Source organism: Strix aluco, chromosome Z, assembly GCF_031877795.1.
Source record: "Strix aluco isolate bStrAlu1 chromosome Z, bStrAlu1.hap1, whole genome shotgun sequence".
Lineage (NCBI taxonomy): Eukaryota > Metazoa > Chordata > Aves > Strigiformes > Strigidae > Strix > Strix aluco.
This window is the reverse complement of record NC_133971.1, coordinates 70,159,664-70,699,449: the sequence shown is the minus strand read 5'-3', so window position 1 is coordinate 70,699,449 and position 539,786 is coordinate 70,159,664. Positions and strand designations below refer to the sequence as shown.

At 39.8% G+C, this 539,786-nt stretch overlaps 6 protein-coding genes and 1 long non-coding RNA gene across 24 annotated transcripts; 2 read left to right on the top strand and 5 right to left on the bottom strand.

Annotated features, from left to right (window-relative positions):
- Positions 1–12,214: 12,214 nt before the first annotated feature.
- On the bottom strand, positions 12,215–26,434 carry LOC141918659 (uncharacterized). Its single transcript, XR_012621753.1, has 4 exons — positions 26,230–26,434; positions 19,347–19,476; positions 16,024–16,263; positions 12,215–12,380 (listed from the first exon to the last, which is right to left on the bottom strand). It is a non-coding gene; the product is annotated as an uncharacterized LOC141918659 (long non-coding RNA).
- A 386-nt stretch (positions 26,435–26,820) lies between these two features.
- Positions 26,821–32,107, top strand: CTSL (cathepsin L). The gene is made up of 8 exons (XM_074812977.1): positions 26,821–26,852; positions 27,361–27,496; positions 27,822–27,944; positions 28,024–28,179; positions 28,534–28,758; positions 30,293–30,461; positions 30,794–30,911; positions 31,696–32,107. Exons 2-8 carry the CDS (start codon positions 27,371–27,373, stop codon positions 31,793–31,795), a joined length of 1,017 nt encoding a protein of 338 aa, XP_074669078.1. The 5' UTR covers positions 26,821–26,852; positions 27,361–27,370; the 3' UTR covers positions 31,796–32,107.
- A 10,981-nt stretch (positions 32,108–43,088) lies between these two features.
- On the bottom strand, positions 43,089–65,886 carry LOC141918584 (fructose-1,6-bisphosphatase isozyme 2). Its single transcript, XM_074813242.1, has 7 exons — positions 65,326–65,886; positions 62,532–62,694; positions 61,487–61,579; positions 55,410–55,550; positions 54,088–54,225; positions 47,142–47,261; positions 43,089–43,922 (listed from the first exon to the last, which is right to left on the bottom strand). Exons 1-7 carry the CDS (start codon positions 65,496–65,498, stop codon positions 43,728–43,730), a joined length of 1,023 nt encoding a protein of 340 aa, XP_074669343.1. The 5' UTR covers positions 65,499–65,886; the 3' UTR covers positions 43,089–43,727.
- A 5,368-nt stretch (positions 65,887–71,254) lies between these two features.
- Positions 71,255–81,263, bottom strand: LOC141918492 (fructose-1,6-bisphosphatase 1). The gene is made up of 7 exons (XM_074813045.1): positions 81,053–81,263; positions 78,328–78,490; positions 76,549–76,641; positions 75,395–75,538; positions 74,026–74,163; positions 72,679–72,798; positions 71,255–71,674 (listed from the first exon to the last, which is right to left on the bottom strand). Exons 1-7 carry the CDS (start codon positions 81,220–81,222, stop codon positions 71,483–71,485), a joined length of 1,020 nt encoding a protein of 339 aa, XP_074669146.1. The 5' UTR covers positions 81,223–81,263; the 3' UTR covers positions 71,255–71,482.
- A 35,492-nt stretch (positions 81,264–116,755) lies between these two features.
- Positions 116,756–351,672, top strand: AOPEP (aminopeptidase O (putative)). 13 transcript variants are annotated; one of them, XR_012621749.1, is made up of 20 exons: positions 116,756–116,807; positions 118,301–118,371; positions 120,195–120,258; positions 132,478–133,441; positions 142,432–142,598; positions 150,899–151,055; positions 155,939–156,187; positions 202,544–202,733; positions 204,422–204,531; positions 209,633–209,735; positions 209,853–209,960; positions 218,767–218,810; positions 226,466–226,526; positions 244,856–244,918; positions 245,558–245,641; positions 304,632–304,748; positions 322,430–322,516; positions 325,158–325,302; positions 334,618–334,674; positions 347,571–351,672. XR_012621749.1 is itself a non-coding variant. In XM_074813379.1 (19 exons), the coding sequence occupies exons 4-18, from the start codon at positions 132,636–132,638 to the stop codon at positions 325,296–325,298; spliced, it is 2,487 nt and encodes an 828-aa protein (XP_074669480.1). In that variant the 5' UTR covers positions 116,756–116,807; positions 118,301–118,371; positions 120,195–120,258; positions 132,478–132,635; the 3' UTR covers positions 325,299–325,302; positions 347,571–351,672. The 13 variants fall into 13 exon arrangements, 11 of the variants coding, with proteins under 11 accessions (XP_074669480.1, XP_074669481.1, XP_074669475.1 ...); XM_074813379.1 differs by lacking the exon at positions 334,618–334,674; XM_074813380.1 differs by lacking the exons at positions 334,618–334,674; positions 347,571–351,672 and adding an exon at positions 328,209–329,024 and having other exon boundaries at positions 204,425–204,531.
- Positions 341,895–431,080, bottom strand: FANCC (FA complementation group C). 3 transcript variants are annotated; one of them, XM_074813386.1, is made up of 17 exons: positions 429,098–429,225; positions 425,860–425,955; positions 422,448–422,552; positions 420,224–420,397; positions 418,562–418,646; positions 412,825–412,919; positions 376,680–376,799; positions 375,814–375,878; positions 371,807–371,971; positions 368,798–368,954; positions 362,964–363,016; positions 359,956–360,055; positions 351,780–351,855; positions 350,883–350,964; positions 346,982–347,153; positions 344,074–344,274; positions 341,895–342,306 (listed from the first exon to the last, which is right to left on the bottom strand). In XM_074813386.1, the coding sequence occupies exons 4-17, from the start codon at positions 420,386–420,388 to the stop codon at positions 342,163–342,165; spliced, it is 1,680 nt and encodes a 559-aa protein (XP_074669487.1). In that variant the 5' UTR covers positions 420,389–420,397; positions 422,448–422,552; positions 425,860–425,955; positions 429,098–429,225; the 3' UTR covers positions 341,895–342,162. The 3 variants fall into 3 exon arrangements, with proteins under 3 accessions (XP_074669487.1, XP_074669490.1, XP_074669488.1); XM_074813389.1 differs by lacking the exons at positions 425,860–425,955; positions 429,098–429,225 and adding an exon at positions 431,034–431,080; XM_074813387.1 differs by lacking the exons at positions 341,895–342,306; positions 344,074–344,274 and having other exon boundaries at positions 346,318–347,153.
- A 31,228-nt stretch (positions 431,081–462,308) lies between these two features.
- On the bottom strand, positions 462,309–536,592 carry PTCH1 (patched 1). Of its 4 annotated transcripts, none has more exons than XM_074811698.1 (24): positions 536,109–536,592; positions 527,893–528,085; positions 506,947–507,136; positions 505,611–505,680; positions 505,409–505,500; positions 503,762–503,960; positions 503,001–503,122; positions 501,571–501,718; positions 500,652–500,783; positions 500,187–500,342; positions 499,472–499,570; positions 498,039–498,164; positions 491,045–491,163; positions 488,692–489,091; positions 487,889–488,198; positions 482,307–482,449; positions 480,070–480,253; positions 478,153–478,433; positions 476,478–476,615; positions 473,380–473,522; positions 470,321–470,420; positions 468,707–468,961; positions 467,116–467,644; positions 462,309–465,511 (listed from the first exon to the last, which is right to left on the bottom strand). In XM_074811698.1, the coding sequence occupies exons 1-23, from the start codon at positions 536,109–536,111 to the stop codon at positions 467,117–467,119; spliced, it is 4,131 nt and encodes a 1,376-aa protein (XP_074667799.1). In that variant the 5' UTR covers positions 536,112–536,592; the 3' UTR covers positions 462,309–465,511; position 467,116. The 4 variants fall into 4 exon arrangements, 3 of the variants coding, with proteins under 3 accessions (XP_074667799.1, XP_074667798.1, XP_074667800.1); XM_074811697.1 differs by lacking the exon at positions 536,109–536,592 and adding an exon at positions 529,668–530,544; XM_074811699.1 differs by lacking the exons at positions 527,893–528,085; positions 536,109–536,592 and adding an exon at positions 527,350–527,425.
- Positions 536,593–539,786: the final 3,194 nt, after the last annotated feature.

Sequence of the window (539,786 nt, the reverse complement as noted above, 5' to 3'; positions counted from 1 at the left end):
TCAGCATCACTCACTAATAGCTGCACAGTCTCTGAATGGCACTCTGTGCAGGCAGCTCTGCACAATACCTCCTCCCTGTGTATGCTGCAAAGGAATTAAACGGGCTCTTCTTAAAATGCTAGTTGCCATTTCCCACTGCCTTTGTTTGTATATTTTACCCTTGCTTTATTAAATCCTTCCCCAGACATCCCTGGGCTCCTCTGTTAAATGTTTTTTAAAAGTCTAGTCCTCAGTGAGAAGTATGGTTCATGAGCAGTCCTACCTTGCGATGTCTGTGCTCTGATAATCTGACAAACTGAGTTCAGCACCTCCCACTACTGCTCAAAGTTGCTCAGTGAAGAGCCCAGCTTTCTGCAGCCCGTATTTGCCTATGTTATTACTTCATGGCCACCACCATTGCTTCACCTTCCAGCTGTGGACATTTTCAGCACCTTCTGTCAGATTCTGGTACGTGGAGGGGTCTTCCTCATCTCAAAAGACACTCTGGTTTTCTAACTGGTGTCTTTAGGCCTGTTCCTCAGGCATCAAACTTGGAGTTACCTTCACTGAGTCTGTCACTGCAGAGGAGTGGGACTTGGTATCACAAGTCCTGTGAGAGCAGAGACTACTGTGAGATGCTTTTCCAATGCAGAGCTGTCAGTGGTGTCTCTTAGTTTATGATTTAATTCACCACTGTACTGCTTGGTGGTGGTGGATTGGCAAGATTTTGAGCTCCTCCCCTGCCTGCCTCCCCAGATGCTTTATGCTTGCTCAAAATGCATGGCCAACTTAACCAATGTTGATGCAGTAGGCCTTTTTTATTTTTTCCCCTCCCAATAGCATGATCCTGACAATTCTCTGCTTCCACTTACTGTAAAATGCAACCCTGGGAGTATAAATTACTTAGCAGATGCTATGATGGATCTTTGGTGATCACAGCCTATTGCATAATTTACAGTTTTCATGTAATAGGTTCAGGAAAGTGAATCACAGTCACAGGATAGCTTTGGATGCTTTCGTATAAATCATGTGCCACTGACAAAAAAAAAAGTCCTAAATGACAATTTTGATCCTTTCGGTTGCTTCACTTCTATTGATTTCCTGGTTTGTATTGTGAATGCAGCTAGGAGCAGAGCTTCATTCCACAATTTTTAGAACTGTGTTTAAAATGTGCTGATCCTGCCTGACTCACTCCAGAAACGGAGGAAATGCAAGTCTTTGCAAGATCAAAAAAGTTTAGCCATAAATGTGAATTATGTATAGGTTGTGCAAGGAACATGCTAAGCTCAGCTGCTGCTGTGAAAGAAGTGAAGCTGCATGCTAACCATTAGAGCCTCTGTTCCTTGCACTTCTTTGTAGCTTCAGAGCAGAGCTTCTGAAACAATTCTGAGGATAAAGCAGATTAACCCAAATGTTCACTTTGTCTTCAAAATCCATCATATAGACAAACTCTCAACCTTGCAACACAGTTGCTTAAGGCCAAGATGCATTACAGATGATCTTGCAGGTCAGAAATGTATGTTGCTGACATCTGGACTTAAATTCTGAAGAAATTTTCTGAAGAAGATGGAGAGGATGCAAGTGTTTTGGTGCAAATTATTTTTCCAAGTTGAGGCATTTTTCCCTGGCATGTAGCAGCATGCACAGGATAGGAAAGTGCTTTGTATTGCTGCTTGTATTAGGTTTTACTGGTTTTACTCTCAGGGAGTTATGCTGCTGACCTGACTGGTGAGTTTGGAAAGCCACAGGAGATCAGTGGCTACATATGCAAATGATTTTGAGGGTGGGACAAGAAGGGCATCCAGAGGTGACCCTGGGTGGAGATGGGTATATATGATTCTTCTTGCCTAAAGAGGATGTAAACTGGAGACAGCCACAGGTTTTAGGGTCCTTGTGATTCAAAGGATTGAGAAAGAGTTGTGAAACCAGGAGTTAGCAACTCCCAAGTGTCAAGAGATTGACAGAGCCAGGAGGCTTAGAAAGGAGCCAGAGCAGAGTTTCCTAAATGGTCAGGTCTCTAGAGAGTGCAACGGTGAAACTGTTAGAGCTGGCTGTGCTGGAGCCAGTTCCATGTCCTAAACTTGGGCTGGCTCTGTTGCCCACTCCAAGGAGAAGTTACCTGTTAGTTCATTGCAACTGTTGTATTGCAGAGATGCTGTGTTGCAGCATCGTCGTTTAAAACAGCTGCCTCAATTTGCATCACGATTTCAGCTTTGCCAGTGAAGTGAAGGAGTAATGCCCAGGTTGTAACTCCAAACAAAGTAAATAAAACGTGCATTGCCTGAAACCTCTGTTTAGGTCAGAAGAGATGGAGCAGTGCAGTATCTTCTTTGAAGGTGGCCTGAAAGCACTATGTATAATATTAAAATTTATTTCTGTTTGAATTTTTGTTTGTTAAACTCAGTCCAGCAGGTCACAAAAAACATTAAACAGGACCACATATACCCTCCTGCATCTTTTCAGCCTTTGTCTCTTGGAAGGTGAGGTAGTGGGTAGAAAAGGAAAAAAATCAGTTTTTAACAATGCCTGAAGTACTTAGTTTTCAAAAGGCTTACAGCCAAGCCACTCAGACTTTGCAGGTAGAAGTGTTTGGCTCTCCAAGAGTCAGATGAGCTGTATATAGAAGAGGATTGATGGTATTCCTCTGTGTGGCTACACTGTTTATTATAACAAGCTTTACAGGAACAGTGGGGCCAGCAGCTAATGCTGCCTCAAAGCCAGATGAGGATCTTGGTGGACCTGGTTCAGGTTTGCATGAAACAAATTGACCTAGTGTTTGTGCACCAGCCAGACTACCCTGGGTGAGGCGCAAATCCAAAATATACATATTTAAAGATCATCCTTCAGAATGCAACCACATTGCTCAGTCAGTATGTACCTTAAAAATACCAGTCCTGCCCTGAAACGGGGCGAACCTGGACTGTCTTGCCCAAACTCTGGGTCCTGCTGTCACTAAGCCTAGAATACCTACTCAACTAATATGCACTCATATCTTCTAGGCAGAGAAGAAGACGAGGAAGAATCCTGTGCAGGGTGACAAGGGGTCTTGAACAGGAGTAAGTGCTTAGGCATGCTGAATCTTACTCACATGGGTTTGCTGGCAAAGAGATGTTGTCAGCCTGGGCCCATACTTCCTCCTGCTGAAACGTCATTGTAGCACTTCCCTGCAATCGTTCAGGCATTTCTAGTGGCTCTGTGTCCAGATTCAGGAATATTCAGTCTCGTACTGGCACAGGATCCAAAGAGCACAGCTCAGTGAGGCATCTTCCCTGTGGACTTGGACATTGTCACAGCAGAGTGTAACTGACCTTGAGAAGCTTTGGGCCATATGAGTTGGAAGCACAGTCAGGATGCTTCTGCTGTATCTCAGCAGTTGAGGCTGAGGTGGGGGGGGCTACCTGGCAAAAGGGGTGGAATTTGCATAGGTGAGTAAGGGCTGGCTGAGACACCAGCATGTGGTGCATGGGGAGGGGAGAATGAAGTTGTGCTTTTCAAAACTGTTGTCAGGGAAATGGGAGAGAATGGAGTACTCTTGCTTTAGGGGGGTGTTACACTGCTGATGCTGTTAAAGGATTGTATATGTATGCATCTTTGAGTCACTGTGCACTTCACTTTTTGAACTGCTTACTGCATTACAAAATCTGCTGGTTTAGCCTGGCCACAAAGTATAATTTGATCATTGTAGTCTGTTTCCCTCTAGAGATGAATCAGTCTCACTTGCATACCCCCTACACAGGACTGCTTACAAGCCAAAACTTATGTCACAGGGTGAATCAACTAAGCAGAGGGAGTGCAGAGAGAAAGGTCATCTGCTGGGACCATTGGAATAACATCAGCAAATCCTGTTATCACTGAATTTACCTACAAAGCACTACAACTTCATAGTATTGGCATCTTTTTTAGTTCTCTCTATTGGTTGCAAATGGGGAAAAAAAATATTCTGCTGAGTGCAAACAACTATGGCTAAGCCAAAGCTTTTATTACTGTGGAAAACAAGAGTGTGCAGATCTTGGAAGTTTGTGCTGAAGGCAGTGTGTCTGCACATGAAAGTCTGTGCCAAAGCCAGGTGAGTTGCAGGACGGAAGCAGATCCCTACTTTCCTAAACCTATAGTGTGGATTATTTCATCATTCCTAAAGTACATATCTGCAGAAGAAGCAGGAAGGAGATTATTTTGGGGGCATTTCCACCCGTTAAAGGCTTTGATAGCTAGGACTAGATTCTTTGATTTGATTATACATAAGGCATTAAACACCATCCTCTACAACTAGAAGGCTTTGAATCAAAATTTTCTACAGACTCCTGGGGACTGTGTTGGCAGCTGGAGAATGTTGTACTAATTAGCTGGGAAACTGTGGAAGGGGGTGAGTCACTGTAACCAAATTAGCATCAGATAGGATGGGCTAAATTTCCTTGGTCAGAAGGAAATATTGCTTGCAGCTGTTAGACCTGGCAGTCAAGTGCTGGTAAGGGTTTCAAAGGAAGCTTGAGGCAGTGATCTGCTGTATCAGCCTGCTTATAGAGGTTCAGAAAGGAGCTGTGGGAATGTTTAAATTGATGGATTAACTCAGTTTCCATGTGTGCTTCAGGAACTGAATCAAGGCCCAGAGCTTGGAAATGCTATTGGGAAGTGAAGGATTTCCAGAGCTTTCTATCCCAGGTAATACTACCTGGCAGAGAAGTGCTTTAAAAAGTGGTTGTTGCTGCCTTCTCAGGAAAATATGGAAAGGAACCTAATCTGCTGGTGTCAGTTTGGGTGTACAAGACAGGTGTAAAGAATGAACACAAAAGCCACCACATGACCTTCCCATTTGGCATTCATTTTCTAAGGCCCAGTGTTTGTACTTAACAAAACAGGGAGAGTATCTTTCGGCAGAAGGTTGAGTGTTACAGGAAGAACCACTTCCTTAGCTGTGACTTAGCACCATGGAGTTATCCTATTTCTTACTGTCCTGGCTAGGAAAGCTCTGTAAGAACTCCCACAGCCACTGAAGAAAAGTGTGTGAGTGAGGGAGAAATTCTGGCTTGCTCTATGCATTATTCTTCAGTAAAGATACTCAGTTATTTAAATGTTCCAGTCTTCCATGCTAGTGCAGTAGTTTCACAATTCCCCTACTGGACCTGCCTTCCTGATGTAAATTACTCACCATGGGAAAGAGTGCTGTGTCACTCATGAGAAATGCCGTCTGCAGCACCAGGTGAGTCAGGTGTTGCACAGAGGAAGAGCAAAGGTCAGAGTGAATGGATGTGGTAGCTGCTGTCGCTGGTCAGATTAATCCAATGGTCCCAGGGCCTCTCTCTACTGTCAGTTCAACTACGCCCCTGACTCCAGCACAATTCAGCTGTGCAGTATGGATGTGATCTCTATGAATTTCCCATGGCTTTAACTGCAAATCCTTTGAGGAGAACAGAGGGGTGACTGTCTTATGCTTTTCTTTGTGGTGTGATTGACTTGAAGCATCTTTCACATTCTACCAGTGAGCTCAGGAACAGACTTTGTAAGCACAAAAAGATACTGCAAGTTTTCCCTAACGGAGAAACAACCATTAGCAGCAATTCTCTACTCGTATGAGCTACTAATAGCGACTGCCACTGACTGTCACTTTGACTGGTAAGTGAAGTAATATGCAAATTGTTTCTGTCATTAGAAGAATTAGTTTCAAAAGCTGATAGAAGAACCTCCTTTAATCCACTATCAGTGTGGAGCCACAAATCCTCATTATACATAGTAACTACTACAGGAGAGTCATAATTTCTGTATGCCTCTACATCATAGATAGAAATGAATGAAGACTACCTTCCCTAACAGGTATTGTAGATCCATGCATACACAATAGGCATGAAGCTCGTGGTTCCTTCTACAGGTGGTTAGACCTACAAGGATCACTTGTGCCACTACGTAATTCTTGATGTCCACCAGGCCCAGAGCCATATTTTGCATAAGCTGAAGCCAACACTTCCATTTGTAGCTTGGAAGAACTGACCTGCAGACCTGGTCTCAGTCCTACTCAAGGGCTTACATTTCTCTGCCTGTCCTTTTACTCCTGTTATCTGCCCACAGCAGCACACATTTATCCAGCTGAGGTGAGCCTCAAAAGTAAAGTGAGCAAATAGTGCTAATGATGATTTTGAGAAGCTGTGAGATCAGATGCAAGTAAGGTCATTTCAGTTGCAACAACAAGCTGGTTCTATTCTTTCTGCAACTTCCAGTTTTAAAAAAATAATCTGCCAAGTAAACAAGTAACCTCATTTGTCTTTTTCAAATCTAGGAAATGAAACAAAGTCTGGAAAGCTTGTAGTGTAAGTGATTTGGGCTATATTCTGAAATACAACTATTAAGAAATTGGGCTGGAATTGCTCATTGGAAACATTGTCCAAGAGTACTGTCTCTCAGGCCAAGCAAGTGTCTGACTTCTCTCTCCTCTGCTTGGTAGAAATGCTTCCTGCCATTGCCCAGTGGAAGACATTCTACTGTGGACTATAGGGTGCTTCCCAACGCTTACAAATCCCAACTGATGTACTGCGTAGGTATGTATTTCAGTAATTCAGACAAGGCCTCCATTAGCACTGCAAACAACAGAGACTTCTTGATGTGCTCTGTTGCCATCAGGCAGGGTGTGGTGCTAGGTTATTAAAGTGCCTCTGTCGCTTAGTTTTCATCTGACACATACTTAATTGTGAGGATGTCCTTCCTCTTGTTAATGTTTGAATTGGTCCAACTGTTGATGAGAGATGTTGTCCAAATGATGTTGCAGTAAAAATTATTTACAGCCATAGATGTAGCATTATGGTACAGCCAAGTTCAGACTCTTGACATGTCTCCTCACATTTCCCAGCATTAGCCAGGAATGGCACCATATTATTTCTGACAGGCAGAGATGCGGTAGTTGATGTGGCCAAGGGACTGTCTTGGACTTCCCTGTGGAGAGACGAGGACTGCAGTGTAAGCCATAAGTGAGAGAGAGAGACTTTATTGAATGTTCTCTGTCATCTCTGCCTATTTCTATTAATTATATGAAAGGAGGCTGGTGATGAAAGTGGAATGGGAATGTGAAAAATAAGAAAATGTGTGAAATCAGTGACTTCTCAACCTCGTCAAATGGTTGGGGATGTTATGTACTAATAGCTGTTGGTCAAAGGTGCAGTGTTCAGATGCCAGAGACTGAAATTAGAGTCTAGGCTTCAAAAAAGGTTGGTGTTCATGCACAAGTAACAAATTTCACAAGCTGTCTGGTTTTACTATATCACAAATACCTATAGTCCTTCCTTCCAACTTTTAGTCAATTGGGGCACCAAATTTCAGAGACAGTTTCAAATCTGGGAAGCCAGATGTGCTCCTCCTAACCTGAAGCCTATCTATGATCACCAGCTCCAAGGAGCTGAGTAAATAAAACATTTTGGGGAGTGGGAATCGAATAATTAAGTGTTAAAATAGCCAGACTAGAAAACTTATTGATGGCATTCACCTTTGCAAAACATCTCTGCTTCTTTCCAGAGACAGTTTTAAATGGCAACAGGAAGCAGTGACAAATCCTCTGCGTTACTCCCTGTGATGCAGCCAGGGTCTTGGGAGGGGGAACACCCTGGTTCATCCATAGTCCTGGTAACCAAGATACCTGAGAAAAAAGATTAACCACTCTTTCTAAAGCCTACCCGTGTTCTGGTATGGTTCCTGGAGAGCCCCATACATCCAGTTGTGGAATAGCCCTTTTACATTGATTGCAACAGGGAGTCCAATTCTGCCAACTTTGTAAATGCAATGTTCAGCTTCCTCTAAACTCTCTTGGAAAAGCACAGTAGAGGTTAGTGGGAAGCCGTAAACAAAATTAAGCATGTAGCAGCTAACGTAACTACATGTTTGGGGCAGAGAGAAAGGAGCAGGTGCTCTTCTGGCCAATAGCCACAGTTAAAAGCTTTTGTCCATATATTTTGGTCAGGAGACTGCTGGCAACTAGTCAGCAGATCTATCCGAGGCTCTTATTTGCAGGATAGTGTGTGTGTGTGGGTGCATGTGTGTTTGTAACTACACTCAGGACAGCTGACAGGGGTTACATACCCTGTTGCAGCAACTTCTGTGTTTCTGACATTTTGCTTTTTCTTCTTTTTAATCCAGAATATTTCCACAACAATGGAGAGAGATAAACAGAGAGTTTGTATATGTAAGGGTAGGTGAATTTGATGCTGGCTGGCCTGAATCCGACACAGAAGTGACTTTAACCAATTTCTGCCATATCTTAGGTCAGCACTCTAGTCTCAGGTCTCAGCGCTTATTTGATGGTCCGTTTTCCTGAGTATTTTAAACTAATCTAAAGGTGTGTTGCACTGAAAGGGGATGTCCTGTCCTCTCCACCCTTGCTTTGCAGTCTTTTGGGCTCACACTAGTACCTGGCATGCTCAGCCATTCCAGCTCACTGATCCAGCAGGAAGCTATCATGTTGTTTTGAAGGCTCTGTCTGCAGCCTGATCAGCTTGCTGCTACAGCTTAGAGCAGGAATGAGAAGTCACAGGAGAAGGAAGGGCCAGAATGCCTTTTTTCAGCAGTACTGCTGGTTCAAATCAGCCTAAGCAGCTTGGTAAACCACACCCATAAATAGTTTCAAGCCCTGTAAAGGTTTGACTTCAATATTTATTTTGGCTAAAAGCATTTCCACAAGCTCTGGTAAAACTCTGTCTAGATGTCAGTGGTCCTTAGCAGAAAAGACACTTAAAAGAGATCACAGTAACCTAAAAAAGTCCTCTACCCCCTCCTAGGGAACAAGGAACTATCTCAAATCCAGAAGGAGTAGCAAATGTGAGATGGTAGAGCCTGTACCCTGGGGGATGTTTAACCAGGAAAGCCAGCCCTGAGTACTAATTACATCTGCTCTGCTGTGGAGGGGAGGGCAGCATGGCAAATACACCGCTGTGCGATTGAACTCTCCTGACTCAAAGCCATCCCTGAAGTACTAGGCATTGCAATTTGTTTTACTCCTGTTAACAAATGAAGAGTGGCATCCATAACCCTTTCCTGCTCTCCTTAAGCTCTCTCTGGGTACAGCTAATTCTAGTCCATCTGGTGATGAAGGCAAGGTTAGTACTGAAGCAAGGAAAAAGGAGTTTGCTGTGCTCCTGCCTGCACCACAGGATTCCTGTGGCATTGCCGAAGTCACAGAGTCCATCCTTGACTCAGCCCTCTGTGGTGTGCAAGCAGATAATAGTACTGCCCTGCCTGCAAGGGCTGGGCTGAGGCTCAGCACTGGAAATGTTTCTAGAACTGGTTCAAGTCTCAGTGCTGCAGGAGTTCTATGCCTTCAGATGACTATTGCTTTTGCTAAACTCCTTAGAGCTGTACAGGACATGCTGTTGTCCTACTGCACTGCCACAAAGATGCAGACATGGGCCATACCACCCTAGCTCAATAGGACCTGGGCTTTACATGCTGCAAGAAAAAAAAACACTAGGAGGAGAGAGACTAGGTGGAGATGTGGACGGAAAGACCCAACATGAAGAAGAAATACGGTACTACTTACCATTAAACATTTCTGAGTAAAACTCATCTGTGTGTCATCTGGCCCCTTTCATTTCTTTCATTATACCTGGCAGATATTTTTAGTCTATTGGTATTTGTTGCTCTCCTTTCAGTCAGAAAAGAAGGGGAAAAAAACCCTGATTTTACAGATATGCAGCAGTTGCTGTAAATTCTGCTTCTTAAACCAACATAATAAGCAAATTGAACTAAAAATCAAAGTACTGTTACAAAGCAAGGCTCAATCTTCCATTTCTTGCCCACCAAATGTTATTGGTGGTTTCAAGACCTGAGTCTAGATCACTCTGCCTGGGAAAGCATTAAAAAAACAAGACAACAAACCACGCTGATTCTGTAAGTGAATCGGAAAGCACTTTCCCTAGTATTTTAGCAAACCCTGATGAATTTAAAGGGTGCTTTGTGACCCTGCTTATGAAGAATCTTGTTCATTCAGTCTGTCCATTCTTCATCCTCAGAGCAGCAGGGACTGCCACACTGTGGCTGACACAGGTCCTGATCATCTGCAGGGGCCACGTTCCAGGATCAGCCTTCCCAGGAAGGCACCACCTCGAGAGCTAGAGCAGACAACTCAGTCCCCGACGCCAGGTCAACTGTGACCAAGGATCAGGGTACTGCTTTTGGATGGTGGGTTTCCCAGGTATTGCAGCTGGATACCAGACTCTGGACAGTATCACAGCTAAACCGTAACCATAGATCAGGGTGAGCTTTTTGATGGGTGGTCCATGTTTTCTCACTAAAGATGTTACAGCACCTCTCTTCTTACCCCTCGACCCTGCTTGCAGGGAAGAGGGTGTTTCTTGTGTAACAGCATCAGCTGCAGACATACCAATGATGTAGCCTCCTCACACTTCTTCCTGTCCTGTGATGCTTTCTGCATTGGGTCTAGCTGATAGCTGATGGGGAAGATTTGCAGATTGGGAAGATCACGCTGCATGTGAATAGTGAGGATGTCTCTTTGTGCAACTTCCAGAGTCTCTGTGTCTCTGTATATGTAATAAAAGGGAGTACAGAAAGCTATTTTTAATTATGTTTACCTGTAGGTTTTGTCTTCTATTTACTATGTATGGAAAACCCCATTAATTTAGCAGGGTTTTGATAATCTGTATTTGTGATTATTTCCCTCTTCACATATAAAGCAAATGTAAGGACCCATCAAAATAAACGACTAGGAAAGACTGGGTTGTGCTGTGGGGAAAAGCTGTCAAGTTTAGGGTATGTTTTTGCTTCAGGTGTGGATAACACTGGCTTTCACACACCTGCTTCCAAAGTGCAGAAGTACAACTTTTACCTTTCCAGGAGTAAAAACAAAATGCACTGGCTAGGATCTGAGATACATTTGTAGTGACTTAGAAGATAGAAAGTCATCTTCCTTGTCTGAAATGGAAATTAAAAGAAACAAAAATTCCTTCAAGTGAAGAATTAAAGACTGGTGAGAATGGCAAGCTATCAGCAAGGACAGTTTTTCCCCGGGAAGCAGTTCTTTCAGGCTTTTGGGTAGGCATTTGTCTATTTGAATAAACTGCTTTCTTCCTTTTCTTTTTTTCCCTTAAGTGTTTAAGGGTTTTTTGTTTAAACTGTTCAAAACTAGCTCCAGTGGTTGAGTACAGGGAAAAAACAACAAAAGAACATGTGTAGTGCGAAGCAGAGGAGTCATCCAACCAGCTTGTGTGAAGATTTTTCACTGCACTTTCAAGTATTTTAAGCAAAAAAAATACTGAATATCCTTGAGGACTGAACTGAGAAGTCCATATGCTGGAAGCAAATATCTTCTTGGAGGAAATAATCTGCAGACACTTCCTTTCCTGATCTCATTTTACCCTGGTAAGGTAGGCAGTAAGCCAGGCATTTTCACTAAGTGGATATAGGGCAGGAGTGGGAGTGCAGTCCTGTATTCTGAAGCTTCTGTGCTGCATTTCTGTAAAGAAACAGGAGGCTGACACTTTGATTCCCCCTGAAGAGCTGTCTTTCCAGTGTTACCGTGTGTGGCTCCCACAGGTGCCCACTGGAATTTGGTGAGTTTCTAAAAGATACCCAAGCTGCCTTCTGACAGCATCAACAACCAGGCATACAAAGCAGTGACTATCTCTCACCTCTTCCTGGCTGTAGCAGTTTGCTTATCAGTAGCGCTGAGAGAATAACATGCATGTCTCTCTCTAAGGAAGCTACCAGTAGGTGCCTGGAGCCTACAGACACAGAGGCAGAGGCAGACGCTGTCGCCGACAGTCTAGCATAGACACAGATAAGAAAGTTCAGCCTTGTCATCAAGGAGGAGCCCGAGATGGCGTAAGGGACTTTCTGAGGGCATCCTCGAAGAGCCCTATTGTGGTATACATGCCAGCTAAGGGTTCCCTGTCATAGCAGTTACCACATAAAAGAGAAGAGAACTGCAAGTGAATACAGAGAGATATGCAACTGTGTGAACACCTGTTTGTTGTGAGTCAATTACAAGCAAGCTGCACCTTGCAGTGGAAAGATGCTCCAGCCACTTCTGACACAAGCCCTGCTCTAAGTTAATGTAGTCCTAGAGCCAAGAGCAGCCTTGATGTTTGCTTTCTCGTTCTCAAATATTGGAACAGTGTTTGCCGCTGCTTCTATCCTAAAAGTAATCCAGACTAAAACTGCAGGTGCTGCACTTGTATGAATCATAGCGTAAACATCACCACAGTCACTGCTTGTCACAAACAGGTTTATTTCAAAATGACCATTGCAACATTCCTCCTGTTTGGCTGTTTTACAATCCTTCCTTGATTTCTGTCAGCACACTTGACGTTGGGAGGTGAGAGAGATGGTCTCATTTTGCCCCCCCATCACCTTTGGAGGCACCATCTGTTCAATTCACCTGTGAAAGGAGGTGAGGGGTCTCTCATCTGACCATTCTGTAAGATAAACAAATGTGGTGATTTCACACAGTCAGGGTTTTTTCCAACATAACCACATATCTATTACATCCGATTTCCTGAACAACCTGTATGCGATGCATTCTGTAAAATTCAGGGGAGGTGCCTGGTGCAAGGAGACACTCTAATGCATTGCTGCACTGGCTTAAGTTTCTGCCTGGGGACACTGTATTGCACAATCACCAAACCGCAGAGCACAACATGCCCTGACCCCGTCTCCTCCCTTCACTCACCTCCTGTCCATCTGTGGGATGCCGGTGGAGGTACAGAGGACACTGAAGGGGTAGCTCTCTGCCTGAACAGGAGAGCCACATCTTCCATCACCTATAGCCATCCCACTGCCCCTTTGCAACATCGTACCTTCAGGCTGTCTGTCAGCCAGGGTAAGAATTAGGTAAACAAGAGCACAAATCAAAAAACAATGTTGTGACCTATTTAATGGGAAAAAGACTGTGGCGACCCAAGCTACTGGCAAAACTTGTTTAATTGCTATAGCTGCTAGCCAAGTAAGTCATGTGTGGACATACGTGTTTGAAGTCACCGTGCTAGCAGGGCCCCTGCTCAACACACTTAAACATCTCTGTAAATGCTTGGCTGGATGGGAATGTATCTAGGCTCATGCTACTTCTACAGCAGCAGAAAGAGTCTGGGAGCTGTCTTGTCTTGTCTTTCAAAGAGAAAGCATAATGCCTTTCTTTGTCCAGTGCTCTGGGTGCCGCATCCATCCATGTTAGTGGGTGTGAATCTACCCTGTTCTGTTCAGGCTTCATACTGAAGGTGGCCCCATAGAGGAGGCTGTCCACCACACCATTTTCTGCCTCATGCTGTCCTGTCAGTTACTCTCTCCATGTAATACATAGTTGGGCTTTTCTGTCAGGGGAAACAACTTGAGAAGAAGGAAAGCAAGAGTTTGCAGGGATGTTTACCACACAGGGGATGGCTTTTTTAGTCAAAGAGGGGGAAAAATACCAAACATATACATCTATTCCAGCCTGAGGAATCTCAGAATAAATCAAGTTTTTCAAGTGACTAAAGAAAACTACAGAAGCTGTAGGACAAGAAAGTATATAAAGCAAGGCTCAAAGACAAATGAAAAAAAAAAGGCTGTAACAAGGTCAATGTAAAACAGGAGCTCTGATCTTCTGCTCTCACCCTGCCAGTTTCCATGTACATGTAATGTGAGTGACTGCTAATCTCATCTGTGAGTGGCGTTGCTTCATTAACTCTACCTAAAGAAAATGCTCAGTTCATGTTGCTCAGAGCCTTCTCCCCACATAAGTGCAAATAATCTCTAAGGGAAGAAAACCAGGAGGGTTTGGAAAAGAGTGAGAGACATCCCTCTAGCATGAAACACATTGTGCACAAACAGCAACACCACCACCATCAATTCACCATATTCAAGCACTCAGTTTGGACTCTTTGAACGCTGGATGTATATAACTTGTACAGGTTGGAGCAAAACACTAATGATCTGCATTGCAGAGAGCTAAGACCTGCAAAAAGTGCTGCACGAGCTTCACAGCAGCTTTGGGGCGGGGGAGAAAATGTCTTCTCACCAGTTCCACTTGGCCTCCATAGCATACAATTTGCTTACACAACTCCTAGAAAGTTGCTAGTTTCTCAAGTCAGGTGTTTGCACAACAAAAATGTCAGGTTACTCTCCATTTAGTCCTCTGAGAAATACCATCTTAATTATACACTCTTCAAAACACACTTTCTTCAGTAAGACTACCTATGTGTGCTGTATAATTATTTTTTATTTTACAGTCTTCATGAAAGTTAGTGCTACAGTGCTAAAAAACACCTGAGGCAGTGCATTACAAGTGGATAAAAAAGTGTTATCAGTTATTCCCTGAGCAAAAATAATTAATTCTGCCATCCCACTGAAGTAGACAGCTTAGGTGCTTAGGGCTTGGCCCTGCAAACACTCAAAAGAGTGTGTGTAGTTTATTCATGTGAGTGAATTCACAGAATTATATGAAATCATGTCTGTGGATAATATTACAGGGCATAGTTTTTCACTGTCTTCAGAACAGGGCTGGCTGGAGATTCCTGCCAAGTGTTTCAGAATTGGCATCTATAGAAATGGGAAAGTGTTCTATTTTTTAAATTCATATTAAATAATGGATTCCTCATGCAAAATGTTGAGCTTTAGTGCTCATGCATTCAGTCTCACTGCTTTTTTAAGATGTTTGGTTAGAAAAATTATTGATGTTTATTATCATTGTTGGTCTCTGCTACTGATGAGGTACATTGTCACATCATACTTGGCAGTCGCAGAGTGTTCAATCTTTACAGTGATTTCTCTTACACAAGAAGACTTCACATAATCAAAAACAGTCAAATGGAAAAGCAAAACTCATCCTGCCTTTGTTTCCTCCTTTGTCTGCAGTCTGCCTGCTTGCAGTGCAAAGGCTTGATCTTCCTAGACAAGGATACTGCACTGCCCTTTTGCTTCAACACACTTCAGTTTCTTTACAAAAGACGCACATGGCTACAATTCATTGTTTCAAGAATCTGTCTGTCTTCAGTAGTGACACAGAGGTAGCTATAGGATCTTCTGCAAGTAAATGAGAGAACCAGTTGTGGAGACAGCTGGGCAACATGGATGACAGAAGAAAGTGGTGGGAGGGCAGAACTGGTGAATTCTCAGCATTGTTGGATCTCTATTTTGTCTCCTGTTGCTCCTTTCCTCTCTGTATCTCTTTCCATCCCCACTGAGCAAGAGAGAGCTGTGCCACAGATAGTCTGGAGCCATACATGCTCAAACAGGGGAGCACCACCAGCTGCAGAGCACTATTTTGTGGCAGCTGTGGTCTGCCTGGATTTCCCCCAGCAGAGGCTCTGCTTTTCTTCTCTCCTGCCTTCCAGGCAAGTTGGAGACTTCTTCTCCCTTTCACACCTGATTTATGATGCCCAATGTGCTCAAAAGATACAGGAGGAGGGAAATAGACACATGGATGATGTGATGCCCTAGGTCTCAGATTCTTAGGGAAAAAAAATTGGAAGGTATTGATGGTCTGACCAAGGGAGCAGGAGCAGGGCAAGCATGAATCTCACCATTTATTCTGCATTGCCTACCTACCAAAACTCTTACTGCCACTTTTGACCTCTGCCTACATAAGGATGCAGGATAAGGCACTGTGTGCTCGGCTGTGATGCACATGAAACCTGAGTATTTTCTTGTCTTTACAAAACAGGAAAATGGAAAAAATTAGTTGTGCTGAATTTCAGCTTGCACTCACTATTTATAAGAAGCTCCTGTTCCGTGGCACACTCAGCAATTTAGTGAGAAAAAACACTGTGGTTAGTAACTTCAAAAAGCTGTTTGAGGAATGTGAAGTAACCCTGGCTGTTCCCAGAACCAGTAGAGGGCAAGGAACAGAACGGAAACACAGAGGAAAACAACAGGCAGCATGCAGGTGAATTACGCAGGTACACAATTGCAAGTACATAACCGAAGGTGAGGAGAAGGTTGTCCAGGGACTCGAGGATAAAGCTGTTCTCTTATGAGGTATCTCACCTACTTAGCATTCATAAAGAGCCACCCACAGCCCCACTATCTGCAGTCTTATCAGAAAAAACAACACTGCACACTGCAGCTGGGTTTCTGTGAATTTACCTTTGCTGTAGTATGTAAGAACAAGTAATCAGCATCCTCCTCAATTCCTCTGCTTGAGGAGGACAGCGGCAACAACTCAGCCAAGAACCTCACTAGACTGTGATGTTTCCAGTCTGTTTCTCCTCCAGGCCTGTAGTGGATGCAGGATGCAGAATTACATCTGAGCTGATGAGTTACAAAGCCAGCTGATGAATTCTTGCGGTATTTCCAGTGTTTTGCATGAAGCAAATGGTTCTGGGCCTTATTCAACGAAAAGAAAAAAATAGAAAAATCATCTTCTACTCCTAAAGTTTAGGCAACTCTACAGTGACATGTATGCTAATTTGTCAGCTCGAGGAATTTGTCTATGCAGCCAGGCTTTAGCTAGGAAAATATATAGGAAATAGTCCTGACAGCTGTATGGAGATTTTATAAATACACCAGTCGCAAATTATTTTCTGGATTGATACCCCACTCCTCACAGGACTCAATTAACAAGCATCCTTAAGTAATGTTCAAGGAAGAGGAAGGCATTCAGTCAATGCAAAGCATTACATTTAGTACTGATACAATTACAGTGAGGTATTTTATTATCTCCTTTTTATTTTGTTCTGCTTATCTTCAATCAAGATTTAGCCGAAAACATACAATGTGCATTAACACAGCATCAAGGGTGGCTGCTGCCCTCTGCTTCTCTCAAAAGGATAGTGATATGGTAAGGCTGACACTTAATGAAACTGAATTGTACAGAATGAATGGTCTTGCTGATAAAGGTTGGGGGCAGGAGGGAGGAAGAGCTTTTTTTTGCTCTTTTTTGCTTTGAAGAAGTTGAGGCATAAAAGAGCACTATAAAGGACTATGAACTGACCTGATGGGTGGAAGAGAAAAAGACAGGGAAAATGTTAAGAAATCCCATGTATTCTACTTAAGCCAACTATCAGTTGCTTCTGGCCACTCTGTCCTTTGTTTGTCTTTATTTTCACTCTGCATGTGGAGCCATCAGCATGCAACCTTTGTCACATGAGGAAAGGTTAAGAGACAGATCACTGGTGGCAGAGGGGCCCACAGCTGAGGAAGTGGACTTCTACCTCGCTGAGGTTACCACAGGAGGAGCAAACAACCTCAGTGTACGGGATCACCTGCACGGCACAAGATTCTCCCCAAGTCTGGGTGAAAAGGGCACATTATGGCCAGAGATGAAACATACAGACATATCAGTGCTAGCCATTCTGGTATCGTTTAAAAACATGCGCATATCCATTCCTGTTTAAAAGCAAACATGGAAAGCCAGCCAGTTATCTGAGTCTGAATTTTCTAAACTATTTTTTAAAGAAAATCTGTACCTACCAGCCTTTGATAGTTCTTTAGAAGTTGATTTAATGTTTTCAGTCCCCTTCAGACAAACCAGCCAACTGCAAATTTGAATACTGGGAAATGGGCAATGTTTTATATGTAGTTTTCAAATGTAGCCAAATACAGAAAGAAGTAAAGACTAGTCTCAGCTGGATTTTACCACTTGTGCTTGGCTTGTCTTTCAGTGAGAAGTAAAGAAGATGGGAAAGCAGTTTTCTATGTGGAATTAGAAATCTTTCTAGTCAGCTCAACCAAGTCTAATCCAGTATTTGATCAGAGAATTCTGTAGTTTTAGTTTCAACTACTGTTTCAAGGGGAGAACTTTTTAATACTATTATGAAGGAGCATTTTCATTTATATGACCATAGTATACTAAATGCAGAACATCACTAAAGCATTTTTTTCCACTAATAGTGCACCCCTCTTTCTAGGCATTTTCATGTACATTCCGTGAACGATTTAGGACAGTAGCAATTCAGCCCATGGAACAATACATGAAGCAATGTGTGTGATGTCATATTTGAGTTACAGATATGTTATTTCATAAAACAATTATTGGTATTGCAAAAAAAAACCCCAAACCCAAAACAAAACCAATTCCAAAAATATTCTTCTTGCTAGAAAAAAAAAGAATAATTAAGAAAGTATTTAACATTTACATTTATATTTATCACTGTATGTATACTCAAAATAAGTCACAAAACAAGATACTATAGGTAAACTCTAGACTGCCAATGTGTTGAATCTTTTGTATGTTTCTTCCTTTCTTTCTCCCTTCCTTCCTTTCTGTCTGTCTCCATTGAAGTATTTGGGGATTAACCTTTTGTAGCCAGACTGTGAGTGTACCTAATTTTAGATCTGAGTGTCAGGACTGATGGCCTGTGTAAATTTGCATTGAAACCTGCAGCAAGGAAAGCCTCTGTCAGCAGAGATGAGAGCTGGAGCAGCCTGCATTCACCCAGACAAACTAATTCCCATGGCACAGAGGGACACATCAGTGGCTCCTGTGGCCCCCCAGCTTGGCTGCCCCAGCCTTTGCCAACTAAGGAAAGCTGAAAGGAGCCCAAACTGTTCTCCCTTAAACACAGCCTGTGTTTTGAACAATTATTTGTCTAGCAAACACAAAATCCTTAAAAAAAAAGTTAACTGAGAGGAAACAGCCAGTGCTGTGTTTGGATTGCAGTGTGTGCTCAGCTGTCTGCCCTTCATGCTAATGGAAGGCATTTAGGACCGCTACCAGGGAGCAGGGGAGCAGAAAGCAACCCAGCATCAGGACAGCCCCTGGGCAAAGGGTTTTCATCACCACCCTTCCAGCAATGGACAAAGGTCAATTTTTTGCATGAAATCATCGGTATTGTAGGTAATGAATTGGTTGCAAGCCAGTGTGTAAAATAGCTCACTTGGCTGATAACCCAAGTTTCTGACTTCCAGCAATACTGCTCAGGGAGGGAGGAATCTGCAAGTAAAGGACGCTGACATGTGAATGGTGAGGCTTGCACTTGAGCAGGCCCACATTTTAGGCAGCTGGGCCACACTCCAGCACAGATGTATGCTACCATAGGCACCACAGCGATCACCCCATGCCAGCCCACTTTTCTAGCACTGCATGATCAGACACCAAAAGATCACCTACCTTAGAGCATAGGAAGACTCTGGTGACGGGGATGAGAAGTGATCATATGAATGTTGTGTCAGTCACTCACTGTGCTCTTCTGCAAGCCTAAGGGTAAGGAGGTCTAGCGAAATCCCTGTGGATGTTCCCATATGGAACAAGAGGAAATTGCATAAGCTTACAGCCACTCATGCAACGAGTCAGAGAAATATTGCTCAGCTCTCAGCTCTGCGGCTGCTGCACTATGTATGGCCTTGTCATGGAGTCATCAAGACACTGCAATGTGAAACAATTTCCCAAAACGTCTTGTTTCATGCTGGCTACTAACTAAACCAGCTTCATCACGCATACAGATGAATGCCCCCTTGTGCATACTTACTTTCAGTGCCCCATGAGGAACCAGTGTCCTTTTCCTTCTGCTATGCTGTCCTGTAGCTTCCAGGTGTACATTTAGAATGTCCCACAGGTTGAGGGTGATCAAAGAGGGAGAGATCACAAGAAACTCTGGTCTATGGATAGTGAGAAGATTCCAATCAGGCAGGTCCTTTGTGGCCAGAAAGGTCCTATAAAAGACCTTGTGTAGTGTGTGTCTGCCACAGTGATTAAAGAGTTATTAAAATATTTGAAATTATTATGTAAGTCCGAAAACAGTTACCAGCATCCTGGTGTTCAGTGGGCTGAGTGTGCTTCAACTGGCTTTCAGACACAGGCAAGGCAATGTGTATTGCACTGATTTATATCACATCTGTTTGCATTCCCAAAACAAGCTAACACTTGCATTTATTTTGATTAGCAGAAGAGAGAAAAAAGATACATTATGATTTACCATGACTAAACTCTGTATTGAAGAGCATAGAGTGATCCATCCACAGGTCATTCATTTGATTTCAGTGGCTGCAACAGCACGGTACTGTTTCTTTTTGCCTCAGTCTTCCCATTTGTAAAGCGGGAATAACAGCAGTTGAGTCACCACTGCTCTCACCCAAAAAGCACATGCACTGGTCTCTTTCTCCTCTTACCTGATTTTCAGGAAAACAAATTTTAAACCAGTATCTGACTATTTCAATTGCCTCTCTCCTCTTCTGCAAGCAGCTTTTGTTTAACCTTCCCTCACATGATCTGTTAATGAAGCCCAGCCTATAACTTTTAAGTTTAAAAATAATTCCTCACATCACTCGCAGTCTCTAACCTTATCATGGGAAATGCTTTCCAGCATGTCAGCTTGCACTTTAGACACCACTGCTCCAAGAGCAACAGGAGACAGACAAACAGATTTTTCTTTCATGCTGTTTACAACAGTTTACAGTGGCACAAACATTGCACTCAAGCACTTAAAGATTTATACTTCTCTGAACTTTATTACTGCTTCCATTTCAAAACAGAAATATTGGATCATTTGTTTAAATCAAAATGTGATTTCAAATATTAAATAGTATATTAAATACTCCCCAAAGCCTTCTTTGAATTCTGTTAAAATGCCGTCACTGAGATCTCCAGAGTAGATATGGGGAGTGAAAAATTGGTCTTGGTCAGAGGAACTTTACAATACAGACAGGATTTGCAATTTCCAACTTGTTACAATAAACTTTTAAATTAAGAGAGTCAGGAAATAGTAACTAGTTTTGTGTAAAAATTGAAAAATATTTAGTATGAGGGAAAAAAACACCAATGTCCTTTAAATTTTGGAGAAACATCAATACAATGTGGAAATTATTCTATCTTTGTGAACTTCTACATCAGCAATTTAATATGATACATCCCCACATCCTCCCACTATTTCCCCAGGTTAGCTTTTAAAAACACAAATCTCCCAAAACTCAGAAATTACTATCCATCAGAAATCTGGAGGAGACACTGAGTAAAGAATGAGGAATCAATCAAATTGAGGTTTGAAATTTTAAGTACGTGTTTAAGTTACACCATGTTCAAAGCTGACTTCAAGTATGACTCAGTATTTAGCCTCTCTAAAAAGTCACAAGGTAAGGTAAAATAAAAAAGAAACCAAAACAACTAATTTTTTTCCACAGATACAAAATAACTTCATCAGAAAACCTCACAGGAAAATAATATTGCTTTTGGGAAACGCTAACCCTGAAGTAGTGGCAATACTAGGACCCCCACCCGGTTTTTCTTGCAAGGCAAGCAATCCCTTGCATCATTCCCCGACTCCTGTGACCAGGTAAGACATTGAGATGTAAACGAAGTCGCCTTTGCCTTGTGGGCCAGCAGAGAAGCTGGAATGCAGTTTCTTATCTGGCACTTGGGTGAGGAAATAATGGTTCTCGGAGATCACAAGACTGCTGAAAACAAAGAGGTGTTTCAGAAGGGTTGTGTCACTGGTCCCCAGCCATCTCCCAAGTCTTCAGAAAACTCACAGAACCCTATATATATATTCCCTTGAAGCAGATGCTGCTTCCTTTTCTAACGTAGTAACGATGCAACTGACTTCATTATGGGTCCTCCAGCTGAAGCACAGTTTGAATCTGATTTTTTACTAGGGAGAATCCAAAACAAAGATTCTTAAGTCGGTCCTTATGAACACTGTTAATGCCAGAGGGACATTATAAACTCCAGAGTCACCTCAGATCTTGGTGAGGAATGCCCCAGTCAGAGAGGAAGGCTGGTTACTTTTCATAGAGCTGCAAGGAAGAAGAGAAACTGCTCATGCTTTTTTGGTAGCCTTTTTACCAGCCATGTTTAAGTTAGGTAAAAAGTATCTGCAGTTCCTAAAACTTTTCTGAAACTGGCACTATAAATAAAAATAAGTATTAAAGTGAGTAGAATTTCTTAAGTTGGCATAAGGATATCCATTCTATAACTGTCTTCTCATATCCTCCTAGCTTTCTGAAACAGTCACTCTGGTGTTGGAAATTTACTGTTCTTTTTTTCTGTAAGAAGAATCTTTACCGTAAAATAGAATAAAAACATTTTTCTTCTGAAGAGAAAGTTAATTGTTTTTTTTTAAAGTTTTGTTTTCCTAAACACAAATATGACTCTGGCATTTCTTATGCATAAACCAGACTTTGGCATGTAAAATCAACGCAGTGCTCTCTGCAATAGACATGTACTTTTCTAAACCGGATCAATGTTTGGCTGAAAAGAAGTATATATCTGACTGGAAAACTTTGGGGTTTTTTTTGGGTAGCATTTAAGAAAAGTTGGTCAGTGAAAGATTGCTATGAAATACAGTAATTTGCATCTGAGGTTAGATAACACTTTAAGAAACACCTTGACTAAGATAGAAGTCCATTCTCAAGTCATGGTGTAGTAAGGTAAAATGATAGAAACCAGATTTAAGCCCGAGGACTTTAACCTGGTATAAATAAACATGTTCACAGTCACAGCTTTTTAAGGAAGCCAGTTCAGGGGTTTTTTTGTTCCAGGAATAAAGATCCTGAATTTTGTCTTCATAGTAATGCAAAAATCAGTGTTTGCCTAAATAAAATGCACTTCCTTTGCTGTTTGGATAAATGGCACCCGAACAAACTACTTGTTTTAACTTCAGTAAGGATCGTGGCAGAGTTACCTTGAGATACCTGGTCTTTGGGAGCTGCTTGTGCACACACTCTTGTTACAGTTAAGTGTGACATAGCTTACTCTGTTTACATTGCACAGATGTTTTTGATACATTGCCAGCCTGCTGTAGCTTTGCAGGTCAACTACCATTACAAGGGAGCTTTGCTTTTCTGATTTCTGGGTCTTTTTCTGGCAGATACAGGTTGACTGTTTCCTCTGCACATATGTACCAGTGGAACAAATAAGAAAAAGGATTTAAAAGTACAAAACAAGTTTCATAAATCCTGGATAGAAATAAGTAGAGTGGTTCCAGAGGGGGAGGATTGTGCTGCACACCTGGGATGTGCAGTGGCAGCTGAGTTTCACGTTGATGAGATGTTTCCCTGGAGATCAATGCTGAGTTCACCTCTCCAATCGCAGAGGCAACACACCGCTACACAAATTCCTGGTACTGCTGAGAAATGGCATGGCCTCTGTCGTCCAATAGATTGTAGGGCCAGATAGCTACAGGGTGGTTGGCAACTTTTTGGCTGCCACAATGAAAACATGACCAGTTATTAAAACGTGCTGTTCCTGAGTCTTAGAAGAGTGATATGCCTTTGGCATAATAGTTGGAGTTTTGCATGTATAGAGTTCCTCAAAAGCTGGTTTTTTCAAAGCAAATTGGAAAGTTACCTTCCAAAAAGGAGAGATTCAAATTAATAGACAAAGATCTTTTTCCTTCAAAGTTTTGATCTTTAGGTTATTGCAGAAAGGACTGTGGCTGCTGTGATTAGCATGGCTACCCAGGTCTCTGGACTGGATGGCATGGCTTCAGTTGAGCTTTTAAGCAGAGGAACTAAAGGAGCTCTTGATTTCAAGCCTCTCTCAACTAACCTAGAAGGAGTGCTTTGCAGACATGACCTGCAGGTGGTTGCTAGTCCCCACAGAGATGTTTGCAACAGAGCAAAGACTGGTGTGGCTGGTGTGTCTGCAGCAAGGTGTCACAAGGTTGCACAGCTTGATGGATAATTATTTCTAGCAGTATCTGCCCACTTACTACCTCTAACTGGTGCCACTGACCTGTTCACTTCAGCCATGCTGGGCTTGGAGTTTGGCATGTGAACACATCAGAAGCAGTAGGAGCAGTGCTAGGACAGAGGGTTTAGTAGCTGTGCTGTGTGGCATTTTTCCTTTAGATGAAGTCGTGAACAGTCTCTGCAGCATGGACGGCAGTCTTCACACTGATGACAATATAATACAACTCTCGGAAAAGAAATGTTTGTCTACAAGTTGGAGGTAGTCCTAGGCCAGCTTCCTATCACAGATTTCTAAACGATAGTCTTGTGATGACCAGGTTCTGACCTTAGCTGTTGCTGTGCCGATTTCCCTTGCCTGTGCTTATGTTTCTGCACCTGGCTTCCCAGGCTGCCTTCCCAAAATACCCGGGGAACTGATATGTCCACACAACAGTTATGACTCAATGCAAGCTGAAGTCAATGTGCTGAAGGTGAAAGTATTCCTGTCTCCTTCAAGAATTTCTGCAAATTCTCAGTTTAGTTTTCCCAATGTATGGTAATTAAATAAACTTGTAGATTGAACTTCTCTTCACAGTAAAAATGGTATCTGGCATTTGTGTGTGTGTGTGTGTGTGTATGTGCACTAAGAGTATTCACAAGGAGAGGTAGCACAGTGGTATCACATGCTAGCTGACTATATGTAACTTCCCCAAAGAGACAGGACCTCATACCGTCTGGAAAAGCACCAGTTTGTCTTGGTGCATCTCAGGGTGCATTACAGAGCAGTGGACATGTGATTTATGGTGCAAGAACGTTTGTAATTTTGACCTTATCTCCTGTCATGCCAGCTAAACCTCTTGCTCTTTGAGAAAAGTCCTTGTCCATAGTTCGTTGAGAACTTCATTGTGGCCTGTCAATGCTCAGTTGGTATCAGATACCATTGCAGAAACAAAGCTAACCTAAATAGGACTGCAAAGTCCCAGTGCATAGAAAATACCAGCAAAAAGCTGTTAAGTAAAAACTTTTCAAATCCTGCACAACTCAGTAAAAAAAAACCACAAAAAACCTAACTATGAGTTAGTCAAACTCTATGAAGTTCATCTAAGTCTCCTGAGGTATTTACACGTGAATTGGTTAGGTAGTAAAAAGTTTCATGCTGGAAAGATACAAACGCATAGTCTTAGTGCGTGCATTTTCATTTTCCTTTACAAATAAGGAAATGGGTCATTTTCCTTTAAAGAGGCTCGTCTTGAAACTGTTGTTTGACAACTGGAAATACATATGGTTGAACAGAAAGCACAAGGATATCTAGCTTAATTTTTCAAAGCTACACACACTAATTATTCAAATTTGTGCAAGCAAACAATGGTGTTTGTTGCAGCATATGTCACACACTTTTTCTTCCTTTCAGAAGATGTTTCCGTGATGTCTGTATAGTCAGTCAGCCACTAGCTGTCTAACAAGGCAAAACAAGAACTTTCAGAAATTTCAGCCACAAAGACCGCTAGAAATTTGGTAACACAGCTTTGTAAAGCAAGTAAATATTAAAATGATGGGCACGTAATTCCTAAAACTTGTAATGCATCCAGTGTGCTTTTGCTGTTGTCCTACTTTGAAGAAGTCCATTCCATGTTTTATATTCCTGCTCAAAGTGACATGGCTGCATATGTATAAATGATAGATCAGTCCTGAGTGTTCATATGCAAGCTTTCACTTTATTTAGTAGTTTAGCTTTAAAATACCTTTTCTCAGAGGTTTTACAAAGCTTGCTTATGATTACTTACTAATCAAGGAGCACCGTTGTTGGGTGTACCTACACATTTTTTGTGGAATCAGTACACTAGTTCAGTGGCAAGAGACTTGCATGGGTACTTTGAAAACACAAGGCAACCCCTCCAAATTCTATGTATTTGACTCTCTGGTGCTTCCTTGGGTCAAAGATTTCTCCTGGCATAATCTGCATAAGGAAACATGTGTTGCTTGTTTTAACGACACACTGTGTGTCTTAAGACATCAAAAAAGGGAGAAGCATGTATCATGTGATTTCTTCCTTTTTGCTGTTGTGCAAGTCTACAAACCCTGATTTTTACTCTAAATACATGCTTTCAAGTTTGCAAGCTAAAGCCAGCAGCAATGCCAGCTTTACAAGAATTTAAAGGGGAATCTCTAATAGCTCTTGCAGTTAATTCTACTTCTGGAGACGAGTTCCCTGTTAAAAATGAAAGCCTGCCTACTCCTGTTTAGATGCAGACCAAGTCCATGTGCTAACCTTTTAACATCTCACCTGTGCTGCAACTCACGGTGTCACAGTGTTTTCCAGCAGATGTTACTGGATGCTACACATATAAACCCTAGTCACACTGGTGGCAAAACACCTGACTCGAGGCTTGGGTCCAGAGTCAGGAAAAAGCAGTTTTCAGATATTAAATTATGGGGGAATAAAAAGGACCTTCCTGGAAATGCTTCTCGTATCAGTGTGACTGCCATGCCACTAGGACCCTGTCCAGTGGGAGATGCTCCCTCGCACCTGCCCGCTGCCGGTGTCGGGGGAGTAGCCTGGCCCATGGTCTTTCTCAAACCCTGTATAGCGCAGCTTTGGTGGCAGCAGCTCTCCCGGGCAGGAGCGGGCTGCAGCATGGCCTGCCGCCCCCCGAGCAGGCATGGGGTGCCGAGGCCTGCAAGCCTGCCCGGCCTCGCCACAGCCGGCGACCACGGGCACAGCATTGGGAGCCGCCTCGCCGACCTCACCTGAGCAAGAGCCATCAGTGGGAACACGGAGACGGCGCAGGGTCTGCCACTGCAAACGCCTCACCATTTTTGTTTTTCTCCAGATTTTGTTTTTCTATCGTCTGCCAGCTGCCAGCTTCAAAGTCTCCCTGGGTTAAATTCCAGCTGCCTTCGCGTGCTGCCACTATCTCCAGCCTGCCGGCACTCGTAATAAATATTTAGACAAACATTGCCCAACGTAACGGCGTCCGCGGTGCGGGATGCCCCCAGAGCGGCCCCACATCGTCATCAGGAGCTCCGGCCACCGGGGCTGCCCCGGTTTGATCGCCTGGCGGCGGGGCCGACACCCCTCGGGTGACGGCGGGCAGCCCCGGGGGGGGCCACCCCGGAGCGGGGGGGGGCGACGACTACGGGTGGGGGGTAGGCAGCCCCGGTAAGGCCTCTCGCCCCGGCGCAGCCCCTCGGCCGCGGCCCCTGCCCTGGCCCCGGCGGCAGGCGCGGCGCTGCCCGGCGGGGCGAGGCCCGGCGCGGCCGCCAATCGGCGCGGCGGGGCGGGCATGGCCGCGGCGGGTATAAGAAGGGCCGCGGCGGCCGGACGCCGCCGGGCGCGGGAGCTGGGAGCATCGTGACAGGGAACGATTGAGGTGGGCGGGGCGGGGGCTCTGCGGGCCGGGCCGGGCCGGGCCGGGCCGGGCCGGGCCGGCTGGCCGCGGCTCTGCCCTTGTTCTGCGGCGGGGCGGCTGCCGCCGGAAAGGAGCCGCCATTCTGGGCGCTTCCCGGGGAGGCTGCCGGCCACCCGCCCCGCGACCTGGCCCCGCCGCCCGAGCTTGTTTACAGTGGCGGCAGAGGCCTCCGCTCCCTGGAGGGGGACGGGCAGAGGCCGAATCAGTTCATGAGGCCTCCGGGAAAGGCTCGGTGGGGGTGGGGGCGGCCAGTCTCCCTGCGCGTCTGTCCCGGACGGCTTCGTTTGGGGTGTGCGGTTTGCTTTTCTCCCCTGTGATCGGCTTACGAAGGGAGTGGGGGGACACGTTGTGTGTCGGCCAACAGGCTGGTTTCAGACCGGGCATCCCCCTCCGTTCCGCGGGCTGTGAAGCAAAGGGCGACTGGCCTGCCTACAGCTGCCTCTGACCGCTGTCCCTCCGTTCCCGGCAGATCTGCCAGCATGAATCTGTGCCTAACCGCGCTCAGCCTCTGCTTGGGACTGGCCTTCGGTGCTCCCAGAGCAGACCCCGATCTGGACGGTCACTGGCAGCTGTGGAAGTCGTGGCATAACAAGGACTACCATGAGGTGAGCGCCCGGGGATACGTGCTCAGCTGGGCCCTGCCAGCTGAGTCATGTCTGCTTTGTTTTAACGCTGGCTGTGGTCTGCGCTTGGGAAGGATAATCCCCCTCTTCTCTTTCTTGTGTTTGTGCATCGACTCAACTGTACTGTACTCATTTTTTTTTGTTGTTACAAGGGTGGCAAAAAGACTATCTCTTAAACAGTGTTCAGACTTTCCATTCAAGTAGTCTACATTTGCCTGAGTATACAAGCCATAACGAAGCACATTATCGTGCGAGTGAACTTTGTCTGAACTGCCTCCTTGAAGTATGTTGTTTTCTGGCCCCTCAGAGAGAGGAAAACTGGAGAAGAGTGGTGTGGGAGAAGAATCTGAAAATGATTGAACTCCATAATCTGGATCACTCATTAGGAAGACACAGCTACAAGTTGGGAATGAATCAGTTTGGTGACATGGTATGTATAAAAGTATGAAACACAGTGCTAAACAGCAGTGTGTAATAGATGGTGACTGCATGTCTTGAATTTTCTTCAGACAACTGAGGAGTTCAGACAGCTGATGAATGGCTATGCCCACAAGAAGTCAGAAAGGAAGTACAGAGGATCCCAGTTTCTTGAGCCCAGCTTCCTGCAAGTACCACGATCAGTAGACTGGAGAGAGAAGGGATATGTAACTCCAGTTAAAGACCAGGTATTCTCCGATGGTGGATTTTTAACCAGTTACAGATTCAGCTTCCTGAATGCTACCTCTGCTTCCACAGAAGAAAAGCCACTGTGGATTTGTTTAATGAAGGCCAGCGCAAGCTTACTAAATTAAGTGCCATTTTGATAAAACTGCTGTACCCCTTTAGTATTTTTCAGGAGTTCTGTACTAAATGTCTAAGAACTGAAAAGTCTGTCACATCTTCACTTGCACATGCTAGGAGTGTGAAACTGAAGTTTGTCTTGTGGCTTTTGTGTTTTTCATGTTTAGATCAGTGGTAAGGGAACTGTAATTGCCTAATCTGTCTGGATTTGTAACTTGTGATTTCATTTCTTGCTTCAGGGTCAGTGTGGCTCTTGCTGGGCTTTCAGCACAACAGGAGCTCTTGAAGGACAGCACTTCAGAAAAACTGGCAAACTTGTTTCTCTGAGTGAACAAAATCTGGTGGACTGCTCTCGCCCTGAAGGGAATCAAGGCTGCAATGGTGGTCTCATGGACCAGGCTTTCCAGTATGTGCAGGATAATGGGGGAATTGATTCAGAGGAATCTTACCCGTACACTGCAAAGGTAAGTGTAATAGCTGAACTTGTATTGTAGGTGTCACATCCTTTGTGTGGACAAACTATGTTGGGAAACTTGTACCTAGAAAGGAAAATGTCTTAAGTAGTAATCGGTACATCTGTTCTTCCTGTTGCATCTTTCCCAGGAAAACTAGAATGACTGCTAGCCCCAGTAGGAATCACATGCTTCACTGGTCTTTGAGTTCAAAATCTTACCAGACCAGTTGGAAGGACTAGAGCGAATATTTTTATTCCTCCCCCTCATTGTTGTTGTCCTATCAGATGTTGTGCCTTATCTTGGTTGACACACCAGACCTGGACCCAGCCCTTGTCAACAGTGCTACTTAGTTGTGGAGGTGCAATTCAGCTTCCCATGACTGAGCTATTGTGGAGTTGCTACCCATAGACCAGCTAATTCTTGCAGCTAGTATGATTTGTTTTTTAACAATGGCTGTTGGCAGTGCTGGACTAAATGTGCATAATGTAGACAATGGGCAGACTCTTAAAATACCCCTAATGATCTACCAAAAGTTAAACAGACATGAAAGGAAAAAAGAGCAGTAGAATTGTGGTATCACTCGAGAGCCCATGGTTTGGGCTTTTTACCACTTGGAGTTCCACTTTCTATAGAGTATCTTTCCTTGCGGCTTATGCTGTATTGATGGAATATGCAATAGCAATGCTGCTTGTTGTGAGCAACACAAAGCCTTTGGATTTGGGTTCCTGTTCACCTGCATCCCTGTAATCTCAATTTTTTCCTAATCTTGGCTCTTGCAGAGATCCCAGTTGGTTATAGGAACTGCCTAACTTGCTGAGTACAAAAAGAAAGCAATTGAGGTGTACTCCATGTTCCTTTGGTTGCGGGGAGGCAATTTAAGTACTAATTTTACCACACAAGTAAGGGAGGGATGTGCTTGCTTTAGTTTTTTTGTTTCGCATGGCCTAACTTGCAAACTAGGCCTCTCCTGATGTAAATACCTGTGGCACCAACAATCCAGGCTTCATTGTAAGAAAGATAATGTGAAGAAACAGCATAAAATACATGAATGCTGTATCTAAGGTCATATAATGCAAATGACTAACTTCTAAATCATTCTGTACAGTTTTTCCAACCATGACAGTCTAAAATGGTGGATTTTAAGTGCTTGCTCAACGAGCAGTTTCTGGATTGCTTTGTAATTAATGAATACTTGGCTTTCTTCCATTGCCCATTAATGCATTCTGGGCTTCTTTCCTCCCTGAAAAGACATTTGTCCTGCCCACCAAAGAAGGGAGGGTTCCAGGATGTAATGGTACTTTGCATCCCAGTAAAGCTTTCCTTTTGAGCCCTGCTGTCCTTCGGTTTTTCTGTACCTTTGAGAAGCTCAGAAGCAGCTTCTGTGCTTTTCCTGTGCAATTCTTTCAAAGCACTGGTGAAGCAATTGGATCCTCTTCAGTCCCTTGTTTGCAAGGCAGCAAGGTCACAGAATGTCTGGTAGTTCCTGTGCTCACCTGTGTGTTATGTGCAGAACTATGTAATAACTAGGGCTTTCTTTATTTAGGATGATGAAGACTGTCGCTACAAGGCAGAGTACAATGCTGCTAATGACACTGGCTTTGTTGACATCCCTCAAGGACACGAAAGAGCTCTCATGAAAGCAGTAGCAGCTGTGGGTCCAGTGTCTGTTGCTATTGATGCAGGCCACTCTTCATTCCAGTTCTATCAGTCAGGTGGGGTTTTGTTAACAACTTGCATGCAAAGAACTCTCTTTTTTTTTTGAGTATTTGGTATTAATTGCCTTTCAGTTTAATAGCTAAAAAAACAACTATGATCTTGACATAGGACATAATCAGGAGTCCTTTTAATTCTAGTCCAGGTTCTCAACACTCTGTAGTTCCCTTGCATATGTGTGTACTTGTTCCTCAGTTTCTGCTGTGATATACTTATGACTTCTCTCTCAAGAGACTGTGCACCATGTAATTTGAAATACAGCAAGCTTCTACTGAGGGAGAAGGGTTTCCTGCAGATGGGCGTGTTCACATGTGAATTTATGCCTCTGCAGGTATCTACTATGAACCAGACTGCAGCAGTGAAGATCTGGACCATGGTGTTTTGGTTGTAGGTTATGGCTTTGAGGGGGAAGACGTAGATGGGAAAAAATACTGGATTGTTAAGAACAGGTAAGATCTCTCTCTGTGCCTTTGTACCCTTTGGAGGTAGGGGAGAAGGGAAGGTAGTTCGTCACTTGTAGTGGGGTGTGGGGAGACACCAGTAGTTAAAATCTGCATGTGGAAAATCTGGAGACTGTTCTCATATTGTATGACAGAAGTTAAACCTGACTCATGCTGCTGGCAGCCTAATAAAGTAGGCCCAAAGCAGCAAGCTCATTCTTCTACTACTTTAGTTAACTCAAGGGTCCTCAGTACTGGAACAGCCCGTGGAGCTAGTAGATCTTAAAGTGGTAGAGCAGAGCAGGAGGAAACCAGGTTGTGGGGGTGTAATGGTTTTTTTTGGAAGCAGACTGCTGCTCACTTGGGTGAAGTAGTGTCACACTTGAACTTTAAAAGTGGAGTTGTCCCCTATGTTGGAGGGAAAACAATAAAGTAATGCTAGAGGGCACATCACATGAGCTTGTCTCATGCTCTCAGCATTACTGGGGCCTCAGATACTGCTTGCAGTCTTGGCCTTCCCTTAAAGTTGGCTGGGAGCAGTGTCTGAGCAATCCAGGATTGCACATCAAGATCTTCATCTAGTGAGAGGATGGCTGCAGCCTTTATTTCTGTGAGCTTGGGGTGCCTTTCCTGTAACATGCATTTAATTGCTGGAAAATGCTTTAGTTTGGTTGCAGCTATTTTGATTTTTCTCCACAAATGTGGAAGGCAGCAGTTTTCAATTCAGACACTTATGGGGGAATAGTTAAGTCTCTTCTGAATATGAAAACAAACCCTTTACTTCTGTTTTCAGCTGGGGTGAGAAGTGGGGTGACAAAGGATATATCTACATGGCCAAGGACAGGAAGAACCACTGTGGAATAGCAACAGCTGCTAGCTATCCACTTGTATAATTTGAAGACTGAACATTTCAGTGCAAGAGGGGTTTTAAACTGAATGACCAAACCCGTGTTCACACATGTGGTAGACTTGTATCCTTCAAAAGTCAACTTGATTTTTTTTTTAAACTTTTGAATTATGTTTTACATGTTGGTGACATGCCACTTGTTTTAAATTAATGTAAATGTTGGTATGTAAACAGCTTGTAATATTGCTGGCTTTTGACTGCTTAATCTTCTTTGTATTGTTTCCTTTTTTTAAAATTGCAATGTGCCCCAAAAGTTTACTTTTTAAATAAACACTTAAATTCCAGTGTGTACAGATGACTTAGCTTTTTGGTCTGTGTTTTTTCTACTTGGGACTCATCAAACAGGTACCCTAAATTGTGTTACTAACTGAAGCCTATATGCATGCCTCTTTTCATCAGTTACTAAAATGCAACCCTATCTGGGAATGGCTAACAGCAGTGTACTATTTGTGACACAACTTATTTAAAATGGGAAGTGGAAAAATCTTTTTATCAACTAAAGTGCCTGAAAATCTGACTCATTCTTTGAAACTGCTTGCTCCCCAGAATGTGTCTGTAAGTGAATTTTGGCTTAGTCCTGTGACCCAGAGGTGATACTATCTATGGTTCTTTGTACTTCATAACAATGATCTTCAGTCTTTTCACGTTCCACGTGCAGCATCTGATCTTCACTTAGCTTTAATACCACCAGTGTTTTCTTCTGCCACCTCAAAGTACCACACTTTGCGGTCAGACCAGTTGCCTCTTTTTGAGCGTTATAAGATATAGCAGGAACACCCAAAGCACCTGGGCTGTTTAAAGCAAAAGATTGTTTCTTGAGATATGTAGGACCCTTAATACTGTCTTCCCCCTATATGAGCTTTGGCTGGGCAAAGAAGCAGGGAGGGGAAGGAATGCTGTTCCTATGGAAAGTGAAGTTGGGCCACTTTGTTAATCCCTGGATCCTTGATGGCTGACTGCACTCTGGTGACTTGTACTGTGTCCTGTACCTCTTCTTTTGAGAGGACTTTTCTACTCTGCAGGGATCTGTGCTGATGAAACATGATTAGTGATTGTTATATACTGTTGTTTAGATATGTTTTGGGTACCAGTAGTTTCTGCAGAGGAGGGTGAATTGGTAATACCAAAAACAGCTTGGGGGGGATACTTGCCTTGTTTTTTGGGTGCTGACTCACCCCCTTCTGCATTTGGGCTGGAGGGGAAATAGTCTAGTTCTGCAGCTCAACCGGCACCAGTTCAGAGTTTATGGACCCATAGGTTTTTATGCACAGTATCTTTTCTGAGTGATAGACATGCACTGAAGGGAACGCTTGGACTACAAGTTATGGAAGGTGAATTTCCTTACTGTAGATAAGTAAGTCTTAAGCTTGCATTTCATAAACACTTCTTAAAGATAAACAAAGTGAGGTATCTAGAAAAATCAAAACTTAACTACTTTTCCGTTGTGAATCTGTCCATGTGCTGCTTTTAGATGAATTCTTCCAACCTGAATCTCCCTACAAGCCTTTTTTTTTTTTTTTTAAAGGAAGAGCCTCCCTCAGCCCAGTGGATATTTAACATGCCACAGAGCAGAAATACCAGTTAGAATATAGCTATGATACTTGCTAAGCCGGTTATGGAGAGCATCTACATTGCTTGGTGGAAGCTATGGAGGAAACAAATACAGAGCCAACGGGTGGTCCTCTAAAGCCTTATGTTCAGAAGGAAAGGGCAATGGTCTGTACATTCAAAATGGGAGGCAAGAGCTAAATGCTGCCAGGGAAGTGACTCTGTAAGCTCTTTTTGCAGTAGCTGCTCCAGAATTGGGGGTGGATGGAGACCTGTCTCTGAACAATTTTTTGATCCTGGAAGCTGACATTACTGTGAGCTTAGCACTGAAGGTGCTGCTGGTTTTCTATACTGATTAAAACAAGACAGAATATCCAGTGCAGGGTGAAACCAGTATGAACTGCTTGACTTGAACTGCTGCAAAAAATGAGTAGCAGGTAAAGGTGTTCTGTTATAAAGGCCAAGGTTAATAAAAGTTGCTGGGAAAAGAAGGTATTTTTTTTATGAACAGATGGGAAATTAAAAGGAAGTAACTTTCCAAAGCGTATGCACATGAATGGGAAAGTAGCTCACAAAACAGGCATCAGTCTCTGACTTTTTTAAAAATAAAATGTGATAATACAGCTATTTGTATGCATTAAAACTTGCTGACTGTTTTGGCTGAACATCCTTTCTTCTGAGTGGAATAATCAAGAAGGGGACAGGGTAAGTCAGGTCATTCAGATAACTCAATATTTACACAGTCTTCTTAAGTAACAGCTTCACCCAGAATTACCTTACATGCATCTTGTGTAAGTTGCAGTTAAGCACACTGGTAGAAATTTTAAACCTGTTACATTTCAACAATTACATTAAATCTGGTTTTCTGATTCTGCTACAGTGGCCCTATCTTCTGTAGAGCTATTTCATTTACTTTAGAAATACTATTGTAAAGTAGCAAATGATTCCATAATGGTGTATATCCTGCTGGGGAAAATGTAATCTCTTCAAAGTTGTTCCCTGTTGAAGAATGCATGTTACTCATTCACACAGAAAGTTGTTCACAGAAGAGCTATGGGTATTTAAAGCTGCTGATGACTGTGTTTCAATATGCTTTTTTTTTCAGGCTTTCTTTGGTTTTATATTCCTGCTGATAGCTGAAGTTGCATTTATTACAGGATGTATTATTTTTAAAGATACTGGTGTACATGTATTATCAGTAAAGCATCCTATCTAGACTGCTCTGTTTAGGCCCTGTCTAAATTACCGCTATTGCTGTTAGTGTGGTCTTATGTGTATCTAAATATGTGATTTGGGCAATATGTTACATGCATGGTGGGTGGCAGTTCTGCACAGTGATAAAGCTCTGCGGTCATTGCTTGCTTCCATCTTCATTGTGAAAATGAACTGTTTTATTTAAATTTGGGAAGAAAAAAGGCTTTGCATTTGATTTCTGTTTGCTGGTGCTTCTTAGACTGTGCTTACCCTAAAGGTCTCATAAGAATAACAGTTTCTCTGATCTGCCTGCTGAATGACTGTATTTATTAGTAGTTGGTCATGAGTTTCCAAAGACAAGTACTCTTGAGGCAAGGAAATCCATGAAAAGAAATTATTCTACTTACACATGAAGTGCTTATTCTTTAAACTCCAGTAAGAAATTAATTTAATTGTCATGTAGAAACTTTATTTTCCCTTTAAAAACAGTAATTTTCACATCCTATCTGTCATTGCTAAGTAGAATGGAATTTTGTGAGGTTTTTTTAATACGCATTGTTTTTCATCTTTGCTAATGTTAAATCAATTTCTGAACATTAACAGTGGAATAAATAAGCTTATTATCCCCCTAGCCAATCCATGCAGGAAAGTAATTTTCAAAATATTTTGAAGGACTACAGTGCATCTCACTGTGTTGAAACCTTGCAGGGAAGCTAAACATCATGAGTTGTATCGGTGAAGTTTTACTATAGTGAATAATAAGTCTGGTGATCTGCATAAGGGCACTCAGCAAACACATCATTCTGAGACAGAGGTATAGGAAAATGGGAATATCCACTTCAAAAAACAAGAAGACGAAAAATCTAGCTTCTGAACATCAGTTACGCAGTATTTGCTCTTTAATTAATCTTCGTGTAATAAAAAGTCCTGCCATGTGTCCATATCCTGGCTGCCTCAAGAGAAGCATGACCAGCAGGTCCAGGGAGGTGATTCTCCCCCTCTATTCCGCTCTCTCAGGACCCCACCTCGAGTACTGTGTCCAGCTCTGGGGCCCCCAGTATAAGAAGGACAAAGACCTGCTCAAACAGATCCAGAGGAGGGTCACGAAGATGATCATGGGGCTGGAGCACCTCCACTATGAGGACAGGCTGAGAGAGTTGGGGTTGTTCACCCAAGAGAAGGGAAGGCTCTGGGGAGGCCTTATAGCGGTGTTCCAGTACTTAAAGGGGGTCCACAGGAAAGATGGGGAGGGATCCTTTATCAGGGATTGTAGGGATAGAATGAGGGGTAACAGTTTTAAACTGAAAGAGGGGTGATTTAGGTTAGATAAAAGGAAGAAATCCTTTCCTGTGAGGGTGGTGAGACACTGGCACAGGTTGCCCAGAGAAGCTGTGGCTGCCCCCTCCCTGGCAGTGTTCAAGGCCAGGTTGGACGGGGCTTTGAGCAACCTGGTCTAGTGGAAGGTGTCCCTGCCCATGGCAGAGGGGATGGAGCTAGATGATCTTTAAGGTCCCTTCCAATCCAAACCATCCTATGATTCTATGACCTCTTAAGCTTAATACCAATTAATCAGTTTTTACATATTAGAGATTAACTGCAGTTTTGGGCTATTAACCAAGCAATAGAGCATACCCTGATGGCTGTGATAAGGTAGGCTGATGCTTCTGCTTTCTGGCTCTCTTTCCACTTTATTAAGTATACGACAGATTAAGAGTCCATTTTTAATTGCAGTCTATCCCAATACCCTTCACTCTTGTTGGGAAGTCATAGCAGGAAATGCTAAGGCTTAACTAATACAGTATTTTGAAGAAAGAATTAAGATGAATTCACTGATGGGGGTGTTTTCTGTCATTCTGTAATCAGAGCTTTATCAAATCATCAATGAAATTTCATGTAAGTGTAGGGCCAGCTAAAGCAGTTGGAAAAAGGCTATCATCAGACACAAAATTCATCAGTAAAGATTCAACCTGAAACTTCACTTTGGGGAGGAGGAGGGTTGGCCACATGGTGGAGACCTGATCCATAGATTGATTAGCTTAGATATATTATGGGCTTTGGAAGAAGCCACCTTTGCTTGTGTTCACAGAGAACATGGCTGCTTTATTTCTTTTTTTCACGCTAAATTGCAAAAGGATTTATTTTCCAGTGGTCTTAAGATCTGATTTTTGCAGCAGTTTTTGTTTCCATCATGCTAGTGTCTGTTGAAGAGCTACGGCCAAACTTTGTGAGTAAAGGGGCAAAGAAACCATTAAGACAGGCATTTATAAAATACATACTGGGTTCTTTTAAAATGCTTCTACCTTGTTTTGTTCACTTAAGTTCTCACCACCTCCAGGAGATCCAAACCCTACTTCTGGGTGAAATCTAACAGCCTTTCCCAATAAAGTGATGCTGGGAAACATGTTTTAGAAATACCAATGTATGTTGTGAGGTGTGGTGCTGCAGCTCTGATATGTGCTACCTTACCTTCTGCAGTCCTGGTTTGGGAAGAAGTGATCAATGATGGAGCAAAGTCAGAGAGTGAGCTATTCACCTCCCCAGGCACCTTCATAAGACAGTTCTGGGTAAGGCTGGCTTTGTGAAGGCCTCCAGGGAAAGATTGTGGTTGGGCTGAGATCTGAGCAAGGAAAAGATGATTTTCCAGCCTGGTAAGGCTTGTCCATGTGCTTAGTGGCATCTGATCCACTTTGGACATTCATCTGGAATTAACTTAGTGTTCAAAGTTCTTTGTCTATGTTAATGTGTGATCCACCAGGGTGAGAGTGGTTTAGGTGTGCTCTCCTGGGGTGCCACTGAGGGCCCTCTGAAACTATTACAGCTGTTATTTTATGCTTCTACTATGGAAAATCACAGTCTCAAGAACAGCTGTGGAAATATTGTAAGTTCTGGTTTTAATTATTAAGTTGATTTTTTGTAATTACTAGTGAAAGCTTCCTGCACAGCATGCATGCAGTGGCATAAAACTGTAATTTTTAAAATAAGTGCAGGGCTGTTTGATACTCAAACCAGCTTAGGGTTTCTGGGAAGTTGATGCTGAAACGGAATGTTGAGAACTCCTTCAGGCTGTAGCACGCATCTTGGAACATGCTTACTTTTGTTTAAAGTACAGAAGTCAACGAAATAAAGGTAATTTCAGAGCTGCCAAATCACAGGTGGGTTTTCCCACTTGCAAAGCAAGTGTATCTCTAAATGTATCTCTGTCATGTATTAGTTTATGAGGCTAGTAACAAGTCAGGAAAAAACCTAGATAGGGCTGCCCACAGACCTCTCAAAACTGTGTCTGCAGATGCCCAGTTTTGCTAGATATGGGTCTGGCCAAGTGCATACCACAATCTTTTACCATAATAGCACAACAATGCAAGAATTGTGAATGCAAGTTTTTCGCAGTAGCCCTCTTAACATTCCTTCTGCCCAGCCATGTTTACTAATATTGCAGTTTGCTTTCCTTATTCAAGCATGAAGCACTGGCTGACAGCAGGGTTTTTTTGGAATAAGAAATATATATTGAAAACATCAGCTGTGATGTGAAATTGCACTGGCTTTTGGAGATTTATGATAATATTCTCCTGCAAGAAAGAAACTTCTCTCTGTGTTTATACAGAAATTACAATGCCTTGTGCAAAGGTTAAGAATTAATACTGCTGCCATTTTGCTATTAGTTGCTTGCTAGTCACAGGAAGAATTGGAGGGGACTTGTGTTTTCTGATTCAGTGCTATTACGAGGTTTGATCACATTTCTCTCACAATATAATAGAGCATTTCAGAAGCAAACCTGTAGTCATAGGAAGCCCATCAGGAATTGTTATGAAGTGTTATTTCAGTTGCAGTATCTCCAGACATTTCAACAAACTTCATAGGCCCATTTTGTTAGGCACTCTCTAAACCAAAAAGCAAGAGAATCTCCCTCCCCACCAAGTTTTTAATCTAAACTGACACACAGCTGAGGACTGTGAAAGGAAAACTGCCAAAAGCAGTGAGGCTGCCTGCCAGGGGCCCTGCAGCTGATTAACAGCTGTGTGTGTACATTTGAGAGAAGGCTAGCCTTCTCCTTTGGCTTTGTTTTCTCCCAGTCTTCTTTCTCCCAGCTCTTCCATAGAGCTAAAAGGTAAACACCCCTGTTCTTTTACTGAGTTTAAATTTCAGATCTACATTTGCCTGTGTGACTCTTTCCCTTCCATTTATCCTCCCTGCTTTCAGTTGTGCAGTCTTCTTTTTTTGCTTCCTGTGCTGGAACAATAAATCACGCTGAGTTGTTAAAAAAGGGAGAAAGTTGTCCATGCAGGAACAAAACAGGAAACCAGGGAATCAAAAGGGCAAAACACAGATAGCCCGTCACCTGGTAAGTAAGTGGCAGGCACGCCAGTGTCTCAGAGTTAGGCTTTTCTCAGCACATGATCATGAGGCCAGTGCTGCAGCCTCTGGGCGTGGGGGAAGCTGACTTCTTTCTTTCCCGGGCATCTGCTGACAGTGCATCTGAACATAACGCTGAATTGATGAGACATCGGGAAGGGTTCTGCCCCGGGCTGGGATTAGGCCGGCATGAGCACAGCTGACTGGGTAATTGAGCCGGTGTAGTATCTCCTCCGTGGAGGTGTCTCTTCAAAAGTGATAAAACATTCATCAGGTGATCTGCTCAAGCAGCTGACAAGAATGCTTAGGATGAGCTATATTTATCGATGTGTGAGTACATAGCTGTCCTGGCCAACACCCTCTGCAAGCTGGCTTACCAAACTCCCTTCATTGATTGTAGTGGCTAGAACTGCAAAAGCTGCTACCGGGAATCTGCTCAGCTCCTGCTGAGTAGGATCCTGCAAAACCATGATGCAAATCATTGCATCAGGTGAGAGCAACCCCCAGGGCGGATCTCAGTGGGAAAACTGATCTGTCACCTATCTCCATGAAGTATTAAAATCAGTTCAGTAGTATCAGATCGCATGCTTGGTTTGAGGTTTTTACTCTTTTCTGAAACCACATCTGTATTTGCAGAAAGTGACAAACAAAACCTGGAAGTGTTTTCAGTAGCAAAGCATGGGGTTTGTGAGTATTACCCCTGATGACATGAAGCCTGAATGGTAGCAACTCTCTTCTCAAAACTTCTGGGATTCTGTACCTCTGGGTAACTGTGTGCAGATCCTCTATCTCTGTGTTGATTTTGTTCCCTTGTCCCTACTTCACCCACACTTGGGCCTTGGACGTGTCTGGAAAATAGATACTTTTATCTTTGCAGTCTTGCGGGAGTTAATGATTTTATCATCTTTCCTCTTATTAGTGCCTTTCTTCTCTTCCATAGGTACCAACCACCCTTTTCTCACAGTGAGCCTAAATGGGTAGTATAATTTATGTAAACTAAGAGGTCTTTCTTGTCCTGTCTGTAATTAGCCAAAGTATACTGCTTCCATTTTATAAATGAAGAAAAGTCTTGCCTGATTTTTCCAGAAATATCAGTTGGCTTTATTAAAAAACCCACAAAACTCCCTGTGTGTATGTTTTGTAGAAAACAGATTAAAAAATCCACAAAACTCCCTGTGTGTATGTTTTGTAGAAAACAGAATAAAGTACCAACTTTTGATACAAATGCTCAAAGACACGTGTGGTGCAACATTTCAAACAGCATCTCCATTTCAGCTGCCTTGCTTCCTCAGGGAAGGGTGAGCTCCTGCTGCAGAGGGTCCAGGATCAGCTGCCTGCAGTGCTAGGCAGGCAGGGCAGCAGCACAGGTAGGCTGGGTGCTGCAAGGCTGGTGGGAAGCCTGCCAGCCCCCACCTGTTGTCTGATCCCCCATCTTGTGATTGCAGTCACAAGACCAGCTCTCTGCAGCTGACTGTTCAGACTAACTTAATTTCCAGTCAAAGTAATTTGCGAAAACTGCTCATTTGTTAGAGATGGGTGGGGTTTCTGTGTTTTCTTGTGTTGTTGGATACTACCAGGTTTAGGCAGTTTGCTTTTATTTTACTTCTGAAGGTGCAAAGATGCCCTGAAATTGGAAATAAGAATTAAGTTTGGCAACAAGTCGGAAGCCAGAAACCAGTGCTTTAAGCACCGTCATGTTTGTTATATACCTGGTACAATACAATACTTTCCCCATCTTCCTCCAAAAGTCATAGGAAATCAAGCTGATGTTGGTTTATATATAATCTTATGTCAAGAAACCATTAAATACTGATACAAAGGCACACGTGAACTAATACTTAAATGCATGTCAGTTCCTTCATGTACTTGACGTTTCCATGTATTTTCAACTTTGTATCATGCTGATGAGTATCTAAGGAATAATATCAGGCATCACCTTTTTCTGTAAGCGTAGGCAGAGTCAGAGAACCTTCATTGTGAGCACTGGTCCATGTCAACTTCCCTGCTTCTCCTGGTGGTGTTGATGACAGGTTGTGGTCTGTCCCGTTTCTCACTGATCCAACCACTAAATATGGTCTCTGGATTCTTTAAAAAAACCCAAAACCAAATGCTATGTCTTGTTTTCTCAGCTGTCTGAATGCCCTCAGACACCGTGGCAGCTGACCATGAAGGGAAGTCGTGGCCCAGTATCGCAAGGGCTTCCTAGGTGGTAACCTCCCACCACAGACATCCCGCATTTGTGTCAGAGCTCTGACAAAATGGTCTGAACTGGTATCACATTGGGAAGGGAAACTTTAAACTCCTTCCTGAGGGTTTAAGAAGGACTCTGTAGAGTGGTCTGGTTGCAGGGTTGTGCTAGATGTAGCAGAGAACATAAAAGTACTTAGGAAAACAGTGTAGGTGTGGTAGGTCGAAGTGGGACTCTGACAAAGAAAATCCACAGCTCACACTGAAGAAAGTCACTGCTTTCTTAATCTGCATTTGTGGTTTGCATGTGTTGTTTATACAGGGAAGATACTGATCTCTTTGCAGATACCAGCCCGCCAGCAGCCCACAATGAGTGTTATAATGTAAGTATCAGCCGACCAAACTGCAGTTGTTTGTCAGATCAGTGACCCTGCGCTAGCTCCTTCACTAACAGATGCTTCTGGTGCAAGTTTAGGGGGAAAAAAATCATGGGAAGGCTAGCAGCTGAGATTATATGCAGGTTTTGCTGTGAAATCATACTTAAATGAAGGCAACTCAGGGACTGTTACACTGGCACTAGGGCACTAAACGACTATGTTGCAGTACGCAGATAGATAAACTGCCAGCCCAGGAACGGAGATCTTAGTCACTAGAGCGTGTGTAGCCACTGCAATACAACTTTCTTTCAGGATTTCCCTAAAAAGTGGTTGCTTTTAGAGGCCCTGTGGTCACGCTGGGGACTACCAAGTCCCAGTTCCTGCTCTGTCCTTAATCATGTCTCTTGGCCCCTTGGAAACAGGACCAGGAGCTTTCTTCTGATGCAGTACTGGTATTGTTATCTTACTACACGGGCCTCAAATTCTACTTGGTTTTAGGTTTCTGATTTAAAAAATGCAATAGAGTTTTTCAACAAATTTGCAACATCAATAACTATTTGTATTCTTATATGGGGTCAGGGGGAGAGAGAGAGAGGGTGACTATATGTATAAAATATATGTATAAACATATATATATATGTTGTGCATGTTTTGTTTGCAGGAAAACTGATTTACTATCTTTCAGAGTCAGAGTGCACAGTTGCATTCTCCAGTAATGTTGGCTATTACCTAAACCCTCACAGATTTTTCTGCTTCCTCTTCATTCTCCAGGATTTAAGTGTTGCTTGTGTTTTGCTGTTGGTAGCAGAGATTTAGGAAGCACATGATGGGGAACAGAATAAACAAGTACGCGTTGTACTTGCTGATCCTGGGCAGTTGTCACTGTTAAAGCTTTAAAGAGTGACAGATAAAGACCTGCAGAAAGAGTGCTTTGATACCTGAAGCAGTACTGAAACCACATCCTCACCCCTGGGATAACAATACCTAAGTATAAATACCTGTTCTGTATAATTTTTTGTCTGCCTTTATTCGCCTGCCTCTTCTTTATGAATAATAGAACATAGTTGTAAGTTTAAAAATAACCATTAAAGTTTATTGGAAGGAGTATTTTTAACTCCTATCTATGTCCTAATGTAATTCACAGAATTTTTAAAATAAAGTCTTGTAGGGGCATGGAGCAGGGGTGAAAATGAGCAGATGAGGCAGAAGTTGCTTACGGCAGGATGGTGACCAAAAGAAATGTCCATATAATGAGACAGAAGGATTATAAAGGTATCAGGATGTCTAATACTCAAAGTGACATGAAGCCCAGTTTTCACAGTCTTATCACTTAACAGAAGCACACATTTCTTTTAATTAATAATTTTCTCTCATTGGTCAATGAATGCCTGCTAGTTTCAGACCTGATTCCTTAGGTGGTGTCAGGTCTGAGATATGGCACTAGGACACCAACAGGACAAGTGTGCTGGACGTGGCTAGGAACACCAGTATAACGAGTATAACAGGTCAAGCTTCAATCTGAAATGAGAACCTTTCAAAGTAAAGGGAAGTGTAGCAGTTGCTTTGTGGAAATAGCTCATCTTCTGTTACAGAGAACAATGGATAAACAGGGAATAGGCATGATTTGAGCGTCACATCTGTAGCAATGGTTTATTGTAATTTGTGCTGTTGAAGGTTACCTGTCTGTAAATAACACAAAGCATTTTCCTGTTCTTATGAGAACTGAAATACGCTGGCAACATTGCAGCCTTTTCATCTTTATTAATTACCCAAGACATACATAATTTGGAGCTTAAAAACACTGTTTCAGACATCACGAGGCTTTTGGTCTTCTCAGGGCTGTCAAGGTAAAAAGCACTTGTGACAAAACCTCTAACAGAAAATCTAGATAATGGCATTGTGAACGTTGATGTGAAAATTCTGTCTGAAACAACGCCAACCAGGTAATGTCAGATGTAAAGCTTCAGATCAAATTGGGGTACTAACACAATTGTTAATATTATATAAATTAAGTCACTTCTGTTTAATAATCAGACTTCTGTCTCTACATTTGTACTACATAAATCAGAGTTAAAGGATTTTTACACTTGTCTGCAAGGAGAAATGAAATTTTTGTTTTTCTCATCAGCCATTCTCACTATTTTTCTTGTTCTCATAATGTGGGATTTTCACTGAGAGATGAATGCTAATTGCTAGAATCCACCATCTTGGCTTTTTCTGTAAACTGAAGATGGATGAGCAAGGTCTGATGTGAAAAAGCCTTTAGCTGCTCTTCTGGTGTTTCTGTACACAAGCAAGATATTCTTGCACATCATCTGGAGAACCGAGGATAAGAGGGACTCTCTGGTGAATACTCTCAGGTTTCACATCCAACACCGCCCCAGTCCCTGTAGTCGCCATCCCACCTGCCTGCTCGATGATGAAAGCCATAGGGTTGCACTCATAGAGCAGTCGGAGCTAGAAAGAAAGAGGAAACACATTATTGCCTTTGGGGGAAATTACACCAAAGGACTTACCAGAATCTAACCTTCCTTTTGTGATTTTGCAAAATTTTATACCAAACATCAACTGACCTAAGTAGCAATGTCTGTCAATCAGCCCTAGCTCCTTCCCTCTCCTCCTCTCACCTCCCTTAATACCTTTTGTTTTGAGGAAGAGTGTACTGATCTGGCATGCAAGAATCACCACCATCGTTTCTAAGCTGATATACTGATGTGCAGCACCGGTGAAGCTATATTTTGTCAAAAATGTCAAAAGAGGCTGTCGAGCCCACAGACATCAGCAAAACAGTTAAGCCAACTAAGTTAACAATACCAGGAAAGAAAAGCCAAAATCTCTTCTCATGTACAGGCTTTATGTGTTACCTCAAAGCTTGGGGTAATAGCGTTGTGTTTGGTCAGGATATTTTGGAGTTTGAAACTTGATGCTCCCAGTTTCAAATTTCAGGATTTGATTGCCACTCTTCAGAAATATGAATAGATATTAGCGGCCTGAACTCATCCAGATAGTGAGTCTGTTTTCAGAAGTAACTGCTATAATTATTAAAAGCAAGTTGTCCTTTTTGGTATGGAGGCACTTTTGGTTTGGACCCTGATACCTGTTCACATCTTTAAAAATGTTACCTCAGGTATGCCCGTGTTCTGGTGGAATGCAAAGTTATCTGGGACATATGCCAAAAGTTTCTGTGTTTAAAATATGTGATAGCTGGTTACCTTTTAACAGACATTATTTCTGTAGGTTTAATTGAATCTTTGACGGTCTATGAAACACCCATGCATGACAATGTTAGTGCATATTATGTTTAAAGAGCTTTTCATATGTGCAAAAGAGAGAATGTTTTCTGGGGAGAAGGAAGCATAACAGGATGCAACCACATATAGAGACGAAGAAATGGGTTGGACACAGGACTTTACGACCCATCATTCCTTTATCACACATGTTTGTAATAAAACCATGTAACTACCTTAAATAGTGCATGTTACCTTCATTCTTATCTTTAACACTGAAGTGCTACTTCTGGTACAAGGGCTCCATCTGACAGGCAACATAGGACTGATAACCTTCATTGTTCTCCTTAGTGCATGGCCAACTTTTGGAAGATCATGAGCCAGTAAACAGCAGTGGCGCCAATGTGGAACCATGTGTTGAGTTTCTTGTTGCTTAACTGTGACTACATGGCTTAAGGAAAGCACTTTTCCTTCAGGTAGTAGTGCAGTTGCTCTTAGGAGTCTTCAGATGGTCTCTGTCTTCAGATAGGTTTAACATCTTTCAACTAATAGAGAACTATATGCCTTACGTTCATAAAAAATATTATTTAACATATCTGATTTGAAAAGAGGATTTATTTGTTGGCTAGTTCTTAACTGGTTGTGTGCATTTTGTTCTCACTCTTTATTTAACTTAAAGAAGGAGCTCTGTATGCAAGGGCCTACATGCATGTAATTTACATTTGCTCTAAAGCCTTTGTATCAATTTCAGTGACATTTGGTTCCTCTCAGCTCTCTATCCAAGTGCATAGACTATCTTTCAGGGGGATGATGATCAGGGCACCTGCCACAAAGACATTATCTCTCCAACAAGGAGAGATTTATGTGAAAAGAACTGTATACACCTGCAGTCTGAGAAGGGAACAAGAAAACTTTTATTTGTAACGATAGTACAGTTTTTGCCTCTTTCATTACTCTCTCTACTATGGCAGTACAAGCCAGATCAATGCAGTAGTCAATATACTCTAACTCATGCAGAAATCTTGATTTCTATAAAATTATGTAAGTACTTTGTACATTTGTTCTTTTGTCCTGTTTGTCATCTTTTCTCTTCAACAATGGTTTAACACAGATTTCAAAACAAAAGTTTAATTTGAAGAAGCTAGTCAGCAAAGCCACTTCTCTCACACACAGGAAATTGCTTTTTTGTCTCTTGCTCTGATACACAAATAGATCCACACTGTTTAATGTGTTGGGGTTTTTTTTGTTTGGTTTGGTTTTTTGTTTGGGGGGGTGTTGTGTTTTTTTTTTTTTTTTCTGGAATGCTGTATCAAATATTTAAATCAAATTTGCCTGGACAAACATGCAGACATTTTCTGTTGTGTATTCCGAAGAGTTCTTTTTCTATTCTTCTCATTTCGCAGGCCACTTGGATCTGCTGTTACTATGATAAATATGTGTTCTCTGTCCCTAAAGAACTGTGGACATCAGAATGTTCTGATACCAGTGTGGGAAATGGGGCAAGTAGCTTCATGAGGGCAAATTTCTGCACATACCAGCCAAAGATCCAAAAACATTTGAATGGAAGGTTTTAAGTATGGTATTGATCAGGAAAGAAGAAGGTCTTGGAGTCAGAACACCATGACCAATCTATTATGCGTTGAGCCAATCATTGCCTAAGGATGACCTGCAGGTTACTGGTGGTTCACAGATCAGCTGTATAACCAGATCTCTTTTAAAGCATATTTGTTTAGAAGTTTAGTAATAAGGGTATCTGGTGCTGCAGGACAAAACTTGAGGTTGGCTATGGTCTATGGCCCAGTAGATTCAGGGAGTCACTGCATTGCATTGCACTGCATTAAGTCATGGTGTGTTTTGTACAGGTATCCAAATGGGAAATCATCTTTTCCCAGAATACTGATTTCAGCATGCATGAAACTCACCTTCCACTGACAGAGTTTTTCAGGTAAGTTAGTAGAAGCTTGAGTTTGCAGGGCTGGTGAGAGTAAGATCAGTACCCTTTGGAAACATTAGGTAGCCAAACTGTGTTGTCTAACATTGGACTATCTGGAGTTCAGCATATCCCACCCGAATTGTCATTGCCAGTATAAAGTGCAGAGGTCTTCCTTAGGACCGTGTTGTATCTGCTAGCTGTGCATAGGTATCTCAGTGGGGTTATATGGTACTGAAATATTTCTCTTTAGAAAAGTGAATAAAGCCCTTAGTTGTAGTGAAAACCATTTCAGTAGTTTGTAATAGAAAAACACACAGGAAGATTTCTGGCCCACATTGGGAATTGCCTGTATTTCTTTCCTAAATTCAACTGCTGGCTATCATATCCATGAATAATTTTCTCCAGGAGTGGAAAATTATTATCTGTTTATATATCTGAACTATTTCTTTACATCTCCAGGAAAACCAAAGGTATTAGGTTGACTAAGTTCACCAAAGAGTAAGTCAAACTATTTACCTTTCCTTTAGGACTCTTCTGATTAGCAGGATACATGAAGATCCCACCATACATCAATGTACGGTGAACATCAGCTACCATGGAGCCCACATACCTGGCACCATATGGGGAACTGCCATCCTGAAAAACATAAGAGTAAAACATTATATCTACCAGGCTAGACAGTTAGTAGCACTGCAAAATGTAATTTTGTTATAAAACAGGAATCAAAGCTACTTAAATAAATGGCTGCTTATGAACACTGCAAATACGTAAACCAGCCTGAACCTTAGCCTTTTGTAAGACGTAGTGATCATCTATGGGGTTCTAAAATAAGCACTTTAAAGAGATGCATTCACAGTATGGAAACCAGAGTGCCTGTAATGTGAGTGCACAATTTGGTATCACCCCCAGCCTGTGAAAAAGCGAGGGCTGCAAACAGTGAGTGAAAACTTCTCCACATTATAAGAACAAGGTACCCATTTGATTGCCAGTTCTTCACTGGTTCCCAAGCTAGGCCATGAGGAGGGACATCATTTTTCACTACACATCTATATGGTTCCTAGAGGGCTCCAGCTTTTTCCTTCTAGCTTATTTATCAGGTTGTGAAATTGATGATAGCATTCATTCTGCAGCTTAGTTTGGGACATAGCAATTTATTTATGAATGTCATTTTCCTTGCTCTCACCTTAGAAATGAATGTTGAAGGAGAAGTCATTTTAGTAAGATCAGTCAGGGAAGTATTCATATCAGTCTCAGGTTTGCTGATCATAAAATTGATAAGGTAGGAAATGCAGAAGAGAAGCACAGTGTCTTGCACAAATAGAAGTTATATACACCAAATAAGCTCCACCCAAGAAAAGCACCAGGTCACCGTACTTTTATGAAGGGGAAATATACAATACAAATGTAAACCAAAGGAAAGCTTTTTGAAAGCTACTATGTCAAGAAGTCTGTTGGTCTTTTGATGTCTCCCACTCTGTCTTGAATGAAGCATAGGAGGAATTTGCGCCTCTCCAGAAAATTACTAGAGACTAAGACTTCATGCACATTTGATATATTTATATACGTGTGTATTGCAATGCTAAAAGTTTGAAAAAACCTTTGCATGTTTTTTTTTCTGTCTCAGTCAGTTGTCTAATAAAAAATCTTAGTGCTTTCTACAAAGCTTGCCTTGTGCTGATACTAGATCCAGAAAAATACATAGAGAATTTGTTCAGTGCCAGTTCCAAGATCTTCAGACATCACAGGTTAGTCACCCTTCCCAGCAAAATCATGAGGTTAGCTGGGAGAAAAAAAAACACAAGTAGGAGGAAAAAACACAGATAGAGAAGAACTAATAATTCTATTTTGAAATCACTTCTTCAAACTGTTCTGTGCAACTGCGAAGTTTTGATATCTACTCTCTTTTAAAATGGGAAATGATTCTCATGAAATTACACAATATAATGCCACACAGCACTAGGAAGTTGAGTCCTAATCCACTAAATATAAGACTTGGATATTTGATACAGCTGGTAGTAAAAGTGGAACAGAGAACTGTTCCAGCCTAGGTAATAACCCTGTTCAATAACCCAGTACTTGTGCTGTTTTCTACAATTCTTCCTTCTTGTACACGTTAGGAAAACTACTAAAAATTCAGACAAAACCAATACAAAGTATGAAAGACATGATGGATAAGACACAGCCTGGAGCTTTTATATTTAGTTTTATTTAAACCTTTCCCTATCACTTCCAGGCACAACTGAACAATACATTTAAGTAGTTGATCCCTTATTTTTCATGGCTTACTCTCAAATAATATATTTAGACTTCAAATGGTAGTTTCTCCATCTCACAGATGTTTTCACTTGTGACTGCAACTGTAAAAATCTGAGGTCAGAAAAAACACCTTAAGAGGTCTTAAAGAGAGACCAAAGCAAATCTGCAGTTTAAGAAGGGACAATTTTCAGGGGAAAATGTCATTACAGTCTAAAGTTACCTTTAAAAATACAGTCAAAGGAAGACCTCTCTTTTCTGGTTTCAGAAGGTGATGAAGCAAGCCTTAGGAAAAGTTTGTTAAACATTAAGAAAAGTCACAACATATCAAACATAAGCAGGCCCAGAAACAGACTACTAAGGACTGCTTCTATGACATTATCCAATAAGGAATCTGCAACCCACATGTGTAAAATTTACTGACCATGAACTGCACAGCTGAGCCACCTGTGTACAAATTATGAGATATGTTTGGGATGTGCTGGATTTCTTATATGCATGCAGGTCATTTACACAATTTATGTGTACGTGGGCAGTGTTATGTGAAGCTGATGAGATGCCACTGACAATTTTAATTGCTTCTTACCCTAATAGAAATTCATCTGCTAGAAACACAATGCTGAGAATAATACAGAAGAGAAATTCCTTCATTCTGGTATGGTTATCATCTGAACCACAGACTGAAATAAAATTTTCACTTCCCTTAACATCCAGCTACCTGCATGGTATAAATGGCCCTTTGGTTACTAGAAGTGTTACTTCTTGTTTCTCCAGTTAGGTCACTCGTGCATTTTTCTTACAGATGGGAAAGTTAATAGGTGTTGCATGCATGTTGGTGTATTGCCCAAGCTATCTTCTCAACCAAAATAACAGCACATGAATTCTAGGGAGATTCATCCTGAGTTCTGGGTAATGCCAAGCTGTGTGTTTGCCCAGTGAGCACTTCGCACTGGTTCAGCTGGTGCTAATGAAAGACTTGGAGAACGTTGATGTTCCCTTGGTCAGCATCCATGGCATTTGAGTAAACTTGTTATTACTCTTAGTTTCATCCTTTCCACTGCTTTTCTTTGCTTAACCCAGAGTAACAAAGATGGCTCCTAACAGATAGGTCCTGTGATTTTTTTCTTCACAGTGTGATGGAAGTAACTTTTTCACTTCTTTATTCTACTCATTTCTGACAGTTATGTTCCTCCACAGCAGAACAAGACCAAGTTTTTCTTGCATAACTGTGATGACTAGGAGAGCGGGGTGAAAAAATATTTTCTACAGGCTACAGCAGCAACACCCTGCATCCCTCACTCCACATACAGATATGGTGACAAAAGCAGTGTTTTTATTATTTTTTTATGTCACTTGGGCACAGCTGGGCTGGCTGGCAGAAGAATGCTTCATGCTGAAATGTGGTGTTGATGATTTGTTTTTGATGGCATTACTAAGAGAAATCCTTAATCAGGGAGTCTCCGTTGCATGTCTCTGAATCAGCAAGCCATGATGAGATTCAACTTCTCTTGTGACTGTAGGAAGCGAAGATAAAAATGTGTGGAATAGCAAAGTACAACAATGCCCACAGCATGTCTCTGAGTTCTACCATCAGTGAACCAATGCCAGCTAGAGGCTAGGGCCCTGCAAGCATTACTGGAAGAAGAACCCACTTTGGGAAGGAGTTAGAGTGAAAATTATGCAGAAACAGTTTCTGGACCAGCAGTGTCCATTTGATACAAGGAAATGATCACCTGCTTTGCAACTTATTTACTTATAGCAACTTCTAATGATTCCTGAATATTGCTTAATAATCCTGCTTGCCCTGACTGTTCTGTGGAAGCTTACCAAGGGCTCCTGCTACTGCATTCATCAAAACAAAGCAGTTTGCTGTGGAAATTTACCAGGAATTACTATGGTCGGCAAAAATGTTTCTTGTCCTTGGAAAGCAGATGTGCTCTAACTAGTTTAGTCTCGATAATGAGTAAAGATAGCCATATATGGAGGGTAGAAGTTCCACTGGTACTTTTAGATAAGATAGAATGAGTAAACCGGCTGAAAATACTCTTGTTATTCAAGACACTGGCCAAGAGAATCTGCGCATGCTCCGGGGAAAAGTACAAGGTGAGAAAGACTACGAGCCTTCCTCCCAAAGACCCCTGAAGATGCCCCCCAGGAGGCAACGTGCAGGTGCAAAGAGAACATAAACTGCTGACACCAGCCTCTAGAACTAACCCAGCCTTACTCATGCATATGTATGTTTGTGTTATGTAATCCAATGGATATGTATATCCACACTCTATAAGTTTTCGGTAAAACGTGCGGTGGGTGTGCAAGCTTTGTGGAGAAATCCCCTTGCACCCCAGTGCCGGAGTAAACATACCTGCTTTATAACTCTCTCTGAGCTGTAGAGTCTGTTTTCCACAAATCACATTATACAGTGCAGACTGCAGTAAACTTGTTGCATTACAGACAGCCTTGCAAATAGCAGCTTGCTCTTCAAGCTGGTTAAGCAGCAGGAGATTTTGTGATGCTTGACAAAAAATTAGCTTTACTCTGGAGTCTTGTTCCAGAAGAGATGTGTCTAGATAAATATTTCCTACTAAGATCTGCATGACAATGGTAGGAGGTTTACAGGTGACCTGCAGAACAACAGCACTTTTCCAGTGCTTTAATTCAGAATATATGCCTTAGGTGAATGGTGACAAGAAACTTTGAGGGTCAACATGGCTTTGTAGTGCAAACTGTCTGATCTAGGACACTGTTGTTAGTAAGGGAAAATCTCTTCTCTCCACATAAACAGTTGATTTGTAATGTTTGGTTGCCAATGACGGTGATACAGAACACAACACACGTTGTGGACAACATCCGACTTTTTTGGCCTGTTTTATTTTTAACATTTTTGTTTTCTGTGACAATGTTAGAAAGTCATCTGAACAGTATATTGACCAAGAACCAAGGTAGGATAAAAGGGAAAAAAGGGATAAGAAAGTGACAAGTAGCTGAAATGAATGCATATTCTCTTGGCTTCTAGTGGCCAGAAGGCCATAGGGTGAGTGGTCTGCCTGAGTAAGAAGAGGTCCCCCATGCCCCACATGTCAGTTCCTCCTCAAATCAGAGGCAGGGGGTATCTAGCAGATACCCCCCACTGCCCTTCTGCATGCTGAAGAGAGGAAGACAAAGACCAAAGCTGTGCAATGCTCCAGCCAGGTGCTGCAAGGAAGGTAGGAGCATCATCAATGTAGCTGTAGCTGGTAAGGTTTACAGATGGTGCCAGGAAGCAGGCTTTATGCTATGGAAGAGTGGCAACACCTTCTCTCTCTTGTCCACCCACAATGCAAATATAATATTCTTTTTAAATCATGGAACTGAGTTATGCTGTTTCCAAAATTTAGGTTCATAACAAGCTCTCAGATGGGCATGGCACTTCCTTGTGCTTTGTGGCCATAACATTGGTGCCTTGGCCCTTCTCACACAGACAACCCTACGTCTCAGAGCAGCAAAGAAATGTGCTTGCTCAGCACCCTTGAAAAGGCTTCCCCTGCCCCAAATAACCCATGCAGTACTGTGCTGCTTGTTTTAAAGTAACAAAAACACTTTCTGCCAACTTCTGTTGCATTAGAGCAATGACACTTTCAACAGGTTTTTGTCAAATGAAGCACAGATTTGAGATAAAATAGTGTTTGCAAATGAGGTTTTTCCTGTATGTCCTAACCTAAGGATTTAGTGAATCACATGATAGAGCCATCCTTACTGAGCCTGTGGTGATATATCTCTGTCTGGTCTTTCTACTGAGTTTGAAATCTCTTCAGTCTTTTTATAGTTGGCTGTGGTTGACTATTTGTTTAAGAGTTTTTGTAAAGAACACTTGGGTGATTTGCAAAAACACAAATTAATAAATCTAGTGTTAGTGCATTATACTGAATACATAGCTCAGCATAACGTGAGCAGAATGAGAAGCACAGAGCCCCTTCTCTTTCCCAGCTGGATTAGTTTTCAGGAAGTATGAAAGTTGTGCTGTAAGCTTCTGCTTCTTTCACAGCTGGACTGAAAGCAGATTTTGAAGTTTCAAAATAACCTCAAATATTCAAAACGAACATGTTTAAAATGCTGTCATGTGACACCCTCTGTAGCTACAATCTGGGTAATATGGAAAAGAGGTTTTGATAAGAGGTCAACATTGAAGCTGTATCCAATGCAGTAAATTCAGATTTTCAGCTCAGAAGGAGCTTTTCACAGGACTATGGTTTAAATTCCTATTCAGTACATTTCCCTTGTACAGCACCCTGAAGTTTTCTACTGGATACACTGATTTTTACATGAACCCTGTGTAAGTATTCTCAACAACTAATATCTTAAAAAAATAATCCTATGGTTTGTTTGGGGTTTTTGTTTGTTTGTTTATTTTTAACAGCAAGAGCACTAGAACCAGTTTCCAGGCCAAATTCAGTGTTCCACATCACAATATTTTGTTATGACTTAGTGGTCACATAGCCACACTTTCTAGACAGCTTCCAGCTTTCCACATTGAGAGCTTGTATTTTGTCCTCCTAGCATGAATTAGAGGCCATATAGAGCTGTTCATCAGGCATGGAACACGAGGAAGTTCATCAGACATGGGATGTCCTCAGCTTTACGTCTCTGAGGGGTAACATATAATCCTCTTAACAACAGAATGGAGTGAAATTGTGCCTCACACCATTTTTTTTTTTCAACCTATGGGTTTTTTGCTCCATATGATGAAAGTAGACAGTGCAAGAGTGATACTGCATTTCTCAGATTCAAGTGAATACGAGAAGGAGACAGTGATGTCACCCAGATCCCTGCAAACACCTTTTGGGCAGTAGGTTTAATCTGCCCAAATGCTCAGCTGCACATATGACTGAGCTGCATAGTCAGATAAGCTAGAAAACAAGGGTACCCCCATATTTTGCTGGCACATTTTCAGAGCTTTGTTGAAAAACGTGGTCCTTCATGTACAGCACATTTTGCTCCACACAGTGATGAACAAGCTATGAATTTACTTACTGAAGTCTAAGCTATAGAAGATGTTAGGGCACCAGAAAAAAACACATGAGATACATACCCAAAATGGACCTGATGGCCTGAAAGGGTTACATGGGACTAAACTCACGGAGGCCTTCAAATCCTTTCCCATCCACCAGGACTTCATGGAATGCAGTGCTTGCCAGCACACAGTACATTGGGTACAGTGCTAATACTTTCTTACCTCAGGGAATTTCTTCTTTTGTAAATATTCTGTCATTGCAGGATCAAAATACTTCGCGTACCCTTCATTGAGACTGTATATCTTTCCTTTCTTCTTGATTTTAACATCTCTGTCCACCAAAATAAATTCACCAAGACCCTACAGAAGAACAGGACAGACCAGCTATTAGCAAGCAGCAGAAAATTTTGTTGACTTTCTGTAGCAGTTGTCACACTAGAGATGGGAGAAATGCTAATACAGCTTGGTCTTTTCAACACCAGTCTTGTGTATAACTTCACAGTATTAAAAACAGAGCAGAAAGTACAGACTCTGTGTTATGTTCATGAAAATTTGTCACATTGGTACTGTAAACAAAAAGCAATTCTACTGTAATAGTTAATATAGCAGAAGAACACCCGTTATACCTGGAAGCAGATGGATCGTGAATCTCTGTCCACAAATAATAAGGTTACAAATTAAGCAATTACACTGCTTTCTGATTTTTGAACTCTTCTTGCCTGTCTTGTCTAAATATCTTAAAGTGAATGTGGTCAGCTACCTCAGGTGTTGCTGTCTGAAGTTTGAGTACAACTTCCACCTTCTCTTCGTCTAACCAGAGCAGTTCAGGTCCCAGTTCTTTCCACTCGGAATGAGCCTATTTATAAAGCTTAAAGGAGTTTTGATAATAATGCATCCTTTTAATAAAAAACCCTCCTATGTTATTGCCCTCATCTAATGCTAGTTTCTCAAATGATCAGTGTCCTTCCTCCAGGAACACTTGTTGGGCTCCTGGGCTCAACACTGAGGGGTAACACATGTCCAACTGTATGGGTATGATTCTGCTTTTACAAATAGTTGGATATGTAGCTTAGAGGACTTAGAGATAAAACTAAATTGCACTCAAGGAATCAGATATCACTTTGTATGAACTGTATCAAAAAACAGTCCTTGCCCCAGGCTAAACACTGAACATGCTGAGGGTCTACAGACAGAAAAAGCAAGAACAAGAAAGAAGTTGGAGTCCTTCAAGTGGAGGCAAAGACACTGTTCAGAGTATATTTTCTTAAGTGTTTGTGCTAACTAGCAGTCTGGTTTAAACGAACAGGGATTCAAACACTTAAACTCTCTTTCACTGAGCAGAAAAAATAGAGGTATTGGTACCAATATACTCATGTATTATTGAATACTTGTAAGGCAGAGGTGGGGTGCTCCAGGATGTGGGTGAAAAAAAAGAATCATGTAGATTGCCTAGATTACAGAGACAAGGAGTAGCAAAAATGAGCAAACCCAAGCATGGAAAGGTCTAAAAGGTAGTGACGATGTGATTAACACAATGACTGTACCGGATCGAGCATGAAGCAGTCCACTCCTTGCCCGGTGGAGAGAGCAACCAGTGTAGCACTGCCGTACAAGGCATAGCCTGCGGCAACAATATTGCGTCCAGGCTGCAAAGCATCTTTTTCAGAAGGCTCATCATCTGTTTCCTGAGGAAAAATAACCATTGGACTGAAGGTTAAATTTTTATGTGAAACAACAAAAACAACACTTACATAATAATGTGAGGCAGATTTCCTTTTTGTGTCTACACAGGCCTTTGAAACAACCAGAAGAGAGATTGTTCCCACTAGTTAAGGGCAAGTTTGGTACAAGTACATGTGCATGCTGGGACAGGATGTTGAGACTTTGTTATTTTATACATGTCATGCAATCAGTACAATACCTGCAACAAAGCTGATACCTTAGCATTACAGCCCAGCCTATTAATTCAAGATCATCAGAAATCTGAGAACAGAGGTACTAATTTTCTGTAAATGTAAACATAAGCTATCATACTGACAACCCTCAGAGGCAGTAACTGTGAGGTGAATGCAGTAATTAACATTACAGACAAGCTGCTTCCAGTAATGCAGAATAAAAGAGTAGATAGTGCAACATGATGGAACGGAGATTGTGCATTGGTCTCTGCTGGTGAAGAGATGGGTAACTGAAGTGCTATAAATGTTCATATTATATATAAAATAACAAATGCATTTGCTTCACATATGTAATGTGTGCTTGTGCACAGGTATGCATCTATAACTCCACATAGAACATTCACATGGCATTTTACTTCAGGCTTTTAATCAATTTCCAATACTTGTATTTTGATTTGGCACTTTGGTTATCACTGAAAAACAATAGCCCAAGCAGACCTGGTGCAAATATTTCCAGCCAGCTCTGGGGGTGCACCTCAGCCACGGCTTACAAAAGTTTGACTGGTGGAATAAGAAAGGAGAACAGCCAAGTGTACTTGGGAAGGCTGACTCCAGCCTTTACCTCCTGGGACTACAAAATGGGTAGGGAATGATTGATATTAATGTTTCTTTAAAAGCTTGTCAGTTGTTGTGGGTCTTCAGTGGATGTTTCGCTGGTGGTTCACAAGGAATTGAAATGAGAACCCCCTCAGATCCTTTCTTCAGGCCCTGGTTTAGCATTTTATTTTTCCAAACTCAGACAATTTCTCAGTGATTGCATGGGCCTAATTAGATTGAGTAGTGTCCTGGTTTAGCCAGGATAGGGTTAAGTTTCCCCAGCAGTGGGGGAAGCTCTAGCTGGGTTATTCATATGCCATGCTGACGTCACATCCTGGCGCGAGTGTGGAAGGATCGGTGATCGCGTGGGTTGGCGCAGCCGGTTCTCTCACTACTGTATCGGTATATACTTTGCTCTGTTCATTGTTATCACTGTTATTCTTATTGTTATTGTTTGTTGTGTTGCTGTTGCACTGTTGTATTAAACCTCTCCTTATCTCAGTCTCGGGGCTTTGTATTTCACTCCCTTTGGGGAGGGGCAGTGGCCTCGTGGTCTCAGACCCCGTCAGGGGCTAAACCAACACAAGTAGCAGCTAAATAGAAATAGCAGCTCTAGCCCAAAATATCTAGTTAAAAAAATAAAACCCATTGGAGACTGGTTTGTGTAGAAAATAAAATATTTGATGAATATTGAGTAAATTCTTTAAAAAATCAAGAATGCCTTCCACAGATATTTTCCAAAGGAAAACACCTCTCCTCCAACAGAGAAATTCTCTGCTGTGCCCCATGGCAAGGAGCTCTCAGGTTACACATCAGGGTCCTAGTAAAGTGAAAATCTAAGGATAATCTGGGGATCCCATTCATGGTTGTATGCCAATATCTAGAGGAAAACAGATGCAGGACACCAAAACGACATCTTTCTTGGCATATGGAGACAGTAATTCCACATCAAAATGTTTTCATGTTCAGATGAAAGATTCTGTTACTTTTGTTACTTTCGTTTACAGTTTTTAGCTGTATTTTGCTCAAAACTTTTAATTATTATTATTTTTCCAAGCTCTTCTGTGGCAAAAAAAAATCCAGTTGGCAACCAGCTCTTTATGGGAGCTGAAATATAACATGTGCAAATATATCTGGTACACAGTCCCTTGGAATACTGTATGTCAAGCTCCTTATTCAGAGAGGTTATAATGCACATAATGAAGGAAGACTAGTTAAAACCCCTGTTTGTGTATTCCAGAGCTTTGAATACTGACTATTAGTGCCTAATCCTTTGCTAAAACAACCTTTTACAGAACCAACTATTATACCCTACATAGCATCTTCTCTTTCAAAAATTAATCCCCATGGCACGTACACCTCATCATCAAAAGCAATGGTTGTCAATAGTAGACTTATTATCAGCAACATTAAATGCAGAATTAAACATACATTTACACAACTAGTTGCAAACATATTATGATTCTACTAGCTCTTTATATGGTTTCCTCATTAAATAAAAAGTAATTTAGTATAAATACAGTAAAGAGGTTTGTTTTGTAGAACATGGTATATACAGTATACGTAGCTGCTGGTTACGCATGGTATTGATTTAAAATATATTTTTCAGAGATGAGCTTTTCAGTCCTATCTCTTAAATGCATTTTCCATGTTTATATGGTTGAGAAACCACTTATTTGTTGACTATGCTGAAAAAACAGAGGAAAACCTTCCTCCGGAGGTGGACAGTTGGGTAGAATTCACTTGTTTTTCCATCTTTATTCAGAACTGTGTTTCCGAGAGCCAGCTTCCAAAAGGAAGGAAAAAAGACCAGTCTCAAACAAATATTTTGCAGAGCTCGTCAGAATGTAAAAAAGCTAGAGATCAGCTGATATTTCATTGTTAGGACTGCAGGAGTTTCATCCTGCCAAGTACCATGTACTGTGAAACAAACCAGGGAATTAAGCTAGCTGGTAGGCTCTGATAGCTGCTGAATATTTTCACTTCTTTCTGGTGCACAGATGGATTTCCTTTCTATTCTATTTTGACTATGAGATGGCGGTAGTGAAATCTCTTTAGAGGTCTTCATGCAAAGCACTGAAATAGACAGAGGGACTGCAGAGAAGCTCTGACAAGTGTTCATTGACAGAGTCACTTTTGCTTGTTGTTGATGTGAAGCAGATGAAACAAGGTATACAGAGTCTGGCTACAGGGGTACCCTTGGGTGATATCCAGGGTTGAAAATTTTTGCAGTATGATTTGCCCATATCACATAAGAGAGTTCTCATCAGCAGTGGGAGCAGCTCTGGAAGGACGTAGTTTCCAGATCTTTGTTGGTATTACATGTTTCATGAGTATCCTTTGCATTTGCCCTGAATTCTTACACCTTCTCTGTGAAGGACCACATGGAGGGGAGGAGATTGTCCTCATGACAATGAAGGGGAGGAAATAAAATACATCTAAGGCATTGGGCAGAGTTACAAATTAAAACCAAAATGAAACAAAGCAGCAGAATTTCATAACGTATACGTGCAGTATGAATTGAGAGTTGTAGATTCAGCTCAGTGAAAAATTGGGAAGACTCCAAGCAAAAAATACTTATTGTCACAACAACCTGACACTCCAGCAGCTGAGAGACCCTCAGAAGCAGTGACTGTCAAGGTCGTATCCCCTGCTCTGGCTTTTGCTGATTCAACAAGGCTCCTCCCTCAGCCCCACTTTTCTGACATTTCTGGTCTTTTTAACAATGCTACCCATGCTTCAGAAAGTAGAAGCTAGGTGGCAAATTAAATAAAAGTAAGATGTCATTTATTTCTCAGTGGTTTTCTCTAAGAAACTGATGCAGCGCATTTCTGGCAGGAGGCAATGGTATCTGCCACCATGGTGGTGGCTCTGGATTGGGAGCAGCCAGAGGAACCATTTTCAGGTTTGAATTGTGTTGGCCAAGTCTGGCCTTTATAGAAAAGTGTTGATTATATTTTTTTCCTAAAATGAGGCAAACATTTCATTTCTGGAGGGTGTGGCTTTGGAAATGAAGTTAAGGTGCTGACATGGTGAGAAAATCAGTAACGCAATCATTTGAGAATTGGAAGGTACTAAATATCAGACAGGTGTTAAGAATCATCCTTCAGAATTACAATTGTTCTAGCTTTTCCAGAATGATGTTAATGAACCTTAAATGGCTTGAAAACGTGTTTTGTTTCTTAAGTGATTCTCACCCACTGGGTCAACATATCACTTTTATTTCCTTCATGATGCCCTTCAGTAACAATCAATAAAGCACTTATTATTATTTCATTATTTCAAGGGGTTTGAAGTTAATAGTGTTTTAAAGTTAATAGTGTTGCTACAAAATTGTCTTGTCTGAGAGGAAAGCACATTATTTAACATGTACTTTGGAATTAGCATTTTAATGGCAAGAATTATGCAAGAAAAAGTCTGTAAATGCAACATTTTTTCTAACTTTCCAGGGAAAATTGTTAAGTTGTTCTTGTAATTGACAAACTGTGCTTCATCCTAGCAGAAGGGTTTTTGTATGGATATCTGTACAAAGCAATGTAATCTTTTTATGAAGCGCTGGAGGTACTCACCCACATGAAAACCAGTAACTTAGAAACAGTATTTGCAACAAAAAAGTTAATATATATTAGAAAACCACAACTATGGGAGGATCACAAAATGAATTGAAAACTTGAGCATTTGGGAATGACATGAGTTCTTTGGGAAATGTTTCTATTCCGAGGAAGAATCCTAGGGAAAACTGATAAGTCCGTAGTCTTTACAGACATTAGCTGGTGAGTTAAAGATGGTAGAGAAATATAGTCTGTATTTCAACCTGAGCACTTGCCTTTATACAGAGTAACTGAGCACAGCATTTCTGAAGAGAAAGCTAACCACCTGTAAATGTTGGGAGGTGCTGTATAGTTTTAGGCTACCTTTAGAGAGATAAATAGAAAGGGTGGGGTTCCCTTTGCATACCACAGGGGCATGTGACATAGATTGCATCCATACAGTTAAGCTCTCCTCTTCCCCGCAAAAGCAAGGTGGTAAGGTAATACTGGAGGTAGTCCCTGGGCTGCTCTTTCCACAAGCCGTACCCAGGCATCATCTCTGTGTTGTTTGGCCTGGGCTGCATCTATGATGGGGGTTTGCACTAACCATTAACAGTGTGGACAGCCATGTGCCAGTACTTGGCTTGTGCCATGACCTTGTTGAGACTGTGCCATAACTATTTGATTTACTAGTAGATGCATATTCTCAACAGTGATTAGCATATTGTGTACCAGAAGTGTGAAAAATGAGGACCAACCCGTTGAAAATTATGAGTTAAAAGGCAAGGGCAGACTTTAAAAATGTACACTCATATGAAGTGTTCGAAGTATAGCATATGAGTCTGCAAAGACTTCTTTGCAGTCACAAGTACTGTAGATGTTACTTCACAATAGTAATGGCTGAAGGTCTCCCATAGTCATATGACTGTGAGTTCAGGCTTTAGGAAAAACACCAACTGCTGGGAGATTAGCAATCAAATCACAAGACTTGGCATGACTCTAACTATTAATGTTTGTTAATTGGCTGCACAGTTGCTGTGCAGCCCCATGGCAGCAAACATGCTGGCAGGGCCCCAGTGGCTGTAGGTGACTGCTTCCTTCAGCCTCAGGTGGCCGCCATCGTTAGCATGCTTATAAACTCCCATCCATAACAGGCACAGCAACTCCCACTGAGAGGCCACCACACTGCTAACTGTGATATGATCCAGACAGTGACTGTCCGCCCTTCCCAGTCTATCCAGGAAGACAAAGGCTGAGTTGTGAGCACCACCACACCCCTTAGCTTCCCTGCAGGGAGTAAAGCATCACTGAAGGAACTAACCAGCTGCCTGATGGTGAGAGGGTTTTAAGCTCCTTTGTGTCCGGAGAGGGGAAGTGCTGCCACCTAACAATTTCATGGGGCTGATTGTCCCCTTCCTGGGAATTCAGGCAGCATTTTAGCACATGTGAATCTCAAGTGTTACTTCTTATACTCTAAGACTCTGTTGATCCCAAAGACACCTAAAGGACCTAGGAAAGAATCTAAGCAAGTTGATATACCCATAACATTTTGCTTTTACCAAGTGAATCATGCCATGTGTGCTTCATTCATCCTCTTACCTTTTTGTAGATAGCAAATATTGTTCCTATTGGTGCCAAGCAGTCTATATTGGATGAGCCATCGAGAGGATCAAAGCACACCACGTATTTACCCTAAAACAGAAGTGGCAAGGGAAGCATTAAATGATATGTAGTCTTGCACTATTATTTCCTTTTACTTGACAAAACCCATGGTTTTTAGACTGCATTTAAGCCCTCCAAGTGTGCCTGACACGACTTGTCAGAGAAAGCTGCACTGTTGACCCAGCTGGCCCTGCAGCACAACACCCACTCCCTGCAGGGCCTGCCAGAGAAATAGGAGAGGGCATGTTTCTGCTCAGACAGCCCAAAATCTCATGATAAAAAGGAGCAGTCCTCTGCTGCCAAGCAATGCAAGAAATCACTTGAAAGCAAAAGGACTGACTCATTCTGGGAGTGAGCATCTTCCTCAAGTAAACATGTTTTGTTTTGTTTTGTTACGTTTTGTTCTGAACAAAAGGACTTGCCTGTGATGTGAGGTTTGAGGGTAAGAAGGCAGAAAGAAAACATCTTGGGGAAAGGGTGGATTACATCAGCGTGAGCAGTATCTTGCTGCAATAGGATCCCCTCCTGGGGGAAGCCTGATGAACAAGTCAGGTGTTTCCTCTGGACATGTAACATAAAACCCAGTTCTGCCAGCCTCTCATCTCATTTTATCTTGCCTAAATATTAACGTAGTCCAAAACTGTTACACCAGCGGTCAGGGAATTTAATAATATACTTACACCTGGGATCTGGGGTGTGTTAACAAGCTCCAAAATAATGATTCTCCCTCCTTCACAAAACTTTAATAATAATTTTACCCTCCACAGCTCCTTTAGCTGTTGAAACCATGCCATCCACCACAGTTATTAATCAAAACAATGCAGTAATGGTGCAAATTTTCTGAATTCCCCCGGGAAGGGGGGGGGGGGGGGGGGGGGGGGCGGCGACGGTGTGTGTCAGGCCCAAGTTTCATACTTGAAACAAGAGTGCCACCTGCTGCTTCCTGAGCCAATAAACCCCTGAAGGCAGGAGCTGCACAGACCCGCTTGTCTTTCGGGGTGAGGATGGCTTCCTTGTTCTCCTCCGTTACCAGGACGCAGGTGCTGTAGGAGGACTGCAGCATATTAATCACCAGAGAGTTGGATAATACATCCAGCTTCTTCACTTCATCACCGGTCACGTTCACGGTGCCAGCTATACCAAACCTACAGAAAAGTAAATCAGGAAATCTGAGGGAGGACAACGTTACAGGTTTTTAGAAAAAAAACCAAGTCAGGGTGACTCCTTCCTCTCATCTTCCCACATCTCTAACCTTTGGATTAAACTGATGAGGTGCATTAGGAGATGGTTGCTGCTGCTGGAAAATAAAAGGGTGCATGAGAAAGATGAAGGGCGATGGTTTGGGAGCTTTACCTGTGTCTTTTTGCTTCTGCTTGGATGTTCTCCAGGCCAGAGGCAGAGCCCACTGCCCGGCTGGAGCATGCCAGGCTTCCCTAAGAGCCCCACGAAGCAGCTGGCAGCAGCTTTGAGGACGGAGAGGGCAGTTAGCACCTGCATTATTTTCTGCTGCTGGCTGCTCAGAGCTCTATGACGGTCTTTTAACCCACATCCACTCAGTCCCCAGCCACCCCAAAATCAGAAGCTTTAAATGCACCCCCAGATAATTCCCTAGGGATCAAGGCTGGTTTTATTCGGTGATCCTCAGCTGAGTTAGGAATGATGTTTCCGTTCCCTATCCTGATTTTAACACTATACTTATGATGTAGCATACATATTTATGAGATTACCAGTTGAGAAAGCGCTGTTTAGACCTAATGTGCATGGTCTGGGTATCTTAGAAGTATAAGGACTCAGATAGGGAATAGATACAGCATTTTTATTCATTATGAAAAAAAAAAAAAAAAAAAAAAAGGAAGGGGAAAGGGACAACTAATTAGTCCCTAGGATGTTGGTCAGCAGCAGACCTTAGTTGCAGGCAGGGTAGGTCTTTTGTCTTACTCAAAGCTCAAAGTTGCCTGAGCTTTTCAGAAGTATTGAGCATTTTGGGCACTCTGTTTTGGAGTGCCAAGTTTGAGATACTGTAAAGGACCATGATTTTTCAGGCAGCGCTAAGGATCCATTCTCCTGTTAGTGTGTTTTCAGGTACATTCCCAGCTGCAGTCTATGGCTTGGAAAAAGTCCTCCTTTACTCTTGAATGGCAAATTTGTTAAAAATTCATGCTGAACTCTTTAACATTAAAGGAGTCACTTCACAGTCTCATGTTTGGAGAGGCTAGAAACATCAGACCTCTCTAACTTCACAAATGCAGATGGATGCAAGCCAGTCACTGTGATTGAAAGTTTGCCATGGGAATTTCTGAAATGTCATGGTTAGTTGCAGTAATTTGAATGGTTACTCATTTGTGTGTTTGGATACTTTAGATATTTCTGGTACATCACCTGAAGCTTTTGTTTAAAGAAAGAGACATTTGCTCCTTAACATAATAGCTGTTTTATTTCTGAAGGGAAGATTCATCTAGCACAGTAACGGTGTCCCCTGCAAGCTAGGTGTCTGTTCCACCTGTAATGGAGGTTCTCCCCACTTTTAAATACTTCAGAGGTTGCATATTGAAAGTTAAAAATGAGACAAAAGCAACTGTTCCTTTAAGTCAGGGAGGCAAAACAACTTAGCTTCACCTACTAAGTACAGAAACAAAGTATGTTTTAACAGTTAGGGCATAAGAACCTGACACTGCTGAGTATGTCCCATGTCCGCTCTACATATTATGGTCCATGCCTGTAAAGTGAGGGTGATAGTGCTGAGACCTTGAATTCATGATTTGGAAAGATTATTGAGGACTTTGACCAAATAATCAACAGAAGTACAAAAAAACCCAGAGTGTCATACATTTTGGTGTTTCCACAGGGGGGGGGGGGGGGGGGAGGAAAAAAAAAAGGAAAAAAAAAAGAAAGAACAAGTCACAAATGTTGTCTTTCTTACACAAATATATTCCCTGTCTTTTTTATGCATGCATGCATATGTACATACACAGGCATGTACAGAAATGTATCTTTCAATACATAATAAAATCTGTATATTTTAAATGCATAATTTTATTAGGATGTTGCAGCTCTCTGAACCACTTCAGATAGATCACCATTAAAACAATGACCTGATGTCTATTTCACCTGTCTGTTTGAGGAAGAGCTTGGTTCATTCCAGGCTTTGCTGAAGCAATTCTTTATTCCATTTGCTAAACCAGTAGATGTCAAATTGTTATGTTTGTTTTTCATATAGAGCCTTTTAAGACTCCTCACCTGTAACCCTGATACTGCTTGAAGAAGGAAGGGGAAATGCAGTCATGCATGGGAGCTTATGGCATTTCTCAAAGGGCAGTTGCTTTAGACCATCACTTATACTGCAGTCAGGCAGAGCATCAGCTTCCCAAGATAAGCCAAGCCCTTATTTACACAGCTCAGCACCAGACTTGGATGTTAGCAGAAAAAATCACAGTGTGATATTCTACAAATCCACAGTAGTTTTAGAAATAGATCAATATCAACATTTACAAGGGATATTGAGGTGAGCAGTGCACTGAAGTTCTGACTTACATTTTTAGAGTAAAATATTACAGAACAGCGGTTAGCTTAAATCTCTATCTTGCGCCCAATATTAAAATGCTCCAGAAAGAGAGATCTCCCACTTCCCACTCTTGGTAATCCAGGCTTAGAGTCACTCATCTTAAAAAAAGACACTTCCAACGTATTTATGAATCCCTGCCCATTCCCCAGCCCTGCTGTGCAAGTAGCTGTCTTTCTACCTCCTCTTCCTCCCCATATTGCTAGGTAGGACTCACATGTGGGCAAGGCCTGCCTTTCTGACTGCAGAGGAAATGGCCTTTATGGCAGTCAGCATGGAGTTGAGCAGCTGTGTCAGCTCCCCTGTTGCTCCTTTAACGCGGCGTCCTTTCTCCATAACGAATCGTGTGAGTGTCAGCATATCCGTTTCAAAGGGGGTTTTGTCGGACATTTTTGCTGGGTACCAGAGTTCTTATCTTCTCAGCTGGATGAGACACTTTCTTGCCGTGTTGAGATCCTGGGTAGCTGTTTTATTTTGAGGCGAAGCTGTCAGCTGCGTTGCTGGTCAGAGTTTATTAAAATGTTTCTGAGACCATGTGATTAAGTGCTCAGAATAACTGCATGCCAGGCTGGCTCCATGGCACCTCCAGGGTGCAGAGAAGAAGCCTAAGACAGGACTAAAGCTGAGCAACCACTGTTAATATTCGGCTTCCCTTCCCACGCACTGAAATTAGCAATGTGCAGATCTAATAACATATTCTAATTGTGCGTTAGACTGCTTATAATGTAAAACTCTCACTGGTTGCTTAGGTGGAAACTGCTTGCCTGTAGCTTCTGCTCAGCCATGAGCTCAGCATAGCCAAGACAAAGCACACAATTTGCAAGGCACCAGAAATGAAGGCATAGGGCACCAGTGACATGCGTGCCATAGTGCCCCACAGCAGAGCACCCACCACACTGTGACTCTGGACAGTGAAGTTCCCTTCCCATATCACCTTGACACCTGCTTGTTCACCCCCTTTTGGCCTCCTCCATAGAGGAGGGTTTCAAAGGTGTATGGCACATCCCACGGGAATCAACAGGAGATGCAGGGTGCATCTAGACATGCATTTATTAAAGATGTTTTCTGTTGCTTGTTGGTCTGCTGCAATCCCATTTTAAGGACTTCATTCCTAGTCTGGGCAACTTGTAATATTACAGGGCTTGCACGAATGATAAGTGCTGGTGAGCTGTAGCTTGATTGGTTACAGAGTAATTATGTCTTCAATAATTTACAAATGAAGTTTATCAGATTTAAGCATGTCTGTGTCATAACCCACAAAATGAAATTTTACATCAGTTTTGGTATTGTAGTGCACCATGTAAATATAGGCATGTCCAAGTTTGCAATTACACGGCCGATAACTCCTTACAAGCAATAGACTTGGGTGACATGATGCTAATGTAAAGGTAGACAGGAATATCAGTGAGTGAGGTACATGCTATCTGGAACATTGGAATTACGGATTTTAATTACAGCACTATCTTTCCAATCAGATGAGGCAGTAAGAACAATTATATGTCATAGCCTTCATTTTACTTATTAGCAGCACTCTTATTTTTAAGATCTGGAAAGCCTACAAGCAAACCAAGAAAATCTGGAGTTAAAGACATAAAGTTTCATGGAGTTTCATTGTTATCATTCATTCAGCCCAAATTACTGCACTAAAATCATGAGAAGGAGACAGAAACAAAATTCAGTAACAAAGTATATACCTAGCTTTGTTTTTGTTAATAGGAACTGCAGCTGTAGGCAATGAGTTTTTATTTCTCTTTGCATGTCTTTTTTTAATCTTTAGCATTTCTTTGGATTTTCCTAAAAGCATCTCTTCACCTATGAACAATACATTACTTGGAGAGTTGTAAAGGGATTTGAATGATAAAGTTTTCTACTTTGACACCTGTCTCAAGGAAAGGCCTTAGAAACTGACAGCACTGAACACTAGCTACCAGTAGAAAGACACAGTTCAGTGCTACTTGCATCCTGTGTGCTTAGCTTTGGGGATGTTCTTCAAGTCTCATTCTAAGGAGGAGGAAGGACTGGTGAGCAGAGCTCCTCTGGTGGAGCAATAGGCAGATTTTGCACTACGTCCTCTAAGGCAATGATGGAAGAAAAAAGTGATCTTGAACATGTCTTTTTCTCTTTTCTACCTCTATAATCTAGTTAAAAGTATATGATAGCATTTACATCACAGGACAAATACTCCAGAGCTCTTTTTTCCAGGCTAGGAGACTTTCTTTTTTCAACCAGACTTTGTACAAAACTGAAAAATAACATCTTAAGGAGCTCTGGGATAGCACAGAGTGCTATTAATAAAAGAAGGGGACAGGTTTCACATTATACATGCAACATATCTGCTAGCTTAAAGTACAGTCATTACATTCTGCACATTATCTGGTCATCATGGCAGTTGACAGCCTGACCAGTACTAAAATGCTTTTAATGTAGAATCTCTCTGCTGTGTAGCTAGAGTACCATCAGGATACCCAATCAATTTAGTAAATAAGAAATGGGGTGGGAGTTGGCCTACGGCTTCTAACATTTATCAAAACATCACATGCAGATGTGATTCTTTACTGTTGATTCCAAGTGATCTTTTTACCCTGATCAAAAAGACGAAGTTCAGATCATCTTCTAACAGAAAGTTTGTTTTGGAGTTAGTAGTTCAAAGGGTATTCTCAGAGTTAATAAGCCCATTATTTGCATCTCTCTTTTTTTTTTTCTAACTGAAAAAGCTCCAAATGCTTTTTACAGGTACTGGATACTTTTTAGTATGTATAAAGCATAATGCTTTGAGCTACTGCTCAGATAACACTACTTCAACAAGAACTTAATTTACACTAATATGTAAAGAACACAGACTCTACACCCAAGCTTTCCAGAGGTATTGCAGCCAACAGTGGAGCAAGAAGAGAAATAAAATAATAAAACTTGGATAACGGCACAAGTCTGGGTTGCATAAAAACTTTACCCTATTTTGGTAAATAATCTCATCCCACTGAATGATAAAAACCTGAATGATTAAACTGATTGATTAATTACCATTTAATGGGGGGGAGAAATCAGATTGTTTCAAAAGTGTGTGACGATTCTTTATAAGCCTGAGAACTGCTCAGTGAGATGGGTTCGAAAAGCATAGAAAGGTTAAAAAAATAAACAAACATCTCAATTTGACAGATCCATGGAAAGTTTGCCCTCTAATATACAGATTACACAAGAGCTCTCAGGGGTGATTCACAATTCCACTGGCATATAGTCTAGCCCTGTGCCTTAAAGGTGACACCTTTTCTAACTGATTTGAAATGTTAGTCACTTGGATGGTGCCAGCTAAAATTGGAGCCAGCGACCTTTCGCCAAATGCCACAGTTCAGCCTCTGAGTGGGGCAGTAGGTAGTGCTGCAGCGAGGCTGAAGGCAGACACTGTGACACACCAACCCTCCTGCCCCACGTTGACGTGCAGGGTGAGTTCTGGAAAGGGGGCTTTGGAAGGAGATTACTGAAGAGTTCTCCCCACTGGTGGCTACATGGAGGTGCTGTTCAAAAGTAATACAGGCTTATTAATACAGATAGAAAAAAAACCCCTATCTCACAATATGAAAATGCTAACTATAAAAACCAGGCAAAACCAGAACACTGGAAACTGAGCTAGCAAACAAGGGCAGTATTGCCTTTCCTTCTATAACCTTTACCTACTGCCAGGATGATGTCTTAAAAATAGATATCTGCAACCCAGGGATTCCCGAAGAGGTTGAGGGCAGAATGCAACTGAGGAATTACTACAACTAGACAAAAATGACTGCTGTGGATGCTGTCTGTCAAGTTGTGCCAACAGACTAGTGAGGCACTGTAGTCCAAACTCATATAGAAAAAGTCAGAAAAAAGCTGTAAGGACTTCCAACTATCCTCTGCTTAGCATATTTAAATGAAAAATTGCAACCAACTATGGCTCTGGGGATAGGTCAAATTGAGAACTTAAGGATCCAAAAAAGTTGTGCGTGACAACAGTCAGGCACTTTCATCCAGAACCTCAGAGAGGCTTAGAGTCCATCTCAGCATGCTGCCTGCTGTAGCTGATTTAGTGAGCTTGGAGTCTTTTAAAGTGCTATGGGGCATGTGCCAGAGCCAGCAAGTAAGGAAATGCTCGAGATGACAGGAACATGCAACTCCTTTGGGAAGTGTTTCAACATGCAAGGTAGGAATGTCCAGCCACTCTAACACCTTCACTCCTCATCAAAACTGAGAGACACTTGCTGTTTCTTTTGAAATCACAATGAAAAGACAAACAGCTGCAAGTATTGCATTTTTTTTTTCTTTTACAAAAGCGAGAGCACAGCCATATCTCAGTTGTAGGCTGCTCACTTGAACAGGCAGAGGAAGCAGCATTGGTCCTAGCACAAGGAAGAGCAGCCTGTGAAGAAAAACCCGGGCCACAGGAGCTCCCCAGCACACGGCTGTCCCACTCGCTGCCTGGTCACATGAAGTCCTCTCCCACATCATGGCACAGGGCTCATAGGTCAGGGTAGTAAACTTCCTCCTTCCAGGCTGGCCCCCTGACTGGCAACAAGGGCACCTCACTGGGAGATATGTGTTTGAGCCTTCTCCCAGAGGAGAAATAATCAGAAATTAGACAACATAACGCATGGTCATTGTTTGTGGGGTGCCTGATTTTGCAGGTGCATATCAGGCTAAGTATGTAAGCCATGATCTGCTCATTCTCCAGAGCAGAGTTTGGCCTACAGAGGAGTCAGATCCTGTGCAGGGGCAGACTTGGGCCTTCACAGTGTAAAAAGCAAGAGCACAGGCAGAGCGAAAGCTCGGTGGAGATTTCCAGGACTGTTCCAATCCTTTAAAGGCTCAGGTACCTGAAAGCCCTGTCTTCACTAACAAAGCCTTATCAGAAACGGCAGTTTCAGCAGAAACTAGGCAATTCAGTTCCTGCCAGGAATGTCTTGTCTTCTACCACTTTGGAGAACAGATACATGTATGCACCCATCCAAGGTTTACCAATATACCTCCAAATGCCCCAAATGCAACCTGCATCAGAACAAGGGTCCCTCAGACCTTTTTGTGTGAGCCCTCATAGTGCATGCCTTCGCACCATGGCCTTAGGTCCCCCCCCACACTCTTGTCTTCTTGTTTTACCAGAAGAACCAAGCTCATACAGGCTATTTGCACTGATGTATGCATAATCCTTAGACAGGCAGGTTTATAGCTCATTGCACCCATAGACATGGGCTCCTAGACTGTGGCTTGAGTGAATGTTCAGTGGCAGTCTACCCAACAGCAACATCCACATGTCCCTTAGTTTGAGTTTGGCAGTGAGAAATGTAAAAGATTTGCAGATTTAGACTGATTAAAAAACCTTGTGGGCCATACACTGTGCCCAGACAGGTGGGCAGCCCATCTAGCTCCCCAGCACTAACATCGTGTTCCCAGCAGCATGCTCTGAATCAGCATATTAAATGTCAGTATACTTTGTAGGGATCTTCGCAACTTACTTCTGCTTGCGCAGCAGAATCCTTTTCCATAGTAATGCACACTCCCAAAATAACACAAAGAACACCTGGTGGGGGTTGCTAGCAACACACAGGTTCATTTTTTTTATCAAGCAAACAGGTTAATTTCTGGCATATCTTTGCCAGAATTAATAATAATAATAATAATCTTAGCCATCTTATCACAACAGATTGGTACCAAGCTGTCTATACATGCTCCTTATCCAATTCAAAATCCACCTCCAAAATATAATTTTCTTTCCTTGTGTAACTGGATCTGACAGAGTGCCAGCTGGCAATATTGACACAATGTGTCAGAATTAACATACACTAATGTATGTGTTTCACAAATGTTAATTCTCTGTCAGAATAAGCCCAGACTGAAGTACAGTGAGTAACTTTTGGGGCCCAGAAACAATGTGTGAAGGCATACACATTAGCGTTTGTATTTATTGCCAAAGAAGTAAAGACTGGTCTAGGAAAGTTCACTCACTATAAGAGGCTGTGGAATCTTCCCTGCAAGATTTTTAGAAGAGGACAGAGTCAGATATTCTGGTGATAGTTTGTAGTTTGTCTGAGAAAGTTGAGCCTTCCCCTAGTTATTGAACACAGTATGTCCTTATAAAACAGTGGCTTTTGTGTAATCACAAATGATAAATGAAAAAGCAAATGTATTTTTCCCTTGCTTTTACTTTTAATGCTTCCTTTAATGCAATCTTCTAATGCTTTTCGTTGTACAATGCAATTGCACAAGATTTCACTTTTAAAAAAAATCTTATGAAAATATGGCTATCTTGCTACAGAGGTCAGACCATTCAGTCTTGCGGCACTGCAGTGTGTTCTTTGGTTCAGCTGTAAGGCATTTCTTCCCACCAGCACAGTGACTCCAGCAAATTTTCTTTACTTAGCTGAATGCTTCTTGACTATTTCAAGGTACTCCTTCACATCATCAGGAGATCCCAAGACAACAGGCACTCTTTGGTGGATATCCTCAGGCACTATATCTAGTATTGCTTGATGCCCAGTTGTTGCTATTCCCCCAGCCTTCTCAATAACAAAAGCCATAGGATTACATTCATAGAGCAGTCTCAGCTAGAAGAGAAAAATCAAAATAGCAAAGGTCAACCCAGGCAATGCTGAGAATCATGAAATGTAAATATATTTAGTGTTTGATTTAAAACCAATCAACACTCAAAGTACTCCATATTTTATATAAACTTTGACTCAAGAATGAAATTTGGTGGACTGTTCTTTCAAACAAAACACAGTGACTGCTGGATTTGCCCAAATTGAGTGCTTTCTCCATAGCTCATGTTTGCATTGTGCTCTTTACACAGAGATAAAGCTTGTATGTAAGACACAACCTTTAACAAGGCAGCAGACCACGTAGGCCTGTGTGAAAAGAAAGAAAAACACTGGCCCTGAGTGTGTCATTAGGTTTCTCTAATGAATAACTGCATCTTATCTGCAACCTGAAGCAATAATTTACAGACAATTACAAAACAGATGAAAGGTCTTTGCTGAATAAACAGTCCCCTTGTCAGCCTGTAACTGTGTTATCTTCCCTGACTGACCATCGTCCTGGCAGAGGCAGCCACCCATCGTTTTCCTCCAGATGAGGCAGTGTTAACAAGTACAAGATGCAGATGTTTTTACTTTGGCACAGCTTCTTGTAAGGGATGCACTAAATTTAGGCTTCTTACATACTAGCTTGTAATAGGAGTGTCAGGGTAATGTGGGTGGTTTATTTTGCTTTGTAATGTTTTTCTTGGTTGGGACCAGCATGGTTTGGGCTAAGATGGTACAGAGAAGCCTGTCTGAACAGCACACCTCTTGGTATGCTCCATAATCTGAATGGACCTGGGGTTAAAGAGAAGTCAATGCAGCTGAAACAGTTTAGAAGCAGCCCTAAAACAGATGTCTGACAACAGGTTGCTGTCACTCATGACAGGGTGCAAGGAGTGGCCATACCCACACACCAGAGGTTCAAGGTACCAAGTTATAAAACTCATGTTCTGCAGCCGAAATACTGATCTATGGTAGTGAAATATCTAGATAATGTAACATTTTCTGTAATTGGGCTTATTCAGATTTACCTTTCCTTTGGGACTTTTGGAGTTTGCAGGATACAGAAAGATTCCTCCATACACCAGTGTGCGATGTACATCAGCCACCATAGATCCTATGTACCTCCCACCATATGGTGAAGTGCCATCCTACAGAAAGACATTTAAATAAATGTAACTTTCAATTACATCAGGTTAATATTTTTTTTTCTTCTTCCCTTCTCTTAGTGGTCCTAACATCTAACTCCTCTATATTGTGATTCATTGATAATATTCAAAGCAGTTTTGGAGAAAATTTCAATTTCCTCCTCATTTTCTAATTGGGAAAATCCAAGGAAGAGGACTGACAGAAGATTTCAGGATAGATGAATAGCAGTGCCAACAACAGAAAACGCACATATGCTCTCCATCAGTGCTCTAACCCTTTGGAATATACTGCATTTCTAGTAGCAAAAAGATCCAGTGCTAGGAATTGATGTTGGGCTTTTTTGTTTTGTAGCAGTAAAAAATATCAAGGACTAGAAGTAGTGATCTTTCCTACTTCTTCTACCCATTTTTGCCAGCTTTTTTGGTAAGAAAAAGTTAATAGTTGACTACTGATATTATTTCCTTATACTCCAGAGAGTATGTTTTAACATCTAAATAAACAACACCTTAAGCCTGGCAAGATGCCAGGTGAAAGCACCAGTCTTTGTTCAGAGCAAGATCAGGAAGTCAAGAAGGGACACAAAGACTTAACAATAGCAAATGCTTACACTCCATTGTGAATGTAATAACTTCAGTGATGACAGACGTAAGGTGTGAGAACAGGCATGACTTTTATGGGCAGTCCTTAGAGCTTCAGGCCTCCTGACACCAGCACCACAAAGTGAACCCTGAAACTACACTAGCTTTTCAAGTGAGACGCCTCTTCAGGATCTAGCTTGTGTGAGCACTGAGCAATGACCCACTGCCATCCCCCCTTGGCTCTCCATCTACTCAGACGCTACAGTGAGGAAGCAGCAATCTAACACACATGCCAATCAAATTTCTTCATCACCAGATGAGACCTCCTCTCTAGTTGACTACCAAATTCCCAGTTTTGCCTCCAGCACCATTACTCAGGTGCCCAGACAGGAAGGAAGATTAAAAAGAAAAAAGAAAGAAAGGGGAACAAAAAAAAGAAAAAAAAAGAGGTGCAATGCAGTACTGAAGGATGGTGAAATATCTGGTCACATCAACCATTGCTCTAACTATCAGTCCTACATGAAGATACATTTTAAATACACAAGAAAGGAAAACAAGCTCTGAACAGTGCATGAGACAGTGATTGATCATAGAGTTGGAAATTGAGTGTTTCTTGTCATCTGAAAGTTTCTCTGAAACAGGTTCTTTTACCTCAGGGAATTTCTTCTTTTTAAGATACTCTGTGACTGCAGAATCGAAGTATTTAGCATAGCCTTCATTAAGACTGTAGATATTTCCCTTCTTTTTGATTTTCACATCCCTATCCACCAAAATGAATTCTCCAATTGCCTAACAGTAAGAAAGAAAAACAATTTGTGAACGTTAATTGCTCATTTATTTACAAACCAGGGCAAAAACCAATCATACACACAATTTATGAGAAATTTACTACTGCTGCCACTTTCTTTAATAACTCAGTAGCTACAAAAAAAGTGGAATTTGCAATTTAGATGCGAAGTGTTTTGCTTATCCATAAAACACAGACAGAGCATGAATCCTGGGGTCATGCAAGCTTCTTCATACTACCATTGCCAGCTCTCTATCACTTTTTCATGCAAAAAAATGCTGTTGCCTGTAGATTTATTTAGCTCTCCACTCTTTTGCTAGACTTACAATGAAAGTACAGCTCTGACGAGTTTGGAACTGAGAGTGCTGGTTGAAGCAATGCATAATCATGTTCAAGTAGCTGTAGATATTCCAGTTCATCTTAGCTTGGGCTAACTGGATGCCTGGAGTCAAGAGAGTCAATCTCTATAAGGAAGGGCTGGTCTGTTTAGTTTTCACTAAAGTAAATTTCCAAGTTAGTGCTAAAAATAAACAAAATATCATGTGTGCTCAAAGTTAAATCTGCTATCTAAATATAGACAAAAATACATGCAGCTACTTAAGCTGTTACTTATAGGGAGCACACAGTTATATTACCTGCTGCTTGATGACTGCAGCTTCTAAAAATTTAACACTGCCAAGTGACACAGCCTGACTAACTGATAACAAAAAAAGGATCACTAAAGCAAACTACTTTCTGCTATGGTCAATATGACTTCTATTTTAAAACTCATATGGCCAACGCATGCTAGAACATCAAATGCACCCAAACATGTCACTTACTCTTTTACACATCATGGTGGGATCTGAAAACACAGAAGAAGGTTAAATATTTCTGCTTCTCTGGTTTACTAAGGTCCTATCATTAAGGAAAAGAAAAGTCTTAAAGGGCATTCTGCATTGCAGAAAACAGCACATTTTAAATATCAGATGACTTGGCAATTTGGCGCATTCTGTATATTTGCTTCACTGACTCGGCTGTCTTCCCATTGTTGAATCACACATAGCACTGCTGCAGTGGGCAGACAGAATGTAAAAATCTCTTGACCTTATTGCCAATGGGTTATAAAGTGTATTTCTTTTATCCACGTTAGCTTGAAAATCACTCCTTTGTTTGATTTTTCTGCGGACAAACAGTACTTAGAGACAGTATCTTGTTATCCTTAATGAACAAAGAAACAGAACACATTCTCACCGGATCCAGCATGAAACAGTTGACACCTCCAGCGGAAGTAGCCAGTACCAACATTGTGGCACTCCCATAGAGAGCATAACCCGCTGCCACAAGATTACGCCCAGGTTGTAAAGCATCTTTACCAGAAGGTTCATCAGGGGACATCTAGAATAAGAAGGAACATAGTCAGCTTTGCTTATTTCTGTAGCTGATACATAACTGGGGTCTCTGTGAAAGGAACAGTCTTCTACTCCATATCCATGCATGAGGTGGCACAAATGCTTCCATGATCCACAACTGAGATTCTTACTGGATGCACTAATACAAATTATATGGAGGAGACAAACACACTGATCTAGAAATGGTCTTGTATAAACCTAGTTGGAATGCAGGAAACAGGAAAGGATTAAGGAGATAATAGAGAGCTGTGTACCTCCTTGTACACAGGTGATGATGAACACAGCTCGGAGAAAAACTCCAAGGCACAGTTGAAAAGCAAACAATGAAAATGACTCACGGCATTCACAGCTGATCAAAAGTACTTCGGATTATTTTTTCTTTTGCTTCATACAAAAATGAAGTTGAAAATAGTTATTTTGGCATGTATGACAACATACAAAAGATTATTAAAATGGACAGCTGGGTGTGTTTTATCTGACTTACTTTTTCCTACATCTTGTGACATGTAAGTCTGGTATTTCAAGCTCCTTCAGACAAGGTTTCTGCCTTTCACAGTGAATTAAACACTTCAAATGCACATGCCATGTTTCAGCTCAGGTTTGTGTTTGAAGCCTGTCCTCAGGCTAACAGGACTATTAGTACAGAGAACAACAAAACTAAAAGCAATTCCCCAGGTTGTTGACAGCCACGTGGTATTTGTCTCAACACAAATATTCATGAAATCTAAGACATGATTTGTTTGTAAGGGGTAGTTCCTTTAGCTGGCTAAATATCAGTCAGGCGTGCACATATAGGTGTCTCATTTTCTATGAGACTAGTGCAAATCCCTCACAAATGTTTTATACGGGTGTCTGTAAAATAGTGGATTTAACTTAAAGCTGGTTCTGAAAGATTCTTTCAGTTTAGTTACACTTTATTAAGTCTTCACATGCAATTATAATTCATCAAATTGTGCACAACGATAGCTTTTCCTGTCCTACATGAAGGCATTTTACCTTTCTATAGATGGCAAAGATGGTCCCAATGGAAACAAGACAGTCAATGTTTGATGAGCCATCTAGAGGGTCTATGCAGACTATGTATTTACCCTAGAAAATATAAAAGAGGGAGCAACTAGATTAGTGACATTATTTACCCACTTCCCCCAAATAAAAGTACCTCAGTAGGTAAATTTTCTTACAGACTTTCAAAGCAATATAAACTTTTATAGCTTATGAAGGAAGTGAATTCAAATGTTAGAAATGCTTTCGCCCAGATTTCATTCTTGATTACAACTGTGTGATCTGTGCCACAGTAGAAGTTGGGAAAGTAAGTAACAGATGATGACATGGGAAAGGTGAAGTTTTCCTACACAATTTTTAATTAAATATATATATATACACATTTTAATTATTAGTTTAACTTCATCTACTGAATTAAGGCTGGTCCTGTAATATCTACCATTTAGGTTACACTTTCTCGTCTCTAACAAAATGGCTTTCTGAATTATAAGGAAAAAAACAAATTAAGAAGATCAACCCTTTTCATGCAGAGGTAAAATTAGAGACACTAAAAAGGCCTTTAACACCTGACATTCATAAACTACACATTTCACTTTATCTGTGCTCTGAATGAACAGATGGTCAGAAATTACCTTAGCAAGTCTGTGGTCTTATCCTGGTTTTTGGGTTTTTCCCCACCCAGAAAAAGAATGGTCCCTGCCTATTGTCATATTAAGGATTCCTGTAGGTACAGGAAATTGCCAGTACTGAGGAAACAGCTGAATCAACTGTACCTTCTAAATAGCTAGGCTTCCCCTTATGTTATCCACAGTCATTTTAACACGTAACAACAGTAAGTGTTTATTCACTTTTTGTTTGATTTCGCTCTGCATGCCAGAAACTTATTTAAGTCGAACAGTGCTCTACTCTGCAGGTAGGAATTCTGGGTAGGAATTCTGATAAAAACACCATATTAGCTCACATTTACTTTAGAAAAGCATCCCATCACTGAGCCTCCCTCAGTGATCTTTGAGGATCTAAAACTATAATTATATTTGTTCAGGTCTAAAGCAATCTTTGTTCATCCAATGCCTGTAAAATCAGTTTTCAAGATTTCTCATCAGGGAGAGAAAGAGAGAACTGCTTTGACAAAGCAAACATTATTATACTTTCTGAATTATGTTTTAGTTGTTTGTTTTTGCTAAATTTTTACTCAGATTTTTATATGATCACACCAAAATATTACCTAGGAAAAAGGAATGATCACTCAACAAGTGCATGCAGACTTCTGAATATAAATAATAATAAGTAATAAATGAGTAAATTTTTTTTTATTATTGTTGCTAAAGCCTTTCATGGGCTTCAAGGACAATTTACATGAACGAAAGAATTTGAGATTTGGTCTGCACAGAAGAGCTCCTCAGTGTCCTCCTGAGAAAGATACTTTATGAAAGGGCTTGACTGACTCAGAGCATAGTTCCAGAGATCAGATAGGATAAACAAGAAATTAGTTTCCTTCACAATTAGGAAAAGCTGGGAAAAACAGAATGTGGGGAGGAACAATAGAGGAAAAAAACCACAAAAAACAAGCGTCAGTCTCAAGAGCAGAAATAACAGAAAGGACAAATGTTGACTGACACTCTCTTCACCTGAGCCTTACCCCTTCATTCACCAGTATAGAAAAGTACATGTTTTCTGAAATTTTTAGCTCAGTTTCAGTTTCTCAAATCTGAAGCAATACACCTGTAAAGGCTGATTTGAAATCAAGCGGGGAGAACCTTTAAAGCTACTAACCTGTTTTTCAGCTTCCACTATCACAGCATCTTTGTTTTCTTCCGACACGATAACACATGTGCTGAAGGATGACTTGAGCATGTTAATCACCAGGTCATTGGACAGGATGTCCAACTTCTTTACTTGATCTCCTGTCACATTGGTAGACCCAGCAATTCCATAGCTAGAGCAATGGCAAGAGAGAGCATTTCATGAGAACGGGGCACTACATCTTCTGAAGTGCCCTGTTTCTGGCAACCTTGTGCTTGTAAAGCATGTTGTAAGACAAACAGCACTTTCTGATGATATCTCAGCTCTCTTAAGCCTGGTTTTTATTTACTGTCCAGTGGATTCTTGGTGAGACCTGCTAACATTAGATGTGGTGGCAAATCTAGAAGACACTGAACATGAGGAACACAAACCAAGGAATCGCCTTTCAATGGTCCTTAAACTATAGCAAACATAGACAGAGCAGGCTGTGAAGGCTGAATTACAATAATCTGGTTATTTAATCAGCTCTTAACTTTAAGACCTGAATACTGACCTGAATCCTAGGTTCCAATATTATAGCTGCATACCCTAAAAGCTGAGACTTCAATAGAAACTCATACCTAAAAAGTAACAACAAACTAATGACACTAGTTACACTATAACTTCTGTATGTAATTTGCTACTGGTTAGCAACATGATATACAAATTGCACTAGAAACACTTTGCTCACAGGTAAATCAACATTTTTATGGTTCAATGTTTTCAGTTTTGACTTTAGGTAGTAAACATCTCCTTGGGAATAAAACTCAGAAATATAAATACAGAATACAAATAATACCCTGTGAGCTAATCAGAATCAAACCATCTGGCATCAGGAAGTACCAGGAGACTTTGAGATAGGTGATTTCGAAAACATTCAAAACAGAGAGGGGAAGTTTAGCTCTTAGAAGAGAAAAACAATAGCCAGCTCTGCACATATTCAGATGACTCTTGCATACTTCAGCTACGATTCATTGATTAGGCTGAATACTGGTGTTTCAGTTTTTTTGTAACAACACTGAACACACTACTTTAGGAATGTACAGCATTTCTTCAGTTTAATGCATGAGACAAAGAAAAACATCTGGCATAATTCTCTGTCTTTCTCCTTCTCCCTGTTACAGTGGCCTGAATATTTTTCTGGAAGTGTGGAAGTGCTTTTAGAAAACAATGTACTTTGAACAGTGCACTTGCAAGCAGAGGCACAAGTCCTCATCCTCAGAGCAATAACTCCATATGGCCAGCAGCTACAGCTCTCACACCTTGTCTGTTGGGGACTTCTCGGAGGGGATGGCAGAGTGCCCTGCGCAGAGCCCGCAGCTGGGAAGGGAGTGGCCTCCCCAACTGTTCTGCACCTCCACTGCTGGGAAGCACTGAGCATACAGCTGAGCCTGAGGATGACCCTCAGAAATGGGCCCCAGCGATCCCTACTTGTTCACATTCCCTGATAGCCCAGCAAAATCCCACCACTGGTTACAAAATGCAGTCCCACAATGGGAGATGCACTGCTCAAGGAGGCTCACAAGTCTGAAGCTGGCTACCCCAGCACTGGTGGAGAGTCAAACCATTGTAGGGGAGCATAAGGTAAGGCTATCAGCACAGGTATTGAACCTGTGGGCAGCTGTCAATGGACATACATGCCTACATAAGGAATGGGGCCTTAGGCTGTTGCAAATCAGGTCACCGATGGGAAACCCTGATTTTTACTGATAGACATAGGAGGCACATGAAAGGCCTAGCACATAGTGATTAAAAAACTACCACAGTTATATAAAGTCTGAAGTCAAAACAGAGAAGAGTATTTCAAACATACAGGAAGTGGAGGATTTTTATTCTCTATTGCAGTTGCCTCTGCTTATTAACTACAGTCACCACATTTTTCAGCTCTCTGATACATTTTGTAATAAATGTTACCCTGTATTGCCAAATGTCTTTTGCTTTTTCTGTTTTCTGCTACATGGTTTGTAGAGGCACATTTTCTGCTACATTTTCCATTAAGTAATGAAGCAGCCCATGTCTAAAGCCCTGATCAGAACCCAATTTGGCTCATCCACAATACGTAAAATACTTCAGGGGATTAGTTACCTACAACCGGTTTCAGTTATTTAACATTTCAAGAGCTCTAATTTCCTTCTGGTGCATCTCCAGAGCAACTCCCCACTGACTACAGACACCACTGTTCCTAACCAGTGCCCTTTCTAAAAGTCTTAACCATCCAAAGCTTCACAGAGAAACTCAAGTTGCTATGATGCGATATGAAGAAAACCACACTGAATTTGATTAAAAGCCTCATAACGTAAAACGGTGCTTTGATATTAAGATACTGACTACAATGAGCAATAATTCAGCCATCGCTTGACAGGCTTTGTCTTTCAGTCTGTTTGTTTGGACTTCTAGTCCATGGCACACAAACCTGCTGAAGGTTTGCATGAAGGTCTATCAGCTGCAGACATCTGTCCAAGACTGCATGCCTTATATTATTAAAAAGTCATAGGACCCATTTCACCTGAGAAAATCAAGAGTCCAAGGTGCTAAAGGAGTGAGTTACAGCTCTGTGCAAGGGGAGGGGGTGTGGATGCAATCCACCCGCAGGCCTTTGGGGTGACACCCCCCACCCCCACCACCGCGGAGGCGGCAGGGTCCCCTGGACGCGCAGGGATGCGTGGAGGCGCGGATGGTACCGGCGCTCCCCCCGCCCCGCCACCCCGGGACTCACAGGTTGGCGATGCCCGCCTTCCGGACGGCGGTGGAGATGGCTTTGATGGCCGTGCAGAGGGAGTTGAGGAGCTGCGTGAACTCCCCGGTGCCTTTCGCCCGCCTGCCTTCCTCCATCACGAAGCGGGTCATGGTGATGACATTGGTGTCGAAGGCGGAGCGGTCCGTCATGTTGGCGGCGACGGGAGAGTGGAGCGCCCGCCGCCGCCGCCGCCGTCACTAGTCCGGGATGAAGGGGAGGGGGGGGGGGGCGGGGGGCGTGTCCGGGGGCGTGTCCGAGGGCGGTGAGAGTCCGGAGCGGAGGGTACCCCGCTCTCGCCCCCTCTCCCCGCCGGGCTGGGGGAAGGCGGGGATGGGGATGGGGATGGGGATGAGGGTGAGGGTGAGGGTGAGGGTGAGGGTGAGGGTGAGGGTGAGGGTGAGGATGAGGGTGAGGGTGAGGGTGAGGGTGAGGGTGAAGGTAAGGGTGAGGGTGAGGGTGAGGATGAAGGTGAGGATGAAGATGAGAATGAAGATGAGGATGAGAGGAGCCCCGCCCCCCCTTCCCCCTGCCCCCCCTAAAATAACAGCAGCGTGGAAACCCCAGAAGCATCCTTTTTTTGACCAAAGAGAGTCTCATTCCTACACACTGCAGGGGACAGATGCTTGAGGCATCTGGTATGTGAATGGCACAGAAAGAGAATCAACACACGGGTCCTGCAGCTCGTAGGGTTGGCAACACTCACACTTCAATGGTCATGGCCCTGAAAGCACGACCAAAAATGCAGAAGTCTGCTTCGTTTCACTGCTTGATTGCAAAACTCTGAGTGTGATATGTGGGTTATGGTGAACTGCACACAATCTACAGAGCAAGGTTAGTATCTTCTGCCTCACAGGAATGCTGTTATCCTGACCCAGCAGTACAGGAAAAACACACATTTAGTAATCGATTCCATCAAGTATTAACTTCTGTTTAAAGAGATCATGCTAAACCCATGTGCACCAATGTATTCAACACCATAAAAAAGCTTCAAGGAAACAGCCACTGGCAGCTGGACCCAACAATGAGATTTTTGTAATAAACTCTCCAACCTGTTCAATAGAAAGATATAGGTCAAGTCCCACTCCAAAAGCTAGAAACTAATGCACCTCATACAAATACTGCTAGAAACATAGACCATCCTGAACCTCACTGCTTTTGACACCAGCCTTTCTGGTTGTGCAGCAAAATCAAGCAATATGTTTTGCTGCTAATGTTTGATTAGAAAAATACAGGCACTAGTAAGTGAAACCAGGTTCACCCAACACCTGACCCTAGATACACACTTTCACACAATAATCTGACAAGTACAAATCTGGATATGGATGATCTACTCTATATGGTGTACATTTGTTGTACTACCTATCAATTTATCTTTGTATTATCTAAGGAGATAAATCCCAGAAATTCTGACTACTTTTCAATAGAATACATCTGTGAGTTGGATAAGTACAGTCTCAAATCCTAAAATTGAAACCACAAACTGAAATAATTCCTGGTGGTGTGAAATGCAGGGCACAAATCTTTTAATATGTGCAACTCTTTGCACAGATATGTTCTTTCTTCATGCAAAGCACATGGCATATAGACGTTACATACTTCAAAGGTATGCATAAATGTCTTCTCCTGCAAGTGCATACAACTTTGGCCTAATTTAGCCATGCCCAGGATTACAGACAGTCCTGAAGATATAAGTAGCTGTAATGCTCTTCTGAATGGATATTTCAGTCTTTGGCAAGTGGTTACCAGCCCAGCATCACAAAAATGTTCTTGGAGTGGCAGGTAGATTTTTTAAAATTTAAAAAACATTGAAACTGGCTCTTTCTTTAAGGGTAAACAATGTTTTATCAACCACCTATAGCAACTACTCCAGTCTTCATAGTTGACAACAATTAATAGCAAAGATCACATAAAATTTTGGATGAGTGCACTTAAACTGAATAGAAACAAGTATGCTAGAACAACCTGGGAATATGGGTGTGGGAGTTATGATAATAAACCCCAGAGTTGCTGATTTGGGACAATTTACCTTATTTGTGAAGACCCTAACAAATACATCAGTAACCTGCAGGAAGAGCTGTACTTCAGTGTAAAGATGAGTTCAAAATGGTCACAACCTGAGGTTTTGGTATCCAGGTCTGAGGGTAACTCACCTCTTCCACTTTAGTCACAGGTCTACACATATTCTACTCAAGTTCTGAGCTGAAACCCATGCCCTTTTGGAGTTGGTGGGGTGAGTGGGACAAGAGTTTTACTTCACCATTCCTACCATGGAAGCCAGGTAGAAACAAGCAAGCTGTGAACAGAAGTAGCAATCATTTGAAAGGATGCTGGTTTCACACTGGTCCATCCTGATATGCAAGTAGTGTAATTATTCTTAGCAGATATAGCGTGTTCATAATCTTCTGCAGTCAGGACAACTCAATATACTATAGATTAACCCATTTCCACACCCCTGGCCTTAGAATATGTGCATACATTTGTCTTTTCTGGGATTCCACTATAGTGTAGAAAGTTGACTTGACATTAAATAATTAAGATCTAATGGTAGAGGGTAGACAAGTTGTGAGAACATAAAGCTTAGTGCCATAAATTGCCTGATACCTACCCAACTTTTCAGCCAGAATCTCAACCTGCAGTGAGTTTCCTGATGTGACAGTTGGCTATTTAGCAGGCCATCTATCTAAGCTTATCTGTACTAGCCAGAGACTACAGTGTAGGTATACCCTGAGATTATTCCGATCAATTCTCAAGCATGCATTTGTTAAGAGAAAAGATAACCAGCTTAGCCAGTGTTATAATATGGGCTTATTTTTTTCCTCTTTGTCAGTATTTTCACATCTCTTAGGACAATACAGGAAGATGTCAGAAGCAAAATGAAAAAGGAGATATCACCAGTGTCAAAAGATATTTGAAATACAGATGAAAAATTTCAACATACTAAAACACATATGCAGTCCTACAGCCACCATGTTGTGTGGTAACTATAAAATCACTGTAAGATTAAAAGTAGGTTCTACATGCTGTGAACCTTTCCCTTTAGAAATCAGTAGTTAAACATTTATTGAAAATGAATTTGTGGCATTTGAGAAGAAAGGTCAGTGCCGGTTGACTAAACATTGCTGAAACAGCTCACTTCCATATAGAAGAAAACAGTCTTGTTTGTGAACAAATGACGTTCAACATGGTTCACAGCTATTTTAGAACTGTAAGTATCCAAAACCACATAACTTCTTTGAAACAAACTTTTCTCCCAGCACATAAAATCCCAAATGTGTAATTATTTTGAAAATAAGACACATGCTGATGAGAAATCCCCAGGTATTTTGTCATTAAGCTTGCCTCCTGTAGGTTCAAATGACAGCCAAAAAGACAATGGGAGTGAAATCCCTTCAAAAAGACCTTCTTCTACTGGAGTAAGAGTGCCCATGTGGGAAAGACAGCTCTAGGTCCCACTTTTGCTGAGTAAAAATTTTCTTTGTGCAAAAGTGTCACAGCTGCAGAAGTTTTGTGCTAGGTGGTTGGATGGAGAGTACAATCCAGCAAGTCAAACTAAGATCATTCGCAAGGCAGTGTCACTCCACCAGTGCTGATGATCTCTACCTTGCTATGGTTTAGGGCTGGGGCAGTGTGAAGAGGATTACTGAGGCTGGTCCTTGCTGCTGCAGGAGATGGATCAGAAAGAGCTGCAGTAGCTTGTGCAGAGCTTCAGTCGGGGAAGAGTACCACGTGGGAAATTGCCAGGCTTATTTCTACCTCAACAAACAATCTTCCGACTTTGATTCAGAAAGGGCTTCATTTTGCCTACATGCATTTCCTATGCTGGGACAGCATCCCAGAATATTCATTTACGACTGTGATAGCAGAGTGCTTCACATCTCAGGACACGGGTGAATGATACCAGAAAGCATACACTTACGTAAAAATTTATGTAATTATGAGTACAAATTGGCTAAAAGTTTCTCAGTATAGTAGCTGTAAAATGGGATTCATTTAACATTATGCATTAAATTGCTCTGACAATTTGTACGGATTTCCCTATGATTAATAAGCAGAATTAAACTATAAGGTTAATATTAATTAAAATCTAGTGTGAAGGGATTTTCGTGTACCGTGCCCACCTACTGCCCTCTCGTGGGAGTATGAACATTGTCAGCATTTTAGTGTGAGACTGGCTCTTGTGAGAGTACTTTTGCAGTTTTCTGTAGGGTGACACAGCACCTAACGTGCAGACAGTAGATCCTGGAAAGAAAGTCTACACGCCTCTGAAATACAAATATTGAACTGTAATTTTTAAATCTCTGTATTTGTTACTTATCCACAAGATTCTACCAGGCAAGCAGACCAAATAATATGTTACCTGAATTTTACATTTGCTATCATTTCTTATCTTGTAAAGTGTATAAACTAAAAGACTGTTAAGTAATCATTCCAAGTCTACATCAACAAAACTAAAAAAAAAAAAAAAGGTGCTAAAAACGTGTAGAGATTTTAGTGCACTCAATACTAGGCTAAGGTAATCAAAGTATAATTATAATTTTTAACAGTTCACTTTGCAGAAATAAATAATTTTTGTCAATATAGAGTGCTGTAATGTCATGATTACATGATACAAATTGTCAGTGTAACAACCAAATGGAAATAAGATTGCTTTTGTACATTTGAAGTGGGAGTCTACAAAATTCAAGACTCCCAGAGAAAGAACACGTGGTATAAAAGGTCAAACTCTGTTCTCAAACCCTGATCCTAGGTTAGATTGCTGGGACAGGTCTCCCATTAACGCCCTTGCGGATTTAGTTGCTGGCTCAAATACTTAGTAATATTGTTGTATTTCAAAGTACAATCTGTTCAGGTTTTTCAGATCCTGTTGTTTGGGATGAGTTACATGGACAGTGTTGCAGAGGTTCAGCTGTGAAGGTCTAACTTAAGCATTTTTTCAGCTCTGGTAATTTCAATTTTACATAATGCAATTCAGAATTTCTAGATAATCTCAAATGTTTATCAGCACGATCAAAAGTATTTTTTTCCATAAAGGTACAGAAGAAAGAGTGGTTGGCTTTTCCAGCTTTATTGGCAGTGTCTGACCTGGAATTCTTCTGTTAGTGAGATACATACTACAGGTCATGATGCAGAAATGCAGCATAGTATCCACAAAAGACTACTTTTGTGTAAGCGTCTAAAAAATATGTCCAACAAAGGAGTGTGAATGATACATGGTTATTTCCTGTTGTTCTTTACCATATGTATTCTGTTTGATGCCAGAAGCATGGGAAATAAAAAACTCTGAATTGACTGATAACTATTACATTTAAAAATTAATTTAATCCATAGTTTGCAGAGTTTGCCACAGCTTCTAAATTCTGAATTAGCATCAGCTAATCAATATTATGGCCTTGTGATGCAGGTAGGCAAGTAAAGAAAATCAAAGAAAAAACTTTACCCTGGGTCATAGAGAGAATTTGTGCCAGAATGAAAAGCTGGCTGATTACTTTGGGAATTCACGCAGTTTGAGATAGAGTGAAAGAAAATGGGAAAAGGAAGCACTTAACAATACAAAATTACATTTCTGTGTCTTTCCTTTTGCTCAACTAACTTGATATTTCTTTGATAATAAAATTGCAGACAGTACAGAAGAAAGTAGAGAATGGACATGTCAAGCACATACTGAGTCAGCTCTGGAGAAAGAGCAAGAAAGTTCAGCCCATAGAGTTAGGACACCACTGCAAGATGGTATGACTTTAAAAACAGGAGTGAGAGGTGGGTAGAAACAAACCTATACTTGAGATTGCTATAAAGTCGATTTGATTGTAACAGGATTATTAAGCAGTAGCTCAAAACCCTTTTCCACTAAGTAGTTATTAGCTATAAAATCCTGTTCTAAAGTCAGATTTTATCTTACAACTTCCCATCATTGCTGCAAGTAGGCTTACTTTACTGATGGCAGTAGTAGCAAAACATTTCCTTTGATAATAACAGTATCACACGTGTATAGCCATTTAGTGCTTTCTTTGTACAGCCTGTAGCATGCAAGGGATCTAGTCTGCAACTGGATCTTGCAGGTGGTAGTGCAATACAGAAAAGGCACTGTCATCAGTCTTGCTTGAGATGCATACTGAGCAACTTTGTCTTAACATTATATGATTTTCATAGAATCGTAGAATCATTCAGGTTGGAAAAGACCCTTGGGATCATCAAGTCCAACCATCGGCCCTACTCTACAAAGTTCTCCCCTACACCATATCCCCCAACATCTCATCCAAACGACCCTTAAACACATCCAGGGATGGTGACTCCACCACCTCCCTGGGCAGCCTATTCCACTGTCTGACCACTCTGTCTGTGAAAAATTTTTTCCCAATGTCCAGTCTAAACCTCCCCTGTTGCAGTTTAAAGCCATTCCCTCTTGTTCTGTCGCTAATTACCTGTGAGAAGAGACCAGCACCAACCTCTCTACAATGTCCTTTCAGGTAGGTGTAGAGAGTGATGAAGTCTCCCCTCAGCCTTCTCCTCCTCAAACTGAACAGTACCAGCTCCTTTCAATTGCTCCTCATAGGATTTGTTCTCCAGGCCCTTCACCAGCTTCGTTGCCCTCTGCACTCGCTCCAGCACCTCGATATCTCTCTTGTATTGAGGTGCCCAAAACTGGACACAATACTCCAGGTGTGGCCTCACCAGTGCAGAGTACAGGGGGACTATCACCTCCCTACTTCTGCTGGTCACACTATTTCTAATACAAGCCAGGATGCCGTTGGCTTTCTTGGACACCTGGGCACACTGCCGGCTCATGTTCAGCTGCTTGTCAATTAGAACCCCCAGATCCTTTTCTTCCAGACAGCTCTCCAGCCACACCTCCCCAAGCCTGTAGTGATGCATGGGGTTGTTGTGGCCCAAGTGCAGGACCTGGCACTTGGCCTTGTTGAAGCTCATCCCGTTAACGTTGGCCCACCGATCCAATCTATCCAAGTCTCTCTGTAGAGCCTCCCTATCCTCATGCAGATCGACACTCCCACTTAACTTGGTGTCATCTGCAAATTTACTGATAATGCACTCTATGTCCTTATCAAGATCATCAATAAAGATGTTAAACAGAAATAGTCCCAACAACCGAGCCCTGAGGAACACCACTTGTGACTGGCCACCAGCTGGATTTAACTCCATTGACCACCACTCTCTGGGACCATTCATCCAGCCAGTGCTTGACCCAGCAGACCGTACACTCATCCAGGCTATGAGCAGCCAGTTTTTCTGTGAGAATTCTATGGGGAACTGCACCAAATGTTTTTCGAAAATCCAGGTAGATAATATCCACAGCTTTTCCCTTGTCCAACAGTCAGGTCATCTTGTTATAGAAGGAGATCAGGTTTGTCAGGCAGGACCTGCCTTTCATAACCCCATGCTGACTAGGCCTGATCCCCTGGTTGTCCATTATATGACTTGTAATGGCACTCAAGATGATCTGCTCCATGACCTTCCCTGGTTCCGAGGTCAGACTGACAGGTCTATAGTTTCCTGGATCCTCCTTTCTGCCTCTCTTGTAGATGGCTGTCACATTTGCCACCCTCCAGTCCAATGGGACCTCCCCAGTTAGCCATGACTTCAGGTAAATCATGGAAAGCGGCTTGGTGATCACATCTGCCAACTCTTTCAGCACCCTTGGGTGTAACCCATCCGGTCCCACAGACTTGTGTGCATCCAAGCGGTGTAGCAGGTCTCTGACCACTTCCTCTTCAACTGTGCTGACGTCAATTTGCTTCCCCTCCCCATCTCCCAGCTCATGAGGCTGGGTGTCCAGGGAACAGCCAGTTCTACTGCTAAAGACTGAGGCAAAGTAGGTGTTGAGCACCTCAGCCTTTTCCTAGTCCTTAGTTACCATGTTTCCCTCTGCATCCAATAAAGGAGGGAGATTTTCCCTAATCCTCCTTTTGCTGTTAACAAATTTACAGAAACATTTTTTATTATCCTTAACAGCTGTAGCCAGGTTGAGCTCTAGCTGTGCTTTTGCTCTCCTGATGTTCTCCCTGCATAGCTTCACTACATCTTTATAGTCTTCATGAAAGACCTGCCCCCTCTTCCAAAGGTCATAGATTCTCCTTTTGTTCTTGAGATCCAGCCAAAGGTCCCTGTTTAGCCAGGCCGGTCTCCTTCCCCTCCTGCTTGTTTTTCAGCACACAGGAACAGCCTGCTCCTGTGACTTTAAGACTTCTCTCTTGAAGTATGTCCAGCCTTCCTGGACTCCCATATCCTTCAGGGCAGCCTCCCAAGGGATTTTGTCAATCAGTCTTCTGAACAGGTCAAAGTTTGCCCTCCGGAAGTCCAAGGTGGCAGTTTTACTAACCCCTGTCTTTGTTTCTCTGAGGATTAAAAACTCAATCATCTCATGATCACTGCACCCTAGACAGCCTCCAACCTTTACTTCCCCCGCAAGCTCTTCCCTGTTCACAAGAAGCAGGTCCAGGAGGGCACCTCCCCTGGTCGGCTCAGTCACCAGCTGTGTGAGGAAGTTATCCTCCACACATTCCAGGAACCTCCTGGATTGTTCCCTCTCTGCTGTGTTGTGATCCCAGCAGATACCCGGGAGGTTAAAGTCCCCCACAAGAACAACCGCAAGTGACCGCGAGATTTCTCCCAACTGTTTATAGAAAGCTTCATCCACCTCACTGCTTTGGTTGGGAGGTCTATAGCAGACTCCCACAGCAAGATCTGATTTATTGGTCCTTAACCTAATCCAAACACTCTCAATTTGTTCTGATCAAACAATCTATTGTAAAAGTAAATTCACCTGTGCATGAGTACACATGTAGGGTTAAAATGAAAAGGATAATTTTAAGACTGCTTGAGAATTTAGTTTCATGACTCACATAGGTATGAATGGGTTAAACTCCAGCCCTTGCTTTGCAAATGTGCTAGTACAGTTCCGGATGCCTGTTCATCACACAACACAACGCTGATATCCAAAACACTCTATGTATCAAAACAGGGAGAAAACAGTGTAGATGACAATGTCAGAATCAGACTTTTGATCACTGGGAAATATATTTCAATTTGTTCAACTTCCAGTATCGAGGCATACTGGTTCCCAGCTGATTTCAGAACATAGGTAAGAGAGCCCAGGGATGTATCTAGACCAGGGTCCAGGTCCCACAGTAGGAGACAGAGGTGCTGTTTAGGAGATCATGTAAGCCTGGCCATTCCTGCACTCCTTTCCCCTCCTACTCTCTCCATATGTAACTGGACCAGGGATGCTAGAAGGTGCACCCCTGTCTGTTGCTTTAGTGTTCCTGTCCAGGTATTTTTGTCATAGATAATATAATAGAAAACCACAACCCAAACCCTAGTGCATTGCAACATATGGCCCTGCCACCCTAGGAGCCTGATAACAAAGGCAGATGTTTCTTGTTGAACTCATTTCTGTGAGTCTGAGGAAAGTATCATGAACACATGGAAAAAGCAACAGCTGCCAAAGCACTTTTTTAGTGTGACTCTGAGGAAATAGTAAGATGTATTTTTATATGTGTGCTGGCTGAGAGAGATCTGAACAACAAGCAAAGAAACTGTTTCACAGTCTCTTTCCTGTTCTTGAAGGATTCAGAATGCTACTGCATGCTTTTTATAAGGAAACAGGTAGTAATCAGTGCTGGAAGAAGAGGAAAAAACATGGATGCAGCTCAAGCTCTGCAGGAGCTGTAAGCCCCTGCTTCTCTGAGTCTATCAGAGGTGTCTTGACTGGCTCCTGGGTCCTGTTGCACCCAGCAAGAGACATAGAGAGAGCTAAGATCTAGATTCCACATGAGGTGTTGTCTCCAGCTGAGCTGGGAACTCAGCACTGGTGCTTAGAGAGGATCTGTTCCTTCTTATGGAGGTGGTACCTTTCCACTGTGAGTACCAGTGTTTCTCTGCTTCTTTTAAGCTCAAGATTTAGTGAGAGGTGTAAGTTAGGTGTCCTTATTCCCTGAGACAAGATGCTGATGATCAGGGGAGAAGCAGTGGCTCCCAAGACAAAGGCCTCATGGTACAGCAGGAACTTGGTACTGCATGTGGTGGCCATTGTCAGTGTGACACACTTATTTTCTAGATGAAATGTGTGGGTACAAATATAACACCATGACCTTGTAGGTATCACAGAAACACTTGGTTCCCCCCAGTTCTTCTGTCCCTAGAAACAACTTACAAAAATTAACCAACTGTCCAAGCTAGCATCTAAAGAAATGATGGGGTGATACTTTTAGAGTCCATAGCACTAGATAGAAATTTTGTGATGGAAGAGGTATTTGAGACTGCTCAGTGTTGCCCATGGGGGATTCAGCATTGACTGGAGAGAATGAAAAGGGATGCCAGGCCATTAACTTGGAATGTAGACACATCATAATTTTTCCAGTGCACACTAACTCCACAAGGGATATTTGGCTGTTACATCATCCACCTCAGCAAAATATATCACTTTTGATAACATGTTTGCAGTGGTTCCTCCAAACCCTTTCTTAAAAGAGCAAGTATAAATGATTAGAAGGAGAGACTATAAATGATCAGAACTGCTGTGGCACTGAAAGAAGTCTTCCACTAGGGCCAGATGCTGCCACTCTGTGAGTGGGGCCAGGGCAGTGCAGCTGCAGAGCTGACACTGAAGCATGTGTGCATGCGTACGCGCATGAGCACGTGTGCACATACTCACACAAACACACCCTCTTCTAGCAGGGCTGGTATGACTGGTAGCCTATTAATTTTTTGTGTTGATGAAAACCAGACTTGTTGAGGCAGCGATATGTGATGTCTGCCCAGTCACAGAGCATCTGGAAGCTCATGAAAAGTGTATTATATTGCAAGAAACATAAAGGAAGCCTGATCTCTGATCACAGATGAGAGACAGAAGGTGAAGGAGCAGAAATTGGCTCAGAAGGCCGAAGTCTGAGAACGTGCTGCCAGATGATGGCAGCTGTCAGCTGGTTCAGTGGGAAATCTGGAAAGGAGTGTAGGTGAAAACAGTTAGCGTGATAACTACCCTCATGAACACTGGAAGAGAGAAAAGAAATCCCTTCCGGGTAAAGACACCTTGACAGAGTAACACACAGATGACAATATCTGTGTTCAGTATTGAGGCAAAATGTTGCTGACTTCAGGCATCTGCCAGGAAGAATATCCTTTTAATATGTGGGAAGAATTAAGACTTCAACACAGAACACTCTTTGGTCTGTTCATGCCCACAATGATCAGGATAGGGATCTAGGACAGCACCATGCCTGCAGATACAAATCAGCATAGAGATCTGGAACTGCTTTTGGCATGGCAAGATGACTTTAAGAATAACCTTTCATGTTAATCCCATCTGCTCTCCATTACCATGAAGAACACAAAGCTGCTTAAGCCATCCGTGTAGACCAGAAGTTAACTTTTTCCCTGAAGAAAGTGGTATTTCATGTCTTTATTTCATCCTGTTCAGCAACTGATTATCTCACACTTATGAAATACCTGCAGCTAGTGCTGGCCTAAGGTCTAGGGCACATCAAGGTGTCCCAATTCTTAAACCATTGTTCACTCCTTTTTCGAATAGCACTAGCTGAGAAAACTCATTGCAAACTGCAGTTAGGTGACCGTTTCCTGGGCATGTTAGAGATGACACTGTTCTGTATTTTCACACAGGCTGAGACTAAGATAAAAAATCAGGGTGGGGAGAGAAAAGATCACACTCACAGCTTCCAACAAATGGGATAATGATGTTGGTATGGGTAATGATTCTGCAAGCAAGTAACCCATACACATCTGTATCATTCGAGACTGTGCTTTACCCACAGACATTTTACTAGTGACAGAAAGAGTAACAGCAATTAAATCATTCTGTATGGTGGAAAAGATATATTCTCTATTTTTTCCTTTCTTCTGTAATACTGCTTGAGGTTTATGAACTATGAGGTGTAGTTTTCTTGCTTGAAACCTCTTTTGAAAGGTTACATAATAATAAATGAATATTAACTGTATTCTCGACAGGCAGTCTTTTCTGTGATGTTGTTAGGAGAGGATAACTACAGATCAGTAGGGCTAAAAACTTGAAGCTCAAGTTCCTAGTGTTTAAGGAGACAAAAAAGCATGTGGAAGTTCAAACCAATAAATGGGTCTGAAATTTCGTTAATTTTAATGGCAGAGTTCTTTGTTATTAATTAAGGCTAAGATTTTATTAGTGAGATTGCTCATAAATTCAGATGACTGATTCCCTGGTTTGTTCCCATCTTCATGTGACATGCTGGTAAGAGGAAGGTTCAGTTTGTAGCATGCTGCAACAGGTATGTTCCAGAGTAATGGTGGTAGAAAACTTTGGTGTTTTGAGTACAGCTTATAATGAAGATACATTTTTTTTTTGTATGCAAGGCTGGATTGGATGTATTCAAACACAGTATTCAAAGTTCTGTCTTGCCAGTAGGTGCTCAGTCTGTTTCTCCTGTTTTGTATTATTTCAGTTGCACTGCTCATTGGCTATGATAACAATTGCAGACTGGTCTCTGTGAAACAGAAGCACCTCAGAAAACCTGGGGAAGAAGTCATGCATTTCACTAATGAAATGAGATAAATAGTGGGGAACAACTTACAAAACCAAGCAAGATAACAGCCAAGATCTAGTAGAGCTGTTGTGCTCTAGAGGAAATACTCAGATACAGTACTTAGGGGCAGACTGGAGTAGTCTGAGGAAAAAAGTTTGTTGAACATATCTGGATCCTATCTCCACTTAAGTCATATGTTTGTGTGTATGAGTAAGAACAGAAATCCTACACCTCCGTTTTCACTCTCTGGAAAGCCATTAGTAAAGAATATGGTACAGCATGAGTTAGACATGAGCAGATATCCAGCACTTACAGATAGCACTGTTCCCATCTAAATGTAATATCTTTTTACAAAGGTGAGACAGTACTTTCCAGGTGACAAATTCAGTGAGAGCTCTTATAACAGTAAATCCATGCATGACAAAAGGATAGTAAACCCAAGGATCATATTTTTAAAGGGTCAAGTGACTGAAGTATGTTCCAATTTTCAAAGGACTGTGGGTTTTGTGTATGTGCATCTGCACTACCATACAGAAATATATATGCATTCTTTTTAGACTTGCTAGGTTAAATCTTGCTAGCAGCACGGAGCTCTGCATGAGCTAATTAACAGTGTTTTCCAGGCTTCTGGAAAAATAATCTCAATACCTCATTTCTTCCCAGAAGGAAATAGGTAAGGTACAAAGTTGTGAGAACCATCTTCCAAATCAAGGAAGTGAAAAGATACATGCCAGAAAAGTTGAATTATTTGCCTGGTTTTTGCTGTTGCTTTAAGAGAAAAGCAATACATGAGAGTTGCCTCACTTATAGGATAGGTTGTGAAGATAATCAGTTAGTAAAGCACTTTGATATGCTAGCACAGAATATGATATAGAATTGCAAGCTACTTATTTTTCTCTTCCTAAACTAAATTAGTAGTAATCAATCTTTTTCCTTTTTCCAGGTCCTAAATCCACCGTTATTTTGATCTGGCTCCATTTAACAGTAGCACCAAGACCATCGGTATGTCTTTTTTGATGATAATTGACCTGTAAGTGGGAGCAGAATTCTGAATGGAAGGGCAGGCTTCCTGTGCCAAGCAGTAAGCCTGGCAGCATTCGAAAATCAACTTTACAGTGGTGAGGCTAAGACACAGTTATACAGACCACTGTCAGAAGCGCATGGCAGAAAATGAAACCACCACTCTTGACAGCTGAAATACACTACTAAGGTCTTTATAAGCAGCATCTGTCCAAGCACAAGACACACTGCCACCTGAAACAATAGCATGGCACTTGGTAAATGCCAAACATCGAAAATTACAGCACATGCGCTCAGAGAGGTATCACTGCCTACCACCCTGTGCTTGTCTGAATGGCTGTGAGCGACACCACAGAAGGCCCAGAGAAGGAAAAAGCAAAAGCAGAGCAAAAGTTTACAGCATCTTGTCTCTAAGGAAAAGCTAGAAACACAGTGGTCATTGATGAAAAGGGTTTTGAACTTTGTAAACATTAAAGCGATCCCTTTCCTGCTGTTTAAACCCCACTTAGTTCAGGAAAACAGGATTTTCATCATGAGAAACCATAAAATGGTGTCAGAAAAAATGAAATCTGGTGTTTAGACATAGACACTTCCTTAGAGAAAAAGCCACTTGCTTTAACGTCAACTTTCCACTGGCAGGGAACTGCTGTGCAGTTCCACGGCTCCGACATCAGATGGCAATGCTTATTTATGCCAAACTACTGCAAAACTAGAGCTGCTCCCCGGAGGCGGAGGCTGGTCTGGGCAGCCTCATGTGTCTCTCCCTTCAAAAGAGGTTGTGAAGCTCTTAGCACCGATGGTGACTAACAGGGGGGAACAGAAGGCTGGCTCTCTTCTATACCTCTAGAGAAGAGATTGACACTGTATTTCGAACCTACTGCTAATACAAAATTATAATTTAAATCCTACCGGAAATGGTGTAATGACTGCCCCGAGGTCTCTGCTCCTGCTCACTGAATACTTCTCAGGCTCTCACAGCTGTGTCAGTCCTCCCAGCCTGGTTCCTTCCAGGCAGTTTCCAGTGGTGAGGGATATACTGTTTTAGCAGTACAGGATTAGACCTTGTGCATTTGACATCCCTAAGTACTGCTGTTGTGATGGCTGTGCTAATTATTTTTAGTCCAGTTGTTTATAGGCATAATTTTGTTTCAATAAAAGGCATAATTTTGTATCAATAACAGTAATTGTTGGTACCATACAGACAGAACACAAAAACACAGTCCTTGCCCTACACAGTCCACAGTCAGAAATCAGACAAAAACAGACATATGAGGATATGCCTGGTTTTACAGATGAGCTGCTGCTATGTTTGTGTGGACAAAATTGCCACTACCATTCAAAACTTCACTGTCAGCTGTTCACCTTTTCCTCTTTTCATTCTGCAGTCTACGTGTCATTCTGCAAATGGCATTTTGCTAGTGTGTGCTGAATATATCACCTTCATAAGAAAAAAAAGAGAAAAAAATCCATGGGAATTGAAAAGAAAAAGTAACCTGTAAGAATAACATATATTGAGTTGGAAAAGATAATTTTCAATGCTCAAATTGGGTGAGCTTGCAAAGTAACACATCCCTAACTCTTCCAGTTTACGTAAAGAAAAGATGACAAACTGTCCTTGCACATTCAGTGCTTCCTTCTGATTTTAAGACCAGATCACAGGTTCAGCCATTTATAGGCTGAATATCAAAAACAACTAAATAGGTCCCATGTATGTTCTGTGATATGAAATCCTTATGAGACAGCAGAAGACAAAACGTCCTGCCCTCAACTTCCACTGTGTCTTAATTGCAAAGGATGAGCAAGCACTGCACAACCAGGCACAACTGGAAGTTGATATAGTCTATTTTTATAGGGGAAAGAAGATACTTCTTTTTATAATGGCTGATAGGATTTATCTTTCATTCCACAGATACAGGCCTAAGTAGAGGAATATATGTATATTTTATTCATTGCAGATGTAATAGCTACATAGTGTTCAAGGTGAACTAGATGCTCTAGAGCAGCAGTCTCTAAACTTTTTTTCATCTCACACTGTTATGAGTAAAAAATGGACTCCAATATATGTATATTTATTTATAAATTATGTGCATGTACTACTGTACTAATGTTATGTACACAATAAAATATACACAAAACAGACATTTAAAAAGGATTACATAAACACTATTTTAAAATTTTATTTTTTAATGGTAAAAAAAATACTTTCTTCATGTACCTCAGTGGATTGTCTTGTGTACAGCCCAGAGTGCTGGAACCCCAGTTTGGAGACCACTGCTCTATATAAAAAATCTGTGAGCTGTGATATCCGTTGTTCCCTAGCTGACCAAAAGGATGTGTCTGTTCTAATTTACACAGGATATGAGGTATCTCCTCAGTATCCATTTAACCTGCTGTATGTATGTGGATGGCTGGAAGCAAAAGGTGTTCATAGCTGAACAGGACTTAAAGAGCTATTGCAAGACTGGCATCTAAAGATTAATAAACTCCTGGGATCTCATACAGCAAACAGTACAGGTTTTGAGGGACAAAAAGATGCAAAGTGTGTAGCTTCTTTTTTATGAGGTATCGATGCATTACAACTGTTTCATGCATATGTTTTTTAATTGCATTTTCAGGAATGTTTCAAATTGAAATTTAATGGGGAAGTGCTTTTAAAAACAAAACAATGAGATGAAATAAAAATAGATATTGAGAAAGGGAAAAGAGAAAAGGGAAGGGATGAAGACAGGCTAACAGGAGAGCAAGACAGGAAGAAAAATGTTATATTAGCTCTTTAGAGAAGGAACCAGAGCTGCTTTATGAAAGCAAATGTTCACAATAACTGTGAAAATCTCAAGGCAGAAATATATAGATAATTTCTCCAATGCTAACACTGTCTTTTAAAATATTTTTTGCAACCCTGTATGAGAACTGTACTTTTCCTGATTTTTAAACAGCACTTTTATGTAATACAATCTTCAGCTCCTAAACTTGAAAACATTAATATTTAACCATAATTTATCTAACTATAGTATATTATTACCTTAGTAATACCAGGGCAATATCAAGGTAATAATATAGTATAATTAGAATGAAAAAATACTCTTTCTGATAAACTGCTGAGACATTCTTACTGTTTGACTTTCTGAAAATCAGAAACTATTGATTAAGTTCATTTAAGAAGTCCCTGCCGCTCTTCCCATTTTTTGTCACGCAGAAAGAACTTTCCATAGAAAATGTCTCCCTGGGGTCAAATTCTAATTGACTCACAAAAATCGTACGTGGATTTTTCAGTCAGGGCTTTGAGCATTCAAGGTGAAAGACTATGAGTTCCCAGACCCACTTCAACTTAGTCTAACTCTCATGTTAACATTTATGCACTGATACCTGTAAGCCCCACATTTAAAACTAGCTGTGACACACTTGCTAGCATCTGCCGTGGCATCACATGTGAACCATTTTGGTCCAACCACATAAGCCTAGCTGAACAGTTAGAACAGGTATGAGACATAACACCACTCTCATTTCAGGTTTTAACAGTCTTAAGGCTTTTCAACTACAAACCTAAGGCTACTCAAGCAGCCCTTAACTGTCTAGGAGTAACTCCAGTTTATCAGCACTTGTCTGAAGCTTTTTGGATCACAGTTCTGAAAGTAACTTGAAGGCTTCAGTGAGCACCAAATCTTAACCCAAATCTTAGCCCAGCCAATAGCCTCTGCATTGCTTAGATCATAGCATAGTTGTTTGGCTCATAACCCAAATCTGACATTTATGCAGTGTTAAGTGATTCCTTTATACAGAAGCATAAAGGATTGCCATCTGGGCCCTATTATCACCAGTCTTACATTAGACTCAGGACCCCCTTCCAGATGCAGCACTATTCATAGTTAATCGTTCCCCTTGGGCTCCAAATTTAGATTAAAAGTTAAATTTAGCCAGCTCTTTATTTACCTAGAAGCCACTTCTGCCCTACCTAGTTTGTCAGCCTTCTTTATGACAAACCTTAGTCTCAAACCTAAACTCAATTTTAGTCATAGCCCTAGACCCACTAACCATGTGGAAGGTCTTATCACAGAGTAGTGTACATTCAGCCTTAAACTCAGCTTCTTGCCAGGCCAAATCCTAAACCATATATTAACCATAGTCTCAGGCATCCTGGCTGCTGCTAGGTGAAAATTCAAATGTAGTTACCCCTAAACCAGGATCAAGTGGTCCTTTGTTTACTAAACTGTAATTGAGGTTTGCAGGTCACCTATTCGTCCTACTCCAAATCCCAGACTTTGCCTAGTGATCACTGACATCCCCCAAACTATTCTAAGCACTACATCCCCTGCAAAGCTCAGAGCTAATCTTAGCTGACTGGATCATTCCTGTCCAGTCCTAAATATAACCCACTTTCTAGCACTCTCCTAAAACTTGGACCTGTGGTGCTTCCACACCATACTGCAGTCTAGCTCAGCAGTCCCTACCGCTGTCAGAAAGAATTACAGCCCTTTGGCCAACGATAGACCATTCATACCCTAATCCCAACTGCAGTTGTAACTTCAGAGGTTGAGCGTACCCATTTCTCAGCCTCTCCCTCACAGAGGAAGGCAGCTGCAATGTTCATACATTTAGGTGTGGATTTGGGCTGCCATTACACTGTCTGTGGCACAAGAACTTACGTCTGTTGACCTAAAATGCTAATGAAGTTGTCATTATACTGTTTGTGTAACAAGCACTCAGGTCTGTTGACCTAACATGATGTTCCTCCCTAGTGCTGCGCACACACTGTGTGGGTGTGTGGTACATTCTCAGCAGCTTGTCTCATTCTTTGACCAGAATCAGAAGGGCCCTTTTGCATGGCCCATATATGTTCTTAAAACATGTGGCCATCTTATTCTAGATACTTTCTGAATTTGCAGAAGCTGTGTGTTGCTGCAGAAATTCAGACTTTCAAAGGGATAAAAAAAATGGTTATTGCAAAAAAAGTTTGAAAATATTATCTGAACATAGGGAGCCACTTTCCTGAAATGTGCACAAAGCTTAAAACAATGATAGTATGAGGCTTGGAACAGGCTTAAGAAGTATTTTTGAATATTGCACTAATCAACATGTGGTAACTGAAGGGCTGTAAACACCATTAGGGAATGTGATAGATGGACTCCGGCAAATCTTGCTGTGGCAGTTTACAGGATCACTGGCCCTTGCTGTTTCCTTTCCCCTTCTGCCTGAGGTTAGTCCCCCAAGCAGCCTGAGCACCTGGCTGCACCAGCTCACTTTGTCATCTTTCAAAGGCCTGAATTCAACTCTTTCAGAAGTCAGCAGGTCACATCAAACCCCATGTTTTATCAAGGAAAGCAAGGCATAAACCTGAACAAAGAACCGTCTGCTACAGGAACTTCATAGGCGACTGTTACATGCATTTATATAGTAGATTATTAGGAGTCTAGCCAAATTATTTAAGATCATAAGGACTAATCCAGAGCAATTTTTTGGGTGTATGATTGGATGAATCACAGTTGATGCTAAAAAGGAAAAGAGTGTTAAGTGACAGATAAACTCTTCTTACGGACAAAAGCTGCAAATATAATATAGACTGCAGTGACAATGGAAAACTCCACTGAGTGCTTTTTTGGCAAGTTGCCATTCTATGAATGCTTAATGATATATTTAAAGTAAAAAAACCACCTGTTCCCACATTTAGCCCAATTTTTCATTCACTAATTTAGCCTTTTCTTGTCTACAATCCAAAGCAAGTAGTTTTGGACTCGGAAAAGGCCTGTGCTGTTCCACATTGTTTTTCACCAATAGTGTCTTCATTTTCAACTAATGACATGCATTTAAATTACTTTTAAATATTAACATTAGTGCCAGAAAGTTCAAGTTCAGTACACAAAGACCTGTCTGAATAAGTACAAAATTTCTAAGTGGGTATGAGCTATGGTTATTTTGCTTCAAATAAATGAATCTTGCTGCAGGTATACCTTATTGGTAGAGATTATATCCTCTACTGGAAGTTAAATCAGCTTGTCAGCAAATTTGGGTGTCCTGATTTTACATTAATCACACAAATATATATTTAGCAAGTGTATTCTTGCTTCCCACTGAACTCATTTTGTTTGAATGCTTTTTATAAAAGCTTTGCTACCTAAAATGGCTTGGGAAATGTATGGCATTACAGAACTCTTTTTAATGAAAAGATAGATTGGGAAATCTAAAGGGAGAACTTAAACTGGTGTTTCAAATTCTAATGACACCTTTGATGCTGGACTCATGGAGACAGAACAAAAACAGTCTTACAAAGTTGACTAGTGCTTGATGGACAAAACTGTGGCAGGAGAATGCAGGGTGTCTGCACACCACCATGCACACTTCTTTAGCCCGTGTTGCCCGAGCTACTGATCTTCAGACCCTGGTCACAATTGCCCTGTCTTTCTTGAAACCATGCTGGGAATGGTTCATAGAGGCAGACAGAACTTGAAAAACAAAGTACTGACATGCCGGCACAGCATCACAACAGGGAAAAGGCAAAGGGTTCAGTTGCCTGATGGTCTGAAGGAAAAGATGATCTGAAGAGATGTGAAGTAAAAAAGAAGGATCTATGAAGACAAGAAAAAAATAACATGTTTCTCTAAAATAAGGACAGTGTTTGAATCCAGAACATAATTCAGTGGAACATCAGGAATCTCACTCTCACTGAGTGTCAGGCCACCTCTGTACTAGAATGAATTTAAAAATCTGATTTTGGACACTTGTTTTGGAAATGTAACTCTGTTTTCTAGATATGAGTTTGGACAGCAGGAAAACATGCACTGCAACCATTAGGATGATTCTTACTAATTTTTTGAATGTGTTTCAGTGTGTTGCCAGCAGAATAGCACTTGTGTAATACATACTCTCTGCTCTTTCTGCTCTGACAAGACAGTCTGGTAGGCTAATGTCTTTGCCTTTGACACGCTGTAATTTTGTATGGTCAGTGAAGAGCTTGCTGTTAAATTTGCCGCAGATGACAACTGTCTTGGAAATTGTCACTGCTGTTCAGTTTTTACTTTGGGTTCTGTTTCAGATTATTTTTGGTTTTTTGCTTACACTGCCAGCCCTGTAAACTCAGTCTGCTGCCTAAGCCATGTTCTTACTGGGTCTGCATCACATCTAAAAAGGAAGACTCCATATCTCAGATTTTGTTAACACCTCTGTAAACTGGGAAAACAAGATCGGATGCTTGGTCTTCCCCTTAGGTCTCAACCTCCTCTGTAGGTCTAAGAGTAAAAAGCTGGGAAAGATAATTTTACCTACAAAAGTAAGCAGGTGGGCTCTTATAGAAAAAAGGAAAGTAAAACCTTGGACAAATGAGTAGTTACTGCTTTCTCATTTTCCCTTTTTTGAAACTTGTAATTCTGTTTTCAGTCTGTTAATTTCAGTCTGTGCAACAAAATAAAAGCAGAAGACTGCTGGAAACACTTTGCTGGCTTTGAAGAAACAGTAGAGTTACAGTCAAGATAAATGTGCTTTACTGAACAAGTGGAGTAAGTGCTATCTGGTGGCTATAATCAACCCATGAACTGAAGTAAATAGTGGCACATTTTAAGTTCTACCACCCTGTAGGAATTTCAGGACTTTTTATGTATGAACATGAAAAAAAAAAATAATGTTTTTATGTAAAGCCACAGGCCTTGAAGAGAGGTATTATAATGCTTCATAAATCAGGGACTCATGGTTACCATGAATAGTAGTGGTGTAAGAACCAGGATATTGGAATGAATTAGTGGCCAGGTATCTACAAATGTTATATTGTTTCTGTGTATTCAGTGAAAGTCAAAAGAGTAAATTATCAGCAGAAAGCTCTACACTCTACAGTAACTGAAAAGCCAAAGGCCACTGCATGATTGACTGCTAGGAATATCCCCTGAGCAGTTAGTTTCACATTTAATCTTCCAGTGGAATTAAAAATGAAGAATAATGGAAGTAACACTTAAGTAAAACATGCCAATCTGCTATGTTATTACAATTTTTCTTTATTCTTACACAGTTATAACAGTCAAAAGGTCAGGCTACGAAATGCCAAGAACATCCCCATGGCTGATCTGTTAATCCTGGAAATGCATAACAAGGACTGCATGGGCAGTCATAAAATTTTAAAGAGCTACAGTAAATCTCTTTCCAAATACTGCCTTCATTTTTACAGTAAAGCAGTTAAGTGAAATAGAAAGAGGTCACTCATCTCCAGTGAGGAACCCATTTAGGCCATAACAGTACACCTAATTTTAATCCTTCTCTCCCAATGCCTTTTGTCTTCCCAGTGGTATTTCTGAAAGAAAAAAACATAAGGGTTAAGAATTGATATTGTCAACCATTAACTAAGTTTTGTTCACATCAGCTTTGTACATTGCAAGAGTAACTTAATTGTTTTCTTGTTGAAATGTTTATCTGCAGTTTTCTGGCACAGCTGCTTAACATGACAGTTTGACATTGTTCAGAGGCCTCTTCCTAAAACTTAGCTCTGTCTCTTCTGCAGTTGATCAAAACCAATATTTATATGCTAAGCAAGAAGGATAGTTCCTATATGGCATGAAATAGAGAAATGAAAACTAAGAGAAATAATTTAATTATTTTATTAGAAAGAATTTAATTATTTTTCCCTGAATTATAACCAACAGATCTCACATGCAAACTAACAATTACATTTACAAGAATAGGCAAAGGATGTTTGTCTACTGAAAAAGTCCTTTTAAGCTCCATTCTCTTCTTGGTTAAACTTTCAAGAATAAATCTATATGAATTACATTCCACAAAATTGCCATCTGCTTTTACTTTTTCCTTCCTATTAGAAAAATACAAATGCATAACATAAAGGTTTCTTCTTGAGCTTTCATTGATTTCTCAGGTTATTTTGGAGTTCCAGTTCTCTCCCCAGCATTAGTGATATTTATTTACATAGGTACACGACAGAACTGAGACAAGGTGGTTCCCTTTTCCTTAACATTTACAGTCTGTGTCACTTGTCCTGCAGTCAGATCCATAGCAACTGATTTTTATACAGAAGTGTAATTCAAATTCTGTCAGCATGGCTGTGCACTAATCTAAAAAACCAACCGTTTTTGTATCAGATTATAGGCCCTGGGTGTAAGTGAAAACCCAAGGTAAAGTAGTTCACCACCTAGAATTTAATACTGGAAAGGACTCTGCCTGAATGATCAAATTCAGTTTCCTCATAGCTACACACCACAGATAGTAGTTATGAAATGCAGAACCATCTATAACTACCTGCTCTGACATCAACCTACGTGCTCATTTCTAGCTTTCAGTGTTCAACACAAAGGTGATGTTGGCAATTGGCACAGACAATGTGCTAGCTGCACACAGCAGCAGAGGTCTGGGTAGGCAAAAACACTCACCTGGCCTCACAATGCAGACCATACCTCGTGCTGTGGAGGGGTACAAGGCAGCACATCTGACTCCCACTGAGAGATGTGGACAGCAGAGAAAGGAGTGGATGAGAGAAAGATAAAAAACTCTAAACTTAATGTCACATGATTGAACAAGGAAAATTCATGAGCATAAATGCAACAGAGATGCAGTCTCACTAATTGCCTCCTGTATCAAAGAATGTATCTTATGAAGTACACTAAGCAGTGGAAAAACATGGGCAGGAAGTGGCGTGAGGTACTGATGTTGTGTATGAACCCAACGCATTAACTTCAGTGTTCGTAACACTGAAACGGCCACTCAGTGGGTTGCAGGAGATGGAATGGCCTGTCAGAGTTCAGAGAAGAGGAACTGTATGGGCTTTAAATACATGACGCCCTGTGAATGCATCTATCATCCAACAGCAGGGAGAGGCTAGCAGAGGGCAGACCCATAACAACCTCCCTTTCACAGCATTGCTTCTCTCTGGAAAGGAGACAGTGATGTGCAGACCTGGTGTGGGGATGTGACAGAGGTATAGCAAGAGTCTTTAAAAAGGAAACTGTTCACTACCTGTGGAAACATCATAGTGACCCCCATTTTGAAGCAGGCATACAATTCCCTTGGCTTAGTAAAAACCAGGCTTCAGCTCATGAATCACAATAGGAATTTTACTGACTGAAGAGTATGAACATGAAAGCCCAGTAACTCCAAATAATTATCCTATTCAGACTTAGCTCCTTCTGTTGGATAGCTAGCTAGTCCCCAGGAGACAAGGAGTACAGAGTATCCTTCTTTGCAGTCCAAGTCTAAAATCCACAGCCTCTACCTGCTCTTTTATCCAATTAGAGCAGAAGAAGATGTTTAGCAAGGCTAACCTTGGTAATATCTTCTTCCATCCCTTGGATTAGCTTCCCAGTCAATAAATTCTGTCACCCACTCTGTTCCTGTCCTGCTTGAAAATGTCATCTCCATTCTTTATCTTCCTTCAGGTTCCCATCCCATTAAAACCAAGAGAAAGCTATGAGAGGAAACATCAGTGAAACTCTTTATAGCTTTTCCAGTGACTTTTTCTTTCCAAATGAAAGAAAAGACCAGGCCCCCAGAAGCCCGCTTCTGAATTCAAGGTGTTGCCCAATTCTAGAGAAGACAGATCCTTTTTTGTGCTAGAGAAACATGGGGGTGCTCATCAGAGAGATGTGAACTCTAACACAGAAGGAAATCCATGCAATGCTATGGGACACTTCGTAAAACTTTTGTATTTTGTCTGTAGGCACCAAGTTTTGAATTTTTTTTTTCAAAATCCTTTATTCAATTCACATCCATTAATGAAAGAATTGTCCCACACACATCAGTGGTGCTTATTTTATAAAAAAATTCAATGCACAGAAAAGATAAAGGGAAGGAGGAAATGAAGACATTATTGAAGTGTCATTATTTATGGAAAGTGAATATACATTATGGCAATAAAGCACTGAAAAAACTGAAGCAAACACTTCAGTTTTGAATTATTATGACACACATTTATTTTGTGGATATTTCTGTGTTATGGCAGATGTGGGATTCCATGCTGAACTAATGGTACAATGGTAAGTTCCCAGGATGTGACAGTTGTTATTTGCTAAGGTAACATATAAGCAACAGAACAAATTCATCACAGATGTAAATAGACATTTAGAGCTGTAAAACTCAGTTTTCTAGAGCTGTGACTTACTATATCAGTACTTAATTTTGACACAACCAAGTGATTATAACTCCTGCTGGAATAAATATGTAGAAACTTTGCATAAGCTAAACCTGATTTTGAAGCTTTGCTCTCTTATCTTTTCACAATACCTGCAATACAGTAATACTGTTTTAGTGCAAAATATATTTTATTTTAACCTATTTGTTTATATCTTTACTCTTGAAACAATTTAAAATCAGTTCAACACTGGCATTATATTCATGCAGCATTTGTGTGCCCTCTGTCCCCCTGGAAGGTAAACATCTAGACACATCTGGAAAGGCAGTGTCTTTCCATTGTCATAGTCACTGTATGCCCCTGCAATATAAACATTTAATAATAAATTAGAAGTTACAGAGTTGCCATGACATCCATTGCCTATTTCCAGCAGCTAGCATGGGATCTGTAGCTATTAATATGTACCCAGGACATAGTACTGCTTGTAGCTTTGTGAAGATTGTTATTTGAAGTAAAGCATTACAGTATAAGGCAATTTCCTCTCTCAGTGGTAATGGAGTATATTAGTTAGCTCATGGTTAGTTAGCATGACCTTTGCTGTACAGTTCTAATAGTTTAAGAGAATGTTGTAAACTAGCTTGAGTTATTTTAGGATTTGTAAGTTTTAAGTTTTACTTCATTATATATACTATAAATATACATGCTTTATATTTAAAAGAGCAATGAATTGTGTGTGTAATATAAACAAGGTTTCTATAGATAGGGGATTAACTTGAAAATAGAGAAGGATGGGAAACTAATTTAGCAGATATTATGATATAATAATGAGGCAATGCCACTGGATTTATGATTAGTATGTGAAAATTAAACCATGAGTGACCTACACAGTGGTCCTCAGTAAATTAAATTATCAGCACTGTTTTGCTTCATTGTGTATTTTATTTATATCAAATAAAATCTTACATTCTGGTGCCTTTTGCCTTTTTACTAGATTTTTTTTCTAGATCCTGGGGCAGCTCAGTTTAATATAATAAAAACTGCTTGATTACTCTGACAGATTCAAGTCAAAATGACAGTTCTTTTATATCAGGGTAGATTTGAATCGTGTAAACATTTGTTATAGTTAACTACAGAAGGAATAAGTGCTATAAACTCTGAGGTCATGCAGCTGCACAAACCATTATACCAGTGTAAACTTTTACTTGGAAGGTTGTGCACTTTTGTCTTTAATCCTGTATTTTATCTGGCGACTGTTTAATGTAAAACATAGAAAGAGACTTGAAGGAAGTAGGAGAGGGAACTAAGGACTCCCTCTTACAAAGCAAATATCCTGCTTGTGAGCAGGCATGCAGCTTGGGAGCTTTCAATTAAGCCTGCAAGGGGCCTTTGGGATTTAAGCAGCACCTGGGCAAGATTCTTCAGGTTCATTGTTTTGAATTTGCATACCGGAACTCTGCCTGACTTCCCTTTTCAGTGTGTTGACTCCGCACAATACTGTGCAAAGATCCTCAAGCTAGTGACACGTGACCTGATGTCTTTATCTTTCTATACAATCTCAAGGATATGGCAAGCTCAGCATCTCTAACCCTGTGCAGTGTATTGGGCTGTAAACACATAGCCTAAAATCTTTATTGAATTTTGCTTGCGTTAGCTGAACAGCAAAAACTCAAGGACTTACCAAGATTCATTTTCTCAAAGATTTAACATCCCCACAGATAATATATATGCAAAAATAGTCCCCTTCTTTCCCACTGAGGGTTTTTCAAAAGTTGCTATTGATCGTGGCTGCAAACCTGAACATATTCAACTGCCTATTTGCCTGTGATCTAGAAATATTGTCTGTGATGTCATTTCCTAGTGCCAAATTTTAAAATCAACCCATCAATGCCACATAGTGAGCTAAGTCACCTTTTCCCTTGAAAATCCTGATTCCAGCAGGATCCAACAGCACAAACTGGCAGCAACAAACCACTGCTCAGAGAAGATGAGTCTGTTTCCCCAACACCTCCTCACTCACACCATTCCCATAAGCAGCAGTTTCTCTGTGAGCTCTGACAAATGAAACATGTCTGTTAAGCGCCTATGAAAAATATGAAATTCTCAAGGATCATTTTCGCATGTATTCAGATCATAAAAAAAGCTAAAAAAAACCTCTTACATGCAGCTGCATCTACTGCATTACATTCAAATATGACTGCACCAATTTGCTTAAGGCAAGCTGTGTTGGGTTTGTGTGTGGTGGGATTTTTGGTAGCAGTAGAAGGGGTTGCAAAGGTGGCCCCTGTGAGAAGCTTCTCAAAGCTCCCCTGGCTCCAAGTCAGACCTGCCTCTAGCCAAGACTGAGCCAATTAGTGATGGTGTCTGCACCTCTACAATAACGTATTTAAGAAGGGGAATCTGGGAGTAGGTGTGGAACTTGTGAGGAGGAGTTGTGAGGGAGACACCTCTGCAAACACCAAGGTCAGTGGAAGAAAGGAGGATAAGAGGAAGGAGGTGTGCTGCAGCAGACACCCACCTGTAACCCCTGGTGACAAGGCAAGGCTGCCTCCCTGAAGCCCATGGAGGTCACCTGTGGAGTAGATGCCCACCTGCAGCCCATGGAGGACCCACACCAGAGCAGGTGGCTGTATCCGAAGAAGGCCATGGGAAGAAGCCCCCACTATTGTAGTTCGGCACTGGGAAGACTGCAACACATGGGAGGGACCCATGATGGAGCAGTTCGGGAAGAGCTGCAGCCCATGGGAAGGACTCATGTTGGAGAAAGTTTGTAGAGGACTGTCTCCTGTGAGAGGGAAACCACACTGCAGCAGGAGAAGAGTGTGACGAGTCCTCCCCCTGAGGAGGAAGAAGCAGCGGGACCACAACCTCCATTCCCTGACCTCTGCACTGCTGGGGGGAAGGAGGTAGAGAAATCGGGAGCAAAGCTGAGCCCTGGAGGAAGGGAGGGGTGGTGGAAGGTGTTTTTAAGATGTGGTAATGCTTCTTACTGTCCTACTCTGTCTGTTGTTGTTGATGTTTGAATTAAATCGATGTTCTTTTTCTTCCTCTAATGAGTCTGTCTTTTGCCTGTGACCATAATGGGTGAGTCCTCCCTCTCTGTCCTTATCTTGATTCTTGAATCTTTTGGTTTATTTTTTGCTTCCCATTCCAGAAGCAGTAAGCGAGCAGCTGTGTGGTGCTCAGTTGACCTCTGGGCTCAAACCACGACACAAGCAGATGCGTTGCAGGGATTTCTCAAAGCATCCCGGATTCCCTATAAAATATGCTTGTATAGCCTACTTCGTTGACTGAGTCCTTAAAATGGAGCTTGTGGGAATAACAGAAGACTTGCCACAAGCTAGAATTATATCACTGGGACTGCTCACCTATTCAAATACCTGGGGGCACTGGGTTTTATCTACCACCTATAAAGATGGTCCCCACCCTACACGAGCAGTGAAGTCCAAGGGGGAATATCTACTGTTCTTGAGAAGAGAGTTAACCATGTCCTCTACCAAAAAGCCAAATTGTCAAATATTGTTGAAGAATATCACAGACTGAAAGAAGCCTGTGTGTCAAGCAGATTTACTGAATGACACCCACTTTGCAGTTTTCTTTCCTTTGGTAAGATTGCTGAAAGCTCGAACTCTTGCAGTATCACCATAATCAGAGAATTTTTTCATCGTTAATGTATGGGTTTCAGAGAGTCATTATGGTCACTTTTTCCCTCCCAAAATTTTCATCTTCCAAGTTACCACCATCCTACACTTACATATGATTGACAGTCTCTTCTCAACTGTGAACACCAGAGAGGTTGTGAATTGCAAACTAGTTTTGGGACAGAGATCCAGGTCTTTTGTCTGCCTCACCAAACTTAGCCACAGAAACTCATATCAAAGAAGCACAAGGCCTGTAACATGAGCCAGGCAGTGATAATTCCAATTACGCTTATTGCTCTCAAAGGTGAAACAAAGAGTCGTAAAGAATCTGATAAATCACACAACAATTAATTAAATTTTATTAGCAAGGGCTGAATGGTTGCAGTTAGTCTTAATGCTATTCCCAAAGCATATTTATTAAGGATAGTATAATTTTCCTTCTTTCTTTCAAATATGCGACACTTCAAAATGCCAATGTAGGTGGTGAATCAGGTTTAGAATTCAAACAGTTCCTCTTAATTGATGTTCTTCTTATAATTTTAGTGTAATTCTGGAAAATCTCTCCAAACTTGCAACATATAAAATTTAAATGTTTTATATACATAAAAAATATATATAAAACTGTATGTTTTACATATGTTATATGTGTTATACATATATATATATACACATATACATATACACATATAACAAATGCATTGTTTTGTGTATATTATTTCTGGTAGATTATGAATACATTATAAGAGTCTAACTCATGAGAATAAACCCTATAATTCATTGATGAGTTGAGGAAAATTATTGTTCAATATTTACAGCTGTTAGTAGTAAGAGAATCAGTTAGGTCATTTAAGGCATGTAATGCATATATTATGGAATAATGTGTTGAGCAGCATGTCCTCTTCTGGAAGCTGCAATGTACATTTTTTGGAAAAAGTATCATTTTATTGCTCTTGTGAATACAGTGATTAGTACATAAACTGAAGAGCTTTTCAAGACATTGTTTTCCACATGATATACTTCCAAACAGTATAATTTTTTTGTTTTTAAATTCCTTGGCCTATGTGATGCAGAAGATTCAGGTTAAATGTTAATTAACCCTCCTTGCATTCAAGACTATAGTTTACTAGAGACATACTAAATTAGGACAAAACTTGCTCTCGAGTCCTGTAAAAGCAATGCTGAATTTTCCTCTTTAATCTAGGTACTTTGGAGTTCCCCCCATCTTGCACACTGGTGCTGACGTGATGAACTGATTGCCCAGAGCAGGCAGAGAGTGTAATGGAGATCCAGCGCGTGCTCCGTCAACCTCCCCAAAGACAGTCCTCCAAGTGCTTATGAAAGGATTTTCACAAACAGTTGATCCAAAATGCCACTTTGAGTTCAAAAAGGCAACAACTTTATCTTGGTTAAAAATACACATATATTTCCATCATTAAGGCTGGCACAGTGGTTCTTATATTTCACACAAATATATATGTCACCCATCACCCCGGTATCTCAACATCTCTAAAATGTTTTGAAATAGAAATTCTATCTCCACTATATCTATTCTATTCCCTTACAAAACATGGAGTAAGTAGCTTGACTAGTGAGAATAAAGAGCTTGACTAGTTCACAGCTCAGTTCCTAAGTGTGAAAAATGTGGTGAACGTGCTGAAGAAAGCTGAGACAAAGAATTAAGCTTGTTTCTTAAAATTAATTCTCAGTGCAATCACCTTGATTTTGAAATTAAATTACCTTTTATGATATTCTCAGCCCAGTTCTGAGTTCTTGGTTCCCAGATTCAGTAACTGAAGGGCAGTTAAGAACGGGGGAGACAACTGTGTCACACTTTCATGTTAAGTTACTTTACATTCAGTTTCAATCTGTGCCTTCTCAAACAGGTGTGTATGTCACCTAAATACTGAGATAGTGCTTACTGACCTAAAACAGAGAGAGACTTTTACATAAATCTTTCTGGTAGGCTCTCCTGTTTATGTCCTCACCATCCCTGCATAAGGTTTCTTTTGAATTTTGAATCAAATTATGTAGGGAGCTGAACTTCATGCAACTGCAGATGTGCGCTCTCTGTCATATTTATTTTTGGTGTTGTCTGGAAAAATTGCACAGGCTGCAGCAAAAGATTTCAGTGTATTCCTGTGGCTTCTTTTGGATGTGACAGATGCAGCTGGTGACATGCAGGGGCGCAGCTGGCAGGAGGTTGAAGGCTGCCAACAGAGCTGAAGGACCAGCAGCCACCCAGGTGGCCCCAGAGGCTGACAGCTGGCAGCTGGCTTTGAAAACAGGACTTTGTCAGCTTTCTTCCTCTTCTTGCTTAGAAAAAGGAGGATGCATACTGCATGTTCAAGAGGTCTCCAGGTAATGACTGAAACTCGTTTTGGCACTGAGCAACCCATATACTTCAGGATGGCAATTGTATTTCTTTCTGACACACATGGATCTGGGGAAGTTACAGCACCACAGGTCATTCCCTGCAGCTGTTCTCCAGTTCTGTGTCAGAAATTTTTCAGCCCATCTTTCATATCACAAAATATTCTCTAGACCCTCATTTGCTTATATTTAGTCCTACCCTGCAGCATTTCCTGTGTTCCTGAACCCTTTCAGTTTGCTAGTGGCAAGCCACTTCATGTTATTAACAGTCATAGGCCTGGAGGAAAATATTAAATTATGCATATGTTTACTTACATTCTTCATTTACATTACATTTGGAGACCAGAGAGTAAACAGGAGGTTTTTATGATGACTCATTCCCTTCAAATTCCCTTTGGTGTCCTAGCTGGAACGGTTCACAATGAGCTGACCTCTCCACTGAGCATAATGAAACCCACGCTCTCAGGGGCAACAAATACTTTTCTTGTGTCGATTGAGAAAGGTTTCCTGAAAGCAAGACTTTTCAGTCTCTTTATCCCATATTTGAATGACTGTATTAGGATTTTACCAAGCCAAATTGGTATGAAAGCATGAGGTCAAATTACAACCATTGGTGTTCATGTGGAGGGGTATTTTTCTGCACTGGATGATAAGAATCACTGCAGCTGAAATAAAAGACTGGATAAAAGACATAATCCTTTTAGGTTAAATTACATCACAACACTCCTGATGCGAGAGTAAAGCCATAGAAGAACATTCACAGTTAGCAATTATATCAATGACTAATTCTTACAAGTGATGAGCTGGTAGCAATAGCCACTGAAGACACATAAAATTTGATCCTAAGATCAGGTGTCCATTTTTATCTTTATATTTGCTTCCAAAGGTAACTTCATGTGAGAGATACCTTTGGAAACCCAAAAGTGGAAATGCTATATGTGCCTAGCTAAGATAAAACACAGCCTCTGAAGTTCATTTTTACCTTCTTCGGTGTCTTTTAATATTCCTTTGTAGTATTGTGTAACCAATGAAAGATTACCAGGCAAGGTATAATTTCTTTCCTACCTCTCCTGGAGCTTCAGGGATGTCTCCACATCCAATTTGCTTCACAGGCTTCCTCATATAGTATACTTAACACATTGATTTTGAAAATTTCAGAAACCACTTGCAGATGAGTCTTCCTTTATATTAATCAAAATAATTACAAAGTAGGACAGTAGCTGTTAGGTGCAGAAGCAACTAAAGCAGAAGGGACTTCCCTGGAAGAGGATAAAGCTAGGCAGCAGCAGGGTCGCCCCATCACTCTGAACTCTGTGGGAAAAATCTCCAGTTTTAGCATCAAGCAGTGTACCAGGTGATACTTCTGTCAGCTTTTTCCCAAACAATGTGTGGTACTGGGAAAAAAACCAGAAAGCCAAGAATTTGCTGGTAAGAGCACCTAGGAAAGCCGTCAAAATAAATAAAAAAAGACTGAGGTATGACAGCTTCCCAAGCTTTTAAATTTAGTTTCATGCATACCTGCATTTATACCATCTCCTGCACAATACTTCTTTACTCATCCTCAGTTTTATTTCCTTTTATAACATATATAAATGTTTATAACATTTATTACTTACATACTACTGCTACCAGAGTGGAGGTGTGTGGGAGATCCTTCCTGCCATCACACCATTCATGCTGCCTCTCTGCTAAACCCTTTTCCCTTATTCTGTGTTTGTTTCTTTAGTCGATAACTCTCTGGAATACAGGATGCCTCTTCCTCTGCGTTGGTACAGCTTTTAGCTCAAGAGGTTTTAAGCACTATTGTCACAAACATAATAATTAACAGTGCAAGGCAAGCCATATGTTCAAAGGAGTTTCAAAGGAGCCAACATCAAGTTTCAAAATATGCCCAAAATTGTGTACACCCTCGATCAAATCCATCTTCAACTAACATTTAACAGCTTAATTTGCTGTGACATGAAGTTCCATACTCACATGTTGTGTTGCTTTTTGTGGATCTAAAGAAGAGGTAATTTTTTAACATTGGCTCATACTGTTCTTGAACAGGGCAACCTCATAGTGTAATTGAAAAAGAGAATCTATGCACAAGCTTTAATCTGCTTAGACTCCGCAGGATAGAGAAAATACTAGTTACCAGATAATGCTAGTTACTAGATAATTGGCACAGTAATTGGTGTATTAACTATGTTAGTTAATGGCAGTACTACTCATTCCAGAATGCAACCATCATGTCTTTTATTTCTGTGTGGTCAGCATATTGTGATCAATTTAAAGGTGATTTGTAATTACAGTTTGAATTGTAAGCAGTCTAGACTCAACTTGTTTGCCCTCTTCTTCATGTTTCAAGTACTCCTTCTATAGACCAACTGCTCCAAATAATTGCCAATGCTGTCATGTTTGGCACCAAAATAAAGTTGATGTGGTACTAGTGACAAAATTTTAAAAAAAGTATTAAGCAGTTACTTTCAGTACTTTTGAATTTTGGAACTTGTGTTAAGCCTGATTGTTAAAGGTGTAAAATATTAAAACCACTGAAATATTCCCAAATAAGCTGTTACAAAAACACCCCTTTATGCAATCTTTAGATTTTTTTGGTGAAAGTTACAGTAATATTTTTACACTAAGCTTTTCTTTTTAATGGCAAATAAACTTCACTACTGGAATCACAACCAGGTAACTACTTTGCTCATGTTTAAGGCCAAATAAAGCAAGCCTCCAATATTCATGTACATCAGGCTATCCACTGTTCACTTGACAATAGCAATCCAGAGTGTTTTATTGTAAATGGAAAGGATGATGATTCTGTGCCATGCTATATGCACTTGGACAGGAATAGGAAATGCTATTTGTCAGAGAATACCTCTTCTTTCAAGAAATAAATAGGCTTGAGGTAAATATGGAGCAAGAAAGAGATTGATTTACACTCATGATGAGGTTCTGGTTTGGTTTTTTTTAAGCTAGACCAATGCATTCTCTCAGTCATTGGAAAAGGCTGCCACATGTTCAAGTAAAAGCAAGACAACAGTGCTGACGATTCACTGGTCTTTAACAAAGCACAATTGATTTCAAGAGCTCTGTATATCATTACTGCATCAGCAGGAAACTTGACCCATGTTGTGCACTGAAAAAATAAGCCATTGATTACAGCGTGGTCCTCAGAAACAGGACCCTGTACTGGATCTGCCTGGGTCAGAGATATTTTCTATTATCTTCCTACCAGGGCTAGTATGTTCCAATTATTTTAGAAAGACTGAGATTGCTAGTAGTTTCTGTCACTTTAAAAACCATCTCAGTCAGACCTGCTCTGAAAAAGTTTGCATTTCACAATGGCAAGTAAGTATCCCAATATCATATAGGCTCCCAAGTCCAATGTTTTTAAGCCTCCAAAACCTTAAAGTTTCTGGTCAATTGTGATCTGTGCTCCCAGCTACCTAAATTGCTACAAGGTAGACTTTAAGACATCTTTTGAGTAGGTTTACCCTGCAACTGATGCAGAGGTCCTTAACCATGAAACACATGGGTTAGGTTTGGAACCACGCCTTTACAGCTGACTGCAAGGTGAAGACTAAGCTACTTCATCCTAGCACTGAAGTAATTTAAGGCAGATATATCGCTTTAATGGTCCAAAATTCATTGCTGCACTGCTTTGTGTAGATATGCCTACATTTTCTGCTAGCAGGCATTCACAAAACTAAATCAAATCCTTCTCCTCAGAAGGATTCTCAAACTATATTCCCAAATTCCCTGCTTAGCATACCCTGTCCAAGGCAGACTAGAGGCCTGCACAATAGGTGATCTCTGTGTTTCTTTCCCTATAATCCAAGGATAAGGGCATCTGTTTGGGGGGAGGGAGCTTTGTTTGCAAATTTCACTGGTTATCAAGGATCTGAATCCAAATTTCCCACCTCCTTTGAAAGTGCCCTAGAAAATGCAATTGGGAGTTCTAGGACTCTCCCAATTTTCCCTCTCAGTGTTTTTTCATTTTGCATAAATAATTAAATGTTCATGGGGTTAAGGAGAAGGAGAAAGTGACTTTGCCAAGCTGTGGTTAAGCTACTTGCATTGGAAAGCCAGGTTTGAATCCCTATTCTAATGAATATTTAATTATCCTTCTCATACGAGCCAAGCTGTGGAGGCATTTCCATTCCATCCTCCCCCACTCCTTATGCTAGTCTCGTCAAGAAGCCTGGGCACCTCTGGACAGAGAATTTAGTTAAGTGGCAAGACTCAACTGCAAAACTAAACTAGGTGTTTCAAAGACCTTTCTCCTGGTCCCCATTTTAACAGCCAGTGGCCTGCCTACCACTCCTAGACGGCTGCAGGGTTGACTCAATGCTAGCAACCGTTGGGTATTTTTAGTGGCTATTCCGTTTGTTGAGAGAAGTAACGGAACAATTTGCCAGTGAGAAGCATCCTTGGCTTGCCTGGGAGCCAGCAGGTATCTCCAGCACCCAGCCAGCTCTGAGACAGAGAAGCAGTGGGGCTGTGCCAGCAGCTGATGAGCGACGAATCGCCCCAAGAGCTTGACCATTCACTGCCAATCTAAACGACAGAATGATGTATCTAATTAAGTCTGTGATGTAAAAAGAAATGCTTTTATTTATATCCTAAGCTGAGGTCAGTGAGATTTTGTCTGCCTTGCATACCAATGGCAGGGCTCCACCTTACTGTGCAAAAACCAGTCCGTTTCTCCATCCCGTGATCTTAACCTGCCTGCAAAGGCTGGTACAAGCAGCCAAGCGATTCTGACGCAGGAAACTACCACCCGTTATCAGAGGGCCGGTTTCTGCCCTTGTCCCCCCTCCCTCGCTCCCTGGGAGTGGGAAGCTCAACCGCAAGACGAGGCCAGGTCCGTCGGTAAGAGGTGTGTTGGCCTCACTCAGCCCCACCGCGCCTCGCGAGAGGGTGCCCCGGGCGGCCGCAGTGACCAGCGCCGCCAGCCCCCGCGACGAACCACCGGCCAGGGCGGCCTGATACCGACCGCCTGCCCGCCGCTGAGGAGCCTGCGCGCGTCCCACCGCGGTGGGCGGGGCGGGGCGAGTAGGGGCGGTGCCGGGTGTCTGAGGTCATCAAAAGGCGCCGCGGCGGGGCTGGAAGGTGGAGGCGGCTTGGCGTGAGCCTCCCGGCAGGTAATGGCCGTGGCTTTTGGGCGCTCGGAAGGGAGGGGGTCGGTAGCAGCTGTTTGTCCCACTCGTCCCGTTTGCCCTCACACGCCTCCGCACGCACCGTGTGGCCCCAGGAGCTGGCACGCTGGCGGTGAAGCGGCCACCGCCGATGTTGGCTGCCGTGGTACGCGCTCCATCTCCTGCCTTCCCCCCAGCCCCGTGCTTCTGGCCTGGCGTGGCGCAGGGGGCGTGAGGTGCAGCCGGGTGCCCCGTAAGGGCTGAGCCGTGGGCAGCTGAGCGCGCCGGCTTCTCTTGTCCCGCAGCGTTTCCCACCTCCGGTGTTGGGCCGATCCGCCAAGCCTCCTGCGAGACCCTTCTGGAAGTTACAAAGTTACCGCCCCTGCCTTCTTTTATAAACTGAGCTGCTGCAGCTGGAGGGGAGTAAGCAGTAGAGTGATCAGAATGCAAAATAGTAGGGGTCGTGCCGCCAGCAATACCTGTCGTCTTTTTTCACACTACACAGCTTGAATCAGTGCCCTGCTTGTAGGACTCTAGTTTTAAGTATAATTTCCTGAAAGAACGATAAATGTAGTTCTGTGCAAGCTTCTCAAAGCTGATTGGCAAGCTTTTCCACTTGCTGGCCTCTGGCACTTGGAAACCTATATGTGAAAGTCAGCTTAATGAATGGCATTTTGTAATTCATCTGTGGATTTCAGTTTTGTTGTGTGTTAGGTGCTTTACTTGTCCCTCACAACTCAGGACAGTGCTTAGTTTTACAAAGGTCAATTTGAGTGACTGAGGTGGCTTCCCAATGTCAACATTGTAAAGAGAAGACTTTTTCTGATTCCAGCCTTAAGGAAACAGTTCTTTCACATTGTAGGTAGTATTTATAAATGACAGCTGCATCGAGGTAAAAACAATCATTCAGTTTCAGCACAGATTTGATTTGGACACTTCCTAAGTGTGAATATTTTCACTTTCATGTTCCATCTCCTTAAAAGAAGACACACACATCCTTTCCTTGTGTATTTTGAGTGGAAATAAAATCCGAGGTAATTTTGCCCCTCTAATGCTGTTCAGCTCTCCCCAGAATCACTGAGGTTGAAGGGGACTGCTAAAGATCATCTAGTCCAATGTCCTCACTCAAGCAGGGTTAGATATAGCTGGCTGCCCAGGACCGTGTCCACCTTGGAATCATTTTGCGAAATAAAAAAATTGAAAATTCCATCCTTACACAAATGGGTAAGGACAACTGTGGGTAGAGACTTGTAAAATGTTTAGGTGCATGTATTTGGGCTCTGTTTAATGATTTTAGCTACTTGGTCACTACTGTAATACAAAGAACTGCCAATGGACTAAAGAGAGTTTATTTGGAATATCAGGATGCTCTTCTAGCTCATTTACTGATAGTAAGTTATGTTTCTGTCTCAACTTTTGGTTAATTATGTGTTTTTCTTCAGGAATGGGTATTTGGAGTTGAGAGGGGACTTTGAATTTTGGTCTTTCCCTTATTTCAGCTGAAAGAAAGGAGTTTCCTACCTTGACATGTAACACACGGGAAGCAACCTCCACTGCTGCTAACTTCTTGGTAAAGAAGGTCTTCCATTATACTCATTATTTCTGTAGTTTTGAGACTTAAAAGGAGGCTTCTGGGAAGGTACCAATTGCTTTGGCAAGGGATATTACTAATTGAATTAACTTTCACATCAAAGCCTCATTACAATCTGTGTTGGTTTTCTTGTGATGCAGAATGAGGTCTACAAACTCTTTTGTATGGATTGGTTTACAGTAGTTTAACAGCAGCAAATGTTTCTGTTCGTTTGTTTAAGCCTTACTTTCATCTATAGAAGAACTCATTCCTGTCTTAAAAAGGCTTAAGATGGTTTAGCTATTTGTGTTAGCTATGTGGAATAAAAATAAGTTTGTAATTACCAAAAATTATGTATGCATGTTACTTGATATTTAAAAAGTTACTGTTGATGCTGATGCTCAAAACTGACTTCTTGGTAAGATCTGTGTTTTATATTGTGTGAAAAAATTTATAAAACTTGATTTGGAAGAAGCTTCCTTGAAAGCAGTTTAAAGGAAATTAGTTATAAACCTCTTATAATTATTAAAGAGCGTGTTTATCCAGAAGTCTCCTTTTCTTTTTCATTTTTTAATTTCTTTAAATGCTAAGTGGAGAGCATTGTAGGTTATAATTCTAACACCTGCATGTTGAAAGCAACTGAGTTAGCTTTTATGTATGGACAAAGGAAATTATGCTTAACTGAAGGTGAAGAGAAACCAAATGGCTTTGTTTTGCGCTGTCTTTAACATGGGGTTAAAAAGCTGGTGGTGTTTAAATGTGTAGCATCTGGATATTGGCCAGTGACATGCTGGGAAAGTGTGTGGTGCTGAAATACTTCTACACCTTTTGAAGAATATAATGAGTGCATAATAAAACAAGTTGGTGTCTGTGCTTCAGACATCCTTGTTTGCAGCCCAGAATATTAGCTTAAATTACCAGTTTGGCAGCATGTGCCAGGCTATGGGCTAGAGTGACTGTGCGTCTCTGTTGACTGTTGTTCAAAGAGGGGTGATTCTGGCAGAACCAGCAGCTGGGAGAAATATGTTCAAACAGACCTAGCATAACTTCGTACGGTTTGTCTGACTGTCCTTAGTTTTCTAGGAAACTGTATTTGCGTAAATATCTATTTAATTGCTTTAATTAGCTATTATTTCAGAGAATGAGTTTGTGTACTGTCTGAAAAACAGAAAAGCTGAGATAGAAATGGCCTCTGTCTTGGGGATTGATTCCTGCTACTTTGTCAGTATTTGTGCATGAATAAGTTTGTGCAACTCTGATTTTGCACAATAAAAAATATTGGTAGAGTTTTAAAGGCATTAACCAGTTAATGTATTCAAATTTTTGGAACAGCTTTTAAGTTGGGAGTTTTCTGGGGCTTGGCAGATGTCAAATACAGAGCTGTAACTGCCTGGTCTGGTTGGAGATCAGTTTTCTTGATCTTCTCTCATACAGTCCTCTCTTTCATTCATTTTTGTTTTCTGAGATTTTGGAAATGCATGAAAAGAAACAGCTACAGTGTGCTCTGAAATAAGAGGTATTTTGTGTACGCTTACAAAAGAACGTTTGGCATAGTCCTACATTTTACCATGAAGACCTATCTTAGACGATTGCATTTTGCACCTACCTTTCATTGTTGTGTATTAACAATGTAAGACAGTTTGTCACTGGCTGATCTGTCAGGAGTGCAATGAAATAAAGCATGTGCTTGGAAAGGAAATGGGTGAGTCAGGGCATTCTGGATAGTACATTTCTAGCTTGTGACACTATATTATGGAGTCATTTATAATGACCATGTATCTTCTCTGTTTTTCAAGTTTTGGTTTATTTTTTTTTTTTTTTAGGTTTGTAAGCCTTTCATTTGCTTCCACCTAGTAGTGCCTGTGCTGGACCTCCCAACAAGTTCAGGTGGTTTTCTGATTTTCTCATGTGGATTATTAGTGTTAGAAAAGAATTAGACTGGAATAGTTAGTTGTTAGCAATTGAAAATAACAGCTTCCTGGAGTAATGGAACATAAGTATCAAGTAGCAAAATTGATCATTCTATTTTTAATAGGCTATTTACAGGTTTAACTAGACTGCTTTGCATAACAGTTGTTGTTCTCACTTTCTTAATTTACTATTTGTAATGGGTATTTTCCCAGAGTAGTTCAGTTCTTTTCCACTTTCACTGTAGGATGGGATTATGTTTTCAAATTCTTCCCTTCTCCTGTCTCTTTAATTCACTTTCCTTTTAACTGTAACAACCAAAACTGCATTACTGTGTATTTTTTACCACAGAGAAACATTTTTTGCTATAGATATTTTAGGAAGTTTATTCTCTAATCTTATCTACTTTGCAGCAGTGTTTTATTTTGCCTGGAAGGTCTTTTCTCGGGTTTGCTTTCAGAGACATATGATTCTAATTCAGGCTGATGCTTTCTGTATTAAGTGGAGAAGCAATGTTATACAAATATCATTCCATGAAGGATCGCTTCTCCCCTGTTTCCCATTCTTTGTGCCTTTTATGCAACCCTGTTATGCACAGATGATCAAGAGTGACTCTATTCATGTTGGCCACCATCTGCTATTATTGTTTTTTCTTTTGCAAACATCTATCTTCTAAAACATTAAAACATATAACCAATTAGCTTTCCTTATATTTTTATGAGTTATGAAGGTGCATTGAATGTGACATCTGTTTTTAAAATGTACTAGTAATTTGTTACATCTTTGTGTATAGAAGAGCGACAGGAAACAGTGTTTGTAAAATGATCATCAAGAGTAACCACAGGTAGTGTTACAGTACCTAATTTGTTTTCATGCTTAGAATTCAGCTAGTGAACTCCTTTTCTAAAGGTGATATGCATTAGTTTCAAAAAAATGAAAGCCAGATAATCATATTATGGACACAATATAGCAAAAAATATTACAAAAGACAATGTTATGTAAGAGAAGTATCTCAAAAATATGTCAAATAATGTCTCTAGTGTCTTCTCTATGATGACAGTATCTTGATATGTGCATAAGGTAGTGAGGAACTTGTCATATCAAATCCAAGGAATACTGACTCAGAACAGTGTATTCAGGAAAGACTAGTAAAAGATGTACTGTTTGCATATATGAAGCTTGGATATGTATGGAGAATTCCAAGGTGTACAGCAAGGATATTGCTTCAGCAGTTGAGGTAGTATGTTTCTTGTATTATATGAACACCACAAGGACAATTTATTCTTTTAACCTGTTAAGGGAGAATGAAAGGAAATGCAGAATGAATAGAAGTTTAGTTATAAGAGTGTATTAGATAGCTGGATCACAAAATAAAGCAAATGATACCTGTGTGCTTTGACATTTGTATGGCAAAATGCATACCAATGGCTTTTGATTGTCTGGAAAACACTTTAGAGGTATTTAAACCACTTTAGTAACAACCCAACATACATTACATCAGTGTTCAAGAAATACATGAGGTATGAATATATAGGCAAGACTATATCTTTCATATTCCACCTCCTTCCCCTGTGAAAATGAGGAAAATGTTGAATGACAAATGCTAGTCTGAATTAGTTCCATGATCATACATGGTTTGGGAGTCAAGTTAGTTATACTTGATCTGAATCTGTATTCAATTAGTCAGAAAACAGTAGGGGAGAATCCTGCCTTTGTGTACCTAGGCTTGACTTGCAGATGTGCATAATGTTGCAGGTCCTATTGATTTCCTTAGGATTTTGATAAGCTGTATTTTAGTACTTGCGGTAGAAAAGATGTTGGTGGGATAATTATGATTTTTGTACATTTTTGGGAATACTTGATTGAAGAAAAGATAAAAGTTGCATTTAATCAAGTTCAGTTAGAATCAAGTGGTAAATTAAATTATTATATACAGCCTGTTCTATTAAACTCCCCATATTATCACATATTTATGAAAAGACATCACAGTTCAAATAAAGAGAACATGGAGATTACAAGGCATGTTTGATTGTTGCACAGCTACACTTTTTCCCCCTCTTTTTCCTTCTCACCTGTCTCTTGCACCTGTCAGTACAACTTTTGACTTCTGTGAGTGCTCACATTCTCTCTGTCTCATCTTGCTGACATAGGCATGTTGGACTAATGAGGGACAGTCTATGTGTAGATGTTAAACTAGAAACAAAGTATCATCATGTTTTTTACAATATTGTTGAAATAGCAGTACTGATTGAAAGCAAAGGTAGAGATGCCTAGCATTTAAATATATGCAACTATATATATATGTATATCTTTTTGTCCTGTTCAGTTATGGGTTTTCACAATGGTCCCTTTAAGCAATTTTTAAAATAATTACCTTTTTGCTCTGATATTGCATTCTGCAGTAATTTTTGAAGTAAATCCTTCCTTTATCAATTTTTGTCTTTTTTGTCACTCAGTTTGATTTCTGGTTTGATGTGATACCTGTGTCATCTGTTTCATTGCTACAGAGTTTGGGTGTATAGTCACTAATTGCCTTGACCTTTTACTTTTTTTCTTGGTACTAAAAAGGCGCTCTGTTTAAGTGGCCAAATAAACATTTCATTCTTGTCTTTTCTTCTTGGATTAAAACTGAGACATTAAACTGAGACATTCTTCCAGGGTGGTTGGGATCCAATATTTGATAAGCCAAGCACAGCCTGAAGGAGGAGCAGATATCCATCTTGTCTGGAATGCAACCATTTATCCATGTATTTTAATGTCATAAAATTAACAGTGCTGTTGAAGACAATGCATCTGTTCATCTCATGTCAAGTTAATTCTTATGTAACATGGCTTTGGGCCCAAATGAAACCTTTAAATTATCTTTCTATCTTTTAATCAGGTGACTATCATATATATGCCTTAAAATATTTCTATGAGATTGTTCTAAATTCTGAGTAGCCTTATACTGTTTTTCTGTATTGCAAATGGTGTGCGCTTTCCAAAAATGCATCATTTTACCATTAAATTTCTTGTTAATAAAACAGGTATAAATAAAATAGGATTAAAATGCATAACTGTTCTGCAGCTCTATTAATACTTGTTTTTTAGAAAAATCTGGAAAATACATTGTGTTAGCACTGATTATATTTATTTTCTATAAATTTTGGTCTGATGTGAGTCTGAAGTTGTAAGAAGAATAGTTTAAAGACAGTGTGTGTTGTTTGTATTTTATAATCACTTATAATTTTACAGAGGGAATTTTATTGCATATGTACCCAGTTGATTTAATGTGTAGTGGTGTAACATTACCTCTACATAAGAGGGCACACTAAGTCCTCTGGAATAGAATTACAGAAAACCTTTTCAGTTAGGGTAAATTAATATCTGCATAGAAAATAATAAAAGCACACATTGATTATGGTACTATATATAATTTAAAAAAATGTTTTGTATGAATATTTTATATATGTTCCAGAAAACGTAACTAATCTTACCTTAAAGTCCTTTTGATTTAGTTCAGTGAATATTGTGAAGTACTGTAACTGAAGATTGCATTGTTGTTGAAGCTGGTTTAAAGAAAAGTAGAAAGTAATCTAACAGTCATGTCATCATTTCTTTCTTACCATAGTGTGTTATAGTGGAAAGATTATAAACGCAGGAGTTCCCATAGTGAAGTGAAGTTCCAGGACTCTTATACAAACATGTAATGATCTGAAAAGCTTTTAAAAATTCTTATTAACTTTTGATAAAGTTCTTTCCTGTTCACATTGCAGGTTTTATTTTGTATTCTGTCTTTGAAACAAGCACAATGCTTCTCTGCTTCCATCCCTAAAATTTATGTATGGGAAGAAATTTTTTAAAGATATATTAGTGCCACTTGAATATTTTTTTTGTCCTTGAGCTTCATCTTAATTTATTACTGAAGTAACAATTGATTTAAGTTTTAAGGACCATTTTCCCCATGGTCTTTTCTGTATTACTGTTAGCTTTGTAATTCTGTTTCAGAGCTTTTTATCATTGTTAGAGGAAGTAAATAATTAGACTTCACTATGCATTTGGGCTTCTGTTCATCTCCCAATTCCCATCCCCCTCTTCCTAAGAAGACATCTAATGGCCCAGTCTCTTAAAATTAAAAGTATGAAGTACTATCTCTGTAGATCTGTATCTCTGGAAATCGCAGAAGATGTCTTAAGATGCCTTTAAAAAGATTCTTAAGGAATTTTCTTTCTAAAACCAATCAATGCAGACAGTGTTGTCTAGGCATCCTCATTTTTACAAACAATTAATGTTTTTAAGTAGCCACTCTGTATACTGTGTGGAAGATCACCCTAATACTATAGCAGTGAAATACACACTAAAGCTAAATTCTATGTGGAAAATAAACTGCTGACTTTAGAAACAGAGATGTAGTCTGGCTACTTCACATATAATCTGTTTTGCGGATTTCTGGTTAACTTGACCCTGGAACAGAAGAGTAATACTTTGTTTGTCCTCTTGTTATTTCAGCTACATTCTAGACTTCTACTGAAATCCTGGGAGTGTATTTTGGTATACTCATTCTTTAAATGATGTATTTCTATTCTTATTCTTTATTTGCTCCTTAGCTTTTCATTTACTGTTTCAGTTCAGCAACAACAACTAAGCAGCTCTGAAGAATATAAAAATTACCATTTTTTGTATTTTTAAAAAAGTTAGCTCTATGTAAAGTAGTATGATATGGAATGTACTTGTATTTGCAAGGCAGCCTATTATCTTTTTGCTTGTCTTTTCTCTTTGCCTCTCTAAGAAGTGTCTGGCTTCATTTTCTGTACACACCCCTTTAGGTACTGGGATATAGCAGGTAATCTAACTGCCTCATCTCAAGGCTGACGAGACCCAGTGCCATCAGCCTCTCCTCCTACATTTGTGTGCTTCAGTCCTTTAGTCATGTTAGGGGCTCTGCTAGGCCTATTTGGTCAATGAAATTGCAGTTTTTCAGTATGCTTATTATAAACTTAGTTTCTTTCCAGAGGATTAAGTGAATTGTTAGGCAATCAGTTTATGAATATTTAGTGGAAAAAAACATGCGGTAGAGGCTTGTCAGAAGTTAAAGTTGTTTAAAAATAATCTGGTTGGTTTCTCTTACTAAACAACTGAGCTGTTAGATAATGAAGAAATAGTCTTGCTTTGCCTTTGAAAGGACTGGTTTGTCCTATATAAACTTTCTTTAATTTGCTTTTGAATTTAATTTTTAATTTTATTTGCTTGTAATTTCAAAACCCAGCAAATAAAACTCTCAATTTCAGCATTCACCAGTGATTTCATTTTTAACTCTGAGGGCATTTTAAATTTATTTCAACATACTTAAATGTAGTTGAGTCTGTGCTGGCTTTTGATAAATTTGGATATGGCCTCATGCTGGGTTTAAGTCTGACCCAGTCTGAACTTCTTCCCAAAGGGTGATCATATTGTGTCCACAGCTGTGTGTTCCTGCCTCTTCCCTTGAGTTGTCCTCTGCATTTGTAGCTTCATAGGAAGGAAGGCTGTGCAGAGATCTGAGGAATAAAGACACATTTCCTATCGTGGCATCTCAGGCTAGGATTGATTTAGTTTTGTTGTGAACACACATGCTTGTGTTTTATGCTTGCATTAGTCAAGTGACTGGATGGGGTCAATCTGAAGAGGTCACAAGCACTTTGGAATTCACAATATAAGTAATTTTTAAAAATGAATTGAAAACATTAAGTTGAAATTCAATAGCAGTAAGTACAAATTATTGCGGAAAGAGAAGTTCAGTGTGCAAATAAAAAAATAGGGATAAGCTCAGGGAATTGTTTTGTGGTTATTAGCAATATCAGTTCAAGTTTAATAGCGCAAACACTGAGATTTAGAGGCTGAGGTTGCAAAGAAACATCACTTCAAGCTTAGCAATACAAGTATTTATTGTCTTTCTTGTTGGGGCTCTGCTGCCTCTGTGGATCTGTCGCGTGACCATGCTATGTAAATGGTCTTAATTTATCATGGGCAAAATGAGCTATTTTGACTTGGAGCACAATTTAAACTTTCTTTTAATAATCTGCCTTTTCTGAACTGGTGTGTTGAGTGATTGGAGAGATGGAAGAGTGACCTCCAAGTGGAGGTGGGGGTCAAAAGGGGTGAGGAGCAAATAAGTGCTTCCACAGTATAACTAGGTTCTCTTTATACAAAACTTCAGGGAACATGAATTTACTGAAGCTTAGGGAAAAAAAAATGTTTACAGGAAAGAATGTTTAATTAAATATTATAAAAAAATGGATCATGGTAACTAGTGAAACTGAGCAATTCCCTTCTGCAGAGGTATTTAAAGACAATAGAGGAGTGTTTCACATACTTCTGTCTCATCTCAAGGGAAAGAACAAGATTCTTCCAGTGAGGACTCTTCCAGACAATATAATTAATCTGTCAGATATGAGGTATGTATACAGTAGTAGAGGCGCAAAATAAATAGACCAAACAAATAAACCGGATATACCTTGAGAATATTTAAAATAAATCTAGAGTTTGGATGACATGGGTGAGAAAGGCCAGATGTGGTAGAAACAACACAGTTGGCTGATGAAAATACATTTGGATATGAATGAAAGGTAACCTGACAAAATTCTTTTTTCACACATACAGGGCACATTTTAAATAGCTCCCTGCGTGTATTTGAAAATTATGGCTTTTAATGAGTATTGGGTATGTATTTCAAGCAGTGCAGATATTTAGAGTCAGGTTATGAACTTTCTAAATATTTTAAAGGAAGCAAAGTAGACTAGGGTGCACAGTTAATTGGGGCAAATATGAATAGGAGCGGGCAAGAGCTCAGTGTCCCATGCCTTATCAATACTGTGGAACCTCAGAGAGTGATGTAGCAGGAGTGTTCTACTAATAGCTAGCATTATTTTGTACGACTAAATGTATCCATATACAGAGCTCTGTACATTTTTTAATGTCTCATTGCTTGCCCATAAAGCAGAGAATGCTGTGGTAGTGTGCTAACCACATACTCTTTGCAAATGCATCATAATAGCTTCTAATGAAATTATCAAACCATTCCTCAAAACCACCTGATTTTCAACTTTTACAACCTGACATGCATATTTATATTCTCTGAAATTTCTAATCTGATACTTTTATTGAAGTTTTAACACTTAAGAAGTGTCAGCAGTTGAAAAATCTAATAGGGATGAAGGAAGCACCTAATTACCATTATAAAGCTAGCATTATTTGTGGCAGTTTCTTTACAGGGCTATAGTGCTAGACAGAGTTGTGACTAAGCATTTTTTTAGGACTTTTTTCTTCTGAAATCTGAACCTAGATACAGTGTTAAGAAATGTTTTTATCAGTTTTCTTATTTTATACAATTTTATATTGCAGAGAGTTAGGCTTCTGCTTTTCAGCAGGTAGAAGAAAATCTCTGTTTCTGCTAACAAGCCTTGCTAATGAATAATTATATACTTCTCAGCAAAGGGCTTTATCTCTGCAGTTGCACACGCATATTCCCAGTGGGTTTTTGAATTTCTAGAAGAGTTTTTCATTATCACATTGATAAGGAAATCATGGCAATAATGAATGTAGAGTCCCTGCCTCAGAGAATGGTAGTATATAGTGGAGACACAAAATGAAGGAGAGAGCTTATGTAATAAATGATCAAAGCAATGACACTCATAGCAGCTTCTTTCCAATTTGTCTTAAGTGTGGTGGTTTTCTATATGCTATGTGTGCACTATTGCTACTGGGAGAAGGGTGTTGAATTGTGCTGTAGCAGAACTTTTGTGAATGAGTTCTTCACTAAGTTAAGAACTGTCCAGTGCAAGAATGTTAGTGGACGATTTCTTTACAGCAGAATTAACAGACAAGTAACAGCATGTGAAGCATCTCTGATGCTTATTTAGAGTTCCAAGGTTGACTTTTAAGATTCTTTTACTGCTTTTTAGCATTTACTTTAGGCCACTTATTTATATTATAGAAATAGATATGTCTAAATTACTGTAATTGAAATTATACAGCTATGACCAAAAATAGTTTTAAACTTAACTCTAAAATTGAATTATTTTAATTTTTTTTGTTTTATAGTATGTTTCTGATATTTCTTAATCTGTACAACCGCACAGTAGTATAAACTGCCTAAAACAAACATTGCTGCTGTGCATGATCATGAAACACTAGAGAAGAGGGAAAGAAAGTAATTTAATTTATAATTTCTATTCTGTTAACTGGATTTTTGGCATGTTATTTAGTGAGCAGTAATTCTTTGGAGGCTCCAGGCGTAGACCAGATAGTATAGAAGTGACATTTTAAAAAAAAAGTCAGGTTTTTTGCTTTTATACATTTTTTTTCCTCCTCTGAATTCAGTGTATGTATGTTTGCAGCTGGATATTGAAAAACCAGTGCTGAAGCTCTTATCAAATATGTTTGGTTTAGCTAGAAGCAGGTACACTATGAACTATCAGAACTTCAATTAACATCATATAGACAGAAATTCATACTGGGGATGTGTATCCCAAGATTGACAAGTAAGTTCATGGTCATATATTTCCTTGGTTTTCTTCAGTGTTCTTTTTAATATAATTTTCCACCTGTTGTTGCACATTATACCATCTGAAGTCTTTATACTCCACAGTTGAGTAGTGGAGTTTGCTGTGCCTTCATAATGTAACTCCTACTTTTAAAAAGCTAAAATTGGTGAAATTATTACAAAACATTTAAATGAAAAGGATGCGCGATTACACTGTCTTAAAACTGTGGTGTGTAAATTCAGTTTCTTTCGTGCTTAGGAAAGCTCTAAATAGGACTAACTCAAATTGCTTGAGACACCACCTCACTTCATAGGATGCAACTTCCAGTGTGAGGCTTTAGTGGAGAAGTAAAATTATCATTTGTAACAGAAGTATGCTTTGAACAGAAGACAGAGCTTTTTGCTAATTCAATATCAATATGATATTATCAAAATACAGTACAAAAATACAAAGATAATTGAATAAGTTCCCAACACTGTCAGAATAGAATAGTGTACTGACGACTTTGTTGCACAGTTCTGTTCTGTAGACTCCTTAAAAATATTTCATTAAAAAATTCTTCGGAATTTCAGGAGCCGAGACACCTGAAAACAGCCATTTAAATTCACTTATTAGTGCTTGGAGATAGAGAGGCTACCTACAGTTTTTGAAAGCTGAGATATCTAAAGTTAAGGTGATTTTGAAACAGAATTAAACAGACACAGTGTTATATCTGAATTAACATTCAGTGTCAGAGGGTATGCAGTAATAGTTGTTACTTGTCTACAAGTGTGTTCCTCTTGTCTGTTGCTCTGTTTGTAAACATGATCTGATATGTCATCTCTGCTAAACAGAAGTGTTGATCTGAAACTTTCAACTGTAGAAAATTAATGTCTGTTCTGTGTAGTTTTTACCTTCATTGGCTTTTGTTTTCAATTGTCTCTCAAATATCACAGGTTTCACGTTTTGTTATTAATAGTTTTAAGAAGATTTATATTTATATAATTTAATTTTTTGGTAATGCTTCAACTGATTGTGTTTTTTTTTTTTTTTAATTTGGAGGGAGTTTACTTGTCTGGCACTATTTGTCACCTCTTAATCTGCCCTGTTAAGTAATGTTAAATAAATCTAAATACAAAATAAATGCAGCTTTGTAGGCATTGAACTGCAGCTTTACTGTTTATTTTAAGGTGTTCAGAGATGCTTCTTAACATGGTAGCTGAGAATGTAATGTAAATTAGTGTAGTTATCTTAATACTTTTGAGGTGAGAAATTGATCACATCTTCAAATTGGAAAACAGAAAACCAGATATAAACACTTATAAGCAGTATAACACAAATATTTACTGTTAGTATAGTATTCACATTTTATAAAATATATCAGTATTATATTATGCTTGGTTTTCAAATGAGAAAATCTAAGTATTTGTGCAAATCAGGGATTCTTGAATGCTAGTTCAGTGTTGGGTTTTTTCTCCATCAAGTCACTTTATTTCTTTTTTCTACCACCAATATTAGCTAACTTGTCAGAAGTCATGAGGTTTTGGTAGTCAGAAAAAAATCCAGATAATATCAAGTTGACATCACAGATGTATTGCTCATGTTGCAGCATCTAGAACCTCTGGTTGCTTTGCTGATATTCCCCGTTAGGTGTCAAAATGACACGATTGTAATGGCCATATGCTATTTATAGACAGTGCTGATTCACCAAGCTGAGATTTGTTGAATCTTCCCTCAGCCTTTCTTACAGGTCTTCCTAAATGCTTTAGTTCCACTTCTCTACTATTTTCCAGACTTCCTTAAATTAAGTAGAAAGCAATCACTATGATGATATTAGGTATCAATATCCATTTCAGGGTACTTAATTCGTCACCTTCCTCTGTTGGTTTTTTTTTTTAAGTCAAACTGGCAAAACACAGATCAGTGTTGCACATATATCTGCAAAGATAAGTAATCTTTGGAAAGTCACACTGAAATCACTGGGACTCTGCAGAAGCTCATGAATCTGTTTTTGGATCCTGATACAAGGTTGAAATCTGAAAGTAAACAAATGTACACATCAGTTACAGCAGTGCAAGATGCAAAGTGTTTTCTTGCAAATATGTGAAGTTTGAAAGCACTCAAAATAGTAATCTGTTACAATGAACAAGAAGATGATTAAATTCGGAGAAGTTTGGGAAAACTCAGAGAATAAAGTATCTACTGGAAGCAGTTCGAAAGATGCAATGAGTGTCTCTTGCAGGCAATCTTCAAATTATTCTGAATTTACTGGGATATTTCAGTGAAAGAGGGCCTTCTGAAGTGAGCTTGGTGCTCTCGTACATTTGCAAAAGTGCAGGAGGATTAATACAAATGTGAAAGAAGGATTCTTCTCAGCTTGTCTTCAAAGCCATCCCTGTAAGAGCTGTTTCTGACTGGTAGAAAGCCATCAAAGAAGGGAAATGTTTTGCTATGTTTTGTGTGCTTTGTGTGAAGCTAGTTCAGGGAACAGTATAGATAATTTCTTGGCCTGAGTCTTTCACTTACTGATGCTAGCTTGATAGCATGCCCTGGATTCCAACAAAAGAAATAGCAAGTCTTGGGGGAGTCTGGGTTCTCCTCTGTGCTGACTTTGAGAACACAAAAACTGACTTTGGACACTGAAGTCTATGATGAGGCTGTGAAACTGAAACAATGTCACAAGGGAGTATTTGTTCACTCAAGGCACTTAAAAACAGGCTTGGCTGCCTATCATGAAAGTGTCACTGAACTGGCTGGGAGAGAACTGCACATTTAACAGTTGCTTCTTCCTCTGATTTCTGTTTCTAGTCTAGAAAGTAGACAAAAAGGACTTAAGTGAGCTAAAAGTGCATAACTTTAGCTCAATGGTCATAACAAAGCAGAGAATGCATGACAGTTAAACTTCTGTGATGAACTTCTGCCTCTTGTTGCAACAAATGTTGATACATTTTAATATTTTCTTGCTTTTATAGGTATTTGCATATTTTCCATTGAGAAGACCTTTTGTTTTCTGTAAGATGCTATTATCCTGAGTGTTAATGGGTTTCCAGCTATTAAGATGTAATCATATACCTTAAGTATTTTAACTATAAATTTGAAAATTCTTCATAAGCAATCTCAAAGGAATACTTGAAATGCGCTCACAGTAAATTGTCTCATTTTCTTGTAATTTACTAGAAGTGCTGATATGAGAGCAGTTGTAATGTGGAAAGTATATTAATTCACGGAGATGCATTTTATATATGAAACTATTACTTTAAAACTTTAAGACATATGAGGTGATTTAGGCTTACTCTTGTTAATTTAGAATCACAGTAGTAAAATGATCCCTATGATTTGAGGTAATGCATTTGAAATAAATACAGCAACCTTTAAAACAGACAGTGCAGTAATTAAATTAGATGTTCATAATCATGTATATTTTCTAAAGGATTATTGTGAGTGAAGAGGGTCAACAGGAGGCCTATAGTGAAGTTTGTTTCTTTCAGTTTATAAAAGGTGTCTAGAAATACTTTCACTTGAGATCTTCTCTGAAGTATAAAGCCAGTGGTTCTTGACAGCAAATCCTGCAGCAACTAGCTTGATGCCATTCTGTAGAGACACAGTCACCCTTTGGCTATACCATTTTTAATACAGGCAATTGGACTTTAAATAACTTCTAGATTTCAGAAGCGGTTGTGAAACGATTATCTGATTTCTTTTTGTTTTGTTTTAATAGAATGTGAGAAGTGGAGGAACTGCAGTTAATTTCAATACTGTAATATTAATCAGAATTATTTTTGGCACTGGAAGGCTGAATATCCTTGCTGTTTATGGAGACATCATATGTAAGAAATGTCTAAGGCTTTGTAAAACTGTTGCCCAATAGACTGGAACATGGAGGCACAGTTAGACCCGATGAAGGATGACTTGCCCTTAATGGCCAACACTAGCTACATGCTTGTAAAGCACTATATATTGGACTTGGATGTGGATTTTCAAAGTAAAGTTATTGAAGGCATCATAGTTTTATTCTTTGAAACTGGGAGCCGGTACAGGAAAACCAGCAGTACTGGCAAAGAAGTCTGCCAGTCACAGTTCGATGAAACCTGTAAAATAAGGGCATCTGAACCCTGTCATGTTCCTGTGACAAAAGTGAGTGCCTGTTCATCTAAAACAGAATATAATGATTTTGCTATCTGTGGTAAAGGTGAAGAAGATACTTCTGATAAAAATGGTAACCACAGCAACAAGGAACAGGCTTCTGGGATTTCTAGTTCAAAGGACTGCTGTGACATAGAGAATCATGGGAAAAAGGATTTTCTGCTGGTATTGGACTGCTGTGATTTATCCGTGCTAAAGGTTGAGGAGGTAGATGTTGCTGCTGTGTCAGGCATTGAAAAATTCACAAGGTCTGCCAAGCTAACTGATGTTTCAAAGGAGCTGGAAAATCTCAGGAATCAGATCGTACATGAACTTGTGACTTTACCTGCAGATCGCTGGAAGGAACAGCTATACTATTTTACTTGCTGCAGCCAGGCGCCTAGCTGTGGAGAGCTTCTGTTTACTACTGGCACCTGGAGCTTGGAGATAAGGAAACCAGGAATTAAGACTCCAACAGACTTTCCTCATGCAATAAGAATATGGTACAAAACCAAACCGGAGGGAAGGTCTATTACATGGACTACAGACCAGAGTGGCAGGTATGTAACTATTATCTGAAAGCTTTGCACACATTAATTTTAAACATAGGTGCAAGAATGTAGACTCATGTAATGCTGAGCAACTGTGAAGATGATGAGCATTCTCTTTCATTGTTTTCATCCTTGGTTTGAATCCTGTTGCTGTCCTGTAGGAGGACAGACAAACTGTCTGCTCAAGAAATCCCAATGGGCTTGCAGACCTCAGGCCTGTCTAAATGGTCTAAAATGATTGTGTTTGCTCATTCTGAATGGGAGTAAATAATGGGAGTTGAAAAAAAATGGAGTAAATGTGTGCAGGGAATAGGGGATTGTCACTTAAGGGGAGAGAAGGTATGCATGACAGGTTATTTTCACTTTAATACTTTGTGTTCTTTTTCCTTCCTGGCTTACACAACTGATCATACAGCATACAGATCGGTATACATAATATTTAATAGAATTGCTTCACAACTAGTCTTTTATCAATACTGTAGTAAGTTTAGAGATGCAGTATTTTCCTATTTGGTCTCTCATAATCCGCTTTTAAAATCTCCTTCATTTATTATGTAAAGTGTGTTGATGATAGCAAATGAACTGCAAACTGAAACTGCAAGAAGAATTGGCATTTTATCTAGTGTTTGTGAAAGTACACAGTGCTGTACAGAAATCTTCCAGATTCCTTCATTCTGCTGTACAGAAATCTTCCCTTCATAGGAGGGAAACTACAATCCACGCTTGACTTCTACAGCTGTTGTTGTTTTACTGTAATGTTCAAAGCTGGTTTTTAATGGCTGTTAGTTCTTTATACCTAAAAAACAGGAACAAAGTTGAAGCATGAGGAAGAAATTGGTCTGACTGAATACTTGCTTTTCATTCCCAATCTAGAGATACATGGTTACCTTTCATTTCAGTTATGCTAATAGAAATTAAGAGTCTTCTCCCTGGCATCCAGATTAGGGAGGAAAATGAGGCCTTTTAATGGTACATCTGGTAGTTAGGTAATTCTACAGCTAAACCATAAGCAGCATCGAGTCCAGGAATGTCTCAGTCATGTTCATTACCTCTTCTCCTTCCCCCTCCCTTCCTCACTTCCCAAGGAGTTATTTTTGGTATGAGTTTAGGAAATTCAACTCTATACAGTATTTTTAGTTATGAAAAGTCTTAGTTTTGACTGCATGCAAGGGTAGGGCAATTGCCTTTGATCACACAACATGTCCATGTCTACTTGCCCCTTACTAAAGTCTTTGAGACTAATGTTAGCAACACTCAACTGGTATGGAACTCCTCTATGTGTTGTCTTTGTGTGTTGTTTTTGAGCATTGGAAGATTTCTTTTAAGCATCTAACGTCTTTTAGTTTTGACTTTTTCCCTTTCACTGCAAAGCATCATTCTTACTTTAGAGACATTTAATGGTAGTTGTACACAAACACATGGAATTCTATGAATCAGTAATGAAGCAGGAAAAGATGGCTTGATGTGGGTCAGGCAATCTGATAGTAGCAAATAGTCTCAAACTGATTTATTTTCAGTCTTTTGTAGGGTATTCCAGAAACTAATGCCTGTCAGAAAGTAAGTTTTCATATCACAGTCATCAGATTCTTCCTTGCTACATTTTAAAAATTGAATTCTGTATGTGATGAACCCATAAATGTAGTGGTAAAGCTCATTGTTCAAAATGCTGAAATACCTTTCCTTCCATTTCTAAAGATAAAGCCCATTTATAATGTATCAGGGAAGTACTATTACATTATATTCTCATAGGGGAATTCTTTAAATTGTTCCAAGTTATGCACATGGTGCTTTTTTAGGCAAGTGTCAAATCCTTTCCCAGAGGAGTCTATAATCTATGGTTCTAACCCCAAAGAAAAGTGAAGCAAATAACAAAGTACAGGCATTGTGTGGCCACTTCCAATATGTTTCCTTTAATTTAACACTAGTACAATGATTTGGAATTTAACCTATGCACTATTTTATAAAGACTTCCATTTTATTTGTTTTAAACAATGATGTATTATAGTACCAAAAAACCCCCTGTTAAAACAAAGCTTTGTGGGTTGAGTTTAGGCAAGTTAAGATATGTGTATGCAAACCTGATGTTAGCACAGCAGGGCACAATTCAGTTTCAGTAGAGGAACTGAACACATGGAATTTCAGCATATCCCTGTTTGGGCTGTTGATACTAGAAAATACATTAATGATCAAGAAGGAAGGTTTTCTTTAGCCTTAGAACCTGTTTTTTTGTAATAACATGGGTTTTGGGGTCTTTATGCAGAAGTACTAGAAAGGAGGCAAAATAGAGCCTAAAGTGAGTCCCTTACAGGTCATCACCTGGAGACCAGAGCCATTGATAAAGAGATGAGTTTAATTCCTTCCTCCGGCCAACGGAGATCCAAATCCGACTCTCAGTCCTCAGAGTAGTGCTCGAGCCCAGAGCCATGCAAGCAAGGCTGTGGAAGGGAGATCTGCGCCCCTGTTCTGAGACTACATGTGCACACGAGGATTTGATACTTGCTGGATCTGCAGAAGAGTGTGTGAGAATATGTTGGTATGCACATATATATATGTATAAATATACACACTTTTTTGTCTATACAAAAGTTATACTTATGAGGACTATACCAGTTCTTAAAATTGACAGGTAACTTTTAACAGTGATCAATAACATAATTATTAAAATAGAAAAAAAAAGTGTTGATTATAAAGTTTGTAATATATTTATCATGAACAAAGAACAGTTCTGTTTCAAAGTTTTTCAATTGTTTAGTAGCACAATATACTACCGGGGTTTCAAACTAAGAAGGTAATGTTGCAATTTTAACAAAATTATACATTTGTTTGAAGTATTTTACTAAGTGTTATAAGATTATTTAAAATAACTTGTTTTAGACACTATAATAACCATGTTGTGGAGGGAATAATGTGTATAAAACATCTTTCATTACTGGAAAGGAGAAACTTTTTGTCAGCTCATCATGGTGTTTAAGCAGTTTTGCCTAACTCTTAGGAGTATGTAGTAGTGTTGAGTCAGCATGGCTACCAGCATATTTGAATTAAATGCTTTCTCATGATCATTGTTAAGAATCCTTATTTGTTAAAATATCCTGGGATCCCATCTCTTTACTGTTTAAGAAAAGGATTAAACAGATTGGGGTTAAAATTAAAGAGGTAGTTTTCCTAGCAGACAGCCTTGTGAATTCACCTCTAATGGGAGATTCCTCCCACCTTTTTTCTACCCCTCTTATTGCCACTTCTAGTTTGGTCATAAATTAGTTAATGGTTTTGTTGATATTAATGAGTGACTGGAATGGAACTAATTTCCTCATTGTGGTATTAGGAATGAAAGAGTATCTTTCATATGAATGACATCAATGAAAGACATTCCATGACACTGAAACCTTTCAGTACTGGCTCATAATCCTGTAAACTACCTGTGCATTATTTGCCTTGGCATACATGAATAGGTACATGAATTGGTCAAGCACACACATTTATTTTTTCAGGTTTAGCCCTAGATATCAGATATACAGAAAAAAAGAAATTCTGGGAAGTAAAGGGGATGGGTTGAATTACTCCAAGTGTATTATTTTCATGAGAATGCTATCGAAAAAGTGTGTTTTTAGAAGCTATTAAAGAATGATTGGCAGTTTTGGGGAAACACTCTAGAAAGAGTTAACCTTGTGCTAAGTTTCCAAAGGGGGAAATACTGTAACACATGAAATGATCTCTTTAAAAAAATTATTATCATATCTTGATATTTATTTGGCCAGTTTAAGTGTCTTACCTTTTAAAAATATTTTGTACCTGTCTAGTTGATCATCTCTATGATATCTTAGATTAAAATATCAATGTATTTTTAAAGAATTCAGGAAATATTTTTACCTTTATGAAAGCTATAAAGGTGAATACAGCAAGCATAAATGTACAATTTGGTAGAAGTGCTAATGCTAGCATATGTAATTAAATGCTTCTTTTCAGATGCAGTGTTCAATTGTATCACAGACATCACTGAAGTGCATGGTTCCTCGTTTGATATAAATAATCTTGCGTTTCTGTAATGTGCAGTTGAAGCACCTAAGGTAGATAGTGATCTCCTGTTTTCTCGCCCAATAGTCATTTATTTCCAATCTGTACTACCATTTAAACAGGAGCTATGGCTATGAAATTAAATTTTGTTTAAACACAGTCTGGTGGTACTTCCTAAGGTGTTAAAGAAGCAGTATTAAAAGATGTACAAGGAATGAAATACCTAAGGGAGTGGTCAGATGTGTGACTTCAAATTTAGGTAACTTTCTCATAACATTGAAGAAACTGTTAAGGGTATTGCATTTGCCAAAAATACAGGTCAAAACAAGTGAAAAAATCTTTATTGTTAGAGGAAGAGTGGGACTTCAGTTGAGCAGTATTAAATTGATTTACTTTGGATGAAAAAGGTATGTCCTGTCTTAACCTTATTATCCTTGGTTCCCAGTGTTGGCCGTACCAAAAGATAAAACTTTTGCAGAGGAGAATGTGCATGTACTATGTCTAGAAGAAGCAGGATTGATATACCTGATGTGGACCACAAATTAGCGGTCAAAAGTAAAAAACAATTACAGTGAAGTATCAGTTTAGAAATGTAGCTATATAGGTGTTCGAAAACCAGCGTAAGAGTAACAGAGATTACTGGAAGAGTCAGTGGAACCACTTATCTCATAATCATATTTAATACTTTTAAATTGGAGCGTGTTTGAAAAAGGCATGGGTAGTTATTGACTGGTGTTTTATGCAATAGAAAAATGCAAACAAGAATACCTGCTCTTTTGCAGTCTGATGACAATCACTGACACCTTGCAGATATATAAATTGATAAGGCAGAACAAAAAAGTTGGTGTGATTTAGGTGCCAGGAAATCCTGCTGTTTTGTGGAAATGACACTGTAATTTAGAGTAAGAAACAGCTGCAAACAGCAGTGATTTTACAGGGAGTGGCTTTGTAGTTGCAGGAGGTTGCCACCTTACATCCTCACATGGAGACAGCCCTTGAAGAAATAGGGAACTTATTTTTTTCAAATAGAGGAAAGGACTAGAGTTGCTGAGCTGGGCATTTTCCTCAAGCAGACACTAAAGAAAAGAGGTTGACATGGCTGAGCCTTAGGACACGATTCAGGTGTTTGATGGCAGGTATATCAAAGAAGACCTGCAAGTTCCTGTTTGGAGAACAGAGTATCAACTGAACATTTATTATTAGCTTTAAGGTAGTAGCTTAATTTGTTATTGTAGTTGATATGCTTACATGGGAGAGGGAAATCTGCCAAGAGCTGGTTTGAACTGGTTTTCTTGTTATGAAAATATATGGAATACTGGTGAGTTAGGATTGCATGAATCAAATTTTTCTCAGAATCCTTGACTCTGGGAGACTACTGAACACCAGACATCCTCAAGTCTCCCCCTGGAGCAAAACCAAACAGTACCACAACTAGTGCTTGATTTCTCCAGTAGCTTGGATTGTTGGTCACTGGGAATTACTAGTCATAAAGTTGGCCAGATGAGTGACTGGAGACATATTTTGTGTTTTGTGGGTGCTTGTTTTTCCAGTGTAGCAAGTAATTAGGCAAATAGTCTGAGTTCTCTGCTTATCTTACTTTTGCTGTATTCAATTTCTTTATGTCTTCCAACCTATGGTGACAAAGATGATGGCTGGCATAAACAATGTGTTACCTTAATAGATGATTTGAACGTTACAAGGCCATTAAATGCGAAAGAAGAGAGATGGAAAGGGTAGATAGTAGGAAAAAGGAAAAGAAATGTGAAGTTTCTTGCTAGCCATGGTAGGGATAAATCAGAAAAAAGGCAAATTTTGTATCAATTAACAAAAGCAGTCCAAAAGTAATTATTTGTCATTGCTATTCTCTGATGTACCTTGGTTAGCTAGCAATTTTTCTTTTTCTCAATCAGGTGAAAAATCTCATCCATATCAGGATAAGGATTATGCTTCTGGTCCTCTGGAATTGTGCTGCCTGACCCAGAACAAATAAAACTGTCGGCTGCAATGGGTGTCCTAAAGTAACACTGCACTATTACCAATGTTGTAAAAAGAAATTACAACTGTAAATGAGTATAAAAAATTAGAAAAGTAAAACATGATTTGTCACGGGAAGCAAAAGAAATCTGTAGAGGTATATTTTAGGATGAGAAGGAAATAGATTAAAAATTCCAGTGAAAGAAGAAAAGATGAAAAAAATCATTATTTCACCTTATAAACACTCCTCTCTAAAGCAGAACAGGAGACTCTTCAATGTTAGCTGACATCTCAGTTGATGGTGTGGTGTCAGTGAAGCCTACAGGTGACCTTGTATTGAATGTATGAATATCTAATTAAAAGCTGATGTAATTGTTGTTCTGATAGTTTCCTCTCAAAATTTAGAACCTGTATGTTTCATTACTATTTTCTTAGTGACTTTGACATATTTTAATACATTTTGGTTTGAAATAATGGAGTTAATAAGTATACCTGGACAAAAATGGTATTAAAACAGGTGAGGAGTGGAAAGGAGGTTTAGTTTTAAAGAAAAGATTATGTACTTGACCAGTCTTTCTCCACTTTTCTAAATCTCTTTCTACTTGGGCCTTAATTGTAAAGACATGTGACCTGCCTGTATATGTATTTTAGCATTGAAATGTTTTGGGAAAAAAAGTTACTTATGTAATGAGAGGTTTCCTAGTGCAATGTGAAAGCTATTGGACTGCTTGAAACTAAGCCTATAGGCATAGTTTGAACACTAGCACTAAGCAAATCTGTTCATTGTGTTTCATTTTCCCCATCTGCAAATTGTATTGATATTATTTGTAAAACACTTTATGGTCTGCAGGTAAAAAGTGCTCTCTGAGAGTGAAATAACATTAATGGTCGCCATTGCATCTGTTCCGTGTTACGTTTGTAGTGTGTTTGACACAGTGTTGAAACATTCTGCTTAGTGCTTGTTCTACCATCCCTTTTTCTCAGTCACTGTGGCATTTTCCTCCAAAATTTCTTCAGGATGCGAAAATCTCTTATATTGCTCTTAAGACTGAGTGGTACCAATGGCATCCAGCAAAACAGTTTTCACGAATGAGGAACTGTCCTTTCCTCCCCATCCCCTCCGAGCACACATATGTTTCAGGGTAAATAATATGTCCAGTATCTCTTGGCTAGCATTATAAGGAGAAAGCAGAGCCTCCTAGGAGATGAAAAAGCAAGCTCTTCCTTTTTCTTGTGAACTCACTGCCATGCACTGTTTCTTTTTCTGGGATCAAATCCAATAATTTTTATGTCAATCAGAGTTGTTTACAGATTCAGTTTTAGGAGATTAATTCCAAAGAAATTAAAGCTAATTAAAGATTTATACAGATTAATGGTGTTTTGCATTTAGCTGTACATTGTGTTTTATGGGGTAAAACATAACCAGTAGACTTCCTTGCCACTGTCGTTACCTATTGAGCTTTACTGGATATTTATGTCGTACTCTATTCACTCTGATACATGGCAGAGGGAGCCAGATTATTTTCCTTTTCTGTTTGTGTACATTAACAATAGGCCTGCTTAAACTGCAGTTTACCTCCCTGTTTTAGTGAAAAATCAGCAGGCCTGCATTAGTTAGGCCACAGTAACTGGATTGTGCCGTGGATAGCTCTCAATCCGATAGCACAGATAGCACTTTTGACAAGAGGACAAAAATAACTTCAGAATATTTTTCGTCCATGTCTGTTAGTGTCTCCAAGTTCTTCCTCTCTATGTAGTTTAGAGTTGGCTTTAGGGAAGAAGTAATTTGAATGGATGAGCTATTTGGAGGGGAGTAAACAAGATGCTCATACCTTAGCCACTGCAAAATAAGTTTTGCCCTAACAACTTGTCTCCTATTTTCCAAAGTGTTTTGATGATGTTTAAACTCAAGTTATGAAAGATACAGATCAGAATATTTTTAGCCTCAAATATTCACAAAATAATATGTTGTGCTCCTAGAATATTGGCTTTAAATACCATAAGTTTTTAAAAACTCACTGCAGTGAAGTGATGCTTTCAAGATTTTCTTTCTTTAGCTGGAGAAATCTATTGACTGTATTTGTTTTATATAACATATTTGAAAACTTAGCCTTTTTAAGCTAAAGGGTGGTGTTATGTACGTACTGGGAATTAAGATAAAACTACAAAATGCAACAAAAAAAGGAAAACAAGAATTATTACATCTGTGTACCAGCAATAGCAAGCTAGGAGTTAATGAAAGGCCTTGTTACCTTCCCATCTGTGGCTAAGCTGGTCATAAGAAACTGTCATGAAATACTGCAGTTGAAATTGGAAAGGGGCAGTACATGAAGAGGCTGCCTAGGAGGGGGTTAGAGAAACTGCAAAAAGAGCAATACTGCAAGGAAGATTACTATGTGAAAAGCAAGAAGGAGGCTGATAGGGAAGAAATACTTCTCATTATATGCCCTGTGGTTGAAATTCTGAAAGGCAGGTAAACTATCGTGCATTACCTTACTGCAAGAAGAAATGTAAAAATGTCAAGATTTATTGAGGCTTGGACTAAGGAGGACTCAAAGCTAGATCTACTGCTCTGAGTTTGGATGAGCCTCCAGGTTGTACAGAGAGATGGGATTAATGTTAATGAAAGCACAACAGGCTGTGCTGAAAACAGCGAAGTGTCACAGGTGTTGGGGAAGCCCTGCAATGGCATCTTCAGAAGACATTCAGAAGCTTTCTTTGGCTTATGTGTTCAGCTAAGAGCTATTGTATGAGGCTGGAAGGAAATCTCATGAAGAAGCAGGAGAGGGAACTCTTTTCTAGTTTATGTAAAAATTATTGTGGTAATGTTGCTTTTCTTTATCCTGACTTAAATGACTTAGATCATGCTTTGATTGGTTCATACTGGTTTGAAACCTACATAGCTGAGGTTAAAAAAACCCCTCAGTACAACAGTAGGTTTGACTTTTGTCAGAAAACTTAATTCAGTCTTTCTTATTGTAACTCCAACTTCAATCTCTTTTCCTTCCATCTAGACCATGTGTTTATACGATGGGATCACCAATAAACAACAGAGCCCTTTTCCCATGCCAAGAACCACCTGTTGCCTTGTCAACATGGCAAGCCTCAGTCCGAACAGCTGCAGGCTTTGTTGTGTTAATGAGTGGTGAAAACTCAGCAGAACCAGTCCAGCTTCGAGAAGGTGAAACATATTTTCTATAACAAATTTTCAGTAATTTTACATTAGAAATATAGCTTAATAGATAAATGATTTTTGAAAGAATAAAGTTCCTAATCTTAAAAGCACTTACATGTCTTTGTGTATTCTCCATGTCATTCTGTGGAAAAGTTACCTGCTAAAGGCCTTAGGATAACTTTGTAAGAATTCAAGGCATTTACATTTCACTGTGTTACTTCTACTTTTCTATGTGTTTTTATTTGTTTTACTTTTTCCAAACCTAGTCTTCACTTGTCATAAATTGGCCTTGTTTAATCACTCAGCAGTTGAATGTTTCTTAGGTGAAGTACCATATCAGCGTCTTGACAGCTTCAGGCCTTGATAGATAATTAACTTTCAGTTTTAGTTCTTCAGTCCAAGTGTAGCTCAGCATGCCAATGGTTAGAAGTGGTCACTGTGTCATATCTGTTTGCTGAAATATATGGAATAGATGAAGAATATCAGGTCAGTGCCCTGAAAATCTGGTCTTTGTGGGTTTTTTGGCATTGGTAGATCGTACCTTGTGCAACAGTAAGCAAGCAAGTATTTTTCTTCTGTGATGGTTATACTTTATTCTCTAAACCTCTGTTAACACAGAGGAGGAAGTTTTTAAGGCAGTTCTACACATAATAATTCAAAGTATGTCATGCTTCCCTTAGTTTGGAGATAATCTGTCAAACGGGGTCAGTATTTTTTAGTGCAAGTAGTTCTAATGAGAAGTAGCATATAGGAAAAGGTTAGAATTAGGTATTTCTGGGAAAGAAAAAAAATCTTCTGTTCCCCTTTAAAAAGGGAAGTTTATTCTTGAGGTGAAAAGAAGAATGAAAAGTCTCCTTGATTTGAGAACCATCAGTTAATCCATTTGCATGGCATTGTCTGGTTGTTTTTGGACATCTGTGAAGCCTGTTTCAAGCCTTATCTCTACTATTGAAATATGGAATACTGCCATGATGAGCTGCTCAGCTCACTTGGACAATAATACTTTTCTGTCTCAGCATCAAGAAAGCAAGAGTGCTCTTGACTTCAGACTAGAAGAACAGCTCTGCCATCATTGTTTAATTAATTTAATCCACACTTATGCCTTGCTAATGAGTTGTTGCCTGTCTGTCCCTCAGTGGTGGCTATGTGGTCTGAAATACTAAGAGGAAGAATAATGCTTGTGTGAATTTCTAGAAATAGAAACCTTGGAAAAAATTTCAGGCAGTATGTCATAAGTCAGTTAAAACTGATAATCTCTTAGACCAAATAGCTACTTAAAAAGGCTGTATTGTGATAGAATTATTTCCTCATTAACATTGTTTTGTCATTTAGTTTAAAAAACCCGTTAAAATTTATACTTGAATAAAGAAAAAAACTAGTTTTGAGGAAAACCATTTTTAAAATGCTGTTGATGGAGTGTTGAGAATGATATCAGTGTACTGTATTTTAATGATAGCACTGGGGCTTAGTCACCCAAAGACAGCTTTGTCAACCTGTGGAAGACAGAAGGAGCTTTTGTATAGATCCTTGTAGTTGTTGCAGTGGGTCAGTTTATGTTGGTAATTCATGTGTCAGCTTAAAGATTTTTTTGTTTTGGGTTTGTTGGTTTGTTTTGGTTTTTTTTTTAAATTGTCCAAAGACTAACTCAGTATATTTCCTTTCCCAAAAACTCTGTGAAAGCAAGAAATATTGTAAGAAGTCTTTAATGGAAAGGCCAGTAGAGAAGAAATTACTCATTTTAGCTTCACTGTGCTAATGAAATGCTGAGTGAAAAGTCTGAACCGGAAAGAACCAAATGTAACAGTAAATCTGGCTCCTTTAGGAGCCATGTGACAATGGCAAACTTTTGTTTACTGAAGAGAAGCAGCAGGAGCACCTACTGCATTTCTGTCCTTACAGTTTTCCTTCCGCCTCTCCTCAAGATGGAATTCCCAAGAGTGTGGAAGGTTTTGCTTACAGATCTATGTGACACACACAACTATTTATGCTAATTTTGATGTCATGATGCAAGGGTTGCTGGCTTTCTTTAGAGGTAGAAAGCATTGTGCTCCAGTAGCTCTCAAAGTCTCAATCATGAATGAGACCCTTACTATCTTTGTGCTTATATACAGTTGGAAATGACAAATCAGTGTTAGAGAGCTGTTTGGAATTGTAAAATTTACAGAACAGATACAGAGGAAAGAAGTGAAAGGAGATATTGTGAGGAATGTTTTAAAAAACAAACCAATCCAAGGCTCAAGTGCTAATCTGAAGCCTTGAATAAATTCTTAATGAATTTAGGAATAAAAATTCATTAGTTTAATTAGTAGGACTTCTAAGAGTTAAAAAGTTCAGAATGGTCTGTAGTGTTATATAACCTGTCCCACATAGATCTTGTTGTTAGGCAATTATGCAGAGCATAAAAAAATCTATCCAACTTCAAATTTTGTCTTTACATTTATAAAACACACCTAAAAGCCTTTCAGAGTGGCTTCAATTAAAATAACTTTTCTCTGCCAAATCATTTACATACAGTATGATATTTCTGTGCTGCATATCTATAAAAATCATACATAACTGGCAGAACACAAAAATACATTTTAAAAAATGCTATTTCTTGGAAAGAATAAGCATTCTGGCAAGCAGTTGTGAATGAATTTATTCTGAATAGAATTATGAGTTAGCTGAATATTTTTCCTTTAAAAGTCATATTTATAACAAGTGTGCAAGCAGACAATAAGAGAACAGCAAGCAAGGATGATACCTTCATGCTTTTAAACAGATATCTGCATTCTGCTTCACAGACCTGCATCTCTAGATGCACAGATGCTGTGATCCAGTGCATAGCTAGACTAGGTGTACTGTCATGCACAGATTCCTCATTTGCCACTTGTATTTACAGGTTTTGGTAATAGTGTACAATAAGTACAAATGGTAACTATTCAAGTATGACTTAAAAGTGCTTGAAAATACCGTGCATTCTTTATGGAGTACTTAGAGAAGAAAAATTTGTCAGAAAAATGCAATTGACAGTGCCTTTGGGAGAAAGCTTTACAGGGAGCACTGTGTGTGTGTGTAATGTGAGCCATTTAACCATTTGATTTATTTTTCAACACTTCACAGTTTTCCTTTCCTTCAGCATATTACTGTAACACATAGAAGGTGCAAATATATTTAGTCACAAACACCTTTACTTTAGTTTTGATTCATGTTCAAGAAGTAGTCAATTGGAGTATGAAATGGACTAGCTTGCTTTTTGTATCGTTACTCTCCCATTATCACAGAATCACACAGAATCACAGAATCATTCAGGTTGGAAAAGACCCTTGGGATCATTGAGTCCAACCATCAGCCCTACTCTACAAAGTTCTCCTCTACACCATATCCCCCAGCATCTCATCCAAATGACCCTTAAACACATCCAGGGATGGAGACTCCACCACCTCCCTGGGCAGCCTATTCCACTGTCTGACCACTCTCTCTGTGAAAATTTTTTTCTTAATGTCCAGTCTAAACCTCCCCTGTTGTAGTTTAAAGCCATTCCCTCTTGTTCTGTCACTAATTACCTGTGAGAAGAGACCAGCACCAACCTCTCTACGATGTCCTTTCAGGTAGGTGTAGAGAGTGATGAAGTCTTCCCTCAGCCTTCTCCTCCTCAAACTAAACAGTCCCAGCTCCTTCAATCGCTCCTCATGGGATTTGTTCTCCAGGCCCTTCACCAGCTTTGTTGCCCTCCTCTGCACTCGCTCCAGCACCTCGATATCTCTCTTGTATTGAGGTGCCCAAAACTGGACACAATACTCCAGGTGTGGCCTCACCAGTGCAGAGTACAGGGGGACTATCACCTCCCTACTTCTGCTGGTCACACTATTTCTAATACAAGCCAGGCTGCCGTTGGCTTTCTTGGTCACCTGGGCCAAGAATGTAGTAGTTTATATATACACATAATATACATATATACATAATGTAATAGCCATTATATTATATACAATATATATAATACACAGATACTATATATAATATTGTATACAAAATATACAATATACATAATGTAATAGCCATTATCACAGAATCACAGAATCGTCTAGGTTGGAAAAGACCTTGAAGATCATCCAGTCCAACCATTGACCTAGCACTGACAGTTCCCAACTACAGCATATCTCTAAGCACTGGGTCAACCTTACCCTTACACCTCCAGGGATGGGGACTCCACCACCTCCCTGGGCAGCCCATTCCAACACCTAACAACCCGTTCTGTAAAGAAATGCTTCCTAATATCCAGTCTAAACCTTCCCTGCCACAACTTGAAGCCATTACCTCTTGTCCTATCACTTGTTACTTGGTTAAAGAGACTCATCCCCAGCTCTCTGCAACCTCCTTTCAGGTAGTTGTAGAGGGCGATGAGGTCTCCCCTCAGCCTCCTCTTCTTCAGACTAAACAACCCCAGTTCCCTCAGCTGCTCCTCATAAGACCTGTGCTCCAGACCCTTCACCAGCTTCGTTGCCCTTCTTTGGACACGCTCGAGTAATTCAATGTCCTTTTTGTAGTGAGGGGCCCAAAACTGAACACAGTCATCGAGGTGCGGCCTCACCAGTGCCGAGTACAGGGGTAAGATCACTTTCCTGTCCCTGCTGGCCACGCTATTTCTGATACAAGCCAGGATGCCATTGGCCTTCTTGGCCACCTGGGCACACTGCTGGCTCCTGTTCAGCCAGCTGTCAATCAACACCCCCAGGTCCCTCTCTGACTGGCAGCTCTCCAGCCACTCCTCCCCAATCCTGTAGCGCTGCTGGGGGTTGTTGTGGCCCAAGTGCAGCACCCAGCATTTGGCCTTACTGAAACTCCTCCAGTTGGCCTTAGCCCATCGCTCCAGCCTGTCCAGATCTCTCTGCAGAGCCTCCCTACCCTCGAGCCGATCAACACTCCCACCCAAGTTGGTGTCATCTGCAAACTTACTGAGGGTGCACTCGATCCCCTCGTCTAGATCATCAATAAAGATGTTAAACAGGAGTGGCCCCAAAACCGAGCCCTGGGGGACACCACTCGTGACCAGCCGCCAACTGGATTTAACTCCATTCACCACAACTCTTTGGGCCCGGCCATCCAGCCAGTTTTTTACCCAGCGAAGTGTGTGCCCATCCAAGCCGCGATTTTTATGTAGTCCTTGATCTTGTTTTGACATATCTGATTCCAGTGAGAAGGTATACTCTGTTACTGAGAGGAAATACAGTGCTAGAGAAGCCGCTGCTACTGCTCTGGAGCTAGCAGCAACAACAGTTGTTTTTGCTCCTCTCACTTTTCACAAGGCAAAACAAAAGAGTCCAGTAGTTGTGTTGATTGATCTCCAACATTTATCAGGAACTACAGCATGGGAGTTGACAGCTCATCACATGCTACTCATCCCTCTGAGACAGTGTTGAACTAATGCTCTGGCATGAATGTGAGGGTGTTCTGTGGGAAATTCTGGGTTTCAGATGAGATCAAAGATCTCTACAATTTACAAAGTTTCAGAAAGCTAGAGGGTTCTTAAACCTGGTGCTCCAGCCAAATAGTAGTTTTGACATAACTACTTGTTTAGTGGTAGTTTTATGTATTAGTGCTAGCTTTTACTTTGTATATCAGGGGCCTAGAGGTAGCTGAGTTTTGTGGGTTTTAGTAAATCATGGATATCATCTGTGTTTTCTTGTGTTTGTGTTAGTGCAAACTATCTGAGGGAAAATATACTAAGTAAAAATACTCTTAATGTTCTGGCATCTGGCATTAACAGATACTGACTCTCATCTCTTTCTTCAGTTATAATGGACTCCATAGGACTCAAATAATTTTAATGGTTTCAAAGATAGCTAAATGCATTAAAAATTCAAGGAAGTAATTACATAATACATTATTATTATTATTTCAAGTAGAAGAAATAAACAGCCTTTAAATTCTTCTTTTGCACAATTATAAATAGCTTATAATTTCTTACCCTTGATAAACATAGTCCTAAATTTTGCATGGGATGTTTTCAGTTATACCTCATAGAATCATATAATTGTTTGGGTTGGAAGGGACCTTAAAGATCATCTACTTCCACCTCCCCTGCCATGGTCAGGGACACCTTCCACTAGACCAGGTTGCTCAAAGCCCCGTCCAACCTGGCCTTGAACACTGCCAGGGAGGGGGCAGCCACAGCTTCTCTGGGCAACCTGTTCCAGTGCCTCACCACCCTCCCAGGAAAGAATTTCTTCCTTATATCTAACATAAATCGACCCTCTTTCAGTTTAAAACTGTTACCCCTCGTCCTATCCCTACACTCCTTGATAAAGAGTCCCTCCTTACCTTTCCTCTAGGGCCATGTAAATACTGGAAGGCCGCTGTAAGGTCTCCCCACAGCCTTCTCCTCTCTAGGCTGAACAACCCCAACTCTCTCAGCCTCTCCTCATAAGGGAGGTGCTCCAGCCCCATGATCATCTCTGTGGCCCTCCTCTGCACCTGCTTGAGCAGGTCTTTGTCCTTCTAATACTGGGGGCCCCAGAGCCGGACACAGTGCTCCAGGTACTCCATGTAACTACATGGAGCATTTTGTAATGCTTTGTATATAACAGATGCTACATAAAGTGAAGTATTGTAGACTACCTCTGGACCTTCTCTTATGCACATTTAAGTCAATGGTAAAGCTGCTTTAACTTCAGTGTGTGCAGGCTTATGCCTCTAGCACAGTTTATATCAATGAAACTTTCTACATCAGGAGTTTAGTATTTCGGAATACTAAGTGGTTGCTGTCCTGGCTGACCTCTTTCTCTCAAGGTGGCATTTGCTTGCCTTGGCTCATTTGTAGCTTTGGTAAGTTAATTAAAGAAAAAAGCAAGAGGGAATTTGGCAAAACAGTTATCCTCTTTGTTCCTAATGTATTTGGAGCAAGTAAGTTCCTTCTGCTCACATACTGATAGGAGCTTAGGAAAATTACAGGGGTAGTGTATGTTCACCTGACAATACAGGCAAAATGTTTTTGATGGTAGTGGTGAATATTGCCAAAAGTGGAATGGAGTGAGGGGCTGTAAGTGATTGCTAGTACATATAAGAGGCAGAGGCTTTGTATGCCTCTTACAGGACTTCACAAACAGTATTGTTTTGTCATACTAAATAGTAGGTGGAAAATTTGTTGATTTTTTTGCTAGTCCTTCCTTTGGGTAGCTGACCTTCTGTGGCCATTAAGGTAGGAAACCCAGAGATGCTTTGCTACAGTTGTTTATTTGCTTTCCTTTATGTCTTGTGGCCTCCACTGGATTGGTTTTTTTAATTTTGATAGCGTTCCATAGCCCTGGTCAGAATACTATTGCTAAAGAACTATTGATGTTTTCCTAAAGTAACTGAAGTTTATATGTTTCCACAGTTGCTACAGCTACAGTTATTTGCACATGATTCAGCAGGTTGTAACTCATGGTAGGCTCTTTCCAAGAGTAATTAACCTAAAGTATTGTGTAGTAAGTCTATTTGTGACCATAAATGAGTACTTGAATGTGACCCTTAAACTATACCCTTTGTAAAGGGACAAACAGAAAACCCAAGCAACATTTAGATTAATGAAAAGTATGCTGCCGTAAAACATCCTCCAGTTTATCCATGTTCATAGATATAGTCATCCTATACTGTACTCCTTGTCTTCCAGCACTGTGTTCCCATAATGGTAAGACTTACCATCTTTTTACCTTCTAATAGACTCTCTAATCTTGTTTTAGCAGCTCCTGGATGATCATGACCAAATCACTGATTTAGGCAATATCCCATATGGTTCTAAGCTTTGATTTCTCACTGCCTGGTTGGCACATCATGTATCTCAGATTGCCAGGTCCAGTTCACAAGCACTAGTGTTGTTTGTTAGAATTTACCTATCAGTTTGGCACTGTCTGGTGAGATAATACAGTTAAGACAAAACCATAGGGTGGTTGATACAAGTTGATCTTGAAAGAGTTAAATTTTTATATTTTTGTGTCTATATATCAAAAGGTGCTATTAGATTTCATGTCTGATGCAGTTGTTGGTCAGTAACAGTACAGTCATGTTAAATTGCATTAATAGCATCCCACTTATGCATGATTTAGGTAGACAGATAAAGACATCAGGAGATAGAGGAACATTGCAGGTGTAAGTAAACAGTACTGAATCCAGAGTGATTACATGTGACTGCTCTTACATGTCTCAGTGAAATTATTTTTCTTTCCTCAACAAAAATACCAGGATGTAAGGTGAGAGGTTTGGCCCAAAATCTCAAGTGCATAAAAATGTCGAGTACTGAATCTGTGCTGTGACTGATGAGTCTGTACAAATGTTCTTTTCACTTACAGGTATCTTGAGTTGGTACTACTATGTGACTATGCCAATGCCAGCATCCACCTTCACTATTGCTGTGGGGTGCTGGCAAGAAGTTAAACAGCAGTCCTTCACAGCTGCTATGCAGACAAACATTGAGTTTTCCTTGCCATCTTCACAAGCTGATTTCAGGTTTGTGTTTAGAATACTGTTGAAAAATGAGATATATGGGTATCATTTTCATTTACTCTGTGGAATGTGAACATGAGTCATATTAATACAGGAATAAAAATGGAACTTGTTTAGTTTGAACAGAAAAATCTTGACAGGAAAATAATTCCAAAGGCATTATTTCATGGGTAAGGGTGTGGTTCTTTTTATGTGAAAACAAGCTGCTTAGTGAGCAATAGGGTTAATAAATCCCAGTGTGCTCTGGATTTGCATCCTACATCCCGTGTCTCTTAAATGCCCTGCCCAGCAATACCAGGTCCTCCCTTGTTTCTTACATGCCTGGCTGTAAGACCTTTCATGTTGCTAGACTCGGTCCATTCTGGGTACCTAATGCCCCCTACTACGGTATTGCCTACTCGCTTTTTCCTTCCTGTCCAGTCCCATCCCAGAGTTAGAGCTGACCTGTGCAGTGATTTGCCTGGGGTGATTGTGTGCTGACATGAGTACATGAAAGACCTGTTGCAGACATCCTGTAAAGTAAAGTTGGACCAATGATTCTTTTCAATAAAATATACCCTGTTGTCTAGCACTTGCAGTAGCTACTTACCTGTAGAAATGTAATTATTTTGGATACATCTATTCCTCCCTCCAATCTAGTCAAAACTGCTCATTGAGTTTAAATTATTACAGAGTGATGGATGAACAATACTGTATAGGCCTGCAAATGAGTTTTTAAGCTAAAAATTAAGTCTTTGGAGAAATACCACTTGTTTCCACATGTATTCCACTTAGCAGAAGTCTCACATGTGGCACTTGATTTCCTCACATATTACTCTCAGCTTTTTGAATTCATAGAGTCATAGAATCACAGAAGAGCGCAGGTTGGAAGGGACCTTGAAAGATCATCTGGTACAATCTTTTGTGGGGAGGGGAGCTTAGATGAGGTTATCTAGCACCCAGTGCCCTTTGTCTTCTCCATGTGGCTTCTTGTGAAGACAGAGCCTCTGTGCCCTTTGTAGATATCCCTTAAGTACTGGAATACTGAGATGAGGTCCCTCTCCCTCCCTCTCCCTCCCCCTCCCTCTCCCTCCCCTCTCCAGAAAGGCCTACTTCCTTCCCTCACAGGGCGGGTTCTCTAGCCCTCTGTTCCTTTTTGTGGCCCTCCTTTGGACCCTCTCCAATCTGTTTATGTCTTCCTTGAATTGTGGGGACCACAACTGGACACAATATTCCAGGTGCAGCCTGACAAGCACTGAATAGAGTGGGGTGATCATGAATCTTATCTCTGCTACTAATCCTGTGGATGCAGCCCAGGATCTGATTTCCCTTTGTTGCTGCAGTGGCGCACTGATGACTCATGTTCAGCTTGTTGTCCACCAGGAATCCTGGGTCCCTTTCATCAAGGCTGCTCCCCAGACACACAGATCCTAGCCTGTGCTGGGCTATGTCATTCCAGGTGCAGGACTTTGCACTTGTCTTTGCAGAACTTCACACTGTTCCTGCTAGCCCACTCTTCCAGCCTGTCCAGGTCTCTCTGTAAGATGGCTGTCCCTTCTGACGTGTTCACCTCACTACCCAGTTTAGTGTCATCATCAAACCTGGTGAGGGTGCTTCCAGTCCCATCATCCAAGACATTTATGAAGATGTTGAACAGTGTGGGGCCCAGTATTGGTCCTTGGGGGACTTCTGATAGGCTGCCAACCTAAGTAAAACCCTTTGATCACCATTCTCTGAGTGTGACCCTGTGAGTCAATTTCCTATGCATCTTGCAAACCATCCGTCCAGTCCACATCTTGCCAGATTGTCCAGGAGAACACTGTGGGAAACTGTGATGAATGTTTTGCTGAGGTCCAGGCAAATAATATCCACTGGTCTCCCCATGTCAACAGAAAATGTTGTTTTGTTGTAGAAGGAGATCAGGTTAGTCAGGCTCTAAGTATTTTTTTCTGTTATGCCGTTAGAAACTTAGCTGAAACAATACTTGCCTTTTACATAGCTGTTTTGGGCTAATACTGTGTTAACATTAAGACAATGGAAGTCCTTACTATTTTGGTAAAGATAGTGAGATTTGGAACTTGAGGACCTGATAGAGAGTTGGAATTTAAAATGAAAGGATTCTGATGACTTGCAGCCTCACAAATTTTAGTTTAAATAAATTCTAATAAATCTTGAAAATAGGAATTTTTGTGTTTTACCTAAGATCAGTAAGACATGCCTATTCAATCTTTAAAATAGTTTATAGGTTTGATAAGCTTCCAGAAATTGTTTTGTGTTTATTCCTCTACTATTTATATGTTTATAATATGACTGGCTCTACAGAAATACACTGTAGATATTCACTATATATTCCTCTCTAATGTACAGCACATTTAGTAATAGGAATTATTATTGATTTGATGGAAAAGATTATTCTGACAGAGTGTTGATATAATAAATGATAGTTTCCATTTTTTGTAAAACTTCTGAAAAAAAGCAAAATATTTTTGTAGCTTTTTGTAGCAAAAATTAGTGCAAGTTTTAATCAGTGTGGTGGTCATTTTATGAGTCTGTCTGTGTGATGGTCATTGGATGAGTTAATTGGCACAGGTAGCATGATGTATCTGCAGCAGTTGAGTTAGTGACAGTGGAAGAAACAGAACTTCTGTGTTTCAGAAAAAGATGGACCAAAAAATAATCAAAAAATCTTCTGCAAGTGTGGTGTCTATTATGCATAGACAAAAAAGGAGATCCTAAGTGTACAAGGTTGTTTTGCAGTTAATTAGAACATAAAAATCTATGTTCTTAAAAATCTGCTCTTACAGTTATATCCAGTTAACCTTTATTTGTGAGTTAGCAAACAGCTACTTATTTTAGTCATTAAGACTAGGTAACCAAACCAACATTATGCACAGCAGCAGTCATTTCTAGAAAGGGTGTGAAATGGTGTCCTGGTTTCGACTGAGATAGAGTTAATTTTTCTTCTTAGTAGCTAGAATGCTGTGTTTTGAATTCAGTATGGGATTTGGTATGAGAAGAATGCTGCTGGTACACTGACATTTATGGCTGTTGCTAAGAGATCAAGGACTGTCTAACTCCCCATGTCCTGCCCATGTGCAGGTGTACAAGAAACTGTGAGAGGGCACAGCCAGAGCACCGGACACAAATTAGCCAATTAAATATTCCATATCATGTAGCGTCATACTCAGTATACAAAGGAGGGTTGGCCAGGAAGGAGGGGCTTTGCTCTCGCTTCTGGCATTCTGATTCTTGCTTTCTGGGATCTTGGTTCTTTCGGAATCACTAGGCAGTAATGGGCTGGGTATCAGTCAGCGGCTGGTGAGCAGTCACATTGTGCATTACCCATTTGTACTTTCTATTATTGTTTTATTTTATTACAATTATTAACTGTTTTTACCTCAGCCTATGAGTCTCCCTTTACCCCTCCCATTCCCTGTGCCATCCCCTGGGCAGGGGGAGGGTCAGCAAGCAGCTGCATGGTGTTTGGCTGCTGGCCAGGTTCAAACTACAGATGGATAGAGAAGCAAATGTTTAGGTAGTGTCTCGGATAAGATAATGGAGATAAACTCTTGGGCAGCAGGAAAAGGAACGATTTCTGAAAGAAGTTCTTGAAATGTATGATGTAATTTATGTCCAGGTACCAGTGAGTTTGACATAAGGAAACTGTATCAAAGAAAATGTTAAATGGAACTAGGGTGTTAAATAATTTTCCTATCTCCTTGTGGTCATTAAGCAATTGGCAACTTCTACAAGAGACAGTATGCTAACTTTCATGTTCTTGCCTAACCTCAACTCTGATAATTAAATACAAAGTGACATTGTTTTAGAGCACAAATATTCTGGGTTAGACCATCCTTGGAAAAAAATTGTATAATGATGGATGTAGTTTCTTTGCATACATAATCAATGAAATGGCTTAGAGTCCACTTCTTTCACAGAAAGAGTTATGTAGGGTGTTAAAGTGTTGGCACTTCAGCAAAATGTAGGCCTTTTCTAGGTGTTATCATTTTGTTTTCTGTGTCAGCACTCAACCTGGAGCATGATCTTTCAAATATAAATACTTTGGGTGATGCCAGATGCAATAACAATAAGCACTCTGCCTGTCCAGGCAGAGTAAAACCAGCTTCCGTAAGTTGAAGGCTCAAACCAAGGAGAGGCTCTGTGCTGTATGGAAGACAGGCTATCAGGTGAAAATATGAAGCTGATTTCTGCTTACATATGAGTCTATTTGGGCAGATAAATTATTGTGAAGGTATATGACTCAGTGTTTAGGAAGGATTTGATTTACCCCTTCATCCTTCCAGTTACAGCTCTGAATATCCTGTAAAAGTAATGTAAAATAAGCTTGATCCTAATGTGATATTTTCAAATGTCTATGGTGGTAAGCCTGAATCGATATCTACTGTTGTTTTTCACTTAAGAAAAAAAAATTTGTAAAAGTTCCTAGAGAATTTTAGTAAGAACAACAGAAAAAAGCCCGCTTGGAATTTCATTTTAATTGCACTTAATACGTGTGTGTTAATATATACAAAATTTTATTTTTGTAGTCAAGTTTGAATAGGAATTCTCTGAATAAATAAGTATTTTTGTATTGTTACTTAGTTTTCTTTATGCACATTTTGAGCACTTTTGATACATATCTATTATAAAAAAAAAAGTTTGACTAGGTTTTTTTTGTTATGATTAACTTTATCAGTTCTACTCAGACATATAATAACGAGTGTTTTCACAGTGCTGCACATGTGTGAACAGTGTGAGACTACAAATTAGTTGGATTTATGCAAACTAACTCTGCCATTCTGATATCTAGAGAATATCCTTGTCTTAGCATGCTCAATTGTGCACATTTCTGGTATTACATTAAACTATTTTTTCTCCCTTTTTTTTTTTTTCTTTGTTATTGTCAGGTGGCATGAAGAAATCTGTGGTCATGTGGAATATCCCTGCCGTTTCCAAAATCCTGCTGCCAGGTTGCAGGCAGTCATTCCTTATAGAGTCTTTGCTCCCTGCTGCCTTATGGAACACTGCAAAGAACATTTGCTTCAGTTAATTCCTCAGTGCCTCTCAGCTGCTTACACCACACTGGGTACTCACCCCTTTTCCAGGCTTGATGTTTTGATAGTTCCTTCCAACTTTTCCAGCCTGGGAATGGCCAGGTAAAGAAACTTCTTAGTGTCTATCTCCTGTGTTTTGTTCGACTCCTTTTTGTCAGGTAGTTAACAGTGTCAAATTGCTATCAATATAAAGTTGCTGTGCTATTTTTTGTAAACCAAACTTAGAACTCTAGTTCTGGCTTCATGTGGGTAGATTTGTTTGCATCCTTTGTGCTATGATCTTTAATTTTAGTTTTAATGGCTCAGAGAAGGAAAATACAAGCCCATTAAACATGTGGGTCTGAATTTCCTCATTTGCCAAACTGAAGTTCTTTTCTTGGTTCTATTCATTTAAATAATTGATGCTGCTAACATTTTGTCATGTTTTCTTCTGGAGTTGATTTTACCATTATGTCTTGACAGAACAAGAGCATGTTAAAATCCAGATCTAGAGTTTATTCATAAACCTTTTGTGATTTACAAGTTTCTAGTCAAACACTGGTCTTTGGAAGCTGAGTAAGGCAAACTGTAAGAATTACATTATCAACTTTTCATGGAATTGTGGAGAATAAAAAGCTTAATTAAGTATTTTTGGTTTTACAGTATAATTTCCAGTTGTGCAGTGACAGTAGAATTTTAGCTTTATTAGTTGTAAGACAATGCCTAGCAATTGAAATTCCCTATTTTCTTTTTATTTTTCTTAAAAATATACATATTTTTAAGTTGGTAATAAGATAACATTTGTTAATAACAGAGGATGAAACCCTATTTTTATTCACTGTTTGCCTAGTGCTAACAGTAGAGTGGATTCATTTAGGCAGATGAACAAAACATCCTAGGGAAGAATTAAAAGCAAAGCTCTGTTAGAAGGATGAGGACTGAAAGGCATGGTGTATTCCTGGACTGTTGGTTTTGTATTTTGGAGCTCTTGGGGCAGTTGTCGAGTAGGTTTGATATCTGAAGCAACTCCAACAAATTGCACAAATTGCCAGTCCAAGTGCTTAGATGAATCAGAATTTTATTTCTTTTTACAAACTGTATAATTAATGAAATAAGAAACCATGTTTTGTTTCTTATTTACATAGATCTTTTTCTACACCTTTCCTCTTGCGGTCCTCCATAGGGATAAAAGTATAAAATTATGCTGACATGTAATAATATTGTATAGTTTTTAGTGTAAGTTTACTTTGTTTTGTTTTTATGAAGATCTATAATATTTAAAACTTAGCATTCAGTGACCCTCCTCTGTCATATAAGCCTCATTGCTTTGTGGATACCTTGTACTGGTTACTGAGTTTTCAGTGATCGTTTTTTGCTCAGTGAACTCTTAAATGAAAGCACCAAGAAATTTACACCAGTCCTGGTTGCTTTGGGCACCTACCACAGACTATATTCTCTGATTCTTTGCATAGTGGTTTGGAGGTGTGATGTTCTGTACCATGTTTTTGAAGCCATATGAAATTGGTAGAGCTGCTTAGCAATTTTCTCTGTCTTCAAAGGCACGGTACTGAAAGGTTGACACAGGTCCTTATGGATCATCACTGTAATTGAGGAAGAAACTTGCCGTTTTACTTAGCTGTGTGATAAGAGCAGTGATCAGTAGAACCATGAAGGGCAAGATGCACAAATAGTACAAAATGAAAGAGAAAGGGGAGAGAGATGTCTAGGCCAAAATGACGGCACACAGTAGGAAGAATCTTCAAGATTCAGTTGTTTATATGCTGCTGCTATTTGGGAAATTGTCAGAGCTTCCCCTGCATGTACCTTTCCCAGAATTTATAGGGAGAAGATGCCTGCAGGGTATTCTGTTGCAAAACCATCTGTGGTTATCTGAGTCCAGGTTGCGTGTTCAGAATATTGTAATTGTGCTTTCTTTGTGAAGGAGATGAGAAAAACATATGCTTTCATTTCCCTATACTTCTAACCACTGTCAGTTCCAAGTGATCCATATCATTCAATGTAAGTAAAGGACGAAAGAAAGGGCATGCATACTTCCTGATGCTTTTCATTCAACAGTTCATAAAGCCAAGCACATTGAAATTTTTCAAAATTGAAATAAAGGAACAATTTAAGCTGTTTAAATGTCAAGCTGTATTTGGACAGCAAAGGAAATTATTAAGTGACTCATAATAGCTCGTTTGTTCTTGTTTTGTGTGATTTTTCAAACAGTCTTCTATGTGTATAGCAAGTTACTTAAATGGTTAATTCCTGTGCATGCAATGATAATTACCTAAATTACTTCAGTTAAGAATAAGCTATGTGTGAAACCATGTCCAAACCCACATTAAAAAAAAAGTTAGCTATTATCTTGGGTTAAAAAGGGTGCTGTAGTATTTATTTTTTAATCTTCTAGTCTATCTGTAGCAGTATAAACATAACACAGCATGCCAGCACAAAGGGGCTGTTGTTTTGAGAATTCTAATTGTATTCCTAATTGTCTGCCAGGGACGGAAGCAGTCATAAATTTTAGTCATTATCTGAAGTATTGGGTCTTTACAGAGTTTGGCACATTTCTTTGTCTGTTCCTCATTAGCCAATACTTACTGTGTTTTTTATATCCCAAAATACTTCCCTTTACTTAAGAGGGATGTTTCTCCAACATCTTAGACTGGTATGAAATGATGACAGTTCTTGCATAGCGTGACCTAATTAGGCATTTTAAGCTGTCTATTCCAGTAGCCACTACTGGACGTCAGCTGCATTTCTCTTGAAGCCTGACGGATGCTTTATAAGAAAAACTCTAGTTGAAAGTATATTCTTTTAACTTGTGTTTTCTGTACATCTCATACTGGTTTTTAATTTGCTATGGACCACTGTATGGGAATGGGATCTTGACTGTATATAATAATTGCAATCATCCCCTTTTGCTTCCTGCAGATCTTTGAAGCTAGAGTATTTAATTTTGCACTCTCTCTTCATTTTACACTATTTTAGTTCAAGTGATTCAGTATAGCTTCTCCCAAATTCATGCCTGTAAAAGAAGAACTTGGCGTACATGTCTTTGTTGGTGATGTTATGTTCAACTGTACATAAATTAATGGGATAAGGCATTGTGAACCAAATTTGAATAGCTTACAAGCCAGAGATTCAGTGCTTTCTGTAGAATTCTGAGAGTCTCATAAACACCTAACAGCACTTAATAATCAGATTTTAAGTTCTCTCACTAACAGAAGGGAGTGAACTGGAAGGAAAGGAGTAGGGAAGTGTGTCAGACTGCAAAGTCTATAGACCTCCTAATTAGATTGTTCATGGAAGAGATCCCTGACCTCACACTGCACTGAATGGTGCACATCATTCATGTACTCAGACAGCTAAGACATTAAAAGCAGGAGATTAGAAGTAGTACCATATTTTGGTACTGTTGATGATGAAGAATTGTCAACTCCATTGGCATTTAAATAGCAGAGTTACTTCACAGTGGCAAATGCTCTCATGTGAGCCGGTAGTTGCTCACCTGAAAAAAGCTGGCCGAAAGACTTCAAATAAAGAATAAGGTCTGTGTGTTCCCTGGTTGTTCACGCTCTTCAAATCAGTTCATTCCCAGTCCAGTTTTGTTGATTATATTTGAAAACCTAGTGTTTCAAAATGTCTTCCCACTGACCTACAACTCAGCTTCCTTTCGTTTTGTGGAGGCTCTGAATTCCTTGTTCTTGTTCTTTTTCATTCCCCAAGAAAAAACATTCTTTCAAATACAGAGACTCTTAACTTTTTGTACTACCTGCACCTGTGCTTGAAACCTTGACTTTTCTTGCAGTATTTAATTGCGTGTCCTCTTTTTTTTATTTTGTCCATGGAAGTAATTTTTTCCTTGATAACCACTAAGCGTCTTTCACAGTCACAGCAATTTCTTGTGTTTCTAAAGCCATAGAAACTGCTTACCATCTTTATGCTTCTTCACAGCAAATGTTCTGGTGTTTATTTTACTCACCTGGGGCTTGTAAACCTGGGTTTGCATTGAGTTAAAACTTTTTTAAAAACAATGGTCTTCAAAGTTTTTTGTTTCCAGCATGCAGTTTAAATAACATAAGATTACTTCTGTTTCTGTTTGAATGAATGTACTTTAGATGTACTAGTTTTGTAGTAAGTACTAGCACAACGAAAAATTCTTTGCCAAGCTCTATATGTCAATAACTTTACTAGTCACATCACATGTTGCTGGGAGCTGGAAGAGTATGATGAGAAAAGTGTCACTTGGTATGTACCATGCTCTTAGTTTTTCCTTAAACACTTAGTACTAGTAACTGCTGAAAACGGCATAATGGATAGATGGACCTCTGGTTTTACCTAGTTTGGCTGTTCCTGCAAGCAATTTTGCCCAGCAGAGCTATCAAGTAAGGGGAACCAAAGAACTTCTGAGCAAGATACTGACATTTTCAAAACAGGATCCCTATGTTAGGTTGTTTGAATCCTATTTAGGCTCTAAAATCAGTGGCCTTATTTTCAAGTGTGCTGGACACCCTTGAAACCCAAATGGTGTTTGATAAAAGAAACATAGAGGATGCTTGGCATATTTGTAAATCAGGTCAACTTGTATAGTTGGCTAAATAAGGATTTAGCAACCCAGCTTTCAATTCCTATTTATAAAGGTCTTAGTCACTCTTTCTCCTCTCATGTAAATGGTCTTTGGTATTTTAAGAGGAAAGAATATCCCTTTCTTCAAAACATGGTATATCAGCAGAATTCTTGAGTCTATCCAGGCCATGTCACTAAGGTTGTTAACTTTTAAAATTGAAAAGGGAGAAGAGAAGAAAAAAAACCCTGACCCAAAAACTAAAGGGGGGTGGGGGAGGAAGCTCAAGCAGCCTCTTTGATCTGTGCTTCTGTAGCCAACTGCAGTGTTCCAACAACAACTGCTATGTCTATAGTAAAATCAGCCAGAACTATTGGAAAACATCCAAGTGTCAAACCTAAATGTGAGTCTTTTGTATTGTTCAGTCTTGCAGAACTGTGATTGACTGTTTGCCTTGGCTGTAGAAGCCTTTTGTCAGGGTATACATTTGTATAAACTTTTTTGCACAACATTTTCAGTTGTGTTAATTTGACTTGCAAGAGTAATACTTAATCATGAACTCTCCATAGTCTACTTTTTACATATCACTAGTTGGTTATCCAGACAGAAATAACCATCTACAAAAATTAAATTGAAAAGTAAAAGTATGATGTCTGGAGAAAGAAAAATTTAATTTGCTTTTTTACCTGTTTTTTTTATTCATGTGTAGTGGAGAATCTTAAATTGAATTTTGCGTACTTGTTTGCTTGTGTGTGTGGTAGTTTTTTCTTTTGATTTTTTTTTTATATGAGAGACTGCAAATTTCCTGAGATTTTAATTCCTGATTCTGCAAATGGTTTTGCATACCCTGAAATTTACATACAAATGTCCATTTCTTTTCATTCAGAAACCATACTTGTGTCTTAGTATATTTGTTGGCAGGATCATGACTTGGTTAAACATAAGTGAAATTTGATTTAATGATGCAAGTATCTTTAATGTGATTTCAATTTAAAGAAAAAGGAAAAGCTATTGCAGTTAGACTTCCTGGAAATATTTGCAAGTAGTGGTGCTGTGATACACAGCCAATGTTTTTTTCTAAATAGAATTTGGAGCTTGAAATCCATAGTGAAGTCCACCTAGGAGGAAACTGTATCTGTCTTTCTTGTGCTTCTAAGTTAAAGACTCAAGCAGGACGTTTGCCTGAAAATACAAGGAAATCCATTCATCAATGCAAAGAGAAGTGCTAAAACAGGATTGAGTACAAACCATTTTTTTAACCCTAGCTTCTGTTTTTCATCCTGTTTTAGATGAGCACCTATGCTGAGTATGCTTAAGAAAGGATGCAAATTACCAATGTTTTTTCGAGAGGCAGTTTTTCCAGTTGGCATTTTTTTTGTTTGGAAAGTTACGTATTTTGTAAATCACACACAAATAAGTAAATATTGTTTATTTTAGTATTGTGGAAATTACCTATGAAATCCATGTTGTCTGTTGTACAAAGACTGTCATAGAGAGTTATAAATAAAGAGATTCACTCTGATTTGCATGGGATTCCTTTTGAATAGTAACTGTTCTGGTAGATATTTGGTGTGTTTGCTAGTCTCACACACTCTGTTGCAATGCTGCTGTAAATAACAATTCAATATATGTATGTTTAGCAAAGGGGCTCCAGAGATTTGCCTTGAGGAATGCAGAGGGGAAAATGTGATACTAGTTGGGGAGATTTTTTGAAAGAGAGAAAAAGTTGGGTATCTATTTGAAATGTTTTTGTTTTTAATACCAGAAAGATGGTCAGTCCTGGATGTCATAATATTCAAAATTCACTGCAGGCTATACAGGCTATAGCCTACAGTCAGTTTTGATTTCAAAGAGATCTTGGATCTGTCTTCCAGCCACTTAAACATCCAGTTCATTATATTTTACTTCAGTCTTTCCTTCCTCAAATTTAGGTACAGTTTTTAGTGCTATAGAATTTAATTACAATTTTAATGAAACTAATATTAATCTGCTGACAGGTAGCAATTTAATAATTTTTACTTTTGCTGAAGCACTGCTTTACTATTTCAAGAAAATAAAGCTATTCAAAATTCATCTGGGTTGCAGTTTTAGCTGTGATAGCAGTAATTCAGAGTATGTGGCTGTACAACACATGCATATGAATTTGGTGGTATTTAAGAGATTGAGAACATTTTCTGACTCTTATCTGGACCCTGAACTGTAATTTGCTGCCACTGCAATCACAGTCCTTCATTTGGTTGTCATTTTGGGATCAAAACAGGATTTGGAGTACTTAGGACACAATGTATTTCCTTACTAATGGGCTGAGCTGCCTTGTTGGTGTATTAGCTCTTAACAGATATTCCTTTGAATGTAACCCTGCAAAGAAAATAAAACAAGTTCGTTTCTTGTTGGAAGGCAAAATTTGTTTTTTATCATTTCATAAAATGGGTACAGTAGGAGGAATATTATTACTTTAAGCAAATATCAGAAATAAGACTGATTATTCATAAGAGCACATCCTTTTTCCCCTTCAGAATTATATTTAAAAGATTAATAAAGCAAAGAGATTTCTTACCTTCAATAGCTCTTTTTTTCTCTTTAGTTTCTTGAAAATAAGTACTTACAAAATAGAGTTCTTTAATTATAGCTTGGCAAATAGACCATCATGTGCTTTGAATAGCACTGGAAAATAAAATGGCTGCTTCTTTTTAAGAAACATTTCAAGTTTTTTATAAGGTAGCTTCTTAAGCCAGATACTGTCTGGTTTTATATTGGTATCTTCACTGACACCAGTTATGTTTGACTGCTGTAGTGCACTGAGAAACGGGAGAATAAAGGTTAAGCACTTTGACCGTGACAAAGTAGGATGTAAAAGTTACCTGCTACAAGTAATTTTTTTGTTATTATTGACTATTTATCTTCTCCCACCACCTAACAGCCAAATTGTTTTGCACTATGTCTTATGACACCATAAAAATAAAAGGCAGTTGATGTTCTGGCAACTACATATTTTAAGTATAAGACATGAGACTATGATAGGGGAAGCTTTGATTCTTTAATCTGTGGGATATATACATATTTTAAATATGGTGGTTTGTTGGGGTTTTTTTGTTTTTGTTTTTCCCCAGTGACTAAACACCCAGCCATCTGCAAACCATGCACTTCTGGTTTTTTGTGCTTGAATGTGCAAAAAATGATATGCACTAATACACAGTTAAACCCTTGCTTTTGAATTTGTTTTTCATCTTAGGCTTGTGTTTCACAATCTGACAGGTTCATGAAATAGCATTTCAGGCTATGAAGAATAAAAATTGACTTTGGCTTTTTTCACCATCCTTTTTACACAGCAATAGCTGCTTTTATACTTAATCCCTAAAGGGAGATTATTCAAATGGCTTGTCTAACCACCACAGTTCAGATGACGTGTCCTTTTCCTTTAGTGTGATATCTCAGTGTAACATCTGTGCAAGAGTGTATATTGTTTTCCTTCCAGTAGCAACAGCATAAACCAGAAAACAAATTAGTAGTCTACTAAAACTGTGGAAGCAAGTACTGCAGTTTAAGGTAGATTGAAAAGGCTCTACAGTAATGTAAATTCCATGCTCTGAAACTGAATTTTGAATTGAAACCAGCAGTCTGTGCTAGACCACTCATAGACCTCAGAGACATTCATCAAAACCCAATTAGATCCATGTATGATCTTGTTGCCTATGTATTATATCAATCTGTCAGTCTTGACTTGCTTTCAGTTACAAGATTGCTGCCTTTTCATGGATGCAGAGTGTAGAAGCTGAATTCACAGTATTGCATCAGAGCTGTCTCTGATGCGACATCTGTTGCTTCAGTCATGCATTTGCTGTGCTATCTGGCAGAAAGACTAACATTGCTAATCTAGAAAGCGGCTATCTCCAAATTTTAGTAGGTAAACTGAGAACAGTACTATTTGCTCCTCTTTTTTTATAAAATATAATAAAATGGTAAAAAAATGATAAAAGTGGTGAAACAGTGGTAAAACTGTCTTGCTTGAGTATCATTGATGATGGTAAGGATGATGATAAGTCTCTGAAACCTATTGTCCTGCCTTTGGGCCACCTTAGAGGACACAAATCATCAAGCTTTGCATGTGCAAACTACATCTGTGTTTCAAAACAGAAACGACTCACTCTCCAACCCCTGCGACTAACCCCCAGTCTCATCTGGAGTTCTGAAACCTGCCTTCCTCATAATAAATACCTAAAGTGAGCCTATGCTATGGAATATGTTAATAAACAAGCCAGATGTGTATTCTACTGTATCAGGGGGGTTTCATTGGCATTTCTGGTAGTTTTCCGTAGAGCTTTCTTAGTGCTTTTAGAAGACAAAGTACAATATTTACCTAAGATGCTTCACTTGGATAGTACCACAGGAAGATAACATCTCAGTCACAGATTACTGACCAAAATGAAAACAAAAGGCATGTTTTAGAACATGTGAATTTACTTGTGCTTCAAATATGCAACTTTAAATAGTTACCATTTGTAATTTTATGAGATGAATAAGGAATATCGCTTTAGGAGTTCAAAAATCATTTGCTTCTTTTGCTGTACGGCACATGAATTGTTAAAAGGTCTTTTGACCAGTGAAACTTGTATCTGAGTTTATTGAAGAAGTAGGACCTCCACTGTGGTTAGCGAAGCACTCAAAAATATGTGTCTTTATTTATTAAATAAGCATTCTTAAAATTGGCTCTATACAGAAATTCACTTACTTCAAATGAGCAAAATAAACATTACATTGTCTAGAATAAACCTTGTAAAATGTCCCATTTGGAACATGAGGCAATTCCCTCTTCTTTCCCTCCCTCTTTCTTGGCTTTAGCTACCAAAAAATGTCATTTCTTCTTGTAGTAACTGAAGAGTAAATGGGGCTTTTTTGATGCTACTGTAGATTAGTAATGGCATGTTATTAAATTCTAGGATTGGAATTATTGCAGAGCCTACTAGCATCTTTATAGTTAAGGATGCCTAAACATTTCCAATATAAACTTGTATTTCAGTGGTTTATAACTGTCTGTAAAGACTTGTTCCCAGTTTAAAGCTGGCATAAGATGGTTTGGCTCAGGAAAAGCATGTGTGTGTGTATGTATTGTACACACATATATGAGAGGCAGGCATATGTTTATGCGTATTATATTTGTTATAAATTACACAGATTATATATATGTATGCCTAATCATATATATCCATGCTTGCCCTTCATATATGTGCATGTATATATGTGTGTGGGTAATACTAATGACTTACTTTGTTGTGAGTTGCAAGGCATTTAGAAAGTAAGAGTATTCTTCTCCCTCAAAAGTGACCTGTGTATACAGAGATGAATATGCAGAGATGAAAACAGTAATTAATTGTCATTATTGAACTCTGGTTTTGAGATTTTGAAACTAATTTTCAGAATGAGTTCTGCTCTCTGTATCCTACTTTATCTCTACTCAACTTTTTTCTCCTACCAATAGAGCTGCACAAGATGATGGAAAAAGATTTTTTTTGTTGCAGATCAGTAATAAAATAGTCTACTATTGTATTCACAATTAATATTGTATTCACAATCAGCGGTATTACAATGTTTCATTTGGGTTTCTGAGTCATATAAATAGATTTTGCATTGTATTTGCTATAAGTGATAAGAAAGAAGATACTTTATTGTGGCCAATTGTTTTGAAGCCCTAAGCTTAATTTGAAAAGGGCCTAAAGAAAGGCAGTGTTCAAAGCAGCCACAGACTTCTGTCATGCGATTATCTCTGATCTGACTTGCCACACCAGGTACGTGAAGTTTTCTTAGTCTGTTTATCATAACCCCTAGTAGTTGGAAATTTACCAGCCCCACCTGGGAAGAACCTGAATCAGGTAATAGATTTTAGATTTTAAATGCAGACTGCAAGACCAATGATGCTCAAAGTAAAAGAAAGTGCATAGAAATTATTAAATCTGTGCATGCTGCTTTATTTTAGCACCAGTTGCCAGGTTCTAGTGTCAGTTTTTTCACTGCAACCTTTGTTTCAAGTTTAAACAAAAAAGCACCAAAATTATGCAAACAAACGGATGGCTCCGTTTTCCTTTCCTTTTCTTTGTTTTTGATAAAGGGAGAGGAAAATGAAAGATAGTCTTAAAGATAAGGATTTGATATAGGAAGGAATGTGTCAGAAAAGTTGTAGATTGGAAGAGAAGAATAGAATTGGAAGATAACATAGAATTTTATTAGGTGGTCCCAGTGCTACATCATGTTCATCTGTACAGAAATTTCCATACGAGACTGATTTAAGGATCCATAAGCCTTTTCTCATATGAGTAATAGTTTGAGTACTTGCTGGTGACTACATCAGAGAAGACTGAGAAAATTCATGTTCCTACAAAACAGTGATGTTACTGAGCAAAAACTACCAAATCCAGTCATTGAGAGTAGAGCGATCATCCTAAACTCCATCTTTTGCTTCTGGCCAGGGATCCTTTTTGGATAGTCACAGACAGTTGAGTAGATAATTTTGGTTTGCTTCTGCTCCACTCACCCACCCACTCCTAGCCTAGGGCAACAGTCTTCTCTACACTTGGGACATGACACTGTGCCCAGTTTTGGGCTGCCTATCATGACAGAGATACTGACAAACTGGATAGAGTCCATCAGGCACCCACTAAGATTATTAGCAGGTAGGAACATATGTTGTATGAGAAGAGGCTGATAGTGCTAGATTTGCTTAGCCTGGGAAATGACAAGACTAAATAAGACTCTTAATTGCTATCTCCTACTACCTGAAGGAGTGGTCACAGAAAAGACAAAGTCATGGTCCTCTCAGAGATGCATTGGGAAAATATGTGACGCAACATTCACAAGTTGCAGTGAGGAAATTCAGACTAGTTGTAAGGAAAAGAGTTTTCACAATGATCATGGTGAAGCACTGAAACAGGTAGTTCAGGGAGCTTGTGGAACCTCTATCCTAGGAGGTGGTGAAAAGAGGTCTCTTCAAACTTGACTCTTTTTCTGAGATTCCAAGCCTTTGTTGCTTTTACCTGTGCTACTGCTTTGGTTTTTATGTTCAGTGACAAATGACACCTCCCCCTCTATGTTACCTGTATGACTCATTTATGTTGCCATGGTATTTTGAGAGCCTTTCAACAATTAAAATATTTTGTTTTCAGAAAATCCTGGGAAGCAGTAGGAATGTATTCTTATTTTAAATAGCTTTTTGGGGTCTGTAAGATATATTACAGGGGCATCTTTCAAAGCAACATACAATTTCCTAATTCCCTTTTCCTCTCTCGTCCCATGCCAGGCTTAAGTAAGGAACTGAGTCCATGTCATTTGGACCCAAGCCCAGTGTTCTAACATTGCGTCAGCCTTTTCAACCATTTCTTGTTTGTACTAGTAAGTACTAGCTATCTGCCAAGTTTGAAATGCGTACTCCAAACTTCTGGGCTGCTAGTACTAACAAAAATCAGTCTTTAATTGAAATAATGTATAGTGCTTCCTTTTTTTTAACTCTTTTTTTTAAAAAAAAACCACCAGAAGCATTTTCATTATTACCTCTAATCCTGGAAAATGCAAATTCCACATGTAGAAGTTTAAGTACATTAAAAATAATTGGGGGTAGGAGATGGGATCTTTAGTGACAGAGGATCTAGTATTAATCTTATCACCTGTGGTGTCATCTTATATGGAATGTTTTTTCAGTATGGCAATTGATTTATTTATCATACTTGTTTAGAAATTGTTTCAGAATGTGGTTAAGCTTTTGGAAATGATTTTTGGTGCCAACAAAGTTCTCCTGCAGCATGATTAGTTCAAATAAATTTTGCGTATCAGCCATTGTGAGTGGGGCTAGTAGTTGTTTTTTTCCTAGGTTAAGTGGTACTAGTTTTTCTCATCTAACGTTGATTTTACTGGTTGGTTTGGTTGAATGAAGAGATGTATTCTTCAACTTATTTTTTGGTTTCCTGTTCCACTGAGAAATCATTGCAGGTGCAGTAGAATTATGGTATTGGACATTTCATTATTGACTAGGTCTAAAGGTGTCTATCATGTCTATTTTTCTAAGTCTTTTTATCTTTCTGGTGATGTAAGCTGATCTCCGACTGAACCAGCAGTATAGTCTTAGACAAGAAAAATAGCTTTAATTTCTTCCGTTCTGCCTCTACCCCTCCTTCTCCCTCAAAAAATTAAAAACCAACCAAAACCATCCTCCCCACTCTCCCTTCTCCAGTTGTACAATGAGTGTTCATGTGTAGTGCTGGAAGAAAAATGAAGCCATTAGCCAAAGACCAGTTATCTATTTTAGAACATGTAATTATTTGGCAATAATGTAAAAGTAGTTTAATTCACCAGTATTTTACAACTGTTCATTGCTAAACAAGTGCAAATTCTGTTCCTTCCCCATACCCATGACGTGGTTTATTGTTTAATCTATTTTAAATCTGTGCTGATATTTTTGATTCAGTTTTCCAAATAATGTGTTCAAGGAAGCAGTTTGCTTTTGCTATTACAATTACAACCTCAGCAACCAGGTAATATATGCAGCTGATGATTTTCTTATTTTGAATGTACCACAGTGAATGTTATGGTCCCTGTAATGCTGGTGTAATTCCATGAAGTTCTGGGTAGATCTGTCCCATGTGCATGAGATCATAATTTGTCTATGAAACTTAAAATTTTACGGCTAAATCCTAAAAAACATAGATGTAGGTACTCTTGTAAATATTTGGGCTTTTTAGCTGTTGATGAAGATGAGGTATTAAATGCAGTTCCTAATTTTTATGAGGTATATTGTGATATTGTTGACAATAGGAGATCTTGTGCAAATCAAGATTACTTACCTGAGAGTTTAGAGCTCAGTACACAAAAATCAGACTCTGGAAGGGGAAGAAATTCACTCTTATCTATGCTTTAGACAGTTTTAGTCTGTGTTGGGCCAGTAGTCAGTTGTGCACAAAGTCACTTTCCATGAACACAGCAATTAAACTTCTTTTCCTTGAGCACTTTTTGTCTATCAAATAAAAACAGGGAACAGAAATGGGATTTTCTACTACATCTGTCAGTTACAGGCATCCTTAGGACAGGGGCAGGGGAATGAAAGGCTATGTTGAGACTGCCTGCCCATTTGTACTGCAAGGCTAGTAATTTGTTGCACTGCTTTTCATCCATGGAAGAAAAGATGGGGGGTGGGGGGGGGTGGGGGGGAAGGTAGAGATTATCCTTTTACTGCTTCTCCTTATCTTGACTGCAGTGTATGTTGTGCTAAGTGTGTCTCACTGCTTTCTGGCTGAGAAGAGCAGGGAGACTTGGCATGTGATGTCAGTCCTAACAAGCGCAGACTGGCTCCGGTACTCATAGTAGCTATGTACATCTATACTGGCCTTCTGCCAGGCAGTTCTGTGCATAAAGACTGTGTTCTGAGTGCATTTTATTTAATGATCTGACAGAGGCCAAATTGATGGCTTTCTCTGGTTTTCAGCTGCAGGTGTATAGAAACTACCAGGAGGCTTTGTGAAGAAAGGTATAGGCATAGTTGTGAAATAAATATGTTGGGAAGAACAGATAGATGATTAGCTGAGCAGTGATAACATGAAGGAAAATAAATAGAAATGAGAAATGACATAGGAACCAGTGAAGGAACAAACTAGAAAATGTTGTAGCTAGTGAACATATTCCAAGCACAACTGTATCAGTAGATGTGTTTTGCATGGCTTAATGAAAAATAGCAAATTTCTTTCTGGGCTCTTAAACTGTATTTGACACCAGTGAAGGATAAACGTTGCTGCAGTACCACTTCGTGAATATTATTTCTGCTATTATTGTTTTAATTTTGTGTAGTGACCAAAAGCCACAGTAAAGCAGAAGGTCTTCCAAAAGTACCTAATTAGGGCAGGGACCACATAGTCCTGCCAGACAATTCCTGTGGAGTGCTTTTCCTTTTGGCTTTACAAAGCGAAGACCACAGCTATACTTGTTTTCTGTAAGTATATAATATCTGTAGAATTCAAGGTTGAGCTAGTACCCTGTTTAAGGATTCTTTTGGCCTTTATTGGGAAATGTTTGCATCTGAGGATTGCTGTTTAGGGATCTGAAGGTCCTTGGTGGCATTCTGAAGTGTCAGAAGTAAGTGGTGGACAAGGGAGATGAGCATGTTCAGAGCCCATTGCAGGAAACCCAGTACTGTGTTGACTGCTTTTGCTATTTGTTAGAATCTTTTATTATTGTTATTAGTAATAGTTTGTGTCCTGTTTTCTGGGTGCTTTTAAACAAACTGACCTAAAAGTTCTTTTAATTAAGAATAAAAACAAAAATCTGCCTAAAACTATGAAACAAGTCTTTCAAAGTCCTTGTATGTATTTTTGCACTGTTTCAATGTTTGTTCTCACTTCTGCTAGAAGGGCTTGTTTGAATGGATTTCCTATGAACTGGTGCTAAAGGGGCCTATTTTACATATTATTCCTTTTTCTTCTGCAAAGTAAAATTGAGAATAGAAGCTTTGATATCAGGAAATCCAAGTCTAAAACTTGATTGTGAAGCAAGTGGAAGGACCACAGAATGTTTACAAACAGAACTCCATGTAAGATTTCTGTTTCTCCTAGTCTGTGGGTTGAACAATTTCTGCTGATTTTGGTGTTTTTCCAGAAGTGTGATTGTCAGGTAATTTAAAATGAGCAACACAGAGAAGCTTTTAGATCTTTTGAAATACAAATAGGGAATTGTTTACTCTGGGATAGATATTCAAGATTATTTTTTTCTCCTTCCAGAAAGCTTGGGAAAAAAAGAAAAATTAAAAGAAAAAATAGCATAAGCTCAAAATAATGCAGACAGAACATTTAGAACATAGACTATGAAGTGATGAAGATTAGGTCTTTCTCTGCAATGAATCATTTTTTTTGTAACCATGTGTTCCTTCCACATTTCTTCACAAGCCTTCCGAAATACATACTTTGGCTTGTCTGTAGTACCAGTATTAATATTGACACATCCTTGGCAGGAAGGAAACATCATCGCAGCCATCTTCTATAATTAGTGGAATCATTTATTGGTCATTAAGTATAATTCCTCTTCCATGGTCACCAACAGAGCTTGTAAGATCATTGTTACGATCTTACTATTTTTTTCTCATTGAGTACTAAGTGGTTGGATATGCGTTAGATGAGGCCTTCACCACTACACTCCTTTGCAGTGAGGATATGGATCTCATGCTTTTATAGTGCTTTAGGGCTGTTTCTGTTCCTCAAAATATGCAATTTCTCCAGTAAACTCTTACATAAACAAAATCTGGTGGTAAAAGCTCTGTCTGTATATGAATTTGGAGGCAGGAATGCCTTTCTCATCACAGTTGGGGTTTTATTTATGTTTGTTCATTTTTTTAACTTTGAGACCCTCTGCAAATACTTTATGATATGCTTATTGCCTCTGACCAAGGTAACTTTATCTTCCTAGACCTCAATTTAGCTTTCGATCTTATTTATCCTTGTCCTCTTTGAAAATTTATCTCAAGGTATCTTTTTTAATAGCATTGGTACTCGGGATTTTTTTCCCCAATTCTTTCAGCTGCTGCAAGTCTATTTTTTCACTTTCATAACATTCACCCTCTCTAACTCTATGCTGTTGTATAGTTAAGTCTCTTTTCCTCATGTATTTGTAATTCAGTACTAACATTGATCATGACCATTCAGTTAAGTCTTCCTTTGCTTAATGGCTTGGATCCTATACTTCCTGTATTTGCTATTCTTATTTCTTTGCTGTCATAATATTCTGTCGGTTGGAAGACTTCGTTCCCGAAGGACAGCTTTATCAAATTCATAGGGTTCAGCAGCTTATTTCACCTTAGAGTGATCCTTTTCATTTTGACATTTTGTTAATCTGTTTCTCTCTCTGCTCAGCCCCCACATCTGCTAGCATGGAGCTTCCCAAGGGCCTAGGTCAAATTTCAGTTACTCTTGATGAGAGAGAATAGCCAAAACTTTCTTTAGTGTCTCATAAACCCTTAGCAGGGCTTATTGACAGGACTTTAAACTAGATATGAGGGGAGACAGGGAGATAACTGGGCCTGTTAGGAACAAGGTCAAGGGAAGCATGCCAAAGCTTGAAGGATGGTGGACTGGTGAGGGGTCTCCCTCTGCCACTTCATTTGAGAGAAGGGATAGATGTTTAGGAACCATGGAAGCACCTGAGAAGGGTCTGGTAGGAAATGTGGCCCACACTCACAAAAAGGTGTTGGATTCATTAGCTCATCTCAAGTGCATCTATACCAATGCACGCAGTATGAGCAACAAACAGGGGGAGCTTGAAGCCGTGATGCAGCACAAGAACTATGACATAGTAGCTATAACAGAAAGGTGGTGGGATGCCTCACACGACTGGAGTGCCACAATCGATGTCTCCAAGCTCTTCAGGAGGGATAGACAGGGAAGGAGAGGCGGTGGAGTGGCCCTGTGTGTTAGAGAATGCTATGAGAGCTCAGAAATCAAGTATAGTGATAATGGGGTTGAGAGTGTTTGGAGTAGGTTAAGGGCCAATAAAGCGGATCTTGCTGTAGGAGTCTGCTATAGACCTCCCAACCAAAGCAGTGAGGTGGATGAAGCTTTCTATAAACAGTTGGGAGAAATCTCGCGGTCACTTGCTGTTGTTCTTGTGGGGGACTTTAACCTCCTGGGTATCTGCTGGGAACACAACACAGCAGAGAGGGAACAATCCAGGAGGTTCCTGGAATGTGTGGAGGATAACTTCCTCACACAGCTGGTGACTGAGCCGACCAGGGGAGGTGCCCTCCTGGACCTGCTTCTTGTGAACAGGGAAGAGCTTGCGGGGGAAGTAGAGGTTGGAGGCTGTCTAGGGTGCAGTGATCATGAGATGATTGAGTTTTCCATCCTTGGAGAAACAAAGAGAGGGGTTAGTAAAACTGCCACCTTGGACTTCCGGAGGGCAAACTTTGACCTGTTCAAAAGACTGATTGACAAAATCCCTTGGGAGGCTGCCTTGAAGGATATGGGAGTCCAGGAAGGCTGGACATACTTCAAGAGAGAAGTCTTAAAGTCACAGGAGCAGGCTGTTCCCGTGTGCTGAAAAACAAGCAGGAGGGGAAGGAGACCGGCCTGGCTAAACAGGGACCTTTGGCTGGATCTCAAGAACAAAAGGAGAATCAATTGCCTTTGGAAGAGGGGCCAGGTCTCTCATGAAGACTATAAAGATGTAGTGAAGCTATGCAGGGAGAACATCAGGAGAGCCAAAGCATAGCTAGAGCTCAACCTGGCTACAGCTGTTAAGGATAATAAAAAATGTTTCTATAAATTCGTTAACAGCAAAAGGAGAATTAGGGAAAATCTCCCTCTATTGGATACAGAGGGAAACATGGTAACTAAGGTCTAGGAAAAGGCTGAGGTGCTCAACACCTACTTTGCCTCAGTCTTTAGCAGTAGAACTGGCTGTTCCCTGGACACCCAGCCTCATGAGCTGGGAGATGGGGAGGGGAAGCAAATTGACGTCAGCACAGTTGAAGAGGAAGTGGTCAGAGACCTGCTACACCACTTGGATGCACACAAGTCTGTGGGACCAGATGGGTTACACCCAAGGGTGCTGAGGGAGTTGGCAGATGTGCTCACCAAACCGCTTTCCATGATTTACCTGAAGTCATGGCTAACTGGGGAGGTCCCACTGGACTGGAGGGTGGCAAATGTGACACCCATCTACAAGAAAGGCAGAAAGGAGGATCCAGGAAACTATAGACCTGTCAGTCTGACCTCGGTGCCAGGGAAGGTCATGGAGCAGGTCATCGTGAGTGCCATTACAAGTCATATAATGGACAACCAGGGGATCAGGCCTAGTCAGCATGGGGTTATGAAAGGCAGGTCCTGCCTGACAAACCTGATCTCCTTCTATGACAGGGCAACCTGCTTATTGGATGCAAGAAAGGCTGTGGATGTTGTTTACCTTGACTTCAGTAAGGCCTTTGACACCGTTTCCCACAGCATTCTCCTGGCAAAACTGGCTGGTTGTGTCTTGGATGGGCACACACTTCCCTGGGTAAAAAACTGGCTGGATGGCCGGGCCCAAAGAGTTGTGGTTAATGGAGTTAAGTCCAGTTGGTGGCCGGTCACGAGTGGTGTCCCCCAGGGCTCGGTTTTGGGGCCACTCCTGTTTAACATCTTTATTGATGATCTGGACGAGGGGATCGAGTGCACCCTCAGTAAGTTTGCAGACGACACCAAGTTGGGTGGGAGTGTTGATCGGCTCAAGGGTAGGGAGGCTCTGCAGAGAGATCTGGACAGGCTGGAGCGATGGGCTAAGGCCAACTGTAGGAGTTTCAATAAGGCCAAATGCCGGGTGCTGCACTTGGGCCACAACAACCCCCAGCAGCGCTACAGGCTTGGGGAGGAGTGGCTGGAGAGCTGCCGGTCAGAGAGGGACCTGGGGGTGTTGATTGACAGCCGGCTGAACAGGAGCCAGCAGTGTGCCCAGGTGGCCAAGAAGGCCAATGGCATCCTGGCTTGTATCAGAAATAGCGTGGCCAGCAGGGACAGGGAAGTGATCTTACCCCTGTACTTGGCACTGGGGAGGCTGCACCTCGATGACTGTGTTCAGTTTTGGGCCCCTCACTACAAAAAGGACATTGAATTACTTGAGTGTGTCCAGAGAAGGGCAATGAAGCTGGTGAAGGGTCTGGAGCACAGGTCTTACAAGGAGCGGCTGAGGGAACTGGGGTTGTTTAGTCTGGAGAAGAGGAGGCTGAGGGGAGACCTCATCACCCTCTACAACTACCTGAAAGGAGGTTGCAGAGAGCTGGGGATGAGTCTCTTTAACCAAGTAATAAGTGATAGGACAAGATGGAATGGCCTCAAGTTGCGCCAGGGAAGGTTTAGACTGGATATTAGGAAGCATTTCTTTACAGAACGGGTTGTTAGGTGTTGGAATGGGCTGCCCAGGGAGGTGGTGGAGTCCCCATCCCTGGAGGTGTTTAAGAGTCGGGTTGACACAGCGCTGAGGGATATGGTGTAGTTGGGAACTGTCAGTGTTAGGTTAATGGTTGGACTAGATGATCTTCAAGGTCTTTTCCAGCCTAGACAATTCTATGATTCTGTGATATGATCCATTGTTAGTATTCTAAGCAAAGCTCTGACGTTCCCTTGCTATGTTAGGTCTGAGGTTTTCCCCTGTTTCAGCAGCAACGGGCTGCAAGCTGGTCAAGGTGGCCTTTGCAGTTCTGAGTTTGGACCATGATCTTTGGGAGACTCCAGCATGAGTCAAAAGGTGTCATTTTCATCTGTCACATGTTCTGTGCTTTTAGAATAGTTAATCCAGTCTGCTTGGCTAGTGTTACTCTTCTGACATTTCAGTGCTGATTAGTTAAATTTGCTGCTGAATCCACTGGTGAGCTGTGATTATGACCTTCAATAAGCTGTTGCTGCTGTTTGACTAAGAATGCAGAACTCTTTTTTTTCAACACTGCCACCATCAGATGCTGGCAGCTTTGACCGCATTTTGCCAAAGAACATAATTTCCTTTTTCTTTCTGGCTTCCTTGCACTGTGTATCACTTCCAGCTACTTTACACACCACTGTAGTATCATATAATGTTTCTTTCTTTAAAATTAAATAGCTTCTTTGGTTTGGGCAAGAATGTTTGGAAGTGAGTGTTCAGGTGGCTTACCACACCTTCCGTAAGAAAGTTTTGTATTTTTAGATGAACAATTCTGGTTGTTTACCAGGTCTGATGTATGGCAGAACCGCTAAGAACAGCTTAGGTGGTTACATTTTCAGCAAAGTACACATTTTTGGTAGATACTATAGGAAACACTGGGTCCAGCAACTATGGAAAGATCTTGTGATCTGTCACTGTTATTTCTGGAATGTGTGTGTGTGTTGAGGGGATTGGCTGGCCTTCTCTTGGTTTTTTGCTTGTAATAAACCGGGAAGGGATGTGGTTAATAGTGCCTTGAACCTTTTGCTTGAAATGAACTCCATGGATACTGACTTAAGTCACAGTTGTTTTGTCATGGAGGTCTGTAAACCTGAGAAATTTAGTTGAGCAAAGTGAGTTCACATAATTGGTTTCTTTAAGTCAGTCCAGATATGAGGTAGTAAGTACATCATGTCCCTGTTCTGCATTGAAAGCAGACTCAAAAGCTAAATGTAATAAACAAGTTTACAATGACACAGTGCTGAGACATTTTCTAGGTTAGATACCAGCATTCTCAGAGATACAAGACAATAACTCTACAAATGCTTCTCGATGTGTATTTGTATTTCTGCTTGAAAGAAAAAATCAAGCAAACTAAAAATTAGACAAAAAATAGTCTTAAAACCCCCACACTATTATTGACATTCACTGTGTTAACAAGTAATATAATGCCATTATAGTGGATGAATATGTTGAAATAGTATGGAGACCCTTACATCTAGAGTTCGTACAGTTGGAGTGATGTACTTTATTTAGTCTGGTCCCCTGAGCTAAATATTAACTTCCTAAGCATTGAAGCTGTTCAGAGGACTGCTTATTTTTTCATACCCTTATGTTCCTTTTGGGGTGAAGTGGTGCACAACTGGAATTCCTCTCTACCTAGAGAATTTCTCTCTATTCTCATATTCTGGCTGGAATTCTCTAGCTTCCTCTAGAAATAATCCAAGTTGCCTGCACCAAAATCTTCATGAGAGCTGACCAGTTTGGAAATGTATGTGAATGACAGGGGGGGTTTGCTTTTAAAATATACTCTTGGTCCAAATGAAAACACTAATGTAGGTATAACCATTACCTCCCTGCAGCAGTAAACTGATCAAACTGCACTAAGTAGTTTGTATATAAACTATGTGGAATAGTGTTTAACTTGTACTATTGTACATAGTAACATAGCAAATAATACCCATGGGGAGATCTTCTAGGTGGGAAGGGCGATTTTATCTAAAATAAAGTAGGTTTCACTCACTCACTGTCACACCTGAGCACCAGAATGAGTGCAGTGTCCAAGCAGTCTGTCCAACAGTCTGACACCACGATATTTCAGTGCAGATGTTAGGCTCTGGATCAGTTACCAGGACGTGAAGGACATGTTTCAAGTCCTTACGTCTCTTGGATTCTTCTTAGTTTGGCAACCATATGCAGGTTTTGGATATACCTTGTTGGATATGCCTTTTTGTACCCTTTTGGAGCTAACAGTGATGATTGTTTCGATTTTTTTCCCCACTGTGAGTGGTCACCTCTCTTGGTCTCCCAATCTTGATGTCTTTTTGAAGCTTAGGTGAGCTGAGGTCTTGACGACCTGCTAATCTGCATGCCATTAACACAGGACATTCTGAGAGCCTTGGCCTTGCTGTGTGTTCCTCTGGGTGCCACCATGCCCAGACATTCCCATTCATTCTTTGTTCATGCATACTGTTGCAGTTCTCTGCAATACTCCTGCCAAAAAATCAGACATTAATGAGGTTTTATCTTCTGTGGCTTAGTTTTTGCTCTCTCTCAATGACATTTTTTCGCAAAAGTTTTGTTAAACAGTAAACTCTCAGGACAACTTGGGGCTGTGGTGTTAAACTTGGACTAGGTTGTGATTGGTAACCAGGAGAGTTTTCAGCAGGACATGTATGCCAATATCGATCCTGTAAGCTACAGTTATATAAGGCATGTGTCCTAGACATGGAGGAGGTACAGAGCCATTCTGAATCCTGTGCCTTTGTCTCAGTAAAATAAAGATGCTGATCAACAGAGTCCACAGACTTCCTGCCTGGAGAACATACCAGTAAATCAAAGAGGAGCCTGTGTGGCCCTAGAAGCTCCAGGCAATCCAGAAAGAACCATAATGAAACCTGTGACTAAATACTAGCAGAACAACCTGGATGAGATGAGCCAGTAATACTTGCAAAGCCTCTTGCTTGACAGCAGTCAAGTCAGTTCTGGTCACCACAAGAATTAACTACATTTACCTCCAACTAACTGGAACTCTTGCAGAGGTCAGTGTGTAGCTGTAATCCATAGGCAAAAGGTGTTGAAGCAGAAACTTAACAAAAACCTACATGTTGATATAATCCCCATGTCTAAGGAGCATGGAATGATTATACTAAGAAACGCTTTTGCCATGATAGCAGGAAGAAGCAGAATTAGATTTGTAAAACTCTGGAGCAGTGTCTGTTCCCTGAGGGCAGCTTGGTACGCTAAAACTTTCTTTGTGTTCAGATCAGCACATTAGAATGAGCAAGACAATTCACATATATCTGGGCCTTTGGGCCAAGTTACCTCAATTTGAGAAACTGGTAACGTAGATTTTTGCCCTAGTATCAGTTAGAGGATAGAAATGCTGTAAAAATGAGCTCCAAGAAGCTGGTAAACCAGAGCTGCTGAGTTTTCTTTGCTCAGGTCCAGCACGCACAAAGTAGTGTCTCAGTTTCTTCCCAACTCCCCCTTTGTGCTTACTAATATGGTTTACCAAAACAGTCATGGGTACCATATCATAACCTTCATAAACTGGTTTTTTTGGATGAGAGTAGCTGGTGCTCTGACAACAGCTAATAAATAGAAGCAGCTTTAAGCTATGTGTGGCAGACTTTGGAAAGTTTGGAGTAGGACAGCCATTCCTTTTTGTACGCATCTTTGCTGTCACTTTGTTCTTTAGCTCATTATTCCTTGATGCTGTGTTGTCTGCTGGAAAGCATTTTCCATCGAGGCTGGAATCATTTCTTGGCTGGCCTGGAGACACCATCCTATCCTGACAGGTGAAGGCTGGGTTTCAACTGTTCACATCTGTGTGACCTCCTGGCTGGACAGTGCAATGTACATGCACACCAAACATTCAGTATGTAGGAAATTGTGTACAACAGGGAGCTTAGTGCATGTCCTTGAGCAAGAGAATCTGTTTTGGTAATGTATCAAACCTTTGCTTTTCAGATTATCTTTCCCCAGAATTTAGATTAAATTTCAAGGCTTTGAGTATCTTAACACTCTGTCATATGGGCACAAAAACCTAAAAGACCATGGTGAAACCTGTGGTGATCTGCAACACAGGGGAAAACTGAGGTTTATTGGTAACTCAGTAGTATAACAAGAGAAGAGCCTAGAAAGTGACTTTAATGGTAGATTGTTCTTTTTACTGTTTAGTTGCACAACATAAGTTAATAAAATGAAATCAGTAAGGAGTGTCCTAAGGTAACTCTGTATTGTACTGGATTTATACACATGCCTACCAGGCATTAGGTATGCAGTAAATTAATAATAGGTATAAGCTATTGAATACATTGTGTATTTGGTGTGAAACTGTATCACGCAAGCTTGTGTAATACATTTTGGACACCTTGAAATTATTCTTTTAATGAAAAGTAATTTTATGTTCAGTTAAAATCTGGGAAAGTAGGCGGCAACATTTTGTAGAAAGGAGGATAGAAATGTACAGAGAACTTTTCAACTGATCAATAGCAGTGATAACATTTTACTTAGTGCTAAGGACATATTTCCCTTTTCTAAGGTATTTTTCAGTTGTTTGACACTACGGGCAGAGTATGGGTGCTATTTTTAAATAGAATTCAGTAAATAAATACTTTATGCTTAAAAACTTCTAGCATCTCATGGCATAAGAACTTTTAATAAACATCTGCATAACAAGACTGAAACGCGCTAAGTTTGTTGTATTTGCATTCTAAATTGCTGATTAATGCAGTATTTAAGGAGGGTAAAGCAGGAATTATGAATACTTTTCTCCATCTCAAAGTGAATTGTTTTTTTACTTGTGTCTTTCTCTTTAGTCTTACATTGTCTTAAGTATGATCATTTGTGAAGGCAAAGAAGGGAGTTCTTATTTTCTGGCAGCTGCATTTGTTTATGAGCTTTTACTTGTGGGTTGTTGTAGTAATTTGACCTAAAATGGACAGATGTTTGAACTCCTATATAAAACCATATTCTAAACAGTGTAGCTTACCGCTCAACAAGAATGCTGAATGTGTCAAAACAGAAATACCTTTCCAATAATAGCAAACTTGAAAGCAGAAGAGAACAGAGCTGTCAATTCTGTGAGCTGATCTAGATGAAGGTACAAACTTCAGTCATTAAATTTTCTCTCTACTTATAATTAATATCATACATAAATCACATTATCATGATAGCAGACCATTAAAAACTGTGCAAACGGAAAGATTAGAAGAGTTGTAATTTTCTTTTTTTTTTCTATGTGATTTACTGCTACTTAGAATGAATTTTAACATAGATTAATTTTAAGTGAAATGGACATTGTACACACTAAAAGTGACACAAAAATCTTATACTTGCATTATAGTAAAGAGAACTACTGGAGGTCAGAACATTTGTATGGTGCACTGCCTCTTCTCTGTCTACTCACATTTAGTCATCATTATGTCTGTTCCCACAGTTTTCCTCAGAGTTGCCATAACTTCTCAGTCTCATGAAAAAGTCAACATTCTCCACATTTTTCATTCTTCACATAGTGAGTAATATATTTGGTAGTTTTTGAAAGTATTACCACCTGAATGTCTGGCTGAGGCCTGACAGCTTTGTTGCGTGCCCTCAGCTTTCATTGGGAGCCGAATGTGTTCACTGTTTTTCAGAAAGTGCTCAGCTATCCTCATATCACTGCCCTTGCTTTGCCAGCTAGGAAATTTCATAACTATAACTGGCCTAAAAAACTTTGATTTGATATAATACATCCTGCTCTTTTGAAACACCTGCATAAATCTTATTAATGCTAATGGGCATTGCATGCTCAAAAAGAGGGTGAAGGATAACTGTCTGAGATTTACATAGTCTTTGTGATGTTATTTTTAAAGACTTCTGTGTTGTATTCAGGCATAAGGTTTTCTTCACAGGGTTCCTACTGACGTCAGTAGGAGGTATGCTTTTATATCTGGATAGCGTAGTAATTTGTTTTTAACTGCATAACATACGGATCAGTGCTTAGATACCAAGATTATAGGAGCCAGAGAAATACCTAAATAGAGAGACACAGGTGGAATGGCTACAAACATACATATAGTTTTAGATATTTTAATTTACTATAGTATGTCTGAAAATGCAAGTCATTCTTAAGATGTTGATCTTGGCACTTAAAAAAATGAGATTAATCTGTGATCATTCCCATTCAGTTAATAAATTTAAGTTTCCTTTGGATAAAAAATTAACTAAAATCAAACATGAATTAGACTAGTCTTAGTTGATGGATAGATGTGCTAGAAAGCTTGCCCTCTACCTTATATCTTTTGCATAGACAGATGTAGTCAAGCACAGATTATCCCTATCTGAATGTAATATTGTTGCACTGTAATCTTGTTGTGAAGGTAATGATACAGTATCACATTAAAAAATGGCTGTTATTACATTAAGGGTTTTTTTAGCCTTCCAGTTTGTTCCTTTTCATTCTGATTAGATTTTGCTTTTACCATTCCAAATTGATGAAAGAATAAATCCTTCCTTCTTATAAACTGTTATCACACTGATCTTCTTCTGTTCTTGAATTGACTGAAAATGTGAGATGTTTTATAAATCATAGCTAGCCAGTTTCTCACATAATTTTAGCATTCTGTTTTTCACATCTGTATGGTACTGTAATTTTTTGAGTAGTCAATTTCATGCCTTTTAATGTTGCTTGAAAATGAATTTGTGTTTTGGAATATGCACTGTGCCTACATGTGTGTATGTTTTTGCATGTAATATCAGTATAGTTACCACTAATACTGCACGTACAGTGAAAAAGAGTACATTACATATGCAGTGTGTTCTTAAGTTGGGGCTAAACCAGATGATCACTTTCTTCCTCCAAAGGTATCAGTGCTTTTAGTAGCTGGACATTTGGAATAAGTTAAAACTCTAATAGAGAGGTATTTTTCATTGTTGTTTGGTTTGATATAATTTTAAAAGTATTTTTCTACACATGGCCATTGTGGTCCAAATTATCTGCTTGTGTTAATAGGTATGAGACTATATTACTGATAACCTAGCTGAAGAAATCAGATGGCTAAATTCAAATCTGTTACGTTTACCTACAGAGATTCTTATTTCTGAATGAATCAAGAAAAGTGTGGATGAGAGAATTTAGTTGTGGTCTTTGTGCTTTGGTATCAGGTGTAGGACCAAGACTTTTTAATCTTGTGTGCCAGTTCCTGTCATGAGACTAAACTAGCAATTTTTGATGTTGCAATTGCTTCGTAGCACCCAAGCTTTTCACCTGCATTGATTAAGTACTAGTCTGACAGTACAGGAGTTACTTAAGGTGTTTGCTCTGGATGACTACAGTATCTGTGCTGCTGTCAAGCTGCTGTCATCTGTAAATAACCTTAGGATCTCCTAGACACTGTGACAACTGTGAGACTCAGTACTTTGCCACAACAACAGTTAGCTGTCTTTGGACTCCTAAATGAGAGACTGGAAAGGAGGTGGTAACATCCATGCTTTTCTTATGTAATATCTGACTTCTTAGGGTTCAGGTTAGAGGCCATATGTGTTTGAAATAGGTTACATGGAGTGCCTCCTGTGAGTGACTGTCAAGATACATGTTCCACTTCAGGGTGTACTTGCACATGTGCATGTGAGCTGATATAGCTTTTTCTAGACAAAAGAATCTGTACCTCGTACAAACCTAGCATTTCTTTGTGCTCTGCACTGAACGTGTGGAAGGCAATGCACATCTTCCATTCTTTAGTGCCTCTCAGTTCTGGCTTTTGTTTGGGTAAAGCATTCTGTGGCTTCTAGTGCATAGTTTTGTCTCTTCTAAGCTTCTGAAATAAATTTTTTTAAAAATTAAAAGTTTGTAAAAATTTGCAAATTACAAATAACTAGTGATCCTTATTTTGTGTGGTACTTTTAAATAAACTAAGTTTGCAAAAACTGTAAATCTGAATAGTATACAAATGCATTTGCATTACTTAAAAACTAAGTGATTGTGCTCCTGGAAACAATTTTTTGTGTTTGGTTTATGATTCTCTTTTGCTCTTTCTGCAGTAATTAGACAAATAGAAATGTGTGTTATATGCAGCATTTTAAAGCCCAACTGCCTTTTCCCAAGTGCATAATTCATAGGAAGAATTAGCCAGTGTTCAGATAGAAAGAACTGTGCTAATATAGGCTGCTGTTACTGTTCTGCAGTTATGCCATAGAGAGACAAGGAGCCTCAAGATCATTTCCTTTCCTTGGTCATAGATTCGCTGAGGGCATTGCTACCTGTGAACTGAAATGAATCTGTTGACACTTATGGCTAGGAGAAACTAATGTGAGAGATATGGATCTGACACTGACAGGCTCATTAGAACTTTCCAGTGGATTGAAGAGTGTCATGTATTCTCTTTTACAAATAGGCTGTTTTTTTCTGGTTATTTAACCAGAACATGTCGGTGTTCACAACTTAGTGAAAAATATCTGCTCTCTTATTTTGTGTACAAAAGTGAGAAAGGCACAGTGAAGCAGCTCTGCCAAAGGCCAGCACCTGATTATTTCCTACCACATGATGTTTAAATTGAATGTGACCTGGAGCATTCATTGGACAAGGAATTTACAAATAAAGAGTCTGGGGTTTTCTTTTCAGGGTACTAATTGCAGAGAGCAGTGTGCTGCACCAGAAGCCTTTGATGAAGCTCTGTGCAGTAGTTGCACATATTCCTTTATGAGATCCTAGAGAATGAGGTTGTTGTGTGCTCATTATTCCTGGGGTCTGTTTTGTAATGTGTTTTGCAAAGATGTCTTCTGGCAGTTTGTGTAATGTTCATGTGGGGCCAGTGAGGGAGCCTTTGAGATGGTCTGTGCTTCTGTGCCGTCAGTATGCTGAAGATACCCATCTACCTTTCATCATACCCAGATGGTGCAGGCTCCACTTTCCCACTGTCTGTTTGATTCATAGGCTTACATAAGGAGAAGTTGGCTGAGTTTCGACTAGAGGTAATGCTCATAGGAAGAAAGGAAAAAAATAGTGGTGCTCTGTCTGATTCCACTGTTGAGAAAGAATGCTTGCCCTCTTTCAAGAAGTCTCATCTTCTACTGATTTATTAGATTCTGCTAATTCTATGGAATCATTGTTGGATACAGCTTTTTTTGTAAGAAGCACGTTTTTACTGAGTAACTAATTGGTGGCGAGAATTATTGGTCAATGAGTGGATCTTCTTCATTTGGCTCAATTTAGATCCTCCTGTTTTAGTCTGGGATGTGGATAGTCATCTTGTGTGGATATTGGTGGCCTGCTGTCAGTCATTGCCAGACAGTTGTTATTCTTTTTTAAACTTCAGTTATAAACTTGCCCAAAGCTTTTTGTGTTGAAATGTTTTCATACATGTGAATATTAGGATAAAATTCTAGTCTGAGATACATGCATGTCTCTCTCCCATTGAAATAACAAGAGTCATATGCATCTGAAGAACTGAACTTGGCTTTAAGCATTTTTTCAGATATGAAATATGAACATAACTTGCTTTCATTTCTCTGTATGGGGATCCCTAAAAGGGCTCAGAACAGTCAGCGCAGAGAAATACTGTGTTTATTGCAAGCGTTCACCTTCTATGTTGCATTTCTTGCTTTACTTTTTTTTCTTTTTCAGCTATCTCTGAAGTTACCTATTTCTGATTTGTATGCAGAATATACTTTATGACTGTGAGGGACCCAAAGCTGATGACCCGTTTTGTGTCTGATCAGAATCTTGCCTCTGCACAATAACATAAGCATTACACCTCTGATGCAGCCAGTCCTTGTACCTCTAGGGAGCAACAGTCAGTTAGCAGCTTTGCTTATGTTTCCTGCGTTTACAGCACATTTATACTGCTGTTTCTGCTTTGGTAATATGACCAGCTTAAATTTCATTCTAACTATGTCAAATTATCAAATAAAGCTACAGCACTGCAGTGGCCAGGAAAATGAGAGACTGGCAGTAACATATTTATGATTTAAATTATTCCTGTTTTTCAATTCTAAGGTTGCTGTCATTTTTCCATTTTACCCATCCAATGTATGTGTTCAAGACTTGCCTGCAGATGTCTACATTAATGGAAGAACTCCTTCTTTACATATTTATTGGTTTGTTTGGGGTTTTTTAATTGAAGGAAAATCCTTCCGAACAAATAAGCATAGCTGATAAAGTTTGGGAGTTGGTAAGCTGAGTGATTCTTTACATGAGTAGTGGGCTATGTTATTTGGGTGGTAGCTTAATTCAACTCTTCTGCACATCACTGTGTGATCTTTACATAGGAAAGAAGATACATACCTTTGGAAAGTTTCAGCTTAAAAATAGTACAGTATGGAATTCATTGAAGAAAAGTGTATTCTACATATTCTGAATAAATCAGCATTACAGATTGGAGGTTCTCCTTTGCTGGCCTATTTTATGCCTATATCCAGATTTCTCTTACATATATGACTCAGTGATCCGGGCATCATATACAGAATATGTATATGGGGGAGCATTATAGCTGTCCAGAAACATTATATTGCTAGTTCTTGACCCAACTCTGTGTGTGCTCCTGTGTGTATATGCTTAAACAGTATGTTCAGTTTTGGAGTGGAATACCACATGATCTTCCTGAGAGGATTTTGAGAAATGATAGTTGTTGGAGAGGAAACTTGTCCTCTTTCTGAGGTGTGGTTTAAGGTTCCATAAGGAAATCTAAGATTTTGATCTGTCTCCTAAGAACTTTGTGTTTGCAGATGTAAACACAAACACAGACACCTCCAAAGCTTACCAATGTCTTGGATTAGTTCCTTCTTGTTAACATAGTAGAATTAAACTGCAGTGACAATGTTATTAAGAATTTGAAAGAAGCAGCTGTTAGTTACGGATCTTACTGAGTGGTTACCACCACTTACTTTGTGGTCATGTGTATTACTTTTGGCCGCCATCTGATGCTTGTAACAAAGATGAAGGAGGAATTACAGGGGATCTGTAAGATGCTTTGAGATTTGTCTCTTCTGGAAAAGACTATGGGACCATGCAATCTATTATTAACTTAAGAGAATTAGATGTTTTAGCCCTTTTGTCATTGGGATTTAAAAAGAAGAAAGTTTTAACCCTGCTTGAAGATGCTAAGCTTTCTAGCAGATTCAGTTTCAGTATAAATGTAAAATGTCGTTGGAAAGTCCTGTGCTGCCCCTTGCCACAGTTGTCACACACTGGCAACTTTTTATTTTTGTTTTTACTGCTTAAAAAAAGGTAGAAAAGTGTTGGTGATGCACCAAAATACTATGGTACAAAAGGATTCCCTACCCCCTCACTCTGATGCTTAGGTGAATTGCTTAGCATTTACTAGTTAGGCTTGAAAGCACTTTGAGAACATAAAGACACCCATGCTGACACTGTAGTTCTTACAAAGTGTCAATGAGCTGGTTCATTTCTGTTAATTCTGTTAATGACCTTGTTTCATCTTGCTATCTTTAGCTTTGTTATCTTAAGCCATGGGAAAAGGTGTTACTGTGATGACTGTGAGCATAGTCCTATGCCTGTTGATCGAATGGGAATGATAGCAGGGGTCTGCTCCTTTATATGTAATTCTTTGTATGTGTTTCAACCTTTCTGTTTTAAACTTGTCCTTTGTTTATTATCTGCCTGGAAACCACTCTCTTGATCACGTAAGTTCTAGGCTTTTGACATCTGAATGGGATGCATTCATACAATTTGTAATGGTGGGAGATTTTAATTTTCACAGTGACAATAAATCCAGAAAATCCCTCAAGCATTGATGGGAATTTCTTGATGTTTTGATCCCTTTCTGCTTACTGCAGAGGTTGCTTGATTTAAAAATGTAGGGCTGGTGTCTATTGTTGTTACTAATGCTGAACTGTCAAAGCAGGTATTCCAACAAACTTTACTTAGATCATTATAATCTGCTTATTCTAGGCTTTAACCAGTGTGAGTTGGGTCTCTTTGGCAGTAGATTATTTCTCTTTCATGAGGTGTAGGAAATCATTCTCATTTTTGTTGTTTTCCTCCTTGACATGTAAGTACAAGTAGAGAAGACTGCTTGGATAGAACTGACTTGATACAGTGTTCTCTCATGACATGACTGTCCACATGCTTGTTTTGGAAATGTTCAGTGTTATACCTAAGAACATGCATTAAATAACAGTGAAAAATATGTTGAAAGGAGAGGGAACATTATAGGATGCATAGGGAGGAATCTGGGCAGTGGTGATATTAATGCCTTGGTTTATCCCTGATCTGAGACTTTTGCAGTGAATGCACTGATAAAGCTAATAAAATGAGGGATGGTTATTATAATTCTTTTACACCAAACATCTGAAAAAATTCTTTGCTAGCTTTTGTACTTTCTCTGTCAAATTTTTCAGGTTTTTATGTTGCATACAGAGCAGATTCCTCTGATGTGTTGGTCATCTCCAGATTATTCTGCATCCTTGTGTTTATTCATTGATGTGTGAGGGAAGGAATGAAAAACAGACTTCTGGATTCTGAAAACAATCTTGTAGCCCTTGTGTCTGTTCCACTATATTTAAAGTAAAAATGATAATTCTTCTCTTCAAAAGTGGAATAACACGTATAGTTCATTTCTCATAGGAAAGAATATTCTTTGAATGGTACAAGCAGATTTCATACCTGTATGAGTCAAGTATTTATTTAGAACTCTTAATATATATTAAACTGTATCAGTTGCTCTTTCATAACAATTTCATCAGAAGTCTCCTTCCATCTGTTCCATCCAAATAATTGCAACATTGTTTAATTTTTAGAAGAAAAATATTAATTAAAACCCCTCACACTTTCCAAAATGTGTTGATACTACCATCAAACCCTAAACATTTAGTGGGGTTAAAGAGATTTTGCTGCCTTATTTTACATTTCAGTGATTGAATTTCTGACAGATTTCTTCTGATCATGCTCACTAAGGAAAAATTGGGGTTTTTTTGAGAAAAGCTGAACAGTGGACCTACAGAATTTTTCAGACTACTGTCAGAATATTGTATCTTGTCCTATAAAAGTTAGCACCTATTGGATTGTGGATCATTATATTTGACTGGAAATTTGAAACATTATTTTTCATTGATATGTGATACATTGCAGTCTGAGTCTTGTCTTACAGATTTTCTCTGCACAGATGCATGCTTCCCACCAACAGATTTTCTCTGCACAGACGCATGGTTCCCACCAACTTGTTCCTGTTGGAGATTTGCTTTGGGATGACTAGTAGGGATCTTGTGCTATAGACTGAGAGTTGAACTGTTGACATTGGTGGAGGAAAGCATGTAAGAACGTTTTGTCCTTAGGAAGATTAGAAGGACAGGTAGACTGCTGACAGTGCTTCCAAGGAAGAGAGAAGGGTGCTGTGTGTTTCCTTTTTCTGTGAGGGAATTGGATCTGTGATGGATTTGGGGGAAATTGAGATGTGTGGGTTTGAGAATATGAAAAATTTGCATGGAGATTGTGGTTTATGAATAAAACACCTCTTCTGTTTTCTGGAATGGTTTTTGGTTTTCCTTTGTCTGTGGTAGCATGAAGGAAATCGATGGTTTCATTCCTTTCAATTTAAAGGCCAGTCTGTTTTCTTGATGGATGGCAGTCATTTGGTGTGTGATGACTGCCTGCTCTTTTCACAATATTGCATATATTATGTCTCTGCTTAACAAAGGAGGTTACTATGTGCTTTGGTATGACAAGTTCATAATAATTTTGACTTCTAAGTCTACATTTAAATGTTGAAATAGAAGAGTGAAGTCATGGTCGTTTGATGATCTGCCTTATTCGTTGTATAATGCTGCACTGATATTTATAAAGGTTCATTTCCCTTAGAGGATAAGATTAGAGCATAATTTTAGAATTTCAAGCATCTTTAAGATTACTTGGAAAATTGTTACCTTCTGCTTAAATTGTTTGAGGATGAAATTTAAGGTAGTGTTTTGAACTGTAAAGAGCCAGTACAGTATTTGCTGGAGTACTCTTTCTCATTTGTTGTATACAAAGCTATTTTGTCAAATAAACATCAGAGTGTTCACTGTCAGGAATACACTTTTCATATGATCACCAGCTTGGTAGTGATAGATACTGAGTTAAAGCTATGATGTAATTCTGAATAGTCTTGTTAGTCTTCTTGAAGATAACTTGTAGACCATCAAAAGTAAGGTGCCTATGGCTTGGTCACCCAGCGAATTTTTCAGAGGCCTGAATTAAACCTTAGCATGATGAAGTGAGGAAGGAGACTTGCTTGTCCGTGATTGAAATGGCTTTGCTACTATCTTGTATACCTTACATATATATCTTATGAGATTTCAAAGGTTTCTGTCTTTGTACATAAAATTTTGTGGACTTCGCAGTGCTAGCTGAAGCACCACTGAATTTTACTTACACTACAGTGCTCCAGACAAAAATGCAGCATATTGAAGACAAGATCATTAGTTTGGAGAGAACATGAAGTTATTTCTAAGTAACTGTAACATGATTTTGAGCTTTTTGGGGAAATTTTTCTCTTCCCCACTGCCTTCAGTAGCATAAGGTAAAATCTTTAGGGTCAGTGCTGCTTTTCTGATTTTGATTTTGTGTGATATATTTGTAATGCTAAACATTACATATTAATTTTACATAGTATATATGTAAAAGCAGTATGTGCATGTCTTGGAACAAACAGATTTACAGATGAACTCCTCTTTCTGAATCCCATGACTTAAGTTTGGGTTATCACATTTCCTCTGCAACACTGTGATAGGCTAGAGACGTGTTAAAACAGTGCAGAGAGAACTGCTCTTATTCACTCACTTTTCCAGAGCAATTGGAACACTATATTAATTTAGTGGCATGAAGATTCCTGATTTAAGAAAACTATCTGCTTTTACCACAAGAAAAGAGAAAGGGATAAAATGAAGCTGTACTATAGGTCTACAGTCTATGTAAAGCCTTAGCTTCACATAATTTTCGAAAAAAGAGCTATTGGCAGAGAAGGTAGGATTTACCAAATTCTGTTTATGGACTAAGCAACTTCTGTTTCTTAAAAACCACACTGGGCACATCCTTGTAAATTCAAACCATTCTGCCGTTATGGCCAGTATAAACCAACAGTCTCTACTTACTGCTGTTTACTTTTTTCTTAAAATATTTGAGAAACAGGCCTCTGATTTTGAACAGATCCTGGAGTTATTGTGCTGTCTGGTAGTGCCAGATTAGATATGTTATTTGCCTCTTGAAGCTTAATTTCTGTTTTTGCTTGGCCAGTTGATTTGAGTCAATACAACAGTGCATATGTATAAATGCAAATTCTTTAAGCTCCCAGAAGGGAAAAAAAAAAAAAAAGCACTGCAGTAATAGGGGTATTTCTAGTGCTTTCTGAAAAGGAACAGCTACATCCAAGTTGCTTATGTAACTGTAATATTTGTGGTGAATTCTTGGTTAACTAAATTTAAACCTCTTGGAGGTATAGCTGTAGAGTGATAGCTGTCAGCAGGGGTGAGGTACATATTGCTGTCACCGAAGAGCTCTTCTCTCCAGAACTTGGAACTGAGCCCAGCAGAAACACTCTGGCAGACGCTGTACCATCCCTTCTTGTGTCAGGCGATGGAGAGGGTAACAGCTTCTTGTTTCTACCTGTGACTTTGCTAGCAGGTGGTGAGGACAGTATGATAGACCTAGAGGCTTAAATCTAGAATATGACCTCAGTATGGAATTTAGCTTAAGTGTTTCCTACTCTAAAAGCGACTTGAAACTGCTATACTAAAGTTTAAACTGCAGTCAAGCAAGTATGTACATCAGTGACACACTGTCTGATAGCTGAAGCAAGTCTCAGGGAATGTTCTTCCACTTGATATTAAATTTTGCCAAAACTAAAAATGTAAAGTAATTACACTGTTTGTGGAGATTAACTAGATTTACAGCAGAGTGACTGGGTGTGGCTGTACAACTGTTAGCTATTTGGAAACTTCAATATGTACTTCCTGAAAAATGATACAATTTATACAACTTTTGGTCATCAGGTTCATAAATCTAAACTGATACAAATGCCAAATACCATTTGATGTTTAAAAAATAATAATTTGATCAATACTGACAATACAGAATATATAGAAACAAAATTTAACCATTTGAAAAGATACAGACCCAACTGAGTCTGCAAGGAAGTATCCAACAGGAACTACTGGTTATCCAACTAGCATTAACTACATTTTAACTGGAAATCTGATTCTGTTTGGTCTTGGTAGAAATTTTGGAATATGTTTGCTTCCTATGAGTGGTCAATATCCAAATACACGTGCTTGTGTATGGTCTGACAAAAAGAGATAGGTTGTATTGGCAGAACTGTTGTCAGGAGAGTACATGGGGAGCAAACAAAAATTTTCTACTTTTAAAAAATTTTAAATCCTTGGTGAGTTAAAACCACAAACAAACAAACAAACAAAAAACAAACCAAACCAAAACCACCTCCAAATGGATATCTTTTGACCCATGGTATTTTATTTGCTGTGGTCTTGCAAGGCAGGAAACCACCTCACTCCCTCCGCTTGGACTTGGAAAAATACTCACTAATATAATCTGTGTTAGCCTTAGCATTTTGCCAAATACAGAATTTGGCATTCTCAGTTTAACAGCTTCAAAAATTCCTTTCTGTTTTCAAGGTTTGTTTGATGAATTCACAGAGCACAAGTTATCAAGCCACTGTTGGAAATCTCCAGAAGAAATGTTGGATGCAGTAGATGTTTCTAGAATATAATGGTGTTTGCTTCTTTTTGGCGTCTTTGAAAACAATAGGTAAATGTATTCTGTGACAATGTCCTGGACAACAAAAATATTTGTTTAGTCCTTATGATGCACTGAAACAAATTTTGAGGTGTATGAAAAGGTAAATTGATAGAAGATGCAACAGAATAAAAGTTCATTAGTAGATGATACTTAATATTGTAAGACATTAACACAGTTCTCAGTTATGCTAGCTATTTCCAGTTAAACTGTCCCTTGCTATGTGATTCAGTAATAATAGCTGGATGTCTTTGTATGATGAATAAAGTAATTCACATGCACACTAGCTACTTCCAGCTAAACTGTCCCTTTGCTATATGATTCAACACTAATAGCTGGACGTCCTGTATAATAAAGTAATTCTCAGGCACACTGAAGCTCCTCTATCACTGGGTATGATGTAATTTTATCTTATTTTTCCACCAGCACAATAAATGTGACTGTGTGTGAAAGAGAATCTATGTTTATGTGTAAGATTTTACTTAGAAATAATCTTCCAAAAAGGAGGAAAATGAATGCATTGCGAAGAGTTTGATGTTTGCAAAAGATTTTCTTTACAGTTTTGTTGAACTATTAAGCATTTATTGTAAGGAGAGTAGATTGTTCTAGTTTTAATAATTATAATGCTGTTCTGTTTTAATATTGCATGATCTGTGGGCTGCTGTAGAGTTGTTACAAATTGAAGGGCTGATATAACATGAAATGAGGCACCTCTTCTGAATGTTGCTTTTGTTCTGTATTTAACAAATTAGTATGTTGACATTTGTCACTGATGGATTTCATTATTTGCTGAAAGGGGTTTAGAAGGTTTGACAGCATGAACGGTTTGTCCCACAGACTTTTGAGAACTGATAAAGGCATCTTTGTTCTTTGTGCAAAAGCACAACAGATATCTTATTGACTGACGCATACAAAAAAGAAGGCTTGTATAGCTGCTGCACAGAATAAACTAAGAAAATAATTTTGAATCCATTACGTATTCTTCTATGTTGTTCTCTCCTTTTCTTGCTAACAACATCTGTCTCGTTAATCAATGTAACAAGAAGCATTGGATCCTCATTCAGTAAAATGAAAGCATGCATTTTATATCAGTTTACATACTGTTTATAGATGACAAAACTAAGAAAAACAGGTAATGGATGATAGTAGGACTAGCTAGTTAGATATTGCCTGAACCATTTTTAAGACTAGTGTGCAGAGTATTGTAGCATTTGTGTGTACAGAAGATAGTAGAAATAATTAATTTTAGCAGGCATGTTGAAAATCAGAATAGACTTGACAGTGTTGGATTTGCACCTATTCCTTTAAGTTAAATGAAAGGTTTCAGAAAATGGATTTCTAGGTACCAGTTCTTAAAAGCAAGAATTGTAGGTGATACTGCATATGGGCAAAAATTAGATCACATGCAAATTGGATAATTATCTTAGTCTCATTGTTTGCTCCCACATTTGTAGTTGGCACAAGAAACAAGATTGTATTAGATATGAACTGACAATTTAGAAGAATTGGATCTGTGCCTCTTCTGTGATTTGAGAAGTTCTGATCTTTCTGTTTTAAACCTCTGAGCTTTACCTTTCTATTTTTTCTTAGAAACATCAGGGATTTGTAGCGCTCTCTCCTCCAGTAATGTTTGGGATTTCCTGAATGATTCAGGGATATATCTGGAGTTTTCTCAGTCTGCAGGTGAAGTATTTGTGATAGGAATCCTTAAAAAACAAGAGAATACCTCAGGTTTGGTTTGGTTTGTGATGCTACTCTAACTGTAGTTTGTAGAGATTTAATAAGAACCACTTCTGCCTTCAAGCATATTTAATTTCTTTACTGCTTTTAGAGCAGTGATACCACGAGCTTTACATTGAGAAAAGAATCCTGAAAAACTTGAAGAACAAGAAATCTCTTTTCCTTTTTTCTTGTGGGTTGGGCTTTTTTTTGTTGATTGTTGTTGTTTTGTTCTGGTACGTGTGAGTAAAAGCTTTCTTCTATATATTAAATGAAGAAAAAAACGAGCCATTCTTTATTTTATTTTGTCTTGTCCCTGTCACCTTTATGAGACCACTAATGTATAGGCTGTTAACTTGAGTGAATTTTCACTGAATATGGAGAAGCAGACACATTTGCTTTTTCTGTCTAACTATTTATCATAGTTGGTTATTTGCACTTTGGCTCTCAGCTGTGTTAATATCTGCCAGAAACTTCATGATGTAGTAAAAGGAAATCCAGCTCTTCCAGTAATAGCAATGATAGGAAAGCTACAAATAATGAAATCCATCCCATATCAAATAATATCATCCATCATTGACAAATGTCATCATTTAGACTGGAATGTTGTTGTGAGGAATGTTCTTAAGAGACTGTTCATCATATTAATCATTTTAGCAAGAATACAAAGAATAATTTGAAAAGGCTCTGAAATAAATGCTATGTGCATTTCTAATATAAAACAAGAGATTCTATTTTTTTAGTCTTCCCTTTGGTATATGAGAAAGAAACCTAAAAAAAAATTATTAATATCACACAAAACCATTTTGTATTTATAAAATGAGAAGTGTGACTGCTTGTATCTGTAACAATGGACGGATCAATGTCCGTCCGTTGCTATTTTCTGTTCACTTTTTTATTTCAGCAAGTGCTTAAGGTTAATTTTGTGGTGTTAAATCTTACAAACCAGTTTTAAATGAGAGAAAATAAATATAAATGCATGGTTCTAATAGAGACTTTCCACACTATTATTTGTTATTAACCATTTTCACATGGTTAGAGCATAACTTTTTTTTATATCTTTTCCTCCTTTGGCCATTTTCTAATAGTTGGAAGCATTCAGAGAAATCTGGAAAAAGTTTCCTATGAAACCTGGAATTTAGCAAATCCAGAATGTAAACCAAATACTGCATTTATATATTTATATAAAGTTCTTACTGAAATTAGTGGGAACATGGTATTTCCTCTGGCTCCTCAGACATGAACAAAATTTTCCCTTCAGCCTCTGAACCTCTTTTGTGATGCTATCTATGTCAGCAAAAGTAGAGATGTTTTATCATTGTTGTGATCTTTGCATCAGCTCTCTTACGTCAAACAAAAGAAGATACTTCTATGAAAAACTCCATATCCTAAAATACTATTCACAGAACAATCTGAACTGGAAATATTTTTATTTCCTTGATCTTGTTTTTTTTGCTCTTTAACTGAGGTACTCTAGATTGACTTCCAATCTGTTTTTTAAGAAAAAAAGAAAGAAGCTAATTGAGTTGTGTAGCTTGTAAGACTTGTTTGGAATCATCTGCCATGAAACAATGCAGTTTTGTACTATGTAATTTTACTGCTTCGTAAGGGATCTGGAAATTGCTGTCACTGATTCACAAATTATTTTCACTGTTAGCAGTGTCAGTACTTTTTGAGGAGCAATTTGCAAAGAGTGAAAGGTTAAAAATTGAGCTCCATAAACTATACAGAGAGGTTTGAGTGAAACAGGTGCTTGCATTTATTGAAGCCACTTGCACTTACTCCTAGATCAGTTAACTATATCAGATAAATATGAAAAATTCATTCTGTGATAGACAGCATGAAAAGCTTTAGTCCTCAAGGTGTTTCTCTTTGAAAGCTAAGATTTTTTACAGTATTGAAGCCATCTGTTACTAGGAGGTATTGTGTAATTGATTTTTTTACTATGTAATTGATTTTTCTTTAAATCTTACTGATTTTTGCATTACTTTGGTTTTTTTGGGGCATGAGATTTCAAACAAATCTGGATAAAAAATCTTGATTGGAGCTGAGGTTTTGAATCTGTAATTCCTTCTTTTCCACCCGTAATCTTCTATGTTTTCTTTTCTTTCTGTAAAACAGCAGGCAATTTGCTGCCTGTCACAAATCCTGGGAGTATGGAAGTTTCTAACTAAATAGATATTGTTGGGCTTACATAAGAAATTAGGAGACAAAAACTGGATAGCTCAAAAAAAGGTTCATGCCCTGCAAGTTTCTCTTTGTGATACAGGATGTGTAAGATGAAAGGAAGTGAGCTAGAGCTGCTGTTAGTCATCCTGGTGGCATCAGAGGTCAACTGATGAATAACTCTTCAACTCCACAGTTCTTACTTGGGTTGACTGCTGGTTGATCTTGTCACCTCTAGTTCCTGATGATCTTATTACAATGTTGGGTTAGCTCACTAGCAATACTTGGATCCCAGACATTGGACTGAAGTCTGCATGTAAAATACAATGTACTTTCTTTCCTTCTTTCCTTTACATCCCAAGTCAGAGCATTTGAAGCAGGTTGGATTTATTACCATGATATGACTGCAGCAGGGTATCAGCCACAGAGAAGTTGTTGCATGAATTTTTGTAAAACCCCAATTAAAGTTTTTATGTCTTAGCACTGTCAATGTGTGTTGTGTGCTCTGTGTGTGTTGGAAAGAGGATGAGACAGCATTGTTTAAAGAAATTAGTTGCATTATAACCAGATTGTTCATCTTGTGGTATGTTCCTGTTCTTGAGAGTTGGATCTAGGGAAATTCTTGTAACCCTTCTGTGGGAAGTGATAGTTTCAGTCCACCATTTTAACATTGTGTATTTTGGTTAGATGATAGAGGACAGAGGAGCTGAGCCCCAGTGGAAAGTTAGAACTTTAAACCAGAGCATGCTTGAGGAAAAATAAGAAGAGAATAAGGCACATTTTTGGCAAGACTGGTGCAAAAATTAAAACCTTCAAAATGTTTCCTGTCTGCTAGATGTGCATTTTGTTGGGCAAATAAATATCTTGTTTTAGCAGGTACAGTTCTGCATTTTATACTTGAAGTCCCCCAAGATAGAAATATGAATCCCACTTTTAGCATTAACTGTCCTTTGGTATTCAAAGAAGAAGTTAATAGACGATATCAACCCATATATGGTTAGTTCCCATTGATCTAATTTTAAAAGGAAAAATAAATTCTTCAGTAGTTTAGTTTGTTTCTTGACTTCTATTAATTTTTTATTGTTTAAAAAAATCTAAAAATAATGGAGACTTTTTAATATTTTGACCTTTTACTCATGTAAAAGTTTCAGAGTAAGTTATGATTGAAATTTTGAGGAAATTATGCAAATATATACATGATACAGGATGTAAGGGTATAGCATATCTTCTTATTTGTGAACATAAAGTTAGGAGAATTGAGTTATGGGGAATGAGATGGGTTGATACAATTTCCTTTGGGCTGATCTTGTATTAGCTGGGAGTGCATCAAATTATTTGTTTACTTTTTGAAGCACATCAAACCTGTATCCTTTTTGTTCATGTCAGTATGATCGGTCCTTTTGCAGTAGCAAAGTAAGGTCTCCTAGCATATAAAAATTGTATTTGTCTCTTGTCAATATTTTCAATGTGGTTTAGCTTATTTTTGTTCATCATAAAGTTCCAGAGTTATTTTGGTATCTGAAGAAAATTTATAAAATTTCCTCTGTGAATAATGTCTGGACAAATCAAATAAATACTTGGCTTCCAAAGACATTGGAAGGTGGCGTATGTCACCGTTGTAGGTGATAAATGCATCCTGTATTTTATGCAGGTTTTTACTTCAAAGCTGTTCAATTTGTGTAATATGGGATTGGAGATAATGAGAAATATCAAGATTTGTTACAAACCCAGTTGTTTATGTAGCAGTTGTCTGAGCTTGGGCTCATGTTATCTTTTTCCTTTCACTGTATGACTTCTTCAGTTTTATGCCAAGTACCAGATTAACTGTTGAACAGTAATAAAGAGCTTGTCCTGAGAGGGTTTCACCCTAGTTTATACACATCCTGACTAATCTGGTTTGGTGTGGTGAAATAAGTAAGACTGAAGTGATTGTCTGCCAGTTCATGGAGCAGCTGCTACTTAGGTGTTCAGATCATTAATTAGGTGCTTGACTGAAATTTGAAGTTTGGATGTTGAATTGCTGTACTGAGCTGGCTGATACCATCCTCTTTCCAATACAAAAGTGTTGGTCTTCTTTCCCTATTGCCTACCCTACTGTATTTTATTGCATGATTTATGGAGTAAAAAGTTAGTTATCTGCTGTAGAATGCCTTCCAGCTGTAACTTCCAGTAATTTGTTGGTTTCCCACTATGATGGTAGGAAGGGAGCCTTTACGAAGTTTCCATTATTTCTGGAACAATGCTCAGAGTATTCTAATTACCACATCCTTGTCTCTACAACTGCAGCTGCATGTGTATTTGAGTTTCTGGTATGCTATAAACCTAAAAGATTAGAAAGGCTGTTTGTAATTCTCTCAGTACTGGATTATAACATACACCAGAATGCTGGAGATTATAGAGGTACGTAAGTGAATGTTGCATGTTCCTGTGTCTGCATTCCAATGGCACGAGTGACCTCAAAGATAAATTAAGCTAACATTTAAAGTCTGATGTAGATACCGCAGACAATAGGCTAATACTGTTCTTTGTATCACTGGAATAATGTAGGTTGAAGGCAGCTGATGAGAGATTGCACAAACTATACGTAAAGACATTTAATTGTCTAACTTTCTCAAATTCCAGTAATCTTGAAATGTATATCTTAATTTTAATGTGTTCCTATGAAAATATTTTTAGAGAGATTTCCCCTGCTCTCTTCTACATGTTTAAGAAGGGATTTTCTAGAAGTACTGTAGCTGTCTAACCCATTTAATATCTGAGTATCTTTTTCTAAATAGGAAAAGATAAGCAATATGTGGAATACTATCAAAATGAAAAATATTTTTTTATTATATACCTTCCATCTGTAATAGTGATTTTGGGTGCGACTTTTAACTTCAGAAGCATGATTTTCCAGCTGATATGGTCTTGGCTCTGTTATTTCAATAAATACAGAAGAAAACGGATCTGCAAATCCCTGTGTGTTAAGAGGGAAAGACTTCTACTTTAAAAGGAATGGAACAAGTCTGTTAGAAATGAGCTTTGTGTTCCTAGCTTCAATGTGTGCTTAAGTTCTTGCACATACATTTGGCTAGAGTTTGTGCTATGTGTCTCATCTGATTATGTGTGATCAGCCAAAGAGAGCACACACTGCTGCAGCCTGTGTGCAAAGTGGCACCTGCATCTAAGTCTGGAGAAAAAGTTTTTCAAAATTGCTTTCAGAGATTTGGCCTCTCAACTGGTCAGATTACTGTTCAGAGCTCTAGGACTCATCGGAAACCTTTTATTTGTTAAAGAGATCATTTATTAAGAAATCTACATGGGTGGATTTGGATGATTGGAACATTAGGACCCTTCAGCCTTTCACACCAAAAATTTCTTTCCCTTTGGGGCTCAATTTTGCCTTCGTATGTGTTCATACCCTAGTTACAGCTTTGAGACTTCCCTTAGCTGCAGTTTAACAGGGAGAGGGAAGTTGCTCCTTCTTTCAGTCAAACAATCCAAAGATCTAAGTTATGAGGTTGTGATTCTGGTCAGAATAATAACCTTCTGCTATAAAGTCTAACCAAGTGTATACTTGTTGAAAATAAGTCATTAACTTCTTTTTCTGTAAGAGCCATTGGGAACTTGTCCAGCTTCCTGGGAAGGGCTGGTGGGGTTTTCATTTTTTTGTTAACTGGGAGAGGTTTCCCATCTTCCTCACCACATCCAGCTAGCCTGTTCTGGCCTGCTTTAGAAACCTGGGCCAGACTTGAAGAGACATTAGCTAGAGGCATTTATAAGCTCTGCATACTTTGTCAGCTCTTGATATAATTGCTGAGATGAATCACCTTCGTCCATTCCTAGTGTATGAAGGGATTTCTTCCCTTTTTCATTCCACTGAAAGTAATGGATATCAAGCCTTATAATTTGTTCCTAGTAAATCGAATGGATGGTAGGAGAACCAAATTCCTATTCCGGCAACAAAGTTTTGGGCTATTGCAATTTAATCATCATTCTGATTATCTTATTTTTCACATAGACACTTTCTTGAATTATTGAGTGGTTTAGGAACAACACTGATAGTAACAATGTGCAATGAATAACATTGCACATCCTATATGATGTAAAAAAATGTAGATTTGCTTGGTATCAGTAGGGGTGGAGCAGAGTTTCTGGACTTCAAACGTATTGGAAATAGAGAATCTATCTGTATTTTAAAATACATAGAATCAAACTTTTCCCCAAACTAAGAGATGCTGAACGTATTATAGAAACATGCTCAGTCTTTGATAAAATTACTCTTAAGATAAATGGGAACTTTGCACTGCTCTGTAGTGATAATTTTTGCTATATGAGGCTCTGAATTGGAGATATAGCTGCTTGTTAAGGGCAAACAAAATAAAAAGAATCATTTGAGGTGTTCTCAGGAAAGGAAGTTGCTGGCTGTACTCAGACTCTAAATTCTGCTGCAGGACATAATCTTATTTTTGGCCTTGTAGGAAGTTGTATTTTTTGGTCAAAATTTAACTCATATACATTTTTCTCACTGAAGTGGTTTGTAGTCCTTCTATAAAGGAGAAGATTGTCCAGATGTGGCACTTCTGTTATTTGATTGGAAAAAGCAGGAAACAAAATCTTTACTTTTGTTGTGTATTTACCTACAGTAGACTTAAAATACAAACCATTCTGTGAGCCTGTTTATAAGGCTTGAAGTTACATTTCTTTTGCTTAACCAAATGGCCAAAATGCTGCCAGCAGTATGTCTGGAATGTTATTTACTTGGCCAATTTCCATGGTTTTTCTTTGTAGTGCCATACACATGCCACAGTTAGGGGTCATTTACTTACAACTGACCAAAGTAGTACCCCCAAAGCTGTGGTTATTCTTCTCATCAGTGGCTTTATAATAAAAGGTTCATCATGTTCTGCAGCTTCTGTGCTCACACTTTCCCCCCCATCTCTCCCTCCCTCCCTTCTCTTGCTTTTGGTGAAGATTTGGAGAGCTGCTGGTTTTTTTTGTTTTGTTCTCTGTGACTTGACTCCCCTATTAGTGCTTTAATTTTTTACATAGTGTCTTACAGTGCCGACATACTGAAATGTATTAACTTGCTTTGCGGGATGGCTATCATTTTTTTATAAGAAGATGGTTATTGAGTATGTTTTTCCATTTAACTGTGTATCCTATTTTATTGTCTCAGTTCCAGACATTCAACTGGTTGCAAGAAAACTATGTGTTTTAACATTTCCAACAGAAGGGTAGGATGGGTGGGGAAGCTCTTTGGAATGCTGACGAATAATATTTGACTCTTGGAAATGTCCTAAGGCCATATGCTCCCCTCCCCTGCTTGGAAGGCTAGACTTAGTTTTTAAAGACCTGTGGTCTTGAAGGTATTACCATTGTGCTTTATTTCCTTTCTAACTGGCTGGATTTGAGGAAACAGTTGAAATGGATGCTAAGGGTTAGTGCAGGAACATACTACAGATGGTGGTCTTGGTTTGTGCCCTTGCTACTCCCATCTGTGGCACTGTACTTCATTAATCCCTTGCATGTTGGTCAGAGGGCTTAATTCTGCTACTTTCTTTCCTAGATGTACTAATTTTAAAAATTATGTAACTTTTGGTTTTTGTTAATGTCTGTAATTTCTATAAGCATAGCAGAAATTGCTTTATAGCAGAACATGAATTAGGAACTGCAGTAACTTGCCATTCAGTCTAAGTGTTTTCAACAGCAGAACAACAATTCATAACAATTTTTTTCCCCAATTTCTTATTATAGTACTTGAGTCCAGAACAGAGTAGATGTAGATTTGGTTGTCCTCCCCTGTTGTGAAAACCAGATATTTAGTGACTATTGAGTCTCCTCCTCACTTCCATGCTTGTGGTGAAGGATGATCTCCTTCCTCTGCATCTGCAAAAATGATCAGCTCTTACAATCAGATGGTATCCTTCTAGCTTGTTTGACAAGTGCATGTGCTTTACTATACATGACTCTTGTTGCTTTTGGATAGTGATTTGTTTTCTTTATAAAATGCTTCTGCTTTATTAATTTCCAGCTTTGATCATTTAACTGATAAATACTTGCTGCCTATATTCACACCTGCTCATCTTTTATTATCCTGGCTTATATAAATGCTTCTATTGAAATAAATCAGTCTTATAATTTGAAAAATACAAAACTCTGGTTTAAGTTACTTCTTACAGCTAATAGCTGTTTGATGGTTGAATACAAAACAACTGCTTGGCAGAATTTTAGTTTGATTCTCAGCCAGCCAACAATTAAAGTACAACCTAGTTCCTAAAAATGCCTGAGCTATAAACTATCAGTCATGACCTAGCATGCATATAGTAATAAGAGGCTGACAAGGCTAATAAAGCCTATATATTATTATGACCAGGCAATGCATGTTATAATAGGTCAATAATGTATTTTGTCATTCATTCCTATTGTGCAGCCCACACATCATCTTCCTGTCACAGAGTGTACTACCGGGAGGGGGCCATCTCTGTGGAACACGCCTGTGCCATGAAATTGCTCATGCTTGGTTTGGATTGGCCATTGGTGCTTGTGATTGGACTGAAGAATGGTTAAGTGAAGGGTTTGCCACTTATTTAGAAGATGTATTTTGGGCTAAGGCACAACAGGTAAGGTGATGATGCATCACTTCTCAGTTGAATTATGTGGAAATCTAGATTCTATACCCTGCTGTGAATTAGATATAAATTAAACCTCCTGTGTTATGAAGATAAGTCTTTTAAAGTAATGTTGGAATTTGCATGCTAACTTGATTAAAAAAAAATCAACATTGATTTGATTAAAAAAAAAAATCAACATAAAAAATCCTTCCTGATCCACAATGAACACTAATCTTTGCAGAGATAGAGGTCAGTGCCAATGAGAATGGAAACATCTGTTTGTCAGTGATTACCTTCCCACAAATGTGAATTATGAAAATTCAGCTATCAAACAGTTGCTCTGCATTCTTTCCACTTGTATTGTGTTCCTGAAATTGAAACAATCAGCAGAGTCTTACTGAATATTGTAATATTTCAGGTACCTAATGAAAATGGTCTGGGTTTGTCCAGTGGATAGCCAAGAAGTATACCTCAAAACAAAATGGAAGCTGATGAAATATGGCACCAGCACTTACAGTTTTTTGTCTTACACTGCTCAGAAAGAGCTACCCTCATGTCAGAGGCTTAGAAATCATCATCTGCCTTAAAGTGAAAAGCTCATAAATTGCACGTCAGCTAGTAAAGTGGTTTTCTGATCCAATTCTTATTTTTGTTGTACCTCTGCTACTTCAAGCACTTTGTGTGTTAGTCGTTTCTTACTGTGCTTATGTCAGACCCTGGTTCTACCCCTTAAGTCTGCAGAGCTCCATCTGTGGATGAGCAGGTGGGACTGGGAATTGACATCATACACTCTTCCAAGCCTCCTTTTTATTAAGTATCAGGCATATTTATAGCAACGAACAAATTAGAACTCCTTGCCACTTACCATGTTTCTGGAACAAGAGAGGAAGGCTGCCCAGACACTTAGCTTTTCCCTTCTGGTCCTAAAACTCATTTCTGCCCTTACATTGAGCATCACTCCTCTGCTGTGAGCTGTTCACATTAATTCTGTGCTTTTGTGAGACACTTGAAAGCTTTTCCTACAATTGTAGGATTATGAGTATATTCCATACTGCCTGACAGTAATTCCAGTGGCAACTGAAATATTGGTGTAATGCAGGATAATGTTAGCTGCTTTTTCTTTCTCCCATCTCCCATCTTTTTTTATAACAGAGAAGCATAAATTAGTTCTTATTTTTAAGATGACAACCTGGCATTTATTTCATGAGCATGCATCTCTGTTAATATTATGTAAATGGGGGAAAATACAACATGGAACTTTCACCAGTATTGCAGAAGTTGTAGGCAAGAGAAGTGAAGTCAGGTCACAAAACAGCTCTTTGCTTTCAAGCTAAGAAGAGTAAAGATGCAACCAAAACTGATATGCCAGGTATCTGTCCTGTACATTCAGTTCACTTATTGCTAGCCCCTAAAGGGAAAACAGCATGCCCATCTCTCTCCTCAGGTACAAATATTTAACCAACTATTCATTTCATGTGACCAGTGAGGTTTCTGTTTTCCTTAGTGCTGCTATTAACTCTCATAGCACCAACTGTTATTTTGGTTTTTTGGTTTTTGGTTTTTTAAATCATGGATATTGGTACTGTTTCCTGCATCTTCTGCAGGTTAAAGGGAAATAAACCAAGTTTCTCTTTCTGATAATTATTACTGTCTGTTGGGAAAGAGCAGTCAGTCATCTGTGTTTTTTGTATACTAAGCAGCTGTCACATGATGAAGTAAAAGCGCAGCAGGAATTGAAAGCTTTACTTCGCTGGCGTCGACTCAGAGACGAGGTGCAGAACTCTGAAGAAGAGCTGCAAGTTTTAAGGTAACAATATGACAGTGTAATCTTTGGTTTCGCATGTTCTCTCTCTCCTGTTTTCCGCCATTTTCTTCCTTCAAAGGATATACATCCAAATTATTTGATTAAATCAACTGCATTTCCTTATTTCCTTCTGAAGAAAAAAAAAGAAAAGTAAAATTAAATTGACTAGGTTATTCATCTTCTGTATAATGCAATTGCTTTTCTCTTTGTTATAGGAAGCTTTCAAGAACCATGGGATTTAGTTTGATATAAAATGTCTCTAAGCAGTTTAGAAGAGCCTCTATTCAGGGAAAAAAAAAGTCCATTTCCTGAACAAAGTTCACTGTTTGAGGATGTAACAGATTCATTTTCCATGGCTGAAGACAAGCACATACAGGAGTATGGTTATCTAACTGCCAATCTGAATGAAGCTTTAAAAAAAACAAAGGAAAAAGCATAATGAACTATATAAAGCTACCTTCTCTTTAGCAATTACTAATAATGTTATTTTCGGTCTTTAGGTACCAGATGCTAGGCTCAAGGCTTCTTATTACATAGCTGAAGACATTAGGTCAAAAAAAGATTATTGCTTTGCTAATGATTAATAATTTGGGCTATTCTGATTGGTATCTTGGGAATTTGCCACAGCCCTTTACCTTGAGTGGCTGCCTAACATCTCCAATGCTTGTCTCCCCACAGTGTTTGACCAAGAAAAACAAGTTTACTAATCCTAGCTCAAATTAGCCTTGCATTGACCAAATCACAGAAGTACAGGGACAGATTTCAAGCGATTATGTAGACCATACTCCTACCCTGAAACACAGGCAGTATACACAGACCATTTTAAGCAGGTTTTTACTAACATGTTCTTAGAAACCTCCAATTAAAAAGTTTCCATGGTACCTAGATAAGCTGGTTTAGTGTTAACAGTTAAAAAATGCTTCCTGAGGCACAGTTGAAATATTATTTCAAACAATATAGATACTTCTTTTCTTTCACCAAGTGGAAGTATAGAACAAATTGATCCACATCTTCTATATAATAATCTTTTAAATGTTTTTGGAAGACTTGCTATTCCATTCATTTTGACGTCTTCCCTTTTGTTTGTGCTTTCCCAGTAGAATCTAAAAGCTTTTTATATTCGGGCACTGGATACTGTTCACCAACACAGAAATTCCTCTTTGTGGCCTCGTGTAATCTGAAAAGAATGTCACCAACTGTATAACTGTAGTCTTTCATTGATCTGTTTTACTTTATGTTTATTGATGAATTGTGTATCCTACATGTAAGCAGAGCCAGTGAAGTTATACATTTGCAAGCATGCAATCTGATGACAGGTATAAATACAAAAGCAAGCCTTATCGCTAGCTGTCATACAGCTGCTGCCAACACAACTCCTGATAGACGCTGGGGGTTTTGTTTATTTTAAAAAACATTATTTTTAGGAACATTAGTTCTTGTCATATAAGGCTTATCTGGATGTATGTTTTCCGTTTTAAACACTATGGATAACATTTGTCATCTTTTGTGTTAATTATGTAGTTGTTACTTTTAATAAAATGTGTATGTTTTTATCCCTTGTAGTTTGAAACTCAGGAATGATTGATTTATCTTGTAATTGAAACTTAATCTTTCTATTGACTTCCACAGTTAGTAGACATAAATCTCTGCAATAAGCATGCTTTTGAATAGTGGTATTCTCAATGCTAATGCAAAAGAATGACAAATCATTTCTCATTTGAAAAATATGCCTCTAGTATACACTTCAGGAGAGGAACATGATGCCTGCTTGGGATTCTGGCAAACTCTTCTTCTCTGATGTCTCTAGTTTCTGTGGTTGCATTTAAGGACTTTCCACTAGTTTCAGTCAGGTATAAATATTCTCTACTATTTTTGTGTCATGGACTTGAATAGGTATTGAATGCGTATTTACTTTCTTTTTACTTTTCTTCTTCCATCTGAAAGCATGTCCATGTGCTTTCTAGAGTTGGTATGTAAGAGAGAAAATGTCAGTCTTGGCATTGCACTGGGTTTTGAGTCTGTACTGAGGCTTATGCTGATTCAAGCTTGTGTTTTTATAGAAGGATATTAGAAGTAAATGATAACTGCTTGTTATTTCTTGACAGTTATGTTGGGAAGAAAAAAATCAGCCAACCCACTCTTCCCAAGCATAACCTTATTCTTCAACTACTTTTTTGTTCCCTGCTGGGCAATCATATGATTTTCTGTGCTTTCTCATGACAGCAAGAAAACCCTCCCCAAAACTTGTCAGCTGATCCTATAAACTTTTGATCCAGCAAATGAATACATGTTCAGACTAGGTGAAAGCTGCTCAGCACACTGATCATCAGCATGATGTTTCTTCATATTATGGATATTTGATATTATGTTGTAGTAGCATCTCATAACCTACCTGCAAAAAGAAGAAGTCAGGTATGAAAGAAATAGATAAATGTCTTTTCAGCAGGCAGCAGTTCTAAAAGACAGTACCAGCAAATCTTAGTATTGAAGAAAGAATTTGAGGCACTGTAATGCTCATGCAAGCTAAGATTTCAGACAGAATCCTGTGTATTTTCTCACAGAGTTTGAAGCAAACCTGCACGGATAAAAGCACCTGTGAAATATGTCCTGGCACTCATTCTGCCAGCAAGCATCAACACCAGCACTCTCATGCAGTCTCTCATGTTACAGAAGCAAAGAAGACTAGAGAACTCCATTTCTTTCTGTGGAATAAAGCTGGTGCTGACATTGTTTCATGTCCTGGCCCTTATGACTGAACTCCAGCTTGTGATTCTTCATTAAGACAAACCAGTGTTGATATTTAACTCCCAAATTTGTCTCTGAGTTCCACTTGAGTCAAGTCTATTTCCATCTTAAAGCAATGCTCTCTGACTGCTCTGTAGGTGTTCAAAGAGTTTTATTCTATCACACTGATAGGAAACGTGCCTTTCAGATGGTCTCTGCATAGGTTTTCATGACTACTTAAGCATATAAGAGCATTTAATTACCAAGGACTTCCTGGTGAATTGTACTTTTACTTTGTACAATGTACTCTCCACCCGGCAAAAAAAACCCAGTATCTTTTGCTTCCTTCAGAAATTTGCCAGTAACTAAATTGTGCCAGGTAGCTGAACACCTTGAATCAGCTTGCCTTTAGCATTATGTCTAGCTTCATCTACTAGGTTAAATGCCAGGTTTTGGAGGTCAGTGTAACAAACTTTCAGTCTCTGTACCTTCAATGTGTTGTAAATATACTAAGCATTGCTTTAAAATAATGTGCTGAAGTACTGACAGCAGAGGACAGGGTAACTTTCTGGATATTTACACTCTTTTGCAGACATTATCAGGGGTATATATACATCCTTTGCAGAAGGAAATTCCTCAGTACCATCATCCAGATGCGATATTTGTTTCTGGTCACCTACTAGGATCTACACAGGCACAAAGTTGGAGGAGGAAGGAAGGATGTATGGTTGCCTAATTTAGAATAATTGTGATTATGGGAGGTGTGTCAGTTTAGTGTGGATCCTGTAGCCTGTGCTCAAACTCCATTTTACAAAGTCTATAAACTGGGCTATTTATTATGAGATGAATTAAGCATTTTTGGCTTTTTATATATGCAGAAAACAATGAAAAGTTGCATTTGGAATGGCAGCAGGCCTTACTTCCAGGAGACTGATCCAGAATGGAAGTAGGTGGACCTCTGCTTTCCTACAGTGGGTCTGCAATGATTACATTGTCTTGAAGAACTGGTGTTACATAGGATAAGAAATCAGTTATTGATCTCCTTTCAATGCTGAAGGAAGATCTTCCTTGAAAGAAAATATGAACTATAGCATGGTAAAGGACTGTGTTAGGAACAGTGTAAAATTGCATTTGTTTTTCTATTTTATCTCAAAAAGTTCTATTTTATTAAGATTTTACTGTGTGAAGTGGATTTCACGTGCACAGGTCCTAAATATAGCGCACAAAGGGTGAAAAAACACAGCTTAGCACTCTGGACAAAACTCTGATAAACCACTGCATAGATATGAAAGATGAAGAAATGTTTTCTTCAAAGCAAACATAGATAGGAAGGTAATTTGATCACAGGGATTGGCTCATGAGAAGTGTAACAGTGATGTGGTTTGAAGAATACTGCACTGATGTGGCCTATGTTGCCCCTATTCTGTAGAAGTGGAGGGAAAGATGTTTGGTTACCAAGACTGGCCGTTTCAAGATCCATGCCTAGAATTGGAGAGGTTGTTTCACAGGGTTAGGCTCCTAAAACAGACATCTGTTCTCAGACCACTGTTAGCTGAGATGTTTTCTGAATGGAAGAAAAAAAGCTAGAGGGCTCTTCTGTACCATGCCTGTGGAGGCAATGCTTACAAATGAAGAAAAAATGTTAGTATAGCTTCTCTTTAGTTTTTACTCTGTGCTCACAAGAGCCTAGAAGTCCTGCACGCTTTACTGATGTAGATTTGTGGCATACCAGATGCTGTATTACATTTTAAAATCAGGCAATGACGACGTAGGTTTGTTCTAGACATTATTGTCTGTAAACCCCAAACCTGTGTGTGTGAAAGGCTTCCTGGTTTAAAACTTTGACTATTTTTCTTGCAACCCCAAATGGCAAAATGAAAAACAGAACATTATTTCTTCTGCATTGTATTGCATGCAAATGGAAGAGGTTATTCTTGCAAGTATATAGACATGTAAGCTGTTAAGCGAATATTCAGGTATAAGAGAAAACTCTAGTTGAACATAATTATTTCAATATCCTTCCCTTCCCAAGAAAAGGTCTTCTTTTGTTTGTTTCTCTTTGTTTATAATGTGTCTTCACTGTAGAATGGCATGCAACGTACGTCATGCTGGCAGCGAAAAAAGTACACCAAGTTAGTGATGCCTTTCAGTTGAACCCCAGCTGTCTGGTCAGCTGTGTACAAAATTGCATTAGAAGTATGAAATTCATTTGTTTCTCTGTCTAAGCCAAGTTAATTACTTAGGGTAAAGAAAAAGATTGAAGTAGTCACAGGTGTCTAACATTACTATGCCATTCATTATGCTTTCAACTATGAGGATGTATAATGTATGAGTTCTTTACTTACTTATCCAAGACTTAATTAGTGTGTTACCATTTTAGGCCCAAAAAGGAGAGCACAGGAGAATTAAGTGAGTCTGGAGCATCCATTGTCAAACATGGTCTTAAAGCAGAAAAAATCTTCATGCAGGTTCACTATTTGAAGGTGAGCATTGTCAGCTGATTTTTATTGAAATTGTTGTACTAATATGATAAAGAATTCTTTCTTCTAGGCATCAGAAATACATAGCATCCTATTTGTTTCTGGCTTAATTTCCGGCAGGGTTATTTCCTTTTGCGGTCTCTGGCAAGGACAACAGGAGAGGCTTCATACCTTGCATCTTTACGAAAATTTGTCCATAAGTTCCATGGGCAGCTTGTCCTTTCTCAGGTACTGTGCTTGGGATTGTTCCTTATTTTCTGAAAAAACAAATGACCTGAACTTTCTGTTTGAATGTCTAAATCACCACTTCTGCTTGTGGTGAAGGGAAAGAGGCAATTGTAACCTGGCAATGTTGGTGAAATTCCTACCTGCTAGAGGGCAGAACATTTTTTTTCAGGGTGATACATAAATAGGACACCCTGGTAGTATCTGATAATGTAAACAATGGGGTGATTTTTTTTTTTTTTTTTAAATTTGATGCTCTGAGAAGTCAATGTTCATGGGTGCCGATGTTCTCAAAGATAGGGTCATTTACTGTACTGGAATTGTCTCCTGCAGTCTTTTTGCTCATGGGTTTTGGTTGTGATCAGTCAGTCCTTTCCCTGATACCTCTCTGTTTCTGATAGAGAAGAAACACAAAGTAGGAATGTAACTGACTTCTATAAATTGTAACAGTGCGTGCATGTTATATTTCTGACTTTATTTCCTTCCTCTCTGCATGCTGTTTCATTCAATGCTTATAATTTCACAGTCTTTTTTATGAGGACAGTCTCTTTCTCACCAAGTCAGAGAGTGATGTCCCCCTCTATTACAGCCTCTGGATAGGTTTCCTCATCATGGTCCATACTCCCATGCTTTCTAAAGCATTCTGTCACTGAAGTATTAATCTACAAGGGATGTTTAAGATGTGCTGCTTCTTTCTTTCCATACTGTCTCCTTGCAACACAGAGTAAGGGCCTTTGATTTTGAGGGAACGGGGTCTAACACTTTCCTGTTTATTCCAGCCACGGTGATTCTTTGCTCATGTACTTGCTGTTCCGAATCTCACTCTTATGGGTACACCCATGTATCTTACATATAGCTCACAGATCTATAGATTCTTTCATATGTCAAGTCACCCAGAAGTTAGGCATAGTAGCTCTACTGCAGCAGCTCTGCCCTGTGGAACATCTGAGGTGTTAAGGGAGTTAATGTTTCTTTCCACTGCTGCAGCTGTTTTCTGTGCCATGTTACTGAGACCTTGAGAAGTTATGTTTGGCATAGTGTGGAAAATACCAGTGACTATATGAGCCTTGTCTACATTGTGGTGTCCAAAATCATAAATATGACGCCTTGCTATTACACAGATGGAAACTTTCTGATAATTACATAAATCATGAAACTGCTAAAACCAAGAAGCAGACCAGTGTTTTTACCCTGGTGGTAAGAAAGGTGCTCGCATTTTGGTGAGAAAAAGTTAGCTTGTTGCTCCTGGTTAATGTGAGATGAGGTGTGTCAGTAGACTGTTTAAATGCTGCAAAACATCCCAGCACATTATACTGTTAGTCACGATAACTAGATTGCATTGCAATTGAACTACCCATCTACTAGAGACTTCTCCCTTTGTCCAGCACTCTTCTATGAAATGTCAATTTGTAGCTTATCTAACTCCAGTCTTATAAGATGAACTACTATATGTTGTCTCTGCACCCAGAAACAACCATTTTGGTATTGGATAAAAAAATTGTTCAGTGTTTTTAATTATTAAAGCAAGAGTGATGCTTTTATTTCAGATTTCTTACACTGCTTTTTATTTGAATATGTGCAATATGTCCATAGCTATGTGCTTAATGTAGGTTAAAAAAAAAATACTTCCCTTCATTTGAAGATACTTGATTTGGTGGAGAAAGATCTGTGTACTATGTAAACTTTTATTGTGTGCTTTTTGTGCTTTTACCTTGTTTCATAGCAGCCTAAATCCAGCTCCTGTTGAAGTTGCTGGGAAGAGAATTTTAACATCATCCCATTGTTTGGTCACTATGTTAAAAATGCAGAGGGGATAGGTTATATCCAGTTGTAAATACATTTACTTTCTTTGTAAGAAATCTTAAAGATTGTATTTATGTTGGTGTCTGGTATAGGTAAATAAGCAATCACATCAGGACTTGCAAATGAAGAAGCAATGAAGTCAAGTTAGTACAAAGTTTATTATTCAAGTTCCTTCTTGAACAAACATGCTGTCAGTGTTTAAATGAAATAGAGGTCTAAAAAAATAAACAGAGGTCCAAATGGTAAGTTTAAATATCATAGTGTTGTACTTTCACCTTGTCCAAAATAATTGTAAAAGTTCCCAGCTTTAGGAATTGTGGGGACAAGGGAGAGCAAAACCAGTGAAAATAATTGCCCATGTTCTGAATACTAGTCTTGTTTTCAGTGGTGTTTGTAGTATTTTTGCCTAGATGAGAGCTGCAGGTGCAAGGAAATGACTTCAGATGTGAAACATTAATCAGTTTGCCTTTTTCCTTCATTTTGATTGCGTGCTCAGTATGTTTTTAGTAGTAGTTTTTGTTTATTTTAGTCAAGTTAGCAACAGACGAGTAAAGCAAGTCTGGAATCTTTGAGAAAGATTAAAAAAAAATTCCAATTTTCTTTTTGTGAGGGAATTCACTTACTGCTTTGAATGAACTTTTTAAATAATGAATGGAGTGTTACTGACTATAAATAAATAGAAAGGAGTGCAAATTGCTGATATTCCTAACACAGTTAAAGCTGTAGTTCAGTTTAATATTGAAATAGGAATACTTTGGGAATTGGAATTGCTTGCAGACTTTAATTTTCATGTATTTCTGACTGCTATAATAATAACCTAGGGTCTATAGTGTTCATCCATCTGACAGTTATAATTTGCTATGGTAAAATGACAGTCAAGAAGGTAGTGCTTCAAAAAAATAATAATTTATGCTATTCTTAAAAGTTTTAAAGGCAGATGTATGGATCCAAGCCCACTGTGTATGTATGTATATCAACATGTTCCTGCACACCCGATTTGCATGGGCACATACCATTATTGTCATTTTATAAATTGGTGTCTGCACATACAAACTGCCATTCAACTATTTGCTTGTAGAACTCTTGTAACTAGAATTGGAAGTATAAGCATGCAGTGTGCATGTATTTGATGTTTCAACCTCTAGAATCTTTTATTTAGGTACAAGTTTAATGAAAACTTTGTGTCTGCAGTTTGGCCCCAGCTGTTCCATGCTTTACTGACCTGTGAGCTTGAGTGAACTGTTGACATCAGTGACACATGGTGTGGACTCTGGGGCTGTCCCATCCACAGCAGCCTCTGCAACAGGGGTCTTTGCTTTCTACACCCTCATGTGCTTGGAAAACAGAAATAGATGGGTCTGATTTACTCAGATTGAGTTAGTTTCCCGTTCCAATACTTGCACAAATGAACATACTCCTACTGCTGTGCACCATAGATCTTCATTCACTTTCCTTATATGTATGAATTATGAAACAAACTACTACATGATCACAGTCCTTTTTTTTCTTTTTCCAGAGACCTTTGCCTCATTTATTTAGAATATGTGTTGCTCTCATATGAAGCAGCTGCTTGGCATTTTGTTCATTTTTCATAGGCACTTTATTTACCATGCAGTATGCTTTTCTTTTTGTTCAACTTTTTAAGTTTTAACAAGTGTAAGGCAATAAAAAAGACTGCTTCACTAGGTCAGACATTATAACCTGAGATTAACTGTGTTTAAAATGCTTATGTATGTGATAATTGATTAATATATGGATCAGTTGATTACACTGCACATTTTGGGAACCCATTGTTTTCACATATAAAAATCTGACTAGATTTAGCACCTATTTCTATTTCAGTACAAGTATCTTGAAAGAAGGAACGTATAAAATATTGTGCTAAAGTATAATAAAGACTACATTAGTAGAAGTCATTAACATGGTATAAGGCAAGATTTTTTTGGTGAGAAAGTTTTCTTTTTTTTTTTCTAGTATACTTTTTTCATAATGATGTAAGATAAACTGTATTTTAAAGGACAGAGAGATCAGAATGAAGTAGGGCTAGAAATGGAACTGGAGAAGAAAGCAGAGAGTAGCAAAGCTAAGAGGAGCCCAGATGTTTTATAATCATGTATAATACAGATGAGTAATTAAAAAGTCAGTTAATGTGTCACACATTTTAATGTCCAACAGTACAGTTGTATAAAAAAAACAAGTATCTTTTGTTATCATGTATCTCAAGTACAAAGATCTTAAAAGAAGCAGTAAGTTTTACACATATAATTGTCTTCTATCAGGGACGTGACTCATATATCTGAAAATGTTTTGGACTTTTACACAAATCCTTCCCATAGCTGCTGAACCTAATAAGTCTTGAGCCTTAGCATTCAGCTGTGGAGTATCTTCTTGCATTTCCACTTCTGTTACAGTAGTTTCTCACTCCTCTTCTGACCTAAAGTTTTTGTATTTGCTTAGCTTTCATTTAGCATCTTTCAAGGTTAAAATTATGTAATAGCTTGTTACGCAATATCATTTGATAGGAAAAAAGATAAATTATTTAATTTTGACCAGAACAAACTGACAAGGGAGCACTCCCAAAGCATGTGAGTTTTATTAGTGCTGAATTACAGCTCCAGCTTTTGTTTGATTTAGTGAGATACATTTTAAATAATCAGAGTCAAGTGCATTTTACATGATTTTCTGCTGGAGAGTCTTAAAGAGAGGTCCAAAGAACAATTGAGGGCTCTATGTAGAACCGTTGATACATAACAGATCTAGTTCCTCATCTTTTTGTCGTGTAAAATAAAAGGCATCTATGTTTAATTTGAAATTTTAGGCAGTAGTATAGTATTTTTAGTGGGCAGTGACAATTTGAGTAACTTCAGAAGAAAATAAAACATTTCAATTGAGTTTGAGACAACAGAGGCTCTGGTGTCAAAGCGTTAGGAGGTGTGTTCAAGCTGCATGCCTTCACTTCCTTGCCTGGGGTCTAGTTTGAACCTGCCCATCAATACGGTAAGGAGGAATGCCAGTTCAGTTCAGTGAACTAAGTGACAGTCAACATACTTTTTCCAACTTATCTGGTCCATGAATGGACTTACCTTGTTCTGAGGTGTTTTGATGAGTACAAAGATGTTTGTTGTGAATGATCTGGGGCTCTGACAGAAGCCCGTTTGCTAATATAGCTGGGGTGATTTAAGACTTACTTGTCTTAGTTATTCATGATGTACCTGAGAGGACAAATTCAGTCTTGTTAGTACAGACGGTTTACTAAGACTGGTTTGTGTGAAAGCGCTGGACTGTAAATTTGGGTGGCTCAGGCAGGCATACCTTCTGGTGCTGTGCTGTGCTACACAGGGACAATAACTCCAGTCAGAGAAATGCCGAGGAAGGGCCATCCAGGGGACTGATATCACCTTAAATATCCACAAGAAAATTTACCAGAAATCCTTGACAGATCCCCGTATGTGCTATGTTTTCTTGTTTGCCACAGTAGTTGGTCATTTTTCTTTAGGGAATTTCTAGTGATCTGAAAGCAGTTCAATGGCATGGGGTAAATGGGCAACAAATTCTGCTTTTGACTGGAGCTAGTCAGTGTCTCTGCTGCCTGGGGCTTAAGCTGTTAAACAGTCTGACTAATGATTGCTGCCTGATAATAGGACATATAGTTGGGGAGTCATGCTTACTCTTGGTAGGAAGTTGTCATCTTTGGCGGGGCATTCTGGGCTTGTTATTAAAACCCCAAGAGAAGGATTTCAACATGTTGCTGATTTTGTTAAACAAAAGCCAGGAATATGGGGGGGGTAGGGGTGAGGATTCCAAACAAACAGGATCCTAGGAAGGATGCTCATTATTTATTTTTCTACCCAAAAGGGACAAAGAAATGTTTACCATTTAGTTATGTAATTTACAAACTGCATAACTAATAGAGATAGTTTAACTTTGAGTGCGTAACTTCCATAAGGAGTTGGATGTAAGTGCATTTGGAGGAATGTCTTTTTAGATGTATCACTTTTAGTCACAAAATCGCCATTGCTCTTATACATCCCATTTATATTTCAGTTAGAGAATTTAACTGAAAGTATCTGTTGGTCATAGAGTACTTGAAATATCTAGATTTGAGTTTTTCATAAAGGGGATATAATTTCTCGTTTAATATGTCCTTTACTGTAAGAGATACCTGTCCAGTGCCTCAAAACGGTTCAAGAGTAGAAACGTGCTGGTCATTGCTCAAGACAAGCATTGGAGTAATAATACAGCATCTTTAGTCATGAAATAAAAGGTCTTCTAGACCCAGATCTGTCTAGTTCAAGTTAACTCCATTCTTAAGGTTCTCAAAATTACTTCTATCAACCTACTTGTCACTCATTGGGTCTCCACTTTTCTTTGCCTTTGACTCAGACGTGGTACATGCATTAACAGTGCAAAGAAAACTTCTTCTTGATCTCAGTTCTCAGTCTGTATCCAGATTTGATCTGCTCAGCAGCAGGCCAAAGTTGCAGTTGTGATTAAAATTGTTGGCTTCAGTCTGGACTATGGTGAGAGCAGACAAGAGTCTTTAGGGAATTTAATTATGAGGGTCTAGCAAATCCTTAGCAAACGTGTGTGAACTCATTTTTCAAAGGCTTTTTCAGTTTGGCTAAATGTCAGCAAAATTCCACAATCTGCAGAATAACAGTTTCTTTATATAGGGAAAAGTTGTTTTCTAGCCTCTGGGTTTCCAGCCAGGGAACAACAGGAGTATGTAGGGAAGTGAGATTATTTAACCATATGCATATAAGCCGGTTTGTTAATAATGCAGTACTGCGGTGGCATGTGATTTCAAACTCATATTTTCTTTCTCACTTCATTGAATTACTTGCAACAAAGACAGAAAACAAACTAAAATTTAAGAGCTGACTCAGCATTTATTTATGATTACCCTGTCATTCACAAGTCTTTGCTTCAAAGTGTAAGGTCACTGGAACCTTTTAAGAAATGGCGTCAAAGCTTAAACAAAGCCACGTTATCACGTAACTTTTCTCTCGGACACTTCCCTTGGACACTTCTGAACCATTTCATCTGGTGAGGAAGAAACAAGTATCCTGAGGATAAAATTTCACACCAGATGGTTGAAGTTTGGCAAAATTACAAGCAACTGAAAAGTCAGACCTATAATGGGATGTGTCATGCAGACTTGATACTAAGCAAATGTTAAAAGTCATGCAAATATGAGGTAAGTGGTAGTTTGTTTTCCTACTCTGTTTTAGAGCATCAAAATAGAAGCAGTTAAAATAAGATAGAATAGATTAATTCTAAGAAGGTGTGTAGAATGATGGTTACCGCCTTATTCTTAATAGATAAAATTAAAAAATGAAAAATGAAGACAGCTTTAATCACAAAGGAGATGTTTAATTTCATAGTATAATATACAGGTTATAACCCCCCCCTTCAAATACCAGAGGTATCTTCAAGTACTATGGGATTGATTATAAAAAGTTGATGCAATCCAATCAGGGAATTCAGCTGCATTAATGTATACAGAGATGATGCAAACAGCATCAAGGATGACCACTTCAGTATTATTTTTCCACATTTTTTAAACAACTCTAATGATGGTCTTTTCATATTCTTTATTTCCATGTAAGCTTACTCTGTACCTGCAGCAAAGCTTTCACAAGTGGAAGGTGACAGTAATTCTCCATTTACATACAGAACAATGGTACAAAACTGCAAGTAGTAGTATGAAATAAGGGGATTTCACACTTTATCATCATGTCAGCAATACACTGTAGTTAGGACAGAATAACTCCGGCAGTTCATGATGGCATTCTTGCCACAGCAACACTGACCCCAGTGCTGTGTAATTTACCTTCTGGTGTAAGCAAATTTTGTGACCACTGCAACACAGAATGAATCTCACTTGTAATCTAAAGGAGGAAGGCTTAACCGTGTTACCAGTAGTTTCAGTTGTGCAATCATTCTTTCTTTGTCTCCCTAACAATGCCATAATCAGACAAAGAAACAGCATCTTTTGTTGCATGCTGTGGCAGAGTCCCTAAATAAAAGTTTTCTGCCTTTTAGGAAACATTCTTCAAGACCTTAGATAGCAAGTACTTGCAATCAGAAATCAGCCTGCACTCATATATTGCAGTGAGGAACATCATTAACCTCTGAAACTTGTCTCCACAAAGATTAGTATTAATAAAGTGGATGTATTGTTTATGAAATAGCATATAAATGGATAATTCATATTAATAAATCCTCTTCTTATGAGATTGTTCAGAGGAGTGCCTTGTGTCAAAGAGATCGTCATTAAAATTAGATCATGTATAGCGTGCGGTGCCAGAGAATCTTTGAGTGATGTCAGGTGTAACTTTCTAAAGAGAGCTTATCACACTGTTGTGATAATGTTGTGATAATATTGAGAGGATGATAGTAATGCTGTTATATTGCCATTGCACCTTTCTAAATCCATGAAGGGAATTCTAGTTACCTTTTCTTTGAAGAATTTACTCCTTAGTTGGTCTGGTTGGCAGCAACATTCTGAATTTTGTCATAGAATGAGGAGTAGGTGTGATCTTCCAGTCAGGTATGTGCATTAAGGAAAAAAAAGCCTTATGTGATTATATAATTAAAGACAGTGTGATAACATAAGCACAATGGAGAGAGCATAAACACCCTTAATTCTGGTGTTTCTTAGCCTTTGAGTATGTGCATCTGCAGCCTTTGACAGTTTTAAATATAGTTTGTGTGTGTTATAGATCAAATAAAAATGGGAATGTGGATTGTGTTAAAATAGTCAGCAGGCTTTTCAAGCCCATTTTCTTTCAATATTGACACTTTTGCTTGAGCAGGTTGGAAAACTGACAAACATAACGTATGTTGTATAAATAACTGAGCAGTGTATCACCATAGTGAATATATAAACTTTCTTATCATTCTGTAATCTGCAGTCTTTAGAAATCCATTGCTCACTAGCAATGCAGACACAGAGTTATGTTTTCATAAACATATTAACTGTGGTGCTTTGTTCATTTTCCAGGATTTTCTTTGCATGCTGCTGGAAGACATCCCTGAACAAAAAGAGTAAGTGAGAACCAGGCTAGAAAAGTCAAAGAAGAAAGTAGAAATCAGATTGAAATATCGGCTGTGCTAGATGACAACAGTAGGATTTTGTTTGGTATTGTTCTGCTTGTTTTTTTCAAGTGTGGGTGTGTAGCTTTCTCTGAAAATTCTCACGCATATATACACAAAAAATATGAGACTTGCTGTGTTACTGCTGTGCCATGCTCCCCGCAAGCAGTGCCTTTAACTTGCATGTTAGGGCAGCATTGAGGTCCTGTGTTCACTGGGCAATCTGAAGTGCCAGGCCCAGCTGCCTGCTCAAACTAATCTGTGATCCTCCTGCCAGCTGCTTTTGGCACATGGCACCCTAGAGCAAGGAGGCCAGAGCTTTGCTGTGGATCTGGGAAACCAGAGAAGATGGATTTTTCTCAAGCAGTAGTCTGGTACCATCCTCTCCCTGTCATACAGTGTGCCAAATGGGGAAGGATGGAAAATGCTAACGGAAATCCAGCATTAATTGCCTGACATGTCTTTCAAAATCCTCCTACATGTACCTGTGACTGGCTGAAGATGATACAGCTAGTCTTTTTCAGAGCTTTGAATCCATCCCTGCTTATCCATTGGTTTGTTCTGTGTTACTACAGACTGTGCTACAATTACAGGTTGTTTTGTAGTGGAGCTTTACATATTATAGTTTTTAAAAATAATGTATTCACTTGAAAAATGGAATTTTGGGGAGCAGGATTCCAAGTCTTCATAAATCTGGGTGAGTAGTTTGGGAAAAAAGAGATATTCATAGATGTCAAATGTATTAAGTTTTTTAGTGAAACACTTCTTAGAGGGTGAAGGACAAAGAAGCTGCTTATCATTGAGATAATGTATTTTGTGGCATCATGAGTTTAGTTTGGGTGGTGTTATGTTTTCCAGTGATATAGTGTAGGATGATATTTTGTTTGTATCATCGGATATGAGTTTCCAGCCCAAATATATGCAGCAATATTAAATGGCATAAATGGGAAAGTGGATTACTTAATGGCATAATTATATGTTGATTTGTTAATAAAATCTGTTTTCCTTCCTTTTTCCACTTGTGTTTCTTTGAAGTCCAAACCCAGTGCAAAACGTTATTTGAATAAACATCTGATTTTCTGCCTAGAAACATGCCAAAATATTTAAACTTTCAATGAGACTAATGCAAAAGAAGTATGTCTCCATTTGCTTGTCATCACACTCCAGAGTGTATGAACAAAATTTCAGATCTATGGTAATTCATTTTACAATCAGACATATAGCATATTTGAATTTATCTACAGCCAAAATTACCTTGTGTGCAGATATCAACAGAATGCCAAGAGTGATAGAACATCCGGATATACAGAAGACCTTTATTTCTTATCTGCTACAAAGATGTTTTTTCATTCTTGAATGTATTCTGTTGCTAGTACAGAAATACAAGCCTGAGGTAAAAGCAAAGGAAGGAAATCTAAAAATTAAATATTTTTAGATATCATCTGCTGATGAGTGCTTTTTTGCACAAAGTTTCAGTCGTAGGAATGAAATGCATTTCAAGATTAGAGCAACAAAATTCTTTGTAGCACACAAAACCTCCCAGACTTGTGCAATTCTACCAAGTAAAATTTTAATGTTTAAACTAGATGCTTCTTACTTGAAAAATACTACGCACTCTCATATACAGAAGTTCGTAATGGAGGCTGGACTTAATCATTAAAAAAAAGAAGACAAAGTAGTAGTAGGGAATCAAGCCAAATCCTGCCCTCAGCTGTGGCAATAGAGGCAAACTAGTGCAGCTAGGAGTAGAATTTGGCTTATGGGAGACTTTTGTAATGAAAATAGGATTAACATTGGGAGAAAGCAATCATACAACAGTATGGTAATGTTCTGTAATTATTACGTTGAAGTAATGCAATATTAGCTTTCTGCTATTGGATACAGCAGACTATAGCTAAAAGATTCTCACTCTTCCAGTACTTAGTGCCTTTAGTTTTCACTTACAGGAGATTTTTTTCTTACATTCCCAGAGATGAGCAGCTCCAAGATACAGATGTAACTTCTTAAGTGGCAGTCACTGATTTTTGCTGCCTTCTGTACTCAGAGGAGGATGATTATATGCCTAGTTTATAGGGCTACTTCACTTCCTGCTCTGACTCAATTTTAATGGCATGTTAGCTGTAGGAATCCATTCTGCAAGGCAGAATCCTTCTGTTTCTGGACTGCGGCTGAATGCTGCCATCAGACAGGCCTAGCACTACCTTCTGGTCCTTTAGAATTTCCTAACTTGCCCTTAAGGCAGATTATTTCTGTGAGTGAAGGGCTAATGGCAAGAAGGACAAATAAATATCTATCATTATCCTTCTCTGTTTTCAAAGCCTTTAAAAAAATGACATGCACCGGCTATAGTCTCACATTATCTTGGCCTTTCGGTAGAAAATCTACAGTATTTCCCACCTGTAACTGAAGCATCTTATTTCCTCATATTTACTTCGAAACTTTACTACATTAAAAAAGAACAGCAAACTCAACCAAACAACAACAAAAGACCCTCTTATGTGTCTGTATATCACAGTGCACTAGATTTGATAAAACTCCCAGTGGCTCTGTTCTCCCCAAGGCTTACACCCATAGTCTTTGCTGTAAATTGATCCTCTTCACATCTGCCCAACATGTGAGCTGTGCAAAGACTCAGTGTTTTTAAGGCCCTGTAGCAGAGGGTGAGTTTCACCAGCCTCAGATAAATCAGTCTTAGTTCTTGCACTCTGTACAACTGCAGATTTTTTTGAGCAGGTCAGTTCTGTTCTCTGGGGTTTTCTGGTGGTATTTTTTAATTTAATTTTACTAAATAAAATAAATAAGTATACTAATAAAGCTATGGTTTTAATAATGCATGATAGACAAAGGAGAGCTTGTGTTACAGCTCTGCTATTTGTACAGACTTATTAACCCCATTCCATGGATGTCTTCATAAATTGTCAGTTAAGTATTAAATTAATGTTAAAATGATGCTGCAATTTCAAACTACTCAGATACAGAGGTATGTGTCTCTTTCTTTCATATGTGCTTCCTTTGATACTCACATTGTCATGAATCTGGTGATTTTGATTGAGACGAACAGCTGGTAGGCACCTAACTCCCGAAGCAAATCATTGGGAAAGATTTTTCCCAGTGTTTTTGATTCCTCCATTTTTTTGGTGAGCCAAAATATATATATGCTGGACGAAACCCAAATGAAATCTCATCTGCAGGAAGCTATAGCTAGTTGACAGAATCACTAAGCAGTCACTAGTCTTTGATTTGCACTAACTCCATATTAACTGGAATAGCTTACTTCGAAAATGATTGATGCGTATGAATGTATATAATACAGATGAAGCAAATATGCCTGTTGAAGTATTTTTAGTTGGATATGGCAGACATTTTATGTTCCTTTGCAAAAAAAAAAAAGGTTGCACACTTTCATGTGCACTGTTCATTTGCTGCAACACCTTATTCTGAAAGTGGTTTCTTTTTGATTGAGGAATTAGGTGGGTTTATGATAAAGTTTGTAGTGTGCTGTGGGGCCTTGTGCAATGAAAACTTGATATATTGGCATCTTTTATAACGCTAATTTTCAGATTATCATTAATGTTAGTATTTTACAGAGCTTGCTCTGAAGCGTTGAATCTGGCCGTGAACAGTATGTATGCAAATTAGATCATTCCTAGGCTGACTGCTTTATCATCTAAACAAATAGACAAGGGATGAGATGATGGATGTAATAGTATTCTCATTTTACAGCAGGGAACTGTAGTACAAAGCAATTGAAGAACCTGCCCAGCCTTGTAAAAGGCTGTTATAGTGCCTATCAGTTGAACCCAGATCACACAGTCCAATACAGTATCTTAACTAGAAGGCCATTCAGGAAATCACACACACCAGACTGAAGTTCTTACAGATGCTTAACTGCAACATAAGCAGGTTGTAAGCGCCCTTTCTGAATATGGATGCTTTACTGAACTGCAGCCTCAATAAGTATTAGGCCCTGTGTCCTTTCTCTAGGACATTTGTCTTGAAATAGCAGTCTGTAATCTACTTTTTGGGCCTGATCTGAAGCCCAAGTTAGTGGAAACCTTTCCAAGGACTTCACAGTTCTTCAGTATCCACTTTCAACACATTCAGAGTAGATCTTTGCAATACTCAGCACATTACTAATATATTTGGGAAAAAATAGTGAATGCCTGTAAACTGCTAAAACAAGTTGCTTTTTCTGATGGGTGCCACAAAGATTGTCCTACGTTGGAATAAAAAAAGGCGTGTACAAGTACAAACAAGACTGCATATGGTCATATGGCAGGTGTTTAGCAGAAACTGAGGGTGCTGCAGGCAGAGAAACAGAGTAGCATTGTTGTCTTTGCCCTTGAGAAAAATGTCAAAGTTTCAGGAGAGGCTGAGCAACTTATTAGTGGTGTTTCTGCCTGGATTAGTGGGGTGTTAGAATAGCGCAACTCCCCTCAGTGTCAGAAGCTCATTTCAAAGACAGTGTTTTGAATTGAGCTGTTGTTGGTTTTAAAAGAAATAGAGGGTATATTAAAGGCGCTACATAGCAAATGTAGCATAGATTATTTTGCATAGCTTTTTTATTTCTGAGGAAATCTCACACTTTAGTTTCTAGGGGGAAAAAAAAGGACAAACTGGCATTGTGAGGCTGTGTTTCTTATTCATAGATAAGACAGAGAAGAGTATTTTCCCCTAGCTGCTAGCTCTGCTTCAGCATTGGAACACTCAAGATGTTTTTGATTCATGCAGTAATAAATTAAAAATTGTTATTCTGATTATGCTGCTTGAGACAGAATAAATGGTACGATCCACCTGATCTACCTTTGACTATATAAAATTTGAGTGTCCAGTTTTAAGCTCTCTGTAGTAAACAGAAATAAGAACTCAAGAAAAAACATCATCTTATCCCAAGGAAGGTGAATTGACTGACTGAAATACTTCTCTTTCCATTCCCCATGGAAGGGACTCAGCTAACTAACTTAGACTAGACACCAATTTTTAGAGCACTGTGGTAAGGTGAAGCCTGAAAGATATAAGAATTACAGCCTGAAGGATATAGCAGTCAAATGCTCTAAATTTAATAATTTTGCACAAATAACAAGGTACTACTAAAAACTGACCAAATCTGGATGTTTAGAAATTAATTTGATTAATGTGAATGTAGAACACTACCAGTGGTGTATATGTTCAGTTATATGCGGAAAATTGATTTCCATAGTGATCAGACATGCAGAATGACAATTTCCTGAAAATTCATAATCCTGGCCATGTAGAAATGCTTCTGTTTCACTGCTGCAATTATTTGAACCACATGATCAGAGAGAAATTTTTGTTCATCTGTGACAGTCTACAGTCTCCTAATGTTACAAGAGATAGTTTGACATTTCAGATTTAGTGATTGGGAAGATTTCTTTGTCTCTGTGGGAATTATTCTCCCTTCTGGGTCTTTTAAAGTCATCTCAGCCAGGCTGATATGTCATCTCTTATTTGTAAAGACATAGCTGAAGGAAAGTTTGGACCTAAATTACATTAAAATTAAGCCTCTTTGGCCTGCACCTTAAGATGACTGATCAAAAACTGAAGAAAAGTATTAATAGAAAATGAAAGCATGTATATATGGCTTTATTGTCATTGTAATCTGTTCTTTTCCTTTAATCTCTCACTTTTGATTTTCATTATGATGCTGTAGCCCATGTATGCAAGCATATTTTAGTAGCTGAATGACATAGGGCAGCATTTGTAAGACAAGATTTTATTATGTTTAAGGCACTTGGTGTCTGGTTTTTGCCTTTCTTACAAAATTCCTGTGTAAATTGGACGAGCTTATAACACCAGATTGCTTATTTTTGCATATACTGTTGAACAATTACTCAATGAGAAGCCAGCTGACTCTCTATTTTGATCAGATTCTCCCACCCCTAATTCACATTGGCAGAATTTTATTCTGTTAGGGTAGACCTGCTCATTTTAATGGACCTCCTTCAGAATACTGCTCAGTGTGAATAGGGATGGCAGATCTCCCACCACAATGGTGTAGAGTAGAGATTGTAGCTGTTAATTCTACCTCAAAGGAATGCTAACACATAGTTCTGCTTGGAGATGGAGGGTAAATTTTTCATCTTGGATTCAACAAGGATAAGAATATCTAACTCAGAATATAAGCCATGTCTGGGAAGTGCTGTTGTTACACCTGTTAATATCAGTAATTTAAATCTGATAATTCCGAATAAAACTAGCCAAGTTAGAAAAACTCATAACTATAAACAGTAAACACAGAGAAATTTTTCATCTATGAGTGTGTTCAAGAGTCATCCACTAACATATTGCTTGACCGCTTTTGAGACTCCATAAGCTCTCTAAGCCTTAGTTTTCCCATTTGCATGTCATTGGCATAGCAAAAGTTAATACTTAAAGGTGTTTAAAAATCATTCAGTAAAAATGATTGATTCATTTATTCATTAGAAGTCCTTCTTAGTCACTGATACAGTCCATAAATAAACGTCCTTTAGGGTCAGAATTTTGAGCACAGCCATGTCAGATATTGGCGGAAAAAAAAACCCAACTTCTTTGTCATGTAATTCAAATCAAAATAGTATTGGGTTGCTTGCCTTCCTGTTTCAGAGCTCCGAAATGGCTGGTTTTTTTATGAATGCTTTGTTGGTTATGGGTCTACATTACATATGTGAATGTAGCTGCAAGTATTAGAACAAGTCTTGCCAAGGCATTACCATGCACAGGACTATGCACATCTATTCTGCTTCTCAGAATATTTAGAGGCCTCACTCAAATTCCTTTTATCAGTACTGGCATACTGCATGGACAATGCAATTTTAAATTTTTTTTTTAATTTAACTTGGCTTCCCTGCAAGTTAGGAAGTCTTCAACCAGAAGTTGAATGCAACAGAAGTTACTTACAAAAATAGAAAGGGAAATAGAATTTCCGAATTTGCAAATACTTATGCATGTGGTTATTTTAGTCTCACACAGCTTGATCATGACAAACTATTTCCTTTTGTTGGGGCTCCAGACTATTCTGTGACTTCACTGTGAATGTTATCAGGATATAAACAAACTGCAGAAAAGATGTAACTAAAGTATATTAGATACTTGATAACTTTGAGCATTAATATCCATCAGTGCTTTTTAAACCCCAAAAGTTTAAGGCAGTTTGTATTTAATTTCATTTTCTTTAGTATTTTATCCTTACATTTAGGCTGCTTCTGTAACAAAATACTGATTTTGAATGTCTTCAGCTAAATTTACTTGCCTGTGATTATTTTTTTCAGTAAAAGAAACAAAAATCCACTCAACAAGAAGCAGAGCACCTGTTCATACTTTACATGCTTCATGAATGCAGTTTACCATCTTACACTTTCTCTGTCCATCCTCATAAGCACTGAATTTATCATTTGAGTTTTAAGCTCACAAAATCTGATCTGTCTTCAATTTGCTTATATCATCCTCTGATGATATTATACATTAAAAAACCAAGAATGTAGAACCGCGGTGGTACAACCAATCCTTGGAATTCAGGGTTTTTCTCAACTTCTAAAGGGTTAATCTTCATGTGGAAAAATTGGTATCTCTGTGTGTATCTTTTAATTTTTTTAATTTTTTTTTTTAAGGTCTGGGTTAACTGTAGAAAGTATCTTCCAGAATTGGCTTGACACTTCCGGAATACCAAAGGTAAATACAAAATACAAAATACCAGTTACCAGTTATTTCTGGAGTCTTGTATTTCTCATTACATGTTATTTAAATCATTACCTGAACTTATAACAGGTATGGTTTTAAATAAAGAGTTTTGATGATGACTGCTTTCCACATCTTCATATGTGTTTAGCTTTTATCAGTTGTAGGTTTTTGCTTCTACCATCATCTCAACAAACCTGCCAAAGGGCAAATCTTACAAAACTTATCCTGTTGTTTAATACTGTAGTCACATGGAAGTATGCTTTACAGTATAGTTGTGGACTCTACTAAATGTAAGGAGCATTGTTCACATCTGTCAGTATATTAATTACTTGAAAGCCATACTGACAGCAGCAACTAAATGTTAAATTATTTGTACTTTGATATTTTGTGAATACTGTGACTTGCTCATGAATCTGCTGCGTGGGTAACATATTTCACTGGTGTTCTCTATTGCAGTTGAGACTGAGCACTATTTTCTGCTGTTAAATATTAAAAGCTTTTAATATTAATCTTTTAAATTCTGTGAACTGAAAATGCTTAGTTGTGTCTGTGCGATGTGAAGGCTCTGATTATTTGTTTTGGTCCAAAACCACTGTTGCTAATTGGCTCAGCTTTGGCCACAGGTGAGTCTGACTTGGAGCCAGGGGAGCTTTGAAAAGCTTCTCACCAGGGCCACTGTTGTAGCTCCTTCCCCCACTACCAAAAACCCCCACCAAACAAACCCAGCACAGAACATCAGCATGCTGACCTCTTCCCTCTCTCTCATCCCTCAGTAACCTTTTTGATGATTTATCCTTGTTGCCTTCAGCACTTCTCAGGCTCTCGTGGGAACTAGTTTCCACTTTATTGAAAGCACTGGAGGAGTTGTCATTCAGTGAATAGGAAACCTGGTTTCCTTTGTGCTTTATTAAATCATTTGGGGAGCCCTTATTCCTGAAATCAAGACTGTAGATGTTACTTAGTAGCTCTCAATACATTAGTATCCATAATCTAAATATGACTCTATTTACTGACTACAGAAATATAAATCTACTCGTGCCATAGAGGAGCTGGTATTGAAACCTCTTTAAAAAGTATTTAGATTATCTAAATATGATGAATCTATTCGAAGGCACGTAGACCACCTTCTTACATGCAGGTGATCTACCTGCACCATAAACAGCAGCCCAGGAATGCCACAGAACTGACTTACTCTCTCTCATATGGGTTGCCAGGTGAGTGGACTGCGGTGTGCGTAGAGGAAGGTTTCTGTTGGCTCCTTTGGGCAAAGTCTTATGGCTGAGTCAGACAGTCAAGCAGTGCGAGCAGTATGAGGTACAGAGCATCCATTGCAGGTGACTCTCTTTCCTGAGTACTGACACAACTGAAAAGCAGATGGTGAACCTCTGCTCCAAAGATGTCCCAAAGACAGAGAAGCAGCATCCTGCATCCTACACAGGATTCAGCAACTTTTTGCTTATCACCCTTATTTTGCTGACTGTGCTACAGAGTTCTGTAGTATGATAGTTAAAGTCACTCTTAATCTTGCAGCACCTGTTCTTAGCGGGACAGAACGTATTTCTTAGTGGTTTAGTAGATACCTATGAGAAATTACTTGATTGAGAATTTAAACTTTTTAAATGTACGAATATTATCTAAGACTTCACTGCATTTGGAGAGGAAACTTCATTACTGAAGAGGTGATCCTCTGTAATGGGGTTGGGAAATATGCATCATGCTGTCCATTCTGGAAATCAAGTCAGAACATGGTTCCTTTATATCTCTCCCATATGAGAATTTTTATATTTTATAGTGGCTGTGGTTATTTCTGTGGCATCTTTTATTTCTGTGTTTTGGTGGGTTTTGCTAAGGAAATTCATGTCATCCATTGACTACAAAGAAAATTCACCACTTGTGGTTCATTTACAGCATTAGCTACCGTAGTGTTTTTAAGAATTTTCTTCCATGGTTATATCCAAATCTATCACCTGCACACAACTGTTACTCTCTAAAATTTGATAACAACATGGTCACTTAAAAACAGAGTTGTTAGCCCATCCCACAGTTCACTGTCTTCACAACAGTGTCTAGCTAAAGGACACGGGAAGGGTACTTGTGCAAAAGATGGATGAGGGTGTCCTGGTTTCGACCAGGATGGGGGCTTGCATGCGCGCCATCTGCTCGTCGGGTCGTGTTGTTGCTGGGGGGGGGGGGGGTTGGTCACCACGCTCGGTAAGCCACTGCTGCATTTTACCCATTTTCTTTTTGGACTCACTATTGTTACTGTTGTTCTCTTGGTCTGGCTGCTGGCTGAGTTCAAACCTCCACAGTTTTTGGTGCCCAATGTGGGGCTCGAGGTTTTTCTTTTTGTTTGGGGTAACAACAAAATGGGTAAAATCTGGATTGCTTGGCTCCTTAAGATCTTATCACCTCATTTGCAATATGTGTTTCCCATGCTGTTGCTCGCCTTCCATGAGAGTTGGGTTAAGGTTTTGTTTCTGTTGTACTATGTGATGCTCATCTATGATAGCGTGCAGTCATCGGTCCTGGGGCTATTTACAGTCTGTTTGAGAAATTTGGTGCGTTCAAATATCTTTAGAATGTTGACATAAACATGGTTGCTGTGATGTTAGGAGCTAGTGTCTCCCTGCATGTGGTTCAGGTTTTGTTTATGGTTAAGCTACTATTTAAGAGTAACCAAGTAACAGAAACTGCAGCCACTACAAGCCTGAGGACGGCGCTGCAGCTGAACCAGAGAACCAACCCATGACAGTGTCAGTTGCTCCCATACAGAAGAAGAAATACACAAAAAAATCCCCTCGCAGTGTACAGGGTGATGATGAACCAGGCCCATCATGAGAACAGGAGGAGGCAGAGCCAGTGATAGTCACCCAATCCTTGTCCTTGAGTGAGTTGCGAGACATAAGAAAAGATTTCAGCCCCCATCCAGGTGAGCAACTCGTTACCTGGCTGCTCCGGTGCTGGGATAGCGGGGCCAGCAGCGTGGAATTAGAGGGCAGGGAGGCCAGGCAGCTGGGATCCCTGTCTAAGGAAGGGGGCATAGACAAAGTCATTGGAAAGGAGACACAAAATCTCAGTCTCTGGAGGTGACTCCTGTCAAGTGTGAGGGAGAGGTAACCCTTCAAGGAAGATTTTGTATGTCATCCAAGTAAGTGGACCACTATGGAGAGAGGTATTCAATACTTGAGGGAGCTAGCTGTACAGGAAATGGTTTACTATGACCCGGATAATGCACAGCTACCCACAGATCCAGATGAAGTCCAATGCACCCGGCCCATGTGGAGGAAGTTTGTACAGAGCACACCATCATCATATGCCAGTGCATTAGCAGTAATGGACTGGAGAGACAAAGAGGGACCAACAGTGAATGAACTGGCTCACCGACTACGACAATATGACGAAAGTGTCTCTTCCCCCATCATCGTGGCTGTGAACAAATTATCTCAGATGTCCAGCAACTTAAGGAGAACATGTCTTACTCCCCACCTGCACGGGCTAGAATCTTGGCTATTAGGAGCAATCACAGAATCACAGAATTGTCTAGGTTGGAAAGGACCTTGAAGATCATCCAGTCCAACCATTAACCTAACACTGACAGTTCCCAACTACACCATATCCCTCAGCGCTATGTCAACCCGACTCTTAAACACCTCCAGGGATGGGGACTCCACCACCTCCCTGGGCAGCCCATTCCAACGCCTAACAACCCGTTCTGTAAAGAAATGCTTCCTAATATCCAGTCTAAACCTTCCCTGGCGCAACTTGAGGCCATTCCCTCTTGTCCTATCTCTTATTACTTGGTTAAAGAGACTCATCCCCAGCTCTCTGCAACCTCCTTTCAGGTAGTTGTAGAGGGTGATGAGGTCTCCCCTCAGCCTCCTCTTCTCCAGACTAAACAACCCCAGTTCCCTCAGCCGCTCCTCGTAAGACCTGTGCTTCAGACCCTTCACCAGCTTTGTTGCCCTTCTCTGGACACGCTCGAGTAATTCAATGTCCTTTTTGGAGTGAGGGGCCCAAAACTGAACACAGTCATCGAGGTGCGGCCTCCCCAGTGCCGAGTACAGGGGTAAGATCACTTCCCTGTCCCTGCTGGCCACGCTATTTCTGATGCAAGCCAGGATGCCATTGGCCTTCTTGGCCACCTGGGCACACTGCTGGCTCCTGTTCAGCCGGCTGTCAATCAACACCCCCAGGTCCCTCTCTGACTGGCAGCTCTCCAGCCACTCCTCCCCAATCCTGTAGCGCTGCTGGGGGTTGTTGTGGCCCAAGTGCAGCACCCAGCATTTGGCCTTACTGAAACTCCTACAGTTGGCCTTAGCCCATCGCTCCAGCCTGTCCAGATCTCTCTGCAGAGCCTCCCTACCCTCGTGCCGATCAACACTCCCACCCAAATGGGGTAATACAGCAGAAGAATTTTTTGAGGAAGGGGAGAAAATAATCCAAATCCTCTGAGAGCCAGTTTTGCCATAAAGCGTAGTAAAGTCAAGGGACCTGCACAAGAGATCCAGTTTTTAGGAGTAAAATGGCAAGATGGACGTCGTCAAATTCCAATGGAGGTGATTAATAAAAGAACAGCGATGTCCCCACTGACTAACAGAAAGGAAACACAAGCTTCCTTGGGTGTTGTAGGTTTCTGGAGACTGCACATTCCAAATTACAGTCAGATTGTCAGCCCTCTCTATCAAAGTGACTCGGAAAATAATTATTTTGTATGGGGCCTGGAGCAGCGACAGGCTTTTGAGCAAACTAAACAGGAAATAGTTCATGCAGTAGCCCTCAGGCCAGTTCGGACAGGGCAAGATGTTAAAAATGTGCTCTACACTGCAGCCAGGAAGAATGGCCCTACCTGGAGTCTCTGGCAGAGAGCACCAAGGGAGACTCGGGGTCGACCCCTGGGGTTTTGGAGTCGGGGATACAGAGGATCAGAAGACTGCTATACTCTGACCGAAAAGGAGATACTGGCAGCATATGAAGGGGTCCGAGCTGCTTCAGAGGTGATCGGGACTGAAGCACAGCTCCTCCTGGCTCCCCGACTGCCAGTGCTGGGCTGGGTGTTCAAAGGAGTGTCCCCTCTACACACCATGCAACTGATGCCACGTGGAGTAAATGGGTTGCATTAATCACACAACGGGCTCGAATAAGCAGCCCCAGACATCCAGGAATACTGGAAGTGATCACAAATTGGCCAGAAGGCAAAGATTTTGGAATGGCGCCAGAGGAAGAGGTAGCACGTGCTGAAGAGGCCCCACCATATAATGAACTACTGGATAATGAGAAGCGAAATGCCCTGTTTACCGACGGGTCCTGTCGCATTGTGGGGAAACATCGAAGGTGGAAGGCAGCTGTGTGGAGCCCCACATGACGGGTTGCTGAAGCTGCTGAAGGAGAAGGTGAATCAAAGTCAGTTTGCAGAGGTGAAAGCCATCCAGCTGGCCTTGGATATCACTGAGCAAGAAAAGTGGCCAGTGCTCTACCTCTATACTGACTCATGGATGGTGGCAAATGCTCTGTGGGGGTGGTTACAGCAGTGGAAACGGAGCAACTGGCAGCACAAAGGCAAACCCGTCTGGACTGCTGAATTATGGCAAGATATTGCTGCTCGGGTAGAGAATCTGGCTGTGAAAGTACGCCGTGTAGATGCTCATGTACCCAAGAGCCGGGCCACTGAAGAACGTCAGAACAACCAACAGGCGGATCAGGCTGCCAAGATTAAAGTGGCTCAAGTAGATCTGGACAGGCAACATAAGGGTGAACAATTTATGGCTCGCTGGGCCCATGACTCCTCAGGCCATCAGGGAAGAGATGCAACATGTAGATGGGCTCGTGACCAAGGAGTGGACTTAACCATGGATGTTACTGCACAGGTAATCCATGAATGTGAGACATGTGCTACGATCAAGCAAGCCAAACTGTTAAAGCCCATTTGGTATGGAGGACGATGGTTAAAATATAAATATGGGGAGGCCTGGCAGATTGATTATATCCCACTCCCACAAACTCAGCATGGCAAACACTATGTGCTTACAATGGTGGAAGCAGCCACTGGTTGGTTGGAAACTTATGCCGTGCCCCATGCCACTGCCCAGAACACCATTTTAGGCCTTGAGGAGAAAGTCTTATGGTGGCATGGCACACCAGAAGGAACTGAGTCAGATAATGGGACACATTTCCGAAACAACCTCATAGACGCCTGGGTCAAAGAACATGGCATTAAGGGGATATATCACATTCCCTACCATGCACCAGCCTCTGGGAAGATTGAGTGATACAATGGATTGCTGAAAACTACACTGAGAGCAATGGGTGGTGGAACTTTCAAACACTGGGACGTGCATTTAGCAAAAGCCACCTGGTTAGTCAATACCAGCAGATCTGCCAAACAGGCTGGCCCTGCTCAATCAAACCTCCTACATACTGTGGATGGGGATAAAGCCCCCCTAGTGCGCATTAAAAACATGCTGGGGAAGACCATCTGGATTACTCCTGCATTGGGTAAAGGTAAATCCATGCGTTGGATTACTTTTGTCCAAGGACCTGGGTGCACTTGGTGGGTAATGCAGAAGGATGGAGAAGTCTGATGTGTGCCTCAGGGAGATTTGATTTTAGGTGAAAATAGCCAATGAATCGAACTGTCAAATAACCCTGTTATTGCAATTGGTGCCCTGCAACATCCTCCTGCCACATCCAAAGCCTCCTGCTCCACCAACTGAGCCAACTCCACCTCACTCCTCCAGCCTTAAAGACTGTCATGACAGATGGAACCCGAAGTTATGGACTAAATGAACTCAGCAAACATTGTGGAAGGATGGCCCATAGACTAAGGGAACGGTATCTGTGACACCCAGGAAAAAAGGGGGTGGTGATTGCTTAAGATGTATTTGGAAACCTGAGCATAACGTCAATGGTATGGAATAAGGGGTGGAGACTGTCCTGGTTGCGACCAGGATGGAGTTAATTTTCATTGGAGTATTTCATACCATGTGATGTCATGCCCAGGGACTTAGGGGGGTGGGCGCTCGCGCACTCTCTCTCTCTCTCTCTCTCCCTCCCTCCCTCAGAGCTTTTCACCTGGGGCTTGCACACCCGCTGTCTCCTCGCCGGGTCTTGTTGTTGCTGGGGTGCGGGCGGTCGCCGTGCTCGGTAAGCCACTGCTGCATTTTACCCGTTTCTTTTTGGACTCACTATTGTTACTGTTGTTCTCTTGTTATATTTAGTAAATTCTTTCTTTCTTTTTATTCAACCTACGAACTCCCTTTTTTTTTTGTCCCTCCCCTATTTCACCAGAGAGGGGAGGGGGGAGGTGAATGGCCAGCCACGTGGCGTCTGGCTGCTGGCTGAGTTCGGACCTCCACAGAGGGTAAATACTTTCCACTCCCCAGTCTGCTGAAGCGTTACTTACCATCTTCCTTCCCATAGAGTAATTAGCATTTTGTATTCTTTACAGTTATATGTCATGGCAATTGTCTAACTGAAGATCCTGTATTCCTTTACCCGTGCTTTGTTACATTTGCCATTCTGACTCTGTCCAGGGAACTGCATATATATATACCACTTTATACTTGCAACTTATAACTACTGAAACTTTAATGTTTGTCAATTTCTATTACCATTTCACTCTTGGAAAAGTCATTTGGTCTTTTCTAAATATTGGGCCAGTTTCGGGGCTTGTGCATGTAACAGCAGTAATAAAGAATAACAACGTAAGGGAGTCATACTGATAAATAAAGCCAGAATTTGGCCTGTGGCTATGAAAAAATAGTTCTGCGTGCCAAGTTACATTTCCAAATTTCGTATTTTCCAAAGCATTAAAGGTTAATGTTATAAAAAAGGGTGTGTGGTAATGCCAGGCCAATTCTTTCTTACATGGAAGAGTGCCATAGCACAGTGGTTGTCTTCAGGCTTGCTGTGCAGGAAGGCTTTCTCACACACAAAATAAGGAGAATAAGAGATGAAAAGCAAGCATTTCTGAAGTAAAAGCTTTCATGAGAATATTTTTCTGGGAACACATCATGGTGGTGTTGAATAAAGCGAAGCATATTGTGTTGTTGAAAATGCCTTTTATCAAATCAAGCAACCTTCAGCATGTACTTCTGTCTCAGAGGTGACTCACTAGGGGATTATAACAATTTTTCATCATGTGCAAGTAGTAATGACTTAACACCACTAACTTTGGTCAATGAGTTAACCTGGCAAGGAGTAGAATCAGAACAAAATGGCATTTAGAGCTGGAAAACACCTGTGAAACCGCTTAAATCCACTTCATCCCTGCTGATGATAATTTGTTCTCTTAAAGTACAGTTTCTGTTGTGTCTTTCAGTCTGTGTAATGTTCAATTAGCGTTTAAGACTAGAAGACCATATGCTTCTTGAGGAAGATTTTCTCAGTTCTGCACACACTTGTCTTTGTGATCTATTGCCCAGTCATTCTTACCTGAGTTTCTTATTCTACTTTAGATAATTAACCTTTTAAAAATATGCTTAAAATCTTTCCCCATTTTGAACTCTGTTGTACACTGTTTAATTGAGAAGTAGACCAACATTACATAGTTTCTGCATCTCATGAACTCCTACATGTAGTTTTTTTAACTCATTCCAGTTTCACCACCTTTTCTTTTGCTTCTGAAACTGCAGTTTCATAACATACTCTTATTTACTGGTAAACTGTCTATCTTCAATGTTCCTTGGGTGTGTATTTCATTTGGTACCTTGTGTTATGAAAATGATCTTCTCCAGATTCATTCTTCAGTTAAAAAAAAAAAGGGGGGGGGAAGGAGTAGTTGGCCTGCTCCTTTATCATTTTTAGTTTTCAACATATCCTACAGTGTAATCTACAAGTCTTATGTGATCACATAGCTGCAGGCACTAGGATAAACACACCAAACATCCCGTCAAAATTATGAAAAAATTGCAAAAGGTGATAGGGCTGCTGTATCCTTCTCCTAGTCCCTTTGGCTAGTTTAACATCCTGTTAAAGCTTCATTCTTATCTACTGTTCTATCTTAAGCAGTATTTCCTGATTAAAGTAGGTACTGCCAAGAGATATTTAAGGGTATGTACAGCTCATAGTATATATTGTGAGAATACTAATCCATGGTTTCTAATTCTGAATGAACATTGGAATACAGCCTCCTGTTACAGTACTAAGAATTTTGCCATTTAAAAATAATTCATATTTATTCCTGTCACTGCTTTTTGTTACTGTGGTAAAGCAGTATTTTAAGCTCCATCTACTGATATTATTTGTAAATCATCTACATTTCTGGAAGTACACAGTCAAAAAGAAATTCCAGTGGTGCATCTTCATTTATTCATAGTATTTCTGCGTTTTGGATTGTCCTGCTTGAAGGAGAAATGGATTGGAAAGGAAACTCATAGCAAAACTGTTAAAAACTTTGAACTGAAATACAATTTGTAAAGGGTTCTAAATCAATGCAACTAACATATTTCTGTGGTTTCCTAAATTTTAGGAGGATGTTACAGCAGCAGCTCATGTACTTAATATGATTTATGATAAAGCAGTTTGTTGGTAAGAAGGTTTCTGGCTTTTGCCCCAGTTATAAGCATTCTAGATTTCCTGTTTCCTTTTACTAAGACAAAAATGCAGATAGCTCTACAAGAGAATGCATCACAGAGTAGTGGTCAGAGTATGGTCAATTACTAACCAACTGCATTCAAATATTTTTTAAAAGAATGCCCTTACTAATCTTCTGAATTACCTTTAGAAGTTGTTCACCCAAGTTTTAAAGAGGGTACTAGAAAACTTTTCCAGCAGAAAAACCACTCTTACTGAATCACAGTGTAACTTAAGGCTTGGGTTTATTAACACTTGATATTTCTTGTCGTTGCTAGTCATGCCTTATCTTGCAATTTTTCTGTCTGGATGTACATAATAACTGCATATTGGTGAATGGCAACATGGAGACAGTAAACAAGCTAAATCCTTATTGTTTGTTGAGATAGAGTAAATTTGTAGTAGACATTGGCATTGAGAATGACCTGTTGAGTAGGAAAATCTCATTCTTTTCTTCGTTATTTAATAAAGTTTAACAGTGACTCTCTTAGGTTAATTTCAATGTTGGTATTAAGTATTAGTCACAAGAATAACATGCTGCTGTGGAAATACTGAAGTTTGCTACTTACCCTTTGATTTTTTTTTTTATCTGAAGATGGAGACTTTTGTGTGTATTTTAACATCAGTGCAGAGAATATAACTGATTTGATAGTTGAATTCTAATGAGTTGATATTTGAGAAATAATCTGAAGAAAGTGTAACTGCTACTTTAAGTACTTATTCTTGTATGTGGAAAGCATACTTTGAAGAAAAGACACTTCCCCTCAAGAAAAATTGTATTGTTTTGATATTAGCAAGCATGCAGATTAGAAGATGAAAAGATCTTTCCAACGTCCTCAAATTTAAATGAGCATAGGTCAACAATATAAATTGATTAATGTCTTCTCTAATGATAACAAATCACAATAAGAAAAAAGTTTTTGAATACGAATCATTAGTGTTGTGTTTTTTCTGAAATTAGGAGCTGTACTGTCAACATGGTATCCCATTTCCTTAGAAGAGAAGATGGGATTTTGGAAAATATAAAAATGTAATGAAGCAATGCGTAGTGTGCACACTGTAGTGTGCATAAATGTCAAATTAATCATGACAAGAAACAAGTCAAGACAGATTGCACAGACAGACTTTTTCTCTGTTAACTCTTTGAAAGATGTTTTAGAAAAAGACTATCCATCTGGAAGTCTTTCTAGATAGACCATATTATACAGAGAATTTGATATTTTGTTTGTAGCAAACTATCAAATAAGATGTAAGGTCTGTTATTATTTAAATAGATCCTGTATTGATCTAAAGAAGGTTATTGGCATAAAATGGCTTTGTTTTAGGCATTCCTATTTAGCCTTTCCTATAAATTGTACTTAAGATACTGCTAAACAAGACACAACAGTGGTATATTTTTGTTTGTTGAATAGTTCAAAAATTCAAGAAAATCACTTATATAAAACGATACATCTTTAAATGTCAGTAAGGACCCAAATTTATTTCAGAGCTTTTCAAGTTCAGGCATGGCTTAGAGTATTGTTATAGTTTTGGAGGGTTTGGGGTAAGTTTCTTTCACATTGCATGTGATTGCTGATTTTAGGAGAAAAACACAGACATTCAAGATCAGAATAGCATTGTTATGAATTATTGTGTGATCACATTCTAAAATTGGAAAACGTGCTGCCTCAGGTTAGACACCCACATAGCTCTGAGTAACCTGGTGTCTAAGTTGAATGTAGATGTTCATTTTTAAATGCTAGATTTGAAATATTGGCCATAACATTTCAGTGCCTCTGTTCTAATCTCTGAAAGTGAAGTTTAAAACAGAGTTTTAGGAGTCTTAATTTAGCCATTAACTGAATAATTGAGAAAAAAATGCTTTTTGAGATTTTCAGCTGGGACTGTGAGTCTGCATTAAGGCTGAGGAGGATACTTCACTGGATTTAGTTTAATGACCTGGTAAAACATTGGCTTGTCTCTCCAGTCAAAAGCCAGATTTTCACAAACGACTTTCTGTTTTTCTTCAGGCTACCTCTCAGTATTGTACGTATCCAGCTCAGAGGTACAGTAGTAGTATAGTAAATCTGCACAAGTAATAGCTTGTTCCAGAAGTTGAAGTGCATTTGAAAAAATGTTCCACTTCTGAAATAATTGTGGACTGGATTCCACACGTTTATTCATTAGAATGTCTTTTAAGTTTAATAAATCTCAAGCAGTCGTTCTCGTTCCCTTTTCCTATTAATTGTGTTGCTGAACACAAAAGCTGTGTTATGTGCAGAATGACTGAGCTTATCCCTACTAGAAAGGAGTTATGTTTGGTATCTAAAGAACAATAACAGTTTGCTGCCTGGCTGACCAATACTGGATCAAGTGCACATTCCCAAGCTCCCACTCGCCCACCTACATGTGCGGGGGTTGAAACATAGCAAAGAGAGGGAGGACAGGTCCTCTTTTACACAGAAATGTTGAACTGAGACTTGCCTAATAAGGACACAGCTGGGCTTGCATAGCAATAAACACTGATTTTAATCCATTGCTTGTAAAAACATCCAAAGAAAAGCATAGAAGTTAGCAATCAATTAATTTTTAGCCTGCCCATTGTTTTCTCTACCCAGTGGAAACAATCCATAAAGGTTTAAAACATTTTTTGTGCTACCTTGCAAGAAAACAGCTTTTCTATATTAACTGGGAGGGAGGAGCCTTCAAAATGGCTGAAATCTCTCCAGTTTGGAATCCCTTATAAGTAGTTTCAGTGCATTGGACACAGGATATGCAATAATGAGAAATCAAATGCTACTTTAGGAAATAAAGTCTTTTTAGTGCAGGAGGATAGATAGTTGGGCATGAAGCTGACATAAAAATGTTATGTGACAGGAACAAGTTGTCACCTTCCCTCCCCAGTGGTCTAGGGTTTTTAAAAGAAACACATTTTACTTCCTGGAAAATTTCCGTTTTCTAGGCTTTTAGAAAGACATCTTTCTGATTGGAAGGAATGAATATGTGGGGAAGATGTATTTCATGCATATTACACATACCATGTAGCTGAAGTCCTGTAGCCCTCTGTAATGCTGACCCAAAAATCTGTGACCTGCTGATTCATGCAGTGGTCCAGTCAGAAACTCAAAGTGATCCCGAGGATTTAGATCCTGTTATTGTGTTCCCAGCTGGCTAGAGTTGGGGATGGAAGCTCTTGCTTTTGAGCCCAACAGTTTTTTCACGCATTCTGCAAAACCACTGACCTGCTGAAGTACTTCTAGAGAGCAGATGGTAACAGAGTTTGTGTAATGGTCTTCCTTCCATCTCCATCAGTTCTCTTTCACAAAAGTTGATAGGAGCAATGTCAAGATCTTTCCCAGTTCATATTACCTTCAGTCATTCCCTTTTAATTTAGCATAGCAGTCATTCCCTTTTAATTTAGCATAGTCAGACTAAAGATATAGCTGATGATCACCTTCTGTTTAATTGTGGAGGAAGTAAGTGATTCTTCTAAAAGTCATTAAGAAAGGGATGTTTTTCCAGGATGCTTCAACTAATCTGCGTACTCCCTTCTAAGCCTACAGTGAAATTTCAATACCGAAATGAAGGTGTCTGGAGAAAGATAGGTTTGAAAAGTCTATTGGCTGACAAAGCTATTGGTCAACACAAAAATGAGCAGTAAAGCTCATGATTCAGCTTATGGTTATTATCCTTAGCATATGGGCTAATAGTATTTCATGGTCAGAGGGCTAATGGACTTTTGCCTTGAATATATTTCTTTACTAGAGCTGTTGGACGGGTTTTTGATTTCTTCAAGGGATCAGTAAGACTCAGCGGTCAGTACCTCTGAAAGATGTATTTGATTTCTTCCACAATAAATGAAGTCTGTCTCATTTTCTTTGAGTCTCTTTGCACTGGAAAAGGAAGAAAAACACTGCTTGTCACATTAGTAGTGCAGGACTGTCCAGGATCCATGTTCAGACGTGGTTTTCTTTGTTTTTCTCTGTAATTTGCAAAAAACAATGCAACAAAAACCCCACAACAAAGGGCTTTCAAAGCCCTGTGTAGTTTGGGCAGCCAGTGACTATCCACTGCTTACCAAGATCTTGGTGTTGGGTGGAGCCAAAGTGAATTTTATAGAGGATTCTCTTATTTCAAAGAAACTTGAGCCCTAGTCATTGTCCTCTGGGTTCAAAATGTCTGGATTCAAATTACTTTTAAACTGACAGAGTACAGGGCAAACCTGAAATCTGAGGTCTTATTTCCATGCATGATTGTATTAAAAAGTGTTGTATCTTTTAAATATCTTGCTAATTATAGAGGAAGGTGCTGTAATATGCAGTGTGGTCTGTGTTGAAAGTTTGCAGTGCATGGGAATACTTCTCAAGCAGAAAAGCCTAAATATAAAAACAATAATCTACTTTCCCAGTTGCTTCAGAGAGGCGCCCGTGTAGTAGTGAGAGCACCTGGTGAAATAAGGAGAGAAAAAAAATCAGCATTTTAGCATACTCTAAAAATATTATTACAATATAGATAACATAATGCAATGATACATAAATTATATATCATTACATATTACATACTATTATTTAGTAATAAGTAATAAGCATATTATTTAGAGATGTGGTCATGTGGTCAGAGATACTTTATCAGATTATGAATCTGATCTTGAAATGAATAGGTGGTACAGTGATTCTTCTTTACCTAGGAACTTTCTCCACAAAGCAGGGTTGCTAATGTGGATATGAAGGATGTATTTCCGATTTGTATTTTAGAGCTTTGAAAAAAATATTCCTGCCACAGTATGTGAAAATCATGTTGCAGTGTACTGAAGGTACATCCTCAAAGTTATTGTTTCAACAGGTTTTTGTCTCCCGGAGGCAGAGATATTTTTAGGAAGGTAAAGTTTGACTTGAACATAATATCTCTGTAGGGGTGTTACATTGAAGAGTATCAGATACAGCATGCTGATCTGAAAAGAGCATGTTTACACCACCACAGAGACCGTTGGAGGAATTAGAACATTTAGATTTATAGCATCAATATAAATGACCATCTTTGCTAAAATACAGATAATGTCAGAACAACTTAACTTTACATTTCAGTGAATAAAGGTGTACCCATGAGAACTGCACAAAATCAGTTGGAGGACTTACTGTTCTTACAGAAGCACATTCTGGGCTGGATTTCTTGTTCAGTAATTTTGATCTGCCACTGATATACTGCTTCTTGCAATGTGGATGCACCAGCCATCTTGCCACTCTCAGTTGTAGCCCACAGCTTCCTTAATTTCTCTACCAAATTTTGATAACAGTAGTGGTTTAAAATCCTGGCAGTTGTTGCCCTTGGGGAATACAGTCAAATGTTTCAAGCCATAATTAATCATCTAGTGAGCCACTGGATAAAATACTTCTCTATATTTTCATTTTCTGAACCTTTTTACAAAAGATTGGAAGCCAGGTCTCTTGTGCTGAAGCAGTTTTCAGGTCACATGGACTGTTCTGAAGGCACACAACTGGGAATACATCAGTTTCCAAGTTAATTTTCCAACTTAAATGAGTGTTCTTTTTTTCTATAAATCTTCTGTGTGGTAAGAAAACAGTTATGTATCTTGAATTTTATTGTAGTTCCTTTAATTTTTCCTTTAGTGGTATCACAGAGGTGATGGCATCAGCCTTAAAAAACAGGCAGTATCACTCTAGTATCATAGAATGAAGCTAGGAGGGAGTCCATTTTTTGGTTTATGTTACATAGGAAGGTGTAGAAAGCTACAAAATTGCAATTTGTAGACTGGTAAAAGTTAACTACATCCTCTAGGAGGAAACATGACATAATGGTAAAATCTTTAGACTTTTCTGTGCCCTTGCTGGTGCTCACATAGATCTGAATATATAAATGTAAGTGTGTATACATGGTGTAAAATTCACTAATTGTGAGGAAAAATAAAATCTCTACAAATGAGAGGCTGGAAAATTACTTGACTGTGTTGGTTATCAATTTCCTCTGGTTTGCAGAAGCTCTTCTGAAATTCATTTACAGTAAATATTTTCATTCCTCCATTTTCAATTTTTTCTTTTTGCTTTCCAGTATCTGAGGACTGCTGGCAAGCCAACAAAACGTCACTGATTCAGTGTTCACCTTAGATAAACCAACCTTCTTAGTTTATCTATATTGAATGTTGAGTAGCATTAGAGTAGCACAGATCAGATATAGTTATAGACAACTTACGCAAAGGAAAAGTGCATGATTATAATTTTTCATTGAGTTATGAAATATCATTAGTAGCCATCACAGCCTGAACAATCTAAAATCAGTTTCTGTTTCAATTTAAAATGACACAGTTGTCTGTTGCACAAATATCCTATTGTTTTCTAGGCTATGTACAACCCTGAAAGTTCATTGTATGCTCAGGATCTGGTCTGACTTGAAGAATAGCTGGTGTAAATCATTGCCTAAGTTATTTACCAGGATACTGGGCCTGTCTTCACCCAATTGGCCTGTCCTCCCCCTATTTCAAAATTCAGTTATATTTAATCCTGCTGCTGCAAGAATGAAGGATCCTAGCATGCTTTGACATGTATAAATGCTTGTTCCCGAATCAAAGTGTTCATAGGACAGCTCTGTGAGCAATCTCTGAAAATCCTGCCAAGTAAAAGAGGACATGGAGGATAACAATTCCTGCTGAGTTTCCTTCACTGTTGTGCAGCTACTAAGTGGAAAACAGGAGCTACATCTGAGTTTTAACACATGGTGTGCTTGCATATTCAGGAATTTTCATCATAAATCAGTCTCAGGGTCTGGAGGTCTGAAAATCAATGTCTCATGTAACTTTTTTTCCCTTGTTTTCTCCAAACATTTGACAGGAGAGGCAGTGTAATTCTTTAAAGGATTTGAAGTATATATCTGTTTCATTCTTTGTATGACCCACTGTTTGCTGTAACTTCTTCTGTGGGAATGCACAATCTAATCTGTTAATTGACCCAAAGGGATACTGTTTACACAGTTGCATTTGTGTTTGCCACTGACATAAATTTTGTTCATATTGTTGTTCAGTCTCTTTGAACTATGCTGCTCTTCTTCCTTCATTCAAATGCACACAGTTCAAGACTCAATTTATAGGAGCTTTCAGAATTACCATTTAGTAGAAAATCTGTTGTGGTTTTACAAAATAAAAAATACGTTGTTGATACCAGTTTCAAGTAGACCTGTTGTGAGTGTGAAATAAAAATCTATAGTAAGATTTTCTACTGTGATATCTCTATTAAAAGGTTCTTCTTTGTGTAATGCTTCATAGTGAAGTTGCTTCTATTTAAAGCACTGAGTTTGATCCCGGCTTTGATCTAAAGCTTTTGATCTTGAAAGAAGGATGTTGTGGCAGTGAAACAAAAAGGGTAGAAGAGAGGGGTTTTTTTTCTTTTTTTTTAAGTGATAAAGGGATACTGTCAAGATTTAGTACGCATTAATTGGACCTACCTTTGTTTACTTGACTCTTTGCAAAGTCCATCTAATTCTATATATGGGAGGGTTTGCTCAAGTACATGCTTTAATGAGCGTTACTCTTTTACAAAAGCACAGATTGTCTCTTGAAGCTTTCATGGAATTGTCATATATAGCACAGAGTATAAATTATTTTTAAAATACTGAAAATACCTTACTAGCATCATTTTAACTATGCCAAGCGTGATGCAGTCTACCCTTTATTGTCTCTCATTTTAAATGCTAAATACAAAGCGCTTAATAAAATCCTAATGTATAAAAGAATTTATAACACTCAGATTTTGCATGGCTGACATTCCTTGGGTCTCTCCCATCATGGTTGGAGTTTGAATATCCTCTTCAAGGGGCACAGAAGCATCTATTGAAGTCCCATGCCTAAATTTAATCACCTGCTTGCAGTCTCTTGTTGAATAAAGCATTTAACTGAGGCCTCAGTAAAGGGCTTGCTGTGCTGTAACATGAATAAAAAGCTGTTTGGTTCTTGCTTTTGAGATGCATTTCAGACTCACCAAGGTAATTTAATAGTTGGATTCTTTAGATGTCAAGCAAGTACTGGGGGAAATATGTTAATGGTGATGATAGTTTCTCTCTTCAGCGTGCCCCAGCGGGCCATTCCTCCGTCTGTAGAGACCTGTGACAGAAGGTGTTTATAGGAGGGTGGATATAGGGAGGCGGCTTCCATAGTACGGGACTTAACGAGAGAGCGTTTCTCTGGAAATCAGCCTGTCGACCCGTGACCAGCCCGCATGCAGCGGATGGGAAGGGCCGCCTCGTCGGCGAGGGCGTCGGAGGCAGCGCGGCTGGGCTGGGCTCCACTCCGCGCCTCCGGGGCGCGGAAGGCCGCGCCGGGCCTGCAGCCTGTGCCCGCCGCGGGGCTGCCAGGAGCGGCACCGCTGGCGGCGTTTCGGGCGCCGCGCTCCGGCCGGGCCGGGCTGGGGGAGGCGCGGAAACTCCGGCGGGGCCGCCCCGGAGCCGGCCGGCCCTTACGTCCTTAAGGCAGGCTCCTCCTCCCCGCGGGGCTCCGGGGGCCGGAGCGCGGGGGCGGGGGACCCGCGGAGGTGTTTCATTTCCTACCGAGGGCTGCGGTGTGCCGCCATCGAGGCCGGGAACCACGGGGCGGGACGGGGCGGGCGCGGCTCCGGGTGACGGTGGGGCCAGGCCGGGGGGCGGCGGAGGGCTTCCCCCTGCGCCTTCTGTCCCGTCCCGTCCCGGGGCCCCCGGGGGAGCGGAGCGGAACGCATCGGGGATCCTCTGCGGGCGAGCCTGCCTCAACGTGCGCTTTCTCCCCCGTGCAGCCTTTGCTGGAGGAGGGTGAGACTTGGAAGGAGTGTCAGCTCGTCCAGCAAGTGAGCGGCGAGGTGAGAAGAAAACCTTTCGTAGCTGTTACCTTGCCCCCCGCTCCTTTCCTTTCCAAATCTGCATCTTGAGTTTTCCACCTGCCACCCCCTCCCCACCCCCGCCACGCTTTCACTTTAAGAAAATAACTGCTTTTGTATTTGCATTAAAACTATTTGTATGGGGAGAAAAAAAACCAAGTGTTATTACTTTATTAAATAATAAACATCCCACCATCTAAATTTGGCGTTGCTAGTCTGGAACAAAATTTGAGTGGGTGGCTGGAATTAAACCTCTTACTTGAAATAGAAGGTGTAAGGGATAAAGCGCAGAGATTTTCTCCAGGATTTTTGCACACTGCAACGATAACTTTCCATTTGGCAACCTGGTCTGGCATCAAACACGTTCTTGGTGCAAAAAAACCCCCTTAAACTGAAAGGTCTAAGATGAAGAATCACCACCTCACACTTTGACCATGCACAAAGTACCTAACCAGATTTCCTAAGACCATGTTATTCTAGATGGGGAAAGTGCTTTTCCTTTTTCAAGTGAAGCAATGGAAAAGATTGTCTTGAGTCTGTTTATAGCTTCTTACTAATGCTGAATAGCTGCACTCAGGTCGCATCTTCTTCCTAAAAAAGCGCTATGGTTTTGAACTCCAGGTCGCAAAATGGATTCAGACAAACCAGAGGATCAGAAAAAGCAGCAAAAAGAAAAGAAAGCAGGATGAAGTCATTTTCCAAAAGGTAAGGGTTCATGATGTGCACTTGTGTAATGGGACAAGCAGGTCTGAAATGCTTAAACTCTGCCTTACAACTCTATAGAGACGTTATTCAGCATCTTCGACAAAGTGATAGTAAAAGTTTCAGCGTCACTATGTAGTTATGATGGAAAGAAATTAGTAATCTTTTCAGATGTTCGTAATTTTGGAGACAAAATTTGCCTATATTTGTATTTAACTGAAACATTCTGAGGAAGAAAGAGTGCTTTCATCAGAGAAATCAGTAGCACTTGAGAGCTTTTGACAAGACCTGCACCGCTATTTGCAAATTTTCAGATACTGGTAGCTGAGAAACAGTTTTCATGGTGAATATTGGGACAATAATAGATGTGATACATACGTTGAAACAAACGTTCTGGCTATGCTGTTGGCTCTTCATTCAGAGTGTGAGTTTGAAAATCATCTGTTTGCAATATAGATTTTAATTAATGCAAATGTGTCCAGATGGTTATTTTTAAAATTACTACAGATGATTTTTAAAACTGAATACAACCTAAATTAAACTATTTTTAAACCAGTGATTTTTGATTTAGCTGTTGGGAAACATTTGTTCTATAATGTTGAGTTGACCATTTAAATCATGGTATAGAGAGGTAATTGGCGGACACTTTTACTAAATAGCTATTTTCTGTCCTCTGAAGAAAAAAAATTTTAATAAAGATGCATTTTCAAATACGTTATTAGAACTTGGGGGTTTTGCTTCCTTTGGTTTTACAGACAAATTTATAATTATTCTTTTAAGCCCTTGTTACCTTTAAAGGATTAAAATAGCAGTGTGTTGTTTTGCTGTTTCGACAGTGCTTCTAGAATGCATGATGAATCATTGCTGTTTCTGTAGCCAAATTCTTGCTGATAGCATGGCTGCCAACTCCTGGGATGTGTTGCCTTAGTATGGGCATTGCAGTATATGACAAATGTCTACAAAGTGCATTGTTGTGTGTGGGTGATTTACCAGCTCCATGGTGAGTTAAAAAAACACCAAATAGCATCCTTTAATTCACTACTACTATTATTTTGTAACTGGAATACATCGTTTAGGAGAGATGTTCTGTGTTGTACTTCAGAATGACATGATCTGATCAGCAATATCATAGACTGCTGCACCAAATAATTCCATTTCTGTACGTTTCCATACGTGAACGTTTGTGTGTATGTGTAACATTTGTATTTGCAATTGTTTTATGTTAAGACAAGAATTTTTTTTAAGTTAAAAAAATACATCATCATATGAATTTATGAGCAAAATGCATTGATGGTACAAATAGCCCTAGTACAAACTACAGTCTGCATATATTTTGAAGTAATTTTTATATGGTCCAAAGTAGGTCCCCTAAAACATCTTAACAGTAGGCTTAAAGGTACCTTGTGCTGTTACACCCCTCCTCATTTCTTCCTATAAGAGAAAGTTTTCTCAGTGCAAAACCTGTGCAATTCCTTTTCTACTGGGGGTGTGGGTGTGGTGTTCTCCTCCTGCTGCTCCAAGGTTTGTGAGGGAGAACTTCAGTATGTAGGTTTGCCGTGTAAGAAAGTCAAAACCTCATGTGTAAACCTAAGATATACTCACAGTTTTTTAAAACAGTAATTCTTGAGTAAGGTCTGTGAGCAGAAATGTGAATTAAAATTGAAGGCAAGAATGCACATTGTCTTGTAATATCTGTAAGTATTAATAATTCTTGGAGATTCAGTGCAGATTCACAGCACTGCATCGGCAGGGTATTTAACTGCAGGGGAAGGAACAGGCATAACAGTAACCTTACGTTTGGTGGGCACTGAGGGTGCAATTCTTCATATTCCTTAGAAGTTTGGTTATTGCAATAGTGACTTTTCCGATACTATTAGGGATGAGAGAAGAGAAAAAGGGTGAGGGACCTCCTTGGTCCTGGCAGAGCTTTATTGTATTATTTGGTTTCGGAGATAGGTTTCTACATGGACTTGCCAGCCAGTGTGGTGCCCAGTCAGTGCGGGTGGTGCTAACCTCTGTTTCACTAGAATTCTTGATTTTTAGCTGTGTTCATATGGGCTTGTAATGGCATCATACTGGAGTTTAAGTACTTATTTGGGGATAACCAAGAGAACAAGAAAGAAAAAAGCATGTAATGGAAAAGTAAGGCACTCTTGAAGAAAGTAGCAAAGGTAGGAATAAAACCATAGAGTGAGAAGGGGAGGTGAGAAGCAGGGCAGTGTAAACAGAGAAGTCAGAGAGCTAGTACCAGCTCATATCAAAAGTGTAATTAAAATAAGGGTACTGATGTATTTTGCTACATCTAGAAAACTGAGCTTTGCTTTGAGCTTGCTTATCCTTTGAAAACAAGCACTAACCTACTAAATGTGGCTTCTAAACTTTCATATGCCTGTGCTGTCCGATTTTCCTCTATCATTTTTTTTCTTTGTGATAGGAAGTCCTATTTCTAATACAAGATGGATGACTTTGCTATACTGAGACACCGCCAAATCAAAGCAACTGCTTCTGCATCCAAGTACAAAATCTAGGACAGAGAGATAACTCTGTATGGAATAAATGAAAGAGAATTGTGGAGGAAAGGTTGCTGACAACTGCCGGGGAATTGCTTCTTGAAAAAGTTGCCTTCTAAACAGTTAAGTTTGTAGGAGCTGACTTTGCATACACATACATGTATTTAAAGAACATTTGAAGATACCATGTGCTGGATAAGAACTGTGTAACTAGTAGTGTTAACTGTGCTCAAGGGGCATATTGAACCAGTGGGGAAGCTCATGTAGAAAGGTGTGGTGTTGCTCTCCAGTATGGACCCACACGTGGTGGATTACAGCAGTGTAACAATTCTATGGGTGAGAAAGACTTTCTAGTCAAGTAACTAAGGGTTCTTGTTCTTTTGCTCTTCTCTATCTCTTTTTTTTTGTTTTCTTGAGCTGTTTTTTATTTCAAGCTTTTTTGCTGGTCTGTTTCTGAAGTATTTTATTTGTTCTTAGCAGCTTTTATTACAATCTTTCCTTTCCTGCTTCTTTTTCATTCCTCTTTCTCTGTTCTCCTTTGTCTCCTCCAGTCACCTTCAATACTGTTCATTACTTTCTGTTTACTTTCAATCATCTTTCCTGTTTCATAAGTTATCTTCTGCTCACCTTGTTTTCTATTTATAGTTCTCTGTAGAAACTCTTCTTATGATGTGTGCGTGCACATACACAAGTTTAAACACACTCACCCCTTGCATTTCTGCTTTTGTCATCCCTCCTATTCTTGTACATTCTTTACTCCTCATTTAATCTTATGCTGTCTCTTCATCTTGTCATTTAGCTGGTGAACACATCTAGCAATCAGTATGTGTATCAATACAGAATGTTGTTTATGTGTGAAAATTAGAGAAGGCAGAACAGAGCTTGGAAAGAACTGGTTGGTTAAAATTAGTGTTGTTTTATAATGAAGAGTGTGATAGAAATGCTAAGTGTAACTTTTGTTGTTATACTGGACTGTGCATGCTTGAAAAAAGATTCCATTATCCATGCCAGTGCTGAGTATTAGGCAGAAGAAAACAGTCTTTCAATCAGACTAGTGGAATTGTAGCATGCAATCTGTATCCACTGTGGGATTTGAGGGGAAACATATCTTTTTATTAGGAGATTAATTCACTTCGACATGAAGTTCAATGTTAAAACATAAAAGCTGCTTTGAAAGTATTTCAGTGGTAGAAAAAGTGTCAAAGGATGAGATGCCAAGGGTACACAGTAGTGGGGAGAGCATTGAAATATGTATGTGTATATATATATACTAGGCAAGGAAGATGATTCATGCAGATTATGAAAATTGCATTTGTCTGTTTCAGTTTTAGTTTGATTCTATACTGAAACTTTGAGGAGTAATTTAACTTTTCCAGAATAATTTCTGCTACTTTCTTAGAAATATTGTTTTCATGTGTTTAAGGTTTATCTACTAGTTTACTGAAAATGTGATTTTTCTGATTTTTTTTCCTATCGGTTGTTGCTATTGATTATTCTTCTCACTCCAGAGATTTACAATTGTCAGTATTTAAGCTCTGTTAATAACCTGAGCAAAAATGATTTTGTTGAAATAGCTGTTAAGTTTCTAATAAAAAAATAAAAAACCAAAACAGTTGTGATATGTATGACTAAGCTAAATGCTATAACTCTTTTGTCCTTTAACAAGTACATCAGTGTAACTGAAACACAAGAAACAAATCTTGTCATTCATTAAAGTGGTGTTATACTTCAAGTAGAAAATGTTTTGAAGTCTCAGAAAAAAATTGGGAGAAGAAAATACAATGTGGTAAAAGAGCTTTTATTTAACTAGGGAATTTATTCAGGATTGTGTTCTTTGCTAATTCAGGTAAAGGAATATTAACATAAAATTCATTAAAATTACTTCGAAACTTTTAAATACCATGTATTTTTTTGTTTCTCAAAATTAGTGGTTTTACTTGAATCCACCAAACTGAGAGTCAAAGCAGGGATCAAATCAAATATATTGCTTGAGCTTGTACACTGTATAGCGCTTAACAACAAAAAGAAACATGGTAAGAAGTCCTAAAGCATTCTTCAGTGGAGTCATTTGCTGTACCTTACTTTCCAAATTCTGTTAATGTCAGAGAAATTTCTAGGAACCCTGTAAATGTTATTTGCTGGCCTTCATTGATTACAGGTAACATTTAATTCCTTTGGAAAATAGGGATTTGGATGGAAAATTTTATACCTACCTCATGCACAAGAGCTGAATGGCAGTAAATGTTAAGCTATCTGAGAAACAGAGCCTGTCATTTTAAAAACTTCTCCTGAATGTATATGAATATAATTTCAGACCATTAAAACTAAACATTTTCAGCATTTAGTTTTTCATCCCTGTAGAAATACCTGTATTAGTGGATTGTTTGGAAACTGTAATTGTACAGCTCAAAAAACCTGGCTTTTTTTTTAGTGCTGCTTCAAAGTTCGCCTAAGAAACATTTAATAGAACAAGAAAATACTATGTGTAAGAAATGTAAAAATTTGAGTGGAATTTTTGGTTTAGCTACAATAATAATTTTTAAAAAATTAGTCCAGTTCTGACCCCAGTATCGGTTGTATCTTATTTGCAGTAGTGTTGTGTCAGGATCTTAGTTTCCTTTTTAATAGAACCCATCTCTCTTAGCAAGGAAGTGGTGGTATGTAGGGTGGCAAGGAAGTGTTGTTGCATTGCGTGTTTCACATTGAGTGTCCCAGATGGATATTGTTACTATGTTGTCAAAGGGTGAACGTTCCTACTAGGCCACATTCAGGCCACATTTTTAAATCAATGAAACAACTTATCAGATGATGATGCACGAGCTTCCTTTCAGGCTCTGAGATGACCATTTATAAATTAGGAGAACTCAGGCCAGCATGGCCATGTATTGAAATAGTTTAGTTTGCAGATAATTACATCACTATTAATGATAGCAGTCCAAGCCAGCAGCCATCCTATGCAGTGAGAGATTAAGGACACTTTAATGTAAAACACAAGGTCTGTTCAGGAAAGAAAAACACAGGTTTTTAGTGGAGGGGTTTTTCCTTTTGATTTGTAGGAAGAATTAGTTACACACCTGTGGTGGAGCACTATTGGGAGTCAGCCTCATTGGGGGCATTTTAATGAGGTGATGTTTGTGCATGTTATCATATGATGCTAACAAGATGAATTACATTACTGGGATCTACTAATGCCCCTAACTTTTCAGTCTGCTGCTGTTTCTAGTTATAAAGCCCTATCTTTGGTGGTTGAAATGTGCTCCCTTGTACCTTAGCTTACAAATACCTTTTATGTTTAATAAAGCAGGAAATGGAAAATGTGAGAATAGTTTTGTGCTTTCCAAAATAATGGAAAAACAAAAAGCATTTGAGCATTTTTAATACTTCTTAAATGTCAGCCCCCACCAGTGTTTATGCAGTGAGTTCTGAGCAGTAATGTAGTGAGTTTTGGGAGCGGTAAGAAGGCTGTCCTTTTCAGGGCATTTGCAACTGGAGCAACTTACTACATTTGGAAAAAAGTGGTATGCTGCATTCAAACACTCCATAAGTTTTCTTCTACAGAATTTCCTATGGATTTTTTATTAGTTGAGAATATACACTTGTGCACAGCAGATGAATAACCCACTTGATTTAAATGTCCCCAAGTTCTTTTTGATGTGATTGACTGTTGTGACTCCAAAGAAGGCTTAGTGGTCTGCTGGCTCAAATGTGTGCTTTATTTCAATCTTGCATGTGTTTTATTTCAGTCTTACATTATGCATTGTCAGAAACAGGCTTAACAATTTTTTTGGTGACCAGTCTTAGCTTTTGTCCTCATTCTATGTCTTTTTTCATTATTCTCACATACTGTATAGTAAAAGCACACATACAGGAGACAGACTGTAAGTGTGGACATTGTTGTTTAAAGACATTTTAATCACAGAAGGGAAAGGCTAGACCTTTTACAAAATCAGTTAAAAAGGTTTTGGTAGTTCTTAATCTGTTTTTTGATGGCCATAGTACTAACAGTAGTCATGGGTACAACTTACAGTACTGTCCTCTCTTTCCCTTCCAGCCCCTCAAGAAGCTCTTTTAGAGCAGGAAGGTAGCTAGCTCACTATTGAAAGCAAATACATGCTTTGTTGCTTTAATTAAATGGACAGGATTGAATTCTTAAATGTGTGTAAATTGGACTATACTCATTTGGTCTGTGCTGCGTATATTTTCTTGTGTTCCTTTTCTTGTGGGCACAAATTGAGTGACTACTCACAGTTGTCTAGTTTCTCTCATCAGATGCTTTGCGTACAGGTTTTGTGAAACCTGTACCAACATTGAAACTAGCCTACAGTATCTCAGCATTAGCATGGATATTTATGTTATATAAATAGGTATCTGTATATATGCTATATAAATATAGAAAATATTTTTGATCTGGTGAGATGTAAGACACAAGCTGTCTAATATCTGTCAGTTTATTGGGACTGCAGTCTCACTATGGATGAGTGAACAGAAAATATTTTCGTTTTCTCTTTGTACTGTTAAGCTAAGTTCTTATCCTATATTGAGCTCTACCCAGGCAGTCGCCATATCTGAACAGCATTCTTGAAGCACATGGAATTGATACTTTAATTTTCCATAGTTTTGAGTCACAAATGATTGCCAGTGACAATTCGCTTAATGAAGCAAGTACAAGAAATTTGTTGTCCTCCTGTGTTACAACTGTGTTCTAGTTAGCAATCATTTTTCAAGAAAAGTTTTAATTTTTATCCAGGAAAAATGCAGATGGAAAAGAAGCTTAGGTATTCTGTTGTTTTGTATGTGTCTTTTCCCCTTGTCCGCCTTTAATTTAGGCATCCATTGGGCATTTTCAGTGAAACTTGTTAGTGCTCTAAAGCTGCCTTATTCCTTAAGGGATGTTGTGAGGAAAGCCCACATAAAGGCAAGGCAGAATTGTGAGCTTCATCATTTCTGGGAATCCTAACGGACTTATGAGGGGGAAGATGTTAATAACTGTCCCAACCACAGGAAACATTTTTGTTGACTCTTTTTTGTTTGGTCATGAGACAGAAGATCCTAAGAAATTGGATTTCATTACTTTTGCTTCTTACAGAATTTAATGTTTTGGTTTTGTGAACTATATCCTATGTACTTTTCAGTTTCCAAATGTGGTGAATACCTATGTAATGAATTTGCCTGACAGCTGTTTTTCTTCTCCACTCCTAACACAAATACCTGAGAAAAAAGGGGCTTGGAAGACTGATGACTGTCTTGTTTATGTTCTCTCATCCATATTGCAAAAGAAAATGAAATAAAGCCAGAGAGTATTAAATGTTTCCATGCTTAAGATCCTGTTTATTTCAAAGAAAAGATGACCAGCTCAGTGCCAGTTCTGCAGTGACTATGGTTGTCCTGGTTTTTTTTAATTCTGAGAGATTTCTCTGTGTTTTGGCTGTAGTTCTGATGATTTCAGTGAAGCAACCCGTATTTAAATGTTTTGCTGAACCAGGCCTTAGTTCAAGATCTTTCCAAGTGACCACTTTTCTGATTGAAGAGGAAATTTGACAGCAGATATCTCTGCCCTCGTCTCTCCTCTTCTGCTCCCTCTCCCTCCTTCTCTCTAGCTCTCCCATTTTCTTTTGCTCTCCATGCTATTGTCCGGCTCCCTCTCCTTCCTTTTTTTTCATCCTCTGTCTCTCTCCTGCAGCCTAGCGCTGTTTTGCTGTTTTTTTCCTTTTCCAGTTCTTTGTCCTGATCGGCATCAGTCCCTTTTCCCCCACAACTTCTCTGGCCTGTTCCCACGCGTTCTTTTCTTCTCTGTACCTGCACGTGCCACTCTGTGTCCTTGACTTCCTATCTCCCTCCCTCCTTCTCTACCTCTCTCTACCTCTTTGTGTCACTCACTGATGCCCACCCCCCTCATTCTGTATCTAGCTGTCCCTGTCCTGTCTTGACTCCTCCAATTGTCTGGAGTGATTTTTACTGGGAGATGTAGTGTGAATTTTTTTTAATATATCTTACAGCATAGATGAAACCATTGTAGCTCAACAAATATTTGAGGGAAGATTATTGTAGAATTAATTTGTTTTAGGCTTAATTTTCTTCTACGTCCTGCAAATTTCCTCTCCCCTCTTTTGCTTGTTAAAGCAAAAGTAGGTGCCTTTTTCAGCGTATGCTAGTTTAGTGTGAGAAATCCACGAGGTGGAATTCTAAGTTTATGAGCCAAATTCACCTTCATTGTGGCTTGATAAATATGGCCTGGTTTTTGACACAGGGGTTACCCTGAGTAAGCCTCTTAGGTTTTCAAATGTTTATTAAGCATAGAAGAAAGTAAAAAAAAAAAATTAATTTTACCTTTTGTGGAACACAAGCAACACAGGCATTCATATTTAGGAACAGTGATTGCTTGAAAAGACTAGGAAGCATTTCAGTGATTCCAGCTTACCTGGTTTTATAGATGCAGATATGTGAACAGAAGGTGCATTTTAAAACTTCTTCCAGTCTAAGTAATTATATACCATACTTTTGTTCTAATACATCCTCTTATTTTGTAACATCTACAGTATTTTCCAAGTAATTAAACATTTGCTCTTCTTTGAAAAACTACCATGCTTGTTTATCAGCACAGGAGAGGAAACATACATGACAACAAAATGCTTTCCTCTATTACATGCATTGCGTCTAATTTTACAGCAGCTCGAAGTTGCAGGATTGAGTTGTATAAAAGTAGCTGAGGGATTCTAGACATCTCAGAACATACTGCCTAGTAGTGTGAAGATGCAGTTGTAATGCAACTGTGTGTTTACAAAGTGTCATCCTACTAAATGGTTGCGAAGTGGGTTGTTTTATGCAAGGACCTCATTACCACTGCATGACATACCTCAAAAAGATATGACACCTCTCTTTAAAATTCTCTGTTCTCCAGAATTGAAATTAGAATGTTTATCTTGATTTTACAGATTGTAAACCAAGGCATAGAGATGATAGGTAGCTTGTCCAAAGATACATAAGAAAGTTGGGCAGGGCAAGGAAATGGACTGAAGTCTTGTGTCCTAACACAAACCTTCACCTGAGGGCTCTCTGTGTTACAAATACCAAAGATTTAAGCCACACAATTTTGCATGGAGCAGTTAGTGCTCTATGCACCAAAGTGAGGACAGGTTGGTGATATTTTAACCAGCAGCAGAGATGGGAACAGAAGCTAGTGCTGTGAGTTCATCTCCCCAGTAATACTATGAAAGGCCCAGTGCATATAGCAGTGTAACTGAAAAGATGAACTTCAGCATGGGAGGTTTCGTTTTATCAATATTTATATTGCAATAGGCATACTTTCTAGTAATGAATTAAGACTATGGTTAGTGGTTTCTGTTTATGAGTATCAAATACAAGTGTTGGCTTTGTAGTTTAAAGGATAATAATTTAATGGACAGCTATTTACTTTTTTGCCTTTGACTGTCTAAATGAGTGTATGCAGTCCTGTAACTTTTCACACAAAGGGAAAGTAGAATAATTAATAAAAGCTTGCTAAATCCTGTTTTTTCAGTGCAAATAGTTTTGATTGTAAAACTTTCAGGCATGGTATGATAGGGTGTTGGAGGCATGATGCTTAGTTTAGAAGCCAGAAATGTGCCTGTGTGTAGTGTCTGCACAACATAGAGAGAGGTATGACAGACAAGTCTGCTTCTGTCTTATTAAGCTGAAGGTAGGCCAGAACTGGAATCTATGATAAAAAATTACTGCAATCATATTTCTTTCCTATAGAGGTATACTTGTTCTAATGACGTATATTTCTTTGCAACTGTTCAAGACAGAAATACAGACTAAAGTGTCTTGTGTGAATGTCCTGTCTAGTGATCTAGCCTTCTGGTATAAAGTGTCATGTAAGTAAATAATTAATGAATTATATTTAATTAAATGTATCTTGTCAGACTATCATATTCTCTTATGGTCTGTCAGGGACACAGGCACTTTTTCTGAAAAGATGCCATTTTGTATGCCATATCTTGCACTTAATCAGTTAAAGCCTGTGAATGTCCTGTATATGAATTTGTTCAAAGTGTTTTTAAAAAGGGAGGTTGTGTAATACTGATGACCTAGATGGCGTGTAGACACTAAGTCTTTGCATTTGTTTTCTCTTGTCCAGATTATTGAGACAGGAAGCATTCTTAGAATTATTTTTAGATTTTTAAGTGTCAACCTTGATTTCCTCATGTAACAGTAATCCCTTGGCTAGGCCTGAAAGCAATATTGTTTGCTCTTCCATAGTGCCATATGCTTACAATTTTTTGCTTTATTTTGGGTGCCTGTGTTTTTTTAAAAGAAAGTGCCCAGAAACTTCAATTTATAGTGGTTTGTCATACTTGAACAGTTTGGGTATAGAAGAAAGTGCTCCCCAATGTATCCATGATTGTTCTCATTGTGGGTCTAAATCACAGTAAGTGGTTTGATTTATTGTAGTCTAGTGAGACAATCATGTCTAAAAGATCACTTTCTTGCTCCATAATTGTGTTGTCTTTAAGACATCACATTTGTTGTGACAGAAAGATGGCTGAGCAATTAGAGTGAGGAATTCTGGTTTCCTTCTTAGCTTATAACCTACTTATTTCCCACCTGAGCATTCAGCTGAGAAGTGAGCTATAGGTCCCAATACACCTAGGTCATGGCGCTGCTGCTGCTTTAGTTGATGTGTCCCTCTTCTTAAACTAAAGAGAAATTGAGTGCATCAGTGTGTTTCTGTAACCCCTGCTGTTGCTCCTCATTCCATTTCCAGTGTTAAAATCTGGGAAGCTTCTACAGAGATGTTGTCTTAAACATGAATAGGCTGCAGAATTACTGAAACTTACTGTACTTTCTTCTACCACACAAATGAGCTGTGCTATGTAGAGAGGGTAAGCATCTTCGTAATGTAAAAATAGCTAAGTGTTTTGTAACTTGTGATGCCAAGTTAGTATTTGAAAAACATACTGAGATTTAGTAGATTTAGAGATTTAGTAGTCTGTTAAAGTTCAGGGAGTTCCTGTTTGTTGTTTCTGGTGTCAGAGCAATGACAGACGATTTCAAGTAAGGGAATTGAAATGTTAATTGTTCTTTGTGCTAGATATCAGCTTTTCAGTGTTTTACCCATATTTGTCTTTGCAATACAGCTTGATGTTTCCAAATGACATGCTAGCTGGTGTTTGACTGTTCTTTCATCAATAAAAAGCTAGTATTTTTCAGTTTATCTCTTTCTGAGTCATCTTCATCTGAATGCTTTTATTACCCTCAAACCTAAGAATAAGCCAAATAATTAAAATGTTGTAAAAATGTCTTTTTGTGATAGAATAAAAATCCCTTATGACTCAACAAATCTGCTATGGATGAGTTACTTTTGAAGACTGTTATGTGAGTTTTACTTGGCCATAACCTTGTGAATATCTGTTAAAGTTATGAAAACCTGATTATGGACACAGAAATATGAACTCTGGATTACTCACCTGCAGATATAAAAAGAAAGCCTAAATAGCTCAATATTGATTACACAGAGGAAAAACTGGAACGTGAGAGAAGTTGGGTAAATATGCTGTTACTTTCATTATTGTGATTCTAACTATATTTACAATTTTTATAAATTTTTAAGTCACAAAATGGGAAGTGACCAAGCCATGAAGTGTTATTAATACAATTAATATCCTTGAGATTTTGTAATGCTCATTGCTACTCACATGTTCAATGAGATCTAAGTAGGCATAGGAAGAGAACTGTAGAAGGAAGACCAAAGCTCAATGTGCTCCCCCTCCCCAGCCAGTATCTGCATTTTTCACTGGGAAGGCTTCTGTTCTCCTCTGGGAATATTACAAATAGCCTCACTTTTTGCCTGTAAAACACTCCAAAACTGGACATAGAAGTAAAGTTGCTTTAAATTACAGGTAAAGAGAATTTGACTACTTATGTTGCATTTGCTTTTAATGTTAGGAGATGGGGGATGGGAATGAAAAGATACATGGAGGGAATGTCAAGTTAAAGATGCCCTTACAAGGATATCCTTCATATTCTGGAAGCTAGCTTATAGTGTAAGTGACTTTTTTTCCAGTTTATTAAATTTATTGCCATCTTGGCTTAGTTAAGAGTGAACTGGGTGGGTGTTTTGCAATGTGGACACTTCCCAAAGCACTGGCAAAGATTTAACAGTAAATCCAGCTGAGTCTCCCTGAGGGTTTGAGCTGAAATTCTGACTTTCATATTAAATTAGGCATGGTTATAAGACAAGAATTATTGGAAGTTTTTATGAAGCATGTGGTGGATGATGTGGCGGTCGGAGGACGACTAGGGCACAGTGATCATGAGTTCTCTATTCTTAGAGAGGCCAGGAGAGGGCTAAGCAGAACTGACATCCTGGACTTCAGAGGGGCTGACTTTGTCTTGTTTAGGCACCTGCTTGAAAGGATCCCTTGGGAGATGATCCTGAAGGGTACAGAGGTCCAGGAAGGCCAGACACTCTTTAAGAAGGAAGTGTTAATGGCTCAGGAGCAGGCTGTCCCCAGGTGCTGTGAGAGAAGCCGGCGACAGAGAAGACCACCCTGGCTAAACAGGGAGCTTTGGCTGCAACTCAGGGAGAAAAGGAAAGTTTGCAGCCTTTGGAAGAAGGGGCTAGCCACTCACAGTGATTACAAAGAGGCTGTGAGGCTATGCAGGGTGGAAATCAGGAGGTCTAAAGCCCAGCTAGAAATTAATCTGGCTTCAGCAATCAAGAACAAGAAATGTTTCTATAAGTATGTCAGTAGCAAAAGAAAGACCAGGGAGAGCCTCCATCCCCTGCTAGACGTGGGAGGAAACATGGTAGCAAGTGATGAGGAGAAGGCTGAGGTGCTTAATGCCTTCTTTGCTTCAGTCTTTAATAACAAGACTAGTTGTACTGAGGCAATCCAGCTCCTCAGCCAGAAGACAGAGACTGGGAGAACGACCCCCCCACAATCCAGGAGGAGACAGTAAGTGACCTACTGCATCCCGTAGACACACACCAGTCTATGGGACCAGATGGGATACACCCGAGGGTGCTGAAGGAGCTGGCTGGGGTGCACGCCAAGCAGCTTTCCATCATTTACCATCAGTCCTGGCTGACCGGGGAGGTCCCGACAGATGGGAAATCGGCCAGTGTGACACCCATCTATAAGAAGGGTCGGAAGGATGAGCCGGGAAATTACAGGCCTGTCAGCTTGACTTCGGTGCCCGGGAAGCTGATGGAGCAGCTCATCCTGAGTACCATCACACAACACATGCAGGACAACCAGATGATCAGGCCCAGTCAGCATGGGTTTATGAAAGGCAGGTCCTGCTTGACAAACCTGATCTCCTTCTACAACAGGGCGACCTGCTTATTGGATGAGGGAAAGGCTGCGGATGTTGTTTACCTTGACTTTAGTAAGGCCTTTAACACCGTTTCCCACAGCATTCTCCTGGTGAAAGTGGCTGCTCATGGCTTGGATGGGCACACGCTTGGCTGGGTAAAAAACTGGCTGGATGGCCGGGCCCAAAGAGTTGTGGTGAATGGAGTTAAATCCAGTTGGTGGCCGGTCACGAGTGGTGTCCCCCAGGGCTCAGTTTTGGGGCCACTCCTGTTTAACATCTTTATTGATGATCTAGACGAGGGGATCGAGTGCACCCTCAGTAAGTTTGCAGATGACACCAAGTTGGGTGGGAGTGTTGATCGGCTCGAGGGTAGGGAGGCTCTGCAGAGAGATCTGGACAGGCTGGAGCGATGGGCTAAGGCCAACTGTAGGAGTTTCAATAAGGCCAAATGCCGGGTGCTGCACTTGGGCCACAACAACCCCCAGCAGCGCTACAGGCTTGGGGAGGAGTGGCTGGAGAGCTGCCAGTCAGAGAGGGACCTGGGGGTGTTGATTGACAGCTGGCTGAACAGGAGCCAGCAGTGTGCCCAGGTGGCCAAGAAGGCCAATGGCATCCTGGCTTGCATCAGAAATAGCGTGGCCAGCAGGGACAGGGAAATGATCTTACCCCTGTACTCGGCACTGGTGAGGCCGCACCTCGATGACTGTGTTCAGTTTTGGGCCCCTCACTCCAAAAAGGACATTGAATTACTCGAGCGTGTCCAGAGAAGGGCAACGAAGCTGGTGAAGGGTCTGGAGCACAGGTCTTACGAGGAGCGGCTGAGGGAACTGGGGTTGTTTAGTCTGGAGAAGAGGAGGCTGAGGGGAGACCTCATTGCCCTCTACAACTACCTGAAAGGAGGTTGCAGAGAGCTGGGGATGAGTCTCTTTAACCAAGTAATAAGTGATAGGACAAGAGGGAATGGCCTCAAGTTGTGCCAGGGAAGGTTTAGACTGGATATTAGGAAGCATTTCTTTACAGAACGGGTTGTTAGGCATTGGAATGGGCTGCCCAGGGAGGTGGTGGAGTCCCCATCCCTGGAGGTGTTCAAGAGTCGGGTCGACATAGCGCTGAGGGATATGGTGTAGTTGGGAACTGTCACTGTTAGGTTAATGGTTGGACTGGATGATCTTCAAGGTCTTTTCCAACCTAGATGATTCTCTGATTCTACGTGACTGACAACAGGCAACTGGGATGCAAATCGTTTTCATATATGTTTTCTTTGTTGGGTCAACAATATATTCAGGATACAAAAGGTTCTTATTTATGGGTTTTGAAGGGACATAGATAAAAAGTTTTTAAATCTTAAAAATAAAAACCAACCCCCTCAAACTTCTCTGCCCAATTTTCCTTTGTTTCCTCCCACCCCCGGAAGAAAAAGGGCTTCCTCCTTTTTTTGTAAACACCTGAAACTTCAAACAACTATTCCATGTATTTCAACTAGACAGTGTTTTGGGCTTTGTTGTTTTGGTTTTTTTTTCCTATTTAGACTTCAGTAGTATTTTTTAAATACTTCAGCAAATGTATTCTGTGATGTAGCAATGGCCAAATGGACTTTCCATTTGTTTTATTGGCCTGCTTTATGTCTATATTGCTATCATTGTTTCTGGCACGGTGCTGCAGCTATTCCTGCCAGTATTTCAAGTTATACTATGAATGAGAATCATGAAATGAATGTTGTCCCTTCCCACTTCAGGCACAAATTTCTATTAAACTTTGAAATGACCCATCGCCACACCACATTTTTTTTTTAAACTCAAAATTGTGGTGTGTTTTGGAAATAAACGTGTATTTGACAAGTTTAGATTGATGTGTGATTAGAGAAAACTGTTAAAAATTCTAGCAGCCAGTGACCTGTCTATACTTGAGTCTTCTCCATGTTTACTGCTGCATTAGTCCCTTGCCAGCATCAGGGTTAGCAGTGCTGGGTGCGTAGAAGGAAATGAAAGGTAGAGTGACACAATCGTTAAGTCAGTCTCTCCACAGTACCACATAGCAAATGCAGTCCTTTTATTTTCATTTCCTGTCTTGCAGCATATTCCATCTGCCTGTGTTTTCACATTGGTTTCTTACCATCTTCCCTACCCTTATTTTCCTCATTACTTTGTAGAAAAGACTTGCATTTCAGCAACCTCTTTATTTCCTCCTGTTGCAAAAAAGGCTATCGTGAGGGCGAAAATCCATTTCTAACCAGAGAATGTTTGTAGATACACTACTGTAATGAATACCTGCCCTTTACCTGATTTAAATCTCTATTAAGCTCATCTTTTTCTGGTTTGCCTATGAAAAAAAAGGGAGAAAAATGTCTGCTTGTTTTGTTCTTTTTAATTGGATCAGTGGGAATCAGTTCCATATTTCTGTATGGAGCAACTCCATGCTACTACTGATACACTTGTCGTTTCTTTTCTTTTTGTTCCATTGCGCATCTGTTCTTGTTGAAGATAATGTTGTTATACAATATAAACTACAGAGAACCAATTCTTCATGAACGTGCCTGTGTTGATTTTATGAAGGATTTTAGGCATTTTTAGATGCACAGAAAATGTTGAAACATAAAAACTGAAATTGTGTTAAGAATGTGATGGTTTCATTTTAGCTCAAATACAAATGCCATCTCATGAAGGCATCTTCACCTAACCTGCAATAAAAACAGGATCATACTTTGGAATTGGGGTTTACATGTGGCCAAGAAAACAGTACATGCTTTGGCTCCATCCAGTAGCTCTCCCAGTCATTTTAGATGCTAAAGGAAGGTGCAGTCATCTGCTGAGGACTAGTGCTTTTGAAGTAGGCCTTTCTGTTACAAAGTAGGGTGTTCCAGAATCACAGATTCATCTAGGTTGGAAAAGACCTTGAAGATCATCCAGTCCAACCATTAACCTAACAGTGACAGTTCCCAACTACACCATATCCCTCAGCGCTGTGTCAACCTGACTCTTAAACACCTCCAGGGATGGGGACTCCACCACCTCCCTGGGCAGCCCATTCCAATGCCTAACAACCCGTTCTGTAAAGAAATGCTTCCTAATATCCAGTCTAAACCTTCCCTGCCGCAACTTGAGGCCATTCCATCTTGTCCTATCGCTTATTACTTGGTTAAAGAGACTCATCCCCAGCTCTCTGCAACCTCCTTCCAGGTAGTTGTAGAGGGCGATGAGGTCTCCCCTCAGCCTCCTCTTCTCCAGACTAAACAACCCCAGTTCCCTCAGCCGCTCCTTGTACGACCTGTGCTCCAGACCCTTCACCAGCTTCGTTGCCCTTCTCTGGGCATGCTCGAGTAATTCAATGTCCTTTTTGTAGTGAGAGGCCCAAAACTGAACACAGTCATTGAGGTGCGGCCTCACCAGTGCCGAGCACAGGGGTAAGATCACTTCCCTGTCCCTGCTGGCCACGCTATTTCTGATACAAGCCAGGGCATTACCCAAATGGTAATAGAACAACTCTTATATGTTTACCCAGATTAAATGTTTTTACAGTATGCTGACAGTTTTGATAACTGGACTGGGTTTCCTGGGGGGAACGGTGGCTATATAGAGCATTTTGTTTCTTGATTTACATATGGACAAGATTGGCAATAGCTAAAAATTAGCTGTATCTAAAGGTTGCTGAGTGTTTTGGGTGAGGTAAGCCATTCCTTATTCCTTCCCAGTAGGAATGGCTCCTAAAACAGCTAACTAGAGTTGGTATTGCTTAAAATCTTTTTTAGATTGTTTCAGCAAAAGCCAGGGATAGGATAGATTTGAAGAGATGTATCAACATCTGAGGCTCTGAGTTGATGCTAGTACTTTGAGTTTTATATCTTTTGCAGGCTTTAAAGGTATTCTCCCTGGAAAGAAAAAAGATGAAGTTTTCCACTATTTACTCTGGTTTTTTTGTTTCAGTTACTTAATTTTCTTAATGTGTAGCATTCATTCTCAAAATCTGCAGCCCATACAGGGAGAGAAGATATGTTTGAACTGAGCAGGGTTTAAGGACTGAATATGTTGTGTATAAGCCAGTCAGTGTGAATGCTCGCTCAAAAAACTCTTTTAAAATTAAAACCTTTGGCAGGTCAATTGACATGATGGCTGGTAAACTGGGAGAGGGCAAGAGACAGCTGATTGCCTTTCAACAGGAGCTGCTGAGCTTGAAGTGTAAAAGGGAGCATCCACTAAGTAGTGAAACAGTATTTACAGTCCCACTATAAGTAGTTGGGAGAGGGCAGAAACAGATGTCTGGTTATTACCACAAAGAGAAGGAAAAAATAATTTAAGAAAAGTGAGTGTGGGAGCTGAAACTGAGTTTAGGTGGGATCCATACTGTAGGTTTTCAGGGAAGTAGTACCTATCTTTGTTAAGAAAGGCTTTGTCCAAAATGGGAATATCTGTCTCCCAGTGGTTGTTGAGGGTGTGCAGCAGTTCCCAACCTTCACAGCCTTCTGGCTAGTTCACTATTAGGAAATTTCTGCATAAAATATTTTGAGTTTTGTATTCTTTCTGATGTCTTGGCTCCCATACAGAAGCCACATGTTCCAATCTTCTTTGACTACACTGCTTTAAGATTAGATAACAGGGGGACCCTTTTGAAGTCTTTATGAAAACCTCTGTCTGAACAGACTGGAAAGCTCCTCAAATGCAGGAGTGGGGAGCTTGGAGGGAAAAGACACCTGAAAACTGACAGTGAGACACAGAATCACTGGGATCGTTGATAAAGTGTTTTTGGATTAACAAGCTGCAGGATAAATGATAACAAAAAGCAAACTGGCTAAACTGGGAGTTCCCGTTATTAACATCATAAAAGTATTAAAAATAGAACTCACAGCAAACAGGATGTCTGGTCATAACTGTGCAGTTTCAGTTGCCTGATATTTATGCAGCTGACCTTCTGTGCTGAGATGAGAGAGCAGTGAGGAGCCTCGTGACTGTGAATAAAAATCCCATTTAATCTGACCACACCAACATGGCAGCTCCTGGAAGGAGTGGGCTAGCATTTAAGGGTAATGTGGAGAAATGAATTAGTACCTCCAGGGAACAGCATATATGCTACTTCTGCTCTGGGAGTGACACATCCTTTCTGAAAAGCTGTAGTTTTAGCTGGATTTGTGACCAGTGGAACTATGCATTTTCTTTTTAATAATAGTGTTAAAATTCTTTTTTTTTCTTCTCTGATATTAAATTTGGAAGTAGACTGTAGGGAGTATAGAGACTTTAGTCCAAGTTCCTGAACTTGTGGTACCAAATGAATTAACAAACCAATAGTTTTGGGAGATGGGCTGTGCTGCCCAGCCAAAAGGACACAGTGAGTACTCAGTGCATCATGGGAAGCATCCCCCATTGATCATTTAAAGTAGCACTGTTAAGAAGATTCTCCCACCTGACAGACAAACAGGCATGCCTGCAGCTTTAAGTCTGGACCAGACAGCACTGACATTTTAGCACGGAGAACAATTTGCGTTTGCAATCCCTGCCCATTGTGTGATGGCAGATGTGAGAGTCGGACTGGCTCCTGAGGGCTGGAGCATGCAGGGCTGTGCTTACTGCTATATGCAGATACATTTATTTGGTTTATTCATGTTGTTGTGAAATGTGGTCAGCTGTTACAACAGCAGTTAGCTGAAATTAACCTTCTCTATTGTGTGCTTTTCTGTTGTTTTGAAAATTTCCACCTCTTTCAACAGAAAGCGGGCTGCCTTAAGTTTTAAGGAACAAATCCATGAATGTAACAAAAGACAAGGTACAAAGTATCTGAAATATTACTTTTAAGAGTTGATAGCAAATGTTGAAATTTGTTGAAAACACTGATAGCATGTTGCATAAAAAGGAGGCTTAAGAATCAATGTCAAAAGCCCTAAAAATAAGGCTATCCTTTTTAAGTGTTTGGAAGAAACAGGCTGTTTCAAAGTCGGCATATCTCGGTATATAAACATTTTTTCTTAATGTTCAGCTGACTTCTTCTGATCAATCCATGTGGTATTATTTTAAGAACTCCTGAAACTGCACTTAGTGTCTGTGAATGTGTATGCAGTTTCTATGAATCAGTTTTACAGAAAATTCTTTTCCAGATAACTGTACCTTGGTAAATAAATAATAATAGAATTGATAGAGGCTCAGAAATTTCCCCAAGCATGTGCTGTGGAACAGTTGCATGTCAGTAGGAGACAAGACATGTCTTGAAGGATGAATATGGCTGCTACAAATAGGTCTCCTGGAGAGAAAAAAAAAAGGTGGGGGGAGGGGAAGGCATTTCTGATACTTTGTATTGATCTGGGTCTGAATTCTGTGATGATTCCCTGAGGTTAGTAAAGCTGTACATATAGATCTTCATTTTAGCTGCCAAGTACTTAGGTTTTAGTAGTGCCCTGCTTTTTGATTCTTCTTCCTTCTCCTTTCGAAGGAAGACGTTGGCTTACAGCATCAGAAATTCTGATATCAACAGATACACATATCAACATATGTATTAATGGCATACTTGAAATAAAAGTTATTTGAAATAGATATTCCTAGCTTATTTCTCAGTCTTTTTGCCAAGCTATTTGTTTACTGAACCATTGAAAAGAGAGATATAATTTTCAATTAACTGAAGGAATGTACCACATTCAAATACCACACCCAGCCTGCTTAGCAGGACAGTATTTTTTTTTTGTGCCTACATGCCATTGAATAGTTAAGGGGCAGGTTTTGGGTTGATGTCAGTTTATAGTGGAAAAATACGACTCTGAAGCTATTGCTTGAGAAGACAAAATGTGTAGGTGAAAGAAAATGCTGGAAGAACATATGGTACAAGATGTTTATATATTTATATATATATATTCTATTTTTAATACTTTTATGATGTTAATAACGGGAACTCCCAGTTTAGCCAGTTTGCTTTTTGTTATCATTTATCCTGCAGCTTGTTAATCCAAAACAAATGTTTATATACATTTGGGTCTATGACAGTAGAGAATGTGGATTTAATTCTGAAAAGGTGGGTTGGTCTGTAGCAAATGTACTCAACACCCACCTCCCCACCTGATGACCTTGCCAACTGTCCCTGCTTACTGCTTGTGGAGGTTCACGTGGCCGGGTGTGGGCAGAGCTCCACTTACAACATGAATGCTCTTTCTCAGAAGGTATGCTAGGGGTGCAGCAAACTTTCCTCGGGAGTGTGGGGAGACATCCAGGATTATCCCACAGCTCAGCTGGTTTGAAGGTTAATCATCAAGTGTACAAGTCCAGGTCCTTAGGTGCAGTAGGCTATGTGGAGGGTGTGGGCAGGTCTGCTTTTCTCCCTGCTGACTCTGAAAACATCCAAGAGGCAGCCTGTTGTAACCACCTTGCCTGGCCCCTTCTGCAGTGAAGCAGCCAAGTAGTTCTTAAGAGGATGCTCTGCCAGTACCATGCGAGCATGAAGTGTGTTGCAGCTCCTCACTGTGACTAATGCTACAGACTGGAGCTGGAAGCTTTTAAATATTTTTTTGAGCCCCTCTGTTACCAATTTATACGCTCTGAAGTGATCTTGCTGACAAATTGCATGACTTCAGGGAGAAAACTGAAAGATAAATACCAGAAAAAAATGCCAGATTTGCTTTTCCCTAGGTTCTGGCCCTAACCTATTACTGTTTTCCCTTATCTCCTGGAAGTCGTGAAACTGAAGCTTTTTATATTTTGTGCATGTATCCACAGGACAATGAAAATCCACAAATACTGCATTGTCAGTCAGCAATACACATTATTAATGGTAGGTTTTCATAGAATAGATCATTAGCAGGCACTCCTCCAACGTGGACTGATAGTAACTTGGTTATATTTTAATGGGCCACTTGGCCTGAATTAAATCCTTCTGCTTAAATGTCAGTAGATACTTATTTTTGGTTTTAAATCGTGACCTTTATGAAAAGAAGAAAAAGAGGGTAGATGAAATAATAAAATGTAATCTCATTCAACATTTACCAAATCGTGCTTTTTGAGTCAGAAGCTCAATCTTCACTTTTCATTTTTGTTTGTACCAGGGGTTTATATATAGGAGCACAAGGCAAAGGCTGTTGCATGCTGTTCTGTGAAGCAGAGTGCCTAAAAGAGTAAAAGCAGCCTTTTCAGCCTAAACCTGATTTTGTCTTTTGTTGCTCAGTCAGAGATTTTAATAATGGGCCAGTTTCAAATCTCAGCAACATAGTTCTGTAGTAATGTACTATTAATAGGGTTTCAGTCCTTAAGCAAGCTCGTCGCAGGCATGTGATGCCCATGTCCACCATAGTCCCCATTTAGTATATCCCAGTGGAAGGACTGGCATTTTTTCAAGGGGGCTGAAAGACAGAAGGATTGTAGAGCTCAGGTTTAGCTGGAATTAGTGCAAGTTTTTACAGAAGTGGTATGTGCACATTTACTGTTCTGGGAATGCAGCCACTGGATTAATGTTTGCAGATCTAGTCCTTTAAATTATTTTTTTTTGTTTTAAGTTTACTTTTGAGTTCGGAGTTTAAATGTGAGGACTTGAGTAAAGCTTGTCTTGGACATGGAGAGGTACTATCTGTTTTGAATGAGGTGGTTTTGTTTAGTCCCATGTCACCTTTGGTTTCAGTGATTCCATGCTTTATTATCCAGGTAATGGAACTATTTTGTGTAAATTAGAATACAGTATTCCATGTAACAAAAAGCCCATTGTACTCTTGAAATAAACCTATGCTAGTTTAAAGCAAATGCCACTATGTGCATTTTCTCTTATGAAACTGTGAACTGTTACAAACTCTGTGTAACCTAGAGAGTGCTATGGCACTGAGTGTAAAACAATATAGAACTTGGCACTCTACATCAGTTTACAGAGAAGCTGAATAGTTTTTTGATTGTTTTAGTTCACCTACGTAAAAATGTTCATACTGCCGTATTTTGGCAGTGGCATGACAAATAATTTTCTGTCTTAAAAGGTCAGGGAAGAGTAATTTAAATGTCCAAATACATTAGCTATTGTTTTATTTTTTAATTCTCTCCCTTCTTGAAAATATTGAGAAATTCAGTTGCATAAACAGGAAAGTGACTGAGCTCTCCGAGTTCAGGTTCAGTATTTGTGCCTTTCAAATTACAGTGGCTAGAAGTATGCAGTGTAAATTGTTCTGAGACCCATACAGCATGTATAGGTAGAATGGCTGTACCCAGCAGTTTCTTGATCTTCTTCCACAGTGCAGAAATTCCACATCATATAGCAATGTTAGAAAGATCAGTTTAGAGAGATTAGTGTGTGATAACAGAGGGGGGTTTGTCCAGCACATTACAATAGCATGTCTGCAGGAATAGGTACATTAGTGACTTGGATTGCTTTTCATATTTTTTTACAGATATGGTCAGTACTTTGCTTTCATAGAAAAACTGTTTCACATCTGTAACAGTGAAGACAAAACGATGAGTTAACTGCAAAGGTTTGGCCCAACGTGTACCCGATCAGACATCTGTGTGCCAGATATGCATGCTTCTGGGAGTGTTTCTGCTCAGTGGTCTGCACAAGATACTCTTCTTTATTTAAGCCAGCTTTAGATGAGTTTCTATGAAAGATGAAGGTTATGGTTTAGACAAACCATTTTTCCTTCTTAACAATTCCTCCATGTCATCTGCCTTTCCTCGTTTTTAACAAGTTTTCTCATGCTGACTGTTGCTGAGACAGTGGCTCTGAATTCTTCTACCATTGTATTTGTTTTGCCATGGTGATTGTTAGTTACAGTGAAGGAACTTTCCTGGATGTCCTGGAGGTTCCCCTGCACTTCATGTTTTCCAGATGAAACAATGCAGCTCTTTGTAAGCTCTGGAGGGACAATTATGGAGCTTCTGCATCCTTAGGGGGATGATGGTCCTCAGTGAAGTAGGTGGAGTCCTGTGAGGATTCCCTTCCCCTGAGTGGAAGACTTGTGTGTATGGTCTCACAGATCCCCTCAGCAAATATCTCTGTTCACTGATGGTACCCCACTGGCCTTTAATGAAGATACTTTACGCAGCTCTTACAGAAGGAAATCAGATTCATCTAAAAGGACCTACTTCCCCTAAAACTGTAATGCACACTAGCATTAGTAATATTTTTTTTTTCTGAACTAGCAGAATCCTATTTGTTTATTACCAGTGGGTAGGTTTCAGGGTTTTTGGTTGGGTTTTTTTGTTTGTTTGTTTTTACTTAATATTAGAAAAGTTTGCATTAGTTCACAGAATCACAGAATCATCTAGGTTGGAAAAGACCTTGAAGATCATCTAGTCCAACCATTAACCCAACACTGACAGTTACCAACTACACCATATCTCTAAGCGCTGTGTCAACCCGACTCTTAAACACCTCCAGGGATGGGGACTCCACCACCTCCCTGGGCAGCCCATTCCAACACCTAACAACCCGTTCTGTAAAGAAATGCTTCCTAATATCCAGTCTAAACCTTCCCTGCCGCAACTTGAGGCCATTCCCTCTTGTCCTATCGCTTGTTACTTGGTTAAAGAGACTCATCCCCAGCTCTCTGCAACCTCCTTCCAGGTAGTTGTAGAGGGTGATGAGGTCTCCCCTCAGCCTCCTCTTCTCCAGACTAAACAACCCCAGTTCCCTCAGCCACTCCTCATAAGACCTGTGCTCCAGACCCTTCACCAGCTTCGTTGCCCTTCTCTGGACACGCTCGAGTAATTCAATGTCCTTTTTGTAGTGAGAGGCCCAAAACTGAACACAGTCATCGAGGTGCGGCCTCACCAGTGCCGAGCACAGGGGTAAGATCACTTCCCTGTCCCTGCTGGCCACGCTATTTCTGATACAAGCCAGGATGCCATTGGCCTTCTTGGCCACCTGGGCACACTGCTGGCTCCTGTTCAGCCGGCTGTCAATCAACACCCCCAGGTCCCTCTCTGACTGGCAGCTCTCCAGCCACTCCTCCCCAAGCCTGTAGCGCTGCTGGGGGTTGTTGTGGCCCAAGTGCAGCACCCGGCATTTGGCCTTATTGAAACTCCTACAGTTGGCCTTAGCCCATCGCTCCAGCCTGTCCAGATCTCTCTGCAGAGCCTCCCTACCCTCGAGCCGATCAACACTCCCACCCAACTTGGTGTCATCTGCAAACTTACTGAGGGTGCACTCGATCCCCTCGTCTAGATCATCAATAAAGATGTTAAACAGGAGTGGCCCCAAAACTGAGCCCTGGGGGACACCACTCGTGACCGGCCACCAACTGGATTTAACTCCATTCACCACAACTCTTTGGGCCCGGCCGTCCAGCTAGTTTTTTACCCAGTGAAGCGTGTGCCCATCCAAGCCATGAGCAGCCAGTTTTGCCAGGAGAATGCTGTGGGAAATGGTGTCAAAGGCCTTACTATATTTAAGGTAGACAACATCCACAGCCTTTCCCTCATTCAATAAGCAGGTCGCTCTGTCGTAGAAGGTCAGGTTTGTCAGGCAGGACCTGCCTTTCATAAACCCATGCTGACTGGGCCTGATCATCTGGTTGTCCTGCACGTGTTGTATGATGGTACTTAGGATGAGCTGCTCCATCAGCTTCCCGGGCACCGAAGTCAAGCTGACAGGCCTGTAATTTCCCGGCTCATCCTTCCGACCCTTCTTATAGATGGGTGTCACATTGGCCAATTTCCAATCTGTCGGGACCTCCCCGGTCAGCCAGGACTGATGGTAAATGATGGAAAGCGGCTTGGCGAGCACCCCAGCCAGCTCCTTCAGCACCATCGGGTGTATCTCATCCGGTCCCATAGACTTGTGTGTCTGTGTGATGCAGTAGGTCACTGACTATCTCCTCCTGGAATGTGGGGGGGTCGTTCTCCCAGTCTCTGTCTTCTGACTGAGGAGGCTGGATTCCCTCAGTACAACTAGTCTTGTTATTAAAGACTGAGGCAAAGAAGGCATTAAGCACCTCAGCCTTTTCCTCATCACTCGTTGTCATGTTTCCTCCTGCATCTAGCAGGGGATGGAGTCTCTCCCTGGTCTTTCTTTTGCTGTTGACATACTTATAGATACATTTCTTGTTCTTGACTGCTGAAGCCAGATTAATTTCTAGCTGGGCTTTAGACCTCCTGATTTCCACCCTGCATAGCCTCACAGCATCTTTGTAATCATTGTGAGTGGCTAGCCCCTTCTTCCAAAGGCTGCAAACTTTCCTTTTCTCCCTGAGTTGCAGCCAAAGCTCCCTGTTTAGCCAGGGTGGTCTTGTCTGTTGCTGGCTTCTCTTACAGCACCTGGGGACAGCCTGCTCCTGAGCCATTAACACTTCCTTCTTAAAGAGTGTCTGGCCTTCCTGGACCCCTATACCCTTCAGGACTGTCTCCCAAGGGATCCTTTCAAGCAGGTGCCTAAACAAGACAAAGTCAGCCCTTCTGAAGTCCAGGATGTCAGTTCTGCTTAGCCCTCTCCTGGCGTCTCTAAGAATAGAGAACTCTATTATTTCATGATCACTGTGCCCTAGTCGTCCTCCGACCACCACATCATCCACCAGGTCTTCTCTGTTCACAAAGAGGAGATCCAGCAGGGCACCTTCTCTGGTTGGTTCACTCACCAGCTGCGTCAGGAAGTTATCTCCCAGACATTCCAGAAATCTCCATGGCTGGTCCCACTCTGCTGTGTTCCATTCCCAGCACGTCTGGGAAGTTAAAGTCTCCCACAAGAACAAGGGCAAGCGATCATGAGATTTCTCCTGAATGCCTATAGAATATTTCATCCACCTCTCTGTCCTGGTTGGGTGGCCTACAGTAGACTCCTACTACAACATCTGCCCTGTTGGCCTTCCCCCTTGTGATGGTTTAGCCCCTGCCGGGGTCTGAGACCATGCGGCCGCTGCCCCTCCCCCACAAAGGGGGTGAAATACAAAGCCCCGGGGCTGAGATAAGGAGAGGTTTAATACAGCAGTGCAACAGCAACGCAGCAAACAACAACAATAACAATAACAGTAATAGTGATAACAATGAACAGAGCAAAGTATATACTGATACAGCAGTGAGAGAACCGGCTGCGCCAACCACGCGATCATCGATTCTTCCCGCGCTGGCGCCAGGATGTGACGTCAGCATGATATATGAATAACCCGGCTAGAGCTTCCCCCACTGCTGGGGAAACTTAACCCTATCCTGGCTAAACCAGGACACCCCTGATTCTAACGCAAAGACACTCCACCCTGTCTTCACTACACTTGTACCCAAAGCAATCATAACAGTCCCTAACATACAGCACCACCCCACCACCTCTCCTTGCTTGCCTGTCCCTCCTAAAGAGCTTGTAGCCATCAACTGGCGCACTCCAGTCATGGGAGACATCCCACCATGTTTCTGTGATAGCCACTACATCATAATTTTCCTGTTTCGTCATGGCTTCAAGCTCCTCCTGTTTGTTACCCATGCAGTGTGCATTGGTATACATGCACTTCAGATGCAGTATTCTTGTTATTCTACCTGGCTTACTCCAGTTTTCTTCTTCTGAGCTGCTGAATACCAACTACCAAATAATTATCCACATTCCATATTCTGCTTTTTTCAGGGAGGATGGTATTGAATGTACAATATAGGATGTTTTGGCATGATCTTATAGCCCCTGGAGTTGCTGTCTGTGTTCAGGCCAGGCTGGATTCTTCAGCCTTAAGATCCTCTGAGGTGTAGAACTGTGAATAGCTGGTAGCTTCTGCCTCAGCTGACTTGAGAAGTTACCCTAGTCCCATGCAGGTTTTTCTCTCCTTTCTGCTAAAGTCCAGGCACTGGTCTACCTCATGCTTCTCCTGCACTGCTATCAGAGAAGAGATTAGATCTGAAAACTGAGGAGTCTGCTGCTACATCGCTTTGAATGGCAATCACAAGCTCGCTTAGACTGAGTGTTTTATCTAAATTACCTAAGTCATTCTTTCTTCCCCTTTGCCTTTTTCCTTAATTGTTTCCTACAACAAAATATTTGCTTCAAGAACATTCCCATCTGATTTTAGAGGAGAGGAGGAAAGCTGATCAGCTCCCAGGAAATTCCTTTGGTAGTTGCAGGGGCTGGGCTTGTGATATTGTGGTATTAATAGTTGCTGTTCAGAGATTTTATGGATGCTGTGTTTCACCTCCTAAAAGGATCAGAGATTATTTTTGTCCTGTTTTCTATCACATATGCTCACATAAAGCTAATTTCAGTGTATATTTGTTTATCCGTATGTTTTTCTCTAGTAACCTGGCTTATTTAAATCAAGTATGACAGAAAGGCAGATGTCAAAGACAACTAATACAGTAAACACTAGCCAAATAAAGGAAGGAGCGTCAGTAAATAATGCCATTGAAAGAGAGATTTTGATTTGTTAGACAGAGGAAATCTCTCTGTAGCCCTAGAAGTGCTTGAATAAACTTCAGGTGAGCTAACAGTCACCCACAGGACACACATCCAGGCAAAACCTGGGCTTCATGGATTCTTATGCCTCTGGAACAACACAGTTTTGGTACATGATGCTCCATTGTGATGATGTGCAAGTCTTTCTCGTGCAACCTTATCTTTCTTCTATAGTAGTGTCAAAGGGATAGGTAGGATGTCGGGTGCACCTGCAACTAGGAATCAGGATGTGCAAGTCTATTTCTCCTTTTGATGCTGATGAACTGAATGCCTTTAGGCAAACTAATTCACCTTAGGTTTTCTACAAATGACTTAACATAATAATTCTGTTCACTACAGATGTCTGTAGTAGCTATTTCAATGGGTATCACAAACAACACAGTGTGGTGATTCCCAGTGTATGATCCGTAGACCTCTGCTCCTGAATGGGCTGGTTGGCCATACATTACTGGCTTTATCTTCCAGCTTCAGAGACTCACTATCCATCCTTTCCTGTACTTCATAGTACTTTTTCAGGAATGATACACATGAGCACAAAAATAAAGAACTCTGAAAAAAGATGAATGTTGGAGATCATTCAAAACTGCTTGATGTTTTTGCTACTGCAAAAATTGTATTGTATTGTATTGCACCAGTGCCTTACGTAGTATGCAATTACTGCATATAAAGCTGCATAAGGGGAAAATATTTTGGTTTATTTGTTGTGATATTAGCAACTCAGTGCTCATTTCACTTCAGTGTTTCATGAACAAGACTTCCTGACCACTATTTTGCTTTTTCATACCCTCAGTTAGGATAACATAATGTGATCAGGCAAAGCTGTGTATGATAGGACAAATGCCAAGGTGGTGATTACATTCTGATGAAGTCCTTAGATTAATTTAGGATCTAGGGCTAACTGTTGAAATATCTTGCAAGGGGATTGAAGGGAATGCAAAATCTTCTAGTATTATATTTTTAAGTTTTTATTTCTGAATAAAATTTGAAGAAAAGTCAGATCAGGGTTGGGGGACAGTGCTTTTTCAGCATTGTGAAAAAGGGTATTTGAGTCTGGGGGTTTTGTCTTTTGTTTTCCCAAAAGTTAATTTACACTGAATGTGGATTAATTTGGACAGAATCAGTGTTGAGCTCCACCCAAGTTGTCCAGTCATTATAAAAGTCACACTGTCTCCAATGCTGGACTAAGACTCCTGAGCCAGTTTCAAAGCACGCTGCTTGGCCTCTCCCGCAGAATGCATGTGAAGAATAATATTAGCTAGACAAAAGTATGTTTCAGACTATTACACACTAATTTAAAATACAGGTGAAAACTCCTCCCAGCTTGTTTAGGTACATTACTTCTCTCATAGTCCAGTAGTTCACAGTAGTCAATGAAGTGTGCTGTGTGTGCATCATAAGTAACAGAAATAATTTAATTTTTAATTTATTCTTGATTCATCTGGTTTGCTGCCATGTAGCTAACAATGCTGTGATAAGGGTAGCTTGTTTTACTTAATTTCCTCTTCAGGGAAAGCCTGATCAGGCAGGGCTTTTACTACATTAATCTTACTAAATTTTACCAGTCATCTGTTTCCCTGCCATGAACTTTTGCATATGATGGAAAAGAGACAGAGATAAGGTAACATTCCTAGTGACTTTGGGTAAAACAACTGGCAGCCCATCATAGCAGGAACGTAGAAGTCTTATATTGTCTTTGTGCATGGAGCAAGTGTGCCAGTCCCTCTTGTTCCACCTGAAACAACCGTGGCCTTTGAAGCAGGTTCTGTCTAACATTGTGCACAACCTTAAACAACAGAAAAATCTTCATTCTCATGCTTGGTAAGTGCATTAACTCTGTTGAAGGATTTTTAGTGTGCTGATTGACATCTTTCTGTGGCATCATATGGGTGAGGAAGAAAATATTGTTTCTCTTGAAGTATTTTGTTGTAAGATATGTAGGTGCATATGGGTGGTATGTGATTACAATGCATCACAACTGTGGAAGTTTTTACTGTGGATTTTCAGGAGGCCCATCTCTGGCTGTCAGGGGCTGCTGCAGCTGTCAGGAAGAGATCAGTGACCATTTAAGCCAGTTGAGATCCCTCCATTTTCTTCTTTCCCCCCAGTATTTTCCATGTTAGCAAGCTTTCTGAAATTGTCAGAACTTACAGGCTGTTCTTTTGTGAGTATGCATCATCCTTCCAAGCTTCCTTATAGAACTTGGAGGAGCTTCCCCCAGACCTCACTGTGGTTTTCCATGGTATGAATCATTAAACTCATTAAACTAATAGCAAAGAATGGCAAAGAACAAGATCAGGAGGAGGATGTTATGCCTGTTCTTCTTATCCAATCCTTTCATTCTCTGAGGATCTGATAGGCACAAGGAACTTAACAAATATTTGGGGTTTACAGTCACCATCTGTCCCTCCGTTTGGCCCTCTGTTGGCCTTTTTCTTTTGTTCTCTTTCTTACTTTTTTTGTCTCTCTGCCTCTCTTTCTCAGCTGGGTGGGAGAGCCGTCTTGTAATATGCACATAAGATGTAAAGAACAACTGCTTTAAATCAATCCTTACATTCATCACAGAAGCACCCTGTAGTTATGTCAGCTGGCAGATTCTGAGTGCAATATGTTTTATTGCTTTGCAGGCCAAGAGGTCATGCAATGATGGTGATCTTTCTTATTTTCCACCCAGTGTACAGCATCAACTGGCTTCTAGCTGATGAAGGCAAGTCCTTCAAAGACCAGGTTCAGCTTTCTAAAATCAGTGGGAGAAAAAAAAAAAAAAAGAGGCTCCCTTTCTTGCAAATAAGGGAATATAGTGTTTCTGCAGGAGTATGGGGAGAACCTTGGTAATGCTTGGTGCTTTTGTACAGAGTAGTTGCATCTGTTGTAGAGAGCTGTTGCATGTAGTAGTACAATACATCATGCATTGGAAGATTACCAGCTTTGACTGTGCAGTTTGGCAATATTTTTCATGTCAGAAAGAATGATGTGTAATAGCCTCTGAAAGTAAAATACACAGAAGAAATTCAATCTTTAACCTAAATTTTAAAATAACCAGATATGCTTACTCAATTCCTGTTGAATCTGATTAAGTGACTGTCTGAAGGATAGCGTTTGATCTCTGGTGTGGATTGTGAGACAAGACCCATCTAGCTGAGAGAACCCTTGGGTAAATGCAAAGTATAGCAAATAGCTTTTTATTTGGTGTCTGTAAAATGCTATGATCAGACATTAGTTTGTTTAAAAGCGAGACTGTGCCAGTGTGTGTGCTGTTGAGAAGTATATGCCCTTCCTAACTCTGCTTTGCTGAGCAGTGCTGAAAATTTGTATTGATCAGATCTGATGATTTTTTCCCTTCAAAGTATTGCATCTGATATGAAAGAGTCTGTCTTGTGTAAATTTCTTTATGATTTCAGAGTTTTAGGATAGGATATGTTGTTATAGTCCTTTCTTCTTTTCTGAAAAATTTCAGCATGAAAAATTACAGTGCCCATCAAGACTTTTCATGACACACACACTTATGCAATGAACCCCGTTCACTACATCGGATTGATGACAACTTTATAACCTGACTTACAAATGTATATACTGTTAAAATTGCTCAGCCTGACAGCAGTAGCAGTGGTATCAATGCCTCCCTTTTGTTTTCAGGTAATCCAAAGTCTTTCACATACTGAGCATCTGTGCAGTGTTCTTAATTCTCATGTTGGTAGGAGCTGAAGGCAATATAGAACTGAGCCTATAGAGTACCTCAGTACAGCATAAAATTTGCCACTGCAAAACAGTGGTTTTGTAAGAAGGAAGAGAAGGCAGAAAATACAGATGTCCATTGATTTATTAATAGTGCTTCAAAAAGTGTTTGCTGTATCCATTTTCCAAGGAACATTGATTTCGGCACTGGAAGGATTGGGGGGTTAGGTGGAAATAAAGTACAGCCCTGAGCATTTTAACAGAGAAAATGATTAATTTCAGGAAGACAGGTAAATATTTACATATACTCAATGTTCACACCATCTCTTAAGCTCAGGCACTTAATATCTTGAAATATAATGTGCTGCTTAGAAATTGCATGGTCTTGTCATTATCCCTTTGTCCCTGCTGCAAAGAACAATCATTGTTAATTTTTAGTTTCTTTCATGATTCTTTGGCTTCCCTGGCAACTTTTTTGACATCTAAGCTAACTTGTTATTTGCTATGTATAAAGATCCAGAATCTGACTAAAGAGTCTGTTTGTGTTGTGGTCTGAAGGTTAGCTGATGCATTTAGACAACAATAACTTTATTTTACCCTTAAGCAGTGCTTTAGTTGTGTACCAAAACTTCACAGTCCAGTTGCAAGATCTCAGTGTCTTTGATGTTCATAAGAAAAAACTTACTTCAGACACCTCTTCAATTGTAACTGACAGCCATCTCTGTGGTAGAAGTTGGCATGTGCATAGCCGAATGGCACCACTGCGGCATGTGGAAAATGTGTGTCAGCAATGTCCACCCTTTAAGTTGGGACATAAATAAAACTCTACCTAATTTATACTGTAGTGGGGATTTAGAACAACAGTATGGTGCTACTCTGCTCAGTTAACGTCAGCATATGTTTTGAGTAGTAAAGCTGGGAGCAGAAACCTGTGGGGAAAATGCCAAAACTTTTGCTAAATAAGTTGTTTTAGGACTGGTGATTTTAGACAGAACTGACTGGGTAGGGTGGCTGGCTGGGCGAATGAATGACAGGAAGTGGGAAAACTCATGAAAAATATGACATTTTGATGCAATGTGCTGGTGGTCTCAGACAGGATGAGAAAACAGCTCTCCCCTGGCCTCAGTGAATGCCTGAACTAAAGTGAAGCGTTGATGTTCACATCAGTGGTGTCCAGGGAAACTGTGGGGAATATGTGTCCCCACAGCATGGTTTGGGGACATTCTTCTGGGAGGTGCACATTGCAACCAGGCAGAAGATTTGATGAAATCTGTTTCCCCCGTGCTTAGGTGAGGGTTCATGGCAGCAGCACCGTATCAAGCAGCAGCACCACTTGGGGAGGAGTGGCTGGAGACCTGCCAGTCAGAGAGGGACCTGGGGGTGTTGATTGACAGCCGGCTGAACATGAGCCAGCAGTGTGCCCAGGTGGCCAAGAAGGCCAATGGCATCCTGGCTTGTATCAGAAATAGCGTGGCCAGCAGGGACAGGGAAGTGATCTTACCCCTGTACTTGACACTGGTGAGGCTGCACCTCGATTCCTGTGTTCAGTTTTGGGCCCCTCACTACAAAAAGGACATTGAATTACTCGAGTGTGTCCAGAGAAGGGCAACGAAGCTGGTGAAGGGTCTGGAGCACATGTCATACAAGGAGCAGCTGAGGGAACAGGGGTTGTTTAGTCTGGAGAAGAGGAGGCTGAGGGGAGACCTCATCGCCCTCTACAACTACCTGAAAGGAGGTTGCAGAGAGCTGGGGATGAGTCTCTTTAACCAAGTAATGAGTGATAAGACAAGAGGTAATGGCCTCAAGTTGCACCAGGGAAGGTTTAGACTGGATATTAGGAAGCATTTCTTTACAGAACGGGTTGTTAGGTGTTGGAATGGGCTGCCCAGGGAGGTGGTGGAGTCCCCATCCCTGGAGGTGTTCAAGAGTCGGGTTGACACAGAGCTTAGAGATATGGTGTAGTTGGGAACTGTCAGTGTTAGGTTAACGGTTGGACTAGATGATCTTCAAGGTCCTTTCCAACCTAGATGATTCTGTGATTCTGTGTAATCACCACTCTCCCTATTCGTTTTTTCAGTTGGTTTCACTAAAACAAGGGAAACCAGAAAGGAAGACTGTATTTGTTTGGAAGTGAAATTTTGGAAGAAGGGTTTTGTCATCTTACCTAAAAATGTAGCAAGACAGCAATATTTTCTCTTTTCTTTTTTTAACCCCAACTGTTAAACTACCTCTAATAGTGCATTTTGATCTTAATGTCAGAGCACTCTGGTCATTGCAGCACATGGGATCTGTGCTGAAGCAGTGAGTTCAGTCCTGATCAAAGATTGTTCAACAGGTTACTTTAATTCACTCATTTTTGGTGTACAGTTCTGCCATGGCAAAACATACCAGACCCTCTGTGGAATGGGGAGTCAGTGAGTAGTGATGCCATCCAGAAATGGATCTTAATTGTAGGTGAACCGTTTGTGAGATTTTTCCATGAGATAATGTTGTGTGAAGATGAAAGGAAAAAAATGTAGTTTTATTACTGATCACTTTACCGATATGGATCTAGAATTTTTTTAAAAAAGCCTAAGGTTTTTTATATTTTAATTGTTCGTGTGAGAACAGATACTGCGTTTTCATGGCTTGTGTTCCTTTGCCCCACAGACTGAACAGTGCGATACTACCTGCTGTATTCTACGGCTGTTTCTTTCCCCTATGTAATATGTTATGGCTTGGCTAGTATGTATTATTTCAAACCTCTTTTTGCATAGAGAATGTCTGTAAAAGAGGGTGTGAAAAGTGTGCTTTGGATACTAACACTTGATGTCCAGAGCTTGACTGTTAAGCAATGTTTCATAGTTACAACTCTGTTTTGATATCAAAGCATAAAGACCAGTTCCTGAATTATTTCTTTGTTTCTTCTTGTGCTATGGACACAAAATGAAGTTTTATGTCAATGGCCCTAGTATCAGCAATGACGCTGGGATACAGCTTTCAGTTTATTAGATACTTTGAAGTTCTTGCTCCAAATGTAGGAATCCCCTCGGTTTGATCTCTTTCACCTCTGTCAAAAAAACCTGAAAACTCCTTCTGTATCTTTTAGTGTTGTTTGGGCTAATGGAAACCACCAGAGTTTTCCTCATCCATTGTAGTCTTTCTTTATTAATGGAGGGATTTTTTTGTGCTGAAGCTGATCACAATGGAATCTGAGGATAGAAATCTAAATCATTCTCTGTCCTCTTCAGCTGACACCTTAAAGTGTTTAATTGTGACTATTCCAGTGTCAGGTAAATGGAACTTCTGTAAAATGGCTTTCTGCTTGAAAATAGGGTTTTGGTTTTGATTTTGATGGGGCGGAATGTTGCATCTGAAATTCTACCTCATGAAGAGAGAGGTGGCCCAAGAGAGTTTGGCAGTGGAGCCTGTTGGATCTGGAGTGGTTAGTTGATTCCAGGTTGATACTGGAAATTGCTGTCTTTTTGTTCTTGAAGATGCTTTGTTAAATGAGCTTTATGCACATTTCACTGCATTATGCATCAAAACTTGCTGGTTTTAAATGAAATATAGTGCCTGGATTATGCCCAGTTGTTCAAACCAGACTTATTTCTTGTTGGTTTTGCTGCTGTGTCCTGTTCGGAGTGTGACGAGAGGAGAGCATGGTTTTACTTTGTGTATGAATCTTCTTATTCTAGTTTCAAAGTCTGAAATTGGTATAAACTTAGAACTTGTTGATTTTGGTGCTCTAAGTATGCTACCTTATCTGAGTCATCATGTCTAAGCAGTGTTTTGCTGTAAAACTGAAAAGTTATCAGGAGGAGCCTTCTGCTTTGCTAGATAATTGAGTAGGACAACTTTGAATACTGTAATTTCACTTTGTTCTAGAAACGAAGAGGAGGGATCTGTGTTTATCAGCATTCAAAGATACTAGTTTTTTGCTTTGGAAAGATGTGAATTCTTTACTTCTAAATTAAAGTTCATCTGTGTTCTTCCTAAACTCTTGATCCTTTACATACATAGAGAATCATGCATCAAAACAAAACTCCTGCTGTGTTTCAATTGCATTAGCAGATACTCATTTTTACATGAAACCAGCTGTTACAGGGTACGCAAACTCCACCATGTACTGTGACCATTTTCAGAAGGAAAGAGACAGCATTTGTAGCAGATGCTGCTGTGGAGTTGGTTCTTGTGCCCACCCAGAACCTCGAGAGCTTTCGATGACCCTCTGCTTGTATGGTTGTCACTGAAAGACAGCGATTAGGACAGCGATTGTTTCTTTCATAATGTATACTTCTAATCTTTGGCTTACAGTACAGAGCTTGGAGTTATAAATACAGTGCTAATTAAGTTTCAACCTTATATGGTCCTTTAGGACATAAGAGTGTCCCTGCTACCTATGCTTGAGTTTTATCTGTTTGCTGCCAGGTTGTGACTTAACAGGCTTAATGAACTGTTATTACCCATTTGTGTGGCCAGAGCAGGCAGGAGCAGCCACAGGCTTTAATTTCTGTGGTGATCTGGTGACACTTAGCTTTGGTTTTAAACTTACAACTACTACTAACACTTTGCCCAAAATGTCAATAGCATGTACTAGATCTGTGCCTCTTGGAGGGAGATCCCTTGTGGGCTGTGGGTGGAGATGCAGGCTGCGCAGGTCTGTACCAGCTCTCCTGGAAATAGGCTCCTGAGGGCAGAAGCCCTTCCATTCACCAGCATAATACAGTGCAAGAAAAAGGTCTTATGATATGTTTACATCTTGTAGAAGGTTTCTGCAGCTCCTTGTTGTTAATGAAATAAAATGCTTTCACTGTGACATAAAGCAACATGACAGTGCTTTCCTTTGAGCAAATGTTAGGACTGTCAGGGCTTACTTTCCTGAGAAGGAAATTTCTGTTTACTTCAGGTGTTACAGAGCCTGATACAGCTTTGATGTTGAGAGAAGGCAGTGGCCATGGAAGCAGTAGTCCACTTTTATAGGCACAGCATGTAATGTCACCCCAGTTGGGGCTGCCTTTATATAGTTCCTTTGATCTTGTCTGTGTTTTGGACTGGCCACAAACATTACATTTACAGTCATGGCCACATGAATGATCTGAAAGATGATGTGATTGTCATGGGATTAAACTGCACACTGAGATTAGCAATGAATGAATTTTGGATATGTCGCTTGCAAATAAAGGTTTTTCTCTGAAAATACACTTGAAAGCATAGAGGATATGATGGTTTTACCTCAGTAGCATGAATTTGGATAGCTGTCTTAATTGGAGATAAGGAATTGTTGGGGTTGGGGATCTGTGAATGCCTCTGTGAAAACACAGTGTCCAGTTCTGTCTTGTTGATCATTTCTTTGTGCTAATAACATTATCTGCACCAAGACCGATGTTCATTTTTCTTGATAAATAGGAAGAATGTACTATTTCCAGGAAGGCACAGGTTAAAAAGGTACTTGGATCTCTTGTTTACTGTGTAATAAACAGAGGAAATAATTTTATTCCATTTCACTTGCAGAAGTATTTTCCATGAATGAATATATTCTCTGAATTTTCAGACATTAGGTAATAGTATCTTTTCCTGTTTGTTTTGGGGGCTTTTAAGGTATAATTTACAGGGAGACGACAGGTTTTACTGAAACTTTGGGTTTTTTATTTCTAGGAGTGCAGCCAGCTTCATCTAACAATATTTCCTGAACTGTGTGTTGAATTTTTGTTTTAGAGAAAGCTGTGAAAAAAATGAGGTGGGGGGTTTCCTTGTCATTCATAGGTAGCAGCCTGTGAGTTTAAATGAAAAATCAGCAGGGAGAACCTTGTCATATCAGCTAGGAATAGCAAGCAATTCAATTGAAGATGTTGATTGTGGTGATGATACTTGGGCGTTCCCCATGGCTGTTCATGTCAAAGTGATTACTGGAAACATCTAGGCTGTTTTTTTTTTTTAAATGCTGACAATGCTAGCACACCATGAATTTTTGCATAAGGACAAAGTATCTCCTTATATCATGCTAGCAGTCTGTCTGCTTAGGGATTACCTCATGATACTTGCCCTCATGTATATAGGAGTGGCATGGAAAGAGGAACTGGCTTGACCCTCTGAACTGAGTTCTTCATCTATTTAGACATAACTTGAACAGTGATTTTGGCTGTCTTAATTCATTGTCTTCATTTGGTTGTCAGTATTTACCTTTCAGTTTGAAAGGGACAGTGGGAGAAAAGTCCTAGAGTTAGGAAACTTCACAGAGAGTCAAATGTGTTGATTTTCTAACTTACTTGATGGAATCCTTCATGTAATTATGGAAGACTCGAATGGAAGAATTGCCTTTATTCAAAACCTATTTTGCAAGTCTCTGAAAAACAATGGGAGATTTCAGTTTGTCTTCATAGACATTTTGATATTTTTGATCATAGTTTTTGTCCTGCCTATCATTACTCACCAAAATGATGTCTTACATGCACAGGATGAATTACCAACCACAACTTTTTAAATTAAAAAGTAGTCCTGGATGCAAAGTATACTGAATAATTATTATTATGTATTATTATTATTAACTGCAGAACAAGAAAGCAAACAATAATGGGAAAGCAGATCACATCAGATTTCTCAGTGTTGGGGTGCATTAATGACATAGTCTCATCAGTGTGGGGAATATGCCAGAGTTTTTCTCACAGCTGGTAATTTAGCACGCAAGAGGATCTGAATACTTCTGCTTTTCAGTCACTAGGCAATCTCTGCAAGTCTAAAAACTGAATGTAACGGGATAACAATGTAATAGTATAAGTCTCGTATAGTGGTAGCTAAAGCAAACAAATTTTCAGTATAACCAGACTGTGTAGCAAATGTGGCTGTTGAACTAGGAACTGTAGTTGTGAGCCACTGGATACTTCATCTCTCTGTAACAGTGTTCAGGAACAGCTAAATTAATTTAAGCTTCCTGAGTGGAAACAAAATCATGTTTAAATCAGATTAGCAGGAGCCTGCAATGAGAGTTCCTATCGCAAATGTCTATTGCAAATAGACATTTATCTTAAATTACTCTTTCAAAGAGAGATTTTTTTTAAAAATTGTATTTAGCTCCCTTGAATACTGTCATACTGAGAGAGCTGCAGTCTGAAGGATTGTGTCCATGGAATAGATGCATCATGGACAGGAGTGCTGCCGACTTCTGACACACTCCAGTACACTGCTCCATAAGGACCACCTACAGGGAGAGAGGGTGTAACTCAATTTCCACGCTCATTCAATCCCCATGTCCATCAAGGTTGCCAGTTATGAGGGCAGCTTTTCTGATATGGATGGGTTTTTTAGTAGACACTGAACTGAGGCAACTAAGCTCATTTCATCTAGCTACCTTTTTTTTTTTTTTTTTTTTTTAATGCTGCGTTTCTTCAGAAAGGAAGTTTATCTAGAAAAGAGTATTTAAGCTCCACTGTAAATGTTTAAGCCTCTCTTTTCCATTTGGTAATTTTTTTTGCATACAGTACCATATGCCAAAAGTACACTCACCCTTTTACAAACTTGGAAGTACACAGACACTGTGGACATATTTCCTGTAGCTCAGAAGCCAGGATTCACACAGCTTACAAGGGCTTGTGAACATCTAAGTCTGATTTAGCTCCTAATTCCAATACGGAATAATACAAAAATTGGAGAAAAAGATCCCATTCTGCCACTACTGTACAAGCAAAAGCATTGGAAGTATGGCTGTGTAAAGGTGTCAGGATTGGCTTCACAGGTGTGTATAAATATAATTCCCTAATTTTCTCATGCAATGAATTATTGTAACAGTACGGTACATTCTGGTTTCATAGCTGAGATGTAAATTGTAAGCCTTCCATCCCAGGGCCTTTCAAAGTTCCCATTTTCACTGTTTGCTCATGCAAAACACCCTGTTTCCAGTTGCAAAAGTCAAGGCTTAGCATTTGTCTATTTGCCTACATGGCCACAAATTGTTTCTGTAAAGTATTTAGAGACATCTAAAAATCAACTTCCTGGAACAAGTTTTTGGACAGATCTCCAATGACCAAAGTGTATGTCAGAAAATGCCTTGATAATACATACTTCTTATGCATTGGTTATATGCTTTTTTTGGGTTAGATTCTATAGTAGCTTGCTGCTAGTTTCTAAAAACTATGAGTGTTATGAGTTGGAAAATACACCTGTACTGAATTTTAACATTTATAAGTGTGTAGCTTAGCATGATTTTATACTGCTCCACACATGTATATTATTTTGAAACTTTTTTTTTTCTACATTAAATTAATCTGACGCATATCAGTATAGATTACATCCCTAAATAAGAGTGGACACAGTGTGCAGATGTCCTCAGTAATAAAAGATGTGAACAAGGTGGTTAGGTGTACGTTACGTGTTGACTGCAACCGCTGCTAGATTTGAGCAAGGCGTTTGCCTGCAGCACTTTGTTCTATATTATGCTCTTTAATGTTTACATGTTTCAGCTTTGCACTGAAAGTTTAAAGCTAACCAAAGAATATAAAACGTCAAAATAAATTTAAATTATCATAGTGTATGTATGTTAAAATGATTACTCAGGAGCTGTGTGCCCCACCCTACAATCCTTATGCAGATGAGTTTCACTGAAATCTATAGGATTTTGTCTGAACAAGTACTGCTGAAAAATCAAGTTTGTTTTAAATGCTTAACATATAAATCTGTTGCAAAGCAGTTGCAGCTCAGATTCCCTAATTTCAAAAAAGTGTGTGCAAGTCTCTTTTTGAGCAGTAGCTAGCCCACATAGCATAGCGAAAAATACAGTGACTATTAATGTCCACTACGCAAACTTGTCTGATTTTAAGATTGTCAGGAATAACTTGTGTCTCCTCTTTTTGTTATTTTTGTTTCTTTACACTGTTGTTACAAGATGGTTCTCTGAAATCCTTTTCAAAAGTTTTAGCATTAAATCAGTTCAGGCAGATCTGTTATGTCAGTGTTCATAAACTGTTGCAAGTATCCATTCAATGTATTATGTTCTAAATGTTGTATTGCTTGTTTTTAAAGGATTTGTATGAAATTTATATTTTTCCCAGTAATGGCATATTATTATATACACACCTGTCAGAAAAGCAGTGCAAAACTGTATCTGCATTTTACATCAGGAACTACTAATTTGCTCTGCAAAGCACAGTTTTGTTTGCAAATTGTGATGAAGGTGCAAATATGCAAAACTGTACATAACATTTATCTAAACAGTATCTTCTCTCATTGCTCCGTACAAGTTGTAATAAAATCTGTATTTAAAAATGTGCTGCAGATTAGTTTTTCCATATACTTGCTGATTTGTATAATTGGGAAAAATTGATTTATCATTCACAGTAGGACTTTTTTCACAGTAGCGGTGTATCAGGAACATGCAACTAATTTTAAATATACAGCTGAGCTCTCTTGTGGTAAACTAAAGTGCCTGTGATATGGTAAACTAAAGTGCCTGTGATATTTACCTAATGTTTATTGAAGTGTCACATTATATAATTCAATTATGAAAATCTATGTGGTAATTTAATATAGCTGGAAAATTAACATCAAATTTCATGTGGAAAAATACAGATCCTTGATTTGAGCCTGATGTCTCCATGCTTGACTATCCTAGTATTTTTTTCTTTTTACTTTTCATTGAATAGTAATTCCACTTCAGTCAAGACTATTTCTATCTGCCTTTCATAATAAAGTACTTGTAAGCACAGCTTTGAGCATTCTTTCAAATAGGAGCTAATTGTGGAGTAATGAAGATATTTTGTGTAAGAAATAGAAATATGTGGATTTTTCATAGTAATTGCACAAAATACAACAGTTTTTAGTTCTGTTTATAGTCATTTAATTACTTTTATATTTGCTTTGTATTAAAACTTAGAAATGAAAATGTGGTAGAAAATGAGTAAAAGCAAAATGGGGTTTGACAGAATCCTTCTGTAGGTGCTAGGTAGCATCATGTAGTGTGTGATTATTTTGCCATGAATTGTGTGATACTGAATTTAGTTTTTCCAACCACAAATAGCAAAAATTTATTTGTAGCGTTTCCTGGTTTCCAGGTGTGTTTGGCTCCCTCCCTTAGATAAACAGTACCACTGGAAGCCTTTAGATGGAACTCAGTAGAGGTGCACAGAAGTCACTTAGAAGTAGAAATGTTTTCTGCACCTGAAGCGCCAAGCGGCAGCACATCCCGCGTGTCCCTCATGCTGCCTGCACCCAGGGAAGGTGGCCTCGCGCGCGCACAGGTAGCCACTTCAAGGCTGCGGTTTGTTCTGCAGTGTTTCAGCTCAGCCCTCACCTCCACGCACTGAATTCTGGAGATAGTCTGCTTGGGGAAGTGCACAGTCCTAATGAAGTGTAAAATACAGAAAATGTGGGAAAATGAGAAGCAAGAAAGAGTTTCAGCTTCAGTTATATAGAAATAGTGGAAAAAAATATGGGGGCTTTGAGAAGTGGTGAAAGGGTGGAATGTGTAAAGTCTCTGTGGGAAGAAAATGTCATTCTATCAATGGATTTTTTTTTTTCCAGCATTTTTTTGCCTTCTGTTGAATTTCATAATACAAGCACGCTTCTTTGTTTCCCTCCATTCCCTGTCAAAGCCCTCTCTTTTGATCGAGCAAAATATGTTCATGTTCCTTTTTGTTTTTTAAACGCTGAATCTGAAATCTCGTCAGCTTCAAAATGTTAGTTAAAAATATGTAAGGTCTCCCCCTGCTTTGTCACTCTGCCACATTTTGTAGTTTTACAATCCAGTTTCCTGGAGAGGGTTTTTGAAAATTATTATTGGGGTTTTTTCTCTTCCCCGTTGCTGTGTGAGTAATGTAAAAAAAAACAAAGCTGGAGAAACTGACTGTCTGGAGGAAACATTACGATGTCAAATATTAAGTAAACATTCCAAAAAGAGAGGAAAATCCAATCACCAAGAACTGAAAAAAAACAACGTATATACGATAAATAAAAAATTAAAAAGAAAGATATTAGTGTAGAGGAGCTTACATTTTTCTGTTACAGGTAACCTGCAACCCATTTTTAAAAAACAGACAATAATATTTGATTTACTGCTCTAAGCAGTAGCAGGTATAAGTGGAAAGGGAGAGAGGTATTCAAGAAATAACTGGCTAAAAGCCAGCAGTATGTTTTCCCATGATTTTGAGGTCTCAGCAGCCTGACTTGCCAGCTTGCATTCTGTCTTTTGCAATTTTATGTCTCCAAAATCTAGATTAAACTTAACTTCTATTGCTGTCTGCCCCTGCAGTTTAGAGCCATGCCAGCATGTATGTGTATCACCACAGAACCACTGGCCTATGCAGAGCGCACTTATAAAGGAAGGAGGTATTGTGTAAGTTGAGAGGCCCTTAATTTGGTTGCCTTATTGTGTGCAGCAAATGCTGTCATTTGCAGGGTTGCTAAGCATAAGTCAATTTTTAGTATTGAGGCCAATAAGCTCTAATTGCCCTGGCAATATAATTTAGCCATGTAAATGCTGAAAATGCCAGACAAGACAGTTTGGGTTTTTGTCTTCCTCTACCCTCACTCCCCACCCCACCCACTTTACTTTCCAAGTCAGTTCAAACTGTATGGTCAAGAATACAAAGGGGATTGAAAAAAGGGAAAGCATGTCTTCGAGAGAGAATCAGTCCTCAGCACTGTATGGAACTTGGGCAGCTTTGAGAAAAAAATTGCTTGCTGTTATATTACAACATGTCTTTGTTGTCACTTTCCTGATCTTTCCCTTGAGATAGCTCTCAGAAAGGTATGGATCATTATTATTTTGCTTCATGCAGATACATTCAAAACTAATCAGCATTGTAAACACTTTGTTTCTATTTGCACAAACTACTTTTTGACCACAAAGATTAAAATAGAAGGGCAGTACGTAATGGAAAGGCTGCTTATTTACACTGGCTTTGTTAATGATACAGACCTGCTGAAGTACCACTGCTTTGTTTATTCCAGCCAGACTCCCTATGAGCTGAGATTGGTGTTGTGAAATCAGGCAGACCAGCACTTATGATTTACTGTAAGCATGCTAATTATATAACATTAATAATTAACAGAAAATACTGTTTCAATAGACTGTTACTTTTTCCTTTTATTGCTTTTATTTACATTAAAATGGCATATAAAATAAGGTGCAGTTATTCTGAAGATTAAAAAATACATGCTGCCGTTGGCAAGCCTTGGTGCACCTACTCGGTATTTCAACTATTAAAGCAAAAGGATATGTTTATTGCTTATATTTCCTTGAAGTCAGTGCACTAGCACCTGAAATTACCAGAGCTCCTATGTGAATTGAGGCTCTGATCTTGTTTACAGAAGATAAGATGTCTTCTTCTGTTTTTGTCTGTTAGAAATTCATATATGTTCAGAGGCAGATGAAAAAGGCCTTTGCTTTTATGTTGTTATTGCCCCTGGAATTGTACGATTTGTCAAAACTAGTTTCATGTAGTTTAAATGCCAAAATTAAAATTTCTAATTAATGTGATTATTAGATGAGAGATAATGCTCCCAGAAGAGCACTGAATAAAAAGGGCTACAATACGGAAAAGGAGGAGGGAAGGGAAAAGGTGGAATGTGATCACCGAGAGCAGTATGTAACTGCAAGGGTGGAGCATGTCCAAGACTGGTTTGTGATTGGATTTAGATTAAGAAGAAGAGCTTGTGTATTTAGTCTGAAGAGAACACGAATATCATAGAGGCACCACAGTAAAGGTTTAATCAGGTTAAAGGACTTTGTGCTCTTGTCAACTGAGTGGAACTGAAATTGCATTTGCAGTAAGTATATACCCTTGCCTTTTGGCCTTTTCACAATAATACTGCATTTCGTTTGTCATGTGCCTTACCAATTCTTGGAGTAATTCAGCTTTTAGGAGTTACAGTGCTTGTTTTGAGTATCAGTGAAATTACTTTCATATCACCTTCTTGCCTCTATTGTCCATTTGCAATTAGTAGTGGTTAAAAACTTAGATTTATTATGAATCAGTTGCTTTAGAGGTGTTTATGAAAGAAAATTGCTGAGTGTTGCAGAGTTCAATCATAACGTTAAAGCAGTAGTACTCAGCTACGAGTGTTTTACCTGACAGTGCCAGACTGGGCATTTACAGCACAGCTGGTATCTATTCCATGACTTTAGAGGTGTATGAAATTCAGGCAACTTCTTTAGGAACAGTTTACAGGGGGAAAATATGTATCTAATACCCATGTAATCAGCTTCCTGTTCGGATGTTTTTTCAAGGTTAATTTTTTTAATGGTGAAATCTAAGGCTGTTTAAAAAGTTTTTCCTTCTTTAAAGTGGATCTTTTGGCTTCTCTGGAATTTAGACAAAGATAATTGGCAAAACGAAGACAGATACGCTGATTCATAGCTAAACTGATTATGGGCAGTTCACCCTCTTTAACAATATATGGTGCAATAACTATAAAGAGAAACAGGAGATCTCAGTTTATAGTGCTTTCTTTGCTTGGGCCACTATAATGTACGCACTATGGTTGTGAGGTCCTTGATTTCCAGGGGTGCTCAGTGCATTCAGTTGCCAGCTTTCTAGGACTTGTAGGTATGTACACATCTAAAAGTCAGTGCTGCAACAGCTTCCCAGGCTGAAGTCAGTGGTGCACAGAAACTTTTAAAACCTGAGATCTTGTTGTAGCTAAGATGTCTGTGTTTAAAAATAAGGGGTTAGAAAGAGGAGTTAGATTTCCAGTAATATGCTGTTTATTTCAGTGTATTTTCAGACTGGACTGGCTAAAGTTGTGTACAAATTAATGGGTTTATTACATTCTGAACAGAATAAGGAGCATATAATAGAAATTGCTCTACAGGTCTGTATAATATAATATAGAATCCCCATTAATTTGAGCTAGTTTGAAAAAATAATAACCATACTGTTGCTGCAGAATTCTATGGTGTGACTTTGCTATTCATTTATTAAACCCTGTGATGTCCTTTTAAGAGACAATCAAGAGAGCCCAATGCTGTAAACTTGTCAGCATGTGTAGGCTGCTGTTCCTGTCAGTGGAGGTACACATGCACGCAAAGTTAATGACACCTAAGAGTTTGCAGCCTTGTGCCCATAAACTGTGGTTGTCTTGGGGTTTTGTTGGGGTAGCTGATGACGTGGTTGGGATTTTCAGAGACATATTCTGAAGATTACTTTTAGGCATAGGGGAAAAAAAACACACAGCAAACTAAATCTGTACTGCCTAGTTTTAAAGAAAAGAAAAAAGTGCTATCATTTTCTTTTATGTTATTTAAGACGGAACTATGAAGGGTTGATTTTGCCAGTGGAAAACATTTACTCCTCAAAGTAGCCATAGCTATTTACTGTTTGTTACCATAGCTGCCCTGATTTCAAAAAATTGCAAATGACATTAGACTCATCCTAGAGCAATCGTTTTCATTTCTAAAAAGTAGGAGTTTGGTGATAGACATGTCTTCAATCAGTAAACTGCCTTGGACATTTTATCTGGAAAAATAACAGTGAAAGTAATCTTTTAAAAATCTGTTACAGGCTGATAACTTAATGACAAGTTTCTTGCTGGAGGGAATTTTTATAGTTAAGATATAAACACCTGAAAGTTGCAGTTTATAATGGAAACTTCAGGTCCATTTTAGCCACCGTAGCATACACATATATAAAATGAAACTTCTAGATATTGCTTTCACCAGACGGAAAGAGCTGATGGAGTGAGCACTTGCCTTTGCTTCTTAAGAGCAAGACCCATCCTAAGCAGATGTTTTGCTTGTACTGTGGAATGGGTTGGATTTCAGTGTTCAAAAACATTCATTACTTACCTTAGATTAGGTTTAACTGATCATGTTACCAAGCAATTTCTTGAATTAGTTGTGGGATTGCGCTGTTCAAGCTTTCCATGTAAATAACTTGGTTCTGTCGCTGTGCACAGTACTGTAGGTTCTCGCTAAAGCTTTCAGTCAAATATTTGCGTTAGTAGATAAGATTATGAATGACTGTTGAAGCACTGTACTTAGTGGTTATCCAGCCCACCATTTGTATATAAATAGTATTCTCCTGCTGCACAGTCAGTCCACTGCTCCCTGGAATTATCTCTTTGATTGTTTTCACATTTGTATGTAACTTCAGTGATTAAGTGCTGGTCTTGTTCTGCTTATGTGACTAAATATTCCCTTGAAGTTAGTGGGAGCTCTCGTTCCATGGAATGAGGCCATAGGTCAGCAAATTTTCCACATATCCTTCCTAGAGATCAATATTTTTTCCTGTCCCTCCTTTCCTGACGATGAAGTTAAGTAGCATGCAGCCTTGAAATAAATAAATAAATGCTATTTTGTAGAGGATAGGCTCCCCTGCTATTGATTGCAGTGATTTACTTGATGCCTGCTTACCAGGAAGTCCTACTGTGGCCTGTAGTGGTTCCTCCAGGTACATGTAAAAAGGTCTGAGTTAAACAGGACATAAACTGTCTGGAATGGAACTGAAAAGTGCACAGGTCAGGAGTGGGATATGGGGCACTCACTGCTTTACACACGTTAGATCCTTTTGCTAAAGGGAAAATAGTATGGAAATAAATGGTAGTAAATTATCATTTCTCTACATGTTTATAGAATAAAAATAAATAACTTAAGAGTGGGGCTTTTGGTTTAGGATTTATTTTTATTTTTCTATAATAACTGCTTTACCCTTTGTTTTCTTAGTTATTTGTGAAGCATTGGAAATTTTCAAATGTCTTTAAAAGTTGAGGTTGTAGGAAATGATTGATGGAAAACATCATTAAAAAATCTCTGTTTGAAAATAGAGAACCTAGAACCCTCTTCCATTTCAGCAAGAAGGCTTGTCTTTGTGACTGCTTCTGGAAATAAAGTTGCAAGTACCTGCATTTTATATAAATACATTAAGGGATTCCAGGTGCTCTGGAATGTGATGCATAAACCTAATCGGGGGGGGGGGGGGGGGGGGAGGAATGAAATTAAGGTCTTTTAAGCAGTTGAATCTTCCTTACAGATATATTAAAAAAACAAAACAAAACCACCCCATTAAAAAAAAAAAAAGGGACTTAATAATAAGAAAATAGGGGTTTGGAGAGAGGTAAAAACTTTCCAGAGTTATTATGTGAGCATATCTTTGCATGCTTATGTGCATATACCAGTATTACAAATGAGCATCATAAGTTACATTTATCCCTATTTTACAAGGAAATTAATACATTTAAAGCTTCTACTTTTATCCCAGCTGTGAATTTATAAGGGAGTTTGTGCCTTAAATGTCATGTATTTTGTTCATACCCTTGAGCAACTTAGTAGTTGCTTGATATGTGTAAAATATTTTTTCTGAGTTTCTGTCACTTGTGTTGTCATAAAACTAGCACACGTTTCTATAATCACAAGAAAGTAATAATTTTTGTTTTTTCAAGAGAGCTGTTCAGAAGCTAGTGCTTTGATGTAATTCTATTAAATTGAATACCGTCATTTCCACAAAAAGCTGTAGTTATAAGTCAAGAAATAAATCCATTATCAGGATCAAAAAGTAATTATTAATATTGTGTGTAGATGTGGAAGTACTGGTCAATACACGTGATAAAGTAACTCCTGCTCCCTTTTAATAGTTCATGTATCTTCCTTGGCATTGCAGGAAGTCTTATCTGAGAAACATGAACAGAATGCAGCACTTTTATCACATTTTATCTGATCATTACTTCTGAAAACATTAGTATTTCAACTAACCTTTAGGGTTTGGTTTGCTGGTTTGTTTGGGTTTTTTTAAAAAGAAATCCTGCTCCTATGCATGCTAATGGTGTGCAAATCCTGTCTCAATCCACTCAATTTCTTGCACTGCTTCAAGCTAAAAATCTGTAAGTCAAATTGCAGTTTGGAAAAGTTCATGTCCAGCAAGTTTCTGCTTGGATTTATTTTTATGGCTAGTTTTAATGCTCCTCTGTAGGATTTTGAAAGAGAAAATCTGGCAGCCACATCCTTGCTAATAACTATAGCATCTTTTTCAATAGCACTGGGCATAAGAAAGGTGTCGTGCAACACTCATCCACTTGTCCTCAGATCTTTTAAAGACTTGATTTTTTTTCTCCAATGATGATTGTCTTCCACAAGTTTTAAATAAAGTCTTATCCATCTTTTTTAAATCAGGACTAAAAAGTAATGGGATACGCTTGTTCTGTTCCATACCACACTCATTGCCATAGGATCTGAGTAGCTTCCACAAGTACATTAAGCAATGAGCTAACATCTGTCATGTGCTGTTTATTGTCTTATTCTCTCCCCATGGAGAGCACTGTATGCAGTGGAGTGTTTTGTTTCAGAAAGGGCTTCTTGGGAGGGAGAAAGAGTTGGATTTTTTTCTTCTGCCCCCTTAAGTACATGCTGCTATGTATTTGTACTAGAGCAGACAAAACTGAGAAACTTGCCATGCATCTGGAGTGGAAGGTGGTGGGTGCTTGTGGCCAGTCCTTAGTTCACAGTGCAAGTTTTACATCAACCCATTAAAAAGCTTAGGCTCCCTTTCAGAAAGTCTGTGCGCTTTGAGTGGGGAATTGAGGAGGAAGAGCCCGGGTGTCTCCTGTGATCCTCAGTCAGCAGTCAGAGGTGGTCACCTCCGTGTCACTGGTGCAGGCTGCAGTGGCTGGGTTAGAGGGAATTCTGGTGGGAACCAGTGTAAAACCTAGAAGACCAATATGACAGGCATGTCATAACCTGTGTTGCTAGAGTCACAGTGCCATGTTCAGTACCAGTTATCTTCTGAAGTGCCAAAGGCTTCATTTTGAGACACTGAGGTAGTTGGGCTGAGAAGTGACACCGACTGTGAAACTGGATCACTTTCAACCACAGTGGAAGAGTTCTTCCAGACAACTGAAGATTTTTAGTCATGGCCATGGTGAATCTTAGTTTAAAAAAAAATCCAAGAAGCCAATGGTGGTGGATTGGCATCTCTGTGTCTTCAGTCAATGGAGAATGTTTCATGACTGCAAACTTTACATACTGCTCTTCTAAGTTCCCAGCATCACCTATGTAGTCTTGAGTTTGGATCTTATCTATTACATCTATTGTAAGGTCATCTGTGATTAAGGCTTGCTTGGAGGTATGTGTATATTTCTGAAACTTGAGTCTACTCAATCTGGTCAGTTGTATTCTTAACAATTTTTTTAAAATCATCCAACAAAACCCCCCTAACAAAGGATCAGATGGACATGTGTGTTGCAAGAACTGTTGTGAGAATGCACAGGCTATGTTGGACACACAGTGCATCAGAGCCAGATTCCAGGTTAGAAGAAAATATTGCTAGCTGAGGTCTGGAAATGCAGTTGACCTACAAATGTTAAAAGACAACTGACATAATTATATATGAAATCACTCATCACCTGTTCTGAAATCAAAAAGGGTAGGGAAGAGAGTTGATTATTGTGGATTCCAGGAGTAAAGGATCAAGTGATGGAAGTACAGTTTCCCATCTGTGCTTTAGTCCTTTCCTCCAGCAAGGTTTGTGACATTATTAGTGCCTTATGGTGAACCTTGGCCAGCCCTCCTGGTGAAGTGGTGCTGTATCCTGCAGCCATGAGCTAAATGGAATTGATACGACTTTCTTCAGCAGCAGCCAGGCTGATGAGGTTAGAAGAGAAAGTAAGTTCTTACCTCTGTCCTTCAGGTTCCAGCTGTTTGGGGCAGATGTAGTACTTCTATGGCTGACTTACCAGAAAGGAACATGTTCCGGTGAACAAGTCATTATTTCCCTGAGACCTGACCACGCCATAAGAAAACTCTTGGTGAATTCCCATGATCCTTGAAGATCAAACTCCTAGATGAACTCTGGACTGGGTCCTGCATTGGTAGGTATAGGTAGAACAGATTTCTGTTCCAGAAATTTCCATATATGTGCCAATTTCTCAAGGAAGAACACATGTCTTCAAGCTAGCCCTTGTTCGGTTCTGTTGCAAGGATTTTGGACTGAAGAGGTAGCTTAACTGCCCAGTGTAATTTCTAGAGATAGGATTCAGCACTTTCAGTGCTGGGTGATGAGGTTACTTTGCCAGTAACTTGCAATTTAGCAAAGCTTAGAAAAATTCATTAATTTTCTGTGGCTCTCAGGTTTTTGTCCCTCTTTCTTCTCCTAGTACATGCAGTCAGAAAAATAAAGGAAATCTGTCTGAGAGCACTCTCACTGATGGTGGCGGCTAGTGTACAGTGATAATGATTCTTCAGCTCTTCATTTCACAGTTGGTAGATTGGCCACTGGAAGACTGGTTTTCAGTGTCTGCTGTAGCCTACAACTTTATTTTAATGTCTCAGAGGACACTCACTGGTCTGTTTGTTTTCAGAGGGTCTGGACAACGGACATTCGAGGTGAGATGCTTTCTACTGTCGTGGATCTCAGCATCAGCACATAGTTTGGAGCAGCTGAGAGCTAGAGTTTTTTGGGTGGACAAATGAGGCAGATGCTTGCACTTTGGCATCTGCTATGATGTGGGTTTGAAATCTTTTCACCAGTTGCTAAGACTTGTTGGTCTTCTGTATGAATCCTTTAATTTATAGTAGTCTAAGAGTCTGGAAAATAAAACCAGAGTTCTGCTTGGCTTTGTTTTTTGTAGTTAGATGAACAATTTGCTGAACCTGAAGTGCCTCTGTTGGGTCTGCTGTTAGATGAGAAGGTGGTCTTAGTGTCAGTTGCTTTCACATGGTTGGAGAGCACTAACCGCAGGGCTGACATTCTGATCACCTCTCCAGTGCTGGGGACTTCTGAGATTGAGTGAAGGGGTAACTGAAGATCTTGCTGTTGCTAGCTTCAGCTTTAGTTTGTATCCAAGCAATGCTGTCTGTCCCCAGTGTGTCTAAGTAATGGCCCCCTGCAGTATGATTTCAGGTGTGGAATCTGGCTTCTTGTGTCCACTTCTCTCTTGTCATGGCCATTTCATCTGAAACCAGGAGCAGCACGTGCTGGAAGCATGGTAGTAAGTGGCAGAGATGATATCTGCATAGAATAGACAATGCATAGCCTATTATGCTTATAGGGAATTATTATGCTTGAGGGTAAAGTTACAGTGAAACTTTTCTCTGAGAAAACTAGGGTTGAGGGAAAGCACTGTATAACATGACTGAACGTGTAGTGAAAGCCACCTGGTTTTGATTTTGCTGGCTCAGCAGGATGTTAGATCATAAAGGTTTAATAATTTTTGACATTTCGGTGCACTTATATTAGATGGCGGATGTTGAATTTCTTCATAAGTGGATCTTCTCTCCATTAAGTAAATTATGGGAAAATATTTTGTACAATAGTGTAAGAAAAAAAAAATTCAGTTTATGGACCGGTAGCAATGGCTGGTCTTTTAAAAACATTACTGGTAACACATAACCAGAATATCAGACACGGAATGTGAAACAGCTTTAAACTGTCATTTATACAGCTGATTCCCACATTGAAAGTCAGCTTAAAATATTGATAAAATTAAATCCTGACATTCTCATCTCACAGCATTGTAACGTATATATCCACAGTTTCCCTCTCTGCTTTTGCTTTCATGTTATCCTACAAATATTTTTTAGTGTTAAGAAAATCAAACGCTAAGTTTGATCTATAAGTACAAAATGCTTTGGTGCGAGTAATACAATGTGATTTGTACAATGATTTGTACAGTGTCAGAACTGCATTTAAATGCAACAGGACAAAAAACCTGTATGAATATCACAAAGTTTAAGCATGTAACTAGTCCCAAGAGCCTTCCTGAATTGGATGTCTGTAACATATAGGGAAGTACAGCATTGGTTATGCAAACATTACTTGACAAATCAGTGTTAATTTAGGACAGGTTTTGAGGAGGACATCTCAAAGAAGCAGCCACATTTCGTAAAGTGCTTGCCCATCAGAATCTCCTCTTTCAAAAATGCTGAATACATTGCTCAGTTAGAAAAAGTGTCCCAAGTTTTGTTGCTTCATGGACATGTTACTGTTGCACATATCAGGTTAAGTTATAATTAAAATCAAACACATGCAAAAAACCTTTTCTCAACCTTCCAGAAGTCCACCTTAAATTGTAACTGTGTCATAACATACATTTCTTTCATATTGACAGTTGCTATTTTTGTTCTTGTATTTGAAAAGGAGTGTTAAAAGTCAGTGGAGATCAGGTCATTTGACTTGTGTGCATACTTAAGTTTGTGCGGTTCTTTGGGATTTGTGTCCTTCATCCAGCAATGCTTTCATATGTGTGGCCAGAATAAATCAAACCTTTATATTTGACCAGGTAGTGGCCTTAAAATGGTTTCTGACATAGATTATCTGCTTCCAAAAATAAATCCATAATTTTGGTGTTATAAAGAGGAAAGTAACTGGGAACTAAATGCAAGTGCAGTTGTTTATTAAGCAAATTGCTCTCAGTGTCAATTTTATGTCCTGCTAGTATGAAGCAAGTGACACCACACGTAAATGTCCCAGAAACAACATTTTGAAGTGTAACAGAAATCAAATACTGATGAACTTGTTGTGATGATTCCTCCTTGAAGTAAGACTTTTTGAAGCAAAATTCATAGTAATTTCTTTTCCATGAGTTGCCAAGCACAGAAAGAACCATCTGAGCAGACTGGTAAAAATTGCACACAGTGGGAACACATGTCATAGAAATGTAGCTTATAGCTAGATGAGAATGTTACAGACAGAGATATTTATTTTGCTTTTAAATATAGTGAGGTCTAGTTATCTTTCATAAATGTTCGAAGGGGAGCTGATTTTTCAGCAAGAGGGAAGTCATAAACAAACTGACCCAAATAAAGTTAAACAAAACAGTCTGCTTCACTACACACTTCTGAAATTTTGTCAGCCTCTGGCATAAATGGGTTTTATTTTGTGAACCAGTTCAAAGCATTTTTTTGTCAGCTGCAGGTTACTTTTTTTTTCCCTGAATATTAATCAAACTGCAGACTAGTTCTTTCAGAGTTAGACTCTCTTAAGTAGTGTATCACACTATGGTAGTTAACAGCTGTTAATGTGGACATTTTTATTGAATTCATATGTTACTTGATATGAGTACATTTTAGGCCCCGGGGAGTGGGGGGGAGAAGCCTTGTTTTCATTTAAAAGAAGTCACTGTGCAGATGTAAACAGCATCTGAAGAATATTGTTTGAAGTAAACAATGACAAAGACTGTCTAAAAATGTTGAGTAAATAGTGTTTTCTTGAATTTTCAAGCTAACAATTTTCTGGAGAGTTTGGGAAAGGGGGAGATTTGTTTTACAAGGGTTTTCTGTTTAATTGCAGCCTGCAGAAAACAGCCCTCAAGGCAAATTGTCTATGTGGAGAGTTTATAATGTGAGATTTATTCGGGGATTTGTTTGATCAGTTAAGAGTATAGGTGCAGAGATGGCCTGGCCCTATAAATCCTCTCTCCTGGACTAGTAGCAGTACTTTCTTATCTGCAATTAATGAGGAAATTCTGTCTGAAGGGAACCATTGTCTACTGAACTTCAGAGTGGGGTTTTTCCCTTTCTTTCTTAAAAGAAGGGTGGGAAGGAATTTAGTTTGACTTTGGAAAATCTTGTAAAAATGTAAGTGAAAAGACATTTCATGTTTTGGGGGGATGACGAGACTACCTTCTCCCAAAGAAATACAGGAAAAATATGTTGTGCTTTAGAAACGTGAAACTTTTCCGTATAATTTTCAAAGGTCAAATTGCTTTAATTCTGTTTTGGGCCTTGTTTGTGTTGTATTTCAGCCATCATTTTCCAGTGCACAGTAGTGACTTTTTTTTTCCTTTCTCCCCTGTTTTTGCTCAGTATAAACAGTTCCTTGCTGTGGTTACAGACAAATATAGCAGAGAACCCTTTCCTGAGAGAAGAGTCTCCCCGTGCATTTCTTAACCATTTTTGGGAAGAATCAATCTATCTGTGCACGCAAGAGAGGGAGGCAATAGCTGTAAATTGAAGTGACATCATATATATTACTCCCATTGATCTGCTTTTAGACTAGAGCCAGGATAAAAGGAAATGGCATCAGGGAGGAAGTATGCTCGTTTAGGCACAGATCCCAGTGTGATAATGGAGTAATAATAGAAATCACGCCACTGTCAATCGGTTGCTGCATTAGTCTGAGGCAGATTTCCCCTCCAAGGAGGCTTTCAATGACTTCATTCAAGTGCAGGCAGGAGCAAATGGGATATTCAGCATACCAGATGTACTACTTTAGTGATTTGTGTCCTGGCTTAGGGGTGCAGTGCAAGCGCTGGTGCTGTGGATGCTCAAGTAGATATATCTGTGTCACATTTCATGGCAGTGAAAGGTCAGTAGTCAAATGTTTCAGTGGCATTTTTTCTAGTATAAAGGGTGAATCTGGCATTTATTGCATTTGTTAATGTAGGAATTGATAAATACGCTCCTTTGCGTGGGTGGTCTTCTGGGATATGAGGTCGATGACCTCTGTATCTGCCATACCAGATCTTTGAAGAGGCAAGATGTATTTTCTTTGTACTTTTTACAGGTTAGGAGTAGGATTCAGCAAACTCAGTTTGGTTGCAAGATTATTTGTAGAAACCCTTTCAAGCCTACTAATGTCTTGAGATATTCTTGTAACACAGTATAGTGGCTTAAGTGTCTTGTGTACTGATATGAATAAAATACAAAGTATGCTTTCTTTTTAGTTCCCAGATATTTAGTATACATTGAATCTCTGCCCCAGTAAGCTGCTTCAGTAATAGTCTGAATTATATTTTCAATTTGGTTACATTTTCTTTAATTCTTTTATCTTGCCTTTTTTCAAACACAGACCTAGTTTTGAGACTCCCTATCATTTGTAGTTTTGTTTTAGAGGTAACAGCCTCATTATTCAACCTTTAAAACCACAACATCAGGTAAGATAGAGGAAGCAGGGGACAAATGGCTATTTAGTGGCAGGACAAAGTGAACTCTTTCAAAATGCTGAAGAGTTGCAGGAGAGGTTTTGCAGTCTTAAGGGCAAGATAACGTATATAGTGCTGGGATACAGCTTTATAGTGTGGATGATGTTTAGTGATATGGGACATGACAGAAAACCTCTGGTGTGCTTGATCGCAACAGACTGATTTATTTCCTCTTTGTAGTGTCAGTACTTGGAGCTGGAGGGAGGGGGAGGGGGAATCCTGGGAAAAGTGGTATGATTTCCATGCGGCAGGCATAGGCTGGGACAGGAGCTATCTTCGATATCAATAGATGCTGTTGCAGCAATCATTGCTGGAATGAAGACAGTTTCTTGATACTCGCCACATTTCCTGATTGCAGCAATCTACTTTATATTTGAGCATTTTGATTGAGCATGCTCCAATACAATTCAGAGTGTGATTTTTTGATTTTTCTTTTTTTTTATTTTTATAACAGGAAACTGAAGTTTTGTGTTTGGGGTGTTATGGTTGTTTTCTGAACATTTTCAACACGGAGACACACATTGACACAGTGAAGTTTATCCTGCTGTGTTTTGCTGCAGCTGTGTTGTGTGCTTTTTATGTATGTTAGATATTCAGTATGCATTCACAGTTGTAAAGGAAAATGGCATCACAATACTTGAAAAGAATTTTACTTTTTGTTTCTCCAGCATTTATGGTTTGGTAGCACTTAAAAGCAAGGGCCCCTTTGTATTAATCATAAGGCAAACAAAATGGAAAATCGACAGTGTGCACCTCAAACAATTCTCATGGTGTGAAAGATGAGAAATAACAGGTGGGTGGAACAAATAAGGACAGTCGTGGAGAAAATTAGAAATAACAGTGTGGATTTTTTGACTGAAAATTCAAGTGCAATTTTGTGAAGTTTATTTATAACTGTTAAAAAGCTTCTTTGGAGATAGCATTATTCATATTGCTGTGTTTGGGGAAAAGAAGATTTCTAAACCCCTGAAGGAATTCTATAGCAGTCTCTGTAGTCATGAAACTTCGGCAGAGCTTTCTGTCTCTGCTTAGGATAGGTTTTTCTCTTAGGCAGGGTCTGTGTTATTAAAAGGAAAGGATAAGAAGTGAAAGAGAATGTTTCTCCTTTTATCTGTGTTGGAAGTAAGCGGGAGAACACAATGTAATAGCTGCGCCCACTAGTGCCACTTTGGTTATAGGTCTGTCAGCATTTCTTCTGCTGGTGCTCTCACCCTCTCAGCCAGTGTTTGCTAGCTCCTACCTTGGACTTTAATTAAAGCATGAGCTGGAAACTGGTATGTAAAGTCTAATCTTGGGCAGCTGAAACGTGGGAAAATAACAGAAGTAATGGTCTCAGATTTTTTTTTCTCTGCAGTCTTAAATGTAAAGTAAGAATTTAAGCTGTAATTCTAAAAACTCTTCACCCATAATGCAGCACTAGGCAGAGGTAAATTAAGGACATGGCTGTTGCTCTGCTGCTGTGCTTTTGTTGGCTTCAGTGAGATTCTGTAATGTTATCTTAAACAATAGCTTTCTGTGGGTGAATCTGTATAGCAATTATACTGGAGGTATAAAATAACAACTCAGCTGTTCTGTACCTATGTATTCAAACAGTTTCTACAAAGTAAGTATTATTTTGCTGTCTTTGTAGTTAGCAGGGAAAGCTTTCTAAATCAGAAGTTACCTTTCTGTGCATGGTGGTCTGCAACATTTCAGATTTTATTAGTGTTCAGAATGAATCCAGTTTCCAAACAGAGCCACTTCCCAGAAGCCTTCCCTGTTCTATTTTTTAGAGTGTCTCACCATCCCCCAGGCAGCTGCTGTTGGACTGTGCAATAAACATTCAAGTTGGCATTTTAGTAGTTGTCCTGAAATTGAAATACTCAATTTTCTTAAAATGAATATTTTTCACAACTCCGTTTTGTTGGCAGGCTTTGGTATCACTTAGAAAATGTTCCAGTAAGATGTGAGGTTTTTTTCAGTCTTCAAGAATACAACTTGAATAATAAAAAACGGAAGGAAATCAAAATTCAAGGAAACCAAAGCAATAAAATCCTCGAGATCTCTTTCTCTTCATTCTGATTTAGATACTGATGCTAAATTATGTCTGGCTAAAAGGGAAGGAAATGTCGTGTTGCTTAGTTAGTTGTTAATGGTGATATTTTACAGATTAAGACCTATCAGAAGATCCTTGATGCCTTCCTGGACTTGGTGTTGAAGGTCAGGGGTCCAGATTTGTCAGTCCACATAAACAGCTCTGGCTGTGGGGTATGTTGTCGGAAGAGGCATTTCCTATAGCCAACTTCATTTTGTACCTGCCTAATGCATTGACGCAGCAGAGGGGGACATGGGCAGCAAGGCGGGAGCAGAGAATCACCAAATGTCATAAAAGCTGGAAGTAGTGTTAAAGTAACAGGATATCTTTTTTGCTTAATGTGTCTGAAGAATATTAGAAGTGAGCAGTACTGGTTTCTTTTTGGTGTGCAAAAACTTAAATTCACATTCTTCCTCCCTTCCCCCTTTCTCTTTTGGCACCCTGCAATGATGAACAGTGGGGAAAGCTTTGGGGCGTATAACAAATTTCTGACTGATGGCCCCAAACCCTGAATTTCCAATAGGTCTTTCCTGGCAGCTGGTGTAATTTCTCTTTGAGCTCTGAATTATTTATTTGTTCATCCAATAAGCCTATTAAACAGAGCACTTAAGCACTTGCTACATCAGACTTCTTGTGGTTTTTCTTTTTAGGTTACATTAGGTTCAACTTCAAAATGATAGGTTCTGGAGTCAGGCAACTAACTATTAAATGTATATATGTGTATAGATAGATACATACTATGTGTGCCACAAACATAACATTCATGCATCTTTACCATGTAGTGATGAATGGCTTGTGCTTCAGAATGTCATTATGACACTTGTTTTGTGGGTCACTTATTTGTGTTGTGTTCCTTTGTTCACTGTAAGAATATTGTGCAATTGCTCATATAACAGATAAAAATGCCACTCTTAAAAATTATGCATTCATATGTCTGGTTGATTCCTGAAATTATGCACTGTGAATTATCTTTTTTTATCCCTTCCCAGCCCAAACAAAGTGGAATTACTCAGCATATGTATTCCATAAAAATCTTACTTGATAAGCTATGATTATGTTTCAATAAGGTAAGCATGGTTTAGATCTGATCTAACTATAGTAGTGAAAACCATGGAAAATTGGGCTCCGGCACAGAGTCTTTCAGAACACAAGACAGTAAACCCTGAGGTTTTCCAGAAGGCAGCTAAAAGTTCTTGTTGTATTTCAAGCACGTGCTGGAAGTACACTGGTTATCACAGTCTAGTCCCCTTTGGTTTGTTTCCATTTAATTGCTCAGTCAGTAGAGATCTTTATTCATGCGTAGCATTTATTTTCCTCTTAGCTTCTACCTGACCAGCTGGTCTTACTTCTGGAGACTCTCTTGGAGGAGAAGACACTATGTCCTAGAATACTGCAGTCCTTAGAGAAAACGTACCAGCTCCGGGAGCAAGATGCTGAGGTAATTCACTTTAAAAAAATCTGCCCAACCTACGCCATTGCATTGTTGACTAGGAGTGGTAGCGTTCTACTAGGATCTAGGCTCATTCAAGTTCTTTTTGTGTCTAAATCTGAAATTGAAAGTTCTTAACTCCAGTATTGTTGCAACTTCAGATGTCTTAATTACTCAGCATTTCTGTGTGTTTTGTGTGTTTTGTGTAGGTCCAGCTGTGTTTGTGTACCGTAGTAGCAGGAGCCTAGATGTCGTTAACTATTGAACATGTACTTTGGGCAGCACAATTGCTCAAGTTTTGAATTTCTCCCTATGTCATGGTGGCTGTGTGTTAGAGCCTGGTTCATTTTAGTTGTGTGTATTGTTTCCAAATGCAATCATGCCTGCTATGGTCTAAAATTATTCTTCCCCATGGTCAGCCCATATTGTTCCTCTTTGAGTGCTCCGAAGTCTCACTTGGGATTTAGAAAAGTTTGCTTTCCGGAGAGACTAGAGTATGTTCTGGTTTGGGGCATGAGTTTAAGGGGGAATCAGTTCTTTACAGTTGTTTCTAGTAAGTGCCAGGGATGTTAACAATCCCTGAGGAAAACACTGTTTTATATGATATTGTAAATGTGTCTTCCCCATCACAGGCACATACAAGGCTAGCATCCCTGCTCCAAAGAATTTAATGTCTTTTGGGGGGGAAACCAGTAAATCCTTATTACCACATGCAGCACCGGCTATTTTGTAGAGTTCCATGGATTTCTCGGGCTGGGAGAGTTGTGACAGTTAAGGCAGCAGAAGTTGTGGCTGAAAGCACCCTTGCAATGAGTCTTTGCTTTGAGTACATAGTATTCAGGAGGGCAGGTAAGAAGATGGAATCAGTCATGAAAATAAAGGATGTGTAGATTTATATATAAACGAGGGTTAGTTGTGAAGTGGCATATAATCAAACTAATGTGCAGTGAGGGAGCACGGTAAACTTAACATGACATTTGATTCTTGTTTAATTAAAAACTACTGTGAAGGCTGCAGAAAGTCAGTGTGCATGACTTACCCTGTTGTAATTGGAACTTTATATTAATAATTAAAATTGAAGGAGAGAGCAAAATCTCTCTTGTTAATCTTACGCTGAAGTTGTAGGGTGAATGCTTGTAAACACTTGGGAATCCAAACATTAATGTAAGGAGTGATAGAACAGAGATCTAGCTTTTTTCTCATTAAAAAATGGACAACATTTTGACTGGTGCCGTTTACTGCACTTTTTACTTTTTGTTGATACAGGCTTCCAAATGCCAGATTTGTTTTTAATTAGTACTTGAACCAACATTTCTATTTATAGGTATTAGAATATATTTTAATCGCATCTGAATACCAGTGAAATGTCAGAGGTTCTATAATGGGAAGAGGAATTAATAGGGAGATAGATCAAAGCAATAGCTGTGGTGTTGCTGCTTCATGCCTGTGAATTGTAACTACCAGGCCACAGGCTTGGTTTCTCAGGGTTTTTCTTTCTCTCCACTTTCATGCTTGCTTTTTCCCTTGCACTGTCATATAAAAGTACACAGGCAATCTGTCTGAATTTTTTATTTTTTAAAAAAAACAAACCCACAAAATTACAGCCTCAGTGAAAGGAGCATAATCTCCATTTTATTTTACAAGGTGAAACCAAGGGCTTAGCAGACTTTGAGAAGTACAACTAAGATAGCATTACCATTAGCATTTTACCAGTCATCAGACCCCAGATACCTACAGCCCTTTAAAGGGAATGTTAGCTTACATGCCCTCACATACCTGCAGGAAGAACTTTTCATGGCTCTTTCTCCAGTATGTGCACAGGGGATTTTTCTTGTTGTGACCCAGGGACAAAGAACTGCAGTCCAAGCCTATAGCAGAGCTGTTCTTTTCTAGATTTAATTTGTGAAGATATTACTCACTACAGGGATCCTGTTGTGTTACTGGAGTTCAAATGTTCTCAGTAACTAAACATCAGAAATGGATCATTAAAAATTCAAGCATGAAAAATTGTAGGTAGGCCAATAAAGAAAGAAAACTGTCAATGTCAGAGGTTTTATTCAGGGAATTTTGTAAGTAAGGTTGTCAGCTGTGTTCCATCCAGCAGCAGAAAGTTAAGAAGTAAGAACTTGTTCTCTTATTTTTGACAAGTAGTGTTTAAATTCGCATTAATCTTCCAGTAGGGATTAGCAGTGATACGTCCAGTAGTATGTGAGAGTGGTACACAAAGAAGTATGTTTCTTTGTGTTTTAAACAAAGTTTGGTCTTAAAAATTGTACGTAAAATGTTGTCTGCCACTCAGGAGTTGGAAGGCTTTCACTGTATGTATTGTAGGTAACTAAAAGGCCTTCTTACACCATCAGAGGGTATATAAAAAATAGCGTGTATATGTACTGCTGAGTACTCTTGTGAGTGCAGGAATGTTCCACACTTTGTAGTACTTATGTGTAAAAAGTAAAGGATTTGAATAATCACACCTTGTCAGGTAAATGTTGGGAGGGTAAAGGGGACAGCTGTCTGTGGATTTTACTGCTGGAATGAGATCAGTAGAGAACCACCATCCTCTCTCTGCCCATTTTAAAGGACCTGAATGTTCTGTATGGACAGTTCAGTGCTGTAGCATGCTGGCATTGAAGGACCACACTGAAGTTAGCAGTGGTGAAGTACTAGGGAAAAGTTGCCCAAGGTTGCTTAAGCCTGGCTGGCTGGAAACGGGCTACATGTGCATTGGGCTTGTTTTGTCTTTGAGTTACTCACTTCACTTACTCAGTTCACTCATTGAGAAGCCTGTGTAACACAGCTCACTAACTCAAATTTCACAAATGCTGCAAGAGAGCTTGTTAATTGGGGGTCATTTTGTTCTACACAGGTACAGCATGGGAAGTCCTGGTTCATGTTTCTTAAAGTTTTTATATCTGTATTTCTGAAGCATCTTCATTTCAACTTTAAAGTTCATTGCACTTGTTATAAAACGGAGTGTACCTGGCAGTATCTGCACTTGCCCACAGCAACATGAAAGTCTGTCCTTAGCCAGTGAAGGTTGCCAACAGCACTATTTGGTATTTCTAACCACTTGTTACCACACGCATGTACGGTCTTACTAACATGAGGGCACACCTTCAGAAAGGAGATGAGTGTTTCCAGCAGCTTATCTGACTTGTTTTGATTCCTTCATAGCAGCAGGAGAGGAGAGAGGTGTGAGTTAGCCTTTGCCTGAAATTGAACTGTTGATCCCTCTTCAAGGAGTGCTCAGGCTGTGTCCTTCCTGGGATCTCCTCAGCAACTCAACATAATTCCTGTCCTCTCTCAAATGAGGTCTCACCACAGATATGTACCTTCAGAAGAGGGTAGGAGGTCAGTTGTAGCCTCTCCCTTCTAAGGCAAACATTGTTTTGAATGCTTCAGCTAAAAAAAAAAATAAAAATCAGAGGTTAGGTAACATATTTCTGATTCATAATGCATAACACATCTCTGATAGCAACCTTTGAGCTGCAAGAGCCAAAAGTAAGGTACTGATGGCTTAATCACTTTCAAACTGATCTGCCCCCAGTCTTGGATGCTACAAGAGGCTTGTTAGGGCATCTGCCTAATTGCAGAATTTGTGATTCCTTCCTATTTTTTTCAGTCTACTTCTATAACAAATCATGATTTTGTTTTCTGTTTACCGTTTAACCTTGGAACTTCTGAGAAGGCACAAAAGTACAACTTTGTTTTCCAGAGATTAAATTCACTGCTGTGAATTATTTGAATTGAGCATATTCAATAGATCTTTAAGCAACGTTTTGAGAGCAGTGAAGGTTTCAAAGTTTAAAGCCATTTTTTTCATCACCTCTCAGTGCCTTGAGCTCAGACCTCGTCAGACACGTGGGAGGCAATTGTGTGGAAGAATAATTGTGTTGTCGGTTTTCTTCTCCTATTCCCTATTTTCTTGCTGTGCTGCTTCCTGCTACATAGTAAGATAGATCATAGACAGGCTACATCTCCATGATGTACCACGTTCCTGTGTCTGAGGGAAGCCTTACAGAAACTGACTGCAGTTTGAAGATGACAAAGTCCAGCTGGAAGCTCAGCTGACTGAGGAGAACTGGGATATGTTATAAAGCAGCTACAGTTGCCATCAGACAGCGCAGTAGGTTTATAGAATTGAAGGTGGGTCTGGGCTTGCTTTTGTTTTGTTGTTTTCTGAGGTGACCATTTTATGCAGATATTTAATTTCTTCAATATCTAGTGTCTGGCAGAATGTGGAAAGTTGGTCTACATAGAAAGTTTCTGGTTGCTAGCATTTTTTTAAGTCTACCTAACCTTGATGACACCTCTTTTGATATGACTATGCAAGCTTATCTTGTTTGAGCATAAGCTGTTGAGGACTTTCACTTAAAAAAACTGGAATCAGCTAGTTAGAAAGATCTAAAGACAACACTGGGGACTCTGGATAACAGTGAATCTGTTGACTAGAAGAACTCTGTGATTATTTCCATTATTTCTGTTTTATCATCTTCATTTGGTCAGGGAGAGGCCTGTAATGTGTGTGTACACAAGATCACAGGATGGCTGAGTAGTCTGCAGAATAGTAAAAAAGGTGACAAGAAAAGGATCACTAAGGGTGTAGAAGAAGGACAGTGGGTGTGTGCGACACTTTTAGTCTTATTTAAGACTTGACAATATTTCTGCAAGTGTGTTTTACTTGTTGCTGAAGTATCTAAGACCTGGTGATAAAAAAATACAGAATATGGGTGAAGCAGAAAGATTTATGGTGTATTTCCCCAGACTTCTGACCGTAGAGTTAGCTTTTCTTTCTTTCCTACTGCAGGCATCACTTTTTTATAAAATACCTTGCCTGAATACCATATGGAAAGTAACTTTGTTAGTTTTCGTTGTCTCAGCAAGTTGGCTGAAATGATCTTCACTTACATAAGGCTTTCCCTGTGTTCAGGATCATAATGTAGTATATTTTAGGGAGAGAGGAGAGACTGTAAGTGTTTCTGCAGAAAATGTGAGTAAAATGAATTAAGATCATAATATCATCAGTCATGTGGGTGGCATAAAGTCATTCTCACACAACTACTTCATTGTGCACAAGGTCTGCCTATGAGACTAAGGCTATAACGTGGTGGCATCTTATTTCACTGACAGAAATCCAGTCATGCTAAAACAAACCATATAAGGTGCTTGGCATCCTAAAAGTGGTGAGAATTGTGTTTAGGACAAAATAACTTTGATTCATTGATCTTTCCTAGCCTGGCCAACATGGAAGTACATATCTGTCTTGCCACTTCCCATCTGATGGCGAATGCATTGAGCTGAGCACATTCTTGCAGTGCATTATTCAGCTGTCTGGCCAGTTGTGGCTGGGCATTGTTGGAAGGCACGCTTATGGAACAGAGCTCTGTAGGGCACAGTGTGAAACTGGGTGGGAAAAGGGAACTGGTCAGGAAAGGTCAGTCCATGCTCAAAGGCAGACAAGGCAGTCAGTGAGCTTTCCTTTCAGCACAGCCACTGGGCTAGTCCTCCCTTGGGGCAGGGGCTTGGGAAGAGTCTCTAGCTTTTGAATAAAATTAGCAAATACCTCCACAGGCTCGCCAGTCCTCCTTGACTGGACTGTGGAGCAACAGATCGGGACGTTTCAGATAGTGGTGGTGTAACCAAAGAGATACATCATCCTTTTCATTAACCTATGTCATTGTTGGTATGAACCAGCAATTCAATAGATGAAAAAGGTAACAGCTTGAGCTGATGACCATATTAAGGACATTACTTTCTTCAGAATATAAGTGAATACAGTATTTTTTTTTATTTCTGCAAAAGTAAAAATACTTTCTGTACTTACTCCCTGTTTAAACATCAGCTTATTACTCAATTTCAACTCAAGTCAGGAGGAGATGGCTTATTTTGTATATGAGGGCATGTGTTGCAGGACTTAAAAAGCTGCTGTGAAAATTTATCACGGTTGCAAAATAAATTTCACCTGCCTTTTCCTTTCTTAACATTGTATTCAGAGCATTATTGTGATACTAAAGATAGGTAAGATTACATAGAAGAATTTTCTTTTATTTGCAATTGAATTGCAATTAACAATTGAGTATTAAGGAATTAGGAACTTCGAAAAAGCTCTGTAAAGCAGTCAGCTTGCATGCCAGATTTGTTCTGGAATAAATCAGATTTGAGATTTGTATTACTTAGGTGGTATGTTCCTTAAAGACAGAAGAAAGAAGAGAGAAGAAATGCCAGTTTTTACAAAGTGAAATCTCTGTACTATTACCAGTCTGATGCTTTTCACACTCATCCTTACAGAAATATTAATTTTTTTCCCTGGTCTTCTCCTGATACTTATCCTGGAAAATACTAATAAAGAATATCTCACTGTCATAGAAAATTTTTCCCATTTTCACTAGTAAAGAGGCTAATTTCAGAGTACAGTAGACTATCCCCATCTCCTAAAAAGGAAATGCATTGGCCGGACTAGCAGCCACTTGTCAAAAGGACCTCTGTGATCATGATACATTTCAGGTCTTCACCCTGTTTCATGTTCTTGTGTTGCATCTAAATGCAGTTTGCAGGCTCTTTGGCACAGATGATACTGGTAAGGATAGTTTTTCACAAGTGTGCATTTGCAGGAGTTGGATTTTTTTTCCCAATGAAAGGAACTTTGAAAAGGGTAGCTTCTAGGAATATGGCACTTGCTTCCCAAAGATGAGGCCCAGAATTCAGTGTGAGGCTAAGAAGATTGGAACAGGATGAGGGAAAAATGCTTCCAGTAGCAGCAGTGGGGGTTAGCCCCTGGGACTGACTCTGGCTCCTGTGCCCATCGTAACTACGTGGATTTATTGGGATGAATTTGTAAGGCTGACCAAAAGATAATAATCTCAAGTAGCTATAATTCTGGTTTGTTTTGTTGCTACATGCAAAGTATGGGGACTTTTCCAGCCACTTGAGAAGAACAGAAAATCCCTCCATCAGCATTAGCTCTCCGAAGGGCATGATCAGAGCTCAAGATTTATGGAGCACTGGAAATAACTTTGCAGCAGTCAGCACACTCGATCCCATACCCCTCCAGGAGCCAACAGCAACACATTTGTTCCAAGTGATCTCACTCACTGCTGGGTGGCATTAACAGGAGTTTCCAAGCCCCTCACTGGTGCCATTACCAGCACTGTTCACTTATTGCCCCTCATTTTTCTAACTGGTTTTGGGGCTTAATTTCCTCCTTATCTGGCAGCCCAAGAACTTAGCAAGACTTGGAGAGTGGGGGAGCTGATGATAAGAGGAAACCAAATATGGAATTGGGTTGGTTTGGGGTGTTTTTACTATTTATCCAAAGAATCCATGGAGGAAGGGATTGGAGATAGTTCCTGCTTTTCTATGTCCTATTGTCCAGAAAGGAAAAGGAAGGGGTGGAGTCCTCTTGGCTTCTGAAATCATCTCAAAGGTGTTCTGAATTGGGTGCAACTGCTTTATATAAAATTTTACACAAACCTAGCAACTGTAATACAAACCACCTGGCCTTGTCATGAAATTTAAAAGGTTACTCTGTTTGCATATATATGACAGCACTGACATAGCAGCCAGAATGTCAAGAAGAATGTAGTTTTAAAAATACAAACCAAAGCTCCTAGCTATCAGCAGTAGTTTTTTTGTTTCATTATGAAGCTGTATGCATTTTTGTGCTTGTGTGGTGCATTCTCTTTGGATTTTTTTGGTTTTGGTTTTTTTCAATTCTGAAAAAAAAAAAATCTGAAGATACATTTTATTTAAAACAAACTGATTTTAAGGCTACATCCAAACAGCTCATTTACTACTTCTCTCTTATTCCTGTTTAAAGGCTGACTGCAGATGCAGGTTATGCCTGGATAGGACCACAAGTTGGAAAAAATCTGCTATGCCGTAAGCCTGTGAGGTCTAAATAGTTCAGGAAACAGGACAATTTAAAACTGCTAACTGTAGCTGGTTCTGACGTCATTACCTTAGCCACACGGATCTGGTCCCACCGCTGAGTCACTGACTTAATAATGTGTGGGTGGAAGTCTGCTGTCCTTTCAATTCCATGCCATTTAAATACCTTTTGGGTTGCAGTGTCCTGGAGAGGAATTTTGTTGTGTTCCACATGGGGTAAGCATTATCCTAAGCAGCAAGGGTCACTGTGATCTTGCATGCAGGGAATAAAAGAGGAAAAGGTGACTCAAAAATCTGAAACATGGAGTAAAATCTCATTTCAGGATGAGCATGTTTCTTGTGAGTTTATAAAATCAATATGTATATTTCACCTAAGAGTTTTTGCTGGGGGTTGGGGAAAGGGCTGTGTGTGAGAGTGATGTGAAAGATCTTTGTCTTTAGAGTCAAATTCTCATGTTTCATTGTTTTGAAAATTGGAAGCAAGGTTTTAAACTATGCAAAATTGGAAGGATGTGAGCATGGGCTGGGTAGGCTGGCTGTGACCTAAGATGTGGAAAAGCCAGGCAGCCACATTGTTCATTGCCTGGAATGTGAGTCTCATTCTCATATGGAGTTCCAGATTCTGTCTATGACAGTAATCTTGCCTGGAAATCACAAATGTTTGGACCGCAGTCTCTGTGGGACACCAGAGATAAAAGGAAGGCTCTTTTTTTTTTGCCTCTAGTTACAAGAGTGAGGAGGCAGAAATAGAGGAATGGAGAGAGCGTTATATGCAAAAGGGATAGCTTACTGTTGCCTTGATACTTGCAGCAGCCTTTCCTTTTCCTGAACAGGAGTCATAATTTAATAATAATTGGTAACGGATGGTGTGCTTGATCTCAAACTCTTCGGAGTTGGATTTCTGCTTCAGATATATGGATGTTTATGTTCTTTTTCCCACTACAACGTTTGGTTTTGTAAGTCCAGCATGCTTTTATGTGCGTGTATAAATAGCTTGTGTTGAAATACATATACAAACACTGTATGGGTAAAAATGTTAGGCAGACTTGGTCTGGAGTCAGCTGGCAGTGGCAGTGATGATGGGAAGTATTCGAATCACTTGCAATGTCAATATAAAAAAAAAATGCAGTTACACCAGTGATACTATACCCATTACTGTAGATAGGTGTTTCAGTAGGGTGTCAGAGGAATGTGGATGGAGTTGTATATGAGATGGAGAGACAGTTGTGGTGATGCATGTTGGAAAAAGGTGTCACTTCGGATGTATACATATGCCCAAGATAGTCTTACCTTGCTGAAGGTATGGGGCTTTTCCTTGCAGTACTTCTTGGTGGAGGCTGCAGTGTGAGGTTTGTTGTACCTGGGGCTGGGACCTGGTCTTCCTTCCCCTCCCTCAGATGTACAGGATCTCCTGGCCTCTCAGCACCATGTCCTTACCCACCTACAGCATGTACCTTCGTGCCTGCAGCCATCCTCACCGCAGGACTCAGCTAGGAGAAAGGACAAGCAGGGGCAGAGGGCAGGTGGGAGTAAAGACCTGGGAGCACCCCAGTGGCCCTCCAGTGGGGATGGGGAAGGCGCGGGGTGCTGTAGGATCGGGTGCAGGGCCTGTAAGGTCGGGTGCGGGTGCAGGGCTAGCGCTGCGAGCAGCGGGGCTGGGACCCACCCTGTTCTGGTGCAGAGTCCTGCTGGGACACCAGCATGTCTCCCAGTGGGGGCGGGGGGGCAGGGAGGCTTGTGGGGAGGCACAAGCCTTTCTTCTGCCGCTGGCCAGAAAGCAGCCCTGCTCCTGAGAGCCAGCATCACCACAGCAAAAGAGAAGCTCAGCACACATCTCCAGTGAAATTGTTCAAAAAGGCAGCCGATGACATCTTTTCTGCCATCTCCATCTTGCTGCAAGCTGTGAACAGTCCTAACACTCCAGCAAGCTGAACAGGCAACGCTAAAAAGGCAGGGAAGGGGGAAGCGTTTGGTTCCAGTATAAGTAATGTATTTATGTTTTTAATTAAGGCTTATTTTTAAAAACCTTTGTTTTTCAAAGTGAGTTCACATGCTGTGTTAAACATTTTCTTACCTCACATACACTATGATATAGGAGCTGCTCCCCCTGATGTGGAGACCGCAGCAGCGCAAATGGGAATGTGTGGAGAAAAGCCGTCAGGCACAGGGGGGATGTACTCTGCCAGCAGACGTTGTTGAAGCTGTCACGCTACCTTGATTCTGGTGGCCCTCTTCTCATCTAACCATGCTGTAGGTCACTGTCCTATCATCGCTTTGTTGGCCTGCTGTAAAAGAAGAATTAAAGCTGGAGGCCAGATCCTGTTGTGTATCTTGCTCCTGTTAGACAGGGCAAGGAGGGGCAGGCTGAGGAGCATTGAGATTCCAGAATTAGGCGTCCTAACTGAGTCACTTATTCACAGTGACAACTTTGACATCAGAGAAGAGACACCGCCTGCACCACCCTTGAAGAAGCATTAGATATGACTTCTTAGTCTCCTGCTTTTTCTGACTTCTTTTGGAAAACTTTCTTCTGCCAATGCAGATATCATTGATCACAGATGGGAGATCTCCCACATAAGGAGAAAAGTGTCTGGTCTCTAACTGGGAGCTCTCTGGTTTTGAACCTGAGGTGGGGAAAAAAAGGGCATTTGTCTTTTGCAAACAAGTCCTCCGTGTGTACTTCATTGCCAGAAATTAGTCTCGTCCTGAAATGCTGCCCTTTGGTCGCTGTGCCTTTCTGATCACAGAGAGCAGCAGGGATGCCCCCTGCTCTGCTTGGACTTTCCTGAGCAGCATGCTTGGTGATTCCTGGGCTTCTGTACACTTATGTAGGAAAGAGCCTCCATGCTGGCTGTGGAGAAGCACGTGTTTTAGCTAGAGCTGGAAGTGGAGTCATGTTTACAGTCTGTGGGAGCTGAAGAGGGGTCTGATCAGGTTGCTCTTAAGCAAGGTTGTGGTAATACAGAAACTTTTTAACAGTAAGGTTCAATTGCATCATGTAGAACTGAGTGAATACTAAATCAGGAGCATGCGGTTGGAGGGGAGGGGAAAGGATGGGAAGGAAATATATGCCCATAAATGACATTTATAAAGGTGAGAAGGTGCAAGCCTGAACTTACTGTGCTTTGAGACTTGCACAACTATGGGAGTGCACTGCCTGACCTGGTGGCACACTTGCTGTGGTGGTTTAGCCCCTGCCGGGGTCTGAGACCACGCGGCCGCTGCCCCTCCCCCACAAAGGGAGTGAAATACAAAGCCCCAAGACTGAAATAAGGAAAGGTTTAATACAACAGTGCAATAGCAACACAACAAACCACAACAATAACAATAACAGTAATAGTGATAGCAATGAACAGAGCAAAATAGCTACCAAATACAGCAGTGAGAAGCACGATGTACAAAACCACGAGTGCACCGCGCTCCCGCGCCAGGATGTGACGCGCCAGGATGTGACATCTGCATGGTATCTGAATAACCCGGCTAGAGCTCCCCCCCACTGCTGGGGAAACTTAACCCTATCCTGGTTAAACCAGGACACTTGCACAGTTGCAGGTTCAAATGCTGCCAGTTGTCCCACAGTCTGCCGTTGACCAAACAACAGAATTTGTTTTTTAAAAGCTTGACTGCACAACATCTCTCTTTCCTGTTATTAAATGGAGGCAGTCGCTGCATGAGCTCTACCCACAGCCCTCCATCAGTGCTGTTGAGTGGAGGAAGGAAAGATAGCATTTGCAACTCCCTTTTCCCCTGTTGCCAGCACCCCTGATAGTGTGCAATTGCTTGATCTATGCAAAAATACGAATCAGAAGGAATAAAATGAATTAAGGAAGTAGGATATTGCTACCAATATTTCCAAAAGCTAAAGCCTGGTATTCTGCTAAAATTAGATTTTAAGTTGTTTTTTAATGACCAGATCATACTGGAGGTTTTTAAGTATTTAGACCTCTATATAGTTCTCCTCAAAATGACAGCTAGCTCCTGACAAAAATTATTTTGATTAGCCAGCCCATTATTACCAGGGTTATTATCAGGGTTTCCTGAATGACCATGCTACATTTTGCTGGGTTGTCAGTGGGCTAAGATACTCACACTGCGGGATGCACGGAGGGAGAGGTTTTCTGATGTGGCAAGAATTGGCCTGGGGCTTCCTGTACAATTAATGATGTCCAACACAGGTCTCAGGAGAAAAGGTTGCAATCAAAGATGCCTGCTGCTGTGATGCTGTATCTGGCCCATGGGTTCTTTGGCCCTGCAGTGTTGTCAGAGAGAGTGCTATGAGACCTGAGAGATGACTTGGGCTACGAAAAGTCTGGGAGTTTTTGGTCCCAAATACAAGCTCATTTAAGCTGTTAGACAGCTTTGCTCAGCCTCCTGACAAACCCTTGGCATACACATTAATCACAGTTACAGAATCCTTGTCAGAATGATGAATCTATTCTGCTTGGATACAGTAGGTTTTTGGCTACTGAGTACGTTTTTTCAGATTGCCAAACTAATACTCTGTCAGCACAGTTGTAACACACATGGCTGTTTCATTGCTCCTTCTGAGCTGCTTCAAGCATCCCTGATCATCTTACTTGGGTAAATGTTAATGAAACTAAATTTGCAAGCTAAAGCATGCATATACTGTGGCATAAAAGATAGGAATGCCCATTGGAAATTCACACTATATAGAATGAAAAGTCACTGATGCAGCCTAGCTGGTGTATTAAAGAGTAACTAGTTCACCTAAGATAGAGGGAGAAAATTAAATCATTAAATGCACTGTAAAATTGGCAATTCTTAAACTGTAATTCTTCCATGTTAAGCAATTGTAAAGCCTGGTTTTTTAGTCCAAATATTGCCCTGTAGTATGTGGCATTGTTCCTTAATTATCTAGGAAAATTATATAATATTTGAATCCAATTTATGTCTAGATAGGAAGAGACTGGAGATTAAATGCTTTCAGATGGAACAGAACAACATTCCAGTGCTCTGGAGATACCAGCTTCCTTCTTGTTAATTAAAACTAATCTGTATAGCATAGCTTGGTTATTTGAAAAAGTTTCTTTGTCTTTTTTCCTCTACAAATTAGACTAGAGTCTGGCCTCTGAGACTCTTTAATTAATATTTAAAATTCAAGTTGTTCAAATAATTTTTTTTCAATGGAATCTGAACCTGTGTTTTATAAAGATCACATATGCCTCCTACCTTTAATAAAGGTTACATTTTGTTGGACAGTAGGTCTTACTGTATTTCAAATTACCCCATTTTCTAAGATCTCTAAATATGTTGCTTTTATTCAGTGGTTTAGATTTGTTGTCTCATGGCGCCTTTTAAATTGGATCCAGCTATTAGCAAAATGTACTCATTTTCCCTGAAGCCAGTCTTCCCTTCTGCAGACCAAAGGCTTAGTAAACTGTAGCTTTTTTCTCCCTTTAATAAAGGCATGGTTTAAATTACTTGCTTTCTAAATCTTATTTGTAGACCTCAGAAGTAAAATATTTATTTTTTACTTGTATACATACAATTGAGAACATTAGCAAACTAGATCATTACAATATAACATATAAAGCTTTCTGTGAGGATGTTTGTTTTAGGCTTGTCTGATCGTTTGTGTGGGGCAGGGGAGAATAATACAGATTAGGCAAAGTAATTTATCACCTGGGTCAGAAAAAAACAAAAATTTTCAGTTTAATTTAAAACGTGTTTGAAACAGTTTAAAAATACTGTTTCTCAGGTGTGTCATTGCGAGCTCTTCTTTTGAAAGTCAAGCCATGCATTTGATGCCTTAGATGGGTGTAGTCAGTCAGCTTCAAGCATCATTTCCCAAAAAGTCCTGTTCCAGACTGCTAAAACAAATGTCTTAGAGCTGGATTATTAGTATATTTTATATAAGTATTTATTTCAGTTAAATAATCTCACGCAACAGCTTGGATACTCTGAAAACAGACTAGGCAATGAGGATCCATTCATGAGGAACTTGAGGTACCAGCAGACCTCCATCAACCCCCAGCCACCTCTCCCCATCCTCAGGAGTACCAGCCATTAGCCACGGGCTCGGAAGGACAGCTCTCAGCCCGGTGTTGGAGACTGAGAAAATAAAGTGTGTTTCCAAGCTTGGGTTCTGCAGCTGCCAAACCAGTAAGAGCGTGTGTGGGAGGGTGGGCAGCTACAGGTTTTGCTTCACATCCAGACAAAGTCGTATGTGCTTTCTGCCAGCCGTAGCAGGAGTGATTGATGTAAATTACTCTTCAGGTTTAGTTTATATTGTTTATGGTGTAACCAGCCAAAACGACATGTGGTGTGCATCTCTGAATCATGCAGAAGAGCACAGAGGAATGTGCGGAGAGAAAACTGGAAGAGGACTATAATGAATTCTTATTTTTGCCACTGAGTATTTGCTCCTGGGAGGAACAGAAAATACAAGAAGAGCAGACACAGGATGCGGTATGGTTAGCTCAGTCCTACCACAAGCTACTTAGTTTTCAAAATTTCCTTTCAAGATTCCTTTGTTAAAAGTGCCTGTTCACATGACTTATACATTAGGCTGTGAAGCTGTGGGGCCTGTTTTAGTTTTCCTGATCTAAGCATTGGATGAGACACTGGGAACTAATTTTTTTTTTTTCCGTCCTTCTCTTATGTGAATAAAATTCTCATGCTTGTGGTACCAGCCTAGGGCATGGATTGTACTAGAAAAAATTACTTCTTTATAGTGCATGTATCTGAGAAATGACTGCGTTTGCTTTAGCTACAGTTCGTGTTACATGGCCATCTACACGGCCCGGGGGGCAGGAGAGTAACCAATATATATATTCAGTCCAAGCAGTAGTGAAGATTTTAGTGACAGTGTTGTTCAGATCACCTCCTGCCCCTCTTGCACTGTGAGCCAGTCTTGGTTTCAGTGCTTGGCTTACTGGGGTCCCGTATGAGACACAGGAGAGCTCGCGGGGTCAACTGCACTGCTGCTTTCACAGGCGCTTCAGCAGCGATGGGTTCTCCTGCAGTTTTCTCTGCCACAAGAGCATCTGGGCCTTTTTGGAAAACAGGAGGCAAACATGTAATCTGAGGATAACAGACATGCAGCTTCTGCCCCAACTGGCAAAGCGCCAGCACTTCAGATCTGGAAAGGTGCCAGGATTTCTATTCGCCCTGGGAAAGAAAGCGAAAAAAGTGAGAGAAAGAAAAGTGTGTGCTGTCCCAGATTTCACTCAACAAATGAATATTTTCCTTTTAAACTATTTGAAAGGAGATCGGTTGCCAAGAACAGGAACCCTGCGGAGGAACGAACAATTAAGGGGGAATAGGCACAGTTTAATTGTTCCATGTTTTCCAAAGCCATTGGGATTCAGATGATCAGGCCATGCTACAAATGTGAGGCAGACATACACGACATTAGTATGTGAAGAAGAAGGAACGCTTTCACAGGGAGAAGTTCTGTTCTGCTCTCTATGCAGCTATTATGGTTGCACCAGGGAAGGAGTGTTGGGGACAAGCTGGCTTGTGCACTTCACGAGCCAGGTCCCTGCTTCTTCCTGAACGCACTCAGAAATTTAGACCCTAAAGTCTTGTGACCTTCTCCTTTAGGATCAATAAATATTTTAATAACTGCAGGGGAAAAAAACAGCTTCACCAGAAGGTATGAAGAGAGCCCCATCCCAGAATACTTTATAATCTGCTGTGGAAATATTCTCACTGAAGGCACAGTTTGAGATCTTGAGCAGATGCAAAAACTCGACTTGATTGCTTACCTTCTGGGTAAGTGCTGTAACTGCTGGACCATGAGATGTAGAAGACCAGTGATCACAGGAGAGGACCACAGTCCCTTTCCCCCCGCTTATATTTCTCATATATGCTATAAGAATACATAAGAATTTTTTTTCTTTTAATATAAGACAGAAGGTGTAGAATAAAGTGTATCAGATAAAACTACACAACCTTTGTTTCTATTCTGTTTGGTTAACTCACCCTACAGATGAGGTGTATGCTTAATTTTTGAGTCTTAAAGGTTTGGTCCAGGCATGGAGCTGCTTGGTGCTATGAGAAACTCCCTGTACAAAGCTGGATTGCCTGGGAAGATTTACTGGTGAAATGCTTAGTGTCTCCAGGGAGAAGCAGCAGCTGGGTAGGGTTATGAAGGTCTGTACTACAGATATGGGTATCTACAGCAAAGTGGGTTGAATCGTGGAAGGCTGTTTACTTTTGTAGATTTAGCTCTGGTTCCACTTGCAGGAATCTTAACAGCTGTTATTTTGTCAGCAAAAAGCTTTAGGAGACAGCTTTCATTCCCTTCCATGCACTGCACTGTAACTGTTCAGTATCTTACATGCTGTGAGTGCAAACTCCACTCAGCCACAAAATCCCTCAGCATTTTATTTCATTCATAACCTGTGTTCAAACTATTTTGTATAAGAAGTCAGCTGGAAAGAGGTATCAGGTACCTAAAAAGGACTCTTCCAGGACCTGTGAGCATTTATCAGTTGTTTATTATGCTAACAGGATTAACATCTAATTACATAAATCTGTGAAATTTTTCCTGAGTTGCACAGTTGTCGTGGTCTAGGACAAAAAGGAGAGTATTTCTGAATACCTTATTTCCAAAAGCAACAGTATACATAAGTGTGACATTTTTCCCCTCCCTTTCTGGCTTCCTTCCATTCTCGATGTCAGTAAAACTATCATTCAGAAAAAGGTTTGTGTTCAGTTACTTGATATAAGCACAATTTGGACTCAGTTTTGAAAAATACTAGAACTGCTAACATTTTACTCTTACTATGAAGGTTGCTGTTAGGTGCCCTGTCTTTTGAAAGATGGCAAGAAGAAAGTCTGAAACAGGATTGGGAGGGCGGGAAGATTTTATTGCACTTAACTGTTTTACTTTAGGACCAGTGCTGAGCCACTAATGGAATATAAAATGTTAGCGTGATCACTGCCTACAGCCGAGGAAGCCTTGCAGGAGAGTAAGATGATACTTATGCCACAAGAGTGGTTAAGAGCATAGTCAGACATTTAAAGACAAAAAAAAGAAACCACAACCAAAGCCAAAAAAAGTGTAATTCATGTTCACACTGCTTAAATAAAAGTATTTTTCAGTTGTGATTTGCTTGAAAATTTCCATACTTTTCATTACAGTATGTTGTTAACTGTTTTTGTCAATGTCCATTTGGTAGAACAGCCCAGCTTTTTAAGTGTAGACGGAGTTTAAATGCTTTGCAAGGTGCTTAAAATCTATTGCTGGCAAAGATACAGTGGCAGAACTGTTTCATTGAATTGAAAGGTCCCTATTTCATGGTTTTATATCTAACTCTTATCCTTTTGGCATGGATTTAATATTGGTACAGAATTATATTTAAGCCTTTCTATCACTTGGTTTATACACTTAAGTAGGGGAAATTATCAGTTATATCTTCTGGCTCTTCCAGATATTTGCAGTGCTAATCTTCTCCCCGCTTCTAACAGTAGAAAAGAAATAACCTCTAGCCTAACTTAAAGGAAAAAAGTCAAGACTGGAAACAGTGAAGATGCTGCAGATCTGTGCCCAGATCTGGGTTAGTTTACTAACGTGGAACCAGGAGTTTGTCTTTGGGTGTTCTGGGTTTCCAAAGCCTAAGCCCCAGATGCAGAGAGCCCAGCTTACCCAGCCAGTGTTGAGAGGCGGCTGCCTGGCTGCTGGGGAAAAAAAAACCACAACCCACCAAAAAATCCAAACCCAACAAAAACCACAAAACCAAACTGGTTAGAGATGTATTGTTTATCAACACTGCCACAGATACAATGCAGTTTATTTCCCCCCCACCCCCTAATATTTTTTTTTCTTCCCAAAGGTTCGTCATCGGTGGTGTGAACTTGTTGTTAAACAAAAGTATGTGCCTGCGTATGGAGATGTTGAGAAATTTCTCAGAGAAGATCAGGTCAGTTACATTTAATTAGCATTTAAAAAAAAAAAATCAACTTTTTGACACCCTTAGTGTAAAACTATAAAATTTTAATATATTTTCTTGCTGGACTTTTTCAAAAACTTGAATGTGTATTCAGTTTTTGCCTCTTTTGCCCCTTAAACGTTGTAGTTTAAGGAAGCCACCTAGGCTTGCTGATCTTCTGGTAAGTGATGAAATAGGATATATTCCCTCCTCTCCTTCCATTTTATGCAAGCCAGAGTTAGGAATGATGCTAGGAAGATGATTCTCAGCATTGGTTCCTTTTGGAGGATGACAAAGGCAAGTCTAGCTATATGAATGTTAATGCATGTAGATGTGAGCTAGGTGCAAAGCAGTCAGTGCTGCGGTGACTTCAGTTTTCAAGACAACATCCAAAAGAAGCATAGCGCAGGGATATACATGCAGAAAATGCAGGCCTCTCTACGGTTAGGGAAATGCCACCAGATTTTGAAGATCTTAAAGGCTGGCCATACATAATGTCTTTATTATGTTTTTTTTATTTTGGTCATTATGAACTTAAAATTCTAATTGTACCTCTCCCTTGTTCTTTCAATTTCACTTTATTTTTATTCACTATGAACTCCATACAATCAAGACATTCACTGCCTAGGATGACTGACATATTTAAAATGTAGGCAAAAAATAGAAAATGTTGCGACAAAGTCTAGGCCAGATATTAATGTCTTTGCCTTTTATGTTGACAATGAACAAAGACATTTACACCCAATGAGGTTTTTCTGCTCTCAGGCAAATACATTTTGTCAAAACAGCACAATAAAATTATTGCAGTCTCTCGTGTTAGTTCTTCCAGCTCTGAAGTATACCTCCTATTCATATCTCAGCCAATAAACAGGCCCCAGATTTCCTGGCAAAGTCTCTATTAAAAACAAACGAACAAAACAACCATAAACAATATTATTTATTAAAATAAGGAGTTATATATATTGTGTGTATTTTAATCCTATGAAAGGCTGGAGATAACCACCAGCAGAAACCGGGGGCAGCAGGAAATCCTTGAGTTCATAAAACCATACATATTGAATTGAATTATATTTGGAACAGATATTATGCCAAATAAAGACTAACATTTTCTGCAGTGCAGGGGAATCATTTTTGCAACTTTTTTTAATGTAATCTTCAATATCTTTCATTTCATTTACTCCAGCAGTGCATACAGTTTATGACACAACCAGCTTCTAGAGTGATTACAACTCAGAGCAGTTGCATGTCCTTACTGATCATGAAAGACTTGGCTTTTTTAAAGTCTGGGAAAAATGCAAATGTGACTAAAGCCTTTTTCAGGTCTACAAAAACCCAGAGTGTTTACTGCATGTTAATGTTTAGGCATGGGGGAAAATTATTAATACTGCGTAGAGAAGGTAATTCCTATTCGTAACAAAATTCCAACATTTTGAAATTCTCTATGAAAGCGAGTGGAGCCCAGCTCTAAGACTGTGTGCGTTCCTGGTACAGCTGCAAACCCTAGAAATGCGAGATGTTGGGTCTCTGGATGGCAGAGAGCATGCTTAGAGAATTGGCAAGGAGTCTGGCAAGGTTTCTGCCACTCTGGAGATTTTTCCTTTAATTTCAGTCCCCTTTTTGCTGAAGCTGATTTGCTTTAAGACTTACCAGCCAATGCTAGAAATTGTGAGGAATAGTATTAAAAATTGTGAGGAATAGTATTAAAAATTGTGTTTTTTCAATGCTATCTAAATTTTTCCTCTCCTGCAACTGTCCAAACATTAAGTACAACCGTAAAAGTCAGTGTGCTAAGCTGCTAATATTTTGTCATGGGTATAATCCTATTTTGATAAGTGCAGTTTAACACTTACTGAATTCCTGTAATTAGGTGAAAAATCGTATCATCAGAAAAAAATTACAATCCCCGATGTGCTTCCTGTTAAGGTAGCCAGTGCTTTGCTACCTGCTGTCGAAGGGGTCCAAATCTCACCCCCAGGTGCCCCATTACCCTTCTTGATAGCTGCTGTGTCCAGACTGAGTAGTTAGGAAAAGTCTGCCTTCTTACCAAACCAGAATTGGTGCATGTTCAGCCATATCTCAGATGTAAAGAGGAGTCTGAAACAGAGATCTTTCTGCCTTCAGTTGATGTCCAGTTACAGGATTGCCAAATGGGAATTTTAGAGTGGACTGTTTTGGCTGATGTCCCCTCTATTTCCATGTGTGTGTGTGTAAACATCCCAATTGGAAAGAAAATGTGTATTCCATTAGAGGGACAAGCTGTTTTCTTAGGGGGCATTTGGAAATATTTCAGGTAGTGGATAAAAGAAAACAGATTTCAGCTTGAAAAGTGGAAAGAAAAATGGAATGAGAAAGCATTTTCTTGTCACGACATAACATACACCTCTTACTAATTTCTGTTCTTACACACACAATACAACATATAAACAACCATCCTGAGGCTAAAGAGATCCAGAAAAAACTACTCTGTTGGGGAAAGGGTAAGTGTGATAGAGTGTATGGTATTTTCTGTGTTTGGGATTGTCTGTTTTGTTTTGTTTTTAATTAAATGAGTACTAGGAAGTCAATGGAAGGAAAACCAGTTAACTTGTCATTACTGGTGATAGGATGGCTGTGTGTTGCGTTCCTCTTTCAGGCAATGGGGGTGTACCTCTATGGAGAATTAATGGTGAATGAAGATGCAAAACAACAAGAACTTGCACATAAATGCTTTGCTGCAGCACGAGAACATATGGATGTGTCCTCAGCCAGCGTGGTGGCAGAGATGTTATTCTGAAGAGGTGATTTTTCTTTTTAAATTAAATACCCTGATTTTGCCTCATACAGAAAGAATATGCAGAGCTCATTAAGCATAGTAAACTTCGGCACACCACACAGCTTGTGCCTGCTTAGCTCAAGAAGTAACTCTTGTTAATCTTTTACGTCCATCTGCTGGAGCAGTGAGTTAGATACCTGTAGGCACTAGTTGGAGAGTAAGAAGTATGGCTTTGTTGTACTTTATAATGGACTGTACAAGAGGCAACTCTAAGTCCAAATGGCCAGAGAAGGCCAGGCTCCACCTGCAGTTGTTTCCCACTCTGAATTCGTAACTCCGCTTACAGAAACTGCAATTGTGCAAGGAGCATTTCTGTTTAACAAAGCTGCATGTTGACTTGATAGGCAGCACAGTCTTTGAAAAGAATCTGAGCCCACAGTGGAAGTACCAAACTGTGCACTTGGAAGAAAATCTGAATCATGTGAGAACAAGCTGATAATTTAAATGTTTTTGTGTTAAGTGTAGTGGGACCTTTGAAGACTGATTATGAGGTACTAAGAGTAGTCTTAACATGAAGAAGGTTCTTAATATCATACATAATCTAGCTTGCTTCTGAAGTTAATGGGGAGGAATCACCAGACAAAAAGCAGAATTGCAAGAAATATTAATGAAATAAAGATTGCTGCAGGCTATAAACTGGCAATTTGCAAAGATATTCTCCATTTTTCAGTCTATTTGAGTAGCTGGAGGTAACCTTACAGTGTCTGTACATGTGTGTTTAAAATATAGCCAATTACTATTGGTATGAAGGTCTCTTCCAGTACAGCGTACCTCAGATTTTTGCTTAATGATATAACTCATCTGACAGACTGATTGCCTTGGTTGTTCACGTAACTTTACAGTTGATTTGTGGTATCAAAATTCAGGCATTTAATTTAGCAAAATCATCATTTTCTAATTGGTACCGAGCAGAAATCTTCATTTTCTCCTGTTCAAGCCTGTACATGTAGCAGTACTTGATAGAGAGTTCCAGCTGAATTTGTGGTGTTTACTTTATTTGAAATACAGCAGATGATAGATACCATGAAAGCAAGTTTGTTTATGAACAGCCATGTTGTTCTTCTGTATAGACAAGAATTGTGCCTGCCAAGAAAACTTTGGAAAAGGTGGATCAGACTGTAGAGTGCTAAGATATCAGTTATGGAGTAGGAAGGTCATCTTCTAAAACACATAGGGCTAAGAGACTTGCTTGTGTGCTCCCAGTTACTAAGGACCCACAGGAATATGATTTACTTTCAACAATTTTTAATCTGGTAGATGCCTTCTGGTGTCTGAAGGCCAGAAACATGAAGATGCAGTTTGTTTTGGTAGTACTGTACTAGGAACTGTCTTCCTATAGTTCCTTCAATAATAAAATAAAAATAAAAATTTTTACAAGCTTCTGGTGGTTAAGTATCTAGCACAGAAAAATTACATGGTATGTATGTGTTAGCGATAGTCTAGAATTGCTTCTTTGATGTTTCAGACAGACTAGGAGTGCACAGTGAGCTGTAACATAAAATCTAAAGATACTGTTATGAGAACAACACTCTGTGTGACTGCACAGCTTTTTTTTAATGTTGTGGCTGTTTGGGTTCCTGGCATGATGATTTGTGACTTAAGATTAAAATCACATTGCCAGGGATTACCACGCAGCCATGACCGCAGCTGCTAGTATGAAACTCACCATAACTATCCAATCTGTGCACAGCGTGGAGTCCTCTCCGTCCATTAAAGCATTAAAAAGAGGAAGGCAGCAGATGCATCACAGAAGAACCTCATCTGATAATTAGCTATACGGAGATGGAGACCTCTCTGGTGAGGTGCAGAGCTTAGCTGATTGGTGAACAGTGATTGTTTCCCTCTTTGTTCACAGTGGCTAAGTTCTGCACCTGAAGAGAAGGGGAGAGGAGACTTTGCCTAATACCAGCCTGTGCAGGGCAGAAAGAATTTGCTGGCTGAGATACCTTGCTGCTGAATGGACAGATTTACAATGAATCCATCCATGTGTGTGAGATGCAGTATACCGAGGCTGAGAGGCAGAGGTGACCTGGGGAGGACCAAAGACTCTTGGTTTTAATTGAGAATAAACAGCACTCCTTAAATTCTCAGTCTGACTGCAAACATAAGGCATCGCCTACAGTAATTTGGTTACCATGCTCTTCTGACGCTCAGAGGAAATAAATTACTTTAAACCAGAATTGTCTATAAAGATTTGCTTCATAGTCTTTCTCTTTAATGGATGCTGTCATGATCTTTCTGCAGTTGTAGCTCAGCACTGTGTATCATTTGCAGGAAATGGTTGTTCCCGACTGGAGCTGCTGCTGTTGTTCCAGGCTGTTAATGGACCCGTCCTCCAGTGCCTACTGAGCTGATATCAGTTCTCATTTTACACACTGGCTCAGTTCAGCAGGAACAGGAGTCGAGCCCTAGCGCAAAAAAAGATGTTGCTTTTCTAAGAGCCTTTGAGAAATATTGTTACTGTTTTCTCTCAAAACCTGAATTAGTATATATTATGATGTCCTGATGTTAAACATTAAATGGCCTAAGGTGGAAAAGCTGTTTAGAGAACTGTTGGTTTAAGATGGGAAGGTATGTAGATATGTAGCACATCACACGGTGTTGCTCTGGTAACTGACTTCCAGCATTATTTTCAGAGTAACCTGCTAATAACCCAGAGAATGTGCTTGCACTGTGGATCTTCCCCATCTTCTCCAGACCTTGTTGTGGTAGCTCTAGAAATCAAGAGATCATTGTTAACTCTGTAACCACAGTTATGCTCTACTGGTAACCTAAAAAATAACTCTATTTGGAAAGCTGGGACAGTCAAGAATGCACAGATACTCCTTTACCATGACAGAGTAATAACTTTTACTGCTGTTTCCATTGCAGGAAAGATCACAGAGAAAATCTTTTAATATATCTTCTACTAAACCTCGATGGTACTAGGATTTCACTGACCCAAGACATCAAAGGAAGGATTATGTGACTGCTAAAACAATCAGCTGACAGAACATTTACCTCTCAGTATTTATGTCTTCCAGAGGCTCACTGTAACCAAGAACACACATGCACAAAACAAACTACACACACACACACGTTACTGTGGCTTTAGGTAGTTCTTTAATACAAGAGATTGAGAGTTTATCCTTGGTCTTTGGTGATATAACCATTCCAGTTTGCAGATGCCAAGGACTCTCGATTTGAGCTATTTTATGCACTCCAGTAATTTGGCCAGCATTAGTAATCTCTGAAATTCAATGAAACTCTATTCTGTACTTAAAATTTTGTTTGTAACTTCTATGCCAAATTAAAAAGCCAATATAAAATTGGGGCTGGGGACGTTAATCGGAAATGGAAATAATCTGTGAAAAGTGACCAATCATCCTGGTGAGAGGACGGGACTTACGGAAAAACAAAGATCAGCATTCTCTCTCTGTCTTGTTTAGATTAACTTTTACCAGAAACGTCAGACCTTACATTTTCTGAAAATGTCTTCCATACCTTCTGCTGCTCCTTTTGCACAGTGACATGTCAAGTGTAGCTCTTCTTTCCTAGGAATATACTGCTCCACTGATCAGACAACATCTTAATTGTTCCTTTTAGAGAGTAAGAATTTAAAACACAAAAATCTGTGAGCATATTTACTTTGTACGCTATTGTTTTACATCAAATACTCTTGCAAAAATAAATACTTTTTTTCAAGTATGTGTAGTCTTTCCAGTGCACAGTGGTCCAATGTTAATTTACAAAATTAGCAAAAAGAATGACCCCTTTCCTGCTGTTGCAGTAGGAGAGAAGCAGCTGAAAGTTACTAGTTAATGGATATTACCAAGAAAAATTAAACATGGTAATTATTTTTTCTAAAGTTCTTGTGCTCAGAATCTAAAGTAAGAGCCTGCCTCAGCAGTGACTTCAGTCCAAAGAGTACAGTTCCTCTTTACCTCACTACATTTTCCGCTCTCCCCCCTTCCAGGCACACAGTGTCAATACCTGAATTATGGGACACAGCAACTTCTTCTAAATGCAGCAAGAGTTAGGAAATTGTCCAAGAATGCACTCAGATACCACAGTGATTTCTAATGTAGTTACACTCACAGATGTAGTTGTTAAGAGGTCCTGTGCATAGAAGAGTTAAGGTTCATTTCACAGGGTTTTCTGCAAAGGCCAGCAAAGGAAACCAGCTTGCTTTTTGCCTTTTCCACTGTGTGAGGGAATGAAACCAGATCTGGATAAGGTGTTTGCTCAAGACACCCAGAAATTAAATGTGTTTAAGCCTGTTCAGAGCCAGTACTGTTAAAACTACATGGTAGGTAAGACATTCCACACATTCGCAGATATCACCAAATTTTTGTTCCTTAAAAACAATTTACTTTTCCTACCTTTTTAAAAATATTGAGCACAGCAGTAGTTTATTTTGCTTGCTACAGCTGTTCCAGTCTGTCTCAGCATTATTAACATGAACATTGATTTCCCTCACGGCAACTTTGTGACCCATCATGCATTGTAGCAACTGAGAAAATGAACCGGAAAAACCCACCAACACCAAACAACCTACAAAAATGGCAAAGAGGTGGCAGCCTTGCCCTGTATTTGGGTTTGTATGGCCTTGTGTTGCTACTGCAAGCATTGCTAAATAGAGTGAGGCTCCAGATTAAGAAGGAAGCTAAAGGTCACCGTAACTCATCAGAAGTAAGAAAGGAGACTCCTGTATGTATTGTGTGGTAGCTTCATTAACATGATAAGCATTACCATTAGTATAAAATCCTTCTGATTCATGTAAAAAGTTCTGGGAGTGAACCGTATGAAGTATCATTTAATTATTTAAGATTTGAGTAGGCCCTACTGAAAGCTCAGCAGGAAAAAATAGTGTTACTGTTCATTTTACTCAAGATTCTTCCAAGGTGGGTGTTTCCATATTAATTTCCTGAGAGGAGGAAGTTGTAGATTCTAATTATAGTAAATAAAAGCAAACAAAAGAATCCTTTTCCAAACTTATTGTAATTAAAATCATTACTGGAAGTGATGTTTTATCAAATGATACCTCTATCCAGACTTGATTGTCAACATATAAAAAAACAGTGAAGCTGCCCATTTGTTAAGTTGTTTGTTCTTAAGCATAGTCAGGCATTTGGGAAAGTGGCAGAAATGCCATGACATTAAATCTCTCTTCCAAGGTGAAAGCTAAGACTTCATGGCTAACATATATTTACATATCAATGTACGTGGCTGTGATAAGTACAGGCCTTCACATAGATGTGTCCTTGCCCCGCTTAGGTTTCATTCTACTTCTATTTCGTAGTCAGCCCCCTCTGAATAAAATAAAGCATTTTGCTTGTTTTCTTCTCCCATCCCTAGTTCAGTCCTTTCTAGAGTGGTATATTTTACTTTGGATTGCATTAGAAAGCCTAATGCAGAAGGCTGGATTGTCTCCCACTTACTTCATTAGGCCAGCAGCTGGCTAGGATCTCACTGATTCTTTCCTGGATGTAACTTTTAACTGTAAAAATTAATCTCAGATTCAGCTAAAACTGTATCTGTATGGTTCAGCAAGGATCAGCATCTATTTTCCTATGCCGCTTACTGGGTCACTTCTTCAGAGTAAAGGTAGACCATAATGGGAGGGTGATCTTGCCCCCTCAGAGGAGATGCATTCCTGGTCATACACTTGCTGCTACAAACACAGAGTAAAACATACTGTTTTGCTGACAGCAGGTCCTCCGCTTTGTCTTCTGTCTTCAGCTTTGCTGGGAGGTGTTTGCAGTTGCTGCTGGCTCTGTGCTTTCTCCTTTAGGAGGAAATTAGCTGTACCCTACTGCCCATTCCTCACACGTAAGAGGGAAGGAAAAACGTCTAGCCTGGAAACAACAGGTCTAGCCAGAAATGCAGTCTGAGCAAGCAGGAGGGTTGAGGAAACAAGTAGGACTCAAGTCATAAGGAGCCTATAGGGATTTCTGACACATAACAAGCACTATGAAAAAAGATGTTACAAAAACAAAACAGAAGTTCTATAGATCTAGGCCATGATAATGTATCATGCAGAACACTGCAGCTAGCGTTTATCTCCACAGCTGATGAAATTCTTGAGAACTAGTATTTTTATTACAGAAAATTTTAGCTGTTCTGTTAAGAGTTTGCAGGTGTAGGCTCCTCTGCATACATAAGGATGCGGGAAGAAACCATTACACCTTTGTAAAAATGAACAAGCAGCTAAGTTACAGTGTGCCATTATGTGCCAAAGGCTTTACTGCTTCCGAGTTGATTCTTCCCATGCAGAAACTGGACTGGAAATATCTGGAAACCCCACACCTTTCAGGACTGATCACCCCCAGGCCCCCCTATGCTGCAGGCAGGTGGTGGTGGGCAGTGGTGGGTCCTGCACATGCTGCAATGCTGGTGCACAAACGCAGTGAGTCGCATGTTACAGACTGTTGTGCTGTATGGCACTGCTGTCTTGGCTTTTGTGCCTGAACAGGGAGACGTTTCCATGCCTTCACAGGTTTGTCTTTCCATACTCATAATTTAAGAGTCAGGAGTAGTTGTATATGAATTACCTAAGAACATTCAAATTTTACATCTGCAACTTAATGGTATTTTCCTCTGACCAAAGCATACTCTCATAATATGTACAATATACTCTCATAATAAGGTACTTTTATAGCAAGGCTACCATTTGACATAAACCCACATACTGACCACAAAACCTTAGTCTAATTCACTGCAAACCTTGTTCCAGGACACTAATTCTAAATATCTAAAAATTAAATCAATACATTTTGTGATCTTTTAAAACTATAAAATACCTATCTTGGTGCTACAATTCCTGGTATTCGTGAGTCTGGTTTGATGTCTTCTACAATGGGCAAAGATTTTAACAGACATGTAAGTGCATTTCTGTTCTTGGCCCCAATCTTTGACGGCCAGACTAGTAGTCAAAAAAAAAAAATTAATTACAAGAAAGGACAAGGAAGCAACCAAAAAGAGAAGCCTGACTCATCTAGTACTTCACCACAAGTAGACTGAGTTTAGGCACATACAAATACTGAAGTGAATGTATACACTAACATGGATATGTTCCCTTGTTTCTGTGGGCACAACATATTGCAAAAATTATTTCAAAAATTTACCTTGCTGTCAGGGTGACATTTTCTGCCATGAAATATGCCAGTGAATAAAGAAATTGAGACATTTCCACAGTGCTTGGGAGATAAACTGCATTTGTCCATTTACTGTGAGTAAAACTGAGTGCGTATGTTCTGCACAAAATTCAGGGCCTGATTCATGCTGCTTATCACTGCCAGAAGAACAGGCATTTGTTATAACTGTTATTTAAAGGCATGCAGAAATTGCAGTTGTGTAAAGATTTGCTTTTTCATGATAATGTATGCATCACAAAACGGAACTTAATTTTCAGCTGAGCATCACTTTGTATTAGCACAGTACCCCAGCAGTAATGCCCACAGTATTACCATGCAAAAGCCTGGTTTTGCTTATTGCCCCCCCTTGTAGAGATGACCACTCTGCTGTCCTCTCTCATGCCTCTGAGCAGCTAGACATCATTGTAACCCTTGGTTAAGGTAGCTCACTTCACTCATCTCTGAAAAAAGCTGTTTCTCCTACTACTTCCAGGCTTTTCCTCTGGGCTTGCAGTATCTGAGCATTGGGACTCTCTCCTGAAACTCTGGGACGTTTTATTCATGAGCCAATGGTGTCTGTTTTGCCACTAGCATCATCCCCAGCCATCTTGACTAGATGTTGCTAGATCTAAACAGGCTAGTTTGAGAAGCTGGTGCTTGGCACCATCTTTAATTCTGAAAGGACAGTGGTCATCATCCACTACACAGAAACAAGTGTGCGGGTTTTTTTTTAACCTCATGTTAACTGTACGTTGTTACATCATAGTATCATCTAACTTTGTTCTTCAGTTGTTTTTATATTTGGTAGTAATAGCTATCTGCTTTACAACTGTACCCCCTTACAGTCCACACTTGCAAACACAAAACTAAATTAAAAATTACAGTGTGTCAGCAGCCATTCTGCATCTATCTCTCGGAATCATAGAATCATTTAGGTTGGAAAAGACCTTTAAGATCATCAAGTCCAACTGTTAACCTAACACTGCCAAGTCCACCACTAAACCATGTTCCTAAGTGCCACATCTACACATCTTTTAAATATCTCCAGGGATGATGACTTAACCACTTCCCTGGGCAGCCTGCTGCAATGTTTGACAACCCTTTCAGTGAAGAAGTATTTCCTAATACCCAATCTAAATCTCGCCTGGTGCAGCTTGAGGCCATTTCCTTTTGTCCATTGCTTGTTACCTGGGACCAACACCCACCTCACTACAACCTCCTTTCAGGTAGTTGTAGAGAGTGATAAGGTCTCCCCTCAGCCTTTTCTTCAGGCTAAACCACTCCAGTTCCCTCAGCCACTCCACATAACACTTGTGCTCAAGACTCTTCACCAGCTTTGTTGCTCTTCTTTGGACATGCTCCAGCACCTCAGTGTCTCTCTTGTAGTGAGGGGCCCAAAACTGAACACAGTATTCAACGTGCGGCCTCACCAGTGCTGAGTACAGGGGGACAATCACTTCCCTAGTGCCACTGGCCACACTATTTCTGACACAAGCCAGGATACTGCTGGCCTTCTTGGCCACCTGGGCACACTGCTGGCTTGTGTTCAGCCGGCTGTCAATCAACACCCCCAGTCCTTTTCCGCTGGGCAGCTCTCCAGCCACTCCTCCCCAAGCCTGTAGTGTTGCATGGGGTTGTTGTGACCCAAGTGCAGGACCCGGCACTGAGACTTGTTGAACCTCATACAACTGGCCTCAGCTCATCAATACAGCCTGTCCAGATGCCTCTTGGTGTACCTGAAACACCTGCCAAGCGTAATCAATTAAAATTTCATTCCAATTTACTCAATTTTACATCTGAAAAATGCTAGTCCTTTTTCTTGTTCCCTAATGTAAAATGTGAGACCCTTCCTCCCTCATTCTGCCTTTCACATGCCCCTTCCCTACAGCCATGGCATCATCATTCATTTTGAATTCTCTCTTGTTCCCTTCAGTAATACAGCAATATTATTCTGCAATACTGATGTTAAGATGTTGTCATTAGCACCACTTGTGCTGAAACTGCCCTTAAGCTCATTATCATCTCCTGTTCCTTTTGACCCCAGGAAGGCTTTTTAGTTAAGCTCCCAATTTTAGTTGAGGCAAAAAATTGTCCCTGTTTGCTTGAATATTAAAAAAATGCACCTACATCACATAAATGCTGAACTTTTTTTTTTTTTTTAACAGAGATGAAGTGTCAGATGAATAATCACTCACAAGGTTGTACATTTTATGCAAAAACAAGTAAGCCCATCTACTGATACTTTATGGTTTCTATACGCACCTTCTACCTTAGCACTTGCCTCTCCTTTTCTTCAGTCAAATCACAGGAATGCATGGGTTTCCCACGTGATACCTGGAAGGGAAGAGTGGAAATTAGGAAGCAATCATACTAAGAAAACAGTAGGACCAAAGTCTTACTTACATCTTAAGCTAGCTGATTCTCTTTTACCAACATCTAGTAATGCCAGCATCAGCTGTAGGATAGATGTGATGCTGACAAAAGCAATTGCTCTACACCACAGAACGAAGGTCAGTGCTAAAAGTTGGTGTATTTTTAGCATTGAGCATCCAGCACCAAAACCAAAGGTTTATAATAAGTAAGAAACAAACTCACCAAAAATTATTCCCCTCTCTGTCTTGAAACACAGCTAGTAAAGACTGGGGTTGAAACACAGCTAGTAAAGACTGTTTTAGAGGTGGTGAGGACCTGCTGCTGCCAGTGTAGTCAGGAAGGCAGAGCTTACTCTGTGAAATGTCTGAAAAATCAGAGCTGAACTTTCAGATTCACAAAAGAAAACTGAATTGATAGGAAAATTATAAAAGTGGCACCACAACAGGATGTCATGTGGCAATCCTTTTCATATTTTCTTTAAATACATATGGAGTGCCAGACTCTGCAATATATTTGAATAACTGTCCCAAAGTAGAGTTACTGTTGAAGTGGCATACAATTACTGGGCTGTTCAAATGCCTGATTTTTGAAACAGAGGGGAGACAACATGGCTATAATACCAAACTCTCTTCCTCTTTCAATATTCTATGACAATTAAGTTTGTCAAGTCTGAAGAAATCAGGGCAGGGAACAGCTGACTTAGAGACTGCTGTGTGGTTAGACAGAAGTATGTATGTGAAGGATCTCAGTAGAAAAAACAGATATTCAGCTCATATGTGATCTTATATGCAAGTTCTTCAACTTCATTCTATGACATTTGCATAACTTTGGGGTATTCGATCTTAAAAATAAAATTAAAAAAATAAAGTGACTGGATCTACCATTTGTACAGCCTGTCTACCCACACAGAAGAGGTAAAAGAGGAAATACTGTCTCCAGCTCAGCTGCTGGAAAGGCAGAACAGATCATCAGAACAAAGTGAATCTTACTAAAAATAAACTAACTTTATGGGTGCAAATTAACAGTAATCAACATACTAAAATATGTACTAGGGTAGTGCCTGGAAGCAGAGCTGGCATCACACACATAGGGACACACAGGGGCTGACACGTATCTTCATCTTCCCTGACAGGTACACTGGATGACTTGCACCATTACCTAACTTAGCCTAGCAAAAACCAGCTGGTTTTGGTTGCTTGACTCACTTTCTCCTAGAAACCCATTATGGATCATACCTACATTCATCTTGGATCTGGGGTAGAAAGGTAGAGAGGGGGAAGAGAAAGAAAAGGCAATGCTTCTGCCCAAAGAGTAACTGCATCTGAGAGCTGGCTCTGCCAATACAGCAAGCAGAAGCAGAACTATTGAAAAGATGATTACAAAAGCTATGATGAAAAAGTCAACAGCTGTTATCTGAAACCTTTAAATCCCAACAGAATTGTCTTTCCAAGAGGGATGTTATAGCTTAATTGCAAGGTTTAGGCTTGACATTTGCTCAGTATCCTTTCATGGCCTATGTCAAGCAGGCCAAGGCAAGCAACTACAGCAATTCAGTCTGGCCCTAAAAGTATGCTATACAGTGTACTGCTCAACACTGATAATTTGTGTTTTAGCAAAGAAGCAAACCCACAAGAAAAAGAAGTTGAAACATAATAGTGGTTTTTGCAATATGAAGAAGAAATTTAGTGGTCTATGGAGACATGTATTTTTGTCATGTCTCCAGAAAAGGTGGTAATGATCCTGCCTACTAGAAACTCACAGATAATGCCTGAATTCACAGACACACATACCATTAATTTCCATCTTCAGAATTAATTCTGTAGCAAATTTCAGGGCTTCTCTCCTCTTCAGTGGAATTTGATACTGGCTTTTCTCTCTCTATTTGCAGACATCTCAAGTTGATACGGAAGCGCAGCACAATCATGAGATTAAAAGCACTTAAACACTTACTGGTAGGCTCTACAGGGAATGATAATACAGATGGGAAATTCATACCTTCCCCTACCATTAGAAATTATTTTGGAATAATAAAAGGAAGTTCTACCTTTAGACAACTTATATGCAGTAGAAATTACTGCATCATTAGAACAAAGCTGCTTTCTCATATGTGAAATATTAAGGGAATGTTTAACAGTAGCATGCAAATAACATTGCATGCACCTGTTTTGGGAGCCTCAAAATAAACCCACAAGCTAAGAAATAAAGTCAAAACGGCAAGTGACTAAACTGTACACACAGGCTGATTTGGCACATACACGTGGGAAATCTCAAGGACAGCGTAATTCAGAAAGTCAATAACTAAGAGGAACTCTTCATTATGGTCAAGAGTATGTAAAAATGTGATCTTTTCAAGATGACAGTATGCATCTGCAAAAGTTCATGGGCCTAACATTTTTATTCAGAATAATAGCAGAGAGGGTCATTGTTACTGAGGGATCGCTTTTTTATGAAATGAGTCCATCATCTAACATAATACAGAAGTTATGAAACATGCATTTAAAGTAGCAAGATTTGTTAAGAGATGGGAAGTTAGTTAAATGTGCAGACCTATTAAAGACCTAGTATTGCTGGATTTTTTTCTGCTACTTGTTGATGTTCAGGTTGACTGTCTTCTACGGAATTGTTATTTCCTAATCCTGTCAGTACTGCAATTAAATTGAATATAAAAATCACAGCTAAATTTCTGCAACAGAGTTTTAACGTGTTTGGTTTTTTCTTCCTTCTCACTCTCTCTCCCTTCACACACATGCAAGAATATAAAATGCAAACTAAGGTACAATCAATGCCTATTAAGTATATTGCTACAACTCAGCTACAGCCAGCTGACATTTCACATTTTTGTTTCAGTGGCTGATGGCAATCCAATGCCTATCCTTAGCTGGTTCCTGGCCACTAAAAGGACCCAGTCACTGTGAGCACACTTAAGCTATCAGAAGTGGCTCCTGAGGTTTATTCCCTCCCAGCAGCCAGACAGCTGGTTAAAGGAAGATGGCCAATGCAAGCAAGGGAAACGCTTTTCTGGCATTCACTAGTGAACAGACCACCTAACAGCAAATTCCCAGAATAAGCTACTCTTGCTAAGGCAGCAAATGAAATCGCTACCACAAGCATATCTTTTAAATCCAGGCAAGCATTTAAGGAAAAATTGTATCACGAGTAGGAACAACTTGCCAGAGAGGTAGGTGGACTTAAACAAGCCTACATGAGAATACTGCTATGAATTAAGTGCTAGAGCGCTGCCTCTAGCACCAGCTAATTCAGCTGTGTGGTTTAACTTCTGGTGTTGCCCAGCAAAACATGCTGATTGCATAACAAAGCCACTGCAGACTGTCTGAAAAGTATGAAAACATGGATTCAAAAACATGCTCTGGTGGAGGACTCCTCCCATAATATTCCAGGGTCATAATTTCTCACCTTCCTACACCCTTCTTATATCACAAGAAAAGCTAGATTTTAATTAGCATGACATTATTCACTCACAAAGAACATTAGCATTTTATTCTGTCATTGGATAATACTGCAAAGAAATGGAGTAAACCTGTTTTAGTAGTGTTCAGTTTAATAATTGCAAGTCATTTTTGCTAGACTTTTCATCCTAAACTTGTATAATACTTCAGAATTTTTGGGGATTGTATCCCCCTAAAACCAACCCCAAGCCAAACATATACCACCATGGCATGAATGCTAACTTACCAAAACTAATATTAACTCACTTGCATCTTCAGACTGACTTTCTATTAATACCTCTTTGCATTTACAATGCTGTGGGTATGCAAACTTATCACAAATCCCATAAGTAACAGATGAACATGTTACTACTAGTTAGCTAAACTGCAATACCTGGTAACATACCTGTTCCTACCATACCTCACAAAATAAATGTATTCTGCTTTGTATATGCACTGTACTAAGATCTTGGTTGAATGGAAGCTACAGAAGTGGCTTTTTTCTGAAGAAAATTCACAGAAACCACCCAGCCCCATGCTGGAAAGCTTGCAGAATTAGAAAAGCTGTAATTTAGCAATCTTAGAGTGGAAAGAAGCATCGTCAACAAATTAAGTCAAATTTACTGTTTGTATTCTCACTCAAAACAACTCCTTGAAGCAGAAAAATTTTGAAAAGCTATCTATATTCAGTATAATGTCCAGGATTAGGGTGTGTGCTGATGTGGAGATTGGAGGGGAGGGAACAAGCTACTTCAAGCCTGATTTCAGGACTCATCAGCTGGTTCTGCATGAAAGTACAGGCCTGAAGGCTCCAAAGAACTTTTCCAGAAAGCAGTGATTACAGAGAAGACGCATGTTAGCTGGATAATGCAGTAGTCACCACATGAGAAATCTTCCATTACTCGTATCTACCAACTCACACTGCTGCCTTCCACTGGCAAACTGACAAAAGTAGCTTCAACATGCCACAAAATCATGGTTTATATCTAAATTAGATCATAACTCAAGCACTGTGAAAGAGCAAGGAAAAAGAAGTACAAAGATTTTAACAACTGTGCTAAATAAAGCAAAAAGAACACCAGTACAGATGTATCTTTTTAAAGTTACAGATAACATCAATTAAGTCTCTTCCTTAAAGCCTCCTGAAACAAGCAAACCCTCCTTGTAATATTTAAATCATGCAGTACTTCTTAGTAGAAGCCAAACACAGGCAAAAGAATGTACCAATTCACTACTAATTTTTGTTCTTTCTGCCTTCACTGCACACTTCCTTCCTGCTTGAACTGACTTATCAGTATTTAACAGGATATTGAGTTTAAGAAAGTTAGAAAAATTTTTATGCACTTTGTTGGTGGGGAAAAAAAAAAGGCTGCACTGTGCAAGGATGATTACAAATTCATCTCCAACAACTGCAATATACATATAATACCCATATAATTCACCTAAGAAATCTGCAAGAATCATATATTGCAACTCTTTGCCAATTTTTTTTTTTAAGTAGTTAAAATTACAAATAGTTGTAATATGGGGAGAATTTAAGGACAGCCACAGAATCTCACATCCAACAACTGGATTAGAAATTAAAGCAAAAAAAAAAATCATTCTTCCTTTGGAGACAAATTTTAGATTATTTGTCATTCTAGGTAGAGCACTCCACATGTGTTCCCACTAGACAAATACCTCAGTTTGTGATCAACAAATAATTTAGTTTAATCCCATGCTTTTCAGTATGATAGTGAGGGAATAGGAAACTGTGTTGCTTGATATGTCTTTTTCAGAAATGTGTGGCTATCAACAACTGAAAAATTGCAACATCTCTTTCTGATTTTTCATTCAGAAATATTTTTAATCCAAAAAGAGAAAAAAAAACCTTTCTTGACAGACATACATTACTATTTCTTCATATGCTGGAATCAAATATTACAAACATTAACAAAGTGACCGAGAGGACATGTAACTTCTGTAATTTGGACCAGTATGACTCACTGGGAATAAAATTGTAAGAAATCAGTCAACAGCATTACAGAAAATATCTTTCCACTTCTTACAGCCAAGAGACACTAAGTACATTGTTTTCCTTTTCCCTTGCTCAAAAACAAGTGCTACCTTCAGAAAGCTGTGTAAATTTAAGATACATGCCTCTGATTTTATATGCAAGAAGAGTATTCCAAGTAGCATCTTTGAACATAGCACAAGTGTTGACATTAAAGCCAGGTAATGCATGAAAACTTGTTACTGAAAAGACTCTTGTGGTTTAAACCCAGCCATCAGCCAAACACCACACAGCCGCTTGCTCACCCTCCCCCACTCCCAGGGATGGGGGAGAGAATTGGGGGAGGTAAGGGTAAGGAGACTCGTAGGTTGAAATAAAAACAAATTAATAATTGAAATAAAATAAAATAATAATTATAATAATAATAGAATATAGAAACAAGTAATGCACAATGAAATTGCTCACCACCTGCCAACTGCTGCCCAGCCCGTTCCCAGCTAGTGATCCCAGAGGAGAGAAAATGCCACAACCATGATCCTGGAAGAGAGAGACAGCTTCCCGGCCAACCTTCATTTATATATTGAGCATGATGCTGTATGATATGGAATATTCCATTGGTCAATTTGGGTCTGTTGCTCTGGCTGTGCTCCCTCCCAGCTTGTAGTGCACCTGCGCACTAGCAAGACATGGGAAGTTGAAAAGTCCTTGATTTCTTAGCAACAGCTAAAAACATCAGTGCCTTATCAACATTTTTCTCATACCAAATCCCATACTGAAATCGAAAACACAGCACTATTCTATCTACTAAGAAGAAAAACTAGCTCTATCCCAGCTGAAACCAAGACAGAGTTAAGATCCTCTGTCATTACTTTTCTCTATGCTTTTTTTCCTAGTTAAGCTAAAAAAAGTTTCACAAAACTTCCTGAGACAAATACTTTCCTAAGGGTAAAACAGTAGGCCATTGCTCCTTGTCCATGCTCTTTGCATGAGACAAAAGACCTAAACAAAGAAGTAAGCAAACTGCTTCTGGACACAAAAAGGAAGGAGATGAGTTGTAACCATATGCTCTCTAGGAAATTTGTCCCTCAAACTGGAAGGTTTCCTTACGCCTATGTTGTGCTTGCCATTTTGTCTGAATGAAAAAAAAGATTTCTTAAACAAATAAACAATAGCATCAGTCATGGCACATTGAAAATAGGCTCTACTGAAAGCAACCTTCAACCCACAGTATCTGTTGAGAGAGACTAGCTGTTGGTATAGTACTTTGCAGAGAACACTGTCCTGTGAAAGCTGCAGTACTGAAAAAAATAATTTAGCAAATCTGAGAGGAGTTTCACTTTGGAAACATTTTCAAAAAGAACTGAAGAATTCAGGAAACACTGTTGATTTCCTGAGAACAAAAAGTGCATTCACCATGAATCACTAACTCTCACTTGAGATCATCATTAGTTTCATAAAAGCAGAATTATAGAACAAAACATTTTAGGAACAACTTACCAACCAAGCTATTGAATATCATTTGCTAACAGAATCATGTGTAATTTGGGAGAAAAACTGATCCTCAGCCAGATAAACAAGGAGATGAGTGAACTGATTTAAATGAGGTCTCTTGTTAAAGAAGGTGCTCAGAAAAAATTTGCAACCATCTTTAATATTTACTGTTATGTTCTAGAGGGTTAACATTTTATTTACTGTTACTGTTATGTTCTAGAAGGTTAACATTTCCAAACAAAGGACTATCTTCAAATATCTAGGAAGGAGGAAATACAAAGTTGCAGGATATGCTTAAGTAGTTGTTTTTCTACCCTTGGTAACTTGCAGTGCAAGACATTAATGAAAGTCTGACATCTAGATAGAGATCTGATTTGTTGGCTTGATAAATAGACAACATTAAAAATCTAAACTTTCAATGTTAGTTTTTGAAGAAGTTCATTCAGCAGCTTCACAGTACTTTGATCTTCTTCTCCAATACGGTTAATTCTGTATGCAGTACGGATAAGAATGCTACAAACTTCTTTGCTTGTATCAGTTGTCTCAGTAATCTGAAGGGAAACAGAGAAGATTGGAAATAATGCAATTATGTTGCTAAGTACTAAGAATTTTCTATTAATATTTGCATCAAAACCACAGATTTGCCATCACTCCTGAACACCTGAGATGGTCAGGTTCAAAAGCAACTTCTGTCCAAGGCATCTGTTTCCATACATCTTGGTGGAGCTGAGAAACTGAGATTTCTACTGTTCTCTCAAATTTAAGTGAAACAGATCAAGGGGTCAAAAAGTTTTTAAAAGAAACACAAATGGACAGACATTTAGAAGTCATCTCCTTAGAAAACAACTAAAAGCACATGAAGGTTTTGGGTGAGAAGACCCGAAATTGCAATTTTGCAGGTCAGGAGGGACTTTACACCACATTATCTGCTGTGTTAATCCCAAAGTTTACCATGCTAACAAAAACCACTGCCATGCATCCCAATTTGGTTCCGCATCATTCTCCCTTTCATATATTGTGTCCAGGCCTTTTCAAATCACATGGAAGGCCTAGCTACACATTAATGATTACACAGAAAGACAAAATTAATCAGACCAACATACTCTGGCCTACAACAGTTCATGTCCACCCTGCACTGGGGAATACTCAGATTTTTGAAAGTAGTTATGCTGTTTTCTAGAAAGAAACAAGAAACGGCCTTCGGTCTTCCTGAAGAGGTTTAAAGAGCAGACTAGTATATTACAGCATCACTGCTCAACAGCCACACTCCTCAAAAGAGAAACTAAAAACAGCAGACTGTGAAAATACATACAACCCTCCTAATTTTATCATTACGTTCTTATGCTACGAAGAAATTGATCTTTTGTGAATTTACACCTAAAATGCTAGAAATATCATAGCCCTTCTTAAACAGAAAAATGTGATGTCTGTTTAGTCAGCCAGGAGGAATAACCACCAAAATAGGTTTCCAGTTTCTTGGGTCATAAAATCACACTCCTTACACATGCCATATACCCTATACAGATGGAAGAGCACACTGTTGCTGAAAGGAAAAACTTTTTAAGTGCTAAAACCACACACTGGCCCTAGACCTGCTTGCACAGGAGGCTTCTACTTCTTAGAAGAGTATGGTCTTAGAGAGGAACAAATTCCTAATGTCATACTGAGATAGCACTATTTATCTTGAGAGACATAGACACATTTTATTGTTTGCACAAATTTACCTGAGGGCTGTCATCAACAATAGCAAGATACTGTGGCATGCTTCCCACATTTTATTCCTCTTCAGATTTTTTCACACCCTAAGTTATAGTCTCTCAGTCTTCCTTCTTTTTTTCCTCTCAATTATCACACCATTTTCCCCTCTGGCTTTGCTAAAGCACCAAGCTTCTGCCTCAGCAGTGCTAACACTTAGTAACTAGCTGTTTTACATAATGGAAAACAGAGAGAAGACGGTTCCATCATCTCTGCAGCAACTGGATAATGGAGTGATTTATAACTGGGAAAAGCAAAATGTTTCCACATGCTCTCTGTGCCAGGTGCAAATGAACTGTAGGTATCCCTTAACTGCAAGCTACTCCAACTATTTCTGCAGCTGTATAGTTAGGATACTAACCTTTTCAGTGAGATCTTGTCAAGAAAGAAAATACTTTGACTGTAGCTTAAATAGGTATATAGCAGGTTAGGTATAGTTGTAGTCATGATCTTCTTTAATTCTCTGTTATGTGTTTTCTTTATTAAGAGGTAGGAACTTAAATTCAAAATAGAAAAAAAAAATCTATTTTACTTAAGCTGAAAAAAAAGGAAGGAACACTTACATGGTAAATAAATTCCTGGGCAATCGTATGTCCACCAGAAGAAAAGAGCAAAAAGTTGGTAAGAAGATGTACTATAAGATGCTGGTTAGAACACTGCTCTACATCCATTATACTGTGTACAGCAGCCTCCAGATCTTTGACAGAAAGGACTGTACAGCTGAAGAGCATCATTAGATGTCTGTAGACTAATTGAGCTTCTACCTGTAGAAAACAATTTCAACAAATGCAGGATCAGAGAAGAGTAAAGCTCATAGCTATCATATTTTTCCTTTGGATTTATTCACTAAAGAAAATTGAATTCTTGGCAGAAACTACCCAAACATGAAAACAGATTGAATTTAAGCAGCAGGAAGAACAGGGAAGGAAGGGCTGTACACATTTCTCTTACACTGATTCACACACACACAGAGGTGGACAGAATGGATTTTTTAACTTTCTTTGGTCTCGTAAATTAAGCAGGCAGGGCATCAAGCCAGGATTTGACCTTTTTCAATAATAAAAGGAAATGGAGAAAGTCCCTCAGCAGAACATGGTCAGATTTTTGCATTGTGGGAACAAGAACAGAGGTTCCTCAAGGGCTCATTTCAGTATTACTGCTACAAATCAATTAAATCCCCATGTAACCTGACCTTGGCTGATAAAATGTTCTGGTAAGAATGCAGTTTTTTCCTTCTTCCTGTGTTGTTTGCAACTTATGTTTTTACCTTTTGAGTTAGCCAATAAAAACTAATTTTTACTGGGAGTAGAAACCAGAAGATTTTGGCACCTACACAATGGAAAAAGAACTATAAGCAACTAAATCCCAACAATTCTGTTCTCTATGTTAAAAATAAACCAAACAAACTGGTAGAAAAAAAACAAATGAGTAAGTGCAGGAACAATGGAAAAATATACCACTGCAGACCCAAAGGAAAAGGACACCTGTTTCTCAACCATATTCATTAGGACAGTTTGTTTCAGTCATTTACCTAACCTTGCTTTTCTCATCCCTGCCCTATTAACAATTCCATATAAAATAGTCGGAAAAAGCTGTTATTCTTGAATCACGCCCACAATTACATGTGAGGCAACAAATGATACCAGAACCTAAAAAAAGGTAACAGGAATTTTTCAAGATGCTTCATCCTTCTGTGCATCCTACTCTTGGTGTGCCTCCATCCCATTTGCCAGAGACTGAAGATTGATAGTAGTATACTCTGCTCCATGAGCTCACATACCCTAGCAGACTCATTCTTAGTGCCAAGTTACTATGACCAACCTCCAAATTTTGTTCCTCCGGTGTTTGAGTCTAGAGGTATAAAAGGACTCCACCAAATGAATAAATATTGAGAAGCAGAATATTCAGTCAGTCCTGCATGAGTGAAGTCTAGTGAACAGCAAAAGTAGACTTTTTCATCTTTAAATCATTTTAACCCTATGTTTTTCACTCTTGCTGATATATAAACTGCAACCTAAAGTAAGTAGCAGGAAGACAAAATCTTAAGTCATGAGTGCACACCTTTCCCCACAAAAATATGCTGAATGCAAAGTCCTTCATCTCTGCCTTCATTCTGGCATCAGCCAGAAGTTCCCATCCCATCTTAATCCTTAACTGGTGAAGGGTGTGGAGGACAAAACCACTCCATTTTAAAGAGCTGAGAGCTAACCTGCCAAAGTACAACTTAAAAGAAAAACAAATATCTAACTAAAAGCAAAAGCTTTGCATGAACTGTGGGAATGCTTCTGAAGTAGCATGACCTGTGGGGAAAAAAAAGAAGTCTTACTTGAAGTAACTAAAGAAAAAAAATCATAATGAACTGAAATATTAGACCTCTGGGAACAGATGAGTAACTACATGGGTTGTCAGTGGAAAAGCTTTTTTCTCACTGAAGTTTGTCTTACATTATGACAGAATAACAAACTGATAGAATAGCGGGGACACAAAGGGAAATGATTTGGATATGGGACAATGTGATTTCATTTTATGGTGCTGGAGTTAGAACAATGTTCCTTACATAGATCTGCACTTAACAGCCCTTCAGTTTCATTCACTCATGCTTATTGCTTAGGTATTGCCTTCTTTCCCAAAACTGCATTCTAAAACCAGCCCTGGTTTCTTTATCCCACTGTAGCTCCAACCTAACTTTGCTCAGCCAACATTCCACCCCCACTCCTAGATTATAAGAAATTCAAGAGAAAAAAAAATTAAAACTGATTGGGATGTGCGCTTGCATTTGTAGTGCCATCTGGGTGGCGGGAGGGGGAAGGAATGAAATAAAATATTGCAGAACACTGCAGATCAGACTGCTTGGGCTAGTTCAAACTTGCATAACAGGTCTAAATTAAAGGCTTTCATGCATACACAGACATCTTCATGCAATACAGTGTGTGAGGTCATAACACTGCTTCCTTCTGTTAGAAATCTAGCATATGGGAATAAAACATACTTGCTACAATCTCATACATGCCAAAAAATCTGTAAACATACATAAGAGAAACCAGAATAGATGAGCAAGGTTAGGATTCAGAGTGCTTCAACTGCTGTTGTGATTTCTCTTGCGTTTCCTTCTCAGAAGATGCCATAACACAGGAATGCTGAATTCTGCCACACAGTCATTTAAGAAATACCATTCCTAGAGCAGTTTTACTTCTGATTAAAAGTGCTCAAGTTATCCAAAAGAAAGCCAAGAAGGTGCTAATCTATATAATATACTTTAAAAAGAGGAAAAATGTTTTCTAAATGTCAGTAAGAAAATAAACAAAAATCCTCTTTCAACTTTGCCACTGCAACAAAATTCCCAGGAGACCTTGTAAAGCCAATACCTTCTCCAGTGTAGACCCTTCATTTATCTGGTGTGCTGTATTTGTTTTATAGCAATGAGATATGAACAGACTGCTTATTGCTGCTTACTATCACTGCATTACCCACCATTGTTTGAGTCCTTTGTTGATTTTCATTCTGAGGACAGTAGTAAAATGCCAGCAGCCACAGCAAAGCATCTGGTTCTACAGCAGCCTTCAGTAATTGTTCTGCTGCAATATCCAGCCATTCTCCGAAACAAGCAACCAAAAACCAAATTTCAAAAAGGTCAGCAGGAGAACTGGAAAATAACAATACAATTAAGTATTTCTTGTTATTTAACATTTTAAAATGTCTTAGTTAACTACAAAGAGTGCTGGCATGACAACAAAAATCCTTAAATTACTCTTCAATAGATAATGCCCTACCTGCTAAGTATACAGCCATGTACTACTGTTATCTGCAGTCACAATCAAATGAGACACACCCAGTGCTACTAACAGATTAACTTCATCAGTAGAACAGACTGTTCGTAACACCAGTTTCTAATAAACTGTGACAAAATACTATGAATTAAAACATACATCATAAAGTTACATCCTGTCATTTATACTCTCCCACTGATGGATTTTCAAAACTTTAAATCATATCTCGAGTGTTGTATTCTAACATACTGTTGCCTTATACTGTCTTCTAATTTCTCACTATTGCTTTCCAGGGTTATTTTATCGTCTTTCATGATTCATGAGGCACATGTTTTTTGGTAATTCATGACGAATTACATTTAGATGGATATAAAGTTTTTAAGGATATTAATCTCCTGACTCTTAAAATTCAGGTCCTCTTTACTGAAAATTTTGAAGGTATTTACAACTGGGTTACTGTAGTAAGAAAAAGAAAGGTGAGAATGGACTACAGCTCATCACTTTGTCACATGTACTCTTCTAAAGTCAATACTAAAGAAAAGAGAATTAATGAGAAGATGCAACCTAACGGTACGCACCTCCAAAGTAAAAAGTCTACTGAGTGTGGAAGAAGGACAGACAGAAGGACATCTGGAAGGAGATTAAGAACCAGGAACAATTATTCCTATCAAGTTTGGCAAAAGTTTGAAAAATTAGAGGTTTTTCTTATGTTTTATTCCTGGGGACTCCAAGAGCTCCTGTGCCACCTCTCCCAGGAAACTCCAAGAGATCTTCGAAATTTCAGGAGTTGATGAAGTTGTCTGATACCATCACATCATCTGGGCAATGTGAGAAAGTCCTAGTTGGAATAAACTGCTTTATCTTTAAGACTTTCTGAAGAGGTGGGAGGCACAGTTTTATTCGTGAAGGTGTGGTGTGTGCAGTGTTCTATCTCTGGATTATACTGGTGACTGATGATGTCTCCAGGTGTCCCAGAAATTGTTGATCCTGTAAATGACACTCTCTATATGCCACAGAATCTCAGGGCCTCAAAATCCTATTCCTAGGACACAAATCCACCACATCAGTATTTCTGGATAAGCATGATCACTGACATCAGACATAAGGATGACATAAGAGTCATTGAAATAAAACAGAGTACTGAAGTGATGGCTGTAAAAGTCATCATTGTTGATATTCCACTGCTTTTGGAGGGGCAGCAGCATCGGTCAGACTGCAGGGAACTAAAGCTGTGTAACAAAATCTGAGACTAAAATTCCTTAGCTAAAGGAACAGGATCATCACTGGTGAAGTCTTTGAAGATACTAGAATCTGGAAAGGCAACATTAAAAACCTTTGAAAAACAAACAAATGTGATAGTGGTCTAGGACAACAGCCCTCCCATCAGCAAAATAATCTATTTCTCTGTCCATAATTCAATGCTGTGACAATGTAAGTGGATAGTCTAGCTTTGAAACCCAGTGATTTACAACCAAAGATGAAATTTAATTAAAAGTTAATTACTGAGACCAGATAACTATACTTAGTGTAATATTGACAGCATTTATGAATGGAAGTGTTCATAGCTCAAAGGGTAAATACAAGTCCTTAAACTTTAAGCATTAAACTAACTTTAACAGGTACTTAGCAGAATAGAATTTAGTCCTTGCCTAGAGAGCCTAGGCACCACTGCACTTACAACTCACCATAACTTTCCTGTACCATTGCAGAGCCTGATTTGGAGTTGTGTACCCTCCACTTCTCACTGCTGTTTCTGCCCGCTCTATAGTGGCACCTACGTCAACGGCTTCACTGTCATTGCCAAAAGTGTCCCTTCATTTTTTCTGGCACTTCCCCCCACAGAATATACATCAGTTGATTTCTGGTTTAAAATGTCACATAACATTTACTGTTCACTGAGATGACTACATATAAGAATAAATAATGGCACAGAAACAATCTATTGCTTAGAAGTACACTTCTGTGTACTTCTTACAGTACACTTACAGCACCATGCTGTAAGATTTACATTTGGTGTAAAATAAAACCACTGAAAAACAAGTTATATAAACAGAGAGCATTGACTATAGGAAGTAAGAGGATATGCTGCATAGTAGTATTTTTTGCTCCTCTGTTAATCTTATTAAATAGAAAGGATGCAGAATCAGGAATAAAGCAATAAAAGAAAATTGAATACAGTTTCCTCATGGATAGTAGTATATAAAAACTTAAGCCAGATAATTTTCTTTGTAATTGAGAGGCGTTTGGTAGAAAACATAATTGTTGCATGAGTTCTAAAGGAAGTAAGAGGATATTCTGGCAAGTACAATACTATTCAAGCTAGTGTACTATCAAAGCAAAGGGGGAAAAAGACAATATAAGCCAAGAAGGGGCTAGGCAACAAAAGGAGAACAGACATGCTTCTATTATTGTAATACATATGATGGATGATATTTGTTTTATTTGCTTGTTCTAAGTTTGAGTTATGTGTTTCTTTAAGAAGCCAGGGTCAGCTACTGGTCACACTCCAAGGGCAGAACAGTTTGACAGACTTCAGGGACAAACAGGCGAGACATAGCACTGAACTGCAGCTCATACAGAATGTGAGAAGCTGCCAGCAGACAGCCTGGCCTCAGAGAGAACAGCAAAAAGCTTTTTTCTGCTACTCAATAACAAAAATAAAAGCCTCCGTGAGTTAATTGAAACCAAGCATAGATGCAAATATCTGTCTTCCAAGACACAGGGGGACAGTTGGGTATCTTGCTTTGCAAGTCTATCTGCCCTAGGCATTCTAAGTTTCTATTTAAACATTTCAGGTTTTAAATCAAAATTAAATTGGTTTCTTTGAATTTAAAAGCTGTTCAACATTCTTTGGAAAGCTCACTCTTGGGGCAGATCTAAGCAGACTCATATCCTAACTCTAGCCAAGTCAGGTCTCATCACACACCTGTTAACAAAGAATTACAGGGCATCAACAGATGTATCTTTTTTCATTCTTTTCATATAATGCTAGAGCATCTACTACCAAAGCAGAATTCATGTAGATAAACACTATCATTCATTACAGCAACTATTTGGACAAAAAAAGCTACGGGCAATAAGTCAGAAACATGGGGTGCCAGCTCAAAGAGTAATACAACAAACAACGATACTGCAGTCTAGCAGTTGTATCTTTATTAAAAAAATCAAGAAGTCTGAAATTTTGATGTTTGCACAAGCCTGCAGAAAGCCAATACAAGTTCCTTCATAAACAGTGCAGCTCACAACAGGATCTTTCCAATACTAGCTACTTTTCAGGTTGGAAGAGTTCTCTTGTTATTCAATCCAAAATCAATTTTAAAAGTTTTGGGGGAGAAATTGGAGAGTAGGCAGGTAAGCCCTTCTGTTATACAGCTAGCTATTTGCTGAAATGAAAAGAACAAGATTTTGTTTACTCAGAGGCTTATTGGTCAGGTTTATAGCTGCTACAAAGCTCAGGTTTAGTAAGTAATCTAAGTACTATTCTTTAAAAGAAAGAGAGAATAAGAAAATTATGAAATGTAGCCAGCAAAGACTTCAAATGACATGATTTTTCACGAAGTAACATATGCAAAGGACAAAAAGTTAGAAAATATAACACTGTTTACCTAATGTTTGTATCTTCTACAAATGCTTTAAGCGTATCTGAAATGTGTTTCAAGTGTTGAGACCAGTGTGTAGTTGGCAGTCCTGAGGAGAGAGGATGAAAATAAAACTCTTAAAATTCTAGTCTGTCCAACTAGAACAGAACACTGAAATTAGCCATATTAACCTAGCATTAAAATTTGTGCAACAAGATTTAGCTATCACAAAGCATTTAAAAATTCGTTTTAAAATTTCCCAATTTTTAACAATACCTATTACTGTGTTTCTTCGAACAATTCATTAACAAAGCCATATAAGTACATCAAAGAATATTCAAACGAGGCTGATGTACCCTTGTGTAAATGCTACCTCAATATTAAGATATAATCAGTTGCGTAACATTCTCAGAGGCTCTTGTACTGAGCTGAAATTATTGCTCATGAAAAACTGTACCATACTGCACAGTGGTTTCTTGACCTATGAAAATGGGAAACCTGAAAAAAAATACTAGGTTTGCAATCTAAAACATCAGCAGAATTCAAGATTCAGAGACAAACAGCAAGGCTATTTCTGGTAATATACATATGAAAATGTTCATAATGACAGTTTCTAATATTATAAGATAAGAGTATTTAGTATTTTTACTATGCCAGTAACTTGTCTTTATTCCTGCAAAATTATGCACTCTGTTATTCACTTCTGGTTTAATTTTCTTTAAAGTTACATCTGTATTATTGTTACACAAGAATTAAATGTTGCTGCAAAAAATACATTAAAAGAATATTATTAAAATTGCTAAGTCAACACACCCTATTTAGGAAATGGCAAAATTTTGTCTTCATCCCTTTTAAAGTTATTTTAAGTCATTTACAGATCATGCAGGTTAGCTAATGCTGCAAATATTTCATGAAGAAACTTACCAAAAGGACATCTGAGTAAAGCTGTTACAAGAGGCTGGTGATGGTAAGGGAAGTAGGCCTTCAGTGGAAATTTATGCTAAGATACAAAATCATTAATTCAAGAGCTTTCTGGTCAGTTTTCAGAACAAACCCACAGTGAACAATATCATCTAAGGTAGTAATTAACAATACAGACTGAAGCAAGAGAACAGAAAAGTAACTCTACACTTAATTTTAGGATTTTGAATAATGAAAGAAGGGGAATATTTAGGAAAAGCTTGCTTAGAAAAAGTAATTATTTATTATTTTTAAAATACATGCATTAAAAAGGCCTCAGTCTGTGAAGAAAATTACATCTTAATATTCTTAGGCTTTTTCCCTTCACTCTTAATATGCAGAGGTTAAAAGAGACATAATTAGTTTAATTTCATTTTCCAGTGTAAACAGGTTCACAGATCATACCAAACTAATAACATCTACAAAATCTGAAGGTGTGATGTAGATTAATACTTTCTGTTCAAAAATGTAAACCTAAAATTCTGAGGATCTGATTCAGCACAAGGTAGGGTAGTCGCAGATAACAGACTTGTCCTCTATTTACCTGGGTACATGTGATTTGTGTACTGTGAACATTGCTGCTTGTGTAATTGAGACTAGCAGCAGCATACATTTAATCTTTTTGTTCTGCAAGCATTTACTACAGGCACATCTGATATGTCGCATGCATGTGCAAGTGCAATATGAACTCCCTTTGAGGTGTGCTGAAAACTGGCTGAATGGTCAGGCCCAGAGTGTGGTGATCACTGACACAAAGTCTAGCTGGAGGCCAGTAACTAGCAGTGTACCTCAGGGGTCAACACTGGGTCCCGTCCTATTCAACATCTTCATTAATGATCTGGATGATGAAGCAGGTGTTACCTCAGCAAGTTTGCTGATGACATAAAACTGAGAGTAGTGACTGAGAAGCCAGTGAGTCATGCTGCCATCCACAGGGGCCTTGACAGGCTGGAGAAATGGGCTAACAGGAACCTCATGAAGTTCAACAAGGAGAAAGTATAAAGTTCTGCAACAGTACACAATGGGAGCCAATCAGCTGGAAAACTGTTTTGCAGAAAAGGACCTGGGGGTCCTGCTGGACACCAAGTTGAATGTCACCCAGCAACGTGCCCTTGTCACAAAGGCAGTGGTGAATGGTATCTTGAGCTGCATTAGGCAAAGGATCACCAGCAGGTCGAGGGAGTGATCCTTCCCCTCTCCTCAGCACTGGTGAGGAGCCACTGCAGCAGCCAAATCTGGAATACTATGTCCAGTTCTAGGCTCCTTAGTACATGACATACTGGAGTGTTCGACAAAGGGCCACAAGGATGCTTAAGAGACTGGAGCATCTTTCCTATGAAGAAAGGCTGAGAGAGCCTGGAAAAGAGAAGGCTCAAGTGGGATCTTATCAATGTATAAGGGAGGGTGCAAAGAAGATGGAGCTAGGCTCTCTTCAGTGGCGCCCAGTAACAGGAACAGAGGCAAAGGGCACAAGCTGAACCACTGGAGGTTCCATCTGAATATCAGATCTTTTTTTACTGTGAGGGTCACCAAGCACTGGCACAGGTTGCCCAGACAGGTTGTAGAGTCTCAGTCCTTGGAGATACTCAAAGGCTGACTGAACATGGTCCTGGGTGTCCTGGTGTCAGCTGGGACATAGATAATTTTTCTTCTTAGTAGCTAGAATAGTGCTGTGTTTTGGATTCAGTATGGGACTTGGTATAAGAACAATGCTGATAATATACTTATGTTTTCAGTTGTTGCTAAGGTATCAAGGCCTTGGGACTGAGTTCCAGCAAGTTTGTCAGCAAGTTTGCTGGCAACACCAAACTGTGTGGTGCAGTCGAGACACTGGAAGGAAGGGATGCTATTCAAATGGACCTTGACAGGCTCGAGGGTGGCCCTGTGCAAACCTCATGAAGTTCAACAAGATGAAGTGCAAGGTCCTGCACATGGATCAAGGCAATCCCAAGCACAAATACAGGCTGGGCGATAAGTGGATTGAGAGCAGCCCTGGAGAGAAGGGCTTGGGGGTATTAGTGGGTGGAAAACGGAATACGAGTCAGCAATGTGTGCTTGCAGCCTAGAAAGCAAACTATATCCTGGGCTGCCTCAAGAGAAGTGTGGCCAGCAGGCCGAGGGAGGGGATTCTCGCCCTCTGCTCCACTCTGGTGAGATGCCACCAGGAGTACTGTGTCCAGCTCTGGAGCCCCCAATATAAGAAGGACATGGACCTGCTCAAGCAGGTCCAGAGGAGGGCCATGAAGATGATCAGGGGCTGGAGCACCTCCCTTATGAGGACAGGCTGAGAGTTGGGGTTGTTCACCCAAGAGAAGGGAAGGCTCTGGAGAGACCTTATAGTGGCCTTCCAGTACTTAAAGAGGGACTGTGATTCTGTGACTTTTCAATTTCCCATGTCCTGCTAGTGCACAGGTACCCAAGAAGCTGGGAGGGAGCATAGCTAGAGCAATGAACAGCACAGAGGTAAACCTATCTGGGCTCCTGAATTATGGCAAGATGTTGCTGCTCAGGTAGAGAACCTGGTTGTGAAAGCTGATCACATAGATGCTCATGTACCCAAGAGCCAGGCCACTGAAGAACATCAAAGCAACGAACAGATGGATCAAGCTGCTAAGATTAAGGTGGCTTAAGTAGATGTGGACTGGCAACATCAGGGTGAACAATTTATGGCTCGCTGGGCCCATGACTCCTCAGGCTATCAGGGAAGAGATGCAACATACAGATGGGCTCATGACTGAGGGGTGGACTTAACCATGGACACTATTGCACAGGTTACTCATGAATGTGAAACATGTGCTGTGATCAAGCCAGCCGAACAGTTAAAACCTCTTCGGTATGGAGGATAATGGTTAAAATATGGGGAGGCTTGGCAGATTGTCATGGTTTGAGCCCAGAGGGCAACTGAGCACCTCGAAGCTGTTCACTCACACCTTCCCCCTCAGGAATGGGGAGAAAATAACACAAAAGGCTCAGAATTGCGATAAGGACAGGGAGGGGTGACTCACGAGTTATGGTCAGGGGGAAAAGACACACTCATTAGGGGAAGAAAATGAACTCAATTTAATTCAAACACTAACAACAACGACACTTAACAGACAGAGTGGCACAATAAGAATTGTTACCACATCTTAAAAAAATGTCCCCCCACCCCTCCTGGCTCAATTTTGTTCTCTTTCTACCTCCTCCTCCCCAGCCGTGCAAGAGTCAGGGAATGGGGGTTACGGTCAGTCCACCACTCTTTCCTCCTCGGAGGGGCGGGGTGGGGGGGAACTCCATGAACTCTCTTTGGCATGATTCCTTCCCATGGGCTGCAGTCATTGCCATGCTGCTTCGGCATGGATCACCCCTGAGTGTTTGCGATCCTCCCAGCACCAAACTACAACAGTGAGGGCTTCTTCTTCCCACAGAGTCCTGGCCTTCTTTGGGTGCAGCTGCCTGCAATGTGGGGTCCTCCACAGTCTGCAAGTGGATGTCTGCACCATCATGGGCCTCTATGGGGGGGGGGGTGGGGGGTGGCCTGCCCTCTCGTCATGGGATAGAGGGGAGGGGGGTGTCCGCTCTGGTGTACCTCCCCCCCTTCCTTCTCCTTTCTTACACTGGCCTCGGTGTTCACATAGGTGTCCTTCTTGTAACTCCTTCTCACAACTCCTGCTCTTCCTCCCAGGTTTCCCTTTTTAAATATGCTATCACAGAGGTGCAGCCACTGTCGCTAATTTGCCCAGCCTTGAACAGAGGTAGGTCTGAGTTGCTGCCAGGGGAGCTTCAAGAAGCTTCTCAAGGGGGTCACGGCTGTAGCCCCTCCCCTGCTACCAAAAACCCCACCACACAAACCCTGCACACAGATTGATTGTATCACACTCCCACACACCTGGCATGTCAAACGCTATGTAGTCACAATGGTGGAAGTAACCACCAGATGGCTGGAAACGTATCCTGCACCCCATGCCACCACTCAGAACACTCTCCTGGCCCTTGAAAAGCAAGTAGTGTGGCAACATGGCACCCCAGAAAGAACTGAGTCAGATAATGAGACCCACTTTTGAAATAATCTCATAGACACTTGGGCCAAAGAACATGACATTGAGTGCCTATATCATATCCTCTATCATGCACCAGCCTCTGGTAAAATTGAGTAGTACAATGGGTTGCTAAAAACTGCACTGACAGCAATGGGTGATGGAACTTTCAACCACTGGGATACAGATTTAGCAAAAGCCACATGGTTAGTCAACACTGGGAGATCTGTCAGTCAAGCTGGCCCTGCCCAATCAAACCTTCTACATACTGTAGATGTGGATAAAGTCCCTGTATGGACATTAAAAATATGCTAGGGAAGACAGTCTGGGTTATTGCTGCCTTGGGTGAAGGTAAACTCAAGTGTGGGATTACTTGTGCCCAGGGACCTGGGTACACTTGGTGGGTGATGCAGAAGGATGGGGAAGTCTGATGTGTGCTTCAAAGGGATTTGATTTTGGGTGAAAAAAGCTGATAAATTGAATTGTATTGTATTAATTACTAAATAACCCTGTCATTGCATATCATCATTGCTATGGTTGATACATATTATACTAATGGCATCATATTAAGAATCACACAGATTAATGAAAAAGGAACTGATGAAGTCAGGACTAGCTTCAACAACTGGCACCCAGCAACTTCCTCGAGATCGACATCTTCAACCTGCAGACCGTGAGCACAGGCCACACCAGATACACCAGCTACAAGCTCCAAATGTAGCATAAACCAGAGACTACACACCATCCTCCTGCTGTGTCCAATGAAACCCACTCCACTGACTGAGCCAACTCCACCTCATGCCTCCTGCCTTGAAAGACTGTCATGACCGTGAGCACAGGCCACACCAGATACACCAGCTACAAGCTCCAAATGTAGCATAAACCAGAGACTACACACCATCCTCCTGCTGTGTCCAATGAAACCCACTCCACTGACTGAGCCAACTCCACTTCATGCCTCCTGCCTTGAAAGACTGTCATGACAGATGAAACACAAAGTTATGGACTAAATGAACTCACTACATATTTTGAAGGGAGCCACAGACTAAGAGAACAGTATCTGTGTCCATATATCAAAAAACAGGGAAAATTATGGTGATTAATTAGACTGTATTGGAAAACATAGAATCTGAGCGTAAATAAGAAGTATGGAATAAGGGGTGGATACTGTCCTGGTTTTGACTGAGATAGAGCTAATTTTTCTTCTTAGTAATTAGAATAGTGCTGCATTTTAGATTCATTATAGGATTTGGTATGAGAAGAATGTTGATAATATACTGATGGTTTTAGTTGTTGCTAAGAAATCAAGGACTAATATATACAGTATTCTCAGACAGTCTATGTATCACTGGTATGGTAAGACTATAAAAGTCTACTTGTCAAGTGGAATTAGGTTAATTAAAAATTAATAATCCCTATACTAAAGTATGCATGTAGCCAATTAGTCTGCACCAAAAATCCCCATGAAAAAGCAGCCCTTAACACAGTTAGTAGTAGCCAAGACAACCCACAGCATGAGTTACATATGAAAACAGTAAAGTAAGTGAAAATCAGTTTTCAGCATACTGTTTAAGCAAAGTAAAAAATGTTTGCTTCCTATCATACAAATACAGTATTTTAGGCAGTTCTTTCCTTACATAAGCCATCACAAAGTGCAAAACAAGGTACAAAGAGACAGAATGAGTTTGGATGTGGCTGGTTAGAATAATTGCCATGATCTATAACTGGAAATAAAATTTGAACATTGGCATAAAATAATTATCCAGCTATTTAAAACAAAATTTCAGATGAAAACCACTGACAATTTTGAAATGATCAAGGTGTTACCATAAAAGCCAGCAGAGGAACTCTCTAAGACTCGTTTTGGAGTTTTAGAAAGCAGGCATTCTTTACTGCAGCGCTGGGCGCACACATAAATAGCATCGCAAAGGTAAGCGTGCCCCCGTATCTATAAGTGGCAGCTAATATACAGTAACATTATACATATTCATAAAATAATCCTGAAGGAAATTATAATTTCCATCAAATAAAAACATGAAGTTCATAAATTTACAAGCAACATGACCAAAATATCCTTAGTCAGCTTTCACAAACTTGAAAATTTGCTTGTACAAAACATGGAAAGGATTATCCCAACAGTGATCTCAGTACAACCATTTTAAAATTTCTTATTCAATAACTACATAAATGGTCTTTTTTCTTAAGTAGGTTTAAACCTCATGTTCCATTTACACCCTTTCCAGTCTCCCAAAAGGAAACAAGACTATTTCTAAACCCTGTAGCACTGTATTTTCACGCTCTTCAGCTTTTTTTCTGCCAAACCTTGTTCTCTCTAAATGGTCTACAAGTTATTAGAAAAGACAGCTATTTATGACAGCTGCCACACTGAAATAGAGAATCGTTCACCTTGTAAACCTGTGCAAGATATGACCTTGTTCTCTTGAAAATTTTGTGGGCATATCTGTTTGCCTAGCCTTTTTTTCAATTAACTGTACTATAAATTCCTAAGGTCTCAGATGACCCAGCTAGAAGCCTCTCTGTCCTCTGTCATTAATGGTTTTACTATTCCTCTGTGAAATGCTAATGAAGCACATTATGTCCTGTCAAAGGCATCCAGATACCACACAGATGGGTGCCTTATGAATATATGTAATACTGGTATGACAAAAAAAATTATCTGACTGATTTAAACAAAGTTTAGGAGACACTCTCTCCCTGAATTTTTGTATGCCAACTGTTAGTCAATGTTATGGTTGAATTCATAAACTGTGAAACAAGGGATTTTAAATTCTAATAGTGAAAGCAATACCTTAATTAGAGCCCCATGAATTAAACTATATACAAGTTAAATAGAGCAAACTTAACATTTAAAACCACTTCAAAAAAGTGGGCAATAGTCCATGTCAAAATGCCAGCAGGTGAAGGACTTTCACCCTGAAGCAAATGTATCACCTGCACAACAGGATTAGCTCTTGGGTGTCTGATGGGTGTGGAATTTTTACTCTTCTCCACCCAGTCACCCCCACCTGGGGCTACACAGTGTACTGCTGACATGCAGTCAGGGTGCCATAAAATTAACATGCACAGCACCTATATATTAAGCAAGACAGCTGCAGTTTCATCCTTAATTCATATTGCCTGAAGCTAGAAGACAGATTCAATCACACTGCTAATTAAAGGCCAGTATGTCACAAGTTCCAAGAAGTCCCAAAATTTTCTTAACTACCACCTCCCCAAAAAGACGCAAAAATCAAAGGAACTGGAAGTTTTCTCAAGTCTAAAGTGACGGCCATTAAATGATAGGATACTTTCCAAGCTTACATCATATGAATTGTAGTTAAAACAACCAAACAAAATGGTCAGGATGTGAAATGACAACGTGATTTGGGAACCTGAAAAGAAGTTTGCAACCTATAAACAAGACAAGGCTTTTTCATATCTCCATTTTGAAATTTAAAAACTCGAAACTGATTCTGCTCTTGTTTAAACACATACAAAAGTAATTCTACTTGATTCAGTTCAGTAAAACCTGTATAAAAATCTGGGCAGAAGAAGAGACACTAAATTTGAAGCTTTAGACTGAGGAAAAATTTCTAGGAGGCCACTGTTGAAGACCAGAAACTGAAACCAGTATGTATTCTGTCTTTTACCTTCTGAACAGGCAAGTCTGGCTATTCGGTATCCTACTTACAATTATCTGCGAGAATGGCATTGGGGTTATTATCTCCATTTCACTTATTATCAGAAACCCTGCTACTACAGAAGAAAAACACATCTAAAGTTTTTCATCCTTTCTATCAAAGATGGATGATCACGACCATGTTCACTATACAGGCAGAAACTTCAGCACCAAGGGAACTGCCCCTTTGAAAATCACAGTTTAGGTTGCAGAATTACTCAGGGTAAAGTCAGGTAAATTGCTCTTACATATTGGTTTCACACTATAATTTTGTTTACAGGTGAAAATGTTTGAACTGAACTGGATACACATTTATATACAGCTGTAGAGACATGCTGTTATTTAGCTCATTATATTCAGTCACCATTCTTAGCAGCTGAATTGTTCTCGTTAACATTTCATATCTTCTCACTGAAAAGAAACATTAAGATAGATCTTGACTAACCTGTTTGTTCTCATTCTGATGAGCCTGAAGGAAGAGCTGTATAAACATCTGTATTATGGTCATAATTTCTGGAGTTCCACTAGTTTCCCGCAGTGCATTCCTAAGCATTGAAAAATTAGATTACGACAGATCAGATAATTAGTCTGCCCGTCACACCACTGTTAATTGAAATGAGGAAAAAAGAGATACAAGCTGTGTCTAAGCTCATTATGGCAGTGTGGAAACAGATGGATATACTAACTTTGCAGGCTTTTTTCATTTTACTTTTACTTTAAAAAAGTGCAACTCCTACAAATAAACTAGATTTAGTAAATATGTACAATATACATGCAGACACTCATAATTTACACTACCAACAGGGGGAAAAAAAGTGTAACATTAAAAGAGACTACCACAACTTTGTTAGGCAAATCAGGCATCTGAACAGTCTTACTGGGTTCAAAGCAACTATTCCCATGCCTGCAGTTAAGCATACTTTAGTGCTTTGTGGGACTGCATCCCATAGGCCATCTCAAATTAGAATGTGAAATCTAGTAAAATCTCCTGGGGTGTGGTACCTGGAGGAAAAAAAAAAATCTGGACTGAAACTGTTAAATATAACATTTTTCACGGAGCCAGGGAAACAAATAAACAAAAGCTGCTGATCAAATTTAGAAATTACATATTTAAAAAACTACACAAGGAGACTGAACTTAAATATTAAATAATACAGCTGCTCTTCAATTGCTGTGACTCCTTCGTGATCATTAAGCAATGAATCAGCAGAACAAACAGAAATGAGTGTATACTAAAGGCGTACTTTAGATCTGTAACTGCTACAGATTTAATTAGGGACCAATGAATTTCAATGTGCTTTCAGTGATGAAATCATAAAATCCACTCTGGAGGCTCAGGAAAGTGAATGCTTTAACTGGCCTTCCATAAGGCATAATGTAACCTTGAGCAAATGGAACAGAAAATCAACATGGGCAGTAAAGTGTAATTTTCATTCTCTTATTTGAAAGACATGTAATACTAAGGAGAAAAAATGTTCAAAAGCTGTCTCTGAGATGTAAGCTTTTTATTAGAGAATTATTTCATTCTTCCTGTAATGATCTAAAAGATAAGAATAGCTAACACATTACTGTAACAGAGAAACTTTGCAAAACTACAGGCAAATATAATCACTAATATAAACCCAAGAAATAGTACACAGAAAGTCAAGACAGTCTAGGTGTATGGACTTCTATACAGCCACACATAGCAACAAAATAAGCTTCTACTTGGGAAGTAAAAACACAAGTTAACATCCCTGAGATAAAACAATTTAGCACAATCAACCTCAATAAAAAGCATGCAAATAGCAGGAAAAGTTATTCCTGAAAGAGACACAATGCTTAGATCTGTACTTCTAACAGAATATTAACTTCCAAAATAAAAGGAGTTTTGTGCCAGCTGTTAGAAGCATAACACAGTTTACAAGCAATGAAGTACAAGTTTTTTATCAGCAGCTCTCATGTGCCTAAATCCGAGGTATTATTTTAACATCTGCACACTGCTTGATTATAGTGGGAAGGATGTCAGAGAAATACAACAAAAATGAACACAAAGCTGCAGAAACCAACTGGTTTGCAAAAGCCAGCTAACCTGCATAGCTTCACATAATACCAAGAGGACCTAAAACATAGTATTTTAAAAATATATTAAGGCTTTAATACCAACAATGTAGAGGAACAAGCATACTAAGCAGTATGAAGGAAGCAAAGGAGCAGAGATGTAGGCTGAGCAACAGGATAACACAATTTCTAAGATGGTTTGGAACATTAATACAAGTGCAAAGTTTTATTAGGAAATACTTTGCTGGACAAAGTCCTGAATTATCTGGAGAAACTGCATCTCATCCATTTCTACTGTTTACCAAATGGAAAGGGTGCAGAAGAGTCTTGTGTTATTTTTAGAAAATATTTTATATACTATGACCCTAAATAAGACAAGAACCTTGAACAAATTTTGTCTCCTCATACCATCACAATATACAGCCTCTAGCCTAAGAAATGGAGGTCTGTTAAGACCTCCTGACAACAGGTCTGTTGAAGTCACATCCATTTTCAAGTGCATTTTGCTTTGCAAAAGTGACTGGTCTCAACTATTCAGAAAATGCCAGCTGTGCTCAGACACTGGACCACAGCAACAGAAAGGACTGTCATAGCAATAGCTCTCAAGTGGTTCCACTCTCAAAACACAGCAGCCTACAGTTTCTACAGCAGAAAATCTTCTGTTAGTGCCAGCACAAACCTAAACATGCACAGAGCCACACAAATGCCCCCAAACACGTGCACCTGGGAGCCCTTTCTTCTTAAGAAGGAAAACACTTGAACAAAGAATATCAGTCACTAAATACATTACTGTTGTATCAAAATTGTAATACTGATAACCCTGGCAGTAGATCCGCTTAAAAAGAATGATAAAATAGTAAGTGAAGAGCCACTGAGAACTGAGTATGAAGGACTGGAAGCCCCCATGTGGTAAACAATATATATTGCTTTAAAATAATAATGCATTCAAAGCCAAACTCAGGCAGATCAATAGTTTCATGTCATTAAGAGCATATCTGACATAAATCCTGAAGACTATTAACATTATGTTAAGCTACACTGTTAAGTGCAAATGTTTTAGCTAAATTCCATCTTCATGCTGGCAGGGGCCAAGTTATTTCAGCATTTATACTATTCACCTCAAAATCACATTTCAACCACAAATCTCTACTGAAGTACAAAATATATAATAAATTTTAAAGGCTAAAACACAATATAGTCAACTGTATCAATGATTATTATAATGTAACTTTTATGCAAAGTTCACAAGATTTTTAACATTTTTCATTATTTGCAGTATATTACACAGAAAAGGACACTAAGGCATACAGGTAAAGAAAAAGACATCCTGAAATTATAATACATCCCAGTTTATAATACTCCTCCTTTAAACTGATCACTTGAAACGCTTCCCACTATAATTTCAAAACTTACTTGAAAATTTCATTGACAATTCTGAAAATGGCAGGATGGATTGCTGCTTGTGGCTGTTGATAAATGAAAGAAAATTAGTCATTAATAAGAAGCAACTCAAACAACTGCCACGGTATAATTTACAGTTTAACTCATGGATGCTACTACACTGCAATTATTAAACTGTAAACCTCAGATAAACTCTTACTAAACTCTCAGATTTCCTCAGGATTAGATTCTTCAAAATCACTATAACAAAGTCATGGAAGGAGATTCACAGACATACCAAGAATGCTAAACGGCTGATAAATGCAAACACCTGGGATCCCAACCTGTTAATGGAAACACCGCTAAAAACACTAAAAGGTGGCAGCTAGAAAGAACAGATTGTTGCATGCAATTACTAGAGTAAGACAGAGAGCAGATTTACAAAAAGCTTTTCTCTCCACTTCACAGACAATCCCTTTTGGATGTACTTTGAGATTCTTGCTACATCTTCAAAATTAAATTCCAGAAATTAAATTTGTTTTATCGCCTTTAATACTACCACACACAAGACATGTCTTGGTCCAAGACATTTTTTCAGAGTATTACCTTCTGTGAATTTCAGAGTTGCTAGTCCAAGCTAACATCTCAGTGCATCAAAATGTAGCTTTTTTCAAACTAGTGAAGCTTTTTATCATGCTACCACACAAAAGACTGTTTTAAGAAAGTTGTTATAGTAAACATGCACTAGTAAACACACTATTTTCTAATCCCATACTCTTAAATTCTAAGATTTATTAGGCTGTTCTAGAGCACCAAGAATAAAACACTACTTACACATTCCCCAATGTATATTTGCCTAAGTTAAAAATCATGTTTAATCAAATGCATTCTATAAACTTCAGGATGCATGAAAGGAATAGCTCTTATTAATGGCATTTATTGTAACAGCTTGAAGCACCTGATGCATTATTCCAAAGAAAACTTTTATGCATTTGTTTCAAGCTAAAAAGTACCAAGTAGAATAGAATTTTTTTTCTTTTTAATTGCTCACAGGCAGAATGAGGACTTTATCTCATCCCTATATGATAATATCAGAAAATAAAGAGACAACCTTTAATACAAACTGTCTAGAAAAGCTCCTTGTTTCTCACAGTTGTCTTTGCCATACTGGAAATATTAAGTGGCACCTCATTTCCGTGTTTTACCACACTTTCTTTGTCACACGGCTGTAGCTAAGTTGTCCTATTGAACGCGTGCCATCTAGTGTTCGACAGTATTTACAGCCGGTTGTTTGGACGTGTGAAGAACAGCATGCAGCTTGTTGCAAGGCTGATCTCCAAACTTCCACTGCTGGAAGGAGAAAAAAAAAATGGCTGGATGAAGCAAACCAGAGATACGTTCATCCCCCCCTTTTTTTTTTTCTCCAAAGGAAAACTTGGACTAGACTATCTCCTGAGGTGCCTTCCAACCCCAAACATTCTGCAATTCTGTGAAAACAGTGCAAAGCAAGAAGTATGTTTTCCAGTCCCATGGGCTGAATGGTTGAATTCAGCCATTTCTCCACTGTCTTTTCACTTTACCTACCCTTACACACATGCTTCTGTGATGACATACCAACCCACTGTTGCTTCAGACTGGTTGAATATGAACTAGAAAGGGTCCACCAGCACACTGCCACACATATCAAGATTAAATCATAGTTCTTTTGAACAAGACCAAAATCAATGTGCTGTATGCAACAACGAAAAACTCTCCACCCTTTCCTGCCAGACAGCAGCAATCTACGGTACTTACTAAAGAAACCACAGTTAATAGCTCCTAGTATTTAATCTACACTACTGAAATCAATATGAATTTCATCACTGGTATCAAAAGGGGGGGGGGGGGAAGCAACAACCCCAAACCCCACCGTTGGATATCTAATTCCACAAGACTTTGATCAATGGACTGCATGGATTTAATTTGCAAGCACTCAAAGTAAGAATGCTCTCATATTGCAAAAGTCTCCAAGGCAATTTGAAGATCTGCCTGCTGTGTAGCAAGACTAGCACAGGCAGCACAATTCTGCTGTGGCCAGCAGCAATTCTGGAGTTTGGGAGGGATTATCAATTTCAGGAGGGATTCTCACAGGGTTTTCATGCTGTTGTCATTATCTCCTTATTTTTTCAGAATAAAAGGGCATTTTACATTTTAATAATATCATCTGCAACTATGCAATATTTTTCACAGATCAGAAAATCAAACATACTGTCTACCAGGAGCTTGCTCCATCACTTTTAAAACATGCACAATACATATAGCATTACACATACTAAAGCAAAAAGATCTAAACACAGGGAATTGGAGCTGCATGTGTGATACTATGATTATATATTTTAAGAATATATGGCTCTTCAGGAAAAAAAACAGAAAAACACTGTGATTTTTGAAAGAAATAGAATAGGAAAATAACATAAAGCATTAGATACACAAGTTCTGTAGAACTACACTAACTTTTGTATTTGTATTATCAGAAAGAAGAATCCTAAACAACTAATTTATAATACAAATCCAGAATTGAATACAGAAATAAGAAAAATACATTTGTAACTACAGGAAGCAAGTAAATGGCACAAAGAGGAACAGACTAATAATCATATACTGCGTTTTATTCACATCATAGAATGCTCTGTAACAACTGCAAGTAAGAGTAAACATAAGGAAACAAGTTGTGCCCAAGATCACACAGCAACAGATTTGAGGTGGTATCACCAAAAATACCAGTTCTCTTGACTTCCAGACTCACATGCAATTCATTGGACATCACATCTCTACAGTTAAACACATCTAGCTTTATGAAAGTACTACGCTGCTGTATTTCAAATGTTGTCTGTATTTCCAAATTGTGTATTTATCTGTATTCCTGAATGTTGTATTTAAATTAAAAATAAGAAATGTCACTTTTTTTTTTCCTTCTACCAAGTGCCATGGGTTTTTTTTTTTTTGAAGCATACACTTATTTTAAAAGCACAAACATCTTCTTACAGAGGTTTAAAAAGCTCCTGAATTCATCAACATTGTGAATATATTAGTGTGCACTATTTCAAAAATTTTACAACACAAGTTTTGAAAACAGGCAATCTGTGGGAACTAATTGTAACTTAACTGGAACGTATTACAAGAAGAAAAAAAGCTTCTCATTTTCTTTGCCTATCCTTCCTCCTTTCTCCCTCATTAATGCCTGTTTCATTGGCACAGATCCCCGTGAAAGGTGAGTGTGGATCCAGCTAGGCTCGAAACCTGGGGATAAGGCACAGCAAGAGGGCAGTGCAAGGGCATGGGAACCAGAGCAGTCTCCAACTTGGTATCCTGTCAGGCAATACAAGCAAGAGTCACCATATCACCCACTAAAACTGTATTTGCTCTGAAGCAAAACTAACAGCAAGGGAGACCCCACAGCTAGAGCTTTAACTGCAGAGCACAACAGAATTTCGATGCTGGGCTAGACTTGGGAAAGCTGACAAGGTAGAAAAACAAAAACGCGGCAGTAACAGATGGTTTATAAAAGGGAAGCCAACAAATTTTAAGCCCTCTCCACCTATTGCACTTTTCTTGCAACATAACTTCAAAAGAAATACTTTGGAAAGATAAGAACTGAACACAAACTATAATTGACACCGATTCATTCACATCTCTTTTTACATACATGTGCTTTAAAACTCTGTTTATATACATATCTATGCATTTCTGGTAAAGCATGGAATTCTAAAATGTGTATTTATTTAAATTTTAGTTGCTAACGCACACATACAAACCTAAAAGTTGCTTCAGAAAGGAAGACATCCACTCACCTACCAAATTCTGAAAAAGCTAAAAAACCACTTGTGATAGTCACTTGACTTGTTTTTATTACTCTTGAATAACTATAGAATTTCCAAAATTAATTCCAGTTTAATCCCCAAACCACAAACCTAATAGCATACCATATAAAACACAAGTTAGTGGACCACCACATTACAATTACTCTTGGAATTAAAATATGGGAGTATTGCATATCAAGTTTCTTTCATAACAGAAGTATGGTGGTTTACAACTATCTGGGCACCAAAGATCTCTATGAGGTTTATGTACAGTTTGGTTACTGTATCAAGATATTTTATTTAGGTAAATTGAAATTTCCTTCTTATCATATACTATAATCAAATCACTAACATATTTCTGCTTATTTGTACTCTAGAGGTTTTCTTCCAAATAGAAAAAATGTGTAAATCAAGCTTTGTCTTATGATTCAACTCTTTATTACCATATCCATAAGGCAAACAGAGGTCACATTCTACAAATATGATAATCCAACTGCCAAAAAATGCATACCCACATTCCTAAAGAAATATTCAAGTATCTTGCAGGCAGGCTAAGTTAATCATACTGTTGGATTCAAAGTGCTGACTGATCTAAGGTCCCACAAGTAAATTTATATTACCATGTACAAGTTGTACAAAAGATCATTAAGTATTTTAGAACACAATTTCTGGATCAAATCTTTTCCTTCTGTACTGCCTCTCTGAAGCTTCTCATCCTGTTGTTTGGTATGCCATCTCCCATCTATGCACCCTCCCTCTTATCAATGCCTATCGATCAACAATATCCGTCTTCCAACTGCCCTCTTCTTTCTCCCTCCATTCATTCCACTCCTTGTCCACAGGATGTCCTCTCTAAACCAGCATTCAAAGCTGCTGCGCTCGTCTTTCCACTCTGTGAATATCTTATTTCAAAAGCATGAAGTCTTTAAAGCAGAGGCAAGTAAGGACAACCTAAGTGTGCTAGCACAGTAATGTTCCATTCTTTTCAGACATCAGGATGTGAAGACAAGGTAAATATGACAACAATAAACCAATAATTAAAATGAAATTTTACTTCTTTTTATATGTAACCTAGATATTTTTATTTTTTTCTTCAGCAATGTGTGGTACCATATACTGTATTCAACTCACAATGTATCTGAGAAAGAAAAATTAGGCACAGGCCTTGTATATAGCCTTGTCTTCTGAAATATCTAGATCCCCAGATGACATACGAAGTGCTGTTGATGCCAAGCATTTACAAGATTTGCAAGTATTATAATGGATCCCTGAAATAGAAATTTGCAGATTCAATTAACAAGGAAGAATATTTAAAGGTATCGTTCATTTCCCATCTAGAATACATACTCTGTAACCAGTTTCATAGGCTGAAAATAAGATACCATATGCCATTTTTTAGTTCTATAGATTTTATGAAATATATAATTTAAGTACATAGCACACATGCTATTTCACACTGTAATTACAACTAAATTTACATTTAGTGTTGCAAACTGGATCATTGTTTTGGAAAAGGTATTGTGTCATGTTTTCTCATAGGAAAGATTTTTGGTGTACTGTGTAACACAGCACTTGAAAACTAACTTTAATTACAGTTTAGCAAATGTTTTGTATTAAGAATTTTATTCAGGTTTGCAAACAAAACCAAGTAACTAAGCAGTCCATAATAAAATAATCTATAAGGAATTTCAATTGTTTAAACTGCTAAACTCCCAAGGGCCCAGAGATTGAAGTAAAACCAGATTCAAATCCTCCCTGGCCAAGGTTTATAATTTTTTTAAGACAGAGGGAAGGTACTCAGCACCCCCACCAGTCAGATTCTCATCTTTTCATCTATTCTTCATGAGTGTAAAATTCAGTGTAAAAACTAAAAATTTGGTGACATTTGTAAGACTCAGGATTTGTCCTTGCATTTGCAAGTTATATGCCATATGACAGCCATTTCCCTCAAGTATGCTGATGTATTTGGAAACTGTCACTTCTGAAGCATGAAAGAGCAGTATTAGATGTACTACATGTTGCACATACCAGTAACGACTCTTTTATGACACAAGCCACTTCTTCCAGTGAGTTCAACTGAATGGAAACCAGCTGGTCTAAAAGATATAATGTAGCTTTTTCAAGGCTTGGTGGATGACGCAGCCAGAGGTTGAAGACAGCTGATTCAGGGAGGGAGATCTTCTTCCTGGTTTAGAGAGAAAAATACTGTTTTCCCTGAGAAACTGGAAGGAAGACAAAAATGTACTTTTTTTTATAAAAGCACATTGGGGAAAAAGAAGACACAAAGATCAACCTGCAGCAAGAGAGAGAAAATCTTGCTTACAGTACTCTGTTCAACACCAAATAATAATGGCAAAGAATAGCAGGGAATCACCATCATCTACAATCAAAACCTTACCATATGTCTTTACAAACCTAAAAATTTGGGTATGATGGAACCCGGCAAATGGAAATGGAAGGTTTAAGTCTGGAGTTCCCTTCCTCTCTAAAGAAAGGTCCTGCCCCACTCTCGCGCTCTTTCAAACCCAGGCAGCTTCCTGCAGACCCATCTGCTCAGAAAGTGTCAGTAGCTGACAGATAAGCAGGAAGGTCCCGGATGATATTACTGCTGGCTAAATCAAAGCACTATCTGTCTTTGCAGAGAAATAAGTTAAAAAAAACCCCAAACAACAAATGATGTAGAGGTAGGTAAGTCTTCAGCCCACCAACACTCACCAGGGCCTTTTAAAAGATAGTTATCTCTTCACCTAAAGCCTTCAGCTATAGCTCAGCTAAAGTATACTGTTGTATCACTAGGAAACAAAAGGCACAGTTTATTTTGAGAAAACACTGTAATTTTTTGTGGACCAACACAAATCAATATATACTGAAGTAACTGGCCAAGAAGAGATATCACAGCACAAAACATCCTGGAATATTTTTGCAGCTACCATGATAGTTGTAAATTAAAAGGTTAAAAACAAAAAAAAAATTACATAAATAACAAGAATGTGGCCTGGTCTTAAATCAAGTAAAGATTAAAAAAACTAAAATTGGGCTGGAGAGTAAATGCATACTAGCTACTGATAAAAAAGAAAAATACCACCAGAAAGAAGATTTAACATCATTTTAGGATCTATTTTCAATGTATGTATTTTACCATACATTCATCTAAATATGAACCTTCAGAATTCTGATTTCCATAGAAAAGCTGTATTTTTTCCATTCAAAACTGTAATAGCTTAATTTAAAAGTGTACATCTGTAGACAAGAAATTTATTGAAGTACATAGACTTTCAAAATTGTAAAGCAATGCTCAATTTCACTATGCTGTTAAGTATCACTATTAAAGCACATATGCACATCAGAGTAAATTAAGAATGCCAAGAGATTATTTAATTTTGCCACAGTCCTCTTTTTTTGTTGTTTTTGTGGTAGCATGGTAAATATTATAGATATTATGCCAGGAAGAGAAATCCAATAAGCTTACATGGAGGTGTTCAAACCCTGAGATTTAAAAACCATATAGGAAGTAAACTGTAGTCATTATCCTTCTGTGACTGAACTTGCAGATCGTCCCACTGGGACAATGCTGAGTTCTGTGGAGCACTACAAGTCCCCAGTAATTAGTAACCCTATTTCTTGGAGCAGGCTTCATCCGTGTTCAGAAGGAAAACAAGTGTACAGAACACCACAGAGTTAGGGAACACAGAATTCAATTGTTAAAAGGGGGGGGAAAAAAATACAAGCACATTCATGTTAAGATCGGTGGGCTTCAGTGACAGGCCAGGAGTACACCATGCAAAGCACGTATGAATCTACATCTGCTCTCAGGAAAACCATACACTTTTGTCAAGGGCCCTGTAAGAGTCACTTAATCAAAAGCCATATGAACTGAATTATTTCTCCTCACTGTGATAAACAAGTAGCTCAAAAGTTAAGTGAACGGATGTTTATTTCAGTCAGAAGAACCTTTTATGACCACCTAAAGGATTCAGACTCACATTATGAAATGGCAAAAGTATGTCATAATGGACTGCTCATCGGCTTACTGACATCAGTACAGACCATCCATGCTGAACCTGTGAACTTGCTGGGAAAGTTTTCCAAACTGCATTACTGCTTGTGGAACACGTCCAGTCTGAAGCCATGGAAGATGGACAAGCGAAAGGTAGCTGTCTCTTTTTTTGGGACACGTACTTCACTATGGACCTTCACATTCCTTTTCCACTTGTTTCTCCTCAGCTTTTAATAATGTGTATAAATTAGTAATTGGGCTTTTCCAGTACTTATTTATTTTTGCCAGCGCCCTCAATGGAGCAATATAACAATCTTCATTGAAACATCTCAGAAATTACCATGTTGAGTACAGAGGAAGCAATTAAAACTTTGATTAAAAAAAGAGACAAATGGATAACTGAGGTAAAGTGTTCACAAAGGAACTGTTCCAGTATTAAAAAAAATGTTTATAATACAGGTCCTCAGCTACAACTTGAATTAAGCAACTCTCAACCTAAAGTACTGTGCTTTCCCTGATGTCTTTCCTCCCCTGGCGTAGCCAATCTTGCTGATGTTCAGTTTCACTCAGCTGGTTTTCATCCATAGACTGATTTTATCAAACCAGTGGTTTTAGTCACAGCAAAACAAGCAAAGTTCTATTTCACAAACTGCTCCTCTCAGACTCTTTAAAAATAAAATGCCAAGTTAAGAATGTTGATACACTTACGTGAAAGGTAAATAACATTTTTACGAAAAGTGATAATCTTTCACAAAATCTCTAGAAATCTATTGAAGATTTTAATCTCCATTTTAGAGAAAAGGTGGGACCAGGTTTCAGTCAATATTTAAAGCTGTTATGCCACAATTTGTACATAAGCAATATAAAATTCTGCTTTGGCCTACAACCTGAGCTCTGCTATTCAATTGCAAGGGAAATATTTTACTAGAATGCAGAAGGTGTATAGTGCATTCAGCATGCAAACCCAGAGAAAAGAGATCTAATTGAATTAATAATCTTTATGAAAAGAGCATAAAAATCATACAGACCATGCCACTTACTTTAAAAAGGCCTCATTCACAGTCTCCAGAAACTCTGAACTGAGAATTTCTTTTGATGCACCTCCATGGTAAAGAAGGAGAGTTTCCAGCAATGAAGTTAGATCGGGCAAAGTAATGAGAGGGAGACAGAAAAGGGACACAGCATTCACACGACTGGCTGAAACTCTGAAGGAAAAATAAACACAATTCATATTACAGAAAAGTCAAAAGTTTAATTTCTAAACTGATACAGTAAAAGAAGATTAAATTAATTACAGATGGTTAAATGTAAGAGATGCATACCTAACTGCAGCAAACATTTATTGGAATGACTGTTTATATGTCATTACATATTGTCTGAAAAATCTTAAGGAGAAGTCAGATAAAATTTTGATATTTTAGTGCTCAAGGCAAACCACATAAAGGATATCAACCCAATTCTGGAATGCAGCCAGTTGTGCTCGCTCAGTAATCACACCCTTCCTAGCAGGGAATGTTTTGTCTTTCCCTGGATCAGCGAAGCACAGGTAAGGAAAACTACAGATTCACAGCTCCCATGAAGGTTTGCTAGACCCTCACAAGAGACCACCTAATTGCTTTTAAGGCCTCCTGTTGTTTCCTTGACCTCTCTCCTCTCAACAGAGAAAACTTCTATGAACCAAACAATATGAATCCTGCTGTCTTCAAGTCCTCAGTTGAAAAATTTTTGTCTTTCAAATCTACAATTGAAGGAATATGTAACACTTTTAGATCTTATACAAACCACTCACTTGACCTGCTTGCTAAAGCTAGATACTTAGAAATTATTAAAGACAGTGGAACTTGGAACATAAACAAAACATGAAACCTTTGGAACATAAACAAAAGAGAAAATGGCACACAATATAAGAGATAGCATTTGCAAAAGGAAATCACAAGTTTCCTGGAGTATATATAGTTCCTAGCAGATGAAACTGCAGATTTTTTTAGATGCAGTTTTGACAGTAATACATTTATGAAGACTAAGAAATCAGAAATATTGAATTCTAGAAAATTTAAAAGTGCTAGGTTGTTTTAAAAGGCTTCCTTGAGTTGCTGAAGGTTCTCCTGATTGCACTGATCACTAAAAGGGGTGCATTCTTTGCAAGAACCCAAAACTGTTTTTTTGGAGAGCCACTAATACAGTCTATGAAGAGCTGAGACAGGAATTACACTACAGGCTGCTCTGAGTAAGAGCTATCTGTATTGCCCTGCAGGTATTAAAACTACTCCCAAACAGATCTTGCCTATTGGTCACTGGCACATGTTGTGATAGAAGTGCTATGATTTGTGGACACAGAGTACCATTGTGGTTTCCACAGTGACAGAAATAAAACATGACACATTTTCAAAGACTCAAATTTCTAAGTACCTAACCAAATATGCGTTTAAGGTTTCTTACACTGAAATAATTTGAGATGCAGTTTTTCTATGAGAAGTGTTTCTGTAGGAATGGTAATTATTGGGCTGATATTTATTGTGCAGTAGTGTTCTCCAGGATATACATGTAATTTTCACAGATCTAAGACTCTTCAAATCAGTCCCCTGTACATAATTCTGTTTCTAATTCCTTATCCAGGATTAGCAAACTGTAGCAGTTCACTTTACTCTTAACTTCGGAAGAAAAACACTGCAAAGGCAATTTTCTTCTTTTTCTACATAAACTTCAAAATATGTTCCAGGAGAATACTGAACAGTGCATTCCACTGTTTGCAATGAATTTGCACATTGTCATCTATGTTGCTGTAAGCATCACTGAACAGAGAAATGAGACAATGTACACCTCTAACTGCAAACTACATTTGCCTCTGCAACTTGAATAAACAAACATATTGCAATTTCTATGCTCAAAAATCCACCTGAGTTCGAAGTTTTCCTTTTCTCGTGGTAGAAATCAGGTATTTCTCTTTCCAACAGTCTCATTAGCTCTTCAGCTAAGTCTGCTTCACCCTACTTTATAAAATGTGGGTGTTTGTTTTCTACATTGAACAAAACTTTGTGATGCTCCTCATTAACTGTGTCCATGATGTCAATACTAAATTCAGCTCTAAATGAATTCAGCTCATTTATTCTTCCTTACACAAAGACCTAAGTGCAAGAAGACACAGAGAAAAATAGCCAAGCTATTGGCTCATGATACAAAGAAGATATTTCAATCAGCCTTCTCTTTGCTGAAACTTTACAGGCTATGTGGTGTTAAATAGGTCATAAAACTCATTTCGTCACATCAGCAGCTTTGACTCTGAAGACCAAGAGAATATCCACAGGAGAGTCATACATTTAAAACAAAAGACACAATTTGAATATATCCTTACTTTTGCTTTTGTTTTTTAGCTGGAATACACTTACTATGCATGCAATCAGAAGGTTCTACTACATACTCAAATACAGTAATTTTTAAAGTATTGACAAAAGACTATGATCTGCATTTCAAGGTCAGTGGAAAGGCACAAATTACTTAGTGAAAAGGCATGATCATGTCAAAAATAGTGACAACAGTAGCATTAGGCAAATGTATTCCTTTTTTTATGGTCACAGATTTTGGCTTAATTGACTGTATTTATTTATGTGGATGAAAAGATGATTATTCTCACTGACTACACATAGACATGTAGAAACACCCCACAGAATGTTGCAGGATCATTATTAGCATTTTATTATCTGGACTGGAAATCTGGCCAGAGCACATCGCAATTTCCTTCCCACCCACTTTCTCAGACTTTCATCCTTAGAAAACCAGGCCAAGGAAGCAGTTAAAGGGTGTTCTTGTGTACATTTAAAATAGTAGTGTATGAAACACACAGTACTGCCACAGTACTGTCTGGTACCAGATCAAGGATCTAAAGGAAGGAAAATTAAAGGTTCTTTAAATAAGCATGGACTAATTTTATCATTAATAACAAATGCAAAGTAACTACCATTCTGTCATATTAAGCTATCACTCACACAAACAGGGAAAAAAAGTTCCTTTGGAAATTTTTTTTTGCTTTTTCTCATAGTAACTGCTAGCTAACTTTGGTTATAAGGATGCATATAGCAGCCAACATTATGATCATGAAGTTCATGAGGTTCAACAAGGCCAAGTACAAGGTCCTGAACCTTGGTCAGGGCAATCCCCAGTATCAGTACAGACTGGGGGATAAAGGGATTGAGGGCAGCCCTGTGGAGAAAGACTTGGGGACGAAAAACTGGACACAGGCTGGCAATATGCACTCACAGCCCAGAAGCCACCCATACCCTGGGCTGCATTGCAAGAAGCATGGCCAGCAGGTCGAGGAAGGTGATTCTGCCCCTCTACTCTGCTGTCATGAGACCCCACCTGGATTTCTGCATCCAGCTCTGGAGTCCTCAGCATAGGAAAGACATGGACCTGCTTGAGTGGGTTCAGAGGAGGGACACAAAAATGATCAGAGGGATGGAACACCTCTCCTGTGAAGAAAGGCTGAGACAGTTGGGGTTGTTCAGTCTAGACAAGAGAAGGCTCCAGGGAGAAATTATTACGGCCTTTCAGTACTTAGAGGGATCTCAGAAGAAAGACAGAGTTTTTACCAGGGCCTGTAGTGACAGGACATGGGGCAATGGTTTTAAACTTAAAGAGGGTAGACTTAGATTAGATATAAGGAAAAATTCTTTCCTGTGAGGGTGGTGAGGCACTGGAACAGGTTGCTCAGAGAAGCTGTGGCTGCCCCCTCCCTGCAAGAGTTCAAGGTCAGGTTGGACGGGATTTTGATTAACCTGGTCTAGTGGAAGGTGTCCTTGTCCATGGCAGGGGGGTTGGACTAGATGATCTTTGAAAGATCCTTCCAACCCAAACCATTCCATGACTCTCAGGTTAAGTATAAACTCTTATGTGAAGCACAAATTAACAAGCTTGTCCACACCTGAAATTATCTACATATACATCCAAAACTTTCCAACTGAAGCCTAAATTGACCAAGAATGTAAAGAGGTCCTCACCGAACTGTAACAATCCATAGAACATATCAAAATGATGTTTAGGTAATACCTACCTCCCCTGAATGTTAAGCCCATTGAACTGATTTCCTTTGAGTTCTGTTACTAATGAAAAGACCATCTGTTAAATAAAATACAATAATATTAAAATAAAATATATTACACATACTGCAAATAAGCAGACATTAGTTGCATGATTCTCTGTGTGACTGACATACTGAAGAGGTTAGTAACTTTCTCTGACCACTCAGTTTCATTTTTTTAAATTTATTATTGGTGCCAAATTAAATCTGTCTGGATCACTAAATAAACTATGCTGCAAAACATTTTTTGAACATACATTATATACCTTCCACATTTGAAAACTATGAAGCTATTTATTTTAGTTCTGCTTACCTAAGAGTTGAGGTAAAACTTTCAGAAGTGCACTGCTAAGAATTTGTTCTGCTTTATCTAATTTAAAAGTCATCATATTATTAAATATTATTACCATTATTTTTATATATTAAATGTAAAAGACACTTTTCCTAAGATTTAGGGCTCGTCTACCATTTTCAATGCAGTGCATACAGTCAAAGAAAACATTCCAAAATTACATTCTAATACACAAAATAATATATATAATTTAAACTTAACAGAGAAAAAAATTAATGATAGCAAAGACTTTTTTTTGCTGTAACACAACAGCAACAGAAATTTTGTTTTTATGAACATCTATGACAGTATAATCTAACAAAAACTTTCTCATTTGTCCAGAGATTTCCCACTTCATTTTCTCCCTTAAAAGGCTGTAAAAGTAACTGATGTAAGAAAAGATAAACAAAGTTCAGTCCATGTTCCTTATCACAATGACAGCTCCATGTACGTTCTTATAAACTGGTGATTTATTATTTACAAAATCTCAATTGCACAAAATACTTACATTTTTAACTAAGTGACAATAATAATCTGCTGATGTGTAGCCAAGAGTTGATGTGAATGTACTGCTTTCATCATCATTACTTTCCCACTTAGAAGAAGAAAGGAGATGGCACAGCAAACTCTGAGACATCAACAGAAGGGCAATAAAAAAAAGTATTAGGCTACAACATGCTGTGTAAAAAGAACTGACTGCTATTGAACCATACCTGGGGTAAGTAAGACCTTTTGATCAGTTGTGGCCATTTTACACCATTGACACAGAAGAGCAGGCAGCTCCCATCAACCATACGGAAAATGCTGCAGCTGCTAGTATCTAACATGGGTTCACACACCACACGATTTCAGCAGTTCCGCAACAGCAGTGGAGGCCATCCATGTCAAAACCAGACAGACCTTAGGTAGGTTTCAGTTCTGAGAGCCGTTTCAGTCCAGTATCATCTGGATAGCAGCAGTCATGTTGCTACCCAGCAAAAAAAATCACCTGTAGTCTTGATCAGTACTGTGATCAAGAAGAGAAAGCACGAAGTTAACATTTACCTTTCCGTATCACTCCTTCAAGAGGCCCCAGTATTTTTGATGAGATTCAGGGGCTGGTCTCAATTTAATCTGCTTAATTTCCTCATTATCTTGAAAAGACAGTGATAACATTTTAGTCTGACATTTACTTCTCTACCAATTTCACTATGGAATGATTTCAGTCACATTTAATAAAACCTTTTTAATACATCATATAACAATCCTTTGATGGCAGATTCAGAGTAAATTCACATTAACACATTTGATACACTGGTTCTGCAGGTGCATACAGAGGACTCTGAACATAGTACTCCGGTTTCATGTTCCCTGTTCTTCAGTGCTATACTACAGCTCTACTGTCTTTTGTATAGATCTTAAAGCACCTTCCCAACTCAACACATTTATGAAAACTGTTGTGTGAAATCTTGAGCAGGTTTTTGCATCCTGCTTCATAAATTAGCAGAGGTAGTTTTATGTTGCTTATTAAATCATCTGCTCTGAATTTGTTAAGTGTTCTTTCTGTCCCCTATTGCTATATGCTGATATAACAACAGCCACATTCCCTTTCCAGAGGTTCATTTCAGGTCTTTATATATCACTGACACTTAAAGTTTAAATTAAATTACACTTCGTGTGGCAATAAGTATAAAATCCTTTGTAACAAGCGGGTCAGGATTAGAAAACACTGAGGAGAGGGGCTCCAAAGAGGAGTACAGCGGCGAGGGACCCTTCTGAAAGCATCAAAAACACTCGGCAAAACTGCAACCAAGAAGGCAGAAGCCCAGGGAAGAGGGAGAGCCTCAGGTCGCCTCCCCCCTGAGCGGGAAGAGCGAGCTGTGACCGAAAGCAGCGGGGACTCAGGGCAGGCGGAGACTGGAGTGACGACGCCCAACACCCTCATGTACAAGAGCAGCCCTCAGGGCCGCGGCGAACAGGGCGTGCGAACAGGGTGTGGCGCGGCAGTTGGTGCAGGCAGGGTGAGTGGAGAGGGCACAGTCCCTCTCCTGGCTCTAGAGCTCATCTGAAATAGTTGTCATCTTACCGTCCTCCACGAGTAGACTGAACCATGGTCTCCACTCACATCAAAACCACCACCAGAAAGAACGTGGTGACCCAGACGGAGCTGCCAGGCAAACATGCAGCGGTCCGGGTCCCGGGCTGCAGGGAGTGCCTGAGCCCGTCAGTCCTGCCGGAGGGCAGCAGTGACAGCACCCGTGTGTGCTGCGATCAGCTGGGTGACCTGCTCAGCCTGGTGGTGGAACTCAGAGAAGAGGTTGAAAGATTAAGAAGTATTAGGGAGTGCGAAAGGAAAACAGATTGGTGGAGTAGCACCTTAGCACCCCTGAAGCAACAGGAGCAAATGGAGGCTCCAAAATAGGCAGGCAATCACCAGGCAGAAGGAGGAGACCTAAGAGATGGGGAGATTGGAAACAGGTCCCTGCTCAGGGAGGCAGGAAAATCCACTCCTGACCTCCCTCACCTTCCATGGTGTCCCTTCACAACAGATACAGGGCCCTGGAACTTTTGAATGAAACAGAGAAGGATGAAGAAAATGAGTAAAACAAGGAGGAAGACCAAGGTCCACCAAGGCTGGGTCACTGTAGACCAAGTATTAAAACAGTTCTAAAAATAACCCCAGAAGAGTCATTGTAGTGGGTGACTCTATTCTGATGGGTGTCAAAAGCCCAATATGCAGACCAGAACGGCTTCATAGGGAAGTCTGCTGCCTCCCTGGGGCCTGGGTCAAGGACCTCACGGCAAAACTCCCCGCTCTAGTGAGACCCAAGAACTATTACCCTCTTTTAGTTTTTCAAGTAGGTAGGGACAATATTACCAAAAGTCCAAAATCAATGAAGAGAAATTTCAGGGCCTTGGGGAAACTGGTTAAGGGGTCGGGGGCACAAATAGTGTTCTCGTCCATCCCTTCAGTTGTGGGGATGGATGAGGAAGATTACAGGACAACTCAACAGATGAACCTGTGGCTCCGAAACTGGTGTTAAGGGCAGTGCTTTGGATTTTTCACTCATGGGTTAGTATACAGGACGCCAGACCTTTTGACATTAGATGGGATGCACCTGTCCCAGAGGGGGAAAAGGATCTTGGGGCTGGAGTTAGATGGGCTCATTGAGAGAGCTTTAAACTAGATCTGAAGGGGGAGGGGGACAAAACTGGAACTCCCAGACATAAGCCCCAGGGTAGATTACCAGAGCTTGTGGGGTGTTGTGCCAGCAACGACCCTCGCCCTGCCATCTCAGTGGAGACAAGGGATGAAGACATGCAGCACAACAAAGATGCAAGGGATATTGATGGATCCGTAACTGTAGTAACACCTGTGAAAGCTCAAGCCAGACTTAGGACCTCTAAATGCAAAAAGGTGCAGGGGACATCAGCCCATCTGAAGTGTGTGTATACTAATGCACACAGCATGGGTAACAAACAGAAGGAGCTTGAAGCCATGACGAAACAGGAAAATTATGATGTAGTGGCTATTACAGAAACATGGTGGGATGTCTCCCATGACTGGAGTGTGCCAGTTGATGGCTACAAGCTCTTTAGGAGGGATAGACAAGGAAGGAGAGGCGGTGGGGTGGCGCTGTATGTTAGGAACTGTTATGATTGCTTTGAGCACAAGTGTAGTAAAGACAGGGTGGAGTGTCTTTGCGTTAGAATCAGGGGGAAGGCCAACAGGGCAGATGTTGTAGTAGGAGTCTACTATAGGCCACCCACCCAGGACAGAGAGGTGGATGAAATATTCTATAGGCACTTAGGAGAAATCTCACGATTGCTTGCCCTTGTTCTTGTGAGAGACTTTAACTTCCCACACATCTGCTGGAAATAGAACACAGCAGAGTGGGACCAGTCCCGGAGATTCCTGGAATGTGTGGCAGATAACTTCCTGACACAGATGGTGAGGGAACCAACCAGAGAAGGTGCCCTGCTGGACCTCCTCTTTGTGAACAGAGAATGACTGGTGGATGATGTGGCAGTTGGAGGCTGACTAGGGCACAGCGATCATGAAATAATAGAGTTCTCTATTCTTAGAGAGGCCAGGAGAGGGCTAAGCAGAACTGATATCCTGGACTTCCAAAGGGCTGACTTTGTCTTGTTTAGGTACCTGCTTGACAGAAACCCTTGGGAGACGGTCCTGAAAGGTATTGGGGTCAAAGAAGGCTGGACACTCTTTAAAAAGGAAGTCTTAATGGCATAGGAGCAGGCTGTCCCCAGGTGCTGTAAGAGAAGCCAGCAACAGACAAGACCACCCTGGCTAAACAGGGAGCTCTGGCTGCAACTCAGAGAGAAAAGGAGAGTTTACAGCCTTTGGAAGAAGGGACTGGCCACTCACAGTGATTACAAAGATGCTGTGAGGCTATGCAGGGTGGAAATCAGGAGGTCTAAAGCCCAGCTAGAAATTAATCTGGCTTCAGCAATCAAGGATAACAAGAAATGTTTCTATAAGTATGTCAGCAGCAAAAGAAAGACCAGGAAAAGCCTCCATCCCCTGCTAGACGCTGGAGGAAACATGGCAACGAGTGATGAGGAAAAGGCTGAGGTGCTTAATGCCTTCTTTGCCTCAGTCTTTAATAACAAGACTAGTTGTACTGAGGGAATCCAGCCTCCTCAGCCAGAAGACAGAGACTGGGAGAATGACCCCCCCACAATCCAGGAGGAGATAGTCAGTGACCTACTGCATCCCGTAGACATACACCAGTCTATGAGACCAGATGGGATACACCCGAGGGTGCTGAAGGAGCTGGCTGGGGTGCTCGCCAAGCCGCTTTCCATCATTTACCAGCAGTCCTGGCTGACCAGGGAGGTCCCGACAGATTGGAAATTGGCCAATGTGACACCCATCTATAAGAAGGGTCGGAAGGCTGATCCGGGAAATTACAGGCCTGTCAGCTTGACTTCGGTGCCCGGGAAGCTGATGGAGCAGCTCATCCTGAGTACCATCACACAACACATGTGGGACAACCAGATATCAGGCCCAGTCAGCATGGGTTTATGAAAGGCAGGTTCTGCTTGACAAACCTGATCTCCTTCTACGACAGGGCGACCTGCTTATTGGATGAGGGAAAGGCTGTGGATGTTGTCTACCTTGACTTTAGTAAGGCCTTTGACACCATTTCCCACAGCATTCTCCTGGAAAAACTGGCTGCTCGTGGCTTGGATGAGCACACGCTTGGCTGGGTGAAAAACTGGCTGGATGGCCGGGCCCAAAGAGTTGTGGTGAATGGAGTTAAATTCAGTTGGTGACCGTTCACGAGTGGTGTCCCCCAGGGCTCAGTTTTGGGGCCACTCCTGTTTAACATCTTACTTGATGATCTAGACGAGGGGATCGAGTGCACCCTCAGTAAGTTTGCAGATGACACCAAGTTGGGTGGGAGTGTTGATCGGCTCGAGGGTAGGGAGGCTCTGCAGAGAGACCTGGACAGGCTGGAGCGATGGGCTAAGGCCAACTGTAGGAGTTTCAATAAGGCCAAATGCCATGTGCTGCACTTGGGCCACAACAACCCCCAGCAGCGCTACAGGCTTGGGGAGGAGTGGCTGGAGAGCTGCCAGTCAGAGAGGGACCTGGGGGTGTTGATTGACAGCCGGCTGAACAGGAGCCAGCAGTGTGCCCAGGTGGCCAAGAAGGCCAATGGTATCCTGGCTTGTACCAGAAATAGCGTGGCCAGCAGGGACAGGAAAGTGATCTTACCCCTGTACTCAGCACTGGTGAGGCCGCACCTCGATGACTGTGTTCAGTTTTGGGCCCCTCACTACAAGAAGGACATTGAATTACTCGAGCGTGTCCAGAGAAGGGCAACAAAGCTGGTGAAGGCTCTGGAGCACAGGTCTTATGAGGAGTGGCTGAGGGAACTGGGGTTGTTTAGTCTGGAGAAGAGGAGGCTGAGGGGAGACCTCATCACCCCCTACAACTACCTGAAAGGAGGTTGCAGAGAGCTGGGGATGAGTCTCTTTAACCAAGTAACAAGTGATAGGATAAGAGGGAATGGCCTCAAGTTGTGGCAGGGAAGGTTTAGACTGGATATTAGGAAGCATTTCTTTACAGAACGGGTTGTTAGGTGTTGGAATGGGCTGCCCAGGGCAGTGGTGGAGTCCCCATCCCTGGAGGTGTTTAAGAGTTGGGTTGACATAGCGCTGAGGGACATGATGTAATTGGGAACTGTCAAGTGTTAGGTTAATGGTTGGACTGGATGATCTTCGAGGTCTCTTCCAACCTTGATGATTCTCTGTTTCTATAAAAAAACCCTTCATTTTGAAAAGATGTAACTAAAAGGAAAGTTCAGATGAAAGCTTTGTGACTTCCATGGTCTTAGGGTGTTTCACTCTACATATTCTTTTTAAAAGAGGGACCTGATGAAAGAATCAAGACTAAAAAAACTAAAAATCAGTTAGCTCATTTTCTGCTTTCAGAAATCCAAATCAAATATTTATGCATGCTTTTGTTGAACATCCCTAAACAACTTTGGAAATCCTGGAATTAGATGTATTCCATGTTTGATTAATGTGAGAGAGAAGATAGAATCCGCATAAGCGCACCAGAGGTCTAAGAGAATTCATTACTATCAAAACAAGTAACAAGCATTTGGGACCCCTTATTTATTGTACTATTGTGTAGGATTATTTTACTACCTTGCAGACTTATGCTAAATGTCTGAATATCCTTCTCTTCCACTGCAAACCTTTTTTCCTAAATAGTCCTCAACAGGAAAAACTGCTGTTTCACCACCATCCAGTGACTTCCCTAAAACTAAGGAGGAAGGAAAATGCTGTGGCAACAGAGTTTCAAAAAAGTAATTTACATGCAACTTTTGCATTCTTAAGAACAAGACACAAAAAAGTGGATTTCAAAATGTACAAGCACCTAAAAATGTCAAAAGTGAAGGCTAAAATCTATTAAACTATACAATCTCCAAACACTCCTTAATCAATTTATTAATATGGAACCATATATATTTTTATTGTCCTTTGCAAGTATTACTAAAGTTAAAATTTGTTTTCAGAACAGTATCAAGTGTTCAGACAAGTAGTTCCTACAAAATAGGATAAGTAGAATGAGATAAAGGATCAAACTGCAAGTTCAAAACAAAATAAAGGAGGAGTTAGCAGCAACAGACCTGGGGTGCCATTTTTGCTAGCAGTAAGGAGGGAGCTTGAAAAGTCTGAAGTTTGTTGGATTGCTCAGTGAAAGACTTGCAAAAAGCTTCACTGATGAGAACAGACATAAAAAGCTCTGAAAAGGATTTGACAGGTTGACATGGCAGCTAATGACAGCTAAATGAGGGATTATCTTAAAAACCCATATAGTCACCTGTAACACTATAAAATATATTATCTAGTGACTCTTTTTGTAACCAGAATTTTCCTAAGGATAAAACTAATCAAAGTAATTTAAAAATTATGTTCCCCCTACCTTTGTGTAACAGTCCTTGTTAACCAATCAATAGAGGAAAAGACAAGACAAAATTACTAGACGTCATCACAGTCTGCATACAGCCTGCAACACCTTCCAGGGGGCTTTTTGTTTCGTTGGTTGGTGTTTTGTTTGTTTTTCCTTTTCTGAGCACTTTACTATACCCATGCTAGCATTTTACAGATTTTTACAGATCACTTCAGTTATTTTTTAGGAATACATAAAACCTTCGCTGCCAGAAGGGGGCAAGGGAAACAGGAGTAAGAAGATACTGTAGTCAAGATGAAACGAGGTATTAGGTACATATAAAAGAAAGGTATGTATTAAAGGTGAAAAACATTTAGAATTCAGCTCTGTCTTATATATTTCATTTTACAGAGGCTATCGCCAGTGCAAAGCCCAAGACATACCTAGATGCAACAAAGATATGAAATTGGCAACCATAATTTAAAGCATCTAGCTTTTAAGTTTTAAATGCTTTCTTTGGTCCAAAACATGTCCAGAGAATTCTCCTTCTCTCTAGAAAATGTAGCTCATTTACTGCACATAATTCTGGTTGTAAAAGCTTTTACTACTACATATTGCATTATCAGAGAGCTGTCTGAAAGAAAAGTAAATATTGTCAATTCACTCTTACATTTGACGAATGGACTGTTGGATGAATAAGGAATTCACTAGATGGCTGTGTCCAAAGAGTTAGTCAGTAGCTCAATGTCCAAGTGGAAACCAATAATGAATGGTGTCCCTCAAGGGTCCGTTCTGGGATAAATTTAGTATCTTCATCAATGAGATGGGATTGAATGGGACAGTGGGATTGAGTGCACCCTCAGCAAGTTTGCTGATAACACGCAGCTACATGGCGCAGTTGATTCACTTGAGGGAAGGGATGCCATCCAGAGGAACCTTGACAGGTTTGAGGAGTGGGCCTGTACGAAGGTTGCAAAGTTCAGCAAGGCCAAGTCCTGCATCTGGGTCAGGGCAATCCTCAATGTTGGTGCAGACTAGAGGATGAATGGATTGAGAGCAGCTCTGCAATGAAGGACTTGGGGATACTAGTGGATAAAAAACTGGACATGAGCTGGCAATGTGCACCTGCAGCCCAGAAAGCTAAAAATGCTGGAACAGGTTGCCCAGAGAAGTTGTGGATGCCTCATCCTCTGTTCTGAGGGGTACGGAGTGGCCCATATGCCGACCAGACCCATACTATAGGGAGGTCTGTTGCTTCCCTGGGGCTCAGGTTAGAGATATTAAAAGGAAGATCACTGCTCTGGTGCAGCCCTCTGATCACTACCCTTTGTTGGTTATCCAGGCAGGTAATGATGAGGCGGTAGAGAGAAGTCTAAAGTCACTCAAAAAGGACTTCAAGGCACTGGGGTGGATAGTTGAAGGCTCAGGAGCTCAGGTGGTGTTTTCATCAATCCCTCAAGGCAAAGGGAAAAACACTGAAAGAGGGTGGAAAACACATCTGATTAACACGTGGCTCAGAGACTGGTGCCACCGTCAGAATTTTGCGTTCTTTGATCATGGCAAACTTTATAAGGCACTTGGTATGCTGGTGACAAACAAAATAGGTGGGATGCAGCTGTCCCAGAGGGGGAAAAGGATTCTGGGGCAGCAGTTAGCAGGGCTTATTGACAGGGCTTTGACACTAGATATGAGGGGGGACGGGGAGATAACTAGGCCTGTTAGGAACAAGGTCAAGGGAAGCATGCCAAGGCTTGAAGGATGGTGGACTGGTGAGGGGTCTCCCTCTGCCACTTCATTTAAGAGAAAGGAAAGATGTTTAGGAACCGTGGAAGCACCTGAGAAGGGTCTGGTAGGGAATGGGGCCCACACTCACAAAAAGGTGTTGGATTCATTAGCTCATCTCAAGTGCATCTATACCAATGCACGCAGTATGAGCAACAAACAGGGGGAGCTTGAAGCCATGATGCAACACGAGAACTATGACATAGTAGATATCACAGAAACGTGGTGGGATGCCTCACACAACTGGAGTGCCACAATCGATAGCTGCAAGCTCTTCAGGAGGGATAGACAGGGAAGGAGAGGCGGTGGAGTGGCCCTGTATGTTAGAGAATGCTATGAGAGCTCAGAAATCAAGTATAGTGATGACAGGGTTGAGAGTGTTTGGAGTAGGCTAAGGGCCAATAAAGCGGATCTTGCTGTAGGAGTCTGCTATAGACCTCCCAACCAAAGCAGTGAGGTGGATGAAGCTTTCTATAAACAGTTGGGAGAAATCTCGCAGTCACTTGCCGTTGTTCTTGTGGGGGACTTTAACCTCCTGGGTATCTGCTGGGATCACAGCACAGCAGAGAGGGAACAATCCAGGAGGTTCCTGGAATGTGTGGAGGATAACTTCCTCACACAGCTGGTGACTGAGCCGACCAGGGGAGGTGCCCTCCTGGACCTGCTTCTTGTGAACAGGGAAGAGCTTGCGGGGGAAGTAAAGGTTGGAGGCTGTCTAGGGTGCAGTGATCATGAGATGATTGAGTTTTCCATCCTTGGAGAAACAAAGACAGGGGTTAGTAAAACTGCCACCTTGGACTTCCGGAGGGCAAACTTTGACCTGTTCAAAAGACTGATTGACAAAATCCCTTGGGAGGCTGCCTTGAAGGATATGGGAGTCCAGGAAGGCTGGACATACTTCAAGAGAGAAGTCTTAAAGTCACAGGAGCAGGCTGTTCCTGTGTGCTGAAAAACAAGCAGGAGGGGAAGGAGACCGGCCTGGCTAAACAGGGACCTTTGGCTGGATCTCAAGAACAAAAGGAGAATCTATGACCTTTGGAAGAGGGGGCAGGTCTCTCATGAAGACTATAAAGATGTAGTTAGTGAAGCTATGCAGGGAGAACATCAGGAGAGCCAAAGGGCAGCTAGAGCTCAACCTGGCTACAGCTGTTAAAGATAATAAAAAATGTTTCTATAAATTCATTAACAACAAAAGGAGGATTAGGGAAAATCTCCCTCCTTTACTGGATGCAGAGGGAAACAGAGTAACAAAAGACTAGGAAAAGGCTGAGGTGCTCCACACCTACTTTGCCTCAGTGTTTAGCAGTGGAACCAGCTGTTCCCTGGACACCCAGCCTCATGAGCTGGGAGATGGGGAGGGGAAGCAAATTGACGTCAGCACAGTTGAAGAGGAAGTGGTCAGAGACCTGCTACACCACTTGGATGCACACAAGTCTGTGGGACCGGATGGGTTACACCCAAGGGTGCTGAAGGAGTTGGCAGATGTGATCACCAAGCCACTTTCCATGGTTTACCTGAAGTCATGGCTAACTGGGGAGGTCCCACTGGACTGGAGGGTGGCAAATGTGACACCCATCTACAAGAGAGGCAGGAAGGAGGATCCAGGAAACTACAGACCTGTCAGTCTGACCTCGGAACCAGGGAAGGTCATGGTGCAGATTATCTTGAGTGCCATTACAAGTCATATAATGGACAACCAGGGGATCAGGCCTAGTCAGCATGGGGTTATGAAAGGCAGGTCCTGCCTGACAAACCCGATCTCTTTCTATGACAAGATGACCCGACTATTGGACGAGGGGAAAGGCTGTGGATATTGTCTACCTGGATTTCTGAAAAGCATTTGACACAATTCCCCATAGAATTCTCACAGAAAAACGGGCTGCTCATGGCCTGGATGAGTGTACGGTCTGCTGGATCAAGCACTGGCTGGATGGACGGTCCCAGAGAGTGGTGGTCAATGGAGCTAAATCCAGCTGGTGGCCGGTCACAAGTGGTGTTCCTCAAGGCTCAGTGTTGGGACCATTTCTGTTTAACATCTTTATTGATGATCTTGATAAGGACATAGAGTGTATCATCAGTAAGTTTGCAGATGACACCAAGTTAAGTGGGAGTGTCGATCTGCATGAGGATAGGGAGGCTTTACAGAGAGACTTGGATAGATTGGATCGGTGGGCCAACGTTAACAGGATGAGCTTCAACAAGGCCAAGTGCCAGGTTCTGCACTTGGGCCACAACAACCCCATGCATCGCTACAGGCTTGGGGAGCTGTGGCTGGAGAGCTGTCTGGAAGAGAAGGATCTGGGGGTTCTAATTGACAAGCAGCTGAACATGAGCTGGTAGTGTGCCCAGGTGGACAAGAAAGCCAACGGCATCCTGGCTTGTATTAGAAATAGTGTGACCAGCAGAAGTAGGGAGGTGATGGTCCCCCTGTACTCTGCACTGGTGAGGCTACACCTGGAGTATTGTGTCCAGTTTTGGGCACCTCAATACAAGAGAGATATCGAGGTGCTGGAGCGAGTGCAGAGGAGGGCAACAAAGCTGGTGAAGGGTCTGGAAAACAAATCCTATGAGGAGCAACTGAAGGAGCTGAGACTGTTTACCTTGAGGAGAAGAAGGCTGAGGGAAGACCTCATCACTCTCTACACCTACCTGAAAGGACATTGGAGAGAGGTTGGTGCTGGTCTCTTCTCACAGGTAATTAGCGATAGAACAAGAGGGAATGGCTTTAAACTGCAACAGGGGAGGTTCAGACTGGACATTGGGAAAAAATTTTTCACAGACAGAGTGGTCAGACAGTGGAATAGGCTGCCCAGGGAGGTGGTGGAGTCACCATCCCTGGATGTGTTTAAGGGTCATTTGGATGAGATGTTGGGGGATATGGTGTAGGGGAGAACTTTGTAGAGTAGGGCTGATGGTTGGACTTGATGATCCCAAGGGTCTTTTCCAACCTGAATGAGTCTATGATTCTGTGTTCCTTGGAAGTGTTCAAGGCCAGGCTGGACAGGGCTTTGACCAACCTGATGTAGTGGAAGGTGTCCCTGCCCACAGCAGAGGGGTTGGAGTAGATGATAGTTGAAGGTCCCTTCCAACCCACACCACTCCATGATTCTACAATATGCGTAAGGTGAGCTGTTTCTTGAAAACAAGATGCTTTCAGCTGTTCTATCGCATAATCTCTTGTAACAGTACACTTCTGTGTAAGTACACAAATGGTGTGGAAGCAGTAGTATAATGGCCAGAAATAAAGTTTACATCTAATAACCTCCAATAAAGACAATTATTTTTTTCATATGATTTTTCCAGCCACTTAGCATGTAAGCTGGATAAGGCAAACTCAGTACTTGTGAGAAAAGCAATTTTCCAGTTAGAACATGGAAAGATAAAACAAGCATACCATTCCAAGAGACAATCTCTAAAGAGAAAAACTGACCAAGAACAAAAAGGTCATCAGGTAATTATTTTCTTACGCTATTTTTCCATCCTCTTTCATCCTATACATCATTAACTTGATTATCAAAAACACAGTGTAAACCAGGAATGGCTAACTTTTAAATAATGACAGTGAAAACCTGTTGATTTTACCTCAAGCTTCAACATTCACAATGTTTAAATTCCAGTAATTCTCAGCTCTGATATCAGTTATTTCACATTGTACTGCAGAACTTGTTAGAACCAGCTCCTAGACCAAGTGTAAAACAATGTTTTCTTACATATAAGTTTCTCCTTTCACTTTTGAAATCAACTCTTTCAGAAAATCCTATAGAGAAGTGTAGAAGGTTTCAGGAGATTTTCTCATAGAGGTTCTTATAGGATGCTACAGAAATATTCAAAACTAGTTATAGGTTCCTTTACTGTATTATGTACGAAACCCCCATAAAGCATTTGATAAAGAAAAAACAGTAACATTTTATATAGCCACAGTTTGGATTCCTAGGGTCAGAGAGATCAGTAATTTCAGAGTAACGACTTTTAAGGAATAATTTCAAACCCAATAAAAGGTATTCAAGTACATGACAGGAAAGTTGTCAATACTAAATGCATTCCTGTATTGATGAACTCAGTCATGAATCCTAGTCTACTTCAGTAAAGTAGAAAATTTGAGATCTACTTAATTGTCAGTTATTTCTGGCAATAAATCAATTACCACTCACAGTCTAATCCGCTAATGCCATATTCTTCAAGCCAAAAAAATGGATGAGTTTGTGGCAGAAATGCTCCATTCAGAAAGAAAAATAACAAGGAGTCATGATTCTGGAAAATGAACAGCAGTCAGGCATACTGTGATACCAGAAATTATTTGTTTCTTCATTTCCCTCACCACTGATTAAGTAGGAAGCAGGAAGGAAACCAGCTTGGTTCTAGTTGCAAGAGAATACATCCATCCCCATGGCCTTGGATTAAAATTCTGCAACATAATCCCTTTCAGCCTGAAACTGAATTAATGAATTTTCGTTAAGTCCTCACAATGACCAGCTTCTTTGAACAACTTTGCCAGTGGCTTTATTTTATTGATGCAATTTGTATTGAGTAATATTCTAGCTAACTCAATTTTAACATCCACTGCTGCACAGAGATTTCCAGTGTCTTTAACACACAGACAATCCTAGGAGCATTTGCATGAGACATAAAATCATTTACTTTATCAGTGTAAACACAGTATGTAAAAGGAACAAGCTTTAGAAAACTCTTTTCTCTTATGATATTATTAATAGCAGGAATAATTAATAAATAGATATTGTTTTAGAGGTTTAATTAATAGAGCACAGGTGCTCTAGGAACAATACTGACAGTTTAAGCAATTTAGAAAGGCTAGGTAATGAAGAGCTAGACATAGATTGAGTATATGTTAAACAGAACATTTTGAGTCTTTTCTCAGAAGTCTAAAAGTGAATTATGATGAAGATTGTTCAGAAGATAAATAACCATGATGACGTAAGACTGCATCAGTGAATAGTGGTGTCCGAAGAGGAATTGGAACAATAAGAACTAGCTGAAACTGTGGAATACAATGGACTTTTGAAATTGATGATGAATTGAGAACTATAAATTCCTGGAAAATCACCAAAGATTCTTTGTATTGTATTGCATGTTATGAAGAATCATATATACAGAAGGTGCTTTTTGTTAGCTGTTGCTACTCACAGAGGTGATGGCCCAACCCTGAGTTGTTAATAAAGCAAGCCCAGAGGTACCCACAGTCGGGTGAAATCCTTTAACACATATCTACCAGGTTATGTAGTGGAGGAAGCCTGATTTAACATTTACTCCTCTCATTTATAGATTGGCTATAAGGCTGTCCCTTATTAAGTCACCCTGGGAAAGTGGAGGGAATGAGAACAGACTTGAAACTAAAGACTTCGGAGAATACACATGGAGAAAACAAGTCACTATGTTCCCTGGTTATCGTCCACCTGTATCTAAAGAAGAATAAGCAACTGAAAAACATTTCCTACGTGCCACTTTTCAATTAAGCTAATCCAAATCTTTTGATACTCCTCTTGAAGTAAAGAAGGCTGATTTCCATGTGCTACAAGGGATTTGTTGAGTTACCCCATGAAAGTTGATCTCAGAGACAACCATCTCTTGGAGCACATGCAACTGTTGAAATTATTTTCCTGGAGCAGAATTTGCCCCTTCACTGAGATAAGCAGCACAGCACTGGGCAGGTACCATCTCAGCTAGTATCTACAACTTCAGAAAGGGGGAGGAGGTGCTTTAGTCTCCTGATACTACCTTTTCTAAGCAGGGATCCAAAAGCTCTTAGAAGCCTTTTCCCCCTTCTTTCTGTAATGGGAAGTATCTTCCTGCTCACGTTGATGGTGAAAAATATAGAAGCCTGAAGTAAAGGCACAATTACCTCTGAAATTAGACATCAACACAGAAATAGCACTTGATTTTTATTACAGGACCGCATGACAAGTTTTATGCTAGTAACTGTATTTGTGTAGCAACTGTCTGGAATTTATGACAGTTTCAAAGACATTCCAGGGGAACCAGATAAACCAGTTTGTTTCTGAAAACTTCTCAACACACTATCTCCAAAGTATTTATGATTCTGAATGTCCTCAGAAGCAGATGTGAAAATCAACACAGGCAATATATTTTTGAGAGAAGAGATGGATGGTTTCACTGGGATGAGCCATTCAAACCTGATACTGATTAGGACTTCCCAGTGACACTACTGGGCTCTTTTTGCCAACTTGGATGAGTCTGTCAAAGTGACAGATAGAGCAGGATGGGACAGAAGGATCTATCATTTACCGTAAAGGATACTTCTCTTTAGTATATTCTCCCTGATAACACTGAGTGCCATTATTTTTTGAGCAGAGATCATTAATGTCATTTTGCTGAAATTACGATATATGTGAATTTGTTGGAGTAAGTACAACATGGATACCCAAGGGTAAATTTCTGAAAACTGGTCAAGTAACAGGTTTATTTCTGACCATTCCATCTGCTTCAACAGGAACCAGATTTCCTCAGCACTGCTAAGAAAAAGCAGGTATAGTAAGAAAAACTAACTTATTCAGAGGAAGCATTAGAAGTAAGTGCTATTTCCTCTTTGCATTTTATCAGATTTTGGAGTTAATATTTCTTGCATGGCAATGATTTCAACTGTGTGTACATTCATTTTGTTCTTAGCTGTTCCCTGTACAGTCAGATGGCCCATTGCTTTCATGCTTTCAACACAGGTCTAGAAAACAAGAGTTCAAACTGTATTTCCAACCTGGCTTTAAAAATACTTCCAAATTTTGTAATCAATCACAACATTAATGACAGATCAGAAAAGATTTCCAATCATTATTTAAAAAAATAAAAATGCTATACAATAGGTACTATTTCTTTCTTTAAATATGTAAGATTCTAACATCCCAAATTACTTCCTAAATTATTTCCTAAATTATTTAAACAGAGTCCTCAGGAAGCAAGGTATAGACATTCGTGTGATGAAATTTAAATGTAAATTAATTTGTTTGCTAGCTTTCAGCAGCTCAGTCCAAACTAAATTCCTGCAGATATTTTTAGTAATATTTTCTTAAAAATCCTGCCTGAAGTCTTAAGAACTGTGTCCCATACCCTCTAGATTAAATGACCAACAATAAAATACAAACAGGTCTAATATTTTTAGAACCTTTTTACTATGAAATAAACAGCCAGTTCTGGAGAATCATAATGGCTGTCTGTAAATGACAAGGCAGCATGCTCATTCAGAGACTGCCTCAACACCAACTGTTTAAAAAACCAGTTCTGTGAGTAGCATGCTGACGTAACACAATTCATATTATTTCCACACACATATCCATTCATAACAAAGTCTGTGACTTAATTCTGCTTACAAGACCTCTTGCTCACTTGTTCCTTAGTTCCAGAAGACAGAAAACTAGTTTTCCACAAACCAAAATGTAAAAGAAAATAAGATAGTAAAACATCATACAGATTTAAACATAATGCAGCTTTCAAAGTACTGATCACGCAATTTTGTTTTCTCAACATTTTATAAAAATTTCCATCTATAAAATTAGGGGCAGTTATACGGTGTATATTTGCTAACACCTTAATTATTATCAGTATGTGAGAGTGTATTTTATAAGCTAGTAAAAAACATTTCTTTAACTACTTACCATCTATAACCTAACAAGAAATCTCAAATTTCTGCTTTAAAATTAAACTTGGTTAAAACATATTTCAAACAGATGAAATATTATACTACGCACACACATATATTTCAATTAGCCAGTCAACACAACCTCCCACTTTACCAAATTGAGTCTATTCCAGTAACCGCTCAGAGGTTTTGCACAAAGAAATCACTTCAGTTTCAATTTAACTTTAAGAAAGATTAGAATATTCTTCAGTAGTTTACTGGATCAGGGCCAAATTGCCTAAATACAGGGTGGGGAGGGGTTTTCTTCCTACATTTCTTTCTGACATTCACTGTCAGAAAGTTTTTTTGTTTCAGCACAGTTTATGGATACATGTATTTATGGGATGGTTTTCATTAGCTAAATTCTATACCAGCACACTAAATAAAATTGTCGGCCACAGTACATGCTTAGGATTTATGGAAGCTTCTCCTTTTTCTCCTTATGCACTTGGAATGACAATCTGACATCTGCCCACATCTAAATCTCCATTGATAGCCATGAAAGAGTAGTTGATCATAAACAAATTACTCTGTTAAACACTACAGAGACAAGGGTCTTGCCATTTAAGCATGTGATCAAGTTACTGAAAATCTATAAATAAATGACTAGACTGAGTTAATATTACTTTAGAGTTAAAAAAAAAAATCCAGGAATAGTATTATTCTTCACAAAATTAATGTTGCCAGACTTCATTGCTTTTCACATATTCCCAGATAGGAAAACACTGATTCTATGAAGTTCTCCACACTGTGCTTGTTGCAACAGAGGCCTTCACCCTGCTCTGTCCCTGAAGCATGTAAGCAGGCTCACCTTAAATCAGCGTTTGCAGTAAAACTGCTCAAGTGCTCTTACAATAGGCCAATTTCCTTAACTTTGCTTCAACAACCTTAACTGCAATTTGCTTTTTAAAAAAAGTAGTAATAGCAAAAATACACAAAAGGAGCATAAAAACCTACAAGAAAAAAATCAAAAACCCAGATATGCTTTTTCTTTAGAAATTAATGTATGCTACGAATTGTGTTAATCTTACTGATACCTCTAGCTTATTAAAATGACTAGGTTCATATTCCACCTCTGTTTCTTAAAATGGAGGAAAAACATTACACACTTCCATACAATTCAAAATGGACCTGATCCTAATTTCCAAACGATATGCAGGAAAGAAAGTTATGGGAAGAGAGGGGAAGGGGAAGCTGCATTGTTGTTTCCTCACCAATTAAAGCTCAGTTAACTTCTGTGAAACTGGTATAGGAAAAACATCTTGCACTACTACTGTGGCTAAGACCACACAACTTCTTAATGGATGAGTTCCAAAGCCTAAGCTCCATCTGCAAATCACTAACAAAACCCTCGGAAATCGTTAAGAAAGAAGCTAAAGAACTGTGGGGCTGGCAAGCTTTGAGTCTGCTCTTGGCCTCAGACAGGAAAAGCAGTTTCAAATCTCCTTTTCTTTTCTTTCTCTTTAAGAAACACCCACCTAGAAAATGCTATTACTCTTTGTATTAAGAAAGGGGAGACTTTTGCTGCTGAAATAAAACACACACTTACACTAACTTACAAAAGAAAATTCAATAGTTTTACCAGAATCAACCATAAATCTGTTTTTTTAAGCCCTCTGTTTTAACTAGCCACAGATTTAGAATTCATTTCCCTCTTCCCTCCACAATTTTCAAAAGCCAAATTGCAAGCTTCCCACAGAAGAATTCCTTAAATCCACGAAAAAAAAATGTGGAAAAGCGGAATGAATAAATCTAAGTTTAGAAAGAGTGGATGCATCATACAATTGTTTTAGTTTAAATCAGTGAGTTCAATAATTTCTAGAAAAAATATAATCCCAAATTTACACTTTTTTCAATAAATGTGTTTGCCCAGTGTCAGATTCTTACACTTCCAATAGGTACACATTGCAAATACCCACCTAGCCTAGGATGATATTCAGGAGAAATTACTTATAAGTGCTTGGTTTTGACTTCGTAAGTATCAAGCTGCTAAAAGTTTAAGGACAGAAAAATGTTCACTGAACCTTTTAGCAAAAATGCACCAAATACTCCTATAACGGTGATGCAACAACTTCTGAATACTAATTATATTAGGTTGAGCAGAAATATCTAATGCCAGTAGAATTTCTTCACATAGAGACCTCTTTTTGTTAGGAAAAAATCCTTATTGTTTACTAGAGCCACCTGGCACTACTGAAGTGCTCTGAGAAATGCCAGCTGGCTAGCAAATTGTGACACTTGCTGTTAAAGCTCAAGCAGCCTTGCAGGAAAGCAGAATCCTTAGTTTCTCATTTTGTTCTTTGAGATACTTGGCTTTTGTTTATTTTGGCTCAGAAGCCAAGAAGTTATTTATATTCATGTTAGCTTGGCATTATTAAAGAATTATCTACTTGAAAAAAAGAAGAGAGGTCTGTTTTACCCCAGACTATTCATATTATCATTCTATTTTTAAGCAGAACAATATGTTAATACTTGCAAATTTGCAAACACTCCAAATTCTCTTGCATCCTACCAATGCAATTTTCTATAGGTGACTAGAGAAGGTCCAAATCAGCTTAGAAAGTTGATTCACAAAGGGGTTAGTGAGAAGGCTAGCTAACAATTTAGATGTATAATCATCAGTAGGTTAGAAACAATCAAGAACTCCCTCTGGTTGACTTTCCAAAAACTGGAATTATGGTTGGAGAAAAAGTTCTGTAATAATGGCTAGAGCAACAATAAAACTTTTAGAGAAACAGTAAAACAACACTGAGCATCAAAGCAAAAAATACCATCAGTGAAGTCAGTAAAACTTCAGGACAATAAGCATCAGAAATTGGTTATGTGCTGTGTATGAAAACCCATCTTCATGCTTAAATGTTCTCTTACTACATTAAAAAGAGCCAGCCTCAATCTCTTCTTGCATGCATGTCTCAACATCTTCAATAACCCTCCTGTCCTTTATGAATAAAACTAGAACATAGTCTATAAGAATTCTTTAATGTATATCACTGTATCCACTACTTAACTCGTCTTTGATTCATCCGTCAATTCCAATTTTCACTGCAATCTTCCCTATCCCCCGGAAGTGACCCACCCTAACCATACCTAAGAATCTTGCGTTTTAACCCCTAGAGGCAGAACTGTATATAGCAAGTTTAAGAGGCAGATATGTCAAATCTTAAGCAAGTATTGCTGGGAGAAGTGGGTTTCCCTAGGTGTGTACCCAGCGTAGTCACACACACTTCAACAGCTGATGCACAAAACCAGCTGATGAACAAAAGTGTTAAACAATGGTTCTGAAATCTCTGGCCCACATATGTTGTGTATGCACAGGACATACACACCAGGGACAGGAATAGAGGGCCAGCAGCTCTGAGGAGCCCCTTTCCCTTTCCAGGTTGATCTGGGACACAGATTGCACAAAGGACTGAGAAAAGTGCCTTTATCACTCATGACTGCCTTGGGACACACTGCAAATCAAGCAGATTTGGTTCTCACAACTGAATTTTAACCAGTAATTTAAAAGTTGAATGGTCCCATGTCACATCAGGAGTTCATTAAGTCATTGGACTCTAATTAATGATGTCAAATCTTAAAAGTGTGCATATATCTCATTTAACAGTCCTTTCCTTTATGTTTTGATTCAAAGGAAAATTGACTTTCAATTGTCAGTTACCCAGTGAAAGTTAAGACACTTCTTTCAAGCTGATTTACATACTTAATTTCACATATGCCTAAAAACAATGTAAAAACTCATCTATCAAAATGTATCCTTTCATGACCATACATTTATATAATAGAATTACAGTATCTGTCCTGAACTGCAGCTGATTTACATACTCCAAAAAGGCTTGTAAATGCTGTATAAGTATTTGCACAACACCAAGTTTAGCTATTTAACTCTATTTCATGAAACTCAAGATTCCAGATGAGTTAACAAACATTGAGGAGTTATCAAACATTAAGGAGATGAAATCAGCTTCCAAAGCAGTAAACTGGCTGCCAGGTAGAAAAAAAAAATGTTCCTCTTCATTATGGTTGGAGAAAAAGTTCTGTACTAATGGCTAGAGCAACAATAAAACTTTTAGAGAAACAGTAAAACAACACTGAGCATCAAAGCAAAAAAAAAAAAAACCTGGGAAAATGAAACCAATGAAGAGGAAAGACTTAAAAAAGGATTAAACATTATACAGCATTTAATAGAAGTGCAGAGCTTACTTCTTATTGCCAAAATCCAACAAAAAAACATTCAGGTTTTAAAGTAACATCTATTTTAACAAAAAACCAAACCAAAACAAACAACTTTTCAATTTGAAGAGTGTATATATATATATTACATTATATGCTATTTACTTCAAGCAGAACTGATTTGGTAGGAAGCATGACCTGTATGGTTACAGCTGACAGAAGCAAGCAGCCAAAAGGAAGGGCGAAGGGAAGCTATACTTTCTCAAAATTAAAAACCCCTAAAAGTCCATGGAATGCTGTTTACTTCAGCTCTGTTTTACAACCACTGCTGCACGGAGAAGGGATTGAGTGAAATGTCTACAGCCTGTGGCCACCCACACTATGGGAAGCACTATGATTAAAGAGAATGCTGTGTTCTTGTATCTGCCAGCAAAGTCTGCTCTATGCTGTAATTATTATACTTGCAGTCTTCCTATAATCTATTGCATCTGTTGCGGCAAGTCCAACATTGTCCAACAAGAAAACCATTGAACATTAATAGCAAGTTATTTTTAATGTGCATAAATGGATCAAAACCTGGACACTTTAAATAATTCTAAGTTTATGAAAACATTTTGCCTTATAGCATAGCCAGTCCCATAGTGAAAGAAGATCTACCAATGAAACATTCACTTTAACCTACTTACCGAAGGATATAGCCTGACACACCACCCCTTCACCCCACATCTTTATAATGATCTGTTGTTCCTTCAGATCTTTAAAGCATAAAAACTACGTGAATTGTGGATTAGACATATATCTTGAGAGCACTAAACTATTACAATCCCATCTGTCACTTTGTTAAGTGATTACACACATTGAACACTTCCGATGACCCTATGATTTAATGCATTATAACTTCTCCCTTTCTCTTTAAGAATGTTTAATATTTCATAGCAACAGTAACTTTGAAAACATGGGTTTTTTTGAAAACAGTAACTTTGAAAAGTCCTAAACATCAAAATAAGTAGCAGTTCTCTTAGCAAAAAATTTTGTTTTGAATTCTTATCTCTCCAATAAGTAGTAGAAAAGTTCAAAACTTACATTCCATGCATTCTCCTGATACTGTTTTGTGCTTTAGCACACAAAATTAAGCAGTACAATGCTGTTGTTGGAAGCACAACACATAGTTGTTATTGCACCCTTCCCTACCAAATTTATGAGGCAGTCTGTACCATTTCAACAATTTTGCTCAGATACTCCTGTGAAAAGCACAGATTGTCTACTGGCTATAAAGTGTTACACTAACCAAGCAAAGAGGGAAGAAGGATGTACCAAAAGCAAGGCTGAATGAAAAAAAAAATCAAGGACTGGGTAAAAGCCCATTTGTCTCCACCCACTCCAGACCTCTTCCTGAGGAAATGTCTTTAGACGTTCTTTGATATAAATTTTGATTAGAGGCAAGTGTAAATTCCACAGAGTGACTGAGTGCCACAAAGATTCTTAAAGAACCAGGGAAAGTATAAACAAGATACATACTTTAATCACCATCAGATGTCTTTCATCTGAAGGAATACACTGCAGTCTTTGCAGTGATCAAAGTTCCTGATGATTATTTGCACAGGTTAGAGGAGGAATGACAACTCCTCTTTTCCAAACATACCAAAAAAGCCGTAATATCCCTAAAACCACAAGAGTGAGTCTCAGAAAGTGATTAAGTAACTTTGAACTACCTTAGCCTCCAGAAGACTTAACATTTTCCATTTCTCTCTTGGATGCATGCCCCCTGGAACACAGACCTCTCTCTTCCACCAGCTGCTAGGGAAAACCAGGTCCCCTGCTCCACGCCTCCCTTCCCCTCTTAAACTGGCATTCCCTTCTGATTATTTTGTATTTCAACTATGGTAAAATATTATAGTGATACTATCAAAAGATAAGAAATAGTCTAAATCAATTGGTTATTTATCTTAGTTTGAATATTACAAAAATTAGTGTTCTCCCCATAGAAGGGAAAAACAACAAAAAGTTTCAGATGTTGTATTGGTAACAAAAGCATGCTAAAACCTATACTCTATGCCACAGATTCCTTCTCCTCTAACTTTCTCAATAATAAATAGCAGGTGAAGTATGTTCATAATTTTAACTCAAATCTCTCAGTTCAGCTCTTGATATCCCTCTTTCAAAACCAGCTGGATAAGAAGGAAAAACATGTTTCTCAGTATGACCTCTAGCAATTCATAAGCCTTTTATTAGATGCATTACCCATATATGTCATTAATATAGTATTCTTATCTCGTAGAGACATCATTTATTGTAAATACAACATTATTTTCATATTTTTCTGCATCAAATGGTCTTAGGGCCCATTTGCCCTTGTGGAATGACAAATGACAAACAATTTAGGCTCTTCCTAACTTAATAAAGCAGACTAAAGAACAGACCTTGAGGTCTACTATGATTTGTGCACTAAGTATCTTCTTTATGTTACCTTAAATTCCCATCTCCTAGAAAAATGTGAGCTTGTAGATTTGCTTTTATAAAGACAGAAGAATATTTTTTAAAAAAAAAAGAGAGAGAAAAGCTTTTTATATTATATTTGCATTATTCTTAGCATATCATGTTCATCCCTAACAACATTTTCTGAGGTGTTAACTATCTGACAAAGCATGCATATAAATAAAAACAACATATAGTGAGTTTTATTAAAAGATGAAGAGTATATTGGCCACAAAATCAAATCAACACTCTTCACCTAAGAGGAGACTATCACAATTTCAGTGTACAACCTACATCTTCATGTATAAATTAATGCATCTGTATTAAAGTTGGTAATATTATAGAGAATGAAGAGATGGAACGCTGTCTTCTTAAATAATAATGATCTAATTTATATTAAACAAAGCTTACAAGTAACAATGGTAAAAACAAGCCAAAAAATGTTCTTTTATGATGGACACACTCTCAATTAATGTAATTTCTTGTCTTCTAAAAAATATAGAATACAGTACAGTTGCAGTTTTCTGAGATGTGCTCACATGCTGATATCTATTGCATCAAGAAGGCATTCAAAGAAAAGGGAATGTTTTGCAAAAAGAGCATATCAGACCCTGCCCTAACAGAAAACAGCTCTTCAGGTTGTAAAGACAAAACCTTTCTCACTTTTGAGTACCTACCTGAATGCAAATTCATACTGTGGGAAACTTCAGTCTGGTAGAGAATCTTAGAAAAAGACATTCTGCCAAGAGTTTCAGGAAGCCTCCAAGATGATCTACCATTTGGTGAAGGTACAAACAGAACTTCAAGTCATCATCCCACACGTACTGGAAGGAGGCCTAACTTCTGAATACTTCAATTCAATACACTTGAATACTTTTGGACTCTTAGAGTATATCCTAACAGAACTCACTATCTTTATGGACATTTTTTTCATATAAGCACTATGTCGTGTTTATTTCAGTAACTAAAATAAAACAAATAGGGAGAATAACAGAAGTGTTTCTTTTTTTCAAAACCTAAATGTGAAGAAATATTAAACATGAGTTTTGGAGAAGAAAACAGCCAAGTGAAACTGAGCCAAATATACAGACAGGAACTACAGCTGGGCCCAGAGACTAAGATATGCAAACACTAAACAACCACTGACCCTGGGGGAAAAAAGAGGGGAGTGGAGGAAAAGGCATATGTGAGCAATGGATCAGGACAGGAACAGTAAAAAACCAAGATATGGAGATGTTCTGGGCAAAATGATCTCTTGTTCATTACTGGTTCACATCAGGAAACCCAAATTCTGGCTCTCCAGCTCATTATCTTGTATCATAAAGATACCTTCATAAAATCAAGGACAAATGACAGACAATTGGGTTTGATGATACACAGTATGAACTACTGCCCAGCTCAGAGAAGATGATGTTTTATCATTCTTTTTACGTAGGCAAAATACTTAAAAATGTTACCCACTATCATCTGTTTAGGATGATCAGCAGACAGGGATTACAACAGCCTTGAACTATCAAATGTTAATATGCAAACTTTCCTTGACAGGAGAACAAAAACATTAAAACTGTTCACTGACTGTGAAATTGTCTCTCTGCCCAAAACTAAGTTGCTATAGCAATCATCCAGACCAAAGAGGCAAAAAGTGAAACCAGCTCCCTTGACAGATGTTAAAAGGATTCACCATCACAGGAGAAAGGATATTGCTGGACACAGAAAAACTGAGTGGATTAGATATTGAGAAATCAATTGTATATTTGAAGCTTAAAAGACTCCAGTGTGAAGTACGAAGTAAAGGCATTTGACTCACACTTTCAGGTGACATTCTAGTCTGACAGCACAGGCTTAAGTCCCTCCTAGTGGGCCAGTAGTCATGAAATAACTATGCTAATGAAGACCAAGTAATTCCTAAAGGCCCCCCATTACTTCAGTTGAGTGTATCAAAGGAGAATATATTTTTCACTGTTCACCTGCAGAACTATGATGATCAAAATGTATGATGTGTATGTGAACCTGAGCTCCTGTGGCACTTTCAAATAGCAAGTTGTCTTGACGGAAGAGAATAAACCTCCTCAGATACCCACTGACAGGAGGAAGACTCACAAAAACCACTGGTGCTAAGGAAAGCCAAATATCTGATCATAGGCGTGAGCTATTATGAAGCACTGGTACTCATAGCAAGAGAGTGTCCCTTACAACAAGGGAATTTGAGATTAGACTTTGAAATTCTATGTGGCAGAAAAAACTACTCCATTACAAAATATATTAGTCAACCTCTCTCATTTACTGTAACGGCCTGTAATGGCTACAAATTACCCCACTAAACAGATTAAATAAAATCATCTAGAGTCCCTGTGTGGACCTACTTACCAATTAGACCAAATAGAGAATGCTTGGATGAAAAATGCTGTCTGGGATTTCACCTTCAAAGGATTAGGAAAGCGTCTGTAGAGTAGGTAAAGCACTTCACTGTCACACACTTTTCACACCATAAGATGCTCCTTTCATCTACCAGAATACTTCCAGTTCCAGCAAGCTTATATTAGATCACAACATTCCACCATCAGTTTATTTGTCTCTAACAAATACACTCACCTTTGTGTTTCAGACATTAAATCAACAAACTTTGCTTTGCCCATCTGGGAGAAACAAACCATGACCCCTGGGCAGAAGAAATTCACACGTAATAATCTGTCCCACTTCCCCACTAAAAGTCCTTTCTATCACCATCTATAGAGCTGTTCTCACAGTGCACACATTGTCTGTTACCTCATACAAGCACAACTGAAAGATATATGAAAATTAGCTTAACTGCCTAAGCCTTCCTAGGACTTATGCAAAGTTTTAGAAACTGTATCCTAGGTCTTCTAATACACATCTGCAGAAACCTCACATTGCATTACCTAAAAATAATTCAAGGCAAAAGTGAGACTGAAAGACATCTCAATCAGAAAACAAAGCAAAAGAAAATAAAAATTCACTAGTGTGGCAAACCTCAAAACCAGTCTACTTATTTGAGGCCTACTAGTATACTATATAGAAGAGTAATTCAAGCAATACACATATACTGCATATACTATGGCTATTAAAATAAGTGAATAGGGAAAAAAAACTTTATTAAATATAGTATCTTATAGGGTGGATATCTCTGGGAAACAGAGTAATAATCAAAGTACTTTTATTTTTCTAAAAAGTAAGTAAATCTATGCCTACCCAGCTTTAGTGGAGTGTCACTTGACTTGGCCTGCAATTTGAACTTCGGACAGATTTAAAAGAGAAATAACAGATTTCTTTGTATCATATTAATTTGAGACCAGTCTAAAACATCTCTGTCAAAACTAAGAATTCTTAAATTAGTGAATAAGCTTTATTCTTCTCTTTTAATATATTTTTCCTAGTGTCTTAAAGGAACCATCATGACAAGTCTTAAAGAAACCATCAGAGTACTGCAATACCCTTTGACCTCTCAAATTGACAGCAATAATCAGAACTATGTTGTTGTGACCCTCTGAACTAGTATTCTTAAATTATATTTTTGTCCTTTTAAATTACATTCCCTAATGATACCTCTAACAATTACTACACATGGTATGTTTGAAAGGATACAAGTTTAATTACACAGCAACAGAAATACCATAAAAACCTTTCTTTCTAGCTAGCATCCTGTCTCTTGACAACAGTCAAACGCACAAAGCTTAGGAAAACCTGTACAAACACAGCAGGCATATAGTTGTATCTTCCTTATTCCTGCTTCCTAGGGGTTTGGCTGCCCATGCTCAAGGCCAGCTGCCATACAGTGCTGTGTGAGCAAGAGTTGTAAGAAGCTGGGTCCTTCTGGCTTCACTTGGGAACTGCATTAAAGCACAGGCAAACAAGGCTTTTGGTCCTTGCCTGAGCTACGCTGCAGTCACGTCTGCAGCTAGTTAGGCACCTTGCTGATCTGGAGCCTGCTTATGGCCATGACTTGCTGGCTTGACCTTGGACCTGCCTGATCACCGTGAATCTGGTCTGGTGATCACTGGACTCACAGCTGACCCTGGTGATTGTCACTGGACTTGCTCTGCTCTTCTTGTGCAACTATGCCATTTCTGTGTGAAACCACAGCCGCACCTGCCTTCTAGTCACCTGCGGATCCTGGCTCACCTTCCCCTGTGAAGCAGACGACCCTTGGCTCTCCCTCACACCAAGTGTGTCAGCGTCCATTTACCTACACTCAACTTCCTCTGTCTTGCAATGGCCTCACAAGGTGCGACTAACAAGTCTTTTCAGTTAGCCCCTGCATTGAATACTCTCAGATCTTACACAAATTAAAAGTCGATTACACCCAAGTTTTGCTTCACTGAGGTTTTTCCAAATGCTTACTAGATTTTCCAGTGAACGGCAATTCTGTCCAAGGTCTGAATTTACCTTTTCAAATGCTGTACTTAGAGGTGAAAAGTATTTGATTACTAAATTTATCCTCAGACCTTTTTCTTGAGTGGCCACAATTCGTTTATTATCATATCAGCTGAAGCTCAACTTCCACCAAAAAAATCCCCCAAAGATTCTTCTGCATGAACTGAGGCCTGTAAAAGAGTAGGAATTCTTACTCTTGCTTTTGTTGGGTCCATGATACAAACAGCAGTATTTTCCCATGTTAACTGACGTGACAGAGTGATACCACCGATTATTTTATCTCAAATAATTACAAAGAGGAAAGCTACCTTCTGACTTTTCTGGGTTTTAATATCATTGCCTTGGACAAAATGGCACACCTGAGTCTTCAGTATGTCCTTTCAGCTATACAGGGGGGTGGAGTGTTGGCATTTAACCTGTTCTACCCACAGTTGGAATAGTTTTTAAATTTTTGTTAGTATATGTAACTGAAAAACCACTCTAGAATAAAATGCCCTTCAGATACTTGTTTCATTCTGCTCCTGAAATCTAGTCCAAGAGTGTGCATATGCACTGTGTATCAAGAGAGGTGGACTAGGGGAGGAAAACACAATTTTATAGTCCCTGCCATTATTATATATTTCAACTTCCTTGTGCAACATAATGGACTGAGAGTCACCCAGAGGCTAGGGTGGTGATAATGCTTCTGATCCCTTATTGCTTAAATAAAAAATGGGAAAAACTGTCAGTTTAACTGTTGTGACAATTACATTCACTCAGGTATGTTTGCTGTTCTTTAATCAACTTCATTATTAAATGGATAGATCAACTTTAAAACAAAACACTCCTGTATATTTAGCTTCATACATAAAAAATAAAACTACGTAAACAGAATTTTAAACACAGAATTGAGAAGCAGTATCTTTTCTGTTTTCCCCTTGTATCTGGGAAACATTTTTAAATCAGCTTTTTCTATTCAGACAGCTAATATGCTTTCTCATTTTCCTTGACTCACAAGTCAAATACAACATTCAGGTTTCCTGGATGCAACTTTGATGGCTTGTCGACTTACAAATGCCATGAAAATCTGCATTTCCTAATCTGTCCAACAGGATATGAACCTATGTGGGATTTAAAATTGCTTTTAAATTTTCGTGAATTATGAGAACATATTGTTATTGCATAACAATAAAATTGCTAAAATTACATTAAGTTCCAAGTGCCTCACTGCTCTGACCAATCACAAACTATAAGAATAATCTCAAACTCTCCAAACATAAACAACACAATATCATAAAAGGGATCACTAGCCTGCAATTATCCAGAAACTCTTGCATGTTTCACAAAAGCCTCCAGAACAGGCAACCATTAGCAGCAGGATATTTGGTAGACTGCTTTTGTGTTTCCATTTTTTGAGGCATATTTATTTAATAATTGCTCTTAGTTTTAACTAAGAATGGAAAACTTTTGTAACACAGAACAGCTTGAGTGAAAGTGTAATGCACAACATCTACTTTTATTTCTTGTTACCAACTTTAGTGAATGGCTGTTCATGCTTACTCTGTAACAACATTATTTTATGCCCATTAATTTGGTTGCAGAAGTCAAGTTCAACTTGGTTCTTCCTTAGAGGAAGCGCTCGTCTTTATTTGTCATCCTCATGACAAATTGAAGGCACGCTACTGCACAACACTGCCTTTCTAACAAAACACATTCAGATGGAACCAGGGAAAGCTGCAATATTATTACCATTAGTTTAATCCCTAACAACATCTAAATTACCCTTCTCTCGAAAAACGGTGTGCATGTTAGTGCGATGTACATACTGGCAACCACTTAATAGAGAGAGTGCCATCTGCTGGTACTTAGTGGTATACCTTTTCGCAGCTTCCTAGGGTTCCTGTGCTAAAGCACTGCAAAAGGCTTACTCTTAACAAGGTACCAGAAGCAAAAGAATGGATGCTTTGTTGTACCCGACATTGCGGGGAGAATCTCACGTCTACAGCAAATGAACACTTGAAAGAAGCAGCAGTGAAAAAGGTGACAGAATAAATTAAAACATGGGAGAAGCAAACCAACTATTATGATGACATACTAAAAACATTGCGGAACACAGATGACTTGTCCTTAAAAATACAGTGCATGACAATACATCAATGGGTCACCATGAAATCGTATAATAAGATTTGCCTAAGGAAAAACAGAAGAGGGGAAATACAAAAAGCCTGCATTGGTCACAATACTATTTGTAATTTTATAACAGTGAGGGAAGGAGGCAGCTGGAGGAACGGAATAGTTGTTTCTTTTTGGTTCTTTTTTTCTAAATCTATTTGCATGATGAGTCTTTCATTGTAACCACTTCAGAACCAAGAATGTTTTCTAAACTGTCCATGTACAGTGTTTAACACAACAGATCCCCTAAGTACTAAAGAAAATATAAACATGAAGAACTAGTCATTATCATAGCAACAAATGAAAACACAGGTAGAATTCTGCCACATCTCTGGAATAATTATGGGCAAGAAAGACAAAAGCAGCTCAACTGCACACAGTGTCCATACAGGAAAGAAGATCATTAAATTAATTTTCCTGTTACTGACTATCCTGAATTGTTGCCCGAAATTTCAGGAATCTTAACACAGAACTCTCACTACTGCAAGCATCATTACACAGCTAAGACTCAAAATAATGCTGCACAGTCTGGGCAGCAGTGAAGATGGCTTCTAATCTAGAGACTATTATTAAAAGTAAATGTTCATCTTCCCTTAGAAGAATATGTATTAGAATGCTGTGAAATGGAAAGCTGTGTACTTACTAATATAAAACAAACATATGTGTACCTGTATGTAATACGAAGAATGCCATCTACTGGTATGTAAGAATAAACACCACTGTTCATAAGTTAGTAAATAGCTATCACGATGAGCAATAAAGTTGTCATTACTATGTACTGCAGACAACTGTGTCCAGTTCCAAACTTTTCCTCACATACTTGGCATACTGCATTTTAACAAATACGTACAACCCATATATCCGGCAAAATAAGCTTCTTCCGGCAAAACAGACGCAGAAAGAAAATACAGTTCTCTTATTCTAAGGTCTTCAGACCTTATTGTGGCCTTTCAATACTTAAAGGGAGCTTATAAGAAAGATGGGAACAAACTCTTTAGTAGGGCCTGTAGCAACAGGACAAGGGGTAATGGTTTTAAACTAAAAGATTTAGACTAGATAAAAGGAAGAGTTTATTTATGGTGAGGGTGGTGAAACACTGGAACAGGTTGCCCAGAGAGGTGGTAGATGTCCCATCCCTGGAAACATTCAAGGTCCGGTTGGACGGGGCTCTGAGCAACTTGAGCTACATGAACATGTCCCTGCTCATTGCTATTCTGGATACTGTATAAAGATATGATGAGAATCCCTGTATTTCTCAAAGATAATCTAGTCCCTCTCAGTTCCTTCATGATTTACTGTGATGCCTTAATATCCTCCTTGTGATACAAATACTGAAAATGCTTTGGTAACTCATTCCAAATAGAAGCCAAAATACCTGAAAACATGCACACACTCGTTTCACACTCTCCGACCTTTTCTTAACGTGACTTCTTTCTAGTTTTTTTCTCAGCTATTCTCCACAACTTTCTCATAGTTCCATCAATGTCTAATTTCTAACATCTTTCTTGTAAATACTTCAATTTGTATGAGACGTCCTCAGAAGTAACTAAATAATCTTGCAAAGTCCCAGTAAATCAGTGAGCAGCTCTTCCCTGACAGACAAAACAGTAAATCCACTTAAATCCCCAAATTTTAAGAAATTTCATTTTGCTCAACTTTTGTTTTTTGTAGCAGTGTTGTTTTTCTTCTATTCCTGAATATTGTTGCCTAACCAAAACATATGCCAATGAATAAATCTATTAAGAGTGACAAATATGGTAGTAACACATATCAGACAGCTGGGTGATCCAAGATAAGAATGAAGAAGCACTTGACACCTAAAGAGGAAAGGAAAACCACACACAAGTGCAAGTTTACAGTGAGAAGTGACTAAGCATTTCAGTGCAGGTGCATCTATCCTAAGAAGTAAATCACAAACATTTCCATTTTGAACCATCACTGAGAGACCATCCTTTCAATGTTACTTCATTAAAGCCTTAGATATATTGCTACATAGAAAGCCAAGGTCTTAAAAACCCATTTTGCTGATAATTCTGGCACAGATTCGGAAGTAGGGGTGAAAAGCCAGTGCTTCATTAACTGAACCAACTCAATTAAAGTTGTGGTTTAATTAAAAAGTCAAGATGATCATAAAAAAAACAGGTCATCCAGAGAACATCACTAAAAATCTCAAACATCCTGTGCTTAATTGGCAGTAAATTTCTTTATCTGGCCTATTTACAATCCACTGCAAAACACTTTAATACAATTTAATACACTAGACAGAATTCCATCAAATTTAGTCTAAACAAATACAGCTTCAACGTACATCAAAAGATTTGCATGTAGAGGACAGGTATATGCCTTCCATTCTTCTGGAAAACAAGACTTCCATTCAGATGATTTAATGTGTCCACCACAGGAGGCAAGTGTAACAATAAACAATACTACAGGGGAAGACTCCACACAGAAGGCCTTGACATTATATTTTCAGATTTATAACTCACATTTTAAAAAACAAAACAACAAAAACCTCCGCAAAACCCTTTTTACCAGAAACATTTGAGCACTGCTGTATAAGCAAGGGTTCTACTAAACGTGTATCATATTAACCTAATGGTTTCCAAACATGCTTCCATGTTTGCTATACAAAAAATAACAAGATGATGTTGAACTTCCAGTATACGTCTTATTTCCCCCAAAAGCAGAGAAACTCCAGCAAACAAACACTGCCAACACTAAATTTGGCAAAATGGAAATCCTTTACCTAAAAAGACTACGAGTGCATTCCCAAAGAGGTACTCTCCAATGGTGAGCTTTGTTCACTGAGTGCTGACAGTGTCCAAAGGAAATAATACAGTCTCTGCTTTCCATTGTATACATTTGGAAATAAGTGGTGTCCACCACCTTTCCACCAATATTGCTTAGCTCAGCAGAAAACTGAGAAGTTAAACTCAAAGAGAGGGAGGCAAGCACTGCAGACCATAAGTCAAAACCTTGATCTTACAGCACAAATATCTCAGCAACATTCACAAATGATTAATAGGTGAATCAGAGTTTTAGAGGCTTTTTTAAATTTTTAATTATTTTTAGTATTTTCATAGGAACATTATTTTTATACAGTTCTGCTGAGGAACTAGAAACTCACTGACACAATAAATTTTCTAAATCTATTTGCATGATGAGTCTTTCATTGTAACCACTTCAGAACCAAGAATGTTTTCTAAACTGTCCATGCACAGTGTTTAACACAACAGATCCCCTAAGTACTAAAGAAAATATAAACATGAAGAACTAGTCATTATCATAGCAACAAATGAAAACACAGGTAGAATTCTGCCACATCTCTGGAATAATTATGGGCAAGAAAGACAAAAGCAGCTGAATCAAATCTGAATCAAAATTTTTACATCAATTTTGCATCATACCATCTTCAGTTCAAAAAGTACCCAGAATAACACTGGTAAGAGAAAACATGTACGGAATCTTATGAAAGATAAACCACACAAGTTTCATTATGTATTTTTGGATAATATAACAAAAATAATTTTATAATGCCAGTGCCATTAAAAATTACTCTTACAAAGAACACCAATTACCTTTGCAGTCATTAATCTAATGTGGTCTTCCACAGGATAGATACCCAAAAGAACTACACATTTCCAGAAAGGAAAATTTGGCCAAGCCCAAAAGCCACCTCTAAAAACACATGCCACATTCACAAAGGACTGTGAAGGTCACATCCACAGAAGATGAACAGCAGTTCCTATATGTAAACCCCTTTTCCATGCCTCCTGTGTCAGTGTGTACGGACGTGAGACAGAGCCACATTCTGTGTGGTCATGGATGGCTTTTCATCCATACCCTCTAGTGAAAGCTTAAATACCTTAGATAATCTATAATTTCATTCCAAGTACAGGCAAGTTTTCCATATTACTAAAACCCTTTTAAGTAGCATTCAAATTTCAAAGCTTTATTTAGAATTAACTTCTGTATTTCAATTTCCTTTACATCATGTAGCCACAAAATGACCTTCCTCCCCACCCCCAAGAATGTTTCAACTATATATTTTAGACTTTTGGCCATTTTTTCCATAGTGTACCACAGTGTGTGTGGCATCTTCTCCAGAGTGAATAACTCTGCTGTAAAGAGCTCCCACCATATTATAAAAAAGGCTGAGGTCAGATCAAACCACAGCAGAGGCTGGTCATCCAGTCAATATGAAAACAGCTGATGGAAACCTCAAATTATGGCTCTCATAGCCAATGTATCTTGATCCCTTTCTGTGACAAACTTTTGAGACACATATAATCTGGAAAATAAAGCAGCTCAGGAAGAAACAATGTTAAGTATGCACCAGGTGGGTCAACAGACTTACTGTATTTTCTTTTGAAAATATGTATCGTTATCACACAAGGCAAAAGAAACCCTTCAAGAGTTGCAAAATATTTAACTTAGGTTCTTCTGTACAAAGCATGATAGTCATTATACCACGATTGCTGGTGACTAGAATTACAACACTGATTAGGAAAAGAAAATAAAACCACTTTCTTCAAAAAGCTTTGTGATGATGCACACTGGACAGTAAGAAACCGAAAAGAAATTCTAATGACTGTAGAAAACAATTTAATAATACCCTTTCCTTTAATCTCAACTTTTGTATCCTTAAGCTGTGCATTTTGCAACCTCCCTTACCTTACCTATCCTTAGTTTTTTTCAGTTAGAAGTTTTTCAAGAGTTCTTTCTTTCCCTCCAATCAAAACATGAACATGTTACATTTCAGATCATATATAATGCTACACCCACTTCAGGCAACTAGGAAAGTGCTGAATGATAAAAATAGTTCATAAGACATGTTTGTGCTTTGAACTCCCCCATGTTCTCTTCCCTATTGCTTTTAGTTTAACTCTTGACCCATCAAGTCATAATGACTATTAAGGTTGATTCAGACACACAGAGTGGGTGGAAATATTTCTGCAGACTACAGTGAGGCTTGAATCAAATGCTTACATGTTAGTCCCAATCTAAAACAGCTTCAGGTGGCAGTGCTGCCAAAAGCAGCAGTCCCACCTTCATTCATCCCCAACTGTTCTTGTTTACTTGATAATTCTTCTTATATCAGCAACACCACCAGTTCAGTTACATCAATCAGATAAGGCAACTGATCTAGATCAAAACCAACTGGTTTTTACCCTCCCAGAAATGGAAGCTAATTGTAGAATATTATCTGGGTACACCTCTCCCTCACCACTTAACATCATTAATGCATCTATTGCTGCTAATAACAAATAAAATTACAAATTTTGCTCTGTTTGATAACTAAGTGCATGCTATTGAGCATCTGCTATGTCACTATGAAGAATATACCCAACCAGCAAGACTACATTAGAAAAGGCAGAATTTTTTTTGCATCACTTTACTTTGGTATTCAAGCACTGCCACACTGTGAATTCCAAGTATAATAACCTCAGGAAAAGCCTCTTGGAAAAGGTTAAAGACAGGAAGAAAGTAAGGGTGATTTTAGTTAGTATTAAGTTGTTGAGAATTTCACGGCAGGTAGTATAACCCACCAAATAGGTACATACAGGAACCCAAGTGCATCTGAAAGTTTGTGAGAACTTACTGCTGAGATTACTGCACCTAAAGCAACTACATGGTGACATACAGTTACTTACCAACATAAACATCTGCAGTATCATTACCTATTTCATAATAATTTGTACAACCTGTATTATATACATACTAGATAAACTGACATGTACAAAGTCAACTAGTAAGAAATGAACTGCTTGGAGAAGTCCAGAAGTATCTTCAGTTTCAGCAGATGTACATAAATAATGACCAGGCTGCTACAATCTCAACGAGTTGTGAGGATTATAAGATATAAAAAAATACATTAACAATTCCATTAATATTTTTAACCATATTTTGATTTGGACTATTGGAGAATGCAAGGACATAAAATCAACAACACTGCACCCTCAAATTGCTATTCAGCAACATAAAGCATTAAGCATCAATGTGCTGCAAGTTATTTACACGCTGATGTGCTTTGCTAGTTCAGTGTGGAAATATACAAAATATGAACAGATGTGCCATGCAAAGCCCTAGATTTGGGATTAAAGATAAGGATTCATTATTCCATAAGTCACTAACTATAAATCCATACACAAGCACTACCCCTCCCCTCTCTGACTGCCTTTGAAGAAAGTTTGGATACAATTAAATTCTTCACAGGCAGAAGATTAAACAAAAGCAAAAAAGAATAAAATTAAAGAACAAATATAAGCTGTTTTCAAAACAAACTATGGCATTTATCCAGGTTATTTATTTTATCCTAATTGAAAGGTTGGGTTTTTTTAATAACACTTTCTTCCCTTCTGATTTGTGGTCGTTGCTCACTATTCACAGTTGGTGAATTTACTAGGTTAAAAGCCATCAAAACTACCCACTTTAAAATGCCACATCTTTTTAATATTTAAAATGACAGACTAGCACTGACTGTGTTATAATTAGAGTGATATATACGTCAACACAGTATGTATGCAAGTTGTGTTTGGTGCAGTTTCTTCAGTGACAGTGTCTCTATGCTCTAGATGTAGCACCTTTAAATAATTTAATTCAAAGCACTCCTGGGAAGGATTCACTCACCCGTACCCAGCTGTTGGCCTTCAATTCCACAGGGTTCTGTGGTTCACTGCTGTATAGACAACATAAGCACCACATCAGAGTCTTCTGGCTTTCATCTCCAGGGAAAAAAGCAAATAAGGATACATTGTGGGGGGGTAGAAACATCAAAACACAGAATTTACACAGAACAATCCCTATCCATCCACAAAACTAAAGCCCTAGATATTAGTCTCAACTCATAATGCTTCTATTCTACCAGATTCATACCACACATTTAATGTCATTCATATGTAGTTCTTGTGAAATCATTTCCTTCAATAGCAGATTAAAAGGTATCAAAGACTTCAAAATCTATACAATACCTAAATGGTCTTAAGAAACATGCATAACCTAGTGATTCATTTACATAAATAATACTTGAAGCTATCACCAAGGAACTTTCAATTCAGTACCTAAATAGTATCATTAACAACAAACAATAATCTCAACAGTGTGATTTGGCCACATCACACTGTGGCGAAAGCATGCACAACTAAACAATGCTCACATCTGAAAAAGTTAAGTTCACGAAGTATGAAATCTTCACAACAAGAATGCAAAGCATTGTGTTTTCCGTAAGAATATATTAAGATTCTCCATGCTACAGGAAAATTACATTTCTGCAGGCAGCAGAATAGCTAAATATTGATGGAAAATAATCCTGTTGTGATTTCCTGTTAGGATCAGATCACATTTTACTTAATTCTAACCCACTGTTGGAAATGAGTTGCCTTCTCTAAAAACTTACTATACTGAGCAATACTGTCACTGCTCAGAAGCACGGATATTATTATAGAGGAGCTGATTATTTGGAGTAAGCGGTTGAAGAACCATCTAACTCATGATTATTTCCTAGAACTTTGTTTTCAATAGGCTTTTTTTTTTTTTAAATGTTCTTTGGCAGATACCAAGAGTCTCTACACTGAATTTCATGCCAGAATAAAATTGCACGATTGTAATAAAAATTATGAAAACTGGATGTAGTATTGTAGCTCTGATATTCACTTAGTAAGCAATATTATTCTTGTTAAAAATAATACAAATGAGTAATACCACATGAGTTTTAGAAATTATATTAGGAGACAATTTGATTATCAAGCTCAGCAAGTGATTTCTTTTGTTTTCTGTGTATTTGTTATCCAGGATGTAATAAACACTATTATTTAGAAGTGCTTTGTTGGCAAAGCCTGAACAAAAAATAAAAGTTCCATTAAGTAATGCCTCTATTTTCACCAGGTGATCAGAGAAGTTAATATTGATTTAAACCAGTATTTCTCAATAAATGTCCAACAAGCCTGCAGGCCATTACTGGCCTCCCACTGACTAACATCTCTGCACAGAAATGGTTTCTCAAACATACACATTTTGGGGTATTCTGCCATTGTGTGTTTGGGGATTTTTTTTTTAATATGGATTTTTACAAGGCTAACAATTTCCTAGGTTGTTTAAGATTGGAGTTAAAGGAAACATCTTGCATACTGCTCAGCAGAAATTCAAAGTATTCTTATACTCTGATTGTAACTATATCCAACCAGCATTCAGACACCAGCACTAAGAGGCAACCTCCTTCAAATCTCATTCAGAAAACATTCCACCTAAACTCTGATATGAAATTCATGGGAGGAAAAATACACAAATACTGTTTTATTTGTTTAAACAACTAATAGCCATTTGCTTCTTGGGAAATGAAGATTTTAAACATTATTAATTATTAATACTAAAATGTTGTCTGTTTATAAAGTCTGGCTTTTGAGATAATTTTCATTTATATTAATGATATTTTTTTAAAAGTCAAACTATATAGAGACAGGGGGAATCAAGTCCAAACAGCCTATCCCAAAAAAGTATATGTAGTTCAAGTGTTCCTTCTTTTGACTCATCCTATTTATACTATATATCTACAGTATGCCATTAAGTAATTTTATTTAAGTTCTAGTTTTCTCTTAACCTAAAAAAATAAAGAGGTAAAAAAAAATGCAATGTAACTGCTTAATTAGACTTCTGGATGATAAGACTTTTTGCTACACGGGATGACTTGCTGCATACTATAAAGTAAATTGCATATATTGTTTGCCTGTCACAAATGTAAATCAGTATGATGAAAGATAAAATGATGAAAACAAAGCTTAGATAAATGATACACTGTTGCACTCTGACAGCATAATGAGTTTACACAGATTTAGCTAGATACAGTCAAACCTCAACCTAAGTGAAACCAACTTATATTGGGTGTCATAGCTATGCCAAAAGTTCCCAAAAAATAAGGGACTCACACAGCTTCACACTCTTCCCAGCCAAAATTACTTTTTGGCTACAACCAAAACCAAAGTAGCCTCCCATAGATCTGTGAGAAGTAGGAAAAGGGACCATACAGTCCTCTCACTGAAGTACCCAATGACACTCTGAGGGCCATGCTCAGGTTCACTGTTTTCATAGCTGCTTTGGAACTGGGGATGAAAGATGGGAAAATTAAGAATAAGCAGGGACAGATCTTAATTATGGCAGCTGCAAAAGATAATCACATCAAAAGACCAAACACAGAGAGCCACAGGAAACGTACTGGTGGGTTTTTTTCCTCCCAGTTTTCTAGTAACTGTGATCCCTGTGGAAATCATACCATCATGGTATGCACTGAAAACCATTATCAGGATATGAACAAAGGCATTTGATCTTATTATGGCACGAAAGAATAAATAAAAAGCCAAAACAAATACCCAAATAAATACCTAATTAATACATCCAGAGGAACAAAATTAATAATTCAACAGTGGAAATTATATTGCAAAAAAGGTCACCAACTATCTACTGGACTTCTTCAGTAGGTTAATGTTGTAACTCCAACTAATGGAATGAAAATTTTCTGTAGGAAATTTAAGACAGCTTGGAAGCTGTTTCGTAGAAAATAAAAAAACAACAAAAAAGTCAGTCAAACAAAAGGCCAAACCTTTATGATGAATTAGATTGTACTTCTTCCCTGTCAGTCTCACAACAAAAATTTTTAAAAAAAGAAAAAAAAAAAAGGCAATGTTCTTCCCATAACACAGTGTGGTCTCAGTCTCCTTATGATACAGTCAGTTTATAAATACCCTGTCATGAATGGGGCCAGATGCAAGGATCTAGTAAGAAAACCCTATTCTTACAGCAGAAATATTCTTTTTAGAGTTTGTTGTAAAATTTTATTAAAATACATCAGAAAATGTTGATTAGCTAAAACTGAACTTCCTGAGGAAATAAATGCATACATAAGCATGCACACTGACACACATATACTGACATACAGAGCCACCAAGAAATTCCCCAGCATTTATAGTATTAGTTTGGGATTCAAGACATTTGGGCTCAAAACTCAAACCAGGAGGGTCCTACTGAGAAGATAATCCCCCAGCCCACATTAAAAACATTGGAATTCCTTACCAAGACTGAATTCCTCATGTATCCCTTGTGGTTTAGGACCACAAGTACAGCCATGAGATTTTCTTTGGTCATGCTTCCTTCACATTAGCATTCTAAATCAGGCTAACTTGGTCACCTCCTGCTCAGGAGTGTTTATGAGGAGATTATTTTCCCTTGAAGAACACACTTTCTGTACTGAGTGGTCAGCCATATCAGCTTCCAGCACCAACAGACATTCACCTATGGTGATATGTATTGTGGTTTGGACATGATGCAGAGGCATAATGTTTTTCCTCCTCCATTTATTAGTATGAAAGACTGCATTGAACAAAATTAGTTCCTTCTACTGTGAGGGTGGCCTGGTCTCGGACACATGCCTGAATGAGCTATTTATCCAAATGAGAAATTACATGAAACCCACTTGAAAGTCAGCATCTGCTATAGCCAGTACTATCTTAAAGAGTATCTTCAGAACTAGTGCCAAACAAAATGAAAATATGCTGAATCTAAAATGCCAGCAGTCCAAAGAGCGCTCAGGTGGCTCTAAAAAGAGGAAGTGGTGGGAATGTATAAGCAGATATCTTCAGGTCTATTATGTTAGAAAATCTCCTTCATTCATCTTTAAGCATTAAAGCGAAGGATTCCATGTTGAGCAAGTGAAGTTCTCTGAATTGGCTTGCTTGCAATTTTGAGACCAAAAAAACCTGGTAGTAAAACCCCATTCCCTTGCAATCTTCAGAGGTAATGATCAACTTGCAGAAAAAGAGCTTTTCTTGCTTTAGAAAATGCTGAAGGATCCCAAAGAAGAGGAATGAAGTAGAGAAAACCAAGAACGTATTGCTGGGATTGTTGTGAAAAGGTGTCAAAAGCAGGAACTGATAGCTTTCAACTTTGATGAAAAATATAGATGAAGCTCCTTTCTACACCACAATGTCTTGTCAGAAAAACTGATGGTCTAAAGACTTGTATATTCCAACCAAAAACTTAGAAGTATGGATGTAATCACAAACATCAACAGTTATCAAGACGTTCAGAAAATGAAATGATTATTAAAATGGGAACCTCTCCATTGTAAAAATAAGTCTATAAAGTATGAAATGGCTTTTCTTAAAATGTGCCACAAAAGCATGCATTTGCTGCTCTGGGAAAGAGATCTATGTTTAAATCTATGGTTCCTATCCAAATTTTTGTTTCGGGGGGAAGTGCTGACATAACACACAACTACCATGTGTTCTGCAGACAAGTTCATTCTGCCTGTGCTTGGAGCTGACTAGAAGAAGATAAAGCCAAACCAGAAGACATATGATCACTTTAGCCTAATGCTGTGCTTGACCTGGTAAGCCTCTGCAGGCGAACACAAAAATTGTCCTTCCCTGTGTTTCCACAAAAAGAAGCATAAAAAAGATAAATTGCCACCTTTTTTTTTTTTTTTTTTTTTTTTTTTGTAGTTGTAGTAATAGCAGAAGACCAGCAAAAGATAAGGGGCTCACAGAGAAGCTCAGATTCAGTTTTCTGCTTAAAAGTAGATCCCAAGTAATTTATCAACATATCAACATCTCAGGTTCTGAAAAATGCACTGGAACTGCTGGTGAGGTAGCACAAGCAATGTCTCCTCCCTCCCAATAGCTTTCCTATCCCCAATTTCTTTTATCTTCTTTATTCTCACCTACACACATACACACTACCAGTAAGAGGCTTTTGGTTTTTCATACACTTTTTTTCCTATGTAACCACTTTACTGTTTTGCTTTTGATTCTGTGTGCATTTTCACAAGATTGCAAGATGGGGAAAACACACATTCAGAAAAAACTCAATAAAAACAAACACAATCATAACTTAACAGAGCTTTACACTAATAAAAAAAGCGACCAACTATCAGAAAAATTAATTCTTCTATATTAGCATATATAACAGAATATTATGATGTATAACTGGGAGAAACTTCTGTTGAAAGTAGTATGAAACACTAGACTATTTTGTACATTTTGAGAACCTAACAAAAATGTAATTAATACATCAAGAAAATAAGAAAAATAGAAATCATGACACACATAAACACTTACTGAGTTTAAAACCTAATGCTTCCAAGTCAGGATTCTGCAACTAATCCATGGAATTAATTAGCTCCAAAAGTAAATTTAAGATTTCTCAATGCCACATATTTTAAATAACCTGGATAACCTTTTCATCTCAAAATTTTACTGAAGTAAAAAAGAATGCTGTGTTTTTATGGAAAAAATCAAACTATATAACAAGTTGTATTTTCCTAATTCCTACAGAATAAAGTTTATGGAACTGCTGCAGAAGTATCATTACACATTCTTACCATATCCTATAACAAAAGGATTCCAACAAAGCCTTCCTAGAAGCTGGCCAATTAAAGGGAACTGCTGGATTGCTACAATTGAATCCTGTTAAAACGTAAAAACAAACAAAAAGATAATAAGTATACTGCACATCAAAAGTAGGTTAGGAGAACTGTTAATGACACAGATTGTTGTAAATTACAATCTCAATGGTTTTGCTGTGAAGTACTCTGGAAGCAAAACACCTGCAGGTATGTAATAAAATCAGAACTTCCTGAAATTCACTATAATGTCATAATTCAAATAAATTAAAGCTTAAGTAAGTAATTTCCTCACCTCATACTTAATTATAGTAGAAAATTTGTTCATTTGCCTCACATCCAGTAACCAGAAAACAGTAACCAAGATCTCATGATAATAAAAGCACAATTAAACTGTATTTTTGTGGATCCTCATTGCTTTAATATACTCTCTCACAGAGATTCTGAATAAATTAATACCTACTATGGCATAAAAGTAAGTATCCTTCTGTAACTTTCTCTTGCTTTTTTTAAATTAATTTATATAATGACTAGCCAGTAACAAACTGCAATTTAACTTTTAACCAAACAGAAAGCAGTTTCACTATAAAAGTAATAGACAATGTAGTTTATATACAATCCTGTGTAATCAGTCTTATTTTTCCATTTTTGTAGCTTTACTATCTAATAAATGAAAGCTTTTAAAAATGGTGCTATGCTGAGATAACATGCAAGTAGCAGGAACGATAACCATCTCCTGCTGCTGCAATAAATTCCTTACATTTGTCTCACTTTTGGGGTTAGCCCTAGACTTTCTGGGGCCATATTCACAAGGTCCACTTCAGGCCAAGCCTCAGATTACCTGAAGTAGCAACATTAAAAATAAATTATTTTTTCCCCTCTTAAGAAAAAGACATAAATAAATATGGGAAGAATCACCACTCCCCAAAAATATTTTGTTTGAAAGTTAAATTCAGTTCAAGAAAAAAATAAGAACTCTGTAGTCTTCAGATAAGAATAACATTTAAAAAGAAGTACTTCCAGAAGAAGTCAATCTCATGCCATAATGCAGTATTTCTGAAGTTAATTGTACTGAATACATATACTGAAAATGCCATGCTCAGAAAAAATATATACACAACATATGAAAAACTAAATTTACTTTTTAAAACAAGCACTCCAGTGAGTGCAGACAATAATTAAATTACTAAACAGAACAGCCAGCAGCATATGCCAATGATCTGACCAGGCTGCTAGAATTCACTATGTATGCCACAACGCTGGGGTTAATGTGTCAACAGACTCTCTAAGATTTAAAGGATCGGTTACAGTTTTGCATGTTAAGGCCTTTAAATAATCCAATTTATGACCTGAAAACCAGAATCAAATTCTTGTTTATTTTAAAGAGTTTTTTAAAGAGGCTAAAGCATTGGCTGGGAAATTTCACGTGACAACAACCAATCAAGAAGAAAAAGCTGCTTTCACAATAAATCAGGGAAACAGGAAGCACATTCCTGTTTGCATTACCTGTGGCTGTTTCCCCAATTTGCCTCTCTGATCCAGCAATACATTAGGTCAATAACACAAACCTCTTTGCTACTGTTAGCTTCTGGTCTGAGCGTGCCTTCAAAACAGGTCACTCTTCCTTTTAAAGTCACTTACCATATGTTTTAAAGTTTCATAAATCTGATGTAGGAACTCTTGGAGCTGGGGCAAGTGAAGGCACATATCCTTCTGGGATTCCAGTGTGGTGGCTTGCCCCCATTCAATAGCTTTATCCAACCAATATTCAAAGTTCAGTTTGGGCACTGTAGTGTGCTGGGCCATTCCACAGTCCTGAAAAAAAGATTATAACTCTACATCATGCAGCACTAAACACTGGCTTCAAAACAAGAATGAAAATGGAAAGAAGGATTTCTGCTAACTTTTTTTGTGTTCACATGTGAAGGGGGGTGTGGAAGGTGTCTGTGTTTACATCTCATAAGGGTGACAACTTTCTTCGTAGTAGTAAGATTTCACTCGAAGAATATTAGAATAATGTGAGTGTGCATCTGTTTAGAATGCTTTGCATGATGAAAAACTGAAAATGTCCTTTTCAAGATCAACGAAAGCATTAAAATAAGGCTCAATCAAAGCAGAAGGGGTTAGGGAGACTTTGCTCATTGTAATTTCTAATTGATCATTAGCTTTTAAGCGCAAAAAGAGTATTCTCCTTAAAGGAAACTAATAAATTTAGTATTTCAGCTCTGTTTTTCTTTGTATTATTATACAAAGGAGAAGGGGAAAAAATACAACCACATGCAGCTTTACATGTAACTCAGTACTGAATAAAGGCTGTACCGTATATAATCTACGTCCAATGACATACTTCTCTGTATAAACTGGGTCTTTAAGAGATGAGCATTATTGCCAAGCCAGAATGCTAAAATCTGACCAAATTGCCCCAGTAAAAGACACCCAAAAAAACCCCACCCATTTTTTTCTGCTTTGCTATTACATTTTTCGTTGGCAGAAGGACAGAGAATAGCACAGCAGGCACTACAACAACCTTTAAATCTCTCTGAAAGAAACTCGTCATAGGCTGAAAGAGCAAACGACCTCTTGCAGCCATTCAATCATTGTTCTTTCCATCAGGACTGTAAAGACAACTCCCAATTAACACAAATGTGGTGGCAGTTTTCAGAAATGAACTGTTGCCCACTTGGAGACAAATTCAGACACTCATAGGTGTAACAGAAATCAATGAATATTTATTTATCTTTGTAAACTACAGACCAAAAAAATAAACCTGAACCTGAGCAGCACCCCTGCAAATCAAGCTTGCTTTATATAACTGACCCTTATAATCACATCACTTATATCGCATGCTAATCTGAGTCAGCTAAAAATCTGAAGATCATTAATAAACTTAATTTCTGTGAGTAATAAATAAATAAATAAATACCCCATAGTGAATCACAACTATTATTTGACTTTAGATCCTGTCCAGCAAATAAAAAGTAAGGTAGAACTGCTGGCTTGCCAGAGTTCAACGTGTGTTTGCCCTAAACATGTTCAAAGCAAGGTAAGCAAAGCCAATGCTTTTGTGTTCTTTATTGCACTCCCATTTCTACCTGCAACTTGCTGTCAGCAGAACTCTTAATGGACCTGTGCAGTGCCATGATCTTACTGATCTTCTGTGAGTATCAAAAACAGGCTACCAGACTTCATCACCATAGCTCACTGAAGTGACATAGGTCAAACACCTGCTGCTAACTGCAAGTCTGCATTTTTCAGTTTCTGATAGTTAATTCCCTGAAGATACCTGTCCTGAGTATCTTGGATATGAGCAAATTTGACTTGTCATACTGTCAAGTATATTCCTAAAGTCTCTTTCAGGTTCATTTCCACTCTCTTCAGTTAGTTGGGACTCCTTTTATTTCAGCTGCCAAAAATAAAAACCTGCTTCTTATTTATGACTATTTACTCCACAATATCAGAAATTCAGAGGCTGGATTTACTGTGAATTGCCTTAAAACAGCCTTTACTTCTAGAAGGAAGGGGAAGAGATAGTCTTTAGTCCACCTCTCTCAGAAACCCCAGTCAAACCCTCCTGGTCTTGTACTTTCAAGGACAGGGAACCCTGTGGAGCTCAGGCATGAGGGTGCTTGTTCTACCTTTCAGAAGCTGAAGGCAGCATTTCTAACAAGAAATGGATTAGCTTTATTGTGTCAAGTGAGCCATCTGGATTAGTGTCTGAAATGTAACACTTTAGTCAGCAACTTTTGTTAGCAGATCTTGAGGCAAAGCCCTACAGTATACCAGGGCACTCATACTTAACAGTTAGTGCTACATCCTCCCAATCCCACATACAAATACTGTCACAGTCTTCCATGTTCACACATACCTGATCACTATTCCTCTGTGATAGACGGCGATCTATTTGCAAGGGTTGAAGAGACACCAACAAAGTTTTCAGAGAACTTCTCACAACTATCTTCTTATTTATAGTCTGAAAATGAAGCATTTGTGCATTCAGCATGTAAGATAGTCAAAGAATGAAGATTTCTTTTCTCTAGAACTGTAGAAATAAAATCTTTTTAAGTAAAACCATAAAAAGGGAAAAATTAAGTGAAAGCAAGTAACTTCTTCACTATTACAAATTCTGAAACTCAGGACCCAGATATAATAAAAAGGGAATATATATTGCTAAAATACATTTTGCTAAAATATTACAGCTCCTCAGAAAGAATTTCTGTCAGTCATAGAAAATTCAGTAAAAAACCTTCATAGCTTTTAGTGTCTCCAAATCCAGCTTTAATAGATTGTCAAAAATTACGACTAAACTTTTATTACTTAGTTTGGCTTTAATCTTGTAAATTCAGCTGTTATTTTTAAACAAATAGCATTTCAAGTACAAGGATCTTTGAGATGCCATTAAGGTACAATACTGCCTTATGTCACAGCATTCCAAATAAATGTGACAAAAACTTGCATTTGAGGTATAAAGCTCTCAATTGCGTACTTTTCCTTGGACCAGTGATAAGTAGCCCCGGACTCCAAATGAACACTTCACTTTCCATTACTCCATCTCCTCTCTCAAATCGTGCCCATCAGCAACCTCAGCTTGTGAGGCAAAAACAAAACAAGAAAACAGTTGAAACACTTATATGACATCAGGGTCCAAAGGCCCCAGGCATAACAGTTCACCACTGAGCTAACAGAACACATAAACATACATTCCAAGATCCAAATTATTTTTAGGGTTGTTAACACTTGCAAAAGCAGTAGAACAGTCTTTTTATGCATATTTATTACTCTAATAGATATTTAGGAGACTAACACTAGGAATTAGGAGGTTAGGTATTAGATAAGCACTTCAGTATATTATATAATCAAAAGATACCATGATTTTGACTCCTTGGTTAATCACCCTTAACTTGATTATGATACATCATGGTTGATACACTAATAGAGCAGAAAACTATTAACATACTGTTTTGATGTTTCAGAGATTATGATAATCATGTCACAAATTTACTATCTAATGGATGATATTTTGAGGTTATGTCAAAAGAAAAAAAAAGTAGCAGTTATCCAAAACATAGATACTATTTTCTCATTCATTATTTCTCTACATAAAATGTCTATCTGGTTCTTCCACCTTGTTCCCACAAGTATATTTTTCATTTTCACATTGACAACTCTCCTTTTACTTGCCAAGAACAAAATTACAATGTAATACATACTTAGATAGGCAGTAAGATCAAACATGATTTATCTCCTACTTTAAAGAAAACCTATTACTAGCCCCCCCCAATAAATTCAGAAAAAGTTTATTAGGGAAAAAAAGTGAATAATTTTTTAGAAGCTTAGAAAGGGACTATGAGAAAACTAAAAATATGTATTATTTATTCCTGTCATCTTACTTTTCACAGCGCTTCACCTAATTGTTGAGAAATTAGGTTCACAGCCTGCTTTATACATTGGTATTAAATTTAATCTACACTCACTGGCAGTCCAGCAGTCAAGAAGAATCTAAAGAACAATTTCCATCTTGATTCTGGACAGCATGCTTACATCCTGTGTTGACTAGTGTTGATTTTTTAATTAATAACTTTTCAGATAAGAGCAAGTTTGCCTATTCCTCTTCGTGTCTATATCCACTGATATTTCACCGCAAGAACAAACCACTATTATAGAGAACTGCCTGTCTATATGCAGACTTTCCAAATTAAGACAAATTGCATGCAAATATATCTTCCTCTGAAAATAAAACCAGAGTTTTGCCAAAAGAAAGGAACCAACATTGGCTAAGCAGCATACAAAATCTGGTAAACTAAACATCTGTCAAGCAGATGGTTGGCATTATCATTCAACATTTAGACTAACAGTTCTCCTAAAGAAAGTAATTAACTCCTCTATTTTTTCCCCTCTGTATTTGCTTCCTCTATTTACTCCAATCATTAGTATTTTAACAGTTGTCAGATCTGCCTTCTGAATTATCAGATCTCATTGGGAAAAGAGCCCAATTTTCATCTTTAAGGGACTTTGGCCACTAACAAGGCTACTTTCATGGACAGCATATGTATTAAACCTCTTCTACAGGTTTAATCTGAGTAACATTGCAAACAGCAAAACAATGTTTCCAGTTACATTCTGTTGCCCTGCAGGACTGAAGACTTTATGCCCTGAGGAAAAATGCATTGCTGGGATTCATGCATGTCACTATCAGTGGACATTGCCCTCACTAACATACTTTAACTTGGTCAGCCCTGAACTGGTCGGGCAGTTGGACCAGATGATCATTGCAGATCCCTTCCAACCAAAATAGTCTATTTATTCTATTCTGATCTGAAGATAAACAAAACCAATCATCCAAGCTTCCCTCATAGTTCAGCCTCTTCTCCAATTAACTTGTATTGTACACTGCTTGAGTGGAATACAGAAAAATTTATTTCCTTAAAATTCAGTTCCTCTGAAAAAAAATTATAACTAGAGATTAATTCAAAGTTTCACCATGAAATAAACAGTGTTCCTCTTTCCAGAGTTGCAATACTTTGAGATACCAGTGAGGGGGGATGCATATATACCAATCCTTGGAACTTTTTTTTTTTTCTTTTTTAGATATTTCACTTTATGTTCTGCAATTAACAAATATGTAGTAATTCCCTAGTTTCCAAGCATAAGTAGAAGAACATGTATTAAACTGTACACAGGAAGTCAGAACATTAGTCCTCTCTTCAGAGGACATTACATGACCTGTAAGGTAACAGAAAAAAGTGTATTCCTCTGCATTAGTATATCAAGGAACAGCATTCACTTCTATCTGTACATGCTAAAGTTACAAGGAGGTGGTGGGGAAGCCTAAAAAAGTTCCTCCAACTAAGCTGTGGAGAAGATTCTGCAAATGGGCAGCTCTGAAAATACCTTTGTTTCACCACTAAAAAAAAAAAAAGGGGGGAGGGGGCATGGACAGGGACACAATCTATTTCAATGTAGAGAAGAATGACTAGCCTTGCTTTCTTCAATTAAATTGTAAGTTATCTCTAAAGGGCTTTGTATTTCCAACAATAGCCATCCAACTTTGTTAAATTCAAGCTTTGCCCCTGACTTACACAGATGTAAGAAAGGAAGACACATAGCCCAAACTCTTTATCGCAAGTATTTGAACATCAGTTAAAATACTGTCTATGGTATTGATATCCAGAGCTATTCATACAGCGTACAGAGTTGTCTATAGTAAGTGAAAATCTCTGAAAATCTCTAGAACTGTTTTTAAGAACCTCTAATATTTACTATAGTAATGAAGCACATACCTTTTATTGAAATTCTTCAGTTCTACAGAGATAAAGCATTTCTACACGAGTGTAAGGAAACAGAAGCACAATCAGAAAATGACTTGTCCAAAGTCACTGAAGAAACAAATGACAGAAAGAGATAAAAGATACAAATCTCATGTGTTCTAACCTATTAGACAACACTGCTTCTCAAGGATTTCCTCAAAGATAGCCTATTATTCAACCTAAGCTCCTCAAGCATGACACAATGGTTTATGCAATGGTGAAGGGCAATATTCCACCAAAAAGAAAATGACCACACAACAATCATGGGAAAGTATTTTCTTTCCAGTTTTTATTATACTTACTTACTTTTGTATGAACTCTAGTGACAGCATAATAAGTGCAAGTAAAAATTATACTTACTTATTCTCATATCAGTTGAGGCTATTGAAATTATGTGAAAAGCATTCACATAGTCCACATACAATGAAAGCAAGTTTGCAAACAAAAGAATGCATTTCTCTTTGGCATAAAAAAAACCCCTTACCAAAGAGTCTCCTACTTTTCTCCCTTCTCTCCCTGACTACTCACACACAGAAATAGCCACAGAATAAAATGTTCTGAATAAAGATGTATTTATGGCACTAAGTACACCTGACTGACAGAAAAAGAAAAATGTATTCTTCAGAAGAATAAAAATAACTTAATGACATGCATATCAACATTTACACCTTTTTGTTGTACATTATTTTAACACGCTCCCACAGACACTTGTCCCTGGAGTCCATTGACAAGGTTTCATGCTATTCACAGGCATTAAATCAGGCTATTCATTCTTTGCAAACAAGAAGAAATAAGTTTCCTCAGAAACATCTAAAGCAAAGGCTTTCAGTGATTCACCCAAACTCATACTGCAGCAACAATTAGCTATGTGGGCATTTAGACTGGAAACAGGGCACTGACATTCAAAGCAATGAGGCATTGATTTGGGGAATTTTCAATTATTCCCGCCTATTCTGTGCACATGTACTTTTTAATGTGCTAATAGTGGATCCTGTGACTTGCCAGTAAGATTTCTGTCGCATCTGTTCATGAAAAACTCACAATTTAGCAATACCACCCTTGGCATGAAATTAAAGCTATATAGTTCTGGTATTCTGTGGAAAGAGAGTTCCTTATGAGTTTGGGTCAGTTGATAACAGATGAGAACTTTTAATGTACAACTAGGAAAAAAGTATTAGCTAGCGGTAAATCTCTTGGCTTCTTCTCCTTGGACACTCATGTCAATTTAGTTGTATATTATGATACTTTATTACAGACACTGGAATATTTCAATACTGTCACATAGTTAATCAAGATTTATAAAATAAATATGTCCAGTAATTCTACTAGTAGGGAGGAAGGACAGCCTCACAGTTTGGCTCCAGCAGTCAGAAGCCCGAGTCTGATTCTCACTTCTGGCACATCTCACACATGAGACTACAGAAGTCATTTAAATTTCCACTTTCCTACTTTACCTCTACAGCAGCCTGATTAGTACTGCTCTAATTTTAAAGTTTCATAGTAAGAGTACTTTTTTACTTTTTTTAAAAAGCAAAAATACGTGTCTGACATCAATTTGCTCCATTTGCAAGTAAAAAAAATTTATTCTTCTCAAAGATTTACAAAGTTCCTTGTGTACTGCAGTAACCTCACAGACTTTATTTCACCAGATTACCATAACTGATGCTGTGCAGATTACATTTGAGCAAGTTATCTGTCTTCAGATTATGTCCAATAATATCTGTATAATTCATGACTCGTAAGTTTATGAAAATATAACTCATGGCACTGCTTACCTATAGAATTTCTATTAAAAGTTAAAAATGCATGCAGAAGTTCTATGTCAGAACCCTGCAACCATATGTAAGGCTGAGAGTTAAAAAACTCTCAGAAATAACAGAAACCTCTTGCAAATAGCAGAAGTCTGATATGAGTCCATCCTTTACCATTAGAGCAAAAGCATTCTTGAAAAGATGATAAAGATGTAACTAAAATTTTTGAAATTAAATTATATTTGTTTAATATAGAGTTCTATGATTTATGATTAATTTGTGTTTAATTAGTTTATGATTAATATAATACTAATAGCATAATTTTGTATTGGGGGTAGAGCGTTCAAATCATCACACGCCATTTGTCATAGCCATCTAAAATCTGTATTATTTCTATAGAGAAATGCATAACTAAGTCTTACTAATTTTTAAATACTTTTGCAATACCCAGAAAGTTATTGGCCCTCACCAAGGAGAAAATATTTAACATATTCTACATTCCTGTAACTTACAAAGTAGACTAATTATGTGGTCCTAAGGTGGTCTCAGAAGTTGGTGGGATGTGCCACCAAGCTTCAAGACACAAAGGATTTTTTAATTTCAAAGCTCCATGAAAGAAAATACAGATTTTTAATGAGCATTACCACTGCATTCATTTTAGCAACATTAAGAATAATGACAGTCATTTATAAGAACATTAACCACAAAATTTGGTCTGGGAATACCCTTTTTGATGAAAGTTGTTTAATTCAAGATTTGACTTGATTTTTAAGATCTGTTCTACTGTCTATACCTGTAATAATATCTTTACAGCCTGGCATACTTTCACATATTTTTTAGATAAGGTTGGCACAAAATATATTGTATTCATTTAAAAAAAAAAATCAAACTGATACATCAAAAGCTGAAGATTTTATTTGGGATAAGTCTCATGCAATATATGCATCTTTTTGTAAATGTGAAAAATTATTCCACGTATATCAGAGGACTCTAACATTTTCTGAATTATTGGTTCAGGAAAAATATGTTTCACCCATCCTTCACCCTTCACAAGATCCTTCACCTGTCTTTTGAAAGACATCTTTGTCAAAAACAGCACCTTCACAACTGTAGTTTAGTATTAGTATACTGAAACATATGGCTTAGGGAAAAAGAAATTATGGTTTAAAAGTACACAAGAGTGCACAAGGCTGCTGCATTACTAGGAGAACAACTGTGTCTAGTACCTCCAAATGGGTATCCTCTGTTGCTTTAACTCTCCACAACATCACCCTTAAAACCCTAACTCCCATTGACGTCCCTTATGACACCTTCACCCACGGTATCCGATGGCTAGTTTCATGTGTATACCATCCAGCTGGCCCATAGGCATGTGCTGACTAGACAGAGGCCTATGGCCAAATTTCCTGAGGAAACTAAGATAAAAACCACAGAAATTATTATCAAAACTTGATCCATACCTCTAAGTGAAAAGATAACCTTCGGGATCTGTTCCCAGCTCATGCTTTTCCACTGCCATATTCTCTAGAGACAAGTTTCACCGAGGGACAAGTACAGCAGCGTTTATATTCTCTTTACAAACTAAACCACTGGAGGACAACCATCACAAATGTTCAGCAGGCCTGCTTCCATCCAAGAGATGGCAGTAATGAACAAACATCCACAAAGAAAGGAAGAGAGACTGCAGCGGGGGCGGGGAACGATAAACAGGTAAGAGGGCTTTCCAGCAACAGACAGATTTTCATAGACTTGTCAGTAGCGCACAATACTTTGATAAATTTCTCAATTTCTGCTTCAAATACCGTATGATGATGCATTCTTATGACACAGTTTTTGAACCTTCAGCAAAGATGGGAAGATGAACATAAAACCAAGTAACACAGCAAGTAATCCATGCAACTCAGAAATTAAGTTGAATGATTCTTGGTTTAATGGCTGCAGACAAGCAAGAAGCTTTCGTTTTGCAAAAAAATAGTAATACAGTTTGCGGGGGGGGAGGGGCGCAATACAATGACCTTCAGAACCTTCTAATGACATACTGAGAAAATGTCCCAAATTCTTAAGATTCTCCTGGATTTCAGAGACCCATCACTAGAATGTTATGTCCCACAAATTTCATTAAAGAATTCTTCACTGTGATACAGAGCAGCGACCATTAGCCCATTTTAGTTATTCTTCCACATTAAAAACAGCTATTTGAAAAATTTTTGAGAGGAGTGGAAGTGGTTTAATTACCTACATTTGTGAACCAAACCAAAAATAGAAACGGCAACTTCTCCCAATAATTATGAGGCATTGGTCTTCCCGAATCTTTACTTTAAGTAACAGGCCTGCTTCACTGTCTGACAGTATTCTGTAGAAGCATACTGTGCTTGGGGTTCCTCCACTAGAGCACATGTCTGCGAGTGTCAGATTGCAAAAGTTGGCACATCTGGTATACCAGAAGCAAAGCTGTAAACATTTTACTCCCTCCCTCTGTAAACCATTTAGGAAGGTATCTACGTAGTACAGTTGCAGTGATCTTGCACACGTATCACAAAATGTCGTTTTATCACTTGGTTTCCAGAGTTCCTAGACCGAGGAGGAAGAGCCAGATGCAAACAGCACAGATATGGAAGTCTCCCTCGTTTCAAACGTTTTCAGTACCTGACGATACTGACCAAGTACTCGCTGTTAACTCGGACGTGCATGCGGCCCCACGCCATTCCCGTCTCTGGCAGCCCATGGCCGAACCGGCATTCTCACTAAAACGCTCAACCCGTGTTTGGGGAAGTGTAACACGACCACCTTCCCCCGCGTTAAGGCACGAACGAGGCCCACTGGCAGCAAGGCATTAAATACCAAAAAAACAGGACCTCACAAGCGAGGCAGCAGTAGCTCGGGAAGCAGCCGGGAGAAGTCCCGGGGCGAGACGCTCGGCGTGCAGCTCGCAGGACGTACAACCGGGGGGCAACGCCGGCCTTAAAGCCTCAGCCACCTTCCTCCGCCACGGCAGAAAGCTCTGGGGAGGGACGGGGGGCGCTCGCCCCAACCACTCGGTGCCGATGTCGGGCCCTCCCCGGCCGGCTACTCGCCACAAGCCCCCGCACCGGGACACCAGCCCGGCTAAGGATCCGCACTAGCGCGCCCCCCGCCCCGCCCCCGCGGGCGCATCCGCGCATGCGCGGGCCCTCGGGCCGCGACCACCGCGGCAAGGCCACTGGGGCGGGGCGGGCGAGGCGCGCCGCTCCCCTTTCAGGCCGTGGGAAGATCCCCGCTGCCGCGGCGGAGTCCGCGGCCGCCCCCGAGCCCCTCCGGCTCGGAGAGGAGGGGTAGGACGAGCCGCACCCCCTCCCCCGACGCCGTTCCGCCTCGGTGCGCGCGGCCCCTGGCCCCGCCCCCTCCCCCGCGGCTTACCCCGCGGACCGGCTCGCGCTGCCGGTTTGGAATTTTCGCGCGCTCATCCGCTGCGCCCGCGGGCGGTGCGCCTGCGCGGGGGGCGGAGCTGGCGCGGGGCGGTGGCGCGTGGGGCGGCTCGCGGTGTTGGAGTGGCCCCGCGCAGCGGCGGGAGGCGCACGTCCTGGTCCTGGTCCTGGTCCTGGTCCTGGTCCTGGTCCTCCTCGTCCTCGTCCTCGTCCTCCTCGTCCTCGTCCTCGTCCTCGTCCTCGTCCTCGTCCTCGTCCTCTTCCTCCTCCTCCTCCTCCTCCCGGCCCAACGGCTGGAGCCTCCCCACCCGCTTTGAGCTTCCCGACTCGAACACGGGACCCCGGCGTGAGCTGAAGCTGGAACAAAAGCCTCGTCAGCCTTCGCGGCTGGTGGGCTGAAAGGACTCCTAATGACTGGAAACCGAGATGCTTGTGTTACCTACGTATCCAAAAATTTACTAGGTGAAACAGAGCGAGATGGGTGGAGCCGCATTTTGTGCTGTGTCTACAGCTAAGGCAACAACGGCACGGGAAAATCAACACGATGGGGATGTTATATGCCCCGCGAATGTTGTGTGTCTGCCGGGGGCCCTTTGGTGGTGGGGGTGAGCTGAAGGTAACCTGCCCATGACCCACCATCCTGGTCTCTGACCATGAATTAATAAAATGCTTTGGTTTCTCCCCTTCTAGTAAGACTAAGCACAAAACCTGTTAAACTTTTGCTTGTTTTCAGTCTTGACAACATCAACAGGCCTTTTCACCCATGTGAAAAAAAAAAACAGTATGAGTAGGCATACAGTAGATGAGAAACTTAGCTTTGAATAAATTCAGGCTTTGAAAAAACACTGATTAGCTTAAATTTGTACTGGTGCTAAAATGAGAAACACACACATGCTGCACTTTACTAATCCTCAATTTGTTTAAAAGCATCAGTAGTAAAACTACAAAGACCCATATTCTGTCACTTAACTGCTGTTGAATTATGTTGGTCCTCAAGGAAATCCTGCTGAAAATACCAACACTCCATAATCTGACTACTTAGTGCAGTTTTGCATCACTTCCTAGCCCACTTACACGGTCATACTTTATTGACCTTTGTTTAATTCTTCCTGTTTCACTGATCTACGCAACTCCTCCTGTGCACCCTGGTAGTTTTTCGACTCCTGACTGGTTTTACCTCCACGTTCACTACTTGCAATGAAGAGCTGGTGGGAAATTGCTATTATTTCCACCTTTCTGAGAAGCCATCAGCACTTCAAATTTCTTTCTTTCCTAGCATCCTCCTCCTCCCGAATGTGGATGTTTACAGCATTATGTCTTTACTTCCTCCTTGAAAAAAATGTGGATAGTGAGGCGCTCATTGCGATCTCGTGTGGTTTGAACACAGCCGGTATAAAATTGCCATATGGCCAGTTGTTTACTTCCCTCCCCCCCCCCCCCCCCCTCGCCGTGAAATAGGGCAGGGACAAAAGAAGACATTTGTAGGTTGAATAAAAAAAAAAATTAGTAATAGTAACAAAACCAACCGTCCCAAATGGGCAAAAATGCAGCAGTGGCTTACTGAGCGCAGCGACAGGTACACAGCCTGCCCCACCCCCCCAGCAGCGATCCGACCACACCAGAAAATCCCGCCACGCTGACCCAGAAACTGAAACAGGCATGAGAGAGCCCGTGTCCGCCTATTTACTGAGCATGACATCACCTGGTATGGAATACTCCAGTGATCATCCAGACCCAGCCCTCTAGCTGTGCTCCCTCTCAGCCCAAGGAGAGTTAACTCTATCCTGGTCGCAACCAGGACAGTCTCCACCCCTTATTCCATACCATTGACGTTATGGTCAGGTGCCAAATACATTCTAAGGAATCACCACCCCTTTCCAGGGTATCACAGATATCATTCCCTTAGTCTATGGGCCATCCTTCCAAAATGTCTACTGAGTTCATTTAGTCCATAACTTTGGGTTCCATCTGTCATGACAGTCTTTAAGGCTGGAGGAATGAGGTGGAGTTGGCTCAGTTGGTGGAGCAGGAGGCTTTGGATGTGGCAGGAGGATGTTGCGGGGCACCAATTGCAATAACAGGGTTATTTGACAGTTCGATTCATTGGCTATTTTCACCTAAAATCAAATCTCCCTGAGGCACACATCAGACTTCTCCATCCTTCTGCATTACCCACCAAGTGCACCCAGGTCCTTGGACAAAAGTAATCCAACGCATGGATTTACCTTTGCCCAATGCAGGAGTAATCCAGATGGTCTTCCCCAGCATGTTTTTAATGCGCACTAGGGGGGCTTTATCCCCATCCACGGTATGTAGGAGGTTTGATTGAGCAGGGCCAGCTTGCTTGGCAGATCTGCTGGTATTGACTAACCAGGTGGCTTTTGCTAAATGCACGTCCCAGTGTTTGAAAGTTCCACCACCCATTGCCCTCTGTAGTTTTCAGCAATCCATTGTATCACTCAATCTTCCCAGAGGCTGGTGCATGGTAGGGAATGTGATATATCCCCTTAATGCCATGTTCTTTGACCCAGGCATCTATGAGGTTGTTTCGGAAATGTGTCCCATTATCTGACTCAGTTCTTTCTGGTGTGCCATGCCGCCATAAGACTTTCTCCTCAAGGCCTACAATGGTGTTCTGGGCAGTGGCATGGGTCACGGCATGAGTTTCCAACCAACACGTGGCTGCTTCTACCATTGTAAGCACATAGTGCTTGCCGAGTTTGTGGGAGCATGATATAATCAATCTGCCAGGCCTCCACATATTTATATTTTGACCATCATCCTCCATACCAAATGGGCTTTAACCATTTGTCTTACTTGATTGTAGCACATGTCTCACATTCATGGATTACCTGTGCAATGGCATCCATGGTTAAGTCCACCCCTCGGTCACGAGCCCATCTACATGTTGCATGTCGTCCCTGATAGCCTGAGGAGTCATGGGCCCAGCGAGCCATAAATTGTTCACCCTGATGTTGCCAGTCCAGATCTACTTGAGCCACTTTAATCTTGGCAGCTTGATCCGCCTGTTGGTTGTTCTGATGCTCTTCAGTGGCCCGGCTCTTGGGTACGTGAGCATCTACATGGCGTACTTTCACAACCAGATTCTCTACCCGAGCAGCAATATCTTGCCATAATTTAGCAGCCCAGACGGGTTTGCCTCTGCACTGCCAGTTGCTCCATTTCCACTGCTGTAACCACCCCACAGAGCATTTGCCACCATCCATGAGTCAGTATAGAGGTAGAGCACTGGCCACCTTTCTCGCTCAGTGATATCCAAGGCCAGCTGGATGGCTTTCACCTCTGCGAACTGACTTGATTCACCTTCTCCTTCAATAGCTTCAGCAACCCGTCGTGTGGGGCTCCATACAGCTGCTTTCCACCTGTGATATTTCCCCACAATGCAACAGGACCCGTCAGTAAACAGGGCATATCGCTTCTCATTATCTGGTAGCTCGGTATATGGTGGGGCCTCTTCAGCATGTGCTACCTCTTCCTCTGGCGCCATTCCAAAATCTTTGCCTTCTGGCCAATTTGTGATCACTTCCAGTATTCCTGGATGTCTGGGGCTGCTTATTCGAGCCCGTTGTGTGATTAATGCAACCCATTTACTCCACATGGCATCAGTTGCATGGTGTGTAGAGGGGACACTCCCTTTGAACACCCAGCCCAGCACTGGCAGTCGGGGAGCCAGGAGGAGCTGTGCTTCAGTCCTGATCACCTCTGAAGCAGCTCGGACCCCTTCATATGCTGCCAGTATCTCCTTCTCGGTCAGAGTATAGCAGTCTTCTGATCCTCTGTATCCCCGACTCCAAAACCCCAGGGGTCGACCCCGAGTCTCCCTTGGTGCTCTCTGCCAGAGACTCCAGGTAGGGCCATTCTTCCTGGCTGCAGTGTAGAGCACATTTTTAACATCTTGCCCTGTCTGAACTGGCCCGAGGGCTACTGCATGAACTATTGCCTGTTTAATTTGCTCAAAAGCTTGTCGTTGCTCCAGGCCCCATATAAAACCATTCATTTTCCAGGTCACTTGATAGAGAGGGCTGACAATCTGACTGTAATTTGGAATGTGCAGTCTCCAGAAACCCACAACACCCAAGGAAGCTTGTGTTTCCTTTCTGCTAGTCGGTGGGGACATCACTGTTATTTTATTAATCATCTCCATTGGAATCTGACGACGTCCATCTTGCCATTTTACTCCTAAAAACTGAATCTCTTGTGCAGGTCCCTTGACCTTACCACACTTTATGGCAAAACTGGCTCTCAGAAGGATTTGGATTATTTTCTCCCCTTTCTCAAAAACTTCTTCTGCTGTTTTACCCCATATAATGATGTCATCAATGTACTGTAGGTGTTCTGGGGATTCACCCTGTTCCAGTGCAGCCTGGATCAGTCCATGGCAAATGCTGGGGCTGTGTTTCCACCCCTGGGGCAGTCAATTCCAGGTGTATTGGACAACCCCTCCAGGTAAAAGCAAACTGTGGCCTGCATTCTGCTGCCAGAGGGATGGAGAAAAATGTGTTAGCAATATCAGTCGTGGTGTACCACTTGGATGCCTTCAACTCTAGTTCATAGTGAAGTTCTAGCATGTCTGGCACAGCAGCACTCAGCGGTATGGTGACTTCATTCAGACCACGATAGTCTGCTGTCGATCTCTACTCTCCATTAGACTTTCACACTGGCCATATGGGGCTGTTAAAAGGGGAGCGTGTCTTGCTGATGACTCCTTGGCTCTCTAGTTGACGAGTCAGTTTATGGATAGGGATGACAGCATCTCGATTGGTGCGATATTGCCGTCGGTGCATGGTTGTAGTGGCAACTGGCACCCGTTGTTCTTCAACCCTCAGCAATCCCACAACAGAAGGATCCTCTGAGAGACCAGGTAACACAGACAGCTGTTTAATTCCTTCTGTTTCCAAGGCAGCTATACCAAAAGCCCACCGATACCCTTTTGGGTCCTTAAAATACCTCTTCTGAGATAAGCTATGCCAAGAATGCATGGAGTGTCTGGGCCAGTCACAATGGGGTGTTTTTCCCACTCTTTTCCACTTAGGCTCACCTCGGCCTCCAATACAGTCAGCTGTTGAGACCCCCCCTGTCACTCTTGAAATACAAACAGGTTCTGCTCCTTTAAAATTTGATGGCATTAGGGTGCATTGAGCACCAGTGTCCACTAGAGCCTTATACTGCTGGGGGTCAGATGTGCCAGGCCATCGAATCCACATGGGCCAATAAACTTGATTGTCCCTGTCCTCCCCCTGGCTGGAGGCAGGGCCCCTCTGATGTTGGTCATAATACCCTCTAATGGCAAATGGGTTAGTGTGGTGTGCACGGGTTTCAGTCTCATGTTGATCACTCACTTCTTGTGAATGCAAATCAGAAGTTCTTCTCATAGGTTCATGAGCAAAGTCGACCTTTCTGCTCTGTTTAGGCACTTGATTACTGGAAACTGGAGCAGCATTTCTCCTAAAAAAGCCCTGTTTTGTAGTTGTTCTTCCTTCCAACTCACATACCCACTCTTCTAGGAGGTAGGTAGGTTTTCCATCCCATTTCTTCATGTCTTCCCCATAGTCACGCAGGCGATGCCACAGGTTTCCTCATGGTGTATACCAGTTCGCTCAAGTAAGGAAATGACTGCTCCTAATAGCCGAGATCCTAGCCTGTGCATGTGCGGAGTAGGACATGTCCTCTTTAAATTTTTGGAATTCTTGAGATAATTCCTTCACAGCCACAAGGAGGGGGGAAGAGACACTTTCTTCATACTATTGTAGTTGGCGAGCCAATTCTTCTACTGTTGGTCCCTCTTCATGTCTCCAGTCCATTACTGCTAATGCACTGGCATATGATGATGGTGTGCTCTGTACAAACTTCCTCCACATGGGCCGGGTGCATTGGACTTCATCTGGATCTGTGGGTAGCTGTGCATTATCCGGGTCATAGTAAACCATTTCCTGTACAGCTAGCTCCCTCAAGTATTGAATGCCTCTCTCCATAGTGGTCCACTTACTTGGATGACATACAAAATCTTCCTTGAAGGGTTACCTCTCCCTCACACTTGACAGGAGTCGCCTCCAGAGACTGAGATTTTGTGTCTCCTTTCCAATGACTTTGTCTATGCCCCCTTCCCTAGACAGGGATCCCAGCTGTCTTGCCTCCCTGCCCTCTAGTTCCACACTACTGGCCCCGCTATCCCAGCACTGGAGCAGCCAGGTAACGAGTTGCTCATCTGGATGGGGGCTGAAATCTTTTTGCATATCTCACAACTCACTCAGGGATAAGGATTGGGTGGCTATCACTGGCTCTGCCTCCTCCTGTTCTCATGATGGGCCTGGTTCATCATCACCCCGTACACTGCGAGGGGATTTTTTTGTGTATTTCTTCTTCTGTATGGGAGCAACTGACACTGTCATGGGTTGGTTCTCTGGTTCAGCTGCAGCGCCCGTCCTCGGCTTTGTAGTGGCTGCAGTTTCTGTTACTTGGTTACCAGGGGCAGAGCCCTTATCTTCCTCTTGACGGTGCTGAACAGTGTTTAATAGCACTCAATAAGCATGGGCTGTGCCCCAGCATGTTGCAGTGAGCTGTGCCTCTCTGGAATTACCTGGCTGACAACACACTTTTTCCAAATACTCTACTAGTTCTTCAGGATTCTGCACCTGTTCGGGAGTGAAGTTCCAATACACCAGAGGTGCCCACTGTTCTAGGTACTTGCCCATGCTGCTCCAGACCCGCAGCCACTCCTAATTCTCCAACCTTGGGGTAGATCTCCAGGTAATACTCTTAAATAGTTGCTTAACCCTGAACAAAACCTGAACCACATGCAGGAACGCACTGGCTCCTAGCAGTAAGACGACCATGTTAATGTCAACATTCCAAGGATATTTGAAATTCCCGAATTTCTCAAACACAATTGTAAATAGCCCCAGGACCAATGACTGCACTGTATCATAGATGAGCATCACATAGTACAGCAAAAACAAAATCTTAACCCAACTCTCACGGACTGTGAGCAACAGCATGGGGAATACATATTGAAAATGAGGTGATAGAATCTTAAGGAGCCAGGCACTCAACATTATTACCTGTTTTGTTGTTATCTCAAAACCTCAGCTCCATGTTAGGTGCCAAAACCTGTTGTGGTTTGAACTCAGCTGGTAGTCAATCGCCATGTGGCAGATTGTTTACTCCCCGCCCCCCCCCCCCAACGCCTTTGAAATAGGGGCGGGACAAAAGAAGAAATTCATAGGTTAAATAAAAAAAAAATTAGTAATAGTAACAAAACCAGTACCAATAGTAAGTCCAAAACAAGTAAAATGCAGCAGTGGCTTACCAAGCGCGGCGACAGGTATGCAGAACCCGCGCCCCCCCCAGCAGTGATCCGACCACACCAGAAAATCCCGCCACGCTGACCCAGAAACCGAAACAGGCGTGAGAAAGCACATGTCTGCCTATATACTGAGCATGACATCACCTGGTGTGGAATACTCCAGTGATCATCCAGACCTGACCCTCTAGCTGTGCTCCCTCTCAGCCCAAGGGGAGTTAACTGTATCCTGGCCGAAACCAGGACATGATTCTACCTGAAGAAAAACAAAACAAATTATTTGAAAGAACAAAGTCACTACAGGAAAATGCTCTATCTTGAACCTAGGTTGGAATGTATCTTTTAACGTGGATTTTAAATTAAATCCCACTGACATCATCAGTCTGAATTAAGAGTCTAGTTTGTATTAGATTTGTACTCTGCATGGATGTAGGACTACCACTGCTGCTAAAGCTGAAGTTGCTGGTTTTCTCTTTACAATTTGCCCAGTCCAGCTGATGTCCATACTCCTTATTGGCATTCAGCTTTCATATTCGTCTATTCATATTTGGTGCAGTGTGCCATCTTTTCTGATCACCACTGCATTCAGTTTTCTGTAACATGAGACAAAATCCCCTTCAGTACAAAGGCAAATTCACAGAATCACAGAATCACAGAATCGTCTAGGTTGGAAAAGACCTTGAAGATCATCCAGTCCATCCATCAACCCAACATTGACAGTTCCCAACTACACCATATCCCTCAGCGCTATGTCAGCCCAACTCTTAAACACCTCCAGGGATGGGGACTCCACCACCTCCCTGGGCAGCCCATTCCAACGCCTAACAACCCGTTCTGTAAAAAAATGCTTCCTAATATCTAGTCTAAATTCAACCAATGCATGAATTCTTACATTACTTTTTTTCATTTCATCATATCAGACTAGCAACACCTGATGAATTAAACGCTTGTCTGTGGAAGTTTCAAAGTACTTTCTTGGGAAACAGCAATTACTTATCAGGCAACCCACCAAGACAAACCAGCAGGGATGTTTCCCACACATCCAGCACATCTGCAGAGCACAACTTGGAGCTTTGGATGTAATGCCTACATTCACATTGTGAGTCCAGTTCATAACTCATGCAAGTCTTTAATCATTCTACTTCTTCTCTTTCTTGTCAAATGAAAACATGGGATAATTTATATTGTTTTCTACCATCAGTTGTGTTAATGGCTCCTTAGATGTCAGCATTATTAATTATTTCATTGCTGAAATGTGTAACTGTTCTGGTACAGTGGAAGAAGCTTGAGTAGAAGAAATTTGATAACATCCTTTTTCATGCTTCTGACTGAACATATTCCATTGTTGTCCAATATCTATTTCAGTCCCATAGTCACAGAGTGGCAAAAAGCTGCCTTTGTTAATCAGCTTGACATCTATACCATCAGCAGAGCAAATTTTCTTCTTGCTATGCAAGAAGCCATATCCCAGTTCTCATGCACGCTTGGACATATGGTCAAAGATCATTGTAATATACCAGAAGCTGTGAAAAATAAACCCAGGAATTTTTTAAAAAAGACATTTAATAAAGTAATGGGAAAAGGTACAGTAGACAGATGTATAAAAATAGGAATAAATATAATAGCAAAGATGAAAGCAAATTACTAATATGCATAAACTCCAGTGGGTGGAGAGAACACTTGGTAATATTACCGTCAAATGACCCTCATTTTAAATAGTCACAAAATAAGTGGCAATGATATGACTAATGAATTAGGTAGTACAAATCAAGTGAATGCCAATACAAACGTTATGTTACTTCAGACATTCTGTATGCAGTTTGCCACTCTCCTGCATTTAATATATGCAAAATATTTGTGTGTTAAAAAAATGTTATTTCAACTATTTTTTGTAGCCTTGATCTTTAATAGCAGGTACTATTACACACAGAGCTAATCCAGCTGCCTAGTCTCAAACAGAGAATTACTAATAGTAAATCTTTGAAACTTCAAAAAAGTATTTGAAACTATTAAAAGTCACCAGAAATAGTACTGCTTTAGATAAGAATGCCATGACTTCAAAACCTAAATATTTAGGAAAGGGTCTTCCAAATACTGGAGAATTGCTGGCTGCTCCCTGGGAACCCGAGCAACCTCCTCTTTCCCAAGGTATGTTGTAAAAGCCCCTTGTTAAGGTGTGCACTTTGATGAGATACAGCAGATACTACACTGGTTCAGGGCAAAATATAACCATTTTGTCTTTTGGCCAGTATTAATTTGGTAGGAAAAAAATCCTCTGTTGGGCGAAAAGAAGGAAATATATCTTTGACAGGTTTGGGGGGTAAAAAGAAAAAGAAGAAAAAATGTCCCAGCTGTTTGAAGCTGCTCAGAGGTTTGGAATGTTAGAATAAATACTGGGCGAGATAGATTGATGGGACAAACTGCAGGTGAGGCACACAAAGGTGCATGGTAAATATAATTTATCAGTGCACATGACCACCACGTATGTAATATATTTTATACACATTATAGTGATTAGCTAAAGGACACATACTGCTTTAAGCAACACAAGAGCTTCTGCTTAAACAGACAAACACACAGTACCAAGCAAAATGGCCTCAGATCCCTTAGCTGCGGTGAACATAATATATACCTTCATACAGGTCTATGGCTGGTTCAAAATGTTTGCTACAAGACAACAAGGAGCTAATGTAGCCACTGTGTACATATTGTTGTCCTTTATGAATGAAATTGGAACCGCCCAAGTATTAGAGTGGCAAGCAAACTCTCAGTAATATTCAACAGGTTTCCTGCCTTTCCAGAGAAGACCACAATGTGTAACAAGTCACCAATGCATTTCAGTTTACTGCTGTTTGCTAGCCACTTTAGGGGATTTCTGAATAGGCAGATGTGTCATTCCTAGCTGGTGAGGATGCCTTTGAAAATTTGCCCCTAAAATACTGTGTTTTGGGCACCTGTTAACATAATAGCTAGGCATACTAACATTCCCTGAGTTTCAGGTGTTCCTTCTCTCCCATTCACTTTCCAGTATAACTTCATGGTTCAGCATTGCTTATGCTTTCTGTGCTGCTCTAGGAAAGAAACACAAAACCATCTTTGGTAAGGAGAAGTGTTGTTTCTTTGAGGCTCTGCAAATCTGGTTGATGGTCTTTGTGAGAAGTGTGTGTCACACAGTCTTTACGTTGACACTGAAATAATTTTTCCTCTCCTTTTGATTGCTGATTTGCTTGTTACTGCTTTTGATTTGACATCCCGGGGAGGTTTACTTGCTCCTAAGGAGTGCAGGAATATTTGCTGTGTTCTGTGTCCCAAGTGATAGATGAATACGTTTGGTTTCTTTTTAACACAAATACTATCAAATCTTCTCTGTGGGGGTTCTAAAAAATTGGCCCTGAATAGGCTAATGATATTTAATGCTCCTTAAACCAGACCTTAGGAGATCTCTCAGTATCTTTTAAAGATCCGCCCTTGGTATTTCTCAGACTTGTACAAAACATACATTCACAAGGATAAAATTTGGAAATTACACAATATATCAATCAATTAGCTAATCTTGACACAGTGAAGATTTTCATAATTTGCCGTACTGCATATCTTTCCAGAGAAGAAATATATGTGCATTATTAGAGAAGCTGAAGTATTTAGCTTGGTGATTGATTATGTTTCTACCTATAATTTATAAACTTCCCATGGAAAACAATCCTGAAAATAATTCCTTTCCCTGTACCTGTCTGCACTCTCAGCAGGTGCTATAGAAAAAAATGTGAGTCGAATCAATCAGTCGTTCCCAAAACACTGAGACAGGAAAGATACAAAAATCTTCCATGATGTCCTGCTGCTGTTGTGTGGTGGTTGGACACTTGACGAATACTGGAGAGCATTTCTGAAGCTTGGTCTGCAGGAACTAAGCACAGTGCATAGGAGCAGAGAGCCTACTCATTTCTACGGAATTCCCTGTTGATACTCTGAAAAGTTTCAATGGCATATACGGAAGGAGGACAAAATACTTGCTATGGAATGGAAAGTTAATGACTTTGCCTTGACCTGTTCTCTTACTGACAGCAGTTAACAATATGAAATACTTTAGTGAGAATTTCAGTTTCATGTGTGTGACTATATTCCTTCTTGCTTTGTATAAAATACTGTCCTTAACTAGAAGAGGTATTCACACATTCTAGAACCTGAAAAGTTTTAAAAAATTTAAGGTAATAAAAAGGGAAATACTTATTTTACTGGCAGCAAGGAGAAGCCAAAATAACAAATCAACAAAATGTGATAAAGGTCATGGTTGAACCATGTGAAACACAGGTTTGGAGATGTGGGGAACTGCCTGTTGGGAATCAGAATGCAGCTACAACTCTTTCATGACTTACATCATTATTCAAACTCATGTCAAGTTATGAAGCATTAAATCTTAGAAAATGAAGTTACCATCATAAAGTACATCAGTGAACTCAAAGACATCACACATTGAAAGTCTTCAGGTATTTTCTTTTGCAAACTTCATTATTACAAATGAGATTTTCAATTTAAGAAATTAAATCTCAATAAATTCCTTTTTCTTCACAGTTTAAAAGTATGACAAAGCTGATCAGTACTTGAAAATGAAATTTCAAACAAGCCCACAACACTGTAAAATGTTGCAAGTAAAACAGTTTATAAGTTCTTATTTCATTAAATACAGAAATTTTGAAATAAAACAAAAAGAAAAATTCACATACAGAAAAGGTATGCCTCAGCTTTTCATGACGTGTTACAAATCATAAACTGAGGTAAAAACAGAATGTTGCCTTATAACATCCCACTGTACTAAAAACGCAGCAAAACAGAGTCACTGTCCACGGAGAAGAAGAAAGTAGGAGAATACAAGGAGAAGTGGATAAATTTCTCTCCTAACTGCCTCTTATCATCTGGATTAAATGTTTTTATTAAAAATGGAAGCACAGTTGCCAAAGACATAGTTTTGTTTGAAACATGAGATTGCCTTTTCATCTATAAGCCTTCCCAAGCATGTGTCTCCATCAAAACCAAACAAATCCACAGTGTAAACATAAATACTACACAGCAGATGAAAAATGAAGAAATGACCAATATTTACTCAATGCACAAATTTCCACCTATTAACCACAGTATTCCTAAAGCTGATTTCTATTAAAAAAAAAAAAAAAAAAAGTAATATTAAAATATTGAAAGGCCATAGAACACAGGAAAAGAAGACTAGATGAAGAAGCAGTGGGATACCTCTCTGTTTTTAACCCAATCTCATGCAGGCATTTTTAGCTAATCAGTTTGAGAAATCGTCTCCATGGTCTGCATTTTCCAACATTTGCTGAACGTTGTGTATAATCCTATGTTCACAGTAAGATAGGCCAGTCTGCTAGTGTGACCTTCATGCCTTTGCTAATTATATATTCTTTCAGTGTTGCAGACCCCTACCTCACAAAAAAGTCCCTAAGTAGGGATTTCATTCAAAATGGAAAAGATCTCCACTTACCAAGTGATAAAGTAGCTACCAAAATAGTATCTAGCAAGTCTGTAGAATCACAGTCATTCCAGCGTTAGTCAAAAGGAGGCTGAAACAATACAGCTCTGTGACAGAAAACAAGAACTGCAATTCGTGGATTGCCAACTTTGCCCCCACATTCTCTAGACATTAACCGAAAACCTCGTATTTCTCATTCCTTCATTTAGTTTATTGGACACTACAATATGGTGTTTCTTTGACCTCCCAAAGGAAATACAGCTCCAATATTCCAGTGCCTTCACTGCTTCTTTTAACAGTTTGTCACCCACACTCCTTTGCCTGCAATACTCATAGTTGCAAATCTGTGGAATGCACCCTTTCATAGATCTCCTCTCAGTTGTTTTAGCAATCTTTCTTCCTTTATTGGTATTAACCTTTCTTTAACCTTGTCTATCTTCAGATTTAGTCCCTTCCTTGTGATATCACAGACAAAATATCAATTTGTTTTCCATCATTCTCTCATTAAAACAGTGTTCCTTTGTTTCCTTAATTTCCTTGCTGCATTAACTGAATATTTACATTGGATCACCTTTAAATGGTCTATATATGGTGAATCTGATTCACAACTGATAATCATTTACATGCATATAATATACACAGTTCAAAAGTGCTTTATACAGCTTTGTACAGACCATGTAAAGCCTGGCTTAAAGGCATTGTTTCAGATATCTATATAAATGGAAGATGTATATGCGAATACTCATTACATAATAAAATAGCAAAGACAAATATTGTATTAGATGGAGATAAGGTTGAGAATATGTATCTGTAAATTACAAATAAATAAATTCAACACAAATTGTGCTGAATTAACCCAAATCTGAGCATCACAATGCCAAGTTATTAAGATCACATATAAAATAAACCTAAATGTATTAAGAAACACAAAGTAAGAGCCCAAAATTCTGTAAAGCTGTTCGTGCAATAATCACAAGTTTAAGGCTTTGTTGCTGTGTACAAGATTTTATTAATTTTGGAAATAGTTGCTTACTCCCTGCTTTTCTTGTATCCACAATGTCACACCCCTTGTTTTCTCTCAGCGGTGTCCCTGGAAGCTTGCTCAAGAACTTTAGCTCAAACCTAGATTTTAACTATGCATTTCCTTACATTTACATGCTTCTTTCATTTCATAGGACAAAAAATAACTCTGGGGGCAGCTACAATGTCATTAGAGGTTCTTTCGTACTTGATATTTTAAAATAGTTTTTGTCATGAAATAATATGATATCAAATAAGAATATGAAGCTGAATCCCCTCCCTATTAAGGCCTACCATGTAGAGCTCAGAGTGACCTGAAAATAAGTGCACTGGTCTGGACAAAGCATCAAATAAAGAAATTGTACAGGCAGCCCTGTATACTAAGCCCTGCATATTAAGCTCTGGTGTGTCCATGCTTTAGGTGCTCCTCAGTTCTCTTGTGTCGGTCTGCCTGGCTGGGAGGGCAGGACTGTACAAGAGAGTGTTTCAGTTACTGATATCTGAACTGCCATAGAACCGCACAATCTTCAGTAAGCAATAAAGCTAGCGTAAACAATTCTGCACCCATGAATAACAGCTCAGAGTTATGTATCTATAGACTACTGCTGCAGACAGATAATCCAGTTTGCTATACCAGTGTCCTGATTCGCTGTGGTAATTTCTTTGATTCTAAACTACAGTTCATAGAAATGAGAACAGAAGAATAATATTTCCAGTTTTAAAATGTAAAAGTTTGAAATACTAGCTATTCTTGATTCCCTAAATATCAAGAGTCCTAAAAATTTCTCAGTAACTGGGCTCTTACTTCAGATGATCGGATTGTACAAATTGACCAACGGCCAACAACATTTGGAAAAAGGTGGTAAGAAAACAGAGGTTATACCCTGTTCCTCTATGAGCTTCACCTATGCCTGAATGTAACATGTGTCCAGCCTGACCTCAACAAAATGATAATGACCTGAGCATCCGTTTCTATCCTATCTAGAAATGTCACTCTCTCTCCTTGAAGTCACAGTGCCTTATGTACAAGCATATCATAGGCAGAAAAATTATGCTCAAAATGCACCTAGTGGGCACTGAATTTTGTGGAGAGTGCACTGGATAAACCATAAGGCTTCTGGGTGGCTGAAAGCACTTTATTTCCTTCCTCCAAGTGGCAATTTTTCCCCTTCTGGTAAATAAGCAAAATTATGCTGGCATTGTAAAATGCTCTAGGAATGAGGGCCAAGGAACACAAATCCAAAAGTAAGTCTAATAATTATTGTAGAGGAAAAAAGACATTCAAATGATAAGAGTCAAGAAGCCTGGTTTCTCAGAGTCTTCATTAATTGAATTTGTGGTTTCTAGGAAGTAATTTGCCTTTTCCATGCACTAACTAAATACTGTAAGGCCATAATTAAAAGTAAAAGAAAATAGTGGGAAAAATAAAGCGTCACTGGGAAAGTCTCTAGAATGCAAAAAGGCTTCTGAGTGCTTTCCCAGTGAGTGTATTTACTGGAAACATATGGATACAGCAGTGAAATGTTGTAAACGTGATAATACGTAGCTGTACATTAGAGCATATGAAATGCTTCAAACAAGTAACTAAAATAGGGAGACTTTATCTATCTTCAGTGGTTCCAACTTCCTCAATATCCAAAACCTATATAGGGCTGCAGCATTGTCACCTCCCAAAAACCCTTTTCCATGCCACAAGGTGAGAGCGAAGCTGTTTATGGGAACAGATGGCCAAAAGGACAGGGAGACTGGGAGCTTGACCCCCATCTGGAATTTTTCTCAGGCTGTAACAAGGGTGGAGAAAAAACTCCATTAGCAAGACCTTGCCTCTGCTGTCAGAGCTGCCCTTATGCTGCTGCTGGCATCTTGATGATTCACACTTTGCCAGGCACTTTGTTCAGTGATGGCTGCTCTGTAGCTCCGAGAGGAATCAAAAATGGAACATGATTAAATGCTACTTTGTGTTGTGTCAGTACATTAATGGGAATGGGAAAGAGACGCAAAGACTGATCTGTAACTGGATAATGGTGTGATACCCATTTGTCATGGAATAAAGAGCGCCTAATTAAGAAACAGCAGGGAGAAAACACAAGAGGTCTGTTCTTTTAAGAAAGTCTGGAACCACTGGAAAAAGGTTGTAAAATGTCACTTTGCTAGCTTCAGCAGCACTCTATTTAAAATTACAGTAAAATCTATCAGTTTGGAGAACTTGTAACCACATTAGAGCTAGAGAAGTCATAGTAGGCCAGTTACAAATAATGATATAATTTAAAAGATCACTGCTGTGATATACTCTCTATCTGAAAATCACTATTATTCTATTAGCTGTGGATTTGAGATTGTGAATCTCTAGTAGCTTTATCCTCACCACCACTTTTCATGCATATCCACATGGTAAGATTCCTTAACCAACATGTGTCAAAAGTAGTTTATCGTATTATATTTAGCACTGTTGCAAATCTGTAGTATCAGTCTCCACTCATTCATAATTTTAAAACAGACAGGTTTAACAGTGGCTTGTTATGAACTCGTTTCAGGCTCCAGAAACTCTGTGTTTCTGTATAGCACAGCTGCATGCCTAGTAAAGCCTTCTGTACAGCCTTTGCTGGTAGCCTGGCAAAGCCTTTGGTCCTGTGCTTAAGGTTAGGCAGAGTATTGTGGCAAGTGACAGTGCAACTGATGTGCACGCTGTTAAACACAAGCTTACACAGTTTCTCAGCATCAGGGCTAACTTCCTCAGCACTTCACTAATGCTTGTGGTTGAATGGGAAATGGTGGCCTGAATGGGCCCCCTTTGAGCACACTGGTGGCACACAGTAAGCCAGAAAATCTGGCTTTCAGCAACATGATTCCTCTGGTTTATCAGTCACTGAGTCTGTCTCTTCACCCTTCTGGTTACTAATGTCTCTGTGGATGTTCCTGAAGACATGGCAGAAATCAAGACTTCTTTTGCCTGGGTCATTGCTTTCAGTAATCAAATGTCCTCCTCCTAAGTCCCCTGCAGCACACAGCCATTGCAGATAAAGCTATACTGCCTTGGTTGTTGTACCTATACAATAAGTCTTAACCACAAACTACTTCTATGAGCATAATTTTTCTTTGTCATGTTGGAGCTCTGGTGGCAGACATTTGCAGACTTTTGAGATGTTTCCCCAGAAGACTGGTAAATGCCACAAAATTCCACAACTGCCTGGCCGACAGCCAGGGCTAGAAGAGGGTAATGCTAATGCTTCTCTAGCCTGTAGCCAGAAACACCAGCAGTAGGCAATGAGACAACCCTAAGGGTGTCTCAGACACATACTGAGAATATGCATCTTCTTAGCCCTGTCTGTTATGAAATAGGTTATTTTCCCAGCAACAAAACTTTTTTTCAGAACCCTTGGCTTGTAAATATTTTGGAGTCTTTTCTGAAGGAAGGTATTGTGTGCATTGAACAATAATAATATTTTCTCTGCTAACAGCTATTTACAGTCTAGGTTGTCATGCCATTAAGCAGTAACAATCAAGGAACAGAGCATTTCCTAGGAATTAATGGCTGGCTGGGCAGAGTTTAAAGCCTGAGGTACAGCCAGAGGCTATTAACTCCAGCTGGTCATTAAAAATCCTTCGGAAATACCTTGCTCTAAGGTCAGTATTACTGTTAAAACAAATGTAGGCAGATGGATTTTTTTCATGGGTTGCCTTTTCAGTTGTTATGCACAGGGCTTTTCTGGTGAATTTACACCTTCTTAACATTAACCAGCCAATTACTTGAGTCACCTCTCAGCATTCCAGTCATATAGTTTTAATTATACTTATTATAAAAAAATGGAAGCAGATCACACCGGCAACTTTCAGATCAGTTTATCTGATTATCATTTCAGATCTACTGGCAGACATAAGATGTTTTTAGCCTACCAAACAATGAAACAAAAACCCTGAAATGTGCATATATTCACCAAGAAGTACTCCATCTTCTTCTCTTCATTATCTAGTATATTTGCACAAAGACATGACAATTCAGAATACTAGCTGACCAACAGGCCAAAATGAAAATTTAACACAGGCAGGATTTTATAGGTTTTAACAAGAGCCTATAAATAATAAAAAATTCCATTTAAAATATCTTCTGGGAAGACTGTAGTAGCAAATGAAGAATTCAAGAAAATACATTTGGAATCGATTTGCTGGAACAGAAAAGGAGCATTCAGTGGAAGTATTCCCACTCATAAGTGGAGATGGGCATGGTTCAGAATAAAACAGGGATTGATTTAAGCTCTACAAACTACAGAATACATCTTGAAATGTATGTGTCTAATAGGTCAGTTATCTTTCAGAACAGCCATCCACATATAGCTTTATATTTTTGTAATATTCTGATTTCAAAAAACAAAACCAAAGCACTGTCATTGAAATATTGCTATTGCTGCTGGGGGGGGGAGGAAATTCTGGAAGTTTAGTAGAAAACATTATTTTTTACTGTTTTATGTGTTTGTACTGTGATAACACAAATAAGCCCACACTGGGATAAAGCTGAAGCCTCTCACGCTACCAATTCTATAATATCTGAGTGTTTTATCGCACTAGTGATTTTCAGACTGAAAGGCAGGTGACTTACCTGAAGCTTCTGAGCTTGATCAGTGTATAAAACCAGTACTGATCTTGTCAAAGGACAGATTTTTATTTCACTGGAATTTAAGTCCCTGGGTGATTACCTTTAGGGGGAGGTGGCAGGGCTTTGGGATTTGACTTCACCACTTCTAATAAGATGAAAGTAAGTATCAACACATCCCTCTCAGCTACTGTTAGAATCACCATCAGTAAATGGGGAAGTTTCTACAGCCAGTGATCCTGCTGGGCAAACTATGTTTCAGCAGTGAAAGTAATTATTTTCTTAAGGTACTCAGAACTGTAGAGCAAAAGATGATGCCAGCAATCCTGTCAATGTCCTGCTGCACTACAAAATCCTGTATCACTTCTGCTGAAATACTCTTGTAGCTATTTGCTTGCTTTCTGTACACATACACACCCTGATACCTGTTCCATCCTATTTTAAGGTTATTTCCACTGGCCTATGGGTTTCTTCTATTTTCCTTTCAAACATGTTTCAACACCTCAGTAATGTGCATATGCATCACCTTAAGGCTTCTAAATATTCCAAACCCCACCTCCATTGAGCTTGGTAGGATACAGAGCAAGTCCTAAGGCACAACTCCTGCAAACAGTTACACTTCTGCTTAATCTTACAGACCTAGGAGTCCTCTGACAGCTAAGCACTTATTAAACATTTGCAGGATTGAAGCTTAAGTATTTTTATTGTAATATATTATTATACCTGTAAAAGTATGCTTATGTCCCATGAATGTACTATCTGTTCAAATGTAAATTTTTCACTCTCAGCCATCAACCTCTGATAGCAATAGTCGAATGCAATCTATGATGTCACACTCCCAACCTGAATTTAAGGCAGTCTAAGAAATGCAGGTTTCTGCATCAAAAAAAGGTGCTTTCCCCATTTAGGCTGAAATAGTTGTAAATGCTGCCTGCGTCTGGGCATGAATTATGGACTTTTATACACTGTTTGAAAATCTGTGCTTTTAGTAAGAGACAGTGTGTATTAAACCAAATTTTGTCCTTCTAAATGTGCTTTCAAGATGAAACATCCACCCCTCCAACATCAACTGGATAAGTTGCAGCAGTTAAAGTGAAAGGATGCCAAGACTGAATTATTTACTTAGAGGATTCCAATTTGTCCAAGCACAAATGGTTTAAGTCTCTCAACCAGACAATTAATAATAAAACCAGCATTCCAAAACACAATTTAGCACCCCAGATATATACTCAAGTTTAGCAGTATCTGATTGTCCAACATATTGCACATTGCTCTGAACAAAAATTTCTCACCAAATGGATAGCTTCAATCCTGAAATCTCTATCAGACATTCAGGAGGTATACTGGCAAAGATTTAAATGCCTCTAGGTTTGAAACTGCAGTTATCTTCCTGTGGACAAATACTTGAAAAAAAAAATTAGAATTATATTTGTTTTCACTGGGGATTCCAAGAATTAACACTTTTCCATATTCATCAGGTTTTAGGCAGGCTTCTTTCCTTGTGAGGGTAGCTACATGTCACTCAGCTGGGTAGAAAGTGCATTTTTCCTGAACTGAATAGGTTGTCTCAAAATAAAAGGAAACTTTGTTGCATTACACCTTATCATTTCCATGTTACCTGACACATATTTAGAGGGTCAAACTCAAGTGTCTGGTTTTTATGTGGACTAAAGGGCGAAATCGAGCCAAACACGAGTAAAAATCCAAGTGAAAAACATAAGTGAACATATATAAGCAATGTGGAGGTCCAAACCAGAATGCTGGAAACCAGAAGCAAACACAAATTTATGTATTTTGATAAAAGAGATACAGCCACTGCAGCAACTTTCAGAAGTCACAGACCCTAGTAAGCAATATCGACTGAATTCTGTTCACAATTCTGAAGTCAAGCCAATCAAAACGGTAGATGTTCACATGATAATGCAGTTAGATTCCATGAAGGATTGAGCTAATCCACACCTGAAGTCCCTAGATTTTACTGCAATGCCAGAACCACTAACAATGCCCAGAATAGCAATTTGGATGCACACCTACTAGAAAGATGAGTTATTGAAGGTAGTATACACATCTTGGAGTCACAGCATTTTATGGGGAAAGCAGCGCATCCTCTATAATAGGATTCCAGGTATACTTTTATTTATGCTCAGGGTCTTCCTCAGATCCATCTTTATTTGATCTTATGTACTGTAAAGATAGAGAGAAGCTAACAGAGATGCTTTTGTATAGACTCCTTGAATGTGTATAAATTGTTATATATAGCAGCATACAAAGTTGTACATTTCATAGAGGCAATGTCTTCTTTCAGCAGCTTGCAAACAACATGCAATTTCAAATTTCGTATGCTCTGGAGCATTGCACATCATTGTCCCCTGGCTATGACAATAAACTGCTTAAGTGGGTATGTACCTATACATACCATTTTTTTCAGAGGGCATGGGAAGGAGGACCAGTATTGTGGCTATGTTTCTGCTGACCCAGAGAACACCCTTCTTTCAGCAACACATTCTGCAAAAGATATGAAGCTCAAGAAGTAAATATCTGACCAGACTACATGATCTAAAGACTTTGCATTAGCATAAGTCCTGCTATCAGATTTGCGCATTCACTTCATCTCATCTCAACTAGTTACAGAAGAATCCTTCCTTAGTGCATCCTCCTGAGCTACTAAACATGGAATAGCCCAAGAGAATTAAAACCCTGATAAAGATATGGAAGAGAGTGCAAATCAAATTTAATTGTATGAAGTTGGGAGTCACACATTTTTTTATTAGTCTAAAAGATTACAGTGCTGGTCCATCTATTGATTTCCTACTTACAGGACCACTCGAAATCCATTCATATTAAACAAGCAATAAGCCATTTAGAAAAATGTAATGATAACGGGTTGATCTCTGAAAGCACTGAGGTAACTAATCCAATAATGATAGTATAATTTTTTGTTTAGTATCCTGCAAGGGACAGATCACAAATCTATGTTTTCCATTAGAATGGCAGAACAGATCTTAATAAAAGGGCCTCCTCATCATGAAATATGCTTCAGCTCAAAGCTCTGAAGAAAATGCTCTGACCTTATAGTGCTGTTTAAGAAGATCATATTGGATCAAAGGCCCACTGGGATATGGAATGTCTGTGGTGGATGGAAGGCTTAGATTTTATCAGTTATTGTAAGATATAATCATAAAAGAATGGGAAGGGATTCATGGTACACAATAAATAAGATGTGTGGCCACTTTTAATTTTAAAACAGAGATTAAAGAACTCTTCAATATCAGTATTTTCTGTAAATTACTATTATCCATTATGATTTTCATATATTTTCAAGTGACGATACAGATACCTCTGTTCTCCCGACAACGCAGCACTGGGTGAGAGTTGAAAACACAGAGCAGCAGTTGAACAGATGAACAAGTATCGAATTTATGCCATGATTTACAATGTGAATGTTTCCAGAACCCACTTCCTTTGGAACAAAGTATAGCAAGAAAAAAATACAGAAAAAAGCTTTGATAGTTCTTTCTTACCTCTGCAGGGTAGAACAAAGGGACCAGCATCCAACAGAGAAACCACAGCTGAGTTCTCAGCACTCCTGAAAATTTGGTGACTGTTTTGATGCCTAAACAAAATTGTATGATCCCAGAGAGGGCCACAGGCTAAACCAAAGCCAGAAGGGACTTGTAGGAAGGCAGAATTCCCTATCTGCTTGTCCCAGTTCCACGGTGCCACTTCTTTCTATTGTGGCTCTTTCCTGCTTGTTTTTAAGTGGTGTTTAGCTCTCAAAGCTTTAGAGAAAGAAATGTGGGAGATACTAACTCAGTGAGAAGTGTTCTTTGACTGTAGATGTGCATCTATTCATTTGCAAGCAGAATTTCTGAAGTTGAAGAATATCTTTAATTGTCTGGATATTCTTTGCAAGATTATACTCTTACTGACAAAATCCCATTTACCTTTTAAGTCCTTCTTCATAAAAAAAACTTAAAAATTATTAACTTCATCTTGAAAAAAGAACCTGCTTGTAGCCAAAACAGGAAAAAAATACAAAATGCATTCTTCCCTGTTGATTGTTTTCATGTAGCAGAAAAGGATCTAGGACAACATTGGGCCCTCTTATATTTTGAGGTTTTTTGTGTCATTGAGAATTATGAAAAAAATGACAGCAAAATGGGCAAAGCATCGACTGAAGTATATTTATAGCCTCCAGTTTGCCAACACAAGATTCCTTCTCTCAGTTCTATGAACTGCAGGTGCATTACTTACCCCTGTGATGGTGGTGCCTCCAAACAATGTCCTAATCTTGTGTAATATTTATTATTATTCTAAGGTAGGTAGGACTCTTAAATATAATATTTGGATTGAACAGATCATAACTATGACATGCATTTAATGAGTATTTTACAAGGACTGATATCTTGTGATGAAAAGATAATTTTTATTATTATAAACGATTATAATTTTTATTATATTTTAATTACAATTGCATTGTTTTCTGTCTGTTTTGTGCAGTATTTCATTGGTCTGTCACAAAGTTCTATGAATATTTTCAGTTTTGGAATATTTTAAAGTGCAGAAACTGGATTTATTCCTCAGCTGTGTGGATTTCATTCACTTTTCTGTACTGATCCCAACTTTTTGCTCACTCCAAGCCACCAGTCCATGCTGCCATCTCAGAAGTCCCCTACTCCTTCTAACCCATCCTCTCCTGGCTCAAGCCCCTTTTACCCTTCCCCAGTCAAATCCCCAGCTTCCCAATGCCTCACAAATCTTCCTTGTCACTGCCTGAACACAAATATGGGCTTTCTTTCCCAGCTCCTGCGGCTCTTCAAGGGAATACTGCTGCTGCTGTCCACAATACAGACCCACACAATGTCCTTTCTGGCATTTCTCTTCCCATCTGCCTGCCACCCTCTTACTGGCTTTCATGGCTAGCCAAATCCATTTGCTCTTTTTATTTCTTTTTGACCAGAGTGCAGGGATTGAAAAATGCACACCAAGACGCACATATCACAAATCCCCACAGAAAAGCCAGGAAGAGCCAGCGCGACAGCCAAACTCCCAGGTGTCCCATAAGCGATGGCTTCCTATATACCCCTACTGCAATGCTTCTTCACAAGGGTTTCCAGAGTCTTTGCTTTTTCACATACTTAGCCCATTAGGTGGCATGTGAGGAATAATATGGTGGTTATTAGGGGGATGTGTGTTCTCTGGAACAGGAAAAAAGAGTCTGCTGGGCCACAGCCCACTTAAGACCTTAAAGGGAGAGGTACTCTGAGGCCAGAGAAAATAATTTTAAATGACACATTGGAGTGTCTTCAATTCAAAACCTTTTTCTTCTATAACATACACATTAAGGAAGCTAACAAGACCATTTCCAGTAAGTCAGTACTCTTCCATTCTGCTTAATCCTACTTGTACTCTGAAGAAATGAATCAAAACAACAGCAGTGTGGAAAGGAGGTCTAGAGACTCCCATAGTGTGTAGGACAGTGCAGAAAAAAAATTTTTAGAAAGAGTCAATGAAGCTAGCCCCCAGACAAAGAAAAAACACTTGTCTGGAGCCTCTTCTTCTAAGCTTCCCTTCAGGAGTTTGCCAAACACCACAAATTAAAGCAGAAACAGAAAATGAAGCGATGTGCAGCAGGAATGTCAGCCCCAAGAAAATTGTGAAACCCCAGGTGCAACTTCCTGCATTTTGGAAGACTTTTAAAACATTTCAGGACAAAAAAGCACATGCAAAAATATGAGCCTACCTGGTATTTATCTTGGACTTGATGCTAGAATAACTTGCCAGTAGCAAATTCTACACACTGAAACCACAGTTCTTACTACACACTCGCATGTTTCCCATCACACACACTCACACACACATAGACACACACACGTTGCATAGAAAAACATTCAAAAAGCCAGCATCAACATTATAAAAAATATCCCCCAAAGCAAGTTATCACCTCCCCTATGAGTAGGAACACTGGGCTCTTATGCTCAGCATCCAGGCACAGCCAAGCCTCCCTTGTCCAGCAAAATCACACCCCTAGTCATTTTACACAAACTTCAAATGCACCTTTTAAAGAAACTTTTGTGAGTCCTCCCATAGGGGCTCAGGTATAGTTCTCATTTCTTTTTCTGCTGTTTCCTGTCACTTTCTACTGTATGGCTCACTGCTGATTTTGCTTCTCTGTGTCTCAGCATCCCTTCATCCTGCAACTACAAAGGCAAAAAGCACCGCAGCGAGTGTGTGTGTACTACTGCATGTAGAATATCCAAGTCCCATGTTGCCAAGCTGAACCAAGTCTCATCATCATTAGTAGTAAAACTCAAACTTTTTTATATATGTTTTTATCAGTTGCAGTACTCACATCCCATTTCTGCAACTGCTTTAGTACTTAATTTTTCCGGTTTGAATAGTCCCAGCTACTCACTGTGACTGTGAAACAAAGGACTCAAATGTTAAAAGGACTGAAGCCCATATCACTTTTTGTTAGGAGAATCTTTTCTGTAATAGTATTTTTTTCTGATAAATTTATATCTGTCTGATATAAATTACTTTGCTTTCAAAAATGTAAAACTCTCCATTAGACTCATACAAAACCTATCATAAAACAATTTGTGAAACATATGCACAGAGCAGAGAGTGAAAAGAAAGCAAAAAAACCCCACAGGTAGTAATTTCACAGGGAACATATTCTGAGAGGCTTCTTAGAAAAACTTATTTTCTGGGAGTCCTCAGGCCTGCCCAGCCCCAAATTTGTACTGTCTTATTGGTGCACAAGTGATCTTGTGCTTCTGCACCAGCTCTTTTCATTGGCTTTTTGGAATAACTCCATTCAAACCACATCCCACAGATATCTCTGGGCATAGCTGCATTCACCAGCTAACCATGAGCCATGCTGGATGCCACACTGACATCCCCATGAGGATATGCAAGGGGGAAAGCAAGGAAGAGGAAGGGCAAAGAGAGGAAGAAGTGTTGTAGTTGCAAATAAAATAATATTTAAATGGAAAAAAATAAAATAAGGAGCTATTTACCTGCAGAGATCCAGTTCCGCAGAGGTAAAGGGTGCAACCTAAGTCATTGCACTTAGGTTACAGCAATTTTCTTAAAAAGTTTTGTAAGATTTAAACAAAAGGAAAATAAAAAGGTGATAATTCAATACAGAATGGCCAAAACACAACAGAATTATAAAATATCACAATAATGGAAGAAAGACTGGATCTCATGGCAGTGACCTGGAGGTCTAGGATTAATGTTCACAAGTATGTTCCAGCATAGCTCTTCTGCACGTCTCAGATGGGTGTGAGACAGGTCACTTCCACAAACAAAACCCTCTGCTTGTTCGTTTGCCCTATGCAACTTTCTGTTTCAGACACAGCTCAAAAAGGCTCCTGAAGTATGCAAATCAGTTCAAGAAGTCCCAGTGTACCATTGACAAAATTATGATTTACAGTCTGAGTGGGAAGAAACCCTCAGGTTTTGGGGCTTGATTCTCATGCCCAGCTATGCGCAGCTAGCTCAAGTATGAGCTGGGGTCTCTTCAGTCAGAAATCTGTGTACCGTTTGTAGTCAATGACAGCAGAGGGACACCTCCACAGGGATGACTCACTGTGCCCAAGTTACTGCGGATTAAAGGAAGGGTATGAATAGCATAACCAGGACCACACTTTTCACTATACCAAACCATGCAAATATTAAAAAAAAATTGAGATTTACCTGTGAGTAATCCCACAAAAGACAATTTAAAAGCAGTATTTGCTTAAGGCTCTTTAACACCCTTGCTGACTCATGGCTTATTCCCATCAGATTTGGCAGGAATTTTCATGCTCCATGTATGCTTATTTCAATAACAGAATGTTTTCATGTTTAGAATAGGATAGGAGAGAAGAGAAGAGAAGAGAAGAGAAGAGAAGAGAAGAGAAGAGAAGAGAAGAGAAGAGAAGAGAAGAGAAGAGAAGAGAAGAGAAGAGAAGAGAAGAGAAGAGAAGAGAAGAGAAGAGAAGAGAAGAGAAGAGAAGAGAAGAGAAGAGAAGAGAAGAGAAGAGAAGAGAAGAGAAGAGAAGAGAAGAGAAGAGAAGAGAAGAGAAGAGAAGAATAGAATAGGAGAATAGTTCAGTTGAAAGGGACCCACAACAATCATCTAGTCCAACTGCCCGACCACATCAGGGCTGACCGAAAGTTAAAGCATGTTATTAGGGCATTGTCCAAATGCCTCTTGAACACTGACAGGCATGGGGCATCAACCACCTCTCTGGGAAGCCTGTTCCAGTGTTTGACTACCCTCTCAGTAAAGAAATGCTTCCTAATGTCCAGTCTAAACCTCCCCTGGTGCAGCTTTGAACCACGCATCCTATCACTGGTTCCCAAGAAGAAGAGATCAGCACCTCCCTCTCCACTTCCCCTCCTCAGGAAGCTGTGGAGAGCAATGAGGTCACCCCTCAGCCTCCTTCTCTCCAAACTAGACAAACCCAGAGTCCTCAGCCACTCTTCACAGGACATGCCTTCCAGCCCTTCCAGCTTTGTTCCCTTCTCTGGATGCATTCAAGGACCTTCGCATCCTTCTTAAATCGTGGGGTTCCTAAGGAACCATAACCAAGTAATGTATAAATCCTCGTTAGTTCATGGGCTACTGATTCAATGGACTGTAATGGTTACTTTGGTGCATTACAGTCTATTGCATTAGAGAACACCCATTTAAATTGATTTAAATCCATGTACTGTCTAATTATTTGGGAGACCTATTTATGAATGAGATTAAAGCTTTCACAGACAATGTACTTAAAAGCACTTTTTGCCCCCATACATAGACTCTTCCTCAAAATTATGCTGAAATACCTGACAACAGCATAGAGATGCAGAGTGAAGGCTTAAATTAACTAAATGGAGCAATGTTAAATAACTTAAACAGAGGAGCTGAACACCCCAGCTTACATACTGGTTAGTATTTTCACCAGTTATATGCTTAATAATTAGTTATATTCATATACAGATCTTTTTAGGGGGTAATAACAACTCAATTTCTGTTTCCTCAGTTGATTTAATATGGGCCAGACTGAATGAAACTATAAATGCACGGCATTCACAGAGTTCATGCCATGGATACTTTTGTTCCATCAATTTAGTTTCACAAGAACTTCATTGACATTTTTTTAGAAGTTTTGAGAAGATAAAAGTGCACAAAAAGAGCCTCTCTCTGCCCTTTGCCAGGTAGAAAGCTCTGTATTACTAACACAAAGTGAAAAGTTTTAGCTGTCTTTTAGATGTCACCTGACAGTTTACCTAAGTGCTACACTAAGGTGAGTGCTGCTGTACAGTTACACCCTCCCTTGCTCTTTACAACCATTTAAAGTTGAACCTGTTAGTCTTCTAAAATGTTGCAAAATGGAACTACCAAAGTAAATGTTCTTAAGTTAAAATAAATAGCCTACTTAAAATGATTGCATAATAGGGAAGCAATAAAGTGAAACAGGGTTTGAATTCTCTTATAGCAAATGCTAGTTATTTGGGGTTAAAGTTGTGAGTTTCCTATTTACTCCACTTATTCTACTGAAATAAGGTACTCAAATCTTTTACCTTTAGTAGTCTTAACAACTAATAAATAATCTGGTCCCTTGTTTAATGAGAAGAAATAACCCATTTGGCTCAGAGAGGTAAACTGTAATTACAGATGGGTTATATGTTTGGTAACTAGGAAAGGGTAAATTGGCATTTTAACCTCAAGATTATCAGTTTAAATCCAGCCATCTCAAAGGTCACGTCACCCATGTTTGGTGACTTACAGAGTCACATATACTTTCAATAAAGCCACCTTAGTGCAGGAGCAGCACTCTGTGGTGACAGGCTCTTCTAAAGGAAATTCCCCACTTAAAAGCCCTGCTAAGATCTGGCAGATCAGAGGTGAAACCTCGTCTTGTGGGCAAAACAAAATCTGTCACAAGGGAGAGAAAGAGGGAAGATTGCCCTTCATCAAAGTAACAAAAGCTGGAAAAATAAGCATAATAATACTCTTCTACTTTGAGTCCTTTCTAGTTACCAAATAATTATTTTTTACTTTTCCCTTCCCCTCTCTTTCAAAAGGTGAGCCAGACATTCTTCCCTACAAGGCTATTCCCCAACACAAACCTCAGAACTAAAAAGCCAGCGTTGCTAAACTGGATGCAACCTGGAACAGAAAAATCAGTCTTACCTATGCTTTGAAATACATTTGCAATACCATTTTGGGTCTCCTAAATCAGATGGTGGAGCTGTCCCTCTTCCAGAGTACCCAGGGTCTCTCACTTCTGCTATAAATCACTTTGCAAACACTTCAGTGGTCTTTTCCCCTCAACAGATGGGGAAACCCACCTAATTCACTCACCCGTGAATGAAGCCTGGCCCCTGCTTCCCAGCCCTTCCTCTTCAACCGAGGCAGAGCCCTCCCTTGCCTGGGAAGCAGTTTCCAGCCTCCAGATTCCAACCCTCCCCCTTCCCGACTGCCCTGGCTTACAGCCTCGCTCCCCAGATGGTTTCACAAGGCTGTGGTTGTCTGTAGGCAACTGGGGACCTGCAAAGTCAGCCCTACTGCAAAGGTTTGAGCTCGAGGGATGGAAAGACTGGACAGAAAAGCCACAGCTGTTTGTGCTCCATTGTGCAAAAGCGTACTTCACCTTCACTGTGTGAACATGAGGTGTTAATTCAAATTAGCTGATTCAAAGGTCCAGCACCTCCTAACTGGCAGCTTGAGTCAAGCCTGGAGAAGAGCCTGGGAGGATGCTCCGATTAGTGCAACAAATTAAAATGCATCCTGCCTTGTGTTTGGTGCTTCTCAGAGCAAGCTGAGTTATAGCACGTTCACTAACCTACGGGCGATACAATCTTCTCCATTGCAGCCTTACATCAGTTGCAAGCAGGTATAGCTGCCGCAGCAGCATAAACACTACTGACACGTGCAGTTACAGCTGTTAAAATGAGGGTGGAAATGTTCTTAAGAAAAGCTGTTGTAGGGTGGGTGGTAAGTGGCCTGGATGCCATCGAAGACAACCAAAAATCAGAGGTAGAGATTTCCTTATGTAGTATCCACAGGGGCAGAATTGTTCCTGCAGTACTAAATATGCCAGGATAGATGTTAAAACTTTTTTTGTCAAAGCAGCAGTAATGCTTCATTTTTGTGTTTAATTAGCTGCAATTAACAATGTAAAGTTAAACTAGGCATGTATTTTTTTAAGCTGCTCAGGCTGGGTAGTGCAGTTTCATGGCATCCATCCTGTTCTAGCAGTAAGGTTCAACATGTCTGCAACAAAAAGAATGAGAATGATTAAATGGAGTAGGGAAGTAGTAATTGTTCTCATTACTTGCAGCAGCCATTAAAAGTAATTACAATTTGGCAATGGTGGTTTCAGATATAAACAGTCGGTGTCTCAGATGCTCATTGGGAGTGAAAGTTAACAAAAATGAAACACCTGTTCATACATCAGTGCTGCTGCAGTTTAGCAGCATGCAGCATTCCTGAAGCTGTTAAATACATGCATTATGCCAACAAAAATCTGGCCACGTTTACTTAGGGTCTGAACAAATATGGCCAATCTCTGACAAAAATCTGATTAAGGTCTTACCTGGGCTTAATAAAACTGACAGCAAGAAGAGCCATTTATAAGAAATCTAAACAAGTAATGTAAGGTAAATAGCTGTATTTGATGCAAAACACAATTTTAAAAGAAAAATCCTGTGATCTGACTGGCAGAATGTATTGATTTATTCATATGGTTTCCAGTCCTGTGAATGGAGCGGCTCCTGTGAATGGCTGGGACACAAAAGGCAAAGTCAGTGAGTTGAGCTAATGCAAGACTTCAGTGGCCACTGTTCTCACAGGCTGTAGCCCCCTTAAGGCCCAATCTGCAACCTGACTCAGTCCCGAGGATCTGAGGACAGCATTTTGAGTAATAAAAAAATATGTGCAGGAGTTTTGTAGTTCAAGTCCTTTAACTGATTTTTTTTCTGGTTAATATTCCAGAAAACATAAAATAAAAAGTTGTTGGTGTATTTCCTCTGACCATGAAAAGTAGAGGCTGAACTACAAATTATCCCAAGACATGTTTGGGCTTTTTGTTTCTGAGAAGTTTAGAAGACTCATGAAAAAAATCACCAAAGGGTTATAGGATAAAGTGAAGGAGTGCTGGCTCTGTGGCACTTTGGTGGATGCTCAGCAGAGTATGTTTGCACAGGATAAACCACACTGAGGTTTATGATGCACGTGACTTCAGACATACGTTGCTACTTATAACCTTCACCCTACTGCCCACAGTAGTCTCCCCTCCTTCCCAAGCGGTGCTTGCACAGGGCACAGGGACCTGGACCCTGGCTTGCAGTCGCTAGCACACCTCCTGGGAGGAGTTTTGTCAATTTTCCCTTCTTATGGAGTACTGTAGTTTTCAGAACTCCACGTTTATTTATTTTTTTGTTCCACAAAGTGGGAAAATTAGACTAATTCTCTAATCCAATTTAGAGAGCAACCAGAGAGATGGAAAAAAACCAAAGAATTTCCTCCCACTTCTAAGCAGGAATAACTTGTACATAAACTGCATTACCCAAGGGTTCAAAGTCTACACAAAATTATTGGTTCAGACTTAGAATGAAAGGTATAATCCAATCCTAAACCCACACCCTGAGACATAACAAGGGTAGCAGAATCAACAGACAGACATACACCAGCGTGTTACAATTTACAGAGGATTTTAGAATTGGCTCCTGCTCCAAAATGGGCAAATCTGAATCTCCCAAACATCCCGAATACTAAACCATCCCAAATTCATGCTCCGAATCAGAATGATTGCATGATTGTACTTGCACAGCTTAGTAGTACATAAAGAAGCATTCTATAAACAACCAAATCCGTAACCAATAAGTTATAATATTTTTTATTCATGTTAGCATTTCTATCAGTGTTTGAACATTAATATTTAGAGAGTTTGTACAATTTCCATTCAAAGTTAAAAATGAGAACCACACTAGATCACAAATGGTAACTAAAACACAGTTCAGAATTGTATGAATATTCACACTCTCTTTGTCTCTTAACACTGTTAAACACTTTCTTTTCTGCCAGGGGGTTTACAAGGAAAAGTGTGCACCGTAATTGTATCTCAGCAGTGTTCCAAAACATAATGGTATCATCATTACATATAAACTCTTTAAAAATATACTTCTGTCAAAAGACTTGATGACTACTATGTACACTACAAAAATAAATTTTCATATAAATAAGTTATATGGCATAATTTTATCTTTGTAACTGAAATGACACAAACCCACTCCTACCAAAACAGGCAGGAAATGAGACCCAGTTTGAATATTTTTTCCTTTTAACTCCTTACGCTGAAAGCTACGAGTCCTTAATGTAAATGTTATATACTCTTTCCTATTTAACATTAGTAAGCACTCTATACAAATAAAAATCCATTAAACAGTAAAAACATAGCTGTAATAGTGTTTCCAATAGAAATAAAATCCCTGCATCGTTTGTTATAAACTGGCATGACAAATACTGTAAGAAAACATTCTTATGATACAAAAATATAAATATCACCCATGATTAAAAAAGTCAAAAAACAAAACCAAAACAAAATAGATGTTGCCAGCCACTGAGTTCTCCCCTTGCCAATGTGACTATCGGAGAAGGTGGTCTACACTGTGCACGAAGCAGCAGACAGCTCACCCACACACAAGCACACAGGAGGACTTGGGCAGGGGCAGGCGGGAGGCAGCGCAGCTTGCCCTGGCCCCCTTCCCTCCTGAGGAAGAGGAGGGAGTGAGGCAGCCCGCGGCAGCGGTGGTGTCAGTGGGAGCCCTGCCGACCTCTGACATGGGAGCGCACACGCTTGGCAGCTGAAGGCAGCTTCCAATTAGTATCATACAGTTTTGTTGCAGAGTTTGTATGATCTGAGGTCACTATGCTGCTACTGCTAAACTGGGGCCCCTTGTCTTTTTGTCATTAGGAGTTTTCATGTTAGACAGTGAACTGGACCAGTAGGCAGTTGCAACATTAACCCTTAGTGTGCACTGAAACAGTAGCTTATGTATCACGGGACTGACACCAGGCTCTCACCACCTGCTCTTTGAGCTTTCACATTGGAGATCTGTAAACAAGTGCCTCATATCAAAGTGTTTTCAAGTGAGCAAAAAAGACATGGAAATTTGTGCATTTTAATTATCCCCATTCATATGCTGGCAAGGTCTGTGGGCAAAGATAGACTCCCTGAAGCCACTGGAGAAAAACACTTTTCCATCAAAGAATTGGCCACTGCTGTTCAGACACTGTACTTAAAGAAAAGCCCTACCACTGCTGTGTTTAGAAACTGAATATTGGTTGTGTGTGTTTGGCTCTGAATACACAATTGAACATCTACCTGCTCTAAAAAACAGCTTGGAGAGGGCAGAAAAAAGATGAAGAGGAAGACAGAGATAATGAAAACTTTTGTTCTATTATTTAAAATTAAGATTCTCCATTCTTAGGGTTTGTTTCCAATGGAAACAGAGATTGTAGTAGTGTTTTTTCAGACCCTTCACCTGCAGATATCCCCTTTAAAAATAATAATACAAAAAGCTAAATTAGTTTCGCAAAGAGATCCCAGTTTAGCTGTTTTAATTAAAAGTGCCAATGCAGCATGGGAAAACACAAACAATAGAGAAAAGAACACCCCAGGCCTTACCTGTCATTACAGGCCTTATGTGTCATTACAGTCCTGGACCCATCAGAAAGCCATTTATATTTAAAAAGTGAAAATAGATTTTTTTTAATCCTTCCATTTGACTTTTATCACTTACAATTAACTTCCTTCCTGACATGAAAATAAGGTGACCAAAGATACTGCTTTCAATGCTGTAAGGACACAGCTGAGCTGTGGCTCACCATCAAACAACTCAATTATCCAGCTTCTAATGCCACTCATAGTATCAATATCAAAATAAGGCATATGCTCATTGAATTTCTATAACCACCAGCACCTCTCAATATCCAGCACCTTTGGAAGTGAAAAAATAATGGTTATAGTGTTTGCACTTACCTGGCACCTTTTGCAAAAAAAAAGATCAAAGCACTACAAGAACAGTAATTAAGCCTCACAAGATTCCTGGGAGGTAGGTAAGTGTAATTATACCCATTTTACAGAATGAGAAACTGAGGCATGGGACAGTTAAGTGACTTGACCAAACACATGTGAACCAAGTCATTAAGAGTGTGGGAAACTGAACCACAACCCCAAATCTCAACTCCCTGTCTTCAATTCTATTTCAGTTGGGCCTTTGATGATGACAGTCTATGGTATATGTTGGTAAACACCAACACAATTTTCACTAGTGCCTACTAGCAGGGAAAGCCAGACTCACATCAGCATCAGTGGGTTTATAAGCCCACTAAGTGTTACCATACAGTAAAAGAGAAACTACAGTACACCAGGAACATACACACAAAAGCATGCACACGTCCAGATGCACACATGGATACACCCAGCAAAACAAAACCTGCACATAGCTAAATCTATTTAAGCCTCCCAGATTAACTTGCTTTTCTTCACATCTGCTTATTTTAAAAATTATCACGCATAGCGTGTTTGAAAGTTAATAGTAACATTTCATACTACCACAGGGTTGTGATATGCAGATTTAAAATATTTTAAACAGACATGTACCTTTTTAAAAAAATCCTATTACATAAGCAATATTTGCATAGAATTATACAAGTAAATTGTACAATATTTAAGCAGCAGCAACTTATGCTGAAATTTAGAACTAGATTAAGCTTAGTTGTGGCACAGAGATCAGTGTACAAAAAGTACAAAGCACACACAATATTGTCCCCATTCTATTGCCCAGAGGCAAATGACTCCAGATTATACTACTTTACATTGTTCTTTTGTATATTACATATGTGTACATCTTTTAAATATTTAAAGAAATATTTAACAAAATAATACAATAGGTTACAGTAACAGCGAACTGTTGTCCTGATGCAGCATGTCCTCTTCTACAACTTCTCTTCAAGCAGTTCTGGAAATACAGTTTTCCATCTTTGGCCTCTTCTTTGCTTCAGTTATTACCCTTTACAAATAAAGAGATAAGAAAAACAAATGTTCATTAAAGTTCAAGAAAAACAAACAAATCAAGCTAATCCAAACTCATTTCATTATTCTTGTGGTTACAGTTTGCAGTCAGGAAATGTGGGCTCTGCTTTCATCTCAGTCATGAATTTCCCAGTAAAGAAATACTGATGCCAATCAAAAAAATGCATATGCTTTGATTTCTAAGTTTCCACCTTTAGATACCTGTGACAAATTCAGTCAAAACCAATGAACACTTCAAGGAGAAATATGCTACATCAAATACCACGCACAGTTTAGAATCTCGTACTACCATGCAGTTCACCTTGAAAAAGCTGAGTCCAAGTATTTCCTTATTCTGAGGATACTATTACTTGCCATATTTCTAGGCTGCAAGGCTAAAGGCATTCATGGCTATTTGCACTTTGAGATGTTTGGAGAGATGTTTTATAAATCAGAAGGCAATTTTTTATGAGTCATCAAAAAATTACCATCAAAACTCCCCATGTGTGTATGCTTGTGCACGCATGTACACATAAAACAGTGCTACAACCAAAATAAAATGGCTTGCTCTGGTGAAACTAGTGTCTGTTACTGAAAAGCTCTGAAAAGGAAAGAGAAAACAGGGATCCAGAGTGAAGTAACTATTTTAACACTTCCACTTTTCCTCAAAAGAAAAAAACAGAGTTAAATAGTGAAAAATGGTTTTTCAGGCACAACCCCCAAAATTGGTTTCTCCCCTTCAAAGTATTCCCTATAAAATTAATTGAAAATTTTCAGAAAAACAAACAGCTTTACCCTCCTCAAACATCTGCTAAAATATCCTGTCTGTTCTAAACAGCACTGTTTCCTGTAACTTTCTCTTGTCAGCCTAAAGACAGACAATGATCTAGGTATCAAGTCTCACAAGTTCTTGGGTGTATCTATTGTTTCACAGGAACATATTAAATGCCCTGCTAGGTCAGCTCCACCCTATGCAAACTTGCAGTAGACACTGCAGCTGCCCCCAACAAGGGAAAGATTGGCCCAAGGACTCCTCCAGTGTGTGAGTTTGCTGGGTGGGTCTCTGACCGCCCCTCCAAAGTGCAGGGGACACCCCGCCGCACAGCAGTGCACCAGGCATAGTGGGGCCTGCCCACCTCTCACTCAGCCCATCTTCCAGAGGGAGACAATCCTTACTATGGACTTAAATTCTTTCACAGAATTTTATTCAAGAGAGGACAAGTCTTAAAAGTCTCTGGCAATTTTATGCTCTCCTAGGCAATGTCATTACACAAAGACATTACAAAACACATCTGCTTCATTTTCCTGATCCAGGAAACTGGGACTGTACAATATATTTACCCACTTCGCAAGACTCTTGGAAGTAGTTCATGTCTGAATCCCCTATAACTTCTCAGTGTTGGAAAGTACTATCTTATCCAAACTGATTTCTAGTGCAAAATGTACTATATTCATGGTCAACAGATTTAAGATGATCAGGGACCAGTGAGTACACCTACCTGAAGGAAAGGTACCTCAGAGAAGTTTTAATCTTTCCTCTTTCTTTCGCTCACACCATTGCCTTACATAGGCAAAGCTTGCAGCTACAGGAGACAGACCTACCTCACTGTGAGCTGTTGCCAGGTATCCTTTCCTCACATTCAACATCTTGCAGTTCTATAACTTCTACTTTAGAATTTCTTCTTTCACACCGCACATTAAAAGGCACATGGGGGTCCTCAAATGGCCCATGGTCAGCTTCATGGTATCCCTCATAGGATGGAAAGCTCCCACCCCGGGAGCTATGGCTATGCACCGCAGGGTGGACAGCAACAGTCACTGAAGCTGAGGCAGTCACAGTAGTGATAGGCTGGCAGTACGCTGGTCCTGTGGCGCCCATGGCACCGAATGCCGGGCTTCTCATGTTATGAGAATGAGCCCTGTGGCCCAAGCGATCCCTATTGCTAGGTCCTGAATGCCCTTCAGTAGAAATTTCAAAAGCATCCCTGCGAGGGCAGTAAGGAGGTGGTCGCAGCCCTTCCCTCGCTTCCCGTTTGGGTTGTCTGCCCTGACGCCATGCCTGCTGCATGCCAGACTCTGGATTCAATTGTAATCTGGGACTTGATTGATGTCTCGTCTCTGGCTGAACCACCTGAAAGAGAGGTGCACAGTTATGCCTCTGACAAAGTGAGGCAAATAAATGCTATGCTCGCTTATATTTTACGCTGCGAACAATTATAATAATGCTGTCCTGGCTCTAACTCTGCAAAGGTAATGTTCTGGAGTCTGATAATTGTTGATTTTTCCATATAGTTTTTGTCTGAAGTTAATAAAACCTAGAAAGCATACCTTTGGAAAAACACAGGATGACAGCTGTAAACATTATTGTAAGCTTCCTACATATTGGTCCTTCTTTTCAAAGGAATGGGTGACAAGCACTTGATCTTAACTCGTTCGGCAAGCAGAACTGCAGGCATTTGAAAAAGGCTCTATTCCATGCAGGGTACATACACAGGATGTTAGCAGCGTAGTTTGTATAGACTGTAGGAATCTGTTTTCTGATTTCTGTAAAAAGCGTGAAGCACAGCGGCCACATCAGTCAATAAACCGTGACCAACTTCAAATGTGGCTGTGCTTGTACCTATTTCTAGGCCTCTGCTGAACAAAAACAGATCCGCATTGCAGCTCAGCATGCAGCATCAGCAGGGGTAGGAGACAGAGCTTTTTCACTTTCCTTTGAAATTGCAGTTATGCAAACCCAGTAGCAAGATACAACAGGCCCAAGATTTGGTACAATCCTGGAACTGTTTTCTTTAGGCTCTATCACTCTTTCTCCCCAAAATGTGCTGTCAGAGTGAGGTATATGAGATGCTGATCCACAAGGAGCTATGTGGAAGAGGTCTGGATCTTTTAATCTCTTCCCTGTTCTCTCTCTGAAAACAGTCATCAAACAGACGGAGAGCTCTCTCTTGTGGCGGGTGCCAATATGATGTAACAACAATTACATGTGACAAAGACCTCTGTTTTCATATACCATCAATTTACCCACAACTTGATTCTAAAGGAATCCCTGCTTACAAGTTTTGGCATAAAGTCACAAAGCATAATCAGCCAGAAATATGAAAGAGCTTTCCACAAAAATAAATAGATTTAAATTAAAAAAATCCTAAATACTCTTCTTGCCTTGCTGCCAGTCAATAAGCAAGCTACTTACAGTGGATCTCGCGAAGACAGGATTCTCAGTGGCTTCCACAATTACTTGATGGACTGGTGCCCCAGGGCCTTGGGTGGCCTCATACTGATGAAGCTCTTCACTGATGCCGGACACTGTGGTTTGAGAGCTGTACTCTGAATCAGAGGAATCTGACCCATTATTTATGTGCCCGGGTGGCAGTGCAAACCTCACAATGCTCGGGGGTGGCTCAGGAGACGGTGTGGGCAATCTGTTTCGTCCATTGGATGGAGAAACCTGATAATGCCAAAGCATTCAGTAACATTCAGTTAGCATTGACACAAATGTTCTTCTCCCAAATATACCTTCCCATGCCACGAGAACCTTAGCACTAGTTTTCTGACGAACACTTATATTGAACTAAAAAAATTAATGAAAGAAAAAGAGACATGTTCTCCATCTGTGGATATGTATGTAAACAGGATTAACACAGATTCTTCTGGGTATCATTGTCTCGGGAAGTGCATGTATGTGTGTGCATGCATGCACTTATAAATACAAAAATAATACATGGACTTCCCTCCCCCTTCACCACACATTAACAGCGATTTCATAAAATCACATCAAATGTTTATGTGAAGTATGGGGCAGTGTCTATTTGCAAAGAGAGATGGACAAACACGTAACAGCAACATATGTGGTAATAACATATGCACCGATATATACTGCTTGAGTAAGGGACAAGTCATGTATACTGTTAGAAATAGAAGAGATTACACACTGTTGTCAAAACTGTTCTATTGATACTAAAAAAATTCTGAAATATTACTAGTGCTGTATACATATCTTGTGTTTTATTCTTGTACACTCACATACATACATACAGACACATGAAGCAGAGCACACTGATTCTACTAGTATGTGATAAAGATAGCCCTATATAATGCAGTAATTGTATTAACTATAGAGTAGGTAATGAATAATCAACAACCAAATACAAATTCAGTATCTATGAATCTTTTTTTGCTGGACTTGGGCTTTATACTCTAGAGTCATCAGCATCTAAGTGAAGCCTTCCACCTATCAAAAATGTTGCTTAAACCAAGAGCGTACTGCAGGGAGGAGCAGCTGGACAGAAGGGACCTTCTGGCAGACTGGTCATGGTTATCAAGGTGTGGTCTGTGGACCACCACTGGTGTATGTTGGTCCACACAGGCCTTCCTGGTGGTCTGATGAGTTAAGTATTTTGAGGAAAGCAGTAGAAGCAGTGAGGTAGGAAAGAAGAAGGTACATGTACAAAACGAACCGTCTTTTGCAAAATACTGGGGAAAATCCTTATTTTACAAACTAGATTGCATGTCACATTATGCTTTTAAAAGCATAATCCTACACTTGTATCAAGCTTGCTGATTGCAACCTCTAAAACAGTACTTATTAAAAAACTTTAAAAATATAAGTAGAAGAATATCAACTAAATAACAAATAGCACTTTTAATAAGGTTAAAAAACCCACAACCCTAGAGCAAGAAACTTAAAAACTAAAAAATCCAAGAGAATTTAAAAAATGAAAGTTTCTAAAATGGGAGGGGTGATCAGGGAGGAGGCAGGGGTGCAGGCATAGTATTATTTCTTCTGTACACTATTAATTTTACTGACCTCAGGGTATGGTCCAAAGAACGAAAGAAGAACAGGAAGCAGTACCAATCCATTGAGAACTCCCAGAATGGTTAAGATTGCCAAAACAGCAAAGAAATACCTGAAGTAGGGTTTAAGGTGTTTGGAGGAGAAAATAGCCACAAATATTCTTAGAAATAAGGGATTACAAATTACTTCTACATATGTTAAAATAATACACATACTAAATTAAATCTAAAATATTACTAATGTTGTACTAAATAATTATACCACTTTTCATATACAGATATAGGGGTTTTTTACCTTCTGATTTAGAGAAGCTACATTCCACAACCCAAAGTGTTAGTTGATAAAGGAAAGAAAAAAAAAATACATTTGTTAATTTCCCAGAATCTGGAAGCATGTAATGTTATTTATGAATGTGTTACACAAACACAAAAATATGGCATGTGCAGTGAATAGCTGAATGGATTGAAAGCACAAATACAATGAAAAGGGGCCCCCATTAGTGAAAACCCAGCAGAAGCAAACAAATGAAGTGAAGGGTGTAGAATTTAAACAATTTAGCCTAGAAGGAAAAGAAGCCCTCTTCTCCCAGCAGCTAATCCACTGTGAAATGCTTCTGCATCTTACAGCAGAATCTCTAATTAAACCTCCAGTGTATCAGGTAAGGGTTTCCCTTGCTGTTCGCTAATCACAACTTTCCGCCTAGAATTTTGTGAGTTCCAGTTTTACCAAACAGCTCGAATTGCAACCTTTTTACAACACAGAAACTCGCTTTCTGCAAAGAAAATGCTGCCCATTCTAGAGTAAGCTTCAGCATTGTACTGAGTAAGAGCACTCCACAATGGCAGAGCTGCATTGCAGGCTAATCTTTTGTTGAACAATTTAGCATCTCTGAATACTCTTGTTTTGCGTCAGCCAATTCAAACATAAAGACTGAAGTACTATGGAAGAAGAGGAAAGTGCACAAGTGGTTGTCCTTTCCCACCACTGAGGGCTAAGGTCTGGGATCCTTCATAAATACCAAGGTAAACCTGTCAGCAAAAGGAAAGCCTTGCTAGTTGGTATTCGGCACAGCTGGGGCTCAGACTAAATTTAAGGCTGCGTTGTAACTAATGATTTCAAGGACTCAGTCTTGGTAAATTCTTGGAGGAGAAGGCAAAGGAGATGAACGGAGGGCAAGTTTGCTACTAATGGGTCTGCTGATTACATTGTCTATCTGGCAACAAACTTTACTGCCTCCCTGTTTCCACATTTGATCAAATATATCAGACTTCTGTAAAACTACAAATATCCTGCTATTGTAAACATTTGGAAATTTCTGATCTGCATTAGCAAAAATCAGCAAGCCAATCTACTTTAGTAACATAAACCACCAGAACTTTATACCGGGACAGACATCAACAACAGGCATTAAAAACATTTACATCTCATCCATCTAACACTAGGATAAACAGGAGGATTATAGCTCTGACCACTTGGTGTATACAATGTCTGTTAATTTACTTAATCTTCCACACTGCCGGAGTAATCTATCGCCTTCCGGAAGTTTGGGATCTTCCTCACCCTCTATAACAATGCTCAGGTTCCCATAGTTTATTTTATTTTATTTTTTAAACAAGGCAAACTAAAGTCAGATTGTGCTAGAAAATGAGAAACTGATGGCCAAAAAAAGTAAAATAACTTAAGTTGAAAAGTTGAAAAGCTCATTTTATAAACTGAGAGAATATCCAATCCAAATTTGGTGTGAAGGGCTGCTACAATCTTTCATTTGCTACAACACAAAAATGTGCTTGCCAAAAATCTCATCTGTTCAGTAGGAAAGTAGCACACCAAATGCACCCCTGTAAATTTAGGTTAAATCTGTAAGTAACCTATATGCCAAAGTGTTCCAACCCTTACAAGACCAGGCCCTAAAAGAATAATTCTCTCTTATTTCTTCAATAGCAATAAAATAAAGTAAAAAATACTGACTTGGGAAAAAAATACAAATTCTATTTCAGGACGTGCAATACCTGCATAGTAAAAATACTCATGTAGGTTTCATGAGGTCTAACTGCAAACTGCCTGCTTTCTTCAGATCTCTTACATACATAAACAAAAAATCCTGATGAGATTTAGCAGCCATCCTCTCAGTTCCTGCCTCTGACATTTTGTTGTTCTTGTTGTCAAATGGATGTCAGCTAAGTCTGGTCATCTATCCAGCTTACCTAAGTAGTTAAGTCATCTTTAAGAGCATTTTTTTGGCCCAGTTCTACCTCAGTTCCATTTTAGGGTTTGTTTTTTTTTTTTCATGCTGTAGTTTGCCACAAAGAACCTGTGTTACTTCTAAGATTAGCCATTTTGCAGCGCTCCACAGGTTGTTTGGAATAGAATAGGATCTGTTTCATTGCACTTCTCAAATTCCCCTCAACGAAAAATTTGCCTTCCTCTCATAGCTGACAAATTCATTCTTAATTAAATTCACAAGAAACAGTCTGCCTGGAGTTCTAAACAGAAGGGCCTTCAGACTTTGCTTTACAAAATTTTAATATGAAGTTCTGTGTTCAAACTTATGATTCCCAAGCTTCCAAACAGGGCTCCCAAACAGGACCTATTATATATCGCTGTAAACCTCACATAATGATAGGAGAAGGCCCGGAGAGAGAAACTTGCAGCACACTTGCATCATGTTTGTAGGTTCACGTGTCCTTCGCACGCAAATTGTTGTGCATAAAAGAAGTCTGGAGGACCTAAAGGTTAAAGGTCAAACTTAGCTAATACTGGACAATACTAGATGCTTTGAACTGACTCAAACCCAGAATTAGCTAACCTTGCTAAAGAGGCCCATTTTTGTGTTCTCTCATGCTGGGCATCAGATTTTCCTGGAAACAGATTTTAATACCAGCAACGGAAACACTACGATGTCTAGCATGTAACAAGGAGTAAGTAAACAGAGGGAAAGCAGGATCATGAGGTAAGCACGCTTGACACACCATGCACAGTAATAAAATGACAGATATGCTGAAGTGACTAAAAATTAAAAGCATGCTTATTTTTATTTTAAAAGAAAGTCAAGACTCACACAAATGCTTTACCTGACAATAAAATCAAACTCTGATCCTGCGAGCATTAACACTCCAAGCAGAGTGGACACAGCCCCATCCAGCACTGGTGCAAACATGTGTTCCAATGCAAGGACAGCCCTATGGTTCCTGTCTCCTATGGCAGTTAAAAATGCCTGTAAAACAATGAAATCCATTTCATTAGACAGATGCATACAACCTTCCAAACAGCCTCTCCATAGTATGCACAGTTTTTCGCCAGTTAATTACTTCAAACTATGGTTTGTGAAAGTATCTCTACAGCTGGCTAACCTTCAAGAGAAGGCCTGTTTCTGCAGTCATACCAGATAGCTGCTGATGATGTCACATGACCAGAGCAAGCACCAATTACAGAATCAAGCCATAGTAATAATTCTGGAAACAATGCCTGCTTGCATCAGTAGGCTTTTGTTTCCAGTTTTGCTTATTTCTATCTACAAAGATACAAGTGTCAAAATTACAGGGGTACTCCTCTCACTCTCGTGGGGCCATGGCTTCCACAACTTTTTTTAACACTTTTATTTCATTCAAACTGTTTTTTCAACTTCTACTACTTCAAACCTAGCAGGCCTATACATATAAAATAGCCCGTGGAATAGCACTGAACACAGTGGTGCCTGAGCAGCAGTGACTAGTGAAATGTCTTTCTCCCTCCAACTCCTTAGTGAACAAGCTGTATCAACAACACTCAAATGCTGTTGTTTCGTATGAATTTGTCTTGTTTGTGTATGACTTAAGGGTTTAAGAAGACAAGAACCTGGTTGATCTTATTCCTGTGATTTATAACGGAAATTCTCTACTGCCTATTAAGATATGAGCTCAAGCAGCTATCTTCTTCTTGGTCCTGGAATTTCAGTCTCTCTTCTCTATTTTCACTTATCTGACAAATCCGGGGTCAAATCAGTCAACACATTAAAAGTTACTTGGTGGGACAAGCAGACCAAAAATGGGTACATGTAGAGTGAGATCCCCAACCCTCACTTCCGTAGGTAGCCAAACCATGTATTATTAATCTCTAGTATTGGATTAAAAGTGGTCTGTGGAAAACTAGTATCCAGGACATTTTACATTCGTATATACATAAATGCATAAAGAATACCCCTCAGTGCAAAGGCAGCTGTCAATGAGAGGACTCACATGAATGGGAGCTATGGGATCTGACCCACAAGCATATTAACAAGTTATATAAACATATGTATATGTGTGTAATTAAAGGATGCATAATACAAGAGTCTACTATTGATTCAGAATTTATTTGCAGAATTAAAAAAACTGAGGTCACAATTCACAGGTGATAGCAGAGAACTGAGCCACAAGTGGACTCTTAATCGAATCACTCTTAATCGAGTTCAATTAAGTTCTGTATCAACAGTGCCGGCATTGCCTTTTTTGTTTATGCAACAGTGGTTTGACTCTTTATATGAAGGAAGTTCTGTGAAGGTCAGGACTGCTGCTATCATTTGAGGTCTACTAGTCAATGTGGAAAAAAATGCAATTTTCAGTTTGCTTGGCATTTTACCTTCAGCCACAGGTGACTTGTATTTACATCTCTCTCTCTCTCTCTCCTGTAAATTAGGTTAGTTTTCTCCCATTCAGAAACAACTGTTTTGTCCTTTTTTATTACAGTTTTCCTGTTTTAAATCTTCAATTCTAAGAATCTGTCATTTCTTTCTTTCTCTTGTACACCATTAGTTTCTGACAATTCCCAAACTATTGCAAGTCCCAGCAAACAGGTTTACCTCCTAAAGCCTATTGATAGCAGTAGGGGAAAAAAGACTTCAGGGATCCAATTGCTCCTCTGTAACCCTACCCTACTTCCCCTATGAATTTCTTATTCTTTCCATCCTGCCACTTTATGTGCCCCAACTCTGTACATCATCTACAAAGCGTTCTGAGGTTTTGGCCATTTCCAGTGTGCTAAGATCCCCATTAGTACCTTCTCTCTTTTTCACTGTCACCAGATCCTCTCAGCAGCCTACCAGTGCTCCTTTTGAGTCTAGAAGGGCTGATGCATTCCCATCCAACGTCACCACCACTTTCTAGCCCCCTCCCTTCAATTCTTTTTAGATTGCTACAGTACTAATATATTAGAGGTTATGGTAGACTACAAGCACCTCCTCCCTGAAATTATCTTAAATATATATACTCATCCTTTCCTACTTTTTAATATAGTAAAATTCAAATCCATGAAGACAATGATATCCTTAAACTATTCTGAAATATTGATTAGAATAGCCTTATAGGAAGACGACTTAAGATGAGTGTGCAGAATGTTGGAAAGGATCAGTGCTGACACTGTCAAATGTGAACACAGAGAAATAGCGCTTTATTATTTGTCATCAAATAAAGCAAGATGAGTTCTGTATATCTTGAACAAGCAAAACTGCCCCCTTGCAAGCGCACTTGTCATTCCTACACATTTTTGCACATCAGGTTAGCTAAGCTGGGTGAGGAGGTGCACTCTAGATTTGGACACTTAATCTTGAAAATGTTGAGTATCCTTACATAAAACATACTTTTTCCCCCCTCTGCTCCTCTTCATTACACTGCAAAACTATTTTCCTACAGACTCTGTGGTTGTGCCCACTATTAATAGCTGATGGGTGGTGCAGATTTTTCAAGTGGAAAATGAGTCCAAATACATTCAAATTTTAGTGGTTCAGAGAGATCAAATGACACTATATGTGGTTTTGAAAAATCTCCTTTAAAGCCTTCTCTTTCACGAGATACAGAATCTACATGCAAGAGGGAACAAACAGCTACATTGCACTGAGGCAACAGTGAGGCTGTAGACAAGAACCAGAAGAGTCTGGACGGAAGTAAGGTACATTAAGAGTTCTGCTTTGTCTGTGTATTTGCATCACTCAGACAACTAGTTATCATAGGTAATGTATCGCCTCTTATCTCCTGGGAGACTGACTCAATAGTGAAGAACTATCTCATCAAGATCAACTCTGTTCTATCAAGACAAACTGAAATACGTACAAAACTGTTTGTGACCAATTTTCTTCTAAGAGACATGTCACTGATTTGTGATCCTAACATTGCCATCATTTTAAAGTATTTTGAAAATGCTTCCTGATTTTACGTACCAAAGCAACATGAACAGTGAATTCCACACCAATGCCAACAGAAGCAATCAGGATAACCACAGGCACTGCACTCAGCTTTATTCCAATTAGACCCATCATGCCAAACAGCTCCACAGTCATCAGAGCCAGCACGACCACCTAGATGATTTCAAACAGCTGTTAGTAACTTCGTACATTCCAGACAAATGAAGAGAAAGGTATTTCAAAACAACATGGTGACTATAAACCATACTCCTCAAAGCCATCCTATATTCCCAAAGACAAGCTGCTTTTCCTTGTTTTGTTGTGCTCAATGGCAATGACTTGCTAAGGAGCCAGTTTAAATTACACTCCTGAGAACCGGTTAACGGTCCAAGCATCAATTTTGTATTGGTTACAATTTATCAGTGATCTGAAAAACAATTTATTCTTCCTTATCATGGATGCCCCCTCAAACATACATTTTTTCTTTTTCACCTGTTTCTTGGACAATCCTTCCAGAAGAAGTAACTTTCAACTACCTGTAGTAGAATTCTTTTTGTAGAACTGCAAATGTGAGTGAGAATGACATTTGAATAGGTTTAAAGCCCAGAAGAAAGTGAATGCCATAATCAGCTGATGCGTTTCAGGTTACAGAGGGGCTCTGAGCTTTTAAGATACTTGGAGGGATTGACACAGACAAAGCAAACAGTTAAATCTAAGGGAAAGCTTTTATTTTTCTTTCATCTACCTTGTAAAAAAAATTGAGGAAAAGGGAGGGGAGGAAACCTGTAGAACCAACTTTAAAAGTTGCTAAAGCCAAGCAGGAAAAAAAGATAGACATAAAAGCAATGGTGGACTCTGAAAATAAATGCCTTTTCCAAGGGAAAAAAGTATGCACTACAATAAATGATTTTATAAGCTAATGAATCAAGAGTAATAACATAAATTGCTTGATTAAGTGCTATGAAAAATATTCTAGACTAAACATTTACCTTTTAACATACCTGTCGTATAAACGTACATTACAAAAACTAGTAACTGTTTTACACTTTTCTACTTTTGGCATTTTATAAACCATACGATAGTTTATGGAATTTAAACACAGGAACATTATCATTCAATTTAACTTGAATGTTTACTGAGAGGCTTATGGAGCCTTGCAGAAAGCATGGAGGAGTATTTTCTTCAGTTTATAATTTTATGTCTCTTTCTTCTCAATAGCTCAGTTACACTCTTTCCACAGTGTATACCATACAACATAACCATTTCAGTTTTTCCAGAAAGACTGCATTCAGAAATCAGTGGGAAAATTTACGGTCAAGATAGTCACAAGGTGCTGGCTTGAAAAATAACTATGTCTGATAAAAGGGGAGAAGGAATAAATAATTAGAAATAACTGTAGTATTTTAAAAAGCTCTTAATTTTCCTCTGTGTCTTTATTTTTCATGCTAGTGTGCATCTGAGCAAGGGCAAAAGTTTATGTACCTTTCTAAGAAACCTTTAAAGCTGCAAAAAAGGTGGCCAAAGGATTAAGGTTATTAAGGTTTGTACCTTTAGCATGAACCCTACCCCCTCAAGTTGAATAAATATATAATGAATGATGCAATATACATACTCCACCAGAGGCCCAGACATAAACAAAACCTTCCCGACTACAGCAAGAGCTATGCTGAAAGGAATTTGACTTCAACAAAGACCCTTATAATAAACTTACAATGATCCCAGCCGTCCAGGGGTTTAGGAGGAAGAGGGCACACACCAGAAACGTGCAAGCCAAAACCACGCTAATGGATAAGAGGAGCCAGTGACGAAGCCCAATGTACTGCTCCCAAAACAGAAACGGGTAACCGTTTGGGTAGCTGGCGATCCCCAGGCTACTGTAGTTACTACAGATAGCTCTCACTTTCTCGATAGCCTCCACAAAGTCAGAAGTTTCACGCAATCCATTGAGGTAGAAAGGAAACTGAGCATATTCTATGGGCTCAGCTGCTGGAACTAGGAAAAGGGTAACAGTGTTAAAACGTGTGTTTGGAAGGAAGAAGATACACAGAGAGACCGTGATTAACAAAACACTTTGCTCTCCACAGCATAATATTTAAAGGCGTTGAATTTAAATTTTGCTTCTTTGAAACAAGTGACATTTTAAAAATTCCCCAATAAATTGAAAGCTGAAGCAGTACAGGAGATTATTACATTTTGTCATGCAGTGCAATGGGATGAACACAGTCTACATAAGTCCCTAAACAATTTTATGTAATTTAACAGATACATTTCAATACATGTATTCAATCTTCATCAGTGTTACAATGATTCTTACTGAATACCTGGCCAAAAATCCCTAACTACAATATAAAGTAGAAGATCACATTACCCTAAACATTTTATCCAAATACTCTTCTTTTACACCAGTGCAGCTCCTTTGAAATCAAAGGTCATTTCCCTAAGATTAATTGAGGTCCACTGACACAAAACTAGAGGAGAATTATGCTCAATCAGGCTGGTTGGTTTTTAAGATTTCCACTGACCATTTTTAAAGTCAGATTCAGAAATCCATGTTCGTTACTGATATTACTTTTTTTGCCAGTCATTTGTATAAAAGTAGTGGTTTACTGAGGAAATCCATAACTTTTTATCCTTTAATAATGTGACAAACCAACACTCTCCATACTTCTTATTGAGCGTAATGCTAAGTCTACTGTATGACAAGAAAAAAAAACTTGCACAACAAGCATTTTGTTATTGCCGTTGTGTGTTCCAGACCCTGCAGGGTCATTCAGTTGACTTGCTAAACATGATTTGCCCTATTATAATCTCAACTATAAATTTTCATTAAGACAAGACTTGGCTGACTGCCACAAAGCTCTAGGGTTCAGATACACTGAAGCATGGCTAGCTGGTTACCCAATCACATTTCCAAGCACACCAGTCCTTCCCTACATGCCCTTCCCCACTGGTGTCCAACTAGCAATCCTCTCAATAAATTGAAAAGTGAAGCAAAGCAATGCCAATTGGCATTGGTGCTCAGAAGACAGTGAATGGCATGGAATGGGACTGCTCCCCTACCTAAGCAGCTCTTGTACCATACCAGTGTTGGTAGCTTAGCATATGAGCTAACTTGATAAAAATCCCTTAGGTACTAAGAATTGAAGATAAACATGATATAATCTCAGTGATGGAATTTCAGAATGACATAGGCAGGAATTTCATGCCATCTCCAGGCGTCTGTGTCGACATAGCGCTTAGGGATATGGTGTAGTTGGGAAATGTCAGTGCCAGGTTAACAGTTGGACTGGATGATCTTCAAGGTCCTTTCCAACCTAGATGATTCTGTGATTCTGTGTGATTCTGTTTCTCCCAGACAGAACTATCAGGTGACACTAAAAAGCAATGCTTACTGGAAGTTTTTAGAGCTTTGAACTGTTATAAAACTAATTTTTCGAAACGATAAAGCCCTGCAGTGGTGCCACATTTGCAGTAGTGCATGGGTCTCCTAAGGCAGAGTAACACTATTGTCCTGTTTACACTTCTGAGCCCTGTGCAGCATCAGCCAACTACAGAGTTACTGGTTCTTGAAGGAAGGAGTGGGGGCACTTAGGTAAACTGTAAGACATTGAGATGAAATGCTACTTACTTCTTAGCCTTGTTTCTGGCATATAGTCTGCTTTGTCATGGACCCACTCCGGGCGGTGAGGCCGGATGTTGGCTTGTGAGGCAGCATAGGCCACAGGGTCATTGCTGACCCAGGCTGTCAGGTAGATGTAGAAAGCATTTGGGTTAATGATTCCATCCGCATCCACCAGACGCTGTTTAGTCAACTGCAAAAATGGAAAAAATTAGAAGTGTTTCAGAACGAGTTTTGCTTTTGGGGCTCTTGCTGTAAAACTTCCAACAAATGGCCTGGAGATGCAACACACATATAGGAAGGGAAAAGCAAAAGAGTATGAATCTTCACTTGAAGTGACTTATCAGTAAACTATTTTTTGGCAACGAAAAAAAAAAATCTAAAACACTACAGTGTCAGTAGAAAGTGGTTATTTATAAATTAGTACTCATATAATATTTACAATAACCACTAAATCAGCAGATGGTTCTAGAATAGACTGAACCAATTAAATCCAAATTCTGAAAGCCTGCAGCCAAGAGTGAAAAACAACCAAGTTGGAGAAACATATTTAAAGACAGGGTAAGAAAACCTGGCAAGAGTCCCTATACACGTCTGTGTGCAGTTAACCTCTGTTGTTAACACTGAAGGAAATGCCACCCAGTAAATGGAGGAGAGCTATAAAAATAAAACAACATCTGTATAAATTTTGCTAACACTTGCCTCCTATGACCTACGTATTCAGAAAATGCCCAGCATCACGAAAGCAGATGAGTGCCCTGTGTTATTTGGGTCACTGTGGGCAAATGCATCTGTGGGGTAAACAGCAGTGGTACACTTCTAGGGTTCTGTAGCCAAATCCTGCACAGCTAGAGATCTGACAGAGGACTCTGTGGGTGAAAAGTATTACTGGGGTTTTTTGTTTTCTTTATTTAAAATTCTGGCTCAGCTCCAGTTTCAGGTCTTTTTAATGAAATGAAAAACAACAGTGACAGCAGTTTAAAAAAAAAAGCTGGATTCCAAGGATCTGGATTCAATTAGTCCACAGGATATGCAACAACTGTATGTCTTCAAGCTGTCTCTGGAACTGCACAGTACAGCGCTCAGCCCCTGTGGGTGCACCGCACTTTTCTCCCTCCCAGGCACAGGAAATTATATCAGCAGCTGCAGTCCAATCGCATTTGTTCTACGGTGTACCTGGTACACTCTGCTAAACAAAATCTCACTGAAGGTTTTCTCTTCAACTTCCCTTTCTTTGCTTAATTCATAGCTGAAGCTTCATTCAAACCCAACAGCATGCTGCATGTTGCTAAACAGCAGTGTGTTTTACACACCATAGCTTGAACAATGTACTCTGTAAACCTGCCACCTTTAATGCCAGAAAAAAAAGACAATAAGCAGATCTGCCAAGAAGGTCATTAAAAAGACTATTTTTCTGCCTGAAAGCACAGCAAGTCAATGATGACTCTAGAAGAGAAATTAGGTTATTGCAGAATTTCTTCTTAGAGGTTTGAAATCTAATTTTAGTGTAAAGAGTCAAACCTAATGTATTTCCACTTACCTATGGCTACACCAAATGCAGTCATATGCTGTGACAACCTTGTAAAAGAACCTCAGACATATTTTATTTAGGCAGCTCAAACAACTGCCATTCTGAGTTCTACAACAGGTTAGCTGTATTTAGAGATGATTGTACAAGAATATGATACAGCATGTAATGATTTCAGTCCCCTTCCACTACCATTCACCAACAACTTTTTTTAAATGTTATGTTTTGCATAAATTGGTAGGAAGTAACCAAGTAATTGCAAATGCTAGATTCAAAGCCACAGCAGAAAGCTGAGCAGAGGTCAACCCTATAAGGCAATCTGATTCAGATCACAAACAATGCCACTTAGGCCAATAACGCTAACCTTGGCTCTGTCTGGCACAGGACCAGACTCCATCTACCTATGGATGCAGCAAAGCATTCTTCACAACAATTTCAGTGGAAACTGAGTGTATCTGACACAGGAGAAGCACTGTACACACGCCAACCAGTAATAATCAAGAGCAGGTATTCACAGTGTTGATTTTGAACACTTTGCAGCACAGGCCAGACTGCAGCTAACAAGTGGCTTCAGCAAAGTCAGTGATGCCATGTAGTAAGGTGTAACTCAGGCATTCAATTCATCAAGATGAAAAAAAAGGGACTACAACATGCTCTTTGCATCTTCCCCTACTCCTGATGACTAGTGTCTTCCTGTATATGGACTGTGATACAGTACCTGGCTGATGTCAATGGGTTTTGCTCGATTGCCTGTTTGTACCAAGAGTTTGTAAGCCAAAACAGCATCATCAGATCCATTTTTATAATTGTTGTAAGTGATCTTCCCAGTTTCCCAGTCGCTGTCAAATGCGTTCTGAAGTCCTGAAGAGTAAAGGGAGGCAAGGGGAAGACAGAACAATCAGGTAAGCAATCAATCTTAGAAATAAATTTCAGTAGGAAGAAAGAATAATGACTCTTTTTCATAGCAGAATCAGGAAGAAAATTACCCATCTTCTGCCTCCTAAATTTGGGGCTTCTCATTCACTGTCAGTATGTGGGAAGGTAAAAGTACCAGTTGCATGTCCAGTATTTTGCCCAAAGAAAGGAAGGGGAAGCAGGAAAGTGCAAGTGGGAAGCCTTAAGAGTCTTCCCACATTGTGCAGACCAGCGAAGTTGAGCTAGCAAGCTGCAGATGCAACGTCCACTGGTGTAAACCATTTTCCCCTCAAGGCAAAGAGGAGATCTTAGATGGGATTAGGACCCTCTGGTCCCACATCCTTCTTAGAGCCGTTCAGAGCAACCTAGCACTCTGCCTGGAGAAGTATATGGGGAACAGTTAGGCCCATCTAAACTAAAAAGTGGTTTTCTTCATGAACCACAATTACAGAATCATAAAATTCAAAACTCCATAAGCATATTTGCATTTATCACCTCTTTCATACACACCCTCCTCAAAACAAAGCTGAAGTCTTGCCCTGACTTGGATGGTGCCAGAACAGAAAAGGGCTGAGTTCAGCCCTGATCCAACGTTACTGTCTACCATGGACTTTGAACCAGAGGAGGCACTTTAGTCCATTATCCAGAAGGGAAACACTCTCCATACTCCCCTCTGCCTCACCAAAACCCTGGCCAAGTGCACTAAGCCACAGAGGAGGACACACATCGCTCTCATTAACTGTTTTGGGCTACTGCAGAGCACTGAGGCAATAGCTTCTACGATATAACCAGAAATTCCACTACAAGAGGAAAAAAAAACACACTCAAACTTTCAACTTCAAACAGCAACTCAGCTGCTCCTCGAGCACAGCGTGAGTGAACACGATTTTGTCAATTTGTTCCATCTGTTCAACTTGTGCAGCTAATACAAGTTGTGGGATCTGCTGCCAGCACATGTAAAGATCACAGCCAACACCTATTCACTCTCAACTGTTATTTTCCTCCTTGCCACCCTTCAAGGGGGAGGGAATACCTCACAGCACAAATTTGGATCAGATTTAGTACAGGAAGCCACAGCCCAGTACAAGGAGGCTCTGTGCAAGCAGATGACAAACCGCATGTCCAGGGAAGGGAAGGAAAAGGCCAGGGAAGGAGGAGTGGTGGTGGAGGAAATCACCAACCCACCTCACAGCTGTGCTGAGGAGACATAATGAAAACCGTCATTACAGATTGGGTAGGTAGCTAAAGCTATATGGAGATAAGAGCGCTGGAAGAGAAAATGCACCCAGTCGACACTGCTTCCGGGCCAGAGTACCTGTTCCCATTTACAAACTAATCACCTTTCCCTCAGAAAACTCCCTCCCATGTTGTTCTGACAAATCACACCCACTCACAAAGCCATCAATGAAAGAAGCCTGCCAGATCTCCACATGCAGCCCTCCAGCACCTGCCCAGGAGAAGGACAATTTGCCATCAGGTTTTCTGGCATAACCAAAGGACTTTGAGGCCCCCTTTAAAAAAGCATCATTTGCTGGTGCCCCTGGAGAGGGTAAAACATTGCTTACGATGTGCAAAAATACCAATCCATCCCTCCTGTGCCAAAAAGCAGCTCTCTCACCCCTAGGTGAGAGCGTTTGTGCTATCCTACCAGTCATGTGAAAGACAACTTTGGAATTTAAGAGGAGGCTGTCTAAAAAGCTCATGGGAAAGGAGGCCACCAAAGAACAGCTTAACTTACAGTAAAAATGGCTCCCTTCAGCAGGAGGAGCACATAAATTGCTATGTTAGACAGCATGTGGGGGCAGAGCTTTCAGACTAACATCCAACCCTGTCAGGGGGCTCCACAGACACACAATAACAAATATATCCATTGGCATGTGACATTACCAATTTGTGGTTGCAAGGTAAGTCGAAAAAGGGCATGCACATTTAACGTTACTGCAGTGGGTGAAAAACTCAGCTCTCTTGCATCTCCCCCGTTCTCACAAGTTTGGTCATCCCTCAAACCCTGCTCCCTTTTATATCTTTTATTTCTCAGCTGGCTTAATTACTTTACACTCTGGGTTATTTTATCATTAACCTTGCTGAAACTGAAAGTCTGCAGAAAGAACACCAAGAAAACCCTATGAGTTGTGGTTAATTTCTAAAGAATTTCAGAATTTCAGTAATTAAAATTTCCCAACACTTTGAAACTAGAGTTGCTGCTTTCAAAGCAAATAGTACTTCCATTACTAACTGTTCATACCAATGATTTTAGGAGACATTTAATGTTTTATAAATGGGATTAATTAAATGTTTCTGGGCAGAAGGATAAAAGTAACTTGTTGACCTCTTTCTGCAGAAAAATTATAAAAATAAAGGGAATTTAAAAAAACTTATATATGGGATTTTTTTTTTTCATATCAGCAGTCACTTTTGCTTAGTTCTTCAGGAGAAAGTGAAATCCTCCAAAATTATGTGGGAAGCAGGAGTGGGGGTAAGGAGAGAATTCCTACTGACTCATGTGAACAGCTCGCACCATGAAACACCAGATAAGATTACCCTTTGCAAAAACAAGCCTAATTACAAGCCATCAGGGAATTCAAGCTACCTCATTTACATTCAGCCACTTATAAAAATAATGTTAACATTTCCAGTTTCAATGAATGATTAGTGTTAGTTCTTCTGTTGCATTTTCAGTAACAGAAAGCATGCTAACGAGATGATACCAGAAAGCAAAATACAAGGGAATGTCTGAAAAAAGAAGTGCATTAGGTTGAAGGCACTCTACTGCTAGTAAATGAGGAGAAATGTACAGCTAAGACCAATGATGCCTTCTTGATAAAAAATGTTTTTGTTGTTGTTTCCCTCACTCTGCCAGACGAATCTGTGCATGTCAGAGGGCCATCAATACCCAGGCAGGAATTAGCTGTGAAGTTCAAAGTTGTCCCAACTCGATTATCCGCTCCTCCAGCATGAGGTTCCTTCCTGAATCCAGCCTAAAACTGTACCTTGTTTGTAAATTCTGCTTTCATCTTCCTTCCCCTTTATTACCTCAGCATCAGCCCCAGTTGGTAACAATCAGGTATTATTACTGTCTTCACCTTGAGATAACTCCCTAACTATGACAAGTGTGGCAGCTTTTAGTATAACAGTTTAGTTCCCCCCTGTTACACCAATGCCCTGTACCATTTTAAAACATAACTTCTTTCTACTGATACATCTCAGTATCCTTCTTTACAGCTTTGTGAATGCAGTATCACACTCTGTGAAGACAGCCCTCTACAAAGCAGCTGGTTTGTATTAATTATGCCCCTCTTGGGGAAGATGGGGAGGAGGGATAAGGACACAGACCTAAATGCTAATTAGTAATAATCATGATTAATTTGCAAGCTGTCTTCCGTCACAGCGCTGGCACACCCACTTGAACCACCACAGAAGTCTCCCTGACCAGCGTAACGCTTTTGCTCAATGCACCCTGTCTGTACACCCAGGGTACCAGGAATATTCACAGCTCCTCTAGTGGAAGAAAAGCAGAGGACAAGGAGGAAGGACAGGCAAACTAATGTGGACTGGAAGGGGAAATGAAGCTATGCGCAATGAGAACAGGAACACCCCTAAGAGAAGAGCAGATCTGGAAATGTCACATACGAGCATGGACATACAGCACAGAGAAGGAGACATGAAGGCCCCTGGCATTGTTCCAGGGCCACACAAACAGTCCTTAGCACAAGGAGGTGATTACAAGAGGACACATAGGCATCCAAAGTGGAAGAGGTGTGGGAAGGAACGTGGTGGGCCTGAGAGAGGGGCAATGGGAATACGAGCACCCCTGAGAGCAACACCAAGTGGGCTAGCCTCCAGCATTTCACTCTTGAGAAGCCAGGAAAGGAGCAGACCCAACTCTTCCTGACTTTATTGTTGGCAGACTGTGCTGAGGCTCAGCGCTAATATGTAAAGATCCTGAACATGATCTCAGATTTCCATCTCCCTCCCATGTTTGGGGGTGGGGTGGAAGGGGGGACACCAGACACATTTTTTCCCTACTGTTTTGGAACAACAACAGAAAATACCCACAAAAGAAATAAAATAAACAGCAGAGGTACAAGAGAATTTAGAAAAGCATGTAGAAAGATGCTTGCTTAGAAATCTAGAAAGTATAGTAAGGTTCCAATCCAGCAAAACATCTAAAAGCTATGTTGAATTTTCTTCCTGCCAGTAATACCTTCCCTTACAGCTCAACATGCTTATGTGAGCAAATTATTTTAAGTAAAACTTCCAGTAAGTAGCCTGTAATGAATGGATCCAATTAAAAAACATTAAAAAAAACCCAAAGCTAACAGCTGAAACACAGCTTTGCATGTTTTATCAGTGCATTAAACACAGGGGAAACTTGATCATTTTGTTTAAATACATCACTTAGATGCACCCACTTTCCTAATGTTGCCCGACATATTTTCAGAAGAAGTAAAATACCCCAAATACTGTTAGTTACCTACATGTTGTCTAAGAATCATTGGCTGCACTGGTCATCTGTAAGCAGTTAAGGTTAAAATTTACAGTCCCACTAGGTCAGCACAGTTTATTTTTCTATTGGCAAAAGTTTCCTGGAGATTCTCCCAACAGAAAGACAGAGGTAGGACAGAAGTACTCCTGGGCAGATAATATTTGCTGTTAAATTTGCTGAGATGTGACAGTACTATTTATTTTAAATACAGAACAGTTATTTGTCTCAATATGTGTAATTATAGTATCTTTAATAAGCTGACTTCAATATAATTATCATCATAGTATCTGAAAGGCCATGCCTTCTCTCGTCTTCCCCTGTCCCATTACAGGTAAGCACAGAAAAAGCAGCACCACAGAAAGAGTGAGGATACTTGACTGGAAATCTAGAATGTATAGTAAGTTCCCAATTCAATAAAACATGTAAGCCACACTGAATTTTCTTCATGCCAGCAGTCCCAGCTGAAGCGATCACTCATGCTGACAGTTAAGCCTGTGCCAAAATACATCGCCAAACAGGGACTTTTTATTTAATGATCTCAAAACACTCAGAAAACATTTATTTTCCCAAGACAGTGGGTCATATTTGGCCATTAATTATAAAGCAGAATTCCTCATTAGCTGCTTAGAAATTATTGGCATGAGATGGTCTCTCATGGATATAATCTCTTAAATGCTTCAAAGCTGTCTTACTAGGGAATAAACTTAGCCACAAAGAATTTAAGTGACCTGTTGGGAGAAACTGCGAGTCAACATGTGAGTTCGGATCAGCACCTACACATTCTCCCTCCTGCTCATAGTCTTTAACTGTGTGACTGTTTTCAAAGAGGGAAGCATTACTAGCATGAACAAGTGGTCACTACTGTAGAATTAAGAAAATTTCATGCAACTCTCTCTTACCTTGCAGCCAGTCTCGAAAGTAGTGCAACCACATTTTGGGAAGCTGCCTACCCTCTTCCAACAAAACATATGTCACGTTGCTGAAACTTCTGTGAAGTTCATAAAGTAAGTGCTGGACATTTGGGTAGTCTGTTTTCTGTGTCACAATATACATGTTGTAGAACGAAAAGTACTTGAACTGTGCAGCAATAAAGTCATATTCTCGTGTTTCCCGTGGTACAATGTCTGTGAGATCTAGTCCATCTCTCACTCGGGTAGTTCCATAAAGGCTGAGCCCAAGTAAACCCAGAAAAAGAAAAATAACCACAACCTGGAACAGAAAATGGAAATGCATTTGGTTTTAGGTTTCTAAAGAAAATAACAATTCATAATGGCACACTACAAAGCCAGGTCCAAAATTAACACCCATCAGTCTACTTAAAAGCTTTTATTTCTTCTTTGTTTTTTTTCCATACACACACATGCCACAAGACTAAGCTAATTTTTGTTTTATTGAAGGGGCTCTGCATCATGGATGAGAAATTTTACTATAATAAAGTTTAAAAGTGGCTTTACTTTCACTATTCACAAGCTTATGTTACTGAAAGTCACCAAAACCCTCACTCATAACTTGTATTTGAAAAGTATGTCTCTACAGCACTCGCTAGATAAAACTTTTAAAGTATGAAATTAGCTATAAAATGATTAAGTTGTTATTCAATAAGAATTCTACTTAATCCTTATATTTAATACCACTGACATGATAATTTTATTACTGGGCAGAAGTCTATTTTTGAAAAAGAGGTAAACAGTTCCTGGATTACCTTAGCTTTTGGTTTTAGGAGGAATGGAGCATAATGCTTTTCTGCAAAAGATGAGAGTGTCCACTTCGTACAGGGTGGCTCAAGGCAATGCATACTGGAGTCTGAGAATTGGGAAAGCAAATCCCTCGTCGAGCTTGTGCTTTCTGGGCTCTGGCAGCTAAGATTATCTTGCGTCACTGTCACTGGTTGCACAGATATTTCTGAGCGAGGCTCTGCTGTGGTGTAGTACACCTGCGTATGAGGATCGTATTCTGTGCGCAACTGCACTGTAGACTGCATTGTAATCTGAGTTTCATGTGCAAAACTGTGACTGCTGTATGGAGGTGGAGGACTGTAGCAAGTATTGTCATTTTCTGCATATGCTTGAGGCTCAATCTGAATCACTCTAGTGACACATGGACTGTAAGAGAAAAACATCCGTTTGCATTTAGATATATCTTTATTTTAATTAAAAGAGATAGGATAACCTGTTTCCATCTGAGACTGCTCCCACTACTATTAGATGGTTTATGTTAATTAAGTGTAATGCTTTGATGTAAATTTTATTGTGCACCTTTAGGAAACACTTCTCAGACATGGTTCCAAGTGCAGGCCTCTGAGAATACATGCACTTTTCTTGTGCTCAGGAAAGAAGGAACCAGCATCTGTCTGAAGACACTGACATCTACCCACACCACTCCATCGATTACACATGCTAATCGGATCAATACTCAGGTAGTTGCACGCAGTCTAAACGCACAATATGTGTGTGAGTTTGCATCTATGTGCCCATGCTGAGAATTAAGCTATTTAGATCAAAATGTAAACACATGACATACTGAGTTCTTCTGTTTAGAACTATTAAAGTAACTGTTAAATAATATTTGGGCCTTCTGGATAAGATCTCAGACTTTTGGGAGGCAGGTTGAAACCACTTGCCATACACTGACTGAATGTTTTAAAAACTAAGTAAACATATGCAAGGATTAATTCCTAGGAAGGATGTGCAACATGAAGAGACAAAATTACAGAAGTAATTGATGCATTCCCTTTATTATAGTCTATGCAAGACCTTAACAGATACTTGTTTATTTAAAAAACAATAAATTACTAGAGACAAACCTCTTCCGGTACATGAGAAATGACAAACTGATGATAGAGAACAGTATCAGAGATTTTTCACCAAGTAGACAAATCCTACAAAACCAAGAATTCAGAACGTTGCCTACCTAAAAAAAAGCAAGCTCTCAACTGCCTTTCTTTATATGTAAATGGACCCGAATTCTAATAAATGGAATAAATGGAAGGTCCAACTGCACTGTATTTCTGAGAATCAGGGTGCCAAAATTTAAGCACATTAGGCCATCCACTGAAACTATGACTGAATCAGAAACAGAAAGGAGTCCTGGCTTGGGATCAGCTCCCTGTTTTAATCACTCCCTCAAAAGCAAATTTAGGAAAGGGCTTTCCCCTCCTTGACATCAAACTTAAAATGTCAAACTATGTCAGCTCCTGGGTGGGTGTAAAAGGCTAAGATTACACAAGGTGGGTTCCCCACATGCTGGTCATGACAGTAAGAGTGCACGTGTAGAAATGTAGCTGATCCTCCTCATTGTGGGCAAAACCAAAAACTAAGGTAGAAAACATGCTTAATTGATGACAGCAGACTGCTCCTAGAACCACTGTGCTCAGACCTGGCTGTGTATCAGGCAAGAGTCTGTGTATGCACTCTTTGGCATGGCACTATTACCATTCCAAATTACCTTTGCAGTCATAACAGAAACTTTATCATACATTATCCTGTAATGGTACTGATAATCCTGCATTCCTCATAGTCTTATGAAAAACTTGGTTAAGGGGAAGTCATTTTACAGTTCATACATTATGTATTTTAAGTTTAAAGGCATAAAAAGCATAAAAATTAGCACACAGTGATTAATTCTAAGTAAGGCTTGTCAGTACCCCGAGTTATGTACAGGACTCCAAGACTACCTAATACTAGCACTGGACACTGCAGTACCCCATAACATAAAAATACTTGAAGATATTCCAAAAGCATGGCTCTTTTATCTGCTTTCAAGAAGTTGTCTTCAACAACAATACTCAAAATGAACATACATATGAATGAAGCGAAAAGTCTGTGTCTGTGTGTGTGAGAGAGAGACAAAGAGACAGACAGACAGACAGACTGACCTATTTTAACTTTTCCCCTCAGTCAGGTAAAAACCAAGGTAGCAAATATAAATCAGTAACTAGCAATGAAATCATAACAATAACATATTGATCCCGCTGCAGTGAAAATTCCCACTCCTGACAAGGAATGGTGACCCCAAAAAGGACACACTTCACACATCAATCTATCACACATTCTCACCTTGTAAAACAACAGAATATATCCAGTCTCCTGTCTTCCCGACGATAAAGGTCCATGCTCAGGATAGCAGGAAAAATCAGCAGAACCATAGCGAAGTTGAATACGACCACAACTGCTGCCTAGACATCAATCATAGCAGAAGTGATGTCGTTACTAAGCTTCATGTAGGGCATCAGCTTTACAACACATAAAACTTATCCCTTCATCCATTTATCATGTCAACCCATGAGATGCTTTCAAGCTTTTGTGTGAGGAAACTGGGAGATATACTTTTACACTCCCATTTCATTAGGGTGGGCCCACTGTAGTTAATTTACTTTAATAATAAACTTCATATTATTTTAATAAATCTGTGTCTGGAGATGTGGCAATGATTTTTTAAGTGGAAAAACAGGGTCAACAATAAATAATACCATTGCATGAGATTCTGCCATATTTAGAGTCTCACAGTAGAAGTATGGAAACAAAAACAAACCTGGAACTAGAACTGAAGTTTTCACATTTAAGGGATCTGAAGTAATTTAAGCATCACAGTAACATTAAACCACATTATTCAATCAGAAATAAAATAAAGGTTTAAGTGGATTTTAATAAAACTATTCTATTTAGTAAAGTATTATGCACTTGATGTACTTACTTAAAAGTCTAGACAAAAAGAGTAACATTTTGTGTTTATCAGGGATTATTTTTAAAGGAGAATCAAAATTAATCCAAAACCACAAAGTAAATTTACATATTAATATGCTTGTGTTTAACAGAACTTGATTAATGAGCCAGTCTACCAAAATGAGTCTTAAATTGGAACAAGAATACATCTTAGATTGGAACAAGAATACTTGAATTTGCAAAGCGAACATTACGTAATGAAAAAAACCAACCTCCCCGCCCACCCCCTTTCAAACCGTACTTCAAATCCTTTCCCACACAGAGATTCCCAGAGAATCTCCATAAACATGTGGTGCAGCATCTATCATTATTATTAATAGCATTTATTTGTAATGCAGAATTGTTAAGAGCACTAGTCATCACAAAGCCTGGACACAGATGGGACTGGAAGATAGTTGTAAGAGTAGGAGAGACACTGGGAAAAATATGGTTGAGTCATCAACAGGTAAAAAAACTCCCTGAAATTCTTCTATTTCACCCATTAGATAAGCAGCAGCTATCTCAATAGTACCCTAGTTTCATGTTAAGGAAATCATACAAACTATCAAGTGCCTCCACCTGTAACTTCTGAAGTAACAACTGCTTGGGTTAAGAAAGTCATAAAAAAAGAACAGAAGTTGGGCTACAAAAATTTATTTCCAAAATAAACAAACGGCTGCTTTTGATCTTGAAAAATCAGACCTCAAACTGGCAGCTCAAAAGATGTGATATCCAAAATCCATGTTTTAAAAATTTTTGACTTATATGTCAAACAAGTAATATAAATTGCCTAAACAATGCAAATCTCATTTTTGTGTCTCTTTATCTGTGAAAATCAAAGTACTAACTTACTGAATGATATTTAGGGTTCAGAAGCTGTCAGAGTATCATAAAAAGCCTAGATACTGGTTTTACTTTTCTGAGAATGACAGAACCAACTAGTTATGTAAGTATTTTCTAGTCATTTCAGTCATAAATATATTGTATACAGAAGTGGTTTTTATTGGTGTTTCTCTTTTGTTATCTCCAGCCTGCTTGAAGTAAGAGTTTGGTCCTACTGGTTGTCTGTAGACATAACTACTAAAACAGAATTTACCTAGTACTTAAAGGAAATTAGAATTTAGCCATCTTTGAGAGAAAAGATCCAATGACTATTTAGTGATTTATAAATATCCACACAGAAAGGTATGTAAGGTCATAGTCAAGACTTTAAAATTAAGTTATTTCCTTTTGATCCTCTCTAGAATTAATTGAATCTGTCAGAAAAACAAATGACTGCTGTTGCAAACAAGGTGTTTGTTGGACCTAGTTCATACAACTGCTTTCTTTATTGCTGCTAAACCAGAGAAGGTTGAATCACCCATATAACATGAATAGTTAGTTGTGTCTAACCAAGATCTTCTATCAAGGATCAGCTAAGATTTATTGAGATTTGGAAAAAACAGCTGAGGCCTGATTCAGTAATTCTTACTCCTCCCAGCACAGCTGAAAAACTAACAGAAGTCCTCTGTTCCAGCTCCATAAACTTCAAATACTTCATGCCTTATCAGTTCTCTTTGTAGACCCCAGTATCCTTAAACCTCAAATGCCACTAAACCTGAAAACTAATCTTTAAGTGTATGGTAGAGATGCCATTAGTTATATTCACATTTGATTTTTTAAAGAAGTATCAAAACTAATCCAACAACACAGTAAATCTGCCTGTTAATACGGCATCTCTTTTTAGAACAACTAGATTTTCCATTGTGCCATTCCAGTGTTGATGTAATAACCCTGCAAGTAAAATACTTTTAAACAATCCTCTCTGTTCTGGTTTGTACTCACATAGATTCCTAGAGCTTAACACCACACTTTCTATATATTGCACACTGTCTCTCCTTCAGCCACTTCCCCAGCATTTCAAGGATGTAATAGTTTTCTGTTTTCACAAATACAGAAAATACTGTTCTTATATCAATTCTAATTTGTTGTCCCATCAAGGAAACACCCTGTGACTTGATAAGGAGAGGGAAGGAAAAGAACTGTTGAGGGGTGACTCAATCTCTGAGCTGATGCATCAGCCACCTCTTCCCTTCCCAATACCATTTAGACATCTGGTGGCTGGGAATGGGAATGTATGACAGATGTGACCGTGGCAATACCCACAACCTGTAACAATTACACTGATTGGAAAAGCACCAACAAAAGACTGTGGTAGCAGAGCTTGCCAGTACAGGCAACGTGTTAGCAGCACCCAAGCTGACAGCATGCTTAGGATTTTGGGGGACAGGGCATCTTTTCTCACCCCTTCACAGATGAATGGTCAAATGGGAGATGAAAGGGTCTCAGACCATTTCCTGGAGAAATCAACAAAGGTAAGATTAGTCCTAGAAGGGATAAAATGGGGCCTACTCAAGGGTGTAAAATGAAAGCATTCAGTGAAATGAGATCAGAGAGTAGTAAAAATACTCCATTAATCAGAAAAAAAACTGTTGATCACCTCCCGAGAAACATACTTTGCTTTTTGCATCTTTTCATAATGCACAGCCTAAAAATGTTATTGCTGCTGCAACTGTTAACAGACAGAAGAACAGCAGTCTGTGCTGTGGAGGCAGCAAGGGGAGACGCAAGCCAGGCTGGTAGGCTGGGGCCCCGCTGAAGGTATGTGCTGCTATGTGCCGCTATGTGCCATTCCTGGCAGCCCACCCAAGGAGAACGGGTGTGCTGCATAGCCAGAGGTGATGAACAGACGAGGAGGTCTGTCAGGGAAACTTCCACCCTAACTGCTGCCTATCTGCAACTCCCTCTGACAGCTACAGACTCAGATCCCCCTCTTCCCCCCCCGCCCCCACCTTTTCCCTTAGGCTTTAATTTTGCTTGTTAAATTCTTGTGTCAGGAGCAGGGAAAGGTAAATGACATGGGTAAAAGGAGGGGGACAAACCACTTCAGCAGAGTAAGACAATTGAATGAGCTTAGAAACTTAGATTCTTTCTCGCCACAAACTCACCACCACCACCTGGTAGTACACTTTTACATTTAGGAAAAAAACTTGTCATTCTTACAGTGAGGGAAAAAGTTACTGCTAAGACTTAATGGGAAAAGTTCCACCCCTACTTACTAGTGAATCCACAACCACTCCTCTGCTGTTAGGGGAGGAAGTTTCTGGTGTAAGCAAGAAGAGTTAGATGAATTTTTGTGAAGCTGTACTTTCCTGAGCAGAATTTATTTCCTAATGGTGTCCGAATAGTCCGTCTGAGGAAATTCAGCCCAGCAGTAGTGACACTCTGCCTTGCCTTACTTCATGTATACTCAAAACAAAGGGCTATGTTTAAGACACTCCTACTGCAAATTTCCAAAAACTTTCAGTGGATTTCTCTGATAACCTCCTCCTCCACCACCATTTTAAGAAATGAAACACATTTGAAAACTCAGGACCTACTCCTTCAAAGCCCTGAGCAGTCTTACAGGTGATTCTTGTGACTGAGCATTTGGGACATGTTCAGCGTCTCAAAGCCCTAAAAATGCTTAAATAAGGGGCTAATAAGCTCAACAAATGAAAAACATTAAAATGGTGAAAAAGCTAAACCAGTCCCTATCTGCATAATGGAATTGATTTTTAAAATCTCACTTTCAAAAGGACTGATTTCCATTTTTTTAAACTCAGCAAGAGCCAACCCTAGCAAACTCCTTAGACAGCATCAGAATTGCAGTGTTTGAGTTCCATAAAGTAAATGAACAACTCAGAGGTATCAATGAACTGCTTTAGCTGGCAGAACAGAAGCTGAGAAAGAAGAAAGCATTGATATGCAAAACGTGAGTTTCTAAGTAAAAGCTGGGCTTGCAGATGCAGGAAACCATTTATTCTCCCTCAGCAGCTGGGTTACTTTACAGATACGGGCCTCAAAAGTTATGGAAACTTTGACAATTATCTTGCAATGTCTTAAGAGAAATGAATGAAGAGCAAAACAAGGTCAAGAGCAATCCTTTTTTTAAGCCCATCTGTTAAAAATTCACTATCTAGATGAGAAGATGGCAGCATCTGAGAAAAGTAAATGCAGTATTTCATTGCTTTCTAAGTCTTGCTAGGAAGCCATCAAAGACAGCAAGGACTTCTTGTTTAAACAAGCCTGAGAAATAGAGAGAGGGAGGAAGAAGACTGTAAATAAAGTAATCCATATATAAATACAGACCACCCAACAAAATCTGCCATGGTTATCTAATTCTGAATGCTGTAATGAATGTATCACCTGATTTTGATTTTACCTGGTGAAGCTAGGCAAAGCAAGTAATAGATGTTCTTTTCTAAAAACAATGGATGACATTTTAGTGGTTCCTAACTTATATACGTATCAGTGATATACACTCCTCTAGCATCAATAAATCCTCATTGCAGGTCTCCAACTGCCCTTTTTTTGCATGTTTTTCCATCTCTTATATACATATAAAGGGTTACAATGTGCAAGCAAGGACAAATTACAGATGCATATGAGAAAAGATTGAGCAACTCAGACATTAATTTCTGGACACCCAAACGTTCCTACACATAGATTCCACATTAATCACTGCCTTAAAAAGGACTTTGATCATGATGTTTTCATTCTGAATAATATCAACATGTTCATACATGAATATGTTGAAATCTCGCTGGAAACTTTTTGTTTGTCATTTTGCTATGCAGACTTCATTTTCTGAAATTTCAGTGACTCAGTCTACCGCATGGCAGCAGGCAAAACTAAAAGACTTCAGGAATGGTATATTTAACTTACACTCATGTTACAGTAACAGTTACAGCTGTTGTCTCCACATATGTTCCAAAGGCAACCTATCATGTGCTCACGTGAAGAGAACAGAGCAAGGCTAAGCAAAATTTATCAGGTAAGAAAGAATCAATTTTGGTGGCTCCACTCAACAGCTTAGCAGTGCAATTAGGACAAAATGGCCCATCTCTTTTAGTACTTCTTAGGAGATGGATCTAGGCTGAAGTAACTTCTGTAAAGCACAGGTACCACAAAGCCTGACAAAACAAGCCTTCTCCTGATTCCCAGTGAAGATCTCCAGTATGCTGTCAGCTGCTTAAGATATACATTGAATGTTTGAAATTGGGCCACAGCTTTAAGAGACATAAATAACTTCCTCCAGTAGAAGAAGTGATGCACTTTCAAAAATATTTTACACACTGACACTGGTCTTTGCCACAAAATAAAACAATTCACTGTCACATCACCTGTAAGAAAATACATCTAGGTTTTTGCAAATCAGCAGAGCTAAATACTGCTAACCATTCAGGATTTAGTTGCCACAGACATCTGCTTAACAATGCAAAAAACCAATGAGGCCTTGACTTTCTCTATTATTCACTACCAAATTGCCTATTGAGAAGGAAATGGTAAACAAATTATTAATGCTTATTGGTAATATAACTGCAATTGCAAACAGTTTACCATTTTACAGTTTAATGCAGGCAAACTTAAATCCCTGAAAACAGCAGTATTTGCCACATGTGTTAAGAAAAATTGTAGCCCTTACTTCCTGTGGGTAGCCAAGGGTTCAAGGAGAATGAACCAGGCTACAGCAGAAGAAAACTAACTACTGAAAAAGTACAGTTTGCCTGCTCTGCACCAAGGTCAGACAGTGCTATCAATTGCTTGTGCAGGGGAGAAACTCTCAAAACTTTCTTCAAAGAACCCTTCCTTTTAGAAGAAATCTCTTTCTGGCATCCTTAATATTTCATATTCCTGAAGGAATATTATCACAAACAAATACAAGAAGACAAAGAGACAAGGGGAGAGTGAACAATACATGGTTCAGCACATAATATTGACATTTTCCTTCAAAACAGTTGGAATGTAAAATTCTTGAAGTTTTCTCCAAGTTTGCTAAAATTACATTGGGAGTAAGGCAGTACAAACCACTGCAGTAAAAATCAATATGTTAAATCCATATTCGCTGCTGTCACTGGACATTGGTTATAGTTTTTAAGAGCAGCAAATTGGACAAATGTGAATGAAAGGATTAAATTCCTACTGAGGAATGTTACACACTACAGTAGTTGACTGAAAAATGCCAATCTTTCTAGAGACTTGTTTCTGTTTAGTTGCATATATCTTGGTTTTTGCACTCAACCCAGCTGTGATGGGGCAGGGTATTCTTTCACCTGCTAACAGGATGTGAGACTCCAGGCATGAGAAATGGGAGGAGCAGAATCAAGGGCAGACAGAAGTTGATATTACCCAGATCTATGGTAAACAGTGATCACATACCTGCAGCAGCACTGAACACAGACTTTAACACTAACACTAATCAGTATCATCACTGGCCTTCTGTGATGGGACCATGCGTAAGAGCTAATAAAATAGCATGTAAACTTACTTGGAGTGAAAATGCTCGTAAAGCAGGAATAGGGATTAAGGCAGCCATAAAGAAAGCAGTAACATTGCTGATAGATGTAAGGGCTACACTTGCTCCTGTTCGCTTCAAACATTCACCTGTTCTGTCCTGCAAAACAAATGATGTATCTTAAAAGTCAAGTGAATAAGCTCATGTCCTGCAAACGAAGGGGTCATCCTACAGATATAACAAGGTAACAGTGAAAAAATATTACAATGAAATTCTAAATACAAGTGTGCATTTGAGAGTATGGGAGAACAAACAATATACTAAGTATACTGTTCAGGAGAGAAGCAGATGACACATTAATTGCGTATTTTTTGAGTGTAGAAAACATTATCAAAGCTGATTCTAGCTTCAGAACACAAAACTAAATGGGTACTGACATTATATCAAATACATCTGTAATTAAGTAGGATGTATCTTCTACCAGTGGAATCACTTGGTGTTCTCATTTTGCAAACAAAATAAGCATGTATGAGGAGCACAGGGGCATAACATAGCAACACATCTTGAAGAAGTATGTAACAAAACAAAAAACAACCCAAAACGCATGCACCACACACAAAAACCGCAGAGAAATCAAGAAAACACATGACCCTTTCCCAACCCAACAGACTATTTTGAAGCATACGGAGGTTATAGTAGTGAGGTTGTAATGCCTGCATTCCAAACCAGATGGAGAGAGTACATGAAAGACATTACTTGTACAAAACAGAATGGGCATATATATACATTGCTTTTAAATCGTTTGTACTTTGGATATTAAACTTTGGACTGAGGGTAAAAAGGTCAATAAAAGGAGAGGATCATAAAAGTGACAACACCTTAGATTTCATAACATTAATATGTTACACTTTGAAATGTCATGGTCAATTATAAACATCAGAAAACAGAGAAAAATATACAAAATAACTGAAATTTAAAGCTGTAACAAATAAGTAAAGGTTGATACAAATAAAAATAAATGTTTGTTTTCTAAGCTGTCTTCCTTCTCTTTCTTTTCACCTCTTTTGTGTTCTTCCATTTAAAAGCATTCTATCATTTAATTGTCAGACATGTATTTTGAGTTTGTTCCTAAATTTACATCAACTTTTGCTGAAATTTTGGGCAGAATTTGGATGATGTAAATTAGCCTTTATGTGACAGCTCTAAATTAAAATTGCTAGATAAAATAAATCTAAGACACTATTAAAAAAAAAGACAAAAAGAATGTGAACATTCCAAAACATTCTAGACCAAACACATTGCCACTTCCTATTTTGACAGAAGAAAGAATTTCCAGATCCTAGGAATAGCTATTGAGAAAAAAACTGGGTTTTTCAAATCACTACTAATTAATACTGGATACAGTTCTCTTTTCCTATATGAAGTCTTTTGTTTTATCTTCCCACAAACCCCCATTTTGTCATTACCTCGAATGGAATTCTTTTATTCTGCCCTGTTTCGCTAAATGCATGTGCCAGAAGGAAAACATCATCTACACCAACTCCAAGAGCAAGAAAAGGCAAAACCTTGGTGGAGAAACAAAACAACAAAAACCAAGAAGGTTGTTTTATGATCTGCCATGCAGCTAGCCATTAAATGGCTAATTAAAGCAACTTTTACATTACACTGTACACAAATCCTAGGGTAAAATGAAAATCAAAAGGATGCAATGCAGCTATTAACTTTTATTCTGGAATACTGCTAAGGAACTTGCAGTATACCATTTACAGGTACAGAATCCCTCCAGAGGTAATTCAGGTTCTGGGTAGACAAAGAATATCTGATAATAATTCAAGTTATATTCAAAATATTTTCAAAATTTGAACATCCTGATATATTCAGATGTAAAGACAAAACCTGCACCTTATGTAAAATTGATGCCTCCATTCATATTGAAACAAAGAAAATAACCCAGAGTCTAGTAATTATACACGCTACATGATAGCTGCCTTTTTCTTTAATATCATTTGGCAGCATGATCACTTAATTTCTCACAGCATAAGCTATGAGATAAGAGAAAGGCACAAGTAAAAACCTAGAGCCAAAACACTTTTGCAGATTTTCTTCCCTCAAAATTTCAGTTGTGTTCATTTACTAACAGAGTACTTGTAATTTAACAGCAGACTTGTGTCTCCTCAATACCTGAGTTGTGGCAGCATTAAAGGAAATTCCAATCAATGAGCACAGGCCCAATCCTGCAGCCACTGAAAGTGCAACCAGCAAGACTCCTGCCAGCCCCACGGCACCCTGAGACTTGGCACAGTCCCACCGCAGCATTGTTAAACAGGCGTAGGCAAGCTAAAGCAAGTGGGGGGGGGGGAGAAGGAGTTGGGAGGGAAAAAAAGCAAAATATTAGAATGTATCCTCCTCTAACAGCCCTCTCTCCCCACCCAAAATACACATCCTTACAAACATTTTTAAACAGAATAGACACATCACAGATATTACACAGAGGAACAGGTGACAAGCCTGAGGCAAAAGTTTACAAAGTGTAGCTTTTATTTTAAATACACCTAAAATGTACTGGACTACTCACTGCTAACAATAAAACAGATATTTAAGCCCTGCTCTACTATCAGAGAAAATTAAATAAATTTATTTTATTACCATTAGTAAGTAGCCACTAGCTACTCTGATAACACTGACATCAGAAAATGACTTTAGGATGTCATCCAGGGTGGTCGTAGTAAAGGAGAGCACCTTCTGAGTGGAGTTTTGTGCAACACTTTGATGAACAACCTATGAAAAGAAAAATAAAACTTGGTGTGACTAAAGAAGAAAATCATTACCATCTTCTACAGCACACATCTGAAATGAAGTGCTTCTGCCATAACATTCCTGCGAAAGCCCACACCCTACATAAAGATTATGCTGATGCTACACAACTGTGTTTGGTAACTATTTCTTGCAAGCTACTGATTATCAGACAAGAATTTGCATCCTTCAGGAAAGGCTACTGCATTCTCAGCCCATTCCAAGCATTCAAATTGAACCCTCTTCCCATAACTCCACCACAGATTTGTTGCAGGACAAGCTTTGCTTTTAACCCAAGGCTAGCAATCTGGGGTGCTCCTCTTTCCCCCTGCCTGGCCATTGGAAGAGGTCAGAAGCAGCACAGCAGAGGTCACAGTTTGGGACACAAAGGCCAGGCACTGTCACATAGCCTCCCCACCCAGGCTGCCGCTGGGACAGCAGTCCATGGCTGGCTAATGTTTTCCAGACACCTTGAGAATAACCATGCCAACCAAAAGCTTTTAAATTCCAGCTAGCTCTTTTGTTCCTTCTCAGCCCCAGCAAAGCAAAAATGTCCCAGACAGCAAAGAGCAAAACCTTCATGGTTTCTCATATGCAAATAACCAAGCATCTTAACTGGAAAAAAAAATATATCAGCTTAATAACTGGGAGGCAATGACTCAGTTCTGGTTTAAGCACCTTCCTTGAAGAAATGCTGTAAAAAGCCGTGACAGAAACCAGCAGATCTTAGCAAGACTTTATAGTGTGATATCTAGGTTATTTTCAATTTTACCTCAACATACATCCTCTGCCAGGCTTCCAGAATTGCTGCCGCCTTATCCTCGTTCCAGTTGATATGTGAAACATATTCATACCCCTTGAAGTGCTCATACATTTGTTTAGGAGTCATTAACTGAAACATGGTTTGCAAAGCCTGGGCACTGTGACATGGAGAGAAGGGAGATGAACAAGACGCATAAAATGAGCATTTTCAGGAAATTATTTTCATGGCATTGTCCCAAATGAGACCCTAACAGGAGCTTGTGTAAGTTCTTGATTTTATAGGGCACATGTTTGTATTAAAATTGAACATAGTATAATTATTCTACTGTGTGTCTGGTGCAGCTGTACTGGTCTATGCAGTATTGAGGCTGAAATCTGGTTTCATTGAAGTTAATGAGAGTTTTGCCATTATTTTCAATAGGATCAGTCACAGGAGCAAAGAATGTAACCCTACAAATCAGTTATAAAGATCACAGCTGATAGACAGATTACTGTGGGGATGTGCCACAGGAACAGTTATTTCTACACGATCTTGTCAATGCTGTTGGCAATTTGTCATTTGAAGACCTTGGACTTTTTCATCCTTTGGAGGGAAATGCCAGATTAAACTCCTCATGCCTGAGAAGCTGCGAGGAGTACACAATGGCACTAATTATACATCCTGAATTTCCACAGTATGCAACTGTACCCAACAATTTTAGAAGCTTAAGGAACTATTTCATTTTTCACTAAAAATATGTTCTTTGGCTACTTGTTGAAAGACTTATCGATGCTTAGTGTGAACGTAGAAAAGGTCAAAATTCATATTAAAAGTTCTAGTAAAAGTTCTCTGTATTAAATATGGAAGAAATATGCTTCATTTAGTTTAGTATGGCCTACATTTTTCAGAACAGTTCTATTTCACAGGTTTTTTCCTCCACTGAAGTCCAGTGTTTCACAACTTCTTCAAGAAGTCTGAGACAAGGGGGTTTGTTTTATCACTCAAAACTGTATTCGACATGTAGAGACACAGAAATAAGACTTTTCTCTGTATTGATCCTGAACAAACAGATCAGTGGAGATTTTGGAATTCTGAGAAAAGTCAAATGAGTGAGCACATTATCCAAATTTTTTTCCCTTTTTTCCTTTGATCTTATTTCAAAACATGAGGTGTTCAGTGCTTTAAACACCGTTCAGTGCTATACATGCATTCTAAACAACAAAGTTGCCAGGAAAAAGGTTTCATTCTGAGGTTAGAAGCAGGAAGCAATGATGCCTCCTTAAATTTAAACAACTATCTAATCACTCTCTTAAATTCTGTTCTCTTGAGGCACGGCCTCCTAAACTGAGATTCATAACACACATGAAGGGCAGTAGATTTTGCATGATCCTCCCCCTGTGCCCCAAAACCCAAACTCTAACAAAGAAAAACTTTGAGATTTTCTTCAAACATTTGTTTACCTGACAAGTTTACCAGAACTGTTCTTGACTGTACCACCTATAATCAACTCCTCCTGCCAATGCATGTATTTTCTTGACAGTCCATAGCATCCACCACTCAAAACAAGGGCTACATCAAGAGGCTGGAAAAGTTATAAAGAAGCAAAGAATCAGTTTCCTAACTTTAGACAAACTCATACCCTAATTCAACACCCAGTGTACTATAATAAGAGATATTAAAGACAATCTAGAAGGTCTACAAAAAGAAATGTGTTCAACAAAACAAGTTAAACAAAACAGATGGATTACCTGTTGACCAGACAGCAATTTCTCCAAAGCCTGATGGCATTGATAAAGGGATATATAAAATTTGGGCCCATGACTTCAAATTCTTCACAAAAATCAGCAAAAGTGGTGCTACTTGAAGGAAGGCTTTGCTGCGTGGCATGAATGTACAGCAGTAGCTGTAGTCCAGTAGTGGCTATGTCCATCTGAGGCATCAGGTTTGCTGAAATGCCACATCACCACATTGCCACACCAGCCACTAGCTGACAACTGTACTCTCACTCTGAATACGCATGATTAGACACTGCATCACAGAATGAGGTAAAGTTTGCAACTGTGGGCTAACAGCATATAACAGGAACAGAAAAATGACATCACTCAAGAATACAAACTACATATTGCTTGGAAGACAATGGTACCAACTTCTCTCCTCTCTGACGTCCCCCCTCGACCCTGGCCTTCCTTGAAAAGATATGCACAAGGACAAGCAAACTTACTTTGGTGGAATTTTTATTAGGAGCTGTGACTGGGCAATCGGGATCAGCAGGATTCAGGCAGGGTCGATCCATATAACCATGACCAACCTCTGCTTTATTCAGCATTTCTTCCCAGCTCTCCACTTGGTAGTTTATTTTCTTTAACTCTTCCAAGAATTCTAAGGGGTCAAAGTTGATCCACTGCAAAGGAGGCTTCCCTCTGCAAGAGGAACCAGGAGAAAATAACACACACAAAAAAGACAAAATAAGTACTGAAACAAACATACTTTCAAAATTCGTATTTGCACAAATAATTGAGTTATCTTCTGTTACAAGCTAAAACCTTTTCTGGTACGGTTGTTTCGTAAAATGTAAGACATGTTTTAATCAGATTTCTTTACGTACTTTTCTTGCAGCCCAGTTGTAATTTTAACAAAAATACTCAGTTCTTACAAAGTTAATGTATAAAATGGAATATTCACAGGTTAAAAATACTTCCATTTACAAGCAAAGCAAAACAAACCATCAAGAACCTAAATAACAATAAAGCAGCCAACTGCTGCTTCAAAGAATTTGGGGGGGAAGGGAGAGGGAAAGAAGAGAGAGGGCTGAGGAAAGAAAGCCTGTCTCATAGTATCAGATTACTTCTTGCTAGTCTAATAATCATCTTGCAAATGTAATCAATCAATATAGCTGATCTTTGTTTATCTATAACAATACTGCGCTCCTTCAAATGCCCTGGCAGCTTGACTATCAACCATCAAGCTTTCCTTCCACCATGGCTGTCACCACTATCACTGTCACATCTCCCACCCCCATTTCTGAATTTGTGATGTTGACAGACTAGAAAGGCTTTTGGCTGCCTTATTCTGTGGTTCAAACCACACTGTATCTGCTTAACCAGGCTTAAGTCATTATTCCAAATCTCCCAACCAGAAAACACAAACCCCCTTATTTCCCCATCTAAAACTGTACACTAAAGGTTAGGAGATGGCCATTGCAAATTGCTTTTACAGAGACATGCAAACCAGGACAGAAACAATAACTCAAATGCTAACTCTTGCATAATTAACAGAAAATGCCTGCACAGATTAACAATTAACTCTTTAAAGGATTCAGAGCACATAATATCACACTTGTAAACTGTGAGAAACCGCCCATAAAAGATACTATATGGTTTCTTTAATGATCTCATAAGCAAAGGATTTGCTCTTTATTCCTTAGGAAGACTTGAGATTTAATCCAAGACATTTTCTTAGGAACAAAATTCCCAGCCAATGAATGTTTTTGTATGTTATGGGGGGGAAAAAAACCAATCAACCAAACAAAAAGGCTAACCAAACCCAAGTTTATTTCAGGGAAGAAAAAAAGAGAGACATAAAATTCTTAAAGCTTGAATTCAGAATTTACATTTTATTTTGCATGCTAGCAGAATGTGAAAAATAACACAGGATTTAAATAGATGCCTACAAATCACCTCCTAGAAACAGGAAAATCTTTGTTCAATAAAAAAAAATCCATGCAATTTTCTGTAGAGACACTAACTTTATCCTTCATTTTTCTGTTAAACCATAATCTGAATAAACAATGGGAATGCAACTGAAAAACCATACACAGTTATATGATTAAAACCAGTCAGACCAGAAAGTTATAAAAAAACATGCTTACAATAGATAGGCAGTTCCTGACTGTAGTTTTGCTCCCTCCCAAAAGCAGTCCAGAGGAGTGATAATTAAGCAAGGATAAAGATATTCTATGATCTGTCAAAATCAGAAAGGGGAAAAACAGTTATACTAGAATATAATCAAATCAGCACAAACTGCATCATGAGAATACACAAATCTTGTAACTAAATGCCTGCGACATGTACCTGATCCATGTAACCTGCTTCTGTGATGAGTTCTCCTGATTTATAACACAGATGTTCCAATTTCCACTGTCTGTAACAAATATAAACAACAAATATTTTTTCTTGTACAATTACTGAAAAGTTATTTTTAAAATGTAACAGATTTAAAATTGCAACTCATATACACAGTTTGGCCTCAAGTAGCAAATCACTGAGAAAGGCAAATATTATTCAGCATAGATATACTACACCTCACAAAAAAAGGCCGTTCTTTTTGTAGTTACAGACTAGACATTTGTTTCAGTTATTCTCACATTCTCTGTAAAACTCATTAAAAATAATGGAGCTGCTTTTGGGTATAGAGGCTAGTCAACACATGCTAAATAAAGGGACAGAAATCCATCTTTGTACAAATGAGTGACTTAAGATACCACTCAGTGACACAAGTGAGAGAGAAGTCAGCTCCAGCTCAGGGTACTAGAATATTCCCAGCTGACCCACACGTGCAGGAGAAAAGAAACCATTAGGATTTCTCGTTTCTTTTTCAGCTATGTTCCTACCTCCACTGCCATAACTTCTAACACCTTAGACAAGGGAGGAGCTGGGTAAAAGATGACTGGAGCCTTGGCACTAGTTCACTGAGGCATCAGCTGGATATGCTGAAAAGATGTGCTGACTTCATGTTTCACAGGCAGCACCCCTAGGCACACCATCATGTAAATAGCAACCCTGGAGGAACCACTTTTCAGGGAGACATCTCACTAGCACCTTTATAAGGTGCACCTTTATTTTTCTGTTGGACAACACACAACTCCCAACCTTCAGTATGTGCACACAGACACTCTGAAGGCCAACTCTATCATGTCTATGTTATTAAACACCTATTATTCCACTTACTGCCATTTCTCACACATTTGCATTCCCCTTTATATCCAAATTGTTGGAAAGACAGTAACCTGTGCGGCTGTTCACAGTCATTCTGCACCTCATGATGGTGTCAGCAAGTGAATTCAACTCTAATATGGAAGGATTTTCAATGTTAGCAATCCATCCATAAGGTCCTATGTTTAAAAGCACAGACATCACTCCTTTACCAAGACAAATGCTGGTTATTGTAGCACTGCTCACAGGGTTACACTCTCAGAATCTCTTCCAACACTTTATTTGTTAAAAGCCAACTTGTCACTATTATCATGCCATGACATCAAGTATCAGAAACCAGTGACATTCAAATCAAAAACACCGTCCTAAGGGGAAGGCTCTGAAGTGCCAACCACTTAAAAATACACGGAGGGAAGCATGTGCCCACTTTTCACCTGTTACAGATGATCAGAAAAACTTTTGCTTTTCCCCTTACCTGTTGTACATATAGACATGTACTCTGCTGGCCTGAAGTGCAGAGTCAAGGTGCTGTCGAAGCGCTTCTGTTGTTAGTACATTAGCACCATCTTCCTGTGGAGTCTGAATCATGAGCTGGGGGTTAAACATGGCTTCTTCTCCAATCTTCTGCCGTGTGTAATTTAACTCCTGACTCACTCGTCCACCAACTGATGGATAAATATCAACAGCTTTGTATTAGTCAGTAACTGCTTATTCTGGATTCACTTGATAAGCAGTCTCCTGTCAGAAAAACTTGACGAAGTGCATGGACTATCCTCTCAAATTGATCACAGTATAACTCTAAAACTAATAACAACTTTAGTAATCACTGAAACAAAACCCATATTCTTCATTAAAATAGCATTGTCTCTACTGCACTATACATTGATGTGTAAATTGGAGCCTCAGGCAGTTTTTTCTACATTATAACCATCTCCCATATGTAAAAATTAAAAAATGAAAGAAAAAAGAAAAACCTTTTCCTTGCAGAGCAGACCAAATACTATGTTACAATTTCTTACACTTGTATAAACAGTCTGCTCCAATGGCACACTTCAAGATAAATGGCTTTAATTTACACTCTTCTAAATAATTTGGCAAAGGCAGAAGGAGAATGTTTCTCTTCAATTAAAAAAAGGGATGAGGGAAAGAGTAAGTGAGCACGAGTGCTTCTTTCAGCCTAAATAAAAAAGAAAAAAATACCACGTTCACATAAGGAGATGCAGTTTTGAGTGTAGCAGAAAGGACTGTCTATAGTTAATTTACCCCAGTGGTCCAGTACCTGCATAACACACTGTGATATAGATCATTCACACGCAACATCTGTTTTTAAACCCACATGCACTGAACAGTGTGCTCCATATTAAAACATGGTGGGGAAAAAAAGAGAAAAAGGCAGAATGAGGCTGCAAAGTTGACGGGCTCTAGAGGGAGCCATATTCAATTTGCCTTGCCAGAAAATATTATGTAAGAATGGAAAATTATCTTCCCTCTTACAAAAAAAGCATTCAACTAGAGTTCATATACTTTATATAACCTCCCCTGTAGTCTCTCTAGCAAACGCATGTGGGAGGCGGGGTCAATTAATTCATCCCATTAGCTGAATCAAGACCACATCGAGATGAGGAGGACAAGAATACCACCACCATGATTCCATCCCTTACAATTTATTACCTCTATTGCTCTGCTAAGTCCAAGCTACAAACCTGGTCTAATTTGTTACATCTTTTTCAGTCCTAGTCAGCTTGGCAGTGGCCATCTGAATTACTGCCAAAGTTCAGTTCTGCAACAGTGTGAGCAGAAATTAGGCATATACATCTATCTCTTCCTAGGCTGTATCACGGAAGACTGACCTGTAACCAGTTGGCAGTATGGCAGATGACATTCCCAAGGCTGAACAGGGACATACTTTTTCAACCACTTGGGCCTTCAACACACCCATAACCCCACTGGGGCTAAAGGGACCACCAAGCAAGAAGCTAGGCCCCTGCATGGATAAAGCTGTCAGAATGAGACCCTCAACAATTAAACCATACAGTCATTCTGGCTCGAAGCATTGCTTAATTTCTAGTTCAAGAATTCTTTGAATAAAAGTTTCCACAACATGCTCAATTTTTTCAGCCTGTCATATATGGCATTACCTCCTTCATACCAAGTAACAGTGACCAGCTCACAGTAAGAAAAAAATCAAAGCACAACTTCCTTACCTATAGTCACTTTATAACTTAACGTTCCTCTTACTACAGTGAGAGAACATACAATCACTGAGACTGCATATGCATGGTAACAAAAAGCTATCATTAATTTGTATCAAGAATTAAATCCTAAAATACTTTCACTCATCAGGCTCATGTTTACGCTCACTGCTGTCTTTCTCCAACAACCAGCACTCTATGATATACTAATAAATTTTACTTCATCTTACAGGAATATGGGGTGAGGGTAAGGGAGCAGAGTTATCCTGACCTGTATGTCTTGGAATCAGAGCCTTCTTTTGCAGTCCTTTACACTGCAAGTGCTTCCAAAGACAAAATGTCTCTCTCCCTCTTTTGTGTCTCAATGCCAGGCAAAAAAATAAAGCCCAGATTTTAAGAGGACTGTGGAGTCTACCACTAACTTCTACTCCTGGTACTATATTCTCTCCCATTCCACCCACACTTTCCTTTGGAATTTTACCATGACTTGAAACAACAAATTGTACTTCATGCAAGACAAAGGGAGGCATTCCCATCTCTGCTGAAAGTGACCAACTGTTTACTATCAACAGAAATTATTCCTTCCTAATCAAGGTCCTGTCAAACCACATTAACTTCACAGAACAGGGCAGATTTAGCTAATCAAAATTGCATCACACAAGTCAGTCATCAGAACAGAAGCTGTTTTTTCCCCCTTTTAACATTCAAAACAGGAATAGCAAAGCTACCCAAGAAGGTGGGCACATGTTCCAGAACATGGCAGATCTTCTCTGCATCCTTCTTAAGGCATTACACCATTTAATTATTTCTTTGATGGGTCCCTTATGTACATTTCTTCAGCCACATAAAGGTAACCAAGGGCAAATGTAGATACTTTATACAATGTAACAAGCACAAAGAAATAAAGATTGAAGAGGAAGACTGCCAAAGTCAGAGTATGTGAAAACACAGGGATAGACCAGAAGGAAGTGGATACATCAGTGGCCTTTCAACATGTCAGAAGAGCAAAAGGGAAGGCAAAAAAAAAATTTTAAAAGTTTCTACCAGTTATGTTTTCATTCATTTTAACTGAAAGTTTGCAAAGATGACTGGAGGCTGCCATACCCAGAGATCTTAAGCCTCCACAATCAGCACAATCAGCTGAATATGCATGTTTTAAAAATCAAGCGCTCTTGTTGCCTTCTATTTTTTTCTCCAGATGGTGCAAAAACCTAGGAGAGAAACTGCTAAAAATGTCACTGAAATGTACCTGAAGCCTCTGGCCTCACTGGGCTGAAAATACACAATACTATGCTCAACACTTGCACACTCTGTTGAAAATAATTCCTTACACTTGAAAGAAAAAAACCCAAAGCATTGTAGCCACTATAGGACAAATCATGTAATGGAAAATATGACCAGTGAACAAAATGCTGGTGTTTTGTGGTTTTCCTTTATGGACTCTGTTTTCTTATATTTGGTGACAACATTTTACACTCAAAATGCTACTGACTTAAATTCTATGTATGCCATACAGTACCAATACTTCCCATTTTATTGCATATCGAAGACAGAACTATTTCATTTTAATATTCTGGTGACAAAATCCATACATCACTGTCCTTTTTCAATATATCAAAAGCCACTTGACGGCATTCGAGTCCTTTATTACATGATTCCTTATGATTTAGTGCCTAGACAACACAGTTGGTGGCACAAATTCCCACAAGCCAAAGTGCTGACTTAAAATTAACAGATTGGTACATTGTCTCATGGCCAGTAGTAACACAATGCAGCAGTTTGTGCACTATCCTTCCAGCAATGTCATCAGATTCTGGGTGTCTGCCTACTAGAAATTACATACTATGCCATCTATACAGTATCGCTAACAAGATAAAAAAAATCACAACCACCTAATAACACCTGTCCTGGCATAATTTCTCACTTAATATACCAGTTTTTAATTCTCAAGAATGTGTTTGAAGGCCAGTGTTCAACACAAGACAGTTTTACTGACAGCATCTTTGTTGCTGAGTATTAGTTCCTGTTAAAACACTTTTTTTTCCAGAGAAGAGGAAAGTCCCTTCCCCCACCCCCATCCCCAATATCCACAGGCTTCCCTCTCAGCTCTTTGCCAGAAAACGTGAGATTTGCCTTGAGTAAGTCAGCATCCCACACGATGAAACACACTGATGCTGCTCCTGAACTTCCCCACTGACCTGGTCAAGGTATCAAATTCTTTGGTTTTCTGAAGGGCCTGAAGAGAGCAGTAATTGTCAGTATAGACATTGGGTTGCTAAGAACTATGTAAGGACCGCTGTGTCTCCCTCCCCCAAGTGCAAGGAGTGGCTGTCAGGTGGTAACAAGTTTTAGTCACCCTTAACTTGAGGCAGACCTGAACCCATGACCTATAGGGGTCACAGTCCCAGTGCTTCAGTCATCACACATTAAAATGCTTCAGTGCATCTTAGGTGAGAAGCACCCAGAAAAACAAAACTGCTTGCACCTAGTATACATCTGCACAACACTGATGCACCCTCCAATGACATAAGAGTAAAACCATACTTGTTTTCATTGGTGCAATTTCTGACAGATTTCCTACCACTGCCTTACTAACAATTTTGAAGTTACTGGCTCATTCAGCTCATGCGCTCATTTCCAGTGCGAATGTCACTGTCCTACCTACACTTTTCTCACAATTAGCATTCAAAATTTACATGGCATTACATTAACACGCTTGTAAAGAACTCTGGAATCCACCATGGGGAACTGCAGTCCCTTCCACACAGAGTAGTCTCAGGAGTGAATTTGACCTCTGCTACTCGAAGAGATCAATCCTAAATCAAGCACTGAGTGATACCCAAAAATCACTGCTTGTTAATTTACAGTCTGGTTGCTAAAAAGGCATGAAATAATTCTTTTTCAGAGTATCTTACAATGTTCCATTTCAGGTTACTGGAACTGCATCACATAGTCTGAGGTTTTGGGTTTTTTCAGACATGAACACTACCTCTATTAACCATTCAGAAGTTACCTTGTGCACAACTGTGCACCGAACTTAGTAGAGAGCAAGTTCTCTCTAAAAAAGAACATTTCTGAGAGCCAAACACTTGGGATAAACATGTTTGCTTACCAATGTGGGAGACAGACTTTGGGAAACCAAAGCCAAGATTTCCAGAAATACCTACTGGTTTTGGAGCCTAAATTCTTCCGTCACAAACCTGAGGTGCGTAAACAGAGCAGTTTTCTGGAGAACCTCCCTTCTGAAGACTAGGAGCCTTAAGGTGAGCACTTGTAGGGGGGCAGACACACTTCTGTTTTGTTTGAGCAACACCATCTTTTTCATTACTGTAAATGTGTAGCATTAGTGCAATCCAGCCCAACCTTTTTACAGTGATAAAGCAATAAAATCATACCTCTAATAGTTATGGATACCTCACACAAACAGTGTTTTCACTTCATCCCTCCAAAAGATGCTGATCCTTTTTGATAAATCAGACATGTAGATTAGTACCCCTTAGAACACTTATATTATGGCCTGAGCAATAACCAACGCAGGCAACCTCTGCACGTGTTATCATCACAACAGGAACTGAAGACAAATAGAAAATAAAAACTCTTTGTGACTCAGTAACCATATAAAAACAAAGACTGAGAATAATATCCCAATGTGTTCACATGAGACTCGACCTTTTCCAGCAAACCCAAAAAGCAGCAACATGCAGAGAAAGACAAGAACAGCCCCGAGTTGCAAGGAGACCAGACAGCCCCTTGCTACGCAATGCGCTCCACCCCGGGCAAGTGCCGATGAAAGCTGCAGGCACCTTGCCTTCTCACCCTTCAGCACCCTCTCCCGGCTGAGATGGGAACCAGGAAGGGTCTTTGTCTTCACCCCTCTCTCCCTGGCATCCTACATAGCCTATCTCCCTAGGCTTTGACTGATGTTAAGGGCTTCCTCCTATTCCACTTCCTCATGTTGTCTCTCCTTGTGCTGTTCCCATGTGCATCCCTACATATACAGGTGTTACTCAAAAACTAGAAAATGAAACTACTTTTAGTCCATTACAATAGTATGCAGATAAACCAGCCAGCTACAGCTTTGCTTCCCTGTCCTAATTGCATACTGGGATTAGAAGTGTTCACACCCGCCACACAGCAGAAGACAGTACCTAATGACATCAATGGCAGTTTCCTTTTTTACTGATAAAGGAGCACAGATCTCATGAGAACAAAACACAGCAGCCAATTACTTCTCACACAGGATCGAAACCTCCTATAAAGAAACTGAGACTCAAGAGTTGAAGTTCTCTGGCAGATATGAAGATTGGGTACCCTTGTCTCTTATTGGGCACAGAAAAACAATGACCTTTTGATTTAAAGTTTCCTGTTGCTCTCTATAGAGCTCTGTCTTCGCATTCTTTCGGATGTTTCAGTTTGTCTGTGCTGCTCTTTGTCAGAATATAGTTTCTCTGCACACAGACAACATCAGTTAACATCCTGAAAGAAGAGCTTGGAAGACAGCAGATTCCTCAGAATTATCATTCTCTAGGCCTGACTGGCACAGTACAGGGTAAAACTGTTTGGTGGGAGTTAGTACAAAACACTTTCACTGAAATTTAAGTTTAGTCAGTACAAGAAATGGGACTGGTTGACAGGCCCACTTTTTAAAACTTTTATAATGTTGTCTACTTGTAGAGTCAGAACGGCTATTTGTTTATGGTTGATCTCTGAATTTAGTAACTACTGGCTGTAAGAGATTATCATGTATTACATGTATTCTAACAATGCTAAGGATGGCTCCCATAAACCCATCAGGATTACATTATAAGAAGGTTTTGGCTACTTGCAATGTTTTTTTTTTCCCGCTCATGTATTTAACTATGTAAAATAAAGACTTCATAGGGAGTGACTGAAACTGAGCTACCAAAAAAAAAAAAATCTGTTGAGAAATGATGAGCTTACAAGAGCTAGAACACGGTGGTAAGCAATCAGCGTCTTAAAGTGATTACATGGTTGTTCAGTGGACTGTACAAAAGCTCAATGAAAAATTATCATCTTTATCATGTAATTAGACATGATCTATGACAGCACTGGACTACAGGCGGCCAGGAATTCCATGCTGTGTCTACGTTTTCTCACACAGCATTTACTCTGCTGAATACATGTATCTGCGTTTGTATAGCTCACATAGATAGCAGCAGTTGTGTCTGCTCAGGTTAAGACAGCCTGTGACCTACCATCTCTCTTCCCAATGTCCAGGTGGACACTCTACACTTCTCCTTCTCCCCCATTATAATGTCCAACAAAAGGACACCGTCTGTCTAGAATATCATCACATCCTAATGTGAAGAAGATTTAACCATCTTCAATCTCTCTTTAGCACCGCTGACTTCTAGGAAAATCTAGAAGCAGTGTAGCCATCTCAAACATTTCTGTCAGAGTGAGGATTAGGTAACACCAGGTTCTTCTTTTTTTCTTAAAAAAAGAAAAAAAAAATCAAAGATAAAAGACTGTGGCCTACAAATGCAAAAAAGTTTCACACATCCCACCCAACCAACAGTGCACTTCAAAAGGCTGCTTTTTATCTCCCAAGCCATCATATGATATGAGTTAAGTTACTCCTCACACATGCTGGGGATGACTCCAGTGTTGCTGTTACAAATTTCATTAATGCTGACACAATTATGAATAGTAAAAATAAAAACACACATCAAAGATGGCTTTTCATTCTGTCACAGTTTGACAAAGTTTAAAGCTGCGACAAGGACACAAAGCTGTCTGCATACTCAGGAAGACAGCTCAACAACAGCTGCCTCTGCTTGTAGTGGGAAACCTTCCCTGTAATTTTAGGAGCGAAAACCTTTTCTTTCTAAAAATCAAATAAAAGCTGATTTTACAGGTATGCATCTGTATTGCCCATAGGGAGAAAAATACTATTCTGATTGGGTAAAATAGATTGCTAAAAAAAAAAAAACCCGACATTTTTTGATGTATTTCTTGCTTGGTATCCGTCTGGGTTGAGAAACTGGAAAAGTGCAGTAAAAAAACCCAACAAACCAAAATGAACTGAACAGTACAAACTGAAAAAAAACCCCAACCATGCAAGCAGCTTTGAAATGTACAGTAATATATATAACTAGTGCATGCAATTCAAACTGTCCAATTAAACACAAAATGCAGTAGCTGCTTACTGAGCAGCGACACATGTCCTTGGTAACAGGATATGGGCTGTTCACCTCTGGGTCACTGGTTCTAATCCAGCCAGGAACAATAGTGACCACAAGTTGTTTACCATCTGACAGCTGTTTGCTAGCTTATGTGAAATGACTTGGTGGTCTCAGTCCATTTCCTAGTGGGCAGGTGTCCATATTATAGAAAACCACCATCACAATGGGCATCCTTGTTGACCATCCCAACAAAGAGACTGAGGAATTAACAGGCATGGAGAGCAAACTATCCTTTCTTCCAAAGACATGGTCCCTTCAGGTCAGAGCTAAGCCACAGCTTTCGGTGGAGAAGCCCAACTACTGAATTTTCTGGCTGAAGTAGCAAAGGAATAAAGGACTCTAGACTGCATTTTCACAGAAATCAAGGAGATGGCCTATAGTCAAGATAGGCAGCTAATATGGACTATTGCAACTCTCCAACAGTTTATGGTCATGTAACAGTTTACACGCGCTGAGGAACAAAACTGAATTTTTATTTTTCTGTAGTTTAAGAAAACATTTCAGCATACTTCATAACAGGCCAAAATCCTCAACTGTACGTGAAAGTGACTAAGCTTCCAGGCATTCTGCTGAGAAGGGTATGTAAGGGGCTTCAAGGTCTAAATCTAAGGATTTCAAAACAGCTAAATATAATTGTTTAAGTTACTTTAACTCAAATAAGAGCTTCTGCTGGGTAATATGTTAAAAACAATTTGCTGTGTTGTTCCACAGCAGTCAGCTTTCCTCTAGGCCCAACTTTTCATTTAACCTCTCAGTGCCCTTCCCTCAAATATGTAATTGTTTTCCTGTGTGGTTAAAAGCAGCATTTTTAAGTCTTTTCATCTGTACTCCTGGGATAGCACAAATTTGATCTGTACATGGAGTGGCACAAAATTTGAATTCAATTTTTTTAAAGGAGCAGCAAACAGCAATGAAAAAACTCTTCATCCAGAATCTTTTAGGGGACACCATTTCCCAAATAGTGCTTTTAGGAGACAGCAAAAGTAACATACAGAAAAATGTAAGGAATGAACATGTTATGAAACAGGGTACAGTTTCTTTCAAGTATTCCCTGCCAGCTGCTTGTGTACCATCTGTTGTTGTCTAAGCAGCTTCCTTCTGAATGGCTTTGCACTGAAGCAGAACTGCTCTCACTGTTGGACACAATCAGCTCAGGTCAGCACTCCCCCCAGCACCAAACCTGCTGCCTGTCACAGCTCCCCCACCTCGATATTTCTTACTTGCCACCAGCTCCCAAGACAGTGCTGCATCTGTCAGGAGGCCCATTTTTCATAGTTTGTTTGCTATTCACACAGAGCAGTAAAGAGTGCATTTAATTTTGTGCAGGACGCAATCAGAGATTCCCATCAGACACTCCAAGAGCGTGACCATATGGCCGAGTTTATTCTGAAGCAGAAAGGGCTGGGAAAGAAAAAAGCTAAACAAATGACCAAGCACACCCCACAACACAACCTTTATTTTCCACTATGGCTGCTCTGATCATGCAGGTAATTTCCCTGCACTACCAAGCCCACCAGACTACAATGGTCTGTTCTCCCTCTGGACGAGCCATCCACGAGAAGCTGCAGGCAGGGAAGAGACACGCCCCTGCCGTGGGAATACCGGCACACGGAAGGTTTTAGGAGACGGTGCCGTTAGCCGGTATCTCCCCAAACCCGCCCGGAGCCGCCGCCGGGCGCTCTCCACCAGCGCCCCCGGCCCCGCAACGAAGGGAAGCCCATCCTTCCCTCCCTCCCTTCCCTTCCTCCCCGCCTCGGCTCGGCCGCCGCGGTGCCGGGCGCCGCGGGCCGGTCCCTCCGCCGGGCCCCGAGGAAGGGCACGTAACGGCGCCGCGCCGAGACGCTGCCAACGCCGCTCCTTCCCGTCTGTGCAGGGAAACACACATCGCTGGGAGCCACTTTCATGATTTTGTTGCGAGCGGGATTAGCTGGATTAGGGGCTGATTCATAAGGACCCCCTGCGGCTGTGAGGAAGTTTCATCACAAGGTCAGTGTGGTGTGAACTATATTCTGTCAACACCACCACTCCTTATAGCAGACTACAAAAAATACAAAAGGGGGGGGGAAAATTGCAAGTGAAATATATGAATGAAGAGTTTACAGCAACAAAGAGATTTACAGATTTCCCCATCAGCTGCTTAAAAAGATGTGTGCCCTTCAACGCTGTGCTCCTTTAAAACAAGAAAACCGTATTAGTCATCTTTAATTTATAAAGAATTTAGTGGTTTAGGAGGTGGGAGGAACCTGGGGAATAAGTGTAGCGACCCACACACAAAACCACAGAGGAACTTTGGCACTTAGTCTAAAACCAGTCATGCAGCTCGAAGATTGTTGCACTGTTGAGATTTTATTACATATAATGCTGTCACCTTCAAGACTATTTAATTCCTAGCCCCCTAAGTGCAATAAGTAACAGAGACATTAAAAAAGAAAAAAAGTGGGTTGGAATGCAAAAAGAAGGTGAATTAAAGTTTTTTTGTTTGTTTTTGATCCTTAAAGCATAATTACCAACCTCATATTTCCCTCCCGCCCCAAGATTCCCCTCACCCCATCATGACATCGCTCAAAGACAGCAACACTTCTGTAGCCAGCATGATGCAAAGTAAAATCTATAGTGAAAGAGGGGGACTTTTGTTTTGTGTGTGTGTGCGTGTAGTTTTGGGGGGGGGTGTTCTGGGGTTTTTTTGTTTTTTAAGATCAGTCCCTCTTGCACAGGACCAGGCTGTTCAATCAAAGCCTTATCTGTTATATTTCTGTCTGTCTTTCTCTTCTGTTTAGCGCATTCACCAACAAGAGAAAAGGGGGTAAAGCAATGGAGGCTTTGACCTGCAGCTGTAACACAATACTTTCGCACAGCCCTGTCGACCCCTGACATAAATTTTACACCGCAGCTGGCATTTACACACTTAACATTACCATATGTATAGCCTACTCTGTGCTAATTATGCTAATCACCTGTCTAACTCTCTGCTGCGAAAAATGGTTGTATTTAGCAGTCCACTGCCTACCAATACAGCTTACTGTGTGGCTGAAATGTACATTCAGACGGCTCTGAATGGCAAGATTTTTCCACGTTGCTGGCTTCATTCAGACCACAGAAAAATTTATTCAAGTCAACTGGTTTCGGTCCGCAACAAAAAAGTTACGAGAAAAAAGTGAGTGTGTTCCTGCCCTAACATTCTAAGTCTGCTTGCAAGCAAAATGATAAATCAATTGGTGTGGGAAACAAAAAGGGAGAAAGATTTCTTTTGCAAGCCATGTGAAACTGTAGCCTATTTAAAAAAAAAAAAAAAAAAAGGAGAAAAAAAAAAAGAAAAAAAAGAATAAATAAGGTCATCCTATTTCCCCAAATCTCTAGAAAGAGCAGTTAATAGATGTTTACACCTGATCACAATTCTCTAAAGTTGATAGCTTTTATCTACAGTTGGAAGTCATTCTAAACATGTTTTAGTTTTGTTTCTTGATCTTAATAATCTGCACCAGAGTATCATATTTTCTATTATCTACCACTTAAACAGCATCAGCTTTTAAACAGCATGGGCTTCTTTCCTGAGTATGGGGAACCCTTCAAGAAGTCAGTGGAGTAAGACTGGTGTAGATGAAATCAGAATCAGGCCCATGTAGAGAGGCAAATAAGATAAATGCACAGGAAATACTCACCAGGAAAAGTGGTGCAAGAAAGTATCTTCTTTAAGTATAATTTTTTTACCATTACAGAAAAGTAACTCAGGAAGAAAAATTTGAAGTTGTAATGGATAGGAGGGGGTTTAATGTTATCATAGTGTCAGCAGGAAGGGAGGGAGAGGTTTAAATGAGTTCCTAAAGCTTATTTTTCTTCTGGGTATCTCACTGAGGAGATTACACTTGGATTACGTTCCTATAGCTATTTAAATACAGTTTATCACACACAAATAAATTCCTGTAACCCCTTTCCCCTCTTCACACACCCAAGGAAGCTATGGCAATTCAGAGATTTGTCAGATAACCCAAACGTAAATCTGATTACTGCCTCATCCTTGGTAGTTTCCTTTCAGGTTAGATTTGTGGAATCTCCTCTCAACTAGTTTTAAAAGTTATGAAATGACATGTTCATATACAAAATGAAAAAATGTGCACATAAACCTCCTATATCCACTACCACATCTGAAGAAGATAAGCACACTGGAAGGTAAGTCATTGTTAATATACAGCAAAAGGTACTTAATTAAAAACAAGAACAGCTCAACAGTGTTTATACTCGGAAGGTGCTGTAACATACCCAGTCTTTCCATTACACAGCATGAGGTCAAGAATAACCCTATGCCTCTGCCTTCCCTACTTCCCATCCTTTGTCCACTCTGTTTCCATGTGCACGAGACTGCTGTTCACAATAAGGTAAAGTAACAGGTTTTGTCTGTCAGCAATGGCCTTTACTTTAATATTTTACTTATTACATGCCTGTTTGACTAAATTAAGCAGCCTCAGCCAGGACACATCTTGCTTTCTAGCATCTCAATTTCAGTTATTATTATCTGCCAGTCCAAAGCACTGATTTATCTGTGTTCTTTCAGCTCCAAAATACCGGTTGTGCAGCCAAAAACACAAATAACACTACAACTACTGTGCTTATTTCAGAGCATGTGGATTTTTTCCTTTTCTTCTATTTTTTTTTTTTTTTTTAAACTAGGAGATGGACCACCCTGCTCTCATGGCACAGAACACTATTTACATTGCAATACTTGACTGTGTAATACATCTGGCATTTTTGGGCAGGATTCCTGAGCTAGGGGCCAGAAGCCCTTAAGCAATGATTTAAGGGGGGGAAAAAAAATCATATAACTTAACAGTGCTCATTTCTAGTTTGCTGCACTTAGTTTTTGGTTACTGACCGAAAAGCAGAAATGCATCGGACTGGTAAACAAGAGAAGGCTGTTTCTTTTAATTTATCTCACTGTTAGTAAATGAAGACTGTATCACAGTTTAAGGGCTCAGTTCCAGCTTCAGGTACATGGGTGTACAACACTGCACATGTGCCCTAAAAACATCAGCTTTTTCTTGCACATGAGCATAACACAGATGTTTCACATATACAATGATTACTTGTATATTTGAAGCTGGAATTAAGTTCAGTACAATTCTCTAAAGGAGCAGCACCTTTTCAGAAAGAGTCAAGTTATGGCTCTGCTCATTCCCTTACCTCTTATATACTTTGCTTAAGCACTGAAACAACTAAGTTTTCCAAAACCAAGCAGAAGTTAAAGCCAAGACATTCATTCTAAAAACCAAAATTAAAATTCTCCATACATCAAAACATCTATATGGTCAGCAGTTTCCATAAAGGGCTTTTTACCTCGTGAAACTACTACTTCTGCCAAATTCCGGATGTTTATAGCAATGGAGGTGATAATGAATGAAAATAACAGAGAAAAAAACAGCGAGTAGACTGTATTTACAGATATTCAACTAAGTTTACAAAGCAAAAAAGGAATTAACAAAAATAGATTTTATTTTTAAATTCTGAATTCATCGTTACTTCTTGCAACTTCACTCCATCTATTTCTAGTGCAATGTACAATGAAAAATTACTCTCCAAGTCAAAGTCACTCAATTAACAGCAAGGACGAACACAGCTTATCATATCTGGTTTTCATCAGTCACATTTAGCACACTGTAAGTGGATAATAAAATAACACAGATCGTGCAAAACAGGAGCAAAACATTTTCCTGTTCTCTTTCATTCATGGGCACAAAAATAAAGTGGTCATTTTAAGATAGCGTACAGAAATCATAGTTCAAAGCGCTGAGTTTTCTGTCACAAGGCACCATCTTGGGAATCTGTTGCTCCGGTAGAGCACTAACAGTAGAAACCATACAGTTTCTGTAAGTGATAATGAAAATTGTGTATCTTTATCTTTCTGAACTCTGATAGCGGCCTACACTTTTTATTGTAGAACTGTCAGTTAGCCCTTAAGCTAACTTCACCTTCAGGTTTTCCCAGGTAGAGTAACTCACAAACACAAATGGGGGAAGACCTCCTGCATAATACAAGGCAGGAGAAATTAGAGAATTAAAAGAACAAAAGGCGTACTGAAGATAAATAAGGATGATTGAGAAAATATATATCACTGTACAGTAGACACAAAGAGAATTAAATTCCTGGTAACCTTCTGCACTCCTGCTTCTGCTGAACTCCAAAAAGAGCACCTAGAACCGTGTATATCCACACCATCACCTGTAGACAGAAAAAGCACTGTGCAAAGGCTGGAAAACTGAATTTTACTCTATATACAGGAGAAAATGCCTGACAAGGAACAGCCCTACAATGTCTATAATCAAAATGCTCTTTTAACCAATCAGAATATTCTTAAAAAGTTAACTGTAGGGCAGAAAACTTTATAAGCACGGTTCTACCTGAGTGCTCACAGGTTGAAGCACGTAATTCACTCTTAAATTAAAAGGATTGCGCATAGAAGTCCATGAGTGTCAAAATGAGAACACGTTCCATTAGACACAAAAAGGAAAGCAGTTGCAGACACATTAAAACTAGCATCCTAGTGGACACAGCTCCAACAGGTCATAGGGAGGTCAGCTTTGAAGAAGAAATCCAAATGAAATATAAACATGGCATCGTGGAAACCAGACAACTCTCTCATAGCTTTGTCCAGCCAGCACTAATCTAAGCATCAGCTGTGGTGCATAATCTAAACAAAGGGATCAGTTGGTTCATACATCTGGAAGCTGTCATATTTTGGAGCCTCCTAACAGTTATGTGTAACTGAAATATCCACTTGCATGCAACTTTAAATTTGTTGAGGAGTCAAGAACTGTTACATGCATATGCTATGTAGTGTTACTACTTTCTGGGGAACCCCCACAAATACTCTTTAATAACAGGGCTTGGACCATCTCTTCCCACAGAAAAAAATAAATCATGAAAATGGATGGAGTCAGGGTGAGGAGCTAGAGTTTTCCTTAATGCATCCTCTGTTGAAAGCAAGTTTGAGTACCCACGGAATTTTGAGTTCATTCTTGTCTGAACCAAGTGTCTTCTGAGGAATAAGGAGAAAGGAAGGCCTGTTCTCCACCAAAAAAAATTACAGTCCATTTAGCAGGTAACAGGAGTTGGTAGTAGACTTCACACCACTCACTACCACTTCCACATAGCACAACTTCAGGGGCATCCAGCCCTACAGCTGAGCTAGATCTTCTGCCTACCTACACTCCTCCTGCTCAGCAGCAGTGGCATGGAGACAAACAATAAAGCAATGTTGCTTTCAACTGTTCTGTTTGACTCCAGGATTTCTGTACCAGAACCTCCAAGCTCTCCAGAACTACAGAAATGCCTTCACACCCTGTTCATAAGCAACAAAATCTCCACAATGCAAGATGACACTCAAAGCTCAGAAGAGGAAAAGGGGAATGGTTCAGCCAAGGCACTGCCCTATTCAAATACACATTTCAACAGAGAAGGAAACAGACCCTTCCAAACAAGGATCTGTAGGGCACATTCTGGCACAGACACTGGTGACAGTGTGTTAAGTTTGGAAATAATAAGATTAATTTTCTGCAGCCTTGAGTAAATTAAATGCCTCTACAGTCTGAAAGGCAGAAGGAACCACGCAACCGTGCACTTACAGCTTAGGGGCGTGCCAGTTCTACAGGAGGAGATCCTCCTCTTGCCCTTCCCAGAAGAGGCAGGGTGGGGCACGCTGTTAGTCTGCTGCTGCTTTGTACATGGGTAAAGGCCTGGCTACGCTACAGTCATTCCAAGTTCTGTCACCACATTTGGTGAGTTCAGGATTTCACCCTTCACCTTCCTAATATCCAAAGAATGGTCACATGTAATACCTTCATTATAACTCTTAAGAGATGAAAGAGGAATTTTAAACACTGAAGCTGGTTTGGGGTTTTTTTGAAGTATGAGCTTTTCAGCAAGGACCAACACTGATCATCATGTGGAAACACCACTGCTACTTTCCCATTTGAGAAACGACATAATAAATAATCAATTCAAATAAAACAGCAGACTTGGAAATTTTCCAGATAAACACCTTTCAATACGCACTGAGGGACACAAAACAGTGCAAGACAGCATTCAGAGATAAGTAAGCTCTTATGTCACCCGATCCATATGAAACTAATGGATTTGGTGATGTGATCAGAGACGACCTCCCAGACTGCCACACAGCCTACCAACACCCCAGCTCAGATTCAGCAGCAGAGTAACTTCGGCTCTTCTGCCATCTACACTGTGCTGATGTGGTGATGCAGGTGCAAGCACATCTGAACAGTACTACTCCGCTGCTGTGCAGAAATGTGCGTGCTTGTGGGAGAATGGAATTATACCTGACTGGGTCAATTCCTGTTAACTATATTCAAACCAAACAAGTTACTCCAGCCCACTCACATAAATTTGTCTCCTTGAAACAACAAATTCACAAAGACCCATTCCTTTACGTTTTTGTTTCTCCAAAGAATACTAGTACAAAGTTAACTGAGGCCTTGGGCAGAACTTAAGAATAACTTTCCTCTCCACCTGCATTTGATCTTGCTGGGTTAAGCAAACTGAGAATCTATGGAAATAACACTGGTTCCTGCATCACTCCCAGGCTTTCCTCATTTGCACTTCATTCTTATGTTGCACAGGTAGATTAACGTATTTTAAGATGGGCCAGCCATAAATACTACAGTAGCATCAATTGATTTCTGCTCCTTCAGTGTGAAAAGAAACAACACTGCACATAGCTCAAATCCTCACTTAGAACGTTTCTGCTGTGCACACTTGGTCCTAATTCACATACAATCAGAACACTTGTTCTAAGTGTTCTAACACTTTGTTCCAAGTACCAAAGCTGAACTACATGGCTACCGAGGCATTTTGTTTTCTCTGCAGGATGTCCTATCCCTACCTGTATCACCCGCCCTCTTTCTTCAAACTGACTTACAGAAGGGGCTCTGCATGTTAGAGCTTGATTAGCTTTATGAAGAGGGCTACTCAAAGAGGGAAAGGTTTGACTGAGCTGCAGCTAGTGCAAAAAGTAAGAACGGAAGGAAAGAACACCATGACCTTCAATCTCTTAAAGAAGAAAAAGTAATGAAGAAAGTAAGGGGGAAAAATCGCAAGACAATGATGACATGAAATTACTTATCAAAGAACAAGACCAGATCATCTCTCCCCTTATGAGCTGCTCCAGTTAATGCCACTGAAGGCACTGCAGTAGCCAAATTTCAACCTCCACCTAACAGAACCTTCTCTGGAGCCACAAAACTACCTTCTTTCAGAAGCAGAGGCTGTGAATTTATATGTGTGGCTGCTGTTCACACACAGGGTCTTAGAGTGCCTATTACAATGGTAGCAAAAAACATAACCAGTTACGGGCATGATTTCTTTTCCATCCAGAGTACTTTCTAGTTATGAACGGATGTTTCTAAAAGCACATTTGTGCCCAACAATATTCAGTCACAGAGGAAATCAATGCAAAGCCCTTTTTGTTCTCCCAAGGGCGTACAATGTGTAAAGATGCTAAACAGCCTCCACCAACTCCAGTATGCATGGACACCCACATATAGCTGTTCAACTAAAGATGAATGGCTGTGGATAACAGAACTGCCATTAAATTTGTTTGCGCAAGAAAACTAAAACAAGCATCCTCTAGTAGCAAGGCACGCACACAGGGATGACAGGCCTGCTCGTGGGCTGAGGTGAAACAGGTATGTATCTCCATCAAAAACAACAGAGACAGGAGCATGGATTGGGAGCATACTGTGGGGCACAGTAATAACTGAAGTCCTCTGAACACCAGCCAGAGGATTGTGTTTTAAAAAAGAAAAAAAAAAAATTAGAAAAGCTACTCTAGGACACTTAGTGCCAAGAAACAAGCTGAGAAGAGAGCCATTTTGGTACGAGGAGGCTCAGAGAAGACCAAGAGTGCTGGCACAAATTCTGAAGGAGGAAGACTACTACAGGAAAACTGAAAGAATGATGTTTTGGCGATCTGTTTTTCTTTTTCTCTCTTTGAAAGTTTGCCTACCAGGTGGTTTTCTAAACTTCTTATATAAATATTTCAGCCATAATAGCTTCAGGCCCAGACTACTAATCATTTACCTTGGAATGTGCATGGTCTTAAAAACTCATTCAAACTTCACTTCACTATTTTTAATTAATTGTGTTATGGTTTTAAAAGCAACCATTTACTTCCAGCTAACTTCAGTGCTATATTATGTTCCATGCTCCACAGTATTCAGAAATACACCGTACAATATCAGTCTCTTTATGTAAATACTGTCAATTTATTCAGCAGTCGTAACTGTAAAAAGCTTCAGTAGCAGACCAAAACTGTTACTTGAAATATTTTTCAAGTAATCTACTGTATTTGGTCAACCTTGACCAGTTCATTCAAACTTTTGGTAAATGAAAGGTAAAGGCAAAACAAGACAACTATTTTAATAAAGGGGACAATTCAGCCGCTGCTTCTACTAAAAGAAACCTTGATCTAAAGGGCCCCTCAATATAATAAACTCCATGGAGTGTACTTTAAACCTGTTGGGACGAGGTGCATATAAGCGCAGAAAACTGAATTGGGTCACTGCCTTCCACTTCTGTATAGGAAGAACAGCATTTTCCATACTATCTCTTTCTATACCATCTCAAATTCTCACTCTGTCCTTCTGTCTGCAGTTTAGCAACAGAAATACGCAATTGCCATTTGTTAGGTTTATCTGTATAACACCCTGGTTCACGAGCAGAACATTTTTATAGAGCGTCTACCAAGAAAGCACATTTTAGCAAGCTCTTTTGTGTAGATGGTCACATAGCGCTAGAATGGGAAGACTAGAAGTTAATTTAAATTACATCAAGAATATTTTATTTCATCTTAATCAGCTACCCTTTTTTTGCCACCTAAAAATGCAAGGGTTTCTAAATGAAGAGTTTTAATACATTTTTTTACATTTAATTCTAACATGAAAACTAAACTCAACAGATGTGAAATTACACAGATCAACTCTGTACAACCAACTGCATTATGAATTCATATTGGCCATAAAAACCTCAGAGATCAATTTCAACTAGATTTTATACTAGGGACTTTCCTCTCTCCCTCCTCCATGAAGCAATATTGACATAAGAATAGTCAGTGCAGCAACTGAACTAGGTGGCTATTTTGTAAATCGCGTTTTTTGCTCGAGAATTGCATTTTTACTGCTGAGCCAGTCATACAGGCATCCTCATCAAGTAGTTTCTTGGTATTACATAGTTACAAAAAGCAGGTGGCATTAATGAGATGGGATCATCCTTCCAAGTAAGTGAACCCCAGTAATATCAGGACAATAAACCTCCCTGAAGCCTGCTCGGTGGAACTGCAATCACATATTGTTTATCAAACACTTACCAAAAAACAGAGACAAAACGCATATGACCAAAAATTGACAAAAGAACCTTTGCCACAACAACCTCACAAGGACTTAAAAAAAAAAGTGGAGGAAAAAAATGGATGTTCACAATCGTTTGCATTAGTATTTAAGGTACCCAGGACCTAGCAACCAGTGCAGACTCTGAATGCACATCTCTGCCTATGGACGGGATCCTGCACTGCCCACTCTGTTTCTCAGGGTTGTTGGCAGCAGACCTCATCATATGCTGGGCTCCTGGACTACACGGACAAAAAAAAAAAAGTTCGGTCAGTAACACATTATTTTCCAAAACAGAAAAACCAATACTCGCTAAATAACCTGTGAACCTCATCCTGACCCCAATATGGCTGTCATCTGCAAGGATAGAATCTGGTCCTATATGCTCCAATTCATTCACAGGGTGGGACAGACCACCTTTATAACAGCTGCTAACTTTGTTTGCACTCAGCACTAGCTTTTCCACACACACACATACAGAGAGCTTATTTAGTAATGATTATTTATGCAGCCTTCCATATTAACTTTTATAAGCCAAATTCTGCTGCAAGCGACTTTGACATAAACCCAGAGTAACTACAGCAGTCAAGGAACTCTGTTTTCACGTCAACCCAGCTAGGAGGGGAACGTGATGCTAAGTCAACAATATTTTCCCTCAGAGAAAAAAAAACACCAAAAAGCCAAATCCAAAAACCCCGGCAGCCTGGAGCCGTGCCTCTCAGAGCGAAGCAACTCGCCCCGGCTGGCCACCCCACTCCCCCAGAGACACACGGGGCCTGCGAGGGGGGCGCTGGCGATACCACTCTGCCCAGCTCACCCCACCCCCCCGGTGTTTTTCTCCGGAGTGGGGGGTGTCTGTTTCGAAAGGCAGTCCGCGAAGCCCCGGCTCCCCGGTACCGCTCCTCTCCAAGCCTGCTTTCTACGCCGGCGCCTTCGGGCTGGGCCTGGAGGAAGCGTCCCCCAGCCCCGGGCACTGCCCGCGGCCACCCCGCTACCGCCGGCCAGGGCCGCCTAGGCCCCGCTTTGCCTCTGCAGCCTTCTTTTTTTTTTTTTTTTAAGTCCTCTCCCTTTTTTTTTTTTCTTTCTTTTTTACCTTGAGACAAACGCTCCCCCCCACAGTTGAAAGCTGTCCAAAAAAACAGGACCACACACAGTCACCCGCCCCGCCGCGCTCCTCGCCGCCCGCCCCCTCCCCCCGCCGCGGGCGGACACACTCCCAAAATGGCGGAGGGGCGCCTGCCGACAGCGCGGCTGCCTCCCACCGCCGGTGAGGACGCAGAAACCCGTCGCCCGCAGCCTTCCCACACGGATCGATGGGCCACAGCCAGGGGCGCGGAGTGACTGCGGGCGGCCTGGCCCGGGGCCCCCCGCAGCGCGCCGCGGCCTCCTGCCGCGGCCCCCCCGCGGGGCGAAGAAGTGGTACGCGCCACCCGGGGCCGCGCGCCCCGGCCTAACGCCCGCCGCCCGCCTCGACAGCCGCCCGCCGAACCGCCCCGCCGGCGGCCCGGCCTCCGCCGGCGGCAGGCCCTCCCCGGCATGCGGAGCACGCACTCTAGCCTCCGCCGCCGGAGACGATTTTACGCGGCCGGCCAGGTGGGGAGGGGCGGCAGCAGAACCAGGGGGGTCCCGGACTTACCTTCCACCCACAGCTCCTCCACGTTGGTTTCAAGATTAGCTGCCCTTAATCCTACAGCGAAAGCCCCAAATATCAGGAGGCCGACAACCAAAAACTTCCCGCAGTTTTTCTGAATGTAACAGCCCAGTTTAAATAACAGTCTCTGAAACTTTGCTCGCAGCCACAGCGGCGCTTTCCGTCCCGTCGCCTTCCCCTGCAAAGCAAGAAGAGGTCAGTAGTTGAGGGGCCGGCACAGGCCGCCAGACGCGTCCCCCCTCACCCAGGGGCGAGCGGCGAGAGCCCTCTCCCCCCCGGTCCTCCCGCGGGCAAGACCGCTCGTGCCCCTCGGGGCGCACTCACGCGCAGAGTCCCTGGGAGTGAGGATGGCACACGGCCAGCAGGCTCCCGTCCAGCAGGGCCGTTGCCCCACGGCCCCGCCGAGCAGCCACTTTTGGGCACACGCGTAGGCCAAGATGTACCTGCTGGTTGCCATCCTCACCCCAGACCAACACGCAGGCTGGGGGCGACGCCACTGCATCAGACCCCTGCGCCCTCGCCTGTGCTGCCCACCATGCTCTTCTCGTGCCCAAGGCACCGCCAGCAGCTCAGGCTGAAAAGCATTTGCGCTGGCAAGACCTGCGGCTCCAGGGCAGAAGTACCCACTTCCGATGGACCTCAAGAGCCACAAGAAAAGAAAAAGTCCCTTTTCCTGTTCTCCTTTGACCTCTGAAAGGCTGGGAGAGGGGGGAGGGCACGGTGGTGACGGAAAGCTAGTCGGTAGCAGTTAGCTGCCGTTTCCCCCATTCCCAGCTCCTAGCAGGGGTTTGGTGCTGGGGCAGGACCCACGTGGTGAGCAGCACTGCAAGATCAGAAGTAATTCATTTCCATAGAGTTTGGGGACGCTGTGTGATCTGAATTAGGAAGTAGAGCAGCCATCTGTAAGTTACGACAATATTTGTGAACGGAAGAGGGCAGCCACATGGATTTTTTTTTTTCTTCCCCCCCTCCTCCTTTCCCCCTTCTTACAAAGCCTAGAAAGCCGCTCCCTGAAGTGAAACCATCCCTGGAGCAAGGCAGCTTTCGGAGGTTGTTTACTTTGAACAATTTTTGGCCGGCGGAGATCGGCGGCCGGGCCGGGCTCGCGGGGCGCCCCGGCACCTCCAGCCCTTCTCCGCCAACAATACCGCCGCCGCGCCGCCGGGACCGGCACGACCTGCGCGGCAGAGTTAAGGTGGCAATTTGTTTACGGCCCTCGCTTTCCCTCCGACCGCCGGGGGAAGAAAACCGCTGCAAGCTTTCTCTGCTGGGGTACCCCACTCTCCGAGGGCAGTCGCCGTGTCGGCGCTCGGCGGAGAACTTCACAAAAGCACAACTTCTGCCAAGAAAGCGGCCGTCCGCTTTCTGCCCCGTCCCGGCCGGGTGCGGGTGTTGCCGAGGTCGCAGGGCGCTACGAGGGGACGGAGAGGCGGAAAGGAAGCGGAGGGGGAGCGGGCCGGGGGGAGGCCGGGGGCGAGCCGAGGCTGTCTCGGCAAATTTAACCGGAGGAGTGCTCCGCAGCGCAAGCACGCACCAGGGCCGGCACAGGCGAGAACGGAGGGAAGGAGGGCACTCTCTCCCGCACTGAAGAGTCACAGACGTCCCTCTCTTTTTCCCAGCATTTTATTGGTGGCTGTTTCATTTCCATCTCCTCCTTCCACCCCCGCGAGAAAACACACCACCCCCCTCCTCCCCCGCCGAAAAAACAGCACTAGCACTAGCGTGTATCTCCGGAAAAAAGAGTGAGAGAGTGAATGCACCTTTGAGATCTGCTCCAAGGCGAAAGCCGCATCGCAGTAGCTTGGCCGCTGCAGATACTCCCGGTCGGGCGCCGCGGCGCGCCGATTCCCTCCGGTCCTTCGCCGCCTCCCGCCGCCGCTCCTCGCCGCCCGGCCGGGGTGGCCGCCGCCGCCCGCACTGCTGCTGGTCTCCGGCTCCGACGCGTTACCGGCCGAGGCCATGTTGCCGCCGCCGGCGGGACGGGGGAGCTGCCGCTGGCGCTGCCGCCGCGGCGGGGCCCGGGGGCCCGGGGGCGCGGCGGGGCCGCGGGGGGCCGGCGGCGCTGCGGGCCGCGGGCTGCTGCTGCTGCGGGGGCTGCCGCCGCTGCTGCCGCCGCCGCCGCCGCTGCTGCTGCTGCTGCTGCTGGGTCTGGGGCTGCTGCGGCGCGGCCGCCTCACGCGGGGCGCGGGGCGGCGGCTGCCGCCGCGGCCGCTCCGGCCGAGTCGCTCCCCGCGCCTCCCATTGCCACATCGCGCGCGGACCCCGAGCTGCAGGCGGCCGCTCCCCGCGCCCGGCGAGGGCGGGCGGGCGGGCGCGACCCCCGGGCCCCCCCGGCTGCCGCCGCCGCGCTTTCCTCCGCTCCCGTTGAAATCGCCTCCGGCCGCCGCTGCCTCCGGGAAGCCGCTGTCCGCGGCGGCGCTCAGCGACGGCGGCGCGGCGGCGGCGCGGCGGGCCGCGGCGGCTGCTGCTGCTGCGCTGCCTCGCCGCGCTGCACCATCCTGCCTCAGCGCCGGGGTGCTTCCCGCGGGCCGCGGGGCCGGCGGGGCTCCGCGGTCGGCCCCGCCGCGGCGGCGGTCGGCTGGCTGCCTGGCGCTCTCCCCCGGCGTGTGTGCGGCAGCACCGAGCTGCAGCCCCTCGGCTCAAGAGATGAGATGAAGAAGAAAAAAAGGACTCTCTCCATTTGGATAAAGAGGAGGAGGGGTGGAAGGGGGGGGAGTATGAGGGGGGGGGGAAGAGCTGAAAGCCCGCCCCCGGGGCTGTCAGATGGCTTGGGTTTCTGCGAGGCGATTGGCTCGGGGAGGGCAGAAATTACTCAGCAAACATGACTATTATTAGCTGCTTAGCAACAGCTCACCAAAGTAGAGAGACCACCCAGGCCGGCAACCCTTGTGTGTGCATCTCCAGCTTCAGGGGGAGCCTTAAAGAGATCCAGCCTTCTTTGCATGCAATACTTCCATTAAGGAATGCCTTTCCCCCCTTTCTTCTTCGTTTTCTTTTCAATAAAGTTTTCTCCTTTTTTTTTTTTTTTTTTTTTTTTTCCGTCCGGGATGCTTGTAGACAAACACACGCACGGAACTTTCTCGCGATCAACATACAGAAATATATTTTTTCCTTTTAAAAAAGAGAGGGAAACGGGGGGAAAGCAGCATTAAACGATTTCTAAAGCCCTGAAAAGAAAATCCTTTTAGAGGCACCTTGGCCTCAAGCTGCAACAAATACTGGGAGGTCCGAGCTGAATTCCCAGGCTTGCAGAAATAATGACAGGGTGGTGGATACTGCGGTAGAAAGTGCCAGATTTTTCTCCCTCTCTCTTTCTTTTTTAACTAAAGAGGAGACTTAGTTCCTTGCAAGAAAACCACTCCGTCCAGTTAGAAAAACACAATGAAAACTTAACACTTGAGGGATTTAAAGCCGCGCGGTAGCTAGCCTGTTTCAATTTAGGGCTCATTCTTTAACTGAAACCTGAGGAAAGCCAATTTTAATATGTTTTTAGTGTAAAAGTCCATGAAACGCAGCCTGCCTGGCCGCGCTAAACACTTCTTGAACTATACGCGATTGTTTACTTTTTTGGCACCGCTTCTCCCCGTCTCTCTTCATTGAGAATCAGCCATTAATTGCTGCCGTTACAGCTGCGCGCATTCCCCCCAGCCCCGGGTCTGCGCGCCCCGGCCCAGACCGGGGCTCCCCGCGGAGGCTCCGCGCTTCGACGGACCTCCGTGCGCACTGGCGCGGAGGGCAGCGGGAAATCCGCCCCACCGCTCCGCGCCCGGCTCGGGCAGCCGCTGGGGGGGCGGGGGGGTGGGGTGCCCCCCAGCAGGGCGGCTGCTGCGCGCCCGCGGCGGAGCGGGGCTGTAGGGCGCGCCCGCTGTGCATTCATTGCGGGGGAGGGCAAAACAAAGAAAAAGAGGGGAGTGTGGGGAGCCGAGGTGCTAGCGGCAGCCCGGGCAGCCCCCTGCCCCCCAGGCCCGCGGGCACCCCGCACCTCTCCCTGCAGCTGTGGCACTCGTGTGCCCGCGGCAGCGGCCGTGGGCAAAACCCTTGAGCCCCCGGGCACTGCCAGCGCCGTCCTGCCCCCGGCGGAGTTGGCCTCCGCCGGCGGCTGCCAGACACACAGCCCCGGCGCCGGCCGCGGCGGGGGCAGCGGGCCGGGGCCGCCGGCGGGAGCCGGCTGCGCACCGCTCCACCCGTGCGGAGGCTCTCGTGGTGAGACTACTTAGAAGCACCCACGGGCAGGGGCTTTCCAGGGTCAGAGCCGCCGGTTCCTTTCCTCTCCGTCCCACCTCCCTTTTTCCCACACTGGGAAACCTGTCTCCCTGAAGGCCTGGCCTTATGCTTCTCACGGGAGTGTCTCCAGGAAGGCTGCAAGGAGCAGCAAGCTGTCGCGCACACACATGTAGGTGCATACGTATGGAAGAAGAAAACCTAAAGGGGTTGGAGCTGAAGGCTGTTTTCTGTTGGAGGCTGAAACCTGCACCTCGGATGCAGTCGGCCACCTCCAATTCAAGTTTCTGCTTGAGAAAGTGACTGTCCATCTTGCTAGGAACTGATGTGCCCCTTGTCCTGCCCCCTCACAAGGTCTGATGAGGTGCTAGGACTAGGGGATAGAGAAAGGAGAAATGGGTGGAGAGGCGTTTTGATTCAGCCTCCCAGCAGGCTTCAAAACAGGGGAAGAGTGTCCCTTCAAGCACCTCGAGCCCCCAGAGCTGCCCTGCCTTCCTCCTGCCTGCCTCCTGCCTGCTCAGCTTCACACAATAGCCCAGCGCCTGTCAGTTCCGTCTCCTGCTTCCAAAACTCAGTCTGAAGACTCAAATTTAACAAGCGCTATCTTAATCTCCCCTCTCTCCCTGTGGTCTGGAGACTTTTTTTTTTTTAAGGCATACACAAGAGATGAATTACTGCAGGGATCTAATTGGCCTTGTTTCTGTTGTGTGGGGTTTTTTTCCCCCTAAGGAAGAAGTGTCAGTGTAAAAGTCTCCACTTGGGTGGTCAGAGCAGTGCCTGCCCCCAGTTTGCCTCATAGCTGATGCCTGCATGCTACATTCCTGGCGATAATGTTGTTCCTAATCAATCTGCCCTTATTTACATTTGTAAGCACTGCTGACTGTGATATGCAGGCTCTGTATGTGCAACTGCTCCACACCAAGGGCTTTTACCAACTCGCAACTGGAAGGGATCCCACAGATTTCTTATCTTGGACTTGCTCTGTGGTGAAGGCCTGGGAAGGTGTCTCCTTGTGTAGCGTTGGCTGCAGTCTGCAACCTTTTAAACCTCGTCCTCCTGATTCCTGGACAGCCATGGCTGGCGTAACAAGAATCTCAGGGTTTTGCTCATAGCAGCTTCATTTTGTAATGCTCTGCCTCTTATGTAGGTCACCTTTGTGCTCATAACCCCGAATACTGCAGTTTCACACTTTCTCCAGCCAGAGGAGGGATCAAATCCAGCACAGGTTAACAGTGGGTAACGGGTATTTACACTGATCTTCCTTTAACACATTTTTCCAGGTTACTCATCACCCGTGGACATAGCACAAAGAGCACAGCACTGCTGGAGTATCTTAAGATAGAAACAATGCAGAAATGAAGCACTGGCACTTTGGCTTCCTTTTGTAGGTTGGGGCTACAAGAGAGCTGACCCATGGCAGAAGAAGGACTTGCGAGAAAATAACCTGATTTTGTCTATTCCCTCAAATTTTTGTGTCACACACGTTGTCATCGCGCAGGGGCGCAGGTCTGCCTCGGCCCAGAGCTCCACACGCCGCCTGACACTGGCTTTGACAAATCAGGTGAGGCCACGGGGCAGCACCTTCCCTGGGTTTTTCAGAGCAGCCTGAGCCTCTCGTTTCCACTCGCAGTGCCTCGCTTGCCACCGGGCCGGCGGGGGCTGCGCTCCGGGGGCGGCGGCGCGCAGCGGGCAGCCGCTCCGCAGGGCAGCGCGGCCGCGCAGCGCCCGCGCCTGGGGAAGGAGGTGGCGGCACGAAGCGAGCCCTCTCCCCTCCTCAGCCCTGGAAGAAAGGGAACTGCTCGAGCCAACTTGTCAAAATAATGCGGCTAATTACCCCTGATCTCCTTTAATAGAAAGCTGCTCTGCACGCCACAAAGGAGCAAATAAGGGATCTACAGCACCAACCCAGGAGCGCTGGCATTTTCTTCCGCGGAGGGCTGCGGGGAAATGTGCCTCCAGAGGAGCCTCCGAGGTTTCTGTGCTCCTCCCGCGGTGCAGCCGACTCTGAGGGAAGGACCAGGGGAGATGCAGAGGACAGCGGCGGGAGCAGCAGCCCTCTCCCTTCAACAGCTGGAGGACATCCCAGCCCTAGCAGACCTTGTCATATTCCGCGAAGGGCTTTAGCTCTATAAACCCAACTCGTCTTCAAAACAGATTCTTTTCCTGGCAAAATGCCCTGCCACTTGCAGGACTTTAAAGTGCATGAAGAGGGGAAAGTTACACTGAACAGTTTCTAGCCAGTCCAGACAACACCGGCTCTGTGTAAAGATATAGCTCAAGTCTTGCATTTGGCAGAAGGCAGGGCATTCATTTTCATGATCTCTGCCATCGGGTCTTGCAGGAAAAAAAGCTGAGCGACACGATCTCTTTGACCCACTGCTGGAGCAACAAATTTATTAGAGATATAGGCGTGAGAAATGAAAAGGAAGTAAAACAATTCAGGCTCATTGTATGTCTCTCTTTCATACTGCTAATCCGGTTTACACATCACGCCTACATGTCTCAATAGGGCTTTATACACTGTGGCAAAGGCAGAACAAAATAAAAGGTGTGTGTGTGTGTGCATGTGTGTGTGTGTGCGTGTGTGTGTGTGTGAAATAAGGATAAAAACAGAGAAGCCCAAGACATTTTAATTCAGAGTCAGCTGCCAGTTTTATATTTACCGGCTCTTGAAAGCAAAAAGATTTTAAAGCATTCCTCCTCCTCCCCCTCCCTCTTAGCCTTAACATTTCTCAACAATACTACGTCCTGTCCAGATACAGTGTTGGATTATAATCCAGACACACAATGACCCTAACAGCACTAACCAGAAATTGGATATACCTATCAGACTGGTGCCGAAACGATGTGAGACCCTCTAACCAGAACTGGTAAACACTCTCTGGTTAGGAGCTGGCAGATACCAACCTTGGCTCCAACGTCCGTTAAATCCACCCGATGACACCAGACATCTCCCCCATTCCCCTCCCCTCTTTTACCCCCCCAGGTCTACATCCCATACCGGGGCTAAGGCGGCGGCCAGGGGGAGATGTGTCACTGGACATCCTCTGGCCTCCAACCCCAGGGAGCAGTGGGACAACACACACGGGACCGATGACAGCGAGTGCTGTACCGGTCCGGGTGGTGCCAGGTACCAACCACATGCAGGGTCCGATACTGGAGCCTGAAGCTACTATTCAACTTCACCTAAGGCACGCCACGTATTTCACTGCTGTAGCTAGAGGAGCCGACCTCCCTCTTTTTCCGTGCAGCTGTATGTTTTCAGCAGCTTCCACTGATTGTGGGCATTCAGCCTGCGTTGTAGAGAGAGGGAAAGGGCTCCTCAGCGCACCTCGTTTAAGAAGCACTATTTAGCTTTCCGGAGGAGAAAGACGATGCGAACTGCATCTTCCCCTGCGGCCTTTGTCCTACGCAGCCTGGCCCGAGAGGGGTTTCTGCTCCCCGCATGGCAGGTTGGTTGGACCAGAGCTCACACAGGTGCTGAGATGTTGAGACCAGGAACCCGTTTGTCGTCCTCTGCGGGACTACGCAGGGTCACCGCAGGAGCGACTTCCCACCAGCGGCGAGTCCCCCCCGCGCCTCCCTGCCGGGAGCTCCGAGCCACTGCACCGCCAAGGCGCGGGGAGACGGCCGGGCCAGCGGCAGAGCAGCGCCTGGCCCCGGGGAGCCCCGCCGCCCCCTGGCCCCCCGCCGCCGTGCCCCGCACCGAGCCCCCGCCCCCCCCGCCCGGCCGTGCCCCGCGCTGCCGCCCCCCCGGCAGGCGGTAGCCGCAGCCCCGGTCCCCCGGCGTACCCCGGCCTCCGACGGCTGTAGGGAAGCTCCGGCAGCCCCGGGCCCCGGCCGCCAGCGGCCCCGGCGAGGGCCCGCGCAGCCCCCCAACACCGACCCAGCCCCCGTCCCGCACCCGGGCCCTGTCCGCTGGGTCCCGCCGCCCCCGGACCTGCTGCCGCCCCGTCGTGGCCCCCCGGGGCTGCACCTACCATCGCTGCCCTTGCTGGAGCCGCGTGTGGGGAGCCGCGCTGGAGGGCTGGGTGCGCCCTCGCTCACTGTCACTGACGGCTTCAATGGGACATCAGTGTTTTCGTCCTCGGTCCTTCTTGTTTACTTTTCTCTTTTTTCCTCTTCTTTTTTCCTTTCCTTTCCTTTCCTTTCCTTTCCTTTCCTTTCCTTTCCTTTCCTTTCCTTTCCTTTCCTTTCCTTTCCTTTCCTTTCCTTTCCTTTCCTTTCCTTTCCTTTCCTTTCCTTTCCTTTCCTTTCCTTTCCTTTCCTTTCCTTTCCTTTCCTTTCCTCTCCTCTTTCTTTCTTTCTTTCTTTCTTTCTTTCTTTCTTTCTTTCTTTCTTTCTTTCTTTCTTTCTTTCTTTCTTTCTTTCTTTCTTTCTTTCTTTCTTTCTTTCTTTCTTTCTTTCTTTCTTTCTTTCTTTCTTTCTTTCTTTCTTTCTCTTTCTCCTTTTCCTTCCTTCCTTCCTTCCTTCCTTCCTTCCTTCCTTCCTTCCTTCCTTCCTTCCTTCCTTCCTTCCTTCCTTCCTTCCTTCCTTCCTTCCTTCCTTCCTTCCTTCCTTCCTTCCTTCCTTCCTTCCTTCCTTCCTTCCTTCCTTCCTTCCTTCCCTTTCCTCCTCCTCTCTTTTTTTTTTTTTACCCCAAAGGAACCGAAAGGGTAAAAAAAGAACCCTCCTAGGTTGCAGGCATTCTGCAGAGTGCTGGAAAGCCTCACAATTACATGCCTGTTTCTATTAAGCAGCTCCATCGTCCTCCATGTGGGTGGTCTGGCTCTCAATAGGCAGGACCTGTCAGGGTCACGTGACGAACCCGCAAACGTTACCCCTTTACAATAAACTTTAGGGGGAAAAAAGCAAAAGAAGGGAGAGTCCCGTGCCGCCGGCCCGCACCGCTGCCCTGGCTCCGGTCCCGCTGCTCCCCCCGCAGCACAGCACAGCGCGCAGGTCTCCTTCAACCTCTGCCTCTGCTCCCTTCTCCCACCTTGGGTTTCAAGAGGAGGGAGAGTCTGAAAGGGGCCGGGTGGTGGAATGCGGTTTCCTTGTCAAAAGAAATATATAGTTTGATGTGTAGGGATGGGAGAGAGAAGCAGAGTTTTCTTCTGGCTGCTGAGCGCCCCACACTGCACCTGATTTAGTATGTTTCGTTCTGAAAGGTTTATGCCCGTCCTGCTCGTTTTTGCTAGAGGTCACTAGAAATTCAGCTTTCAGGTGGTGAAGCAGCACAATGCAAGGAAGTTAGCTCCAGTGAATAATACTTGAATGTTACCGGGGAAGAGCACAGTGATTTTCTTTCTTAAAAGCAACATTTTCTCAAATAGTTACAAACAGGATATAACCACTGCAGAAATTTACTACCACCATTTTATGATCTTATGGTGGCTGAGTATCATAGGATCTGAGAGAAGTGATGTCAAGTGTTGCTTCCAGATTAGGGTACATTGTAAAGAATAAATGGTGCGTCTTGGGAGACATGTCACCAGTTGTTTATGGAAGATCCTTTTCCTCTCGTCAGTCACATTGGATTTGCTATCAGATTTGGTATATCCACAACATATTTTGAGAATAACATATATTCCATATTGCCATAGTCTTGTCTCCAAATTGCCCAGATATTTCTGTTTGCAATACACTTAGAAAACGTGCTTCATGATTGGGTTCAGTCATGTCACATGACCTTTTTGGATGCTCTTTAGCTATGTTTTATCTATATTGCTCTTGTTAGAGAATTCCACTAATAGAAAATAACGTATATCTTATGGTCATATGTTCACTATCAAGAATATGAAAATATTATATAAGAAAAATTGTTAGGAAGCATCTCATGATTGGATTGCATTAAACAGCCTAATACATGTCCTTATCTGCATAAAACCAGGTTACACATCAAAATAATGAACAAGAAAGACATTTTTCCTACAAAACTGTTATTAGTTTTGTATGACAGAGGGGCTTGTGTCAATGATAAAGAGTTGAAAGAGCATGGGAAAAAACATTTTACAGGATTTTTAAAGAGAACATGAAAATTATACATAATTTTTTATGGCCGCACTGATCAATCACAGGGTTAGATTACTAAAGCAAAAGACAGACAGCAGGGGTGGAGGGCGCACAGATGTCATGGTTATAATCCTCCAGTCTGTCCTCCCACCCAATACATTCAATCTTAAATTTTCCAGAGCAACTCATCACAACTCCTGGCAATAAGTTCTAGTGGTTTCTGACTCTACATATTGGACAGGATAGCACCAACAGTGCCTAGCCTAACCATGCCATGTAGCCACAGTACTGTTGTTTAAGCTGATAGGAGGCAGAATAGCAGAAGAGTCACATAAAGAATCAACAATTATCCCACTAGGGAAGAAAAGCGAGGCAAAGCAGTGCAATGTGTAAGTGTGCAGTTTTAGAAAGAGCTGTGCAGTACAGGCAAATAATTAGAAGCAATGAAAGAATTGGGATGTTAATGCAAGTTAGGAAGTATCAGAGAAAATGAGAAATCTAAGACTTCTCACTTGTTCAACATCAAAAGTGCATCAGTGGTAAATACCATAGCTTTCACTACCTCTTTCTTTTGCCAGTCTAATTCCTCCAGTTACTTCTGTACAACCCAGTAAACCTGAATCTTTGGCACCCCATGGCAATGAAGTTCCTAAGATGTTCAGAAAAAATAGCATAATTGGACATGAACTGTGCAGACATGTGACACAAAGGAAATAAAAAAGTAGACATGTATGGAGATCACCTAGAATATTTCAGAAGACGGCAGAAGTAACAGTGCCACCTTCTTAATTCTCTAATGCAGCTATTTGAATAAAGATGCTACATATAGCTGGAAGATTAAACCAGGAAATAATTAATTCATAAACATTCTGTTTTGTACATTATTTCCCTAAGCACCTGCCTACTGTTGCAGGCAGAATGCTGGTCAGGCTGGGGCTTCTCATGACACACAGTGTTTTTATTTATGGTCTTATAAAACAAATATTTTGGTATTTTGTCTGTAACTTCACTACATTATTATTTACTAATAGTTGCTATTACTAAATGGTAGGTAGCCATTTACATCTGCATATGTATACCTAATGTAACTCCTGGAGAAAAAAAGGATCAGTTACTGTGCAGCCTATACTCTCAACTGATGTAATGATTATGGTCCATTGCCAGTAATCTTTGAAAACTATGGGCAGCAAAATTCACAGCCTGGCAAACATGAACCACCATGCTGTCCTGAATAAACAGAAATGACTGTGTGCACTTCCATTCGCAGATTTGATTGTCAGGAAGTGGTTACTCAAGCGTGAAAGCTCAGAGGTTTCTGGTAGCTAGCTCCCAACGGCATCTCTCACACAGCTTCCTAGCATACAGTGGCCAGTGCTGCCACATTTACTCTACTGATAATTACAAATAATAATCTGGAAGTTCATGCTGGTTCTGCTTGGATGTCAGTACCTTACAAGTAAAGGAAAGGAAAGCGAGAAAACTGAGCCACAGCTGACATTGCTGCTGAAAACCAGGCATCCTCTTTCTGCACCATACTGCAGGATCTTATCCTATTATATTCCTTTTTGCTCCTACACTAATAAAACCATATTTCAATCCAATTCTGTACTTTCCTTCTGAGGGTCTTCAGCTCAAGTTATCTTGGTTGTAACTACAGGTAGTGC

Coding starts and splice junctions, on each gene's coding strand:
- LOC141918584 (XM_074813242.1), bottom strand. CDS start 65,498: ATGTCCGACAAAACCCCCTTTGAAACGGATATGCTGACACTCACACGA. Junction 61,580..62,531: donor TCACCCCGAAAGACAAGCGG/GTCTGTGCAGCT, acceptor CTTCTGTTTTAG/GGTAAATACGTGGTGTGCTT. Junction 43,923..47,141: donor AGAAGAGTCCTAAAGGAAAG/GTAAATAGTTTG, acceptor CTTTCTTTCTAG/CTCCGACTGCTCTATGAGTG.
- FANCC (XM_074813389.1), bottom strand. CDS start 420,388: ATGGCCCAGCACACTACAGTGCCCAAACTGAACTTTGAATATTGGTTG. Junction 412,920..418,561: donor TCCTTTTGTTATAGGATATG/GTAAGAATGTGT, acceptor TTTTCCCTGGAG/ATGAAAGCCAGAAGACTCTG. Junction 347,154..350,882: donor GTAGAAGATACAAACATTAG/GTAAACAGTGTT, acceptor GTTATTTTCCAG/TTCTCCTGCTGACCTTTTTG.
- LOC141918492 (XM_074813045.1), bottom strand. CDS start 81,222: ATGACGGACCGCTCCGCCTTCGACACCAATGTCATCACCATGACCCGC. Junction 72,799..74,025: donor AAAAGAAGAAATTCCCTGAG/GTAAAAGAACCT, acceptor GTCTTTCTGTAG/GATGGCACTTCACCATATGG. Junction 71,675..72,678: donor CCAAAAGTCCCAAAGGAAAG/GTAAATCTGAAT, acceptor TTTCTCTTCTAG/CTGAGACTGCTCTATGAATG.
- CTSL (XM_074812977.1), top strand. CDS start 27,371: ATGAATCTGTGCCTAACCGCGCTCAGCCTCTGCTTGGGACTGGCCTTC. Junction 27,497..27,821: donor ATAACAAGGACTACCATGAG/GTGAGCGCCCGG, acceptor CTGGCCCCTCAG/AGAGAGGAAAACTGGAGAAG. Junction 28,759..30,292: donor CTTACCCGTACACTGCAAAG/GTAAGTGTAATA, acceptor TTCTTTATTTAG/GATGATGAAGACTGTCGCTA.
- PTCH1 (XM_074811697.1), bottom strand. CDS start 529,868: ATGGCCTCGGCCGGTAACGCGTCGGAGCCGGAGACCAGCAGCAGTGCG. Junction 473,523..476,477: donor TCACTGTTCATGTTGCTTTG/GTACGTAAAATC, acceptor ATTGTTTTACAG/GCATTTTTAACTGCCATAGG. Junction 470,421..473,379: donor GAGTTTGATTTTATTGTCAG/GTAAAGCATTTG, acceptor ACCCTACTTCAG/GTATTTCTTTGCTGTTTTGG.
- AOPEP (XM_074813379.1), top strand. CDS start 132,636: ATGGAGGCACAGTTAGACCCGATGAAGGATGACTTGCCCTTAATGGCC. Junction 156,188..202,543: donor TCCAGCCTGGGAATGGCCAG/GTAAAGAAACTT, acceptor CCTATTGTGCAG/CCCACACATCATCTTCCTGT. Junction 209,736..209,852: donor TGCAGGTTCACTATTTGAAG/GTGAGCATTGTC, acceptor AATTTCCGGCAG/GGTTATTTCCTTTTGCGGTC.